Source organism: Malaclemys terrapin, chromosome 17 (assembly GCF_027887155.1).
Source record: "Malaclemys terrapin pileata isolate rMalTer1 chromosome 17, rMalTer1.hap1, whole genome shotgun sequence".
Classification (NCBI taxonomy): domain Eukaryota; kingdom Metazoa; phylum Chordata; order Testudines; family Emydidae; genus Malaclemys; species Malaclemys terrapin.
Window position 1 is genome coordinate 11,923,782 of NC_071521.1, and position 576,716 is coordinate 12,500,497.

Consider the following 576,716-nt stretch of genomic DNA (forward strand, 5'->3'; position numbering starts at 1 on the left):
ATAGGCAGAAGCAGGAAGGTTACAAGCCACTGGGGTCCCAGAACATTGAATTCAGCCCCATGCAGTACTTGTGACACTCTCCTCTGCAAAAGGTGAAGCCAATTTACCAGATACACACTATGTCAGCACTTGAAAGCCAAGTATGGTGATTATGCTACCTAGTGAACTACTGGGCCAGTTTCTCAGCAGCAACAGAAATGGTTACCAGTCATGTGTGTTCACAAGTCACTGCGCTGAACAGAAGATCAAAAAGCCAAAATGCCATTACTGAGAAAAAGTATGGAAGAAAAGGAAGTGGGGGCTCTCTTTAAAAATGGAGGCTCTCTTTAAAAATGGATGCTGTATAAAACTTTGACCACTTTCTTCGGTTCTTTGCCCACGATATTGTAACGGGTTTTATTTTCATCATGGGCTTTATTTTTATACAAATAGCTTAGCTGTGACATGCTAGCACCACTGGTTAGCATTCAACATCTCTGCTGACATCACATGCCAGCTAGTCAGATAACTGTCCACTCATCTTTAGCTCATCCTTTGAATTGAGTCATCCTTTTAGAAACACTTTCAAAGCTTTTTCCCTCAGCTTCACAATCCATGGGAGGATGCTACTCCTGGTTATTCCTGGGCTTTCCCAAAGTGCTATGAGTTCTACATATAAAGTTGTATTGGCTAGATCATTAGCAAAAGTGCAAATAAAAAGAGAAACCTGAGACTAAAGTATAAGCACTGGCTCTCTCAGCAGCTCCACTGAAGCCACAATATGTAGTAGTCAAATGTTCGGATCTCCATAATCAGGGCTGATGTGGCTCTTAAAAGGTCTATGTTTGGGGTGGAAAAAGCCATACCCTTAAAAAAAAGTTAAGATTTAATTTAATCCAAAAATGCATTAACAGACCCCATAACAGCACCTTGTTTAGATTAAGAAGGCATTATTATACATTTATTCCTAACTGGAAAACCTGTCCACTTACTCATCAATGTGTATTTGCAGTAGAATACTCGAGCCCCCAGCGTATTCTTCTGAACGGAGTTTGGGTCGGATGGGCCGTTTCTGAAGGGACAGAGTGGCTCCCCAAATTCAGTTTTTAAACACATTTGTAATGCAATACAACAGAGAGCTGGTTCTCCCACCCATCAGAGAATTACTGTCGAGAACATGATTGCCTAGCACATTTGGCGTGTGCCAGTTCTTCACTTCTCTGCCATTTAACATGTGAAAGTAGAAATTATTTTCGGATGTCCTAAAGCCATAGATCATACAACATGGATTATCCTATTGGCAGTGCATTTCCATTTCCACCGGCTGTAGCTCTAGGCTTGCAAGATGCCTGCCACTAACAGTAGAGTCAGACCATTACTGCTTTGGGTATGTAGCAAGAAGGGTAGGAAAGGAATGCTATAGAGGAGGATTTGGTATTGGTGGAAGAGGGATACTATATTTTCATGTTCTCTTTGAAAGGAAACCAGTCCCAGACATCAAAGCAGGTAGCTCTTTTTACCCCCACTTCCAAGATATTTGCAATTAGCAATGGCAGAGATGGTTGGGGGAGGAAAAACCAAGTGATCTTCAATCAGTTCTTTAAAACTTTTATTAAAAGCTCTGCGATCTCAGCTCCAGTCCAAACGAGAAATGAATCAACATTCTAAAACCAAACTCCACTGCATCCTGTTCCAGTCTATTGAAAGGACAAAGCTCCCAATGGTTCCAATTCTCCAGTCCCTGGAGACTTGAGTTCTGCAACTGTCATTCACCAAATCCGATCCCTAGTGGGTTTGTGATCTGAGAGGTGTTAGCACATTTACATGATGGAACCCCACACTGCCATTCTTCTGTAGAAGCGCCGTCAACACAATGTCCAGATCTCTTCATGAAGATTAAGGCCTGGTAGCTGCAGTCTATATGCCTTCCTGATTGATTCGACTGCTTAGGCAGCAGTCTCATTGATGCTACACATCCTAGCTAGAAGCAAGAGGCCACCCGCAAGAGAGGCAATATGGCTCAATATAAAAAGAGGGGAGACTTGTGCTGCAATAGAGGCTAGTCACAGAATTCTTTCAGGGGTTCTCCCACCTTTTCATTCCACAAGAACAAGCTCCTCTGATGGCCCCTCCCACTTCCCCACCTTTCATGACACTTCATAATTTCCAGCGCAGGTGTCACACAGCATGTGTGTATATGCATTATATAAATATCTACTTTACCCACACACACTATAGGTCTCTTCATATTGATATTACACACTCCAGAGAACACAACTGCAAACAATTTAGAAGTCCTAATAGTTCCAGAAAGAAAAAGAGAGAGAGAAATAAGCCACCCAGCATCCCTAAGAACGCTCCAGATTCCTTGTGTGTAACACTATATCCTGAAAAGCGGAATAATTAGCTTTTTGCAACGTTTTGCTCCCCTCCACACACCCAGTCTGCAGTCCCAGTGTTGGGAAGCTCAGGTTGCTCCCTTTCCACGGAGTAGTATTAGTACAGTAACATTTTCTCGGAAAGTGCTGCCTTGGTCCAGGGGAATCGGCCCCTCGTGCTGTGTTCTTCCACTTGTGCCCGGGTTCTGCTGAACCATTTACCGCTTTCTTGACCTTCTCCCTGCTTTTCATCACCCTTGAAGTAGCCACCCTGGAGGAGGGGAAAAAAAAGTGTTTCAGAAGAAAATAAAGTTTCGGGCACCTGAGAATTACACCAGCAATTCTCACCAGCAGCCCAGGCGTAGCTCTCTCTATATAAACCAATGGGCACCTTTATATTTGTACAGGAATCTCTCAACATTACCTACGTTGCCTTCCCCAATTTTCCATCACTTTTTTTATTGTTACTATTTTGCAAGACAGGTATCTTCTCTGGAGACAATGCTGCTGTGATTGAAGCCAACCAACAAGGGCAGGAATTCACTGAAAATCCATTGCCTTTGATATCCCCTCTAGCATTTGATTCTCTAATCTGTTGAGCCACAGCCCAAGCCTATACACCATTGGCTTTCAGCCAGGCAGGTACTAACAGGTGCTGGGGGGAGTAGGGTATCACAACCACCCTGCCATGCCCATATTGTTAAGTGAGAGAGAGGTCCTGGAAGGAGCAGGGTGACAGGATATGGTTACTGGTTAGGGAAGAAGAAGTTGAGAACCATTGCTACAGTGCACATTCATGGTCTCTGCCATCACTAGTCATCTCACCCCAGTAGAGTGTGTGGCAGAAGTCCTGAGGATTTTGGCTCATAAGAACCAGCGTACCTGCAGGAGTCACAGAAGCATTGACAGAGAGTGGTTCAAACACAAGGCAAGTGATTAAAGTCCAATAATTTATCTAAAGGAAGTACACATATAGGACGGGACGCCTTGGGAAATGATCTAATTCCAAGTTATAATGAAACAAAGAATCAGGGATTGGAGCCATTTTAATCTAGCCTTCAAACTGTTCTAATACTAGTCAGCACTGAGATAGTTCTATTTGTGTTGCAGTACTGCCCAGAGGCGTCAAAAATTAGATCAGGATGAGATCCCATCATGCAAAGATCTGACAGACGATAGCCAGTCCTGGCCCCAAAGAGCTTACAAACAGAAGAAAGGATGAGAGCAAAAGAAGAATTATCCCCATTTTACAGATGGGGAAATGAGGCACAGGAAGATAAAGTAACTTGATCAGTGGCAGATCTAGGAACTGAACCCAGAGTCCCAATGTGCATTAACCACAAGACCATCCTTCCACTATGGCACCAACTGCAGCTGCTTCTCTTTCAAAATGTTCTTTCGCCAGAGTTTCTAAACATAGATGGTTGTCACAGCTTCTTGCCAAATCTCAGTGTAAAGACTATTGCTAATCCATTTGGGTTTCTCAAGCTTCATTTTAAAAACGCGTGCTTAAAAACGGTTTGGACAAACAGATCTGTAAGCAAGAGCCAGCGCAACAATGCCAACTTCCTACCCTAAAATGTTTCTGGTTCCAGCTGTCTCGAGAAGGAACCACCCACAAGCCACCCCAACCGATGTAAGAAAGCAGAAGTGGCAGATTGCAGTGAAGGCTCAAGACTAAAAAGAGAGAAGACAACATCACAATTACAAATGCTTCTAAAAAAATCTCCTTCTATTCCAAACATCCTTAGCTGTACAGCTCTTTGGTTGAAGTCTTTTCCTGGGGTGGAGGAAAGGATATTGAGGTAGCTTGTTAGTACAACTGCTTATTGAAAATTTTCTAATAGGATCTTTTTTCTTGCAAAGAAGAGTACATTGCTAACTAACCAAGGACAAGACCAAAATGTAGACATGCTGCAACTGAATGTATTTTAATCTTTGTTTATACTGAAGAGAACAGCAATACAGTGTGTGTCTCAGCTAGACAATTGACATGCTAGAGGCTACTGGCTTTTATTGAAGTTCCAAGCAAAGTGGTTGATTAAAAAAACAAAACAAAAAAACAGTAAGCTTGTGCGTTTGAATGTTCTTAATGCTTTGATTAACCCTTTTTGTGTTAAATATTTTCCTTTCTGCATTTTCTTAAAAAGGAAAAATCTATACTACAGATCATGCCAATGGCTATAGTCCAGAATCCAACATACTGGATTAAAGCATACTGAGTCCTACTAAAGTTATTCAGGGGAAATCAGGGTAACGATAAAAACCAGAAGTCATCCCCCATATCAACCTGGGACTCTATCAATACAATTTGGCAGTGGGACCATAAAACCTTTTTATACTGTGCAAATATTATGCAGGCATATCTGGTGCATCAGTAACACCACCAGTATCAGAAGATTACCTTGAGTAACAGACAAGTTCTTCAGAATATCGATCCGACAGCCTTCTCCATTGTAAAGAGACAATCTGCCTCCCACATGGTAATTTGATGTATATTCAATGTTAACTTTTATTCTATTGCAGAATAATGTACTCCCTCCCATTTTATTTATTGGTATCTTCTGACTCATTAACATGCATAAAGTTCCTTATTTAGCATAAGGCGAGCCAGGTAAAAATGCTGCTAGCCTCCCTCTCCTGCCCATACACAATGCACACACATACAGACACATGAGACTCCTGAAGGAAGTTCCAACGGTCTTGCTTGGAGTTGCACCCTTGGCTTGCTGATGTGCCCATATCTGCTGTTGCTTCCTATATAGTTTGATTAAACAAAAATGTGTTTATAGTCTCTGTTCTCAGTGCGATCTCTCCTCTCTCCAAAAAAAAGAGGGAACAAGAGGAGTTCTTTTTTCAAAAGGCTCTTAAGATAATGTCTGTTTAACTTTACCACCACAGAGATACGTTTCTTTACACTAGCTACAGCAGGTAATTTCCCTGGGGGAAAAAAAATGCTTTTCTGCCAGTGCAGTTCTATTGGTGGCAGGACTGGGCACAGAGCAAGTCTAGAGGACATGTTGGTAAGAATGCCCAGGCCTGGTCTACATTATTGCTTCCGCCATCACAACTCCAGTATACAGCGAGAGATCTCCCTCTTCCAAAAAAACAGTTCAGCAAAATGCTTATTAGGGCCCACAAAAGCTAGGGATTAATAGCATTGACTAAAGCCAGGCACTCTGCAATTCAGACTAGGCCTCTGAGCTGCCTCAGAACTTCACTTCTGATCTGCAAAGCCTTAGGTCAAAGACTCTCTAACTGCAGTCCATAGAGCACTTATCTGTCTCTAGGCAACAAATTACATTGAATGGCAGCTAAAATATATTAAATCATTTCCTTCTTCATTTTTCCCAAGGGAGCAATTCCTGGAGTTGCCACAGAGCTAATAAGTAATGATCACAAGCAGGAGGAGGAAGTGATGCCTTATACCAGCGGTGTCCAAACTATGGCCCAACGGCCATACACGTCCCACCAGAGCATTTCATAAGGCCTGAGGCCTGCTTCAACACAATATACTAACAACCGATTCATTAGCACTTTGTTGTCATGTTTACATCATTTTAGTTTACACAAGTCTGTAAACAGACAATACTGTACATAGAAACAACCTAATACATATGAAACAAGCTAAACTTAAACTATAAATCAATACGGGGACTTTAAATCTTATTAAAATATGTAGAATTTGTTTGTTCTCCAGCAGGTTGTGCTTAAGTTTATGTGGTCCTCTTGTGTAATAGGGCAGGGCCCCACTGCCCTATACATTTGTAATACATGGTCAAAAATTACGGAATAGTTTGTTTCCCTCTACCCTAGTTAATCCAGATTTATCAAGCAAGAATTGCTAAGTATGCAGAAGTTTTTCCACCTTTCACAGCTCTGTTTCGTGACCCTCTTTTTTGCCTGGTCTTTTGTTTTATCGTCCTACCCGAGGAAAAACGACAAGAGGAAAAACTGGAAGGATAATAGCAGCTGACCTCCATGAGTCAAGTCTTTGATATTGCAAACTGGAATGAAAGTTGATCTGCCATCAAGCAAGGAAGCTGAACTCAGCATGAGAAAAAGCTTTATAGCTGTTTTCTTTCCTTAATGGAGAACATAATGAATTAGTCTGTTGTGAAGCAAGGACTTGGGAGAGCGCGCAGAGGCAGAATGATAGGAACCTATGGATTCTGCAATTTCCTCCTACCCCAGAGAGCTGCTCATCCCATTATGCAAAGAGAACCAACTCAGGATACCACAAAATAAAGTAGAGGTGTCAATGTGTCATCACAAATAGAGGTGATTTTAGTAGGGCCATTGTGGACAGCTGGGAGGAAGGAGGAAATCGAGGATACCACCTTCATAAGACGTTAGTTTCATTTAATAAAACAGACTTAGGTTAACAAGTGCTTTCCTCCCAATCTCATCCTACTTCAGTGGGGTTCCTCCCCACCACCACCCGCACTCTCACACGCACTCCACTTCAACTCGGATATGTAAAACAGCACTCAAGCATCTGACATTTACAAGCAAGGCCTGTTTCGCTAAAGAAATAATTCATTGCAGGGGAGAGAGAGCAGCAAGCTTCCTCCCCCTCCACCCCAGACTACTGTATTGTTTACATTTTAGGATTTAGCCAAGTGTGTCTGCACCATCTCAGGCAGCACTCTTTAATCTAACAAAGTGGCAGCTAAGTGCCCACAAACTGACAGAACTCACTTTAGAAGTAGCATAGAGCAGAGTGACAAAAGTCACTTTTCGCTGCTGGAGACTGGCTGCTGACCCTGTCTGGAAGAAACAGACTGGTCTCTAGATTGGGTTCAGTTATACCCTCTCCTACACCAGTGCAGTTCTTATTAATTTTGGTGAATCTGAGCAGAAAACGAGACCTATAATCTTTAAAGCTACTTTCTTCTATAAACACTTGAACTGAGATGTCCTATGGTTAAGTAATTCCTTGTAAAGCTACTAAAAGTAAATCCCTTGATATTTCCTACAGCCAAGACTTCCTAACTTACACTCTTGATGTAAGAGTTGAATTACGAGAGTTTACATGTGTAGGAAATGTGTGCCCTATGCTGTCTTTTTATGGCATAAAAAGGATCTCCTGGTTTCTTGCTTCTGCCTGATACTGGCCCATTTGAAATACTGCTGAGTTGTTTCACGTATATTAATTTTTGTCGTTATCACCAACAGCATATGTGCATTTATGTTTACAGACAGCGAGAGCTCATAAAGCAGGGGTCCCCAACGTGGTGCTCGCGGGCGCCATGGTGCCCGCCGGGGCGTCTAAGTGCGCCCACGTACTGGCTGGCAGATGAGCATCCGCCAAAATGCCGCCGAATTTTGGCAGCATTTCGGCAGCGACGCCTCTGGATGACGCCATTTGTCGGCGGCATTTCGGCGGATGCTCGTCCGCCGCCGCGGTCCTCCGTGGCTCCTCGTCTGGCGCCCACCAGACGAAAAAGGTTGGGGACCACTGTCATAAAGCTATCACTGAAAACATATGTGGGCCAGAAAGCAGAAGGTAAAAGTATCTGTGCTACAGTATTAGGTCACAACTCTGACATTTTCCTGGAATATTTGAGCAATGCATGGAGAACTGGCAAGGTGACCTCAGAGTACGTTAAACCCAAGCTGCAGCTCTCCCTTGGCTCAGGAGTAGAGGGGATGTTGAATCTACATATCAGGACATTTCTGCAGCAAGTAAGGATAAAAAGCAAGCACGATTTGTTTTAAAAAATAGGAAAGCCAGGCAGTTTTTATACACCATAAAAAAAGGGGGGTACATTTTTGCTTTGCACCTGTAAAATCAAACTGAAAACAACAAAACATGGTGAAGAGATCAGTTTATAGCCTTCTATCTTCTGCCATAGATACTCCTTATTTTTCTGAAGATATCACATGAAAAAGCCATCACACGCTCACAGCTGGTATAGTCAGTCAGGATACCGACAACCACACAACCATTTGTGCTCATGTAAGCCTTGATATTTTTAAGCTGAAACAATATTTGTTTAATGTTTATTAACACAAAACTAGGACAGGCAAGGGCAAATTTACTGTTATGTTTCACCTACCAAAAACCACCTACTATGCTTTTCAAAAATGCATCACCTTTCATTCCTGATGTAGCTAGCGAATGAAGAATGAGAATCTCTTAGAGAGCCTCTGCCAGATGGCCAAGGGAATGGAACAGACCCATGAGTCAGAGGAAGAGAATTCCAGCAGAGCTGAGGGGAAGCTACCCACAATGATGTAATAATGGAAAGTCCCAGAGCAAACATTGGAGTCCCTTAATCTAACAAAAACTCTCCAGAAAAGTTCTCAGATTGTCAGGTTTCCAATGCTCCACCGGCTTTCCTGTTGCTGAGATGCAGATGGCTTAAGACACTTGAGTCACTCTGCTAGGCTTGCTCAAACCTATCCCTAGCAGATCTGCCCTTTTACATCTTGAAATGGATTCTTTAAGATTTGCAAATTTAGTACTTGTGGAAGGTGTCTGATTACCAGCCCTAGAAGCTGTGGATGAGCAAAGACTTCCAAAGAGATACAGCTGGTGCAGTGTCAGTGCAAGATTTCACCACACTGCTCAAGCCAAACCTGAATGTGCCTCCCCACAAAAAGAAATTAGCCAAGTCTTCATGCTTTTTTAATCTTGGGCCACTCTGGCAAGTCTTCCAATTAGGGAGGCGGTTTTCTGATGTTGACATTTGTTCACTGGGACCCAGATTGAGACCTTTTTCTTACATATAGGCCATTAACCACCATTAAATTAGAATGGCTTTGAATCCAGCTACTTGGGTGTGACTAAAATTAGTGATCTAGATTTTTTTGTTCCTCTGGCCCATTACCAGTTCCAGGAACCCCAATCTACTCTAAGCAGCTGACCAGAGCCAAGTTCTCTATTGTAACACCTAGAGCAGCGGTCCTCAAACCTTAGCAACCCAAGGACCCCCATTTTGATTTAAATTTTTTCCTAGACCCCCAAACCAGCTTCTAATTTTCCCCAGGGGAGCTCAACCCCCACTCAGCCCCAGGCCCTGCCCACACTTCACCTCTTCCCCCAAGGCCCCAACCACCACCCCCGCCCCCTTCTTCCTTCCCCCTCCCCCGAACACTCCCTGTCCCCCCCTCCCAGAGCCTCCTGCACACTGCTGAACAGCTGTTCCGCAGCATGCAGGAGGCTCTGACTCCTCCCCCTCCCTCCCAATCAGTGGGGCCAGCAGCCCTGGACATGACTCGCAGACCCCCTGGAGTACCCTTGCGGACCCCAGTTTGAGAACTGCTGTCCTAGAGGGCAAGCACTGGATTAAGATGACTTTATGGACTTTGCATAGCAGAAAGATATAGACAAGGGATGTAAATATCTGTTAAAAAGTTAACCGGTTAAAACTATTAAAATTATATCATTTAACTAAAACAACAAGGAGTCTGGTGGCACCTTAAAGACTAACAGATTTATTTGGGCATAAGCTTTCGTGAGTAAAAACCTCACTTCTTCGGATGACCCCAGCAACTGGAGACCCATCTCCCTCTGCTCCACCATGTACAAACCGTACACCAGCTGCCTGGCAGCCAGGATCACGGAATGGGCGACGACCGGGGGAGCCATCAGCCCCGCCCAGAAGGGCTTCATGCCGTCGGAGGGGTGCTACGAGCACAACTTCCTGCTCCAGACCGTCATCCAGACGACCAGGAGAACGCGGAAGCAGCGCTCGATAGCGTGGCTCGACCTGGCCAACGCCTTCGGGTCCATCCCCCACCATCACATCTTCGACACCCTACAGGAGTTTGGGATGCCAGAGACCTTTCTCCACCTGATCCGGGAGCTTTACTCACGAAAGCTTATGCCCAAATAAATCTGTTAGTCTTTAAGGTGCCACCAGACTCCTTGTTGTTTTTGTAGATACAGACTAACACGGCTACCCCCTGATACTTGATATCATTTAACTGTTAACCGAGGTCGCTCCAGTGGGCCGGTGCAGGGTGGGCGGGGCTGCTTCAGCCTGGGTCCTACCGGCCGGCCGGGCTGCCGGGGATGGGGTCCCGCCTACCTGCCACAGGTGGGGCTGCTCCAGCCCACCCAGTCTGCTGTGGCCAGGGTCCTGCTGGCTGGCCGGGGCCCGGGCTGCTTTGGCCCATCGGCCAGGTGTGCTGCTGGGGTTAATGGTTAAAGTCCGGTTAACGGTAAGCCTAATGCTTACCGGTTAACTGGTTAACCTTTTACATCCCTACTATAGACCCAGTTTCAGAAAGGGGAATGGCACTGCATAATTGACTCCCAAGTAATTCACATCAGTTACAAAGGAGGTACTTACACCTGTTTCAGCTTTACTCTTTAAATATCTGTTGAAGTTTGATTTCTCTGAAGAATGACTAGGACATAACAGCTGAAGAAAGAAGTTACAATGAGAAATAAATTCCCTTCAGTGTTATACCATGATCAAGAAGACAGGTTTGCAAGACATTACATACACTATTGTTCCTCACAGCTATAATTTATTGGGTAGGTACAAGACATTCTACAAGAAGTTTTCCCCTTGATGCTCAAAAAGGAACACTATCAAATGCATTTTAAATCTGGTCAATTTATAGACCTAGAACTGTTGTAATACAATACAGAATGGTCTTGAATTATTTTAAAGTCCATTATTTCTGAGAACTTTAAAAAACTAGGCTGCCTTGTTCAGCAGTTCCCTCAATAAACCTCATTTTCAGAGCTGTGCAGACATCAGTGAGGTTGGTGATAATACAAAAATGTGTTTTGACATGCAAAGGCGTTTTATATTAATTTCAGTTCCATTCAAAACTGGATGAGGAAAGTGCTTGACAAATTGGAGAGAAATTAATTGATAGGAAGATTCCTGAGCTTGTAAGATTACAAAAAACAAAGTGTACAAAATGCCTAACTACTGAAAACATTAATTGGAACTGCTCGTTTATAATTATAAACAGCTCCTTTCTACAATCCAAGAAGGGAAGAAAAGGAGTGGGTAATAATCCAGCTATCAAATATGGAAGACTATTTAGTCTGAATTAGATCTCGAAGAATGAACCAAATATAGAAAAGAATATTTACCTCTAACTAGCTCAAATATTTAGTCTTCTATTTACACTTGTTTTACTTTGGTGTTTACTGTACAGTGAAGTTGCATACAACTAATTTGATACCAGTGTATGTTGGACGGGTAATACATGTCCTGAGATAGTCAGTCACATGTCATGTCAACCCACCTTTGGATATGAAAGTACTGCCGAAAGTCAATTTTGCCAGTGACTATTCAAAAGTAGTTTTATTCATGTTATTCAGTGCCTTGAACTAGTTCACGAGCACTTGAGACCATTCAAAAGTTAGCTTTTAAACCAATGGATCCAGGCGACATCTCTATTAAATAGAGACATTTGAAAAAATATGAAGAACGACACGTAGCTAACATGGCACTCTTGGTTACCACAGCCTTGGCAAGCAAAATGGAGTCTTTTGATACTATGATGTACAGTTTAAGAAACTTACCATGGGCACTAGCCAGGAGAGCTTCTTCTGCAAGTTTCCTGATCTCCTCCAAGTGACAGCTACATACTAGCTGTGTTGCTAAACAAAATAGGAAACCCACATACCTCAGTGTGTGCTGCATAGTTAAAAAAAACTTTCAAAGACCCTGGGAAATCACAGAATTTTAATTAATGGTGGCTAAATTCATACTGTGTTTACTGTAATCCATACCGGCCCACACCTACCCTGTTACTTATAAACACACACTCCGCATTATACTCTTTACAGGGTTACAAAACAACCTTTACTTTAATACAGTGGCTTTTATTTCCTCACCATTTGGTGATACTTGAGGAGTAAGGGCATGTCTGGGCAGCCCAGACTGGATTTAAAATACAAGGTAGGAAAGAAGATAAGCAACAGTGGAGCACTAGAGATAATTAGCACATACACAGAGCTTTCATATACTGTGAATCTGTATGACCAATTCTCCTTTGGCCCTCACCAAGCCCAGGTAACCTCCTCACACCCAGTGCTAGCTTCACAAATCCCAGCACCCAACATCAGCCATGTGGTTTTGGTTTTCATTTTTTTTCCTGGCTACAGTCTCCTAGAATCATAGATGTGTAGGACCAGAAGGGACCTCGAGAGGTCATCTAGTCCTATCCCCTGCACTCAAGGCAGGACTACGCAATAGCTAGACCATCCCTGACAGGTGTTGTCTAACTTATTCTTAAAAACCAGTAATAATGGAGATTCCGCAACCTCCCTAGGCACTTTGTTCCTATGCTTAACTACCCTGACAGGAAGCTTTACCTAATGTCCAACCTAAACCTTTCTTGCTGCAATTTAGGTCCATTGCTTCTTGTCCTATCCTCGGGTTAATGAGAACAATTTCTCTCTCCTCCTTTTAACAACCTTTTATGTACCTGAAAACTGTTATCACGTCCCCTCTCAGTCTTCTCTTCTCCAGACTAAACACTTTTTTCAATCTCCTTCATAGATATTTTTTCTAGACCTTTAATCGTATTTATTGCTCTTCTCTGGACTTTCTCCAATTTGTCCACATCTTTCCTGAAATGTGGTGTCCGGTAATGGACGCAATATTCCAGTTGAGACCTTATCAGCGCAGAGTAGAGTGGAAGAAGTACTTCTTCTATTTTGCTTACAACACTCCTGCTAATACATCCCAGAATGTTGTTTGCTTTTTTGGAGGTGGGTGGGTGGGAGGTAACAGTTACACTGTTGACTCATATTTAGCTTATGATCCACTATGACCCAAGTACTCCTTCTTAGGCAGTCATTTCCCATTTTCTATGTGTGCCACTGATCACTTCTTCCTAAGTAGAGTACTTTGCATTTGTCTTTATTGAATTTCATCCTATTTACTTCAGACCATTTCTCCAGTGTGTCCAGATCATTTTGAATTTTAATCCTATCCTCCAAAGCACTTGCAATCCCCCGCAGCTTGGTATTGTCTGCAAACTTTATAAGTGTACTCTCTGTTATTATCTAAATCATTGACGAAGAGATTGACCAGAACCAGAACTGATCCCTACGGGCCCTTCCAACTAGATTGTGAACACTGCAAGCACCTAAGATGGTACTTCTTGAATGTTGTATTCAACTTGTTTAAGTCACTGAGACAGTTGGGTAATGACTCCAGATTGTCTAGTTATGCTGGAGACCAGCCTAATCAGAACTTATCCATATCCCCACTTTACCTATATCTAGTCACCCAGTTGCTCTTATTCCTGTTAAACCAGGCCTGATTGTACTCTTGACTTTATGTCTCTCCTCCCTGCTCCTTCCAGCTGGGGAACAATTTCATTTATACAATAGCCAAAAGCTATGAAATGGACCAGTTTATAGGATGAAGCTATTGAAAAAGCATAAGCCAGAATTGCAGTTTAACACGGGACAAGCTAGTCACATTTTTCCACTGAAGTTTTGACCACTCTGAACAGCCTACCCTTGAAGGGATGCAATCTAGTCAGTTTCAAAGAGCAATTTAAGTAGTGGTTTCAAGTCTCACACCTGCCCCTAAATCTTCCTGCCAGTTTTGGTGGTGTTGTATTGTTGTTTCTTTTAAATAATTGAAAAAGGTTTTAAACTCATGTGTCCTGAAGGACGGTCAAACAAGAGAAACTGATATACATGGGAAAGTGGGGGTACATGACCCGTCAAATGCAGAGAACAAATCGCAAGGAGAAATTATTTCTCAGATCTCAGTCAGATTAGGGATTACTCTGTTACAAAGAGCAGATACAAATAAAATAAAATACAAACATAGGTGATGGAAGCTGCTGTCCCTTTAGGGAGACCACTCTATTGTACAAGCCTCTAGGAAAGGACCAGATTCTGTCCTTCACTTAGATGGATTGGGACAGATCTAAGGTTAGTGACAACCTTGAGACTTTCATGATGGAATCCAGCATCTATAGAAACTGTTCTTCACTATCCCTGCTCCTGCCCTTTCCCCTCATTACCAATATATCAAAGCATTCCTTGCTAACCTCCCCACCCCAGACCCGCACCCAATTTATGAGAAATAATTCAGAGCAGGATAATATGCAGCACTAAATTAAAGGCCACTGAGTTTGTGCCAATTAAAATTACATTCAGTACTTCTCAACTTGATGAATTTATGGCATATTCCATTACAGAAAAGTAGAAGCATTTCTGAACCTTAGCCCTGAGGCTGTCACGGAGTGTGAGGGAGTCAGGGAGAGCTGCACCCTCACTTCCTGCGATTCACCGTGACTCTCAGCCAGCCAGTAAAACAGAAGGTTTATTAGACGACAGGAACACAGTCCCAAGCAGGGCTTGTAGGTAGGACAGGACCCCGCAGCCAGGTCCCTCAGGGGGACAAGGAGCTTAGACCCCAGACTTGGGGTTCCCTGCGTCTTCCCAGCCAGCCCCAAACTGAAACCCCCTCCAGCCGACTCACTCCCCTTCCCCGGCTCCTTCTCTAGCCTTTGTCCCGTTTCCTGGGCAAAGGTGTCACCTGGCCCACCCCCTTCTGGCTCAGGTATCATCCCTCAAATAAAGTCATCCCCTGCTATCCCATCCCCAATGCAGACAGTCCCAGTAAAACTAAACGACATTCCCAGGTCAATCCGCCCCGCTCCCTACTGCGTCACAGTGTCACACTGGAGGGGGGAGGCAGCTTGGGTTGAGATCCAGTTTTATTTGTGATTATTCCAGACTACAACTCTCACAGGAAGAATTCTGATCTCAATTGCAACTGCCTTTGGGCCTGGCAGGCTAGTGGGAGCACAATACTCTGGCTAGGGGTGAGGAATAAGGGGCGCAGAGAAAAGTCCAGCTCCCCAGCCCAGACACTTGCTCAAGGCTGCACTATATCAAAGCCACATGCTCAACCTCAAGGGAGGGAGGAAGGGTCACACAACACATGCTATAGCAATTCTCCAGTGGATGAAGAGAATGGCACCTAATGGCCACAGGGAAAGTATGCCTGTGTGGAATTCTCAGGGCAAGGGGCAGACAGGAACCCCAGGAAGGACATAGTACTAGTTATATGCTATAAAACTCTAGTACGGGGAGCTGATCTGGATCTTGCAATCTCTGATCTTAGGGATTTCCCAAGGATTGGCTCAAGTTAATTCTACTGCCATCAATGCGATGTGACATGACAGCTGGAGCCAGGGGTTTAATTCCCCCAAACACTGCTCAGCCCAGGCAAAGAATGTTTTCCCTATGTAAGCATTCGTAAGCAGCCAAAAATAGCACAATTAAGTTACACCAGTGGGGCAGTGTCCCACAGTGGCTCTTAATCAAGATCAACACTGTACTCTCATAACAACAACAACAACAAAAGACAAAAACATCTCTCCAAGTCCAAATGCAGCCACTTGAGAATCAGGTACAGCTTTGGATGCACTGAAGCCTTGTCAGCACAGTAAGTAGTCTCAAACAAGCACAAAATATGAGGGGGAGATTTAATAGCCATACCACTGACCTGCCCGTGTTTACCGGGGTATGCAGGGGACACAAAGAAGGCCAGCATTGCCATTGGCTGTGGCTATATCTGCAAGATTTAGAGAGATGTCCATGAAAAATCAGACATCTTGAAGCAGAAGGGATGAAGTTGGGCTATAGTTTATAGAACATGAGAACCATTAGCCTTTTCAGTCACCTTTATACAGCTATGAACCCACAGCAATAAACCAAGTCGATACTTCATCCTGGTACGGCATGCACATCTAAAAGCACTGTTTTAGAACAGAGGAGCATTTGGCCAAAGACATATTGTGTGTGTGGGGAGGGAGGAGGAAGGGAAGACATCACCTTTTTTAATCTAGGGCTGGATTTTCAGATGTGCTGAGCATTCAGCTCCAGGGGAAGTTCATAGATCTTCAGTTGCTCAGCCCCTCAAAATTAGGGCATGTCTACACCTCAGTGTGTACCACAATGCCTACCTGGCAATTTTTACCCACGATAATGCATGGAAAACTAGTGTAAGTATGTCTATCAGAAGAGCAGCACACCTCAGCCTGCAGGGTAGACATGCCCCTTAGGCTGCTAACTTTAGGAGTCCATAAATTTGAACGTTTAGTGCAAGATTTCGGTACGCATGTCATTTTTTGCACCATTAAGTATCCTACTAACTTGTTGCAAACTACTATAATATTCAGTTCTGAGGTGCATAGGTGTACCATAGGTGTAACTTCTTTAGTGGTTTAGATAGCTACTGAATTTGAGTCTAACTGTATTTTTACACACACAGGCTGATCTCAAATATTGCACGGGGGGGGGGGGGGGGAGAGGAGAGCACAAACCTCCTCAGAAGAAAAGTGCAAGCAGCCTGTCTTTCTAACACTAAGTTGTCAAAGCCAATGAGGAAGAGGAAAAAAGGTACTTACACAGCTTCCACCTTCCAGTCATCTTCATCGTCCTAAGAGAGACGTAGGTAGGGTTACCAGATGCCGGACAGAACTTGTACCCTGTAAGAACAAAGAACACAAACGTTGCCATTTCATCCAACAGCTGCAAGTAAAACAGGAAATCGAAGATTGTTCTCGTGACCCCATATTGTCATGACACATTAACCTAATAAGGGCTTCTTGGCCACTAAATATTGCATCCTATGAATGAAAGCAGAGATGCAACAAAGTTTCCCCCCACCTTACTGCTGTTAATCGCTGGACAAAGAATGTTAGCCCTCTGATTTTACTGCATTCCGTGTCATTTTAAATATAGTTAGAATTCCAAATGTCATTTCAGTACTTTTAAACAACTACAGCAAGACTTTGCTTTAAAGGGAAAGAGATGCCCCCTACGTCGTTTGGCACCACCAACAGTTAATGTATTCCAAAGATCCCTGCATGGTGGCTTGGATTATACTTTAAGAAACCATGTATTTTAAAGTCACCAAGCAAATAAAGACTGTAGATGGAGAAGTGAAAGCTCATTTGACTGGCTCCCTGGGGTCTCAATTACCACAGGGCAACCCGTAGCCTAATTTTTTTTTCCTTTGTACACTCTTGATTAATTTCCTTCAGACATTTTAAAATCAAAAAACAAAAATTCAATAATGTAATTACTTTCAGACGTCTCGCGTATAATCCAGCAACCTTGCAGGACAAGCATGAAACTTAAAAACCCCAGCCTCTTTCCTTCCCCCATGCCCTCAGGAGTACCAGTGCTCAAGATTGGCAAAAATCAGATCTCAGCAGCAGGCTTTGAGAAGTTATATTACAATGTGGAAAAGCACCTCTGATTTTTTATTTAGTTACAGTTAAAAATGAATGAGAGAGAGAGAGAGGGAGGGAGGGAGAAAGCGTGGATAAAATTTTCCACTGGAATGGAACAGCAAACTTGACAACAATTGGAATGACCTGTGTGAAGTAAATGTAACATACAATATATGGAAGGAGGAGAGGGGACAAGAGCAAGAGGGAGAACAATGGCATCACCTTTTTATAACCTCTTATTCAATGAAGAAATATTTCAAGTAAAGAGTTACCTGGGAAATATGTCTCATTAGAGTTATGACACTATTTGACACAAGACGAGGGACAATTCTGTGACTTGAAATCTAAATGACTCAACCTATTACTCACATATAAAAGAGTCCCTTATATTTCAGTGGGAACATACAAGAGTTTCCATAGAGTACCAAAATCAAGAGCATAGTCTATTACCCCTATGGGTTATGAAAAATGTTTGAAAGCAGGCAAGTGAAAACTACTAAGAGGTCAGTTCTCTCTTGGGATGTGTGCGCGCAGCTTCCATTGACTTCAACAAGACCTGCATGCATGTATCCCAAGGCACAATTTGGCCCCAAACTTAATTTTTAGTATGTTTACACTACATTGTTCTAAGCCCAACAGTGCAGTCAGCAAAGCTCAGTCTGTCTCTGGGGGAAAGTTAGTAAATATTACAAATAGAAGATCCAATTTAAAGACAGCCAGGGGGATACTGCCACTAGGGAAAGAAGGCAAGTTATTTTCAGCTGGAACAGTGAGAGGAGAGTTTTAACAGTCTACCAAGGTGCCAGAGCATGGCATCACCATGACCTGAAAGTATCTGACTGTTCTCAACCTGCCTTTACTCTAAGGTACTTGCAAACTCCTTTCTCAACCAACCGTGGTGACTATTATCTGAGTACCGCACAATTGGCAACACTTATCACCCCCAACGCCCCTCAGAAGGGACATGTATAATCCCCGTTTTACAAGTGGGGAACTGAGGGACAGAGCAACCACCCTCAACATATTTTTTGCCCCAGCAGGCATTGGGGGCTTGACCCAGAATTCCAATGGGCAGCGGGGACTGCGGGATAGCTGCCCACAGTGAGCCGCTTCCAACGTCGACGCTTGCCCGTTAGTGTGGACTCAAAGTCGAATTACTGTCCTTAGTCTGGATACACATGTTCGACTTTGTAATATCGGTTCCACAAATTCACTTTAAGTAAAATCGAACTACTCTTGTAATGTAGACATACCCTAAGTGACTTACCCAAGGTCATTAAGGATGCGAACCCTATTGCTAAGAACATTACAAATTAGACTGAACAGCACTTGGAGAAAGACTGTAAGAACAGTTCTGCATGGCACTGGGAGGTGGATACAGTGGTCTAAACGGTCTTTTTCCATCTCTGACTTCGATGGCTATTCAGACATCCAGTTAAGCACGTTAGCAGGCTATTGCCATTCAAATAATCAGCTACAAAATTTAGGCCATGTCTACACTACGGGCGCTGCAGCTATGTAGCTGTTTCCTGCAGATATAGAAGGGTTTTTCCTGTCACTGAAGGTAATTCGCCTACCCAAGTGGAGGTAGCTAGATCAACAAGCATTCTTCTGTGGACATAGTTGCATCTATAGGGGCGGTTAGGTACAGTGCTATGCAACGTTCCTATGTCTGTCTACATTTTAAGTTATATATTTGCACTGAGGGCCGGTCTATAAGTTGTCCTCAAGCTTCAACACCAACATTTTGTAGGTGATTCAACCTCTTATAGCTATTGGTTCAGAACTTTGTGCAGTTTTAGGAAGACGGGCGAAAATCTGAATTTTTTGGAAAGCAAAGAATTTCAGTAAACTGATTTCTTCAGGACGGGGACCATTCTTACGGTCTCTCTACAATAACTAGCACAACAGGTCCCCCATTTCATTTGGAGCTTCTAGATTCTCCTGAAATAATCTAAATAATAATCCACCGAAGTAGGTCCAGAATGGGCTTTCTGACCCATTTTTATTCACTTCAAGCCCTGCTCACAGACAGACAGACATATATAAGTTTCTTACTCACCATAATGGAGTAATGTCTGAACAGCTTCAGCTTTGCTAGGATAATAACTGATGTGGAAAAAACACACAAGGCCATTAGGAAACATGTTAATACAAGCCACCTAAATAACAGGCCTCTCAGGGCTTGTCTACACAGGGAAATATATCAGTCTAATTATGCACAGTAACAAGCTAAACCAGAAAAAGCCACTTGTTCTGAAATAAGTGTCTACACAGGGTGTTCTATTAGTGTAACTACATCAGTACATTTCCCCAGGTAGACAAGCCCTCAAGAGAGAGCTGAGCATTTAAAAAAAATGCAGATCCTGGACAGGTTAACAGTGTCAATTATAAACCAGATTTTCTGCCACAGTCTCTGGAGGATCTGATTGTTAGGTTTTTAATGGAGCTGGCCACTACTAAACAAGAGACAGCGTGCAGTGGTTTTAAGAGCAAAGTTTGGATCTCATGGAAGCAGTTCAGTGACAATAAATGCAAACAATGCTTTCACTCCTGAGTGTCCTTAGCAAGCAACAGAGAAAAGGAAAAATCTCTCAGTGGGATGAGGAATGAGAGTGTACTGTAGTGGGGAAATACACATTTATAGCCAGAGGAAATTGCTTGGGATAAGCCATAAGACAGCAAGAACTTTATCAGAGGGGTTACAATCCATGATCTAAACTTGCCTTCATTATTGTGGTTCCCATTATTGTTAGGCCAGTATCCTGTAGGGTGAAATACTAAGGGAAGTGCCATTCAGTACTTGGTTTAGACCACTCCGGTCATAAGCCAACAGCTGTGGGATGAAGTTGTCTCACCAGCTGAACCTGCAGGGTCTATTACATCTTCTGAACATCTTATCGATGCAGCTTTCAAAATCAAGTTGGGGGTGCCCTGAACATAAACAATCTAAGAACTGACCCCACCTTATGCTCACTTCTCAGAGAGATGCATCTGTCCCAGGTCAGCAGAGTCAGGGATGCAACCGGAGTCTCCTTTGTATGAAATATGGGTGGCTGCAGAGGGCAGCCTGCCTCCCTCCCAGCTCACACAAGTCTTACGGAGTAGAATCATTCTCCAGTTCCTGCAGTAGCACACACACATTACTGTGGTTGTTGAAAAAAAGGGGCAGAGTACGGGGCACTCCAGATTCCAGGAATTTTAGCTTGATCAAATAATTTCCCCAGAGGGGACAAGATCCTTTAAGACAAAATACAAGTGATTGATCCGTTCATTGGATAAGTTCTTAATGCAGTCCCGGGTCCTTAATGGGGAACCCCACTGCCTAGACCTAAGGGGAACATGAAGCCACCACAAACATTTTTCCCCCAGAAAGGGCAGTGTACACTTCATGGTCCAAGGGTCATGTTTTACCACATTGCAGCTGGCTATCATCTACACCCCCACCCCACTGCAAAGGCATGTCTCCCTCGGCATTCTGTACAGCAAAAGAGCACATTTTTGCAGTTTAACATCTATTCTCCTTTCTGTTCTTTCAGCTTGTACAGAGCAAGGAATCTCTTCTGCATCTTTTGGCAAATCATATTTGAAGGTTTGTTTTCTCCACTGAGAATGTTGTTAGAAAGAAATCTCCATTTCTAAAGCTGATGCTTTACACATTACCTAGGCCTTATAGCATTTCAAACATTTTAATCCTCCAACACTTGACAGATCAGTAAATAAATATCTCCATTTTTATGGACAAAGAAAACCAAAGCAGAGAGGGGTGCCCAATGCCACCAAAAATGTCTGGATCAGAGCTAGGATTAGAATTCAGAAGCAGCACGGATCTAGAAGCCAGAAATTTTTAATGCAACAGGTTTTAGATAGAAATCACAAATCCTCCTCTCTCTCCCCCCCACCCCTCCAAATTCCTTGTCTACCCGATTGTTAGACTGCTGTCATGAGACAGCTAGCACATCTGCACCAGTTCCTGATGACTTGTGTTTCAGCCTCCCACACCTGTTACAGCTGCACTTTCCCCACTCCTTAAGGGCAGATTGTGTTGTCTCCACTGCATTCCTACAAGCCTCAGGGACAAGATGGTCTGCTCCTGCTGGCGCATGTTAAGATTTCTCATGTGCCATGAACACATGGCAAACAGTCCCTCTCACCTCCCTCTTTTCTCCCCAACTCCAACCAGCATCACCAAATGAATGTCTCATATGTACCAGTGACTGATCACCACTGGGTCCATTCAGACAGAATGGGGTACAGGAAGGAGGATTTTTACTAATTTAGGGACATGCGCTGGTACTCTGCATAGCCAGACACCACAAACCCTGTGAAACGAGATGGATCAAAAGCACATCAGAACCCTTTATCCACAGTGTCAGCTGAAGTCACTGAGCTCAGCTGTGCCAGTTCAAGATGCGTGGAATTTAAAATGGCAAAGTCTTAGAATGGCTAATCTGAGTTTCTCTGAGAAATGCTTCAGGGTGCACCATGTCAGGCAAGAGGGGTAAAAAAATTATAGCAGTGAAGCTTTTTCCTGTACCAGTCAGTCATGCTTCAGCCATAATTTAAGAGTGGTATTTGCAGTAATAAGCAGCCGCAGAGCACTCATGACAGATCCTTGCATTTTAGTCACAAACTATATAAGCTAAGGCCCTGGAGCTAAAGGGCTTGTTGATTGGAAAGGTTATATAGGTTCTTACTGAATGCAGCACATACTGATGTGAATCGGAAATGGAGATCAGCAACAGATGGAGCAGCTGTCAAACTTGGTTTGAGATTCAGGCTCTTACAGGTGGTGCAGGAATAACGCACGTGGCCTCCTGGTGCTTTAGTGACCTCAAGAATGGCAAAGGGTCCCAAGTGCTATAACCTACATTGGCAGTGTACACAGATATAATTTGCTTTCAAAGCAACTGAATAATGTAGGTTGCCAGTCCGGATTCCATGCAGGCTTCAAAGGAGAGAGCAAATCTGTCAAGCCTACAGAAAGTGTGTTTAGTGTCTGTCAAGAAAGCTACACTCAGTCAGTTCAGACCGCATCTTAAAGGTTTACATGGCAAGAAATGCTTTTTGCAATGGCTAAACTTAACTGGATTTTAAGTTTAACCAGACGTGACATCCTTAAATCAATCTGAAGTGACATTTGTGACATCTCCCATAAGCAAGCTTTAATACACTAACTCCTCACTTAACGTTGTAGTTATGTTCCTGAAAAATGTGACTTTAAGCGAAACGATGTTAAGCGAATCCAATTTCCCCGTAAGAATTAATGTAAATGGGGGAGGGGGTTAGGTTCCACGGAAATTTTTTTCACCAGACAAAAAACCATATTATATGTATTTTATATATATACATATATATACACACACACACACACACAGTATAAGTTTTAAACAAACAATTTAATACTGTACATAGCAATGATGATTGTGAAGCTTGGTTGAGGTGGTGTAGTTAGACGGTGGAAGACGGTGGGATATTTCCCAGGGAATGCCTTACTGCTAAATGATGAACTAGCATTAGGCTGAGCCCTCATGGGTTAACACGTTGTTAATGTAGCCTCACACTCTACAAGGTAGCACGAATGGAGGGAGGGGAGACAGCATGGCAGACAAAGACAGATACACAGGGAAGCAATGCAGCATCATTAGGGCAGCCATGTTGTCACAGCTGTGACAAGAAGTGTACCTTTTAATGGGAAAGGCCTCCAAGTCAAATGTGTCACCTTTGGCCATCTTCCTGGACGCAGAGCTGGGTTCTAAGTTCCCACTACACTGAGCACAACTAAGACAATGCCAACTGGATTTAAAGTGAGATACCAGCAGGGCCGCTCCAGGCACCAGCCGAGCAAGCTGGTGCTTGGAGCGGCAGATTGTTCGAGGCGGCATTCCGCCTAATCCTAGGGCAGCACGGCCGCTTTGTGTGTGTGTGTGTGTTCGTTCCGCTCCGGCCGCCCTGTAGGGGGCGGCGGCGTGGAGGACGGGAGCGCCCTGCAGCAAGCCCAGCAGGGCAGCCCGCGTTCTTCCCTCCCAGCTGACCGGAGCGGCGCAGCAGCAGGCAGCGCAGAAGTTGGGGCCGTGTGGCAGCCCCCCGCTGAAGCCCTGGCCACCCCCCTTCTTTCTCTCTCTCTCTCTCCCCGCCCCAGCTAGCCGGGGCATGTCTGCAGTGCAGGGAGTCCCCCTGCACCCTGGCTCTGGCCGCGTCGCAGGTTTTTTTTGTTGTTGTTGCCTGGGCGGCCAAAAAGCCAGAGCTGGCCCTGGATACCAGTATCAAAATCTAGTGACCAAGAACTCCATAGTCTGCCTCCACATGATTAAAGCATTCAAGAAGTCAGCATGCAAGATCCACATTTGAATCCCTGTTAAATAGGTCTGAGATGGGGGGGGGGGGGGGGAGCAGGAGGACTAGCTCAGTGGTTTGAGCATTGGCCTTCTAACCCCAGGGTTGTGAGTTCAATCCTTGAGGGGACCATTTAGGGATCTGGGGCAAAAATCTGTCCGGGGATTGGTCCTGCTTTGAGCAGGGGGTTGGACTAGATGACCTCCTGAGGTCCCATCCAACCCTGATATTCTATGATTGGATGTTTCACAAATACAGCTCACTTGGCTTCTGGAGTACAGACTATCAGGGACACTCTTTGTGCCATCTGTATGGATTCTCAGAGCAGCACTGGCTTCAAGTTCCGTGGAGGATGAACACTACTGTACTTTTTATATAGAACACAATTTAGCACCTAGAAAGTAAAGGACAACTTCTACACTTCAAACCCGAATTAGGGTCTCAACTTCTGATCCACAGAGCATTCTAATGAACCTACCATTGAGCAAATTACTAAGCCTCGCAACTGTGAGAACAAGAGTAGAGATTCTAAAATTTAAACAGCAAGACAATGAAAGCTGACTAAGTTGTGTCTCATGGCTTGCACATCTTGCCTCTATAGGTTTCCCTCTCCATCTCCTTTCCATTTTACAGCTTGCATCTGCTATATATATTCTGAGCTGCAGTGATCAAAACTGACAACACAAAGCTCTGGAAATCTGACTCTGTCTCACTCTCTGAGTGCCTACTATGCTAATTTCAAATGCTGTAACAGGCTACAAGATGGAAAAGGGTCAGATTGATTCATCAAAAAACTATTGTCTGCCAACGTGCTTGGCTGTGATGGACAATCTGACCTTTTCAGAATATTTATGTAATAGCAATAGAACTTAGGGTACAAGCAGATCAACTCCAGACAACTGTACAATATGCAAGGACAAGCCATAAAGCATCTAGAATTAACAGTATAAGGCAAGATGGGTGAGGCAATATCTTTTATTGGACCACTTCTGCTGGTGAGAGAGAGAGAGAGAGAAGCTTTTGAGCTTACACAGGCCTGGGAATAAAGAGATATTATTACTTCACCCACCTGGTCTCTCTAATATCAGCACGGCTACAACAACACTGCATACAGTAGTAAGGCAGCTAAAGAACACCACTAGAAAGCATTGCATGCTGTGCCAGTCCTGATGCATTAGAGAGATTTAATTCCCCCATGCCAATACCAAAGAATACACTGGAAGTTTCCTGAACTAGTTCCCATTTTCAAGGATGAACACACATTTACTCCCTGAAGTCTAATCAAAGAATAACTCAGGAAAGCAGGAGCCAATAATCACTGAAGATACAGTACATTCCTATGCCAGAAAGGAAACGGACTCAACAACTAGATTGGAAATTAGTATTACATTTGTCTCTGGCACCAAGCATAAGCAACAGACAGGTCACAGATTAACCCCTTTAACCTCTGTTAGGGGAAACAACAACAACAAAACAACAACAAAAAGGAGCTTTCATCCCAAACACCTAATCTAAGAGGTGCACACTCATGAGAAAGCAAGCCCAGAGCATAGGATAAACAATTTTATCATCTCGAACATGAGGCAGTCATACAACCTATAGCCTAGACTTGTATTTGACACCTGTATTTGCAGTACTGAGACCACAGTGAAACAATACAGCCCTACTCCCCTTATTAATGTTAACTCAGATCCTCCAGTGCTGATATCAGTTATGGTCTAGATGCTTTATTAGCGCCAGGCTGTATCGTCTCAAGATTTTAGATGTTAGCGTACATCCATGGGTGTGGTTTCTTTTTCACAAAGACCTGCAGAGGTGTCTTAGGGCCAGATCCTGCAAAGCACCACACGCTGTTAGGAGCAGAGGGCATTCAGCAGCTTGCAGGACTGGGCCCTTCAGTTTGCAGTCTTTTTATGTATTGCGGCAGCAGCAGTAGAGTCTCAATGTGGAGGGTGATCAAGGTTTTTTTCCAGGGGGCGGGGGTGGGCAAGTGTGCGGGAACGGATTTGCCCACTGCACAGCACAAAGGGAACAGTGCCCAGCAGCTATTAGCTGCAACATATTTCCTCTAATACTGCTGCCAACCATGGCATGCTGCAGTGCTTCAGCAAAATTGCTAACAGTTCGTGACCAGACTGCACCAAGTTCCACGTCCCTCCACACATACACAGGAGAGGGGCAGAAGAAAGACTGCAGCTGGATTATTTTCTCCCCCTGGAAAGACAGAGAGGGCTTTAAGCCCAGTCATCCTACAGTATAAACAGAGGGCCACGTATAGCTATTGAGAATTTAAATGACAGTCGCAACATCGGAAGGGTAGATAATCTACAAAACTGTATTCCTATCTCTTCCCTCTCCCCTCACAGTTCTAGTTGTGAGGGACGGAGACTAGAATGAGATTGCAGATAAGTGATCCACCAGCCAAATAAATGATTCCACTAGACCTGTCAGGATTGCTCCCCTTAATCCTTTGGGGAGTTTCCTATGCTCGCGTCTTCAGATTTGTAAATGAGACATTTGCAATCATCAATAGCTGCAGAATAAAAGGAAAGCAAGGATTTGGAGGAGGCTGTGCAGCTGGGGGAAACGGACTAGAGGAGATGCAGTGAGGCTTTTGCTTAAGTTTAAAGAAGGGGAGGTAAGAAAGCTCTAAAATGCACTAGAGTTATCTGTCAAGTGATAGGAAGAGAGAAACCAACCTAGCCCAGTTGGATGTTTGTATCCCACTGCTCTGCAGGCCAACCAGTAACCTGGGCAGAAGCCAGCCATTTGCTTTAAGAGAATGGAAGGAGCACCTCAGACGAGGCAGAATAACGCACCCAATTGGAGACGCTTTATATCTGAACCACCTCCAGCAAAATCTAAATTGTCCTGGGACAGCAATGAGCATAAGACAAAAGCCACATGGCCATTGTTATTACTTCTTCCAGAGATTCATGCAGGCTGCAATTAATTCTCATTAATTAGCTCAGCCACCTCAGCATTTAGCGGGCTTTTTAAATAGTTCTGGGTAAGTGAACCCACTGGGCTTGTAAGCACAGCTGTGACCATGGCAAATAGAATTATTTGTCAGACAGCCTTTTACTTCATTTTCTATTCCAGTCAGACTGCAGTCACGACTGTGCCAGGCTCCTGGGGTTACTACCTAATCAACATGTTGAGCTGTGGCTGGAAAAGGGTCAGACTTACAGCTTAGTAGACATGTGGGCAGGCAAAACTGCCAGGATACTAAGTCGTCGAGTGCCTGGGCTACCAGGTTTGGTAGTTCTGAAGGCTTCTCTGTGACCATGATTTTAAAAATATTTCCTTAAAGGGGCGAAGTCTTCTTCATCAGTGGGAAGGTTGCCAAAAGGACCAAATGCCAGGGGAAATGGCTATTGAATTTATGGTGTAAATTCCCAAATGCCCTACAAAGTAGTGGAGAGAGAAATAGGGGAAGCAGCTTTATAGGTAATAACAGACATTAAATCCTGGCAGGCAATAGGCAGTCCAACCAGGACTGTGTCTGCCTGTGCAAGATCCAATCAATTCTAATCACAGAGTACGCAGCACAGCAGCTAGGCTGCGTAATGGAAGGATCTAGTCACTTTCACTACTTTAAAAGGGGAGACCATTTTAATTCATGAAAGCAATGCTAATGAATTTACAGTCAACGTTTGCTATTTAAAAGCCCGTCTCATTTTCCCTGTATCATGACAGATAGGCATATACTTGTATAAAACAAGCGCAAACTCATTTCACTTTGATTATAAGGCAGACCAAATTAGCCTTCATCTTTGAAAGAGTTATCCAGGGTGGGACCCATCAGCAAAATTCTGCTGCTGGCCCCACTTTCCTGTTAATTACTTAACTGAAGATTCTAATTTGGAGCCCAAGTATCCTATCAACAGCAGCATAATTACTCTGCCTTTAATGAAAAACATTTGGATCTGGCAAGTGAGGCCACATCATCCCATCACAGTGGCAGCTGCTCCTGCCACCAACTAAGACTAAGCAATATTTTTTCCTGGCACACTATTTCTTTAGCTGCTCTTTTTTATTAGCAGCAGCTGGTTGGCCATTTGGCTATGGAGAGAGATACACACTATAGTAGGGGAGACAAAGGGGTGGCAGAGGAAGAACAAAAAGCAACACATTTCCTTCGTAGTTTCAAGTATTATCCAGAGATTTTGCAATGATAGGAAATCCCTGAATTTGCAGGATTCTTTTGCTCACTATGACACAGTGGTTGGAGTTATACAAATAAATACTTGGAAAAAAGATGGATAGCAGCGTTCAGATTTAATTTGAATCTTGATCCTGTGCCTCACATTTTACTGTTGGCAACTCTTAAGCGCCTCATGTTGAGCACCCTTGATGTCAGCTGCTTCACCTTTCTGTTTTAGTCAGTGCATCTGGACACTGAGTAAACTCCATAGCACCCTCTGGTGAAAAAATAGTCAACTGCAAGCTGTGGGGGGTCTACCAGCATTACCTCAGGCCGCACAAATCTAGGGTTTGATCATCCCATCAACTGCTTGCAGCCAGGCCCCAGATACTGAATTGTCAGCATCTATGTATTTACATAGCTCATTACAAGCAAACAGTGATTCTACCTTGAGCACGCTCTCGCGCGCACACACACACACACACACACACCCCAGTTATTTGTATTGCAGTAGCACCTAGAGGTCACAATTAAGAATAAGCACTGCGTGCACACACATGCTCAAAGTGACCCCGACCCAAAGATCTTACAATCTAAGCCAGGGGTCGGCAACCTTTCAGAAGCGGTGTGCCGAGTCTTCATTTCTTCACTCTAAGTTAAGGTTTTGCGCGCCAGTAATACATTTTAATGTTTTTAGAAGGTCTCTTTCTACAAGTCTATAATATATAACTAAACTATTGTTGTATGTAAAGTAAATAAGGTTTCTAAAATGTTTAAGAAGCTTCATTTAAAACTAAATTAAAATGCAGAGCCCCCCGGACCGGTGGCCATGACCCAGGCAGTGTGCGTGCCACTGAAAATCAGCCACTGAAAATCAGCTCACGTGCCACCTTCAGCACCTGTGCCATAGGTTGCCTACCCCTCATCTAAGCATACGTTGAGACAAAAGCTGGATGCAAACCAAACCAGATGCAGGGAGGAGGACAAGTACAATGAATTCCTTTTTAAGTGTGTTTTATCTTCTGGGGCAGCATGGTAGATTGTCCCATTAGAAATCATTAATAGTGATATTTGTGTTAGATAATTTATGGTAGCAGCTCTTATATCCATTTCCAGTAGTAATTTTAACACTTCCGTGGTGCTTTTCATCCTTAAATCTCAAAATACTGTACCCATCTTTGTAATCATTACTTTGACTTATAACATTACAAATAAACGCTGTCAGAGTTCAGCAAGCTTTGTAGCATGGACAGTATCTTCTTGGTTAAGTGTCTACAGCAGGGGAAGGCAACCTATGGCATGTGTGCCAAAGGCGGCACACGAGCTGATTTTCAGTGGCACTCAAACTACTCGGGTCCTGGCCACCGGTCCAGGGAGGGAGGGCGGGGGGCTCTGCATTTTAATTTAATTTTAAATGAAGCTTCTTAAACATTTTAAAAACCTTATTTACTTTACATACAACAATAGTTTAGTTATATATTATAGACTTGTAGAAAGAGACCTTCTAAAAACGTTAAAATGTATGACTGGCACACGAAACCTTAAATTAAAGTGAATAAATGAAGACTCGGCACACCACTTCTGAAAGGTTGCTGACCCCTGGTCTACAGCATGTTTTATACTGCATGCACTTCACCACCACCTCCTCAAGACAGATATTTTAGGGTTTCCTGTACCAGAGTGCCCTCTGCTGAACTGGAAAATGACATTAAGTTCTGCATTACCCTATGAAAGCTACATGTAAGGGGTAGGGATGAGACACTGGGATATTATCCATTTAATATAGGTTCCACTGGTAGGAGAAAGCTCTTTTGCTACTACTTAAAGTAATGTCAAGAGGTTAGCATATTATTGCTCTTTTAAACCCTTTTCACTGAAGAGGGTGATCGCCGCTTATGGCTCCAAGCAGGCAGTATGCTGCAGCAACAGAAGCCACTCTGCAGGAATGACATCTCAAGGACCCAGTCCCATTCGTCTGCTCACATGATTAAAAACAAAAAACAAACAACAAAAAAAAAAAACACACACACCCTATCACCTGTGGGTGAACAAGGTACACAAAGTGATCGCTCTTTATCTGACTTATCAATCCTCATCCTCAAAGGAAACCAGCACAAACACTTTCAAAAGATGAACCTGGGAGCTTAAATTCATTAGTTTGCGGACACTAAAAAAAATCATGAATTGAACAGGATTTACGGCTTATTACAACAATCTGTAACCCACTAACTGCCTCTTTTTGTCCTATGACTAAAGAGGTGCTAGTGGGCTACTCTACCTTGTATGGTCCCTGACAATATGTGCTAACTACTTATGCTAAACTACCTGTTCCACCTTGTGTTTTGCTGCGACTGGAGTATCTTTCCCAGACCTGAAGAAGAGCTCTATGTGGCTTTCACCAAAAGAAGTTGGTCAATAAAAGATATTACCTCACCCAACTTGTCTCTTGCTCACATGAGTCATCCTACTGGTTTAAATGAAACTATCCACATAAGGGTGGATCTGGATTTCAAACCAAGATTTCAATGCCAATTTATGTCAACATCTTGGCAACAGAGGGACACTGCATTTGTGATAAAACACCACAGAATATTTCATTAAAAATAAGAACTTTCTGGAAGCAAGCCCTGGTCTACAGTAGAGTTAGGTCGACGTAAGGTAGCTGACGTGGATCTATCTCAGTAAGTGTCTACACTAAAATGCAGTTCCCACCAATGTAACTCGCCCACTACATCAACTTAATAAGGCCGTCTCCACTAGCAAGCTTACAGCGGCACAGCTGTACTGATGCAGCTGTACCGCTGTAAGATCACTCGAGTAGCTGCTCTATGCAGATGGGAGAGAGCTTTCCCATCGACATAATTAAACCATCTCCAATGAGCGGCAGTAGCTATGTCCACAGAAGAGCATCTCCTGCAGACATAGTGCTGTCCACACTGGCGCGCCTGTCCGTGTAACTTATGTCGCTCAGAGGGTTTTTTTTTTCACATCCCCGAGCGACATAAGTTATACCGACAAATGTGCTAGTGTAGACATAGCCTCACTCCAACTCCGTGAGAGACGTAGTGCTTAACTCCATGTAGTTAGGTCGACGTGGTGTCAGTGTAGACACTGCATTGCTTACATTGACTGTGGCTGTCTTGCAGAAGCTGTCCCACAATATTCCACACTGACAGTTAAATTGGTGCAAGCGCTCCTGGTGAGGACGTGCACTGCCAGCACAAAGAGTAGTTAAATTACAGCAGTGGCTGTTAGTCGAGGTAACTGAGGTCGACTTAATTTTGTAGTGTAAACTTGCCCTAAGATTTTGCTTCTAAGAAGTTGCAGGCACAAGGTTAGTCACTGGAGTACATCTCTGTCTCTTTCACCAAGAGAAGTTGGCGAAATGAGAGCAGCCATGAGAACAGTTTCTGACGTTAGGGATTTGGAAAGAATTGTCACAGTAAGTATTTATACATTTTTACTATAGAAAAAGCTTTAGCATGCAAGTTAACACTCCCATTCTATTTACATTATTTTATTTACAACACTGTTAGCGGAAACCCTGAAGTTTGGTTTGGTTGTATTTTTTTTTTTTTTTTGAGCGGGGCGAGGGGAGGTAAGGTATGGGGAAGAGAGGCATTTAGGAGTTCCTGGAGGACATTCTACAGTGTCAGGGGAAATGTCACTGATAATTGAAATAGCCTTCTGTCAAAGGACTAGAACTGCACAAAGGCAACCCAATTTAACCATACAACTAGCCAAGCTGGAGATGAGGCTTAACTCCATATCTGAGCAGTCTGCAGTTTTCTAGAGTATGGCATGGAATATCTGCACAAGAGGTGTGCATTTACAATGATGGGCTTGTGAAGTTTATTATACAAGAGGTTTATGTTCCTTTCTCTGTTACAGGAAAAAAATCAAGAGGACTAAGGATCAAAATATGGGAGCCATTCTTCTTTTACTAATCAAATGAGCCAGAAGCTCCTTTGTCTCCTCATTTAAGCCCAGCTGCTTGTCTGATTAAGACTAAAATGGAATTCAGCAGACAAATATTCTGGCTAAATGCCTCTTTTAAGGACCAAAGATAGAAATAATTCAGTTCATGATTTTGTTTAGCCAACAACATTTCCTTGCCAAGTAGAGTAGAAGGAAGGGCAGGGAAGTGTTCCTTATAGGATCGTTCCTTGTAAAGCGAGGTAAATAAATACAGATACTGGCTGAAAATAGCGTCTTCCACTGGACGTAGCCAGCACCACTGATTTAACATCTGGTTGCCTGACTTTCAAACCTAGATCATTAAAACAAAAAACTGCTTCTGTATCTAATGACTTCAGCACTTCTGAAAGGCCTCAGATTGATTTTCTTGGCTTTAAATTATAATAAAAGCAACACCTCGCGACCCTTGCCCCCCTCCCCAATTACCTTGTGTGACCCCCTGTAGGTTGCAACCCATCATTTGAAAAAAATCACTGCCCTAAACCATCAGGACCACAGAAGCCACGTATTGTACACAATGACTCACCATATTACTGGAAATAGGATGGCTCCACAACACAGTAGGTCTACCAGGAATAGAATTCGTTTCCACAGCCCATGGTCAGTTGTTGCCTCTTCTCTTGACTCTAGGATGATGTATGCCACATTTGCCAGGACCTACAGGACACAAGACATTAACACTGCTTCACAGGACCACTTGACAAAAAGAGACTAAAAGTGGCATCATGGGGCTCCATTTTTGTCTCTCAGCGACTCCAGATCAAGTGCACCCATTTTACATGGAAAAAGTTGTGGTTGGTTGTTTTTTTTGGGCTGTCAGCTCTGCAAACTCAGTCTGCCCTCATAGAAAGAGCCCACACTGACACTCATGAATCAACACCTGTAATTATGCTCAGCAACACTGCACCCTTTTGTCTAAAAATAATATGCTCAGTGACACCTTCAAAGGATTTTCACAGGTGTAATTGACTGAACATAATTTCTGCTGATATATAAGAATAAATAGAATCCTTGTTACTCTTTACTTGTGCTGATCTATAGTGCCAATGGGAATAAGAAATAGCAAACTTATTAATTTAAATATGTAGATAGAACTGAATACACACAAGGAGCAGATGGGCCAGTACTGAGGGCCAGTCTCCTGGTCTGTCTAAACTGAGTGAACGACTCAATGTTCTGTGCTTCACATCCCACCTCTCCTGCTCTATGCGTGTCCCAATGGCATCCAAGATCTGTGCTGTGGTTTTTAAAAGACAGGAAGCTAGCTTACAAGGTAAGAGGACTAAGGTCCACTGTCCGATGCCTCCAGTACTACTACTTCTGGAGTAGGAGGTGCATTCTGGCCACTATGAACACATTGGGCATATTTTACCTGAAAGCCTGGAGACCTCCAATTCTAGACTCCTTCTGCTAATCTCATTTCAGTGGTATAGGGCAGCTAGTCCCTGATCTCTGCTTAGTAATTTAACACTATTCTAGGGGCCAAATTCAACCCTAGTGTAAGTGAATGCAACTTCATGACAGTCAGTGCCCATTTGGTCCCTTGGATCTGCTATTCAACATGGATGAAAGTTAAAAAGTCACTCAAGTGATCAGACGTTGCCTCCTCCACAGACACTCAAGAGATTACAACTCGAGCTCCATTGTACTATCACTGCATTTATAGGCTTGTTCTGGGAATAGCTTTGCTGTGCTACACTTGATGACCAGTACTCTAGTGCAATTTATCAGCATGTGGGAGACCTTAGGCTAGAACCCACCTTTTAGGAGCATTTAATCCTAACCCTAATTGTTGCCAGTTCTGTCCTCACCTGTAGCGGGATGACAATCATAAAGACCTTTTTGTCTTTATCTGAAAGGATGTTTAATGAAAGCCCAGCCAGTGCCGATCAGTATGATGGTGATGAACAGCAGAAGGTCCTTCAGCCTAAAAAAGGAACAAATATAGCAGTGATACACAGATCCTAGTAGAGAGCAAGAGAGAGAGCCTAGAGCACTGGGACTGGTGCAAGACCTGAGGCCTGAACCAAAGTCAGGCCATGTATTAAAGCAAATGCTTACAAGTTCACACTCTGGTACACGAACTTGGCAAAGGTACTGCTAGCACTGCTAAAACACAGGCACTCCTAGGAAGTACTAGTCACTTGGATATGTATGTGAACACATTCCAAAAGATTAGCACTGGTACTTCCTGACCTGACACAAGGTAAGAGCAATGATGAATAGGGATGATTTGCTTGAGACATTTGGAGCAAGGTACGGGGGAGGGGGGAACAAGCCAATGTCATGGAATACGTAAGGTGGTATGTAAGTTGTTTGTCTCAGTCTATAAACATTGGGGCGCCTTGCCTTAAAACTTTGTGTGGCTAAAGGGAAGAGAGAAATTTCCACTGCTGACTACGCTGCTCCTTACTAGTGGGCACTCGTGTTAGTGTACCTGAAGCTCCTATGGGCCGCTAGGACCATGCCTTGAAGGCAATAAACCTAGCTGAGTGTCCTTGTCACCGAACTGTGCCTGTGGTCTTTCTTTATAAATAACATTGAGGTTTGGTGAATTAGCAGGCTGCACTCTTTGTTAGACCTTTGGAAGAGAAGGAGAGCTTTAGAAATGAGCTAGCAGAGCTGGCGGTTATGGTTGAGTGTAACATCTTCGTGGCGGTTGGTGGGGATTCCTTCATCAAGTGCATGTCTCATGAAAGAAGGGCCACCGCCTCTGTTACTGTAAAGCGCTGCAGGGATTTTGGGTGAGCAATACTTTATTAGACAGGAGAGTATCTGGTTAACTAAGTCCAGGCTCAAGAATGCATGTCATGATTTTATTTCATATGTAACCAATTGTTTCCAATACTTTTATTTGAATCTCTAAGCTGTGTTATATAAACTTAGATATTTTATACTGAAATGAAGTATAAGTGCTGTGCGTTAGGCAGAGCAGTGAACGGAGGTGAAACTGGTAAGCTGGGGTGTACTGTTTCTTTGGAAGCAGTAAACCTGCAGGTCCTGAAAGGGTCCAGTGGATCAGGGGCTGGACGCCTCAGGAAGAAATTTGGAGGGCTCAGGGCTATTGCTAACCCATAGAAAGACAGCGGGGCCTATGAGGCCTAGAGGGGAGGGCTTGTGTTGCCCGTGGGCAGTGGAATTGGGGAGCTGACCCACAATAGGCACAGACAAGGCTTCCTCACGCTAAGGGCAGGCTGGTAGCGAGGTGCCTCACAACCCTAGGTACCTTCGGGAAGCGTTACAGAGAAGAACGATCAACAAAGAAAGCATGGAAGGAAGAGGACAGCAAGAAAGGATATGGAAGACAGAGGACACAATGGAAAGACTGTCAAGAGAAGTTTGCAGAGAAAAGAAGCGGAACTCCAAGACCTATGAACGCATGCTATGGACCAGATGGAGGGGCAAAGAATCATGGGCACTTCTGACCCCATGTAAACAGGAAAAGGAGTTGAGAAGTAAAGATGTGCACGACCACTCCACCCCGATATACCTGCCTGCAGCCACATCACTTAGGGCTGTAACTTCATCAGCTCTACTAGAGTAAGTCAAACTTTAGAACTTGAAGGAAACCCAAAACTTCTGCAGCAGTGGTGCTGACTCATTAGACAGCAGCCTTTGCTTGATGTCTATAAGAAAAGGAATACCCACCTTTGCGCCAACACACAACGTTGATATCTTGGCCAACGGTGGTCTTTAGCATTCTCATTGTACTACTTCCAAGAACAGGAAGGCTAGTTCTCTATCCTAATCAAATTTCAATGTGAAGTTGACACTCTGTGGCTGCTGAGTGTCCCCTGTAGTTTTAACGATTAACATTAACTTCTCCTCCTAAGAAATACTGCACAACATTGCTGGCACAATATCCTTGCCATGTTCCACCCCAGAGGCAGCTGTGTTTCAGTAATGTGAGAAATGATCCATATATAGCTAATTTGGAAAGTGTTTTGGAATCTCAGCAGGGAACATGCTGTAAGGGCACAAGCTGCCATTTCCCTGATATACCTTGCCCTGCTTTCCACTTGTTCCACTTCCCCCATAAGGGAGAAACAAATAGAGAATATTTACTGCACGGAACATCAAGGACAGAGACTTTGTGAAAGGGAGGGCTGCCACTAGCCAGTGAATCTTAAACACATCATTCCTGTAAACACAAGGAGGCAGAAGTAGCATAAACCAGGAGTCCCATGGAGGCACATTAAAAAAATGCCCCTTGAGATACCGTATCATATACGGACACATTCTGTCTGAGGCTTATAAACCAAGCTTCCTGTTAAGGCACCATTCTCTTCAATAAATGTTTCCATCTGAAGTAAAGATAAATGTGTGTATTTAAAATGGCAGTGCTGTAAGACTATGTTTTGCGTAAGGATCACTTTAGAAAATTCAAAAGACAAGGTGCGTGAGAATCTTTTATTGGACCAACTGCCATTGGCGAGAGAGAGAGAGAACGAGAACACAGAACTCGGTCCAATAAAAGATATTGCCTCACCCACCTTGTTTATCTAATATCCGACTGACACGGCTACACCACCACTACATACAACCGTAGAAATTCACCTTCGTTTATATTATAATTATAATATAATAATAATTAATGGAGATATCCTAACTCCTAGAACTGGAAGGGACCTTGAAAGGTCATCAAGTCCAGCCCCCTGCCTTCACTAGCAGGACCAACTACTGATTTTGCCCCAGATCCCTCAAGTGGCCCCCTCAAGGATTGAACTCACAACCCTGGGTTTAGCAGGCCAATGCTCAAACCACTGAGCTATCCCTCCCCCCCAAAGTTTCAAAGTTAGCTCATTTCACGCAGCTAACAAATTCATAGTTCTTTGCATTTTGAAGTCATTTTGTTCCTTTTGGGACTTCATATCCTCAGGTGGTACCTCTAGAGCGCCTGTTGAGCTACAGAAGTATCCACTACCTGTCAGTAACAGCAGTCCCTACAGTTACCATTCCCAATTAAGCTTTCTCGGCAAATCAAATAGCCTTCAGGAATAAAAGCCAATTTTGGTAAGGTTTATATTTAGAAGCTTTTTAAGCATGCAAGACTGTTTAAAACTACAACGTTGTTTTACTGTAACTCAAAAAATGGTTGAATCAAGTTCAGTTGGGAGACGGGAGGCCAAGGGAAGGCAAGAGGAGGAAAACAGACAAAACTGTTCCCCTGCAGAGACCAAGACAAGCCAGGTTCACACTTGTCATGATGCTGTAGAAAATTAGTTTACCTGCATTTACGAAGGATGTGGACCCACACAGTCCCAGAAAGAAAGAAGAGGAGAGCCATAGAAATGTAGAGCTTTGGAAGTGGGATCTCACCCGCCGAGAGGTAACTTTCAGGGTTCTTTTCCTTGATCTCTATCTGAATAGAGAAGAGAAGTGTTAGATGTGTAGCTGAGAGAGACCTTTGACTATCGCCATTAGCTTAATTATTGCAATTCACAATCACAGATGTACGAGCTTAGAATTCATATTCCTAAAGTAATAGTGCTTTCCACCCCAAGAAGTCCCAGAATACTGCACACTAAACACACAGGAATCACTTCTTTGAAATTCAGCTGCTGCTTAATCATGAACAGTAACATTATACAATAAGAGAGGACAGGAACTGAAGATGCCTTCTGCTGCTTGAGTTGCATAGGGTAATTCAGGGAAGCAGAATGTAACTTCCTCCAGGAACAACTTATTACAAGCAGTGAATTGTATAGTCTGTCCATACTTGAATCAGACACACTAGCAGAGCCTTGTTTAAATACGGAGCATAGCTCAGATTCTAATGTGTACAAGCCTTCACAAAGATTCATAAAACACTTAAAATCTCTTACATCCATTACAATAGATTTCTTCTCCTGTCAGGGGGAAGGAAGCACTTTCCTACTGCATTTCTACTACAGAGATCACTGCTACAGCAAGTGAAACCAAGTTTTCACATCAACTGAACTCTTCAAGTGCTTTTTTTAAAAAGCTGGAATTTGTTCGGATTGTGTTTAAAAAGCCCTACTGAGGCTGGTGCTAACAGACATAAAGCGAAACACCAGTTAAATCAACTTGGATCTTCACAGAACCCCACCCACCACCACCTTCAACTCGAGTCTCATTTCCCCTCCTACCCACCCATCTCAGTCTTGCAGATTATAAAGGTGCAGCTCAGGGAAGCTTTACGCTGCCAAGTTCTTACATTTCCTAGAACACCTATGATAATACTCTGCTATTCAGATGCTCCCTTCGGTGATGTATCCTCTGTTAAGCTAGAAAGACAGAACTCACAGAAATTCAAGAAGGCTGATAACTAAGATTTAGACAGTGCCCTTAACGGCTGCCGTTATGTAAAGAAAAAGGATTCCATGAGAGAAGAGAAGCACACACCACTACATTGGCTCTCCCCTCATCCCAGCATCTAGGTCACAGTATGCAGGCTGTGCATGGCCTTGGTGGAGTCTTTACATCTTCATCCACTTCTTTCTGGGACTATGTTTTATTCCTTAAATTCTTCCTATTACACCACAGTTGATACTACAACTACTTCCTTAGAGGATGCCACTGCTATGAAATGAGACATTAGAAGGATATGTTGGATACAGCTGGGTCTCCCCACCCCAACTTCCACCCTGCCTCCCCCAGCAATCTGTACAGAGCACATGAGTTGGTGCTCCTATGCTAAAGTCTCATGCATCATCTCACGGTACTGACTAAGCAAATGCAACAGCTCTAAGTTATGTTTTACACATGATACTCACATCAAGGCTCAAGAGGAGCTGATCACTGGTCTGCACAACACTGCCAACACACTTGTGGAAGCAAAGTGTACAGACCTTCATTTTCAGAGCTGATACTAAAATAAAACAAAAAATAAGAACAAGGAAAGTCAGCATATTTATACCTTAGAAAAGCATTGCTCTGCTGTAAAACTATCTCCATGGGAATATGAAAAGCCCTTGACATTTAGGATCATACTGTACCTGTACAGTCACAAAGTTAGCAAGATGCCACTGTTTGTAAGTCTTAAAGCAGGTCAAATATACTCCATCCCTACACTTAATTCCTTGACTATGCCTTCTGGTAAATCCAGTGCCATTAGATACAGCAATCATAGCATTTCAATAGCTTATTTTGTGTGACATGGTACAATGTCCTACGAATGACAGGCAGAACCACAAGATTAGAACTGAGTAAGATGTGAACAATTTTTAAGGCTAACCACAAACTCAGTCACATGGCACAAAATCTGTTTTATCAGCAGTAGCCAGCAGTTAAGTTTTAGACAAAGCAAGTAAGAGCACTGAAGTGAGAAAGTTTGTTAATCTGGTCTCACTCAGAAGATCTACCTCTTAGACTGGTGTCACACTGCCAACCCATAGTTAATTTAAGTTTTTATATATTTTTGTATCCCTAATTACAGAAAGCAACATTTATTACATTCAAACTAGTACACCGTAAGGAGCACCATGTGAATGAGTGGTTTACAAGACACGCTAATGCATCTTATAAAGAACAAGTCTTTTAGATTTTACTCCCCAAAAGAAGAATCCATCTAAAAAAAACGTATGTGCTATCGAGAGGCAGATTTATTAACGGAATGGGAGATTATGAAAGGGGGCAGTGGATTTATATTTTTCAGTGACTGCTACAGTGAAGGGAAAGAGTTTATGGAAGAGCTACTGACAAAAATCTTACCTGGAATGAAACAGTTCCTTTATCTTTATGAAAATGGTGCACTTGCTCCATTACATTCTGGGGAAGAAGAGTAATAATAACAACAAAATGCATCTAGAAGTGCCTTCTAACACGTAAATACTGCAGTTGTGTCATGAAATCAGAAATACATGGTGTACTTTGCATGACTTATACCTATGGCCCTTCGTTTTCAGTATTTATTTTATTTAAATTTTCCCAGGAATTGATCAGAGTTCATTACAACAACAAAAACAAATCAGTGTAAAAAACTATTAATTTTTCTGGGTAAATATCAGGGTTCATTTTGGTGGACGGAAAGACGGGGGGAAAAAGTATCCAGTAGATTAATACTCTGAATTCCATTCATCAATGTGGTTTGCTGCAGAACTCAGACAGAACTCAAAATACAATGCCACCTCTGAGTTTAATAAAACAATACATCTCTAATCCCCAAATAAAACTTTTCATTTGAATAAACAGTTTACTGTTGTAGACTTGTAAATATTTTTAGGCTAATAGTTCTATTTAATAATTGGGCCACGCCATTTGCAGCACATACACTCAACTTCATCTTTTTCTCCTGTTTTTGGGGGTTTTTTTTAATTTTCAAATATTTCCTTGTGTTCTGAAACGTATTCTGACAGATTTTTGTTTTCTTCCCATTTTAGTGTGTCAAATCTTTTAACCATTATCTGCTAAGAGCTTGAAATGTGTACGTGGTGAACGTGAAATTCATCAATACGTTCAGATGCACACACACTTCAGAGCTTGCGTGCCTGTTTATTGTGTGTATTTTCTACACTAATACATAGCCTTACTTCAACAGGCAGCTTTGCATATACACACAGACTAATGTATTATCGTAATACATGTAGCTCATGCAATGTATTATATTTTCCTAATAAAACAAGTTATTTTTATATATTTGAATGATACAAAAGTAGGGTAAAAAATCAGGAAAAAACGGAATACTTTTTGTAAAACCCAGGAATTTTTTGGTAAAAATCGGTTTAAACTGAAAACAAAGGGCTTACTTATGCCCCACACTGATCCATACACCCACTTTCCACTCCAGCTTGTGTCTGAAAGATCCACCCCCACCCCTTCCTATTAGCTTATCCTGAAAACAACTAGTTTCAGTCTTACCTGAGTTGCTGTTATGCTTCTTTTGGACTTGTCACCTAGAGAATAGAGCATTTAAAGCAAATTCAGACACTTTGAATTTAGAAATTTGCAAACATGCTGTATTTTCTTCTGTTTTGTGCCTGGCCATTACACTACCCAGTTTTAATCTTGTCTACCTACCAGCTTCCTACCAGATTTAAAATCCAAAAGGCAAATCTTTGACCACATACGATCAACAACTGAAGATCAATACAGTGTTGGAGTTCCCAGACTCATGTACCTCACAGGAAATACTAGTACTAAAGAAGTCACTGTCCTAGCCCTCCCACAGTAATGTCACAGTAAGTGGTCATGTGTTATCTACCAGATTAAGGTTGAGATACTGTCCTCAAACTAAGTTTTTCTCGAGTTGATGAGTAGGCCGTGATGGAACAGCACATCACGTTCACAGTCCCACTTCAATAGACTCTATGAACATTGGCTGGAGATAGAAGCCTCCAAGAAGCCATCAGGAAGTGAAAGTTCAAGACCCGAGCTTAGGCAATGACCCTTGGATGGCAGCATGTTGTACCAACACACATGCTGCATTTCTTAATACAAGACCAGGCAAGAGCAGGCAAACTCGTGCAGTAGAGCTCTCAAGAGATTTGCAGATTTGATTATTTTTATCTATTTAGTGCCAGTATTGTTTTCATAACTATAAACCTAGTAGCCTAAGTACAAACATGAAGAGCAGACAGCCAATTTTCACCTAAAGCTACACTGGAAATTGTGAGTGTTACTGCAAGACAGCCACTTCGAGCCATTTAAAATAAGCCTCCTACATTGCTTCCTTCCCCTTTCTCAGTGACAGGATAACAAAACTGTTTTCAGGTAATCTCGTCAGAGCAGAGATCATCAGATACTGGCACCCCTGCTGATAAAGAACCCAGACAATAAGCCACGCAGACTCGGGGAAAGGCTGCTGTCGTAGGAGATATTGTCACTGTGTTAAGATGAGCAAGAGTCAGCGACTTGAGCCTAAAGGGTGATGCTGAGCCTAGTTGAATTTAGCCTATCAAGACAACGTGCCAGGTTCTGGCTCAGTAAGCCTACACCATGGATAAGTCAGGACACAATTTGGCTCTATTAGTTTCAAACAGACAAATTCAGATCCAGAACACACACACAGAAAACCCCACAGACTGAGGGTTTCCTTGTGGAGTTTCTTTTGAATTCTTCTGTTTGGGGGGGGGAAAGGCATTGGATAGCCCACATGGCTAGTGTGGTCAAACCTCCCAGATTATGGACCAGGCTATAGACACAACAGCCCTCTGTCTCAACACTGGCTCCTCAACAGAACTCTGACAGGACTGTTAGCAGCCACTTCCCCTGGACCAATCCTGAAAGCCGGGTCCAAAATCTAAAAGAGCTTTACATAGTTGAAAACTAAGATACCAAGGAAGTTTCTCACTTCTACACTGGAGTCTATCTGCAAAGTGTTACCAACTACCCCCAGAGTGGTAAGCAGCTGCTGAAGGGATGCCAAACACTAATCAAAGTAGAATCCAGCTAATCTGAACCACATAAGGAACAATAAATACAGCTTGATAGTTGGGAGTCGCAAACAGTTTGTTCAGCGAGTTGGGACTCCACAACTAGAGCCCTGCAAATCTGCGGATATCTGCTTTATATCCACGGACTATTTCTGTGGATCGCGGACTGGATGTGGATACAAATTTTGTATCCACGCAGGGCTCTATCCACAATAGTATGCAAACTGTCACATGACAAGATATTCCTACACACCAACTGGTAATGTTTCTATGCCGGAAGTTACAGATATCCAAAGAGATATCATGAATGGGTTAAAGTAAGAGTTTTTTCCCCTATGGCTCAAGGAGTCTAGCCATGACAAACTGTTGCACATACTTGGACCAGAAATCCCGGCAGCAGCAGTACAGTCTGACTAGATTTGGCAGGCTTACCTGGGCCACCAGGACTTTGGTTGCTCCCCACATTCGTGCGCTCAGACTCACGGGTTTGTTCTGAAGTGTTGGTAGCCAACGCAATGGCAGTCTCGGCAGTCATGAAGAAAATTTTAGGCAACTGGGCAGCAGCTTCTGAAGAGGGCTCTACTTTCACACTAGACAGATGAAAGGGTTCTTTTACACAATGAAGGCAAGTGGAGCATTCACAAGCAGGCTGTTAGGCATATATTGGGTAGAGCTAGAATAGGAGAACAGTCTTCCTTACACACTAGAAAGGATGGCCCTAGATGAGGGAACTGGCTAGCAGCTAGACTAAAATCAGAGAGAAAAACTGAAATTCATTTAAAGACTATTCAGGCTAGAGAATATTCAACTCAATATAGACAGTCCCGAGGAAAACTATCCACTAAAGTGGATTTGAAGACAAATTGTTCACCAAAAGGTATGAGAGAAAGAGACAGTCATTTTGAATTACTTCAATTTTTTTAGTCAAAGAAAAGAGAAAAAAGTTTCTAATAAGCACCCTTTAAGAATAATAGGCCCTGAATTCCCTTTTTAAAAACCACCATTAGGGGATTTCTGCTCCTCCACTGTTTGGAGTGGACAGGCCCAAGACCACCACCAAACTGCGAGTGCATGAGACAGGAAGTGACCAACACCACAGTGAAAGTGATGCTAAACAGTTGTGTCAAACACACAAAGTGAAACAGAAACAGAGATAATCCTTTCCACTAACTTTTTCAGTTTCAGTAGTCATGTGTGTTACTTGCAACCAGAATAGGGAAAAGTTTTCACTCAGGAATAAGTAATAATATGTTTTAAATTAGTGGCAAAGTTATAAATCCATGGTACACCCACATCTTGAATACTGCGTACAGATGTGGTCTCCTCATCTCAAAGAAGATATACTGGCATTAGAAAAGGTTCAGAGAAGGGAAACTAAAATGATTAGGGGTTTGGAACGGGTCCCATATGAGGAGCGATTAAAGAGGCTAGGACTTTTCAGCTTGGAAAAGAGGAGACTAAGGAGGGGTGGGATATGATAGAGGTCTATAAAATCATGAGTGGTGTGGAGAAAGTGAATAAGGAAAAGTTATTTACTTGTTCCCATAATATAAGAACTAGGGGCCACCAAATGAAATTAATGGGCAGCACGTTTAAAACAAATAAAAGGAAGTTCTTCTTCACACAGCGCACAGTCCACCTGTGGAATTCCTTGCCTGAGGAGGTTGTGAAGGCTAGGACTATAACAGGGTTTAAAAGAGAGCTAGATAAATTCATGGAGGTTAAGTCCATTAATGGCTATTAGCCAGGATGGATAAGGAATGGTGTCCCTAGCCTCTGTTTGTCAGAGGGTGGAGATGAATGGAAGAGAGAGATCACCTATTATGTAGTCCTACCTTGTGCGCAGGGGACTGGATTAGATGACCTCTTGAGGTCCCTTCCAGTCCTACACTTCTATGATTCTAGATCGTGGAGCTCATGATCAATTCCACTTTTATTTATTGACTTTTCTCTATGTGTGACACACACACACATATGCAGTTTCAGAGCATCCATGGGGACTACTTTTGTGCATAAACAACATCAAAATGGTCCCTCCTGGCCTTGGAATCTATGAATCTTCCCTATTCAAAAAAACATGTACAGATTTTGCTAGTGCAGCAAATAATTATGCTTTGTAATGTGGTTTAGAGGAACAGTAACAGTGCAGAGGACCATTACAAAATCCATAGGGGAGAACTGTTTAGGAAGCAATCTGAGATCACCACTTCCCAACATAATCATCGCAGACCAGACAAGTTAGAGATTCTCCATAAGGAGAGAGGATGCTTGTCATAAACAGATAGTTAAGGGGTTAATGCCTCTTTTACCTGTAAAGGGTTAAGAAGTTCACCTAGCCTAGCTGACACCTGACCAGGGAACCAATGGGAGGACAAGATGGTTCAAAGGGAAGGAGGAAAGTTCCCTTTGTCTGTGGAGTTTCACTTTGGACCGGAGTGGGAAAGCTCCAGAATTCAGCCTCTTATTAAGTAGTGAGTATTAGTGAAGGAAATAAATAGGTTTATGTTTATTTCTTTGTAACCTGTCTTGTGCAATTAGAGGAATAGTCAAATTGGGTATTTGGGTTTTTTTTTTTTTTTTGTGTAACTAAGGGTTTGCCCAGGGGAACATCCTCTGTGTTTGGAATCTGTTGTCTGTGAGAGTACCTGGTATGCTAATCTCTCCCAGAGGGTTTTCTTTTACCTTTCTTTTCTTTAATTAAAAGCCTTTTTCTTAATACCTGATTAATTTTTCCTTGTTTTTAGATCCAAGGGGGTTGGATCTGTATTCACCAGGGAATTGGTGAAGAGTCTCCCAAGGCTACCCAGGGAAGGGAATTAGCACATTGGGAGTGGTGGCAGCGGACCAGATCTAAGCGGTAGTTAAGCTTAGAAGTTTTCATGCAGGCCCCCACATCTGTACCCTAAAGTTCAGAGTGGGGAAGCAGCCTTGACAATGCAAGAGTAGCTTTCCCAGATCCATGCAAAATAACACTAATGGCGCCTAAGCTGCAAGAGAACTGTAACTGCCAGCAGTGGAAAAAAGCTAATAGCTGTACAACTTAAGAAGCAACCCCAGCTCAAAGGGTCACAGTATTCAACTCAAAGAACTTTACAGGAAGCCTGAATATAGGCTTTCACCCAGAGCTTGATAAGGCACCAGTAGTCTGACCATTCTCTTTCCTAAAATGTACGTCTTTCTCTGCTCCTGTACTGCTGTATATAGCGAGAGATTATTTTATAATGGGATAAGAAGTGCAGGAGCTTCCTTTCTCTCAATACTTGCTACGTTCCATGAATGTTAATGGAAGATCTCTATGTGTATACAGAGTCACTTACTGCTGAGTTGCTCTTGTCATCAAGGCTCCAAGGTCCCTCCAGTGAAAGGTTGCTGACATTGACCATCATGAACCCACTCTTGAAGAAGCCAAAGGTGCTGAGGTGAACTTTCTGCCTCACATCATCCTGGAAGAGATTTAACAGACAATTGTTATAACAGTTAAACAGGCAGGTGTCTGCCAATTAAAGATTTGTTGTGTGTGGGAGGGAAGACAGTGACATTTCACTTAAGTGAAGTTGTTATCAAAACAGACTCTGGGTAAACTCAAGGAGCCAAATGTAAGTCAGTGTTGGGCATCCTTCAGAATAGAACCAACTACTTCATGAGAGCTGGTCAAATATAACTTCTCAAATCATCTGAATGCCACAATATTTTTCAAATATATTAAAGAATTTTTCCTCAGTATTTCCCTGGTGTATTCATGATAAAGATGCAAATGAAGACTATTGTCTTGGCTCCACTGCCTAGTGTAATATCGCAACACAAAAAATAAAGTTGTTGGGGGATCAAGACAGTCAGTCACGGTTTCAATACTGGTTGCTTTTTCTAGAAAGCAGCTGTTGTGGCAAACTAGAGAGGAATTAGCTGATTCAAATACATTTCCCTGGCCCAAGCCCAGCTCTCATTTAGGTACGTTATAAATACCACATTATATTGTGATCCTGTCAAATCTCACATGTTAAGCAAGGTCAAGCTGGGTCAAAACTTAGATGATCCGACAAAAACCTAAGGTGCTGGAGGAGTGGAGTAGGTAGTTCAATAAGTGGCCATTTTCCCTTCTAGAACTCAATGAAGGCCTCATCTTATAGCTAATGGACACTCATCTGAGAATACCATCTTTTAGGTGAGACAAAATGAGATACTTGATATCTGTGGTCATGAAGGTTTCCATTGCACTTCAAGAACATTTGTATTAATTCCACTAATAGCATAGTTCCACCTCAAGTAATTACATTCTGTGTACACAAAATCCCCTTGGAATTTTAGCTGTGGTATTCTCAACCTCCTGACTTAAATTACTAGAGTAATTGTGTTTCAGCACTGGAGGAAGTGATCCTTTTTTTCCCTTTTTGATCTAATGAGGGTAAGAAGGCTTAATTAGGTAAGGCTTTTAAAGCACATCATGATTTTCAGATGAAAGGCAATTAACATTAAAGTGTTATACACAGGGATGCCAAAGCATGGAGTAGAAAGGTCTTAACTCTACTATTTTGCATTGGCACACCTAGAATTTTGCATAGTCTGGGACATCTCCCTCCTTGAAAATCGACAACCGGAGGGCAGTCAGAGCAGAGAAACAAGAACTAAGACTAATTTAAGAGGAAAATTTGAAGCATGTATTGTTTGTCCAATTTTTAACTAAGAAATTGGACAGCCGTATGAAGGGTATAAGGATTAAAGATGAAGATATTCACCTCCACTCCCAGGAATAATAGGATGAAACTGAGCAAAGAAAAAATGTAGGCTGAATTTGATCAGTTTAATAGCAAAGGTGTATTAGATAGTAGAATACTCCTGAAACCCTCAATGCTCAGGCAAACTAAAGCTAGCCTGGACAAGGCATTGGAGAACTGAGCAGGGGATCCACAAAGCACACTAATAGGTTCTCTTCTCTCACCCCATCTCTGATTTCTATTAAACTTGTTCGAGATCACAATTTAAAATACTCCCTTATGCATAATTATCACATACATATATGCACACTAGTTCTAATAACCCCATTATTAGGTTAACTTTGTGAATAACCAGATGTGAATAACCAGTGCTCTGAAGGAAAAATATTAATGGCACATTTTCACAATTCATTCTTTGTTTAACAGATTATTTTAGTGTTTTCTCTTTGGCTTCTGGGTCATACTTCTGCACTTGAAACAAGAATCTATTTGGTTCATTTGCTACTACTCTCCATATAATGATTATTAATCCAAAATATGAAACCTATACTGTTTAGATAATATACAGCAGATATAGTTTACCCACGCTTTGTATAAGCGTCAGTCCAGATATGGGGGGAATGAGTGTGGAAAAGAGACAGGACACTTCTGTGGTATCTAATCTTCTATCTTGAACGGGGGGGGGGTGTAGTTTAACTTGCAATCAGAAGCATTTGCTTGCAGCCCAAGAAAGAATGATGTTTGGAAAAGAAATTCAACTTAAACTATACTTAATCAGCAATGTTTCATTAACATGCATACTCCCGCACCAAAAGATGGTCAAAAAAGTTTAATACATTACAGCCAAAATATTTTTGCTCTTACTTTTACCCAGCTTTAAATACTTGCACAGTTTATAGATCCATTTGACTGATTTTCATCTTTTGAAGAAATGGCACATTTTGTCATTAGTTTCTAATAAGAAAAATTAGATGGTTGGAGAGCACCCATGAACATACCAAATCAGCAGTTTAAAGATTTATAAATTGTTAATAGTTATCTTGCCTCCCACTAGTAAGATTCTTAAGACTCATACAAATTTTGCTTTCATTTCAAGTGGGGTTGCACAAGTATAAACAAGAGCAGAATTTGGTCCTTATATCTGTAATAAAAATGGGGGCTCAGGACCACTAAGAAGGCAACATGTACGTTGCATACTGTTTAATTCCAGACAAAATAAGAAGTTATGTCGACCTGTGATGAGGAATATGGACAACTGAGGTATCACCAAACACCCATAATTGTAACTCATACATGAAGTACAGGTACTTGCAGAAAAGCTGTATAATGGATTTTGGAAGGTTATCCCACATGAGTGATGGAAATCTGAGATTGTTTAAAGAAAGACTCCAATATAATAATAATAATGTATTAAAATTTTAGCATCTTAAAACTAATTACACAGGAAGCTACTAACCAGACAACATGATGTAAAATAGAACAGAATATTTTCTCCCTTAGGAGTTAGTGAATTGAAGAGTTGCTGTAAGGTAAGATATAGTTGTTCATTTAACAACTATTTAAGAAACTCTCAATACAACAACATAGAATTTCTGTACAATTTTGTTAGTGGGAAAGCTTCCAGTGATTTCAGAGGAGACCAATTATTTTAGCCTTACTTTGCATCCAAGTTGACCACCCGCTGACAAGTATGTAGCTGGGACCTTTACAATGGGTTTTTCCCATGCCATGAAACAATTTGAACAAGAGTTATGTAAGGTCCCAATGTTGTGCCAGACACCTAAAAAACAGTTTTAAGGACTTGTCAAAAGCTAGTGAATTTTTCTGTCATGTTAATAAAAAAAAAAAAGGTGATGCTTTGTCCACATAGGGCAATACCACTATACTAGCTGACGTAGTTTAAAAGCTAATAATGAAAACTGTTTCATAGTACAGGAAGATCTGAAGTACAGATAAGGCCTGAGGGGAGCTCCATGAAGACATCACCATCTTTTTAATTAAAGAAAATGCTGAAAGTTATTTCTGGAACAGCTTTGAAAATACTTTCCATGTGTACGTTGTTGTTTTTTTAAGTGCAGAGCTTTTGTTTTTTTCATGTTTCTGACCTTCTCTGAAACATTCTGCACAAAATATTACTCACAGACCACATGCACTCCCAAGGAGAGAGTTTCCCCAAGTGAATCTTACTTGTATGGACTAGCCTTTCAATAGCAAAGCATTTCTTTGTATCTTCAAAGAGAAAAGATACTTCATAAATAAACTTATAAAAATGACCCTCATACTGAAGGATGAGAAAGAAAATAATCTCTTTCTAAAAGCAAACAACAAATTCTAACAGAAGGGACACTCTTTGCTCCAGTGTGTGAACTATTGTGACATCACAATTATGTGGGTTCTTTAATCAACTCTGTTGTCAGCAGTTTGTTTCAGGAAGTGTAATGTCAAATATTCACTTACAAGCTGTGGCCTTTAATTTGGCAAACAGACCTGGTGTAATTAGTTACAAGTGAAGAGCCAACAGCAGAAACGTTTTACAAGGGATTTCTCATGATACAGTTAATGTATGAGCTAGGTGTTTGCTTAAAAGGTGGTAAGTGGAGATGCTGCACTTCCAGCATGCATTTTGTCAAATCCCTATACAAGTATCATAAGCTTGATTTTTAAGCACCTTTCTTTTCCTTCAATGGGAAGTCATTGTCAGTTCTCACAACACTCCTGTGAGGTTATATCAGTATTCCATTTTACTGTTCAGGAAACAGGCAGAGAGGATAAGTGACTCACCCAGAGACAGCGAGTCAGTGCCTAAGTAAGAACTATAACTCTTAACACCAGCCTCCCACAAAGCCTGCTGCCTTAAAATAATAGTGTAATTGATAGAATGGGGAATGGCTTTGGAGTGAGTCACTTCCCCCAACCCTTTAAATATAAGAACATTCTTACTGCTACAAATACTTTAAGGGTGATTAGTTTGTATTTAACTAAGCATTTCCTATCTTTTGGGTTGTAAACTCTCACCCTTAGTTTTCCCTGTTATAAAGATCACATGATGCCTGTGTAATAACACAAGATTTGATACAAGCTCATTTGTGTTATAGAAACAAATACTTTATTTTCATTGCACTACTGAGGACATAATGCCATATTACCCAGCATTTTGAGATGCTGGGCTTGGGGTGAGGTGAGGGGGCACAGCCAACAGCTACTAGGATAATTACTGGCCAGGGGTCAGTTTGAAAGTCTGGGAAGTGAGGAAGAGAACAGAGTAGTACCAAGGAGAAACTAGTCTAGTGCTTGGTTGCTGCTCACAGCTTTCTGAAGACACCAGTCTTCTGGATTTACTGCTTTCAAGCGGGTAGTGCAACTAACCAGTGTCTTGTCAATTTAACTCTTCTGCTGCTTAAGAAGCCTGTGAGCATGAGCCCAAGCAACAATCTCAGGAAGGCAATAATGCAATAGCTTAAAATGCCAAACATTTGTAAGAAATTTAAAAAAATTCAAGTTCAAGCCCTGCCAAAAATTATGGCTTAGTTTCCTTTTATCTCTAAGGAAAGCTTCCTACTTGCCAAGGGCCAGTGAGTTTTTCAAGCCCTCATGTAAGAGATTTGTTATGGTTACTGATAGATGGCCCTTCAATAGTTCCATTTTGGATAGCACAACATTCAGGTATTTGCATACTACGTCATTTAGGCCTGGTCTCCACTACAAAGTTAGGTCAACCAAGTCAACTTGTTTCGATCTAGTTCTGCATGTGTTTGCACCTAATTTTGTCTTCTGCTGATGTCAGCACCCGGTTACAGCGATGCACGAACACCACCTCCTAGAATGATGCAGAGGCACAACTCACCTACTTGCACTGACACAGTGCAAGTGTTGACTCCGCATTACTGTGTTGACTCTAACAGTCCTCCAAGAAGCTAACCCACAATGCCCCTGACCACACAACAGTGGTTGCTCTGGTCACTATTTCTGACCTCTGGGCAGTGGAGGTCAAGACTTCGAAAGCCTCAATGTGCTTTAGAAATGCTTTTTCCTGCCCATCTTGGCAAGCACATATAATAGCCCACCTCTGTGAGCATCCGACCTTGCCAACTCCATGCATAGCGAGTTACAAGATGCATTCCTGCATGGAGCAAGAAAGAAGTCAGCGCTCCTCGGGCTCTGGGGAGAGGAGATTGTGCAAGCACAGCTATGGAACAACCGAAGAAATATAGACATCTATGTGCAGATTGCACAGAGGATGCTGAAACTGGGCATGACAAAGATGAGCAACAGTACTGTGTAAAAATGAAGGAACTTCAGCAGGCATACGACAAGGTGAGTGAGGCCAATAACAAACCTGGAGCCACCCCCAGGGATCTGTTGTTTCTACAACAAACTGCAAGTAATACTTGATGTGGACAGCACCCTGCAGTCTGCTGTGGACAATTTGCAGGAGCCTCATGCCAAGATCCCTGCAGTGCACAGCAGGGAGGAGGAACCCCTCTCTCAGGGACAGACGCAGACCATGCAGCGAGTCAGGAGCTGTTTGAAACTCCACTGGAGTCAAACCATTCCTGATAGGTGAGCGCAAATGAGCCCACTGATGAAGGGGAAGGGAGCGTGGGTAAGTGTGTACTTGCATTAGTCCTTATAAGCATCTTACCTTTTGGTTGCCCGAAGCCTCCTTGCTCTCCCTTCCCACCGCATTTAAAGAAAATGGCTCCCATCCCACCCACAAGTTAAGAGAACAAAGACATTGATTTTTGATTGCTCACAATACTTGCACAATGTTAGCAAATAAATTCAAAAAAATAGTATGTCAGTCCAAATTACACAATCTCCATCACATCAGCGTCCTGAGCTTGGATAGGGGCAGAGGTAGAGGGAGTGTCTGCTTTTCTATTTTTTGGCATGGTGGACGAAGCAGGCAGAATCATGTTTATCAGAATGGAGATGTCATTTTTATCCTCTTGTGCAATCTTGATCAGACTTGGTATGGTGAAAGTATAGTTCTCAGAAATCCTTGGGCAAATTGCTGGTATCCCACAAATCACAGTCAAACGTCCCACTAGGCACTGCACTAGAAGTGCAATGGGGCACAGACTGCCCACCCATGAGTGCACCACTTTTTCCACCTATGCAGACACTCATGATGAGCATGCACAGTGCCCAAGTGATATTCAAACATCGGCAGCCGTATGCTGATGTAACTTATCTTGACTGAACTTTGCAGCATAGATGTGGCCTGCACATAAATAACTATAGTGTTGAGACCTAGTCCTCTCCTACTAGCATGCACTCTCCTCACCTCAAGTAAAGTAAAGTTCCGCAGCCTTCCTAACCTAACTAGAAGCAGTGAGTAGGGCTAGGTCTGCTGCCAATACCACTTACTTTGGCATGTTCTGGGGCTTCCCACTAACAAAAAAAGAGAAGGTAACTGATAGCATTTTAAAGTGCAAATAGTTCCTTTCATCCTGATGATTCCTAGAGCACTTTACAAAGTATACAGAACCACTGAGGAGCAGTCATCTCTAGGGTGGAGGGCAGCCACAATCTAGACCATAGTGGGAAGGGAGGAAGTTTTGATAGAAAAATGCTAGGGCAAAGCAAGCCTCTTCTCTTTTGAGAAGAATCACTGGATACAATATCTACATTGCTCAGATGGGTTGTTAGTCTTTGCATCTTTCAGGCCAGGCTGTAAAATAGACTCCACAGCACTCCATTTGTCTCCCTATGAAAGGCAAAGGGCTAAGACCACCCTGAGTTTGAATATGTGGTTTTAGACATTCTAAATATATTTCAGACCACTAGAACCACCACTCTGATTTAAAACAAGTCCAGAACCTCACAAAAAGATTAGTTCAAGAGCAATAACACTTTGCCACAGATTTGTTTTGTTCACACTTCCTAGCTATAACACATAAGAAGGAAGATTCAAGAATAGAGTCAACACCTTATATGATAATTACAGAATTAAATTCAATCTTAACTATGCATTAGCTACTTTTCTGGGCTTCAGAGATCATAATACATTTATGTTCTCAATATTATTTAGATAAATTTATGGAATTAAACTATCAGGAACGGTCATCTGTGATGAAAATTTTCAGATTGAAAGCTGATTTTCCCACCCCCCCTTTTTTAACCTTTAATTCTTAACCACCATTTTTAATGGACATGTGCTCTCATAACTCAAGGATCAACAAATTCACATTCCTCCCATCCATCCCATTTGCTAGAGTATAAGCAGCAGCAACCTCTCACTTGAAGCACATTAAGTGAACAGTGGATCATGAGGCTTACTTGCATTTTCTATAGTGTGGTTTCATAGACAAGGAGGCATTGGTGGGCACCAGCAAGGGGAAGACAGTGACAATATCAAGGATCTAACAGCAGAAAAGTAGCAACAGAAGTTGATCAATCATAAAACAAAACGATTCAGCTAAACTTACTAAAAGTTCTATAGGCTTTCCATAGTCTTTGTTTTTAAGAGACTTGTGGTATAATAAAATGTATCAATATAGCATCCAAAAATATGCTAGATGCTTTAGAGCAGGGGCTCTCAAACTTCATTGCACCCGGACCCCCTTCTGACAACAAAAATTACTACACAACCCCAAGTATCAGAGGGGTAGCGTGTTAGTCTGTATCCCCAAAACAACAAGGAGTCCAGTAGCACCTTAAAGACTAACAGATTTATTTGGGCACACGCTTTCGTGGGTAAAAACCCCCACTTCTTCAGATACATGGAGTGAAAATGACTGATGCAGGCATAAATATATTGGCACATGAAGAGAAGGGAGTTACCTTAAACGTGAAGAACCAATGTTGACAACGTCAATTCAGTCAGGGTAGATGTGGTCCACTCCCAATAACTGAGGACCCCGGGGGGGGGGGGGGGGGGTTCAGAAGCCTGAGCCCGCCAAGTCCCGCTGCCCGGCGAGGAGCAAAGGCCAAGCGCTTCAGCCCCAGGCAGGGGGACTGTAACCTGAACCCCGCCACCCTTGGGCTTCAGTGGGGCTCGGGCTTCGGCCCCATACCCCAGCAAGTCTAAGCCAGCCCTGGCAACCCCATTAAAATGGGGTCCAGACACACTTTAGAGCAGTCCAGGGCAGCTTCGGAGGGAAGCTAAAGCGCCAGCGGGGAGGCGGGGGAACAGGGCAGCCAGGCCAGCGGGGGGGCGGGGGAACAGGGCAGCCAGGCCAGCGGGGGGGCGGGGGAACAGGGCAGCCAGGCCAGAGCCCAGAAGAAGGGGCCGGACACGGAGGAATGGGGACAAGGGGCGACAAGGGGCGGGGGGCCCACCCAGAGACTACAGAGCCCGGGGGCGGGGATGGGGAGTCGGGGGGAAGAGGGCCGGGGCTGAGCAGCCTTTGGCTACCACAGGAGCCCGCCGAGCTCGCCCAGGTCTTACCTGCAGGCTGAGCCCATACACCCGGCTCCTGCCCACACCACAGCAGCGCCCCCAGGGCCAGCGCCTTCCCCACCCGAGAGCAGGTACCGCGGGCGGCCATCTTCGCCCCAACGTCACTTCCGGGCCCGGGGTCAACAGGCGAGGTCATGTGATCGGGGGCGACAGTGCTGGGGTCATGGAGGGAGCCTGCGGCTGGGGAGGAGAGAGTGACGGGGGGCGGGGCAGTGCGCTTGGGGGGCCTGGGGGTGAACGAGGGGGCGGGGCGTGCGCTTGGGGGGCCTGGGGGTGAACGAGGGGGCGGGGCGTGCGCTTGGGGGGCCTGGGGGTGAACGAGGGGGCGGGGCGTGCGCTTGGGGGTGAACGAGGGGGCGGGGCGTTTGCTTGGGGGGACCTGGGGGTGAACGAGGGGGCAGGGAGTGGGCTTGGGGGTGAACGATGGGTGCTTTGCATTTTTTTAAATTAGTAATTGGGTATAAGTATCTAGCGCTAAACCTGAAAAGACTGCTATATGCACAAACAAGGGAGCAGGAAAACCACCTTGTGTTGTTTTTAAAGGAATTTAAAAATTGCTCCTTCAGGAATTTTTTTTAATTCCTTTAAAATAATATATAAGGGTTTTTCTGCTCCTTTATTAAATTGTTGGATTTTTTATAATCTGTTTTAAATTGAAACTGACTATAAACAAAATGGAACTGACTTCACTGATGTTCATTGTCCAAATGGAAAATAATACAAAAAACAAAGAGCATCAATAGTAAGAATCAAATTGAATGTTTACTTTTTTCACTTTTAGTGATCTAAAGCATTGCTAGTAATATTGGTAAAAATAGTTTACAACAATTATTTTAAAATTTAGAGTGACCCTTTAAAGAATGAAGTTAGGTGTTGTATTGCAGGCTCTGGAAAGTTGAAGTGTGTTATCCACACACCTGTACCAGGTAGCAGCTATGCAAGTTTCTCCATACTGACCCTGAGAAACAATCTCTAGAGATGTTTCAGAGTAGAAGCCGTGTTAGTCTGTATCCGCAAAAAGAACAGGAGTACTTGTGGCACCTTAGAGACTAACAAATTTATTAGTCCACGAAAGCTTATGCTCTAATAAATTTGTTAGTCTCTAAGGTGCCACAAGTACTCCTGTTCTTCTTTTTTTAAAGAAAAAAATAGAAGAAGCTTCAGATGATCTCAGTCTATGCAATACCATGATTGTGCCAGATGGTCATGTGCACAGTCATTTCTGCTTAATCGGATGTTACTTTATGTTCCTTGTTATGCTTTTACTTCCCCTTTTCCCAAGTTAATTGCTAGATGATAATTTAAACATGGAAATGCTATTGTAAACAGATGGAATCTGGACTGGCGTCAAACTATTTTCAAACAAACAAAAACCCTGAGTCATCTTGTAGGGTTATTTCACTCATTGAATTACTTTAACTGGCCACTAGATGTCCTTTCAGCATCAAACCAAGTATTGAAAATCTGTTGCCCCGAGTAAATGACTATGAAAGTTCAGATTGTCTTTTAAAAGTATTCATGGCCCAAACATCTTTTCTTGCAACTTAGATTTTTATTTTTTCTTTTGTGAGTTTAGTTCTTGTGGAAGGTGCCAGAATGACAGTCTTACATGATGACAGGTTTCAGAGTGGTAGCCGTGTTAGTCTGTATCAGCAAAAACAATGAGGAGTCCTTGTGGCACCTTAGAGACTAACACATTTATTTGGGCATAAGCTTTTGTGGGCTATAACCCACTTCTTCAGATGCCTACTTTTTTTAATCCATGCGTCTGATGAAGTGGGTTATAGCCCATGAAAGCTTATGCCCAAATAAATGTGTTAGTCTCTAAGGTGCCACAAGGACTCCTCGTTGTTTTAGTCTTACATGAAACATTGCTTACAATGGTAGCTGCAATGGAAGTTTCCATACATCACCTCATTGATAAACCACCGTCCTGATGTAGAGACGCTGCATCAATGGATGACTGGGAGCTGTTCATTCTTCATGGTCTTTGCAGTAGGCTCAGTCATTTGTTCCTCCCTGACTCCAAACAAGCCTGCTAATGGTGGTGATTGTGTGTGTGTGTGCGCGCACTAGAAACTAGATGGGGACCGTGCGTTTATTTCATAGTCCACCAAACAGCTATTATTTCATTTTCAGTCCCTGCTGACCAGCGCCAAATGTGGACCTATGACCCAGAAGTGACAGTCTGTGTCTCATTCAGTCTTGAGCAGCCAGACCCTTGAATAACTTTTAAAACCATATCTACAATTAAGGTTTCATCTTACCACTAAGCAGAACTGGCTTGTGTATGTTGAGTGTGCCACATCATAGTCTCATACCGGCATATTTACTGTGATAAATCTTACTGCAACTTCTGGACAGGGTGCATTATCTTGCTCTAAATAGGCTATCCCCAGTGGGTACAGCTCCTCTCATCAGTATTTGTTTTTACCGAGCTATGGTGTTTTTTTCTTTCATGTTCCATTCTCTTTTCATAGATACCTTTATACCCAGTCAGGAGAGTTTCAGCTGCTGAGATGGGGGCGGTAAGATTAAGGCCCTTGTTACTGGGAAGCAATTGGGAGAACTGGCAGGTGGGTATGGTCTCAAGAGCTTCTCATTGCAAGGTAAAGTAGGGACATGTGTCAAGTTAGGAAGGTGCTCCGTAAGCTCCCAGTGTGTAAGAGGTTACAAGGAGAACCCAGGTTCTATGCCTATTACATGGGTGATCTGGGAGGAGCTATAAAAGTACAGAGGAAGAGCTGCAGTAGTGGTGATCTGGGGGCAAGGTATGTCCTCTCCCTACCTAGCTTGCTGAAAGCTGGAAAGGCCACTGGTAGCTGTGAAAGAGAGTTCTGATTTTCTTGGGTTTTTTTTTTGTTAATCAAGCCAGTCCCAATAAAAGGGTCCTGGACAGAAGTTTAGTTCAGGGCTTTATTTTATCTTCCCTGACCCTGACTGGTGTAAATGCCAATCATCTGACCGGGTATTCGATCCAAGAAGTTTCTCACAGAGGTGAGAGTTCATAAGAGACTGTCTCAGGGCCTCCCAAAATAAGTTCTGATCTGCTACGAGGGGCAGGTCTATACTTAAAACATGGTATTGATGCAGCTGTGCTGCTGTGGCGCTTAAGTGAAGACACTCCTATGTCAATGGGAGAGCGTTTCCCATCTGCGTAGTTAATCCACCTCCCAGAAAGGCGGTGGCTATGTTGACGGGAGAAACTCTCCCGTCAACATAGCACTGTCTACACGGGAGTGGTAGGGGTGTTAGGTCAGTATAACTACTTGCTCAAGGATGTGGATTTTTCACACCCAAAGCAATGTAGTTATACTGACCTATTTCTGTAGTGTAGACCTGGCCTACGGGATCAGCACTTGTTACTAAGGGTATGTCTTCACTAGCAATGTTAAAGCGCTGCCCCAGTTCAGGGCTTTATTTTAACTTCCCTGACCCTGACTGGTGTAAATGCCAATCATCTGACCGGGTATTCGATCCAAGTGGTGCCACAGCAGCACTTTAATGTGGCTTGTGTAGTCATGGTACCAGCGCTGGGAGAGCTCTGTCTTGTGTAGTCACGGCACCAGTGCTGGGAGAGCTGTAAAAAAGCAACTCCCACAAGGGGAGTAGCTACCAGTGCTGGAAGCGCGGCTGCCAGCGCTGGTGCACTGTCTACGCTGCCACTTTACAACGCTGAAACTTGTGGCACTGGGGGGTGTTTTTTCACACCTCTGAACGAGAAAGTTGCAGCGCTGTAAAGTGGCAGTGTAGACAAGGTCTAAGGGTGTGGTCCTGTGAATGCTCTGCATGTGGACCTCTGAACCAATGGGAGTCCTGAACATGGAGAATTTACAAGACTGGGCCCATACCTTATTGTGATGCATTCACAGTAGGCCTGGTCCATTTGAAATTAAAATTCAAAACTCCCATTAACTTCTGTGTGAGTTGCGTCTGACCCAATGTGGTTAAAACAACTTAAGTGTTCTCAAAGGAGTGGTTTAGCTGGTATTTGGAAGTTTTAACAACTTGTTAGCACTTTAGGCTTTCACACTTTGCTTTTAGATGTTTCCAGAATTTCTGCTATTGTTGTTGTTAATTATGTTTATTAAGGTCGTGCCTAGACACCAACCAAGAAGGGAGACCTATTGTACAAACACAGAGCTATTGACAATCCCTGCCCCTAAGAGTTTACAATCTAAATAGACAAGACCGACAAAAGGTAGGGGAAAGGTATATTACGTACAAGCAGAATTAACTCTGTGTTAGCCTGCAAATGGCATGTTCCACTATTTTTCTGTGGGCTGGTCTACACTACAAAGTTAGGTCGGCTTAACTCTATCGCTCAGGGCTGTGAAAATGTTCATGTCCTGTGTGATGTAATTAAGATGACCTAAGCCCCCCATGTAGACACCGCTAATTGCTACTACTGCTGGAGCTGAACTAGGGTTGCCAGGCGTCCGGTTTTCGACTGGAACGCCCGGTCGAAAAGGATCCTGGTGGCTCGGCTGCTAAAAGTGCGGTTGGCCACAGCGGCCGGTGCCGCGTGGCTCCTGGAAGCAGCTGGCATTTCCCTCTGGCTCCTAGGCGCAGGTGCGGCCAATGGGAGCTGCAGGGGATGGGGGCAGCGCACAGTCGCCTGGCTGCCCCTGCGCCTAGGAGTCAGAGGAACATGTCACTGCTTCCTGGGAGCTACCTGAGCTTGTACCCTGAATCCCCTCTCGCACCCCAACCCTCTGCCCCAGCCCTGAGCCCCCCTGAACTCCAAACCCCTCATCCCCAGTCCCACCCCAGATCCCACACCCCCAGCTGGAGCCCTTACCCCCCTGCACCCGAACCCCCTGCCTCACCTGGAGCCCCCTCCTGCACTCTGAAGCTGTCATTTCTGGCCCCACCCCATAGCTTGTACCTCCAGCCCAGAGCCCATACCCCCTCCTACACCCCAACTTCCTGCCCGAGCCCGGAGCCCCTTCCCACACTCCAAACCCCTCAGCCCCAGCCCAGAGCCCCCTCCTGCATCCCTAACTCCTCATCTCCGCCCCACCCCAGGGCCCGCACCCCCAGCCAGAGCCCTCACGCCCTACCCCAGCCCAGTGAAAATGAGCAAGTGTGTGAGGTGGGGAAGAGCGACCTATGGAAGGAGGGGTGATGGAATGAGTGGGGGTGGGGCCTTGGAGAAGGAGTGGGGTGTCATGAAAGGGGCGGGGCAAGGGTGTTCGGGTTTTCTGCAGTCAGAAAGTTGGCAACCATAAGCTGAACCCATGCAAATTTTTAGGGGGAAAAGGCTAATGCAGACAGCCCCTAAATTAAAATACTCTATTCTGTTGGAGCTCCTTTCCACAAATATCTGGGATTTTAACTTATAATTTAGTTCACTTTGTAGGACAGAGCAAGCCCCTTTCCACACCACAACTTTTAAATACGTTTTCACAGTTACTGGCATGGTTGGCTCTAAATGTGTGGTATGATCTGCATCCACCATAGTTAAATATTCAAAGTTTGTATCTGTGGCCAGCCAGAGTACTGGAATGTGATTGTCTTTGCTTAATTGGTTCAGAGCATTTTTTTCTCCTTTCAGTATGGACAGGATTCCCTAACCATGCTTGTGTAACAGGTTTGGCTTGTCCCCCTTCCAGCTGTTTGTGCGACAGGACATCCTAGAGTGCCCTCTTTCTCTTACTTTCCAAAATGCACTGATACAAATACAGGCCCTGATCCTGCACCGAGCTCTGGGCAGACCCCTAATGTCAATGGGGCCCTGCCCAGGTGCAAAGATCTGTCCAAGCAGCACTCACTGCAGGACTGGGGCTGTGGTTAGGCAGCAGTGCATGGTAGGTGAAAACACATAAATGTGGCTTTGATATCAAAAAAGCTCTGTGTGAACACAAACTGAACTCTGTTCAGGTGACTGGTGAATCTAACTTGTTACAATTCACTGCTAAAATATAGACCCCTTCCTTTCAGAGATAATGGTGACTGCTGTAGTATCTTACAAGTCCTGTTATGTTTAAATAAATTTATTGAACTAGATAGGATAAATATTCATACAGTGAAATAATTGTGCACATTTTTGCTGTGGGTGTTGGAATCTCTTAGTAATTCTCTGCTTCTGGTCCTTTCACAAATGTGGGGGTTGGTGATTTCAGTTTGACACAGAGCGTATATCCCCTTATTTTGGGGGAATTGTCTTGCTATAAATTGGCTAAAAGTTGTCCATCTGTACAGTGACAGATACCTTTTTAAATGTATGTAATAATGGTAATCCCAATTTTATAACCCCTTATTCAAGTAGCCGTTATTCATGTGAGTTCCATGGATTTTTGTATTTGTAAGCTTTTCTGGAATGGGCCCAGTAACACTTAAAAACATAGTGATCTAAAACTATTGCAAGTTTCCTGTGGTTAGAAAACGGAATTGTAAAATCAGATTAAGTGGCACAGTTGAGTCTGGTTAAGATGTGCACTGTTGCTAAGCGAAATTACTCCAAAACAAATCTTTTGTTTGTAGGGGTTGAGTGAATAGGCATGGTTTTCTGGAAGGTTCACAAATCTGATATGCCCTGGACAATTATTTTGTCAATATTTCACTTTAAGAGGGATAGTTTGATTAAAGCTCACCTGCTCATGTGTCCAGTTTAGAAGAGATAAATGGTTGACAATTGATTGTTAGAAATCACTGAGTTAATTTCTAGCTGAATTTGCAGTAGTTAACTAGATGACATGAAACGGACATGCTTCAAATACCATTTTTTTCCTGCAGCCATTTGATCGCCCCCCCCTCACCCTGACCCCCCCATAGCCGCAACACAATCACAAAAATTTGGAGCCTTATTTAAAAAAAAAATACTGTAAAAATGGTACTCCTGGAGTGATAAGAAATCGGGAAAGAGACCAAGGGAACAGAAACCCGTAGAAATAGGAGACAAGGGGGAGACTAGACCTGGAGAATTAATTGTAAGAAAGATTTGGGAGGAAGAGGGGCAAGGCTAGAGATTAGGGGTCAGAGGAAGGAGAGCCCTAAAGTTTACCATAATGTATGCACAATCTTAGTGAGTGGTGACTGGTTTGGAAAATTGTCCCAGGCAAGTAGATTAAACTACCCACATCCACACCTGAAGCTGTACTTGGTGAGTGAGAAGAAATCCTGCCTTCAATTACACACGAACTAAAGGATGATTGCCCAGGTACAGTATCGAGGGGTGCACACAGCTCTTGAAAACCTGCTCTCCTTGCCCTACAATTTAGTGTCGTTTTGCCCGTGCAGCTGGGGAGAGGCAGAGAGTGTGTTTCAAACTCTGCCTTCAGTGAGGTCCGTGCAAAAATCTGTGCCATGCGCATGGATTGCAAAGTGGACGTGCTTTTAGAGGGAGTGGAGCATGCAAACTATGCTTTCAGTTGGAGCACTACAAATCTCTGTGGGGGCGGGCAATAAATCCTGCCTTTAGGTGCAAATCAATGGGATTGCACTCGTGTAGCACGTGGCCGCTTTGCCCACCTTCCCAGGAGGCAGCGACAGCTGGAACGTGCAAAGCAAGGCTGCTCCAACCGGTGTCGCGAGCCCCTCTCTCTCTCAACAGCCGCCTTGCGGGCCTGCGCTTGCGCGGTCCCACACGCTCGCTCCCCGGCTTCTCCCTCCTCCTCGGAGGAGGGCGCATGCGCAGTGCCTTGGAGCTGTCAATTCCCCCCCCCCCCGTGTGGTGTGGTGTAGTGCTGCTGTTGCTGGCTCCCCTGGCCATTTTGCTGTGGAGGGAGAAATGAGGCAGCGGCAGGAGCTGCAGTGAGCACCACAGAGCAGGGGGGAGAGAGACCTAGGCCCAGGAGTTGGTTGGGGGGGTATTTTGTGCAGCCAAAGGAATTTTTGTGTGTGGGGGGAGGGGTGGTTGATTTTTTTTTGTGGGGAGGGGGGAAAAGAAGGGGCTAGAGTGACCCCTCTGGCTAATTATCCCCCCTTCTCCAGTGCCACTCCCCCCTCACCCTCTCCTCTTCGGATCTGTTGGAACCATGAGCTGGGGGACCGAGCTGTGGGTAAGTGTGGAGGACAGAGACATTATGTTGCAATGTGTTTGTGTTGTGTGTGTGTGTGTGTGTGTGTGTGTGTGTGTGTGTGTGTGTGCGGGGGGGGGGGGGGAGATTCTGCCTTGCTGAGCAGCAGGGGGAGGGTTATTCTTCCTTTCCATATAGAGGAGGGTGGGTGTGACCCCTCTGCAGAGGCTACCCCTGCAGAGAAAATGTTTACAAAGTTCCAACGTATTGCAAGAAAAGTATCCAAAATGCAGCGCCGCGGCCCAGCCCCCAGTTGTAATTTATTGTCATAACGGTTTGCGAGCCGAGGATATACACAGTGGCTCTGCACTGAGCCGTCCAGCCAGTGGAGCAGTCTCCGTGCAGCTGCTGTGAAAGAAGATTGAATAATATTTTGATAAACTTGCACCTTTTATGAAGCAGCCCGTGGCTTCTTAGTAAATGTCTGCAGCCTATTTGCAAACTTGGGATCAGTATAACACTGAAACCCAAGTGTAGTGTAACGATAGGTATCATTTGTACGGTTATTTTAACGCACATACTACAATTTAAAAAAAACCCTGTTTAGTAGATTTTTATCAAAGTCTTCAGTTTCTAAAAATGTTGTGGGAAAGATACGGGGAAATAACTAATAGATTTGCCAGAATTTATTTTTCGTCCTGTTGTTGAAGAAAGTGATTAGGGTTTAAAAAAAATCAATCAAACAAAAACAAAGAAAAAGAAATGGAATTCTAAAGCTGAGAGAAATTGACTTTCAAAACAGAGACTGGGATTTTTTCTTTCTTGTTTTGTTTTTTTTGTAAGGGCTTGGTGGAATGGTTCAGAAAGAAATTATATACAAGGGGTCCAATTTCAGGAGAAGGAGCTGCAGGGAAAAAAGCAGATGATAAAATTTTCTTTTGCTGTTACTGTTTTTGTTCAATACTTGGTGGAGGGACAATATTTTTGATTAGAAAAGATTTCTGGTGTGGGAAAACATGAAAACATTAAAAAAAATAAAATAAAAACAGAGCATTTTGATTGTATAGTTTACCTGATATGTTTTTCCCTCTCACTTTCCAGGATCACTTTAAAAACAATTTTGACTTATGTTGAAAGATTAAGATCAAATGTGGGACTATTAAACACAGTGAATGGTAGATTTTAATAATAGGTTTGGTTTTTTTTTATTGGTGCCCTTATGCAAATGTAGGACAAGGGAAGGAATCCTAAGAGGTGAAAAAGAAAATACATACACATTAAACACAGGAAGGACATGATGCAGCCATGTTTGGCAGCATGATGGTGGAGCACGGAGCAATATGTAATAGCGGGTTTGGGATTGTGCACACATGTAATGAGTTAATGATAGGGTATTAAAACTCTTTGGGCAGAACTGTGTTTTGGGGTGAGAAGGAAAAAGGAAATTGAGATTTGGTTGAGGAAGTCAGAAATTAGTGGTAGAGGATTGTGTGGGTTGCAAGGCTGCAGGGTTTCAGTCTTGCATGCAAATATTTAAGGATGCTAATCAGTGCAAGTAAAGATGTAAACATAACTACTTCAATAAAAAGACAGTTTAGTAGATTAGGTATTTTAAATGTGCTAATTGTTATCCTTCACAGATACATTACTGGCCTGCTACGGCATACGCTTGCCTAAGCATCCAGTCTTGCTGTGATATATTTATGTTCTAGTTAAACCCGTTTATGTCTACACAGTAAATTATGAAGCAAATGCTTATTTAGAGGTTATTTTATGTGAGCAAGGTAAATGTGGTACATAATATTAAAATAATTGCAGATGATGCTATGTTGATTCATTGTTATTTCAACAGCCCTACTGCATGGGAATATATACAGGAAAAGTCTGCAGGTTTTTTGTCTTTGATGATGATGATTTAAGGGGAAGAAAAAGACTAAAATAATGGACATATGCTAAATGACCTAGTATAACACTTTTTAAACGAAAAAATAACAAAATTCTGAAATGTCATATATCAAATACTGTTATTTTACTTTCCGAAAAATTAAAATCTGTGAAGAATAGTATACCAAGACGTTTTCACAAGAACAAGTGATCTGAGTAGTTTTTGTGTTACTTTATTTTCTAATTTAAAAAAAAAAAAGTTACCTTTTCCAGGTGTTCATATAATCTATCATCCCTACTCTAGGCTGCTGTAATGAAAAAGTTTTGGATAGGAGTTCTGATAAATATGAATGAATAAATTGTTGTATTTTCCATATCACTAATTTTTTTTAAATTAATCTTGTGAGTGAAATCTTCGTATGATTGACTTCAGTGGGGCTAAGATTTCACCCTTAGTATCTTACATGTACTTTGAGAATTGTGGCAGGATACTGGCAAAAGGATTGAGTATCTAAACTGCACAGAGCTAAATTCAGAATGTAATGGACAATAGTAATTCAAAAGAACAGGAATTGGTCAGAATTGGCTTATTTTACATTTATTTAAAATAGCTTCAAAAATTCATCAGTTTCAAACCTGTATTTAGTGCATGCCACTGACTTCAGTTGATGACAGTGCTATTATTTTTGAAAAATTAAATTTCTGTGATTTTAAATTGCAGTGTCTATTTTAAGAAGTCAGGTAATAATCACAAAAATAGTAAATATGATGTGTCTATAGAATTCTGTGTGTATTGGTGTCATGAATTGATGAATCACAAGTGGGGGTGGGAGTGAATGTTTTCCTACCAAAGTTTAGAAACTTGAAATCCACTGAAAAATTAGTATTGCTGTATTTACATCTGAGTCTATCATTTGTACTGACCTAGCAGGGTGGGCATATGTTCACTCCTCAAAGTTAACAAAGGAGAGGTGAAATATAGCTTGCCTTTTAGCTGCTACAGAATATTAGTCTATATGTTTATGTACAGTATCTGCTTGTTCCTGCAAAGAAGGCTGATTGTAAAGTACCATACTTCAGAAGAAATTTTCAAATGTCATTGGCGACTTTTAGTCGTGTGCATTATATACAGAGTTCTTGCAATTCTGAGATTCTTATTGAGATTTTACTAATTCGAAACTCCCATTAACTTCAGTGTGAGTTTTGCCTGAGGATATGGTGTTGTTGAATTTAAATGTATGCTTAACTAACGTAACTCATTACAACTGTTAATGTGGCAATTATATTTAATATCAGGTTGGATGGTCAGGATAATGAGATAGTCTGGGACCCCTAGTCTAGCGAGGGACACACAGAGGAAGACCCAGAATATCTCCTGTAGAAGCCTGCTTGCATGGCGTTTCCGGTATGCAAGTATGCTACACAGCATAGCAGTGACTGCTCCACATTCTGCACTGTTCTTTGCAGAAGATGTCTAACCCCTAAACATCCTCTGCTTGCTATTATCTGTGGAGTACTGAAATGAGGCATCTTGCAGCTAGAGAGGGAGTGGTGTGGGTCAAAGTCAAAGCTGAGATACTCCACAACTCATTATGTGGCCATAGAGATTAACAGTTACTTCCCCTGCACCCCCCCGCCCCCCCCACCCCACCCCCGAGTAATTGTAGTTACTTCTGAGCTGTAGGCATTTGAGGATCGGTTATCTCTCTAAATATTCAGGTTTCTGTGATATTTATAGTTCCTAATGTTAATAAGTATGTGTTAGCAATGTCCTATTTGAAATTGACAACATTGACTAAGTGCTGATGTTAGGGTTGGGAAAGATAATTTAACCAACAAACAAGTATTTCAGTACAGTCCTGTTTCACAAAACTGTAGCTAACCATCTTTTGGCATGTTCCTGGGGCTGTAAGAATCCCATGGAATCACCTTCAATATTTTATTCTTCAAAATAAAGAGGACAAACATCTGTATTTGTGTGCCTGCATTTAAGTGTTCTGAATGGTATTTTAGCTTGAGGAATACTAGTAAACTTTAGTAAACCCCCTATATTTTTTCTTACTATTAGGATTGGGCCCTTGTGTAGCAAGCAGTCAGATTTACATAGCAAATTAAATTAAAACTAACCTCTCTACTCTAGTCTCTCTTGAATGGAAGGTGCAATGGCCACAAAATCCGTATATTGAAGGGAATGAAAAAGGACAACTGTTTTTTAATGATAAGTTTTGGTAGAATCTGTAGTTTTGAGGTTGCCACATATAAATTGTGGTTAAGAAATGGTCTGTCTTGATTGCTGGGGAGAACCCCACTCTAGCTATGCACTGTCACATATGTTACATGTGCAGTGATTAGATGTGGAAAGATTCATCTCATTATAGTAATGAACCTTGACCAGATGAGTAGCAGAGTTGGGGATGTTGTGGTAACTTTATGCTGAATGTGAAAAATAAGTTAGCAGTTGGTCAAAGTTTTTCAAAGTTATTCACTTAAAATTTTCCCTTCCACTTGGTTCTTTATAGTGGACTGGATGTTTGTTAGCAGCTGCCCAGTAGCTGAATTACAGTACAAAGGGCTTGATCCTGCAACACTTAATCATGCAAATAGTCCCATTTACTGCAGTGAGACTATTCACGAGTTAAGTTTGTTGGATTGTGCCTAGCATTGTACCTAATATTTCTAACACCTAGGGACCCTTCACTATGAAAGTTGCTATATACCGTATTTTCCGGCGTATAAGACGACTGGGCGTATAAGACGACCCCCAACTTTTCCAGTTAAAATATAGAGTTTGGGATATACTCGCCGTATAAGACTACCCCTCTTCCAATGCACACCAAAAAAAAATTTAAAAAACATCAGATTTGATTTCAATATGGTAATTTTAATTCAAATGCTTATGACATGCAGGTACTTAGCAGGAAAACTGTCACTTATAAACATAAGGCTGTTTGTCATCAAACATGTAAACATAAAACAGTGCAAGTGGATTAAACTTTTCCTAATTCACTCTAAAGCTGAAAGGAAGGATAAGACAATAAACCCATGGGAGCTGCCATGCTGTTTGTTTTCTAAGCTGTCAACCAAACTGGAACTGATGATGATAGGAGGAAGATAACAAACAAGAGAGAGAGAGCAAGTGCCGGGCAAGTCCCTGGCGAGTTAGCAACGCCCATCATAACTGCAAGCTACGGTATTTTTACAGGTTTTGCTGGCGTGACAGTTTCCCTTTAAAAGCCTTCAAAATCCTCCTGTTGGTCATCTGATATCATAAGTACATCAATGACATCTTGTGATACATTTGTAAGGCAGTCATCGTATGGATCGAATTCCGTATCAGATGGTGTGGTCTCAGCTTCGGCTTCCTCTTCATCTTGCCACAAGTAGTCGTCCTCCATACCATCTAATGAATTTGATATGCCACACTTCTTGAAAGACTTGATTACTGTTTCTGCATCAATATCATTCCAGGCTTTCATGACAAACTTGCACAAAACATCCAACTGTGGAGCACGCATGTTTCCTCCTTTTGTGAATGACTTTTCGCCGCTAACCATCCATTCATTCCACTGTTCTCGAATGCGATCTTTAAATGGCTTGTTTAGGCACACATCCAGTGGCTGTACCAACGATGTCAATCCTGCAGGAATAACTGCCGCATCTGTGTTTAGTCTTGCAAGCATTTGCTTGGTGCTGGGAGTTAAATGAGCCCTGAACATATCCCACACCAGTAGACTACATTTTTGAATAAGTCCACCTGGTCGCCTGCTCCATACATTATCAAGCCATAGCTTTACCCCTTCTTCATCCATCCAGCCTTTTTCATTCACATGTACAAAACAACCAACAGGGAACTTGAATTTCGGCATTGTTTTTCTTTTAAAAATAATCATTGGTCTCAGTTTGGCGCCATCAGCTGTGCATCCTAGTACCACTGTAAAACTGGACTTCTCATGTCCTGTTGTTTTAATTAAAATTGTTTTTTCACCTTTTTGATGGACAGTTTTATTTCCAACCATATCAAAATTCATTGGAGTTTCATCCATATTTCCAATACTACTTAACGCATAGCCATGTTTAGTGCGCTGTTGTATTACATATCGATGGAAACTATTTACTTTGCTATCAAGATCTGCAGGTAATTTTGGGGCAATTTTCATCTTTTGCCTCAGTACCATATTATGCCTTCCCATGAATCTAGTACACCAGGATACAGTGGCCTTAAATCTGTTGCTGTGATCTGGGTTAGATTTGGCCCACTGAAGTGCAAACAAATGTATTTTATTTCGTGTCACTACATAACCGTTTTGGCGATGCTCATTCACCATGTCTGCTACATGTTTTTCGAGTTCTGGCCAATGTGGAGTGCCTCTTCTTAATGCACACTTACCCCTTGGCATACTCTTTAATGCTTTTTCATTTGCTTTCCAGTCCCGAACCATCTTTTCTGTTACTCCATATTGTCTTGCAGCAGCGCAGTTATTATGTTCCATGGCAAAGTTTACAACTTTAAGTTTGAAACTGGCTTCATATTTCTTTCTTCTTGCTGGTGGACCCATGATGGGGTTTTGACTGTTGGACATTTGTATACTATACTGTATGTACTGGTGCTATACTGTATGAACAGGTACAGATACTGGTGCTGTACTGTATGTGGTACCCAGTATACAACAACCAGCCAATCACGGCAAGCGATGTACCTTACCGGCGATTGGCTGGTTGTTGTATACAAAGCCTGCTTGGATTGGTCAGCTCTCCCTGCCTGCCCAGCCCTCCCTGTCTCCAAGACTATCAGAGCGGTAGCGCAAACACGCCTCTTTCACCCGTCTGGCCCGCCCTTGTATCCTATTACCTCCTTCTCTGCCTCTCAGATCTCGCACATGTGCGCCTGCGCCGCTTCACTGCAGTCCTCAGGAGCGAGATCTGAGAGGCAGAGAAGGAGGTACGGTAATAGGATACAAGGGCGGGCCAGACGGGTGAAAGAGGCGTGTTTTTCTGGGCACAGCGCCGCTCTCTCTCTTTTTTCCATACCCCGGGCATCCCGGACGCCTGCAGCTTGCTCCGCCCTTCACTTACACCTTCCCGGTGAGGCGCCCCCTCACCTCGTCATCGGGCGGGGATGCAGCCGCGGCCGTTTTTGAGCTCCCCCCACCATATGCGGCGACCGCAGATTCTCCAGTCCGGCTCGGAAGTTTCAGCACCCGCCCTATAAGACGACACCCGGCGTATAAGACGACCCCCGACTTTTGAGAAGATTTTCCTGGGTTAAAAAGTAGTCTTATACGCCAGAAAATACAGTAAATGTAAGAGCATTTTATTATATACAGTTAACACGACTTTAAAGTACAAATAGTTTCAAAGCTGTGGAAAGTGTTCAGAGGGCAGTTACTTTAACACTAATAATGGGTTTTTAGTTCACAATATTCTATGGTTTCCCATATACCATGTTCTAATCAGACATACACACCCTGTTAATTTAGACAAACAAATTACTGATGGAACACCGAGGACTTGAAGGTTACTTCCTAGCTGCAACTAATGCATCATTTCCTCTTCATTACTCATGGCCCTGTTTCGTCGACAGCACCCACATTTTAAAATAAAAGTCTTTAATATTGGTAGGTATTAAAAACTCCTGAACAGTATAGATTTACTTGAATATATCGTCATGAGTTATGTTTAATGGGTTTTACGAATGGGGTACTTTACACTCCGAAATTATCTTAAAATGAAATGCATATGTGTTTCTGACCTTGATGGTATTATGTAGTGTTATCATCTGGGCACTGAGTTCAGATGTGATGTTAAATGAAAGCTGTGCTCTTGTCAGCTTTCTTCCTCTAAGAGGATCTACAAAGTTGGATCTAAGATTGATGTATAGATTCTCTTACAAGCCCAGCACCTAGTTTATTCTATGCACTGCATTTGAAATTGATATTGTAAAGCACAATCTTGGTTTCTGTGTTTTCCCCAGTGTAAATGATTAATTCTCTGAATAGTTAAGTAGTGCACCCCTGTAGTTGGATACACTAATTCATTACTCTCCTTGAACTAAGGGAGAAGGAGACAGTTCTTGAGGCATAAGAATACTGAACTAGCAGGGTATATGCGCTGAATCATGAGTTGGTATATTATTGGGCATGAGCAATTGTAAGAGAACTCCCTTTACATAGAGTGACAAGGGCCTGATCTTGCAAACACTTACTACTTAGCATAATGCTTATTACCATGAGAATTTCCACCAAATAGTAGTAAACACTATGCTAGGTAGTAAGTATTAGCACAAACTAGCTCTAAATTGTTATGAGCCACCTTATTTGAAGCTATTCTAACTTTTATATGGGTCTCAATTTTGCTCCCTTGACTACCTTCTCCTTATTTGTATTGAGTAATAGCTTCCTACACGAGTAGCCTCATTAAAGTCCTGAAGAAAGTGGGTGAAATCCTGGCGTCACTGAAGACAATGACAAAATTCCCATTGACTTAAATGGAGTCAAGATTTCACCCAGTAAGTCTACTCTTAGAGTAAGGCACTACTTAAACCAAGTAAGGAAGGGCGTGGAGAAGAATTGGGCCCATAATTAAATTGATCATATGTAGCAACAATGCCTTTCTTGTTTGCTCTCCATTTCCTTGTGAGATAGATGTATCAGATGGTGGAGATGAGCAACTTTTCTTTTCTCCCTGTGTGTATTTTTTTTAAAGATACTATAATTCAGTGGCAAAATACCGCATACGTGGACAGTTTTGGGTGTGTAATGTCATGATCCTAACATCTTACTGTTTTCTCACTGGATCACATTCTGTTGATGTAGTGTGTGTGTGTGTGTATATTTGTCTATATGCTGGGTGAAACATTGATTATAAAAATTATGAATCATTTTACAATATCTTCATTGCACTGTATATGTCTCTTTCTACTTGCCCAGTTATAATAGTGTTAGAGGCCAAAAGAGGCAAAGGACTAAACATATTTTTAAAAGCAGAGCTCCCATGGTCATCTTCTTTTAGACCATGTTAAAATAAGTTGCTTTTTAAAATAAAAAAAAAAAAATCAGTTTGTGAAAAGTCTTGCATTGCCATCTGGAATTGTATGTCTATAAAAGAACCACGTTATGAGTATTAGTTCTCAGTATACTCTCCCATGGTTATTTTATAACTTGATCGGTAGAAAGACTCTCTCTGTACTGACTGTAAAAGGAATTGTTGGGCTCTTTGTGTGTGTGTGTGTGTGTGTTTAAAAATATCTGAGCAATTTCATCTACTGTTCTGCTTTTTGTCTTTAAGGAGAGAGGATTTATATGATGATGAGGTACTTTCATTGGCCTGTCCTCATATTTTCTACCTATTTGTTAAAGAACAGGGAGTTTACAGTTCTTTGGAATGAGTCAGGAATAGAGCACAATATATTTTTCCTTTTCATAGTCATAGAATCTTTCAACCGCTGAGTTAGATGCTGAAAATCTCCGCACCTTCCTAAGCAGTGAGGGCAATCAAACATGAAATGATGGTCTTTTGGAATTTTTAAAACACATTCATCTTATATTAATATTGTGAAACTTTCTTTTTAAGCTTTGTTGCATAATTCCTGCTCTGCATGAATAACTTTACTAAGAAAAGGAGCAGCTGTACATTTTGCAACTTGCTTTGCCTCATCCTATGCCATTGTCAGTGGCCATCCTCTTGATGAACCTTTGGCAAAATATTCTCCGCTTGTTCAAAATACTACTCCATCAGATGGTTCAAAAAGCTAATTCATGGTTTATGTATTAAATCAATTATTAAATCAATTATCAATTACTTTACAATTCATAAAAATATTTTAAAATAGATTTCCCCTTGTGCATAACAAGTGTTGCACCTCTGATGACATTTTCTCCCCAGAAACTTGTCTTTGTGTCTAACAAATATTTTTTACAACAAACTAGTTAAACCAGCAGAAGCAAAAAATGCTGTGCGCTCTCGACGTGTGCAGTGATTCCTCTTCAGCTGGCAGTCTCAGCACTGAGATGCCCAAATGTGAAAAGTTCTATATATTTTTCTTGAAGCAGCATGTAGCTCTGTGCTTTCCAAGCAGTCACGGTAGTGTCTTCTGGGGCTTAGGTTGCTGCTGGGCTGTTTGGGTAGCCTCATTTTTCTTGTCACTGACTTCTTTTGACTCAGAAAGATTTGTTCTCGTGTATTCTTTTAAAAGGCTAGACAAGATTCTTTTCTAAAGATGTTTCTTGCTTCATGTAAGCCTTGTGCAAAATCTGGGCTCAGGTTCTCGATTCCTTGTGATATGGAACCACATAAATAAACTCTGATGGAACATTCCAAATTGACTGCCGCAAAAGACATTCATTTCCTAGAGAGGCTTGGTAGGGCAGCAGTGCTATTGCAAACTCATCCTTCTCAAGGCCATAGAAAAAAGATGAAGGGAAGCCAAAGGCTGTCCTCTAAACTCATATGCCACACCTATGGACTTCAGTGGGATCAATAAGTATAACTGATGGCACAATTTGGCCTGAAACAAAACCTTTTACCTGTTTGTTTTGGTTTTTTTGCTTTATAGAGGGAAGGCACAGGTTATAAAAACAGTGACCTTGGCATAGGTTCTCTCTCTCTGGAATTAATGAATGACTTGGACCATCAAGTCATCTAGACAGCCAATAATCCCTAGGAAATACCCTGATGGATTATGGATTGTTCTTGCTTCAATAACAAACAGTTCTTCTATTAACTACAGTTATGTTCTTGGGGTATGTTTATTCAGTCAGTGGGTAATTATTTTGTGGCAATGCTTTTTAGGTGCAAAGAAGTGAGGTTATGAAACATAATATATGAAAGAGCTCTCTTCAATATTCCTGTACTCTTTAGATATAGGGCCAAATTTTACTCTCTCACTGTGCAACCACATAGCGGTCAAAGTGATTGCAAAGGTGTATCTGAGAAAATTGCAGCCTATATTATAGGTGTGGTTTGTAGGCCTGTCTGTTAATTTTGCTAGAAACTTCCCATAATACCCTCTTTTTAGTGGCATATGACTTTTACAGCCTGTAACAATTCAGGCTGAAATTTTCCATATTGTATGTCTGCCTGCGGCTTAATTCGTTTGGAAAATTTCAGCCAAAATGGTTCAGCCACTGCTGAGAACAAAGCTAGGGAAAAATGCATTGTTTTGCCCATATTAAATTATGGTGACCTTTGCTGTGAAAAGTTCTAGTGCCCCCTTTGGAGCAGGGACTTGAAATTTGATGGGGGAGGAAGGACAGGTGGCCTTTGTGCTAGGGATGCATTATGATACAGTCTTTAGTTAGATGATCACATACAACTTTTTTTTCCACAGGACCCTTGCCTCATTCAACACACAGGATGGACCTGCTCTGTAGATAATGAGGGTTGTGCAGTAAAAGAGGCTGTTGTCTTTAGGACTCTAACTCATTTGTTGCAGAAGTTGGAAGTTGTGTAGTTAAGAGGGCAGGGGATGACAGAAAGAAAAAGGATGGCCTCAGGTTAAGGCAATTGAATGCTGCCCTGGAGAACTGGCTCCTGCCACAGATTTCCCATGTCATGCTAAGTAAATTACGTCAACCAGACTTTTCACAGGTGGTCGCTGTTTGTGTGTGACAACCCATCATAGTGTGTTCCCATTTTCTGGAAGTCCAACTTGATACTCTGGGGTCTGATTTGAAGAAGTGTTGAGCACCCGCAGTTGCAACTGAAATCAATGGGAGCTGTGCTTTGAACATATAAATTACTTTATAATACTAAGTACTCTTTTTTTTTTTTTTTTTTTTAAGTTCCGAGGTGTCTCAGATTAGGCACCCAAAATTAATGGAAATTTTTAATTTTAATCTCTCTATGCCTCAATTCCCCATCTGTAAAACACCATGGGAAGAGGCAGGGTGTGGGTGGGGCCTTGGGAGAAGGGGTGGAGTTTGGCAGGGCCTGGGGCAGAGCCCCCGGCACTTTGAAAAGTTGGTGCCTGTGGCCTTAATCATAATGTTTAGGCACATGGGGGCAGAATTAATATTGCACAAGCAATCTTAATTCTGGAATTTTCTAACATTCAAGGGCTTGATTTTGCAACCTTTATTTTCTTTTTCCATAGGTTTTTGCATGTAATATTCATATATGGGTGATTTATTAGCTTGAATTAGCTCTGCAGTTATACTTTACTTCCTTATTCACTGTGGATGAATATTTGATCAAATCTGAAAACAAGAGCTGTATCCAGAAGTCTGTGCACTGTTTTTTTTCTCAGTTTGCCATTTATCTATTTCATACCTAGAATTTTGTGAAGCTTATCTAACAAAGTTTTAAAAGAACAGATTAGATTTTTTTACCCGGTGAGTTATATTAGCTCATAAATATTAAAAACATTAACTTCTGCTTTAATACATTTCTGTTGTATTTTAAAGAAACACCAGAAAAACCCACCAAATTGGCATGCAGCGGCAAGCAAATGAATGAGCACACTTTTTTTTTTTTTTTTTTAACAAAAGTTGAATGAGCAAGGAGAAATATTTCTTGCCCACATGAGGGCTGTTGCTCTGTCACAGGCAAGGTTTATAAGAGCTGTGTTCATTAAGGAATGTGTAGCCAAGATTTTTCTTTGCTTCTGTAGCAAAAGTAAAACAGGCTGTATATAAAATGGCAGACATCAAACTACGTAAATGTCTGTTCAACCATACCAACTTTCCTCTTCTGGATGTAATACTTTATGTATAGTCAAGGAAGAAGCATAAAAGGAAAGAAGAAAGAGAGGGAAATCTGTGTGCATGTAGGCCAATATCCCTTATTTTCCTATAGCTTGTGTTAAAATTTGACAACACGTCGTTTGTGAGTTTCTCAGAAGATAATCTCTGGCAAATGTTCTCACCTTGGTATGTAACTGTAGTTAAAATTTTACTAATTCTTGTTTTCAGTTTCCTGGTGAAGATAAAGCTAAACAAAATTTTAATAACCTAGAAAAAATAATAAACGCTAGTTTAGTTGCTTCTTTTCTGCAAGCTTCCATCATCATCAGGTCAGATGATCATGTCAGCTCTTCTCAGAGGAGAGCCCCGCCACACTGATCCAGTCATTCATCACCTGCAAGACAGATCAGTGCAGTGTACTCTACCTGGCAATAAAAGTGAAGGCTGCATGGAAGTGCAGGCAGGTGCAACAGCCTGTCTGTTATGCAATAAGAAAGCATATTACGTGAGCCCTATGTACACAGTACTGGCTCCCTGTTTAAATTTAGATCCAGCTGAAGGGTCCAGATCCTTATTTTCAAATCCCTTGATGGGTTGGGATCTAGCTATTTAAAAGAAAAAAAACCTTTCTCTCCTTTCATGAACCACAATGCCAGCTATACTGTACAGGGATAATTTGGTTGGCAGAAAGGAAGATGAAACTCTCTGGTGTTGGGAGTAGGGCATTTCCAGTAATGGATCTGCAGCTTTGAAACGCATACCCATGGGAGAGCCTGATGAGCCTCCAAACCTTTACAATGCAATGCATGACCTGTCATTTAGCAAAAGCCTTCCCTCACTCTAGTAGACAAGAGAACAGAAGAAAGGGCAAGCAAAGTTTCCAACAGAATAAACAATTAAAGACCTCCTGAGTAACATGGACTGGAACTACAGAATTGTTGGAACATGTTTAGCAATATATTTAATTCTGAACATGGCACACAAATGCCACTGTGATTGCCACTTTAGAAACATGTTCATTGGTTCATACTATGTCTTTCTGACTAATGCAGGGGTCGGCAACGTTCGGCACGCAGCTCACCAGGGTAAGCACCCTAGCGGGCAGGGCCAGTTTATTTACCTGCTGACGCGGCAGGTTCAGCCGATCGCGGCCCCCACTGGCCGCGGTTCACCGTCCCAGGCCAATGGGGGCGGCTGGAAGCCACGGCCAGCACATCCCTCGGCCCGCGCCACTTCCTGCCGCCCCCATTGGCCTGGGATGGCGAACCGCGGCCAGTGGGGGCCGCGATCGGCCGAACCTGCAGCGTCAGCAGGTAAATAAACTGGCCCTGCCCGCTAGAGTGCTTACCCTGGTGAGCCGCGTGCCGAACGTTGCCGTCCCCTGGACTAATGTAACATAGGCCCTCTCTGGACTGTTCTTTATGAGGTGAGATTTTTCAACTCGTTATTATACACTTCATCTGAGCTGTACAATGTCCAGAAACAGCACAGTAGTCACCACCTTAACTACTATTTGAACTCAAATCAAAGGTCAAGACCTTCTCTTTCATGTGATTTTTGTTGGGTTTTCATCCAGATTGGGTACAGAAATTTGTATTGGCTTGATGTAATATTGCTTTTCTGGTGGGTTTAGGGAGTAGTCTTTGGTTAGGCATAAAGCCATCACCTGAGATGTTGACAGAGTAATGGGAAGCCAAAGAAGAGATTTTTTTGCATCCTGGGCTATTTAGCATAAGGTACAGAAGCAGAGAAAATCAAGAAGTCTATTTTAGAATTAGGGTCACAAAATGTAGTCCTCACCATTTTTCTGTGTTCAAAATGTGTAGGGAAGTTGCTGTCCTTGAAGCCTGCTGGTCAGTGGAGCAGTATTAATTTCTTTCTGGGGGCAAATCACTCATCTAACCTCCCAGCTGGGGATGGGATTGATTCTTTAATCATGTTGGCTTCAGAGAAGGGGTTATATGAATCACTCTACCCTGAAGCTTCCTCAGGGTATTAGGGCTAAATTAAACAGTCTGGGCCTAATGTGTAAGCCGTAATAGACTTTGAGAGGCTCCCTCAGATAAGAGGAGTTTTAAAAATAATCAGAAAATCAAACCACAGATAAAAGAAAAAAGGCTGAAGGGCAGAATCACCCTTAACAGACTGGGACTAATACATTTGCGTTCTGTGGGGCAATACTTTACATTCAGATTCTATTAGGGAGGAAAAAAAGAAATGCATGAACAGCATAGTTCCATTCCTGGCACTGCATTAAGAACATATTTTTTCTATCCTTTGTATATACATTCCATATTTAATCCAAAAATAACCGATCACACAGGCTTACCACAGCACCTTTCTGTATATGTATACTGATAGTTACTTGATCTTTTACTAATTTCTTTAAAATCCTACCATTGTTGCAACAGGCTTTGCTACATATGTGTAAAGTCCTGTAAATCCTATATTAAGTCCTGATAGTGCAAAGACTAACACATGTTCTTACCTTTATGCACTGTGAAGTGCATAAAGTTAAACACATAAGTAAGTAGTTTTTTTGGTTGTTTTTTGCAGGATTGAGACCTTATCGTCTGATCCAACTCTCATTGAAGTCAATGGAAAGACTCCCACTGACTTGGATGGGAACTGGGGCTGACCATTAGTGAGCAGTATTTTGTATATTAGGTGCTGAGATACAATGGTGATAGTGTCGTATAAATGCCTAGTTATGTTTGCTAGAGAACTGATGTTTGCGAATGTCATTTATATGCAATAATACAGTGAAAGGAATGGGGCTCCATGGCTTTACCTTGAACTTGCTGTATTACCTGGCGTGAGTCTCTTAAGCTCTTTGTGCCTAAGTTTGCCTGTTAGCTCCCTTTAACTAACAGTACTTCTCCACCTTTATAGAGCAGTTTGAGATCCTCTGCATAACAGAAACATAGCACTTTGCTACAGAAGTTAAAATGTTTATTAATGACTTCTTATTAATTAGGTTATGAAGTTGCATTAAAGGACAAGGGCAAGCATGATTATGAGGTATAGAGACATAGATTTTTCTCCCACGAGTGCAATCTCCAGAAACACTTTGTTAACCCAGTCCAATACAACATTTGCTTGGTCCTACAGGCTCTGGAAGATTATGGATACTGGCTCTGTGGCACTGCCCTGGATACTTAACCTGTGCCAGGTCAATTTATCCAGGTAAAATATCAGCCTGATGTGAAAACTGAAACACAACCCATTCTCTGGGAGTGGGGTTTAGAGCTTCTGAAAATAAACTGTTTACTTTCCCATGTCCTGTCTGAGAGAAGCAACAGTGTCAAGTGAGACTTTGGACCAGACGTAGAGGTTTCTAAAAACTTTAAATCAAAATGCTGTTGTTGGGGATGGGGGGTAAGTTTCACTATGACTGCTAGAGAGCACTAAGGAAATTCCTGCCCGCCGCCTCATTGTTGTGGGAGAGGAGGCTGGCCATTTAGGTCTGGGTAGATGAAATTCACTTTTCTCTCTCCCCCCTTCATGTGTGTACACACCCATGTATTTATTTTCTTCCCTTGTTCAGTTTGGTTCATTGGTCCATTTCTTTCCCTTGCCAGCAAAGAAGAGTATCTGATAAATTCAAACCAATGTACCCTTTCAAATTACTCGTGGATGATTCAGTTATTCATCTGGGGAATAGTCCCCCCCCATATTAAAACACCAAGGGATTTGTGGGGTATCCTGTGAAGCCTTGCTCAAGTTCCCTAACTGCAATATGTGGTGATCAGTAACTCCCACCTAGTAATATGATGATGGAAGAGGATTTACTTCCTCTTCATAATAGGGAAGAGCTTCCTAAGGTAGAGGGCTCTTTAACCTAGCAGACAATGGCATAACAAGATCTAATGGATGGAAGCGGAAATCAGGAAAGTTCAAACTGGAAATAAGGGACACATTTTTAGCAGTGAGGATAATCAACTGTTGGAACAGATTACCAGGGGTCACATGGAATATTTAAATCAAGATTGGATGATCTTCTAAAAGAGATGCTCTAGTTTCACTACAAGTTGTTGGGATCACTGGCCTGTGTAATAGAAGGTGTCAGACTGAATGGCTGTAATGGTCCCTTGGGTGTTAAAATCGGTGCTTAAGGCTGCAAAATCCATGGAGGTCACTGAGTTTCTCTTAGTCAGTAGCCTTTGAGGATTATTTCACCTGAATCTACTCTTCTTCTTTTTTTAAGACTGTTGCTGGTTATCTGCCTACAACAGTGAAACAGTTGTTTTGCATATGACAGGCTTCACGTACTACTTTATATATTACTGAGATCTGGTTCTGCATAAGCATTTCTGAGAAACTTAGTCACTATGGTATTTCACTTCTTCTTTTTTTTTTTAAGAGGCAAAAATCTCACTTCATCTAAGAATTGCCCATTTAGTATAAGACTGGTGTGGCTGTCCTTGAGCAGCATGCAAGAAATAGATGATTTGTCATTTACTTCCAGTTTTGGGCAGTTAATATTGATTGACTCTGTATTCTGGGATTGACATTACCAGTAATAATAATACAACAAAGAATGCTTTTGTTATAATCCTCTTCTGGAAAGACAATCTTAAGCACTCTGTTAGGCAAATGTATGCAAACAAGCTAATTTTTTAAGACTGCCATTTCTTAAAGTATTGCTTGAGATTTTAGAGCATTTGGTCTAAATATTCATAAAACATGATTTTCTGCTGTGTAAATTAAGAGAAGTACAAAGTAAAGGGAATTTAAAATGTTGAAGAAAAGCTATTTTAGCTACTCCATATATTTGCAGTTTATGCTTTTAGGTGCAGTGAAAGAATCTTAGTAGGCATTTATTTTTGCTAAGTTTTAATCTTTTTCAATGTTCTCTTTAATATGGAAAAAGGATAAATTGATGCAAGTTAAGTTTATCTTGCCGTATCTATTGTGCAGTAGAATAACAGTACATATTTATTGTGATAAATACCAAATAGTATTAACTTGTACAAGATTTGTGGTTTTAATTAGGTTGTAAAACCTTACTTTGTTTGGATTCTTTGTGATATTACTGTTTCTGTTAATTTTGGAGATAACTTGTCATTCTGCCCTTGTTTCCTGTGCCACTGTTTTAGCCAAAGCATATTCATAAGTGTCAAAGGTCATGGGCCTTGCTCTTCAGCCGTTTACTCATGTGAGTGGTCTTAATAAGTTCAGCCTGAGTAAGGCTCCAGGGCAGCGTTCCAGCATTCTTTAAGCACACACTACAACTGTTGGATGATTTTTGTTTGTTTATATATATATATATGTGTGTTAATAAGAAATGTAGATGCCATGCTTAACTTAGCAATGCTCACTCTCCTTTCTATGTGTTAGTCTGCTTGCACCACCAGCTGTAGATGAGTGGGTTGTGTTCAGATCCTTAGGCTAAATTCGCAATCAGGAAGACAAAGTGTTCACATGTTCATCTTTCCCAGTACAGAACTGTTGAGCTTTGTTCTTCTCTGCAAGCAGAGCTGATTCCAATACAAAACAAAATAGAGTTATTGCATTTTCAGTGTCACGTGAATGGCTACTAAAAATACTAGAGGAGATTGCAATAATTCAGCGGTTCTCAAACTGTGGGTTGGAACCCCGTTTTAATGAGGTTTCAGGGCTGGTGTTAGACTTGCTGGGACCAAGGGCCAAAGCCCAAGCCTGAGGGCTTCAGCCCTAGGTGTCAGGGCTCAGGCTTCTGCTTCAGCCCTTGGTGGTGGGGCTCAGGTTACAGGCCTCCTGCCTGGGGCTAAAGCCCTTGGGCTTCAGCTTTGCACCCGAGCGCCCCCCTCTTCACCCGGGTGGCGAGACTTGGGCTGGCTCAAGCTTCGGTCGCCCCTCTTGGGGTCGTGTAGTAATTTTTGTTGTCAGAAGGGGGTTGCGGTGTAATGAAGTTTGAGAAACACTGCAGTAATTATTTTCATCATTGTCTCCCCGCAGAACTATCATTAAAGTCATTGGATGACTTGGGAGGGGAGGGGAGACTTGGGATTCTTGCCCACAGTGATGAAAGTGTTCAGTCCTCAACTCCAAAGAGGTGAAATTCTGCTTCTGATGGGTTCCTGGCAGAAGTTCTGCTTCTGCAGTAGGGCCAGTTGTTGGCTTAGTGCGCTCTCATCTTCATTTCATTCCTCCTCCCACCCCAGTTTCTGTTTCTAGGAGACCTATGCAGGAGAGAAGTGTCCTTTCTTGTATATTGGGGAAATGTCCTGTTTCTCTACATAGACTGTTGGTTTATGCTACTGAAAAGGTTAATCATAAAGCCAGTATTTTTCAGAAGTTGCAAGGTAGGTTTCACGAAGTCAGCAAAGTTCTGCATGAGGAGGACTTGCAGGATTGGGCCCCTCTCAGCAAATGTCCTTTTAAAGAGGAAAGCGTCATAAAGATGAACTGAGTCATCCAAGAAACAATTTATTTTCACTTTAAGGTGTCTCTGCGCTTTCAGCGCAGAGTAAAGATCCTTGTTATGTCTACACTAGCACTTTTGTCAGTATAACTTACGTTGCTCAGGAGGTGTGGAAAAAACACCCCTCTGAGTGACATAAGTTAAACCGAGCGAAGCACCGGTGCGGCCAGCGCTATGTCTGCAGGAGATGGTCTCCAGCCGACATAGCTACCGCCGCTCATTGGAGGTGGTTTAATTATGTCAACAGCTCTTCCATCCCTGTGGGCAAGAAGTCTCAAGTCTCCCCTCTCCTCACAAGTCATCCAGTGACCTTGATGATGTTTCTGCAGGAATGTAATGATGAAAATAATTATTTCAAGTGCCACTAAAACTTTTAGAAGACATTCACGTGATACTGACTCGGGACCCCTATTTGATACTTTGTATTTGAATCCACACTTCAACAACACATTGACTTCATTGGTAAAATACTATGTGAAAAGTGGGATAATGTGATGTGATGGAAAATTGGAAGACGCTTTACACACTATGTTTGTACACTGGTGATATAAAATGATGTAACAATAGAAGGTTAAATCATTGTGTCCTCCTAGATTTCATTAGCACTAAACAGAGGAAAAACATCAATATTCAGTTAAACTAAGATGATATTATTGACATTAATAATATTGACGTTCTAATCAAGCTTATTGAATGAATGATTTTCAGTGAAAGTAGTGAACTGTTATGGATATTCTGTATTATTTATGTCGAGCAAAATTGTTTTGCTGCATCCATTACTACTGCTGGAAAATAATGCTGGAAGTACCATATGGCTCTCTTGTCACAGTAAGATGGTTGACTTTGACCTTAATCTACAGTTACTTTTTTTTTAAATACAGATTTCACATATCCTGATTTTGATTTTGTAATTAAAAGAAACTTTACTACACTCCATCACAGGGACTATGTTTAGAAAGCACTTAGCACATTTTGGGCATTACGACAATGTAAATACATTTTTTCACCTTATGTGTAAGATGTACTTTCAAAAGGGGGAAATCAGCTCCTAACCTTTTCTTCCTTAATGAGAAATGAGCCTAAGACCTGATCTTTGCAATCCATATTCAGACTGAATAGACTCTTACTCTAAAGAGTCTAAAGTAGCCCCATTAATTCCAAGATGCTACTTGTTGTGAGGTATTACTTGATGTGAGTAAAGGTGATGGAATCCAGCTAATAATAATAATAGAAAACCTACTGGTACTGTAGTTTCAGAGTGGTAGCCAGGTTAGTCTGTATCAGCAAAAACAACGAGGAATCCTTGTGGCATCTTAGAGATTAACAAATTTATTTGGGCATAAGCTTTCATGGGCTAGAACCCACTTCATCAGACATATGGAGTGAAAAATACAGGAGCAGGTATAAATACATGAAAGGATGGGGGTGCTTTACCAAGTGTGTGGTCAGTCTAATGAGATAAATCAATTAACAGCAGGATACCAAGGGAGGAAAAAGAACTATTGAAGTGGTAAGAGAGAAGCCCATTACAGACAGTTGACAAGAAGTTGTGAGTAACAGTAGGGAGCAATTAGTATTGGGGAAATTAGGTTTAGGTTTTGTAATGACCCAACCACTCCCAATCTTTATTCAGGCCTAATCTGATGGTATCCAGTTTGCAAATTAATTCCAGGACCGCAGCAATGTGATATTTGCCATCATGTGCCAGCAATGCCCCTCTGCCATGTACATTGGCTTAAACCAGACAGTCTCTACGCAAAAGAATAAATGGACACAAATCTGATATCAGGAATCATAACATTCAAAAACCAGTAGGAGAACACTTCAATCTAGGGTGACCAGATGTCCCGATTTAATAGGGACAGTCCTGATTTTTGGGTCTTTTTCTTATATAGGCTCCTATTACCCCCCCATCCCAATTTTTCACATTTGCTGTCTGGTCACCCTACTTCAATCTCTCTGGTCACTCAATAACAGACCTAAGTGGCAATTCTTCAACAAAAAAACTTCAAAACCAGACTCCAACATGAAGCTGCAGAACTGGAATTAATTTGCAAACTGGATACCATCAGATTAGGCCTGAATAAAGATTGGGAGTGGTTGGGTCATTACAAAACCTAAACTTTATTTCCCCAATACTAATTTCTCCCTACTGTTACTCACAACTTCTTGTCAACTGTCTGTAATGGGCCACTCTCTTACCACTTCAATAGTTCTTTTTCCTCCCTTGGTATCCTGCTGTTAATTGATTTATCTCGCTAGACTGACCACACACTTGGTAAAGCACTCCCATTCTTTTATGTATTGATACCTGCTCCTGTATTTTTCACTCCATGCATCTGATGAAGTGGGTTCTAGCCCACAAAAGCTTTTGCCCAAATAAATTTGTTAGTCTCTAAGGTGCCACAAGGACTCCTCGTTGTTTTTGCTGGTACTGTACTGGTGGTATTAAACCATTTTTTATTCTTTTGTTCTTCAAAAGCACTAAGGAACCAAAGAGTGCATTTCAATAGATCCATGAATTGAACACTTAACAATATGTGACCCAGAATAAAATTATAAACACTCACAGGGATGTCGGTTTCTAGCACAGGACAACTCTGCTGTTAGATACACAGTATCAGGGCCAGTTTGATGTAGGAGTATTGTAGCAAAAAGAGCTAAACCAATATGGTGCTACAGGCAGTGTTGCTCTAAAGAGGCATACGGGCTGCATTAGGCAAATGTCAGCAAAAAGCAAATGGGTTTTTTTAATTGCTCAAAAGCTGTATGTTTTATAATTTTTAAGAGAGACATGTAGATATGTGCAACAGCAGTGACTGGTACAAGAGAATGGAAATAAAGTTGGGAATGAAAGGCACCAGGATTTTCTTAGTATGGGAGGAGAATATTACAGATTATGGTCTCTGTTTATTCTCTCCATTACATGAAACCTAAGAGATTGCCTGCATTTTTTCTCTACTGCTGTATTTAATAAGGTTCACTGTAACTTCCAAAGTCAAATTTCTTTAATACAAAAATTAAAAAACATATTCCCTTTTTGATGCATTTGTTTTAAAGCTAAGTGCTCCAACCCATCCTAAATCCAAGCAAAAAAGTTGTAAATCCAGCTACAGTTCAAAGGCTTTTGAGCAATCTCTCTATGTAATTTACAAGATACCAGTCCCTATAATATCTAGGTGCCTGCTGCTTTCTGCTAGTTTTACAAGAGCATTGCTGAAGTAGGAATTTTTATTCTGAGGTTAAAGTGGGGAAAGATCCAATTTTTTGGCCTTTGGCAAATTTGGAGTATTGAAGCTACAGCATTCCATAACCTTTAGGAGATGAACTTCTCAACTTGGGTGAAATTCACCCTTGTTGGAGGGCTCACAAATGGGCTATGCACCACTAAAGTGCCACCTATTATAACTATTACTGTTTTTATTATTTATTATACTGGTAGCGCCTACGGACCCCAGCCCCATTCTGTAAGGCCCAATGCAAACATAACAAAAATGACTGTCCCTATCCCCCAAAAGCTTAAAATAGAAGTTAAAAGACAAGAGATGACGGGTAGATGCAATACATGCCTGGGGGAAACAGAGTTACTGAATGAGATGAAATTGGCACAGTTTTCATACATTTCACCTCCATTCCATAACCGCTCCAGCACTGGAAAAACAGGGTGCTGTTGTGAATACTGTTCTCATGAACGTCCTGACCTGACTATTCGAACAGCCTCAAACCGATGAAGAGTGGCTCTGCTAAGGCAAAGTATTAGTTAGTAAAATTGATCCCACCAAAAGAGCATCAATTTTACTGTAATTTTAAAATTTAAAATCAATATACTGTGATGATAGAGGGGCTATTTTGGGACTGTAACAAGATGTCTTTGCTTAATGCTGTTAAAATCCATATTCTTGACAAGCTTCCTTCAAAGAATTATTTACCCTATATACAAATTAATTCCCCATCAAGTAAATTGCCATGAAATACTAAGCATATAACAGCATCAATATTTAATAGCATCTGCTAAAACTCTCCAGGGCTAGACTTTCAAAGTAGTGTGTGGGTGATGTGCTTGCAACTCTGATAAAGAGATATTAGGATTTGTACATGCACCTTCCATGCAAGGATTTAATTACTTACTCCGTAAAGGCTCAGTCATGAACCGACCTACTTTCTTATGCAGAACTAAGAATAAAGGGGTATAAGGAGTTGCTTTCTGTGATATTTGCATTGTGGGTTGCCATATGGGGGTAGAACAGACACCTCAGGGCTGCTACTCCCATCTCCTGTTCAGACCGAGCCTTGGCTCAAGTCCTCACACACTGGCCCTCATAGCTGGGGAGGGGAGGGGAGGGAAGGGAATCTGGAAAAGGGCTAGTAAAGCTTACTTTTTCCATGGAGCGAGAGATGGAAGTATGGACTGATTGGGCCTATGAATCCCACTTTACACTACTGCCCCTAACCCATGGTATGTTGCAATGTGCTAATCTAGTGCTAAAATGTTTGCATTATTCTCTTTACTAAACAAATGAATTCGCTCTTAATATTTTACCATCACTGTAATTATGCTTATCAATGGTTACACTGAATAGCAGTCTGCTGGAAAGTGGATTGTAAAGAATTTGCATCTAGTTTACAGGCACTGTTTATGCTAAACAGACATTTAGAGTATTCATTTGCCCTTTTGAATTTGTTACTTTCTGGAAGTGAAGCAAACGTCTGTTAGATTTCCTCCCACAACTCTAGTTGGAAAAGAGCAACTACGGTATATGCTTTGCCATTGTTCTTGGTTCTTCACATTTTTTTTTCTATTGCGCCAATAGCAGAACACAAGGCAACACACTGAGAATCAGTTTTTTCTTGTGTATGAAATGCATGTTTTGTGTTGTGAAAGGCTTATGATTAGATCTTATTAAAACATTAGAAAAGTAGATACAAGCAATGCATAGCTGTCTGGTTCTGTTCATGGAGCTGCATTAAGAACAGAATTTCCTGTATCACACGTGTACTGTGCACATCATTAGACACATTGGGGATGCTATGATTTAGACTATTTTCTGCTCAACAGTTCTAGCAAAACAACAAATAAAATTAAAATACGTTGGATAACTACATGGGGAAATAACATGATATGCTATATGATTCAAAACTTCAATCCACACCATCAGTTTTATTATGAAACTCTGTAACAATGAATCCCAGTTATTATCAGTCTTCTAATTAATAACATCTCTGTTATGTGGTTGTCTTCTTTGTTTGTGTTTTTTTTAAAGGAAAATTTTTGTGCCAGCGATCAGTCCAAAGTACAGCAAGCTGTTTTACGCTTGAGAAACTATGGCACCCTCTCAGAATAGTTCTTTGGCGCCTGAGATCTTTGTCAGCCTGTTAACACATTCAGAACACAGTACAAACAGCTTAAGGTCTGAATAAGATTGTTCACCAAATGAATTGGTGTAGCATATTAATTTGTATCATTTCTTAGTGTCTTAAATGTTACCAAAGTCTGTAGTGTTGTTAAAGACCAGCAATGTTTTTCATTTTAAACTCTTTTTAAGAGAGTTTTAAATTCTCAAAAAGAACAGGAGTACTTGTGGCACCTTAGAGACTAACAAATTTATTAGAGCATAAGCTTTCGTGGGCTACAACCCACTTCTTTGGATGCATATGCATCCGAAGAAGTGGGTTGTAGCCCACGGATGCATATGCATCCGAAGAAGTGGGTTGTAGCCCACAAAAGCTTATGCTCTAATAAATTTGTTAGTCTCTAAGGTGCCACAAGTACTCCTGTTCTTTTTGAGGATACAGACTAACACGGCTGCTACCCTTTTAAATTCTTGTAAGTCAAAGCCCATTGGCAGCTTTATAAAACCTTTCCAGATCTATGGATGAAAAGTGCTAGATAGCCACTGCCCAGTGATATCAACGAGAGTTTTTCCTATTGGGAAGTTAAAAGGGCTTTGGACTGGGCCCTCAGTGTGCTCTATGTATTTTTATAATTATTTTATATGTATCTAATGTGGTGTTTCTGATACTCATTTATTCTTGGTATCTAAGCACCAACATATGCAGTTATATAGTCTTTTTGTAAAATGCCTGTACCATATCCAATCCCAGCAGACAGTCTGAGGAAGTCATATAGGTTGAGCATATAGTTCCCTTTTCGGCCAACTAGGTTAACCCAGCATAAGTGTAGTTCAGTCTGAATACCACAGGATTTTAATGGGACCTGATACACTTCAAAATGCTAGGTTGACTGTATCTTCCATTGTTCCAGCAGGGACACCTGATGTCCATAAACTGGTATTTGGATACTTGAGCAGGTCTGGTATTAAACTTGAACAACTTTCCTTTTAATCTCTACATTGAACCATAGCAAAAACTGAAACCAATATTTCTCTTCCATTGGACAATACTAAAAAATACCCAGGCATGAGTAGATTTCAAACGAACACAAGTTTGTTTAAGGTAAGATTCAAGGAGATGTTTGTGAGTATTAATTTTTGTACAAATTGTGTACACATTTGTATTAATTCTTGTACAAATATTCTGAAGGCATAAAATGTCATTATTATTATTACTGTATATATTACAGTGCAAAATGTTCACATGCCTTCTTTGAATCTGAGAGGATTTAAAGACTTATTGCAAAGCAATGGCAGGCAAACTGAATAATCCTTCCTGTGCAGCGAAACTTGCTTATCCAGAGTTCTAGTATAAAGTGGCTGGGGGCAGGATCCATTATCTAACACAGGTTTCAGAGTAGCAGCCGTGTTAGTCTGTATCCGCAAAAACAACAGGAGTACTTGTGGCACCTTAGAGACTAACAAATTTATTTGAGCATAAGCTTTCGTGGGCTACAGCCCACTTCATCGGATGCATGTAGTGGAAAATACACTAGGAAGATATATTATAGTCTCTAAGGTGCCACAAGTACTCCCATTATCTAATACAGTCTTTCTCAATGTATTATCTGCTCAATATGATTAGATGTTGCGTATCTGTAATACTAAGATTCCCAAATCTTGCTGAATTGGTCAAAAGATAGTTTTACAATTGATTTGCTCCTATAAAACTCCTCGATTTATTTATTTGAAGAGGCTAGAAGTATTACAAGTGCAAAGGGTTTGCAGAATCAGCTGAAGCCCAACAGTATCTTGCCTTTGTTTTCTAAATGGAATTATTTTTTGTTTTAACTCATGGTTAACACACTGGACTTGGACTTTGTTGGCCTGGGTTCAATTCCTGGCTCTGCCACATGTCACCTGGATGACCCTGGGCAAGTCACTTATCATCTCTGTGCCTCACTTCCACACCGTTTGTCTGTCTTGTGTATTGAAATTGTGAATACAATTAGCTGGATACACATAATGCTGATGAGCTATGTGCTTTAGTTCAGTTCCTCTCATTGGTCAAATAAGTGAACACTCCACGCCTTAACAGCTACGGACAATCATACTGTAAAAATCTATTTCTTGAATCATTTGCATGGATACCATGTGCGGGGTACAGGAAACAATTGTTTCTTGTCCTCACATTGTGGAGGCTGATAGCAAGTGACCTCTCCTTATTCCTGCTTGCATGACTATTACTAGTCAATTAAGCATTATGGGTTTAGACCTAAATGTTTCTCTTCAGCTGCTCATAATTTCTTATATCTCTAAGAGAATCTCATGTACCATTGAACAAGTAGATAGGATAGCTGCTTAGTGACAGTCCTGTAGAGTATTGCAGCCCTGCTAGACTTGTTGGAAACTGCTTCCTCTGCCAACATGAAATGTGTGTGTGAACCTTTTATTGTACTGTAGTTTGCAGCTGAATCGATGCGTGGTAATTTGCCTCCGATTATATTATTCGTCGTTTCTACTGAACAAATGCTTTGTGTGCTTTTGGTGGGTCAGCATTTTGCACAAATATTTTCCCTTTATTTTCCACCTACTTTGATGCATTCATTTATTTTTGCTGGGATCTTGTTCATGAGCCCTGACCGAGGCTTCTGTGTGGAAAATCTACTGTAGCTTCAGAGAGAGTCTAAACAGATTCATTGGTTACGAAAAATGCTGTTGCTTTCTTCAAATTTCGACTTTCAGTGCAGTAAACAAAAGAGGCTAAGGGTTGAGTTCTGCCTTCATGCACATGGGTGCCCATTGGAATTGATTGGAGTTGCACAATAGTATCTGGGGGCCCAAAGTAAATCATGTACATGTGTTGCCAGCTGCAAATACTGAGCTTGATTCTGCAGTTCATACTCAAGCCAGAGGCAAGCTATCGTTCTTAGGTTTATAGAAACAGTGTCAAACTGAACATTTGCTTATAAAACAGAGAGAATTGTAAAAAATCTGTGGACTCCTAGGTCTGTTTGGGACAGATGCTATTGATGTGTAAAAGTGTTCGGTGCAGTTGCAGAGTCTGTACATCATTCTCCCTTTTAGAAGGCTGGGTTTGGGACTGCAAGGAGATGCAGGCTGCAGTCAACACCAGGATCAGTTTGCTGTTGTGTTAGTGATGCAATGTTTAAATAAAAATGTGTTAAATACAAGTTCTCTGTGCCTCAGAAAGAACAGTTGCACAGGGTCGTCTTAGCTATCGTCACCATACTGCACGTTGTGGCCATTGAGCTCTTCACAGTGATGACAAGGGTAGGACCCAAAGTCTCTTCCTTTACATTCACTGGCCCCTGCCACTTGAGCTATAGGGGACTCTCCGTTAACTGCTAGTATAGAGTCTATGACATGCAGCGGAGCAGTTCTGATTTCATCCAGGAGAGGACAGTGTGTACATACACACTAGCTGGAACATAACTATATTTTAATTTTGCTGATCATTTCAGTTTCACTCTGTAACATTTATATTACAAATGGTTTCGGATACTTTGCAAAAGATTAGAAGTATTTCATGATTTTTTTCACGGTGTAAATATTATATACAAATAAAAATCAGTTAGACTTTATTTATGGTAGTATTATCAAAAAGTCTCAGATGGATTGATGCCTCATTGTACAGCACCTACCACAAACACAGTGGAAGATATAACACCTAGAAGATAATGAGGTGATAAGTAGATAATGAAGATAGTGAGGTGGTAAGTAACAATCAGCATGGATTTGTCAAGAACAAATCGTGTCAAACCAACCTGATAACTTTCTTTGACAGGGTAACAAGTCTTGTGGATAGGGGGGAAGTGGTAGATGCTTCCCGACTCTCCGAGCTCTGGTCAAGTGAAAAAATTCTCTTGACTTTAGTAAGGCTTTTGATACTGTCTCACATACCCTTCTCATAAACTAGGGAAATGCAACCTAGATGGAGCTACTATACGGTGGGTGCATAACTGTTTGAAAAACTGTTCCCAGGGGCATTGGCCAAACTGGACAGTCTCTACACAAAAGAATAAATGGACACAAATCTGACATCAGGAATCATAACATTCAGAAACCAGTAGGAAAACACTTCAACCTCTCTGGCCACTCAGTAACCGACTTAAAAGTGGCAATTTTGCAACAGAAAAGCTTCAAAAACAGACTCCAAAGAGAAACTGCTGAACTTAAATTAATATGCAAATTAGACACCATCAATTTAGGCTTGAATAGAGACTGGGAATGGCTGAGTCATTACACACATTGAATCTATTTCCCCATGTTAAGTGCTTCCACAGTATTCTCGCACCTCTTGTCAAACTGTCTGTAATGGGGTATCTTGATTATCACTACAAAATTTTTTTCTCTTAATTAATTAGCCTCTTATTGGTAGGACAGCTCCCACCTTTTCATGTTCTGTATGTGTGTGTGTGTATATATAATATATATATATATATATATATATATAATATATATATATAATATATATATATATATACTCCTTACTATATGCTCCATTCTATGCATCCGATTAAGTGGGCTGTAGGCCACGAAAGCTTATGCTCAAATAAATTTTAGTCTCTAAAGTGCCACAAGTACTCCTGTTCTTTTTGTTCCCAGAGAGTAGTTATCAGTGGTTAACAGTCACGCTGGAAGGGCATAACGATTAGGGTCCTGCAGGGATCAGTTCTGGGTCTGGTTCTGTTCAATATCTTCATCAATGATTCAGATAATGGCATAGAGCGCACGCTTATAAAGTTTGCGGACGATACCAAGCTGGGAGGGGTTGCAAATACTTTGGAGGATAGGATTAAAATTCAAAATGATCTGGACAAGCTGGAGAAATGGTCTGTAGTAAAGAGGATGAAATTCAATAAGGACAAATGCAAAGTACTCCACTTAGGAAGGAACAATAAGTTGCAACCATACAAAATGGGAAATGACTGCCTAGGAAGGAGTACTGCGGAAAAGGATTCAAGACACGACCACCTAACCTTAAGAGAGTTTTTTGCAGCTCCTTCTGTATAAGGAGACTGGCTCCACTTCATATCAGCTAGTAACAGAATTGAATCCACCTGCTCCTGGTGAAAAAGGATGTAAAAAATCAGCTTCAGAGAAGTTTACTTTGGAGTTGGATGTCAGAAAATGGCCGTGGGCATGCATAAAGATAAACTTATCTCTTTGACTGTTCATATATGGTTAGTGATATGAGACACTTTCCCCTAAATGCATTTCATGGTTCCAGGGGAAACTCTTGACTGCTGTGCTCAGCAAAATCATGCTGGCTTTATTTTATTATATCTTACATTTATTTAGTGTCCTTCATCCCAAACGACTGCATAAGCATCACCCCAGCACACCATACCTGGGATAGAGAGCAGCAGCCAATTCCCAGCGCATTGCACAACAATAAGAGGACAATTTGAGTCCAGGAAACCAGGGTAATCCCCTATTCTTTTTATAAAAATAAAACCGTTTCATGGGTTCTTTTATGTCTACATAGAGTAAACAGGATCTGTTGATTTTTAAGGTTTCATTTGAAAGAGCTTGCATACCCCACTCACTATCCTATAGTGAACTACCTTTTATACATAATTTATTAAAGTTAGAAGGCTGAGTCACCTCTCTCAAGAGCTGAAATACCGGGGCCAAGTGTTCTGCTTATTAGAAACCCGAGTCTTAAAACACCAATCTATCCTTTTTCCTTTTTAAATGGCACTCTTCAACGCGTACTTAAATTTTAACATTTTATTCACCTATTGTAGCCTTAACATTCTTAAAGAAATCTTTCTTTAGAAAGCAGTTTTAACTGATTTTTAGATAAGTTTTCAAATGTATACAACAAAAGCCTCCCTGTTTCTTGAAATCTCCTTGGTTTTGAATCATGCTCTTCATGCCCATCTAAAATTGAACAGCCTATGCCAGCACATTGTTGTCTGACTCAATTTGGGGGGAGTCTGTTTTCTAGCCCTATTGCAGTGTAAATGGGCCACCACCATTATAAAATTGTGGTAGGGAATCATATGGTTTAGGTGACTGGCAAAGTTATGGTTTATCTCTTTCTATATATAAATTTTGTCCCTGTTTAGTTAAATTGGTGCAAACCCCTAAGATAGGCTTATTTCAGTTTAGTTTAAATCTGTTCCTAATCAAAATAAACCTATATAAACAAAAATAAGAGTATCTGCAGCCTTTTGCATCAGTTTTACTAAATTGGTTTAAAATCACACTAAAATAAACTTGTGCATCTCTGTAGACATGCACTTTGTCTTGGTGTAAATGGGGCTTTAATTGTTTGTACTCTTATTTAAATTTGATAATTAGGTTGCATCTTGGTTCTGTTATCCTTTCTTGTATTAAGAATCCTGGAGATTCTCTTCCTATTAAGAATAACATAAACAGTTGTTTTCATTTTCAATATACTTTAAAAACACAAACCAACATACCCTCATGGTATTCCTATGAAGTAACTACTATCTCTATTTTAAAAGATAGGCAAATTGAAGAACAGAGGACAATTGCCTTATTTTTAGAAGTTCCCCCATTGGCATTAACTTTAAATGGGGTTGTGGATTTTCAGAATTTCTGAAAATCAAGCCCCAAGTGACTTAACACAAAGGGAGTCAATGGTAGAGCTGAGATTACAATTCTGGAGTTCCTAAACGCCAAGTTCTATTCTCAGAGCATCGTTTAATATTTGCAAACTCTAACTTTATGCACAAATTACCTACTGAGAATGTATAGAACCATTTAGCTATTCTACAAGATTAACCAAACCTGAAATAGCAGGTTACCAAGGAAAACGTTTGTGTAGTAGCCCAATTTCCCCAAAATGTTACCATCAACAATTACAATTTGAATCACTGCTCTCGTAGAACACTGTGTACCAATTCATGTTGATTTACGGTATTGGTAAAAATTGCAAATTTTGTATTTTCTGTAGATCCTTCAAAAAGTGTGAAACATGTCAACACGCTAATTTTCTGCTCCGGTGATATCCTCCATATGAGCAGAAGTGTTGGTTTGTTTTTAGTAATTAGTACACATTTGCCCAAAGGGAAAGTGTATAGAAAGATGTTTTGTGGATCGTTATGTTTTAACAGCTGGCATATGAAGGGAGAGCTTCATAGAGTGAAGAAAAAAAATATTTGATAGCAATTCCAAAGATCTAGCCGTGCACCATATGATTTATTGGGAATTAGTGCTAACCTAACTTGAGGTCAAAGCATTAAAGGATAAGAGTGCCTGTAAATTAAATGGTGGGGGTGGGGGTGAAGTACTGAGACGTTACAAGAACATGTCAGGTTAAAAATCTTATTAGAACAGCAACATATATTTAACCAATGTTACTAAACACCAGGCTGCAACTCTTGAGAGGTGCAGCTCAGAATCTCCTCCAACATCAGCAGCAGAATGAAATATACCAGAATCTGGTTAGTTTCGCTGCTCTTGTCTATACTGTTTAGAACAGCAGGAGTGAATCCCAATAGGCCCTTGTAATTTTCATTCTTTTGTTTGGATACTGTCAGCAGTGTATTTGGACTTTCAAAAGCTTTTGACAAAGTCCCTGTGACGTTGTGCAGTCTATATGGTTTTATAAAAACATGATAATAAGTGAATATAATATAACTGGTATAGTTTTAGAAAAATATGGTAAAAAGTGAATATAACGTAACTGGGATATGCTTCATGCAAAAGGTCTCTTGTAAGATATCCTTACAAAGCTTATAATCTACTGAGTGTGATCATCTGATTTGTATAAATGTACCACTCTTGTATCTAAAACTAGAAATATAAAATATAACTCTGAGGGCCTATTGTAATTATGTAAAGTGTGGGCCATTAATGATGGTTTGGAATCTTGATGACTCCCATTGTCTGCAGATGGCTGTGTTTACCTGTGAGTCTTCCTGTATATGCGTGTGCTGGCAAGTGAGTAATGAAGTCTTGCAGTGACATGTGATCATGTCACCTGAACTGGAATCCATCTTTAACCTGGTGCTTTTCCAGTGTGTGTGGGGTGGAAACCCAGAGGGACAAAGGTTTCCCGCCTTATGCAAAAGATATATAAAGGGGTGGAAGAGAACAAAGGAGAGAGAGAGGAGCCATCATGAAGAATCCCCTAGCTATCGCCTGAGCTGCAACAAGAGCTGTACCAGGGGAAAGAATTGTGCCCAGGCCTGGAAGGTGTCCAGTCTGAGAAAAAACTTACTGAAGCATCTCTGAGGGTGAGATTATCTGTATTCAGTTTGATTAGGCATAGATTTGCGCATTTTATTTTATTTTGCTTGGTGACTTACTTTGTTCTGTCTGTTACTACTTGGAACCACTTAAATCCTAATGTCTGTATTTAATAAAATCACTTTTTATTTAGTAATTTACTCAGAGTATGTATTAATACCCGGGGGAGCAAACAACTGTGCATACCTCTCTATCAGTGTTATAGAGGGCGAACAATTTATGAGTTTGCCCTGCATAAGCTTTATGCAGGGTAAAACGGATTTATTTGGGTTTAGACCCCATTGGGAGTTGGGCATCTGAGTGCTAAAGACAAGCACACTACTGTGAACTGTTTTTAGGTAAACTTGCAGCTTTGGGACAAGTGATTCAGACCCTGGGTCTGTGTTGGAGCAGACTGGAGTGTCTGGCTCAGCAAGACAGGATGTTGGAGTCTTGAGCTGGCAGGGAAAACAGGAATAAAAGTAGTCTTGGCACATCGGGTGGCAGCTCCCAAGGGGGTTTCTGTGATCTAACCTGTCACAGTCCCTCACCAGAGGGTTTAAAGCAAAGTAGGCAGTCATGGGATAAGAGGGAAGGTCCTCTCATGGATCAGTACCTGGTTAAAAGATAGGAAACAAAGGGGAGGAATAAATGGTCAGTTTTCACTGGAGAGGTAAATATTGGTATCCCCCAATGATCTATACTGGGACCTATGCTGGTCAACATATTCATAAATGATGTGGAAAAATAGGTAAACAGTGAGGTGGCAAAGTTTGCAGATAATACAAAGTTACTCAGGATAGCTAAGTCCAAAGTAGACTGCAAAGTGTTACAAAGGGATTTCACAAAACTGAGTGACTGGGCAAGAAAATGGTAGATGAAATTCAGTGTTGATAAATACAAAGTAATGCATATTGGAAATTATAATCCCAACTATAGATACAAAATGATTAGGTCTAAATTAGCTGTCGCCAGTCAAGAAAGAGATCTTTGAGTCATGGTGGCTAGTTCTCTGAAAAACACGTGCTCAGTGTGCAGCAGCAATCAAAAAAGCTAACAAGATTAGGAACCATTCAGCAAAGAATTGATAATAAAACAGAGGATCATAATGCCACTACATAAATCCATGATATGCCCACACTTTGAATGCTAAGTGATTGGGCAACAAAATAGCAAAAGAAATTTCATGTGGATAATGGTAAATTAATACACATTGGGAAAAAATAACCCCACCTATACATACAATATGATGGGGGGCTAATTTAGCTACAACTAATCAGGAAAGAGATCTTGGAGTCATTGTGGATAGTTCTCTGAAGACGTCCACGCAGTGTGCAGCGGCAGTCAAAAAAGCAAACAGGATGTTAGGAATCATTTTAAAAAAAGGGATAGAGAAGAAGGCGGAGAATATCTTATTGCCCTTATATAAATCCATGGTACACCCACATCTTGAATACTGCATATAGATGTGGTCTCCTCATCTCAAAAAGATATACTGGCATTAGAAAAGTTTCAGAGAAGGGCAACTAAAATGATTAGGGGTTTGGAGCAGGTCCCATATGAGGAGAGATTAAAGAGCCTAGGACTTTTCAGCTTGGAAGAGAGGAGACTAAGGGGAGATATGATTGAGGTCTATAAAATCATGAGTGGTGTGGAGAAAGTGAACAAGGAAAAGTTATTTACTTGTTCCCATAATATAAGAACTAGGGGCCACCAAATAAAATTAATGGGCAGTAGATTTAAAAGAAATAAAAGGATGTTCTTTGTCGCACAGTCAACCTGTGGAACTCCTTGCCTGAGGAGGTTGTGGAGACTAGGACTATAACAGAGTTTAAAAGAGAACTAGATAAATTCATGGAGGTTAAGTCCATTAATGGCTATTAGCCAGGATGGGTAAGGAATGGTGTCCCTAGCCTCTGTTTGTCAGATGATCATTACATTCACTCCCTCTGGGACACCTGGCATTGGCCACTGTCGGCAGACAGGATACTGGGCTGGATGGACCTTTGGTCTGACTCAGTATGGCCATTCTTATGTTCTATGTGCAGTTCTGGTTGCCCTATGTAAAAAAAGATATATTAGAACTGGAAAAAATACAGAGAAGGGCAACAAAAATGTTTTTAGCAATATGGAACAGCTTCCATATGAGGAGAGATTAAAAAGACTGAAACGGTTCAGCTTGGAAAAGAGATGACTGAGGAGGGATATGATAGAGGTCTATAAAATCAAGAATGGTGTGAAGGAAGTGAATAAGGAAGTTATTCACATAACACAAGAACCAGAGGGCACCCAATGAAATTAATAGGTAGCAAGTTTAAAACAAGGAAGTACTTCTTTGCACAATACGCAGTCCACCTGTGGAACTCATTATCAGGGGGATATTGTGAAAGCCCATAGTATAACTGGCTTCAAAAAAGGATTAGGTAAGTTAATAGAATCACAAAAATTTAGGACTGGAAGGGACCTCGGTAGGTCATTTGGTCCAGTCCCCTGCACTGAGGCAGGACCAAGTATTATCTAGACCAGTGGTTCCCAAACTTGTTCCGCCGCTTGTGCAAGGAAAGCCCCTGGTGGGCCGGGCCGCTTTGTGTACCTGCCACGTCCGCAGGTTTGGCTGATCGCGGCTCCCAGTGTCCATGGTTCACTACTCCAGGCCAATGGGAGCTGCTGGAAGCGGCGCGGGCCGAGCGACGTACTTGACCCCCGAGCGCTCTCCCGTTGCTCCTGTACTCCACCAGGCTGAGAGGTGCAGGCAGAGTCGACGGGGGAGTGCCAGCCGTCAACTCACCGCAGTGAAGACCCGACGTACTTAAATCTACTCATCGTGGACTTCAAGTTGCGTAACTTAGATTGATTTCTTCCTCCCTCCCCCGCCCTGGTGTAGATCAGGCCGTAGTCCTCTTCCTATTCCCCGAGGATGGGGGGAAGGAAGAGCATAACACTGTTGTTTTTAAACTAGTTAAACAATTCTTATCAACACTAATGAGAGACATGCAAAAATTATACCTCTGTGCCCCAGTGGGATTCAGCAGTAGCAGCCTTTGTTTAGTTTCTGAAACTGAGTGCAGCTCTCTGGATACTGTAGTCCAGATTCTGCTTTCCCCGGTGTGCATCAGGAGTAAATCCACTGGAGTCGCACTGGTATCAGTGAGAGAATGAGGCGCTGCATATGTAATAGCATTCCTGGCATATGACTCTTAACTCACCATAAATATCTTAATGTATACAGAAAAAGATTGTAAGGCAGGTTGAATTTAATAGGATAGATGGTGTTTTTGTTTGACTTCTGGCATTAATAGAGATTTCTTTTTTGTTAAAGACCCTTAAAGAGGAAAATATCATATACTGCACTTTGAATTTTAATTTATGTATTATAGCACATTTAAAAACAAAAACCAGATCTATTCTGGGATTTCTTGTGTGAATTTTACAAGTAAAATTTTGTGCTTTGAAAGGAATATTTATTTCCGAATAGGCTACTTATGACACCTGGTTCTCGTTGTGGTAAAGTCATGCACTGCCCAAAACCTCAGTGCATATAAACGAATTTGAGGGAAATTAACTGCTTTTTCAGTGCCGTGTTCTATGAAAAATGCCCTTAGGGATTACAAAGGAAGTCTATTTACTTATGTTCTGGGTTATGTTCCCATCTTCATTTGTGGATGTTTTCCTGAGTAACTCCCATTAGTGCTACTTTCTCTTTTAATGGACTGGGAATGGCTGAGCCATTACAAACATTGAATCTATCTTCCCTTGTATCTCCTCAATATATGTTCCATTCTATATGCATCCGAAGAATTGGGCTGTAGTCCACGAAAGCTTATGCTCTAATAAATTTGTTAGTCTCTAAGGTGCCACAAGTACTCCTCTTCCCTTGTAAGTATTCTCACACTTCTTATCAAACTGTCTGTACTGGGCTATCTTGATTATCACGTCAAAAGTTTTTTTTCTCTTACTTAATTGGCCTCTCAGAGTTGGTAAGACAACTCCCACCTGTTCATGCTCTTTGTATGTGTGTATATATATCTCCTCAATATATGTTCCACTCTATATGCATCCGAAGAAGTGGGCTGTAGCCCACAAAAGCTTATGCTCTAATAAATTTGTTAGTCTCTAAGGTGCCACAAGTACTCCTGTTCTTTTAATGGTGGCACTTAATGTAAGGGATCTAGCTCAAGCTCAGACTCCCTTTGAACTCAAGTCAGCCCTTGACTTCAATTCGAGTGAGGTCAAGTCCTTAAGCCTTTAAGACAGGCTTTTTGAGAACCTTTACTAGGTCCAGCAAAAAATGGTTTGCCCTCATATAACAAAACCACCAATGCACAGAACTCCCTCACCCATTCAGCAATAGACGTACTGCAGGCAGATGCACAATCCCATTTGTGCACCCTGGATGTGCTCTCCCATCCACGCTTCACACCAAACTCTTCCCTTCTCTCTCTGAACCACAGGCTTCACACCAGTCACCCTCTCACACACCGCAGACAACCCCACAGCCTTGCTATTTATCATCTACTCAGTACCCCCAGACACAGTCACCATTCCTTTCACTCCCTGTTCACCCTCAGCTTGTCAGTTCTCTCCACTGCCCCAACAGCAGTTTCATACTCTAGCCGCCCAGTTGCAGCTTAAGCATTCCCCTGGCTGCTCCGTTTGCATTGCTATTTCCCTCTGGTCTATCACCTCTTCAGCATAAGTGAAAGGACAAATAAAATGAAGCTGAATAGAAGGAGACTGGGGTTGGCAGCAGGGTGGCACAGCAGGTGTGCTCTGGGCCTGGCCTCATTTGAGCTGGGGTGAGGAAGAGAATATTGACTGGCCCCAGGAGAGATGGAGCTTCATTCTCCATGGGGCTAAGGCAAGGGAAGCCCAAAGAGCAAAAAGAAGAACAGGAGTACTTGTGGCACCTTAGAGACTAACAAATTTATTAGAGCATAAGCTTTCGTGGACTACAGCCCACTTCTTCGAAAGCTTATGCTCTAATAAATTTGTTAGTCTCTAAGGTGCCACAAGTACTCCTGTTCTTCTTTTTGCGGATACAGACTAACACGGCTGCTACTCTGAAACCAAAGAGCAAAGACTCAGCAGGGAGCACTGTAGTTGCTTCTCCATTCACTCACCTGCTGAAATAAGGAGTTGAGTTCATTCAAGAACATAGGATGGGCTTAGAACTTAATCTTTTTCTACCCTTAATTTCTGGGACGTTAGGGAGATTTTGTTCTTTATGTTGAGATTTACCCAGTAATGCAGCAAAGAATCTTATTTTTTCCTGCCCAAGATTAATTCCTTAAGCATATCTGAAAGGACCCAGAAATAGTTAAACATCAGTTAACCCTCGCAGAACACAACCTCAGGGGATGAGGATAAAAGGGGTAGGGGGGTAGTAGTATAGTAGATTTGTTCCTGGGTGGGTTTTTTATTTATGGGCTAACTCTAGGTGCAATATTTTGCATGTTCAAAGTGAAATATCAGGGAGGATATATAGGTACCCGAATGGTAAAATAGACTGACGGGTCTGAATGAATGGAAAAGCTACAAGTAAAATATGTATGATCACAAACAACTCTCTCAGTGAGCAGTAGATATACTCATCTTTCCCCCACTCCTCCTGCCCCCTTGAAATGTCCTTTAAAGCAAGAACAGTGTTTGAAAGGAAAAGATATGCATTTCTTCCATGGTGCTATTACTTGACCCTTACGTGCTTCATGAAGCAAAAGGTACAGAATCTCCTTTAATCCCATTTCATTCTTAACAATATATAAAGATGGATATTTTGCTGGGTGCATTGACTGAGCTGCACTGACTTCATTAACTAACAGATTTTATGTGGAAAGTCTTATTTCATTTAGTGACGACTGAGTCAGACAGAAGCTAACATGCTTCTGTACTTTCTGCTCACCTCTACTTTCTGAATGGTTCTTGCAATATTATTGCATGTTTGGTGTATTACTTTATTTATTTGCTTGAAAACTGTTACATTTGGACATAGCTTTAGTATAGGTCCTTGGGCATTTGTGTTTTGTTGTATTTTGTTTGCACTATGTTGCCATGTGGGACTTAGGCTTTCATTGTCTTGTTAATTCTTTTTTTAATATAGATTCATATATTCTAGGACTGGAAGGGACCTCGAGAGGTCATCGAGTCCAGTCCCCTGCCCTCATGGCAGGACCAAATACTGTCTAGACCATCCCTGATAGACATTTATCTAACCTACTCTTAAATATCTCCAGAGATGGAGATTCCAAAACCTCCCTTGGCAATTTATTCCAGTGTTTAACCACCCTGACAGTTAGGTTGGACATTAGGAAAAAGTTCCTAAACCTCCCTTGCTTGCAGTTTAAGCCCATTGCTTCTTGTTCTGTCCTTAGAGGCTAAGGTGAATAAGTTTTCTCCCTCCTCCTTATGACACCCTTTTAGATACCTGAAAACTGCTATCATGTCCCCTCTCAGTCTTCTCTTTTCCAAACTAAACAAACCCAATTCTTTCAGCCTTCCTTCAAAGGTCATGTTCTCAAGACCTTTAATCATTCTTGTTGCTCTTCTCTGGACCCTCTCCAGTTTCTCCACATCTTTCTTGAAATGCGGTGCCCAGAACTGGACACAATACTCCAGTTGAGGCCTAACCAGCGCAGAGTAGAGCGGAAGAATGACTTCTCGTGTCTTGCTCACAACACACCTGTTAATACATCCCAGAATCACGTTTGCTTTTTTTACAACAGCATCACACTGTTGACTCATATTTAGCTTGTGGTCCACTATAACCCCTAGATCCCTTTCTGCCGTACTCCTTTCTAGACAGTCTCTTCCCATTCTGTATGTGTGAAACAGATTGTTTCTCCTCAGTGGAGCACTTTGCATTTGTCTTTAGTAAACTTAATCCTGTTTACCTCAGACCATTTCTCCGATTTGTCCAGATCATTTTGAATTATGACCCTGTCCTCCAAAGCAGTTGCAATCCCTCCCAATTTGGTATCATCCGCAAACTTAAGAAGCGTACTTTCTATGCCAATATCTAAGTTGTTAATGAAGATATTGAACAGAGCCGGTCCCAAAACAGATCCCTGCGGAACCCCGCTTGTTATGCCTTTCCAGCAGGATTGGGACCCATTCATAACAACTCTCTGAGTATGGTTATCCAGCAAGTTATGCACCCACCGTATAGTAGCTTAATCTAAATTGTATTTGCCTAGTTTATCGATGAGAATATCATGTGAGACCGTATCAAATGCCTTACTAAAGTCTAGGTATACCACATCCACAGCTTCTCCCTTATCCACAAGACTCGTTATCCTATCAAAGAAAGCTATCAGATTGGTTTGACACGATTTGTTCTTTACAAATCCATGCTGGCTATTCCCTATCACCTTACCACCTTCCAAGTGTTTGCAGATGATTTCCTTAATTACTTGCTCCATTATCTTTCCTGTCACAGAAGTTAAACTAACTGGTCTGTAGTTTCCTGGGTTGTTTTTATTTCCCTTTTTATAGATGGGCACTATATTTGCCCTTTTCCAGTCTTCTGGAATCTCTCCCGTCTCCCATGATTTTCCAAAGATAATAGCTAGAGGCTCAGATACCTCCTCTATTAGCTCCTTGAGTATTCTAGGATGCATTTCATCAGGACCTGGTGACTTGCAGGCATCCAACTTTTCTAAGTGATTTTTAACTTGTTCTTTTTTTATTTTATCTGCTAAACCTACCCCCTTCCCATTAGCATTCACTATGTTAGGCATTCCTTCAGACTTCTTGGTGAAGACTGAAACAAAGTAGTCATTAAGCATCTCTGCCATTTCCACGTTTCCTGTTACTGTTTCTCCCTCTTCTCTGAGCAGTGGGCCTACCCTGTCTTTGGTCTTCCTCTTGCTTCTAATGTATTGATAAAAAGTCTTCTTGTTTCCCTTTATTCCGGTAGCTAGTTTGAGCTCATTTTGTGCCTTTGCCTTTCTAATCTTGCCCCTGCATTCCTGTGTTGTTTGCCTATATTCATCCTTTGTAATCTGTCCTAGTTTCCGTTTTTTTATGAGAGTCCTTTTTATTTTTTAGATCATGCAAGATCTCGTGGTTAAGCCAAGGTGGTCTTTTGCCATTTTTTCTATCTTTCCTAACCAGCGGGATAGCTTGCTTTTGGGCCCTTAATAGAGAGTGTCCCTTTGAAAAACTGCCAACTCTCTTCAGTTTTTTTCCCCTCAGTCTTGATTCCCATGGGACCTTACCTATCAGCTCTCTGAGCTTACCAAAATCCACCTTCCTGAAATCCATTGTCTCTATTTTGCTGTACTCCCTTCTACCCTTCCTTAGAATTGCAAACTCTATGATTTCATGATCACTTTCACCTAAGCTGCCTTCTATTTTCAAATTCTCAACGAGTTCTTCCCTTATTTATTATTATTATTAAATTATTAAAACACATAATTTAAATTTTGTGATTTTCTTTCATTTTTTTGCCCTTCCCCCTTCCCCCCCCCTCCCCCCGAGAAATGAGGAAGGATGGCGATGGGATAAAAAGGTGTCAGAGTCAAGGATGAAAATTAATGTTTAATACCCTTACAGTAACAATCCTTTGATTTTTTTGGATAGGGTTGGAAAACAAGACTTTTTGGGGATCTGGAGTGGAACCTCAATGTATCAAAATTAGAGAATTAGAAATTCCCACAAGTGTTTTTAACCTTCACTATTCACAGTTCTCTTATTCTGTGGCTGGGTTACTAAAAGTGAAACAGAAATACTAAATATTGGCTGGTTAATTTCCTCTTATTAATTTGCCACACAATTCTAAGGCTCTCTCCACATTGACTGTGTCTACACTAGCATTTTCTTAAGTGTCCCATGACTGCACTGCCACCAGGGCTTCACCAGAGGAAGTAACAGTGGTACCAATACTGCAGACTAGAGGTTGGCAACCTTTCAGAAGTGGTGTGCTGAGTCTTCATTTATTCACTCTAATTTAAGGTTTCGCGTGCTAGTAATACATTTTTAGGTCTCTTTCTATAAGTTTATAATATATAACTAAACTATTGTTGTATGTAAAGTAAATAAGGTTTTTAAAATGTTTAAGAAGCTTCATTTGAAATGAAATTAAAATGCAGAGCCCCCCGGACCGGTGGCCAGGACCTGGGCATTGTGAGTGCCACTGAAAATCAGTCGCATGCCATAGGTTGCCTACCCCTGCTGTAGACCAACCACCAGTGTTTTAAACGCTGCTATCTAAACCTGCTTCAAGCCGTTCTGGATAGATGACATAATGGTTCAAATTCCAGCAGATACTGGTATTCCTTCCTCCAGAACTTAATATTTAATTAAAAAAATAAAGGACCATATTCTCTCCTGGCATAAATTCAATAACTTCAGTGGAGTTAGAACGGAATTTGACTCCAAGTCTCTAGCCCTTCCATCTGTGAAGAAAACTACCACGCGTGAACTGAGTGTGAATCATGTAGTGCTGTCTACTTGAGTCTTCAGATGCCTGGAAACAATAACTGCCAGAGAAATATGATCTGCTCCGTTCATCTGAGTGGGTAGGGGACTGAAACCTAATGATGACAAATTAAGGCCCCAATCCTGCATGGGCACAAACATTAACTATTTCAATGCTGATCAAAACACTCTTGAAAGAAGGGTGATGATATTATGCTGATCTCCAAAGACTGCTGTGAGCATCATCTCCACTTGGCATCAGGAGTGGATCTTGGAGTATAGCCAGAATTTGGGAGCATACCACCGTTTATTTTTTTCTGAATCAGCCTAATATTAGGTAGATTGACAGTTGCTATCTTTGTAGTGTTGTATTAGCCATGTTGGTCCCAAGATATTGGAGACACAAGGTGGGTGAGGTAATATCTTTTCTTGGTGAAAGAGATAAGCTTTTGAGCTACACAGAGCTCTTCTTCAGGAATCGCGCATATTAAAAGAGACCATTCAAGATGAAGTGGGCCAGTGAACATTTCTGAAGTTATAGCACAAAAAAGGGGCGTTAATGGATTACAGATTATTGTAATAAACCACAAAACAGTGTCTTTATTTATGATTTTTAGTGTCTAGCAAAGTCATGAATTTAAGCTCCCAGGCTCATCTTTTGAAGGTGTCGTGCAGGTTTCCTTTGAGGACTGAGAGGTCAGATATGGAGTGATCATTTTGCAAAAAGTGTTTTTTCTTTTATCAGTTATCTGTGAGAGTTCATTTGAGAGCATGGTGGTATGGATTAAAATACCCATAAACTGTTGCTTTAGTCCCAAAACCTTGACTGATGTTGACAGTCTTCATTTTCCTTTATTGTGCAAGAAACTGTACAGTGTGTTTTTTGTTTTCTTTGCCTCCTTGCTTTGCTCAGCACCATCTTTGATGACTTCTTTCCTTATTCCTACGGTGCTTTGCTGTGCTAATGAATCTGAATGTCTGTACTGCAATCCAAGGTGTGACTGCAACTCAGGTAGACATAGTATTTCTAAAATAGCACTATAGATGTGGCAAGAGGTGTGCTTGAACAGCCTGATCTGAAGCCCATGCCACCACACCTACACTGCTATTTTTAGTAATATTTGCCTATGTCTATCTGGGCTGCAGTCACATCTTGGATTGCAGTACAGGCATTCTCTAGATTGCTATCGTCTGATCTTTTGCAACTGTCAGTTAGAATAAAATGCGGAAAAACAAGCACACGTGACTGTTTCCAGGCTTAGCGTTGCCAGAGTAAAAAGCATGCAGCAGAGCTGTGAAAAGAATGCATGGGTTTGACATGATTTGGGGCTGTGATTAAAAATACTCCAGAAGAATGAATGGAAACAGAAATTGTTAGAAACACACATTGCCAGGGGGCTGAGATTTTCAAAGGTTCCTAAGGGATTTAGATGCCCAGTTCCCATTAAAGTTAATGACTAAAGGTCTTCTCTTTCCTCTATTGAGCTCTTCTCTTATGGTGGTAATGATCTGCATCCTAGGCACTTCACAGAACAAATACAAAGACACAGTCCCTGTACAACCTAAGGCACCAGTTGTGCAAGTTTCCACCCACACGGAGCCCCATAGGTCAGCTTGTAGGTGCAGGCTCTTTCGTCATAAGCTCGTTGTTAAACGGAATCAGTGGAACTGGGGAAGTCCCAAGGGCTTCACATGGATGTAGGAGTCCATTTACAGGAACCAGGGCCTGATATTATGCATGGTGTGACATGTAGGGACAGTGAGAGGATGGATTGGAATGGGATGAGAAAGGACAAAGGTTATAGTAGTATGAATAGGTGGTTACTGGATTTAGGTATGTGCACATCCTGTTCATTCAATGAAAAGTGCTATCTTTTTCTTTAAGCTATTTTTGATGCTCTCTTTTTGTGGACAGCATGGAAGAAGTAGGTCTGAAGGAGAAATTTGAATGAGGTGTACAAAAACACATACAGATGGTGGTTGGAGATGCTGTAATATAGGTATCCTCATCAATGCATTGTCCAGTCAAAAAATGCTTCTCTGATTCAGGGGAGAGAAAGTGGATCATACTATTGGAAAACAAGTTTGTGTTCTTTTCATTGCAAAGAAACAAGTGTAAAAATATAAAAAATATATAAAAACATTGCTCAAGTGTGCAGGGGTGTAATCAGGAAGGCCAAAACACAGTTGGAGTTGCAGCTAGCAAGGGATGTGAAGGGTAACAAGAAGGGTTTCTACAGGAATGTTAGCAACAAGAAAAAGGTCAGGGAAAGTGTGGGATCCTTAATGAATGGGGGAGGCAACCTAGTGACAGATTATGTGGAAAAAGCTGAAGGACTCAATGCTTTTTTTGCCTTGGTCTTCACAGACAAGGTCAGCTTCCACACTGCTGTCCTGGGCAACACAGTGGTGGAAGAACAGGTTAAGGACTATTTAGAAAAGCTGGACATGCACAAGTCCATGGGTCCAGAGCTAATGCATCTGAGGTTGCTGAGGAAATTGGCTGATGTGATTGCAGAGCCATTTGCCATTATCTTTGAAAACTCGTGGCGATCAGGGGGAGGTCCCGGACAATTGGAAAAAGGCAAATATAGTGCCCATCTTTAAAAAAGGGGAGGAGGAGAACCTGCTGAACTACAGACCAGTCAGCCTCACCTCAGTCCCTGGAAAAATCATGGAGCAGGTCCTCAAGGAAACCATTTTGAAGCACTTGAAGGAGAAGAAGGTGATCAGGAACAGTCAACATGGATTCACCAAGGGCAAGTCATGCCTGACCAACCTGATTGCCTTCTATAATGAGATAACTGGCTCTGTGGATATGGGGAAAGCAGTGGACGTGATATATCTTAACTTTAGCAAAGATTTTATACGGTCTCCCATAGTATTCTTGCCAGCAAGTTAAAAAGTATGTATTGGATGAAAACTGTAAGATTAATAGAAAGCTGACTAGATTGTCAGGCTTAACGGGTAGCGATCAACGGCTCCATGTCTAGTTGGCTGCTGGTATCAAGCAGAGTGCCCCAGGGGTTGGTCCTGGGGCCGATATTGTTCAATAACTTTATTAATGATCTGGATGATTGCACCCTCAGCAAGTTTGCAGATGACACTAAGCTGGGGGGAGAGGTAGATACACTGGAGGGTAGGGTCCAGAGTGACCTAGACAAATTGGAGGATGGAGCCAAAAGAAATCTGATGAGGTTCAACAAGGACAAGTGCAGGGTCCTGCACTTAGGACAGAAGAATCCCATGCACCACTACAGGCTGGGGACTGACTGGCTAAGAAGCAGTTCTGCAGAAAAGAACTTGAGGATTACAGTGGATGAGAAGCTGGATATGAGTCAGCAGTGTGCCCTTGTTGCCAAGACGGCTAACAGCATATTGGGCTGCATTAGTAGGAGCATTGCCAGCAGACTGAAGGATGTAATTATTCCCCTCTATTTGGCACTGGTGAGTATTGTGCCCAGTTTTGGGCCACCCACTACAGAAAGGATGTGGACAAATTGGAGAAAGTCCAGCGGAGGGTAACAAAAATGATCAGGGGTCTGGGGCACATGACTTACAAGGAGAGGCTGAGGGAGCTGGGCTTGTTTAGTCTGCAGAAGAGAAGAATGAGGGGGGATTTGATAGCAGCCTTCAACTACCTGAAGGGGGGTTCCAAAGAGGCTGGAGCTGGGCTGTTCTCAGTGGTGGCAGATGACAGAATAAGGAGCAATGGTCTCAAATTGTAGTGGGGGAGGTCTAGGTTGGATATTAGGAAACACTATTTCACTAGGAGGGTGGTGAAGCACTCGAATGGGTTACCTAGGGAGGTGGTGGTCCTGCTTGGAGCAGGGGATTGGACTAGATGACCTCCTGAGGTCTCTCCCAACCCTAATTTTCTATGATTCTAAGTGACCTTTTTTCCTAATTGTGGTCATCTGCTATGGCATTTCCACTGTGCAATATATCCCCTGCACCCTTTCTTTGCTCCTTATTAGTTTTGTGCATTTGTACAGGTAATGTGAAAGACTTCCTTCTTAATACCATTTCTGGCAGGGGGTGGGAAGATTTTCAAAAACGCAAATGGGAATTAGGCATCCAGCTTTCATTGGCTTTCACTGAGACTTGTTCACCTAACTACTCTTTGTGCATTTGAAAATCTTCATCCTTAACATTTCAAAGTGCACAAGGTAGACAGCACTATAGGTGTTTAAAGTTTACTGTGAAAAAAACACACCCCTGAGTGCAGCAAGTTTCAGCGCTGTAAAGCACCAATATAGGCAGTGCACCAGTGCTAGGAGCCGCACTCCCAGAACTGGTAGCTACTCCCCTGCGCTGCGACCACACAAGCCACATTAACACTTTAGCGTTACCGGTGTGGACTAGCCCAAAGACTACAGTAAGCAGCCAGAGTTCATCTTGTCTTCATTCTTGTTCGTGGAGCTCAGTTCTTGCAGCTGTTTGTTCCGATTGGTCACAACTCCAGCCACTGACCAGTATCTCTACTTCCTTTCCATTTATACAGTTGGTATTTTCTTAACAGCTCTAGCACCTTTTACTGTCAGACAGCTACCTGCACTGCAGCATTTCAACCCTTCCTTTGTGCTGTACACCATGGAGTTCTCTTTCCCTAAACTAGACCTGGGCAGACCACTCAAACAGCAGAGCAGACTAACTTACGGGACGACAGACCTGACTCATTCAGCCACAAGGAGTTATCATCAGGTTTTTCATATTCTGATCTCTTTGGTATTCTAAAAATAGGGTGTTAAACAAATTGATCAGGCGACAAAGACGGCAAGGAGATCACCTTCCAAAGGTGAACTCGTTGTATCTTTGTGAGTGTTCAGCATATTTTGCGTTTTTCCAAGGGTAATATCTCCTTGAAATGTGCCTGGGGCGGGGAGGGAAGGGGAGGAGTGATTCCTCCTCTTTAAAAAGGGCACTAGGGGTACGGTTGGATGTTAAGCTTTGCTGTTAATATAGTGTACCCAACGAGAGTGCTGTGACTTGCATAAAAAGGGATTGGAAAGAGGCTTTCCCTCCTTGAAAGTCTCCAAAAAGTTTGAGGGAACTGAATGTAAATATATGGGTGACTGGTTGCCTCTGGGACATACTGTTTAGATTTATTTAGTGACGCTCTATCTCATAGAACAGTATGGAGCGTGGTCGCTCGCAGTGCTCTTTGCCAAAAACCTTAAAAGACAGACAGGCCAAGTTCTGCTCTCTGGTACACCTGTGCAATCCCATTGACTTCAGTAGAGGTTATGTGGTTGCAAGTGTGAGCATAAGATGTCTCTTTGTGTTGAAATTACACCCCTTCTCTTTCTGACCTGAATTGCCTCTGGGGATAGGAGAGGTCTGTTATTCTGTCCATGCTATCTCTTTGTATTGTCTCTAGATTTGAAGCCTCCTGAAATAAGGGGTTGTCTCAGTGTTTTCCCCAGGAATTGAAATTAGGAGGGGGTGTTGAAATATTCGGGGAGGTGAGGGCCGACGAGGGTTGAGACCGTGAGGGCGAAGATGGGCTGTATGGTACCAGAGTAAAAACTGAAAAATCTTTCATGACCATTTTATTAGATTTAACTCGTGTTTTAAAATTGTCACAAAAATTAAAGTTGGCTAGTCAAGCCTACTATGAAGCACTACATCTCCATCCTTCTTGGTTTCTTGCTGTAATTTTGCACTCTTTGGTGTCTTCTTGTGTGTCCATTACTTCCAGTCCTTCATGATATGCTCATGATCAGGCAGAAGGCGACTTCTTTCAGAACACAAAATTCTATTCAATGAGGAAAAAGAACGCTCAACCGCAGCTGTTGTGACTGGGAGTAGCAAGAGATTAATTCCTACTTCTTTCATCCCAGGAAACATAGCACAAAGATCAGGTTGAGCCACTAGTGATGATAAAGAAGTTGACGTTAAATCTTCATTTGTTTGTCGTATGATATTCCGCTCTATGTTCAAAATTTTCTGTTCTGTCCTGATCACGTAGCAGCCCCATTGCTGGTAGTGCCTCACTCCACTCAACTGTAGGTGTTTTATAAGAGAGGTATCTGTAAAAGCTATGTAGAGGTTGAGTAGAATCCAGAAATCACTATTGTAGATTTATAAGAATCAAGTATGTGTACTTTTTCAGCTGGCTTTACAAACACTTCTTGTCCTCTTCACTTAAGGAGTCAATATAAGTACCTTCATTAGTCAACTTCTGGAATGAAGTCTTCCAATACATTTTCAATGGATATCTCTGATTGATCCAAGGGTAGCTTCTACTGCTGGACAAAGATCTACTACTGTTGTAGCAGATGCCTGGATGACATTGTTTAATGACCCAAGTGGTTTCAACAGTGGACTTACAAGAGAGAGATGGCAGTAGTGTTCTCTGAACTTAGTAACAAAAGTAGTCCGCCAGCCTCACTACTTAGATCTGTCCAATCTTGGTGGATACTTTTCAAAGCCAGTAATAATGGTTGCAGAAATGTTAAGACAACAGCCAAGAATCGCTCATGAGAAAGCCAGCAGGTTTTCTCAGGTTGGACTAATTTGAGCTTCAATCCCAGTGTATCTTCTATTTGTTTCCAAGACATTCAGTCCTTTTGGACTCTTCCTGAAAAAAAGAGTATAAAAAAGCCATTAAATGTATGGCTTTTTAATGTCTTTTGAAGATTCCGGAGTAGATGGTCTCTGCAGTATGTATAGGAGAGATTAGGGTTACACTTTTCTCTGGGCAAAGCTTGTACTCCCCTATGTCTTCAAGAGCAGTTTGTAGCTCGATCAAATGCACAAGTACCATCTGTTTGGGGTTCAATTTACAAGCATTTAACTCTTCTAAGATGTCACAGATGCAGCTGATGTGTCTTCTATAACCTGAACATCTAGAATGCATCTACTGGCCTACCACGGACATCAAGATAACATACGCAATGACTTAATACTTGATGCCTTTTTGCATTGGTGCATTCATCAGCCATGTATGCACATATTTTGAATATGGTGAGAGAGTTCTTCACTTTTTCAATTGCTGAGTCTTTCACTGTTGCACCTAGGGTGACCAGAGGGCAAGTGTGAATAATGGGGACGGGGGTGGGGGGTAATAAGTGCCTATATAAGAAAAAGCCCCCAAAATCGGGACTGTCCCTATAAAATCGGGACATCTGGTCACCCTAATTGCACCGCATGCTTCTAGAGAGTCAGCTGAGTTTTTTCAGAAAGATAGCAAGCATTTGCCAGTCTTGTTTGAAATCAGTGTCCAACTTCAGGATTAACAAATGACAGTGCACTTAACATTGGCCTCCAGTTTGTAGTGTGGTATCTCTTGCTTAAATAGAAAGTATGGTGCAACAGCCATGTTGGTTCACATAAACTGAGTTGTGTCTCCAGCATTCTTAACAGTCTCATTAAGTTCTTCTAAAATTGGCTTTGACAGTGACTGGCTTATAAGGCTTTCTGCATGTTGATGCAGTCCAGAGGCATGGTGTTTTGCAGCCTTTTCATATAGGTTGTCAATATTGGCTTAGCTGATCAGTCTGGCAAACCAAACTCCTCCACTTTTACTATATAAATCCATGATATGCCCACATCTTGAATACTGCATGCAGGTCTGGTCACCCCATCTCAAAAAAGAGATATTGGAATTGGAAAAGGTACAGAGAAGGGCAACAAAAATGATTAGGGGTATGGAACAGATTCCATAAGAGGAGAGATTAAAAAGACTGGGACTTTTCAGCTTGGAAGAGAGATGACTAAGAGTGGATATGATAGAGGCTTATAAAATCTTGACTGGTGTGGAGAAAATGAATAAGGAATTGTTATTACCCCTTCACTTAACACAAAAACCAGGGGTCACTGAATGAAATTAATAGGCAGCAAGTTTAAAACAAACAAAAGGAAGTATTTCTTCACACAACGCACAGTCACCCGTGGAACTTTTTGCCAGGGATGTTGTGAAGGCCAAAATTATAACAGGGTTCAAAAAAGAACTAGATAAGTTCATGGAGGTTAGGCCCATCAATGGCTATTAGCCAGGATGGGCAGGGATACAACACCATGCTCTGAGTGTCCCTAGCTTCTGCTAGCCAGAAGCTGGGAGTGGACAACGGGGGATGGATTACTCAATGATTCCTTGTTCTGTTCATTCCCTCTGAAGCATCTGGAATAGTGACTGTAGGAAGACCGGATACTGGGATAGATGGACCATTGGTCTGACCCAATATGGCCGTTCTTACATAAAAAATACTTATAAAAAAAAGTTTAGTACAGAAACTCCCTGAGATAATGGGCTCTTGAGATAGCGATGATGTGAGACAATGATCTTGGCAAATAATGCATTTTAAAAATCTTGGCCTATTAGGAAACACACATTTATATAAGTTTCCCAGTCACAAATCCAGCATTCTGGAGCGGAGTCACTAAAATATGGTTCAATGCTCTGGCTGCTGTTGTCTGTTGTGCCACTGTTCACTCTACCGCTCTGTCCCTAATGGCCCTGTCCTGTCACTTGCTGCTGCCACCTGCCACTGTGAGCTATGCGAGTTGGTCTCTTGAGGTTCCACCCGGCTCTCAGTGATTTCAGCTCTCAGTGGGGGAACCTTGCTGCTAGTGCAGGCTGGGCTGTCTCTTCCACAGAAACACTGTCCCACAGCAGGTCTAAGCACTTAGACCTGATTATCAGTGATTTCAGCTCTAGTGGTTACTTATGAAACCTAATCATCTCTCTCTCTAAACGGGAGAGAGGGACAGGTCAAATAGTGCCTCTGACTTAGGCAGAGCCCACACCACCAAGCAAAACACCTGTGCCCCACCCGCCCTCTCTCTCTCTTCACTAGGATATGGCATCCAAACCTCCTGCTTATGGAGTGCAGTTCAGTTGAGGGTGACCAGTGCTTAAATTGTAATGAAAAGTGCCGGGGCTCAAGCAAGTTTGTTACTTTCATAACTGATGTGACAAGCCCAGAGGTCCCAGGGCTATGAACTGCCAAGCCTAGAGGTGCCGGGGCTCAGCCCTGGCAAGCCCTAGCACTTGATCTTAGCCAAAAGGCCGAGAAGCAGGCTACGTACAGTTCTGCTGCCCTTTACGCGTACAATAAGGATAACACATTTCAGTGATTTGTAACCCAACACTAGCCAAAATTGATCACTTGGGCAACACAGCTCTGTCTGCTGGATACCTAGGCAGAGTAGGTGAGTTCATGCAAATAGTCTGGTCCTGAAGCCTTTCCACCCACCCCTGGCTCATCACTAGGTGTCAGGGGAGAGCTCTTTCAGACCTTGCTTATAAATAATAATTTGAAATTATTAGGTAGGCCAATATAGCTGGAACAAATGTGCCGACATTGTCATAAATAACAGCTGTATGAGGAAGCTAGTCTTTGTTCACACTTTTCAACCCCATTATGCTTTCTCAGGTACAAGTATTTTCTCATATACTATATATGCTTTTAAAGTGTGTATTAATGTTTCAATTCAAATTTCCAACCAACGACTAAATTGGCAACACTGCATGTAACTGGGGTGGGGGGGTGTACACCCGGCCTGTGGGGGGGTCTAGAGAAACCCCTGGGTTGTTTACAGACAAATTTGCACCAGTTCAGGTAACTCCCGCCTCTCCCACCGCAGTGTAACTACTGGTATTTTGGTTTAAGGGCGGCTTATTTTGGTTTGAGTATACCTTATTTCAGCTTAGTTAAAATCTGTTCCTAATGAACTAAACTGAAATAAGCCTCCATGAAAAACCTATTGCTCCAATTTAACTAAATCAGTTTAAAATTGCACCTTAAGTTAAGCCAGTGCAACTTCGCAATTAGACAAGACCAAAGCATGAGAATAGATAGCTCCTGTATTGTATATTAACAAGCTACTTTATAAAATTCTGTATATTGCCCTGATTCAAATCTCTCTCTGTCAAGGGCCCAGCCAAGAATGGAGCAATAAGATTAGCAAGCAGTGTAGCAGCTTCCATTATGCAAGACTGACTTACTATACACTAGAGAGAGCTGTACTTATGTCAAGAGAATTTATATTTTGATTGACATATGTTACACTGCACCAAATGTAGTCTGCTTGAAGCAACATATTAGTGCTCTGCAGTAGACTTTGTGGGAGTGCTGTCTGTTTTCATATTCTACTAATCAAAGGAAGTGGGTTTCCCCTTCTCCCCCCCCCCCCCCCCCGTCTGTTTTACTGATGTTAGCTGATGATTTTACAAACCGAAAGTCGCACAGCGCCAGATCCGTCAGCTGGTGTAAATTAGCATAGCTTCATTGACTTCAGTGGAACTACATCAGTTTATGCCAGCTGAGGATCTGACATCAAACCTATTTAAGCATACAGCTTTCATAAGACATGAAACTAAGATGTAGAGAATTGCAGAGTTTGTAAGCTAGACAAGGTAGATAAATAATGGGTTCATATTGCACTTCTGTCAAGGTAAATATGCGACGAAGTTGTTATGTAGACATGAATTGCTAAAATGTTACCTGTTGCAGATTAGTATGGACTTTACCAGGAAAGTACTAAGGATTTAATTTGTATTTTTTCCCATTTTTGTGCTCTTTCCCTACCTATTCCACTTTTGGCAAGCTGGCTCTATCGCACCCTACCTTTCAGCCAGGAACATAATTGAGATGCTCATCCGATCATCACCTGCATTCTGAAATACTGGAAGAAATGAGGCCTGTGTTAGATTTTGTGTTGTGAATCATAATTTTCAGAAGGCTAGATCTGGGAAGCTTAGGCTTGTGTATTGTGTTCGTATAATGAAATTAAATAGTGACAACATAACATCTGAGAGCTAGAATTTGAAAAGCTAAGATGTTTTTGCATTAGCTCTTTAGACCCTAAAAGAACTCGTATTATGATTTGGTAATTAATCTGAATGTACTGTTGTCTAATCTCTTGGCATCTGGGAAACTTCAAACTGACATATGGGATGCTTTTTGATACAGAAGACTTATTGAAAACATGAGTCATTTTGGGGGCAGCAATATTTAAAGACGAAAGTAGCATCTGTATGTAAATGTGGATTTACAAGAAGGATTACTGTAAACGGAGCTAGTGTCATTTTTTGGCATATCAGTTGTTTGTGTGTTTTCTATTTTGTAAGTAAACATAAGGGTCTATGGGAAGTCAGCTCTGTTCCGTAGAAAGATGTTCCATAAGTGCCAACTATTGAAAGGAAAATCTTGAGGAATGGCTCCACAAAGTTTCAGATGATACCTATGATGTATTATCAACCTGAGAAAAACAGTTGAGGTGTTAAGAGTGGATCTCTGAATTTGTGGCTCTTTTAGCAGTTATCTGTAGTGATAAGATTAATGCAGTCCTAAAGGTACAACTCCGTACACTTCTGTTGAAGCTTTTCTTGGTGCTCAGAAACTGTCACATGACAAGCCCGACTTTCGGAAATGAAGATGTTTCATAAAGCAGCGCTTGAGAGTTACTGTCTTGGCCTCTCTTGAACTGAACTAGCTTAGGCTGATAAAAACCTGTGCTACAAAAAATGCCTGTCTGTAATCATGGAAAATATTAGCAATACTTTCTCTTCAGTGGTGTGTCCTTTTGGGGATTGTTGTTTTTTTAAGTTATCTCCAAACTCAACGAGACTAAACTATCTATTTGTTTCACTGCAGGATCAGTTTGACAACTTAGAAAAACACACGCAATGGGGAATTGATGTTCTGGAAAAATACATCAAGTTTGTAAAAGAAAGAACGGAGATTGAAATCAGCTATGCAAAACAACTTAGGTAAGTTGATGTCTTCATTTCAGAAGGACGTGAGTAATGTGGTGGGAATAGAGGTTGTTCATAACTCTGAAATGTTCGTAACTCTGAACAAAACCTTATGGTGGTTCTTTCAAAAGCTTATAACTGAATATTGACTTAATTCAGCTTTGAAACTTTATTATGTAGAAGAAAAATGCTGCTTTTAACCATCTTAATTTAAATGAAACAAGCATAGAAACAGTTTCCTAATTTTGTCAAATCTTTTTTTAAACTTTATTTTTTTACTAATTTACATTTAACACCGTACTGTACTGTATTTGCCCCCGCTTTTTTTTGGGGGGGGGGGTATATCTCTGCTGCTGCCTGATTGCATATTTCCATTCCAAATGAGGTATGTGGTTGACCTGTCAGTTCGTAACTCTGGTGTTCGTAACTCTGAGGTTCTACTGTATCTAGTTTACTTTCCTCTTTCCTTAGATCTCCATTTGCTTGGCTTACAAAAATCCTGTTTAGCAGGCAGAATGGGTTGCTTAAACAGTAGAAAATAAAAGTTCAAGTTAATTTCACACACTTGGAAAAGGTTAGAGCAAATTCCTCATCAAAGTAAATGTGTTGTGTATGTGGCAAAGTAGTATCCCTAGTTTACTCATGGTTTGTGGTCTGAGTGCAAGGCTGTTCATGGAACTTTGTACATGATAGTAAGTAGAGAGAAGCTGAGGAAAGGGTGTACGGGGTGGTGAGAGTTCAGCCTTGAGGCTGAATCAAGGCATTGATTTGAATTCAATTGCTTGAAAATCTCATTAGCAGTCCAGGTGAACTTTAAACCTAAAAGGGCAGCAAAATTGTGAATGCTGTTTGAATGGTGGAACTCAGAAAAATCTCATGAGAACTTCCAGTTTATTGGTCAAAATCTCATGAAATCAGCCCTCCTAAGTGAATAAGTGGATGTATCTGAACTGGAACCAGAAAATAAGGTCCTACCTGTTTTTACAATCTGCAGTGAACCTAGAGATTTAGATCCAAACTCTTCCCTACTCCCCAAAATTCAAAGGGATTCAAGTATGAGGTTCTGGCCTATCTCTAATACCAAGGCATAATACCCATACAAAGCTTGGGAGGTTTGTGGTGGTTTTGCTAAATAGCTGTGCTTGAGAGAAAATGACCTTTCATATCTATGTGACTTGCCATATCCAAGGGCCTGTAATTGTATAATGAGCTGGTGTCTGGATAAAGCCCGTCATGTACTTACTGACTGCTGAAGAAGAATGTACTGTTTCCCCTAGGATAAACTGATTTAAATCAAAGCAATTTAAATAACCAGTTCTTAATTGTATTGCATTTATATTGTTCAATTATTTTCCTAAAGAAAGACTGATTCTCATTGATTGGTAACCATTAAAACAGGTTGATTTGCAAATAAATGTAGTCTTTACACTAAATTTGGTATTTCTTTTTGCCAACCAGGAGGATACACTATACACATTTATTTAAGCAGTTATATAGCTTAACTTACATTTACATTAATTTACATTCGATTTACATTCTTACATTTTTTATTATGTTAGAAAATGGTGAATGATGCATTGCTTATTTTCTAGATGATTACTGTTATACCTGTGATTTTGTGTCAAGCTGCATCTGAATGGAAATTCAAATGAATTAAAAATGCACAAATGCACCATTTTTAATTTTTTTAAATTATATTAAAACTACTTTAAATGTGCTGGATACATAAGAAAAAAAGTTTATCAAAAATATTTTGCATTGAAAACTGACATTAAACAAAGGAAGTATTATCTGTAGTTAGTGAATTGAACTGATTGTTTCTAGTCACAATGTCCTTCAACATTTTAGAACTGATGGATCTCATCCTCTCACACTTAGCTTTTCTTCATAGATTGAAAGAGGAAAACAAGCTTCCCTGCTTTTTCAACTCTCAGAAGGTTTCATAACTTTGAATGAACTAGTTAAATAAATTGAAATGAAGAAAATATTCACTCTGCACCTGCAGAAGAAGTTACTGCTGTCAAAGGCTGGTTTAACACTTCAGCAAACTCTGGTCCCAGATACTTAGCCAGTGACTTCCACAAGTTCAGTGGTTTGACTTTCTTTAAAACTTCACAGTAAATATGTACTGCTTAATGTTTTTGTTTTTTAAATTTAATTTAAACAATTTTGATATAATAAGTTTAGGCCTTAACATGGGTTGTCATAACTTGAAATTTAGTTTTAAATAAGTTTATTTTTTAAAATAAACCTGTATTTATATTTTTTAAAATAATTTACATTTTAAATGACACTGCTGAGAAAGCCAAATTCAGGAAAGACTGCCGAGAAATAGGGCAGACTCACCCCAAACTGGTGGTTATTCTATCATTAGAGTATACCAAGCCAGTAACAAAAGTGAACTTCTGTATCACCACACTGGTTAACAAGAAGACAAAAATGCCGTATTCTTAGGCATTCCATCCCTTGGCTCACCACAGAGCCGCTGGACTTGATGATGAATGGTTACTGAAAACCAATTTAATCAGATACAGGGTCCTTCCAATCCCAAGGGATCAGCCTCTTAGCCAGGTGAATATATAACTCAACTCTTACCCAATAATTATGCTGATGCCAATCCTTTACTAACTAAAACTAACGGTTTAATAATAATTAAAAAAAGAAAGAAGAGGAGAGTTCTTGAATGGTTAAAGGATCATATATAACATACAAATGATTTTCATTGTTCTTAGATCAGCATCACAGCAGTAATGGAATAAACTGCTAACTTGCAAACTTGTGGAATCACCCAAACAGATTAGGGGTTATCAGTCCTTATTCAAAGCTTCCTTGTTAGAAATTCAGTCCAGAGAAATGAAGCAGGAAATGAAGACAAAGCGGAGATGTCTCAGGTGCCTTTTTATATCCTCTGCCATGTGCATGTAGGGTTGCCAGCTTTCTAATCACACAAAACCGAACACACTAGCCCTGCCCCTTTCCCGAGGCCCAGCCCCCCACTCACTGCATTCCCCCTCCCTTGGTGGCTCACGTTCCCCCACCCTCACTCACTTTCACTGGGCTGGGGCAGGGGCTTGGGGTGCAGGAGGGGGTGAGGTCTCTAACTGGGGATGCAGGCTCCAGGGTGGGGCCAGAAATGAGGGGTTCAGGGTGTTGGAGGGGACTCTGGGTTGGGGAAGGGAGCTGGGGTGCGGGAAGAGGAGAGGGCTCTGGGCTGGGGGTGCGGGCTCTGGGGTGGGGCCGGGGATGAGGGGTTTGGAGTGCAGGAGGGGGCTCCAGGCTGGGGGTGGAGCCGAGGGATTGAGGCAGGGGATTGGGATTCAGGAGGGAGTACGTGCTCGGGGCTGGGGATGAGGGGTTTGGCCTGCAGGAAGGGGCTCTGGGTTTTGGGGGGGTCTCAGGGCTGGGGCAGGGGGTTGGGGCGTGAGCGTACCTCAGGTGGCTGCCAGTCAGCGGCTCAGCGGGACTAAGGCAGGCTCCCTGCCTGTCCTCGCACCACGCTGCACCCTGGAAGCGGCCAGCAGGTCCAGCTCCTAGGTGGAGGGGCCAGGAGGCTCCACGCGCTGCTCTCACCTGCAGGCATCGCCCCCCCCTCCCCCCGCCCCAGGTCCCATTGGCTGCGGTTCCCGGTCAATGGGAGTGCGGCGCCGGTGCTCGGGGCGGGGTAGCGCACGGAGTCCTGTGATTTCCCCCCCCCCCCGCCTCCCCCCCAGGAACCGGACCTGCTGGCCGCTTCCGGGGCGCAGCGTGGTGCCAGGACAGGTAGGGACTAGCCTGCCTTAGTCCCACAGCGCCGCCAACCGGACTTTTAATGGCTCAGTCGGCAGGGTCCATTTTTGACCGGGCGTTCCTGTCAAAAACCATACACCTGGCAACCCTACATGCATGGAAGTTCACTGTCCCAAACAAAGTCCACAGTCGCTGTTTGTGGAAAGTTACTGGCCCAGGATGGAGTCCAGGGTGACATGAGCATATCCTATGTCCTTACATGGTTTGCTGACTCACAGGGGGGGTGGCCATTGGCACCTCATTGTCTGAAGCATCTTCAGGAAGAGCCATCTGGACTGGATGCGTTTCTTCAATGCCCCATTGTGAGAGCTGAGTGTCCTTGATGGGCCATCCACACGTAGCTGTCTAGCCTTGATGCAGATTCTATCTGGGGTTGTCACCCAGGAATACAAATGAACAGCACAAGGTCTATGCGTTGTTTAAGTCCCACTTAAGTGATTCATAAGTGCTCTGTTCAGAGGAGAATTTCACTCTGTGATTTACTTCTAACTGTTCCTGATTTTAGACCTAAATTCACGTCTTGCTCAAACTGATGGTTCTCTTACTCATATGATTACAAGCTATTTATATCCTAAATACTGAATCATTAAACCAAGACTTCAGAAAAAAATGCTAAAATAAATCGATCCAACATCAGTAGTTCTTGAACTGTGTTTTTACCCTTATTTGGGTCTTGACATGTTTAGTGGTTTGATCTGGAAGTTCAAAGGGTATCACACACACCCCCGCCCCCAATCTGATTTTATTTAATAGAGGACAAGCTCAGGGTATCAAAGGGCCAAGGTTCTCAGAAACCATGGATACTAGCTTAGTTTTCTGCAAAGATGTATAGATAGCCCTAAGAAAAATAGGTATGAAAGAGCATTTCAAACACCATGAACATTTGAGAATTATGCCTCTACCCTGATATAACGCTGTCCTTGGGAGCCAAAAAAATCGTACCACGTTATAGGTGAAACTGCGTTATATCAAACTTGCTTTGATCCGCCAGAGTGCGCAGCCCCGCCGCCCCAGAGCACTGCTCTACCGCGTTATATCCGAATATGTGTTATATTGGGTTGCGTTATATCGGGGTAGAGATGTAATTGGTACTACCAAGTCAAGGAAAGCTTCGCACCCTACTGCAAAATGAATTTCTATAGTGCAAATACTATAGGGGTTTGTCATGCAAAGTACTGAACGCTCTTGGCCCTGATCCAGCACTACGTTGAAGCAGTTGCCTAACTTTAAACGTGAATAATCCCATTGATTTCAGCAGGGCTGGTCACATGCTTAACTTTAAGATGTTGTCTACAGCATTAGGCTAGTATGCTTCAGTACCTTGAAGGATCAAGCCTTACACGAGAAAACATTTCCCACTGATTATATTAGAGTTGTGGTTACAGTTCCCAACTTTTAGTTTTTTCTTAGTAAAACAAAACAAACAAAAAACCAGCTGACACAATATGTGATAAATAATGAAACATGTTTGTTTAATCCATCTGCTAATCCTTGTCATACACCACCTAATCCTTTGCATGTGAAAATGTGCTCGGCTTGGTGCTTTTCATACAGCTTTAAGGTGACTCGGCACAGTTAGAGGCTCACACAGGGATGACAACTGGACACGTCAGGATTAATTAGGCAACGTGGTGTTTGAAATGTTAGGAGATGGTGCACTTTTTCATTGGTGAAAATGTCTTCTTAGAGTATTTAGTCTTTTGTGTGCATTTTTCTTATTCCCTCTCATTTGTTGCCCCATCAATGAAGAAATTAAGCCATACTGAGAAACAAGAGAGCAGGCATTCCCCACAGGATGTACCTTGGACATGCATAACTGCCTCCCGAATTCCTGCAGCACTAATATGCTTTGGTTTAAACTCCCATGTTTAATGTGTAGGCTAACAAGGGCGGAGTTTGCTGGTTTACAGCATCCTTTATTTGGAAGAGGCATAGGAGGGAATAGAGATGCTAATAATGAGGTGGATTCTGGTTGGCCTCAGTGTGTTTGTGCCAGTGGTGGGGAACGTAAGAAGATTCTCCATCTGTCATTTTGCATCCTTGTGCAGGGTGTGGCCAGAACCGCATGTGGGTGCACAGTCCATACTCCCTCCTAGTGCTCCATGTATGTTAGGTGGTCAAAAGGGATGGGAAGAGGTGGAATGAGGGCAGGTTCACCACTCCCCTGGCAGGTGGAGCTGGCTGGCAGGGAGCAGGCTGCACTTTTTGAAAGTGTGGGGGAGCTACTGTCTCAGTGCATGCACTCTGGGAGTCCTCAGGAGGAATTCTGGCTGGCACAATGAATGTAGCACCTTTAGCCCAAAGGCAAAGACTTGGCCAATACCATTTGTATGCCATTTTACAGCCATTAACACAGAACAACCATATGAAGCTGGAAATATTATTATGGCCATTTTACAGTTGGGGCAGGCAGAGGGAAGCTAACAGAATTGTTCGTGGCCCCATAGCGATGAGCTCCAGTGGTGGAGCTGGGATTAGAATATGGAAAGTCTGGGTACTCCAGCATAGGAATTGTCTATGCTCACTTACTAGGTCATGATGCCTCTCTTGCTCTCACCCCTTTTCCCATGGGGACACTTGAACATTGCATGTGACATTATTAAATGTCATAATACTAACTAGCACTGTGAAGGATATTCACCCTATGAATCCTCCTCTGCAATTATTCCTGAGTTCAGGACAGGCCTTCTTTACTGATCTGTCTATGGCAGATTTTCTAATCTTTTCACCTATATTTGCTGTGGATGTATTTTATCATTAAGGTATAGAACAGGGGTAGGCAACCTATGGCAAGCATGCCGCCTTCGGCACGCAAGCTGATTTTCAGTGGCACTCACACTGCCCAGGTCCTGGCCACCGGTCCGGGGGGCTCTGCATTTTAATTTCATTTTAAATGAAGCTTCTTAAACATTTTTAAAACCTTATTTACTTTACACACAACAATAGTTTAGTTCTATATTATAGACTTATAGAAAGAGACCTTCTAAAACCGTTAAAATGTATTACTGGCATGCGAAACCTTAAATTAGAGTGAATAAATGAAGACTCGGCACACCACTTCTGAAAGGTTGCCGACCCCTGGTACAGAAGTTGCCAGGGGCGGTTCTGTTTTTTTCTGCCCCAAGCATGGCAGGCCAGGTGGCTTTTGGTGGCGCGCCTTCGATTGGTCCGCTGGTCACGCGGATTCGGTGGCATGCCTGTGGGAGGTCTGCCGGTGCTGCGCCATCGGCGTCCCCGCCACCGAATTGCCGCCGAAGGGACTGGCGGACCTCCTGCAGGCACGCCGCCGAAAGCCTGCTGCCCTCACAACGACCATCAGGCCGCCCCCTGCAGCTTGCCGCCCCAGGCACGCACTTGCTGCAGTGGTGCCTGGAGCCGCCCCTGGAAGTTGCTGTTAGTAAACGGACCTTAATGTTTCCTGAATTTGTGTCCGTTAATGACACAATGCCATCAATATATCTACAGTATCTTGCTGTCAGTGACAAGGTGAAAGCTATGTGTGAGTCAGATGTGGAACCTTGGAGAGGAAAATTTGGTAGGGAAGTTATGTGGGGAAGTATGGTTTAAAGAAGAGCAGGCCACAGTATAGAGCGTGAACACCTCCTGAGGTCCTGATACAGTTTTTACTCTGGCACAACTGTTACCTTCACTGGGATTCAGGCAGTGTCACACATGTGATACATTAAGTCCCCAAGGGAAAAGAGGACCTGGACCATCCATCCATCCATCCATCCATCCAAGGAGCAGCCCTTTGAAATCAGCTGTAGAGAGGCAACTGCTGATATGATCTCTGTCTGAAGGGGGCTGCAAGGAAATAAAGAATGGGGATATGGGCAAAAATTAACATTTAGCCCAGACCTGCTGTTCTTGCAGACACAGAGTACTCTGGGCCAAACTCTTCTCTCGTTTACTCAATAACCCCAGTGTCTTTAGTGGGTTGACAGGATGTACGTGAGAGCAGAATTTGCCCTGCTGACTTTGATAGAAGTTGTGTTCATGTAAGAGTTACAGGACAGATAAGAGAACTTAGATAACGTGGACCAAATTCTGCTTTCAGTTTTACCAGTGCAAACCTACTGAAGTCCAGGGGCCTTATCACACCATCAGGTTTTAAGAACTTACCATTGAAGTCAGTAGGGATTTCTGCCTAAAATGATGATGTGTCATGGCCCAGAGTTTGGCCCATTGTGTAGGAGTTAGTCTATTTTCTGTTTAATAATAATAATAAAAATGTCTCATCCAGTTTCGGTACTGTACTCTGGGCACTCCTAGGCCTTGCCTACACTACAGGGGAAGATCAATCTAAGTCACACAACTTCAGCTGCATGAATAATGTAGCTGAAGTCGACATACTTAGATCTACTTACCGCGGGGTTCACAGTACGCTATGTTGATGGGAGACACTCTCCTGTCGACTCCCCTTGCGCTTCTCGTTCAGGTGGAGTACAGGAGTCGACGGGAGAGCAATCTGCAGTCGATTTAGCGGGAGACCCGCTAAATCAACTGCCAATGCATCAATCGCCACGCGTCAATCCCCCGGTAAGTGTAGACAAGCCCTTAGTATCCTTCATCAAGTGACCTTTTGGGTATGGATGATAAAATCTTGCTCTGCACTTTTCTTCCTGGGGGAGCTTTTTGGTGTTTTTTTTTCCCCCCTCTTATTTTGAAAAGTTTAAATTTACAGATGTTGAATAGGGTTTGACTGGTTTCCTTGGCTGCATCTCCATTGTACCCTTAAGTTAAAGTGTAAAGGAAAAAAAGAAAATGGGGAAGTAAAAACAGTTTGATGGAAGATGTTTGCTTAGGGTAAATAATAAAGTTGTCTTTGCAAAAGAGGAAATGGGAAATGCAGACAGTTAGCAAATAAGGAAATAAGTACCACTGAAAGTGAGGAATAGAGGTGTTTATTATGGGAATCATGATTGCTTAGCGTTATGAAACTGACATGTGACAATATGAAATGGCAGGTTCCTGTATAAACCGAACTTTGTTTGATTTCAATACATTGCCTACCGTTCTGCATTGAAGCCCTGAGAAAATCACCATGGCAGGTTTATTTATCATCCTATCTAGTCTGCATTTTCAAAAGAAACTCTGTGAGCTGTGCCAGACTGAGAGTCGGGGACAAATATCCCTGTGGAAAGGAGAATGTTACAACTCCGAAGCTGTCAGCACTGATGAGCTCCACTGAGTGAATGGCTGGCATACAGTATGTTAAACTCTAGATTTGCCATTGGCTAGGGATTTGTAGTGCCTGGTTTCTAGGAGAGAGCTGCTGAAGCCCGTTATCTTTGGCTTCTCTGTCCCAGACACAAGCAATCAAATAACATAGTAGGATTTTACAAGAGAGTGGATAATTTGATGACCAATAATAACATGTAGAATTATATATGATAAAATGGGGTAATCAGATTTCCTGTTTCTCACTGCATCAGATGATCACCACAACGGTTAAGAAGGAATTCCCCCTTACTCCATCTGTGCAGCATCCAACAGCTGTCCAGTGTTTTTTCACCTTCCGTCTATGCATTAAGCAGAGGCCACAGCCTGAGGGGGATTACTAGACTTAATGGACCTCTGGTGATGTCTGGTATAGCAAATCATACTGTAATGGGCTGGTTGGTGTGTATATGTACTGCTGCTCTCTCCTGGATAGAATCAGAACAGCTCAACTCCGTGTCATAGGTCTAATACCGCGAATAGCTGCAGGAGGTTCTTTTGCTCAAGTAAACAAGGCATGTGCTTATGGAGCAGGACAATCTGAGTTCAGTCACCATTGCCACCAGGATGTGCAGCGTAGTTACAGCCGTGGCGGCCATGGATTTGCTAGTGTGATTGCACATTAGGCTAACAAAAACCATTGAGTAGAGAGAGAGAGATGTATCTACTTGTTGTATATAATCTTACACTTAGATTGCAAAATCTTCAGGGCAGGAACTGTCTCTTTGTTACATGTTTGTGAGGTGCCTAGCACAATGGGGGGCTGGCCTTTGGGCACTACTGCAATACAAATAATAAATACATTAATAATAATAATGTATCAAATCATTACAACTAAATGCTGGGATGATGAGAGTGTGGGAGGATGTGGAGACTATCTGGTAATTTTAAGATACAACTTATTTATTTGTTTTTAATTTCAGGAACCTTTCAAAGAAATATCAACCCAAAAAGAACTCCAAAGAAGAGGAAGAATACAAGTATGTTCATTATCAACCCTATGGGTGGGGATGTGTCTTGGTGGGTGGAGAGAGGGGAGTAAATTATTGAGCAGCAAGTGTGGTAAAAGAATATAGCAGTCCTATAAATAGGCCTTGTCTACACTTGCAGCCAGTGGTAGGATCTGTGTAGCTACATGTCACAGTGAAAAGCAGGCTGCGTCCCCACTGTGATGTGTAGCTACACCTGGCAGTGAAAGGCTCCCGGGCAGTGAGGAGGCTTGGGGAAAGTCACCAGCAGGGTGGAGCTGCCAGAGCCTTTCCCCACTGCCTCCCCTCAGCCAGAGCCTTTCCCCACTGCCTCCCCTCAGCCAGAGCCTTTCTCTGCTGCAGGGGTCTTTCACTGAGGTGGGGAGGCAGCCGGACACTACACTGCTAAAGTAGCATTGTAGATGGGGGAGGCACTGCTTGGACATATAGTGAGCTGAGTAGGGTATATAACTTAAGGTTCTGGCACATCTGTACTCTACTTGCCTAAGCAGTGCCTCACTGTCTACACTGCTGTTTATACTCACGCTAGCTGGGCATGCAGTGTGTGTACTCTACACGCCTCTGTCAATGTAGACATAGCTGTACAAAAGGCCTACCTGCTAATTATGGCTTAATAGTAAAGCTCAAAGGGGTTTAAATTTGGTCCTTAAGCACCCAACTCCCATTGAACATCAGTGGAAATTGGGTGCCTAATTTCTTTTAGGACCCTTGGAAAATCCCAGCCTTATTAACTGAGGCTTAATCTTGGTTCCTTTGAAGTCAATGGCTAAACTCCCATTGATTTCAGTGGAAGAATCAGTCCCGGAATGTTAGTGCAGAGCTTTGAAAATGCAGACTCCAGTTATGTTGTCCAGTCCATTTTATTAAATGGATGAAGAGTAAAGTTATGACATCAATGGAGGAATGGGCAGTTCATGGGGAATAGGGTGAAAGGAGGAGGGTTTCCTCAGCTGGATTCCCCATCTCCTGGGGCAGAGCTGGGTGCCTGACTCGGTGCTGCTGGAGATTGCGGTGTTGCCTCAACTGTCCCCACTTGACTCAGACACCATCTCTAGTGGCAGGGACAGCTAGAATGGTGCTGGCCAGATAGGGAGTGCTGCTTCCAAACGGCTCCTCCAATGGCTGACATTGAGGAAATGTATGCAAATGATGATAGAACACATACATGTTTTAAAGGATCTCTCTGACATTGATTGGATCAAGAGTCATTCTTCAAGCTGAGCATCCTAGAATGGGAATCTCCCAAAGGACAGGCTGTCAGACCTAAATGTCACACTTCTTGACTTATATCAGTGCACCCAGCATTTTCAAAGTTAGTTAACTGCAGATTCTTATAGTTACAAGTTTTTAAAGATTCAAAGTGTACAGGAGTGTATAAATGAGGGACTAGATCTTCTCCACTGGAAGCTGAAAATAGACTGGCCTCTGCATCCATTGAAGCCAAGGGGAATGTTTCAATTGACTTCAGCGAATACAGTTGAGGACTCAATAGTTTATATAATTAGATTTATCTAGATTTTGGGTCAGATCCTCAGCTGCCGTAAAACAGCTGCTAGAGCAATTTACACTAGCTGAGAATGTGTCATTATTTGGTTTGATGGTTGTTTTCTAACTATAAGTCAGGGCTGTGACCCTCCCCTACTGCTTCTGCAATCCGCTTTTCTGGATGCAATGCTGCTTGACTAGGAATGATAAGTGTAGCTGATTTCAATAAGGACACCTTTTTGGTCTCTCTCCCTTGCTGTTTTTTCCCCCCTTGCGTAGCTACCTCTCTTTCAGTCTTTTTTTTTTTTTTTTTTTTTTTGCTCCCCATTACGTTTCTCTCTCTCTCTCACTCACACTCACACACACACTCTCCTCAATATATGTTCCAGTATATATATCTCCTCAATATATGTTCCATTCTATATGCATCCGAAGAAGTGGGCTGTAGTCCACGAAAGCTTATGCTCTAATAAATTTGTTAGTCTCTAAGGTGCCACAAGTACTACTGTTCTTCTTTTTGCGGATACAGACTAACACGGCTGTTACTCTGAAACACACACTCTCTCTCTCACTGTTGCCTCTCTTCACTTACTTCCCACATCCCCCTCTTTTACTCTCACCTTTATTCCTACCCCTTTCCGTTACCTTTGTCCCTTTAAGTACTGCTATCATTTATGGGCTCCTAGCACGGGAAGCTGCAACAAGCATCTAACGCTAATAGGATAATTCTAGTATCTAGAAGTGCAACTCTCCTTAGTTGCTCTCTCTTCCAATTGGTCAGCACTCCAGCCTGTCCTGGGAGCATTAAATACTGCTCTGCCGGCTCAGTTCTGTGCATGCCAATGGTATAATCTGCCTTCCTGAAATGAACCATATGCATGGAAGCTTATTTTTTTCCTTTTTTAATAATACATGGAATGCAGTGTTATAGATTCTGTCACCCATGGAAAATAAACGTTGTGGCAATCACTAGAAGCTGCTAAAGAGATACAGGGATTGGGGAAATACCTCACAAAGTATTGAGGACAAACACCTTGCAAAAAGTGATCATCATCTTGAAGAGGTTTTAGATAAACTCTGATTGATCCACATCTAAATAATGCTTAGAAAGTATTTTTTCCTTTCATTTACTAGTATATATGTAGCGCATTAGGCAAATGTTAATAATTTAGGCCCCAGTCCTGAGTCCCAATTCACTGAGATAGGTGTGCTGCTACGCCCGAGTGCAGCAAACAGCAGGATCAGGGCCCTAATGGTTAGTGAAGCCAGAAGTAAAGCCCAAATGCTTTTGGTATTTATAAGAGACCACTGTAAAACTATTATTATGTCATGGTTCTGTTCTCAGAACTGCCAATGCATGGCATGAGGCTCCCTTTCAGTAAACTCCTGTCAATGAACTTGTGCTAAGATCCCATCTTGTGCAGTAATACTGAATGCTGGGAAGAATGCAAGTTCCATTTAGAGTGTATGCTCCTGAAAACAAATGGACTAAAAGCATTGTGTATTTTTTGTCCTTTGCAGGTACACATCATGCAAATCCTTCCTAGCCACCTTGAATGAAATGAATGACTATGCCGGCCAGCATGAAGTCATTTCAGAGAACATGACTTTTCAGATCACTGCGGAGTTAACACGCTTTGTGCAAGAGCTGAAACAGGAAAGGAAATCGGTAATGGATTTCTTTTTACTTGTTCACAATTAATTATCTATTTAAAGCAGATGATTAATGGTAGTAGAGTTCAGTGGTAAATAAATCTTTTGATGGGAGGTTATCACAAAGTTACTAAACACAATCAAGGTTTGCTAATGAACTGAGCATAGGAAGAAAAAAAAAATGGGTTACATGCACAGGCCAAATCACTGAACTGTTTGAATCAAACATTATAGCATCAGACAGCAATGCCTGCAGGAGAACGTTCTCCAAATAAGGTCATAAAACTCGTATGTGCTTGAGGCATCTTCAGCCAAAAAAACATGGTTTGTACAATAGTATAGTGTTTAGCATGCAATAAACAGAAATGCTTCATCTCAGAGACTAGCTGAAAGCATTTTGATCGGTGGACTGGACCACCATCCCTTACCGCTTGCTAGAGCTGGTTAACAAAACTTTGTCTAAAATTGTGGTTAATAAAAAATAGGTGTTTGGAGTTTTTTATGCAAATTTTTGTGATGGGGGGAATCCGTTTTTTGACTCAGATTTACTCCCATTCTGCTAAAATTAGCAAAGGTGTATGCTTGTATCTGTTTCCAGGTAGTAGCTTATGCATCCATGGTCCTTATACAGTATGTGTCCATAGCTGCTTTTCTTCTGCAATGCCTGGAATTTAGAAAGTCAGATAGCTAGGGCCAGGTTCTCTCCTCTTTTACCCCTTGTGTAGATGTTCACCACTGTGCAAAGTGGGCAAAAAATGCTACAAGATCATAGTTCTCCAGATGGCAGTGTTTGCACCCACTTTGCACAGGTAAATATCTACACAAGGGGCAAAGCAGGGGAGAATCAGGCCCCAAGATTTCATTTTTAAAGAACTCTAGATAGCTAGCAAACTAGGGTCCATCCTGAAAAGTGCTGAGTGAGGGTTGCCAACCTTCCAGGATTGTCCTGGAGTCTCCAAGAATTAAAGATTGATCTTTAATTAAAGATTATCATGTGATGAAACCTCAAGGAATATGTCTAACGAAAACTGACAACCCTATTGAGTAATGGGGCCCCCAATCCACCAAAGCACTTAAGCACCTGCAGATAGTCCCACTGAAAGTGCGTTGCTTGGTTGTGGCCCTGAAAAGCATCATCTGCTTAGTACAGTACTAGAAGGATGAGAAGTCTGCCTATTGTGATCGTATATCTTGGCACGCCTTTAATTTGCAGAATGTCACAGTCTTCTAAGGCCACTATGCCTGACTAGTATTAATAGAGTGGGGTATATCTACACTGCAGTTAAACACCTGTAGCTGGCTCAGGCTTGCGGGGCTTAGGGTGACCAGACAGCAAGTGTGAAAAATCGGGACGGGGGCTGGGGGGTAATAGGAGCCTATATAAGAAAAAGACCCAAACATCGGGACTGTCCCTATAAAATCGGGACATCTGGTCACCCTTGCGGGGCTGTTTAACTGTGGTGTAGATGTTTGAGCTCATGCTGCAGCCTGATCTCTGGGACCCTCCCTCCCATCCTAGAGCCCAGGCTCCAGTCTGAGTCTGAACACCTACACCTCAAATAAAAAGCCCATTAGCCCGAGTCAGCTGGCACTGGCCAGCCGACTGTTTTTAATTGCAGTGTACACATACCCATGGAGGGTACTTTCTATATAGACCACATGTGGTCTAAGATCCCTCAACCACCTCCATCACCGTTCGTCCAGCATATCCATGTGGCATTATTTCACACTTGCTCGCGGTGGACTTCCTGCTGCCAGAATGATAGAGTGTATCATTGATGGTGCAAAAAGCAAACGGAGGGAATGGACAGATTGTCGGGAAGAAAAGAACATATCAGGCCAAAGAAGGAAGCATGCTAATCTAGTATTCTTCTGTCACTTCAAATGTTTCAGCCCATAATTGAGGGGATTTTTTTTTTTTTTTTTAATAGAAAGATCCTGTCAGTTAATTAAGGCAAGACAGCTGGAACATGTGTCAATTAAAACACATTTCTGTGGGTGTTTTATAGCAAAAGGAAGTAGGATTTGGTATCTTTTTCTTGTGAATAAAGTGACTGGTATTAATGTGTAGTAAAAGTGAAATAGATACTTTTCACTCATGCATCACACATTTACAGTGTAAGTCATTCTTGTCATTCTAATGAGATCCAATGCGGAAGCCAAGTTCAGACAGCCTATTGGGTCTATTGACAGTAGCTAATAGCAATGATGGCATAGCAGACAGTATGTGACAATAACATTTACTGGCTGTTGCTGGTAGCAATGGAAGACTGTGATCCACCGTTGCTGGTTTGTGTTTGTCTCATGAATGTCGAATGCCTGAACTGTTGAGTCCTTGTCTGATTTGCGTAGCTTTCATATTGATGAGTAATATTGAAAAGCAAGCTGCTGTTTCCCTTCAGGCTATTTTCAGACCTGTTGTACATCTCTCTGTTTCTTGCTGTAAAACATAAATAATGCATCACTCACACTGGGCTCTGTAGGAGGGGAAAACTGTTGGTGTGATAAATATCACAGAGATTTGATATTCTTGCAAAAACATTTATGATACACACTCATGAATGGTTCAGGATTTCTGGAAATATTCTGGGGAGGGCTCTGACCTCTGTTTGGTATAAATATATAATTAGACCATGTGCTATAAATTATTATAATTATAAGCTATGAGACGCAAAGGATGGTCCAATGGTTCGGGCACTAGCTTAGGGTTCGGGAGACATAGGTTCAAGTCCCTGCTCTGCCCCAGACTCTTAGGTGACCTTGGTCTCTCTGTGCCTCACTTTCCTATTTGCGAACTAAAGAAAATATCACTGTCCTACCTGACAGGTGTGTGTTGAGTATAAATACATTTTAAAAAAATTATGAAGTGTTCAGATAATAGAGCATTGGGGTACAGATAAGTACCTTAGATGGATAGAAATTAATGTTTGTAAAGTACTTTGAAGATAAAAAGGGATTATTAGTATTAAATTTTGGATATATTTATTGTTAATTTTATGACCTATTCAGAAAATATTGATACTCAACATTTTAAACATCCGTGGCTTGATTCACCAGTGTTTCACTCCACTTCATGTTGAGATAACTCCATCAATTGAAATGGGTTGCACCAGTATGAAATGGGAGTAAAGCAATAGTGAATCATACTCACTATGTTCTCCCTTTCTAGCGGTGAATTTCACCCATCTCCAGAAGGCCAGCATGAGGCCTATACCTCCAACTACACAACATAGGGCTTACATAGTGTGTGGGCTCTGTGCTGGGTGAATTTCACCCTGTGTGGTGTTTAAAAGTATTACTGGGTTTGTTTGACTGCTGTGAAGGATGAGGTAGGTGAGGTAATATCTTTTATTGGACCAACTTCTGTTGGTGGAAGGGACTAGCTTTTGAGCTTCACTCATCTCTTCTGGCTGTGAAAGATACAGTTAATGTCTGCATAGATAATACATTGCAGATTGGACAGTTGCTACTAGTGAAAGTATGGGAGACGCTTTTGATCCAGTATGGCAGATATGTCTGGAGGCTGACAGTGGCCATGCAGTTAATTGATGAAAAGGCAGGTATTTTGTGCTGCTTCTGTCTTGGCCTGGTTTGGAGCTCAGTGAGAATCCTGGCTGCCTTATGTTTTTATAGAACAGATCACATGCTTTGGCGCGTGACCTTCTGATCACGAGGGAGCTGTCAGAAAAATCAGGCAAAGATTATTTTTGTGAAATATAAATATGTCTGGCGGCAAAGGTCAAGTAGTGCTTTTAATTTTGTCACATCATGCGTTCCACTTCGAGTCTATTTTTGGTAGTAAACTCACTTGTTTGCATCTGATGGACTCCATGGTACTGGTGCTGGAGAAGAGTAAATCATTCTGAGGGATTCTGTCCCCTTTATTCACACTGGATAGTACCTTACTCTTCAAGCAGTCGTACTAATTTCAATGGGAGTTTTCATGGCATAAGGCAGTACTCAGTAGGAAAAAGGGTGGCAGAATCTGTCACTAATAGAGTGCTTATTGGCTTTCGCACATTCGCATGCGTTATTTATGTTACGGAAGGGCCTAGAAGCCTCAACCATTGTGCTGGGGGCTGTACAGACCCATAGATAGAGACACTCTGTCCCAAAGAGCTTGCAGTCTAAATAGCCAAGACAAAGAGTGGGTGGGGAAACAGAGGCACAGAGGGATGAAGTGACTTGCCCAAGGTCACCAGCAGGTAAATGGCAGAGCTGGGAATACCCAATCTCTAGAGTCCCAGTTCTGTGACCTGCACACTACATTATGCCTCTATAGGATTTATGGACACATGTTTTCAATCCACATTTTTAATTATCAAAATTAAAAAATAAAGTTTATGTTGCCAGGTAAAAGCTGCACAGGAGTCACTCGTTAATGTAATGAAAATATCCAGTTAACTATGGAAGATTCTAACAAGCTTAACGAAGACATTATACAATAATACAATGTTATAGTCATCATGTCTTTCATACAAAATACAGCCCCAAATGCTTTACAAAACTAAATAGTACTATTAGAAAGTTAAGTAACAGCAGAGAAAGAAATTAAGAGAGAGGGGCAGTAAAGAAAAGATATTTTTAAGGATCATGATAATAAATTCTATTTATTTATCTACCTCTTTTCCTCGTGAAGATTCCCAAACCTTATTGCAAACTTAACAAAGTGACATACACAATTATATATAGAGATCATGCGACCAGTTGTGACATGCAGGCAGCTCTGGGGCAAAACATGACAGCAGTTTGATACGCAAGGATACTCAACGTTTTAGGATAGGAAGTGAGGAAGAACACCATATCCTATTGGAAAATACAGGGTTAATTTAGGTAGGCAGAATGTAGTTAACCGGTTTAGAATTTGGTTAGGACATTGGTGTTAATATCCCTTCTCTTACTAAAAGTGTCATGGGAATTTTTAAGGACCACAAGTGCTCAGAGCTATCGTTTTATGTCTCAACTGAAAGCTGAGATTTGGAAAGCGATGAAGTATCAGTGAGGCAGATAGCTGTAGAAAAGTTAGTAAAAATGTAATAATTTGGATAACAAACCTCTCTTTACTCTCTGCCTATAGTTGATAACTAGTATCTTCCACTGTGAAAGTCACACTTCCAGATCCACACTGCAAATATCTATGAATACATTGCAAAACCTCCAACTGACTAGCAACTGCAGCTTGTTTAATGCTGAAGCTAGGGAGGTGATAAATGCTTATTGTGGTTAATGGTTTGAAAGAGGAAGACCTATTTAGACAGAATTGAGAGTTACTTTTTATATACCCCTTGGCTATTTCTGCAAATGAGGAAAACCTAGTGAAGGTCATTTTCTGGCTGTATGCCCAGCAAATCCATTTACTGTGAGTGAGTTTCAATGTAAAAAGTTTTATTCTGAAGTTTGTGCAGGTTGAGCTATGAAATCCTTAAAATGATCTCCATTCGTTTATTGCATTAGGGTTTCTGATCAGGAAATAGTACATCTTATAATAAGTACGAATATGGTTAACCTATTCTGAGAGATAGCATGAATAATGAAGTGTTTCTCAAAGCAGCAACTCACCATGGCAATGAAGCAGGATGTCTTCTCTAGCCAGTGGCACTTCTTTTTAATATTGTGTAGGAAGGCTGAGTCTGAGAGGCCTAAGGGGAGGAGAGGTTGAGCATACACACCATGCATGTCTCATCCAATTGCATTCCCTTTGTGATCTATCCAAAGTAGCACTGAAATGGACCTTTGTGAAATCTATTCTAATGTAAGTGAATGAAGGAACAAAGATGATACAGTAGTAGAACCAGAACTGCAGGTGGATATGTTGGTTAGCTGGGGCCGCAGCCAGACTATATATGAACATGTTTAGGTTTCTGTAACCATGAAGAAGCAGGTGTTTTTAATTAGGGCTAGAGTATTTTTTAAAATGGAAAATGATACGTAGTAATACACACATGCACGTACATACATATACTTTTATATGCATAAGTGCACTAAGATCAGATTAAAAGTATTAATTCTTTTAAAATAATGCAGATTGTTTGAGTTGAGGTTTTAATTTGCAAATCTAGTTGTGTGTTTGTTTTTTTAATGACTGGAGGATTTGTGAAGAATTGCCATATTTGTCACAGATGTCATGTGACAGCTTTATGGGGAGAGTCCTGCCATTATTGCATCTTTCTGTTTAATATTAGTAGAAATGGAACTTGTTCAATGAGAAGATCCAGATGGCAGGGTGTTTTATGGAGAGCCAGAAAAGCTAGGGGTAGCTAACCTATTATTTATTCCAGGGTTGTTGGAATGTTTCTAAAGCCCAAAATATCTTTTTTTTTTTTTTTTTTTTTTTTTTTTTTTTTTTTTGGGGGTAGTGTTAATGCCGTTTTTGAGCAACAGTACAATACAGTGTAATCCTGATCGTGCGCTGGATCATTCAAGGTGCTGAGCACTCTGGCTCTGATCCAGCAGAACACTTCGTGCTTAACTTTTAAGTATATGAGTAGTCCCATATCAAGGACTTGAGCGTGAGGATGCACATTCTCCACATACTCTGCAATACCCATTTCTGAGCGTGCAGATTCCATGCCCAACTCCCCTGATTTGATACCTGGCCTATTTCCCCAAGGCCAGATGGTTCAGCAGAGCCATCGAAGAATGGGCCGCTGGAGTAGCGCATCGCCGGGGTCCCTGAAGCTTTGCTCCTATGGAGTTCTTCTGTTGAAACTGCAAGACTGAAGTGCTGCAGCTTCCCATCTCTTCTACCTCCTGCCCATCCTCCTGTCACTTCTAAGCCCCCATCGACACTAGTGCCCTCTGGCCACATCCACTTGCATGAAGCTTCTCTACAGTTCCCAACCTGTGGGGCTTAGTGAAGCTCCAGGGATCCCTACAGCTACTCACTGTTGCACCTCCTCCTCCTGCAACAGCTCTCATGCTACCAGGACCACAATGCACCTTCTGTTACAGGAATGTCCTAGGGAAAATTGCTCTGCTTTACATTACAGGAAATTTGCAATTAGTAGGATTTTAGTTATAGAAATTTAGCAGGTAGCATAAAATGCCATAGTCCTATAAATATGACTGTCACAAATGCTTTCTTAGGTCTTCTCTCTGTCCATTAGCAATGGCTCTAGTGGTACAGATCAGTAGCCCTGGGCAGCTAGTTCTCTGCCCCTTTTGTACAGTCACCTTTCTTGCTTTTGTCCTTAAGGCCATGGATTCTCAGACTCTGTGGTCTGTAATCATGACTCCCTCAGTCTGTTCTGCTTCAGAGAAAGACAGGATTACTTCTAAATTATGATTATTTTAGTTAACTTTGCCTGTGGTTCGCTGTTCTTAGAGTGTGCCTTTAAAATAGACCTAGTTATTGGTTAGATATCAGAAACAGCAACAGTCAATTTAAAGATTATCTAAAAGACCAAGGTTATATCACACATCTGAAAAACACCAAATAAATAAACACACACATGAAAGATAGTCATGTATTTCATGACACTGTTCACAGTACTAAACTTTGCTTACATGACTGTTGTTACAAACAAGAGAGAGAGAACCTCAAGACCAGTTCTTAGAAGCAAAGATTTCTTTTCAAGAGACAGCATTTCCTGCCTCTGAGGTTAACTGATTGAGAAGGAAGGCAACTTCTGTCACCTCCTAAAACAACGAGGAGTACTTGTGGCACCTTAGAGACTGACAAATTTATTTGGGCATAAGCTTTTGTGGGCTAAAACCCACTTCATCAGATGCATGGAGTGGAAAATACAGTAGGCAGGTATATATGCACAGTACACAAAAAGATGGGAGTTGCCTTACTGTTGAGACTAGCCCACTTCCACTTCCACTTTAATTGAATTGTCTTGTTAGCACTGACCCCCCCACTTGGTAAGGCAACTCCCCCACTTGGTAAGGCAAATCCCATCTTCTCACTCTGAGAATCCTCTTGCTGGCCAGTGTCAAAAACAGAGTACTGGACTAAATAGATCACACATCTGATCCAGTATATTTCCTATATGGGAGAAACTGCAACTGCCTATATACAAAGTGCTGCCATATGCACAAATTAAATAAAGTGGGTAAACAGAGAAAAATTATTACTGTCTCTAATCTCTTCCAGCTATAATAATTTTAAGAGTAACTTGTAACGATATTGGGGAGAATTTTTAGATAGAAAGGTTAATTGTTAAATTGACAGAGCTTCTTTGATATTAGCCACTGTGGTGCCAGTCTTATATTATGCCCTTTGGAGTGATAATGAAAAGCAGAGAAGAAAAAAGCAGCGGGTTTAAATGTATTCTACTAGATCCTAATGTATTTAGACTATGTAAAGGGGTCAGATAGAAAATGGAAAAACCCTTGTGCTCAATCTATTTTGAAATGTCCATGCACACAACACTTTTTGCTGAAACATCTGTATGTAAATTAATTGAAGATAATCGTGCTGCTTTGCAATATTACTTCTCCATGTACTTGCAATGTAAATAGAACAGAGTGAGACACAGCTGAAACTCAACCTCTGGGGACAATCATTGTTTGTTTCTGCAAGACAAATAAGGCTGTTTCGTCACAACCTTTCCTAAGTAAAATGTTTCACATGATCAATTTTTAATACTGCGCAGATAGCTCTGTTCTGTTCTCGCTTATGTCCTGTGTGTGTCTCAGGGAATCCTTTAAATTAAAATCACACACAAACCTCCGTGGCTCCCTCAGTACAGTCACACAATGTCGTTATTCTCCAAAGGAGAATTTGGAATACATTTTGTTTCCACCCTCAAAGGGGCAGAGAGAGGCTAAGTGAGAGACACTGAGATGGCATATGCCAAGCTCTGCTGCCAGCAATCGCAGCCCTGCTGGAAAGAATAATGTCTTGTCTACACTAGGGAAGTTTTTCAAAAATCTCCCACCATCATTGACCCCAATTCAGCTGCATTTATGTTAACAATGCTGAGAGCTGTAGTGCAGATAGGCTGATACTGGTGTTCTGTCTAAGGGGTTCGCGAAAGACTTAGGCTATGTCTACACTAGAGAACATGCAGCGGTGTAAGATCTCTAGTATAGCTGCTGTACGCCAATGGGAGAGAGCACTCCCATTGACATAATTAATCCACTCCCAATGAGTAGTGGTAGCTGTGTCGGTGGGAGAAGCTCTTCCGCTGACGTAGCGCTATGCACAATAGTGCTTATGCCGGCATAATTTATGTCACTCGGGTGGAATAGTCACACCCCTGAGCGACATATGTTTTGCTGACATAAATGGTAGCGTAGACATAGCCTTAAACTGAAAACTGACTGAACAGAATTCAACTGTATACAGTACACCCTCGCTGTAACGAACCCCTTGGGATCCAAGCCATTTGGGGTCGTCATAGCAGAAGAGATCCGCTGCAGCAGGTGCTGACAGCTCCTCCAAGCCGGGGGCTGTGGTGGGTACTGACAGCTCCTCCAGCTCTGGGCCTGGAGGTGGGATGCCGGGACCGGGTTCATTATATCCAAAGGTTCATTATTCTGAAGGGCGTTCTAGCGAGGGTGTACTGGTTACAGACAGTAGATTTCCAAAGGGGCCTGCACCTCCATTTGAATTTCCAAAGGGGTCCACAAATGAAAAATGTTTGAGAACGATTGTTCTACACTTTTTGACCCCACAGAAGTCAATGGAAGTTTTGTCATTGACTTTCATTGGACCAGGATTTCACCCCATGTCAGATACATCACCAGTGAGCATGGTGCTTAAAATAGCTCATTTACCCTAGGATTCAATTTAAATGTAAAAAAAAGAATACAAGTTGATAGCATACCTTTCAAAAATTAAATTGATTTCCTCTTCTAGTTAAAACATAGTTATTTTAAAAAAATGTATTCATATTTATACAAAACCCAAAGGGTATCCATTTAGGATTTGGTGCACTTTTCCCATATATTTAAAAGTCTAAGCAACTGAATTTGTTAGTCAATAGCCCTGGTCCATCAGAAAAAAGCTTGTCATGGTGCTTATTATTTGTATTGTCCTTTAAGTGTGTGCACAGTGCTATACTTTGGGTGAACTCTGCCAAACAAATAACAGCTCTCATCACCGAAGTGCTTAGAGTCCTAAAGGTAGCGGTAAGCACAATACAAAAAATTAATAATAATACAGAACAATCGATCTGAGTGTGGCCATTAATTATGGAAAACTCCTGTGAAAGGTGAAGTTGTTTTAAAGAAAGAGAGGGAGGGAGCTTTGGCAATACGTATTTGGAATCCTCATCCATTCAGGGTGATGTGAAAGTTCCTGTGTACTGATGGAAAGTCTTTGTCCTTTATGGTAGAATCCCATATAAAGTGATGTGCCCCCCCCCCCCCCCCCCCCAAATAGCCATTATATTTTACACAGGAATTAAAATAGAGTACTGTAATCCATAGCCCAGTAGCTCGTGTGCAATAGGAAAGGGCCTGATTCCAAATGGAAATACTCTAACTGGAGCAGGCTCAAGCCCATGATTTGGATGTTCTTTGAGAAGAATTCAGTGCAGCACATGCCCTTCTGAGTATGGGCAGCTGTCAGAGGGCTTATTTCTTCACCCTTCCACTTCCCTGGTCCTTCTCGCATGAACAGAGAGCAACAATACCCGAAGTCCAAAGGGGCAAACAATTTGATGTTTATTGGGGTGATCTTTCAGCAAGCTTAAATCCAAGTTTTTTTTCCCCTTATTTTTCAATCCCCAGTTATGTATGTCTAAGTTTAAGAAAGTTGGAATAGAGTCTTAAGGACTCAGGTTTCAGATTATTACAAACAAATTCCTTAAAGGGGCACTGTCAAGGCCAGTAAGTCTAATACCAGACCAACCAGATCCATCTCTTTTTTTGGATACAGATGTATGAGAATATTACACTCTTCTGTTCCCATCTTCTGCATTATAGGTAAAATTTCCCCTGTGCAGAGAGCCAACCCACGCCCTACTTTGGGGGCTTACGTACTGCGTAGGGTTCTGTAGTCCCTCTGCATATGAATGCATTTTGCCCTCAGAGAACAGGACAATAATTAAAGGATGGTGTTCTGCCTGCTTAGAGAACAAAGCAGGCAGTAGACTACCTGCTGGGTGACCTCGTGCAAGTCACTTTACCGCTCTGCGTCTCAGTTCCCTTATCTGTAAAATGAGGGTAATGCTCCTCACCTTGTACGTGAAGACCTGTAGGTGAGAAATGCGATGCACTATCGTTTACTCACTGATCTGCGGTAAGATCATTTCAGTAGTCCTCATATTTCTCTGTCCTACCTGGGGTCTGATTTACAGAACTGCTGCACACTCACAGCTGTAACTGAAGTCAATGGGGGCTGAGCTTTGAACATAGGAGATGTATATAATGTTAAGTGCTCTGAGAAATCAGGTTCTAGGTGTCTCAGATTGGTCACCCAATATTAGTGGAAACTTTTTATTTTAATTTCTCTGTGCCTCACTTCCCCATCTGCAATATGGGGATAATAATATCCCTCTCAACTCACAAGGGTGTTGTGCAAATAATATTGTTTGTGAAGTACTCAGAAACTATAGTGATGAATGGCATAGAAAAGCCCATGAGACCATTAATAATTCTGTCTTCAGAGCAGTGTTTAAATAGTGTGCAGTAAATAAGGCATGAGGCCAGACATTGAACAATGAAGAGAAAACAAAATAGTAAATAGCTGCTCATTAAGTGAGTGATAAGGCCTATAGACAAAGGGGCAAATTAAGGTTGCGCTGGCAACATTAAATTTGACATTCCCTCACTTTCAAGTTCTTGACTTTGCAACCTTAATGTTCTCTGAATGTAGTTTTGTGTTTATAATACTATATAAAGGCCAATCTTACTTTGCTTTTCAGGAATAGCCATTTCTTTACTTTTCCGCCATGATCAAATACACGATTAGTTTAATATCTAAACATTTTTTCTTAGGGGGAATAAATGTTGCAGCTACAGGGATATGTATTTGTTGATCATGGTAATTTTTTTTTCTTGAAGTCAATACTCCAGTGTATTGCAAGTCACAGGGGAGAAGGGAGTTTAGACAGGCCCAGGGAAGGGATTGTACTTGGAACTGTTATCCCCCACCCCTTGGAAGGGGGCTGAACCGAGACTGACCCAGCTGGAGAGGCAGGCAGGTGAAGAGTCTCCAGGTAGGAAGCCCTAGTGGTGCTACTCCATCCCAGAGCAGGAACCTTTGCATGCAACCTGGCTTAGTAGGGTACTGAGAGACACCCTGTTGGTCAGCCTGAGATTGAGCTATAGAGACTTTGCCAATGGAGGGGTACCGTGATGGGCCCTATTGGACAGTGAAAGTACTGAGCTCAGGGAGGGCTGCAGGACATTACTGAGGACTTCAAGATAGGTCCGATTGGACAGTATACCCCAGAAGGGGTTTGTTTTGTTCCGTTTTGCACATGAACATTGTGTGACGTGGCTGGAGGGCTGAGTCACCAGAGACCTGCTTGATATGTGCAGCGGGCAACAGGTGGCACCATGAGCAGAGGAAATTGAGAAAAACTGCAGGTACGTGCACACTTGACTGGGGGCACTCGTGAGAGGTGAGCGCACACCATTGCACACCTCCCATTGAAGTCAAAGGAAATTTTCCCAGTGGCTTCAAAAGTAGTTGAATCAGGCCCCAACTCCATTCACACAGGCCATCAGGTGGTGATAGGTCTGATTCCCCATTGGCCTGCACCTTGCACACTCATTTATGCTAGTACAAGATGGGAATAAAATGCTCCTGCTCTGATCTGGGAGCCTTTTACACCCACGTCGCTTGGTGTGAATGGTGGTGGTCATGAAGGCTGTGGATGTGTTTTGCCCGGAGTTGTTAAGCCGTTCAACTTATCTGTAGGTCAGATGCCTTGGAAAAAATATTTTTTCAGAAAAATCTCAAGGCTGGCAAAGTTGTTACCAGAATATCTAGACCTTTTAGTGGAGATTAAAAAGTGGTTTGGGGAGACTTACGAAGGAAACATTCACCTTACTGTGATATAAACGCCTAACTGCAACGTTACTGCATGTTGATTTGTCATGTGAGTAAAAGTTGCAAGACAGAACCCAAAGCATCTGAAAATTCTGCAGCATATCCTAGTATAGTCAATATCATCAGAAGGGCAACATTTCTTTTTAAGTTTTCTCTGTATTAAATTTTCTCTTTAGGATTTTTCTCCAAAGTTCATTGCATTGATTTGCTTAGTTCTGCAGTGTCTCTAAATGGTCTCGTTTTGGGTGCTACTCTTTCATGTATGCTTTGTGTTCGTATACATGCAGTGTTGTAGTAGCCCTGTCGGTCCCAGGATATTACAGAGACAAGGTGGGAAAGGTAATATTTTTTTTAGTACCAACTTCTGTTGGTGAGAGAGACAAGCTTTCGAGCTTACTCGGGGCTTTTCTTAGGTCTGGGAAACTCACTCAGGGCAGGCCTATGCTTAAAATGCTGCAGTGGCGTAGCTGCAGCGCTTCAGTGAAGATGCTACTATGACGATGGGAGAGCTTCTCCCATCAACAAGCTACCCCCTTTCCCGGAGGTGGATTAATTAGGTTGACGGGGAGAAGCCCTCACGTTGGCATAGCACTGTCTACACTGGAATGGGGGTGGGGCGTTAGGTGCTTATAACTGTGTAGCTCAGGGATGTGGATTTTTCACACCCTATGGCACCATAGTTATACTGGTGTAAGTTTGTAGTGTAGACCCAGGGCCGGCGCTTCCATTTAGGCGAGGGCACCAGGATTTGGGGGGGGCGGCATTTTGGCGGTGGGGGGGTCCTTCCGCGCTCCCGGTCTTCGGCGGCAATTCTGCGGCGGGTCCTTCACTTGCTCCGGGACCCGCCGCCGAAGTGCCCCTAAGACCGGGAGCGCGGAAGGACTCCCCCGCCGCAGAATTGCCGATGACGACTGGGAGCACGGAAGGACCCCCGCTTAGGGCGCCAAAAACCCTGGCGCCGCTCCTGTGTAGACCTGGCCTCAGAGTGTGTCAGCGGAACACAAGGTGGAGCAGATTGTTTAGCATAAGTAGTTAAAACATATTTCAAGGGACCATTCCAGGTGAAGTGGCCTGTTAATACCCTTCCAATCACAGGTAGGAAAGGAGAGGGAAGTAGCTGGGGCGGGGGCATTGTTAATGGGGTAAGATCATTGTATGAATCCATAAATCCAGTATCTCTATTCAGTCCATGATTTTCAGTGTCTAGCAAAGTTATGAATTTAAGCGGCCAGGCTCGTCTTTTGAAAGTGTTGTGCGGGTTTCCTTTGAAGAGGAGGACTGATAGGTCAGCTGTAGAGTGATCGCTTTGTGAAAAGTGTTCACCTACAGATGATGGGGTGTTTTTGTCTTTTATTGTTTTCCTGTGTGAGTTCATTCAAGAGTGTAGTGATTGTCTGGTTTCAGCCATGTCGTTGTTATTGGGCATTTGGTGCACCGGCATGTGTATCTTGAAAGGTGTGTTGGGAGGGTGGAGGGGAGGTATTGTTCATTGCAGCATTGAAGATATGTCTGCAGGTTTGCATCTGTTGTTCTGGCAGGGTCTGGTGCTGCTTTGAGTTGCTGTGTCCTGATCTGTGGGGAACTTGCATCTGATGATGAGCTTGGAGAGGTTGGGGGGTTGTTTGAAGGCTGGAAGAGGTGGTTCAGGAAAGATTTCTTTCAGGATGGGATCCCCATGGAGCATGGATTGTAGTTTGATGATACCCCAAAGGGGCTCCAGTGTGGAGTGGGAGATGACAAGTAGGTTGTGTGGTCGAGTTGGTATAGAAAGAGAAACTGTGTCAGCTAGGGTTGTGTGGTTATGTTGGTATAGACAGAGAAACAGTCCAGAGGAAATAGAAGCACAGAGACAGCAGCCCACTCCACTGCACATGTCTGAATGCATTGCATGCCAGTAACTGCATCCTGCCTGTAATCTGACTCTCCATTTTTAAAATAAATAGCTTGGTCAAGTCAGGGTTGGAGCATTCCCACTGGGAAAGGAATGCCATAGTCCTTATTTATCAGCTGCTTAAATAAGCACATTGCTGTGACTCAACTGCATAAATTTGTGTGAATAATTAGAAGTGCTGATGTTCCACATGGTTTCCTGAATTATTTGTCATTTTCACATGTGCTGTATGTGCAAAAGATAGAATAGCTAATTAATGGGAACATCAGATTTGGTTAAAAACATTCTCGCTATGTATATATTAGAGCATGTTCCCTGAAACTTCATGAATGGAAAACTGGTCTTAAAATCTATTTTTTTTTCTTAAACTCGAAATCCAGAAATTGAACAAGAAATGTACGTTCTTTTATAGAAAGACTACAAAATAATGTTAAGGAAAAGAATTTGCAGAAGCCAGGGTAATGCAGTGGATGGAAAACATGAATGCGGCTCAGGAGACCTGTGTTCTGTTCTGGGCTCTGCCACAGACTTCCTGTGTGACATTGGGCAAATCACTTAATTGCTCAGTGCCTCAGTTTCCCCATCTGTAAAATGGGAATGATTTTAATACTTCACCACCTCTGTAAAGTGCGTTGAGATTTGTGGATGAAAAGTGCTATGTATTATCATTCACTCTATTAGTATATCTTACACTTATCACTACATGCAGTGTTGTTATAGCTATGTTGCTCCCAGAATATTAGCAAGACAAGGTGGGTGAGGTACTATCTTTTATTGGACCAACTTCTGTTGGTGAGAGACACAAACTTTCAAGCTTACACAGAGCTCTTCTTCAGATCTGGGAAACTAAGGCTATGTCACAACTAGAGACCTTACAGTGTCATAGCTGTACTGATGCAGTTGCGCAGCTATAAGATCTCTCGTGTAGCCGCTCCTCCCGTCGACATAATTAAACCACCCTCAATGAGCAGTGGGAGCTATGTCGGCAGGAGAAGCTCTCCTACTGACACAGTGTTGTTCACACTACCACTTATGCCGGTGAAACTTATGTCGCTCCAGGAGGTGCTTTTTCACACTCCTGGGTGACATACGTTTTGCTAACATAAGTGGTAGTGTAGACATGGCCTAACTCAGTGTCACTGCTAAACACAAGGTTTGAACAGATTGTTTAGATTGTTGTCCCCATAGCAACTATGTAGGTGAAGCCAGACAATCACCATGCTCTCAAATGAACTCACACAGGAAAATGATAGACAGAAATACCATATCACTTGTGGGTGAACACTTCACAAAGCGATCATGCGATATCTGACCCATCAAACCTCACCCTCAAATTGAACCTGCAGAACACTTTCAAAAGACGAGCCTGGGAGCTTAAATTCATAACTTTGCTAGACACTAAAAATCATGGACTGAACAGAGACACTGGATTTATGGTTTATTACAACAACCTGTAACCCACTAGCAACCGCCCCTCCCATCTGCGTCCACTTCCCCTTTCCTCCCTATGACTGGAGGAGTGTTAGCGGGCCACGTCACCTTGAATGTCCCTTGAAATATGAGAAGCCTCCCTGTCCACTTAGCACGGTCACTAACCACCGGAAGTTAGATCAACGTAACTGTGTTGCTCAGGGGAGTGGATTTTCCACACCTCTGAGTGACATAGTTCTAGTGACATAAGTTTGTAATCTAGACCAGGGCTGAGTTCATTTTCTAGATCTGAAGAGCTCTGTGTAAGCTCGAAAGCTTGTCTCTCTCACCAACAGAAATTGGCCCAATAAAAGATAGTACCTCACCCATCTTGTCTTTCAGTTATCACTCCATTCAGGCATACCTCTGATGAGAAAGACATAAATGCTACAAGACAAACTGGTTTTGTTTAGTTTTCAGAGTAGCAGCCGTGTTAGTCGGTATCCGCAAAAAGAACAGGAGTACTTGTGGCACCTTAGAGACTAACAAATTGATTAGAGCATAAGCTTTCGTGGACTACAGCTGTAGTGGGCTGTAGTCCACGAAAGCTTATGCTCTAATCAATTTGTGGGTTTTGTTTACAAACTCATATAGAGAGTAGCTGTAAGAAAAATACCAAGATGCAGAATTTGAAATAGAGATGACACAATTGTACAGTGAAATACAGAAAATATTCAAACTTTAACTTTGTAGGATAAGACCCTTTTCATGGTCTCATTGCTCCATTCCTATAAAATGAGCTTCTTTTAAAATGTAGTAGCATCTGAAGAGACCGCTGTTTGTTCAGATCATGATTAGCTGTTTCCGTCTTGTACAGTTTCAGCAATTTGTAGAGTTCTGTTTTGTAGAGAACATCAACCTGAAAATAACATTTACAGATCGTACAAATTTAAAACATTTTTGTTGATTCCAGTGATGCCAGATGTGGAAAATAGGAGATCTCATGTTCATTCTTATCTTCTTGTTTTGCTTTGACTGCAGAATTATCTCTAGCCACTAAATTATGTTCTGTTAAATCCTAATTCATCTGTCTGTCTGTCTAATCTGTCTATCCATTCCCTATTTGTATTTATGAAACACTAACCAGTAACACTAAGGACTTTGAGCAGGAATCCTCTCCCTTCATACATGGCAGCAAATCTGCAAGTAGAGAAGACAAGGAACCCAGTAAGCATTTACGAAGGATAGTTACAGGCAGGAAATGCAGTGTGAAGAAAGGAAATCAATGTTGTTTGCAGCCTCAGTGTAAGTGAGATAATATTCCCCATGTCTTTTTGTCAGAGATATATTGCTCAGAAAGAAAATTAAAAGGAACTTGAGTTAAATTGCTGTTGTTTCTTAAGTAGAGTTCAGGAGAACAGACCTATGAAATTAAGTTAAAAGTAGGAGCATTTCAAAGTCCATATTAGGGAGAAAACTGTATCTTGCCTCATTAGCAGCCTGAGACGTTAAAGGGAGCATCAGAGGATGAGTTAGAGTGAATCTGATTCTAGGTAAGGAACTTTAAATCAGTTTGGAGGAGTTGTTTTTTTTTCTCGAGCAGGGAATTTACGGTGACATGTTTTTGTAATGTCATACTGCGGTGAGTGTATTTTTCACAGAACTGAAATGTGGTGGGTAAAGGTCAGAATAGTACAAGTATTAGAGCTAATGGAAAAGGATGTGTTCTTCAGAGCTGTAGCATTGCCAGGTTTTCAGCTGCATTGCCTTTTATGGTTTGGCTGCTCCACATTCAAGTGTTCTCTATAGGTGGGACTGTGACAGTCTGACTTGGACATTGTTACATAATTAAAAGTATTACTGACATTGGGTCTCCCTTTTTTCCCTCTCTACTAATAAAATTCGAGGTTAAAGATAAATGATGTCCAGCACTGCTTTGTTTAGCTGCAGATGAGCACCCAGGCCAAAGGAGAGATTTGGGATTATACATTGTGGTATTTAGAATCCTCAGACTGGTCTTTATTCTTTCCCTCACCTGAAAGTTAACATGAGTTTGTGGCAATTAGATACTATTAGGTGTTCGGTGAGAATGATGATAAAGGTCTTTGGGGGTCTTATTTTAAACCCCATATGGGAAATGGCCATATTGTTTGGTGGCATCAGAAAGGCACAAAGGAAGTGCCATATTGAATCAAGCCAGTGATCAGTAGAATCCAGTATCCTGTCTCTGACAGTGGCCAGGACCAACTGCTTCAGAAGAAGGTGCAGGAAACCCTGTAGTGGCCACTTGTGGATTAATCTGTTTAGAGGGGAAGTTTCTTCCTAACCCCATCAATTAGTGGCTGGCTCTGACAGTGAAGCATGAGGTTTCATCCTTTCTAACGTAACTGTGTGTGTTGTCATTTTGCATAAAATAGGTATAAGGCCTGACCCGGCACGGTGCTGAGCGCCCACAACTTTCGCTGAAGCTCATGTTGGGAAATGCGAAGCACCTGCCAGGATCAGGCCTGTTCTCGCTGAGATTTCCTTGTAAAATTGTGTCTGACTTTTAATTAATATAAAATCTTAATTCCCATATGGAAATAATGATGCAACGTAAAGGCATGTCTGTGCCTGTTAGTGGATTATTGTTGGATTATATTTTTGTCAAGGGGCTATTCCAGGAGGCAGTGTGTGATAGTGGTTGAGCAGGGGACTGCAAATCAGGATTCTTCTATTCTATTTACAGCTGTGCCACTGAATCTGTGTGTGTCTCTGAGCAAGCCACTTAACTTCCATGTGCTTCACTTTCCTCATGTGTAAAAAGAGGATATGCCCATTTTTGTCAAGCACATTAGAGCCTCCAATAAAGAGCAGTCTATAAGTGCTAAGAGCTGTTGTTTAAAATTGACTCTAATTAAGGAGAATTTCAAGCAAGCATCTCTTAATAAGACTATAGTATGATATGAAGAATACAACTTTACACTCTACTATTCCTGTAAGGAGATTAATTTTGTTTTTAACAAGGTATGTTGCTTAATAGGTTGTTTAATAGACATTTCACTTGTCAAAATTTCTATAGCAACTTAATGTAGACAAGAAAATATATGAAAAATAAGGTTTCTGCAGGAATCCAAAGTAATTGACACATTTCAAAACAGAATAAAAGAGGACAGCTGGTCCCACACACGTAAGCCTGTAACAGGGGGAAAGAAGAACATGCTCATATTGTGTGTGAATGAAAATCAGTTAATGAAGGACCAGTATCAATGCTAGAATGTGCCAATCAAGGAGGATGATTCTGTATCATGAAGATGGCTGGGCAAGTGTCACATGGAGAAAAATTTTAATTCAGAGACAGTGTTCAATTGGTATTTAAAGAGATCTTGTTCAGATGGGAGTAGCGTGGGGATGGTTGCATGGGAAACCAATAATTAAGGGTTACAGTGAACAATGCGAGGTGGAATTGCTAAAGGGATTAATTATACCTTGTCTACAAAACCTCTTTAATTGTTGCCGATGTAAATCTGTGGCCTGCTGAGAGATTAAAATAGCTATCGTACACCTGTATGGCTTGGTAGAGTCCCAGAATAGATGCAAGATTTTTGTTTTGTTTTTCTATATCTCCTCTAAATTAATTGTTTGTTGATTCTTTTGTTTATAATATTTTGGCTTTTTTTCAACAGCACTTTCATGATGGCAGAAAGGCACAACAATACATTGAAACTTCCTGGAAACAGCTTGAAGCAGTAAGTAGAAACATCTTCAGAAGTGATGTTATAGCTATATTGACAATGTCTTCATAGGAATATTTCTAAACATTGTGTTTAAAAAGAGATTATGATATGGTTTGAGGAGAGCATCTGAAATCCAAAAGAACATGATTTGAAAACTTGTCTCTAAAGGATACTGAAAGTTATAAAATAGTGCCCTTTAAGTGCCATCCATATATCAGAATCTGGACCTCAGTAATAGATGTGACACAATGAGGGAAGGTGAGAAACTGTCAGGAGGGGACTGTGTAAGAAAAGGTGAGCGTTACCCATGGATACTCAGCTTATGCTTATATCTGGAGATATACCTCTCTCAGAGAGCTGAAAGGTCATTGAGTCCAGCCCCCTGCCTTCACTAGCAGGACCAAGTACTGATTTTGCCCCAGATCCCTAAGTGGTCCCTTCTGGGATTGAACTCACAACCCTGGGTTTAGCAGGCCAATGCTCAACCCACTGAGCTAGCCCTCCCCCGATGCGTGTGCACACCTCAGTGGTTCAGTAGTATGTGCACACACACAAAATAACAAAGATAGTATTGGCTCATTTATTGTGGCCTTCACAGAAGCGAGGGATTTAAATGCAGAGAGGATAGTGATTTGGCAGATCAGAGCAGAAAGGTGTTCCATGTGTAGGGGGAATATGGAAAGAGGCTCAGAGACTAATGGGACATCAAGACTGGCTTTACCATCAGAGCCAATCTGTCTGAAGATCAGCGCAAAGATTTTTCTTTCCAATCACTTTGACGCTTTTGCAGTTCAGCGTGGAAATTTATGCAGATGTAAATGAGCTGTTCTCCAAAACTCTTTACCTCGATTTCAGAAAATGAAGTTCGCGAGTGTTGCTTACTAGGTTGAATTTCAAATCTGGTTTCTCTCCAGTATCTGATGGGCTCATTTTTCCCTTTCAGAGTAAAAGGCGGTTTGAACGTGATTGCAAGGAAGCCGATAGAGCACAGCAGTATTTTGAGAAAATGGATGCTGACATCAACGTTACGAAAGCAGATGTTGAAAAGGTAAGCCAGGTGGCAAGGCACTCCATTTGGAAATACATGTGTTAGAATGGTCGCTCCTTCAGTCCCACTGATAACACACGTCCTCCGGAATTGACCATCTTAACTGTATGCAATGTTGTTGTAGCCATGTCGGTCCCAGGATGTTGGAGAAACAAGGTTCGAAAGCTTGTCTTGCTCACCAACAGACGTTGGTTCAATAAAGATATTACTTGTCTTGACACCTTGTCATCTTAACTGTCCATCCATAGCTTGGCCTAAACAAGGGATTCTCCGTAGTGGGACACCTCCATTTGCCCAAAAAAGTGAGGGCTCCATTCCCAGCTAATGTAATGGGCACAGCTCCATTAAAGTCAATGGGGTAACTCAGTTTATATCCGATGAGGATCTTGCCCCAACTCAAAATCAGTCCTCACTGGCTAACAGCCCAGGATCTGGGCTCCACTCAGAAACTCATAACTCCCAGTCAGCAGTGTAGCTCACCTGGGCTTCCACCTCTAGGACAACTAGATAGAGGAAGATTTGGACTTCACTATTATTAAATATTGATATTGCAGCAGCAAAGCCAAGGATGGCTATCCCATTGTGATAGGTCTGCTATGAACACCTGCAAAGGCACAAGTCCTACCCTGAAAATTGACATGGACTAATGGTGGAGGCGATACTTGGTGTGCTAATCTTAGCTGCCCATCAAAAATAATCTAATCCATAGAGGCTGAGTGTTGAGGATTTCCCAATGGCAAGTGCATGTGCAAACTCTGCTAGTGCTTGGGATTGAAAGCACGGTACTGTAAGCATCAAAGGGTCAGGGTCCAGAATATTTTTCAGGTCCCCTAAATGATTTGTTCAAATGCAAACCAGTATAACTGTGGACTTTCCCCCTTTTTAAAATAGAAATAATCAGCAGAATGGCTGTTAAAGCACACTGTTAATTAAGAGGCAAATTCTGTGCCTTACTCTGCACGTGGGCCCATTGAAATCCACAATTAAAGGCCCAATTCTGCTATCCTTTCTACTCACCATGAACAAGGGTGGCAGAATCAGAGTTATAGTGATTTTCCAAGGACAACTGGTGCCGACGACAATCACATGTTGACTGTCGCTGTGTGATCCAGGTAGAACACGACTCTCTGCTTTCCATGCTGCTGATTGTAGCAGAGATGTCCTAACATCCCACTGGTTACAGTGCAGTGTTAGTGCATGCCTGCATCCCAGGAAAGACAGGGTGGTTAGTCATGATACACACAGACTTACTGTGTAGCAGAAAAGGTTTTCATATTGTAAAGTACCCTTATAGGTCTTGCTTGGCACCGATGGCATGTACAGTACCTTTTAGACTTGACACTGGTTAGCACCACTTCATCCAGATAGATGCCTCATAGTATGTATTATTGGGAGGTGGGGGGGGCTTTTTCTGGTTTATTAGTGCCATCCAATGTAGGGAATTCTTCTTCTTTTTTTTTTTGTTTAGATGCATCAATGATCTTAATGCACTAAAGATGTTTAATACATGATGTTCTAATGCAGTTATCCATATTTCCTACCTTGCTTGCTTAATGAGAAGCATTGTGATATCAGCCACATGAATGCTCTAAAATGATATCTTTGGTTGTTGTTGTCAGTGTACTAAGATAGGGCCTGATCCTTCAACACTCACCCATATTAGAGACAATGGGATGTCTTAGGTGAGTAGGGGTAGTAGAATTGGACTAATATTTAGGGCCAACCCTGTCTGTAACATCAGGGTTATTAGCCCATAGAGTACATTATAATGCATTTAGTCTAAAGCCCACGTAAAATTTGGAATCCAGTGTGGTATGCCAATGATTAGCAACATGCTGCTGGATCACAGTTGCCATCAAGTTGTAACATTATTTGTGGCTTTTGCATGTTGGCCCCTGTTCAGCAAAGCACTTAAATAGATGCTTAACTTTAAATGTATATCAGTGTTTTGCAATCAGGGCCTGAATCATGAAGTCGTCCCTTAGCCAAGTTCAGAATTGTACATGCAGGAGGATATAGTATGTTTATACATCATCTAGTTCAGTGATGCTGCTGTAATTTAAGAAAGCTACATGGAGGAAGCTGACTTATCTAAATCACTTCTATTCTTGATGGAGCTGTACATCTGTTTGGAAGATGCAGAAGTATGAGAGTTGGTTTTTTTTAGATTGCTAAAATTAGTAAGGGCAATTTTGTCTTGCATGGCAGAATTTGGTCCATGTGGGCCAAAAATAACCAGCATTTTGAAGCAAGCCAATATGTAGTTGATTTAAAACCTAATGTCCTGGCTTCCAGAGGTGGAGGGCACCCATAGAAGTCAGCACCTCTGGAAAATCAGGCCACAAATGGTGTATTGTCACTGTACTCTTAGCAGAGAAAAGGTTTTTGTCCCCTCCTGCATGAAGTTAAAACTGTAGTGTTAGAGGCATGTTTTCTGCTTAGCCCTCAAGCAATTAAATCTGTGTGTTTACTGGGGATTTCTTAAAGCTGTTAAATTTCAGGTGAGTATTGATTTATACCGAAAGAGTTACATATACTGTGCAGTTTTTGCGCATTGGGAAGTCTGCTGCATGCCACTCCCAGTTAATTTCATTATGGGAAGCTGGGAAGCTGTCATACACTAATATTTCACTGAAATCAATGGGATGTTAAAACATCCCTGGCACATTCAGCATTATGGAAGTTGGGAAATAGGTAGATGCCATCCGGTCTCCAGATGTTAGAAGCAGCACAACAAAATGTACAATAAGCCCAGAACATTTTCCCAAAGCATTCTGGCCTATCAAAGGAGAAAAGACCCCTGTGATTTTATCATTTGCCCAGCTATTAATTGTAAATTCACCATGCAGATTTAATCCCTTATCACTTCTCTGGATTTGTCACGGTATTTTTCAGGTGACTGTATATCCTAGCACAGGGGTCGGCAACCTTTCAGAAGTGCTGTGCCGAGTCTTCATTTATTCACTTTAATTTAAGGTTTCGCGTGCTGGTAATACATTTTAATGTTTTTTAGAAGGTCTCTCTATAAGTCTATATATTATATAACTAAACTAGTGTTGTATTGTAAAATAAACAAGGTTTTCAAAATGTTTAAGAAGCTTCATTTAAAATTAAATTAAAATGTTGATCTTATGCCCCCAGACCCCTTACCATGAGGCTCCTAGCAACATGTTCTGCTCCGTGCAGAGCCAGACACGCTGCCCCACAGGAGCGGGCAACCTTGCCCCCCAGAGTGCTGCGCGTGCGGCGGCGGCATGGCTCCGGATGAGCGGGGACTGTGTCTGCCTCTCCATGGAGCCAAACACTGCCCCGCGGGAGCGCGCAGCCCCGGCCCCCAGAGCACTGCGCGCGTGATGGCATGGCTCCAGGGAAGGCGGGGGAGGGGCCGGTGGCTTGCTGTGCGGCCCGGGAGCGTGGACCCCACGTCTTGCCGCATTGGAGGAGTGGGGTCATTTGGCAGGGTGTGCCTGGGCACACCCCGTGCGCATGCCTATGCTTCTGCCCCTGGGTGGGGAGAAGAGTGGGCCGGGCCAGGCAGGATTTTTAATGGCACGCTGCTCCGGCAGGCAGCAGTGTGCCATTAAAAATCGGCTTGCGTGCCGTCTTTGGCACGCGTGCCATAGGTTGCTGACCCCTGTCCTAGCATGTCAAAAATGTAATGCTTCATGCACATTCTGTGCTAGAAAGAGATTATCTCTGCTTTATCTATTAAAAATAAATCCTAGAATTCATTTTCTTGTTATAAAATTAGGACCTCTTCCCCCACCCCCAAGATTTTATGCAAGGCTGAGATTGAGCCCAGATATGACCTTGTTATCTAAGCATGGGGTTAGGAAACAGTTACTCCTGAGTTCTAATCCCAGTTCTAACACTTATTTCCTCTCTGGGACCATAACTAAGTCACATATCAATGATGCATAAGCTAATGATAGGCAATTTCTGGAAGGCAAACTTTATTTTCCTCCTCTGTAAAATGAAGAGGGAAATGGGGGAGAAAAGAGGGAGAGGTTTGCCCTCTATAATTTGGCCACCATATTATCACGTTTTGTAAATTAAACGTATTGCAAAAGGAGGCAGAGTGCAATCAATAGATGTATTTGAAGGCTATAAATAAATAAATAGAAAGGCAGGATCTATTGCTTGGGGTGACAATGAGTGTCCAATGCTCCCTGCAGAAAGCATCCATGAAGTCCCCAGTTATGCTGTCAGCAGCATGGTAGATGTAGAAGGAAGGGGTTATCCAAACGAATTGAATGTGCAATAATATTGCTAAACAGAGAGGACAGTGTTTTCTAAGAGCATGTGTTAAACTGGATTCATCCATGTCAGGCTGTGAATAATGGCCTTTCTTTGCCTCACCCTGCCCATGTGACTGGGTCTGCCCTTACGTAACTCCTTAGTGCAAAATAGGATATTGTTTAACCAAGAACTGCAGTTGGGGGTAGCTTTAGCTAACTTGTGGCAGAGAGATACAAAAACTGTTCAGTCTCCAGTGATGTAATATGATAATTTTCTGCCCTTCTTTTATTATGGTGTCTCTAATTTCGCTTGCCTCTCATAACTTGGCTGCCACAGTTTCACTCCCCAAAACTTTCTGGCCAGGAAAGCAGACAATCTGGCTTCATTTGGTGCCAGTGCTGTTCAGTCTGCTGGCTGAAAAAGGTGCTCCCAAGCAACGTGATTAGTTGCCCACGTTTCTGGGGCTCGAGATAAACACCTCTGCTGCGTTAGCCTGTACCTGCTAACATGAGGAGACAGTACGGGCTATTTTTGCATCAGCCTTTGCAGAGAAATGGAATTAAAATTCTGCAGTGCATCACAATTACATTTGCAAGTTGTTGTTGTTTTTTAAGCTGTGATTCCCTGTGATTTGAGAACAAGAGGAGGCTATGGAAAGCTCTGCATCTCTGATCAGCCTCTACCTCTTAATCCTTCGATAATAACCAGCTTTGACAAATGCAGCAGGAAATCCTGCAGTAGGGTGACTAGTGATCAACCCCTAAAAGGACTTTGCAAACCTTATTTGGGGGTGGGGTAGGGTGATGGTGGAACTGGAGCATGCCTTTTAAATAGGCTCTTCCTAGAGCGGCAATCAGAGCTTGCAGCTGATGTTAGGCCCTCTAATGAACAGCGTCTCAAGTGGCTGCGTTGCTTCAGTTGTGTTTAAAGTCAGACTTCTCGGGAACTAATGGAAGGACAAGAAGCAGGCTCAATTGACTGCAAAGTGTAAACGTTAGACCAAACTGTGCCCAGTATGCCGTGATCCCCTTGGAGGTAGTGCTGAGAGGCACCATTCCAATGTGTTAGCCTTTTTATTAAGGCGTGGAGAGTTTGTACTTTACAACTAAATTATTTGTATTTAAACACTACATCATACAGCTACGAGAGAATCTGTAAGAGCCACAGTCTGTACTGTCCCCTGCAGTCCAGAACCCACCTTTCTAAAAGAAGGATGATCTTTGGTCTCTGAAACCACATCCTTGTGCAACAATGATAGCTACTCAGTGCACCCAAGGGGAGCTCTGGGAAGCATTATGCCTCCGAGAGGCTCAAGTGGTTGCCAATGCACAAGGGAAGCATCCTCACTGTGCTACTTAAGGGGGGGAAGCATCTGCTGGCCTCTGCATCAGGGCAGCTCTGCCAGCTGGTGCAGGGGTCAGGTGGCAGGGTGAGAGCTTTATTCATTTCCTGCCCCTGTTTTGTTGGCAGTAGCAGGGACCCTGTGGTCAGGCTGCAGTTGTGGCCAGCTTCTGCACATGGAAACAAAGGGTGGGTTAGGCTCCTTGCATTTACCTCCCCTTCTGCATTCACAGTCAGGCTTTAAATTACAAACATTAGTTGTATGCAGACACAGTATTCAGGTGTAAACTCACACTTGCAGTTTGGCATAAAGTGTCTCTCTCCTGTGAAAGGTTTTGCCAGTTCAGCTCTTTGGTTTAGTGAGCTCAGGTTACGAAACTTAAACTCTGCAGTAAGTCCTATTATAGGGACCTGGTTTGAAAATCCTCAAAATGGACTGACATGATGCTGTTAACACTGAGAGACTTGTAGGTGACACTGTGGGTTGCAGCTGAGTTTTGATGCCAACGGGATGTGGGAGTTTGCTGTAGTTCTCTTTCAAAAACCACCATGTAGTCATTTAATTTTTTGACCATTTGGGGAACTGAGTCGTCACATGAGCATTCCAGCCAGCGTACATATAAGGAATCGCTCTGTTGTTTGTTCCTTTACTTTAGTGCTGTAATCACTAACAAGATGACATCTTTATGGGATGGTGTGGTACCCAGCGGTGCCTTTGCCGATTTTGTACAATAAAAAATGTCTGTCTGCTTTTCTTAAGGGTCTATTTTTATATGTAACATTTTATGGCATCATTTTTTAAAGAGGAAGTGCTTAGGGCCCAGTTGCATGAGGTGCTGAGCACCTTTGCCTCTCACTGACTTGCATGGCCATGGAGGGCACTCAGCACTTTGCAGAATCAGGTCCACAGTAGGGAGGCAGGAAAACCACATAGTCACATCCTAGATAACGATCAGTTTGTCATAAGATAATGTTCGCTGTCAGCTTCTAACAGGAGAAACTGGAGCTTGTTTGTGAGCTGTCAGCACTGTGGTCCTCAATCAAGAGATGACAGAAATGCTATTGGAAAGTTGACTTTTTTTTATGAGGATTTGAGGGGAAGGGTCAGAGTCTTATAATGGAAACTCAACTTTAACCTTCAAGAGTGGTTCCTGACTCCCCACAATTAGCTCTGGGTTTTTTTAAATAGTGCATCTTCCGTAAATCTTCAGCCCACACCCGGAAAGGTTTTGTTTGCATTAGGGCTTTATTCACATCCTGTGCTCTGCTGATGTGCCTTTCTTTCTGTGCTGTGGGGATCTCCTTTGCATTTAATTCTAGAGATGCTTCCTGCAGGTGCTCGAGCTTGTTATATGTCTGCTCCTGGGTTGCACTGAATCCCACTGAAAGTGCAAAATGCTTCTACCATCTCCTGCCCTCGAGACGTGACTGCCTCCCGCCAGTCCCAGTGTTAAATAAAAACCTACAACTGATCTAATTTTATAGCCTTAACCCTGTAGTGACTCAGTGCCTCTCAGTCATTGAGGAGTTGATCCTCAAAACCCCATATGAAGTAGAGAAATACTATCTTTATTTCACTGAGGCACAGAAAGAGTAAGGACCTGATCCAAAGCTCACTGAAGTCAATGGGAGCACTTCCATTGACTTCAATGGATTTCAGATCAGGCCCTATGTGACTTCCCAAGTCACTCATAGATTCTAGGACTGGAAGGGACCTCGAGAGGTCATCAAGTCCAGTCCCCTGCCCTCATGGCAGGACCAAATACTGTCTAGAGCATCCCTGATAGACATTTATCTAACCTACTCTTAAATATCTCCAGAGATGGAGATTCCACAACCTCCCTAGGCAGTTATTCCAGTGTTTAACCACCCTGACAGTTAGGAACTTTTTCCTAATGTCCAACCTAAATGTCCCTTGCTGCAGTTTAAGCCCATTGCTTCTTGTTCTATCCTTAGAGGCTAAGGTGAACAAGTTTTCTCCCTCCTGCTTATGACACCCTTTTAGATACTTGAAAACTGCTATCATGTCCCCTCTCAGTCTTCTCTTTTCCAAACTAAACAAACCCAATTCTTTCAGCCTTCCTTCATAGGTCATGTTCTCTGGCCCTTTAATCGTTCTTGTTGCTCTTCTCTGGACCCTCTCCAATTTCTCCACATCTTTCTTGAAATGCGGTGCCCAGAACTGGACACAATACTTCAGTTGAGGCCTGACTAGCGCAGAATAGAGCGGAAGAATGACTTCTCGTGTCTTGCTCACAACACACCTGTTAATACATCCCAGAATCATGTTTGCTTTTTTTGCAACAGCATCACACCGTTGATTCATATTTAGCTTGTGGCCCACTATAACCCCTAGATCCCTTTCTGCCGTACTCCTTCCTAGACAGTCTCTGTATGCGTGAAACAGATTGTTCCTTCCTAAGTGGAGCACTTTGCATTTGTCTTTGTTAAACTTCATCCTGTTTACCTCAGACCATTTCTCCAATTTGTCCAGATCATTTTGAATTATGACCCTGTCCTCCAAAGCAGTTGCAATCCCTCCCAGTTTGGTATCATCCGCAAACTTAATAAGCATACTTTTTATGCCAATATCGAAGTCGTTAATGAAGATATTGAACAGAGCCGGTCCCAAAACAGACCCCTGCGGAACCCCACTCATTATGCCTTTCCAGCAGGATTGGGAACCATTAATAACAACTCTGAGTACGGTTATCCAGCCAGTTATGCACCCACCTTATAGTAGCCCCATCTAAATTGTATTTGCCTAGTTTATCTATAAGAATATCATGCGAGACCGTATCAAATGCCTTACTAACGTCTAGGTATACCACATCCACAGCTTCTCCCTTATCCACAAGGCTCGTTATTCTATCAAAGAAAGCTATCAGATTGGTTTGACATGATTTGTTCTTTACAAATCCATGCTGGCTATTCCCTATCACCTTACCACCTTCCAGTTCTACCACCTTCATGGTAGAACTGGAAATAGAATTCAGATCTCCTGAGTCCCAGTCCAATGCCTTATCCACACAACCATCCTTTGGTGGATAGGGACATAAATCCTACCCACGACCACCACCACCTCCTCAGGCCCAATGCACACAAATATGTAGGTGTCATTATATGCCCGTACCCTGACATTTTTATTCAGTAATAAATGGGGTTGATTGCAAATAACCAAGGGAAATAAGATATTTCAGAGTGATTTAATGTCAGCCTACAAGGATAAAAAACACACACAACGATTTAAATCATTATATTATTTTGTTTTCTGGTCAATAAAAGTAATTGCAATAAAATGCTGTCAGTAGGGTCTGAAATTTGCATCCCCCCTGCTCCCTCCAGATGCTCTTAGGCTCTTGATTGTGTTATAACTGACAACGTTATTTCTCCTTGTAGGAGGAGTGTCCGTTATTGTTGCATCAAATAGTCATGAGCTGGATTGGTGTATCCCTGGCAGAGTCTCATTACACGTAGATCTGGAAAGGCTGCTAGTCAGAGGGGTTCTTGGGAGAAGCAGCTCTTCTTGCCTTTGCAAATAGAGGCGGACCGACAGCGTTAGCTGCTCTCTCAGCCTGGGGGCTGGTGCCCTTTGCATTAAGAATTTATAAATTGTTATTATCCTGTACATGCTGAGCGGCTTTTACAGAAGACCTGAGGGACCTGGAGAGACCTCTGATCTGTGTTTAAAGCTTCCCTTCATTTGTCATTTTACAGTGCACATTGTCTGAACAGTAGTCAAGTCATAACAAAGTGAGATAAGATGTATACCGACTAAAAAAACCCTTGCAAACCAGCCTCAGAGGAGACTTACCCAGAGCCGCAGGTGAATAGCAGTAATGCTCATCTCAGAGGTTTTTTCCCCATCAAGAGCTTCAGTACTAAATTTTCCAAAGTGACTAGGGATTCTGGGTGTTCCAGTTCTTAGGCCCCTCAGGGTATGTCTACATTGCATTTTAAAACCCGTGGCAGTGAGTCTCCAAGCTTGGGTCTACAGACTCCGGCTCGTGCTATGGCACTAAAAACAGCTGTGTAGGAAACAGCTGTGTAGGCATTTGGGCTCAGGTTGGAGCTTGGGCTCTGAAGCTGGGGAGGGGGATGGGTTCCAGAGCCTCAACTCTAGCCCAAGCCAGACTGTCTACACAGCTATTTTGAGTACCATGGCATGAGCCCAAGTCTGTAGACTGAGCCTCTGAGAGTCACTGCGGTGGGTTTTGAGAAGCAGTGTAGACAAACCTTTAAAGAGCCTTATTTTTCAGAAAATGCTGAGCCGTCTGCCCTCTGAAAATCAGGCCCGTTTTAAGGTAAGCAGTTGAGCAGTAAGAAATGGAGCACCAAAATCACTAGTCGCTTTGGGAAATTATTTCACCCTTTGTATTAAATAATCCCAAACCCCTAACTCCCCCCACCACCACCACTTTGTCTGCTGTGAATTTATAACAGTAAATCAATAATGCAAACAAAATATGCAGGTCTGGTTGAAATTCACCCCTGCACAGCTCAGACACACAGCCTATGTACCACTGTAGTGCTTATGCGGGAGGTAAGTGGTGCATAGGACTTGTGCTTGCCCTCTGCACAAGCTGAATTTCACCTTCGGTGAATAAGCAACTGCTTTTGTCTTGCTTTAAACATAAAGCTGAGCTAAACTCTGCAATCCTTACTCACTTGTTACTCAGGCAAAATTCCCATTGACTTCATTGGGATTTTGCCCTGGTAATGTCTGCATGAGGTCTGTGGGATTAAGCCTAATGTGAATTGCTTAGTTTATACCAACCCACCTTCTTTCTAAGTGCTCCCTTCCCAGCGGGTCGAGCTGTACATGAAAGCATTGCTTCTTTCCAGACAGTCATTTGCATGTTCTCGAACGGAGAGTCCTATTTACGGTTTATTTACCTTAGTGACATTCTTGTGATTTCTAACAGCTGCTTTTCCACTTTGACTCATAATTAATTTATGAATTTTGCTTTCTGGTCAACTAAGGGTTAATGGCTACAGTGTCTCCGGGTATGTACAGGAAGTAGGGTGACCAGATAGCAAGTGTGAAAAATCAGGACAGGGGATCGGGGGCAATAGGCACCTATATAAGAAAAAGCCCCAAATATTGGGACTGTCCCTATAAAATCGGGACATCTGGTCACCCTAGCAGGAAGAGGCAGCTGCATTTCATAAATACCCTCATGTACTGTGTACAGATTTTGTGTTGGCTTTTCTAAGAGGAGAGCAAGTAATGGAAACATCAGATGCTTTTGGATGTTAGGTCAGCAAATCCATTTGGCCTCATCTCCTTTCTGTTAGCAGCTGTACCCCACAACAGTTCTTCACTAAATGACCATTTGACTGAGCATCTTATAAAAATGTATCCTTCTTAGAAGTTTCCTCACTTTATATTACAAAGTACAGGACTGGGGGGGAAATATGTAAACTGTAAACTTCTGAATTAGTAAAGATCAAATGTGGGGCAAAAAATTTTCATTAGGGATGTAATAATAAGGCATGGACTGTTATACAATGTGAGACTAATTGACTTTGTGTCAGATGCTTACTCCATTTTTATTGGGCTTCTAGGTGCTATGTTAATACAAATAATAATAATTCTTACTCAGTTGCACTTCAAGTGAATTTACTGGGTATTTTGCCTGAATAAGGACTAAGTAAAAGTGGGGTCAAAAGCTCAGGAATTTGCACATTGTAAGCTAGCCTGTGAATTAACATGTTGCAGTCAATAATTTTTAGCCATAAATATAAAATAATGCAAGGTTAACAATTCAAAATAGCAATTTCCTTACTTACTTCCATTGGTCCTGCCTTGTGGTTGTATGTTGTCTGTAAAATTCTTCTTAGAGTAAGATGACCGGAAGTATGCATAGTACTCCAAATATGATCTAATTCATCCCTCGGTGCTGGAATAATTTCCACTGTTTATATTATATACTTCTATTTATGTAGCCCAGAATTTAGTTTGCTTATTTTACTGCAGCTAAACAGAGCACCACATATCTGAGTTTTATCAGCCACAGTTCCAAACCTTCCTCTTCCTGGTTGTTTGCAAGCATTTGAACACTTGTTTCTATTGCAATAAATTGGTCCTACAAATAGGTGTTATAATTGTGCGGTGGTTCTCCAAATTATTTATGCTGCATGCCATTTCACAAGCGCCTGGATTGACTTCTCTTCCGACATCCCAGCTGTCCCTGTGTTTCACTCTGTAGACCACCGGAAATGTTTCTGCAGACTATTATGCTCCATTAGTAGAGGCTTGAGAACCACTGTTGTAGGGAGATGGACTTCTGGTTTCAAGTTGTGATTGAGTCAATAAGGCTGCCGAGCGGTATGGATGAATCTTGGTACTTTGTGCATATTTACTACCATTGGGTGGTGGTGGTTGCTGTTATTTTTTATTGTTTTACTGTAGCACTGATAGGCTACAAACAATATCAGGGTCCTGTTGGGCTAAGTGCTGTACAGACCCTTAGTGAGAGGCAGTCCCTGCCCTGCAGGGTTTACAGTCTAATTGGACAAGACAGACAAAACATGGGTGAAAGGAAGTATCGTTATCCCCATTTTACAGGTGGGGAATAGAAGCACTGAGAGATTTGCCAAAGGTTGCACAAGGGAATCTGTGACAGAGCTAGGAACTGAAACCAGATCTCCCAAGTCCCAGAACAGTGCCTTAACCACAAGTCCATCCTTTCTCTGGTTGTCAGGCTTACCCGCCCAACTGGTGGGAGGTAGGTAGTCCCAGGACTAACTGGGCTTGTACATGTCTGGCATGTGTATGAACATGAATTTTTGTTTGCAGTGTAGATGGGACCAGAGCTGTTAAAGAACTGGGGTTGGGATTTGTGTTACAGCTTTGTAATGCTGGTGGTTCTTTCTGAACTCTATAAATCAGATCTGTCTTACTCATTAGAGCCTTATTTGGTATTTTATTGTTCTAATATTTCTCTCATTAGTGTGTGTTCAGATAAGCTGGCAGAACTACATGCAGTGCTAACGCACTAGATAACATTTGCTAGGGTTTGATAATGAAACTCCCTATCAGCTGTTTGCTTGTCTGTATTTGGCTACATTCAGCCAAGGATTTTCAGGGATTCACAGCTTGTTAGGTTTCTGCCTTCTAATGATTGAAATTAACAATCTGTTTTCCTTCTACTTTTCCCAAGGAAATCAAATGTTGAAAACCTTGAAAACCTATTTCTTGCTTACTCAATGAAATGGTCAAAATGCTTATGGCATAATAGTTAACCATAGGACCTGATCCTTCCAGCACGAAAGTCAAAGGGTGAAACCCTGGCCCCATTGAAGTCAATGGCAAAATGCCCACTCTCCTTAATGAGGTCAGGATTTCACCAGCTGAGTCTAATCATGTGAGTAAAGTTACTTGTTCTTTGTTTGCTTAAGAACGATGGGGTCTTTGGCCATGACTAGGGCTTCTAGGTGTAACAGTAATACAAATAATTAATAATAATAATAATACTCGTGTGTTTGCAGGATTGGTCCCATAAATTAAAAAAAAGGAATAAATAACAATGGGATAATACTACACTACTTGAAAATCATTTGTAATGTATTGTGACATAGGACCTGATTATGAAACCCATACTCACTCAGTCCCACTTAATAGATAGTTTTAGCAAGGGACTTAAATGCATGCTTAATTTTAGGGTTGTGAGTGGTCCTATTGACTTAGATGTGCTCGAGCACCTTGTTGAGTTGAGACTGAAGTCAATAGGACTATTTGTCCATAAACTGTAACGTTAAAAATGGATTATAGTCTTGTAAACGCTACTGATGATACTGCTACCAGGAGAAGTCCCATTGCACTCTCTGGTAATGAATACTTGCAGTTATAAGCAGTGACTCATGGTTTGTGTTGCAGCATCAGGCACTGTGACTGAAATGTTATAGGAACAATTGAAAACATTCCTGAAATTGGGGAAGTATTTCTTAGCATGCTTTTATCATTAACCTATTTTGAAGTTTCTTGTTCATATTTGCATTTCAGTCTGGTCTTGTATTTACCAAAGACAGATCTATTGTTTGGCAGGCGGCAACTTGGCGGTGCTTCATCTGACACACTTGTCTGTCCAAAATTAACAACAACAAAAAAACTCCATCAAACTTTTAACTGGAAACTCTGCACTTCTGGACAAGACCAACTGCTGAGAAGTTGGACTGCTCCACTCGTGGATTGATTGTACCCTGGAAACAGTTTTTTTTGTGGGGAGATTTTTTTTCCCTTTTCAGTTATTCATCTGTCTTCTACCACAACAGCCTGTGGGGGGAGTTTTGCCTGTGTAAAGCTAAAAGACAATATATCTACTGACCCTTTTGCTGTTTCTGGAATGTGTCTTTTGAAAAGTTCCCTTGAATTGTTCTCAGCAAAACATGCTCCATTCTTCATCCTTACTACAGACTGAAATGGTAAATAGGATAGGAGAAATTTTAACATCCCTCAAAAAAACTAATTGACAGTTTTTCCCTAACACAGAACCATACTGGGGGATGTGACATAGTCTGAATAATGTATTAATTTTTTTAAAACTTCTCTGACACATCATTGTAATGGCATGATAACATAATAATTGCCTCTTGTTCCTCACAGAATTTCTGAATGCTAATCGTAAAAGGGTCATGTCCATAATCCATTGAAGTCAGTTACATTGTCTTCAATGGGAGTTGGACAAGATACAGTATGACAACACCCCTACTGCCTGTTTAAAACTCCAGTTTAGCTGATTTCATAATACGTTGCATCTCAGCATTCAGACCAAGAGGCTCAGTATCTGGAATTTACGTCTTTACACCAGTATTCTTTACTTTTCCAATTCACCTTCGCAACATGAACATTTAAAAAAAAAATCTTTGTATAATAAAAGGAATTCAAAGAGTCTTCCATTATAAAGTACTATGTTTCGGTTAGAGCTCAGTAAGCAGATACTTAAATTACACTGCATGCATGCAAAAATTATTGATAAATCCGAGAAATTTTCCAGCCCTAATATGCAGTGTCCATCCTATACAAAAATGCACCCTGTTGCTAAACTGCAGAATTCTTGGAGTATAACTTTTTAAAGTAGCTGTTCTAAGTAGCCTCATGTGAGACTCAAACATGCCCTATAATCCATGTTACATCAGAAAAAAATGTTTGCCAGGTTTGAAATTCTTTTAATTCCTAAATTTAAGGGGAGGGAGGGGGATTTTTCTGAATGAAGTACTTCATCCATAAAAGACTGTAGACCATAACTGATCTCTGCTCCAATGCCACCCATTTAGCTCACCCTTTTTCCCCATCTCCAAAGGCTTGCTGGGATCATTACAGGCATCTGGAACAACCAGTAGCTGCTATGTGCAAGTCTGGTTAATGCAATTCAGTGGTTAGATAGAAAATTGGTGCAGGAAATGTGGCAAACATAAGTTTGATACCACAGTGTTTGTTTTTTCCTGCTAACTGGTAGAGAGAGGCAAAAGCACTGTTGCCAAACTGTGCAGCTATTCAGTTTGTTTTCCAGCATGGGAGACAAATCTGTGTACATAAGGCCTGGTTTTTAGAAGTGCTGAGTACCCACTGAGTCAACATGGGTTGCTGCTACTGGCACCTCTAAAAATCAGGCCATTAAAACACGTCACATAATCCTTTGTTTTATTTTAACTTTACAAATGTTTAGCATCATCATGGCATAATAAACCCAGCCTCTTACATGGACATTTTATGCTTTATTTTTTACCGAGTACTGGAAATGCCATTCAATTAATAGCTACAGCTTTAAGTTCTTCCCATTTACCCATCAAGATCTAGCGTGGCAAACCCTCTAGCATCATCATTCAGATAGAAATAATGGCAGTTTTGTGCACCTCCTATGCTAGAGAGGGTTCTAATGGGTCAAATCCCTGGCTGATGTAAATTGGAATAGCTCTGTCAAAGTCAGATAAAGCTATGGCAGTTTATACTAGCTGAGGATCTGGACCTACAGATCTGCCTCATCCTTCATTTATAACTCAGGTATTTATAGAAAGCATGACTTTGAAATAACTGAACATTAAAATCTGAGTTGTGGTTTTGATGGAAATCTGGCTCTTACCATGTTCTGGCTGATATGGGCTGAAAAGACTAACAATGCAGCAGATATCAGGCTGCAGTTCAATTTTTAAGAAATTGTCTCTTAATTTGAAGTGCTTCATCTGTGACCTTTAGGTTTTCTTGTTGCATATGAGCTTTAAGAAAGAATTGCTTTAGCAAAAGCAGACTAAGGACAGCTAAGAAGGAGGCAGTATGCTTCATATGCATGTTTATTTGGAGGCCCATAAACTAATGTTGAAAAAAGGGATTCCATGAAGGGGGGCCCTCATTAGTTTTCAGCATGACAGGTGAGATGCAAAGCAAAAAAATCAAAACAAACCTCTGTGTGCTCTTTATTGCTTCTTTATGATCATAGAATCATAGAATATCAGGGTTGGAAGGAACCTCAGGAGGTCATCTAGTCCAACCTCCTGCTCTCAAAGCAGGACCAGTTCCCAACTAAATCATCCCAGCCAGGGCTTTGTCAAGCCTGACCTTAAAAACCTCTAAGGAAGGAGATTCCACCACCTTCCTAGGTAACCCATTCCAGTGCTTCACCACCCTCCTAGTGAAAAAGTTTTTCCTAATATCCAACCTAAACCTCCCCCACTGCAACTTGAGACCATTACTCCTTGTTCTGTCATCTGGTACCACTGAGAACAGTCTAGATCCTCTTTGGAGAACCCCCTTTCAGGTAGTTGAAAGCAGCTATCAAATCCCCCCTCATTCTTCTCTTCTGACGACTAAACAATCCCAGTTCCCTCAGCCTCTCCTTATACGTCATGTGCTCCAGCCCCTTAATCATTTTTGTTGCCCTCCGCTGGACTCTTTCCAGTTTTGGGCCCCACATTACAAGAAGAATGTGGAAAAATTGGACACTGTACTCCAGATGAAGTCTCACCAGTGTCGAATAGAGGGGAATGATCACATCCCTCGATCTGCTGGCAATGCCCCTACTTATACAGCCCAAAATTCTGTTAGCCTTCTTGGCAACAAGAGCACACTGTTGACTCATATCCAGCTTCTCGTCCACTGTAACCCCGAGGTCCTTTTCTGCAGAACTGCTGCCTAGCCACTCGGTCCCTAGTCTGTAGCAGTGCATGGGATTTTTCGGTCCTAAGTGCAGGACTGTGCACGTGTCCTTGTTGAACCTCATCAGGTTTATTTTGGGCCAATCCTCTAATTTGTCTAGGTCCCGCTATATCCAATCCGTACCCTCTAGCGTATCTACCACTCCTCCCAGACCTCATTTGTTGTTCTTCTTTGGTTATATTGTAACTATCTAGTCTTGACGTATATTTTCTCTTCTGGAGAATTCTGTCAGTCTTTGGAAGACTTCACTTGGAATGTGACTTCACATCTGGAGGTTTAAACCTGAGCTCTAGTTCTATGGAGCCAGTCCACTTGAAAGGAGAAGGGACAAAAAGCTGAAAAAGCTGCAGCTCAGGTTTCAAACACTCACTTCTGAGGTCATGGATCTGGTCTTCCAAAGCCTGTCCTCTAGGAAAAGCCAAGCCAAGACCAGAAATTTCTAATGTAAAAAGAAGTAGGAAGAACTCCATCTCTTTGGAGCTTTCTTTATGTATAAATGAGCAGTAACGGGTCCAAAAAAATTAGTTTTGTATTTTATTTCCTGTGCAGTTTGCCTTTAAATTACTCCTATGATTCCCTCTCCAATGTAACTGTGTGACTCAGTGCCTGCAGCTCTAGACTACTGCATCTATTAGGATTCGGAATCTGAAACGTAATGTTCCCAACTTCTATTTTCATTATTCTGTAACTCCCACTGGAGTACAAGAACAGAGCTATAAAATATAACTCTGTTAATATTAAAGTGGTGATGTTAGTAGTAGTAAGTGTTATAAAAAAGCCTGGATTTTTTTTTTAAATTTTATTTTAAGATCAAAATACCTCACTGGAAAAACATTTAAAATGTCTTGAGCTTGCCCAATGCGAAAAAAGGGTGAGGAGGAACAATAACATTACTGTAGCTCTCAGATAGGAATTCTTGTTTTGGAATGTAACCAATTCTAGTTACTCATCTGCTGTGTTTTTATTTTGGGGCAGTTACACTCACATTGAAAACTGTGGGCCCTGTCCTGCAAACATTTAGGTATGAGATACTTTATTCATGTGAAACTAATGGGTCTCCTTGTGGGAGTGATTTGCAGGATCAGGCCCTAAATCTGTATTATCGAATTACTTGTTTTATGTAAACAGAACTGGGCTGTCCATAGAACTTAGCACAAACAGTGGATTGCTCTTAGATGGCTGTACAGAATTGGATTCATAAGTATATATTGCTCTATAGCAGCTGGACCATGAGTAAGAGGTAGGGGAAGGGACAATCTTACAAAAATCTGCCAGGCAATAATAGTAATGTATGGGTGACTTCATTTTTATATTGTGTTTTTCAGTGTAAAAATGTAGCAATAATTGTTCCTTAATCAAATTTAATGCAAATATGTGTGTATAATAAGTGATATAGCGCTCATGTAGAAAAACAACTGAACTGTCCTCTAGGGATTTCATTGTGTATAAATAAAATTCCTGAAGACATACATGCTTGCTTACCATAATTAGCAGAGAGCTGAAGAATCTTGGGAACATTTCATATGGATGTTTTCTTTGATTTAATTCATTTATCTGTTTCTAATTATAGTATTTTGCATTTAATGCTACTGTTTTGGCTCTTGACATGCACATCATGCCCAATGAGTGGTCACTTGGTTTCTTAAATCATTTAATGAAACTAAGATAAAATGAATCCAGGAAAGTTTTACAATCAAATGTGCTTGCAAAAGAAATTGCAGAACTGAGTGAAATAAATAATTAGGTGATATCAATGAGCTGGATGGCTAGATGAGGAACAGGAGATCTGAAACCTTCTGGCACAATTTGTTATTTTCCATTTATCATGCGTAAAATGTTTCATGATTTGATATTTTATGTGGATTTATTGTCAGGAAACTATTGTCTGCCTGGAACAGTTCACAGAATAACCCAATTCTGAACTGTTCTAATAGAATTGTTTTGGGAGGGAATGAGTGATTGAACCTGGCAGTATTTTAGGAATGAATCTTAAAATTCAAAACCTCCAGAAATATTCTCAGCTATGCTCCAAGGGTTAGGTAAAAAGTGTTAGATTAGTAGCATGCCTGGATGCCTGAAGAGCTAGGGTAGGCAGGAGGGTTTAGGTGTACGTGGCCAAATCTTGATCCCATTGAAATCAATGACAAAATTCCAATTAACTTCTCTGAGACCAGCATTTGGTCCAGGGACACGAGACTCTTTCTGGAACAGATGGGAGCATATACAGGTGAGGTGCGCTACGTCAGAACAGAACGGGCAACAATGCACTGGCTGAGAGAATAGAAACCAGGAGAGAGTGAACAAGTGAACAGAGGATAGGAGGCAAAGGCATATGGAGTGGGGGGGTGAGGGAGGGAGGGATGCTGTGCAAAGGCCAACAGCGAGGAAGGAAAAGGCAGCTAAAATAAACAGATGGGGTAGACAGAGAGGAAAATAATATTGGACAGTGTAACGGATGACAGAAGGCCTCAGGGAGGAGAATCTAAAAAGAGAGAGAGATCAGCAAATATGAAGGAAGGGGTCATTCAAGGAAGTGCATCTGTGTAAATGCAGAAGCATTGGGAAGAGCATGGTGGGAGCACAGCATTGTGGTATTGGTTCTAGTGTGGGGAAGCAAAACAATCTTTGCTGGCTAACGGGGAAGTAGATCGTTCAGAGGAGAGCAAAAAACATCTGAGCAGGCCTGGGGTGGAGTGGGAAGACTGGCCATATTTGTCAAGAGAAGTTCAGAAGTAAGGAAGAGAGGAGAGAGCTGGATGAGCTACAGCTATGACAGTCTTGTTATGGGAATAAGGGGATGATCACAGAATTCAAACATGTGCATGGAAAGAACAAATTGGTGAGACTAGGAGAGATCAGCTGCCCAAACATAAACTGGAGCATAGGAATTGGAGGAAATAAATTGTGCAGTAACATTACAGCTATGGTGCAAGATTTCTTCCTCAGATAATAATGAAAATGAGTGGAGATGCCAGAACCGAAGGCATGTTTAGGCCATAATAACCATTATCTTCTTAGTCAAACTAAGAACACAGTTCTAAAGAGTCCGGTCTTGCAAGCTCTCCAAGTGCCTACTTCCCATGATTTCAAAGAGATCTCGAAGCACAGAAGGTTCACGGGATTGGGCCCAACTATTCACAGTATTTAGAAAAGGCCAGGTCCTGCAAAGTGCAGAGTAGATTCCTGGATGTCAAAAGTGAGAACATGAAAAGGAAAAATAAGGACTATGAATTTTGGCAGTGTAAATTTGGAACAAATACTTGGAGCAGGTAAGATTTAATGAAGGAGGAGAATGAACAAAGAGAGACAGTAAAAATGGAAAGTCTGCAAAGATCCATCTGCTAATGTTTCCCCCAAAGTTTAGTGTGTGCTGAATAGTGGTAAATGCAGTAGGAATAAAATTGGAGTGGCTAAAACATACAGTCCTAATCTGGTGCAACTTACCTTTAAATAGTGTAAATTATAATGTTCTTTTGGCTTTTCCTCAGGCAAGACAGCAAGCACAAATACGACATCAAATGGCAGATGACAGCAAAGCAGAATACTCATCCATTCTTCAGAAATTTAACCACGAGCAACGCGAACATTATCACACACAGATACCAAACATCTTCCAGGTGAGATCTCATAGTACTGACTTACAGCAGCCTGTGTTCTCGGTGTGGCTACATCGACTAGATACATTACAATGTATTGGTAAGCCAGCTTAATTCTGTGATAACAGTTCTTCGCTCTGCAGAAACCGCAGCATCACATTAGCAGACACTGGACATGATGCAACAACCCAAGTTCTCTAAAAGAAGAAGTTGCTCTCTTTGGTGGAATTCCTATGAATCCAAAGAGATGTTATGGAGTTCAGTCTACTAAACTCCCTCTGGGCTAGCTACCAGACTGATTGATAATGTGGGAGGTGGGAGTCTGTTAGTTGGTATGGCAGGAAGGGGCATGCCTAATGACATTACTCATAGTCTCATTTTATTACACTCTACAGCCATGCATCTGGGGAATGAGAGCATTGCTTGCATCGTTGGGGCAGGAATCAATTGAGAGAAATGTCATCTATAAAACCTTATGCTCCTTTGTGACCTGTTTTCAAACCTAGATTTCAAAGATGTTTAGATTTATACCACGTTAATGTTGGGCAATAGCTTAATGGAAGTCAAGGGGGCAGATGCTTACAGTTTGATTATGTTTACTAAAAATGTCAGATGATGATCAAAAAAGACATTGCAGAGAGAAAGTTAAAACTGCTGTGCTCTTTATTCATAGTCATTCAAGCCAATGTCTAGGATACATTATTCCAATGTATTTTGTGTTTATAAAAAAAAAAAAAAAAAAAAGCAACATCCCCAGGCCATGTATACACTTCTTACAAGGCCTTTAGAGACCATAAAATTTTGGATCTGGTAAGCACACTGCATTGAACTTACATCCTTGGCTAAGCATAGTTTGGGTGCCTATGCATTACCAGTGCTCCAGAAAATTCCCTTGCTTTGCTTTAAGTGTTAAAATAGCGTTCAGAGAGCTTGTTTTACTTTTAAAAGAATAATATCAGAGTGTTCTTTCCTGTAATTGTTTCATTTTTCTGTTGATCATGGTTGGGTCACAGTTTAACAGGAAAAAAATGCATATGAGGGAGTGGTTCTCAGCAGTCAGTGTCCTATCAGGTCTTATGTTTCAACATGAAACATGCACCTTTGACACCTGGACACACACTGTGCCTCCTATTATGATCCATCATAACAGGAATATGCAACATCTGGTTTTCCTGTGTCCTAAACCAGAGGTCAATGGAACAGATACTGGAGATCCTTGGCACTCTCTGTAGTGATCAATAGGGCGCCTATGTTGAGATGCCCTGATGTAAATGGTATAAAGTAATATGAAGATTACTCTGAGGCCATCCTTTGATCTCCGATATCACTAAACCATACATTACATGAGAATAACCATCTTAATTTGCCTGGGTTTAAAGTCTTATTTAAACAATTATTATAACAGGAGCTGTTTTGTTTCAATTAATTTTAATTTCTGCAACTGTGAAATAACTTTTGATGTTTGATCAAAGTGAAATGTAATGTTTCAGAAAATACAAGAGATGGAGGAAAGGAGGATAGTGAGGTTAGGCGAATGCATGAAAACCTATGCAGAAGTGGACCGCCAGGTGATCCCCATAATAGGGAAGTGTCTGGATGGGATAACAAAAGCAGCAGAATCAATTGATCAGAAAAAAGTAAGTGTTGAATGTTGTATCTTCTTCTTTCTCCTGTGTTCTTTATTATTTATTAGTTGTATAGTAAAACCTAGGAGTGCAAGTCAGGAGCTAGAACCCTATTGTACTAGGCACTGTACAGATACAGAACAAAAAGATGGTCCCTGCCCCCAAATTGCTTACAACCAGCTACAGTCAGGGCCGGCTCCAGGCACCAGCGTAGCCATTCGGCAGCGGGGCCGTCACTCCCTCTCGGAGCGAAGGACCTGCCGCAGAATTGCCGCCGATCACGATCATTTTTTTTTTTTAGTGCTTGGGGCGGCAAAAACGCTAGAACCGGCCCTGGCTACAGTAACTCCCCACCTAAAGTCCTCTTGCTTAAAGTTGTTTTGATCTTACATCCCTGCTCAATTACAGAACATGTTCCATTTAAAGTTGTGCAATGCTTCACTATAATGTCATTTGGCTGCCTGCTTTGTCCACAGCTGGCAGCCCCCTATCAGCTCCCCTACGCGCCCCCCCTCCGCCCAGCGCCTCCCACCTGCCGGCAGACCTTGCGGATGAGCGCCTTCCCCCTCCTCCTCCTGCCCACGGCAATCAGCTGGCTTGCGGCGTTCAGGAGGGAGGGGGGAGGACTCGGTGCGCAGGCTCCCCCTGCCTCCCGAATGCCGCAAACCAGCTGATTGCCACGCAGGAGGCGGGGTAGGGAGGGGGAGTCTGCGCGCCGTGTCCTCGCTCCTCTCTCCCCCTCCCCCCCCCTTCCGAATGCCACAAACCAGCTGATTGCCACGCAGGAGGCAGGGGAAGGAGCGAGGACACGGTGTGTGGAGTAAAGGGGGGGGAAGAGGCGGGTTAAGCGGGGGGGGGGCTTGGGTGAAGAGGCGGCATGGGTGGGCCAAGGGTTGAGCCCCCGGCTCCTGGTGCTTGCAGAGTAGGGGAAACTGCTGCTGCGCAACATGCTTCTCCTAGCCTACAGCACCTTCAGCCTCCTTGCCTGCCTCATTGTCCCCAGTGCTAGTGGGCTGTGCCTGTGTGGGGTAAGACGGGGGCACCTCTCAACTATAGAACTGTACTGTATGGCAAAAAAAACATTCCCTGGAATCTAACTCCCCCCATTTACATTCATTCTTATGGGGAAATTGGATTTGCTTAACATCGTTTCACTTAGTCGCATTTTTCAGGAACATAACTACAACGTTAAGTGAGGGGAGTTACTGTACGCTGTTGAGAAAAAAATTGAAACACAGAACTTGCACCCAAACCCAGTTAGTTCACAGAAAAGGTGTTCCTCTATCACATATTAACTAAGGATAGCTCTAATGCATGTTTTATTTTATGAAAGATAGTTGTTTTGTCTTCTTCTTACAGAAAAATATCTGTTCTTCTCACAGATGTATTTGTTTAGCAAGTTAATCCATAGGGTCGTTTGTCTTTTAAGAAGGAAAAGTTTCTTTACCAAATTTACTCCATTAACATGCATTCTATACATAAATGTTTTGTTCGGATGTATTGAGATAAGATAATGTGTTCGAAAGATGTGACTGTTAGGGCTTGTATACACTACACAGTATTGTCGACAAAAGTCAGCTTTCGTCAGCAAAATAGTGGAGGTGTACACATTGAAATGCTCTTCTCACTGATGTAACTCCCCTATTTCACTGACAAAATAAAACCACCTCGAAAAGAGGCATAGAGCTTTTTGCAACATAATTAGAGTGACGCAGCATCAGTGTAGATAGCACTTGCGTATGTCATCCTAATTGGCCTCCAAGAAGTGTCCCACAGTGCCCATCATGACCGCACTGGTCAGCAGTTTGAACTTCACTGCCCTGAAGGTACACAGGCATGTGCCGCTCTCCCGTTTAAATGCCTGGGAATTTTTGAATTTCCTGTTTGGATGGCATAGACTGTTCACAAAGCATCTTCCCAGGTGACCATGCTGGCTTTCTGCAGCAGACAGGCTCCCACATGGAGTGCGCCGGAGCTGTTGGATCTGCTGGGTCTATGGGGAGAGGAGGCTGTGCAGTTGCAGCTTCGCTCAAGTCGTAGGAACTTTGATATCTATGGGCAGATTCCTCGTGGCATGCAGGACGAGAGACACAAAAGGGACATGCAGCAGTGTTATGCTAAGATCAAGGAGCTGCGGCAGGCATACCAGAAGGCAAGGGAGGCCAACTGTTGCTCTGGTGCAGCACCAAAGACATGCTGCTTCTACAAGGAGCTGCATGCCATCTTCGGTGGCAACCCCACCACCAAGAGCCCTATGGATACATTGGGCTGGAGGCAGCGATCAGTGGAGTCAACCCTGAGGATGAAGTGGTGGATGAGGAAGTGGAGTTGGAGAAGCGTGTGGGACATGCAACAGAGTCGTCCAGTGGTGTGTCAAGCCAGGATCTATTTTTGACTCTGGAGGGGTCTAGCCGGACCCAGCACTCTGGCTCATATGAAGCAGGAGAGGCAAGCTTTCGTAAGCATGCGTTTTGCTTTGATACTGCACAGTGATAGGAGATCGAGGTCTCATTTACTTTGTTATATGGTAGAGAAGGAATAAGAGAGAGAAATTAACAACAAAGCCTATGCAACTATGCGGAAAAGTTTGTTTATGTACACTGGGATGTCTTGGGAATCCTCCATAGGAAACTTTTGTGTAGGTACTCTGCAATCCTCTGCCAAAGGTTCTTTGGCAAAGCTGTCTTGTCTCTCCCCCTGCTCCATGCCAGCCGGCGATTATTTCTGCAGGGACCAAAGTGGCATACAGGTGAGCAGCATATGGACCCAGTCTGAAACTGCACGCATGCAGGAGATGCACCCTTGCATCCTGGGTTACCCTCAGAAGTGAGATATTGGGTTCGATTACTCAAGCCTGTGGAAAAAGGTGCCAATATTCAGAATACTCTCCCTAGGCGCATGTAGAGACCCTCTTCGCAAACCATCCAGTTAATGAAAAACTCAGGCTGGATAGCCTGAAAAGGAGATGATGATAGATAAACAAGAGTGGACGATAAAGCTACTGGAGGGCCAGACAAAGAGGCTCAAGTCCCTCATAGTGCTGCAGTCTGAGCACATCCGTGCATGACTCCCTCTGCAGCTAATATAGAACGCCATTTCATGCCCTTCCCAAACTCCCCCAACATATTCCTTGCATGTTCCTGTTCCATCGCAGTACCCCTTTCACTCCACCCCGAGAGCCTGGTTTCATGAAGAAAGCTGGAGTTACACACAACTGGAGAGTCTTAACCGAGTGACACTTCCTCATTGCCGTGTCTCCAGTTTGCCAAAAACAAACAAACAAAAGTTTTATCCTTTAATTAAAGTGTAGTCTTTGAAACAAAATGAGTCTTTATTTGTGTCATGCACATGGTAGTTGCTGCTAAAATTCAGATACAGTGGCTATAGGCAGGAACATTTGCTCACTAGAATTAAAGGTCAGGAAGCAAGCATTACAGAGGTCATTCAAGGTGGCAAGTAAACATTGTCTGTCTGAATGCATCACATAAAGACACATTACTGGGCCTCATTGTCAAAATGCTCCTTCAAAGCCTCCCTGATTCGAAATAGCCCCCCATTGAGCCCCTCTAATTGCCCTGGTATCTGACTGCTCAAAATAAGCAGCCAGCCAATCCACCCCAGCACTCCACCCCTGGGTAAACTTTTCCCCCTTCGTTTATAACAAAGCAAATGTTATGCAGGGCACAGCAGGCTGCTATGATCATTGGAATATTTTCCTCATTGAGGTCTAACCTGTCCAAAAGGCAGCGTCAGCAACCTTTTAATCTGCCAAAGGCATGTTCGGTGTTCATTTGCCACCTGCTGAGCCTGTTGTTGAAGCACTCCTTGTTACTGTCTAGGTTCCAAGTGTAAGGCTTCATGAGCCATGGGAGCAAGGGGTTGGCAGAGTGGGCATTGCACATCCCCCATTGGAATCTTCCTGTCTGGAAAGAAAGTCCCAGTATGCAGCTTTCTATACAGTCCAGTGTTCCTAAAGATGCGTGCATCATGAACTTTCCCTGACCAACCCACATTGGTGTCAGTTTGATCTGGGACCAAAATTGGGATATGCGTGCCATCTGTCACCCCACTGCCGTTAGGGAATCCCTTTGCTGCAAAGCCATCAATTATTTCCTGCACATTACCCAGAGTCATAGTCCGTTGTGGCAGGGGGCAATTAATGGCTCTGCACACTTGCATCACCGCAACCCCTACGGTGAACTTTCCAACTCCAACCTGATTCGTGACTGATCGGTAGCAGTCTGGATTTGCCAGTGTCCACACAGCAATTGCCACTCGCTTTTCCACTGTGAGGGCAGCTCTTATTCTGGTATCCTTGCACCGCAGGGCAGGGGCAAGCTCCGCACACAGTTCCAGGAAGGTGGCTTTGCGCATCTGAAAGTTCTGTAGCCACTGCTCGTCATCCCATACATACATCATGATGCTATACCATCATTCAGTGCTTGTTTCCCAAGCCCAGTACCAATGGTCCACCTTGTGCAGCTGCTTCGTGAATGCCAACTGTAATCTTGAATTGTTTCTTTCCATTGCACACAGCAGGGCAGGCACCACAGATTCACTTTTCTTCCCTGTTCATGAAATACTGCAGGACCAGCTGCATTGTGTTCATAATGCTTATCACCAGATTAGTCAGCAGTTCAGGATCCATGCTTTCAGGCAGAGATGGCAGGTGCACAGTTTACAGGGGCTATTCAAAAACGGCGCGAAATGAAGTCAGAAGCCCATGGAATGATGGGACGGAAATAACTGCATCATGAGATGGTGAGCATTCCCCAATGATGCACTGCAAACCATTCCCAGATCTCCCAATGGCAAAGGGTGGCTGGTTACACAGTGGGATAGCTACCCATGTTGCAGTGATCTCTCTGTCGATGCCAGAGCACCAACTATGGATGCGCTTCGCTGACACAAGGAGTGTTCTGTGGATGTGGACAACTGATGTAATTAAAGCAGCATATGATCGTCAACTTAACTCTGTAGTGTAGATAAGGCCTTAGTAAATAGGTTTCAGCATCAATTAGAAGATGAAGGGTATTATCACAGATAATGAGTGGTCAGTTCTTATGTGGCAGAAATGTTTGCTCTAGCTTTTCAACAGAACCACAAATCAAACTGAACGTTGCAGAAATTCGTTTATTTTAATTATTCTCATAATTATGGAAATGCTAAATTCTGAGTGTGGAGCTGGATAGCCTACCTGGATCTGGACTGGATTCAGCTTTGAAAATGAGCCAGCTTTCAGGCAAGGCTGAATGCACTGAGAACTGTTGATAGTGTGTGGTTAAAGGAACACAAGCCAAGACTCAAAACCTGCCCTGGCAGGAAAAGAGCAACCCTGCTTTGGGTAAGTGAGCTTTCATATGTAACCAGTGCAGAGATTAGACAGGAGTTCTTAGATGCAAGAAACTTTGGCATTTTGTTCATTGCAAGCACTAATAGAGTATTCCCAACCCCAAGTACAGTACTCAAAAATCATGAGCTTGTTATATATAATAAATGTGGGGTTCTTTTCATTTAGCTTTTGGGGTTTGAGCCTCTTGGGTGCACCTGAGCCATGTTTTCCAGCTTTCTACATAACCCTGATGGCTAGAAATTTGGCAGTTGTTTTTTTAAAATTAAAGCTGGGATTCTCATGTAATAACATGACTCCTGGAGTTGGGGCTTTAAGTAAAATACCAGATATTGTAAGACACATGAAAAAAAATCACAGGAGTGGGCAACACTGCCTTTTGTACTAAAGTACCTCAAATTAACTCTGAAATACATGTGGAGACTTCTCCTTGTGAGACTTCTGGAAAACCATTTTTGTTCCACTTCATTATTCTGTGTTAAGAACTGACAGGATATATTGGATATATTTAATATTCATTACACATTAGCTGGAAAGAAAACTGAAAGACTCTCCTGTCCACCTCCAAAGCTGCCAGTTTTTCAGGCTTAATTTATTTAGTGATTGCACTTGTTGAAAAGTAGTATACTTGCTAAGAATCAAATTCTCCCTTCTCCTCAGCATGCAGAACTCCAACTAAAATCACTGGGGAGTTGCATGGATTTATCTGGGACTAGAATTTGTCTCTGTATTTCTAATATACTTACTAGGAGCATGCTACTTTTTTCCATTCCTTTTCATAGTAACTCTAGTAAGGCAGATGTCATTATTTCAAGGCTAAACCACAGTGACTGTTCAGTGAACCTGTGTGGAATTTGCCTCTGCAGGCTTTGTCAGTAGATAGGATTAATTTGTTATGGACTTCTGAGTTCCTGTTCTGACATTCTTGCTGTCTGATACACAGAATGAGATGGTTATTTTTAGCTCCATTGTAGTGGTAGGCTGTTTTGACAATGTGGAAGGAATATTATATAATTAAAGGAGAAGAATCGAAAGGTTCAGAAGGACGGAATAAAGCACAAGTATATAATGTAATCTGATTTTTTTTTCTCTCTTACCACCCCCCAGCTCTTGCTTTCATGCTTATAATTAAACATCTTTAGAATTAGGCAAGTTTTAATGTCAAGCTAAGGTGAAACTAAAGTGCTTCAGTACCTCCTTTAAGGTTTATGGGGGTGATTTACACAGCACCTAATAGATTTACGAGCACAGATCTCATTAGCTTTCAATGGGATCCTTCCTCCTCAAGCCCTTAGGTGATGTTGAAAATCTTGTATCTTGTCTTTGCTTAATTCAGGTTGGATATGTGCATATCATCCTAGGCTTCTTCCATATGCTCAAACGAATTCAAACAAAAGCCACAAAATGTGGTCAAAGCACCACCCTTCTCTTTGAAGTGTAGTGACATGGCAGTATTCCTACTATCCATTAGCTAATGAGCCCTCTAGGGACTATGGCGCAATATCTCTGATGACCTGAGAGAGAGAAAATATCCATATGGTATGAAATGAAGAGCTTCCTCCCTAGAAAAGCCAATAGACTATATGTATATTAAGGAAGGATGATAGAATTTAAAGAATAATAATTTTCTCCTTTCTGTGCTTACAGATTTGAAACCTATATTCAGTGGGGTGAGGCTCATGATGGGACACTTTTAAAAACTATGGTGAATGGACTCGGCCAAAGTTTGTTTGCATTGCACCAGGGATTAATATTTTGTACATGCTAGATTTTGTTTAAGTGAGGGAGGGGTAGATTTACAGAACATCTCGGCTTCCCTTTAGGCACCAGAATAAGTGGCCAGCAGATGTCCAGCACAGGATGCGGAACACTCTTGCACATCTGGCCAGATTTGTAAGTGTTGAGAGAATTTTGAAAATCTGGCCCCATGTGCTTTATGAAAAGTAGGCTCCTTTAAAAATCACAGCCTGTGTGTTTGAAAAGCCCACTGGATTAAAATGCATTTATGTAATTGCTGTGAATCGCACATTAGCAATTAGAAGATTTGCATCTGAAAATTTGCTATGTTTGTAGATCTAATGCACAAGAATGTTATGTATCATTACTGTTTTGGTTGGTTAGTTATCTGATAATAGGTAAAATAATTGCATGCAATATGTGGCCATTTTGTGAATGAGGTAATTGTCTATATCAGGGGTTCTCAAACCTCATTGCACCGTGACCCCCTTCTGACAACAAAAATTACTAAACAACCCCAGAAGGGGGAACGAAAGCCTGAGCCCGCCCAAGTCCCACCACCCCAGGTGGGGGAGGAGGAGCAAAGCCCGAGCCCCACCGTGGTGGGGGGTGGGGGACAAAGCCAAAGCCCCAGGGCTTCAGCCCAAGGCAGGGGGCCTTTAACCTGAGCCCTAACACCCACTGCTGAAGCCCTTGGGTGTCAGCTTCGGCTCTGGGTGATGGGATTCAGGCTTCAGCTTCAGCCCCAGGCCCTAGCAAGTCTAAGCCAGCCCTGGCAGCCCCATTAAAATGGGGTTGCGACCCACTTTTGGATCCTGACCCACAGTTTGAGAACCTCTGGTCTACAGAAATTCAATATGGACAGAAGGGCACACTGCTTTTCACAACAGCAGAAGACTAATTAGCATTTAAGTTGGTTCTCCTTAAGACAGCAGCATTTATCAGAGCTTCTGATATCTGGTTTGCAATTGCAAGCATAGCAATTCTATAATGGAAGGTCTGTATTGCACAAGATTTTTTGTGGATGCCCATTAGTGAACTTGAGTGCATGCAAAAGGTGTTATGAGTCACCTAATGCAAGCTGCCCATTCAAGCACTGGTATTTTAATTTTTTTCAAGGGAAATAAACAGGAATACTAATGAGCATTTACATAGTACTTTTGATCTGTGGACTTCAAAACACTTTATAAAGGTGATTAAGCATCATTTTACAACTGGGAAACTGAGGCATGGGAAAGTGAAATGACTTGCCCAAGATCATATAGCAGCTCAGTGAGAGATCTGAGAAAAGAACTCAGATCTCTTGACTCCCATTTCAATGTCTTCTTCAGTGAACTATGTTGCCTGTTTGATTTCTGATTGCATTTGGTGTTAGTGCTACATACTTCTTGTTTCTTTAGATCAGGGGTGGGCAAACTTTTTGGCCTGAGGGCCGCATCGGCTTTTGGAAATTGTATGGAAGGCCGGTTAGGGGAGGGGTGTGTGGCCCGGCCCCCACTCCCTATCCACACCCCAACTTCTGGCTGCCTGACGGCCCCCCCAGACTCCTGGCCCATCCAACCCCCCCCGTTCCCTGACGGCCCCCCTGTGACACCTGCTCCCTGACCCCCTCTCCCCCGGAACCCCTGCCCCTGACTGCCCTGCGCCACCCCATCCAACCCCTCCTCTCCTCCCTGACTGCCCCCCAGGACTCCTGCCCCATCCAACCACCCCTTCTCCCTGACTGCCCCCAGAACCTCTGCCTCTGACTGCCCCACGCCACCCCATCCACCACCCCCCCTTCTTGACTGCTCCCTCACCCAGGGCACTTGCCCCCATTCAACCCCTGTTCCCCGCCCTCTGATTGTCCCAACCCCTATCCATACCCCCACCCCTGCCCCACCCAGCTGGAGCCAGTCACGCACTGCGCAGCACAGAGCACCAGGTCAGGCCGGGCTCTGCAGCTGTGCAGCCCCTCTGCCCGGAGCATTGCACCAGCGGCAAAGTGAGCTGAAGCTGCGGGGGAGGGGCCGGGGGCGAGCCTCCCGGGCCAGGAGCTCAGGGGCCGGGCAGGAGGGTCCCGCAGGCCGTAGTTTGCCCACCTCTGCTTTAGATGGTACTTAGTCCTTTGACCATTTAAAAATATTGGCGGTTAAAGAAGCAGTTGCTCTCAATGAGACCTTTGCACACTGGACTCCGATTTCACATAGGAATGATGAACTGGGTGCTAACAAACCCCTTGGCAATTAGGGTGGTTTTGTTAAGCTATCACATGCTTCACTGTGACTAGGAGACTTTTTCCTCCACTACTCTTACACTGTTGTTCTGTTTACAGCCATTCTTTTTATTGGTTTGCAACATATGTACAGATAGATTGTATTTGTGGCATTTCAGGATTCACAACTGGTAATAGAAGCCTTTAAATCGGGGTTCGAACCACCAGGAGATATTGACTTTGAAGACTTCACTCAGCCAATGAAACGCACTGTCTCGGAATCCAGCCTTTCAAATTCCAGATGGGATGGAAAATCTGAGCCCAGGCCTGGCAGCAAATCCAAGGGCAAATTGTGGCCATTCATCAAGAAAAATAAGGTACTGACTTGCAGGCTTCCTTTCAGTGTCAGTATGTTTGTAGCCTTTAACGGCTTTCTTGTTTAGTAAGCCTGGCAATTTAATTTAAGATTAAAAAAAAACCTGAACTTTAGTTTCAGAAAACTAATAGCTGATGTCCTATTATGGCGTTTTGTTATAGTCTTATTTTGTTGTTTACTTTTAAGATATTTTTATTTCTATATAATTTCTTAAATTGTGTTGCTCTTTGTTTATTTATCTTTTTAGTTGTCTTTGCCATGGTCCATTTGTTTCTAATTTAGATCTGGAATTGTATGCGTTTTACACAGTGCTGTGCATGCCAACTAACTAACTCTGTTACTTTTGGGCAGCTTCACTCCAGTATTCTGATACTTCTAAAACTCTCCTCAGCTTTTTATTTGCGTTCTCATTTCAATCTGTACCCTGGATACATAGGGTGACCAGACAGCAAGTGTGAAAAATCGGGACGGGGTAATAGGAGCCTATATAAGAAAAAGACCCAAAAATTGGGACTGTCCCTATAAAATCGGGACATCTGGTCACCCTATGGGTACAGCAGTTGGGGAACCTGGAAGTGGGGAATGGCTGTAACTCATCTTTTCACAGCACATCTAACTGAGCCTTTAACGCACTATTATCATTTATATCCATTAAACTCTTCTCTCCATTGTCATATTTTACACCATGATGCATGGCAACATTTATCTGGGATTATCGGTCTGAATCAGGATGACTAGACAAATTCTGCTCTCTGTCACACCAGTGCAAAACCAGAAAACTCCATTGATTTAGCCTCATTCCCTGTTGTGCTTCTCCTTCCCTAGCCATTGACAGCAATTGTAAAGTGAGAGCAGAACATTAACAAATCAGAATGGTACATTTGCTGATGTAAATGATCGCCCGAAATGCAGGGCAAGAGAGAATCATGCCCTCTGGTGCTTACACTCATGTAACCAACAGCAGAATGTGGCCTAATACCTCTCTCTCGTAAATTGGTAGTGTAATTTTAAAAAGATAAGTGTGGTGTGCATAGAGCAAGGTGACTTGAAAGCAGGAAGAATGAGGCTTGTTGTTTTCCAGATAATAGAAACGCTACTGGGCACTAAGGTACCTTCCTAATTTGATTGGTGTAAATTCAGGTATTTGAAAGATCTATACATGTGCGTCATTCTGACCGGCCCACAGAACTAGCGCAGAGTAACCTATGGGAATAGCGTTTGCATGCAAGAGCCTGCATGAGATTTCTGTCGAATTATTCCATGTTGTTTTTTTGTTGCATTACTTACTAAAGCTCCCACTTTTATCACATTCTTCTTTTAACACAAATCTTGAACACTGTTTTCCCTCCCTCTTTTTTGAACCATGGCTTTAAATATTTAATTATTTGTTTTTAATTGCTTTTCCTGGATTTTGAATATTGTTTTTGATGCTTATTTTCGTTTTGTGTTTTATCTTTTTATTTTGGTTTTTTATTCTATCACTTCTCCATCTCTTATACGTAGCTTATGTCCCTTTTAACATCCCCCCATCAGCCCCCTCCTCCTCCCCCTGCCTCTGCCTCACCCTCTGCTGTTCCCAACGGCCCCCAGTCTCCCAAGCAGCAAAAGGAACCCCTCTCCCATCGCTTCAACGAGTTCATGACCTCCAAACCCAAAATCCACTGCTTCAGGAGCCTAAAGCGCGGGGTAAGTTCTCCTCTGGATACCGCTTGCTGTCTGTCTTTCTTGCACTTTTATTGCACGTTCTGTTATGTAAAATCTTGTTTTGTGAATGAAGCCATTGTGTTTTACCATAACATACAGACAGACCCAAGGAATCCAATGCTATAAAGTCATTTGTAGTCAAAACCCCCACAACGAAACCACAAAAACAGATTCCTGTTTGAAATGACCGGTTCCTTTTGGGCAGAGGGTCACTTTCCTTTTCCAAAAGGTAGGAGACATGTAATATTAAATAACTCTTCACCCAGAGACAAAATAAGTACCTCACCGAGTAACACTAGGGCACAGAGAAGTTAAGTGAGAGTTTGTCCAAGATCACACAGCCTGTGGAAGAGCTGGGAAAGAACAAGCTCCCACTCCGTTGGCCCATGCTGCCTCCCCCAGATACAGGAGCACGAAGAATTGTATCCCAGCATTTCTAGATATGCCTTCCAGATGTTTCCCATTGAGCCTGCAGGATCTGTTGGATTCTGGACTGACTTTCGCTCCCCATGACTGAGAAAGGACGTGCACTATTTAGAATTCCATGCCGTATGTAAGAACTTTACCTCTACACTCAGGGGGCTACAGGACACATATAAGATCTCTTTTAAATAGCTCTGACAGAATGCGTCAGATATTGCATCGTGGTGCGGCTGCTTTGCAGTGCGCTACCAGTGCAAAGGGGCCCAAAAGCAGCTGCCATCGCCATGGGAGTTTCACCCCAGTGGTAGATCAATCCTTCAGTGACACGGCGCTGTTGTTGCAGGTCCTGTGCTCCTGCCCTCCTTGCTTCTAGCAAAGTGGACATGGCCAGGTCTTCCTCCACCCAAGTGATTCCTGCCTGACATATTGGCCTTTTGATGTAATTGGCAGCAGGCATAAATTAGAGGCCCTCTGGCTCTCTCACTTATTCCAGGCAGCCAGCCCAGATTGCATAAAGCCACTGTTGCACTGCTCTCCTCACCCAAAGCCAAGAATCTGGGCTAACATATATATGTGCACAGAGATGCTGATGTTTATAGAGCTATATACACACAAGCACCTAGTTAGATACCTGGAGAGAGAGAAACAGATTAGGGCTGTCAAACGATTAAAAAAAATTTAATTGTGATTAATCGCACTGTTAAACAATAATAGAATACCTTTTAGTTAAATATTTTGGGATGTTTTCTACATTTTCTAATATATTGATTTCAATTACAACACAGAATACAAAGTGCACAGTGCTCATTTTATATTTATTTTTGATTACATGTATTTGCACTGTAAAAAAAAAAAAAAAAACCCAAAAGAAATAGTATTTTTCAATTCACCTCATACAAGTACTGTAGTGCAATCTCTTTATCATGAAAGTTGAACGTACAAATGTAGAATTATGTTAAAAAAAAAAGAAACCTGCATTCAAAAATAAATCAATATAAAATTTTAGAGCCTGCAAGTCCACTCAGTCCTACTTCTTGTTCAGCCAATCGCTCAGACAAACAAGTTTGTTTACATTTATGAGAGAGAATGTTGCCTGCTTCTTGTTTACAATGTCACCTGAAAGTGAGGACAGTTCTCATGGCACTGTTGTAGTTGGCATCGCAAGGTATTTACATGCCAGATGTGTTAAAGATTCATATGTCCCTTCATGCTTCAACCACCATTCCAGGGGACATGCGTCCATGCTGATGATGAGTTCTGCTCAATAACAATCCAAGCAGTGCGGACTGACGCATGTTCATTTTCATCATCTGAGTCAAATGCCACCAGCAGAAGGTTGATTTTCTTTTCTGATGGTTTGGGTTTTGTAGTTTCCGCATCAGAGTGTTGCTCTTTTAAGACTTCTAAAAGCATGCTCCACACCTTGTCCCTCTCAGATTTTGGAAGGCACTTCAGATTCTTAAACCTAGGTCGAGTGGTGTAGCTATTTTTCAAAATCTCACATCGGTACCTTCTTTGTGTTTTGTCAAATCTGTTGTGAAAGTGTTTTTAAAATGAACATGTGCTGGGTCATTATCCGAGACTGCTATAACATGAAATATATGCAGAATGCAGGTAAAACGAAGCAGGAGACATGCAGTTCTCCTCCACCCCGCCAAGGAATACAGTCACAAATTTAATTGATGCATTATTTTTTTAACGAGCATCATCAGCATGTAAGCATGTCCTCTGGAATGGTGGCCGAAACATGAAGGGGCATACGAATATTTAGCATATCTGGCATGTAAATACCTTGCAACGCTGGCTACAAAAGTGCCATGCGAACGCCTGCTCTCACTTTCAGGTGACATTGTAAATAAGAAGCAGGCAGCATTATCTCCCAACAATGTAAACAAACTTGTTTGTCTTATCAATTGGCAGAACAAAAAGGAGGACTGAGTGGACTTGTAGGCTCAAAAGATTTACACTGTTTTGTTTTTGAGTGCAGTTATGTAATTAAAAGTTTACAGTTCAAAGTAGTACTAAAAATTAGTTTCCCCATCAAAAAACCACTGGAAATTTGAAAGTTTGTCATAAAATAAGTGCCAAATTACAGAACTTCCCTCACAAGAATATTTCCTATTGACTTCTGAGGGGGAAGCTCATTCTTTCAGTTCTACATTGGAGGCTTTACTTGTAGGGGTATCTCTGAGACAGCTGGATTCTGATAGGCTTGCTCAAGTTGAGTATCACCTTCCTCCGAGATTAGCTCAAGTGATTTAAATGTAGGGTGACCAGATGTCCTGATTTTATAGGGACAGTCCCGATTTTGGGGTCTTTTTCCTCATATAGGCTCCTATTATCCCTCCATCCCCTGTCCCAATTTTTCACATTTGCTGTCTGGTCACCCTATTTAAATGGGACTACTCAGAGAGTGAGCAAAGGTATAACAGTCTGGCCTTGTGAAAGGCATCAGTGCAGTTCACTGAACAGCGTTGCCAAAACAGTGTTGGGTATTTCTAGCTTGTAAAAATGTCTTTTTTATTTTGCACCACACAAAAGCCCTGTGGGTGCTTCAGAAATGTTTATTTCCAATGACAGGTTTCAGAATAGCAGCCGTGTTAGTCTGTATCCGCAAAAAGAACAGGAGTACTTGTGGCACCTTAGAGACTAACAAATTTATTAGAGCATAAGCTTTCGTGGACTATAGCCCACTTCTTCGGATGTATATAGAGTGAAACATATATTGAGGAGATATATATACCCACACACATACAGAGAGCATGAACAGGTGGGAGTTGTCTTACCAACTCTGAGAGGCCAATTAAGTAAGAGAAAAAAACCTAAAGCAAATACTCACCAGCAACCACACACCACTGAACAAAAACACTGACCCAGGAAACTATCCTTGTAACAAAGCCCGATGCCAACTCTGTCCACATATCTATTCAAGTGACATCATCATAGGACCTAATCACATCAGCCATACCATCAGGGGCTCGTTCACCTGCACATCTACCAATGTGATATATGCCATCATGTGCCAGCAATGCCCCTCTGCCATGTACATTGGCCAAACCGGACAGTCCCTTCGCAAAAGAATTAATGGACACAAATCTGACATCAGGAATCATAATACTCAAAAACCAGTGGGAGAACACTTTAACCTGTCTGGTCATTCAATGACAGACCTGCCGGTGGCTATTTTACAACAGAAAAACTTCAAAAACAGACTCCAACGAGAGACTGATGAGCTGGAATTGATATGCAAACTAGATACAATCAACTCAGGATTGAATAAGGACTGGGAATGGCTGAGCCATTACAAACATTGAATCTATCTTCCCTTGTAAGTATTCTCACACTTCTTATCAAACTGTCTGTACTGGGCTATCTTGATTATCACTTCAAAAGTTTTTTTCTCTTACTTAATTGGCGCCTCAGAGTTGGTAAGACAACTCCCACCTGTTCATGCTCTCTGTATGTGTGTGTGTATATATATCTCTATATGCATCCGAAGAAGTGGGCTGTAGTCCACGAAAGCTTATGCTCTAATAAATGTGTTAGTCTCTAAGGTGCCACAAGTACTCCTGTTCTTTTATTTCCAATGTTCATATACTTAGATAGTAAATATTTGGCTATCTAAGCAATTATGACTAATCGCTTTAAACATTTTGTTCATGAAATGTCATTATACACTAATCATATGATAGTACTAAGAGAGCCTCTATTCAAGCTTTAATGCCCCCTCAGCCAAATTCACACGCGTATGTTGTATACGGTATAGTTTTTAACTGAGTAGAGTGAAAGCTGAAATTATAAAGGTAAAAAGCTCACCTAGCTTTCTTTAGATTCACTCTAATTACCCACTGACACCTTCATTTAAAAAACAAAGCAAAAATATCTTGCTAAAGCCTCGTTAAACCTTTGGATGTGCTTTGCTGTATTTCACTTCCTTTTGTCGTTCGCTACCAAGATGTTTGTGTGTAAGCAGATACTTTTCCCTGTCTGATTCAGCGATACCACAAGCCAACGTTCGGAACATTACACGTTCTTCCGTGAGGCAAATTCAGGCCACTTCCTCCATATACAAGTACAGAGCAAAAGAGGCAACTAAGTTGTGTCAGTCTGCTATGGTTGTCTACAAAACTCATAAAGTTCACGTTCCATTGATCTTTGGTGGCCAGAGTTACTAGGTGAAATTCTATGGCTCATCGTTATGCAGGAGGTCAAGACTATCCAATCATAATGGTCTCTTCTGGCCTGAAAAACTATCATATCTATATAAAAGGAGTATGGCTGGCATGTGTTAGTGCAGATATGGTCTAACCCAACCCCTCGCGTTTAGTGCAGGTTGATTGTAGCCCTGGCAAGAATATCTGCATGGGGCCACAGCTGTGTCAGAGTAGACATCTGGATTAATGCTGCTTTTACAGTATTGATATTATAAGGTATGCCTGTCCTGCCCTCCCCCCACATCCCCCGAATCAACAGGACCTGAATTTGGCACATGAGGATGACCAGTGGTGTTACTGAAGGAATTTGGCAGGAGAAGGTTGGGAGAAGGTGCCTATACTGAAGAAAGCTTTTATTGATGCACAGATGAGAAGCTACAGGTGGAAAAGAAATACAGGAACCCTATAGAACAGTGCGATTTAGGGGATATTTGGCACAGCAAAAGTGTTTAGCTGACCAAAATGTTTCATTAGAGCTTGATGTTGTCTATTTGCTACCTCTGTTAGCTCAAAGAGTATGCGCATCCTAGCCAAATATCTTGCAATAGAGATTGCCAACATATTATGTAGATTCTTCAGTTAATCTAATCAATAAGGGACTGACTCTAAGAACATAAGAACGGCCCTACTGGGTCAGACCAAAGGTCCATCTAGCCCAGTATCCTGTCTTCTGACAATGGCCAATGTCAGGTGTCCAAGAGGGAATGAACAGATAGGTAATCATCAAGCGATCCATTCCCTGTCACCCATTCCCAGTTTCTGGCAAACAGAGGCTAGGGACACCATCCTTGCCCATCTTGGCTAATAGCCATTGATGGACCTATCCTCCATGAACTTATTTAGTTCTTTTTTGAAGCCTGTTATAGTCTTGGTCTTCGCAACATCCTCTGTCAAGGAGTTCCACAGGTTGACTTTGCGTTGTGTGAAGAAATACTTCCTTTTGTTTGTTTTAAACCTGATGCCTATTAATTTCATTTGGTGACCCCTAATTCTTGTGTTATAAGAAGAAGTAAATAACACCTTCCTTATTTACTTTCTGCATACCAGTCATGATTTTATAGACCTCTATCATATCCCCCCTTAGTCATCTCTTTTCCAAGCTGAAAAGTCCCAGTCTTATTAATCTCTCCTCATTGCAGAAGCCATTCCATAGCCCAAATCATTTTTGTTGCCCTTTTCTGAACCTTTTCCAATTCCAATATATCTTTTTTTGAGATGGGGCAACCACATCTGCACACAGTATTTAAGTACTCTGCCAGCTTTACTCATATTGACTCATTGGTCCCTTAGGGCCCAATCCAACTCCCATTAAAATCAGTGGAAAGGTCACCATTGACTTCACTGGGAGTTGGGTCTGACCCATACTATATAAATACTCCCCTTAATTTCAGTGGGAGTAATTGCATAGTAAGAGACTACTCAATTTGAGCAAGTTTGGGAGAAACTGGATCTAAACAACTTAAGTCAACAGATGCGAAATTGCACATGGTGTGAAATTCCCATGGTAATTGGCACTTTGCTATCCAAAAATAGATGAAAACTATACAATTACTACATAAATCCCAGGCATTCAGAATGGATTTGGCTGTTTAGCAAATTCTAGTGAGTTCCACGTGTAATTTTTATTTAGCATAGGGTGTTACACAGCTTGGGGATGTGGAGAAATAATTCCTGAATTTAAAAAAGAAATAGCACAAAACTGTTAACAAATATTCAAAGAAACGATGTGAGATACCGGTCCTACATTCAACCTGTTTTGAGTTAGGCCTCCAAACTGATGATTTCTTGAATCCTTCTCCTTGGGAAGAGGCAAAAGTCCATCCAATAATCAAGAGCAGACATCAGCTTACTTCAAAGGGTTTCAGTCAGCATCAATATGAAGGGTCACTGGCAACTTGAAATCCTAGTCAGTCTTTAAAAATGTAGTTAAAAGTAGTTGCAGGTGCCTGCATCCTGCAAATTTCTGTGGTTTTTCAAATAATATTTCCCATAACATTTTTCTCTCTCCCTTTTTGCTCTGAAAGACCCACACAAATAGAAGAAATTGACAGACAGTACAGGGGAAACAGTGAAACTGATCTATACTAGGTGCTGTAATCAACTAGAAATGGAGAAAGATTGTTTCTCTATTTTCTTTTAATTATAGTCATTTTAGATGTTACGTGTAAAAATAATGTTTTTTTTTTAAATCAGGCAGAAGTATAATCTTTAAGTTGACTGTGTCCCTTCAAGGAAGGTACAGGGGGAAAAAAGCATATGCAGAAAATAAGGAACCACTTACATAACTCTTAGTTTCATTTATGCTTGCTCTGTATTTTCAAATGCCATTTTTAAGGGCATACAAAATCCAGTTCTTTGTTACTTGATATTAATTTTATGTTGTTTTATTTTACAATTGCTGAGTGGCAGTAACACAAGCTTTTTCATTTAAAGAGCAGCTCTTTTAAACAGAAAAATCCAGATTTTACCTATATTACTAGGCTCAACCAGATACTGTTCTCCAGGCCATCCCAGTAAAAATGAGGGATTTTGTGGTTTCTTTTCTAGTGGAAGTTGTTGACTTTATTACAATGTAACTTTTCTTTCCATTGCACCAGTTAATACGTTTTCTTGATCATTTTATCTCACCTCTGTGACATACTGTTCACCCTGTTCATTGATGTGCATACTGTTCACCCTGTTCATTGATGTGCCACCTTAACTATCAGTCCGCCTGTAGTAAGTGTTTCTTCATTATGGGTGATATGTAGCGTCCGCATACAAGAATCATAGAATATCAGCGTTGGAAGGGACCTCAGGAGGTCATCTAGTCCAACCCCTTGCTCAAAGCAGGACCAATCCCCAGACAGATTTTTGCCCCAAATCCTTAACTGGCCACCTCAAGGATTGAACTCACAACCCTGGGTTTAGCAGGCCAGTGCTCAAACCACTGAGCTATCCCCCCTCCCTGGAGTAATTGCATCCCTTGCCCTTGGGAATGTTCATTATTTTAATACATACCCTGTGCCAAGACCAGTTTTTTAAAAAGCCTTAATTTATTCTGGCCTGAACAAAGAATAGTTTCTAACTTGGCATGTTTAATCTAGTGTTTAAAAATATGATGCTTAGTTAATTTACCAAAAGAGAAAAAATCCCTCAGAAGTTATCTGGTATCTTGCAGGTTCCCACCATCACACCTAAAGGTTAATTAATCCCAGAGCTGTCTTTTTGCTGTAGAAACAGTAAATGTTGAGGTGTCCTTGTTAGTCTCCTCTTTAACAAGTGTGTGTTTTCTCTTGCTGACTCACCGGCAGACTCACTCTTTGTATTTTCACAAAGAACTCATGAAGAGGACTTTAGGGAAACCCACGTGTGCCGTTGAGGCTAGGGACTATGTTGTAAGTTTGTGTATGGTGTGATCAGCCCATACAGTTGCTGCACAGTCACTAACCCCACTTACAACACTGCAAAAGGGTGCTTCAGTGGAAATGAGGTTCGCAGAAGGCATAAGGAAACTGCAAATTCATTGTGAGGAGAGCCATGATTTACTGATAGAAACAACTGATCCTGTGAAAGAGGGGCAGCTGTCAGTACTGGAAAAGCTGGAATTGGCACCACTAAAATGGTTAAACATGGGAAATTCAGACCACAGTGGAACCTGCTTAAAGTGAGTTTAGCTGTCGCAAACCTCTATAGGAAAGTATAACCCCGAACTATTTCAACCCACTGCAGTGTGCTAATTGCAAGACTGGTTAGACTTGTAGGCTGACCTCTGCTATACAGTGAGGTTTTTCTGTGTAAAGGTATTCTAAGAGGGTTCCACTCTGTTAAGAATATTTTTGTGGCTTTTCGTAAATATAAGCCTGTCCATGCAGAATGGCCGTGCATTCATATCAGTGCAGTGATACTGTGCTGTCTACAACAGAGCTTTAACTTGCACTGCTACCACCACTAAAGCTTCCCTGAATTTCACGTAACATTTGTGGTTCATGGGATCAAGAGCTGTGACTTCTAAACAAGATGCACGAAGCCAGACTGTAGAGGAGATCGTTACAGGATCAAAGATGAAACATTTTAGCCTTTGATAAACCCGACGTCCAATCCCCTGTCTTTTGTAAGTGAGGTTAGTGTCCGTGATTGTCCAATAACACATGGACTCGTTGGCTTTCGTGCTCTGTCATGTGTTATTGAAGCTTGTGGCTCTTAGGCTCTTCATTGTTCCCTGCAATGCTAAGTTAGACCTGTCTTAAAGGGACAGTTGGGTGGGATTTGCTCATTACATTTTCTAGAAATGTCACTCTCTAATCGTTTGAAGAAAAATCCCCATTCTCCCATGAACTGAGCAAATCTCTAACTGTGGAAACCCAACAGAATTGGCCAAAAAAAAAAAGGGCAGTCATTTAGTAGCTACATTTAATACACGTTTGTTTTCAGTCTTCTCAGAGGTACAGCAATTGAATTGCTGCCATATAATGTCAATGTTTTCCAAAACCAGAAAACTTTGAATCTGCTTTTAAATTCAGCATTTCATTGTTTTCATTTGATTTACAACCTATTAGAATCTCTACTGCTTTGTTATTCATGCTGTGTATAACAATGCCTGTTGTACGTTTTTGGGGGGGTTATTAATCAAATTTCTGATTTTCATAATACTTAACAAACAACAACATACGTATTAGACATGCGATGTCTATTATTCCTTAACATTTGCTGAATTTACAGTAAAAGAATAGTTTTAATGCTGATGACTCTTTGGCCATAGTTTAGTCTTTAGAATGATTAGTGTTTAGAATGTAGCGCATGTAGCAAACATTTGTGCATTATAGAGTGCTTTGTAGGTAAATATTTTTTCTGCACCATAACTGTTGTGTGTATTTATGTACAAGGATCTCAACTTGTGCTGATCATGTCTATGCTAAAGTTCACAGGAATGCTAAAGCAATTATGAAAATAAGGGCTGCCTAGATTTTAATTTCTTCAGCAAGATATTTAGTAGGTTCCTCTTTTCATTTATATAATTATTCCTCATCTTTCAAAAATAGATTACTTCGGTTTGGTTATTTCAAGGGCCTCTTCATTTCTTGAGTTAGACTTCTCTGGGCTTTGGGGTTAGGGCCATATTTTTATTTACTGGCTGAATTAACTTCAGGGGAACCTAGCTGACCAGTTTAATTATCACAAAAATGCAATTCAGGATGGATCAATTCATGGGGAATCTATCATTATTTGTTTTAAGACCACATTTTTGTTTGAATGCTTGGCTTTTTATTTTAATATAAAATTAGACTCTGCCAAGTGACTGTAAAATAACCGTGAAAACTTCATAAAGATTAAAATGCAATGTCAAAAAAAGATGTGCTTAACTTGTGCTTCCACTGCCCTACCATTATTTTAGGTCCAGTCTTAGAGAACTGTGCTTGCCTAAAACTGGCACTTCTGTTCGCTTATTAAAGATCAGAACACAGTAACAGTGGACTTCCCAGTTTTTAATTGCATGAAACTTTTGAATGCAGAAGTTCACCAAAGTTTTAAATTATGGTTTAGCTCATGGTGTGAGCGGAGTGCCTGCCCTCCATGTTCCATCTGGCTTTCTTTGCTTCACCACAGAGTATATTCAAATACATTTATATGTTCTAGGGGTTTGCTACATAGTTTGTGCATCTCAGCCATTACGCCTGAGAGGCTTGCAATAGTCAGAATGCAGATTATCGGAGAATGAGGTGGGATGAGCTCTTAAGAAACAAAGTTGGATTCTTCCCTCCCTTCCATGCAATAACCTTTAAAACCCAGTTTCTTGTATTAAACAGCAGTTAAATCATGCCCCTAAGTCCAGTATGGAATGGTGCTGAAATACTTCTTTGTATTCTGTGCAGCTCCTGGAAAGCACCCTGTGTTGCAGCTGTGACAGTGGCTTTGCAACACTAGTAAGAAGACACTGTAGTTTAGGTAATGAGGTACTGCAACACCATTTAAGATAGCTGTAGTCCTAATTTTTTTAGGACAGGGACAAATCACTCGTACGGCCTTTAATGCACAACGCTCAGGCTCTTAGTATCCAGGCTAATTGAATGATAAGGTATTGGCTGTACATAAAGAAATATAGTAGCCTTTGAGGAAAGGGATTGTATGTATCACATAAGGGACTTGTATATCTGTCGATAGCATGGGCATGGAGATAAAAGTGAAAATCCTAAATGGAAATAATTGGGTAAAAAGAAGGATAGAGATTTTCTTTTCTTTGCTGTGATCTTCTCAGACCTTATAATATAAACAAGCTTGATTAGTAGTTGGATGGGAGACCTACAAGGATGTCCTAGGTGCTGCAAGAAGTGGTGTTGGTTATTACACAGAGGACACTCTTCCCTCTTAATTAATGCTCTAGCATGGTAGTAAAGGAATACTGTCTTTTGGGTGGAGATGTGCAAACTAGGCCCCGACCACTTGGAATCATTATAGATCCCATGGCATGTTTTACAGGAGGGGCCCAAGGGTTAGTCCCCATGTCCTGGCAGAATTTCAATTCATTATTTTCCACTTCCTGTCCTAATGAGTTGTATAGCATGTCTGGCACCTGTGATGTGTGTTGGGCGCCACCCTAGCAGAGGCTGAATTTCAGCACCGCCTCAGTGTTGAGTGTGGTGACTCACCTAATTATGTAAGTATTGCAAAGCACCAGTTTTTCTGAGTGCAAGGTGCTACTTAAAGGGGATACGCTATTGCTATCTTAGCCATTGAAGTAAGTCAGCCTGAGTCACGTTTTCACCTGCACTGCTAAAGCAAATATGCAAAGGTGTAACATGTTTTCCTTTTCCACTTCCACTGATGAAATGGCAGCCGAATGGTAGGGTTTGGCCCATCTTGTGAACTTTTGCACAGATCTATTACTAGTGTTACCCATTTTCACATACCAGCAGTGAGGAGAATATGTGTGTCGTTTTATTATAACAGTAGGACTGAAGAAGTTCCTCTTCTACTGATGCGCTTGTTTTTTCTCTTTTTTCCTCTACCCCTACAATTTTTACATGAAGCTTTCTCTCAAGCTGGTAAGCACAATTACAGCATGTTTGTCCTGTGTTTTTAACCACAGTTTTCTGTGTGTGTTTTTCTGTGTGTGCACTATGACACCTACAACATGACTGACATTAATTTTAAATTTGTTTCTTCTCTGTGTTTGCTTTGTTTGACATTTATCAGATAACTTTGAATACGCAGGTCTGGAATCTAATAGAGGTGATCAGAATTCAGTCTTTCTAATAAGCTGCTAAAAAATTAACTCTAATTTATAGTGTAGTTTATCTTTATTTATTTTTTGTAATCTAGGGCAGGGGTTCTCAAACTTCATTGCACCGTGACCTCCTTCTGACAACAAAAATTACTACATGACCTGATCAGGAGGGGGAAACAAAGCTTCAGCCCGCCTGAGTCCCACCTCCCCGGGTGTGGGGGGGGCCCAAAGCTAGAGCCCCACCACCCTGAGCGGGGGTAAGGGGGGGCAAAGCCAAATCCCAGGGCTTCAGCCCATGACAGGGGTCTGTAACCTGAGCCCCGATGCCCACGGCTGAAGCCCTTGGGCATCGGCGTCAGCCCCGAGCGGTGGGACTCGGGGTTCAGCCCCAGGCCCCAGCAGGTCTAAGCTAGCCCTGGCAACGCCATTAAAATGGGGGCCCGACCCACAGTTTGAGAACCGCTGATCTAGGGCTATAAAAATGTAGCAAAAATTACACCAATCAGTTCTGTTGCTGTACCTGAAATATACATGGGAGAATTAATGTTGTAAGTGTCTCTGCTGTGGCTGTGCTGTGGCCCTTTTATACAGAGAAAAGTAAAAGCCTTTTACCCGACTGCAACACAGTCATAAATTGTATGTTTTCCATGTTCAGGTACTAATAATCACTGGAAGTCTGAATCATTGTTACCTGCATTTTACAGCCCTATATAGTCCTCCAGAAAAACTAACAATGAAATTAATTTAAAGTTAAATAAACCTTAACCAAGAAGGTTAACTCAGTTTGATTTAAATTTGCAAATGATCGTGTATATATGAATCCTAAATCTAGTCTTGGAGACAACCAGGATGATATCTCGAAATACGGTAAGAGAACGCATCGCAAAACTGAAAAGGAGAGCCCGTGTGAACAGAAATGATGTGATGTTGTATTTTACATCCAAGACAGCATACTGTTAAGGCAGAGTTATCCGAACCTTGGTATGTTTTGGATAACTTGTCTTGGCTTTCTTGCCACACCTGATCCTAGCCAGAAGAATTCAATTTAAATAGTTTGCTGAATCATTTCAGGCCAACATGTAGGAGGGTAGAAAGGACTGATGTAAGTTTTAGGAAGCCTCAAAGGATCTGCAGTAGCTCATTAGTGATGTTAGTTTGGGAGGTTTCCTTCTTCTGGTCAGTCAGGGTCTTTAAGTTTCTTTTACCCCGTTATTCTGGGGTCACCATTCTGCACCAAGTCTCCCCAAAGCAGGTGACTTCTGTCACAAGGCGAGAGACTTATTGGTGGCTTCCTCTAAGAATCCCTGTGCGATTAAGGCTACTCACCTCCACTGCCGTGCCTGCAGCAGGGTTTATGCATTTCATGGGCATTTCAAGCCCTTCTGCTCCACTGATGCAGTGCAAAGCATCACTTAAGTAGCCTTAGAAGTACAACCCATGTAGCCATTACCTTTCCAGACACAGTCCAAACCTAAATATTTCAGCCCCAGGACAGTTCCAAGGAAAAATGGCAGAGATCCCTCGGTTACTTACAAACCCAGTTGCCCTTAGCTCTGTGTAGCTCAAAAGCTTGTCTCTCACCAACAGAAGTTGGTCCAAGAAAAGATATTACCTCACCCACCTTGTCTCTCCACCAAGCCACAGAGCTAGCAGTCATTGATGTTTATACAGAGTCCTTCCACTCATTCTATTTGCTAGTCATATTACTAGTAAGCAGCTGATGCATTATGTGTGTAAGCCAGACCTTTCTGTGCAGCAGCGTGTAGTGTAAAGTATAGCCAACGTGTGCAAAAGGTTCTTGACATGACCCTTTTGGGTCAGAAGTTGGAGCCTCCTTTTTGATGAGAAGTTACTCAGTGAATTCAGTGAGGGTTCTTTTTGAGTGTCAGGGATGTAATTCTATGCAGCGTTAATGCATTGGTCTGAAATATTGTCTACTAGCACTCACCGTATTGCTAATCTTGCTGTGCTTGGATGCTGCAAGTGTGGGCTGAAGTTTCTGGATGAGGAGAGTTTCAGAATTAAACCCCCATGTTAAAAGGGCGTTTCCATTTTCAGTTAGGTGCTTTTGTGACTTCCAGTTAAGGTATCATTGGGGAGAGTCTGTTGCATGTGCGTATCCTCTAAGTAGTGTGTGTTTGTAGCCTTTCATATAGCTACACATCCCTCCCATCCTCCAAACAACTCCAGACTCTGTTATTTCCTACATTCACATTCATTTTGCCTTCTAATCCTTTCATAAAATGGGAATATTTTTTGAAGTGGACTTAAATTCCACTAAAGAGACCAAGCGCAGGGATATGGGAGATCACTGTCCTTTTAAGTGAGAGTGCCAGTTTTCCCTTAATGGCCTGTCCAGTGTATGTTACACTCCCACTCCTACTAGGGCTGGGGGAGCGCAAGGTGACCCATTATAATTGCCCTCCGCTCCCTTCCTACACACACAGGCTGTCTAGAACATAGCACCCTCTACAACTCGGAAAAAGCAGGCAGTCCTGGAGAACCCAGCCAGTGCGCAGCTGAAAAGGTCTGTGTGCAGCTTTTGAGGCAAAGTATTTGCTGAGTCACACTCTTCTGAAGAAAGCATTTGGCATTTTAACACAATCCACCTAGCAACTTCGATCACAAGCCATCACCACGCTGCTTGGCCAGCTGAACTTTGTCTGGATTTGCATTTGCAGGGTCGGCTCCTCCCCCCTCTCCCCCCAATATCCCTTTGTATGAAGGAATTGTTGGCAGGTTAGTAATTTAGATTAGGGTAAAGCTAGTTTATTAATATTGAGATGTCTTCAGCCTCACTCACAATAACCCTTCCACTCATCTCCCTGCCAGAGAAAGCAGGGGCTGCCATAAAAAAAAAAAATCATAAAGGCTCGGAAACTCAGTGTGCATATGTTCTATCTACTCTATAAACCCTGTGCTGCCAGGAAGGGGGGGAGCAGTAGTCTGAAGGCAGACGGGGTGTTTTGTTTCAAACAAAATCAGAAACAGATGAGAGATGGGAGGCCTGATTCTCCCCCCTCTTGTTCTGGTTTTTTTTTTTTTTTTGATAGTATAACTCTGTGACTCTAATGGAATTACCTGCAATTTAAATCAGCGTAAGCGAGAGGAGAACCAGACCTGCTGGATGGTTCAGGGATTCAACATATGGTGCATCGGTCGTGACTCACTGGAAAGAATACAGTATGGTTATAAATTGCATGCATAGCCCCAAAGGTAAAATTTCTATAGAGTGAGTGAGTGCAAGAGAGTCTTAACATCAGAGAGCACTTCTAAAGGAGTGGAAAATGATTTACCCATTTTATCAAGGTTACTTCTATGCGCTAGCACCCATCATCTCCATGTTGCCAGAGGAAGCCATATCCTAGCTGTGGGTTTGCAGTTTACAGTTGCACAGGTGAAACAAAATCACAGCATGAGAGTAAAAGCTTGCAAGTGAGGATGATATCTGCAGCACAGCAGGGGAAGGCAGGAAAGATTGGGCCTCCAGAGAGAATGGATCTCTGACAGATAAAATCCACTGTGGTGTTAAATCAGGATGGAAACAGATTCACAACTTCTAGCATTGGGCTTCCATGTTTCTTGGCTGGCAGTCTTCTGCTGTCTGTTTTCTATGGCTGTGCCATCTGTGGCTCAGGAATGACACTCTCATTAGATGTTTTTCAAATAATTTCCCCTAATTCCATGTGGTGAGAAGGACTTTTTGCTCATGGTGAAATTCACCCCTGTGCAAGTATCTGGCACTAGGGCCATGCTGCATATGAGGGATCTAAGTGATGACAAAGCTTTGTACTGTTGGTCTGGGCAGGGTGAATTTCACCCCGTGTGAACTTCCACATAGCTAATAGAATTGGTGCAGTCAACTTTTTTTTTAATAAAAGCAATGAATTATTAGTATGTAAATGACACACAACTAATGGAGGAAGTTCATGCAAATTACATGTGTTTATGTTGCACCTTAATTAGGGAGAATTCCAGGTTAATTTTTATTTGTCCAATTAAAAAGGCCTTGAGTGCCCACTGCACCTGGGCACTAGAGAGCTATAAATTAAACAGGTCTGTAAGAGCTACCCTCTTGGGGCAGCCAAATAAACCACCCTGCACAAGATCAATAGCAATACTCAACTGCCAGGCTAAAAATAGTTCAACGGTGACCGTCTGTAGTCAGGAGCGGGCTGGGCTGAATGAGTGATGTCCTAAAGGGTGTGAAACTCTGACCATGGCAAACAGCAGGAGGAAGGGAGCAAGTTTCATAATGGAAAAACGTCTGCGCTTAGTGCCCTGCTGCTGGCTCTAGAAAGGTTGGCCCTAGTCAAGGGCACAAGAGTTCCCCAGCTGATTTCAACTGTTGTAATGGGATGTTTTTCAAGTATCCAGGTCCCAACCTATTCAAGGCTTTAGGGATTTAAAGATAAAGCATGCAAATGCTTCAGACCATGGTGATTTTTCACAGATTTTCCTGTGGGGTGTTTTCAAAGTAGAATTTTGAAGGATGGACCAGAATATTTTAGTCTCTCATTTGCCTTTTTCTTTCCTCCCACTCTGTGTGTAGGGGGGAGGACCAGAGGACTTCAGCAATCTCCCACCTGAACAAAGAAGAAAGAAACTCCAGCAAAAGGTTGATGAGCTAAACAAAGACATTCAGAAGGAGATGGATCAAAGGTAGGCCTAACCACGATACAATAAAGAATTAGAGAAAGGTTTTCATTAGCAGAACAGTAGTGTCTGAAACACCACTAGCAAGCTGATCCTTTCACAAGCAACAAATAAGAACAAGAGAGTAGATCATGCCCTGTGAATCACTATTTGATATGGTGCTCTTGGAATAGAAGATGCAAAGGGCACTAGATGACTAAAAACAGCCAACGAGATGAGCTAAAATTCCCCCATGGTCTAAGTTCTGAAGTTAATTGTTTAATTTTGACCTACAGGGAAGGTCAAAAGGAGTGGAGGGAAGGGTTGCTAGTTATCTATCTATTCCACCCACCCACTTTTGCAGTGCATTCCGCCACTGCTGAGTTAGGATACTAAGGCAATAGCACAAGAATTTCAGTGACTTGTGTAGGTGGTGCCACCACAGACAGTTTTTCCTTCTTTCTGGCTCAGCCTTTTTAAGTTGAGCAATTGTGTACTTCTGAGCCAGGCAGGAGTCGCAGATACTTTGTATTTGCCTCTGAATATGAATCAGCCCCAATATTTACAGTATTTTAATACAAGATCCATCTCTGTTCAGTTAGCCAAACCACCATGTCTTTCAGGACTACTGGAATCACAGACCCCTCAGCACTGAGCAGGTGGCTTATTGTAAATATATCAAGCCTGTGTACGGCAACCTTGGAAGCTTTCCATTTCTGGCGTCTTGTTATTGCTCATGAGTTTAGGATTTTAACAAAGATGGAAAATACTTCCTAGATTATCAAACACATTCCCCTGTAATGCGAGATACAGTCCTCTAATAGAGAGCAAATCCAATATTAACCTAGTACTGTATAGTGCACTTGGGACTTAGTCAAAAGCTTTTGTACTTTTTAGGCTTAGGAATCACATGCACTAGGGAGATTCCTAATAACAGAATCTGTTATCTGCAGGGCTGTGTTGACAAAAGTGTGAGATTGTTCATCAGTGCCCATTTTAAAAGTCTCTGTGCTCTCCAGTGCCCATTTCCTGGAAGCAGAAGAGCTAATGATTCTTGCGCTTTTGCAGATTTGTTATTAGGAGACTTCATTTGTCATCCTACTTGAGAAGCAAGCACATCAAGTGACTCCATTTATATTGATCGGTTCTGGCCGCTTGTATTTGCAGCTTCCTATGTTCATTCACATCTTGGGCTAGGATTGGCCCTTTAATTGTGCATTTTAACCAGTGTCTTTTTTGTTTTCACAAAAAAAGTGTTTAACTTTGATCTGATAACCCTGTTCAAAGTCAGTTCACAGCTTATTTATACAAGCAATGTGGGAATGTTAATCCCTATTTCATATCAGAAATAAGAAAGGAGGCCTATAGGTAAGCTGTTTACTTTTGTTTCACATGTTCCCTTTATATAATACGGTAGCTATAGTTTTTCTCCTTGAATAGATTTCCCTTTCCCCTTAATTTTCTTTAATTGATTTTAGTGTAACCTAATATTAAAATCCTACATGAAATCAGTGCAGAGTGAGGACTACAATAGACAGAGAGATAAGATTGGTGAGCAAGGTACTAACAGCAACAGTCAGAGACACACAAAATGAATAAAAAAAATGAGTTAAAATTTGAAATAATGCCCCTTAAGGCTCCAACCACAGAACAATCCCACTTCCTTGCTATCCACTCCTTTTCCCAGTTTCTCCAGGCACAAAGCAAAAGCAGACACAGGGCTGCCATTGTCTAAGATTTTGTGGGAACCTCGCAAATCAAAAGAGTTATAACTTGGATTGTGGGACTTTGATTCAAGTGATGCCTGGAGCAGTTCTGAAGAGTCACACCAGTAATGAGAACTCATAAATCAACTAATTTTTGAATCCTAAAATGTTTCTTGTTCTGCAGAGAAAATCTCTTAAAATTCATCCTCAACCTGCCTCAAGTCAGGTGCAACACGTTGCCATGAAAGATGACTCCGCAGGACATGCCTTCTAGTTGAGCACAGGACAGCGTGTAGCATGTTAATGTTGGCTTTGTGATATCAGATTCCTGATATTGTGCTTCAAAAGCACCATCCCTGAGATCCTAGGCATTTGGCACCTGAGTTGATATGAAATGTGTAGCCTTTAACACAGTCTCAAAATGTTGCATAACGTAACTAGACTTAGTGTCACATCATGACCCAAGGTCCATCTGTTGCACACTGTTACCAAGCCAAACCGTCTGGATTTAATTTTAGTCTGAACAGTGGAGCAATGTGAAATAAACTGATCAGCAGGGATCCTAGAAATGTTTGCCACTGAAAAACGCGACAAAGCGCAGAAGTTGCTTTTTTACAAAGAATCTTTAGTTTTTCCATTTTGGGGAAAAAATAAAAACGTATACAGTAGAACCCCCTGCCACTAGCACGCACACAGGAATTTGGGAAATTGACGCTTTAGCTCCGGGCAGTGGGACTCGGGCGGCAGGGCGCAGGCTACAGATTTCATTTTAATCGTGGAAAAATGCAGATTTTTATGGTGGTTTTTTTTATCAGAGAATTTTGGGGTTTTTATCATGGAAAACAAGGATTCCTGCTATCAGGAGCAAATTATGTTGCATATTCTTAAGGTGAACACAATGCAATAGGCAGAGCGAGAATTTCTGGTTAGCACTCCATTCTGTTACTGGAATGCCCACATCCCAGCCTTTAGCCTATTCTCTAGGATGGCATTCAGTACAGGATGTGGAGAGATGATATTGAAGTGCTTATATGTCCATAAGGCTGGGAAGATATTTATCTAGCGCGGGGTGGGCAAACTAATCCGGCCCTCGAGCGCCTGCTGTGGAGTGGGGTCCGGAGCTTTCCCTGCTCCAGCCGAGGAGCAGGGTCAGGGGCTTGCCCCGCTCTGCATGGCTCCTGGAAGCAGCGGCATGTCCCCCCTCTGCAGCCAATGGGAGCTGTGGGGGCAGCGCTTGGGGCAGGGCCACTGTGCGGAGCCCCCTGGCTGCCCCTCCGCGTAGGAGCCAGAGGGGGGACATGCTGCTGCTTCCGGGAGCTGCTTGAGATAAGTGCTGGCCGGAGCCTGCACATCTCACTCCCTCCCGCACCCCAACCCCCAATTTTGTGAGCATTCATGGCCTGCCATACAATTTCCATACCCAGATGTGGCCCTCAGACCAAAAAGTTTGCCCACCCCTGTTCTAGTGAGTTCAGAGGCCATTCTTTGCGGGGGGGAAATGGGGGGGGGGAGAGCTGTGGGTGTGAATGAAAGATAATTCCACACCTTGACTCTCCCCATCTCCTCCCCCAAAAATATCCTAATCCCAGAATAGAGTCACTTTTCCTCGGATTAGTTGGATGTCCAATTCCCATTCATTTTAATCTAAATCTAATCCTGCATGTTTACACTGGCTCAGTTCCTTTCTTATGCCACTCTTGGAAATGATTTGCTTGTAGAGCTAATTCTACCATCTGTAGTTACGCTGAAAAAACCCCATGGGCTATTTGTGGAGCAAGGCTCAACATGACTAAGGGTGCAGTGTCTCAGGTCTTACCAATTGTTGCTAAAGGCTATCCCCAGTTCTTGCAATGCCTGATAGTTTATAAACTCTCTTCCATGCAGACAACTTCGATACGTTAAGGAGAGATCTTTAATTAGTAAATGGGTGGCACTAAACAAAACAAAAGCCCTGGCATGGTTTCTCCCCACACTTTGTTACACCTGTAACCTGTTGTGCTTGAACCATAGACACAGAATGATTGGTTTGGAACTTTTTGGTTTCTCCAGAAGGATTTACACACCCAGCTGCTGCCTGACTTACTGGTGTTGCATTTTCCTTATTTCTCACAGAGATGCCTTAACAAAAATGAAAGATGTCTACGTCAAGAACCCGCAGATGGGAGATGCAGCCAGCGTGGATCACAAATTAGCTGAACTGGGACAAAATATGGAAAAGTTGCGACTAGAGGCTCAGAAATTTGAGGTCTGGAAGGGGTTTAAGTACTAATGCACTTTCATGATGGTAGCTTTAAACAAATAGGCCCTGATTCAGGAAACATTTAAGTGCATGCTTAACAGGGATGGATTTAAGGAAGTGCTGAGAGTCAGGCAGTATTTAAAGATGTTGCTCAAGTGGAGCCTGACAGCCACCTTTTAGCATAAATATGTCCTGGATCCTTCATTTGCATTTGTCAGCAACTTGATTTTTCTGTAATTTGTCACAGAAAATGCCCTATGTAGAGCAGGGGAATGCAGGAGAATGCCCTGAAATGCTCTGGTACTCTTGCATTTGCAACAATATCAGGTTTTAAATGCCTCTTCGAAGACGTAGATACCGGGTGAGAACTCGGAAAAACTCCACTTTAATCTTTTCACACCTGAAGGTGCGTTTTGCCAATCTGATTTCTGCTGATGGTAAAAAACCGATGGGCATCAAAAGCTTCATCTCCACCCAACCCCCACCCAGATCTCATGGGAATCCAAAACAGGATAACAAATAATCAATTGTGAAACACATTATTGTCTAAAGAAGCTGCTATGGTAAATGTGATGAGGATCCATGGACAGAGCTGGACAGAAGCCATGAGACGAAGCACATTTTAAGGAACAATCTCTGCTGTCAACAGAAAGCATTTTAAAGATGCAAAGACTCTGGAGTATGACTAATAGTTGGAATAACTGAACCCATTATAAACAGAAACTATTGTAATTACATAAGAAGAAGTAAGGACAGGGAAGGACTACATTCCATGTGCTATAGATTATGTTGTGGACTAAAACGCACACAGCCAATTAATTCTGGCTGCTTGTCACACTTGCTTGCCTTACTCTCCATTGCTTGTGAGGCCCCTTTGAAAGCCAACAGCTTTTCCTTTCCTCCCAACTATTGTCCTTTTCCATTTGGCCAAGAAGGGATTTTTTTTTGGTGCTTCTGTGTTTCTGAAATTATCACAGCTTCTTTCTGTTTACCTCTTTGTTCCTAGACCAACAGCACTTCAGCCCAGCTCCAGTAAACTCCTGCTGCTAAGCCAGCAGGGGTGCGACTCACGCAGTGTTTCGTATCCGCCTGCACATTTTTGGCAACATTATTATTTTTAAATATAGATTTAGAATGCAGAATCTACTCCCCTTCACCTCAGATGACAGCAGTTTGAAGCTACATTTAAGTGTGTTTATACTAGTGGACTGTTTGCCTGTAGTTTGGTGGTTCAAGTGTCCGGTATATCTCCAAATGGGCAAAGGAAGAGCAAACTCTGTCCCTTGGCTATCTGGTGCATACGAAACCCGTTGCTTTCTGTTTGTAGGGTTGGCTGGCCGAGGTTGAAGGCAGGCTACCTGTGCGGACTGAACAGACCAGACGACAGAGTGGAATGTATGACACCCAGAACACGTCAGCCGTCAATAACTGTGCACAGGACCGGGAGAGGTACAGTATCTGTACAGAGCTGTCCAGACTAGCATGCTAGTTACGGTTACACCTCCCTTCGTTTCGTGAGAGGCAAATTCTTCTGTACAAGATACTGCTGTGCTTCAACAACAGATGTGTAAATCTAGCATGCAACAAGCCTAATCCATGATGAGACTGCAAGCTGCCACTCTGAGAAAATAATTTCTTACTTTGATGCAGAAAATTCTAATTTACCACAGCAAAAATTGGGGAAATGCAAAGAGAGTGAATGTTTTCCAGGAACAACATTAACAGGTCTAAAGCCCGGTCTGGTTCTGTCACTTCCAAACATGCACACTGGGTAAAATTCATTCCTGTGCAGAGAGTTGGCACAAGGTCTGTTGGCCAGTCATGTCTCAGTTAGGACATAAAGTGGGATGTAAGTGTTGCATAGGTGTCATGCTGGCCTGCTGAATAGATGTGAATTTCACCTCTGCAGAGCAGATTGAAGACTGGGGCCACTTTCTGTACTGTTATGCCAGAGCAACTCCACTGACTTCTGTGGGGTTCCTCCGGATTTATATGCAGGAAGACAAAGATGTTGTGTGGGATGCTTATCAGCTGCAGCACTCTGGCTGGAATCCCATCTTTTCCCAGTAAAGACCCCTCCAAACCTCTTGGGAATGGAAAATTGGACAGGAAATCTCACGTGAGCTGGCTGTCTCAGGAAACTTCTAATCCTGCCTGCGCTAGAACTATTACATGTCGTTTGTTCAGTGCAAATAATGTTCTCAGACGTTACACACCACTATAGAGGTATCTCCTAATGGAAATAACCTGAAAACTAGAAAGGGAAATATCCAGGTGCACAAAAACTCTGGGAGTGCCCAAAATCCTAGGCCCATCTTCCAATGTGCAGAGGACACTGAGCCCTTCTGAACGTGCAGCAAACCCTTATGCAGTAGCACAGGAATCGGCAACCTTTCAGAAGTGCTGTGCCGAGTCTTCAGTTATTCACTCTAATTTAAGGTTTCGCGTGCCAGTCATACATTTTAACAGTTTTAGATGGTCTCTTTCTATAAGTCTATAATATAGAACTAAACTATTGTTGTGTGTAAAGTAAATAAGGTTTTTAAAATGTGTAAGAAGCTTCATTTAAAATTAAATTAAAATGCAGAGCCCCCCAGACTGGTGGCCAGGACCCGGGCAGTGTGAGTACCACTGAAAATCAGCTCGCGTGCTGCCTTTGGCACGCGTGCCATAGGTTGCCTACCCCTGCAGTAGCATAAAGAACTACTACGTTGACCATGTGAAAGGTAGGCAAGAGGAGATCATTTGAGAGGCTGTGGCAGGAGGAGTAGACTGAACTGATTTCCCCCATTGTGCTGGAAATGCAGCGACTAACAGTGGCACATTCTGACGGTGTATCTAAATGATCAAGTTGGCCCTAACTGCAACCACTCCCTTGGCCCTCAACTTTCCGCAGCTGAGTGTTTCTGGCAGGTGCATGTTCCTTGTCACACTGCTCCTGAGGCTGGTTGCTATAGTTGCCGTATATTTTCCTTTCTTGAGCAGCCCAGATGGCAGTTACACAGAGGAGCCAAGTCAGGAGAGTGAGATGAAGGTGCCAGTGACAGAGTTTGATGACGAGTTTGATGACGAAGAACCACTCCCTACCATAGGAACCTGTAAAGCCCTCTATACGTTTGAAGGTACCACTAATCCTCAGCCTCCATTTCACTCCTTATTTATTACTTATTTATATTACAAGTAGCCTCCAGAGGCCCCCGTTGTGCTATGCACTGTTCACATATAGAGTAAGAGACCGTTCCTGTTGTGAAGAGCAGAAATGGATGTAACATGGTGGCTTGTCCTGCCAGAGCTGGAGGGCCTGGAGAGGGATCAGGTGATTCCCCTATAAACAGCCTCTGGAAGCTGCAGCAAGGGGGGATGCTCAGTGATATTAAATGAGCTGTTCAGAGTATCAGGAATAGATTTTATGCAAGGATTATTTAATGTACAAGTACCATATTCAGCTGTAGACCAGATGAACAGACACTCCTATCACTGCCAGACACAAGGGCTAGTAAATTTACCCTGCATATGGGTAAATAAACACACTTGCCTTTGGTAGCTGCATCTCAGCACAGTAACAATAAAGGCTAAATATTCAATACTAGTTAAAAGATATTCAGTGGAGGTCCAATTTCATGACGCACTTGTGGCTACTTGTTGATTGTACAGCAATTTTCTATTACAGGTCTGATGTCAAGGTTGCATTCTTCTGGTTCTTTGAATACATGCTGTTTTCTCCCAATTATTGCTGTCTTATTCATGCTGCTCATGCTTAAAGGAGGGTATATTTCAGTACCATTGCTGAGTTTACCACAGTCTGGTCTGTATGTTCTCCCATGGACAGGAAATCCTAAACTACTGTATACTCTGTGTCTCAGGTCAGAATGAAGGCACAATTTCAGTAACGGAAGGCGAAATGCTCTATGTAATAGAGGAAGACAAAGGTGATGGGTGGACGCGAATCCGGAGGAATGAAGAGGAAGAGGGTTATGTCCCAACATCCTATGTCGAAGTCTATTTGGACAAAAATGCCAAAGGTGCTATGACTTACATTTAATATCCTTTTTATGACTTTGCTTGCTTTCACAGGGACATCCCACCCTGAAACTGCTCTATAATGAGCCTTTTTAAGGACTACATAATGCCACAAAGTGCATTATTTCATACTCTTAAATAACGGACTCATATGACTTTATGCACTGTGATTTAGATTGGTCCGATAAGATACTGAGTGGAATAAAACTGTTACAATAGGGGCTACCCAGCCTTCTCTGGCTGAGACAGCCTCCCATGGATAGAGCTCAGTTACTGCCAATATACCACCCAGTTCAAGGTGGGGAATATAAGGCCATTCTTAATAACTATGTGTCTTCTCTAGCTATCTAGATGATACTCGATAGCGACATTTCAGCCATAGTCAGAAGTATGCTATTTGTTGCAAACTGACCCCGTGAAATGTTATACATGAAATCATTAGGGTGCTTGTTTGTCTTTCAATGTGGCAGCTTTTCAGAGCCTAATATACTCTGTGTGGGCCATGTAAATTCATCATTCAGTTTGTTAGTATTTATGGGAAGGAGAAGGGGGTCTATCGAAAATGTAACCACAAAATACTCCACCATCCTTGGTAGATCAAGAGAATGGTGGTATTCGACTAGAATTCCCCTCTCCATAGTTGCAGTTAAGAAAATTCTCTTTGGGGCATGTGTTGTTACTGCTAATGCACAGCACAGTTAGCTGTTTCATTCTCTGCTCACGTACAATCAGTGGAATATTTTAGAGCCTGGATTCATGCCTTTGTTTCCCTTGTCGCTATTTACACCTCATGACTGAGAGTCTGTGTTGTGTAAGTGAAAAGCGTGTGCATGGAATCCGGGTATGTGCATGCTGCTCCCTGCAAGTATCTCTCTGCTGATAGAGTCCAGTGAGCACTCAGAGGTTCCAGCGCTGAGGGACTGACATCCTGTTTCAAATCAGGAAGATTTTGAAGTTCAATGTTAAATAGTGCATGGATTTTTCAATCATTTAATCCTGCAAGTTGTCATCTTCTTTCATAGAGTCTAAGTATTCTCTGTGCACGAAGTCTTTGTGTCCCTTTTAAAAGGAAGATGTAACTTTCATGCTGGACTGTAGGCAATAGAAATAGAGGAGCTTCCGGTACAAAACCACACAACTTTATTCATTCACTCTTCTTTGGCTCAGTATTAAGCAATGCAGTACCATGTCCTTTTGAAATGACAGCTTGGATTATTGTTTGATCTTGCCATAATTCAGAGGTCTTCTGTTTGCACTGGCAAAGATAGGATCAGTTGGATCCCTTCCTTCGCCAAGATAGTCTGTGCGGGAAAACTCAGCATCCTGGATCTTCTCGTTACCCTTGTAAAGTGGTATACAATGGATTGCAAGTACTGCCTACATCCTATACATGGAAAGGCAGAAAGCTCAGCATCAAATATCCCGGCATTACCCTTGTGCTCTTTGGTAGGGAGACTGCCTGCACGCGGTGCCTGCTCCAGGCACAGTGGTAGTTGCAAGTCCAGGCTTAATTTTTGTCCTGCAAAAGTCTCTGTTGGCCAACAGAAAACCCACCTCAAAATAACCATTGTTCACCCCTCCCCTTGAATACACTGGCATGCGTAGACATCAGCAGAGCAACTTGTGAAGTCAGCTGCTCCGGAGCAGAGCGACAAGTTTGGTGGACTATGCCTCTGAAGCATGCCCATGTGTCTAAGGGCAGGGTGAAACACTTCTATTGACTGAAACCAGCAAAAGCAAGAACCTCGTTGATAAAGGCTGCCCCTTTGTCCTTTGCTCAGCCCAATGTATGAGGCTATCGAAGGGATCCCCCAGTCCTAGGACACAGTTGGCACCTAGCAAAGAATCTAGTACACTGGTGGCATTGTGCAAATAGTAATAATAACCCTGTATCATCTTGCATATCATGTGTGCAGTGTGCTACATAAGAGTTAGTGACAGACTTGAAAGCATTTCTGTCCCAGTCCTTGGCCATTTGTTTCACTCTAATTGTTTAAGTTTCCTTGATTTTTTTTTTCCCCCTAATTGTCTGTAAAGAAAATAGACATGCAGTTTCAGTAAATAAACAGCAAACAGTACAAAGTCATGTGCAGATAAACAAGCTGTAATATGCAGTAAAAGTACAATTTAAGGCCCATACCCTTAAAGACGTTTAAGCTCCTAACTTCCAGTGGTTTCAATGGAAGTCAGGAGCCTAAACACCTTTGAGGATCTGGGCCGAATTCATTTCCTTGATTTGATTAAAATCTATAAAAAGAACCTCCCTTAAAAATGGTTAAGATATCAATCTTAAGTGGTTCAGGGAACTTTCAGTAGGTTTAAAAAATGAAGCAGGCCTAGACTTGGGGTAATATCTCATTTGGATCTGATACCGTATCAGTGGAAGCATTTGCATTTGTCCATTGAAGAAGAATTAAAATAAAAAATGCAACTGACCCGTAAACTAAAGTTCTTACAAGTTTTTGCAGCATTTTTCTTCTTTTGCTTAAGGAGAATGGGTAGCAAATACCTTTAAATGTTAGTTAAACAAAGTGAAATTAGGCTGATTTCACACCAAATGAATACATTTTGTTACACCTACAGCTAACAGAATGGGAACTTGAAAAAGGCCCGATTTTGTGACCCTTACACAAATAGCCCCATTGAACTCAATGGGACTTCTCATGTGATGAGTAAGGGCTATTTACTAAGTTTAAAATGGTAGCCAGCAAAAGAAAGTTGAGCAAACCCTATGTCAAAAAGAACAGTAATGTTTATCTTGTTTGCTTTTTTCCAGATGTGTACACATCACTTCAGAAAATCCCTGAGTAGGTTTGCATAGGCCTGTTCTCCTTTTGTTCTGATTTGCTTCTTCAATTATTTTAAGAGGTGTATTTCAGAAGGTTTTCTTTAGAAGAGATGAATGCACGTGCCCTGTCAATGAATGATCATTTGTTAGGTGCAGTTCATTCAGCCCCTGAAACTAAAGGTGCATTGTTTCCAATGAGGGTTTTGGCCCAGTTCTGTGGAATAGTTGTAGACAATATTCCCATCCCTTTGTAATCCATTCTCCTTGTGGTGCACACATGCAGCTTCCATTAATGCTAGATACTTACATGTGCAAACTAGGAACTGAATATATTGGCTATAAACCTTCATGTTTCAGGGATTCTTATTGGGGGGGGGAGGGTCAGGAATAAAATTCCTCTTTTGGAAGGTTATCCTATAACTGCCTACTGCAGGGTTTCTTGCACCTTCTTCTGAAGTATCTGGAGCTGTTGGATACTAGACTAGTAGGACCTCTGGTCTGATCCAGTCTGGCAATTCCTGCATTATTAGAAATTGTACCTCCTAGCCCACTTAGGAGCAAAACTGTCTGTCTCTGAGTGACATAAAGATTGATAATCAAAAGAAATTACTCTAATATTAAGAGGGTAATTTTATGTAACTTCCCGCTGCTCTCAACAAACATGCCCAGTTTACCTCCCCTAGAAATATTGCCTGTTTGAGTGACAAACAATGAACAGAGCCGGTTTCAGACGTTTTATTTCTTGAAGCAAATGTTGGGCCCACAGTCTGATTAGTATTTCAGTCGCCTTGCTCCTGTTGGCTCCATTCTCCCCACTGTGTGTATATAAATCTATCGACAGCTCTAGGATTCTGGCTTTGTTGCAGCTCTGCTGTTTGTTCACCACAACTGTAACCCAGGTTCTTGATTATTATTTTTTTAACCACGCTGAGGCACTTTTTATCTAGGATATACAATATGATTACTTACGCTTGCCAAAATATTTAGGAGACCGTAATTATGAACTGGATTATGACATCTTTTGTAGTTTAATTCCTTTTGTTAAATATATGTCCATAGTGCTCCCCATAAAAAGAATAATTTGTATATAATGTAACTTAATAACTAAAGGTACTTGGATTTTGATTTTTATATATATACATATATATATTAAAAATGGTTTTATTTGCTGTTCTATTGCTTAACCCAGTCTTTGTTTTGATAACCATTGAGTAAGACAAAATCTTGTTAAGTCGATAACTTTTTTTTGTGTTTCCTGCTGCCTGCCTCTGATTGGACTTTTATAGAAACTTCTGTTCTGTGTTAAAGTTTGTTACATCTGATCAATGTGATTGTTCCTTTTCTATTCTTATTCTTTAAAGAAAACTCATCTACTGGGTGGGGGTTTCTCCCCATAGCTAGCTGTACCATCATCTCTTCCTCTAATAAACATATTTTCTCATTCTTGTGGGGTTTTCTGATGATTATTCACATAAGCGGATTACCTGTTCGATGCAAAACAAATAGTCCAAACCCTCTCTTTGTCTGCTACTGACTTATTAACAGTAAGGATGTGATTACATTTTAAGAAAGAGCTCACACTGCAGTGTTGTTAATATGTTACCTTTCTCTTCTTGTTTCTTCTTTTCTTTATGAAAATTAGAGACAGGCCTGAACCATCATTTTGGATTCAAATGTGCTCCCATATATGGGGGAATTCACCCTTTGTCCTAATGGGCCAAACCCAAACCCTGGATCAGAGTACCCTTGAACTTTGGGAACAAGTTGGATCTGGGCCAGAACTATGTGCTTACAAGAATGTACCTTCCCATATGTTTATTGAACTAGGAATGTTTGCATCCCTCCTGTTTCTTTCTTGACTTCCCATCAAGATGAAGGGTCTTCATTGTTTATTGCTTGATGAACAATCAGCATTCTTTGGATGCATGTATTCTAATCACTGCAAAATGCCTTACCCAGGTATAAAAATACTTACCCTGCTAGCCTTCCCCGGTAGTTCATTGTCACTGGGAGCTGTAGTCTGACCAAATCCACCCACTGCTCCCCTGCAGATACAAGAAGCTAATTGTTTCATCTAGTGTAAACAATTCAGATTCCCCATTGGTGGGGAACCATTCTTGAATTTTGCATCCTGCATGGTCACTAGAGGGGAGCTGTGCTCAAGGTAAAGCTCTTGCCTGAGGTTGGGGATCACCGGGGGGCGGGGTGGGGCGCAGAGTTACTTTCATTTTCAAGGAGAAAATACACTTCATGGTGGCTGACCCTCAACAACGAGGGTTGCTTCTGGTGAAAGGGAATCCCTGACTTAGAGCTGCTCTTAACCCTTTCATGATGCAGCCTGATAAATGCTCTTGGTGCTGTCCTTCCCCTTTAACCTCCCCGAAGCAGTGCCACTCTCAGGCGAGCCCTTCCCCCTGCCTCTTTCTAACCCAAGTCTCTTTCTTTTTGTCTCTTATGTTTTAGATTCCTAAAGGTGTTTGTGCTGGTGCAAGAACCTGGGGCGAGCTTGTCACAGAAGGAGAAACAAATGGTCTGTTTACCCCGCAGGCAGTTAAAATTCGCCCATACAGACAGAGTCCTGGTCTGGAGTTAGCACTTGAAAAAACTTAAATCTAAATTCCATCCCAACATTACTCAGCCGCTTGCTCTTTTTTATGGCATGTTACTTGTGGCTCAGACTAACTTATTGACGTTCCCCATTGTTCCGCCAACCTGGCATTGCCCTTCCGTAAAGCATAACCAACAAACCTCACCCACCCCCACCTTCCCCACAACCAGACAGAAACGGCTGGCTGCACTTGGATGCAAAGAGTAACCAGAGAATCCCATGCATGTGCTAGTTGGGATTCTATCCTCCCATGGCCCTCAGTCCATCTGAATGTATGCACTGGTCCATCAGCATTTCACATGGTGCCTTTAGTGCTAATCCTGCAGGTTGGCTCATCAGCCAGCTAGGGAAGGAGGTACATACGAGTGGGAAGTCAGTTACAGGAACAATATGACAGCAGCTGGACTGACCCCTGAATCTGATTATGTTAAATTTTACACACCCATTATTCAATTACACCTTCACCAAAAGGTCCCACATGTCAATCAGCCTTTTTACTTTTTACAAATGGCTGGTGCTCCCTCGAAGCATTCAATCCCCATTGGCTTTTGCTGTGTCCTGCCAGCCTAGCAACTCATGAGTGTCTGCTTGCTTTCCTGCTCACTCTCACACACAAACACACACAAAGACATTTTGGTTTGAAGCCACATTTCCCCCCTCACCAAGACCTCCATTTGAATCTTGTTTCAGCCTGCATGCTCGCCCTGTCGCCTTGCCTGCGCATACCTTCCTAACGGCTCATTGTTCTGAATCTCTTTCCAGTTTTTTAGCATTTCAGACCTGCCTTCTCCTTTTGCATGAGCTCCTGTGCACTCTCATCGGTGTGTTTGAATAGCAGAAACGACGTTAAAAAAAATAAAACAAACGGCATTCCCCTCCCCTCCTCCATCTCGCCACGGACTGGACCTTTGCCCAGGCGTTTCAGACAGGAATCTGGACTTATCCATCACCAAGTATCAACCATCCTGTTGTCATGTGATCTTATTTAAAGGAGAAGCATTTTGATGGCAGTGCTGAGGAAGTTATGCTGCTTCCAAATATCAAGTGATCTGGAGCCAAACTCCCTAGAGAGGGGTTAGGTTGCTTTCTAAGCTCCTAAAACTATGAGTTTCTCGCTCTCCTTCTCCCAAAATCTTCACATTTCTAGGCTATTGCAGTAATCCTATACCTCCTCAAACCTTGTCTAACAGCAGCCAGTGGGTAATAAGAACAGCTTTCCAAGGCCTGTCTTAGGAGCTCGGGAAAATCCCCAGCTCTTAAGAAATATCCTGGATTTTTTGTAAAAGGCCCAGAATAAGAGAGAATTAAAATGGATGCCATCATAGCTAGTGGCCCTAAAATGAGACCTGTCAGCTTTGGTTTGCAGGCAGGCCTGTGCGTGTTGCAATGCTGACCCCTGTTCTTGTGAGCAGGGACAATAGTATCCAAGAATTGTGCATTCTTATGTAGGGTATCACCTAGCTCTTCCCATCTTAGGATGAGGTGGTTGTCTTTAAGGTAGGTTAAATGTTTTGTTCACAATTTTGTCCCTCTTAAAATAGTAATAAATTTATATTTTTAATAGCAGAGAGTCCTTCACTTCTACAGTAGTTAATACTGTAGTTAATGCTTCATCATGCTTAATAACTATAAGACTCCGCAAGCAAGAAGACAATTTTTTTTTGAATCAAGTTAACATAGGTCAGGAGGCTGCGTTGTCTAAGCAGCTGGTACAAACTCAGAAACCTCTGAAGCTCTTCAGCTGCAATGTTATCACAGTCCGAAGGGTCAAAATCAGCTAAACTGCCATCCATACCACTGCTGTTACTGCCTTCGCTTAGCTCTTTAGATCCGCAAGCCTTCTATACCAGAATAAAATCCACCACGTACACAGTTTGCTCTTATAACTTCATATGCAGAACTGTGACGCAAGTATGCGAGGATTCTGTTACATTTCAAGATCAGCATATCTCCATCGGGATCTAAATGGTTAAGCAGCCAACAGGCGTGCAAATAGCTACAAATATTTTTAGCTGCAGTATTTATTCCTTTGTGTCTGATGCACTGTTGAAGCAGCAGCTAGAATCAGTTGACTTTCACCCTTTTTTGTGCCATCTATGTAAAAATGAGAGTTTTCTTTTATATATTTAATCTAGGTGGACAGTATATTATTGTCAGCCTCCGTGGAACATTTGAACTATTCCAATGTCAGTGTTGCTACATAGTGCTTTAGAAGGAGCATTAGCTTTGGCCAAGCCAACAGATTTTCTTTGAAAGGGATGTATTAGAAGACCATCCGTGGAGTTTTTATAAACCTGCTGCCCCATTTCAGAAAGCCTGGACCTTAAAACTGATGAGAAGGAAACAATTACCAGTCAGGTACTACAGTTTAGCTCTTTCTTCTGCTGTGTGTATTCAGCATAAGTAGTAGGTAAGTGTTAGAGTTTAACTTTAAAAACAAACAACTGAGACAGACTAAACATATGACTTATACAGTGGTGGTGTAGCTGTGTCAGTCCCAGGATATTAGACACAGGTGGGTGAGGCCAGCCCTGAACAAAAGCTTCATGTAAGCGTGAAAGCTTGTCTGTCCAAGAAAAGCTATTCCCTCACCCACCTTGTCTCTCTAAACATATGACTGGTTTATAAAAACTTTGCTTGAATTTACTAAGCTCACACTGCAAAAGTGTGATTGTACACTCTATGAAATGGAATCTCACCATTGTCCCCAGCAAAACAGTGTTTCTAATGCCCTTTCTTAACATCTGTAAATATAGAAGAAAAGAAACATATTTACTGATACTGAATGTGTTTAATGCTGAGTATTTTTCAAAAGTTCTTTTTGGTTTGATGCGTATTGACTTTTTTTTTTCCTGCTTGAAGTGTCAAAAGACTTAAAAGAAGCCAAATTATATTTTAACATGATGCTGAGCACTTTTTTAATTTGTATCTGTGTGTGTATGTGTTTGCGCACTGAATTCTAGATTTTGGTGGCATCTCAATGTTGTGATTTCATTGCCAATGTAAAAGGTTTTGGTGTTGCCCATTCATTTCTGGAGACAGAATTCAACCAAATAAAGTGCTTCCATTGGTAAGCGAATATTGACCTTGTAACCATGAATGAAAAGTCATCTACATATTTAAATAAACCTTTAATTCCAGAAATGCTATTTCATTTAACCCTCTTAATCATATAAGGGATGCAAGCAAAACTGTCCTAATGGTTTCACAAGAAAGGGTCCATGCCCACTTGGCCCCTCACTGCTGCTATCATTGGCAGGTCTATTATCTCTGCAGTGACACATCTGTCGTTATCACCTACACCTGCAGATGGGAACGCCACTTTGCGTTACTTCTAGATGTAGCCAAATATAAAGCACAGGCTTGGAACTTTGCCTATTTCTTCCTCCTCTGCATTCTCAGTGAATTGCTGGATGCTTTCGAATTTTTATATTCAACTGCAACATGTCTTGGCAAATGAGTAGAAACAAATCTGTTTGAGTGTGATGTTTGTGTCTAGTTGCTGTAATCCGTGGGATGGTGAAGGAACACTTTAACTCACGGTACTTGAATTTTTACATCACACTGGGGGTTTTAGGCACCTTTTGGCATTAATTGTGCTGATACCAGGAAGAACATTGCCTAGGATGAAGATGGCTTAAATGTTTTCTCTCCAGTGGGTCAGTTTGAGAAGCTGATACTTTGTCAAACTTTTACCTTTTGGGCTGGAATTTGTACAGCTGTCAGTCTTAGAATGGGGTTTTGGGGAAGCTTGCGCAGAAACCGTTCAGTCCGAGGAAAACTGCAGTTATGGTGGTTGAAAAAGTGTGTGTATATATAATTTTTTTTTTTTTAAGTGGCAGGTGCTGAGAACTTGAAATTTGACAGGGACAGATGTTTAAAGGTATGAGGTGTTGCTGCACTGAGCGTTGCAATACCTACCTGATTTGGGAGCCTAAATCTTATTTTCAAAATTTCAACTCCTAAAGCAGTTAGGCGCAGCAATGCCCAAACACCTTTAAAAATCTGGCCCATAGTCACTGAGGCATAGCTGTGCCTTTTAGTGGCCCAGTGAAAAGGCGGGTTGATTTAGCTGCTTTGAAGGTTTGAAAAAGATACTTGGCACATGAACGCTAGTTTATATACAACAGAACTAAATCTGTCACTGCAATCCTGCCATAACCCGGGTGTATGTAATTGTATGGACAGTGCCACTGCGTGGAGGATCTCTCAGCGCTGAATTTGCACACGTGGGAAAGGAGGGTGAGTGGAACAAGTTTTATTATGCAGGTATTCGTGGGATAGAAACTGGGCGGGTGGAAGTGGAAGCAAGCAGGGATCCAAGGAAATCCCATCTCAGGCCCCAGCTGCCCTGTCTCTGTGTACGGTACGCCCTCTGGGCTAATGCTGGCATTCTGCTACAATCTGTCACAAGGGGGGAAATTTTGATCATTTTCCCTTTAAAAACAAACAAGGAAATTCTGTTAAACTATTAAGGGACTCAAAAATCTGGATAGTTCTACACTGCCGGTGCATCTTTAACTCTGCCCACTTGTGCAGATACATTGCTGTGCACACTTCATTTACACAAGCAGAGCATATTTTTTCCCATAACAGCCCTACCTCATTCCACGCACAGGTTGGTTGGTAAATAAAGCTGGCTCCAGCAAGGTGCTGCCTTATTCACTTTAGAATTTGAATGGGGTATAATGGATGAGATGGAGGTGAGGCGTTAAGTGGCACAAGTCCACAAGGCCCCTGCCTCACTGAATTCAGATAAGACAAGGGAGGTGGATACATGAGGATAAAAAATACACCACCACCACCAAGCTGCTGCTCTAACAGCACGTTCATCGGTCATAATGAATATGGAAGGGGGGGACTGTGGTCACATGAAGATGGTATTGTAATGCATACACCTAAGGGGCAGAGTTAATGGTACATAAGCACCAACCAGCTCTAGATTTATAAGCTTCACATTTTCATGTCTTTTGCATGGAATGAGCTAGTGAAAATGGCAATAGTGTGTTCAAGGTAAGACCACACCGCCCTCTAACTTCTTGTTGAAGATGAGCTCAGCTGCTGGTAACTAGAACATGATCTTCTAGCCCCTGGACTGCTGCTTCCCCCTTCTGCAAGTACTTTCTCTCTCACTGCTTCAGAGAAACAGCCTTGACTTTAAGATGTTAACCCCGGTTACTGTACAAAACACAGGGCCGTGCATGCTATGTGGCTGTAGGGGGAATGTAAGAGCAGGGAGGACTAGCCCCTGAATAGTGAGAAGAAATCTCCCCCAACCACGTGCTGGCACATATTTATGCCTGATGTAAAGCAGCAGTATTGCTGGCAATTGTGAATACTGCCATCTGCTGGTGAATTAAAGGTTGGGCTCTACAGGCCACCCCAGCTGACTCTGAAACATGCTAGTGGACTTTCAGCTAAACCCCTAATCAAGTTGTCTACATTAAGATTTTCCTTAGCTTGAGGATGCCAGCCTGAACCATCCTTTGCTCCTGTTTCCTCTCTTCATAACTTGAATCTGCTACTGCTCACTGCATCATTCATCACAAAACCGAGTAGCTCCTTGCAGGCTTTCCTTCACCGCCACCACTCTCCCGTGCACTGAAATCAACCTCCTGCAGGAGCCAAGGAGCTTTGCTATGCCATAGCTCACGTGCAGAGCAAGGCTGAGTTGCAAACAGAGGAGGGATAATAGCATCTGCCCAAAGCAGCCACCTGTTGACTTATTTTTTTTTTTAAGAGTTGGGATCGTTATTTACAGCTGGACTCGTGTTACTTTTAGAAGTTCGACTGTTTCTGTTTGTCAGCAGCAACAAGGAGCCCTGGCCAACCCGAGGTCAGTGATATTTATCATCATCATCATCCAATAGGCAGGGTCAGGTGCTGTCAACCAGAGACCATAAAACTACAGCGACTGTCCTTACAGCCAGGAATGTGGACGGCAGCAGGAAGGAATGGTTAGAGCTCCACCTTTGTGCTCCCTTATCAGTGCTCGCTTCAAAGAGAAATGGAGCAAGTGTCATAATGACCACCTCAAACGGCACAGAGCTGAAGCCAAGCTACAAGCAGCGCAATAAACAATAGTCAGACGTCTTTAAAGCTCCTCTTTTATTTCCATAGGCTGAATAACATTCTGTACAATGCCTCCCTGGTGCTAATTAGACATGACTATTGCCATTTGAAAGGGAGTGGGGGGTGCAGCTACTAATGAGGGGCTAAAAACTGCCTCTGGAAAGCCTTGCCACGTAGCAGCAGAGAGGATGGGTTTGTTACCGTTTTGTCACGCAGGTAGGAAGAATCACATCAACTAACTGGAGAGTTTTTAAAGGAAGGGCTGTTAATCCATACAATAATTGACCACAGCCATCTCCTTAACCTCACCTTGCACAGGCAGCACGGAATCAGATAGCCAGAGGGGGAACTGGCCATGAGGAAAGTCCGAGGTGGTTTGGATCAAATTGACAAACAGTGTCACACTGAAGAACGGCTCCCAAGCCAGCTTTGCTACAGGTAGCAGTGACACCTGTGGCCCAATCATTTTTCAGATACCTGCTAAGAGAATATCAGAACTTTTATCACATATCACTTCTAAAGTCAAGTGTGGATGCACAATGTGGCTTTGAGTTTTATTATGAGTAGAAAGTGTTTAGTACCCTACGGGTTTGCTCGTGCAACACTAGAGATGTTTGTCTAGACACAATCTAATCGCGAGAAAGGGAAAGACGTGCTGATTACATGTTTTAGAATGTAACAAACTGTCTGTTAGCAACTACAGAACAAAGTTCGTTTTCTGGTTATGAGTTTTGGGAGGGTGGCTGAGAGTTGGAGGACTAAAAGCTGTTTTTTTTCCCTTTACCAACTACACGCTAGATCCAGTTATAAGGACACTTCTGGCTCAAGCAAGTTCAGCAGTTTTGCTTGTGCTACTGTAAGTGAAAATAACACCTGTGAGCCATTCAGGTTTACTACTATGAAGAGCAGGGGGCTGGCGGTAGCACAATGCTTATTGTAGACCTGATCCAGGCAGCTGCTCCGCCCCATGCCACCAGCACAGAGCTGCTCAAACGCATGGGAAGGACGATTATCCCAGGGTTGAGCTCTCCAGTCCCACACAGCAGTAATTATGCAACCCCCATATCTACCATCAGCAGGAGGGACGGGGCCCAGCCTTCTCTTCAGGGTGCTAGATCCCCAGCTGCCATTATCAATTCCTTGGAGCCAGTGGCAGCTGGTGAAATTTAGAGCTGTTTTAGGCTCCGCTGATTGATGTCAGGAAACAAGCCCCTGCTTGAAAGAGCACAAAGATGATAAAGCCACCCTTACACGGTGCTAGAGCGGAGACGGACTGCGAGCCCCAGCCAATAATCCAACTCTGAAGATACGACCTTGTTTTCTATAGGATGAGACTATTTGGCATTACGGGGGTGCACTTCACATTCCAATCTGCCAAGATTAACTCCCAGTGCATTTATCTGTGTGTCACGTTTACAGCCCAGTACTCCACAGTTTGTCAAGTAGCTACAGTTTTGTGTCTACTTCAACTGCAGAAGCATTTTCCTCCTCAATATTTCAGGCTGTGACATGCTCCCTTCTCTCACCAGTAAAGCAGTATCTGCCAGCTTCCAGAATGCTGCTGTGGGGCACTTACAGTTTACTCTGCACAGCCTCATGTAATGATCTTTCCAGCACTAGGACTAGCTTAGTTCCATGCCTTCCTCTAAGGAGCTGTGAGGATTTTATTTGGAACTCTCTCTCATACGCTGTGGCCATACCAAGCAGAGCACAGTTGGAAACAAACTTTTCACATTGGCAAGGCAGTTTTTCAGTCTCAGCCTCTATACCACCCGCTCCAAGGGGTCAATCCCCACCTCTTTATCCAGCCAGAAACGAGCCTCCACAGGTCTGTAGGATTACAAGTTAAACATGAATTTTGTAGTGCTCAAGGAGGCACAGCTCCACTCCATATTGGATGTAGCACATGGGCAGGATGAGAGTTAACAGCATTTCTCCAAAACCCTCTGTGCTCAGTCTAAAGGGGGGGAAGGCGCAATACTGTACTTGGCCTGCTGTGCAGTCCTGGGGTCACTCTCCCTAGCGTTAGACCCACCCTGCTGGGAACAGAACTCAGTGCACTTCTATTGTGCTTCTCAGCCATAGCTCTCTAAGCACTTCCCAATGGTAGCTTAGCAGCACAAGCTGTGTCCCTAGCTACAAAATGGGAATCGACTCACCGGGTGCTGCTAGTTTCTGCAAGTGCTCCCTTAGCAATTGTGGCCACGAAGCGTGACCGCGCTGTCCTGCCACTGGGACAGCAGAGATCCAGCTACTGCCACTGGCCAAGAAAGAAGCCAGGAGCTGAGAATGTGTTCCAGACCAATTGTAGTGCACTGGGGCGTGAAAGCGCCATCATTAACACACAGAGCCTTTCGAAGCAGTTCCAAGTTAGGCTGAAAGACACAAGTGCCCTTGCTTGAATAAGTCCCACTAAAGAGCATTATTGTAGGTGACAGAATCCAAGTGCTCTCACGATTCAGTGGATCCCTGCTGAAGCCAGCTGCTGTTTAGAAGGGTTTGCCAAGGCAGGGGCCGTTGGCAGCAGGAAACTTGGACTCTCCTGCGTACAACGTAGGCCTCACGCCTGCACCTTGTTGAATGCACGTGTATTTATTGTAACCCAGTCTCAGCACAAAGTGTAACACTTGAGCACGGGAATGTAGTTACAATCTGTACAGCATCCTCTACACAACACAGACACAAGCTACAACATGCAGCCCTAGACGCTCCACAAGAGATTCAACGCTGGCTGCAGCAGCTAACAAAACACAGCTTAAAACACTGAGAAATCCAACAGTGGCTCATTCTCTGACACCCCCCTTCCCCTCCCCCCGGCTGGGTACAGACAAGGATCCAGGTAACCAAGACAGTAAAAGAAACACGTTGAACCATTTACAAGAATTCTTTTGTTTTAAACAAGAACTTGCTGTTTGCAGCAAACTTTTGGTCTAAAAAACTGTGAAGGCCTCATTTCAGAAACTCCCTCCCCCCAACCTACTTTCACTTCCCTGCGGTGAGACAAACAGCAGCCCCCTTCCACCCTTGTTCAGCTTTTACGCTAGGAGCCTGTGGGCTTCCCGAGGCCACGGTCACACGCTGGAGTCAGGTGGATGCAGTGAATTCATTCCGTTCCCACCCCCAGCGCCACTGTGAGCATGCAGCGTGGCTCTCCTCGGAGACGGCCTGCGAGGCTGGTCTGGGCACGCACTCAAGCTGGCCAGCTAAGCCACGCCAGCCTCGCTCTACCCTGCACTCGCTGCGTCTCACCCGAGGGCTTGCAGAGCCCTTTCCAGAGCCATGCTGGATTTTGCAGCCACCTCACTGATTTACAGTGGGGCCAACAGCTAAATCCAATCGGTCATTTTGAAAAGCAGCTTAGACATGAAAAATGGTGTTGGCCATTCTCCGTTCATCCCGCCCCATTGCTTGGCGGCTGACTCAGCCGCAGGAGGTTGGGGTGCAAGGTATCCCATTCACTCACTGAGCCGCTGTACACACCCAACAAGATCTGCCCTAAAAAGCTAGAGCAAGCGCAGCACTGCACTGCACGTGGGAGCGTGGATGCTCGTTTCCAAGAGGCCACCCCCACAGCCGGGGACTGCTCAGCCAGGCCCTCCCCCAGCAGGACGGGAGAAGATTTAGTGTAAATCAAAAGATGGACATTTCAGCACAGGTGGATTAACACCTGGCTTCTTGCAAGTGAATGGCTCGTCTCAGAGGTTCTCCCCCACTCCTCGTGGGCCCTTCCCCTCTCCTCAGCCCCATGGGGGCAGGGCTGGGCAGTGGTGTTTGGAGAGCAAAATATGGAGATGTTCCATTCTGGGACTATGAAAGGGAGGCGAGGGAACATCATCTAGGCCAAACCAAGACCCATGGCACCTGCTGCAGAACTGCCTCTGTCCAGCCTCAGCAACTTGAATGGAGTCTGTTTAACACCTTTGATTTTAAGCAACTTATAACAGAGCCCTGCATGCCCGGTACTTGTTCACGGCTACCAGGAAGTAGCACAAATGGAAATGGCACAATGGGAAGCAAGTGTGACGCTGCTGCCAGTCTTCCCGCTTTGTTCACCAAGAACATGCAGAGCAGATGAACGCAGATGTAGGCAGCGCTAGGCTACAAACACACGTCTGACAGTGGAAGAGAAACAGTGTCTCTGCTGTAATTGGGGCCGCAAGAACTAGAACAAGAGCAAAACGTGGAGGACGCTTGTCACCTGTGCACCAGCAGAACAAAACAAAGGCTACAAGCCCTTGTGGCTTTAACCAGCTTCAAACAAAGAGGGTTTCTCTAGTCACAACGTTACTCACTGTGAACAAAACAATGTCTCTTCTTTATACGTCTGACTTCCAAAAAAGTGCTCAGAACTGCTCCTGGGGAGCAATGTGTGAAGTGAGGGCCAAGCGCCACCTGCAAAGAGCAGAGATTCAACTCACCGAAGGCAGACTTGGGCTACTCCCGAGAGCAGCCAAAGCAGGGGGAGGTTCAGGCCAAACTTCTTCCACTGAAGTTTTGTTTGGAGACAGTCTCCCCACTACAGCCTTATGCACGGAGGCTGTGCAGGAGCTGGGTTACGGTAAGGTTCTTCTGACCAGCAGCATCCGTATAGCCAAGCCTAGAGTCTGCATGAGGTTTTACATTGTTATACAAGGACGATGGAGCAAGCTTACACCCCCAGGGGCACCTCCGCCCCCAGAAGGAAAATCTCCTCTCTATTTCTCTGAGGTGGATTACGTCCCTTGTTCTTCAGTCCAACGAGCCCCCGCTTTTCCAGCCATGGCATACCTCCACCACTTGGTCCAGGCGGCTCACACAGCCCGCGTCTCGGCCTCTATCTTCTGTTCCCCATGCAGGCTCTCCAGCTCCTGCACCTGCGCGATGTTCTGGCGTACAGCGATCTCCGGTCCTCCTCCATACAGCGTGTTCAAGTAAATCCACGTCTCCTCGGAAATCTGCCCATAATCAGCGCCTGAAAAGCACAGCAGCAACACCACAACGTAGCTGAGTCTCAGTTTACCGCCCAAGCCCGAGCGAGCTGTACTGGGGTGGGGAAGTATGTTGCTGCTGGGAGCTATGCTGGAAAGGGAATCTTTCCCCTTGCTCAGCTAGCGAGGAACAGTGAGGCAGGTGAAAATGTGACTTTAAAAAACTCCCTCAGTGAGAGAGGCGGTGTACTTGCAAATACACCAAGCCAGGGTGAAGGCCAGTGGTCTGAATGGCTGGGCAGTGCACACGCAGCGCCAGGCAAGGAACGCTCACGGTAAGGTTCACTATGGACGGACGGAGACATAACCCCTTGCATCTTGTAGCTGACATTATATCCTGCTCCCAGAGCACTGGTGTGTAGTGCCACCTGCTGGTGAAGGCAAAAGAGAGCCACTGGCAGCTCACCGGACACAACTTAGCCATCAAACCCTTTGTGGCTCCATGAAGTTGCCACATTTCTTGCTTCCCATGAGGCAGTGAAAAGCAATGCAGGGCACACCTCAGCACTTCACCCTAAAGCACTGCCCACATCTGACAGGGCTCACACTGAATCCATGCTATCAGCCCATCTTTCTCATGTGCAACCAGAAAGAGAGATGCCTGACGGGTCACAGCACATGGTAACCAAATACACTCTGACCACAGCAGCTCTTGGCTTTCCTGGACAGTCGGACCATGCACCCAAAGCATTTTTTTCAAGTATTATCAGGCTACACTTTCTTCCTTGGGAGCTTTTTGACTGTCTTTCAGCCCAGTGATCATATTCTGTATCGAGCATTGTCTGTCTGCACCGTGCTAATGGCTAGGTCCCTGCCCCAATGGGCAATCAGTCTGAAATGACACACAGTCAGACCCATCTGATGCACAGGAGGAAGGTCCCACCCTCAGTGCAGACTGATTTTAAGCTGTATTTGAGGAAAAGTGCAGTCAGAGGAAGTGAATGAGGTTTGGCTGGCCAGGAAAGGAAGGGAGTTCCAAGCACACGGGTCAGTGTGGAACGAGACAGGGAGATGAAGCAGGGATCTAACAAGGGCATTGAGTAAAGGTATGGCGGCCCCAGGAGTGAGAGCAGTGATGGAAGATGTGGAGGGCCTCTAAGCTTGGAGGTGATGCAGAAGGCGAGTGGAGTCTGTGCAGGGAATCAGAGGGACAGGCGACATGGTCACAGTAGCGAGAGGGGAAGAGGAGTTTAGCTGCAATGTGTTTCACAGACTAGGGAGCCAGGCAAGACATGCAGACAGCGGCAGTGGTGGAGGCATGAGATGATCAAGGTGTGAACAAAGCTTTTAGCACCTGAGATGGAGAAAAGCAACTGGATTTTGCAAGAACCTGGCCCACAGCAGGGAAGCTGGGAATGGAAAGTGATGAGGAAGAGGAGACAGAAGCTCCAAGCCTAGATACCAGGGAGGCTGGTGGGACAGAGAGAAGGAGAGGAAAGAGGGAGTCTGAGAAGCCCGTGGGAGATACAGAAGGAGATGGCAGAGGCAAGCCCAGGTGGAGAGGGAAAGGCAGAGCTGGGAGTCAGCACAACGGTCTTGCTTTGCACTGAGCAGAGGCAGAGTGACAATCCAATGACAAATGGAAAAAGGACATTTCCAGGCACCTTCCCCCGTCCCTACAGGACCAACCCTCCAAGGGACAGCAACACACACACACACACAAGCCTGGGGTGGGGCAAGCATGAGCCTTACCCTGCTTCACTTGCACATGTCCACCTCCTTTTGCGAGTGCAATCCTGCTGTTGTCAATTGGTCCGGGAGGCTCTGTAAGAAAGGATGGAAGGTAGATCAGGGAGCCAGATTCCTGCTTCTCCCCCTCCACCTGCCTTCAGCTGCTAGTCTGAGCAGTTGGAAGCCCGGCTGGGGAAGGAGTGACAAGAGGATTTTGCCCCAACAATCACACTAAACAGAACAGCCCAGAGCTTTGGTTGTATAGGATGGCTATCAAATGCAAAGATACTCTGCAGTGGCTGATGCCGGCTGACGTCCAGGAGAGCGATTGTCCGAGAGCTCCAGAGATCTAAAAAGCAGGGCACTGACAACCAATCCATAGCACTGAAACAAAGCTTCTCCTCGGCGGTCTGCTGCAGAAGACACAAGCCACAGAACAAGCTAGGAGACGCCAAACCTCAAAGAGCAGAAACATTCTGGCACCAGCCCAGGCAGCATCTCATACAGCAGCAGGAACCTGGACTCCTGAAAAGCAAGGAGAACTCGGGGCTGTTGAAAACGTGAGGCGAGCACCACTCCCTGGGACTAGGGCTGTCCGCGCTGGTACACTCCAGATCCTCCCAAGACACAGACATGTCCTTTCATCACAGGAGAAAACAGCTGAAGGAGGGCTGGTGGAGTGTCGCTACCTCGCCTGGACTGAAATGGCACCACGTGCTGTAAAAAGCTGTTCATGGAGGGAGATCTGATGCACAGCAGTGCCGAACGCAGCATGTGGCCAAGACTTCCAGGTTCCCCTCCTGAGGCCTATCTCACCCCTGCTCTCCCAGGCAGGCAGTCCATCAGAGTCGACACAATCAACTCTTGGATGGGAGGCAGCGCTTTACGCACCTTGCAGTGAGCCTGGGGCGGACACTGATCCATCTAGCTCTCTGATCCATCTGCACCATGAGAATTTGGAGGGAGGCGGGCGGGCAGCATGGTCAAAATCGGGGACTGGGAGTCAGAACTGCTGGATTCTCTCCTACTCTACCACTGACTCATTGTGTTGGCTTGGACAACTCTTATCCTCCCTGTGCTTCTGTTTCCCCATCAAAGGGGGATTGTAACTTGCCCACTTCTGAGCCTCAGGTGAAAAGCATCATAACTGCAGACCCGTATTCTAGAACTGTGGAGTAACACAGGATTCCCCCAGACAGGCTGCGTTCCCTACTAGCCCCCAAAAGAGATTCAATCTGGATTCCTCCAAAATATCACACTAGCCCTCACAGCAAGTGACAGTATGCAGCCCCAACCACGGACTGGGGGAGTCTTAATGAGCGTCAGGAAGCCAGCTCCTCCCTAGGTACGTCTACACTGCCATGTAAGCCCCAAGGTTCAAACTCAGGCTCAAACCTCACCTCCTTCCTTCTACACACAAATTGCACTAACCCAGGGCTCAGACACAGGTTCCCAGGACCCTACAGGGGTGGAGGCTCTGAGCTTGAGTCAAGCCGAGACCTACGGTTCAAGCCCTGTTGCTCTGCAGTGTAGAAACAGCCCCACTGGACTCATGCTGTGGGAGTCTTATCAAAAATATTCCACAATCTCACAGAGACTCTCTTCGTCCTCTGGACAGTGACGTTTTCCCACGCCACACTGCACCACAAACAAAGGGCGAGAGTGGCCACCTTGTGGGAGGGCGCTAGGAAGTCTGGGATAGGAGTGGTTGGACTTGGGCCCGTATCATGCAGTGTAGGCGCTGGAGCCCCAGGTTAGGACCCGGGATACAACAATTCCTAGCCTGGGGTTACAAATGAGTGTCGACGCTCAATCCCAAAGTTAAAAAAGCCAGGATCTGCTAACTCGAGTTGTACTAACCTTGGGTCCGGCTCAGTGTAGACATACCCACTTCTGTTAGTCTTAAAGGTGCTACAGGACCCTCTGTTGCTTTTTACAGATTCAGACTAACACGGCTACCCCTCTGATACTTGATACCCACTCTGTTTTCCGCTTCACTTTGCCACCCTAAGAAACCAGGCACAAGCGCTTGAATAATGTGGCATGTGGTACTTAAATGTGAGTTTGACATGCCCTGTCCTATCCTTACCATCTCAACGGCTGGATTTTCATTGAGATTTGACCCACTCCCCTACCTTGACGTTTCTTTGCCTGTAAATTGCTCTTTTGTTGCACTCTCTGGGAAATAGCTTGAACATGGCTGGGGGGGAAGAGGCCGTTCCCCCTTCTTTGCTAGCCTAGTTTTGGTTGGTGTCATTAATAGGCTAAGTAGATACATTGCCTACAGAAGACACATGCATAAACAAGCAAGCTTAGGTACACGATACACCCCACCTCTAACAAGTTCCAGAGTCTTCAGGCTCCTTACCATTGTCCTTCCCCTTGACGAAAGCCTCCCACTCACGGAACCATTGCATGCTGATACAGTAGATGACACTGGGAGACTCCTCTGCCTGGAATGCCTTGTTCAGCTGGAGGCCAAGGAACAGGAGAAGGGAAATATTCCGTCACTGTTGAGGTTTGCAATAGGGCTTTCCATCTTTCCATTACAGGTTGGAAAAACTTCACCACTCTTCAGGATTACTCAGCTGCAAACCCCCCACCCCAACCACAGCAATCCACCTGCTCGGCATGTGGAAGTCCTTAGATTGCTCTCAAACCTCAGACCCCCATGCAAAGCATCACCCTCGCCTCACTGATGCATGTGCACCAGAGAACCCAGAGCTGAATCTCCATGCCATGGTGCAATCTTGTTCTGGGAGTCAGAGGGGTGAGAGCTCTGCCACCCATCTGTGGTGAAGTCTCCACTTCTGATCCCAGCCCTTCGTTCCCTTCTCTAGCTCCTTTCCACACGCACCTTAATGAAGGTGTCAATTTCAATCCTCCTGCGTTTGGCCAGGGCTTCGATCTCCACCTGGCAGACCGAGCACACATACAGATGGTTCACAGCAGGGCCTCCCCCAAACCTGAGCCCAGGATGAGAAGGAAAAAGGAACTGGGTTGGCATGGAAGAGGTTAACTACCCTGAGCCCTACAAGTAAATAGGGTGGATTCTTACACTACTCTCCGTATCTAGAGGATGCAGAGGGGGCTATGGCTGGTTATTTTAATGAACACCATTGCCTCCGCCCTACATGGTGTAGATCAGAACATTCCCACCTCTGTGATCCCTGGGATAATGGAGAATACAGCTCATCTGCTGTTTAGATTAGGGGCTCTCACATTACCAGGCTCCATTTCTCCAGAGGGCAATCCCCCCTCAGGATTCAGGGCATAAGAATCACCCTGGAGATCAAGAAAGTCTCACCACCTTATAGACAGCATTGCAACAGCATATACAATTGCTTGGGTGTCTTCAGGGAAGCACCATGTCTGGCCAATGCCAGAGGCAGGATCCCACACTTTATGGATGTTGCCTGGCAAGTCTACGTAGTTCTCACCCATGACAAAGCTTTGGTTGTTCCAAGGCACTGTGGGATGAGGAGTAAGCCAGCTTTCCTCACCTGTTATACAGATACTCCCACACAGTCTGGGGCAGAATCACCACCAGGTCATCAATGTAATGGTATTTATTGGGCGGGATCCCTGCAAACCAGAATGAAAGGCAGTTAAATTGGGTACTGAACCAGGAGCAGTGTTTTCCCTGACAACGGAGGGGGACAAGAAATTGATGGGAGGTGTCACTCATCTCGCCAATGGGTGAGGAGTGGGGCAAAGAAAAGAAGGAGCCGAAGGGGAGGGAGCAGGGCGTTCTCAGCAGGGGACCCTCAACTGCTCTAAGGCAGCTGAAGCCTTCAGGCCAAGTCCCGCTCTCACACACTGGCTTTTGGAGAGTTCTTGGTTTGACACAGGGTTATAAATGCTCCCAGGGGGAAGGACAGACTGCGCTTTTACCAGTCTAAGGGTTCCTGGTATCAGCCCACCCCACTCCTCCCAAAACACACACTGAACAGCAGCCTTGCGTCTAACACAGTAGTAAATGGCAGTCGGTGCAGCTAAAGAACCAATGACCTGCATTTACCCCTTCCCTTCCCACACTGCCCAAGCGTTTACCTCCTGCACCCGATTAGCTTTCTAAATACTTGTTTGAAAACAACTGATGAAGTGAAAGCGACTGTCTCCCAGCACAGCATATCCCTCCAGGCCCTTGATCAGCGGGACAATGATCTGTCACGTTCCTGAGTGCGCTGGAGTCTCTGCCTCTGAGGCAGATTCTACTGCAATACACGTTATACTGGGAACGGAGCTGGGGCTTTTATCCGGATGCGTCCATGTGTCAGCCAGCAAAAGGTGCAGCCGGAAACTTCCCGCAGCTGCATGAATGCTACAGTTCCCAATGCAGAACGCCTGGCCACTTCCCCTCACCTCCGTGTGCGCACAGGAACGTGTGGTTGGTAATGGGACCAGGCTCCGCAAAGGTGTTGAATTTGTTGAGCCACTCTCGAGAGATGTAGAACTGGAGCAAGGTGGGTTCCTTCATGGTGGCAAGGGACACGACCTTCTGCCGCTCCCGCACAGCCTCCTCGCTGCTCTTCCTTGAGGAGGGAAGGGGGGAGAAAGTGAAGCAATCCCCAGCATCTGACCCCTCTGTATGCTAACAGCCAGCTCCAGCCAGGGAACCCGCTCACCTGTAGAACAGGACATAGGCCTCTGCGTTCTGAACCACTGTCTCATGGACCTCAGTGACATACTGATCATCAAACTCGTACCACTGGCCATTGATCACATTCTGGCAGTACGCGATGTAGTGCCCGCCTGTAACAGAGGGAATGTAACAGCCCTGAGACTCCCCCTGCAGAAAGAGGAATCCGGCCTGGAATGATGTCAGCGACCGAGTGGAGATGAATCCTGGGCTGCTGGCCCAGCAAAGGGAAAAGCGGTATGTTGCCGCGATTTTAGTATGGCAGGCCTGCCAGGAGGGATGGATTCAGGTGCTGTGTCAGCTTGGAAGGGGGCTGCAGGTGGCAGGCCCATTTCCATGTATTCAGTTCTGCCCTCCCTGACAGGCTTCCCCTTGCTGAATGAGGGGAAACACTGCTAGGAGCCTCACTGGGTAACAGGCCTGAACCAGCGCAGTGGAGGAGCTCTGCGAACGCTGAGCAATCCACCACTCCAGCCTGAAACAGGTAGAGCCTGAGGAAGTCGAGCAGTGCAGGAGTGAGCCTTCTACTGCATATTGCTCCATGCACCTGAGTGAGGCACTAGGCTGCCCTGGAAAGAGCTACTTTGTAGGCAACAGGGAAGGAGGCGGAGACTGCAGACAACGGGACCAGGCTGGGACAAGAAATCTGAGGAGGTTTAAAAGAGGATCCCAAAGTCTCACTAGGAAACCCTGTAGGAACATGCAGCTTGGACAGCATCAAAGCCAACTCCACTATAAAACATGTTGGCATGTTACGTGCAGTGCCTGAGGAGGGGAATCAAAGTGAAAACCTAATGCCCTGCCACTGCCCAAAGACCAGCAGCAGGATACAGTGCTCAGAGCTTCCGGCTATTCTCAGACACATGTATCAGACCAATCTCACTCCCAGGCATTTCAGGGACAGACTTACTGCCTGCTGTGCCGTGATGGCAGATGACAGACAAGAGATCGTAGGTGGTGATCTGGGAGACACATTCCTTGGCCAGGAAGGGACGAAGGTCCAGTCCTTCCAGTGGGAAGGAGACATGGCTGTTGATTTTGAAGGAATACATGACCTCGTGCCGGAACCGTTTCAAGTGGATGCACAGGATCTAGGGCACAAAAGCACAGCATGTTTCCATGGATACCCAAATCAAATACAGTTCTCTCTCTGGACCCCCTGATCTTTACATGAATTTCCTCACACTGTGGTCACTATAACCTGGCAGAGGGGTTGATGGCCCATCAACTGAAGGTCACCAAGCCCTTTCTGATCTGCTAATAAAATAGGACTTTGCTTAGGCAAAATAAATAAATGCTATTTTCAATTCTCAGTTCAGCAACTCTTCCCTCCCCACCTCCCAACTAACACAGGAGAAACAAGCTGCCCCCCACTCACCTCAGGTAACCGAAGAACTTTGCAGTATTTCACGCCATTCCGCAGTCTGAGAGAGAGAGAGAGAGAGAGAGAGAGACAGACAGACAAGTCCCCCATGAGAACTAAGAACGGGGACCCCAGGCTAAGCTGGGCAGGTCACATTTTGGGCCCAAATCCTTTGAACTCCAGGGCAAAGCTGGAATGGACGTCAGTGAGAGCAACCTCCCACCATGTATCAGAGCATAGGCCACTGGCCTCACCTCTCCATTCTCCTCAGTATCCCCTAGGTGCCCCTAATTCACTCCCCTCCTTTTTTCCTTTACCACAGCCCCCCTTTTCCTCCCACTAGCACCAGGGTCTCCAGTGGCCCCGAACCAGGGCTTTCAAGGTCACTTTCAAACCTAGAACTCAACAAGTCCCAGTTTAGCAGGCCCGTAGCAGGGGGGACGTTCGGCCAGGGGCAGGAGAGGACAGTCAGTTTGGGTAAAGAGAGGTTAATGGAAAGAGCACAAAATGGAGGACGCAAACTTACTTTTTACACCGTTCACAGCTGTACATGTTGTCCCCTGGAGAGAGAAAAGAAAGGTAAAGCGCCTGCCTAGCAGAGAGAAAGCAGACCTGGGCGGGAGTTTCTCTGCCACCCCCAGCTCAACACAGACATGGCACAGATGGCAGCCAGCCACCAGGCATGCAACGCAGCAGTGTCTACCGAGGTGGAAGGGAACCTGCTCAGCCCTCCCACCAGTGGTTCATGCGTGGCTGGAGCAGCCTCTTCTCCCCAGTTAAAGCAGGGATGGGAGGAAACATGCTCAAAACCCTCCTTTCCACTCCCCAGATTAACACAGGGGCAAGATGTGTTCAGTCCCTCTGCTCTCCATCCTAGGCTAATGGCACAGGAGACTGTCCTGCAGAGAACCACACAGCCTCCTTCTGCCCCCTCAGCGAGGGCTCCTGGCGAGGAACCTCCTACATGAACACAAATCTTGCTCTCCTAGGCGTAAGGGTCGGACTGAGGTTACCCAGACTCCTCAGCTGGGCACGCAGAGTTGTGGGCGAGTCTCCTTGTAACACTTCTGCCCTGTGGAACTCATCCCCCACTTGCAACGCCCCCAGGGAACACTCGGTCGGGACCAGGACCCTGGGAAACACCTAAGGAGTCCACAGCCCAGGTTTAGTGGCACTGCCTGCAGGAAGGATGAATGCTACACAGACTGGGTCCAAAAGCACCAGCATACAGTGCAGTCCCTGCTGCTGCAGCCAGCACCTGGGTTGGCTCCAGCTCGCTGTCTTACATAGAAGCCAAAGGCCCATTTATCCTCCCCGAATACAACAGAGGAGCCAGGGCAAACGTTACAAATTCAGCCAACCAGACAATTTACTAGAAAACCCCCTGCAAGCAATGCAGGAAACGAGCGGCTCAACCCCACCCCCAAGCAAGCCCAGCTGAGCCTGCCAACCCCAACCTTTTCCTCCTGCCCAGGAAAGTCCTTGCATAGCACCAACACTGGGCTACGGCCCCTCACTGCGCACTAACGGGAACGACAGTCGCGTCTGCTCTTTGCTGGTTCCAAACTCTGCCCGAGTAGATGGTGAAGGCCCATTCCTGCCCCTGAGGGGATGCAGTTCCCAGCCAGACTCCCAGAAGCTTCCATTTGTTCCAGAAACGCATCTGGGAAGGTTCTCGACAGCTTCCTTCGGGGGCGGACAGAGAAGACAATATATGCCAGCCCTCCCCAAACTCACCTTTCAACTCATCGGCAGCAAAAAAGGCAGCAAGACAGTCCTCCAGTGTGACCACAGGACCCCAAAACCAACTGGGGATACAGGACACCACAAACCTGCAGAAGGGACGGGTCATGCAAGAAAGAAATGTGAATGTAACTGGCGATCTATGCACTTTGGCTTCTAAAATTCCCCGGTGGCGTGCTGCTTTATGTGAATCAAGCCTGGAAGGTCAGAACAGCATCCCACAGCATTATGGGAAAGTGCTGTGTCTTTCTCAGAACTGGGGCTGCTACTGGTACCTCCCACGTCAGGAAGGGCCAAGGTGGTGGGTGAGTAGAGGACTTAACCCTTCGCTCTTGTAGAGTGGCAAGAAAAGGCAGGCACTGACAGATCCCAGACAGAGGCTTCCACCAGAAGGAAGGCAGCCACAAAGGAACATTATTAAATGGCTGAAGGAACCAACTCACCTGGAAGGAAATATACCAGTGAGGACTTGCAATGTCCTGCACCTTCAGCTCACAGATGTTTTACAGTCAGGCCATTACTACTGCACACCGGTTTATTTTTTAAACACAGTTGAAAATAGGTTTTGTTGGACTAAATGAGGAAGGAGCTTGGCACAGCTATTCCTTCCTATGGATCTTAATTCTTTACAGCGACTTTTTTACGCAATTATGTCCAATATTTGTCTGCCTTGCCTCCATTTCCCTTCTGTAAAGAACCGATCAGCTTGTTACATTTAAGGGTAACTGCCTTCCAGTAACTGACGAGAGCAAAGCCAAGGAGGGAGAGAAACTGCATAAGGGTCGCAAGGGAAACACACCTCCTGATGTACTCCATGATGAAGGCAATCCAGCCTTGCGAGGTGTAATTGTCCCCGCAGGCCCCCGTCTTAGCAGGCACATTTTGGTAAATGGCGGAGTGCAGCTTGGCCAAGTCCTCCTTCCCAGGGATCGGCAGCGACAGATCCTGGAACGTCTCCACTGTTGTGGATACCTGAGGACACGCAAAAAAGTCTGGGCTTCTAGTGTATGCAAAGGAGCAGATACTCAGCCCGGAACTTTTAGCATCACTTGGGCCCATCTACACTAGGAAACTGAAGTGTTGCTGACTGTAGTAGGCCATTTTCAGCACCATCAACAGGAAGACTCTGGCCCAGCCCCAGCCACGCTCTCCGAAGCAGCGCTGAAATGGTTTTGTCCTGTCTACACTAGGATTATTCCTCCCTCGCAAACAGGGTGACAGAAGTGTGGTCACGCCCCCTCCTAACCGCGTAGTGTTCCCTACAGCTATGGCGCCAAGTTCTCCACAGAGAGGACCCCCAAGCCCTGTCCAGCTCCCTCTATTTCATTGGCTCCGCCACCTTATTCCCCCTTTGCTGTGGCCAGCTCCATGGTAGGACACGCATAATGGCTAAGCTATCTGAGCTACACAGGATCAAGGTTCTGTATGGCACAAACAATGGCACAGAATATTCCTAGGCCTGGTGGATTTCACACACATGCGATCAGTGTAGTGGGGCCCTAGCAGCCCAGAACATTTGGGAACAGCTCGGTTTCCCAACGAGAGGGGTTTTTTGAAGCAAACAGGCCCTGCTGTTTTATTACTTGATTAATGGCAGTAAGGAGACGCACTCTGTCGCAGGTGAGGCATTGCACCAGGCTGAGAATGGAGCCATCAAAGATGTCAGAAATAACGCTGCGATAACGGAGCTCTTTCTTCTTCTTCCCGGAAGCCAGCACCTGGGCTGAAAAGACACACATACCCCCATCACCTACAAGCTCTCCTACGTAGCTTCAGCAGCGTCCTGCAGTCAAGCCAGGGGTACGTCTCACTCCGAGTACAGCACAAGACAAGTGTGCATGACTGTCAGTGGTTCCGAACTTAAACTTACATTAAGAACATCCTTGTTTCGGGTGACAGCAGGAACCGGGTGTAACAATCTGCACCAATGCAATGCACCCGAATGCTGCTGGAGGTGCTGTCTTTGTCTCCATCCTCCTCCAACACTGGTTTAGAAGGACACGATGGGGTCATGTAGCGTTCTTGACGGCTTTAATCTCTGTAGCACTCTCCATCACTTACTGACTGTTTTTCCCCCAGGATATTTTGTCTTTTTCCTTCCAGCCATCGCCCAGTTTTCCCCCATGCATTTCACACTGCGGCTTGCATCTCAGAATGTGGTGGCTGGCAGAACATGGTTGTTTTGTTTAACAACAAAACCCCCACTTACACAGAGTGATTTTTATCGGGCTAGAACGTCTGTGTCTGCGTGCCCACCCCTGCCGGCGGAGGTCAGCACAGCTCGGGAAAGAATGCTATTATTGAACGGCAGCAGGGCCAGGGGTGGAGACACAAGCCGTTGTGTTTATGGGCTGTGGAAGGAGAGTGGGTTTGGGTTTGTGATTTCTTTGAGATGAAGCAGCAGGCAACCAGGGCCCAATTGTGTAACCTTGCAACACTCCCACACTAGACTAATGCTTTTAGCTTCAATCCCGCGGGGAGCCTAATTAATATGGCAACATCCCTTTAATAGTCAGGAGACCGTGAACAGTAATGCTGCCCTACAGTCAGCTATGCCCACATATGCTATGAAGCGCAAGACTGAAGGCCAGTTCTGGACTCTCCCCTCAATGCAGGGTAGCCCAGGAGTTCCTGACAGTGATTAGTAAGTTAGCGTTACGATATCGAGAAGAGAAGGCCAACGACGACCCTTTCTAAGTGATTTCAGGCTGTATTTGGACAGCCAGGCATCTCTCTGCCCTAAACACAGCCATGCTGACACTCACTATTATTCGTTTCCTAACACTATTTAAGTAGACATCAACATATTGAAGGACTGTCAGCCATGGGATCATGATGGCTTCTGTACCTCCCTCTTCTCCTGCTCCCCCCCCGCAAACGTGGCCCTTTGCCTCCACACTCCCCTCAGCCTCCTGGCCGCAGTAGCTTCCCATCTACGCTACCTTTTTTCAGCACATAGGAGGGTCCCAGGCGCACCGGACTGGAGCGAGGGGGGCTGCTAGACAGTTTGGAGTGCATCTCCTGGTGAATCGGGCTGCAGGGGCGTGAGGAGCAGCGCACGTAGGCGTCATTGTCCGGCTCTGTGTGGGGAGAGAGACCACCAGTGAAACACTAAACGCGCCAGCCCAGCCTGTCACCAATCAGTCCCGGTAGAATGCTGCTCTCTGAATCTTAGCACGACAAAGCCTTTCATGTTCAGGGAATCTAGTTCCCAGCCCAGCCCCACCACTCTGAGGACTGGATACCTGAGGAATTCAATTGGATACCACAAGAGAGATGGCAAACGCTGTCAGACAGAACGAAAGGAGGCAAGTCACCTCTAGGTCCATTCCTAATCAAGAAGTTTGTTCTCATACACTGGATATTGACAAATGCTCCCAATGCCCAGGCCTAGGTTTAATTCTCTGGGTTTCTTAGAAAACAAACCACCCCACAAACATCTGCCGGCATTCCTGTCTCTGGAGCCCACAGGGCTGTGGGCTGGGTCAAGAAAAGGAGTCATATCTGGGGCACAGCCTTTAAATGCCAGCTCTTCTGCAGAACCACATGGCATCTCTCCACGGCTTAAAAATATTTTTTAAATGTTCATTGCCCAGCACTAACAAATACCTCTATTTCCCTGTGACGGGGTGTGCCTTCCCCTACACCCCCCGCAGGTAATGAAAGGGTTCATCTGTGCCTGGAGGCCAATCAACCCACCCGGTCACACCTGGAGGTTGGGCCATGCCCAATTAAAGATGAGGCCCAGCTGCCAGAGGAACTGGGCGGCTTTTATAGACAGTCTGCTGCAGAAGGGGGCTGCAGGGAGAAGCTCTGGGACTAGAGAACAGAGAGACTGGGAGGGTCAAGGAGGAATCCTAGGGGGAGAGTTGGCCCGGGCGTCCTCTCCTGAGTAGAGAAGTCTAGCCGGAGGCCAGGAATTACACACAACAGCACTGGGGAAGGAGCAGGCTCTGGAGGTACGATAATAGGGCAGGATCTGGATTTCCATGGAGAGAGCCCTGGGAGATGCTCCGATGAGGAGCAGAGCAGGATGAAAGCTCAAGCCTGAGGAGGGCAGAAATGGATTTACGTTTTGTACCTTTAATCTGGGATTTTGTTGGGGAATTCCCAGGGGAGCCCTGCAAATCCCAGCCCTGAGAGACAGGTGACTGCAGGAGAGGCTACAGGAGAAGGAAATCCAGGGAGACAGCAGCAAGGAGTCTGATGGAGCAAACCTTGGCTGTTGGGAATAGAATCCCTGGGTGGGATTTAGTGTCAGGGGCAGGCCTGGGTTCCCCTACCAGCCACTGGGGAAGGGGACATGAGGCCCCTCAGAAGGGGACAAGAATTATTGAGAGCACTGGGAGGAGACCATGGGCCCCACAGCTGGGTCCAAAGGCCTTTTGTAGGGACACTGGACTATTTGTTGGACTCTCTGTTATCCCAGAAAGCGCAGGATTAAATGTAACCTGGCCAGAGGGCTGAGTCACGGGAAGCGACAGACCACCAAGGGACAGGAGCGACGGTTGGCAGGGCGTGCTAGAAACAGAGCTGCTACTCCACACACATAGCCATGAGGTGGGGCACCTGCTGTGAGTCCACTCTTCCACACACCCCTTCTTACCTCCCTTCCTTTACCCCTCTCGGAACCAACTATTCCCAGGGTAAGTTTATAGGCTAATATGAGCTTTACATACTTATTCCACATTTTTCCTAAAGTAATTTTTAAAAGATGTGCAGGTCCAGGAGTTCCTTCAGACTGCTCTGTTCTCTCTGTTAGGGGTAACTGTGTCTTTTGGTTTCTTTTTGTAGGTCTTGTGTTATTAGTAATATTTGGTTTCTCATTAGCACATACAGCAGTTCACGTCTTTACAGGGCTTATAAAAACACACCTTTCCCGCAACAGAAGATTTTTTTTAAATGATCACATTTGGCAGAGGGAGCTCAAACTACTAGCCTATCCAGCGTGTAAACCATGTTCATCCCCACCGTATCTGGGCACACGGACGTCCTTCTCTGCTGATTTCTACCCTAGCAGTGCATGGGTCAATGAGGCAAGCTGGAGGAAGCAGGTCACCTGTCTTAGGAGCAAAGACCTTCTGAAATCAGGAGTGGGAATGTCTACACAGCGTATCTGTCTGACATGCCCCAACACATGAATATGGCACTGGTTCTCTTATAGGGTGTGATAGGGAAGCTATATTAGTACCTGGTGTCCTACATGGGCTGGCAGGGCAGGGGGGAGGTAGGGTTTCAGGAGAAGCTCTGCCGTCAATTGGACTCATGGTGGTATCAACGTCTGCATCCTCATCAACTTGTTCCGAGTTGCTCCGCCGGTGGCTGTAGGAGAATTTCCTGTCTTTCAGCCTCTCTTTCTCAGAGATCCCTCTCCCGGCCTCATCCTGGATCAGCAACTCTGCCTCTGCTAGGGAGCTGCTCATGCCCCCTGTCCTGCCTTGTCCATCCATATCACCCCTGTCACTGCTCGAATCACAAGAGAGGAACTCATCCTCCGAGGGGCTACGGTCACCTTCCCGCTTGTCATCCGTATCACTGGAGTCAGAGTCTCTTGCCTCAGCAACAACTGGTTCCTTTAGCTCTTCATGAAGCTGGTCCATCAGGCATCGCAGAAACTCTTGGGTGTCCTGAAAGCCAGGAGCAATCCCACATTATCTACTGCCCATCTAGGGACAAAACACAACTACTCCAGTTTCCACTTAGTTCATCTGTTGCCCACAAAAGTTAACCCCTAGGGGAATACAGGGAGTCCCACTCAGAGAACTCATGGAGTTGGTGATATGCAGCAGATGGACAGAGGGATCCTGCCCATTTAACTGACTGTTCTAATGCCTGGGGATTAGAGTCCCAATTTGCAGCTAATTGTTTCAGTTTCTGCTTTTTCTCAGTAGTTTAGGAAGGAATCAGGATGGTCAAACTGGGCTGCTGCTACAGAACTTAGACAGTTATCTTGTTTACTGGGATGTCAGCACTGAAAGAACGTGGGGAATCAGGAGAAAGGCAATCAAGACAGTGGGCTGCAAAGAACAGTACAGTCTATGCTACAAAAACCAATCTACAAGCTCCACTGATGTCTTCACAGGATAACCCTATCCCTTATAGCAAGCATGCTATTAAAGTACTTTATTGCCAGGGATTAGAACTAGAAATCCAAGACAAATCAGCCAGCGTGCAGGCCCCTATGTGGCCCATGAGATGGTGGAGATTGCTCATAAGGGACCTCCCAGAGAACCACTTGGTGTCCTGACAGCTCTGGGTAGTGAAATTTTGAAGACTTAGGTGACATTATGGAAGATTTGGTTTAAAATATAATAAAACATCATCAGATCTTCAGTTTTAACTCCTTATAGCTGGAATTCCAATCCAATGCCCTTTTGATCAAGGGCAAATATAGCAGCCCTGGTCTCTCTGTTTCAGCAACTGATTTTTTTATCACCATCATCTCGGTTTTCATTTGCTATCAGTGCCATGGCTTAAAGACGCTATTGTCTGATGTCCCCTCTCTCTGTACACTTTCTAACCAACTACACATTGAGAGTGAAATTTCATTCTAAAGAATAAGTGATTTTTTTTTTGTACAGTGAAATACCCCCCCCCCCAAAAAAAAAAAGAGATATGATCTTTTAAAGGGACTCATTTAAATTGGGTGCCGAGAAGGATGTGCGTGTAATAAAGGTTGGTATTTGTAACCTTTTAGTACAGGCGTAACCAGACTCTCATCTCTAATATAAGTAACAATAATGCCACCTAGTTCTTCAATGGTATTTTTGATTAGATCTCAAAAGTGCTTGGCAAAGGAGGTCAGCATCATTATCCCCATTTTACAGACAGGGAAACTGAGGTACAGCGACAGGCCGAGCCTTGCCCAAAGTCCCACAGCAGGCCCCTGGCAGACCCAGAAACAGAACCTAGATCTCCTGAGTCCCAGTCAAGAGCTCTAGCCATTCTCGAATACAGATGCAAAATAATGGGACAATCCCAGCACCCAATCAGTTAATATGGGCCATTTATTCTTGCATGAGGTACTTTAAGCGAGCTCCACTGTAGTAGTAAGGATCACATGATGTGGAACAACCTAGTCATACGTCTAGAAAGGCTAGTGGTTTTGTTGGATGGCCCACCTGCTGTGCATAGCCCCGGAACATGGGGTTGACCAGTTTAATTCCATGAGACAAGCTGCTTGGAACCACATAGCTTGGGCTGTTTAAGAACAAAAACCATTAGTTCACACATCAAGTCTAGAGCTGAACTGCGTAGTAAGCACAAAATACAGAGTGGTAGGCAGCTTTAAAGGAAAGGGGAAAAAGAACAGTTATGTTGCTGCAAAGTCTGAACTTATCTGTTAACTAGAAATCATAAGATTTGAGATGGTGCAGGTATCTACCAAGTATTTTAATCTCTTCTCCCTACTGGTGACAGACTGATCCCTACTGTACATGCACCAATGCTTTGTCACTTTTTAAAACGTCAAGTGATGGAGCCATGCGTTATTTCCATTGCCAGAATGTTCTGGTTTCCTTATTTATTTTGATTTCAAAGACAAAGAGCAGTGCCCACCTCAAACAATCAGAACCCACAAGAGTTCTATTACAATTACATTACACTGCTAAAAATTACGGCCATGACTCCACAGCTTATTCCAAATAGTTGTAGTCCATTCCAAACCCACAACGTACTCATACTCTGCCTGCAGTGTCGTCGTAGCTGTGTTGATCCCAGGATGAGAGAGACACAAGGTGCGTGAGCGAATCTCTTTTATTGGGCCAATTGCTGTTGGGAGAACAGCTGACGCTCTGGTTACCTTTTCCAGACCCGAAGAAGAGTTCTGTGAAGCTCGAAAGCTTGTCTCTTCCACCAACAAAGTTGAGCCAATAAAAGGTATCACCTCAACCACCTTGTCTGTCTTGTACTATGATAACAATTAACACTAAACACGGGACACCATTTAGATATCCGATTTGATTCTTGCAGCTACTTACATTTGCAGTTAGGGAACCACATCCTCAGCTGCTATAAACTAAATTATTTCAGTGGTGCTACACCAATTTACACCGGCTAAGGATCAGGCCCAGGGTTACTAGTTCTCATACTGAGTCAACAGCAAAGAACTGACAATCAAAACCATCTTCCAGGCTGCTTGGTAAATATCACTATCAGATGTGAGTTGCTTTTTCTCTGCAAATCAAGAGCAGCACCACTTGCACTGGAGCAGCCAAATATATCCCCGCCCTCTTTTCAGCAAATCAAGGAGAATAAGAGGAGCCCCTTTTTAAGCTCTTTGTTTAGAGCATTTCACATTACCATGCATGCTTTGATATCAATGTAATGAATTTTCAGAGGTTTCTAGACCCTGTTCCTCAAAAGATGGCTGTCTGATCACTAATTGCAGGGTGGAAGAAGGGGAGTATTACACCAGGCGCTCACAGCAACACACCCCACATCTTCTAGGGCTAGCCCTAAAGCTTGAATTCAGGGACTGGGTCACACCTCGTTATTTTTACTGTGTTCATAACTGACGTATGAACCGCTGTACACTTTCCCGTTTGGCCTGGGGAGGGATTACTCACCGCTTCTTGTGCCAAACCTCAGAGACCAGTTTCTGGTAACTTTTGCACAATGCTGGCTTCTTGTCAGTACGTACCAGCCCGCCACACTCCAGAAAAAACTGTGTGAGAGGCGGGCTAAGGAAGGAAAGATAAGAGAGTTAAGTGGAGGGGAATTTCTTCTACGCATACATTTGAAGTCACACAGAAAGAGAGGACATGTCCTAAGGTTGCTTTTTAAATGTAACATTGAGAAAAGGGGGAAAGAGGTGGTGCTACAAATGCCGCCCTCTGATTCTTCACAAATCATTCCCTTTGGACAGAAGGATTGGGATCCCTCCCCAGCATGCCTGAGAGGTGCTGGAGTTTATTGTCAAGACAGGATGGTGAGAATTATTTTGGGTTGAGGTTTTCAAGGCCACCTCATTAGGGAGAACATTAAAAAAAAGTCGGGAGGGAAAACGCATGCACATGCACCTATAAAATATTTTATAGATCACAATGGAAACTAAAGGCTTGTACTTCCACCACCAATCCAATGGTATGTGTCCCATTGATCTGCTCAGTTTCCTGTTCTACAGCTTTTTATGCCTTAAGCAAACCATGATCCTGCTTTTACCCTTCTCCCTCCCTATTCTGCACCTGGGCTGATTTCCACACACGGCATTCATGAAGGAGGTCTCGGATGGGAACAGCCACTTTTTTATTTTTAGTGAGTATTCAAGAGAGCATCACCACAGAATGGTCCTGTCACCTACCAGTTAGAGAGGGCCTGAAGCGCTGCATTCATGTAGCAGGAGTTCCCAAGGTTTTTCATTCCAGTAAGGCCTGGAGAAAGTGCAAGAGACAGGAGACAAAAAAGGAATGTCACTTTTCAGCACCTCTTTCTTTTCAGAAGCAGCACATTTTACATTCCACACACGATGAAAGGGAATCCAGCGTGTCCCTCCCAGATGAGCTCAGCATCCCAGTCCTACTGAAATCACAAAGGCTCTCCAGGAACCTCACAACTTAAGTCTTAGAGTCCAGAGCTGCAGTTATAACGGATCCCATAATTCAATGTGCCATTACCTCTTGGTTTCAGATCATCCTCTTCTGATTCCGATTCCCCTTCATCAGCCACAGCAATTGGAACTGCCTTCAACGGGTGAGCAGGCAATGGAGACTCCTAGATTAAAGGCAGAGAAATAAGCATCATTGGCAGGTCTGATCTGCAGAGAGACACACATGATCTGTACCATTTATTCAGCCAGCCCCTAAGAAGGTCCACCAGCAACAAAGGCACTGGCAATACGCCGCTGTAATAACCCCTTTACCTTCCCTGATGGCATTGCCACAGTAACATGATGAGGCTGTCCAAGGAGCACCCTTAGTGATTTCAAGATGTGCCCCAAGGACAGTCAATACTGTCTGCAGTGGGGACATTTCTAGTTTGGCAGTTAATGCTGCTGCAGTTCACCCCAGACGTGGTCACCCTTCAGAAGTGGCCAAAGACAGACCGATTATATAGACATGTACAGTTTTTAAAGCACATTAGGAATCCCGCTGGATGAAAGTTGCTAAATAAATGCAAATTTATCTTGATGGGAGACATCGTCCTTCAGATTTGAGAGCTCTCATTGTAACAGTGGCATGTCCAATAGTGGGGAGTCCTAAACTAGTCATCTAACAAAAGAAAACAAAAACCCCACTAAGCGTTCCGTCCCATTCAACAGTATCCTCCTGACATATGGGGTGAAAGACCCACCTGTTCACTGAACTTTGATGACGGGGATGGAGAATGTGCTGCCAGTCTCTGGTCCAAGAATACCTCCTTTTCACAGGCATAACACCACACCCGGAATGTCGTCAGGTTCACTGTCAGGTTGTGTTTTTTGGCCTAAAAACCAAAATAGTGAGAATACTGAGAACCACAAACTGTAACTCAATCGCCAGAGCTTTTGGAGCCTACAAACCACAGTCATTATGTAAATGTTGTCTGGGCACGAAAGGTGGCCGGGAATGGCTATAATCAATAAGCGCCCATGCTTTGTGGATCAGAGTTGAATTATTTGGAAATCCAACCCTGTCTGTCCTGCCGAGAGAGGGTTATAGAGAACAGCTCACCTGTGCGTGAAGGGTGCTATGATCCGCAAAGGATTCCCCACACCCAACATAAGGACAAGCAACCTAGAGAGAGAGGAGATAGTGGGAGAACAGTTTGGATGTGGCAAGATAAACCCACAACAAAATGAAAAAAAAGGGGTTTGTGACCCCCATCCCAGCCAGCAGCTGCACTTCATAAGCATGCTTTGTAACCTGAGTCGCAGCATTACAAAAGACTTGGCACTTCTTGAAAAAACTATGCCCACCCTTGCTCACATGACTCTATGAAACCTCCAATCCAAATCACTGAAGTTAGTTTTTCTGATCACACTGTGTCCGTAGATCTACAGATGGATCATTCGAAAATCTGTTGTAAAACTAAGTTGCTTGTCTGATGAAATCCAGATACTAAGATGAGAGGCGATCGGTTGGTCCATGTCCATCCTGTCACCTCTTCTCTTTCCACTGCTTTGTCTTTCCCCATCAGTCCCCTCATTCAAACTCCTTGTTTTCTTTCTTCTATTACAAGTATGTGTTGGAAAGGACTATAAATGTACCTAAAAAGAATAACTTGCCCCTGCAGTTACAGGTATAAGATCTATCAGTCTCATACTTCCGGGCATGTTGCAGCTTCCTGAACAACAGTGTAAAATCTGGCAAAATCTTTTTCAGCTTTGTTCCGCTGCTCCTACTAAGAGCTCTTCGGGGCAGGGACTGTCTTTTACTCTGATTATACAGCGCTTGGCACAACAGGGCCTAGGAACTACCATGATGCAAAGTAACCCTAAGTATCATAACAGAAGTTGATATTCAGAGGCAATACAGGGCAATCCTTGCCTGCTGCTCAGGGTGTTCATGGATGGGAAAGAAGATTATTTTGGCTCCTTGTAGAGCAGCCCCAGAGCACCAGTACTGGTGCCTCTACAGCTCCTACACATAGAACTTCCCAAGAAAAAGCAACAGAATGAAACTGACAAGGATCGTAAGCTCTTCAAGATGTGACTTCCCCTGTGTTTGAAAAAATGCCACGTGCATTTGTTACCCTGGAATAATTTTTGATAGTACAACTGATCGACAGTTGGTATGACAGATACACACAGGTGTGATGTACCACTACACAGTCAGGTGAACTGTGGGAATTTTACAACTTTCTCTGGAGCAGTGCTTCTCAACCTTTTCAGGCAAGTAAGCCCTTATTTCAACTCAAACTTTTTCATGATTGCCTTACTTATTTTACTCTTGCTTTTATAGTAAATGTAGCCATGATAACAATGAAAAGCCTATATAATTTGTGTGCGTCTGTTTTGAGAGGTTTGGCAGAGAATACTTGACCTTGAACAGTAAGAGTGTGGGGAGAGTGGGGAAAGCAAGACTTTCCTTGCTTTAGATGGTAAGAACATATTCAATGCCTTGCACCCACCCCCACGCCCTGGTTGCCTTTTGCTATCTGCCCCCAGGGGAAGCAACCCACTGAGAAACACTACTCTACAGCTTCTAGCATTGATCATTGGTAAGTGACAGAGACCAAGCTCAGAGCTGGTGTAGGTGGGTGAAGCTCCAGCAGTCAATGATGATGTCACTGCATAGAATGTTTTAGTTTGGTTTGTTTTAATGTCAATGGCGGTGCATCTGCTTACATCAGGGCTGAATATGGCCTACATTCCAGATTAGATGACATCAGGAGTCCATTCCAGCTTTGATCTTATTTAAGCCAGCTCTTTTTCATTCCCTTCTGCCTTGTTCCCCTCCTTTCAACAACATCACTAAAGTTCTCTGGCTCCATACACTTTACATCTCCCTAAAAGCTGCAAGCAGAAGGATCCATTCAATCATCAGGTGCTTAAAAACAGATGATACTTAGTAGCATTCTTCAGTGTTCATTCCCAGTGGGGCTCCAGGAGGAAGTCATTTGTGAACAAAATAGGCCTAGATGTGAGGCAAACAGTATTAGGGTTTGATCATTGGCTTCTATTTTTCTGGGATATAATTGAAAGCTGATGGACACGTTTACTGGGCTTCCTTTCTTCTAATGCTTCTTTCTTTGTTTACCAGATACTGTACCAGATACTCAGACCTAATTTCATATCCGAAGGCGATAACTCAGCCTGAAAGTAAGTACAGCATTATACTAAGAAACACTATCAGTAACAAATGAGAAGACCCTCTATACAGCACACACAAATAGCAAGCTCTTTTTACCTGCAGGCAAGCCCAGAGGTTTGGTCCCCCGGCTCTGCACGACTGGCAAGTTCCCTGCAGTCACACACAAAGAAAAAGTCATTATCGTTTAGTAGCCTAGCCCTGGACTCCGAGGGAAGCACCCCAGGCTTACTGCATGAGTTGACTTTTTGGGGCAGAGATTAAAAACTTGTTTGGCTGCACGATTTATTTTTTCCCAGTACTATGAATTCCACCTAAACTAAATTTACACTTTAAAATATCTGGGATAAGAGACATCTTTGAGCAGGATAAACAGTCATCCAGAAATGCACCAGTGAAGAGGGCTTTGAGCACTGCCGAGATGGCAGAAATGTTAGTTTTTTAATCTAATTCCATCAGCCACTTCTACTCACTCCAAAATTCCAGCCACTAAGATGTTTCTTTTCATATCAACCCCTTTCTGAAGTAAGCCCATGAGCCTTGAAAATGTATTAACTGCCAAATGAAACCATTTAAAGGGAAAGAGATTCTGAAGACTTCATTTGTTAATGAGGAGGTAGACAGACCAACAGTACTCAAGAGTAAATGCTAGAGCATGGGTAGGCAACCTATGGCACTTGTGACAAAGGCAGCAAGCGAGCTGATTTTCAGTGGCACACTGCCCAGGTCCTGGCCACCAGTCGGGGGGGGGGGGGGAGCTCTCCATTTTAATTTTAAATGAAGCTTCTTAAACATTTAAAAAACTTTATTTACTTTACATACAATAGTTTAGTTATATATTATAGACTTATAGAAAGAGACCTTCTAAAAACGTTAAAAAGTATTACTGGCACCTGAAACCTTCATTTATTCACTCTGATTTAAGACTCAGCACACCGCTTCTGAAAGGTTTCCGACCCCTGTGCTAGAGTTATGGGCTTTCCCTTAGGCTATCTCATAAACACAGCCTCTTCACATGATCTAATTGTATTTCTGAAGTACAAATGGCTGACAAAGCCTCATTTTTTGTGGCATACTCAAAAAGATATCAGTATTTGAAGTTCAGCTTCTACATCCCACTTGTACAATCTTTGTATCTTAGGGCAGAACCCACCCCAAACACACACACAAGAGGTAACCACACGGCAAGCAGCGCTTCCTTTACCTTGGATTTGAGCAGCAGGTCATCCTTGGTGACCTCACCTATGGAATCCAGGTGAGGACAAACGTCTCTTGTATCTCCCATTCTCACTAAAGCTTACCTACAGAGGTACAGAAATTGCAGGATGACTCCTCAATTTGGTCAAATGTCAGACTTGATGGTAAAGACAGTAGGAAAGTAAACTGATATGGCTTCAATTTTAAGATGTTAGGGAGTATGAAAATCCATCTTTACGACTCAAAAGCATAAGGTAGTAATCTAAAAAATACATCTCCCCTGTAATTAAGTAAAACAGTTCCCAGACTGTACATTTGTCCCAATGCAGGGATGAAGGGACTACATGAGTAAATCTCAAAGATTAAATTAAACCTCCAAGCACCAGATACAACACACAAAGGCACCAATCTTGATGTCAGGTAACACTACAATTCAATCCTGCAGTTGTGCTAATACAGAAGAGCTCATTGTTGAGTAATGGCATTATGATATCAGAGGTATGTGGATGATGCAACGGAAAAAAGCAGGGAGCACACAAAGTTAATAATTATTATTATTTGTACAATGTGCTAGCTGTGTTCCAAAAATGTAGTAAAATACTAAATATACATGCACACTTTAAGGGCCACAATTGCCAATTCAGTTATATCTATACTGTCTAACCCAGAAATTCTCTTTTTCTTTCTGAGCCCCCCACCCCTCCACAACATGCTATAAAAACTCCAGTTACTGTGGCACAGGTGGGCCATGGTTTTCTGCATATAAAAGCCAGTGCCGGCGTTAGGGGATAGCAAGCAGGGCAATTGCCTTGGCCCTCTGCAGCGTGGGGCACAGGTCACTTGCTGGAAGATTCTCTGCACCTTGAAGTCTTTAAATCATGATTTGAGGACTTCAATGGCTCAGACACAGGTTTGATACAGGAGTGGGTGGCCTGCGTTGTGCAGGAGGTCAGACTAGATGATCATAATGGTCCCTTCTGACCTTAAAGTCTATAATTCATTCCACAGGGGACCCCACAAAGCTACACTGCTCAGGCTTCAGCTTCAGGTGGCAGGGCTCAGGGACCTGGGCTTCAGCTCCATGAGGTGGGGCTTCAGCTTTCTGCCCTGGGCCCCAGCAAGTCTAATGCTGGCCCTGCTTGGAGGCCCCCCTAGAACCCGCTCGAGGCCCCCTAGGGACCCCGGACCCCTGGTTAAGAACCACGGGTCTAACTAAAGATTTGGATTTGCTCAAATTGATTCGGTTCATACCTCAAAGGAAGATGATAATGCGATGAACCACTGAGTACTCTCTTCTGAAGGCTCAAAGTCCCAGCTTGTCTGGATCACACAGCATCGTCGGATGCTACAGAATACTAATCCCGTTTAAAAAAAAACAACCACCACATTATTTTATACATGTATTTACATAGATCATTTCACTAAACCTCTTCCTAGTCTGCACAAGGTAACTAGAAAAACATGTAAGCTACATGTCATGAATACATTCTAATTAATTAAGCCAAGGATGGCTTGATGGACTAGTCTTTTACTGCAGGAGACCAAGTTTCCCATCCTGGCTCAGCAGGCCACAAGTAAAAACGAGCTTCAGTTATCTTATCTTACTTCCTGTTGTCAAACATAACCAAAGCTCCACAGGAGAGGATAAAATTCTAGTCAGTCTGTTCACAGGAGGCTTAGACTAAAATCAAAAGGATGCTGCAACTCAGTTTTGAGGTGCTTCAACATAGTTGTGTCTAGAAGCTGGCACAGGACCTACGCTATATGCTTAGCTGAAGCTAGTGCCCATTAGTCCCTAATCACTAAAAATGTACTTACTGTTTTAAATGAAGGAGGAGTGGGGGGGACTAGAGCAGGAAGAGTTGTAATGTCAGTAACCCTCCTTCAAAAGAAAGGAAGCCACCAGCATTCTGTTAAATCTCTGCTCGACAACATTAACATATGTAAATCACTGTGCAGAGTATGACGAGTGGGGTTCCACCCAGGATAATATATCCAAGCACACACAGTATAAAGGAACATTTCCAGGATTTCACATCAATATAATTTATAAGCAAAATAAACCCCTCTGGAGGAGTCTATATTTGAGATCGTGGAGTCTACCTATGGAACACTCCAGACATGCCCTCAGGCATACAACACAACATAGGGTATCAAAGTGAGGCATCTTCTGAGCAATATATTTTAAGGAAATTGCATCTATGGCCTTAAATAAAAACTCTGCAAGCAATACAGACAGTTCAGAACCTGCTCCATAAGATTACTACTGGCTAGAGTCCCATCTACCTAGTGCGAGTTGAACGTGTTAGACCACAGTTAGGCTGTAAAGGAATTTAGCAATCACTGGTAAACTTGATTTTCTTGTAGTATAGGGGACATCTACTCTAGGCTTGGGCTGCAATAGAAAGTTTAGTCGGCTTAACTACAAAATCCACACCCCTGAGTGATGCAGTTACGCCAAACTAACCCCCAGTGTAGACAGCGTTAGATCAACAGAAGAATTCTGTCGACCTCGCCACCACCTCTTAAGGAGGTGGATTACCTGCGTTGACGGGAAAACCCCTCCTGTCAGTTTAAGTAGTGAAGCGCTACAGTGGTGCAGCTGTAACATTTCACGTGTAGACAGGCCCTTAGAAATGCTGCAGTGCGCCTCTGTAGCATAGACACTACAGTGATGGAAGGGGTTCTTCCATCGCTGTAGTAAATCCACCTCTCCAAGAGGCGGTAGCTCAGTCGACAGAAGAATTCTTCCATTGATCTAGCAGTGTCTACACTAGGGCTTAGGTCGACTTAATTATATCATACATATAGGTTCGGTCTCTGCTGTTGCTTGAGAAAAAAGGAATTTAATAATAAAAACATTTCTTAAAGCCGCTCTTTTATTTATCAAAGTTCAGACATTTTGTTTTAAAGTGAAAGGAAATAACCTTAAAGCAAGTCCTCCCCAGTCTGTCTCCTTCCCAACAAGCACTGCAGAACAATAGCAGAACATGTCAGAACAATTCCACAGTAACTCTGAACTACAAAAAGATGACAATTGCTGCCCAAAACGGTGGCTTATCCTACTCAACAACATATTTCTCTCCTTTTGCTAAAAGAAACTACGTGCACCTACACCAAAGCTAGTCAGTTGCAAATATTTTTGCAGAAGTTAAACATTTAGTACACAACATACTATGTAAACATGAGTATTAATAGTAAGAAATACTTGGTGCTTTCCATCTGCAAAGTAATTTACAAACATTTGCTAGTTATTCCTCTCCCTTCCCCTCCATAAGATAAATACATACAATATTATCTGCATTTTATACAGGGGGAAATTGGATCAGACAATTAAGTGACTTGCCCAACGTAACACAGAGAGTCCATGTCAGAGATGGAATCAGAACTCCTGGTCCCAGTCCAGAACACATCTCACATTAGAAACCCTGACAGTACTACTTGCCTTATTGAAGGACAATCAAAGGAAGCAAATTTTTTCATATTCATTTATTATTTGAGGTCATTAAAAATGATGTGCCCGCACATTTAGCTTTAGGATTGCAAAATTATCATCTTTGAGCATTTGCCATTTAGACCCTTCAAAAATCCAACTCTTCAAATACAATAGGCCCAGAAAATCATTTCCCTGCTCCAGTAGTATTGTAGTTGTTAATAATAAGCTACAACTTCCAATCAGAATAGAAGTTCAGTGTGACCCGGTCCACTACTAGAGGAAAGACTGAATCAACAGATGATAAGATTCTGTACAAGAAAACAGACCAATTAATTCTAATATACTAGCCCAATACCAACACAGTCCCTTCTTCAACAATTATTCTGCAATAATTAACAAAGGACAAATACTTAGAATCGGGTGTTCACTGTTGCTTAGGGGAAGACCCAAGTTCCTTAAATTCTGCTAAATAAGCCAAACTGCTGCCTTAGCAACACTTACCAAAATTTTAAGGACCAGGGGATAGTAGTGCCAATACTCTATCAGGCAGTGCAGCTGAAACGAAGCAGTGGGTTGCCCTTCCTAGTAGGAACAGCAGGCATTACTCATCATTTTCCCAACAGCTGATGCTGCATCATCCCCTTTCTGTGTCCCCCCCCCCCCCTTCCACCTACTGATCAGGAAGATATAATAAACAAGGTTCTTAAAATATTCTTTTAAGATAAATGCCTATTACCTTGCCAAGGGACTCAGCTCACAGCAAAGGTCACAGTGACGAGTGTCAAGACCTTAAAGACAAGCAATGCGATCAATGTTTGGGGGTACCTGCATTTTGGGGGAACCCTAAATACACTGGAAATTCTCAAGCCATCTCAGTTCCCTCATCTGCAAACTTGAGAACTTTCAGTAACTGAGGAAACCCTGGGGCCTGCACTATGCACATGCCAAGTTAGTAACCACACAGGTATCCACACTTTTATTTTGGGAAGGGATAGCTGTTTTGTCAGCATCCCCCGGACTCTTCCCTATTTGCTAACACTGTGCAGCACCCCATCCAATGTGAAGATCAAATGTGCAGGAACCACCACATATCCTCATTAAAATCCTGCCTTAACCTCCACATCTAGGTGATAAAACCCTTCTGATCCCACTCCCTCCCTGGCCCCAAGTGATGACAAGCACCAAAATCCCCACACCCCAAATACTAAAACTCTCCTGCATCCCCATCCCCATGGGAAGCATCCTTGATACACCAGGAACCCACCACTGCGCTATGCACCCCAAGGGTCCACACACTCTTCACGCAGGGCCCCCACAAATCTAGAGCGAGCCCGTTGGGGTCCCATAGGCAATGGAAGGCCAATCCTGGCCCCACTGATACATGGGAGCGCATCCCCCACTGCCTAAGGAATCTCCCCTCTTCCCAGTCAAGTCTTTGGCACCCCAGGTTAATGGTAGGGTGCATGGGGGAGCATTACACAGCTGCCTTCCCCAGTAGGGTGACCAGACAGCAAATGTGAAAAATCTGGACAGGGGGTGGGGGGTAATCGGAGACTATATAAGAAAAAGACCTCAAAATCGGGACATCTGGTCACCCTATTCCCCAGTCACCCCGCGGCCCGTCTGGAGCCCCCGCCCTGGGCTGCTCTGGGGAGCCGGACAGGGACCCCTTCCTGCCCCGCCCCCGTGGCCTTTGGAACGCGGGGCGAGGCGCCCCGCTCCCGGCGTGCCTGACTAGGCAAGGCCGGCGCTTCGGCCCCCGAGCTAGGCCCAACCCGCCCTCTCCTCCCGGGAAGGGGGCCCGGGACCCCAGCGCCGGGCGGGGCGGCGAGGCCGGTTACCTGCTGCCGGAGGAAGAGAAGCCAGCGGCCGGGCGCTGCAGCAGGCAACCCCGGCAGGATGGGAGGGGCCGGTGGGCCGGGCCGGGCGAGGACGGATGGGGGCCGGGCTGAGCCTGCAGGGAGAAGGGGGGCAGCAGGCCCGGCCAGACGGGCTGGACTAGAGGGGACCCCTCGGTCCTCCGTCACCCCTCCCCCGTTCGCTAGCTGTGGGAGGGGGCTCCCAAAATGCAGGCGCCCCCCCGGCTTACAGCTGCCACCTCTGGGGCCCAAAACCCCAGGATGAGCCTTAGCCCCAGGCCCTGGGCAGCTGGCAGTGGGTACCTCAAAAGAGGGGCGATCCTAGGAAAGCCTGGACAGGTGCCAACCCTGCTCCGGATGCGGGGCTGATGAACCTCCGGGAAGCTCCTGACTCACCAGGATCCCCTGCTCCCGAGCCGCGTTGAGCCACACAGGGCAGGGGACTGTCCATTGGATGGGAAAGGGGGAGAAGGATTATTAGGGGAGGATACTGGGTTGGAACGGTTCAGAAAGGTGGCAGAGACAATGCCAGGCTAGTCCCGGTTAGGGAGGGGTTCCCATAAAGACGGGTCATATGGATACACTGACACGTGCTCACCATGGGGAATTAGAACCCAGGACACTGTCACCAAAACACCACAGCTCACCTCTCTCCCTCGTAGGGTTAAGGAGCCAGCCAGGAGAGGGGACAGAAACACTGAACAGGTCCAGGTGAGGACAGTGCTACACACATAGCAAAGAGCTAGTAATACAGATGCTACATACTGCATGCTTACATACCATGTACAGTATGCAGTTGTAAAGAACATACACAGAACAAGAACCCTGAATGTCTGTGTTTTGCATGAAATCACACCCCCTGCCTCCCCCCCAAAAAATATTTCTTGAGCTATTCAAGCCAATTCATTATACCAGGCTGATCAGACAAAAGGTAGAGCTATTGAAGCAGTGAAGGGGTTACTAGCAGCTAGTATAAGAAAACAATAAGGAATGGACTGGTCAGTATCCATAGGGACTGGTGAAAGTACATTGTCTAACAAGAATAGTTTATCATCAAACCATCTAACTCTACCCTAGGAGATAAAGGGCAGAACACTTGGGAACCCATGAAGTTATATGGCACATTCAGCAACCAGGTGACAGCTCATAGTATAGATTTTTTTCCCCCTGGTATTGCAAAAGTAAAGATATACAGGTTTCTTCCCTTGTCTGGGTGTGTCTACACAGATCGCAGAAGCAACACTCCTAGGCCAGGTTGACAGACATGGGCTCACGTTACTGCGCTAACAATAGCTGTGTAGCCATTGTGGCTCAGGCTGGAGCTGTGGGTCTAAATATCACCCTCATCCTTAGGATTCGGAGCCCAAGCTCCAGCCTGAGCCCCAACTTCAAAGCACTGTCTACACAGCTATTTTTAGAATGCTAGCTCCGCACCCCAAGTCTGTTGACCTGGGCTAGGAAGCTCACTGCCATGGGCTGTGTCGACGTAGCCCTGCGTCCTTTACACCTGTGATACAGCATCTACAACAAAGTGGCCCAAATGAGGGCTCTAAATGCCACTGTAATCCAAAGAACAATAAGAATCGATACTTGCTCTTTGCTTCTTGCAAAGGAAGAAGAATGCATACTGCATGTTAATGCCCTGGTACAGAATGCAAGTACAGCATTTCTGCAGATTCGCTACAGCTTCTGACAGGGCTGCAGAGTTTTTCCATGACTTGGCAGCCCTTAAGGCAATGACTCTTTGTCCTTGCATAGTCCTTAGTTTACTCTTCCTCCTTCAGGGCTGTTGTTCTCCTGTGGTAAAAACTGCATTCTATCACAGTTATAAAAGGACACAGACAGAGAAAGAACCCTGTATATGCATCCGATGAAGTGGGCTGTAGTCCATGAAAGCTTATGCTCTAATAAATTTGTTAGTCTCTAAGGTGCCACAAGTACTCCTGTTCTTTTTCCTGTATATTTGTTATGCATTAAATCATCCAGGAGAAGGAAATCAGTTTCTTGAGCTGTCACTTCACAATCACTACTAATGTTATCAAAATTAATCAGACCTGGCTCTTACACAACATTGTCATTCATAGAATGAGCCATACACACTCATGGGTTCCTTGTTACCAACTGGATACATCTAAGATTGCAAGTTTATTGCGTAGGTAGGTCCAGAGGAAGTTACCTCAAGACCAGATCTTGTAACAAAAAGTTTGCAAGGGTCCACTCATATATATCTCATTACAGGACCAGGGTGCAATTGCACCAAAGTAGTTTCTATACATCTACACTGGAAACAAAAATGTTTCAGCCAACCAGCAGCCAGACAAGACAACTAGTTAGCTGAGTCTCCCATCCAGTGGCTGAATGTGCAGCCTGCAACATTACTGCCCCCGAAAAAATCAAATCCCAAGGCAGTAGTTCTACTACACAAGCCAAAAGGGCAGACGGAGCTGTCCTAAATTAGATAGTTACCATCTTTCAAGGGCTATTAAATGAGGAATATTTTTAAAATACATGATCCTGGTTTCTCACGACCAATTCACCAAGAAGCAAGCAACTTGATGTACACATTTTTTCTTTATTTAGCTGAAGTTTGAGACTGTAGCCCAAAGTACCTTCTAGGATGGGCACCAAGGACATCCAACTTCATAGCCTCAGAGCACTTAGGGTGAAATGCTGATCCCACTGACAGAGCTTCTTTGGCTTCAGTTAGATCAGAATTTGGCCCTTACTGAACATAGAGCACTCAAGGAAAATATTTTTAAAATAATGGCGTGATTTGGTAATATTTTGCACTGACCAGCCCCCATTTGATGTGATTAACACACAAAGGAAGATGACCTTGCACTTGTCTAGTATCTTTCATCTAAGGATCTCAAATCTTTTAGTGATAGCTCCTGCATGAGTTGCATTCCCATTTTACAAATGATGAAACTGAGCCATAGAGAGACTCACTGCCAGGATCATCCAGTGGAAGAGCGAGGAATAGAACCCAGAAGTCAAGAATCCCAGTTCAATGCTCTTATCACCCCACCACATTTCTTAACAGCCAGGATGCACCCATGGGAAATATTTTGCAATCTGGGAAGAAGCCTTGAAAGTTACAATCATGCCAAACATGGCAGCGATCTCTTCAGGACACCTCTGGTGGGTTTTAACTGCTTAGTAAAAGGAGTGGAGCTTGGATTGTCAGCATTTAAAGCCATGTGACTTGGAAAGGCCCCACTAGCTCATTCATCTAAGAGAAGTTGTTGGTAATTCTCTCTCCTTTTTCTGGGAGGTAAAATTTAAATTTTAAAAGATAAGAAGACTCAAAGAAGTGAGAGACAGAAAAGACCTATTAAGCCAGCTAGTGTCTCTCTCCCTGCCAGTGCAGGATTGTTCCCTACAGTGCATTCTCTACTGTTGTGTCCAGGCCTAGTTTAAATGCTCCAAGTGATGGGACTTTAATCACTTCTCTGGAGAGACTATGACAGGACAATGGGAATTTGAACCTCTTTTTAAACCCATGTAAAAATAAGTCCACTTTTTAGTATAATTTTAGTCTATTCTATTTTTTGATAAACTTCATAAAATTTAATTTTCATAGGATTACATTAAAATGCTAAAAATTGTTTTTCTTCATTAAAAAAAAAAATAAAATAATCCAACTCCCCCACATAAAATCTGACAGGAGAAGATATGTAGAGATAGTCATTTACCAATTCACCAGGATGGTTCAGGATCACTGCCCCAATACTGCAATGTTAACCACACAAGCAGCCCCTTACACCTGTGCAAATCCCATTGCAGAATAAGGGCCCATATCCGGAAAAAAATCCTGATGATGAGAGCTATCAGTTTATGAAATAAACTCCCCATTGAATGAGTGAAACCCCCATTGCTTCGGACACAGAACATTAGGCAGACCAAAAACATTAAATATATACTGGAGGAAATCCTGGACTAGCCGTGAGGAATCAACCAAGTGACATAATGACAGTTTACTCTTCTTCTTCTTCCTAAATTATCAAATGTAACTGATCTCTTCCCAAAATACAAGATGCAACAGATTCCTCCCAAAAGCATCAACTATACCCAATCCCCCCTAAAATCGCTAATGGATATGAATCATTATTAAACTATACCTAATGTAATCAACCCTTTCCTGAAGCACCAAAACCCCTTCCTAAAATATCAGCTACAACAGATTCTCCCTAGAATATAAAAGCAATGGGTACTGTCTCTTCCTAAAACATATACAGCAATAAAGCAACTAATCCCTTACTAAAATATATAATGCAGATGACTCCCCTTTCCTAAAATCTATCATGCAACTGAATCCTTGCCAAAAATCTGTTTGTATCTTACAGCCCTTTCCCACACCCTTCACCTCTCTTGTCCATTTACAAGGTAAGCTCTTTGAGACAGGGACCATATCCTACTACTTTGTGTGTGTCAAGCACAACGGGGTCTTAATCTTAGTTGGTCCCTAGGGCACTATAGCTATAGATATCTATCTATCTATATCTATAGATATAGTTGATTCCTTCCTAGAAATAGAGAATGCAGCTGATCCCATCTTATAATAGCTAACTGAACTCCTCCAGAAGCCTGAGATGCAGCTGATCCCAGCCTGTTTGCCAATCGCGAACTCCTGTTCCTACCTCCATCCCAGGCTGCTGGACGGGAAATTATTCCTCCTCCTCCTCCCTCTGGGCAATGGACGCCCCTGGCTTTGCTCTCTCTTGCTCCCTTGCTGTGCACACCCAGTTGGCCCCGCCCTGTAATGGCCACGCCCCCTCCCCCAGCCACCTCCCTATGGAACGCGCTCTACGCAGCCCCGCCCCCCGCCCAGCAACGTAGGCGAGGCGCGTGACGTCATCGCGACGCTGTGACTCAATCGCTGCGCGCCGGAAGCGGGGCGGGGCTGTTGTTGAGGGACGCTAAGGCCCGCGCGGGTGGCTAAGATGCCGTCGGGGAAGGTTTTCCGCCGGCGGAGAGCGGACTCCGAGGAAGAGGAGGAGGATGAGCAGGTCACCGAGGAGGTCAGGTGGGTGGGCGACCCCTGGTCACGTGGAGCAGCGTGGACCAAAGCAGTGTCCTGTCCAATTGTCCCCGGGCTGCGAGGCGCAGGTTCCTTCTTCTCTCTGCGCCACTGGCTCGCCGCCGTTCCCGAGCACTGGGCCCCTGTCCGGAGTCTGAGTTGTCTTGGGAACCCGCAAGGTTCCCCTCACTTGAAAACGACTTGCTTACAAATACCGGCATAAAATACGAACGTGTCACAGCACACGAGTACTGAACAATTGCTGACTTTCCCATTGTTACCATATAATTATAAAACCAATTGGAATATAAATATTGTCCTGGCGTGTCTGTGTACGGTTTATAGAGCAGTATAAACCAGTCATCATCTGTGTGAAATTTCAGTTTATACTGACTTCACTAGTGCTCTTTATGTAGCCTGTTGTAACACTAGGCAAATATCTAGTTCAGTTGATGTGCCCCCTGGAAGATCTCTGCGTACCGCCACAGGTACACGTACCCCTGGCTGAGAACAACTGTTTTAGGCCAATGATATTCAGACCTCAGTGGTTCAGGAGCCAAATTAGCAATCAACATTACCCAGAAGACCCACAGTAGTGTGAATTCATGGTTTATTTAGCTATTCATTTATATATATGTGTGTGTTGTTCTCACAGCAAAATGACTGACCAAGTATTATTATTTTATAAGTTTTCACGGCAGGAATTCTAAGCAATTTGTATTGTGTAATGAAATTTCTAAATGTTAAAGAAATTCAGAATGTCTAAACTCTAAATATACATGCTTACTATATACACGAATATTAAGATTTTCTTCTCTGTGTCACTCAAGCATCAATACATCTTGATAATAGCTCAGTTATATAATGTTCACCTGACCATATTGCTTGCTACATCTAGCCTAGGTAGGGCATTTCACAAGTTCACTGCTGCTTGTATGGAAATGCCTTACCTAAAATATCTTATTAGATAGCATTAACAATTGGCAGAAGTGGTGACAGATAATGCATCTGATTCAAGGACTCCCTTGTTTTGTTGTGAGACAATTGTGGCTGGACATCTTAACAAATTGAAAATTGAAGTTGGGCTGGTTGCCCAAGGCAGCATTTTTGCCCCATCGGATAGGGAGACTTGGATTTGGGAGCCATCTTTGGATGCTTCCTTCCTTAGCTGAAGGAACTTGTACAGAAGTGGCGTATTCAGACAGATGTTGTAAGGTTCTCCCCGTTGGTTCGTGAAGAAGAATGTGAAAACTGTCTGATATTATCAAAAAGAGTGAGATCTGCTTAGAAAACCCGCTTGAACATGTCAGTGGAAAGTCTGTCCTGAAAGTCGAGTGATAGGTGCAGAAAACGCCTGCCTTTTTTTTTATTATGATTAAGACTATCTTAATAAACTAAATGTTCTTTCTTCAGATTAAAACTTGAGGAAGCAAAAGAAGTTCAGAGTCTCAGAAGACGGCCCAATGGGGTGAGGTAGGTGACACAGTAAAAGAGGCAAGTTTGTGTTTCATCTGAGGGTCCTGCCTTTCCTTGCGCCTTCAGTCAGAAATGGTAATATGTCACAGTGGCAACAAGAATCTGACCTGTGAGAGGAGCAGGTACATTAAAAATGTGAAGACAGATAAGAAGAGATTGGGATAGGTGCAGTAATTTTTAACAGACTTTATTGTGGAGCACTTGTTCCCAGCATACCTACAAAGTTAAATAATTAGAATAAGGTCGTACTTTATAATGAATATGCCTTATATTGCTAATTAACCATATCCCCCTCATGGATGGGGTTTTTATCTCCCAGAGTTGTACTGTTTTGGGGGGTGGGGGTAGAACTCAGTATCTTATACACCACATTATAGTGTATAGTTCTAAATTGAGACCCATAAAACAAGTCTCTCCTGTTGTTAATTTCATTTTCTCCCTTTAAGCTTTTTGATGGAAAGAAATGTTGTGTAGTGACTAGAAAAGGGGACTGAGAGTCAGGGTTCATTCTGTACAGAGAGTTCTGTTCGTAACTCTGATGATGACTCGCTGCATGACCTGGGGTAAATCACTTAAGCTATCTCTGACTCAGTTTCCCCATCTCTAAAATGGAGATAATTGTTCCATAGTGCATAAGGTGATGTGAGAATTAATTATTTAGTATTATCAAAGCACTTTAAGATCCCCAGGTAGAAGGTGTTAGAGAAGAGCAAAGAAGAACTATATTCTTTTTAAGAAATTACCTTGCATGGTAGTCATCACTGGCAGTGTTGTGGACTTGTTCTCTGTGCATTTAATTTATCTTTTTTGTGTGTGTTTTGCTAGTGCTGCAGCCCTGCTTGTTGGGGAGAAATTGCAAGAAGAGACAACGTTGGCAGTAAGTTCTGAATACTTTCATTACTGCACTGCTGGTTCATATCGGTGTGAGAGCATCTGCTCAGTCCAGTAGATCTCTTTGAAAGTCTAGTTCCAGGAAATTATTCGCTTTAATAAAAGGCAGGTTAGGATGCAGCCTCTTACTATAGAAAAATCATAGGCATTTTTGCCCAGGTCATGGAAGTGTAGGATTTTCAAGAAAGTGAACCTAAGGATGGTATAAACCTAGGCAGCAGCTTCCTGCTTTCGAACTATTTTTTTGTTTTATAGGATGATCCCTTTAAGATAAAGACTGGTGGGATGGTGGACATGAAGAAGCTGAAAGAACGCGGCAAGGACAGGTGGGTTTCCTGGAGACTTAGTCCTGAAAAACACTCCCTTGAACATTACTGAGTCTGCAGCAGTTAACAGCACCAAGGCGGCTTTCGTTATTGAAGATCGCAGGCAAAATGCTCCAGGCTTTGTGTTGTTTTGAAGGCTTTATTTAATGCAGTCTGTCTGGTCGCTTACACCTTAGGCTGTCAAATTCTTTAAAAAAATATTTGTTCCGTTTAGGATTAACGAAGAGGAGGACCTCAATCTGGGAACCTCTTTCTCAGCAGAAACCAACAGGCGGGATGAGGATGCTGACATGTAAGTGTTTGTTTTGTTATAGTTCATATGCTCTGATTCACTATGCTGGATTGGGTGTCCTAGGCCTATTTTTTTTTTCTAAAAACCAAGAGTTTTCAGAATAGCTTCCAAATTTACATCGAAACTTCTGCTTGATCTTTCACCTTCTGGAAACCAATGTGGTCTTGTGATTAGAGCCTAGACTTGCTGGCCAGCCAGGTGATCCACTGACACTGTGAGCTATTGGCAACCTACTCTGTGGATTGGTAAAGAGCTTGCTTATTGCAGGGAGGATTTGATTAGTTCCTTGAACAAAATAGCAGATCTCTTGCTTCTCAGTGCCCCCCTACTGGCTAAGTGACATCAGAGAAATCATTCATTCCTCCCTCCTACCTGCTGGGATAGTGACACAGCTGTGGTCTGTGGTATTGGAGGGATGTGTAAGAAATAGAACTTAATGCCAGCTGTCCCCTTATGTGCTGCTGCTAAGGATGAAGTACATTGAGACAGAGCTGAAGAAGAGGAAGGGGATTGTAGAAAACGAGGAGCAGAAGGTGAAGCTGAAGAATGCCGAGGACTGTCTGTACGAGCTGCCTGAGAGCATCCGTGTCTCTTCAGCCAAGAAGACCGAAGAGATGCTGTCCAATCAGATGCTGAGTGGCATTCCTGAAGTGGATCTGGGAATAGAGTATGTGGTTCACTGTTCAATTATTTATAGTTTGATAACTGGTGATCCCTGCAGGTCATGGCTGAGGCAAGCTGGTTGATAGGCAAGTGATAGGGTAATTTATATTGCCTCTTCCTGTGCTCTTAGAGGAGTGACAGTCTCTTTGTTCTGTGTTTGTACTGCACCAAGCACAGTGGGGTCCTGGTCAATGACTAGGGCTCTTAAGCACTCAGAATAATAGAGGAGTTCATTCCCCGGGTCTGTGATGCAGCATCTTCCAGTAGTATTGGCTCACAGCAAGCACTAACATAGGGTGAGCTGTTGAGGGATGTGAGGTTCCTCTTCATCCTTGGGATGGAGCACTCATCTTTACAGCATTGCCAATTCTCTGACAAACAGATCGCAAGTCAAAGACACCAGCAACTGCTGCCACACTGATATGAAATTGCCCATCCACTAACTCATAGATAAAACTGCTCTACTGTGTGTTTTGATACTTGGGGACCCAGGCTTCTTTCTACCTGCTGCATATAAACAAGTCTCTTCCTCATTTGTTTTTTCTCTTCAGCGCAAAAATAAAGAACATAATCTTTACTGAGGATGCCAAGGCAAGGCTGCTGGCAGAGCAGCAAAACAAAAAGAAAGACAGTGAAACTTCCTTTGTTCCCACAAACATGGCTGTGAACTACGTCCAGCACAACAGATGTAAGTATCATGGACACACAGAAATGTAGGACTGGAAGGGACCTTCATAGGTCATCTAATACAGCCCTTGCACTGAGGCAGGACCAAGTATACCTGGACCATCCCAAACGTGTGTTTGTCTAATTGTGTAGCTCTCCAGTCCCAGGTATGGGCGGCTACTCTACTGATTAGAGGCAATAAGGTGTGGAATTAAGTCTGATGCAAGCAGCGTTTATTAATTCACATGGTGAACCTCAAGCACTGTTTGACTTTCTCCTTCTGGGGCTCCCATGTGGAAAACATCTGGGCTAGCCTAATCTTTCCCTTCCCCCAGCAAGACTGAAGGTAGGGCACGTAACTCGTACTTTCCACTCGTGAACTCCCAGTTGACTGGGGCCCATAAATGACATCTTGGATGTATGATGGAAAATCCTGACCATCCTGTGATTATAAAGTCTGTCTTACTGGACTAGAGAGAGCATTCTGGGATGCTAGAACAGACCAGTGTTCAGGTGAAACACAATTGCTAGACAAGAGAAGAGAGTTCATTTCTGAGACTGCCTCCAGGTCCTGTACGAGAGGAAAGGCAACCTCCTAATGTCTCTAACCATGTCCAGATGGCTGACTTCAGATTAATATTCATGGGACCCAAAGGCAATGGAGAGTCTCAGGACCATGATGAAGCAGTAGCTAGGTCAGATGCAAAGGTGGAAAAAAACCAGAAAAAAAAAAAATCCTCTGAACTGTTGAAAGTTTTAGTGTCCCATCACTTTGCCTTCATTCAATATCCGTAGCCACAGGCTGATCATAGTGATTGTTCCTGGCTTCCATTTGTGTTTCTGCTAAAGTTTATCACATATCTTTCATCTGTTGGAATTAAACATAAACAATCCATCAGGGATGGTCTAGGTGTACTTAATCCTGCCTCAGTGTGGGGAGATGAACTAGGTGACCTCTTGAGTTCCCTTCCAGGTGTATATTTCTGTGATTCTGCATCTAAACACTGCTACTCTCTAAAATTCATCATTTGGTGTTTCTTCTTCCAGTCTATCATGAGGAGCTGAGTGCACCAGTGAGGAGGAATAAAGAAGAACCAAAAGCCCGTCCACTGAGAGTGGGGGATACGGAGAAGCCAGAACCCGAGCGTGAGTACTAAACACAAAGCATGGCCAGCTTGTTGGAGGTCTCCAGTCTTCCTTATCCAAGATCCATGAACAGATATGACCTTCCCCTCTAGCCTTCTATGGCATAGTGTCCTGAACTGGTGGGAAGGACTTGAATTGTAGAGTGGTTTGCCTTTGATCTTCAAGGGAAAGGTGATGCCTATGCCATTCTTGATGTGCTCCCTGCTAGATGAGTCCTAAAGCAACCTGGATGGAAGATGTCCCTCCTGCTGTCTCCCATCATAGGTGAAGGGTCAGGATTACATGTAGAAAATGACCCGTTCACACTTTAGCTCTCCATCCCATGCTTGGCTGCACACCATTGCTATCAGTCTCTGCTCAGCTGAGGTCCAAGGCTAGAGTAATGGGGGATGTTGAAGGTGAGGATTTTAAGTGCATTGGGCAGACCTGTTTTGGAAGGGGGCGGGAGGGTGAGGGAAGAATTTGGACTAATAAAGAATCAAGTCTGAAGAACACTGGCATTATTGGAGGCCCAAGTGTAGAATAGGGGGGTGCTGCAGGCCAGGTGGTTTAAAGGTCGCTAGACTAACTCTTTAGGAGGTGAAGGAGAATGATGCTTCCCTGCACTATCCTCTTTATTAATTACAGAATAGGAAATAAGGTGTGTGTCTCTCTCTCCTTCCAAGGGTCCCCACCGAATCGCAAGCGCCCACCCAATGAGAAAGCAACAGATGACTACCACTATGAGAAATTCAAGAAGATGAACAGACGATACTGAATTCTGCTCAGTAGAACAGTATGGACCAAACATTTTGCTGGAGCTTTTAAGTGCAAGATGTTATGTAAAAACTCCTGAAGTGGGCAGGATCACTTCCTACAGATTTTTAGTATTACCCACAAGATTTTTCTCACAGTAAACTTGTAGTGAATTAGTGGGCACAGGTGATTGTGAAATCTCCCTTCCCCGTGGTGACTTGTATATAACTTATTTTGTTATAAAACTTTTTCTTTTGTAAATATGTTGACTTCCTGTTTGGCATTTATTTTAGCGTAAAATCAACCTTGTTCATAGATCTTTTCACCTTAAAAAAAGAATTTTTTAAAGACAAATGCTTTCAGCTTGTAAACGTATAGTAAAGGTTTAAAGCTGGTTTGCCAGATTGAGGTTCCAAAGCAACTTCATAAAAAGGCACTTCTTGTTAGTTCCAAAGGGCGTAAATTGTATACAGTGTGTGAGTCTGAGATAATACAGGAATTTGTTCAGCACACAGCAGTATTCAACTTCTCTTCCAGTTAGAGTGAGTGCCATGTAAGATCTTGAATGTGTGCTACTCTGCAGGGATTGCAGTATGACAGGATTTCTTATCTTCAGTGTAGGGAAATGATATTCTATGAAATACAGCAGTTACTGTAGGTGCCTGAACAATTAATGTTTGAGATTTTTTTTAAATGGTGCCCATTGCGTTTGTATCTTTTCCTCACTATGGATTTATTTCCATGGCAATGAGGGTTTTTTCATTTTATTTCAGTTGCCAAGAATGAGAAAAATCATTATTGTAACTAATTTGAGGGTGGGAGGAATCTCACGTCCAATATTTGAGGCCTTTCTAGATAGGGATGATGTAGGATTTTGTATCAGAAAGCCAAACAAATTGGAAGCAAACACCAGCTGTATATTTCCAGAAACTCTCTGTAAAATAAATTAAAATTAAGTTGAAAATGGAGTTTGAACTTTTAAAAAAGAAATAAAACTTTTAACTCGTTATCAGTGAGATTCTGTTATTTCAGTAATGTGCACACTAGATTCATCCCATGCTGTTTGTAATGAAGCCCTGGATGTACTTAAAACAAATATTAGTCTAAACATTTCTACATTTGTGTGAAATTGACTAAATTATCAAATTAGAACAAGTAGCAGCAGCTGTAGTGAGAGTTGGGATCATGAGCCAGCTCACATCCAGTGCTTTAGTAACGCATTGTAGCCAACATTGTTGGATGCTTTCATGAATTATCTGTATCAAGTCAAACAAATTTTTAGAGTGATGTATACAACAGTGAAAATTTAAACGACTGGTTTGTCTGTCTACAATACTAACGATACTGGTAGGTTCAGGAGTTTGATAATAGCATATAGGCTTTCATCTGCTCAAATCAATCTTCATGGTGTCGTCAGCCAAAGTACTACTTGAACGTTGTTCCTAGCTGATAGCTGTTTGTCTTCGTTCAAATGAGTTTGATGGTATTGGTCCAATTGTTGGGCACATGCTCATATCCAGAAATTACCCCCGCCCACAGTTAGCATGGTTATTGGCAATTTCAATTTAGAAAAAGTCAATGAGTGAATAGGGCATGGAGATTGGACTGCCTTCTCACCTCTGAGAATTTCTGTTGCCACTACTGTTGGACTGACACCTTTCAAATACATTTTTCTTTGTGTTAATTTTAAAATTATCTATGTAAAATGGGAGGAGAAAAATAGACTTTTCCTGTAACTGTTACAAATCAAAAAGCCTAGCTATGAAAATTGTTGAAAGGGGCAATATTGTCTAGCACTTGGAACATCTGACTGAGGGTCCATTTACATAGCCCGTGGCAGCGAATCTCAGATCCCAGATTGACAGGCTCGGGCTTGCGCTATGGCACTAGAAATAGCTGTGTAGACCTTTGGGCTCAGGCTGGATCAGAGGGTACGTCTACACTTACCTCCGGGTCCGGCGGCAGGCAATCGATGTTCTGGGATCGATTTATCACGTCTGGTCTAGACGCGATAAATCGATGCCGGATCGATCCCGGAAGTGCTCGCCATCGATGCTGGTACTCCAGCTCGGCGAGAGGAGTACGCGGCATTGACGGGGGAGCCTCCCTGCCGCGTCTGGACCCGCAGTAAGTTCGGACTAAGGTACTTCGAATTCAGCTACGTTATTAACGTAGCTGAATTTGCGTACCTTAGTCCGAAGTGGGGGGTTAGTGTGGACCAGGCCTTAGAGACCAAGCTCCAGCTTGAGCCTAAACATCTATACGGCTATTTTTAGCGCTGTAGCACAAGTGCTGCAAACCTGAGTCTGTCAATCTGGACTCTGAGATTAGCTGCTGAGGGCTGCCACTCGCTGTGTAGACATACCCTGAGAGTCTAGATACCAGCTCTGTGATTCTGCCACTGACAGACTTTGTCATCTGGAACACGTTTAATGTCTGTGCTTAATGTCATCTGTAAAATGGGGGGAAATGATTCTTTAAGTGATTTTGGTCCTGGGGTGAAAAGTTCTGTGATCTTGTGTTTTGGTATATTGACCTGTCATCTAATAGTTGATTGTTATGTATAAGCAACACAGATGGCAAGCTCCTACACTGTTTAAAAATATGACCAGTCTATATCTTAACAGGTGCTGTTATGTACATAAAATTTATAATAAATAGAGATTACAATAGTACATCACCTAGCATTTAGAGTATGCATAAATAGCATGGAGATTTCAAATATTTAAATCTTTTCCTCAAAAGATGACTTAACAAATATTGTTCCGTTAAATTAGAAACATTACTCCAGACCTCATTAACAGTCACAATTGTGCAGCTACAGAGTCACCACCTTCTTTTCATATTTATAGCTGAAAAAGAGTTGGTTTATCAGTGAGTTACATTCTTGCATTTGCTGTAAATCATGTTTGATTGCCTGGTAAACAAAACGTTTACCTCCAAAGGTTTCCAGATCCTTTTAGTAATGCTCAAGACCACTTTAACCCAGGGATCAACAGTGCATTGATATGTAAAACCACCTGATTGAGCCAGCATGAAAATACCATTTTAAACAAATTGGCAAGCCTGTTCCTAATAGGAAGTGCAATGAATCGGTCTTGCTGAAAGTAGTGCCAATACTGTGTTCATTTTTTAGCATGAGCGGATGTAAATGGACTTTTATCAAGCAGCAGTGACTGAGGAGACAGACCAAAAGCATTATTTATTACTCTTCTTAATGGGGCTGGGTCTTAAAGGGTTTATATAATAGCCTTGCCCTCCTTCCACCCCTGCTTCTACCTGTTGGGCCGCACAGCATGAACTAAGAGCCGCACAGAAAAGCTCTACCAGAACATGTGGGGGTTTTCCTTTTAGGCTAACGGGGGGTGGTGACGAGCTGGTTGGGTGCCCCTCCAGCAGGGGATCTGTGGCCACCTGCTATTGTCCCAAGAGCGGCTGGTGCTTTGCCTGTCAGCAGCGCCAGGTGCTTCAAGCTGGCACCGCTGGGGCACGCGGAACCCATGTCACCACACGCTGCTGCGGTATGAAGACAGATGGCTCTGGATCCTATGTCATGATGACGATCTGAGTTATTGCATGCTTGAGCGCGTGTCGTGACACGTGACCTGCCGCATAGCGTTCCAATGGGAGGGCACATTTCGGTCACGTGACAATTAATGCTTCTGTTTCCAAAATGGCCGCCGCCACCGCCTCCTCACGCCCGCTCCTTCAGCCCCTGGCCCAGGCCTCTGCCCACAACCAAGATGGCGGCGCCGGAAGCGGTTAGGCCGGATGCGGAAGTGCCGGTGCTGGGTGGGGGTGGCGGCTGGCAGGCTCGGGGCCGTGGTGGCCTGGCGGAGGGGGTATGAAGCTGCTGCGGGGGCCGCTGGGGGTTGCCCTGGGCCTTGTGTTGCTGCTGACTCCGGTGCAGACGGTGGAGCCCATCAGCCTCGGGCTGGCGCTGGCTGGCGCCGCCTCAGCGCTCACCGGCCTCATCTCCTATCCCCGCCTCTACTGCTACTTCAGGGAGTGCTGCCTCCAGCGGGAGGGGGCCCGGGCGGGAGCAGGTACGGGCGGGGCGGGGGTGGCAGTTATGGCGTAAGTACAGGGTTGGGGAGGGCTTGAGAGTTGTCCCTATAGGGCGGGGTTGAGCGTGAGGGCTATTTAAGCTGGGGAAGGATGGGGGGCCCCTAGGAAGATGCACCCTGAGAGAGGGGGCAGGGTAGGGCAGGGTCGCTGGGGAGAGGGATATGGGGCAGCAGGCAGAGGAAGGTGGCGAGGAGCAGGGATAGGCGATTAGAGGTAGGATCCCAAGGAGGTGCAGGGAGGCTGTCGCTAGAGGAAAGGGCCTATGGGTCTGTTTTGGGGGGCTCTAGGGAGGACTGGGCTCTGCCTTCTTCTAAAGGGATGTGTGGCTCCTTCCAGATGGAAGGAGGTGGAGTAAAAGGGGGACTTGGTGTTATGTTTCTCTCCATAGGAACATGGGGTAGTGTTTGGCAGCTGGAACCAGAGCATCACATGCTAGGGTCTGTAGTCTCCACTGGTCATATCTATATATTAAAGAGAAAGTTGGTTGCTCTGTTCTAGTCAGGGTAGCTTTTTGATCCCCGGCCGCCCTGGGATGAGCAAAGTTTGGGTACCCCTGGATAATGTTATCAAAGGGTCCTCTATTCTGAAGCAGGTTAGAAACACTAAAACATATCACCTTCTTTTCTACTTATCTGATTGGTGTCTCCTTCACTCAGCACTGCAGGGGGATTTGGACAAGAAACTGTTTGGTCAGCACCTCGTGAAGAAGGTGATTGTGAAAGCTGTGACTGGCTTCTTGAACAATACAAATCCCAAAAAGCCTCTCACCCTCTCCTTGCATGGATGGACTGGTACTGGCAAAAACTTTGTCAGTAAAATAATTGCAGAGAGTATCTACGAAGGAGGCCTGAACAGCAATTATGTCCATCAGTTTGTGTCTACTTTGCATTTTCCCCATGCACATAGTATTGGCCAGTACAAGGTAAGAGTGCATTTTGGAGCTCATCATAAGTGATTGTGGGGGTTATCTCTTTTGTTGGTTTATAAAGGTTATGAGATCGGCAGTACTAGCAAGTGAAAACTTTTGATCTGAAACAGTAAAATACAATGTATGCTGAGTCTGAAGTGCAAATGTGTAAACCCTAACGTTTAGGGATGGATTTCCCCGGATTTCCCTGTGTAAAAAAAAAAAAAAAAAAAAAAAAAAAAAAAATTGTTTACGCATCCTCTCATGTTTCTATCCAGAGGGAAAGGACATGGGTAGGGCATCAACATGGGACTTGGAGCAGAGAACTGAACCCAAGTATCTCTCCACAGGCTCCCTGTGTAACTTTGGGCATGTGACTTTCTTTCCCTGCCTCAGTTTCCCAATTGAAAAACGGGGCTAGTAGTACTTTGTCCCTCACAGGGATGTTGTGAGCATGAATACATTAAAGCTTGTGAAATGCTGAGATACCCCAGTAACAGGGGCTATATAAGTACCTTAGGCAGGTAGATATGTGAGGCAGCACAGTTTTGAGAAATACCATTGCTTGTGTTCCTGAATTTTAATCCCGATTCTGCCACTGGGTTGTGTGAGAGAGTCTCTTCTGCTGCCTGCGAAATGAGGGTGAAACTTTTCTACCTAGTAGGAGTATTATGCTGATTAGTCAATGTTTGTACAGTGTTTTGAACCTGTAAACACACAATGTATGCATATTGAAGACTTAAAGGAATGGAACAATCTATACGTTAGCTTTTAAAATGGAGAATTCTACTTTTTCTCTCGTTTATACATTTCCCCTTGTAAAGCTTTCTATTGTCCTGCCCCAGCTGAGGCTTTCCGAAATGCAGTGGAAGAAATGGATTTTTATGCTCTTCACTGTCAAAGAAAAACGGCTTGTGAAATTTACCACATGGACAGTGCTAGAAACGAAAGCCCTCTTTATCCATCGCACAGGCAGTGGAGTCTTCCCTGCACTGCCTCAGCCATGTGCAGGAACCAAATAATAGTGAGACTGGTAAAATGATGGTCATCACTGAAGGTGATCAGCAGAGTCATTGTTGGTTTTAAATCAACTGTCCCAGTTCCTTTTCTTTCTCATTGATAATCTTAAACATAACATTTAACAGTGGGTAAACCCCTGTGCCATATAATAAAATACTTACATGAGGTTAACCCCCTTCCTGAACAAAGCTACACTTTTGAACGGTTTTTAATCACCGCCAGTTAATTACTTACTAGTAGTTAAAGCCCGGGACTAGGAGTTAAGATTCTAGGTTCTATTCCTAGCTGTTCCTGTGATTTTATTATGTGACCTTGGCTAAGTCACTTAATCTCTCGCTGACTCAATTTGTGCAACATTCATTAGCTGGGTAATGTTTTGAGATCTAAAGATGGAATATGCTATATGACTGCAGAGTATTAGCACCAGAGAAAAAAATTTGCCCCAGTGGGCTTCACTTTGTCCTACAAGCCAGATCACTGCTTTGTATTAATGTTAATTCACTGGCTTGAAGTATAGTCCTTTTCATGGATACCTGGCAGACCGATTCTGGTAACTCACCTGGGTTTTTAAGGTTATTTTAACAACCAGAATGCATTTCTGTTACTGTTCTTTTTATCATTATTTACTGTTGACCTTTTAACCAGTTTTTGATCAAGAAATTCATACAATTACAGGTGTACAATTGAAGTTACTGCTTTTGAATGGAAAGCGGTGATCTAAAATCTACATAAAGAAGAACAGGAGTACTTGTGGCACCTTAGAGACTAACAAATTTATTAGAGCATAAGCTTTCGTGGACTACAGCCCACTTCTTCGGATGCATATAGAATGGAACATATAATGAGGAGATATATATACACACATACAGAGAGCATAAACAGGTGGGAGTTGTCTTACCAACTCTGAGAGGCCAATTAATTAAGAGAAAAAAAAAAAAAAACTTTTGAAGTGATGATCAAGCTAGCCGAGTACAGACAGTGTGATAAGAAGTGTGAGAGTACTTACAAGGGGAGATAGTCAACGTTTGTAATGGCTCAGCCATTCCCAGTTTGATATGCAAACTAGACACAATCAACTCCGGTTTGAATAAGGACTGGGAATGGCTGAGCCATTACAAACGTTGACTATCTCCCCTTGTAAGTACTCTCACACTTCTTATCACACTGTCTGTACTCGGCTAGCTTGATTATCACTTCAAAAGTTTTTTTTTTTTTTTTCTTTTCTCTCAATTAATTGGCCTCTCAGAGTTGGTAAGACAACTCCCACCTGTTTATGCTCTCTGTATGTGTGTATATATATCTCCTCATTATATGTTCCATTCTATATGCATCCGAAGAAGTGGGCTGTAGTCCACGAAAGCTTATGCTCTAATAAATTTGTTAGTCTCTAAGGTGCCACAAGTACTCCTGTTCTTCTTTTTGCGGATACAGACTAACACGGCTGTTACTCTAAAATCTACATATTTCCTTTGTCTTTAACGTGACATTGATGCAAATGGACTTTGCATTCTTCTTTCTTTTTGTGTAACATAGGACCTGTTGCAGTCATGGATTCGGGGAAACGTGAGCGCCTGTGGCAGGTCAATCTTTATATTTGATGAAATGGATAAAATGCACACAGGGCTCATTGATTCCATCAAACCGTTCTTGGACTATTATGAGCAGCTTGATGGAGTATCCTATCGGCGTGCCATCTTCATCTTTCTCAGGTAAGGAGCATCTGTGAAATAATTGCAATGCTGTAAACTGAATGCTCTGTGAAACACATCCAGCTGAAATCCTTTTCCTTCCTTCACGCAGCAATGCGGGGGCTGAAAAGATAACAGAGGTGGCATTAGATTTCTGGAAAAGTGGAAAGAAAAGGGAAGACATGGAACTCAAAGACCTGGAAGCTGGAGTGTCTCTGTCTGTCTTCAACAACAAGAATAGTGAGTAATATTGATTATTCCCGTGGCTAAAAATCCTTCTCTTTGAATGAGTGATTCTGCATCTATTTCTGGTATTTGCCAACTGCCTCTCTTTTGGAGAACACCTAAGAAACAAATGTTTCAGCTATAATAGTCCCAGTGGTAATCATGGGATTGCCATAATATTTCACTCTTTACATAGTTTGACTCTTCAACAGACTATATGCAACTTTTAAGTGGGATTATTTTATGCATCTTTTTGCTGCCCGTGGCACTGAGCTACTATCTCTGATGAGGAAGGTTGCCATTCCCCTTCCCAAGACTGTAGATAGATTTCTTTGGCTCATAATTGGAGGCTGCAAGATAAACGCCACACCCCAATCCTTCCTTGCCCTTCAGAATTGAGGGCAGATGGATTGCCAGCCTGAGTTAGTTTTTCCTAAATTATAATGGCATAGCTGTATAGTTACAAAGTTATTTTTAACAATAGCTTAGAAATAAACCTTCTAACAATGGAGCCAGACTATTACAGCTCTCCAACAGAGCAGTCCACGGGATGACAAACTAAGAAATGCACTCAGTGACTGGTGTGTTAAACGATGGATTCTGCATCTGTTGGTTGATGTTGTTTTGAGCAGCCTTAAGGAGAGAGAGAGAGAGGAACTGCTTTTACCGTGGTGAAAGTGCACACAGGTTTATTTACCGAGAGAGAAACAAAGTGGCAGGGCTAGAGTTGATGTGAACTGGTGTGGCAGCAGCAGTTGCAGCTCGGTGTGAACTCCAGTTTTCAGGCAGGGACATGCCATGGTATAGTCATGAAGTATTCCGACTGATGCTGTTTGGTTGCTGATTTGAGGTGGAGAGGAATGGTGCAGTGTGAAGGACATGGGACTGCTCTGTAATTTATTAATATTGTAGGTGACCTGGCTCTTGAGAAGTTCACTGTGTCTACAACACAGTATGGATAAATAGATGGTTTAAAAAAAAATTAAAATCAGACCTTTTTGTTCAAATTATTTTAAATTTCTTTTAAAATAAACCTATTTAAAATTAAACATCTGGTTAGGACAACCAATGTTAAGGCCTAAACTTATTATAATCTATTAAAATTTAAATTAAATATAAAATATGAAGCATTACATGGTGGCTGCCAAATTTTAAAGAAAGTCAAACCACTGAACTGGTGGAAGTCACTGGCCAAACCAGTGTGTGTTGAAGTGCTAAACCAGCTTTTGACAGCCGTACGCTCTTCAGCAGATGCAGAGAGAGTTGGTTTTGTTTGTTATTCAGTTTGATCAGTTCAATGACTATTTCATTCAAGGATGAGAAATCAACGGGAGTTGACGAAACAAGAAAACTTGTTTTTCTCTTCCAAATCTGTGTCAGAAGATGACGTGTACTAGTTCTACAATCCTGAAGGAGATGGTGACGTGAAACAAGCAGTTAAATTCACTTACCACGGATAGTGTTTTCTTTGTTTAAGGAATCAGTTTTAAATGCAAAACGTTTTGATAAACTTTTAGGCACAAATCAAAAATACATTTTTTTTTTTTAGTAAATAAATGTATCATTCACCATTTCTGGTATAATAAAAAATACAAAAATTAAAAATCTGAATAAATATAAATGAAGCTATATAATTGTTTACCTGTGTATAGGTTATAGCACATCCTCTTAGCTTCCCCCACCCCCAACAAAAGCACCAAATTTAATGTAAAGGCTCTATTCAATTGGAAACCAACCTGTTTGAATGGTTACCATCCAATCAGAATCCTCCTTTCTTTAGGAAAGTAACTAAAGTACAAATGAAAAACTCCATTAAAACTGATGATTTAATCAAGTTTTCCTGCTTGCTGATTTACATCGTGATTAAACTTTGGTAGTTTTAAATCGCTTTGATTTAATTCTACCCACTCTGCTGCGTTGGGTAAATATTGGGATATCTGCTGTGTGCATGTTAGTTTAGTTTAACAGCAGATGGTTGGGAAATAAAAACATGCCCTCGTAAACACTTGAAGGGGGCTAAGAGAAAATACTTGAGATATTAACTGTGAAGAACCTACTTCCTTGGCTCCAGCCAAATTACAGAACTTGTTTTGACTAGCCTGGGAATCAAAATGACAATTTAAAAGACTCCCTGGTGAGAGGTCAGGTAGTTTGTGGGGAATAAACTGAAACACTCATAGAGCCTGGTGGAGGGTCTGAGGCAGTAAAGCCTTCCTAGGTTTCCAAGACAGGGAGATTCATAAATTCATAGACTCTAGGACTGGAAGGGACCTCGAGAGGTCATAGAGTCCACTCCCCTACCCTCATGGCAGGACCAAATACTGTCTAGACCATCCCTGATAGACATTTATCTAACCTACTCTTAAATATCTCCAGAGATGGAGATTCCACAACCTCCCTAGGCAGTCTATTCCAGTGTTTAACCACCCTGACAGTTAGGAACTTTTTCCTAATGTCCAACCTAAACCTCCCTTGCTGCAGTTTAAGCCCATTGCTTCTTGCTCTATCCTTAGAGGCTAAGATGAACAAGTTTTCTCCCACCTTCTTATGACACCCTTTTAGATACCTGAAAACTGCTACCATGTCCCCTCTCAGTCTTCTCGTTTCCAAACTAAACAAACCCAATTCTTTCAGCCTTCCTTCATAGGTTATGTTCTCTAGACCTTTAATCATTCTTGTTGCTCTTCTCTGGACCCTCTCCAGTTTCTCCACATCTTTCTTGAAATGCAGTGCCCAGAACTGGACACAATACTCCAGTTGAGGCCTAACCAGCGCAGAGTAGAGCGGAAGAATGACTTCTCATGTCTTGCTCACAGCACACCTGTTAATGCATCCCAGAATCATGTTTGCTTTTTTTGCAACAGCATCACACTGTTGACTCATATTTAGCTTGTGGTCCACTATAACCCCTAGATCCCTTTCTGCCGTACTCCTTCCTAGACAGTCTCTTCCCATTCTGTATGTGTGAAACTGATTGTTCCTTCCTAAGTGGAGCACTTTGCATTTGTCCTCATTAAACTTCATCCTGATGGTAAGCCATAGGTAAGATAGACATGTGCGCGACCCTTTTGTTGTTTTAAAATCCTAATTATGTTATGCTTTATTCCTACTGCTAAGATTAAACAATACTTTGGTTTGAAAAGGCTGTCTGGTCAGTGTATTTACTGCTGGTCATGGGCTCCTGAAGGGAAGAACCGCAGGTACCCGAACCCAGTTGGACCCGTTAGGGAAAGCATGGTTGATCCACCAGATACTGTAGCCAGGACCCAGTCTAAAAGTGGGAGAATTGTAGGATTCTGCCCCAGGATAGGTAAAGGCTTGGAGCCTAACACCTGAGGGGCTGCACTCAGAGACTGGGGAGAGGGCAGAGGTGCCGCTAGTCTTGAAACCTTGGCATGCAGCAACAGCTCCAATATATGATGTTTGTGTCCATCCTGCTTGGCTTAAAGTGAAGCCACTCTCATACCATGGCAATGTGTGACCTTATACAAGTAGAAGTGATTGTGATAAGAATAAAAACCAAGAGTAAACAACTTTAGGGTGGGTAGCAGGGAGTTGTGATAAATATAGCCCCCTCCCTACTAGCTGTCAACCTCCACAAAAGGTGCACTAACCAACAGTATTTTTTGCAGGCGGCTTTTGGCACAGCAGTCTGATCGACAGAAACCTCATTGATTATTTTGTCCCCTTTCTGCCTCTGGAGTACAAACACGTGAAAATGTGTGTCAGGGTTGAACTTGAATCACGTGGCTACATGGTGGATGAAGAAATCATAACCAAAGTAGCTGACGAGTTGACCTACTTCCCCAAGGAGGAGAAAATCTACTCTGATAAAGGATGCAAAACTGTGTTCACCAAGCTGGATTTTTACTATGACTTATAATGTTTTACGAAGCTGTGATCTGCAAAGGAAAAAAATGAACCTAATCACAAAGTGGAGAAACCGAAACATTTCATTTGTCAAGCACTTTTTAAAAAAAAAAAAAAAAAAAGGAACATTGTCATTTAATTGCCTGATGTAAATAAGTGGCAATACACTTGTCTTTTTATTCTGGGGGAGCCTTGTAATAGTCATATCTTCAAAAGATGTCAGTCCTGTGCCATGAAGTTAGGAAAGAACTGTGCATGGAGCAGTCACCCCTTCCAGAGCATTGTCTAACAGTGTCTATGGTTTATCTCAAATCATGGATTGGTTGATTGCTACAATTGTTCAGTGGAACACGGCTATGTACATTAGACCTGCAGTTTTGATCTGGTTTTAATTAGGTTTTAATTTGTAGAAGTGGTTTCCAGATGGTACAGAATATCTTAATCAAGGCCCTTATATCTGCAAGACCATTCCTAGGAGTTGTGGGTGGGGTATTTCCCAGACTGTCCTTTGAAAAGTGGATATGCAGGTTTGTTTTCTTAAAAATAACCACCCTTGGTGTTTCCAGCTGTATTGGAACCAAAGTGCAGGAGTGAGCCCGTATGTCCTTTCACCTAGCATGATGTAGTGCCATTTTTATAAAAACAAGGGTGTAAACTGTTCCTTCTGGTGCCAAACTGCATTAGGGGAAGGTCAGTATGTGAAACAAGGCTGAGTAAGAAGAGGAACTGCAGCAAAGTCATTGACTATGTCCCTGTAATGGAGTTAGTTCTGCTGTTTGCTGTGAAGTGTAGCGGTGACACTCAGTCACTTTCCTTTTCCTTCTTTGTGGTAACGAAGAAAAGGGCTGTTTACTAAAATCCAGTGTTTGGAGTTTGTTTCATAGAATCAGAGTAATTGGAAGGCAGAATCTGTTAAATCCTATTTAGTCCACGTGGCAGCTGTAAGATTTTCTTTAGTTTCAAACTTTTCTAAATGCAGAAAGCAGCAGTCTGGGTAATTTTTCACCCCAGCCTTACAAGGCAGTGCCATGTGGAAGGGGATGAAGACGGCGTCAACACTACCTGGGGAAAATATTTAATTACAGTAATGCCAAAGTTACTGCAGCCCATCTGCCAGTTTTATTTATAAATGCCAACACTTAAGTTTTTTCACTCGTTTCTAGCTCTCACAATTTCAAAATAAGATTTTTATCATTCCCTCAATAAAAGTTCTCACCAGTAAAATTTGTATACGGTACCTCTTTGCTAATTGCATATATTGAAGGGACTGCCTCGTGGTTATCTTTGTATGTAAATTTACCATCTTACCATGCTTATTCTGCCTTCTGGTTAGAGGCATTCTGCTGTGCTTGATTACAAACTTTCATGTTCACTTTTTGCAGCTAGGATACAAAGGGGCTAGGTAGTGGAGAGAGAAATGGTTCTTTAGCCATTGCTAAAGAAGATTAGCTAAGTCATTATGATTTGCAATGTGAAGCAAGCAATTAGGGCAGACTGCTTGGGATTGTGCATAAACTTTCTAACGCTATGCTAGTGCAAACCCTGCTCCTGGCTCCTAGTAAGAGGAACAGTCTTCCACATGCTGTAGTCCCAACAGTATTCTACAGGTGCTTAAAACATGGACTGGATTTGTCCAGCTGATAGAGTAGATTAAAACCCCACTTCCTCTGTCTGCCCACTTCTTACTGTAGCTAGTCACCCACATTAGTGACATCAGTAAGTGATGATGGCCTTAGCTATGTCTACATTGTGCTGCAGGGCAGACCAGCGGTGTGTGAATTGCAGCAGGCACCAGGGTGCTGCATTGTAACAGCTGTGGATGCTGTACCTAGTTTACATTAATATAGTCCTGTTTGAAGAGGACTATGTTTATGCAAAGTAGATACCTTTCAGTTCATTCCAGCAGTGTCCACATGGAGCAGTTAAAGTGCAGCACTTGGTGTGTACTGCTTTTCACACCTCTGTAGAGAAATGAAGCAGCAGGATTCAAGCCTTTCCTGTTTGTTCTTGTTACATTTGGATAATGTAATTAACTTAAATCTGTTAGCTCATTCTCAGAGGTTCCCTTTAACCTGCTGGTTTCATAAACCCACCAGGAGCCTGAGTTTTTGAAACTCGCAGGGCCGACCAGCTGGAATAAGAGTGTAGTGCTCCAAACAGTCACTATTTGCTGGCTTTTCTGAAATACATAAATTATGAGAATTACATTCTACAAGCTTATAGTGACATGATGCAATTAGCAGAGAGGGGAAGCAAGAAACTTCCATCACTGTCCCTGGTGGTTTCTGTTCCAGAAATCCTGCTCTCGTTTATATCGCAATATCCTAAACCTCTCACTTTCAATAGTGAAGAACATTATGCAACTCTGCCAAGTAATACTTTGCACTTCCATCCGTTAGTGAACTCAAAGCACTTAATGCTGTTAGAGTCCTACCCCTGTGAGAGCACTGTGGGGAAGGGAGGAAAGAGCATTTGCCCTGTCTTGCGTAGAACACTACTTTCCTGATTTCCCACTGATAGGATGTTTATACTGGGCTGCTGGCATTTTAACCACCTGCTGTCTAGAGGATAGGGTGTTTAAATTCCAGCAGGTACTACCACAGTACTTACACTGTAACAGTGGGGAAAACTGCTTGTTGGGACACAAATCAAGTGACCAGGTCAGCATAACAGAGTTAGGACCAAGATCCTGCTTGAATACAGCCTACGCTGCCAGAAGATATGTGGCAAGTTACATTTCTACAGATTGCATCATAGAAAAAACTGGCAGGAATGCTGAAGCCTTGCTGTGAGAAGAGCAAACTTCCAACCACTCTTGCTGGAACCAGGTAAAAATGCAACCCTGTCAGCTAAATCCCCACCTCAGGTCTATCACCTGAAAGGAGCATTACTTCTCTGACCCAGGAAGGCCTTCCACCTCTATACTCCTGAATGGCACTTTTGCAAACTGCAGTGGTGTGGTTGCACTGGGGCACCCTGCTGTATTAACTAGTGAATTCAACCAAAAGCTACAGGGAGGTCTAGTCTATCCTTACAAGGATACCTTATTTACCCTGGGAAGGAGCAGGTAAGTCAGCTGTTACTTAAAGATGGCCTGACTTCATTAGAACAAACCTGACCAGAAGGAACCTGAGATACCACAGCATGAATGCCTAGGCATTGAGCAGTAGAATGATAGTGTCTACCAGCTGGCAGTTATTAAATAAGTCAAAAGGCAGCTGAAGGATGAAAGTCATTTATTGCAGCTATGACATTTAGAGTTTTAAAAACTGCAGGAGTACTTTACATTCAGAACATCAGAGCTGGGAGAGCTACCAGACATTTAGGGATGCAGTGTTTAGAATCTTTTTGAGGAAGAGTTACCAATCAAGGTAAAACATCACACATCAAAGCAACAGTCCAATGTCCCAAGGTTAAGAGCTAGTGTTAACTTCAAGTGATTGCATCAGAGTAAACAGTTTGTCACAGTTATGACAAAGCCACATGCAGGGTTATAAAAAAGTGTAACTGACTCCAATTTCAGAGGTTAATGTGAACATTTAAAGCTTTCTTGCTGGTAGTTTGAACACAAACAGGCTTGATTTGAGACATTAATATAAAGCAGTTTTGCACACTATCTTAAAACAAGTGTCAATATATGAGGAGTTAATTCAGCAACTACATAATAAAATAATCAACTTCCTCCCATGAGTCTTAGCTGCACTGGTATCATGCTGCACATACTATGTAGTTCACTTAATGTGTAAGTTAAGCTTTCTTATCCTCCATTTATGTAAAGGCACTTCCATCTCACAGCTGGGGAAGAGTAGGAGGGGGGGAGAGTTAGAAAGTTGAGTCTTTGGTGAGTAAGCTGCGATACGAAAATTCCACCCTTACTAGATGGGCGAAGGTTGATCCTCTCCCAGCTTCCTAACCCTGCAGGTTCCCATTTCACCTTGCTGCTGGGAACAAGATGTTTCACACTGACCGTGCCAGCTGCAGGTTCTCATTAATTTTACAATGTTGCTAAAAACTATTAAAAATAAGGCTGGGATGGGGGGAGGTTGTTCTTTGACCATATTTCCCATCCACCCCTTTCCCTTCCTGGTTCTATAGGAAAAGATTTTGTACTTCCACTTCAACAATCTAGTATAAAATAGTATCAAAAATAGACTATTCAAAATCATTTCTACTACCAGGTAACATTCAAGCAAGGGGTGTGTCTGGGGAGGGGAAGGGGGATGTTGCTGGATTACGTGGCTGTGCTTCGGAGGGAATGTAACACCTTGTGGATCTCATGCCCACCCTTGTGCACAGATACTGACCTGACAAGTTGTAACAGTCAAACCCTCATGAATGTTTCCCCAGACACTTGCCTGCGGTGCTGTAGCAGTCAAACCCCTAGTGAACGGTTCCCCCCCACTGAAAGGGACAGAAATACCCAGTGGTAGCCAAGCCCACAGTCACTTAGACTCCCTTTGATTCAAATTTTGTATGAGGAGGGGAAAGAAGAGAGAGTCTTTTGGATAGAGACTGTGGAGGGAAGCAACTAATTTCTCCCCAACCCAAGATTTCTTTGAGTTCACCTTAACGTTCCACATCACTAGAGCAGGAGGCATGGAGGCAGCTTAGAGTCAGAAACGAACCAAGGTCCTGCCTTTCCATCCCTGGAGAACTGACCTGAGCACACTACTACCAACCCTTTCCAGAGCACAAGGAGTCCCTCCAGCACAGCGGCATTTGAACTAGCAAAGTATCAAGGCCTCAACCCTGCTGCCGTTATCATGGACCCTGGACGCGCCAGCTGAAGTCAAGGCCAAAGCTCCCATTGATTTCAATGGGAATAGGACTGGACCTTCCATATGCTAGGAAGGGACTGTGGCCAAACGGAAGGATTCCTTCATTTTACGCCAGTTGTCAAGTAGAGAGGGTTGGAGGGAGAGGATGGAATTTTTAACAATCTCAGCTGTTAAAATACAATGCAGTGAAGGCTGGATCCAGTGATGAATGCTATGCTCAAACACTTCTAGAGTCTATCCCGGATTAAAAAGGCAACACTTGGGTACTGCCCGTTTAAGGAAGAGCACTGGGGTTTAAAAAAATAAAAGAAATCAGTCTAGGATCCCTGCCACACGTCCCAAAATATTAAAAGTGCAAAGAGACAGACTTCAAAATGCCATTAAAAGTGCTTCAGCGAGGAAAGGGCATATAAAGTTCCTTGTTCAACCTCAGTTCCATATTGCTCATAACCTCTCCCAATAAAACAACAGCTTCTGCAGCACGAGCTTGCAGCCTTTAACAGAGTAGATTTTCTCATCTTTTGGGAAGAATGTCATCTCCTTGGCCACCTCGTCAACGATCGCCTCGTTGATTTTCTTGCCACCGGACTCGATTTCTGCCCTGATGCACATCTTAAGATGCTTGTACTCCAGGGGCAGGAAGGGGACAAAGTAATCAATGAGGTTTCTATCGATCAGACTGCTGTGCCACAAGCCACCTAGAAAACACCAGACAGGAGGTTGCTTAAATGGTCAGGGAGAACAAATGTAACATCTTAATGACAGTTCTGTCCTCCATTGTCAATAAATGCTTGGTCCTTGTTTTGTAGGTAGGTGATTTTACTAAATGACAGATGAACAGCCCCCAACACTTCCAAACGTGAAAGGCTCATGCATTGCACCTAGGTCTAACACCACTAGGGACATGATGTAAGATTTAGACTTTGATTAATATTTGTTACTTATGGCATTAGCTTGCACCAAGCATAAAGCAGGAATCTTCTATACACCATTCTGTCAGTGCACTTCATTCCTGATCTGCAGCACCCTCTGCTGGTCCAGTTGCAGGTCTTCCCCCTGTGCAGAGGTCTTTGATTTTACTAAGTTATCTGTGGAGCCCTACCAAATTCACAACCATGAAAAACACATCACAGACTGTGAAATCTGGTCTCCCACCATGAAGTCTGGTCTTAGCGTGCCCTATACCGGGGTTCTCAAACTTCATTGCACCGTGATCCCCTTCGGACAACAAAAATTACTACATGACGCCCTGGAGAGGGGACGGGGGACTGAAGCCTGAGCCCATCCGAGCCCCGTCCGCTGGAGGGGGGAGAGGGCAAAGTTAAGCCCAAGGGCTTCAGTCCCAGTCAGGGGGCCTGTAATCTGAGCCCCAATGCCCAGGTGGAGAGGCTCAGGCTTTGGCCCCAGGAAGTCTAAGCCAGGCCTGGCGACCCCATTAAAACAGGGTTGTGACCCACTTTGGGGTCCCAACCCAGAGTTTGAGAACTGTTGCCCTATACTATACAAATTTCACAGGGAAGACCAGTGTTTCTCAAATTAGGGGGGTCGCAAGGTTATTTTAGGGGGGTTGTGGTATTGCCACCTTACTTCTGTGCTGCCTTCGGAGCTGGGCGGCTGGAGAGAGGTGGCTGTTGGCCGGGCACCCAGCTCTGAAGGCAGCGCCCCGCCAGCAGCAGCACAGAAGCAAGGGTGGCAATACCATACCATGCCACCCCCTCTGCGCTGGTGCTGACGGCAGCTCTGCCTTCAGAGCTGGGCTCCCAGCCAACAGCCGTCGCTCTCTAACAGCTCAGCTCTGAAGGCAGCACCATTGCGAGCAGCAGCACAGAAGGGTAGCAGTACCGTAAATCCCCCCGATAACCTTGCAACCTCCCCCCACAACTCCTTTTTGGGTCAGGAGCCCCTAAATTACAACACAGTGAAATTTCAGATTTAAATAGCTGAAATCATGAAATTTATGATTTTTAAAATCCCATGACCATGAAATTGACCAAAATGAACCACGAATTTGGTAGGGCCCTGGTTATCAGGTAGGCAGCTGTCTTCTAAGAACTAGGCTGGGATCATCTAACATCATTTTCGCTGGGACCTAAGTTAGGTTATAAACTCAGGTCAATCTGCAGAGGTGAATGGTTAGTGCATTAGAGTCTTCCAGCCCCAGAAACACTGGGCATAATTTCTCCCTGAAACAAACATTCCATTGCGTGAGGACCTGATCCTGAGAGCTGCAGCATGCCTCCTGAAATGTGCCGAGCACCCAGTGAAATCAATGAATTGTTGTGCTCAGTGCCTAGTGGTATCTGGGCCTAAGTGAGTGGGAATGTGTGTACAACAATATTACATGGGTTAAAGAGGCAAGCTGGAGCAGCACACACCGAGCGAGGATGTTCTGTGTTTATGAAGTAAAAGAACCTCCAACTCATTGGGAAAATAACTCACTATTCTTATTATTGAAGACTGCTACAGATAACACAGGCTCCAGGTCTTTCAGCTGAATCTGCTTCCTGTCTTTTCCACTCCTCCAGAAGTCCAGAGCCACTTTATTAATTAAATCCGCACCTGCATTACTGTTCATAAGAGAAAGAGTTTAGTGCAGACCCAAGATAGGAAGAGTCCAGTATCTCTTCTCTAGCAGGATTACATTTAACACTTGTCTGTTCTAATGTTTGTCTGCACAGCAAGCATGTCATAAGAATAAAAAGCCTTAAACCAATGCTTAAGTCATTTAGGACTAAATTCCACATTGTCCCTACAGCGTTGTTTCTGAGCCACAATATCTCTTGCTCAGAAGAAATGGTCATGTAGCTCCCTCTCAAAAGAAATCATCAGCTCGGCACATGTGGTGGGCCCTCTGAGTGATACAAAGTGGTCTCTCCACCACCCCGTAGTGAAGTATGATACCAGTGCAACGCTCCCAGCACGTGGAATGAGGGATAGATTCAGGATCTGATCTCCATTCTGCTGTATAGCAGCGTGCTATTAGTAGATGAGACTACCAGATCAGCCCACTTTAAGGTGTTATGCGCTACAGTCCTTTGCTGGATGGAGGCAGAACTGCTCAACTGTATCATAGGCCCTGCAATGCAGGCAGCTAATGGACCTTCTTCTGTAGCTCAGATAGCACATGCTTTTTGACAGAAGAATCTGGGCTCTATCCCTGCTGATGCCTGGAAGCTCTGAGTGGCCAAGACACATACCACAGTGACAGCGAAGGCCCGTGTGAGCCTGGATTTGCCACAGTAGACAGACCACAAACCTGAGAAAGATAAAGATGGCTCTCCGGTAGGACACCCCATCAATCTGCTCATAATAGTCTAAGAATGGCTTGATGGCATCAATGAGGCCAGGGTGCAATTTATCCATTTCATCAAATATGAACACGGACCTGGCACAGGCGCTCACGTTACCCCGAATCCACGTTTGCAATTGATCCTGGAACAAATGAGAAACACACATTAAAAAAAACTAGGTCCCACTGGTAGAGAGTGCAAAAACCACCTGGGAGGGGGTGTGAGTAATGATCCTTTAAATGCTCTGATTATATCCAGCTTCCTGAAGGGAGGAATATGACCACTACCTCCACATGCTGCTAGAATGTGAATCCTGTTCCAGTTACTTGATGAGAGACACCATAAAGCACTTTATTTCCAACCTCAGTTGAGCAATCAAAGCATGAAGAGCAGGGTTCAAATGGAAGAGAGAAAAGACCATACAGGGGAAAGGAAGAAATTTCTTCTGCAGTACTACTTCTACCATCTATCAGAGGGGTAGCCGTGTTAGTCTGAATCTGTAAAAAGCAACAGAGGGTCCTGAAAATGAATCGATTTTTGGTGGTGGTTGTTTTTTGTTATTATTAGTCAAGTAGATGGTAGAAGGCAACAGGACCCTCTGTTGCCTTCTACCATCTACTTGACTAATAATAACAAAAAACAACCACCACCAAAAATCGATTCATGAAATGTTCAGTTGTAAACATGTAAAGATGCTTTGAGTACGTAACCTTCAGTCTGTGACTATCCTTTTCATGAAAATTGCAGGGAATAAACAAGGTGATCAGCATCAGTCACTTATAAGCCTCTGAAATGACTGCTCCTAACAGTCACCTCATTTAGCTTGAGCGGAGGACATTTCACAACAGTGAACGCTGTAAAAAGAACGGTGAAGGGTAACCCCAGGGGAAGGTAGGAGAGGAAGTAACTTTTAATCCTTCAAGGAACACTGAAAAGCAAGAGATAAACAGATTTGTCTGTTTCACTTTCCATTTCTTAGCATTTAACTCAGTGCTGTTGTATTCCAGTTTCTAGCACTGCAGGGGGATATTTAGATTCCACCTCCACAAATTTGTCCGTGAATGTTTGAAAATACACAGAAACAGCTGGATACAAGAGTTTATTTGAAATCTTGAGACACCTATGGATTTGCATACCAAGAACAATCTAATTTCACAGTGTAGAGTTTTAATGATTAATATTTACTGATATCACCAAGGGGAAGTTAAAATTTGCTCTCTTACCTTATACAGTGTAATCTGATGATCATGTGGGAAGTGTAGTGTGGCTATAAAGAGATGAACAAATTTGCTTTTCTGTCCTGCTTTGTGAATGCTCTTTGCGATGAATTGGCTAACAAAGTTTTTACCCGTGCCTCCCCAGCCGTGTAGGGAGAGAGCGAGTGGCTTTTTGGGATTTGGGTTGTTTCTGAATCCAGTCACTGCTTTCAGGATCACGTCTTTGGCAAGGTGCTGTCCAAAGAGTTTATTATCCAGATCCTCCTTCAGTGCTGAAGAATCCAAGGAGAAAAAGAAAGAAGGTCATTTTAGAAGAACAAGGATTTCCAAAAATGGCTTGCAAATTGAATGGTATCATGAATCCCATTTCTCTCTCTCTGGGCAGTCTGGTATCTTTATCCCACACTGGGAAACATTAGAGGTGACTCAGTAACTGCACTAGGGAAACAGAGCCTGATATTGATTTGCACTTACACCAACGATCTCAAAGTGTTTTAAGAACGCTAACAAACGTGGCTCCCAGAATATCCAGCAGAGGTACCTGAAGTATCAGCCCCATTTCACAGATGGGAAAACTTCAGACAGAGAAGGCAAGTGCTTTTCTCAAGGTCACATTGCCAAGCAGTAGCAGGGCTGGGAGTAGCACCCCAGGGTGCTGATCCCAGTTCTCCGCTCTTTCCACTAACCCACACTCTTTCCCCTTGAAACCCAGGGTCTATCCCAAGCAGCTCTCCTTTCTCCCATGTCACCTCCACCGGGCCAGCTTGGAGTTGCTGGTCCACCAAGACTCGGTCCCACTTTCCCCGGTTACACTGGGTTGCCCCTTGTGTCCCCTGCCGCCAGTTCCAGCATGGAGCTAGTGCCCTCGGCAGCACCAACCCAGTCCGCTCGGGTTCGATCCCGGTTCCGTTGGGCCAGCCCCTGCCTCGGCTCCCCCCCTGCCTCGGCTCCCCCCCGGTTCTGATCCAGCTCCCCCGCCTGGTTCGGCCCCCGTCCCGCGGCTCGGTCCCGCTGCCCCAGCCGGCCCGGTACCGGTGGTATCGGGCCAGTCCCCCTCCCCCGGCTCTGGGTTCGGTCCCCCTGCCCCTGCCGGGTTGGTACCGGTGGTATTGGGCCGGTCCCCCTCCCCCGGCTCTGGGTTCGGTCCCCCTGCCCCCGCCGGGCCGGTACCGGTGGTATTGGGCCGGTCCCCCTCCCCCGGCTCTGGGTTCAGTCCCCCTGCCCCCGCCGGGCCGGTACCGGTGGTATTGGGCCGGTCCGCCTCCCCCGGCTCTGGGTTCGGTCCCCCTGCCCCCGCCGGGCCGGTACCGGTGGTATTGGGCCGGTCCCCCTCCCCCGGCTCTGGGTTCGGTCCCCCTGCCCCCGCCGGGCCGGTACCGGTGGTATTGGGCCGGTCCGCCTCCCCCGGCTCTGGGTTCGGTCCCCCTGCCCCCGCCGGGCCGGTACCGGTGGTATTGGGCCGGTCCCCCTCCCCCGGCTCTGGGTTCGGTCCCCCTGCCCCCGCCGGGCCGGTACCGGTGGTATTGGGCCGGTCCCCCTCCCCCGGCTCTGGGTTCGGTCCCCCTGCCCCCGCCGGGCCGGTACCGGTGGTATTGGGCCGGTCCGCCTCCCCCGGCTCTGGGTTCGGTCCCCCTGCCCCCGCCGGGCCGGTACCGGTGGTATTGGGCCGGTCCCCCTGCCCCCGCCGGGCCGGTACCGGTGGTATTGGGCCGGTCCCCCTCCCCCGGCTCTGGGTTCGGTCCCCCTGCCCCCGCCGGGCCGGTACCGGTGGTATTGGGCCGGTCCCCCTCCCCCGGCTCTGGGTTCGGTCCCCCTGCCCCCGCCGGGCCGGTACCGGTGGTATTGGGCCGGTCCCCCTCCCCCGGCTCTGGGTTCGGTCCCCCTGCCCCCGCCGGGCCGGTACCGGTGGTATTGGGCCGGTCCGCCTCCCCCGGCTCTGGGTTCGGTCCCCCTGCCCCCGCCGGGCCGGTACCGGTGGTATTGGGCCGGTCCCCCTGCCCCCGCCGGGCCGGTACCGGTGGTATTGGGCCGGTCCCCCTCCCCCGGCTCTGGGTTCGGTCCCCCTGCCCCCGCCGGGCCGGTACCGGTGGTATTGGGCCGGTCCCCCTCCCCCGGCTCTGGGTTCGGTCCCCCTGCCCCCGCCGGGCCGGTACCGGTGATATTGGGCCGGTCCGCCTCCCCCGGCTCTGGGTTCGGTCCCCCTGCCCCCGCCGGGCCGGTACCGGTGGTATTGGGCCGGTCCCCCTGCCCCCGCCGGGCCGGTACCGGTGGTATTGGGCCGGTCCCCCTCCCCCGGCTCTGGGTTCGGTCCCCCTGCCCCCGCCGGGCCGGTACCGGTGGTATTGGGCCGGTCCCCCTCCCCCGGCTCTGGGTTCGGTCCCCCTGCCCCCGCCGGGCCGGTACCGGTGATATTGGGCCGGTCCGCCTCCCCCGGCTCTGGGTTCGGTCCCCCTGCCCCCGCCGGGCCGGTACCGGTGATATTGGGCCGGTCCGCCTCCCCGGGGCAGCACTCCACGAAGCCGCAGTAGAAGCTGGGGTAGGACAGGTAGCCGGTGAGCACCGAGGCCGCCCCGATGGCGATGCTCAGGCTGATGGGCTCCAGCGCGGCCGAGCCCGGCACCAGGAGCCAGAGCAGCCCCAGCAGCAGCTGCATGGCGGCTTCAGCTGGCCGGCCCCGTCCGCGAGGGAGGCAGCGGCTCGCCGCCAGGGCCCGGTAGAAACTACAACTCCCGACGGCCCCGGCGCCGTGCCCAGTACTTCCGCCACGCGCAGCGCTCGGCCGCCATCTTTGTGAGGGCGGGAGTTAGATTCCCATTGCTTGAAAAGTGTGGAAGGGAGCGTTCGGCCGACAGCTACTTCCGCCCCGCACGCACACGCTTCCTCCTGCCATCTTTGTGAGGGGCGGATGCAGGAAATTGCTTGGGAGGGCGGGACAGGGACACATGCTCTGGCCAGCCCAAGCCTAGGTGAGGCGGTGCGCTGGCTTCTGGCTCCCTTCAGGAGCCTGGTTTCCCCTGGTTGTTTCCCATCCTCCCTGGAGGGGGTGGGGGTGCATATTACAGCCTGTTTTCCTCACAGCTCTGGGGGTGCTGGTGTCACCATACCTTGGGGAGCAAAAGACCAGTTGAAAAGCTCGTCGCCGTCTGTGACGGCAGCAAGAATCAGGGGGTAGCCGTGTTAGTCTGTATCTACAAAAACAACAAGGAGTCTGGTGGCACCTTAAAGACTAACAGATTTGTTTCGGCATAAGCTTTCGTGGGTAAAAACCTCACTTCTTCGGACGCATAGAGTGAAAGTTTAGCAAGAATGTTTTCTCCTCACGATGCAACATGATGACGCCAGAGTAAAATGTTATCATCACAAGCTCCATTCTCCCACAAAGGTTCCCATGATGGTAGAGTCGCACCCTTTCTCTGATCCCACAGGCATTCTCCTGCATTATGTGTCTATCACAGCTAGGGTGACCAGATGTCCCGATTTTATAGGGACAGTCCCGATTTTTGGGTCTTTTTCTTATATAGGCTCCTATTACTCCCCACCCACTGTCCCGATTTTTCACATTTGCTGTCTGGTCACCCTATTCACAACCCAGAAGATACCTTCTTTTGCATGTGAAATGTCAGTGCCTATACCTTTCCCCATCATGCACTGGAATAGTTTGAACCTGTCTGAACAGTGCTTCTCTCTTATTTGTTTACCATTATAGTTTGAAAGCAGAGTGCCCTGTGCCAACACCCGCAGATAGGAGAGGTAAATCATTGCAGACTATTACAAAAGAGAGTAAACGGTGAGCCAACTGGGGTAAATACACAAGGGACTGCCAAAACAGCACTAAATCCTACAACCACCAAGAGAAAAGAGCCTGAAGGAACATTTCATTTTAAAATTCCAGCCGTTGCAAGTATAGTTGTTTGAGGATGGGGGTGACATTATTGTGTTTCTTTGTACATTTAAGAAAGCAAGTAGCTACTGGTGAACTGACCGTTTGGAAGACAATAGAAATTAGAGTTATAATAGACAAGGTGAGTGAAGGTGGAAGCATGGATGAGGATTTCAGCAGAAGTGAAGTTGAGTCACTATTGTGTACACATCACTAGCCCCAGTCACCTTTGGTGTATGTTTAAGAACTCTGGGGCTCATTCTGATCTCATTTAGCTAGATCCAAGTCCCACTGAAATCAGCAAAAAGACTCCCCGTGGTTTAATTGGAAATTCACATTGGTGTAAATCAGAAGTTACTCCATTTAAATCAGTGGAGTGTAAAGGGTGTGAGATTAGAATCAGGCTTTCCATTTCCTCCCCTTTACTAAGTAAGTTTCATTTTGTATTTTTTGCTTCCTCTGTTTTATTTCTGCAAGTTTTAATGGGTGTCAAACTGTCCAAATGAAGTGGCTTCTGCATTTTTCAACTGTACATTTCCTCTTGGCAGACAAGTCTTTATGTAACCTCGGGGTTTGCTTTTTTGTCCTGCCTTCTTTTCAGTTCCATCAGAGTCATATTTCTTGTGCTAAAAATACTTTCTTTGTTGTTGGTTTGTCAGGGAGGAGTTACAGGGAAATTATCAAGTGTTAATCCAGGGCAAAAATGAAGGTGGTGTAAAAAGTAATTTTTCAAAACCTGACACTGACAGAAACCTTTCATGATTCGTTTGACTCAATATAAAAAAGCGTTTATTGTTTGGATTCAAACATTTCCCTAGTGTGTTGCAACCAAAACATTGCAACAAGAGGTTAGAAAATTAAACTGACTTGCACCAAAAGCATAACTGACTAATATATCTTCATTATACCATCTGAGTGAATTGTAGGAAGGAAACACTCTGTGTAATTGGTGCATGTACATTTAAGGATCTAAGCTGATGGGTATTTTGGCAGATATCAATAAACTCATCTTCTTCCCCTCCCTTATCCTGCCCCAAGAATTTCCCTGACAGGATCCTTAAAAATATTTTAATAAAATGTTAGGGAAGATTTAAAAAAGCTTAGAAGTGTGTAGGGGCTTATTTGGGCTCCAAGCTTTTTAGAGCATCATTCTAAACCATAGCACCTCTGGCCTATTCTCTAGCAAACCTCTGTCCATAACCAGAGTTTTCTAGATTTGCTGTTAAAATCAAAAGCTCACACAATCATCATTAATAGAGACTGGTGAGGAATTAAGTGGGCAAGCAAACCTGAGTCAGTAGTTCTGTATATTGGGTCCCTTTTCTTCTGTTGCTTTTGTTTTTCCTTTGTTCATATCCCTGGAAAAACAAGGCAGGCACATCTGCCCTGCCTACTCTGTACTGCCTTCTTCTGGTCTCAATAGGGGAGGTTTATCAAGAATCCAGAGAGATAGTTAAGAATAAATACCATATTAATTTTATTTTACTTACAGCAGCATGTTTTGAAGGTAGGGAAAGGATGTACTGTATTATGCTGAGATGAGGAAGTTATCTTCTCTCTCCAGTCCCAGTGTGTCACGGGCTTTAGATATGTTAAAGGGAAGTTCCCTGCCCCAACAAGCTTACAGTCTGAGAAGATACTGGTGGGAGAAGGAGAAAGAGACTTGCTTTCTTTTCCTCCTTGTCCTTGAGCACTTGGCCTTTCTAGGTATCCAGGTTCACCTTTGAGGCCACAGTTTTGCAACCTTTGCTAGAGTAGATTCTATCTTCACTGGGATAGTCGGACATTGCTAAGGCAATCTTTATGATGAGGTCTTCATCTTCTTGGTGGCCTTGGTAGCGCAGCTCCTCTTGGATGCACTCTTTCACATGTTTATATTCCAGGGGCAAGAAAGGGATGAAATAATCTACCAGGTTCTTCTGGATCAGCTTGCTATTCCAAAAACCACCTGGGGGGAGGGAGGGAGGAGAAGGGAAGAGAGAGGTATGTCTGTCCATCCATAGCTGGAATGACCACATGTCACCACAATGTTTTGTTCTTCTACAAAGCCTGCTATCTGGGGATCTGAAAGCACTCTACAAACACTATTTGACCTATGTGGGGAGGTTTACAATTGAGTTCTTTAAAATAATGATGTTTCAGGAATATATTGCTAAGTACCAGTACTTCATGGGTCATTCCGCAGAGAACTGGGGCTGGACAATACACATGGGATCCCATGGACCTCACGAGCTCAGAAGTACTCACTGTTCCTGTTATTGAAAATCTCGGCAGATAGCATAGACTGCAGGTCCGTCAGGGGAATTTCTTCTCTTCCCTTCTGCCTCCTCCAATGATCGAGCGCCACCTCTGTTATTTTATCCCCTCCTGCGTTACTATTAGGAGAGAAATGAACTGGATCATCAGAATGACCCTCAGCAAAGTATTATCTCAGGAACAACGCAAAGGGCCAGATTGTACCCCCTAGATCCATGCATGGAAGGAGCCCTCAGTGGGTGGGTATGATGACTTGGGGAATCTATGCACAACGTATGAATTCTGTTCAATATTATGGACTCTCAATATGTATCTTTCTATATGTATCCATCAGAAGAAGAAATGGAAAGAACAGTGAAGCAGTTACAAATGGGAAAGCTGTAAGAATAGACAATATAAAGCTGAGCTGCTAAAAGCCAGTCGGACAAGTGCTGTCAAAGCATTAGGAAAAATATATAAGAAGGTATTGGAGAAAGAGAAGGTACCAGAGGAGTGGCTAACGGCAACATGTCTACCAGTCCTGAAGGAAGGAGATCCTGTCACTGTGAATAATTTTAGAGGTACAAGTTCTTCTGACTGACACGAGGGTTGGACAGATTCAGTTACCACATATGGACAATCTCTTCTTGGTGACCAAGGAGAGCGTGTACAGCGAGGCCCCCGAACCCGGGCAATCAAACTGTAGCCTGGTGAAAGCCTATTAGCACCTGCTTCTCCCTTTGCCCTTGCTGACTCTGTTGGGTCACAGTTACTCACTAACCATTGGATTTCCTTACTTCAGGAAGAGGAAGATGGCCTTGCCGTAGTAGACGCCATTGATAGCCTCGCGATCACTGAGGTACGGCATGATGGAGTCAATCAGACCATGCGGCATCTGGTCCATTTCAGAGAAAATGAAAAGCGACCTCGGACAGACGCTGACATTCCCTCGAATCCAATTCTGCAGCTGCTCCTGTGGGGACGGGCAAGATGGTCGGTGAGCAGGGGGAGCTGGAAATCAAGATTGGAGCTGGATTATTTTTTCGTGGGGGATTCCACCGGTGCTCTAGCTTGGAGGGACTATTAATGTAATGCTAGTGATACGTAAAGGTAATCAAATCTCACATGTTAGAGTCTCCCATTGACTTCAATGGGAGCAGGATCAGACTCTCAGTATGTCCATGTGTGTCGGTGAGATATTTGTCTGGATATTGACTTCCATGAGACATTAGGTTTAACTGTTGCCGGAAGGTCTAATCCTGAACTCATTAAAGTCAATGGGAGCTTTGGTTCAATAGGGCCGGGGGGGGGGGGCAGAAATACTGAAAAAGATGAACCAATAATGTGATGTGGTAAATTCTGTCTCTGTACATGAGGCCTATAGATTCCTTGAGCTATAGTTCGCTGAAAGAATATAGTCAGATAGAATAGGTTTCAAATTTGACCTACTTCCTAAATGTTATAATCTAGTGACGAATGTTTAAATCCTCTTAAAAAGTCCAGTGTTTATGTAGGACCTACAGTAATAAATTTGGGGCAAACTGTGTGGCTAAAGCAAGAACTGGCTTGGACCTCAGTTCAAACATTGAACCAACCCAAGTGTTTGGAGAGGTTCAACAAGTTTGGCGAACTTTGTATAATTTTTCACTCCCCTCTGCACGGTCTGGTTATGCCCACGGTGGGAGCAGAGATGTTGAAATTCCCTGGGCAGTGTTATTCACACACCGCCCCATATGTGATCTGCATGCAGGATTATTGACCTATCCACCTCATTAGGAGAGTAGAGTCACAAAGGAAGTACCTTATACTGCTTTATATGTTCAGCATGTGGGAAATGCAAGACTGCGTCATACTGATGGACGAATCTCCTCCTTGCTTCGTGACGCTGGTACAGGTTCTGTGCAATGATCTTGCTGACAAAGGACTTGCCAGTGCCAGTCCAGCCATGGAAGGACATCACCAGGGGCTTCCTGGGCTGTTTGTCTCTGGAGTACGCGTTCAGTGCTTTCAGAACCACCTGGGTGGCGAGGTGCTGCCCAAAGACTTTCTGTTCCAAAGCCATCTGCAGGGCTGGAGGCATGATGGGAGGTCAGTGTCAGGAAGCACTTCGTTGACCCTCCCACCCCATGCTACTGCTGAGCCGCAGATGGGGAGAACATTCCCAGTTAGCATTATCATGGGGCCATTTCCCTGTGTAATGGGAGCTGTAGGCACTGAGCTGCTCCCTGTATCTGGCCCTCAGCGGCTGTTAATGGGAGCCAAGCGCTTGCACGGGATACCTGGAGACTCCCAATACGACTATCCCTGGAGCTGGTGCCTCATACACGGCCCTGGGATGTGATCCTGTGGTTCTGGGGGGGGGTGTTTGTTGAAATTCCTGGATCCTCTTTAACCACCTTGGTGGCATGTAAGGTACCTAATAGGTGAGGTAAGACGTCTCCCTTGTCTCCCCCCCACCCCCCACCCCCCGTTCTCAAAGAAGAGCTGACATTTCAGTGGCAAAAAGCACTTCAAGGAACACTGCCTATAGGCGGAGGAAATCTGTGTACCTTGAAGTAAATGGAGCTATGCTAGTTTTCACCAGCAAAGGGTCTGGCTCAGAATCTGCAGCATAGTCCTGCAGGGAAAGGGTTAATTAAAGGCCTGGTGTTACTGGTGCTGAAAACACAAGAAAGGGGATTTCCCAGGCTGCCAGGCTCATGGTTTGTGGAAAGTTTCCAACAGGCCATTTATTGATCCTCTCGGTTTCGGTTTCCACTTCTTGGCACTAATGCCCCGAAGGCAGGGCGAGAACTGCTGCCCAACTTCCTCTTTGGGGAGGCTGCTTGCTTCACAGACATGAGAGGCGGCAGGGCTCAGAGGCAGGGCGGGCTAGTGGAGAAAGCCCGGGACTCTGAACCTAGCAGTCCTGAGTTGTTATCCGACCCCTAACACTGACTCGTGCGTCCAACATTCTCACCAGTGATGTTGGGTTCTGCACAGGGGGGCCAGGGCCCCACCGCTTTTTACAAGTGACGGGGCGAGGGGGTGGAGAGGAGCAAGCAGGGGGCGGGGTCTTGGGGGGAGAGGCAGTGCGAGACTGGGGCCTTGGGGGAAGGGACAGGGCATCAGGGGAAAGGGGCGGCATGGGGGACAGGCACAGTTCAGGCACCGCTGCCCCCCCCCCCCCCCCACACACACTTTTAGGAAGTTTCTGCCACTCCCGGTTGTGCGGTGTTTGAGTGCTCAACTGGAAGCAGGGGCATTGGGAGGATTAATTAGCTCACAGCCTTAAATTCACTCCTGGATTATGCCAGCAGAAAGCAGGGGATTCCTGGCAAGGGAAAAGTCCATCAAGGAAAAGCTGTTGTGACATGAGGCATCTGCAACCTCTTCTCTGCCAGCGAAGACCCGTGGAATGGGAAGAGGGGCATGGCCAGGGTGGCTGGGGCATGCAGTAAGGTCCATTCCCTGGCCAGTCTCTGCCAGGTTGAGCCCTGCCCTGGTGGGAAGGAAAGCTGACCTCTCCCATCAGAACCGCTGCCTGACAAGGCAGCCTGCACTTCCTCAGTTAGAATCCCTTCCCCCAAAATGCAATAGCATTCCCGAGGTCAGCAGGGCCCTTGGATTCCTCCGCCCGAGTCATCGCTTGCTGCTGCGATTACCTGGGATGTCCAGGGTGTCCTTCATATTGCAGCACTCCAGGAAGCGGCACTTGAGCCAGGAGGCAGGGGAGAAGAGCTGCCACATGACCGCGGCCCCGCAGAAAGCAAGTGAGGTGGTGATGGGCTCCAGAGCTGACACCAAAGTGGGCACCAGAGCGAAGAATCCAGCCATGTTCAGAAGCTTCATGGCAGGAGCTGAATGTCAGCCTGGCTCGGTGAAAGCAAAAGGGAAAGCATCAGAACATGACTTCCTGATGCGTTTCTGCAATCTCAGGATGTTCTGAGAGCTGGAGGCTAGTTCCCATTAGCCTGGATAAGCCACTGATGCAATAACAAGAGTTGAGTCATCATCACATTATTATATTTGGTGTTAGCCTAAGGGCAGAGTCCCATCCTGAGCCGGGTTATGTCCCTGTTGGGGGGGCGGGAGGGGGCTCAAGCCTCAAGACCCTGCACGTTTGGGGCTTGATCCCATGAGGTGCTGAGCTCCTTGAATCCCACTGACTTCTGCAGGAGTCACGGGCACGCAGCACCTTGCAGGACTGAACCTTTCGCCAGCAGATACCAGGGTGGAGAGCATCTTGTTCCTTTTTAAAGTAAAGCCCTCTACAGAGCAGGTTCCATGACAACGCTGCCAGATGAGGAACAGGATGTGTGTAGGCTCGAAAACGAATTCATCCTCTGGACAAACATTTGAAATAATTTTCTCTGCAATGACCAGTAAAGGTGTTCTGAAAATGATTTTTCCCCTGTGGAAAAATTTCAGGTTTAGTTAAAAAAAAATCAAATACTGATTTTTTTTCCAACAATCTCCCCCCTCCCGCCCCAATATTATTGACAGAGGTGGTTTCTTTTGGTTTTGACTAAATCTTATTTTTCAATGAAAAAAGCTTTTCATTGGAAAAATTCCAACCAGCTTTATTTATCCGTCAAGACTTGTGTTAAAGATTCGGTGTCTCCCTTTCACCAGCTGATGGCTAGGGATGTTCGCCTGCAATGGGGTGTCCATCCCACACAGGACTCGAAGGGGTTAAGCTGGTCATGCAGGCCTAGGAACTCCACAGGCTGCACCTGGAGGAAGAGCCAGGGAGCAGGGACTTGATTGCAAGCAGGTTCAGCTGTGCAGGAATAGGTGGGGCTTATACAGACAGGGGCTGCTGCTGGGAAAGGGGCAGTCACTCCCTGGGAAGAGGGAGGAGTGTTTGGAGTCGGTATATCACAGTAGGGGGGAACCAGGAAAGGTAGGAAACAGTCCAGAGAAAGACCAGTGAGGGCTGGGAGAGTAGAGCCCAGAACTGCCAGGTGGAGGGTCCCTGGACTGGAACCTGGAGTAGACAGCAGGCCTGGATTTCCCTACCCACCATGGGGGAAGTGGCACTGATGGGGCAGGGAACTGGAAGACTGGCTGGGTCACTATGGGGAGTGACAGAGACTTTGGGGGACTGTACCCTGTAAGGGGGCGGGGAACACTGAGTAACCTGGCCAGAGGGCTGAGTCATGAAGAGGATGCTACGGTACTTGGCGTGAGAGAGGAGCTGCAGACGGTGTGACGGCGTGCGACCATGGAAAGGGGTGTGACCTTGAGAGCTAATCCCCAGAGTGACCAGGAGGAGGTGCCAGAGAAGCAGTGAGTGGTGCACCCCGTGACATAGCCTTTTTACTGCCCTGTAGGGGCTGACGGTCAGGGAGGAGATCAGTAGAAAAGGAGAGGGGAAGAGAGATAAGAGCAGGAGGAAGAGAGAGGCAACAGACCAAGGGGAGAAATAGAAATGTTGAGGGATAAAATGGAGGAGGGGGATAGAAAGGGGGAAGAGATATAAAATGGAGACCTGAGCCAACAAGGGGAAGATGGGTACAGCCATTCCTTTGATTTCCTGTACTGATGTGATGGGTGCTAGGTGCTCCGAGGAGCAAGGCAACAAGAGGCAGACAGAAAAACCTGTGGGGGGCAGGCTGGCCTAGTGGAGACCTGGATCAGGCCCCCAAGATCCAGCTTGTGTTCCTGGCTCTGCCACTGCTCTACTGTGTGATCTTGGGCAAGTAACTTCCCCTGTCTCAGGGGATAATGATACTGACCTCCTAGGTAAAGTGCTTTGAGACTTGGATGAAAATCACTCTATAAGAGCTGGGTATCATCATCGCTGAAAAGGACACTGCCAGGAACTTGGAGAGGAGTGTTCACTGCAACATGGGTGGATAAGTAGGCATGGTGCATGTGTCCTGGAGAAACAATTAACAGGCAGGAGTTTGTGAGGGTAATGGCACCAAAAAATAACCAGAGAACTAAGGATGGATATGGAAAAAAACAAATAGCAAGCCCCAGTTTTAAGCTTTCTTTTTCAATAACCAGATCCATAACCCACTGGAGTCAACAGGAATCTTTCGAGCTTGTGCTTGTGATTTTCTCCAAGAAAGCTCATTGATCATCTGGAAGTTTGTATTGACTAGCCCCAGTGTTCATAGTCCCTGAATGCTTTGTACATTGACTAAGTAGGGTATTCCAGTGCCCTAATTGCTTTGTAACCTAGCCCAAACTACCTGTTATCTGTGCTCCTGCTGACCAGTACAAGCCAGGGTCCATGCGGTGGATCTGTTAATGCTTGAATTGTCAAATATTTATCAGACTCCACTTCTTTCAGTCACACTCAGCTGGAACTCCATTGGCCAATGAGCACCTTTCAGCACCTGGGGTGGTGGGTTTGGATTAATACTGTCCTTCAGCACCCTGGACAGCTCCCCTTCTTTTGCACATCTCCAGGTTTCCAATTAACACATTTGAAAGGGGAGTTCAGAATCTTGGCCCAGGGAGGAGAACCTCCCGCCACAGCAATGTGAGACCCAAAGGCATATGACTCAGACTGCGGCAAGCTTCTCCTCTGTACTTGTGTTCTGTCCCACAGAAGAGTGAGCATTTAACATACATATTTGGTGAGACCTCATCTCCTTCATGCTCGACCTCCTAAGAAATATATCTTTCACAAACCTAATATATCTTTCTCCCAGTCACCGGACTCTAGGCTCTATTGGTGAAACAAGGTAAGAGTTGCTTTATATACAATGGAATATGGCCTAATTCGGTCTAATTCTCCATTACCATGCACACTTGTATAGTCACAAAAGTGGTGCATGTGCTACCATTCTCCTTTAATAGCATGATACACTCACTTGGCGCTGGTGTAAATGAATAAACAAGGTGCAGAGCAATGGAGAATCAGAGCCCTGGCCTCTAAACTGTGCCCCCTGCCTCCTCAAGGGAGTACAATATGATTAAGCTGAAAATCTCTTTATCAATGATATGAGCATATAGTAATCGGTGTTTAACTGATATGTTTCCATATGTGCTCCTCAGTCCCACTGATTTACAAGCAGGGTTAGAGGTGAAAATGGACTGCAGTTAGGGAGGCTAGACTGGGTCAGTGTAGTTATTAAAGTTATATGGTGTGACAGCATCGGGCCAGATGGCTACAGGAGAGTGATAGAAGGCAGATTAATTAGACCCAGGTTAAGCAGGTGCCTTTTCCCTGGGTAAGGTAACGGGCAGTTCCAGAACAATCAGGAACTTGCTGGAACAAATTAAGGCAGACAAGCTAATTAGGGCACCTGGACTCAATTAAGAAACTGCTAGAATAAATTAAGGCAGACTGATCAGGGCACCTGGTTTAAAAAGGACCTCACTTCAGTCAGTGAGGGGCGCGTGTGAAGAGCTGGGAGTAAGAGGCACAAGAAGCTGAGGGTGAGTCGGTGTACTGCTGGAGGACTGTGAAGTACAAGCATTACCAGACCTCAGGAGGGAGGTCCTGTGGTGAGGATAAAGAAGGTGTTTGGAGGAGGCCATGGGGAAGTAGCCCAGGGTGTTGTAGCTGTCATGCAGCTGTTACAGGAGACATCATAGATAGCTGCAATCCACAGGGCCCTGGGCTGGAACCTGGAATAGAGGGTGGGCCCGGATTCCCCCCATCCTCTCACCTCCCTTTTTGATATAAAAGGAGTTGATCTGGACTGTGGATCCCACCAGAGGGGAAGGTCTCTGGCCTGTCCCCCAACCCATTAGGTGGGCCAGCAGAGACTGTGGGGATTGTTCTCCTCCTTTTCCCAATGCTGGCCAGTGATGAGGTTAGCCAAGTGAATGGCAGGTTTGTGCCACTAACAAAAGGAGCCAAACTGAGGACTGCCATGAACCTCTGAGGTGAGCAAATCTGCCAGAAAGCACAGAACCCACCAAGGCAGAGGAGGAACTTTATCACAATGGAGAGAGAGTAATAGAGGTACTTTATTATGTACTTTATTACAGTAATGGCCAGAGGCCCCACTCAAGACTGGGGTTCCATTGGTCTAAGTGCTGTACAAATACACAGTAAGAGATGATCTTTGCCCCAAAGAGCTTACAATCAAAAGTTTGTTACTTTGCCTTTATTAATCCACACATGACTCTGGGAAAGGCAGCCTGGCCTAGTCAGTAGAGCCCTGGATTGGTACCACGAGACCTGGGTTCTGTTCCTGGCTCTGCCACTGGCTTTCTGGATGACCTCAGACAGGTCACTTTGGCTTTGTGTGCCCTCCATTTCCACATCTATAAAATGGAAATAATGATACTGACCTTTGTAAAGTGCTTTGAGATGAAAAGTGCAAATTATTATTATTTATTATATTGCAGATCAGCTACAAGCTTCTACATCAGTTGGGGGGGGGGAATAAGACATAAAAAAGAGATTCAAGATTCCACTTTCAGAGTGTGTCCCATCCATAGAGCTTTAAAAAACACTTATCAGCTTATCCTCACGGTGCACCTCTGAGGTAGACAAGTGTTGTTATTTCTATTTTAAAGATGGGGAAACTGAAGTACAGGAGTACTGTTTCCAAATTCCCAGCTTTAATTTGTGCACCACATGATCCTCAGCTTGGTAACAAAGTTAAGATCCAAAAGGGCATAGTTAATATCATTGTCAGGAGAAGAACTCCAAAAGGAACTTTCCCCACCCATTAGCAGGCAAAGCTCAATGAGAGAAAATCCATCTGATCATTTTTCACACCCTAGGCCTCATTCTCCGCTGCCCTGCCCCTCGAGGTGTCAATTATACCTGTGCAAAGTGAGTGTGAAGTGGCTGTGAAATGCTACCAATTCAGGATGGTTGCATTTCAGACCCACTTTGCACAGGTATATCAATGAGTGCACATGTTGCAAGGCAGGAGAGAGGATCAGGCTGTAGCTCATCTCTGTGTGATGGGTTAGATCACAGAAACCCCCTTGGGTTTGTCAACTGATGTGCCAAGACTACTTCTGCCCCTGCTTTCCCTGGGACTCCAGCACCCTGTCTTGTTGAGCCAGATATGCCAGTCTACTCCAATACAGACCCAGGGTCTGAACCACGTGCCCCAAAGCTGCAGACTTAACTGAAAGCAACTTACAGAAGTGTTCCTATCTTTAACACTCAGATGCCCAACTCCCAATGGGGTCCAAACCCCAAATAAATCCATTTTATCCTGTATAAAGCTTATACAGGGTAAACTCATAAATTGTTCGCCCTCTATAACACTGATAGAGAGAGATGCATAGCAGTTTGCCCCCCCCAATCCCCCCCCAGGTATTAATACATACTCTGGGTTAATTAATATGTAAAAAGTGATTTTATTAAATACAGAAAGTAGGATATAAATGGTTCCAAGTAGTAACAGAACAAAGTGAATTACCAAGTAAAATAAAATAAAACATGCAAGTCTAAGCCTAGTACAGTAATAAAACTGAATACAGATAAAATCTCACCCTCAGAGATGTTTCAGTAAGTTTCTTTCACAGACTGGACGCTGTCCTAGTCTGGGCAAAATCCTTTCCCCTGGTACAGCCCTTGGTCTAGCTCAGGTAGTAGCTAGGGGATTTCTCATGACTGCAGCCCCCTTTGTTCTGTTCCACCCACTTATATATCTTTGGCACAAGGCGGGAATCTTTTGTCTCTCTGGGTCCCCCCCCCCCACTTCTAAATGGAAAAGCACCAAGTTAAAGATGGATTCCAGTTCAGGTGACATGATTACATGTCACTATAAGACTTCATTGCCCACTTGCCAGCACATACGTATACAAGAAGACTTACAAGTAAAACAGAGCCATCTACAGTCAATTGTGCTGGTTAATGGGAGCCATCAAGATTCCAAACCACCATTAATGGCCCACACTTTGCATAATTACAATAGGCCCTCAGAATTATATTTCATATTTCTAGTTTCAGATACAAGAATTATACATTCATACAAGTAGGATGACCACACTCAGTAGATTATAAGTTTTGTAATGATACCTTACAAAGGACCTTTTGCATGAAGCATATTCCAGTTACATTATATTCACACTCATTAGCATAGTTTCATAAAATCATATAGAGTGCAACATCACACTCAGGGCTCGTCTACGCACGGAATTAAAGTGGAGGCAGTGATATCGGCATACAGGTGTTTATACTAGTTGTGACAGGCTGACAATTCCCTGTAGTATCCTGAACAAACCTTATAGAATTAAGAAACTTTATTGAATTAAATTAAACCTTATTGAATTAGGGTTAATATCTTTGGGGTACATTGTATTAAAAATGCAATTGAGTGTGTATTATTGTAGCATTGTATGTACCTTCTCTAGATGCTAATGTACTTCCTCTGTTATCAACCCTTTGTAGCAACCCCCCTGGAGAGAGATGCATATACTGGTTCCAACTGGATTCTCCAGGGGCTAACCAGCAAAGAAAAAGTTTTTGGATAAAGAGCCTGGTTTTAAAGAGGCTGATGGCCTTCTTCCTGCTCCAGCAAACGGACAGGACCCCTGGTCCACAGAGGGCCCTAATCCTTAGGGGAGGGTTCGAAGGACTGGGCCTACTGAGGCCTCATAAGCCTGGGTGCTTGTTCTGAGTTGAAGCTGTGATGAGCTGGTAACCACAAGGAATCCCCCTTGCGTGGGAGTTTAAAGGACTGTTCCTGTCAGAATCCATGTTAGGTTGGGGTGATCTGGGCATGCGTGTAGGTTCTTTCATTGTTTTTATCTGTTTTCTCTGTGGTGCTTTTCACCTTAAGAATAAAGCAGGCTTGCATAGAAAGTGCTGGCTGGTAAGTTATATCTGTAGCAAAGGTTACAGTCAACCTGTTAAACAGCTCTGAAGATGAAGCAAGCAGGTGTCTTTGTGCTGGGAAATACACAGTGAAGGCAGGGAACTGTTCAGCCTGGAAATACCCCAGTCAGAAGGGAGAGACGGGCGTGTACCTCAACCCAACAGCAGCAACAGCTGGGAGCCTAGAGTGGGTGCCCTTGCTGGTCCACTGAGGGGAAATGCAGGTGCAGTTGCCCGGAACTGTGACACCGGTGTAGATATTCCTGTATGGGATTTGGAATAGTGATACTGGTATAAGGCACCTGCTTACCGGTATAACTGTGCCCACACTAGGGGTTGTACCAGTGTCATGATATTGGTTTAAAAAAAAAATCACATCCTTATCCAAAATAGTTCCAGCTGTACAAAAACTGTGTGTAGGCCTAAGAGCGTTCTAAACCACGCTGAGCCCTGTTCCTCCAACTCAAACCTCGGCTTCTTTGCATTTATTTGTATGAACACCAGATGGCGCAACAACCAAGGTCTTAGAGCTAGCAGGGGTCAGCAACCTTTCAGAAGTGCTGTGCCGAGACTTCATTTATTCACTCTGATTTAAGGTTTTGTGTGCCAGTCATACATTTTAACGTTTTTAGAAGGTCTCTTTCTATAAGTGTAAAATATAGAACTAAACCATTGTTGTATGTAAAGTAAATAAGGTTTTTAAAATGTTTAAGAAGCTTCATTTAAAACTAAATTAAAATGCAGAGCCCCCCGGACCAGTGGCCAGGACCCGGTCAGCATGAGTTTCACTGAAAATCAGCTCGCGTGCCGAAGGCGTGCCATAGGTTGCCTACCCCTGAGCTAGACCAGGAGCACCCCCTGCAAAATGAATGCCAAAATGAATGCAAACGATGGAAGGAAAAGAGAGGGGAGTAAACATAAACAGAGCTACCGGTTTGTGTTAGAAACATGATTCAGGGGGATTCCAAGCTGCCCAGCCGTCAGAGCTGCCAAGCCAGACCCACACGGACAGTGTATCTGGAACCCAAGAACTGTTATAAAGCAACAGAATGCAGCCACTGTCATCTTTCACATGGAGATGCAGAGCTTGATTCAAGCTCTAAGATAATTTTATGCCAGGGCCTGTAGACTCTATGGACTGAACCTTTGTATTAAAGAAGAAAGCAGGCCCCATTACAGAGCTCACAGGCTTCAGGTGAGGTTTACCCACTCCTGTGGTAGAGATTGAGCTCGATCCCAGGGGCTCTGGAGTGGACTGTTTGTTTTGCATGGCCCTGGAGTAGAAAGTTGTGTGTACTGCTCTCTCTTGTCAAGTGAGTAGGTCTCAAAGTTTGAGATCCACATTTCTCATCATCCCACCAGACCTGGGTGGTGTGAACCCACTTCTTGTTTTTGACATGCAGGAGGGTGGGAGGAGGACTCATTTCTCTGAGTCTGTGTCTGTCTTTGAGGTCCCTCAGGGCTGAAGAGGGCTGTGACTATTGAAATACAGTCCTATTATAGACAGCACATTGGAGAAGCGTCAGCTGGGCTTTGCAGAGGAGAGGGCAAAGGGAGAAAAGTCTATAGACTCTCCTTTCCCATGGGGGGGGGGGGGAAATAATCTATTTCCTATACTGAGATGGGCTGTGTGCTGCTTAACATGTGCCAGAGGGGTGTACAAGTGATTCACCATTGGAACACTTCATTCTGAAAAATAACTCGCTGTCAAACAGGGAGGTTGCATCTAATGGGTCCTGTGGGGGTCTGTCCTGAGTCTGGTCCTACTTTTCATTAATGACTTGAATAATCGAGTGGAGAGAGCGCTTATCAAATCTGTGGATGATACCAAGCTGGGAGGGCTTGCAAGCAGACAGGATTAGAATTCAAAATGATCTTGATAAACTGGAGAATTGGTCTGCAATCAATAAGATGACATTCAATAAAGACAAATGCAAAGTACTGTACTTAGGAAAGAAAAATCCAATGCACAAATATAAAATGGGGAACAACTGGCTAGGAAGCAGTACTGCAGAAACCGATCTGGGGGTTATAGTGGATCACAAATTGAATCTGAATCAACAGTGTGGCGCTGTTGCAAAAAAGGTGAATGCCATTCTGGGATGTGTTAACAGGAGAAGATACAGGAGATAGTAGTTCTGCTCCACTCAGCACTGGTGAGGAGTACTCTGGAGTACTGTGTCCAGTTTTGGCCATCACACTTGAGTAAAGAAGTGAACAAATTGGACAGAGTCCAGCGGAGAGTAACCACAATGATAAGAGGTTTGGAAAACATGACCTATGAGGAAAGGTTGAAGGAAGTGGGCATGTTTAGTCTAGAGAAGGCTGCAGGGGGACATGACCTTCGTCTTCAAATACGTAAAAGGTTGTTATCAAGAGGAAGGTGATCAGCTGCTATCCACCGGCCAAGAAGTAATCAGCTGAGTTTGCAGCAAGGGAGATTTAGGTTAGATATTAGGGAAAACTTCCTAACTCTAAGGATTGTTGAGTACTGGAAGGGAGGCTGTGAAATCCCTGTTATTGGAAGTTTTTAAGAACAGGTTAAACACCTGTCAGGACTGGACTAGGTGTACTCAGTCCTACCTCAGCATGGGGGGGAAGGAGTGGATGGCCTCTTGAGGTGCCTTCCAGCCCCTCAGTGGATCTATGCTGTTATCCCCTTAGCTCTTACCTGCTGAATAGGATCAAGATGGGTCAGTACTTGTCTGAGACACCGCCTAAGAACCACCAAGGCATTGCAGTACAGATGATGGTGGCACCCTTTTCTTCTAATCTGCATGGAGCCAGTGCCCCAGGACGGTGTTGGAGGGACTGTCTTTTGACTGTTAAACTGTCCAGTGGTTCTCATTAAAGAACTCCTGGGTTTTTTGCAAAAGTAAAGGTGTTCATGGGTGTGGGTGTCTTATGTCTGCTATCCTGGCCAAATTCAGAGCTTGGTAATTACACTCTGCCTTCCTAAGCTCCCCGTGCAGTTTCAGCCGGAAGCAGGATTCTTTTCCCAGCTGAATGCATTGCGGTGTTGTGGGCTATTGAACAGCTGATGTGTTTCATCCCAGAAGTGGCTGCATTTCAGTTGGTGGATAAAGTGATGTCTCTGGACAGTGACAGTGGAAGCTGAACGCTAGTTGAAGGTCTTGATAATCAGGGGCTAGCTTGATTATCACTTCAAAAGTTTTTTTTTTTCCCTCTTACTTAATTGGCCTCTCAGAGTTGGTAAGACAACTCCCACCTGTTTATGCTCTCTGTATGTGTGTATATATATCTCCTCAATATATGTTCCACTCTATATGCATCCGAAGAAGTGGGCTGTAGTCCACGAAAGCTTATGCTCTAATAAATGTGTTAGTCTCTAAGGTGCCACAAGTACTCCTGTTCTTTTTGCTAGTTGAAGAGTATTTTGGGATTCTTTGAGGTGAGAGGCACTAGACAAATCCACACTATTTGTATCACCACTGGTACAATGTATTAGCACATCATGAAACTGGCCACAAGTTAGAACAGAAGCAGCCCCTTCCCTTTTCCTTAAAACGTGCCCCTGACTTCAAGGGAGTTTAGAGCTTCCCCTTTCTACAGTTACCCCTCACACATCCATGCGTGCAGACTCCTCCACACACCCGCCCTCTTTGCCTGCTGGCTCGGGAGTAGGCCGAGGCCTGTTTGTTTTTAGAGTATCTTCCCAGAGGAGATCAGGTTCGAGCCCCCTTTAAACTCACAGAGGAGGCAGCTGCAGGGAGAGACTGCACTTCTGACGCATATCAGGAGGAGCTGGATGGCTGCTTTATCCAAACACTGAGCCAGGCTGCACTTTGCAGATGCATCAGGAACTGTGGGGCGGGCTGTGACTCACTGGGACAGATCTGGCCGTTCTCAGACGCGTGGGTAGTAGTAATACTTATCACTTAACACTGCGCAAACATTGCTTAATCCTCCAAACACCCCAGTGAGGTAAGGGTGGGGATCATTATCCCTATGCTACATCTGGAGAAACCGAGGCACAGAGAGGGGAAGTGATTTGCCTAAGATCCTTATTTCTGTCTCCGAGTTCTAACAGGGAGAAGAGAGACTATGCAACAAGGACCAAATCCTGCAGTCTTTACGCAGGCAAAAATTCCAGCCAAGTTTGGCCTGGGTGAGGACTGTAGGACTGGGTCATAGATGAGAACTGCAAAGTCCCCACACCACTCTGCGGGGTGTAGTGCCGCTTTGTGTGTCAGGCAGGGTGTGGGGGCAGGAGAGAGGGAGTCCATGAGCCTGTGATGCATGGGAAAGATGGGGACATGGTCCTGCTGGGAAAAATGTAGAGGTGTGAGGAAGAACCTGCCAGGAGCAAGTGATCACGTCTTAATCCTCTGTTGGGGGACGAGTGTGACTTTTGAATGGATTTTGGAGTCACTGGTGATTTCTCATACAGCTGGAAAAGTTTTAGATCCTGGATGTTTTTATGGATAGATGCTGTCCCTGGACAATGTAACCAGGCGAGGGGAACGGCCTACCGTACAAGAATATGAAAGGGGATCTGATTTTAGGGCCCGTCCCTGCTGTCCTGAGTCAGGTTGGTAGGATCAGATCTCTTATCTAGTTGTCGTTACATTCTGGACCGGACTCTTATTTACACTACAGCTGCTTGATGTTGCTCTGCGGCTGCAAAGGGACCTTGTAGGAGTAAATGACATTTGCACTTGCTCGAAGAGCCCTGTACTCTGCTAGCACGATGGAAAGACTCCTTAGTGCACCTGAGAATCAGCCCTTCTGTTTAGTGGCTGTGTGAGCCCCTTGAGCTCACGGATAGGCAGAATGGGCAGGTCTATGACACACACACACACACACAATCATTTTTCTCCCCTTCCGTCCCCCGGTCATATTCCAGTATTTAACAAATAGAATAACATGCCTTTCAGAGTCCAGGCAGAAGGGCTATGGGAGCAACTTTCACTCCATCTGGTTGGCTTCAAATTTGAATTAAACCGGCAGTAATTGGATGTTTGAGACAGGAGCAGGGAATGGCTCCATGTCCTGATTGTCCTGCCACACTATCTATCCTCCATTGTGACTGGAGCTGCCCATATCTCCAGCCACCCTGGGAGCAGGTGCTGCCACATTTAACCTCGTAGGCAGGACAGGCTCCTTTAGATTTTGCAGCCTGCCCTGTGTCGGTCCAGTCTGGGGTTTCTAAGAGGAATAAGGAGGAAGGAGCAGTGCTAGTGCAACGTCCGTGTGTGCCGCTCTGTGCCCAGGCCACGGCGGATATGCGTTTGTTACAGCCCCGCCTAGAGTCTGGCTCTTTAGCTCATGCGGTAGCAACTCATGTGTTTTGCTGTGGAGGTCCCCAGTTCAATCCCTGCTGGGAACCAAGAGTGGCTGTTGTACACACACCAACACGTCCTCTCTAGAGACCTGGGTTCAAATTCAAACGGGGAAAAACTCCTCAGTAAAGTGAGTTGGGCAGCTTCCAGTCTAGTCTCAGTGACCATTTATCTGCAGCATAAAACCACTGTATAATCTGGCACCACTGAACATGAGAGGCCAAGGACTGGGTGAGTCAGCACCCAGCTGTGGGAACCTAGAATTAGGACCGTTTCAGCTGCTGTAGGTCAAGGATGAGGAACATTGCAAGGGTTTCAGTGGGGGGCTCAGGGCTATCACAGCATCGGGGGTCTGTAGGTCCAGCTTTAATGTGTGGGCAAGAGTTCATCTGCCTGACTGTTTGGGAACAGAGCTCGGCTGCACTTCCCTCCCACACCATATTCACATTCAGCCATGGTGTTTGCTATTTGTTGTTCTCCTGTTTCAAAAGTTTCACCCATCCAATCAGGGAGCAGAGACAACACCATGTGACTTAGGTGACCGCTCACCACAAGTTGTGAAGAGTCGGAAAGGATGGCTTGCAATTGACCCGCAGGCTGAAAGCTGTTAGCTCAAACTACTCGGTGCCCCAGGAACCAGGCTAACTGCATCTCTGATCCCTCCTGATCTCTCCGGGGGCACCCTCTCCAGGCCTCTGGCCATCAGGCTCGAGCCAGAATCACCCAGCGTTGAAGTCCTCTGTGTAACTACCAGAGCAAGTGTGATAGATCCTGCAAGTCTGTTCCCTCTAAGGCAATGACAGTGCTGATCAGTGGCCAAACAGCTTCCTCCAAGCAAACATTTATTTAGAACAAAAGTATTTGAGAGAAAACAGACCTTAAAACCGACAAAACAGACTGTGTGCACAGCTAGCTCTTCCAAAGGGTTCCCATTCTCTGGCTCTGGGAGAGGCCTACTGCTTAGACTCCCTCCGCAAGTCCCCATACCCCTCTATTCCCTCCCTCCCTCTCTTTGTGTCAGCCTGTCTCTCTAGACAGCTTCTGACAGTGACTCCCTGAGAAGGACTTTTAAACTCTGACGGGTTCTTTTGATCGCCAGGCTCCTCTGAAGGAGGCTTGAGAGATGAGATGGGATCCTGGAAGCTAACCCTTTGCCCCACTCTCTTTCAAGGATGTGCTGGGGTCTATTGTATTGCTTTCCAGTTAGCTCTTCCCACAGCCCCCTGTTGCGTTAGATCAATACAATCATACAGGAAATCCTAGTAATCTGCCATAGTCCTACACTGACCTTACTGTAGGGGCCAGGCTATTCACAAGAGTCAGACTCTTAATACACATCTGTATTAATGGGCTAATACGCAGCAGTCCCACAACTGCCCCACTCAGTGAAAGTGTCTGGATGAGGAATGATAAGGACTGGATCACAGATGAACAGCAAACAAGGGTGGGGAATTTGTGTTAAATAAATAATTGGGCATGCCGACCTGCAGCCCTTCCCTTCGGCAGGAGCTGTGTCCTGAGAGCCTTGTTCCCAGCGAGCTCGGCGGCCTGGCTCTACTATGGCTCCAGGGTAGCCTGAACTGGGCCCATCTTCATGGTCCACTTGCCTGTCAAAGCGCTGACCTGAAAGGGAGCTGGCAGTGGCACCCAATCCATGGCACTGTAGTCCCTACACTTTCGCAGCCTGGAAGCCCCAGGGCCAGAGTGACTCAGCAAGTCAGAAACTAGCGGGGACTGTGAGGCTCAGATCCCCGGATTATCCAGCTATAACAAGAGGATCCCAGAACAGCCACGCTTTTGGAGGCAGGATATCCGGAATCTTTGCAAGCCCAGCTCTCTCGCTCTCTAACAAGGCAAACCTTTTCTGCACGTTGTGATCTTTGGCACAAGCCAACAATCCCCGATTTTTCCAGTGAACCAATGGAGATCTTCTCCTGGCTTTACTTTGAAAGTGAATTTGTATGCTGGTGAGCTGGGAGCCCTGCAAACTGAATCCTCTAATTATAGCCCCAGACAGGCAGCTCCAGTGCAAACATCACATGCACGCTGCTCGGCTAACTAGCTTCCCTCACCAATGAGCCTCAACTCTGACTTCTAAGGGAATGGGGGGAGCTCATTCTCTATGGCTTGTTCCATCTTTGGCCTCCCTGCTGTGGCTGCCGACAAGTCATCCAGCTGCAACAGTGTTTTCTGTGACGTGGGCCACCTCCACAATAGGAAATGGATTGAGCTCTATTTATCCACAGATCACCGGTCACCCTACTCTGTCTAGGCCTGTGATCACCAGCTCATTCCAGGCCACTGGACCACCACCAGCCACCGCCATCTGGGCTTGATTTTAGCCAGTGATCTAGAAGTGATAGGTCCCCACAGCCTGCTAGCAGTCCCCTGAGCAACCCAGTCCCTTCCACTGACTTTTTATTAACTGCTGCCTGGGGTTTGTCTGGGGGAATGTACGCGTCTTCTGTTGGACAAATGGAGCTCTCTTGAATGTGCGAGCCGCAGGGGAGTGAGTGCTCAGCAGAATACGTAACGGGTTATTGTGGCTTAATCTGAATTAATATCATTATTTGGATTGTGGTAGCACCTAGCAGTCACACCCCGAGACCAGCGCTAGGTGCTGTGCGAACGCAGAACAAAGAGACAGGCCCTGCCCTCAGGAGTGAACAAGCTACAAAGGGGGAGGCGAGTGGGGACAGATCCTCACCTGGTGGAAATGACCCGGCTCCAAACCCCTGGGCTGATTTACACCAGTGGAGGCTCTGGCTGCGGGTGATAACCATTGGCAATGCAGCCCTTCCCCTGCTGTCTTGAGAGGGAAACACGTGCCACTGCATCCAAGCAGCCCTGAGTCTGTTGCTCCAGCTGGGGTAGGATTACACAGCCGTGAGCAGACGTGAAAGATGAGAAAGCGAAAAGGCTCAGTGTGTTTGAAGCCATTTCCCTCTGATGGCACTTGCACAGGTGTTGGGATCGACTGTCCGGCGCTTCTCACTTCTTCCCAAAGCAGCCTGGAAAGGTAAGTCTTGTGCAGCCGAGGGCTAGGTGAGGGGTGGGGTGGGTGTGCTTGAGGTCACAGCAATTCTCTTCTCTGTTTCCCCACTCCCTGTGTTGGGTGGAATCCTGTTAGTTGGAGCAGTCCGACCAGTTTTACCTGTTTTGACCTTTACATCTCCATACCCAGCGCCATCAAACAGTGAGCTTCCCACCTGGAAATGAGTGCAGAAGGCAGGATTGCCATTTTGCAAGTGCAGAACGAACACCGCTAGGCATTTAAAGTCATGTGGAGTCTGTCATTTCCACCAGCTGCTATGTTCTTTACCTGCAGCTCCAGGAGGGGTGAATGGCTTTTTTAGCTGAAGGGGGAATCCAAGAAATCTCTTCAAATCCAGGAGCCCTGACTCCGACTGGCTTTAGGAAGAGCAGTGTTGGATCCGGAGCGGGATGCTCACTGATTGCTCAGACCTAATTCCACTATATCAACCATCTCCAGGCTCCCATAGTCTTTGACTTCAGAGTCCCAGAGGTTCAGAGGGAGTTTGTTTTTCCCCAGGTTGGTTTGGAAGGGGAAAGCAGCTGTTAAGCAGTCGACGTTCAGTGTAGGGGTATATACGTTGGTGTGGGAAAAGTGCATGCACGTATCTGTACTCCGCATGTCTATGCCTAAGAGAAAAGAGGCACATCTGTTTGTGTAGCTCTGCGGGTGTTTGTGCAGTTGCGTGTGTGTGTGCATGCTCATAGAGGGTTGCATGTGTCTATGAATGCGTTTGCATGTGGGCTTATATGACTCGGTGTATCTGAGCTTGGGGGATGTGTGGGTGCAGGACAATGACTGGCTGTTGGGGTATACGTGTGACTCCCTGTGTCGGGGGTGACGTATGTTTGGATATTGGTGTGTTTGTGGGGCGACATGTTTATGTGTGTGTACATGTGGCTTTGCGTATGCATGGTTGTATCTACAAGTGAACAAAACTAGGTTGTGTGTGTGTTTGTGTGGCTAGATCTGTATGGGTGCATATATGTATTTGTGGTTGTGTGTGTGTGTGGGTGCTTGTGTAGCTGTGAGGTGGGGGCTTTTGTGTGGCTGGGTGTGGTTATTTCTCTACGCTGGGGTATTGAACAGCTCCATGTACACCAGGTCTATGTGACTTGGGAAATATTGTCTGTTTTTCTTTTGTTCCTGGGGGAAATCATTTCCCCCAAATCTCAGCCACTCTAGCTCTCTGTTACCTCTTAAAAAACATCCCCAGTTCTCATGGGTGCAGCAGCCCCATTTTGCACGACACTGGGAGAAGTGAAGGGAAAAAATGGCCCAGGATGAGTAACGATTTGTGGGCGGGTTTCTGGAGGTACTGAGCACCTGCAGCCCCCCTGGATTTCATTGGGCTTTGGGGGTGCTCACACCCCCACCTCTCAGGCCAATGGTAAGTCAGCCTTCCTCCATCTCTGTAGCCACAAGGGTGTCTACGTCTCTCCATTACTGGGGACACCCCGGGCTCCTCTTGCCCATTCCAGTGCACATCGTGAATATCTGCTGTAGTCAAGGGAGTTCGACTGGCATAAATCCAGTGGGGGATGAGAATTAGGCTCTGTGTTACCTTCACATTGGGCTCTGGGATGTGATCGTGTCTGCTCAGATGCTCCTGGAAATTTACTCTTTCGGCTGTCATCCCCGCCCCCGCCGGCCACATGCGATAAAAGCAAAGCCCTGTGTCAGCAACCATCCGTGGGCCTGGAGCCTTCCCTGATGCCCCTCTTTGCTTTCCTATGGCGGGGTTGACTCAGGAAGGTCTGAGTCCAACCCTGCTTTGTAAAGGCTGCGATAAGGACTCCAGGCACGAGCTGCCTCAACTGTTGGGTTGACATCAACAAATACTGGAGAAAAACGGCTCTGCGCCTCGTTGTTCGGCAGCTTTTGACCCCCCAGTGTCAGCAGGAATGTGGTCACTGGAGACACACAGGGCAGTTCAAGCCACACAACTCAGCTTACACCAGCCTATCTGCATGGACACCTCGCCCACCGAAAGCATCTCTGATCCTGCAGAAATGTGTGGGCGCACAGATGCTTTCCCTTGCTCTCACTGCAGGCACCGGCTGGCTCAGTACGGCCCACGGTGGTGCCGTGCGCAGTGAGCGGACGCTGATCACAAGTTTGTGGAGCTTTTTAAAGCCAGGGTGCAGCTCCTCGATGAATGAAAATCAGTAACACTTTGCCCTTCTAGAGCGCCTCTCTTCTGAGGACCTCAAAGCACTTTACAGACATGAATGAGTTCACCCTCCCAACGCCCTTCGAGGTAGGTAAGTAATTATGGCACGGAGAGGGGACGGGAACTGGCACAAGCCCATGCAGTGAGTCAGTGGCGAGGCAGAGCTAAAGAAACCAGGAGCACTGACTCCAAGTGCCCCTGCTCTAACCACTAGATCCCATTGCCACAATAGCCTGCAGCATGTTGTTCAGCAGATTGTGTTTCCACCAGGCAGAGCAGGACCTTGTCGGCACAGGCATTAGTTGTAGATACCGTCTGAGATTTTCTAAGCCACTTGGGGGAATTGGGCTGTCCAGTTCCCATTCATAATAATGACTGGGTTGGGTTTGTGGGTCAGTGTGAGAGAGATGGTGGGGTAAGGAGGCTGTATGAATCCATCTACACGTGTGAAGCTGTCACATTCCTTTTCCTTTCCTTTGGAATTGATGCCTTCCAGCCTGGCCTGGATACCCATCCCGAAGCCCTCGCGTTTCGGGGGCCTTTGCAGAGCCCGTTAATGAGTTGAGGTGGAAATTGTGCGGTGCTGAGGAGGGTGGTTCATATTGCAGGGAAAGGCGATACAGCGCATCTCAGGTATCACCTACGTCCAGATGCAAATAAATAATAGAGCTACCATGCAATTTGTATTGGCTGACGTTTGAATGAAACATACCCCCTGCTGCAGTAACTGAAACAAAACCCCAAGAGGGTCAGGTGGAAGCCAGTGTGGTGGATTAACAACCTGACCTTTCACCCCTAGTTGCAGCAGAACACGGCTGGGTTTGCTCCTTCCTCATGCATAATCCTCAGCAAAATTGCCAGCTGGGTTCTGATTTCAGGGAGCGACTTTGGGTAAGTCACTTAAGCTGTCCAGGTCTTGGTTTCCCATCTGTTAAATGGAGATAACGACTAGATTTAGATCCTACTAAATGTATATCCTGCTTGGAAATTGTGGCTTCTAAATCTAGTCTAATCGGAAACTTGAGAATCCATTTCAATTTGGCTTTGGTGGACCTCAAGCCTGGCACGTTCTATTCTCTTCGACATCCGAGAAGCAGCAAGAAAAGAATAACTTGCCGTCAAGATTCTTTATTGTTTGCATAGCTCAGGCTCCTGTGAGAGAGAGAGAGAGAGAGAGAAATGGGGTGAAATCCAGAAGTCAATGCGAGTTTTGTCATTGACCTCAATTGGGCCATGATTTCACCCTCAATATTGAATGTATTAGTATTAATTGTATGGATGCTTGTCAAGCACCTTGAAACCCTCAGGTGAAAGGTGCTTGAGAAGTGCTAAGTGTTGTTTGAGCGGGACTGGAACCAGAACCTTTGACCTGAAACGGGGGACCCCAGACCAGAACCGCTCCTGGCTTGGGGTGTGCAAGGCTAAATGCCCTGGGTTTTGGTGTGTATCTTATTGCCGAGGGAGAGTCCATGTGGCTCACTAAGACCTCAGTTTTGCAGAGCTGCCGTTGATGCCTCTGTATGTTCTAATCAGTTGTGCCAGACGGGTTTCCAGAAGAGGCGAACATGCCAAGAAGAAGTGACTGCCTGCTGCCATGCGCTGCTGCCTGAAACTGTTTCCCTGATTTGTTCTCACAGGCCAAGTCTGGTTCCTCGCCTAATGTAACAAAGGCTGCTCAGAGACAGACTGTGTGCTGGGAGCTGAGCGAGGGGCCCTGGGAGGAGCAGGGATCAACGAAGAATGTTACTGCACTGCCCCAGCAGAACGGAGGCTTGAGGACAAGAACCCATCTTCATGGTCTCCTAAAAGCTGCTTTTGTTATAGAGACCCTTGGAAGGGTAGATAACCGGAGAACACAATGGCTCTGAATGGCCAGCAACCCTGGGCATGAGTGATGGAGAGCGTTGGGCCTGGAGAATGCCGGACCAGCCAGGCTGGGAAAGGCACAGGGCTTTGATTTCCGCCCCTTTGGGGGAATCCCAGCACAGAGACGTCTCTGAAGTGGAACGCCACCAGCCTGTCTATTTCTGTGCAGCCCGGAGCGTCAGACTTTGGCCTTGAAACCTCCAAGCTCCTGTGCCCCTGAGTGGCTGACCATGGGGTGTGCCGTGTGCTCCCCCTTGGTGGAGATCTGGGATGTGACAACCGAACAGCCTAGCACCAACTGCCTGGAGCTCTCCGTCTTCCCCAAGGCCCAATCCCAGGATTACCTGCCCATCTCCGCCCTGCACTCGGATTCTTCCTTCTCCGATGACAAGGACGGCTGTGAAGAAGGCCCCGTGGCTAGCCTGACTCTGGACAATGGCTCTGACACAGAGTGAAGCCCTGAGAAATAGCGGTCTCTGAAGAGTCTCATGCGGGGGACCAATAGACGCAAGGGGCTTGCCAGTAAGCGGCAGTGGGACTGGCTTGCATGGACTGGCGCGGCGTGCTCCAATCACAGGTCCCCCCCGCAGAGCCAGTTGGCACAGACTTCTTTCTGAGAGGGCCTGATTCTCCACTGCCTTGCACCGTGGGCTGTCATTTACGTCAGTGCAAGGTGAGGGTAAAACGCTACCAGGGCAATGAAAAGTCAGGCCCAAGTGGGGGCCTGATTCTAATCTCACACTGGTTTTACGCAGGTGTAACTCCATCGACTTCACTGGACGAATCCTGATTTGCACTGGGGTAAGTGAGAGCAGAATCAGGCCCTCGATTTCCACCAGGTCCTTGCTGTGTTTGGCTTAAAAAGAATAGAAGAATCTGGAGGCAAGTTAGAAAAATAGCAGCTGTTGTTATTGAAAGTGAAATTCAACTACAGGAGCGAGGCTGGTGCCTCCTCCCACTTGGAGAGGCTGCGGCCGTTCGCTAGTAGGGCACTGAATGGAAACACACCCGAGCAATACAGTGCAAAAGAAAAAGAATTACATCAAGACAACCTCTCATTGGCCGATTCATGATTCTGATTTACCCTCCAACTTCTGAGAGCAGATTCACTTTTTCAGCAACCTCCCATATTCCAGTCTTCCCCTTCCATTTAAACTGAGCCCCGAGGCAACCCTGTGGCACCTTTCCAAGTTCCTCTGAGTTGGATCAGTCCAGTTTCCAGATGCAGCTGTCCACTTTCTTTTCATTGTGACAGCATCTGTGTAGGAAGAGGGCCGCTGGCACCAGCACTGCTTCCCTGGAAACAAGTGATACGTATTCATTAAATAGGGGATAGAGTGAGAGATGTGGGTTTCTTCGTTCATGATGTTTTGAATACGACCTCCTCCGTTAGTCCAGCTGTTTCACTGTGTATGTAGATGAGCAGAGGGAATTAATCATCATTAATACTTTCTACTTCAACATTGCCTTTCTTTCATACAAGTATCTCAAAGTGCTTTACAAGCATCTGTTAATTACGCCTCACATCACCCTCTGCCAGCGAGGGGAGTATCATTATCCCCATGGTGCAGATGGGTAAGAAGAGATACAGAGAGATGAAAGTGACTCACCAAGATCATGCAATGAAGAAACAGAGTCAAAGAGAACCCAGGCGTTCTGACTTTCAGTCCCTTGATCTCACCATTATGCAACACTGCCTCTCTGGGCAGATGCAATTGTTCTGTCCCTCTCAAAGAGTAGAATGGGGTGGCACCCATCTCTCTTGAGCGCCCCTTCCGGTCAGGTGTGTCTGTAGTCTTTAAATAGTCCCAGCCATGGTATCGGGCCATACCCCCAGGGCTTCCTCCCTGGAGGCAATGATTTTGCCCTCTCTGATCTGTTCTGGCCCCGGCTGGGCCTCTTAGCAGTTTAGTTCCCCTTCCGGGGGTTTATCTCAGTTCAACTGCAGGCCCACTTCCCTAGCAGCGTTTGAGGGCGTGGGGGGATCTGGGCCCAGCCCCTACTCTGGGTCCCAGCCCAGGGACCCTAAGAATAGCAGCCATATGCCTCTGTGTCCCTTTAACGAAACCACCTTCCGTTCCCTGGGCCACTTCCCCGTGGCCCCAGCCTTCATCAAGCCTTCACCATTAGCTCAGGGCTCTTCTACATTCAGGCCCAGCAGCCAGCCAGGGGCTCTTCCTCGCTCCCCCAGTCCTGAGTTGTCCATGGTTCTGCAGTTCCCTTTAGCCAGCTAGGGGCACCATCTGCACTCCACTGGCTCCAGCAAGGAACTGACTTGTCTCTAGCTCTGCAGCTCCTTTTATATGGCCCTCCTGGGCCCTGATTGGCTGCTTCCTGCAGCCTCTCTGATTGGCTGCTTCCCCTGCAGCCACTCTAGGCTGTCTGGAGGACTCCTCTACTACTCCTTTCTTGGGGCGGGTGTTGCAGGACCCTGAAACCTCTAGCAAGGGGCCTCTGGGACTAGTCTACCCCGTCACAAAGAGATTGATGTGTGCAGAGTTCTGATCACCATTTATTTTTAAATGAACATTAGCAAGATGGGAATTTTGCAGCTGACAATTCTGAATGATTTAGAGGTGTAGGTGTTTACAGCCGCTCTACAGAGCGGTTATGGGCTTGTACGTATAGCCACGGAGAAGACCTCATTCATGGGTAAGGAAAAGTTCCAAAGGAATAAAGAGAAGAAATGTTATGAGCCAGTGTGAACTATATTCAAATCTGTGGCTAAATGGCTGTGGAATTACGCTTGGGATGGGCTTCCCTTAATGAAACATAGTTTGAATTTCTTTATCTAGTGAGTAGTCTCCTGTGGAGTATTTAGACAGCTCAATGAAACATCACTGGAGACAGCTCAATGGAGACCTCTGCTCAGTGTGCAGCTGCAGTCAAAAAACAAAGACATTAGGATGCATAAGGAACAGGATGGCGAACGATATGGAAAATATTATAACGCCTTTAAATAACTCAGTGATCTGGAATAGCATGCACAGTACCGATCACCCCATCTCAAAAAGGATAGTGCAGAAATAGAGGGGTTTCAGAGAAGGGTAATGAGAATGATCAATGGCCTGGAAAAACTCTTCTAGGGAGAGAGATTGAAAAGAAAAGAGCTGAATAAGAGGGGACATGATACAAGTGTATCGAAGAATGTGGGGTCTGGAGAGGGTAGATGAGGAGCTTCTCTTCCCCTTGTAATACATGAACAAGGGGACATGCATTGAAATTAGAAGGTGGGAAAATCAAACTGATAAAAGGAAGTACTTTTTCACACCACGTGTAATCAGACTGTAGAACTCACTGTGACAGGAAGTCGTTGAGGCCAAGATCTTAACAAGATTCAAAAATGGTTTGGACACTTACATGGCTATCAAGAATATCCAGTGTTTGAATTCATAACAGGTTTTGTGGAAGGTACATCAAACCTCCTGCTTCTGGCTGTAGGCCAATCTCCGACTATTAGAGATCAAGATGAGATCTCGTATCCCACATCTGCTATTGTGGGGTACTTACATCTTCCTCTGAAGCAGCTGGTCTTGGCCGCTGTCAGAGACAGGATACGTGGCTAGATGGACACTGGGGGCTGAGCCAAATCTTGCAATTACTAGTTGCCTATTTAACTGATTACTCCGTAAAGCACTCTGAGATCCCTTGAGCATGAAAGGTGCTAGATAACAATGTTTGGCATTTCTTTTGTGCTTCCCACCTGAGCAGCTTAAAGTGTTTTACACACACTAAGCCTCACAACAGCCCATGTTACAGATGCACATTATTATCCACATTTCGGAAATGGAAGCACCGAGAAGCCACGTTAATTCCATAAAGTCACCCAGTGGGTCGGTTGAAAAGTGGGTAATGGAACCCAAGAGTCCCAGCTCTGACCACTAGCCAACACTTCCTTTCCATTTATCTCTCTGTTCACGTCTTCTGACCAATGGGGCAGTATTTTCTTTTTAACTTCCGCTAACGTGGCTACACTAATAGATGTGTGTCAGGCTGGACCAGAGGTACTCTGTTGTGTAAATGTTTGTGGTATGAATGCATTCCATCTCAGAGAAGTCGCATACCCCCAGTGCCTGGTACAAGCTCTGAAATTCTGTAATCACTCGGGAGTGAGAGATGTTTGGGCACAAGCCATGGACACAAGAGCATCTCCCGAGGAGCAGAACAGTAACCCTTGCACAGGTACCACATAGATTTCTAAGAGAAATAGCAAGGATTCTTTCTCCAGGCTCATTCTCCTTGAGAAGAGACCTGGGGAGGGCTAGTCCAAGGGTTCACTACTTGCTGTAAGCATTAATGTGGGGTCTCTCCACTCAACATGGAAGCTCCCAAATCATTTTGGGCCAAATCCAGGTCCCATTCAAACCCTGGAGTTACACCAGGGGATACATTTGGCCAAGGGTTTTTGAAAATGTAGTGGTTCAATATTATTTATGCTCAGACAACGTGCATGGTGCTGCACAAGACACTGAGGCCAGGTTTGCACTACAAACGTACATCGGTACAATGACGTCGCTCAGGGGTGTGAAAAATCCACCGGCGCAGACAGCGCTCTGCCAATGGGAGAGCTTCTCCCGGCAACGTAGCTACTGCCTCTCACGGAAGTGGATTAATTATGCTGACGGGAGACGCTCTCCCACTGGCATGCTAGCATCTTCACTAGTGCGCTACAGCCGTGCAGCTGCAGTTTTCCAAGTGTAGACCTGCCCACAGACAGCCCCTGCCCTGAGTAGCTTAGCTTTCCGGAAGGGAAGGGAAAGCCTTGGAGGGGATAGAAGCCTTTTCATGCTCATTCTTTTCACTTAGGCTATGTCTGCACTACAGCAGCTCTACAGCGCTGCAGGAGTGTTACCGAAACCCAACAGTGACCAAGGGGTTTTCCCATCAACGTAGCTCCAAGAGGGTAACTGGGTTGATGGAAGAATCCTTCTGTTGACTTCACCACGTCTACCCCAGGGGCTCGTTCAACCTAACTGTGGCCTTAGTGTAGACCAGGCCTACCTCCTATTCTGCTGCCTTCAGGCCTGATTCTGATCTGGCTCACGCTACCTTGATGGCTGTGTAACCCCACTGGCTGCTGATTTACACCAGTGTAACTGAGCTTAGAATTAGGCCCTTTGTAACTATGTCTGTAGTTCTACCCTGGCACTGCAATTTGTGCAGGAGGCAGGATTTCAGCAGCATCTCCTCTTGGGATTTGAAGAGGTGGCACCGGTAAGCCCCAGCTTTTAAAAGAAGAAGGGTATTCGTTTTCTTCTTTCCAGAATCAATAGCTTGAAGAGCAAGAGTTGTGGTAGCTATAATAACGAGAGCGTCCAGCAGGTGGCGCCACAAACAATGCAGCTAAAACAACCCCCATTTGCAGTGGAAGAAGAGAACAGAATCTGAAAAGGTGACGTGTAACTGTTGGTAGTGGGGATGAGGGGAGGGCACCGATTTTGAACTCCCTCCCCGCAAATAAATAAATAAAACGATATAAACCCTGGCAGAAATCTGGAGGGGCACGTGACACCCCTGGCCTCAGAGTCAGGGCCTGTCTACGCTTCAAAGGCTACAGCAGTGCATCTGACGCGCTCTGTAGCGCGTCAGTGTAGACGCTGCTTAGGCTGACGGGAGGGGTTCTCCCTTTGGCATAGATAGTCACCGCTCCAAAGGACGGTAGGTTTTCCTGTCTACACCGGGGGCTAGATGGTTCACACCCCTCAGAGAGGCAGCTATGCCGCTGCAGACCAGCCCTTAGGGACCAAGTGAGAGGACTGAGGGCACTGAATGGGAGAGGGGAACTACTCTTATCATTAGAGCCAGGGACCAGACTTCTTCTTCCTCCAGCATGGGGCGAGTGACGACGGTCACCACAAAACCTTGCTACCAGCCAATGAAACCCTGAAATACCATCATGGCATGTTCCACTGCCAACCCATCTGAGAAGAAGCCACATGACCTATTTCCCCTTCCCCGGGATGGGCAGAGAGGGCGAGGAAAGGGATAATGGGCTGGATCCAAAGTTGCTGAAGTTAGTGGGAAGACTCTAGGTGATTTCCCTTTGGATCAGGCTCTTGTGTGGCTCTGGTCCCTAGCAGCTGATCTGACAGACAAGGAGTAGTGTTTCTGCCTGCTAGCGCTCCACAGCCAGTTACACACCGGATCTGCCTGGGGAAGGACAGCCCAATGGTTAGGTCAATAGCCTAGGACTTGGGACACTTGAGTCTAATTCCCTGCTCTGCTACAAGTTTTCTGTGTGACCTTGGGCAAGTCACGTAGCCTCTCAGTGCCTCAGGTCCCCCATCTGTAACATGGGGGTAATAAGCGACAAAGAGTCCTGTGGCACCTTATAGACTAACAGAAGTATTGGAGCATTTCGTGGGTGAATACCCACTTCGCACTGCCCTATCTCACAAGGGTGATGTGAGGATAAATACAGTATAGATCTCAGAGTAGCAGCCGTGTTAGTCTGTATCCGCAAAAAGAAGAACAGGAGTACTTGTGGCACCTTAGAGACTAACAAATTTATTAGAGCATAAGCTTTCGTGGACTACAGCCCACTTCTTCACACACTTTGAGATCTACTGCTAAGTGCTATAAAGAGCTAGGTATTATTATCATCAACAACGTTGTCAACTAGGTTCTCACTGCAGAATCTTCGGTATCAGCCATGAAGTGAGATGCAGGAGATTTGTAGATTGTTATAGTGGCGGGGGAGTTGGGGGGATTAGTATAGCATTGTCTCAGAGTCACCAATCTATAAGATACTTTCCCCTTGGGGACAGTTTCAGGTTGCATAAGCAGAGATGAAGAGGTTTGTTCTACCTGGTCAAAGATTAAAGATGCTTGTAAATTTCAGCAGTTTAGAAACATTGCTAGTTATATTTTTGGCTGAAAAGTCCACTTTTCAAGGCAGCAATGTGAAATGCATTCTACATTTGTTGTAGAAATGATTTCCTGAGGTGATGTAGTTCTCTGGAACAGAACCAGATGGCAGTTGCCATATTCATGTCTGAGCGAAAGTAGAGGAGGAGGCTGGCTTCCAGCAGTCCCCTGATTTCCCTCCCCGGCCCAGTGTGTATCTCTCCCAGAATTACAGGTGTTGCTTTACTCTCAGATCCAGGTTTTAAAACCCAGCTATGTCTACAGGAAATGCTAAAACAAGGGGATAGATAAGACTAGACTAAACCCTGTGCTTCAGTCCCATCTTTTGCAGCTGTTCTGTGTCCCAGCACATTCATGAGTTTTAGCCAAGAAATTCTTTCACCCTGAGAGAGAGGTTGTGGAATGAGTTCATGTGAAGCTCATAACAAGAGAGATTGAAGCCCCTTCCATAGTCCCCATTTCCTCAAACTAGCAGTCTATCTGCAAGCCACACTGGAGGAGCAGAGACTTGAAAATGACATGGTTGTTTGTTTTGGCTTGTTAAAGCAGTTTTCTCCAAGTGAGGGGCATGCCACCCAGGGGGCACAAAGGACTAACTGCGGGGACATGGACAGACCTCTCAGTTGTTCTGAGGAGTCTTAGTTTTCATTTAAAAAGCCTCTAGCTTTTATGGTTGCAAAGAAAAGCATCAAAACGTGAGCCATGCATAACTGATGTCTGCCTGAGTTTGCAGAGAGCCTGACTGCTGACATGTGTGAACTGCACCATTCATTTCCGTAGGTGCTAACTCAGGCGCCAGTTATGATAGTTAACAACATTGATCATGAAAGTATCTCACTGCTCACCAAAACATGTAAGAAAAAGACTGTACGGAGATCTATACCACCATTTCCCAGCGGAAGGGCCAGGGTGCAAACACCTAAAAAACATAGATTAAGGTGAGGAGGCTGTTACTGCGTGGCTGGGTTGCAGGAGAGAGAGAGATGGGTTTTGTTTTCCTGGAGTGGGACTCTACTTTTCAAAAGTTGCGGAAATGCTGGTTTAAGGTGACCCTGGCTTATTAAAACTCAGCTGTCTTGCAAGCGCCTCCATGCTGCAGCTCTTAGATGTCTGATTGCAGGGCTGATCTTTGCAGCAGAGAGATTAACACTCCACCACGCCACTCAAATTCATACTTGCATACCTCCGTTCCCAGGTGTATAGTTCCCAGTCACTCCACTCTTGTCAGCCTTGTCTACATGGGGGGAAATTTCTGAGCATAGGTATAGCAAAGTAACTCCCCATGTGCACAGTGTTCTGGGATGAAGGTGACTGTATTCAGAATTCGTCCACTTCCAAAGTGCAGTCATTTATTTCATTTTTATGTGAAACTGCCTTCCCCTCATCCTCTGGGTCATTCCAACCCCATGAATTAATCGTGAACTCCTTCAGCGCATGCCTGGGATCGTTAGCGTTCCTTCTGTAGCATCCATCTGGCTGTGGCGTAAGTGCCTTGCGGGCAGGTAAATCAGACACAGCCCCATGTATTATCATTATCTGTCCTGAGGCAGCCTTAGAACCCCAGTCATGGACCCCATTTTGCTAGGCACTGTACACACCCCGAACAAAGAAACGGTCCCTGACCCCTTACAGTCTGCTCTGAGAAACCAGGCTTTACTCGCTGAAGTAAATGGAGTTATTCCTGTGCGTAAGGGCTACTCGCGTGAGTAAGCATGGCCGGATCAGACCCGTCGTTACACCAGTGGAAATCTAAAGTCATTCCACGTAAGTCACGGAGTTGCTCTGAATTGATACCAGTGTTGCTGAGAGTGTGTTTGGCCCGTAGGCTGCAACATACGTTACCCAGGTGGGAGGCAGGTGGAATAGGGGCACGCTGCAGCAGGAGTGTCCCTTTAATAGCAAGTTGTTTAAGCAAGCGTAGAGAATAAAACGAAAGCTGGGGGGACGCCCCAGTCCCAAAGGCTCAGGTCCTCAAAAGGATTTAGGTTCTTAACCTCCATTGTTTTCAGGGGAGTTAGGAGCCTACACACCCTTTGAGGCTCTGGGCCAAAGAGCTCCCGGTCAATGCTCGATCCTGCAGAGAGTGTGATCCTGCAACGAGAGGCGCGGCTCTTTTTGGTTGTAAGTGCTTCGGGGCAGGGTCTGTCGTTTCTGTATGTTCACAACAGTGCCCAGCGCAACTGGACCCCGACCTGCTTGGCCTCTGGGCTCTATTCCAATATAAGTGTGAAATACCGATAATGAGCCTAAGGCAGCCCTCTGCACCAGCATCAGCACAGAGCCGCATTGAAATCAACAGAGCTTCACGACTGTTGGACTGAAAGCAAATGAAGGCAAGAGACAATGTGAGAGAGCATCAAAAATGGGGTGGGAATAGGGGGTAACAACAGAGAAAAAAACATGTGCTTACTATAGGTTGTTATGTGTACTACCTGATGGCATTAAATATATATATATATATGCATGATATATACACATACACCTGCGTCTGTATCTACCCCATCTACACATGCATAAATAAACTCAGCGTGCTGTTTATTTCACTTGATTGAAATGTACGTGGATGATTTATGGGCATTGTCTGGGTTAATTGGCTCCTGGCGCCAAGGCACCTGTGGCCTCCCGGTGACCCTTTAATAATGCCAAGGAGGAGGAAATTAGCCACGCCCAGGGCGCCAAGGAGACGTGCTAGTTTGTCTGCTGGTGGGAACCTGATTCCAGGTATTGCAGCTGCATTGTGCCACACGCCGGTTACTTTGTAAGGAAGGAAAGGAGCTGTGGGGGCAGCAGCAGAAATGGGAATACAAATTAGGAAGCTACTGTCCCTAAGCATCTCTGATCAGATCCTTAGCTGGCGTGACTCCACAAAGTTTAATGGTGCTGCCTTGATTTACCAGCTGCTGATCTGACCATCTGTGTCTAGGTTTGAAAATCCCAGGGGGAATGTCTCCTGTCGCTTCCTTTCCTCTGCTTTGCTGGTGTGTCCCTCCCATCTGCCAACTGATTAGAAGTCAAGGTCGTTTAGCCCCCACTTCTCTGTAAATAGCAGAGGGGAAGTGGAGCTGATACCTAGGCTGATCTATTGCTCCTGGCCTGGATTGTTTCTCCACCTTGCGCAGGGCTAGCAGCAAAGGGAATTTTCCATCCCCTTGCTGCAGAGTTCCCGGGGAAAGAAAGTCTGGCATTTGCAGTCAGGGTGGGCTGTGACATGCGGGTGGGTGCTGACAAGCAGCTGCTCCCCAACTGTCATAGTGGGGAGTGATGAACCCTTCCAATGTCAGTGGCTCTGGGGGTTTGCTTCAGACATCCCCCGTCCCTGCCCACTCCCAATGGGGGAGCACCCTCTTCACCAGCCGCCCCTTGCTGGCTTGGGTCCCGCCTGCCCCCTTCTCTCCCAAACGAGATGGGTCAGAGCTCGATGGGCTGGGTGTTGAGCTCTGTTGAAAATCTGGTTGTAAGCCGCACAGTGGGAGGTGCTGGAAAATCTGGCTTTGAGCTCTTCTGAAAATCTACTCTGTGTGCAACCGGATCACTTGCCACCCTGGGATCTTCTAACTGGGGCCCATAAGCTAGTTGGGAAAAGCCCTGGTTTTCTTGCCTTCCAAATGCATCAAGTATCAGGTATTGCTTAAAAAAACCAAATCCCCCCATGGCATGGTACCTTTGGCCCCTCTAGAAATGACTAATCAGCCAGCAGGAGGTGATGCTGTTCTGATTGCCAGAGGAGCAGCTGCAGTTCCAATATGTAAGTAACGGACCTGAATTTCCCGCTCTCGGGCTTGATTGGCCTGTTGGTGGGTTTTGTAGATCCGGGCCCTATGCTGTGAACATGGGAGGGGACAGCAGATGGATGCACTGCACAGGACAGACACCCCCCAACAGCAGAGGCCGTGTTGGACGGGGGCAGGGAAGGGTCCATGCTCCACTGCGGCCTACAGAGCATAAAACTTGCGTGCGAGGCTGCAGCGTGGCCTGGAATGACAAATAGCTCAGACAGAAACGGCTTCCTCAGCTCTGTTCCCAGCCGGAAAACACTAAGCAACTAATTGTTTTCAAGGTTACATTTGAGGAGCAGAACAAACATGGCCGCTTCCCCGCCTCAGTGAGATTGCGGGTCTAATAGCTCCTTGGGGATGGGAGGCTGAGAAGCAAGACATCCTGCCCTAATTCACCCTTCCCTTGTTCTCTTTAACAGGCTTGGTGATATCCTGGGGATGGGCTAGGGTCCTTGGGGCACTCTTCAGCTGTGGGAGGGAAGCTTGGATTAGCGACCCAAGCAGAGAAAAGAGTCTACCCAATTTTCTGCATAAATAAATCTCTGGTTTAAGACCAGACCTGGTTTAGCTACTTTAAATCAGTGGCTCTCAGCCTTTCCAGACTGCTGTACCCTTTCAGGGGTCTGATTTGTCTTGTGTGCCCCAAGTTACACCTCACTTAAAAACGACTTCCTTACAAAATCAGACCTAAAAATACAAAAGTGTCACCGCCACACTATTACTGAAATGTTGCTGACTTTCTCGTTGTTACCATAGAATTATAAAATCAATCAATTGGAATATGAATATTGTACTTACGTTTCAGTGTATAGTATATAGAGCAGTATAAACCAGTCATTGTCTGTAGGAAACTGACTTCGCTAGTGTTTTTTATGTAGTCTGTTGTAAAACTAAGCAAATATCTAGATGAGTTGATGTACCCACTGGAAGACCTCTGCGTACTCCCAGGGGTACGCAAACCCCTGGTTGAGAACCACTGCAGATCCATCAAGATGTGGTTTGATTCCTGCATACTGGCATGTTGGGTGCATGTTGCTCTGTCTCATTAAACCAGGGCAGTCATGCGTGTGTATTTGAAAAATGTGATGCTGTTTGGATTGGTATGAGCCCTTTTCTTAGCCCTTTCCCACTCCCCCCTCTCCTGAGCCATCTTGCGGCCAAGTACTACGATAGACCACATCAGTACTTGCTACAGCAGGGGTGGGCAAACTTTTTGGCCCGAGGGCCACATCTGGGTATGGAAATTGTATGGCAGGCCATGAATGCTCACAGAATTGGGGGTTGGGGTACAGGAGGGGGTGCGGGCTCTGGGGTGGGGCCAGAAATGAGGAATTCAGGGTGTGGGAGGGGACTACAGACTGGGGCAGGAGGTTGGGGTGTGGGGGGGAGGGGGAAGGGCTCCAGCTGGGGGTGCGGGCTCTGGGGTGGGATTGGGGATGAGGGGTTGGGGGTGCAGGAGGGTCCCCTGGGCTGGGACTGAGGGGCTCAGAGGGCAGGGGGGATCAGGGCTGGGGCAGGGGGTTGGGGTGCAGGAGGGGGTCACGGGTGCAGGCTCCGGGCGGCGCTTACCTCAAGCAGCTCCTGGAAGCAGCAGCATGTCCCCCTTCCAGCTCCTACACGGAGGCACAGCCAGGCAGCACTGCGCGCTGCCCCGTCCGCATGCGCCGCCCCTGCAGCTCCCATTGGCCGCGGTTCCTGGCCAATAGGAGTTACGGTGGCGGCACTTGGGGTGGGGGCAGCATGTGGAGCCCCCTGCCTGCCCCTACGCATAGGAGCTGGAGGGGGGACATGCCACTGCTTTCGGGAGCCATGTGGAGTGGGGCAAGCCCCGGACCTCGCTCCCCAGCGGGAGTGGGAGGGCTGGATTAAAACGTCTGAAGGGCTGGATGTGGCCCCCGGGCCATAGTTTGCCCACCCTGTGCTACAGTGAGGAGACATAGCACCTGATCCTGCACCATGCACGTTAACAGGAGCTTTTTCATTGCCTCAAACAGGGGGAGGGCCGGACCCAAAATGTCAAGAAAGCATTAAAGCTACAATGGTAGCCCAGGCCAGGTGTACGCTCGGCGTGCTTTGCCAGGACAGCGACGCCAGTCTACCCTACCGGCACACTGCTCTTATTGTGGACACAGCTTACCAACAAAACCCGTATAGCTTATGGGAGACCCCCCCCACTTCCCTCCCCCGCCTGCCACGCCCTCCAAAAGCAAACAAGCTTGTGCCAGAGGTGAGACCTTGGAAATGTGGCAATTTAAAGAGACTATTATAGCAAGATGTGCCAGACATCCAGGAATTGCCATGGAACCTTGTGTCTGTGTGAGTGAGGGACCGTATTCTAGCTGAGTTTCGCGCAGGCATTAATATCAAGGGGGGAGCTAATTACTGCAAATCCCCGGACAGGTAAATCACTCCAGAGAAGTAGCAGCCCCTGGGGGGAATTGTACAGACTGGTCCGAGCAGATTCAAGAGGCCCAGGGAGACGCAGGAGTTTTTGTGGATAAAGGGTCAGCTTGAACTGGCTGAGTGACCCTCGCTTAGACCCGAAGCACTGATCTGAAACTGGAAGCGAGAGGGAAAGGCCTGCTGGCAGGATTGGAAGGACTGGACCTGGAGGGCCCCTGTGGAAGAGGGCGACGCCAGGTAAGCTAGCATGTGGGTAGACTGCTGTCCTGCTTTCTCAGTAGTGCTTTGGTGCTCTGGGAAGGCTGGTTGGTCACTGGTGACCCTGCCATTGACCTTTGAGAGTGAGCGAGCCACGGGTGCTGGGCTAAGGTCTCTCCCGCTGGGTTAATCACAGTGAATCGTGGGAAGACTGGAAGCCTAAAGCCCTGATCTGCAGGGAGAGGGATGCAGGTTGCCTCCCACAGAGAACTGGGCGGGTTGAGACCTGACAGAACTCCTTGAGCAGGTTCGGTTCCCTCCAGAACTGTAACAAAGCTATACCAGCAAAAGCACATTTTGGCTGGGATAACTGGGGCTACACTGGGGGCTTGTGCCAGCACAACTCTTTTGGTCGGGGATCAAACACCCCTGTTTGATGTAGCTATATTGTCAAAAATGCCCCAGTTGGAGCACTGAAGAAGGGCCAGGGCTTGCTATCGAGAGAGTCACCAATATGTTATGAAAATAACGTGAAATGGGTCCATTCTAGGGTTCAAAGTGTGTGTGTTTGGGAGGGAGGTGTCTGTCTTTGCTAACTGTGGATTTTTTGCATCTATAGATCTGAGGAATTAAAATATGGTTGAGCTCTTGCAATCCTGGATGTACCAAGCAAGAGGCGGTCTGTGGGTGTACAAGTTTATGTTTAGACTTGAATAAAACAGTGATCCATCCCCTTTTCTCACAGGGGACTCAGATTGCTAGTGGCTGCAGCCTGCTTAAGGCAACACAAATCCTCTCCCGCCTTTCTGGAAAATGATGGAAAATGAAGTGTTTGCATCGTTTACTTTCTACAGCACGATCTTGATTATAAAAATGTATGTTCTGGCCATCATTACAGGACAAGTGCGGCTCAGAAAGAAGGTACGTTCCAGCTTTTCTGCACTCCAGAACTGCCTGTTCTGCTTTGGGGTTTCTGTTAGCATTTCTGCAACTACAGAGTGTTGAGTTTGATCCTTTAAATAGTGGCTGACTGGTTTTACTGAGGCTTTGAAGCAAGTTGGAAACTATTTTATAGCTGCAGTAGATCAGCTTGGAGTGGTATGTGAGTATTTTCCTCCCATCTGCAACATGTTTAGAGTAGCATTCAAAAAGATCAACAGTAATTTGCAAATCTGAAATGCCATGCAGGTGAGTTCCTTTTGGAAACAGCCTTTTCTCTAACTATCAGTTTGACAGTTGGTCTGTAAGAAACTAATTTTAAAAAAGTTGTTTAAGTGAATAGCAAAAAAACCAACCAACCAAACAAAAAACAAACCTGTGGAGTCTGTTTGTGGCTTTTTAAAGGCTGAATTCCTACCTGTGTTTATTACAGGAGGACCTAACTTCTTAGGAGGTAAACAAGTTTAGAGGGAACTTGTTTTGGGGTTGGGAAGTAGAACAGAAATATTCTCCTAGTGAAGGCAGAAAAGCTAGCCTGACATGTCAACGGAAATCAATCAAACATTAGCTCATGTTTTTTCTCCTCTTGCTAGGACATTCTGTCCTTTTTCCTTAAAAAAAAAAAAAATCCCAACTGAATGCCCTGCAACAAAGAGAAATCTGCTATAAAGCACTTCAAAAACATTCGTAAAATTTCTACCGGAAACTGTGTGTGTGTGTGTGTAAAATAACAGGCCTGTTTTTACGACTCTCTCTCCCTGTGAAACCCTGGCACTTCTGTGCTGTAACTCTGATGTACTGAACGTGGTTTGGGCTTGCACTGTCATTCCCAAATCATTCAACTTCCCTGCACTGTGCTATAGCACTGCTAAAATCCAAGGCTCTAGAATGATTAAGGAACAGAGTCGGGTCCTTTCTGTGCTGCAAGACCAGGCTGCCACTGCTGTAAAAGGGTCCCAGCATAGCAATTCCTCTAAGATATGTGGGGACAGGCTATTTATCCAAATCTGAACTCTGTGATCAGTGAGTCGTGTAATTATCCTTTATGTACATATGACTCACTAAGTTCAAAAAGCACGTTAAAGCTACTTAACCAAATGCCAGTTCAGGAAATGGTTTATAGCTGTACTTCTAAAGGGGGAAAAAAAAAACCCTTCTGATTTCATAGGACAAAAAATTCTTTGCCATTTCTGGTAATTGTTTGTTTTTTTGATCACTGCATTGCACTATTAAACAGCTGCCGTGTACCATCCCAGAGGCGGCTGCATTTCAGTGCTAGCTGAAGGGTCTCCTGTATTATATAACAGATCACATGGTGGTGAAATTGAGTTAAGCTTGCAGTGTGGCTTTGATCATAGGTGGCACACAAAGGGGGACACCAGCTAAAGGGGGGCACGTGACACCCCCCCACATGACTCCTCCATGTGACTCCTCTCTGCCCTGTCCCCAGCCTGGGGGCCCTGAGCTCTCCCTGTCCCCTCCCCATTCCACGTTACCTGGGGGGAGGGGAGACTCTGTCCTCCCACTGCACTGGGTACCGATTTGAGTGGCTACCGATTTCTGAACCGCCGGGCTCTCCTGGGAACCAGAGCAGCGAAAGGAGCAGAACATGGGGTTGCTGGGTAGCCCCACGCCAGCAGCTCCTCCGGTGCAGCTGTACTGCCCCCAGCCCAGCCCCCAGCCCTGTCCTCCCATGAGGCTGTACAGACCCAGACAGGAGACACAGCTGCGTGGAAGGGCTGGGGACGGGGCGACCCCATGTTCTGTGTCGGTTCCCTGCTGAATGTGCCACCCCCAGGCATCTGGGGAGCAGCATCTGATCATTCTTGTCTCTCCCAGGTGTCGCCTTTGGCTTTGATTACAACCCTGGTCGCTCAGACCTGTCTTGCTTTCCCATGCTTGGGCTCTGTTTGAAGGTGGTGTTAATATGATGGCACTAGAAATACGTGGATTCCTTCTCACCCTCGCATACGGTTCAGCCTTTTGAGACAATCACTTCCTCCTCCCTGAACCTCCAAACAAATGCGTGAAAAGGGTGAAATCCTGGTCCCCCTGGAGTCAGTTTTGCACTGTCTCCAACGAGGCCAGAATTTCACCCCAAGTCTGGAAAACCTCAGCCCGCGAAAGCTTCAGACTGTATCGTAAGCAACTGGAAAAGGGAGCGAGAATGGAAACTCCGAGGAATAGCGGTCACTGCTGCTGTGTGCAATAAACACTAGGGCTGAGATTCTCCCAAGTCCCACTGACTTTTGAAGATCTGGGCCCCAGTACCCACTAAGATACTTCAACATTGCTCTGCTCAGCATTGCGGTGCCTAGGCAGCCGGAGGCCCAGTGGAATTCTCAGCCCCAAGCTAGGAGCCTCGGCTCCCCGGTCAATGCACGGGGAGCATTAGGCGCCTAATGCAACTCATCTAAGCTAGACAGGAGTGAAATGCCAAGGGGGGGCTTAGATATCTTAAGAGCTGACCTGGTGCCCTTGGAAGGTCAGAGATAGGTGCCTCCATCTCCTGGAGCTAGGCTCCAAAGCCAAGTCAGCCACTCAGATAGTCCATGCCCTAGAAGCCAACACTGTGTGTGTGTTTCTCTCATGCTTTCCCCGTGCCCCAGTTGTCTCGTTGTGGGGAGCTGTGCTCTCCCCCCTCCACACACACATACCTATTGACGGCTTGTATCCAGCCCTCCTGCAATGGGGTCTGACAGGGATCGGGTCTTTGGGTAGAGCACGCCGATGGGTCCCATTGGCAGGATAGGCATTCTTGTGTTTTGGGCCCTGCGTGGCTTAGGCTTGAGTGAGGGCTCTGAGCAGCTTGCTAGCTGTGGGTCAGCATCAGGGCTTAGGCAGCATTTCAAATGCTGATTGGTTGAAACACAAGCACCACAGGGATCTTGGTACCTACGGGGCTGGGTGGCAGCTGAGGGCTGTTTTGAACATGTCAGTGGTGCCCAAAGAGGCAGATGAGGCCCCTAAATACCTTTGAGGAGCTGGGCCTGGGTCTCCATATCCCTAAGCAGCTCTGACAGTCTCAGCCAAAGAGCCGGATCCTGCAAACGCTTGTCAGAGCAACTTGCATGCTCCAGTGGCCTGAGTACGTGACTGAATTAATCACGTGCAGGGGAGTTGGCAGGACTGGGCCCCAAGACTGTGCGTAAAAGCTGCACACTTAATGAGGAACAGAAAGGGATCACCTCCTACACGCTATGTGCAGTCCAGAGGAGCTGGCCTTGCCATGGGAACATTAACTCCCCGTTTCCTGGCTCCCTATTCGGTGAGCAACCTTCACATTGTGCAGGAAACTCGATTGCACTGAGCGTCCTAGCTCTGGAGCCCTGCAAATCCGTGGCTAGCTGCCGATCGGATGCGGATACAAATGTCGTATCTGCGCAGGGCTATATGCCTGATGCCCCCATGAGTCTTGGTGGGAAGCATCTCCTCACGCCTCTGAGACGGCAATTCTCTCTTCCAGGCTTTCGCCAATCCAGAGGACGCCCTGAGGAACGGAGGGCTGCAGTACTATCGAGAGGACCCAGATGTGGAGCGATGCCGCAGGCAAGTGCTGTACTGTGAATTCCATTGGCCAGCACATGGCTGGAATTCCTCTTGTGCGGCGAAACGCTCCTCAGCAGCTGCTCGGTGTCACGGGAAAGGCAAAGCGAAGGGCTCATTAATTCGGCAATTAGCTACATGGATTGATCAACAGGGGCCTGAAGTGGGATCCCTGGTGCTGGGGCTAGTTAAATATTAAATGGAGGCACTGGCTCATGAAACACGGATGGATTCATGCCTGGGGTCCTAAAGCCATCAACCCCGGGGTCCCATTATAACTGGTTCCTTAGGGTCCAGATTTTCAGAGTGTCCCAGATGATTGTGGCCATGTCTTGAATTAATGCACTAAGGTTCCCACAGCCCTCCCCCACCCCCCCAGCTCTGCCAGACCCAAATCTCCACTAATCCCCGCACAGCTCTGACAATGGAATGCTCTGGACTCCCACACAATTCTGCCAGTGCACCTTGGTCACCGTTTCAGTCCTAGGTCTAAGAAGAGACAGTTGGTGATGTCACATTGCATGTTGGTTTTGCCTCTAATGGGAACAAATAAGGTTGAGACCCCATGCCCCCAATCTGAGATCACGTGTGCTCCTGGCTAGATTTGAAGCCAGCTGTCCAAAAGGTGCCAGGCTAGTGCATTCACCCACAGACGCTGTATCTTCACGAGGAATTATAAACCTGTATTAAGGAACTTGGTTTTACATTGCCATACGGGGGGAGGGATAGCTCAGTGGTTTGAGCATTGGCCTGCTAAATCCAGGGTTGTGAGTTCAATCCTTGAGGGGGCCACTTAGGGATCTGGGACAAAATCAGTACTTGGTCCTGCTAGTGAAGGCAGGGGGCTGGACTTGATGACCTTTCAGGGTCTCTTCCAGTTCTCTGAGATAGGCAGCTTACAGTGACCTAACTTTGTAAGCGTCTACACTAAAATGTCACTCCCACCAATGTAATTTGCCTACTAGGCCGACTTAATAATGCCACCTCCGCGAGCTTAAGTTGATGTAGTTAGGTGAATGCAGTGTCAGTGTAGACTCTGCATTGCTTAGATCAACTGTGGCTGCCTTTCAGAAGCCATCCCACAATGCCCTGCACCTTAAATCGATACAAGCGCTCCCGGTGAGGACGTGCACCATGGACACAAGGAGCATAGTGTGGATGTGCAAATGTGATTTAATTGCTTTAGGTTGACTTAATTTTTTAGTGTAGACTTGCCCTATGCGTGTGCGTGAGTGTGTGTGTGTGTGTGTGTTAGCCAGGTCACTGTAAAATGTTAATGCAGACAAGGTTCTGTAGTTATAATTGTGATGTGTCAAAGCAAGCTCCGCCATGGGGCATAGTGTTTGATTTCACCTCGCTACATTAAAAGGCACAGTACAAACTGCCTGTGCGTTGCCTCCATGGGAATTTTCCATGAGATAACTGATGGGAACGCTAAAATCCCCTTTTTTTTTTGGCAGTGAAGACGTAGCCCTAGTGAAGACAAGGCAGGAGTAATTTTAATCCTTGTTGGCTGGTCAAAGTAAACCCCAAGGAGAGCTTAGAGTCTACCTTGGGTTACAGAGACAACTGCTGTGTCTTAACTAACCCACGTTACAATGCTAGTGAACTCTTTTCCAAGTGAAGACAAAGCCTGACTTTCCCTCGAGCCCCAGCAGCACGGCTCGGCTCGGGAGGAGGAGATGCCTGTGGTTAGGAGTTGTGCGAAGTGAGCCACAAAAGGATTGGAGAGAGCTCAACAGCGAGACCTGAGGGAAGACAAGCTGAGTCTGGAATCCCACAGCCTTATAAGGAGCCCCTGGTATTAAAGTTGGCCTAAAAGCTGCCTTTGTTTCTTCCTATTTCTCCTGCTGAAGTCTCTCTGGGAGGACACGATGTGCTGGCATAGCTAGCGCCTGAGAGTTTATTTTTGTTGAGCTGAGGGCTGGTTAGCGGCTGAGGCAGCTTGGATGCTGTTAACCGTTCTTTCTCCGTGACTTCCAACGTGTCAGAGGAGAAACTGGTTGCATGACGCAGAAACGGTGGCGACATGAGTTGGGTGTGGGGAGATTTATAGTTGTTTACTAATATACAGCTGGAACTGGAAAGGATTTGTAAGCAAAGGATTTGGGGGCCGGCCTTTCAGGCCTGCTGCAGTAAAGTACAGAGCAGGAGGTGTGTGCTCTGGGGATGGGTTGCTTATGGAAGTGGGGAAATGCACTGTAATGGAGTGGCTTTGTGTGTGAGAATGGGTTGTCCCCTAGTGTCTGCCCACAGGGAGGATAAGAAACCTGCTACTCCTACCAGCTCAGGGAAACAGCTCACTGAGGAGTCTGTGATTTCAGTTTTGTGTGTGTGTATGTAAGAGAGAGACTTGACCGAATAATTGTATGCATCCATGTGAAACAATGGGGCGGGACCCACACTTTTGACCTCACACGCACTGAACATTCAAGGCCATGCCACATGGAAGATGCCATTTTATACAGAAATGCACCGGGGGGCGGGTCAAGTCTCTGGGACGGAGCGACGCTGGTGAGGGTGGAGTATAATAACTCCTCACTTAATGTTGTAGTTCTGTTCCCGAAAAATGCGACTTTAAGCGAAACGATGTTAAGTGAATCCAATTTCCCCATAAGAATTAATGTAAATAGCGGGGGGGTTAAGTTCCAGGGAAATATTTTTTATGCCAGACAAAAGACTACACACACACACACACACAGTATAAGTTTTAAACAAACAATTTAATACTGTACACAGCAATGATGATTGTGAAGCTTGGTTGAGGTGGTGGAGTCAGAGGGTGGGATATTTCCCAGGGAATGCCTTGCTGCTGAATGATGAACTAGCACTCGGCTGAGCCCTCAAGGGTTAACACATTGTTGTTAATGTAGCCTCACACTCTACAAGGCAGCACGAATGGAGGGAGGGGAGACAGCATGGCAGACAGAGACACACACCCTGTGTGTGTGAGAGATAGAGAGACAGAGATTGCCTCTTTACGTATGCTGACCCCACTCGAAGTACATTGCCTTGTTAAGTTAATCAGCAAGCTGAGACGTAGCTGCTACCAGGGAGCTCCCTCCGTCCTGAGCCCTGTCGTGTGTCCCCCCTGCTCTATGGAGATGGGGTAAGCAGGGGGCAGGAGCAGGGGGAGGGGGACACCCTGACATTAGCCTCCCTCTACCCCCCCCCAGCAAGCAGGAGGTTCATGGGAGCAGCTCCAAGGCAGAGGGCAGGAGCAGCACATGGCAGTGGGAGGAGGGACACAGCTGAACTGCCCGGCAATTGCTAGCCTGCTGGGTGGCTGCCGCACAGGGAATTTAGGGGAGTGGGGAGCTGATAGGGGGGCTGCCAGTCCACCCTGGTTCCAAGCCCCCACCAGCTAGCTGCAACGGGCTGCTCTTCCTGCAAGCAGTGGACAAAGCAGGCGGCTGCCAAACGATGTTAGAAGGGAGCATTGCACAACTTTAAACAAGTACGTTCCCTAATTGAACAGCAACAAAACAATGTTAACCGGGACGACTTTAAGTGAGGAGTTACTGTACCTGCATTTAAAAAATCAGGACTGCCCCCCGCCCCCTCATTTCTCATGCAGGCCACCCAGCGTGCAACGTGGCCTGACTGGCCAGGCTATGGCGAGTTGCTCTGGATTTACCATGGTGTAACCAAGAGAAGAAGTTAGCCCACAGAGTTTAGCTACCAAGGCAGGCTCCAGGGGAATGAGCAAAAGGCATGTAGGAAGCGAGAGCTTTTGACACACAGGCACCCAGGTGAGGGTAACTGGGGAGTAGGGTTGGGCCTGTTAGTCAGCAGATAAAAATCTTCATTAAAAATAAACAGACTCAGTGGCTGCCTTCCCACTCCTGGACAGCTAGGGGCAGGAAATGGCTTGATTGAGGTGTTGGCCACGGGCTGTGGTTGCCTTGTTTACGTAAAATCTGCATTTACGGGTCTGGAGTGAGGATGGGGAAACAGGAAATGGTGACTGGGTTCCTTGGGACTTTTTGGCACACGCTCCGTCTCCCTCGGAAATGGGGATGTGGTGATTGGAAGCAGCTGCAAGGCACTGAGGCCTGTCATCCAGCTCCCTCTTCCCAGCATCTCTGCGTCCAGGACCTAGGGCGCGAAACTTCCACCTTGCGTCCCCCTCCCCCAATCTTGCGGCAGCTCCCCACCCCCCCTCCGCCCTGAGGTGCCCCCCCCCATGGAAGCTCCCTCTCTCCCGACCTGAGGCACTCCCCCATGACAGCTCCCCCCCTGGGGAGCCGTGCGGCAGCTCCCCACCCCAGCTCACCTCTTCTCCGCCTCCTCTCCGAGCACGCCGCCCCCGCTCTAATTCTCCTTCCCTCCCAGGTTTGTGGTGCCAAACAGCTGATTGGCGCTGCAAGCCTGGGAGGCGGGAGAAGTGGAGCGGCCCAGGAACACTGTAAAAAAAAAAATTGGGGCACCACTTTTTGGCGCCCCCAAATCTTGGCACCCAAGGCAACCGCCTAGTTTGCCTTAATGGTAGCACCGGCCCTGTCTGCGACAGTGCAAATGCTCAAAGTACCGAGCTCTCATTGTCCGTCTCACCCCACCCTTGCCATGGAGACCTAGGCATGCCAAGTTAGCTAATAACATGGCCAGAGGGCAGCATGGTGCGGGTGAGTAGGGTGCACTCCTGCTAAGACTTGCCATGCTACGGAAAGGGCTAGCGTTGACTAGAGACTAGGATGAAACCTCTAAAATCCAGACTTTCAAAGCCTTATTCCTTCAGGCTTATTGCTAGAACTGGTCACAAAATTTCCAACAGAAGAGTTTTCTGTTAGGGAAAATACTAGGGCTGTTGATTAATGGCAGTTAACTCACGCGATGAACTCAAAAAAACGTAATCACGATTAATCGCCGTTTTAATCGCACTGTTAAACAATAGAATACCACTCGAAATTTGTTAAATATTTTGGATGTTTTTCTACATTTTCAAATATATTGATTTCAATTACAACACAGAATACAAAATATACAGTACTCACTTTGTTATTTTGATTACAAATATTTGCACTGTAAAAATGATGAACAAAAGAAACAGTATTTTTCAATTCACCTCATACAAGTACTGTAGTGCAATCTCTTTATCATGAAAGCGCAACTTACAAATGTGGGGGGTTTTGTTACAGAACTGCAAATCAATGTAAAACTTTATAGCCTACAAGTCCACTCAGTCCTACTTCTTTTTCAGCCAATCGCTAAGAGAAACAAGTTTGTTTACATTTACAGGAGATAATGCTGCCCGCTTCTTATTTACGTCACCTGAAAGTGAGAACAGACATTCACACGGCACTTTTGTAGCATATACAATTGCAAGGTATTTACGTGCCAGATATGCTAAACATCCCTATGTCCCTTCATGCTTGAGCCACCATTCCAGAGGACATGCTTCCATGCTGATGACGCTCATTAAAAAAAAATGCGTTAATTAAATTTGTGACTGAATTCCTTGGGGGAGAATGGTATGTCTCCTGCTCTTTGTTTTACCCGCATTCTGCCATATATTTCATGTTATAACAGTCTCTGATGATGACCCAGTACATGTTTGTTTTAAGAACACTTTCACTGCAGATTTGACAAAAGGCAAAGAAGGTACCGATGTGAGATTTCTAATGACAGCTACAGCACTCGACCCAAGATTTAAGAATCTGAAGTGCCTTCCAAAATCTGATTGGGATGGGGTGTGGAGCATGCTTTCAGAAGTCTTATAAAAGCAACATTCCGATGCGGAAACTACACCACCAAACCTGAACCACCAAAAAATAAAATCAGTCCTCTGCTGTCAAGTATCAGAGGGTAGCCATGTTAGTCTGTATCCAAAAAAACAACAAGGAGTCTGGTGGCACCTTAAAGACTAACAGATTTATTTGGGCATGAGCTTTCGTGGGTAAAAAACCCACTTCTTCAGATGCATGGAGACTTTTGAATCATTATGGAGCCCATGCATCTGAAGAAGTGAGGTTTCTTACCCACGAAAGCTTATGCCCAAATAAATCTGTTAGTCTTTAAGGTGCCACCGGACTCTTTGTAGTCTTCTGCTGGTGGCATCTGACTTAGATGATGAAAATGAACATGCGTTGGTCTGCACTGCTTTGGATCGTTATCGAGGAGAACCTGTCATCAGCATGGACTCATGTCCTCTGGAATGGTGGTTGAAACATGAAGGGACATATGAATCTTTAGTGCATCTGGCACTTAAATATCTTGCAATGCCAGCTACAACAGTGCCATGCGAATGCCTGTTCTCACTTTCAGGTGACATTGTAAACAAGAAGCGGGCAGCATTATCTCCTGCAAATGTAAACAAACTTCTTTGTCTGAGCGATTGGTTGAACAAGAAGTAGGACTGAGTGGACTTGTAGGCTCTAAAGTTTGATATTGTTTTATTTTTGAATGCAGTTATTTTTTCTACATAATTCTACATTTGTAAGTTCAACTTTCATGATAAAGAGATTGCACTACTGTACTTGTATTAAGTTAATTGAAAAATATTATTTATTTTATTTTTACAGAACAAATATTTATAATAAAAATAAATATAAAGTGAGCACTGTACACTTTGTATTCTGTGTTGTAATTGAAATCAATATATTTGAAAATGTAGAAAACATCCAAAAATATTTATATAAATAGCATTCTATTATTGTTTAACAGCACGATTAATCATGCGATTAATCGTGATTAATTTTTTTAATCACTTGACAGCCCTAGAAAATACTGATTTGACAGAATCGGAATGTTTGTGGGAATGTGTAGGTTTTTGTGATCATTTATCAATGTTTTATTTGACTTTTGTTGTAGTATTACACATTGTGATGTAATGTCACCTCTTGTCTCAGAACATCATGAGTCTTCATATTCTACCATGACATAATGATGTCAGAGTGTGATATATCAGGCTATGATGCAGTGTCATGTTGTGATGTCATCATGCCATGTGGTGGTGATGTGCCATATGTCTCAAGACATGCTTTAGCCCATTACATTATGACATGATGCCCTATCTCATACAAACTGAAGCAACGCACTTCAACTTTTTGTCCTGATTTGAGATTAAATCATATTTAAAATCTGGGAATTATCCATGGGACGGAAACTCCAAATTCAACCAGCTGTGCTCATTTGTATCATGGTAGCACCTAGGAGTCCCAGTCATGGACCAGGGTCCCAGTGTGCTAGGCACTGTATAAACACAGAACAAAAAGAGTCCCTGCCCCAAAGAGCCCGCAGTCTAAGCAAGGGCTGGTACATTGAGATACCAGTCGTCTCTGGGGGATAAGGGGAAGGAGTTATTTTAAAGCTGACATGCAATGGGACAGGGAAATGGGTTTATACTCTTCTTCTTCGATAGGAAAAAGGACAACTTTTTTCTGACTACTTTTAACACTAGCAGTTTGGGTCTGTGTCTACCCTCCCTTCATGGAAGACTCTATGGGTAAGTAGAGACCCAGTAGGCTTATGACATCACAGGTACTAAGCCAATGAAACCTGACTGAGAGATGAAGCGTTTTGTTTTGGTCAAACTGTTCAAGGCTCGTCCCCATTGACATGCAGGGGTTTGGGGGTGGGGTTTAACGGGGAGATAACTACACGGGTTATCTCCCTAACAAGGCCAGCTGCAGGGCTTGCTGAGCTAGGTAAGGTCAGTCCTATAGCCCCTGTCCATGTTGACCCCCCACAGTACTTTAATCTGCAGTAAAACCACAGTGCCCGCTCTCCGCGGTGTTTTTACACCAAGATGGCTAATGCATGTTAGTTATTCTGTAGTAAGAACGCCCCTCTTTTGTTAAAGAAGACAAACCCTAAAACTCTTTTAAACACTGATGTAACTCCTGTGCCCACCAGAGAGTTGAAAGGAAGGATGATGATCTCCTGATAGGGCTGAAAGAGCTCCCACCCCCATTGCTCTAGGTCCCCTCATGAGACCTCCAGCTAAAACAAGCAGGGGAAGCAGAAAAATAGAAGCAAATCCTCTCAGACCGATCGCAAAGAAACCAATAGCCTTTGCTTTTGCCGGTTGCCTGTCAAGGTATTTTGTAGAGACTGGCCCAAGCCTCCTAACTCAGCGCTGCATCTGAATTTCCAGCATTCCATTCCTAGTGACTGTTCGCGTTAGGGTTTTTTCCCCCTGGCCCAGTCCCTAACGGATATTGAGCCACCAGAGGATGACTAAGTGCATTGCCATCTCTATCACAGACCATTTAAAGGTGCATGGATAAAATGTAAGTGGCTTGTTGTATAAGCCTGGGCTTGAGAAATAAACTGCACCTATTTCCTGTACCGGCTCCACTCCTTTTTGCTGACCCCACTTATACAACCAGTTTCAGCTCAAACAAAAGCAGCACTGGGTTAGAATTGCCTGTCAAATGCAGTGGGATTTGGCAGGCTGGAAAGAGGAACCTACTGAGTGACTAAACAAGGACACAGCAAACAAGACTCCATGGGGAAAGCTGATCCTCCTTGGGGAGGGCCCCAATTCATTCAGCAGAAGCCAGAGTTGAAGTGGAGATTATTCTATGCATGGGTTTTGGGGGGGAGGGAAGGTCTCTGTGAACTAACACTCTAGGCCAGGGGTGGCTCTGGAGCCACATGCGGCTCTTCAGAAGTGAAGATGCGGCTCCTTGTATAGCCACCGACTCCGGGGCTGGAGCTACAGGCGCCAACTTTCCAATGTGCCGGGGGGTGCTCACTGCTCAAGCCCTGGCTCTGCCACAGGCCCTACCCCCACTTCACCCCTTCCCGCCCCCTCCCCTGAGCTTGCAGTGCCTGAGGAGTTGATTGGCGGGGCTGCTGGTGGGCGGGAGGTGCTGGGAGCGGGGTGGGGGAGCTCATGGGGGGCTGCTGACGGATTACTGTGGCTTTTTGGCCATGTACATTGGTAAATTCTGGCTCCTTCTCAGGCTCAGGTTGGCCACCCCTGCTCTAGGCTGAGAGCTGCAGTGTGAAGGAGGGTCGTTTCTAGTGGCTTTTGGGAGGAGGCCTGCACTGATCTTAATTTTTTGAGGCCCAATCCTATCAGGTATAGAGCACCCTCAGCGCCTTTCACTTCAGTAGGCGTTGAGGGCACTCAGCACCTTATAGGATGGGGGGGGCTCAAAGAGAGAACGTGGTGCAAAGATCCTGTCCAGCATTCCCTAAGCCCAATGGAAAGACTCCCATGGACTTCAACTGGGAGTGGGATTGATCCCTAACAGGTCATCATGAACTTGACCGTCATCTTAACGGTAACTACTTTATATATAATTTAGGATTGCTGGTAGCACTACATATACTTAAGGTTGCCCAACACTTCCCGTTAGACTCTCTCCCAGCCAGAGGAGGGGGTAGATGGGCAGAGCCAGGGAAACTTGCGTCAAAAAATTAGTAAAAGCTTGGATGATCTTCAATTTCCTTTCGGCATCTCATGGGAAATTTGGAAAAATTTACACATGTCTGTGTGCTGGCGTAGTGAGTAGGTTTCATCAGGATTTTGGTTTCCCCAGCTTCTAGGAAGCATTGCTTTGTTCTTGTTTCATAAACTCTTCCATTAGGGGCGGGGCGGGTAGAGGGAGTTTAGTGGGGAAAATGGGTTTTACCGTAGGCTCTAATCTCAGTCAGATGTCCTATCACAATGTTTCTGTATTTCCCCCCCTGTTTTTCATCACTAATAACACTTGCCTTAAAAAGCTACTGGGTGAGAAAATGAGGTGCCGAACCCCCCACTGAAATTCAGCTGGAGTTGGGTACCAGCCCCTTTGAAAATCCTGGTGCCTCTTCATTTCTTGGCTCACTTGTTTCTGCTGGCACCTTAGAGACTAACAAATGTATTTGAGCATAAGCTTTTGTGGGCTACAGCCCACTTCATCGGATGCATGGAGTGGAAAATACAGTAGGAAGATATATATATATATACACACAGAGAACATGAAACAATGGGTGTTACCATACACACTATAAGGAGAGTGATCTGTTAAGGCGAGGTATTATCAGCAGGAGAGAAAAAGAACTTTTTATAGTGGTAATGAAAATGGCCCATTTCCAGCAATTGACAAGGAGATGTGAGGAACAGGCGTGGGAGGGAGAATAAGCATGGGGAAATAGTTTTACTTTGTGTAATGGCCCATCCACTCCCAGTCTTTATTCAGCCTAATTTAATGGTGTCCAATTTGCAAATTAATTCCAATTCAGCAGTCTCTCGTTGGAGTCTGTTTTTGAAGTTTTGTTGTTGTAATATTGTGACTTTTAGGTCTGTAATCGAGTGGCCAGGGAGGCTGAAGTGTTCTACAACTGGTTTTTGAATGTTACAATTCTTGACGTCTGATTTGTGTCCATTTATTCTTTTGCGTAGAGACTGTCCAGTTTGGCCAATGTACATGGCAGAGGGGCATTGCTGGCAGATGATGGCATATATCACATTGGTAGATGTGCAGGTGAACGAGCCCCTGATGGTGTGGCTGATGTGATTAGGTCCTATGCTGGTATCCCCTGAATAGATATGTGGACAGAGTTGGCAACGGGCTTTGTTGCAAGGATAGGTTCCTGGGTTGGTGTTTTTGTTGTGTGGTGTGTGGTTGCTGGACCTACATGTGTGTATGGTAACACCCATTGTTTCATGTTCTCTGGGTATATATATATATATCTTCCTACTGTATTTTCCACTACATGCATCCGATGAAGTGGGCTGTAGTCCACGAAAGCTTATGCTCAAATAAATGTGTTAGTCTCTAAGGTGCCACAAGTACTCCTGTTCTCTGTGCGGATACAGACTAACACGGCTGCTACTCTGAAACTTGTTTCTGCTGCTTATTCCTCACCAGTAGTCCGTGGCATTCCACCCAACAGCAACCCATCCATCCCGTTTTCTGTACGGATGGGCTGCAAAGGGAGAGTCCATCCAGTCCAGAAAGGCAGGGGCATCAATATGGGCTGACCAGGGTATGGGGGTGGGGTGGGAAGAAGAATTGGGCAGCTCAGTGATTGGTGGGAGGGAATGGACTCCAAGGCAGCCCCATAAGCCTGAATTGTCCTATTCACATTTCCAGGGCCCATCGCAATGACATGGAGAACATTTTCCCCTTCCTCTTCCTTGGGGCCATCTACTCCCTGCTGGACCCCAATCCCACCGTGGCAAGGATCCACTTCCTGATCTTCTGCGTGGGGCGGATAGTTCACACCGTGGCATACCTCCTGCAGCTGAAAGCTCCCACACGCTCGGTGGCCTACAGCGTGGCACAGCTGCCCTGCTTCTCCATGGCGCTGCAGATTCTCTTCACGGTCATCACACACTGGTAACGTTAAAGATAACCCGCCGCCGCTGGTGCTGCAACGTGGATTAGAAAGACCCGCCTTTGCTGCTTTCCCAAGAGAAGGACTCATTCTGCTGTGGCTTCAGAGTCGGCATCTCCCAGCTGGGTGGAGCTCAGGGCTCTGGGAAATCCCCTCTGGGTGTGTGCAAGGCCCTGTTTCCAGGAGCAGGCTGCAGAGGTGGAAGGATGTGCTCCTTGCAGCTGGGTGCTCGTGCATTAAGCGCTCAGTAATGCCACAGCATTAGTACCACAGCAGTAGCATTGTGGTGTCTTCCAGTCTTCTCGCTGGTGACCTGGGGGGAGGGAATGATGCCACGTTAAGAGCACAACTAAACCAGGAAGTGGTGAAGACTCTCTAAGCAGCCTGGCCCCATCGCTCTGAGGAGAGAAAAGCGGGAGACCCTTGGTCCCCCTAACTCACTTTGATGGGAGTGTGTACGGTGACCAGAGAGGATGTCCCATCTCCTCTCTTCAGCAAGAATACCTGGCGATGTAGCGAAAAAGCTAAAGTAGGAACACACTGAGTCTTTGTATAAAACAAACCACTGCCCCCAAAATCTCATTTTTACTCTTTGATTAGAGAGTCCTGACTCTTCTTTTGTTCGTTTGTTGTTGGTTTTTAACCTCCTACACAGGAAGGAAACAAGTTGGTGGTGCAGCATCTGATACTGCCGGGCACATCTCTGCTGGGAAACAGAACCCAAAGAGTTAAATCTTTCAGAGGGTGGCAGGAAAAACACAGAGGGAAACAGAACTAGTGCAGGTCCCCTTCCAAACCCAAATTACATCATCAGTCCAAAGAGGCAGCTCCCCTCTGGGCCCCGGAGGTCAAGATTTCACTTGACTGTCAACTCCAGAGCAGACAGCTCCATTTGCTTATGGAGTGAGAAGCGGGAGTTGGCTCCAGGCACATCAGGCCATCTCCAGACTCCATCTTGGAAAGAGCATTGAGCTCAAAAGAAGGTCGGGGTGCTCAGCACAGATCTGGGCCTTTTCCATTTCCTACAGGTACCTACAGGGGCGGCCCTATGTTTTTTGCCGCCCCAAGCATGGCAGTCAGGTGGCCTTCGGCAGCGTGCCTATGGGCGGTCCGCAGTCACGCGGCTTCAGCGGCGTTTCTGCAGGTGATCTGCCGGTCCCACGGCTTCGACGTATCTGCTGCCATATTGCCGCCGAAACTGCGGGACCACCGGACCTCCCCCAGGCACGCCACTGAAGGCTGCCTGACTGCCGCCCTCACAGCGACCGGCAGGCCACCCCCCATGGCTTGCCACCCCCCACGGCTTGCCGCCCCAGGCGCGCGCTTGCTGCGCAGGTACCTGGAGCATCCCCTGGGTACCTAGATGTTCTGTCATTTCTACATAGCTTCATATGAGATGTAGTGCTGAATGGAAAAACCACAAACCTATGTATGTTACACTGTTCCCCTCTTTTGCTTCCTTGGAGTTATGAAGTATATATTCATAGTAAAATGAATACTATGTATTCCTCTTCTCTACCATTCCTTATGCCTCTGTGTATACATCTGTGAGCCAGGCAGAATACCACCTCATGCCTCTGTTTGGAGGCAAAGTCCTTTGACGTGCTTGGATAAAAAGGGCTATTAAAGCATATAACACATGGAGGCAGAAGCAGTGCTTGTCTGGGTGATCTCTTGGCCCCTCCTAACTTCTCCCTGGTACAAGGTTGCCTTCTTAAAGGAGCGCTCTTCCCACCATGCCTTGCTGGAGCTGTCCCTTTAAATTTGGCAGAGCCATGGCACTGCAGCCCTAAAGCAGCCATGTTTGGTGAGTGGCTGCATCTCCTGCCTTCCTTCCTGGCTGGTGAGTCTCTCTCCTGTTCAGTTTTCTCTTGCTCGTGAGGATGGGCCATTCTCGCCAAGTGCATGATGATGTTACCCTAGGAAATAATGTTAGTCCTCTTCCCGCTCACCTCCTATGACAACCAAGGAGTTAATTACATGGCCAGGAAGGGCAAATTGGAGCAGGAGCTGGAACCCTGGTAGGCCAGAGAAGTTCAGGTAGGGGATGATTGCTCTCCCTTGCTGCATTGGGAGCTTGGGGTGGGGGTGGCAACAGACCTCCTTGATTCAGTCTGAATTTTGTGGTTAGGAGTTTTCCCTCCTTGTAAGTGAAGATGAGCTAAAGTATTTATTCCACCCCCTTTTTTTTAGAAAGAGGGGGAGCTGGTGCGGTTCTAAATCATTCTGGGTTTTGCCCTATTTCAGGGCCCATTTATCTGACTCCTGTTCTCTTCAACCCTGCCTCTGCCTTCAAAGTGTGTGTGTGTGTGAGGGGAAGAGCTGGGTAAAATGGGACCTTGACCTGACCCATTGTTGCTGTTTGGGGGGGGGGGGGTGTAGTGCTAGGATCTATTTTTGGGGGGAGGGGGAGGTGGAGCACAGAAAACTCCAGTTTGCAGAGCTTCTAGCTCTCGACTTTCACTGAGAGTCTTGTGATGTTTGTCCCTCATAAAGTCCTCTTTCCTGGAATCATGATCACATGACTCCAGGAATCTTGGCTTTCTTTACAAAACAAACAGTTCATTTCCTGGCCTGAGGGTTACAGAGAGAAACTTGGAAAAGTGAACTGTAAAAACTGGGCCCGGGGGGAGGGGGAGGGGGAGGGGGCGGCACAAGGCAAATAAATAAATAAATAAAAACCCAACAGGTTTGTATTTATTATTTTTAAATCCCATGGGTTTGGGGGGGTGCTGACTCCTGCTTCTTTTTTTAAAGGCTTGGGGTTGGCAGTGCTGAGTTTGGGTTTATCTGGACCTGTCCCAAGACAGTACCTGTTTGTCTGAAGCACTCCACCAACAGGCAGAGCTCTTGTTTTCCTCCTGGCTGCCCTCACTTGTGGCCGATCATGACACTGCCCGTGTCCTCTACCCCAGCTAGATGCAAACAGCACCCTAAGGAGCCCCCCAGATTGGCCCAGTGCAAAGGGAATGTGTATATTTGTACTCCCCCTTCCATGGCTTAGGCCTGACTCTTCCACAGCAGGCTTTAATAAGGGGGTTAGGGTGGGGCTGGAGCAGGGACAATGGACTGAGCTGTGGTCCCTTCACAAGGCCATACCTAAGATACACCCCCTTGGCCTAAAGCCAAACTACTTTTAGGAATGAACTGTGGAAGTGGGGCTATAGTTAAAAACATAGGTGTGCACCATGCCCCTGTGAAGGGAACAAGTATAAACTCCTGCCACGTCACACCTTCAAGGTCAAGTACTCTTTGTACTCTCTCTCACACACATACACACACACACACACACACATTCTCTCTCTCTCTCTCTCTCTCTCTCTCTCTCTCCCCGAGGCATAGCATTATTATTACTGATAGACGGGTCTTACTCTGTCAGTAAATGTAAGGAGATCATGGAAATCTGACCTCAAATAAGGAGTGACACACAGAGAAACATTGTCCGTTCACACCTGCCTGTTTGCTGTAGATTCCAGGTCTGAGATTGGTGAGTGTAAAAGGGGAGCTGTGCTATGGGGCGAAAAGGGTTTGTTTCCTCCGAGGCGTTTTTCGTGTAGTGTAGTGCTCGTTCCATTGCCTTGATGAATGTGGAAATGCCAACATGGGGGTGGAGCAGGTTAGAGCCCTGCAGCGGGAAAGGGATCCCGTGGGTATCGCAGAACCTATTGTCATAACAGCAGGAGCGGGTGGGTTTGGGTGGGCAAAAAAACCAGAGTGCGGTAATTTGTAGGAAGACACGATATCTTTTTAAATAAAGGTTATAGTACTTCTATTTAAGCGAGGCACAGAAAGGGATTTGACATCTATTATAACAAGAGTTAAAGTATTTTTCTACATGGTTTAAGCAAGATTTGTTTTATTTCTTTAGTGGTAAAAATTGTGTCTGAATTCCATTAATATATATAATATATTAACTGACCGTTTGGGGTTTTTTTAGTAGCCTGGGGGAATCTTTCTCTCTTGTGGGATTTGCTGGGTCTCAGGTTTTTGCGGTTGGGAATGGGATAAAAATGCAGGAAACAAGGCAGGAGTGGGTATTGCAGAGAGGGATGAGAGTGGGGTTAAAAAAATAGTCCCTCTAGAACAGGTACCAGGTGTGAAAGAAAATCCAACCCGGCAATGTAATCAAAATATGGCCATTGGTACACGAAACTGTAACCTGGTGGTAGGGAGACTGTTCCAGGAGGGATCAATGGGAATTCAGTGTCTTCTCTTCCTTCTCACAAAGACCCTGCAGAATCTATGTCAACTCTCACCCATTAGTGACAGCTTACTCTGTGTGATGTTACAGCACCCCCCTGTGGTGTCAGCCAGACGCGCACACACCCCCATGCAATGTCCAAATCGTAGTAATAATTTATGTCTATAGGAGTTTTTTGCAGACTGAATAATAAAAATAACATACACTTGGTTCTGTTTCTTTATCGGAACTAAACAGAATAGAAACGCAAATAAGGTGCTTTGCATGTTCTCGTCTTTTTGTTGTTGTTGCATTTTCTTTTTAGACTTGCTAGCTAGTAAGTCTGCTTCTGTGGAAAGTGATATTTGTATGTTTGATAAAGTCACTGTTCACAGCAGAAGACTTGTTAGCTAGCTGGGAGACTGTGAAAAGAGATATTAACAAACATACACATATCACTTTTCACAACAGTCTTACTCAGCCCTGGCAAACCTAGGGACAAGTTAAGCCTTGGATGGGGAGGTGGGTAGGGAGACAGTGGGGGCCCAGGGTCATGGGCTGGATGGGTGAGGGGCCAGAGGAGGCAGCGGGAGCAAGAGGTAATAAGGGGGGTGGTGAGCCAGGATTGAAGCTGGAAACCTGAACCCCACTTCCTCCAGGAAGCTGGGAACTCATACTGGCTGGCTCCAGAGGAGGGGGAAGGCCCAACCCCTGCTGGCGGACCCGGGGGAGGGATTGCTGCTTTGCCACCCTCCCCTCCCCGATCAGCACCCAGGAGGTCTGTGGCTGCAAGAAAAGCCCCTGATGGCCGCATGCAGCCATGCTGGCCACATTTGAGAAACACTGCTTGTCAGCAGGTCAAACTGAAAATCCCCCCCTGTGACGTTATCTGATTAAAATATGACCATATAGATCATGGTTGCAACCACTGTTATATATTTGCAGCAAATATTGTACTAAGGTTGTCGAGTAAGATGTCTATGAAAAGGTTATGATTAGCTGGTTATGATTATGCTATCTGTATGCCTGTATCATTTTTGTATTTAAAGTTATAAGTATTGACTCTATACCTGGATTTCAAATGTTGGCTCCTGGGGTAATGCCTAAGTAATCAGCCAGATATGCCATGTAAGGTATCTGCAAAATGTTATAATTTGCCGATATGATCATCTTGTTTATACGTTTGTATCGCCTTTGTATTATGGGTTATAGATATGTATGTATGTCTGTCTTTCAAACTTGTGCTATGCTTCTGGCTGACACCCCAGCCAGTTTGGCATCAACACTGCCTACCCAGCTGTACAACTGACCCATTGAGAGAAGGCAGATACACCTTATGACTCAGCCAGGCAGGCAGGGACATGCCCATGGAGAGAACTCGAAGGCTTCCAAGCCATGTGCTGGGCAGCTTGTGTTTGAAACAAAGGAAGCACAGGCCGCGTGGCAAGAGACTATAAAAGGCAGCTGCAGCTTCTCAATCCTGCTTCTTACCTCTGGAGTAACTTTGCTACAAACTGAAGCTCTGAACAATGGACTGAATGACCCATCCAAGCAGGAGATGTATTTCAGAGACTTGACTTAAGCCGGCAGTTTATTCCATCACTGCTACAAGCCTGAACCAAGAACTTTGCCATTACTGTATGTAGTGGATTCCCTTAACCAATTTTAACTCTCACCTTTCTTTCTTTCTTTCTTTCTTTCTTTCTTTCTTTCTTTCTTTCTTTCTTTCTTTCTTTCTTTCTTTCTTTCTTTCTTTCTATAAATAAACCTTTCAATGTTAGTTAATAAGAATTGGCTGTAGTGTGTATTTGGGTAAGATCTGAAACATTCGCTAACCTGGGAGATGATGTGTCCGATCCTTTGGGATTGGTAGAACCTTTTCTTTTATATAATGAAATAAGATTTACAGAAATTTTCATCATGTTTGACGTGGGTACCTGGATGGAGGCCTGAGGCTGGATCACTTTAAGGGAACTGTGTTGTTTGGACTTCTGAGTTAACCAGTACAGTAATAAAGAAGCTGTTTGATGCTGACCTGGTGAATCTAGGTATTGGAATATCCACCAGCTTCATGGGGATTGTCTGCCCCATTCTTTGCAGTTCACCCTAATTGAGTGACCACAGCTGGCTCCCCACGAGGCCCCCCAAAATTCAGTTTTTGGTCAGAAACAAACAAGGACTGAACAGGGAGGGAGGGATAGCTCAGTGGATTGAGCATTGGCCTGCTAAACCCAGGGTTGTGAGTTCAATCCTTGAGGGGGCCACTTAGGGATCTGGGGCAAAATCAGTACTTGGTCCTGCTAGTGAAGGCAGGGGCCTGGACTCAATGACCTTTCAGGGTCCCTTCCAGTAATTCTCACAAAACTAATTGATAGGGCAAATGAAATTTAATGTGGATAAATGTAAAGTAATGCCCATTGGAAAAAATAATCCCAACTATACATACAATATCATGGGGGCTAATTTAGCTACAACAAGTCAGGAAAAAGATCTTCTCTGAAGATGTCCATGCAGTCTGCAGAGGTGGTCAAAAAAGCAAACAGGATGTTAGGAATCATTAAAAAGGGGATAGAGAATATATTACTGCCCTTATATAAATCGATGGTACGCCCACATCTCGAATACTGCATACAGATGTGGTCTCCTCATCTAAAAAAAGATATACTGGCACTAGAAAAGGTTCAGAAAAGGGCAACTAAAATGATTAAGGGTTTGGAACGGGTCCCATATGAGGAGAGATTAAAGAGGCTAGGACTCTTCAGCTTGGAAAAGAGGAGACTAAGGGGGGATATGATAGAGGTCTATAAAATCATGAGTGATGTGGAGAAAGTGAATAAGGAAAAGTTATTTACTTATTCCCATAATACAAGAACTAGGGGTCACCAAATGAAATTAATGGGCAGCAGGTTTAAAACAAATACAAGGAAGTTCTTCACGCAGCGCACAGTCAACTTGTGGAACTCCTTGCCTGAGGAGGTTGTGAAGGCTAGGGACTATAACAGCGTTTAAAAGAGAACTGGATAAATTCATGGTGGTTAAGTCCATTAATGGGTATTAGCCAGGATGGGTAAGGAATGGTGTCCCTAGCCTCTGTTTGTCAGAGGATGGAGATGGATGGCAGGAGAGAGATCATATGATCATTGCCTGTTAGGTTCACTCCCTCTAGGGCACCTGGCATTGGCCACTGTCGGTAGACAGGATACTGGGCTAGATGGACCTTTGGTCTGACCCGGTACAGCCGTTCTTATGTTCTTATGTAAAAAAAAAGCCTTTAAATTTTCACCTGAAAAAATTCAGTTTTCTAATGAAAGTAAACAATGTCCATGGAAAGCAGACGCTTTCTGGGGAAAGTTTTGTTTAATCAAAACAAAACAAAAAATTCTGTCAGAAAAAAAGTATTTCAATAGAAAATGTTTGGCCAGCCCTGGGGGGTGATGTGTCACCATCGGTTTACTCTCTGACTAAAATTCCACTGCTCGAGAACTAACCATGTAGCATCTAGCAGACAAAGGCATTCTCAGACCCAGTGCCTGAAAGCTGAAACTAGAAACATTTGAACTGGAAATAAAGTGCACATTTTTCACAGTGAAAGTAGCGACCCACTGGAACAGTCTGCCCTGGATTCTCTATCTCTTCACGTCAAGACTGGATGTCTTTCTAAACGATGCTCTTGTCCGGTCACAAGTTATTGGACCCGATGCAGGAGTTACTGGGCAAAATTCTATGCCTTGTGTTAGGCAGGTCAGGTCCTTCTGGCCTTAAATGTCGGGCTTAGTAACTAAGTGGTTCTGTGATACTTATTAAAAAAACTTGACAAGGCAGCTGGTGTTCTGAGACTGCTGCCTATCATGCTGACCGATAATTGTCTAATTGTTTCTTTGAGCCTCCCTCTCACTCCCCCCTTCCCCTCGTCTGTTTCTACCTGTTTGTCTCTTGTCTTATGTTTAGATTGCAAGCTCTTTGGGCAGGAATTGTCTTGTTTGTGCTCTTAGAAAGTTTCCCAGAAATGAATCAACACAGACTCTTAACTTAAATAGCTGGTGAGTTAACTGAAGGTTGGAACTGATTGAGACATGGCCACTCAGGTTGTCCTGCAGCTGCCGTATCTGTACATACGTGGCTAACAGGTAACGGAAATTGGCGCAGATGGTGTCTAGCAGGGTCCGGCAGGCTCTGCGTCCTCCAGGCCCAGAGGGGTGAAGTGGTGTGGCTGATTCTGCAAACGAGCCACCCTCTAACATCCTTGGGGAAGAGCCAAACTGGGCATGGGGCAGGGACTGCTTTGGACAACACACCTCACGTCTGAGCTCATGGAGACATGTCGCCAAGCAATGGTGCAACCCACAAGTCGGGGGACGTCGGACAGAGTTTTATAATTCAGGCTACAGTATAACCTGGGTTATTAGGAATCTGGATGGAATGTGGGCAGTAGGAGTAGCTCGCTTCCCCCATCAGATTCCACCCCACACCGTGTGTGTGTGTGTGTGTGTGTGTGTGTGTGTGTGTTCTCTATTCCCCCTGCCCTGCCAACTACCGTGTGTGTGTGTGTGTGTGTGTGTGTTCTCTATTCCCCCTGCCCTGCCAACTACCGTGTGTGTGTGTGTGTGTGTGTGTGTGTGTGTTCTCTATTCCCCCTGCCCTGCCAACTAGGTTATAACTTACCGTTGGAAGGTGCAAATGCCCTGATCTTTGGCTCTCCTCTTTTAAAGTTTTCCTCAGTGCACAGGCTGCCCCAGAATGGACTTGAGAAGAGGTTGATATGACCCAGACTTAATGCTCCTTTGCAGCCATTACTGAATCTTCATCTCAGCAGAGCAGCAGCAATGCCTTCCTGTAGCTACCTGAGGACGTTGGACGGATACTGTGACCCAAACACGTGTCGCTCGTGAAGCTGTGCGACGCGCTGACTCTGTTCATTCCGAGAGCGAATGTTTATTTCCCGAGCAGTTACAGCCGAACTGCTCGACTCCGCCAACATTCCCCAAGGCTTAGCACGGATGGTCACGGTGAGATGAGACTCCAGGAGCCGCCCATTAAGTATCCACCGTCTATTCAAAACCTCTCTCCCAATCCCTGACTGAGCTAGGATTTGAACTGGTGATTTAGCAGTGAAGAGAAAATACAGCTCTGTAGCCTGTTTCTGACTCCCTGAGACATGCGGTTGCTGTAGGAGCTTTATGGCCAGGTGTGAAATGCATGAGGGGTGAGAGAGATTTTTAAACCCGTTTCCTCCTCATGGATAGAGATGGTCCCAGTCCAGCCCCGCTGCATCCAAACTGCCCCCAGCTCTGGGATATTCAAAATCTGGCCCTGAGTATCGTGGGTTGAGTCCTTCTCTGCTGCTGGGCATAGCTGAAAAAATGGGAAAGGGGGAGTGACGTGAAAGCAAGTGTCAGGGGCCTGCAGACCGGAGCAGCCCTGTGTGTTAGAACCATGTGAACAGGGTGCGGTTGTGACCCCCCGAACAGGAGCTCCTGCGGCAGGGCTGTGGTGAGGGGCTGCTGCCCTCGCAAGGGAGAGGAGTCATAACCGTGTGGGGGATAGTTATGGGTGTTCCCCCCTTCACAGAGTATTAAGGCAGCCATGGCTTTGCCTGCAGTGAACCAATCCTATTACCTCTGACAAGACTCTGGCCCTTCAACCAACAACCAGCACTTCCTGCCCCATGAAACGTAATGAAATCACTAGGCTCTGGCACAGCCCTGCAATGAACTGCCAGGCCGGGCCCTTCAATTCTGTGCTCCTGGCTGTAAGTTTCCATCTCCTCTGGACATCGGCTGTGCCGGGCCTTGAAAACCTCCTGGCTTGAAGAATTCCACTAAACTAATTTGCAGGACGGTTGTGGCTCCTTTCACGCCCACTCAACTGTAGCTGAGACTGTGGTGGGTTAGGAGGCCATGGGCAGCTCCCAGTCTCTGCAATATGCATCTGTTCCTTTGGAACATGGCTGAGCGACGCCTGGTTATTACAGGGTGGCTACCAAACATTCAGAGTATGTCTACACTGCAGCTGGGAGGCGGAGCAAGCCTTCCAGCTGGCGTCTGCAGCCTTGGGGGGGAATGTCACGCAAGGGCACTAAAAATAGCCGTGTAGATGTTGCTTTCCCGCTGTGGCTCGGGCTGCGATGCCTACGCGGCTGTTTTGAGCATGCTGGTACAAGGCCCGCCAGCCAGAGTCTGTGGGTGTCAACGGGGAGGTTTGGTCCTCAATGCAGCGTAAACATCTCCTCAGTGCTGTGGCACAGGGCTCCAAACTGACGCACTCCATAAGGGATTGGAGGCCAGGCTGAGAGGGGATACAAAGGGCCAATCCCCAACCTGAATCACACATCACTGACCTTAACCTCGCACCCCGGGGAAAAGACCCAGGGGCAGCACTAGCATGGAATTAACCAAGCACCTGTGGAAGGGGAACCATTCCTTACTAGGAATCCAACGCATCTAGTGGTTAGAGCAGGGCTTGCGAGATCTGCAGCCTTGCTGCATCAGACTTGCTGTTCTGAGCCTCTGTTTCCCCACTTCTTAGCTGGAGATACTAATACACCCCCACCCCGCTTTTGTAAAACACGGAGAGATTCTCAACCGGCAGGAACTATGGGAGCATTCGACAATAATGGTGCAATAGTCAATACATCTTTGGTGGGGCTTGAACAGAGGAGTGCCGGCTCAATAGGAAGAAGGTGATGCTAAATGCTGCTATATGGCCCTATTTGTGTTCTTCATCTCATCACTCTTCCTGGCCTGAGAAGTCCGAAGTGCCCTGCCCCGCCATCTTCCAGCGCAGTGCAGCCTCCAATCCTGCTGTGGGCCGGGCATTGTCCCAGCATCGGCTGTGACAGAGGAGGGAAAGGCTGAATCCTCATTCATGCATCTAGACGCTGAACTACTCAGTAAAATATTTATTTCTCAGTTATTTCACGAGTTGTTTTTACAAAAATTACTCCCCTCCCCAAAAAGAACCCCCCTAAAAACCAAACCCCAAACCCAAACCCTACACAGACATGCAAAAAAAAAAAAAAAACCCACCCAAACAACCCCCCCCACCACCATAGATCCTGTTACAAGTAATTGAAATGTACAAATAAAAAGGAAGCGAGCAAGCTTAGATTACAACAATCCCTAGTTCCTGATATCACTCCACTGGGGCAATTTGTGTCTTGTCTCAGTAATGCTTTAACGTCAGCTGACAATTTTGGACGAGGCTGCCAAGATAGCTGTAAAATTAAGAGCAAATGTTTTCTAATTGAGGTTGTGCGAAGAAATATTTATCCCCCCCCCCTTTTTTTTTACGTTTAGAGAAACAGCATCTGCAAACTATTAAACTGGTTTATTTTCATTAATGCTCTCAAAAAGGGAGTGACATTTATATCTCTGCGGTTTCGTCTTATACAACAGGAAAGAGCCCCGCGTTTTTCACGGGAATAAACGCTCCAAGATTTTCCCTCTTCCCACCCCAAGCAAAGTTTCTCATGATGGGAGTTCTATCTTCAATCAATCCATGGCTGCACGGCTTGGCTTTGACAGGCTACCTCCATCGCGCGCTGCTTCTGTCATCGGTGCTTGGAGATCTTTATTTTGCACCAAACGAACACTAGGGCTGGAAATGTGGAATTCGCTGTTCTGTGGCTTTTCTCACTGGGGGAAATAGGACGTTTCAGTCCTGCGTGGTTATCCTGGGCAGTTTGGTGCCGTGCTAGTGACACCCGCTGTTAAACTGAAACCGGTGCAACCAGAGCTTTACTCAAGGCCATGATCTCTTTTCCCTGCCTCATGCACGTCTGCCTGTGCCCAAGCTCCTTCCCGGGGAAAGGTTTTCTACACTTGCACTCTTGGTTCATGCTAATGGGCCTCAGCCCTGCTCTGAGGACACTCGCCACCAGTTTTGCATGAAGTGTCACAACTGTTATCTATGTGCTTGAAATGACCTCTCGCCGTGAAACTGTGCACTGGTTAGATGGTCTTCAAGATGCGGCGTTAAACAGGATGCTGGCAGGTGCTTGCTGGTCAAGAGGCTCCCCATAAGATGAGGCCCCCTACAGTCACAGCAATGCGTGTGGGTGGGGTGGGGAGCATGGGGGTAATTGGGGGGGGGGGTACCTAATCTGACAAGTATATTTGGTCTCATGGAGACAGATTTTTCCTAAGAGATCAGGACCAGATTGTCTATGCCCATCACACACAGCAGGGGCCATACTTTCAAAGCATTCAGGTCCCAAAATGCTGGCCAGTTTGGAAAATCTGGCATTACTTTTTAAAAGAGGGTGGTTCAGGGGTTGGGGTGCTACCCTGAAGACTTAGGGGACCAAGATTCACTTCACTGCTGTGCCACAGACTTCCTGTGTGATCAGCTCATCTAGGCACAAAAAAGCTACCGCTTTAACTATCCTGGTACACCTGATGCCACTCCCCCTCCCATATCTCTGCACCTCTGCTCCCATCGTTTCAATGGAGATGCTAGCACAGGGGTGTCGGGAGGGTAAATGCATTAGAGATTGTGAAGTGCTCAGGTACCGCAGCACATGAATTGATTGGTGGAATTTAAGTACAGACTCACCAGCGTGAGGGTGGGGGCTGGAGCGGCCTAGGCAACGCATCAGAGCTGTGATTCACATCCCTAGCGAGCAGGGCTGTGAACATCTTGGGCACGGTCACTGTTCCCCGGGGGTGGGTGCTATTGTCTGCTCACTCTGACAATGATCTCGGCCTGGGTTGTGCTGGTTTCGTTAAGAAGTTTGCGTCCCCATGTCCGGTTAAGGTAAACACACACAAGGTGTCGCCACCTTGATTTTGGAAACATCTTCCATCGGTTGGGAAGCAGCGGGGAAGGTAAGTCTGGCCGGATCCTCCCCACTGGACTGCCCAGGCCCGGTGTGGCCCTGCTGGTGCTGCCCAGAAGGCCTGAGTCTTCCCAGACCTTGATAACAGCAGCTAAGGGTCACTCAGTGGCTGGAGCATCACTTCACTCTAGTGGGTGGAAAGTTAGAACAGCTCAGGAGGCACTGCTCCTATCATGGCTACAGCAGATACAAACCCTGCTGCTGCCCAGTTTGTGGGGACTCTCCCTTAGCTCAGGCACCAGAGACTTGTGTCTTTTGAAGCTGATGGTCCCGTTCATGATTCCTCCTGCCAGCTACCGTCTCAGGCTGCAGCCAAAGACCCATGAAAGAAAAGGCTGCTCCCAAGGGAAGCAGTAAGTGGGGGCGAAATTAGGTTATCGTTATGGACGAGCTAGGCCATCCCATCAGAAACTCCACATGTGCCTTTGTCCTGGAGCCCGTTCAGCATCTGTGACGACGGCGAGGGAAGAGGGTTGTGCCTTTTAATGCCACATTGTGGGATATGAGCTCTTTCCACCTCTGTCGTACTGGCTACAGCAAAACTACTGGGCTTCCCATAGAGTAGGGTGACCAGACAGCAAGTGTAAAAAATCAGGATGGGGGGTGGGGGGTAATAGGTGCCTATATAAGAAAAAGCCCCCCAAATCGGGACTGTCCCTGTAAAATCGGGACATCTGGTCACCCTACCGTAGAGCATTTTCTGTAGGAGAGCGTCTCAGTAGTAGCCGCCCTTGTTCTTAAAAATACCAGCACAGTCATTCATTCCTTACTAAATTCCCAGCAAGACACAGGCCATAAAGAGCGGGGGACTGAATGGGCTGGGGGATTGGTACTGGGCGACGATGCCTTTTACTTTTAAGTCACTAGTTCAAATCCAGGGCAAGTCAGTCAGGACCCAAAGCTGATGCCTGCTTGGTGGCCTATGTGAAATGAATAAGCAGTTTCCAGTGGATCTTTTATCCACATCATAAAACCAGCACCACGCAGCAGAGAGGTCGGGGCTTGAATGGAGCCTGGAAACTGAGCTCCCTTCTCCTCCCTGGCTGGGAGCCCCATGAGAGCAGGGTTGAGGCTGAGTGGTGTAGCAGTATCAGGGGAAACCTGTACTGCCCATGTTATACCTGTACTTGTGCATACATAAGGGAAGCTGTCTCCAGAGCTGCCTGTCCAGCCCCCTACTCTAGCCCCATTAATTAAAGCCCCAGCCTAAAACGCTCAGAGCAGGCCCTGGCTGAGGAAGACCTCTGAGGCCTCCAGCTGAGGTTCTGCTGGTTCCCATCTTACATTGTAACTGAAAGCCCTGCTTTCGATTTTCAGCTGTTCGGCAGGGAAGAGATTGCTAAGAGGTGGGGTGATGGGGAAAGCCGCCACTTGCTGCGGAAGGCGTTTAATTTACGAGCCCAGGCCATCAACCACATCCAGGTCCACAAGAGAGGCAGTGTTTCCGAAGGAGGCAGCCTGCCTGGCCGTTTGCATAGAGATTGGACAACGATGCACTCAGCTAAAGCCCACAGACTTTTTTTTCCCCCAGGACAGTTCAATGACCCGAGCCCCTTCCGACTTGCTTGTGAATTCATTGACTTAACCACAAAGTGCAGAGCAAACATCAACTTTTGGAACGCTGCAAAGTCCCGTCAGCTAGCTGGAGTGAGTTCTCCTGAGCACTCAAACCATCATCTTCGCCTTTGACTAATGGTTTACAAAAAAAAAAGTCGGTAGCATATATCTTACATTGGCATGGGCAGCTGGCTACTCCTAAATGTACAAAGCACAATGCAGGGTTAGGATAATGAATATATACAGCAGGGGTGGGCAGTCCCGCTTGCAAAAGTCTTTCTCTCTCAAGCATTGCAGTCTGGTGACACAAAAATATAGGAGCAAATTGGTCAGCCTTGGAAATGCTGTCGTATAATGTGAATCGGCTACAAATGCAACGGCTGAACAGTCAAGTTTGAGTGACAACCAAAGGAAAAGGGACTATATAATTGACATAATACAATGTAGTGATCCTCCCAACAAAGGCCAGCGACCCCAGCGTAGGGGGATACTCAGTCGCTCTTTGGCTGTCCAGCTGAGATATCCAAATTGGTCAAATCCTGTAGTCCAAGATTCTTCCCTGTTCGGAAGCATATTCATGTTAACTTGGCAAGTCTGTTCATCTTTGAAATGTGTGTGTGTGTGTATACGTATATTTTATTATAGAGTGTGCGGGGAAAGCAACTTTCTTACCAAGTTCACGCCGTCTGTGGCTACAATTACACACCACTTTCCAAAGGGGATTGTGACTTGCTGTGCTTTCAAAAGCGACCAGGAGAAGAAGGGGGTGCTGGTGATGCACTCGGCATTGGCTGAGAGTCACAAGGGTTTGGGTTTAGACTGGACAGGCGCGGCAAGCTGGCCTCTCGTGATCGGGAAGATGCTCTCCCGCCTAGGGCAGGCACATGGGTAGTTTGTCCTGGTTCTGGGGGTGTGCAGTCAGTTCACAGTGGGCACATGGTTCTGATGCAGGCTGAACTCTTTGGCTTTGAGGCGTAAGCTGGCGATACTGTTTGCCATGTTCACCCCCTGGGCGGGCGTCGCGGTGCCGCTTGAGCTGTAGGATGGCACGGTGCTGCAGCGGTGGGAGGGGGGGAGAGGGGCGAGGGAAAGGAAAATAGTTATGAGACTCAGGCACAGCCCAGGGAAAGCCTTAGCCGCCGACGCTGCAATGGTTAAGTGGACTAGCACCTCTCTAGTTGATTCATTTGATTTTAAGTTGTCAGGCAGTTGGCTCCTTTCATCAGCTTCTCGGAAACAATCGGCTGATGCCAATAGTAAACTTCCCCCACAAACCATAGCAGGGTCTGGATGGCTTTATGCTGCTCAGTGAAGGCAGACAGTTTGTGCAAATCAATTTTAAATGAGATTTAAGTCCCTGCCTCTAGCTTTTAAACTGAATACATTTGAGATGGGCCCAGGGCAAAAGCCTGGATCTAGACCTGGGGTGGGCAAACTTTTTGGCCCAAGGGCCACATCGGGGTATGGAAATTGTATGGCAGGCCATGAATGCTCACGAAATTGGGGGTTGGGGTGCGGGAGGGAGTGAAGGCTCCGGCTGGGGGTGCAGGCTCTGGGGTGGGGCCGGAAATGAGGAGTTCAGGGTGCAGGAGGGTGCTTTGGACTAGGACCGAGGGGTTCGGAGGGTGGGACGGGGATCAGGACTGGGGCAGGAGGTTTGGGTGCGGGAGGGGGACAGGGGTGCAAGCTCTGTGGACACTTACCTCAAGCAGCTCCCGGAAGCAGCGGCATGTCCCCCGTCCGGCTCCTACGTGGAGGTGCAAGCAGGTGGCTCTGTGCTGCCCCATCTGCAGGCACCGCCCCTGCGCTCCCATTGGCTGCGGTTGCCGGCCAGTGGGAGCTGCTGGGGTGGTGCTTGGGGCACGGGCACCGTGCGGAGCCCCTCGCTGCCCCTTCACGTAGGACCCAGAGCGGGGACATGCTGCTGCTTCCGGAAGCTACGTGGAGCCAGGGCACGCACAGAGCGGGGCAAGTCCTGGATCCCGCTCCTCGGCTGGAGCGCCGGAGTGGGGCAAGCTCCAGACCCTGCTCCCCGGCAGAAGCTCGAGGGCCGGATTAAAACATCTGAAGGGCCCGATGTGGCCCTCCTGGCCACCCCTGGGCTAGACCCCTTCCCTACCCACTCTGATCATTATAGGGGAAGTTTGCTCCACACTGTGCGCTTGAGCTCTAGGGTTGGCGATGGATTGAGTCAAAAACCCAGAGAGGAATATGTCCTGAAGTCCAGATCTGGATCTGAGCTTTGCAGCGCAGGGAAAACCCACTATCTGAGCACTCAGTGACACGAGGCGAATGATGTCTGCCACTCAAGGGCTGAAGAATGAAACAGGTGTTAGATACAGAAGCAAATCAGATGGGAATTACTCTGGAGCAAACGTCTGTCTCCATACCAATATTCTGCCCTTGTGGCTCTTAGATACTGAAACGCTAGGTCCTTTTTGCAAAGCTCTTCCTTCAAGGCTTTCAAAGCACTTAGGGAAAGGTATTCATTACTGCAAGTATCCCAAGCTGACTTCATGCAGATCATCCGCGGGTCTAGGAGAGAACCCAAGACTGGGATGGCTGATGTTCCCCCCCACCCATTACAATTTCTCGGTTCCACTATAGAAGAGTCAAGTTTTCAGAGATGGACACTCCCCGTGCAGTTTTTATGACTCTCTCTGGTTACAGGGTTCAACAAATGGGTGTGAATTTGCAATCCCTTTCTTCCCCGGAATGGCTTTGCCAAAGGAAATTCTATTTAAAAGTGAAAAGAAGCTTTTTCCTAGTTGAAGCAAAGCCTGTGCGATGTATTAGGGGTAGAAGAGCCCCTTGACCTGAAACCAAGGTGGTGGGTGGAGAGTCTATCTTGCACCAACTCCTTGCTGGTAATTATTTATTCATTAGAATTTCTTCCCTCCTCCTCTCCCGCTCCAGCTCTTTATTTTGACGTCTCTCCCAAGCAGAACGTGAGTTTGCATTTCAAAGTGGGTTCTGGATTAGATAAAACAGGCCAAATTCATCCCTGGTGCAATTGCTGGAGTTACCCCAGAAAGGAATTTGACCCTGTTGAGTTTGCCTGTCCCTAGTTTAGAGGATTCCTAAACCACTGAAAAAACCCTCTCTTGCAAAGCTTTCTGGGCTCTGCTTTTACCCCCTGGTGGGGGGGCATTAGTGCTCAGGCTGCTAAAAAGCTCTGTTGGTTCTCGTGACCCCTGGGGAGCACCATGTGCCTCCGACACTTAGAATATTAACTATCCTCACTCAAGTTTCACTCTTATAAATATTTAAACTCAACATTAGAAGACAAGGTGGGTGAGGTAATCTCTGTTATTGGACCAACTTCTGTGGGTGAGAGAGACGCGCTTGGAGCCACACACAGCTCTTCTTCAGGTCTGGGAAAGGCACTCCGAGTGCCACAGCTAAATCCAAGGTGGAACACATAGTTTAGCATAAGTAGTTAGCACGTGTTCTAAGGGACCATTCAAGGGGAAGTCACCCCTGTAGTCACAGGACAAAAAGGGGGTTAGTGGATTACAGATTGTTGTAATAAACCATAAATCCAGTGTCTTTATTAAGACCATGATTTTTAGCGTCATGCAAAATTATGAATTTCAGCTCCCAGCATAGGCGCTGACTCCGTGGGTGCTCCAGCCCTGGAGCACCCACGGAGGAAAATTAGTGGGTGCTCTGCACCCACCGGCAGTCAAGCTCCCCTCACTCCCCGTCCCACCTCCTCCTCCTCCCCCACGAGCGCGCTGCATCCCCGCTGCCCCGCCTACCTCCCAGTGCTTCCTGCCTGGCCGCTGTCAAACAGCTGTTTGGCAGCGTTAGCACGCTCCGGGATGGGGGGAGGAGTGGGAACGTGGCACGTTCAGGGGAAGAGGCGGGGCCGGGGCAGGGATTTGGGGAAGGAGATGGAATATTGGCAGGGAGGGGGTGGAGTTGAGGTAGGGACTTTGGGGAAGGGGTTGGAATGGGGGTGGGGAAGAGGTGGGGCCTCATGGAAGGGATGGAGTGGGAGCGGGGCTGGGGACAGAGGGGGGCGTCGAGCACCCACGGGAAAGAAGGGAAGTCGGCGCCGATGGCTCCCAGACTTGTCTTTTGAAAGTGTTGTGCAGTTTCCTTTGCGGATGAGTCTGACCCATGGGTTGTACACAGGCCTATCACAACGTGTGGTGTCGTGTACCTCATCCAGGACACTAAATGACCTATGTCAACAACTATGTGAGTGAAACCCATAGGTGCTGACTCCGTGGGTGCTCCAGGACTGGAGCACCCACAGGGAAAAGATGCTGGGTGCTGAACACCCACTGGCAGCCCCCTTACTAGCCCCCCCCAGCGCCTCCTGCCCACTGATGAGCCCCACCGATAGGCTCCTCCCCCTCCCTCCCCAGGCCATCTGCCCGCCGCGATCAGCTGTTTCGCGGCATGCAGGAGGCTCTGGGGGGAAGGGGAAGGAGCGAGGATATGGCGTGCTCGGGGAAGGGGGCAGGAAGAGGCGGGGTGGGGTTGGGGACTTGGGGGAAGGGGAAGGAGTGAGGATGTGGCGTGCTCAGGGGAGGGGTGGAAGGGGGCAGGAAGAGGTGGGGTGGGGTTGGGGATTTGGGGGGAAGGGGAGTGGGGGTGGGGCATGGGGTAGAGCTGGGGGTCAAGCACCCCCTGGCATATTGGAAAGTTGGCACTTGTGGTGAAACCAGACAACCACTAACCCCCCGTTTTCATCCTATGACTACAGTGGTGTTGACAGGCCACTTCACTTTGAATGGGTGCTTAGTTTAGCATAAGGAGTTAGCACATATTCCATTATTCAACCTTGGACTGAGCTGTGGCACTCGGAGTGCCTGTCCCAGACCTGAGGAAGAGCTCCGTGTAAGCTTGAAAGCTTGTCTCTCTCACCAACAGAAGCTGGTCCAGTAACAGATATTACCTCCCCCACCTTGTCTCCTAATAACCTGGGACAGACACAGCTCCCACAACGCTGCATTCAGCTCAGCACAGCCATTGCCTCCATCCCATACGCTGGCTGTGTTTGTCCTAGCGGCAGGCCGACATCTTGGCCCAATGGGGCTGCAGTTTGTTCAATTCTAACTTCTCCTTCCTACTCGGGGCCTTAGGGCCCATCCCAACTCCCGCTAAAGCCAATGGAAAGACTCCCTGTGGCCTTTGTGCCTTCTCCATTTCCCCTGCTTGTTTAATTCTCTCCCTTGGAGGGGGAGCAGTTTTCTAATCAGCCTCGCAACCACCCGGCCTTCGCAGTCTTTTCTGCCCACTAGGGACAGGCCTGGTAGGGTGACCTTGGCTGGCTCTCCAGCACCTCCCGAAAGGCAGCCGCAGTAACTCAGTTTGGGAATAGATGGGAAAGATACTGGTGAGGCTGCTGCACTTACCTGTATGGGGATGTGGTGGTCCAGGAGAGATACTCTGGGCTCAAGGCAGTCGGCCTGGGGGCCATCGGCTGTTCAATGGCTGCGTCTTGGCTGTAGGATTTGAGGAGCGATGCGGACCTGTTGGCCAGCATCGCCCGCTCGTTGCGACGGAACTTGGCCCTTCGGTTCTGGAACCACACCTAGCGGGAGGAGAGGCAGCACCGGTCACCTGAGCCGCACTTAACCCGGGGCACAGACAAGGCCGGCGGGAGGGAGCAGGGGAGCTGCCCCACGCTCCCCTAATGCATAGCGCAGCGGGCTGATTGCACTGGGCAGGGGGCCGAGTTAATGCTGGCAGATCTCAGGCTGGCAGCCTGGCGGTGACACCTCTGCTCTGCCTGCCATGGCACCGTGGGCCAGGATGAGCTGTGGTGCTCCTGGAGGGTGCACTCCCTGGTCCTTCTGAACTCTATGAAGGCCTGAGTTCTAGCTGGCCAAGGGAGGGGGGAAGCCAGCATCCTTGCCTAGAGCCAGGAGGCAGAGGCCTAGTTCCTCCCCACCGCTTTGCTCACCTGGACTCTGGCCTCACTGAGGTTGACCCGCCGCGCTAGCTCCTCTCGCACAAAAGCATCGGGGTAATGCGTCCTCTCGAAGACTCGCTCCAGCGCCTGGAGCTGGCTGCTGTTGAATGTGGTGCGGTTCCTCCTCTGCTTCTTCTTCCGCTTGGCAGCCCCGCGGCTCGGACTCAGACTCTCACCTAAGGGGAGCACAAAGGAGACAATCCCAGGGGGGCTGGGTACAAGTGACACGTCCATGGGGCCAGCCCACCTCTCCCCTGCCGGTTAGACAGACACACCCAGGCACTGGTGAGGGGGATGTGGCAGGCAGGGCGCGGCAGGGCACTGCCCTGTGTCTCTATTCAAAGGGTGAACAAGGCCGGTGATTTCATTGCTGGACCTGGGAGATGACCTTGCTAAGTGCAGATGTCTGTAATCCAGTGGAGGAACACAGCCTGCCCTTCACTGCAAGCCCTAGAGCCAAGCATGGCAGAATTCAACTCCTTTATAATGTTGATGGATAACAGCAATGTTTATTTGAAAGCATTTTTTCCTATTGTTGCCCATTTATATATTTACAGTGATGCAAAATTATGGGGGAGAGGTCGGACGATGGGGAGAGTCAGGCAATAATTGTTTGACAGCAGACGTTGCAAGTCAAAAAGCTAAAGCTTTATAACCATTAAAATACAAATTGTCAACATCCCGTGTCAAAATATACAACGTAAATACCCTGAAATCAAACTGGAATAAGTTCTCAAGCCACATTTTTCTTCCTTTGTCTGTCTGTACATTTCGATGATCATCGATGGAAATATTTTTTCTTCAGTTTGCGTGTGTACGGTGAAATCGCTGTTTACCAACATTTACTGATAAAAATCTAACCTTCTATGCCTACCTCAAGGGGAAGTAGCGTGGTCCACTGGACTGTCCATGGGAAGGGGAAGCAGTTCTTCAGTTCCAGTCCTAGCTCTGCCACTGACTGTGTCTCATGGCACGTGTCTCATCCCTTCTCTGTGCCTTAGTTTCTCTCAGGGATAATACTTACCTCCGGGGGGATGAATGGGGAAAGGGTTTAACTAGTTAATATATGCCAAGTGCTATGTAAGTACGAAGTTGAAAATTCCCAAAAGTGGCCACTGATTTCAGATGCATTCAGATGCTTGAGGCCTGATTTTCAGAGGCGACGAGTGCTAGCAAGTCCTGTTGAAGTCAATGGGAGCTCAGCACCGTAGCAAATCAGGCCCCAGGATGTCTCAAGTTGGGCACCCAAAAATGGAAGCACCCAAAATCCGTGGCCACTTAGTCTCTAACGCCAGCCGTCAGCGGTGCAGGGACTAGTGGTGCTGCGGAGGCAGCCGCACTCCCTGGCTTAAAGGAATAATAGCAATGCCATATTAGACCGTTTTGTCCAATGGCTTTCAGCGCACTCGCTGTAAAAATGGTTCCAGTTCCCCTGCCAGCAGTTCCTGAAGTAGCAGCGGCTACATCTGTCTGCGACGTGGGGAGGAACAGGAGGGTAATTAGAAGGACGGGATTTTTAAGGTGAGCTATCTCATGGCCAGCCAGCGCTAGAATCAAATGTTACCAAGCCTCTGAGATTTCTGCTCACACCCAGCATTTGTTTCCATTTTTGTGGCTCGTGAAATTTTGAACCTTAAGCCTGCCACTGGTCCGTCTGTTTGCCTTTTGGGCCCAGATCCAGGCCTGAGTATGGTGCATCTTGGGCCTTCATCCGGGGTAACTTTCATTCTTTCTTTGTTGCCAGCATCACATGAGATGGGGCAGGCTGATGGAGGCGGGTTCTGGAGGACACAGTCAGAGGCCCAGTGGGGAAAGTATGTTGTTGTTTTTAATTCTTTAGTGGAGTATTGTTCAGTTATTCTTTCCATTAGCAAAGCATCTGGATTCAATTTGTACCTAATGGCGGGAAATTTTTTTTGAATGGTTTGAAATGTTAATCGTTTTATGACATCCCATGGATTTACAGCCGTGGCATTGGATTTCTCTGCTTTATGTCAAAGTTAGAGCCTATGAGGTGAGAAATTGTTGCCTCTCACTAAAAGGCTTCTAATGCAGCTTCGCAAAATTGTCATGAGATGATACCAGCCCAGGCATCAAAATCTCCTGAAAGGGATATAAACCCTCCTGCCACCTTCTAACTACTGAGGGCTAGATGGAAACTTCTGTGCCTTGCTCCATTGCTACCGCAGGGTTTCTTGCACCTTTCTCTGAAACATCCGGTGCTGGCCATTGTCAGTAACAGGATACCGGAGTAGATGCACCATGAATCTGAGCCAATGTGGCACCATGATCCAGTGTGATCTGATTCCTACTTGTACCAGGCTGATGAAAAACTAAAGATAATTTAGATGCCCATCCACCCCTCCCCCCAAAAAACCCTAATCTCATGTGAATGGGGCAGTAGACATGTGCATGGCTGTTGTTCTAACCCTTTGTGGTTCTCCAGCATCTCAAAGCACATTACAAAGGTAGGCATTACCCCTGTGTTACAGAGGGGCGAAGTGAAGCACACAAATGTGAAGTGAGTTGACCAAGGTCACACAGTGACTAGAACCTGAGGGTCTGTCTACACTGGAGAAAAAGAGATGGGGCAGTGAGTCTGAGCCTGGCTCAACGTTTGGGGCTCTGAGACCCTCCCTGCCTTGCCAGGTTTCAGAGTCCAGTCTCCAGTCCAAGCCCAAACATCTACGCTGCTATTTTTAGCCCCACAAGCCCGAGCCAGTTGCCCCGGGCTCTGAGACTTGCTGCCGTGGCTTGGTTTGGGGTTGTTGTTTTTCTGTGTAGACGTGTCCTAAGACTCCTGAGCCCTTGTCCTAATTACTGGTCTGTGTTGTCTGCTTTATCGGTTAAGGAAACCGAGAGTAGGCATCTGTGCTGCTAATTTCTGGGTGGACCCTTTCTTTGCTATACTTTGTATGTGAAAGTCTCTCTCCGTAGCCTGGAGCACTGGGGATCGTTCAATAGGGTCGGATAGAGACTTTGGGGACATTCCCATTTTAATAATGAATAAACTGAGCCTAGTCTACTTCAGCCATGCTCTGCCTGTGGCTATCAAGCAGGGGAGGACGTAGCCTCCCAATTCAATGAGTGCCTGCTCCTCAACCCGCCGAGGGGGCACCGACCACCCACAGTAGCTCCTCCGTCCCAGCATCGCAACCCTAATCCTGGCCGAGCGTGGAGGGGAGGCCCCAGGGGTGGGCATGGAGAGGGAGCTCATCCAACGCTCATTCAGCAGTTGTGACTCCTGTCCCACGGGGCTGGGCCCAGCTGACCACTCCGGGCATTGTGACTTGGTGCACAGGGTCACAGCGCCGCCACTCAGGTTTGGCCAGGCCTCTGGAGGGACGGCCAGGCCCAAACCTGAGACAGGAACCCCTGTGCAAGTGCACCCATTGCACACTGGTTAATCTGGGCCCGATTTCGATGGGTGCAGTTGCAGCCATGGACCTCCACTGAAGCCACCACTGCTATCAGGTCCAGGGTTCCCAATTTTGGTTGGCTGTATTCCTGGAGGTTTCATCGCATGACATAATCTTTAATTAAAGATGAATCTTTAATCCCTGGAGACTATCCTGGAGGGTTGGCAACCCTAATATAGGTCATAATTCCAGAGGCAGTTCTCCCTGGCTTGAGTCAGAAATCCTGACAACCATGCGGCGGTTACCCCGGGGAAGTGGCAATTGAAATCTCCGAGAATGAGGGGTTAGGTTTGTGGCTGGTGCTGACAATGGCCTAGTGTAAGATGAGTGTTTGGTGCTTTCTTTACAATGCACATTGAGGCCTGAGACCCCTGGATGCCGTCCATCATTAGAAACCATTACACATTACGGGCAGTGAGAACGCTCTGCCCCTTGTAGGAATGGCCTCTAACAATCCACAGATCAGGCTCAAAACCCAGCACTCACCCTACTCCCCGACCTGTTAGTGCAGTTCCTCAACAAGCGTGACTAAATAGATCTGGCGTTTGTGTCAGGGTACACTCATCCCTCTGCCTCAGCCAAACAAGTAGGTGTCCAGGGGATAGAGGAAGGGAGCTGTCCATTGAGACCACCCTCCCCATGACTGGATGGTGAGATGGGAACTCCCTTGATGAGCTGTAGAAAGAGAGGTGACCTCAGCTACCATGGGCCCTAGGTGTAGTTATCTGAATAGAGCCGGGGAGCTCCTTATGTACTGCCACTTTCTGATCATTTAGTTACACATTTTTGCATTCCAGGTAAGTTTCAACCTTTCTTTGCCCCTGTAAATCCCTCTAAGGACAGAGGGACCCTGGGGCTGGTAGAAGCTGAGCATGGCTGCGTTTGGGAAGCTCCAGGATTGGGGCGGGGGAGAACGTTATGAAAGGTGACACGTGTTTGGTTCAATCTGAAATAAACGCAAGTTGAGTCCAAAAGCCGAGAGAGAAAGACGCTCTTTGCGCCACCCAGGAGACCAGTCTAGGCTTCACTGAGCTTTGCATCACAAATAAAATTCCGAGAATTCCCTCCAGCCCTTGGTTCTGTCGAGAGCCTCAAATTCGCTGCCAATCTCTATTTTACAGTTGCCCCTTTTAGTTTAACTCCTTTTTTGGTTTTGTTTTCCTTCAGCAAGCTAATGGGCCTCTGGATTAAAAAACTACGGCAGGTCACTGCTGTCCAGCTTCCTCGCAGAACCTGGGATTGACATGGGCCGGCATGCAAGAACCATCCCTGATGGAAAAGCCCTACAGAATGTAATAGAGAGCAATGAGCTCCCTATAGGATTTATGAACTACCTGATAGGGTTTGATGGACAAATTATAGAAAGAGGATCTCATTCTCTATTAAATGGTATAGTTTTTTATAGTGATTTCTATAGAACCCAGCTGGGCTGATCCCTATTTAAATCTGTCTGTAGGACTTTTTTCATGAGCGATAGCTTCCAGGTTGCTCTGCTGAAAGAATGAGGGAGCAGAACCTCATAGATTTAACTCTTAAAATGGCATGCGGAGAATGTGCTCTCAACCGCACCCACTCTGTCTGCCCTCTTTTCCTCCTAGCAAAGCAGGACTCCTGATCTGTCTCCCACTGAAATCAACACAAAACCTCACATGGAATTTAATGGAAATGGGGTCAGGCGCTACCATAGACCCACTGTGTAAAAAGATTTCCCAAGCTGCAAGATTCCAATATGGATTACACCCCTCTTCCATGTTTGGAATGGGGCGGACCATTTTGCGTCTGGGCTTTTAAAGAGCTGTAAAGTCTGGGGGCGCACGGATCCAGTTTTTATGTTCAGGCCCCTCCGCTAGTTTAAATGTGTCCCTTATACCATGTACAAGTGAGATCTTCTCCTGAGCCACAAAACCATGCAGCACATTCCAGGCAAACTCTTAAAAGCTATTGTTAGCTGGTGAAAGCCTTTCCTCACCTAATCAAACCTTCCCTTGAAAGATAGCTGCCTCCCAGTACAGCTCAAAGGGTATCATTGTTCCTGAACTCTGCATAGGTCCTTCTGCTTCCAGATGAATTCTCCATTATGTGATGTATTTTCCCTCCTCTTTAAAAACAATCCCATCCGTTGGTTGTACATGAGGCCGCGCTTGATCCAAATGTACCTGTCTGATTCCTCTAATTAGCCCAGAGACAGGGTTCTCCTGCTCCATAATGAATCAACATCTTTTCTCAATTAGCTCATGCTTTGGAGCCCTGCCCATACTCCAGAAATGTGGGACCAGATAAATGCCACTCTAATTGCTGATGGCATGTGTCTGACAGGTTTATGGTGTGCAAGGTTGGGAGCGATCGCCCATTCTATAAAAAGATAGAGCTGAAATCAACATTAAAAAATGAATGTCATTAAACGTTCCATTTTTGTGCTTTCACGGGGTGGGGTAGGAGGATAAACCTAATAGATCCTATTTCCATTTGCAGTCACAAATCCTACACGAAATCCACAGCTAACTCTGACCATCCAGCCATTACTTTTTCGTGCCAAAGGCCGCTGTGCCATAAGATAACCCTATTCGCTTCTGAGCGTTAGACGCACAGGAGGAAAAGTTACTTAACTGGCTTCTCTGTGATTTTCACCAAGGAATTAAAACATCCTGATGCTCTTCCAAGAATAAGACTCATTAATTATGGAAAGGCAGAAATAGCTCCACACTGGATTTCTTTCCCTCCTGAAGGACTTTGCAGGCCTTGTTTTGGGGCGCAAGGGGGTTTGAAATGATGGAGCGAATTTGCAAGTTTGCGTTTGTCATTTTTTGGTTACTGTCTGGCTCGCTTGGAGATATTGACTGGGTTGATTGTCCAACCTAGAGGTCAGAGGGGACATATGAACATTCCCTCTTCCTGTGGCCGCTTTTTGTATGGTGTATTTATTTTCTGCTGATTACAATTTCCTCTAAGGGGAAAAAATAAAGAGGGGAGGGAGGGATAATATTACCGAATAATGAAAGATGACATTGCAAGGATAAAAAGGGAAAGCGAGACTGCTCAGTAACCCTGAGATGAAAAACACATTCCCCAGGGGACATCGGCGTTAAACAGAATATACGAGACATGGAATTAAGCTGTCGTTTTGTAACAAATGTGTGTGTGTGTGTGTGTCAGCCATTGCACAAGCTAGAACTTTGTTGTCTGTTTCACACTAAATCTAGCCCACTCATTGCTGGGGTATGTTAACGATAAAGGCTGGAATTTCCAAAAGCGCCCAATGGACATTGGCTTTCAGTAGAACTTGTATTCCTGAGTCACTTAGCAGCTTTTGAAAATCTCATCCAAATAGTAAATTATTCCAAAGGACTTGAGCTGGGATTTTCAAGCTTGTTAGAGAAAATGGGATAAAATGTTCAGTCACCTAAGTGATTTAGGGGCCTAAGTCCCATTTTTCAAAAAGGGACTTAGACACTTAGGAGCCAAAGTTTCATTGGAAAGTCAATGGGACCTAGCTTCCCAGGTGCCTCAATCAGGCTTACAAGTCTCTTAGGGTACAGCTATGCTGCAAGTGAAGGTGTGACTGTAGCATGGCAGACATACCACTAATGTTAATCTAGCTAGCACAGGTAACAGTAGCAGCGCAGGCATGGTGAAACAGGCTTCAGTATGAGTTAGCAACCAGTGTGTGTCCCCACGCTCCCTGACAGGCTTGTGGTCCGGGTGCTAGATGGTGCAGAAGCCCGTGCCGCCATGTCTCTTGTTACCCATACTAGCTAGATTAAAGCTAGAATGGCTGCGCCTACCCACGCCACAATATGCTGTGTAGACATCAGGTGTGTCTGAACATTTTCCTTTGGGGCTTAACCCTCTAAAGCTCCTTTGAAAATCACAGCCTTTCTGGTCCTCTTCTTAAATTAATCTTGATCATCCCATTTGATAACCTCACTTTTCTCCTTTGCCTCTTCTTCCTTTGTCCTTTTTCTGGCCGTTCTTTACTTAACACTGCTATTCTACCAGGCAACCCCGTAACGCATGTGAGACAGTCCGATCCTTGTCCCGACGACGTCTATGCACATTTTATCATTTAGCTTCAGTGAGAGCAGGTTCGGACCTGTGGCTTGTAGGAAAACTGCTCTGTCAAAATACAGGCCTGATCCTGCATTCCTTACCCGGGTAACATGCCTGTTCGGAGTCACTGAGACTGCAGGATCAGGCCCAAAGGCGGTATTCCCATGTTCATTTTCTAAGCAGCTCAAGGCAGCTCTGCTGAGTTTGCACTTCTCATCTGTGCTCCTAGCAGTTTTCTTTAATAATTATTTGCTGAGTTGAGACTAGAAAACCAGGTATTATAGCAAATCTGGGTCATGGTTAAATATATATGTAGTGAGGGATTTTAACCCTTGAACTCCTCCTAGGCTATTAGTAGTAGAAAGTTGTACTATGTGCCATTAGAAAGGGAATTTTCCCTACATTTCCACCAAGGTTTCAGAGCTGATTTATGATCGTTGTTCACGAGGGATTCATGAGCTCAATGCAGCCGTGATACAGGCAATCTGAATGTATTATTATTATTTATTTTGATTTGCATTAAAATGACATCCATTTACATGTTGGAACTCAATGAGTGGAATGTCTCAATTTCTAAATGTGCCTTATCTACATGGAATGTCCCTGTGCCATGGGAGAGGAGTGCCCGTATTCAGGGAGAGGTGGCAATTCCCTTTCATTCAGGCAAGTGTACTATTCCTGTAGGTCTCATTAGGGTTGCCAACTTGGTAATATTTAAGAACCGGACCCTCCAGCAGGAGTGCTGGAACCTCCCCTGCCCTGCCCCCATCCACTCCTCTTAGCTCGCTGCTTTTCCTCTCCCCCCAACCCAGATCAGGAGGGACTCACCTGCTTTGCTGGGGCTGGGAGCTGCAGCCGCCCGACGCAGGTAGGAGGTGGCCCCGGCTGAGTAGGGACTGGCACGGGTGATGACCCAGCAGCTCCCCCACCCACAGTAACCAGACTTTGTGTCCAGTCAGTAGAGCTGACCGGACACTGTCAGGTCCCCTTTTCGACCGGACTTTTCGGTTGAAAACCAGGCACCTGGCCACCGTCACATTGTGTGGAAAGGGGAGATTTTTGTAATGGAATTTATGACCCTCGGTGCTTTTCAGCACCTTCCAAGTGCAAACTGCCTCCCTTAGTTCTTGCTTTGAGATGAATCTAAGCGGGAATGGCCTCATTTCTCAGGGGCTGAGCTACCTTAAGTCAACAGGGGCTGGATATCTGAAAACTAGTCATCAGGGTTTATTTAAGGCCTAATCCTGCCACTCAGGCAAGGCCCTGAATGCAGGGGTTCTGATCACCGTATGCTGCTAAGCTCAGCTCCACGGCAGCTCCTGGTGCCCTACTGCTTAGGGAAAGTTTTGGGAACCCCTGCTGGGGTGGGGTGCTGCAATTGTCAGCCGCAGTGCTCCAGTAGCGCCTGTAGAATGGTTCTGCAGCTGTGGGCTAGGGATAGAAATGAGCCTGGGGGATAAAATAAGGCCGAGTGGGGGGAGCCCAGCTCACAGCAGGAGTGCGCCCCTCGTCCCCTGGCTCTGGGGAACAGTGTGAGAGACGCTGGCTGTCCTCCTTAATATAGGAAAAGCTGACATTTAAACCAGGGACTAACACAGAATCATAGAATATTAGGGTTGGAAGAGACTTCAGGAGGTCATCTAGTCCAGCCCTCTGCTCAAAGCAGGACCAACCCCCAACTAAATCATCCCAGCCAAGGCTTTGTCAAGCTGGGCCTTAAAAACCTCTATGGATGGAGATTCCACCACCTCCCTAGGTAACCCATTCCAGTGCTTCACCACCCTCCTAGTGAAATAGTGTTTCCTAATATCCAGGGTCGGCGCAACCCATTAGGCGACCTAGGCGGTCGCCTAGGGCACTAACATTTGGGGGGCGGTGACCACGGCAGCCGGATCTTCGGCCGCCCCGGTCGTCGGCGGTATTTCAGGGGCGGGACCTTCTGCCACCTCTATCGGGGGGCGGTATTTCAGGGGCGGGACCTTCCGCCGCCTAGGGCGGCAAAACATGGCGGCGCTCCTGCTAATATCCAACCTAGACCTCCCCCACTGCAACTTGAGACCATTACTTCTTGTTCTGTCATCTGCCACCACTGAGAACAGCCTAATTCCATCTTCTTTGGAACCCCCTTCAGGTAGTTGAAGGCTGCTATCAAATCCCCCCCTCACTCTTCTCTTCTGCAAACTCCCTCTGTTCCTAGTTCAATCTCAGTCCCGCTCGGTGTGCGGGCGCTAGGTGGTGGGTGCTGGTGGTCTGTGACATACAGGAGGTCAGACTTAGATGGTCGGGTGGTCCCTTCTGGCCACATGCTCTCTGCTTGCTTTAACCACACGCCCCCTTCCTCGCTACGTGCAGCCCATCCCCTGTAAAGCAGCTTCGATCCTAAACCTTTATGATTTGGTGGTGAATACATAACACTCCTCCTTGTGCATCTCTGGCCTGCTTGGGGGGGGGGGGGGGGTTCAGACCCACATCTCTAAAAGCTAAAGTTACATCTCGCCCTATTGCGTTGCAATGTAAAAACCCGGAGCGGAGCAGTTTTCTGCCATTAAATTATTTCACACATTCCATTTATTTGTGGACAGTTTGCCAAAGACCTTTTTAAGCTTTATTTTTTTCACCCAGCCAAATGATCAAATCTTCTTTACAGTCACTTCCCCTCCCCTCTTCCTCCCACTTCGCTCCCCCCCCGCACCCCATCCCCCCCCGAGTCCGTATAATTTAAGGTTTTAAATAGCCTGGAGGGAATTAACTGTAAATTCTTCCTAAAACAAATAAATTCAGCCCTCTACGTTTGTGCCTTTTTCAAACTGTTGAGAGACGTTTTGGGTTTGTTTTGTTTGAAATAATGATCACGGCATATATGACCCCAAGGCTGCGGCCAGCTCTAACCAAATAAATAGCTTTTATTAATTAACGTTTATCCTTAACAAATAAAACCCCAATTTGATCTCAGCCGGCTGAATTAGCAAAAATAAACAACTGGTTCTCCGGGCACTTGATGTGGATTTAACAAATTAACACTGGGCCTTAATCAGGGAAGCCGCAGGGCAGCGGAGGGCTTTTACAGCCAAGAAATCCGTTGGAAAAACAATGTCTTTCATTTCTCCCATGGTCTTTCTCAGTACACATGTGGACTGCCATTATATACTCTAGGGAAACCAAAAGAACTACAGCAATGACGTCCGCCTAGATTTCATGTGCAATTGTTTAACTTGTTCCTTAAATCATGAAATCTATTTTGAATGTTTCCCTTTGGATTAATCTGTGGAGTAAATGATCCAGGGGCTCCAGAGTTATTTTCTGTGTCCTTTTCCCCCCCCCTTGAACAATAATAATTGTCTTTCTTGCCAGCACTTTTCATCCGAGGAACTCAAAGCACTTTACAGATGTTAATTCATCATAATTCCTCCCCAGGAGGGAGGGAAAGGGGGGAACTGACCACAAAGAGGTACGGTCATTTGTGGCAAGTCGCATTTCAAATCAGCTGGGAACAGAATCTGGAGTTCTGATGCCAAGTCACCAGCTCTAACCACTAGGCAACTCCACATTTCCTAAATAGTATCATCCCCATTTTCGATTGTGTCTCAAGAAAGTATTCCTATTCAGGACAGCACTTAAGCACTTGTGTAACTTGAAACCTGCTCTGTTTAAAACCAAACACATGCTATGGTGCTCTCTTGAATGGGGACAGACTTAACTCATGTGCTTTCTTGAATTGGGTCTTATCGGGGGGGGGGGGGGGGGGGGGGGGAAGTGAGGCAGAGAGAGACTTTTTGAAGGTCACAGCATGAGTCATCTGGGAATAGGACCCAGGCATCCAGGTGCTTAGTCCCCTGGTCTAACCACTAGACTGCACTGAATTTCCCATTTGACAGTCATGGAAATGGTAGGAACCAAATACTCTACAAAAACTTTTAATCTCTAACAATTCTGTCATAAAGACTATTATGCTTGAGAGGTAATTGGAAGCCCTGACTTTTGAAAGTGTTTGCTTGCCCCTGCGATGTTGTTTTCAATAATTCCTTTTATTGAATTTGGCCTGCGTTGCACAATACAAATACAAGATTGCAAAAGTATAGGCAGGCTGACACCCGAGTGCAGCGTCTGTGGCCTGTGCCGGTGTCTGTGCTTTGAACTGTCTGCTCGTTTGGAAAGCTGACTGAATTTGTATAACTAAGTTGGCTGTTTGGGCTGGGACCTGCTTTCCATCTTATAGACCGAAAAATACAACTGAAGAACTATCTCCCCCCCCCCCCCCCCCCCCCCCCCCGGCGGCCCATGAATGCGCAACTGTCTGCCACGGAAGGATTTGGTGAGGGGTGGGAAGCAATTAAGATGCATCCGTTTGCTGATACTAGGCCTGATCCTGCAATGTGCTGCAGTGCCTCCCATAAGGTTCTGTGCACCCTCCACTCCTATTGACTTCACTCAGCACCTTGCTGGATGAGGTCCAAACCTGCTCCATTCAGGTCAAAGCAATACTCTGGTTAACTTCAGTCAGAGCAGGAGCAGGCCAAGGAAGTGAGATTTTTTTTGTTTGGCTGTAGCACCCAGAGGCCCCAGCTGAGATCAGGGCCCCATTGTGCCAGGGACTGTACATACAGTGAGAGACAGCCCTTGCCCCCAGAGCTTTCAATCTAGATAGACAAGGCAGGTGCAGATACTCAGCATCACACAGCTGGTCAGAGGGGGACTAGAACACATGTCTCCTGGGGCCTAGTCCAGTGCTTTATCCACTAGGTCACACTGCCTTCCCGAAGAGAGAGAATAGAATGATCTTTTCTATGGAACCCAGCTGCCACTTTTTGGTTTGGCTCAGGGCATGAAGTCACTTCTTGACCCCGGAATTGAAGATGCTTTCTCGGCGTGAAATGAACCGACCCAAGCAGTGTTCCCTGAGGTCCACTGTGTATTCTGCTGGTGCAAGGGGATGCAACAAGTTTTCAGACAAGGCCACGGGGCTTGATCCAATGCCCACTCAAGTCAATGGGAATCATTCCACTGACTTGAATGGCTTTGGGTCAGCACTAGAGCCGGTGCACCACGGAGCTTGCAAGCTGCCCTGGGCAATTAGGACTTGATTTTTGTACCCACTGATGCCAATGCAAAGTTCCTCTTCCCTTCAGTGGTGCAGGATTGCGCCTCTAATTGGCAACTCCAAAGATGGGTAGACACATATTTAATAAGTTATAGTGCATTTCATCAGCAATACTAACCTCCTCTGGGTAATCGTCTACCCGCCCAGAAAAGGAAGGGAATGGTTCAATCTGGACCCATTGGGCCAAATGCTCTGATGGCTGAGAAAGAAGAGCTCAGGTGGGCTATCCCCAAAAGCAAGAACCCGCCACTGACATTGTCTTGGGTCCTCATTAAGGCCCAGAACTAAAGATTACCAGCAACTCAGCTGTTGCAAAGAAGAGAACCACCTCGAATGTAGCCGGGTGCAATATAGGGTGATGCCAACCCCTTGAGCTGAGCCATTTGGCCGGCATCCGTGGGCCACGCTTGGTTTTTGTGGCTGTGCCAGGGATGCGTGTGCAGTTCTATATCGAGCCTGCCTCTCACAGTTAAGTCCCCGGGGACGTTCACGAAAGTAAGATGTGGCTCTCCCAGGCCTATTGCCACGTACTCTCTTTTAACGAATCATCCCACGGTCTCCAGGAGCCATCTGCCACGGAGAGGGATGTTCTCTGCTTCTGCGTCTCAGACCACACGGAAAGCAGGTGTAACTGCAGTTCGGGCACACGTGCCCTTGCTTGCCCCGATCGAGCGAATGCGCTAAGAATAGCAGCGTAGCCACAGCTGCGTGGGTGGCGGGGTGGGCTAGTTGCCCTGAGGGTTTCAGCCTGGGCAGCTAGCCCGTCCCACGGCCCATGCAGCCGTGGCTACACTAAGCGATCGCAGCTAGGATGGGTATGTCTACCCCAGCTCCAGTGTAGACATACCCTGTTAGTAAGCTCTCTTCTGGGCATGTAGAAGAAGTGGAGAGAAAGCTAAAGCCTCAGCCAATGGAGTCGTCATGCCAGCGCAGGATTTGCACCCTCCACCTTCCGTCTGCAGAGATCTGGCTTCCCGAGGCAGGGCAGGAAAAAAATGTTTAGCTATCGAATGAACGCTTATCCAGGCCTCTTCTCCACCCCGCCTGCCAAAAGCCAACCCCCAATCAGCCCTGTCCCTCGTGGGCTACTCTGTCTCCAGAAAAGCGTTTGAGGATTAAGGGGAGAGCTTTCATAGCCGCGATTACTGTGCTGGTTGCATAAATCATACGTGGAATATTCTGGCTGCGTGCATCCTGCCAGGATCAAGTGTGCACAGCACGGTGCGGCACTGCCAAGCCACAAACACTGGCTCTGGAGCTCCACGGCTGGCTGCAATGGGTCACATGGGATGGGGCGGGGGGGAATAATCACCCCAATAGGTGTACAGTTGGTGCTGTCGGTCAACATCTACTAGGGAGAAGCTTTGGCCACCAACAGTGGCGTCGGGTTAAAGGCATGTGGCGCTGTTAAGAAACGGGGCAAAACCACCCGACAGGAGGAAATATGCAAGAAGCCCCGAGACTTGGCTCCCAGATCAATAACCAGCCCGCTTGCCGCTCTGGCTTTTTCCACTCGGTGGTGAGTTGTCGAACAAAGAGCAACGTGCGAGCTCATTGTGGAAGGGCCCAGGCTCAGGATGGAGCCAAGCGAAGTGCGTGTGGAAGGGGGAGAGGCTGAAGAATTGCTGAATCCTACGGAAACTTCCCCAGCGCAAGTGGAGTCCATGAAAAATTTGGGGGAGGGGAAGCAGATCTCCGCTACCGTAGCAACGTTACAGCGTCAGTCGAATCTTTCCGAGGATGTTTCACCTCATTAATTGTGAAAAAACTGAAACACTGACACGTTTTTACAGGCTGCCAGTTTTGCTGGGGGAAAGTGTCTGTTTAAAAAGAGCAGCGAAAGCCGGGACCCAAAAGGAGGCCAAACCTGTCCCGTGAGCCTGAGAGTCTTTCCCTTCCAGTCACTGACAGGCAGCAGCAGAGTGGTTTATGGTTATGAAGCTGCAGCCTGCACTGGTCAGAAACCACCCAGCCCAGCCCTTCGGTGCCACAGACCTTGCGGTGGTGTGTGGGAAGTGTGCCAGTGGGTTAGGAGGCAGGGTCTCTACCCCGAGCTGCTTCTGCAGTGGCGATGTCCAAAAGCCTACGTAGCTATTTGGGTGTTATGTGTATCCCCTCCAAATCAATGGGCTTCAAAGGAACCCCCAGAATTGTGCCCCCAAAAGATGCACATGCAGATCCTTATGTGTGCACATGGTGCACGATTGCCCATTTTGGGTGTGTAAAACATTCACACCGAGGGATTTGGTTCAGGCCCATCGCGCTGGACGGGAAGATCAGATGTTGATATGGGTGCCAGGGGCAGAAGCACTCTGGAAGGGAAGGACCATATCTCCTGCAATTTGTGACACCATCCTGTGAATCCAGGCCACAAAATGTCTGCACTAGATGGCTCTAATAGACCTAAGCGGGAAAGCAGCAGTATTTTACTTTTGTAGGTAGGATTCCACACTAGATGATAGGTAACAGGGTAACGTATTTGAAGGGCATGAACACCAAAGAGGACTGAGGGCTTGAGGTGTCCAGTTTAGGATGAAATTAAGGCAGGATAATGTATGAGGAGAAGCGTCCTGCCAATGAGCTGTGTATGATCCCAGGGCAGCGGCGGACGCTCCGTTGTCTGGAACGGTATCATTTCGAGAACAATCCAGCGTTAGCCAGGAGAAGGGACGGGCTGGACTCTTCCCAGCTCTCATTTTATTCTGCAAACTTGCTTGAAAACCTGCTGGGAGAGGGACTTACCCAATGCAGAGTGCCCCTGATTTCACCTGGCTCACAACTGGATGATGGGCTCTGGAGTCTAGGGACCAAATCTTGCTGTAAGTAACACAGTGTAAATTCAGAGCAATTCCACTGACTTAAATGGACCTCATTTGGATTTATACCAGTGTAACTAAAAGACTCTGAACCTGCCACCCTTACTCACATGAATTGGGAATAAGCCCATTTACTTCAGTAGGGCTGCTTGAGTGAATAAAGGCAGATGGGTTGGGGCCTATGAACAGAAATAATTTAGACTGTAAACCCTTTGGAGAAAGGACCGTAATTTTGTTATGGGCATGTACAGCGCCTAGCACAGCAGAGCCCTGTGCCGTGACTGGGCTCCTAGGCATGATCGCAATCCAAATCATAAAGAACAATAGCTGGTGTTAATCAGCACAGCGCTCCCAAAGTCAATGGCGCTACACTTATCGACACACGCTGAGGATCTAGCCCCTGACTGTTAAGTTACGTTACTACTGATATTCTTTTTAACATTAACTCTAGGCAAGACCTACAAAATCGCAGTGGTTTGAGCTGTCTCCACAGCAGCACTTGGACTACAAAAGACACTTTCCCCAGAGCTGCGCTGATCTAAATGAGGCCAGGGCACAAACAAAGGCGTTTGGGCAGGGCAAGGCGCTTAAGTCAGCGGAAGTAGTTGAGTCTCCCTCCCACGTTTATCCAATGGGGAAGGCGAGTTAACAGGGAATAAAGTGTTCTTGTTCAAGTGTCTAGGAGGGTCTGCTCAACGAGGGAGAGGATAATCAATAAATACAAAGGACTGGGCGTGTAGCCAGGGCCGGCTTTAGGCCAATTCCACCAATTCCCCCAAATCGGGCCCCGCGCCTAAGAGGGCCCCACGCCCAGTGGCAGGGCCGCCGGGGTGGGGGAAAGTGGCCGAGAATCCCTTTCCTGGCTAGAGGCTCCTTTTTAATTTTTATTCATCTGGCGGCGCTCCAGGTCTTCGGCGGCACTTCGGCGGCGGGTCCTTCACTCGCTCCGGGTCTTCGGCGGTAGGTCCTTCAGTGCCGTCGAAGACCCGGAGCAAGTGAAGGACCCACTGCTGAAGACTAGGAGCGCCACCCTGTGAGTACAACCCCCACGTGTTTTTTTTACGTGTTTTTTTTTTTTTTTTAGTTTAGACGGGGCACCGTCAAAACTGTTCGAATCGGGCCCCGCACTTCCTAAAGCCGGCCCTGCGTGTAGCTGCAGAGTTAGCATACTGAAAAGCCAAAGGGACTCGTCTCTCTACTGCCTGGAGCTGCCCTGGGCTTGGAGAGCTAGAGAGGAGAAAATGAGAGGTGGGGAAGATCAAAAGTGTTTTAAGAGACTTAGGAGCCCACATCTGACTTGGGGGGGAGGGATAGCTCAGTGGTTTGAGCATTGGCCTGCTAAACCCAGGGTTGTGAGTTCAATCCTTGAGGAGGTCACCTAGGGATCTGGGGCAAAATCAGTACTTGGTCCTGCTAGTGAAGGCAGGGGGCTGGACTCAATGACCTTTCAGGGTCCCTTCCAGCTCTATGAGAGAGGTATATCTCCATATATTATTTTGACTTTCATGAGGAGTTGGATGCCTAAATATCTTTGAAGCTCTGCGCCTTAGACATTTAAAAAAATGTTACCCAGTATGCTTTGACCTGGGGAGAGAATGCCCTGCCTTGTCCAGGGGCAAACCCCACAGGAGAACAGGATGTAGAGTCAACAGGGTTCCCCAGCTTTCTGGGGCAGGGGCCATCTCAGTGTTTGTATGGTACCTACCACAATGGGCTCCTGGTCTATGATTGGTGCCCCTAGGCATTACTTCAGTGTAAATAACCAATAATGAATAGTAAGGGAGAATGATCCTCAACTTGAGCGGCTGCTTCAGTGGGTGGAGAAAGGTTCAAAGAAGGAGGAATATTGAAATAAGATTTGATCGCTCCTCCTGCCTGGCCTGGGGGCATGTGGGCCTAGGGTTTTGGTTTGGGCCCCTCTTCAATGAGGTGGACGTGGTTTTCAGGAGGGGAAGGAACTGGAAGACAGCTATGGAAGAAAAAGTCCTCCCACAAGACCGGTATCGCACAGGGCAAAATTCTCCCACTCTGTCCTGAGCAGGCCGACTCTCAATGGTGAGATGATAATTCCATCTTCTCAGCCCATCCAGTCCTTGCTGAAACTGCCAATCAGCAAGCTAGTTCGGAGACAGAGAGCGTGTGTGTGTGTGAGTGTGTGTGTGTGTGTGTGTGTGTGCGCACACTGCAGCCACTTGCCCACTGGGATCTCGGCTGAGACAAGCACATTTCACGCAAGCCACTGAAGAGTCATCACCTAGCAATGGCCTGTCACTGCCGCTCAGGACAGGATTTGAACAGAGACCCTAGAAGCAACCTGTTCTTTTGCCTAAATGAAACATTGAATGTGACTCAACCATAATGATAACGAGTTCTGGACTCTGAAAAGACCTTTGGGAAAAGCTGAGGCCTTGTCCACCTGGGAATGTGCCGTCCATCCTAAGACACTGCTGTAGCTGCACCAGCACAGACCCCTAGTGGGCACAAAGCTACGGTTTGTACCAGCAGAGTGGGAGAAAGTGGCAAATTGTAGCTTAAAGCAGGTTTAACTGCGATTAGTGCAACTCCCCATTGTAAAGCAGGCTTTTGTTACGGCATTTATAACAACAGGCAAGAACTTACAAACCGTGATCTGTGACAATGACTGTTGCATAAAAATTTCTAGCTTTTGGACTGTCTGCTCATAGTTAAAGTTTGCTCTCTTAGCCAGCGATCTGCAAACTAAAACTCCCTCCTGCGGCCAACACTATGCGGGTCACTACAACCCCAAGGAGAGCTTTCATAAGCTGCCAAGGGAATCATGTGCATTCGAAAGAGTCTGTAATTACACACTTGCACAATAGACTGTGATGGCTCTAAAGCAGCCTCTTGGGTCTATTGTGTCGAAGCTCCTACAGTTTTAAGGCAGATGGAGCTACAGCGGAAATTAAACCACAAAAGAAATGACGTTAAAGTTGCACCGAGGATCTGGCTTTAACCCACACAAGAAGGGAGAGTCAAAATTCAAGCTGTCCTTAGCTCACCCGGGGGAGGGGGGGGGGAGATTTCTTTCTTCTCGACAGCTTCGTGAATGAATTGCGTGACATGGGAGAGAGGGAAGGAGGGATGTGGGTGGGAGAGAGGCAGACCTTCACTCTAGCTCTTCTGGTTGAATGTGCTTCATTCGGGGAACCTTAATGGCACTGTAATGCTGGGGGGTTATTTGTGTGCTTTTATGATGCTCTTTATAGGGGAGGAGTGATGGTCTTGCGGTTAAGGCACTGGCCTAGGACGTGGGAGAGCTGTGTGCCGTTCTTGGCTTTGCTACGCATTGTGTGTGTGACTTTGGCAAGTCACTTAAGCTTGCAGTGTCTCAGTTCCACATCTGTAAAACAGGAGTGGGGGTAGGGGTGGGGGAAGGCTTGTTTATTTAGACTATAAACTAATCAAGGCAACGACACAAGCCTTGGTTGGGGCTCTAGACACTACTGAAGTAGAAATATATAATAAATAATCCTGTATGCAGTGGCGTTATGCCAGCAGCGCTTAGCAATTTTAATGTGCTCCTCATCTTCAAAGCATTTCCCAACTGTTAACTACTTAAACTGGGAGGTATCGTCCCCATTTCACAAAGGGGAAACCTGGGAGGCTCACCGAGGTTAATGAGCTATAAGGCCTTTCAGCGCTAGGTCACCTGTTCAAATCCGGGTGCAGGCTGATAGCAATCCGTAACTCCTCCATGAATGGCCTGGTGAGTTCTGTCTCGCATCTCACTAACTCACGACTGCAGCGGACGTTATTTGGCAGCCTCCAGAGAGAAGCCAAGAGCTGAATGGCCCATGGAGATCAAATGCCTCTGACACGCAGAGTGAATCCCTCTAAGGCAGGCTGATATATGCAAGCCATTCCTGGCTGCTGTTTGCTCTGCAAATAAACAGAGGGCATCAGACTGCTGGCTAATTCCACCAGAGACTCCTTTGCAGAGCAGAGGGCTTTGTCTAGGGTTCTCTGCTCTGTGGTCACTTCTGAGTCCATCTTTTTGTACCTAGGCCCTTCACTCCTGTCCCTGTATTTTCATTTGTTGTCCTCTGTCTTTAGTTCATTCCTGGGCTTGTGGCCCCCTCCCTCATCTGAGGGAGGCAGACCGTTCATTCTGATGAGCCCCAGGATTCACAAGTATGTAGGGACAAAATTAGAAATGCCAAGGCACAAAAGAAGATTAAGCTAGGTAGAGACATAAAGGGTAGCAAGAAAACTTTCTACAAATACATTAGAAGCAAGAGGAAGACCAAGGACAGGGTAGGCCCATTGCTCAAAGGGCGGGGGGAAACAATAACAGAAAATGTAGAAATGGCAGAAGTGTTAAATGACTTTTGTGTTTCAGTTTTCACCAAAAAGGTTAGTAGCGATTGGACGTCTAACACAGTAAATGCCAGTGAAAATGAGGTAGGATCAGAGGCTAAAAGAGGGAAAGAACAAGTTAAAGATTATTTAGACAAGTTAGATGCCTTCAAGTCACCAGGGCCTGATGAAATACATCAAAGAGCTGACTGAGGAGCCATTAGCAATTGTCTTCGAAAAGTCATGGAAGATGGGAGAGATTCTAGAGGACTGGAAAAGGGCAAATCTAGTGCCTATCTATAAAAAGGGAAATAAGGACAACCAGGGGAATTACAGACCAATCAGCTTAACTTCAGTTCCCAGAAAGATCATGGAGCAAATAATTAAGCAATCAATTTGCAAACACCTAGAAGATAATGAGGTGATAAATAACAGTCAGCATGGATTTGTCAAGAACGAATCCTGTCAAACCAACCTAATAGCTTTCTTTGTCAGGGTAACAAGCCTTGTGGATGAGGGGAAGCGGTAGACGTGGTATATCTTGACTTTAGTAAGGCTTTTGATACTGTCTTGCATGACCTTCTCATAAACAAACTAAAGAAATACAATCTAGATGGAGGGTACTATAAGGTGGGTGCATAACTGGTTGGAAAACCGTTCCCAGAGAGTCATTATCAGTGGTTCACAGTCGAGCTGGAAGGGCATATTGAGTGGGGTCCCGCAGGGATCAGTTCTGGGTCCGGTTCTGTTCAATATCTTCATCAATGCTTTAGACAGTGGCATAGAGAGTGCACTTATAAGGTTTGCGGACAATACCAAGCTGGGAAGGAGTGTAAGTGCTTTGGAGGATAGGATTAAAATTCAAAATGATCTGGAGAAATGGTCTGAAGAAAATAGGATGAAATTCAATAAGGACAAAGGCAAAGCACTCCACTTAGGAAGGAACAATCAGTTGCACAAATGCAAAATGGGAAATGACTGCCTTGGAAGGAGTACTGCAGAAAGGGATCTGGGGGTCATAGTGGATTACAAGCTAAATGTGAGCCAACAGTGTAACACTATTGCAAAAAAAGCAAACATCATTCTGGGCTGTATTAGCAGGAGTGTTGGAAGCAAGACATGAGAAGTAATTCTTCCACTCTGCTCTGTGCTGACTAGGCCTCAACAGGAGTCTTGTGTCCAGTTCTGGGCGCCACATTTCAGGAAAGATGTGGACAAATTGGAGAAAGTCCAGAGAAGAGCAACAAAAATGATTAAAGATCTAGAAACCACAACCTACAAGGGAAGATTGAAAAAACTGGGTTTGTTTAGTCTGGAGAAGAGAAGACTGGGGGGGGACATGATAACAGTTTTCAAATATATCAAAGGTCATTACAAGGGGAAGGAGAAAAATTATTCTCCTTAACCTCTGAGGATAGGGCAAGAAGCAATGGCCTACATTGCAGCAAAGGCGGTTTAGGTTGAACATTTGGAAAAACTTCCTAACTGTCAGGGTGGTTAAGCACTGGAATAAATTGCCCAGGAAGATTGTGGAATCTCCATCATGGAAATTTGTTAGATCAGGTTAGACAATCACCTGTCAGGGATGGTCTAGATAATACTTAGGCCTGCCATCAGTGCAGTGGCCTGGACTAGGTGACCTCTCGAGGTCCCTTCCAGTCCTATGATTCTATGACTTGCCCATGGTCAAGGAGGAAGTCAGTGATAGAGCTTGAAAGAAAATCCAGCTCTCTGGACCCCTCCTATATTCACTAGACCGTTGTGCCCCTTTTAGCTCTTCTTGCTGGAGAAGGAAGATTAATCAAAAAAACCAAAACAGCTACTGCCTGTTGCTGACCAAACTGGAACAAGTCCTCTGAAAGGAGCCTCCTTTTCGGTAGGACGGTGCTGGCCACTGTCACCTTGACCAAGGCACTGAGGGACAGTGTGAAAGGACGGATCAGTCCAAGTACAAAAAGGTGGGTGGATGTGGTCGGAACTTCAGTTTAGTTGTTCAGAGTAACTGCCAGCCCCTGCTGCAAAGCACACTGGACCACCAAAAGGGACTCCACCATCCCTTCTAAAATGAACCCTCACAGGGTGCAGAGCAACTTGCTGACGGGTTTCTCCTTAGTCTCCGGGCCAGGAGACAATCTCATGGAAGGGAACCGACTCTTGGTCTCTCCTGCACCCTGTCAGCTCGGTGCGTTACTTACAGGGATGCCTTGCTGTTACAACTGGGCCCCTGGAAACAGGCCCACGCTGACCCACCTGGGACTAATTTAGTCTCCTTGTCTTGCTAACACGTTTTATGCGGTACGTTATGTCTTGCTTCTTAAGTTTTAAAATTAGTAAGGGGAAAAAATAGCTGAGCGAGAGAATGACAACGCCGGTGATAGTTAACAGATGTGGGAATGGCTTCTGCTGTGAGTAAGTATGATCGATTCCGACTCTTAATAAAGGAGGCCTGGTTGCAGCTCTGTCTCAGAGCCTATGCTATCACCGCCGCCCTGTGCGTGTGTGTACATAATCATGGTACGTTGTACTTCCCCTGCAGCTACTATTCAAGGATCTCAAGACATTTTACAGCTCAACCTCTCTGCATTCTATTAGCCCCGCAGCTCTGGGCGTTGTGTTATTGTCCCCACTTCACAGGTGGAGAGATCAAGGGACAGAGAAGTGACTTGCCTAATAAGACAAGGAGCAAAGTGGGAATAGGACCCAGTCGGCCTGCTTTCACTCTTGACAACATTCCCACCCGTACAGAATCCAGGTGCATGTAGGATCACAGCCAAAGTCTGCCCTTGTCATCCTATTGTTGGCATAGATGCTTCAGAGCTCGGCCACTGTAGCCTGGCCTGTGATCTTACGGGTCTCCCTAAAAACTGCAGAGGCACTAACATCCTTCTCGTGATCCCCTGACATGAGGGGTGACCTGTGGTGTGTGGGGAGTGAACAGAGGCGTTAATTACTGTTAATAAGGGTCTCCCCGCTGAATCACTGAAAATGGAAGCCTTTGCTGTTTTGCGGACATGCTCCACTGAAATCTCTCGGTTATTTTACTGGGAAGCTCTTTTCTGTAAGTGGCTAAGACATGTACTTACTGGAGAAACTGAGACACTGGTCAATGGCAACATTTACAAACTCAGGTGTCTACATTTATGCTCCCCTCTCCCCCAGTCCATATTGAGGCCCTTAACTAAGTAGTCTGACTTTTAAAGGGGCCAACCACCCATAGCCCCGCATCCGAAGAAGTGGGCTGTAGTCCACGAAAGCTTATGCTCTAATAAATTTGTTAGTCTCTAAGGTGCCAAAAGTACTCCTGTTCTTTTTAATTAAATGTAGGTAACTGAAGGCCCAGGTGCTTGATTTTGGTGCCTAACTCGCATTGATTTCAATGCTTGAGGAGCCTAAATCCCTTTGTAGATCTTGGCCAACACCTCCAAACTGCCATGAGCTCCATGAAGGACGAATTCTGCACCCACTGACTGCAATGGAGCACCCCATGGGTGCCAGGATCTGCTCACACTTAGGTCATTGCAGGACTGAGACCTAAATCTAGGTGCCTAATGCCAAGTGCCCTGGTTTGAACCTGTTGACCTATGTGTCATACAATTCAATGGCAGAGCTGGGACTAGAATCCAGCTCTCCTGAGTCCCAGTCTGCTGCTCTATCCAGTAGGCCACACTGCCATCAGCTATAGTATGTTTTAATGTTACTTTTAGTATTTAACTTCTTCTTGTTTCAAATTTGAATAGACAAGCAATACCCCAGAACACATTGCTATTGACAGGCTAGAGATCGGTGGGTCCCTCACCCCAGTAGGATGTCAATAGTTGGCAGAGATTTTGCATACCAAAAATAAATCCAGTATGCGTGGCATAGAAAGACTATTATGCAAAGCCCTGGCTTCCATCCAGGGGCCCCTGGCACAGTGCTCCCACCCCTCCCAAAAGCATGGTCTCTTGAAATTTAATAGGCATTATAGGGAGAAGCTCACAGCAAACCAGTTCAGAAGGGCATCTGGCACTGAAATCCAACACTGCCCCTCCAGGTTAAAGCAGTGTTTGACCTAATTGCATTAGGGAGACTGCCAAGGACAAACTGCCATCCAGGTACTAACATATACTCCCCTCTATTAGGATAGTTCCCTGTAGTCCCTTACTGCCCCTGCAGTATGCATAGCCTGAGCCTCACTGCCTGGCACCGTGACCCTGCTTTTCTGGTTAAAGGCCAAGATCTTCAGGGATTTTTGGTGTGCAACCTGAGACGCCTTAAAGGCCCCTGATGTTCAGAACGTCCTGAGCACCCACCCTCTGTGACTCAGGCCCCTTTTGGGTGTCTCAACTCAAGCCCCCCCCCCCAAAGTGGAGGCGCCTGAACTCGCTTTTGAAAATCTTGGCTGGTGACGTAGAGAAGATCACAGGGGAAGGGCCAGCGCCTGGGAGTCTCCGGCCCGCACAGTCTGTGAGGACAACTCGGCGGGTGCAAACACGCATTCTGGAAACCCTGGCTCTGCGCACGGAGTCGCTGTCCTTCAATCTGGTTTTCATTTGAGGTCGGTGGCCTCTTGCCAAATTTATTGTAAAACATTCATTTTAATAAGTGGCTCGTATCTCTTCAAAACCCAGCCCCTTTAACTGTTTCTAGGTTAAACCAAAGCCTTGTTTAGCTTACGATAAGGAATCCACAAAAGGAAGACAGTGGTTACAGGGGGAAACAGCACTTTAGTGGGCAGGTGTTTGGAAAACAGACCTCCAGCACACCCACTGGTGCTTGCTGCAAACTGGGAGAGCATCGGATTATATCAAATGGGGGCAGGGAAAGGAAACAGGAATCGTATTATTTTTCAGACCCACCCCAAACATCAGGGGTTCACGGGGGTTTATATCACCGTTCCCCCTGAAGCCACATGCCCCTTCAATGCAAGGGAAATCCTGGCCCCATTCAAGTCAATGGGAGTTTTGCCATTGAGGTCAATAGGAGCAGAATTTCTCCCAGGATATTTATAAATCTACAATGGAGAGAGATTGGATTCACAGATTCCAAGGCCAGGAGGGACCCTTATGATAATCTAGTCTGACCTCCTGCGTAATTCAGTCCATAGGACTTCCTCCCAATAATTCCTGTGTGAACTAGAGCAGTTCTTTTAGAAAAAACATCCACTCTTCATTTTAAAACGGCCAGTGATGGAAACTCCACCACCAGAGGTGTTGCCTAGAGGTATGAGCAGAGGACTGGGAGCCAGGAATTGACACAGACTCCCTCTACAACCATTGGCCACTCTCTCAGGCACCGAGCAGGTCCAGCTGACATGCCAGTGAGAATGGCTGGTCTACATCAATTGCACTGGTGCTAGCATAGTGGTGAGATTTCCCAGAGAGTGCCAACGTAGACACAGCCATGGGGCAAGGTCAGGGATGGACATAGATGCTGTGGGGAGGGCAGGGGACAAGAGTGAATGTGCCTCTGCCCTTCTCACCCACTCCTACCTCACCAGGACACGTGATGTGCCCCAGGCTGTGTGGCGTCTGGCAGAAGATGAAACAGAAACTGGGTGGCTGGCTTCAGTCTGGCTGGCTCCTGTGGGCCGAGGCAGCTGGCCCTGTGAGTGACTCTGGCCCGCTCGTCACACTGCCTGAGGCAACAGGTGAGCAAACAGCTGAGCAGTAAGAGATGCTGTGACGTTGCGGTGGTGGTGGACAGGGAAGCCCTTAGGAAGCCCAACCGCCTGCAGTGCAGTCCAAGCAACTCATGGGCACGCAAAATGCGGGCAGAGGACTAGATGATCCCAACATTGCGATGGGCTCTGGTGTTTCTGACCTCCTCGCCCCTGAGTCAGCTTAGCCCACCCCTGGAACTGGAAAGACAGCGAGGGGCTCTCAGAATAGATTCTGAAGTAGCAAGAGTCGGCTGGCTCTCCCTTCCGAAGTTCAGAGCAGAGCATTAGCCTTGCACGGCCCCTGATTTACCTTCGGGAAGGTGAGACAAGGCAAGAATGACCTATGAGAACAGCGGGAAGGGGCCTAGGATTGAGCCAGCTCACGTGTCTTATCCATACGATCGAAGGACAGAGCTAGAGCTCTGCCTTGGGGACTATGCATCATGAGACTGGCTTTCCCTCTAAGGCGTCATCTGTTCTAGCCTACGTTCCTGGGACTCCTAAGAGGAGTGATTGTAAGGCCACTGTGGCTCCCAGAGGGTGCACTTGAGTGTCTGTGCTTAGTTACTGCCTATCCACCACTTGCAGAGATGCTTAGGAGTCACTTGTGGTTTCCCAGGACAACAGAGAGGGAACACGGTGCTCCAGGAAAGAGAAGGGCTGGGAACGCTGGTTAAAGCCACAAGCAGTGTAGGCAAATTTCCACTAGACACGACTCTACCAAAGCCCCTGAGACCTGACCTGCAATGTCCTCTGCGATTCCAGACCCGCTCCTCCTCACACCTCTGCCAATTCACCTTGACTTCAAAAGGCCAGAAGGGACCATGAGATCATCTTATCTGAGAACCAGATTCACCAAAGGTGGGATTCAAACCCAGATGTGCAGAGCACATTGGATTAGCAGGACATTGCTGCTCCGTCACCTCATCCCATTATTCACTACTTTGCTACTTGCAGCACCTTCTGCTCAGCCAGGCCTGGGAGACGGCCATGTGTGCAGAGGAGACCAAAGATCCACTGGAGACTCCCAACTATATTTTATTTATGTTTGGTGACCTCGTTCACCTTTGAACCTGGCTTTCCAGAGAGAAAGGCATTAAGGAATGTGATAATTCTCTCTCCCACTGTACTACCAAGGTCCCAAAGCCTTGAATGTTTTATTCCCAGAATCAGTGTTCAACTTATATTTTGTTAATTTAAATAAATAGCTTTTTGCTGTACATGCTTACCAGAAACATTCCTCCTTTATATACACATGGTATAACAGAAATCCCTGGGTCCCAAGAAAAAGCCATTCAGCCAGGACATGCAGCCAGTATTCCATATCAGTTTATATAACCTACACAAATGGAAGAGGGCTTTTTAATATCAAACTGGGATAATTGTTACAATTTCTCTTTCTTCTTCTTTTTTTTTTTCCTCCAAAGGGAAAAATGTAAGAGGCCAAAGTACCAAACCTTGCAAGGGAAAAACCACTGACAAAGTAAACACAAGGTGACCTCCTTCCTCTGATGTGCCCCATATGAAAACATTTATCGGAGTATCAATTTTCGTTCGTGTCCATTCAGACTGTCAGAGTGCAACTGAGAGGGAGCCAAAGCTCTTTGCATGTAGCCCCACAGGAAAAGGGTTGGGGGCTGGGCCTTACCTGAAATAGGCAAAGCATTTTAAAACATTTTTCACCCTTGGGACAAGTTGTCTAATGAGGGTTGAATTTAATCAACAACCTGGTTTTGATTCCCTAGGCTAGCTTTGATAACTGTGGTAGATAACTGAGGTTACATTTGCGTCCTCTCCCTTGCCATCTCCTCCCTGAGCCAACAATGCAATTGACATAAGCACATTTTGCAGGAGCAGAGGGGGCTTGGAGCCAGATTTTCAATGGTATTTAGGAGCCTAAAGATGCAGATCGGCGCCCATCTGCATCTTACAGGAGGTGCCTTCAGCACTGTGCAGGATTGGGCCCCGAGGGTTGTAACTTCGTAAACCTGTGGAATGCAGGATTATGACCTGAGTGTGCAGCAGCTTTGTTTATGTGTATAGCCCCATTGACTTGAACTGGATTGTGTTTGTCAGGGCTATTTGTGTGAGTCAGGATTGGCGGGAATAGGCCCCAGATCTGTAAATGAGCCGCTTTTTCTAAAAACAAACAAATAAATAAAATGACAAGGGCAAAAAGCTTGTCAAAAAATGTTCACTAAATGGACCACATTTAGTGGTTATTTGCTTCATTAAAAGGACATTGTCCGGTAGGTTAATTTCAACATTTGTTTTATGTTTTATAAGTCCCCTAAACCTCATATAAATGGTTCAGTGTCTTTCCATTTACATGGATACCATTTTTTTTAATTAAAAAATTTTCCTGCAGTATTTACAATCCCAAAATTTGGACATGAGCTAACCCATAAAGAACCAGAAACAAAATCACTAGAAACCAAGGTGAAATTGATTATGTGAAGGAAGTGCAGAAAATGCAAACAAAGAACATAAAGGGCAACAAATATATTGTTAGCTGTGTTGTTCCCAAGATCTGAGAGAGACCATGTTATCTAATTCCTGTATTTTTAATAATCTGAGGTGTTATTAATAAGGCTTGTAAGGAAAGTTGGTGTACTTAACATGGTCTTAATTGCCTATTTAAAATCAATGCTCAAGTCATTTTAAACTAATTTATAACACATGATGCCTACATGTTGCTTATTGACATTTAATGGACTAAGATCTATTAGGGCCCAGCCATAAATACACAACTCTACAGTTATGACCCCAAGGCTATTTTTTATTTTTTTTTATTGTGAGTTGTAGGTGTATTTTGGAGCTGTTCTGGAGGGTACTGTCTATTTTTAAACAGAAGGAACTATAAAAAGAGAATTGGAAGATGCCTTCCTCCACCTTTTGCAGATTTAATACCAATTAAAACACCTGAAAAGCTTGCAGTTGATTTGTTGAACAATCTGGTTGCTAAATAAACGGGAAAATAAAAGTAAAATAGAAGCAACCCAATGCAGCGCCTTCTCTCTACCTAGATGGAGAGGCAATCATCCATTCCAAGACCCTCCCAAGTTTTTTTTTTTTAAAGAACTGGACAAAGATCCTTAGCTTGCAAAGAACTAAGTAGCAAAGCAGTTAAGGATCGGACTACTTCCTAGTGAACCTAGTGTGTTATAAACGATCTACCTTTACTCCCTTGGTCCCTGATTTTTTTAAATTATTGCAAGTAATGAAAACAGCCCCTCTGCCTCTCTCTGGAGCAGTTCCTTACGTATTAAACCAAGTCGTCACTTGCAAGTAAAGCACTGGTGGTTTATTTTGTTCTTTTCTTTCTTTGGGAGGGATAAAAACGGTATTAAGGGGACTGAGAGCCAGGTATTGAACAGAGTCTGCTGGGTTCCGCAAACGGGCTGATCACAACTGCAGTTGTTTGCACCACAAATAAAAGGGTGGGGGTAAGGGAGGGACGCTTCCGGAGCAGGTCTGCGGGACCAGGTGTTCCAGCTCGGGCAAGGAAAACAGGGGTCGTGGCGATTCTGCCCGCCAGGGTGATGAGGGGGGAGTGGGGTGAGGGACTAAATTCGCCCGGCTTATTGACCGCTAGTCGGGCCAAGCCGCTTGCCTCGTGCAGCGTCCCAAGCAGGTGGGTTGGTTTTGTTCTCCGGGGAGCTGCTCTCCGCACAGCGGGGTGCCTCGCCCTTGTTTTGCAGGGTGCGCGCGGCTCTGTGTGCACGGGGCAGCCCCAGTCCCGTGCGCAGCAAACCCCACGCGGCCCGCCTTGGTCCCAGGGCACCTCCCGCCCCCGTCTGCACCAGGTCACGGCGTGGCTCGCCGCAGGGCTGGCAGGAGGAGTCTCGGAGCCTGGGCGGGCGTGCGGATGCTGTGTGGCAGAGGGGGGCAGTGTCCTGAGCAATGCCCGGCGGGGCTCGGGTGAGGGAAGGCGGCGCAGCGCCTACCGCAGGACCCCCTTTTGCCACGCCGTGCACGGCGCGGCAGACCGGAGAGGAGCAGGGCTGCGCGCGCAGTGCTTTGATACCCCACTAGCCAGCCCGGCGGGTGCAGCCTGGCTCGCTAGGGCCATGCAATCGCTCGCATCTCGCATGCGCCCCCCTCCCCGTGCCCCCGGCAGCTCCCCGTTTGCCAGGAGGGTTGCGCGTCCTCTGGCTGCAGCCCCGCGCCATGTGCTCGCCGGAGCAATCCCCTGGCTCCCCTGCCATGTGCGCGCCAGTTTCCTTGCGTGTGAGGGCTGCAGCCTCTCGGATTCAGTGGCTGGAAGGGATGGCGCCTCTCCACATCTGGTTCAATGTGAGCGCCTGGCGCCTGGCTTAGCCACAGACTTCACTCCGAGACACACAGCCTTTAATAGACTCATGCAATTCTTCCCGATCTGTCACTGCAGCCGCAGCTGAAAAGTTGCTTTATGAGCTGCGCTCCGAAGGGGAGGGCGGGCTGGGCTTTCTGCAGGACCGGCACCAGCCTCTGCTCTCTCGGGGGGCTGGCAAAGGGCGTTATCGCCCAGGCCCCGCCGTCTCCAGGGGAATGCGAGCCCCACCCTGCGCACCAGAAGGGACGAGATCGGTCGCCCATGCCCAGGTTTGGGGATTGACTTCAGGGCAGGCTCCCCAGGGATCAGCAGCCCTTGGCAACGTGGGTTTTTTGCTCCAGCGGCTCAGACCCGCGTCCACACGCAAGACCCTTCCCCAGAGCAGGGCGCCTCCAACAACTGGTTAATTTCCTGCTGAATTAACATCTGCAGAGAGAGAGCTGCCTTTGGCTGGCACACCTCGGCCTATGTAGGACTCACTGCCCCAAATTCAGCTGTTGTGTTTAACCCCCCCTCTCTGCTGCACAGCGGTACTGTAGTGTCTTAACTGGGGGGCTGCAAACTGTCAGTCTCTGCTCCCACACCATAGTGATTACTTCTGTGTTAAATGCCTGCCAAGCACTGGAGGCGATGGGAGAGAGGGTGGGGGTGCATAAGGTCCTAGACAGTATAAATACCTAGATAGATTGATTATGGCTTGCCCACCCCTTGCCTTTATTGTAGCTGCAGGTTCCCCATTTAATAACTGGGCTAATCCATTGCCTCTCACAAGGCCCTGGCTTTGAGCTTCCCAGAAACATGGTAGCTCTTGAAAAAGCCGTTCAGAGCCTGCCTTTGCAACTCTCTCTCCTCCGGAGTGAGAGGGGTGTGAATCAAAGAGGTCCCTGCCTCCTCCTCCTTGCCCTGGCCTTTCTCTGAGGAATGGGCAAGACTCTGAAATTCAGCTCATTTAATGTTTGGGAGGGGTCAGTTGGGGCTCAGCCCATTGCAAAGCTAAAAGGGCCAGCTGCAAAATCTGGATTTGAACTCCACAAAGTTTGGAGAGAAAAGAGTCTGTGGGAGCCGAATCCAGGGGTTTGGGCTGGGTGCTTTCCATTTCTATAAAGTTCAGCCACCAGGTGAACCTAGGGCCCAGCATCCCAACTTCCCTAGCGGGCCGCAGGAGTACCTGTAGTAATTTACTAAAGTTTGAAGATCAAAATCTGCAAAACTATTTCTCTAAAGAAGTCCCAGACTATTAACAATAATATAAAGTAAGACTTCAAAGGTGCAAATATGCTTGTAAAAGAGCGATATATTTAATATTTATATATTCACTTCCTTCACAGACTTGCCCAGTACAGCGTTCAGGATTTGGTGTTTGATGATACCTAGATGAGTATCAGGGATGTGTTTTGTGAATGTCTGTGATACTACAAGGGAAACAAGGAATCCCGAGTTAATATCTTAGGTAAGTGAAAGCAGAACTGATTTTTCTCCTCCCCCAAAGTTTAAAATACATTTATTTTCTATAAATGTATTCTTTCGTGAAGGTAATGTGTAGAGCGTTAGTACCAATAAAAACATCATGAACATTATATCTAGGGTCCTAGTAGGTAGGGATGGAAAAGATGTATTGGATTCTCAAGTCCACTACTACAAGGACTGGAGATGAAAAAAGGGACATGCCAGTCATATTACACTTGTAACAAGTAAGGAAGAAGGGGCTTCTGGGAAAGGACATTTCCCCTTGTTGTTCACTTATAAGACGAACATAAAATCTGAAGAGCTGCTGAAGCTGTTGAAGTGCCCCTGAAAGATACCACTTTTCACTTCGCTGCATCGTAGTAAGTGTGTGGTGTACCTTGGATTATGTAAACAATTAGACATGTATGCCATTCCAAAGCGCCACAGAACTTATTTCCATGTGTCCCATCCTTTTCTTACACCCCAGTATCTTCCAATGCTCTAGGAATATATTTCCCCCTATTTTTTTCCTCTTAAAGAAATCAAGCTCATAGAAGTCACAACACTCCTCTTATAGGCTAGGACTTAAGGCCTCACTCTCTGGGTCTGAATGCTGGATATAAACCTCAGGTCTCTACTTAAGATAGCTCATAAGACCTTCCAGGGGCGCTAAGTGACTTGTTATAGTGGTTAAGCGTTGACTGGAGTAAGGAAACTAGCAAAGAACTAGTCATAACACCCATAAGAGGAGAAGGGGGATGAAGAACTAAGAGGTAGAGTTCACCTCCTGGCTCCTCCTTTCTGAGGTCTGCCCCATAATTGTTGATTTGGTGGCAAATGTGTTGCATGACGGCGGGTTAGAGGATTGTACTGTGTAAAGTTTGAAAAGACAATCTGTTGCCTCCGTTAGGGAGTGAAAGAACTGAATTTTTCATATGAAAAGGCACTGTGATCAGTGAACATTAAAAGCCACTGTATAATCAGACTTCTTATCTAGCAGAGCCTTATTTTGCATAATAAATTACAGACAGCCAACACAAGTCCCCTACCACACAACGTCAGATGCACTGAACTGGGGATTCTGTTACTCATATGGTTTCTTCAAAAGTTTAGGACCAAGATTTTTAAAAGTAACTAGTGATTTTTTTACGACATGTTAAAATGTCCTGTTTTTTAAATAGCGGGTGCTTGGCTCCTTTTAATGATCAGGACCCTTTAAGGTGTCCAATTTGTCCCTCCAAACTCACTAATCACTTTTGGAAAACTAGGGCTACACTTCCTCTAAACCAAAACTTTCGATTTCTCGTTCTAGGAATAATGCTATAAATTGTCCTACTGAGACCAACTGATTTTCATACAAAGTAAGTCTCTAGCATAAACCGTCAGTTTCCTCTGGAACCCCTTCCATTCTACTCCTTTAAAAAAATCTCTTGTTATAACTAAGGCTACTGATAAATTATCCCCTTGTCTTGGCTTTGTAATTTATCTCCATTTCTCCCACACCTCCTTTCCATACTGCAGCCAGGAACAATATCAGTCTCCAAAACAGAAACTTGGGTCTAAAGAACAGCAAAACCACAATCACTAAGCTGCAGAATGGACCAGATTAGCCAGAGGGAAACTTGAAAGGAAGCAAACATTAGTTCATTGGTGTTCGGAGCTAAGATGTCTATATAGGGGAGGGAGTAAGAGGAAGTGCGTTCTCTTTCCCCCTGCCCATTCAACATAACTGATCACCTCTCTGTAGAATGCACAGCCTATCCTATTGCCCATCCCAAAGACAAACTGTTCACCATTTGCTCCTCTTCCACTGCAGACTTTAAGTATTTGGGATGCCTTTAGCCTCTATTTCTGTCCTGCCCTAAATGATGCAGTTCCATGCCTTATTTCTCCTTCCTGGTTAACTTGTTCCATCTGTGGGCTGTGTTATTGGAGTTTATGCTGCAGGCTGTTAAACTCCACAGGGGAGGGGGAGTGCTGGCCCTTGTAAGTCCAAACATTGCCTGTGTAAACCAGTCTGGGGGCTTAACCACAGGAAGTTAACTAAACCCAGTTCCACTTCAAACCTAGCCCTTTCAACTCAATTATTTACAGCTTTCAAGGCTGGTGAAGGACTACTACAGTACACCAAGTTTAAGGATGCATTGTAGTGTGTAGATGGTATAAAGGCATAAAATATTGGCTGGAGTTCAGAACTATAATGGGAAAACATTGCCTGGGGAGGGTTTTAATCACTGCCCCTAGGAAACCATTATGTCAATGCAGTTAGCAATAGTATTTTGTGCTTCAATACAATGGGCCAGATTCTGATTAAGCGCGACCCAGGAATAACGCCCCTGAAGTCCGTGTTGTTACTCTGGGTTTGCACTGGTGTAACTGTCCTTGCTCTGCTAATGTATCTCAGTCCTGATACGCAGCTATTCTATTCTTAAGAGATTGTCGACCATGTAAAATTATGGAGATCTGGGGATGTCAAATCTGAACCACTGAGTACTAGATTCAGATCATCCGATTCCATTTACTTGTGACCTCAACTCCCAGTCTAGTCAGTCTCTAGGAGATAAATGTTAGGATTTAATCAGCTGCCAATTCAATCCTCTAATATTTGTTGTTAAAACTTTGAAGGGCCTGGTTTGTTTCATTTGCCAGACATTCGTCTTAGCAGGCAATGCCAGCTCTTCATAGCTAGTAGCAATTTATGTAAAGCTGTTAACTAAAGCTTGATTATATATAATAATTATTATTTATAGAGTGCTTATCTACCAAAGTCTAAATGCTTGACAAAAAATAGAGTAAAGGATTACAAAATAAATACAAATAGAATGGATTTACAGCTATATGATCAATTAATATATAATGTACAATTCATATTTATGTACATGTATTTATCCACAGCTGTGGAATATGCACACTCTAAAGGTATACATGCAGGTGTGGGACACTCCAAGATCAAATTACATGTACATTGTCTACACAGAAATGTGTGTGAATATGCCTAGCTCCAAATACACACACGGAGGTCTGTGATACTCCAGTACAGAAGCTATAAAAGGAGTCTTTCTACTAAGCGCTCTGTGAAAAGGCGAAGGTATTGAATAAAAGTTGTACAGGGTCCAGACTTTCCTTCTGAAGTTTAGGGCTAGGATTAGGTGGTGAAATCCATTTGATCATATTTTTAGGGCACTAAGTGAGGGCTGGAGGACCCTTCCCTTACACACAGCCCCCTCCAGACCGCTTTAGCACTGATGGAATAACACAACTCGTGTCAATATCACTCCGGGCGGGGAAGATTTCGAACCATGATTCAATCATTTCAACAACTGGCGTTCTCGAGGCACACGCCGCGTCTCCCTGAAAACGCTGAGTCGGTGTAATGCGCCCCTCTGGGCTGCCGAGGGTTTAAATTTCACATTTTCCCCGTGAATCAGACCCGCTCCCCACACGAACAGCGCCGGGGAAGATCGACGTGATCCGATCCACCGAGCCGCTCGCATTTCCTTCTGGGTCCCGTTTTAGCGAGACACCGCGAGGTTTAGGGGGAGGGAGCGGTGATTGACCCAACCCTCACCCCCCGAAAAGTGATTTAAAATTAAAATGTAAGTGGCGAGTCGCTCTGTAGGAATCCTGTCCCCTGGGCTCAGCCTGTCACTCCGGTCTCAGTCCCGTTCACACTGCGGTGGGATGGAGAAGGGAAGGGGGGAGAAAACGCCTCTGTGGGGGCGATGGAAACGTGCCGCTAATTATCACTAATGAAGGGCGGGCTGCTTGGCCCTTAAGGGCGGGGCTGGCTGGGGGAGCCTTTGCACCACTAGGGTCCCGGGTCCGCTGGCGGGGGAGCCGGGTACCCCAGAGCCCTGCTCCCGGGGATGCTGCAAAGCCCGAGGGGAAGGACAGAGCCGAGACGCGGCTCGGCCCGCAGATGAGGAGCCCGGACCACTGACCTACGTTCACCTGCCCGGCGAGAACCAGCGGCTGCCCCGGGGATCCGCCGCGCCAGCAGCGACTGCCCCGGGGCGGTAGGAGATCAGCGGGGTCTGCCCAGGAGACGCCTTCCTGGGCGCTTTTCTCCTCCGCTCTTGGGTCCTGGGAGATCGGCGGGGATGGGGGGGAGAGGGTCTTTCCTCCCCGGGGCTGCCTCGACCCCTCCCGCCAACACACGTGCAGCCCCTCTAAGTCGGCCCATCCCTTGCCCCCGATTCCAGCGGGAGGGGTTGGCAAAATCATTCCTGCGCTGGGGGTGCCGTGGGAGCTCAACGCCGGGCTGTGTGCGGGGCCACATACAGAAAGCAAAGGGGGGGTGATGCTTCATGAGGGAAAAAATATTTATCTGCGGGGCAAACACCACGAAATCTGAGCAGTAAAAGGACAAGGCTGAACTCGCTGGGGTCTCTTTAGAGCAGAGGGGCGATTTACTATATGCCCTGAAAGGTTTCATTGCAAGAAATAACCTGGTAACAGAGACCGAGATTTGCTAAGAGAACTTTTTTTTCACTATAGCAAGAATGAATTTGTCTCTAGGAAGAGTTGGGGGGGGGGGTTAGGGGTGAGAGAGAGAAATCAGTCTCCACAAAAATGTCCAATTAAAACAGCTTCCTGCCTGATGGACTGGATGGGGGGGGGGGAAACCAACCCGTTTGGTCCTGTTTTCTTTTTGACACTAACCCCTCCCCTCCCCCCCCCCTTCACGAGCTTGGGTTTTCCAGCAAATTTTCGTTTGGCTCATTTAAACAAACAAAAAACCTCGGATCTGTTTTTAGCGTAAAATAAATAGAACCAATTACTGTAGGAAAATGATTGTTTAACGTCCCCCCACCATCACCCCACCGCTCTTGATTTAAGCCCTTTGGAATAGCCCGCCCTCAAAACATTAATGGGGAGTTTATTTCGAAAGCATCAAGGATGCTGATTCTGGTGCCCAGTCCTATTCGTGGGCCCCTTCGCTGATAAACCAGGCCATACGCTGCAAAACACCTGACCCCATTCCTCTTGCCAACATGATTACATTAAGGGGCACAACAAGAACAGAGCAGCGTGTGTGTCTGTTCCTGCCCAGCGATTAGAGTGGGTGCCACACAGCTCATATGTCTGAGAATCAAACTCTCTAAATACCACTAGGGCAGCAAACTCCCTTTCAGCTCCACATACATATAAGATACACAGGTCCAGCTAGATTTTAGTTACAAGCCACATCTGCACTAATAAGGCTGAACAGTAGGGTGGGTTATATTTATTTATTTATTTGTTATTGGAGCCAGATCTGCTTAGGTTGAAAACATTTTGGTTCTGGAATTCTATAGAGTGGGAATTTATTAAGACTCAAGTGAAAAGAAATGATTCCCTTTATGTTGTGTCTTGTATTATTGTGTGTGTGTGTGTGTTTTGTTAAACATCTCCCTTCCCAATCATTGTCCCTGGTAAAAAACAAACATTTCCATCAGCCTGGGTATTTGTGTGTTTCTAGATACACAAACGCTGTCCCACCTCTGCTGCATACTGGTGAGGGTGAAAGCCGAGACTTTGACACACAAATACACAGCTGAAGTTGTGAGTTTTGTATATAAGTTTATATTTAGCCTGTCTGCAAAATAACAGCAACAACCAATCTGGCTCCCAAATCAGCCGCGTAGATGTGAGACCTTGAATGACGCAAATAAGAGAAAATATGGTGGGAGAGAAGCAGGAATTTCTAGCCGCCATGCAGTAGAGAAAAAAAACGTGGAAACATTTTTTCTCGTTTATTTTTCCCAGAACAAAACTTGCTCTCTTCCCTCCAGAACCTTGGAAACTAGGAAGCCAATGAGCCAGAGGAATTAATATTTCTTGCTTCCTTCTCCTCCTTCCATTTGTCTGTTTATAAAGCACTTTTTCTTTTCTCCATGGCAATGCAATTGACAACTAAAATACGATCAATGCGTGATCATAGCTTTAATCCGCTGGAAATCTGTTTTCTATCAGCCCCCTCTGTGTGTTTTACAGTCACATTACAGCAAGAGAGAAAGAGAGAGATCCGGTCCCATATTGACCCCAGCTTCAGACCTTCCGAATATGGCCTAATGCAAAGAGTATTGACGTCAGTGGAAATCTTTCCATTGACTTCAGTAGGCTTTGGATCGGGCCCCAGTTGAGCAAAGTTTGCAGCACACTCTCCTACCAAGAAACCCCCTGATCGTGCCTTATGGTTTTGTTCTTATAGGCCAGGCTCTGTTTTCCCTGGCTCCTGGGTTCAGTGCCATTTCCCCTCTCCTCCGCTTGCAGGAGGTTTACCGAGAATCAAAGGTCTGGTTTTCAAGCAGCGGAGGGTCTGCATGGTTTCTACAGCCAGAGGAGGGAAGAGGAGTATTCTCCCAGTGGTGCAAAATGAATATGTCCAGGGGAGGGGAAGGCAAGGAACCTCCCCTGGACAACGGGATGCTGTAAATGTCAATGGTTTGACTAGGAGAGAGCCCACCAAATGCATAGGGAGGAAGGTAGAACTGCTCCACTTGGCACTGGGCTTTTTAAAAACAGTTTTCTGACTTTATCCACCTCCTCTAGGAACATCCCATGTCTAGCTTGTGGCCGCGGGCCATTTCATAACGTTTTGTATGATCATTGCACCATCATCCAAGGGGCTCAGTGTGGGATAGTAGAGGCTGAGATTAAGGGCCCAATCCAAAGGCCACTGAAGCCAGTGGGAGTTTTCCCAGGGACTTTGATAACTTTTAGATCAGGCCACAACAGGCCTAGTCTACACACAGAGTTGCACCAGTTTAACTAAAGGCCTGATTTAAAATTCAATTAAACCAGTGCAACTTTGCTGATGGGACACTCTTAAATGGATTTAAACCTGGCTTATATTGGTTTAGCTTGCACCAGGAAATTTCCAGGCACAAAGTAAACCAATGTACCCCGTTTTAAGCTGATCTAAGTGTGTCCACACAGAGGGTTGCACCAGTTTAATTAAATATTTTTAAAACCGATTTATGTTAAAGGGATGCAACTTTGCATAGAGAAATCCTAAGCGAATTGCCCCAGTTAGTGAGAAAAGAACCTTCCCTCTCCAGGCTCCCAGCCCTCTGTTCTAACCAGTAGACCACACTGTCTCATCCAGTGGTTTATGTCACTGCTGGTTTAGAACATCCTGGACTCCTTGGAACTGTGAACTGGGTCCCTGCAGGGCTGGCTCAGCTAAGTATGCAGCGAACTGCGTCACGGTCTTTTGGATGAGACATAGAACATGTAGGACTTGTCTGCTCTGCTTGCCTTAATATTTGCTCAAGGAGAGCTCCATCTCTCTGCGGAGGTGTTATGCGCGATGGGTACCCATGCAAAGCAGCTCCCCCTCCCTTTGAGTTTAAAATGTCTAGCATTTAATGACATTGCTTTTCATTGTTGCATAATGTGGATCGGGCCCATTTGGTATATAAAGAAAGAATGCTATAAATTCAGTGGAGTTGCATTGGTCTGTAAGCAAGGGCAGAAATGGCCTCCTCTGGCTCCGGGAACATATGCTGGAAAGGTTGTTGTACATCTTCACGCTGCTTTTTACAATATTGATTTGGGGCTCTCTGCTCCCCCAGTGAGGCACAGCGTGGATGGGAGGATAGAGAGTACGCAAGGGATGTGGCTGTATCATGCTTGTGGGGGGAAGTTACACTTCCTGGGGTGATGCCCACCCAAGTCTCAGAAACAATTTTATGCAGCTGAACCTTGGGGTGGGAATAATGCAGTGTGGAATGCTCTGGGGGAAGGGAGAGGAGGCTTTCCCTATAATATTTGACTCAGATGGAGTTGGATTTTTACCCGCTGCTGAAAATTAGCTCACAGACACCACGACTTGTCAGTTTCCCTGATCCATTCTCAGATGTCACCAGCCTTCACTAAGTACAAACAAATGGGGAAAGGTTTTGCGAGGGAGGAGGTACCAAGAGGCAAAAGACAAGCTTGATTAATTGGTAGATCTTAGTAAATACTGATCGATTGATGTTTGCCCAATGCCTTGAAAACCTGATAGAAGTGCTGCTGTTGTTAAAGGAAGTTATGCGGCATGCCATCTGTATAAAGCAGCGTTTCTCAAACTGGGGTCGCCGCTTGTGTAGGGAAAGCCCCTGGCAGGCTGGGCCGGTTTGTTTACCTGCCCTGTCCGCAGGTCCGGCCGATCACGGCTTCCACTGGCTGTGGTTCACTGCTGCAGGCCAATGGCAGCTGCTGGAAGCGGCGTCGAGTAAGTCCCTCGGCGTGCGCCGCTTCCAACAGCTCCCATTGGCCCGGAGCAGCGAACCGTGGCCAGTGGGAGCCGCGATCGGCCGGACCTGCGGTCAGGACAGGGGCTTTCCCTACACAAGTGGCGACCCCAGTTTGAGAAACACTGGTATAAAAGAATGTGAATTAATGGGTAAAAAGGGTTGAGAAGTTACCAGTAATAACTTGCAATCATACAGCAATGCATCTCAATGGCTAAAGAGACATCCAGGAGCCACCTCTATCCAGTGAGGATAGCATTGTCTTACAACGCCCTACCTCTGTGCCAGCAAGAGGCAAGTGAGATTGAACACAATCCTAAACCTATTTTCCAACATGGATTTTGGCTCTGCACTTGTTTTTCCCACTACTCCACGAAGTTTGCATCCAACTGCTTTGCACATGGCTTCGGTGCCATGTTCTCAGTGCTTATTATTCATGTATTTTTTGCCAGCGGATTTTGGCTCCTTCAAGGCTTATTCCTACGAAGGGGTATCGTATGGCCCTCAGTATGGTTATGGACCCTTAACGCATGTTTTAACCACCAGCACTGGCTACAGCGACCTTACAAGGACTGAAACAAACTAGACTGATCTAACACATGCTCCTGGTTCACATTTCTCAACCGACGTTGGAGAAGATTCCCTTCTAATGCCTCATACCATTTCTGGCATTTGTTTTGCTTCCCTCTGTGCGAAACAAAAGGGGGTCAGATCTAAAAATATTAGAATGATCCTTGAAAGGTTTGTCTGAAGCTTAACAGTTATAACAGCTCCAGAAGGAATCGGTTCAGACATGAGATCCTGTGCCAAGGGGTCTCCAACGGATGCCATGTTTGGGAGAGAAAAGGGGAGATAGATAACACAAACTCCAACATCTGTGATCTGAAACATCTTGTTATATGACACTGGATCAGATGTTCAACCACAAAAAAACGATTAATGACATTGCAAATGCCCTCAATTGTCTGAAACCTCAATTATCCACCCGTCTAGCTATTCTCCGTCAGGTCATTTGGGGAACTGAGATTGCATTACGTATATAATATATGTGGTTCAAGCCAATGCAATTTCTTGGAGGTTGCTCCATCATTAATTCCCCCTTTAATGTCCCTGAGTATTGGGCAGAACATGTAGGAGCATCATGCCCTGTTTTTAGAGTCCTAAGTGTTGCAACTAGGTGATGTTCGTCTTGCCTATGCTGGGTTAATTTTTTGCACTAGTCTAGTTGCATGGGACTTTTGGAGTTTGACCCTAAGTCCAAGAATTCCCCTGGATTTCACTATGTATCCCACCACGTACAACGAGAAAAATCCCAGAAAGCACACAGCTCAGTAGCGAAGCAAAGGACCATGTTAGTGAGTACCAAGGCCCTGTTGTGTGTCCGCAACTTACAGTCCGAAACAGGACACCATTGTTCATGTAAACGCTATTACTGTAGCTTATATACTGCACGCCGGTTAGTGCGTAGTAAACACCCTGCGTAGACAAGGTGCACGGCGGCACACGCTGGCTGTGCATGCACTACCGTGGCGGATGCTGTCCCGGGCACCAGCATGGCTTTTCTCCGCTTAAGATGTAAGACCCATTGGTGCAGCACATCTACACTAGATCAATATAGTTACAGGGGTGCAACAAAATCAAGGGTAGGCAAAGCTCTAGTATAAGCTTTAACCTGTTCTATTCTGTCTAGGATCTTACACCATACCCATCCTCAGGGCCGATTCTAGGCTCCCAATTGGGCGGAGGGGCAAGTGGGCATTTTGGGGCTCCTGGATGATGCTGTTTAAAAACAACCAACCTTCCAGGAGTCCAGGGGCTGGTTAGACCCCTGGAAAAGCTCAGATTTTAAGATTTTGAAAAAGTAAAATTCAGCAGCTGTCAGCCTTTTGTCTTTGTCACTTCCACTGCTTAGCCCTGGATAACTTTGTACATATGTTGGGTTTTCTGACTGTAATTGCAGCCCTTTGCAGATTATTGGGGGGGGTGGCGGGGGGCAAATGTTCTCTTTACCACCTTGCTTCCGGGTAGCACCAGGCCTGCTCATCATAGCGTCTGAGTGCCTGAACTCGCTTAAAACTCATTTCCCTTGACTGTGTTCCGTGCACTTGAGAGCATATGCAGGTCTGAGGTGACCTTTATATGCACAAAGAAGAAGAGCAGGTAACTTGCGGGAAAGCCCATTCCGGCTTTTGAAGACGAGGATGTTGTTTTTCTCCCGGCACCTAGGAGATCATGTATGGTGTGTGTTTATTCTGGAGTATGACATGAATTGTGCTGCAGAGCTCCTGATGTTAGGAGGGCCCTTGCTAACTTGTACAAATAAATCAGTTTTGTTGAGGTTGGAGCTGAGATCCCCAGCAAGTGCTCCCCATACAGACCGAATGGGAGGGTCCCCTGCTTATTTTTCTAAGCTAATTTCACAAGAGTGTATTTTTACGATGTTTAAAAATAACTTTTAGAACCTTTGAAGCATGCTTCTTCCACAAGGCTCCGAACCTCCAGTTCCCCCACCAAGATACATGCTGCCAAAATATAAAATCACAGAACTAACCAACCCCATAATATACATCACTACTCCCTTGCCGTCCTTCTCTGCATCTCATTCCCCATCCATGCCCATCGGTTTAAACTGGAAGGCCCGGATCCTGAAAAATATTTAGACGCCTAACGTCCAGCAATTTCAATGGAAGTAAGGCGCTGAAGTACCTTTGTAGATCCATCGGGGCCTAAGTTCTTTAACGCAACAACCTTGTCCTGCAAGGAGCAACATGTGTGTACACAGAGCTGTGTTACGCTTGCCCACTGTGCGGTTTCTTACACTTTCCCCTCTTCGCATCTAGTGCTGGCTACTGCTGGAGACTGGATAGTTGACTAGGTGGACCCTATAAGTCTGAAGAAGCCTGGCTCCCTGACAGCACTATATAGGTTACAATACAGCAGTCTGCCCATTTTCACACTGTTATTGTGCTGATCAGTATAATGCATATCGCTGATATAGTCTCTCCTTGGGGGGAAAACTACAGCCTGTAGATTAACTTGGTCTCTTCCATCTCCAGCTTTTGGGGCTAAGTCAAGAGCATGGACCGGCACCAGAACCTCTCAGATATTGGCCTCTCCCCACAATAATCTTCCTCCTACCCTGACACACACACACACACACACACTGTTGGCAGCCTGTGCTGCTGATGCCATTCAAGTTGGAGTCACGTGAGAGGCACCTTTGGCCCAGGGTGTGTCTCTTCCTATCTGGGACCTGTGTCAGCAGCAGTCAGCAGTGTGCATCGCCACTGATTGCTCACGGCTGCACTGCTGCAACGGGCCCTCTGCAACTGAGGATTCCCTTGGATTCTGCCTTGAATCCTTCCCTGCCAGCCACAGCGATCTGGATGCTATAGACACAGTCTCTGTGCCATGAGGCTGGAAGATTTAAGGTGCCTGATGAATCGTATTCTTTTCCCAGTGTCAGCACAAAAAGCTGTAATAACTGGCTAATGAAGTACAAGTGTTGCAACCAGATGGGGATTTTAACTCTCTCCAGGAGGTGCACTGGCTCGATGGGGAATGGACTCCTAACCTTGCTCAAACTGCTTTTTGTGGTTGGAAAAACTCACACTGTGGCAGGGCAGTAGAAGCAGCTTTTGCAGATTTTTCCAGCGGCGCCACTCGCCCCCAGATTCTCACACCGTTGGGTTTGAGCTGTCACAGCTCAGCATGGCTATCAGTTTGCATTTCCTCAGAAATCGCAAGCACTAAATCAAAACTAAACTTTCATTCATGTCTGTTTTTTAGTGGCAGCAGTTAAAAGGGCCTGGACTGACAGCCTTAGACTGCAGATAATGCTTATGAATTATTTATATTATGGACATACTCAAGATCTGGGCCTCCCTGTGCTAGGTGCTGTACAAGCACATGGTAGGAGACGATCCACGCCCTGGAGAGTTTACAGTTGAAATAGACAAGACTGAGGGCAGGAGTATGGGAGCATTATTATCCCCATTGGGCAGCTGCAGTAGAAAGGGCCGTCTAGGAGATAGGGTACATAACTGGCCCTCAAGAGACCTCTGTTCGATCCCTGCCTCTCTGTGACCTTGGGGAAGTCACTTAGGCCCACATCCTCAAAGATATTTAGATTCCTAACATCCACTGATTTCAATAGGAGTTGGGAACCTAAATGCTTTTGGTGATCTGGGCCTCAGTTCCCCATCTGTACAATGGGGGTAGCAGTCCCTTAGCTCAGGGGGGTGTTGTGAGGTGCTCCGAGCGGAGGGCTGCAGGAATACAAACACAATTGGCCGAGGCACTTTCTAGTGACTGGAGTCACTTGCCAAGGGTCACACCTGGCGTCTGTGGCAAAGCCAGGAGCTGAACCCAGGTCTCCTGAGTCCCAGTCCAGACACTTAATCATGCGGCCAGCCTTCCTCTCTACAGCATTCACAGCCTGAGGACAGATTTCCGCACCCCATCTTCCTATCTTAAGCCTGACCTAGAGGAATCCTCCCTAGGACTGAGATAGGAGCTCAGGTTCCCTGCCCTATTCATTCCTGGGCCTCTCTGCAGAGATCACCCGCAAGGGCAACAAAGGTCGATACAGTTTTAATTGCTAATGTGCATGTGTCTAATGCACTCACACTGTACCTCTAGGTGCCACGTTTGTTAGTAAGGCCAGCGCCGCTTCTGTCTGGAATATGCCGCCTCTACCCCCTGAGCTCGTCCTGCTCCGCTTTCCTAACTGTAGAATGTGCCCTTTATTCAACCCCGGGGGCCAAATACTGCCCTGGTCTAGAGAGAGGTTGCCCGAGTGTAAATGAGGGCAAGAGCTGTCCTTGTATTTGCAGGGATCAAATCGAAACGGTGAGTAATGTTTACATGGAAGCATTGGAATGGTTAGTCTTGCCCTTAGATTTGCATCACTTTGGTTTATGGACCAACCAACGACTACCCTCCGGGACCGTCTTGTAACTCCTGGCCAGGCGATCCCCAGGGTAGACCTGTAATTATTTTGTTGCTCTAAACACAAAACCTCGTCTCCCGGGATCTAAATATTGTAAGTGACACAACAATTAATCTCGGAACTGAATTCCTTGTTAACTTCAAATATGGTAAAAACCCCTCCTCCATCCCTGGGCATTTAGACTGCCTTTGCCATGTAATTACGTAGCCGCTGCATGGATGCAGCATGTGCCACGGAAAATAAAGGGACTGCTGAACAGATAGGCTTGGACTTAAGTGTGGTAGCGAAGGATGGTGTCCGGTGGTAGAGAGCCCAGGGCCAGACCTCTGCCAAAGGGACGCCTGGATTGTAACTATGCTTTGTGATTCCTCCTGTGACTGAGACAATTGAACCAGGGGAAGCATTTCTATAGCACTATGCATCTGGGCAGCTCAAAGGGCTGTACAGATGTTGATTAAGCGTCACATCAGCCCTACATAGTAAGTGCCACAGGCATGAGTAGCTTCATTTCACCCCTGGGGAAACAGAGGCACGTCTAGGTTAAGTGAACTGACCCAAGCTGACACAGGTTCCAAGCTACAGCCCATTGGGTGTCTTTCCATTGCCTTATGTGGATTGGGCCCATAGTGAATAGTCAGTTGTTGAGCCGGGAATTCAGCCCAGGAATCCTGCCTCCCGCTTCCCTGCTCTAACTGTAAGGCCAAACTTCCTTCCCCCTGCATCTTAGCAGATTTTTAGCCCGTTGTGGAAGGGAAAGTCAACCACTTCTCCCCTCATTGGAAGGGCTTGCTCGTTAAATCATGAGAAATCAATTAGATTTAATTCTGAGCATTATGAAATCTGTGATCAAAAGGCAATTGGAAAGGGTGCGGGAGAGGGTTTCTCCGCTGCCTGCTGGCCCAGCCAGGCCGCTACAACTAGGAAATTCATTTTATTAGGCCCCATTGCCTGGCTGGAGAGTCATCAAGAGCCCATTGAGACTGGATATTGAGGGCGAGATTTTTTCAATGCTGCCGATGAGATTTAGACACCAAGGGTGTCATCCTGGTCCCACTGGAGTCAATGGTGGTTTTGCCATTCATTTCAATGGAGCCAGGATTTCACCTCCAGTTCCCAATCCCTTATTCCCTCAGTAGCTTTGTGAATCTCGCCCCAAAGATCCATTGTCTGGCTGTGCCCATTGTTCCCCTAGCTGCTACGCAGGATTTCAGGTCAGTATGTGCATATGTACAGACCCAACTCCACTGCTCACCAGGCCCGCTCACAATCCCTATCTCTGCGCTGCTGAGTAGCAGACTGCCCTCGAGAGGAGTGCAAAGGGGACTGACTGGCACATAGACCCAAACTTTGGTTGGTGGGAGAGGGATTAGCAGCAGGCTCCATCCTCTCCTCCACCCTGTAGCCTGCAGGAGTGTCAGCAGAGTGACTCCACGCCAGCTGTTGAGTTTGGAGATGGGGATTCCACCCCTTAGCCATGATACATGCATTGCCAGGTGCACATCTTTTACTCGGGCTGTGTGCTCTGTGCAAGGATTTGGCCCTACATGGGAGCTCACACCATATATTGTTTTGGGAGTGACTGTGATTCCTTTGGCGGGTGGCTGGATCATCCTGGGGTGAGATTAGGGATTTATCACCCGATAGGTTTTGGGTTGGCCTATTCAGAGGAAACCTGGATTGTCTGATCCCACAGTAGGAGAATTCAGTGGCAGGTGGAACTGCTGGGCTTGTGGTTCTTTGCCTTTGGTTGACACCAGCAAGTTTGTACATGATTGGGATAGAGAACTGCACTCTCAAAATCAGGTTGGGGAGAATGAATCATGACACCTTCCCACTTTGCCTTGTCCTGTGCAAGAGGTGAACTGAGAGGAGAAGGGGTCGACAGGAGAGAGAGAAACTGAATTAGCCGAATCAAGATAGAAACTAGAAATGACCCTGGGAATGATAATACAAAACTTCAATCTTGCCCGATCCAACGTCCTTTTCATCAGAACTTCCAAGGCAGGTTCTGAAGGGACAAACCTTGATGGAGGGAGGGAGCTAATCCATCATCCATGTGTCCACCAAAATACCATTCCATCATCTGACAAAGATTATAAAACTAGCCACAGACACAGACTGTCAGGTTATACACGTGTCCTCTCTGCCTCTATAGAAACTTAAAATGTAGCCCTCTGTGGTTAGTCAATAGTCATACTAATAATTCATTTAAAAACTCATGTAGCAGCCCATGGAGAGCCGTGGGAAACTGCAGGCCTAGAAAGATCTGACAAAAAACCATTGAATCCCCAAACTCAGAATGCAACTCACCATCTGGCACTGTAACCCCCTCATTAAAGGGGCACTGTCAAGATAAAAACCAACCCTATGTATATATTTTAGAACTGCTTGAAACGTTCTTCATTTTTCCCCATTGAAAATGGCCTCTTTTTTTTTTTTTCAAAACCAGAAAGCTTAGTGAAAAATATTTTCAGTGAATCCCCCCCCACAATGTTTTAAATTTCCCGCCCACCATTTTTTTTCAGTGGCAAAATGGGAAAAGAAGAGATAAAGGAGGCAAAGAAAAGAAAGGGTGGGGGGCTGACCACCCAAAAACTAGGAAATGATCTGAACCAAAATTTTTGTGACAAATTTCAAATAAATAAAAAATTGTTTCTTTTCAAAACCCACAAAGTGAACATTATTTTGAAATTTTTTCTTTACCATTTTTGACCAGTTCTAACTTATTTCCTCTTATCTGTGCTGTTTGGAGCACCTTCATCTCACTACATCTGAAAGAGTTTTAAAAACCCAATGTGTACGGCTAGTCAAAAACTTTCCACTGTAAACCTTTTATGATGAAAAATTGAATTTTTGACTAAAATAATTTTTTTCAAGAAAAGCGTCTACTTTCTGTGGGGAAAAAATTCAACTTTTTGTCAATAAACCAAAAACCTGAAGAATTTTCAGTTTTTTGATTAAAAATATAATTTTTCCATGGGATCCTCCTCCCCCACCAATTTTCCGACCGTCTCTATCACTGTATTTGGCCTCCTTTTTGCTGTTTACTATTTGCGCTTTGCTTGAGACTGGTTGCTTTCACTTCCTGTTTGTCATCAGTTTCACTTCTTGGTTCTCCTGTTGGGGCAGGGGAAAGGCCTGAAATGCCCTTGACCCAGAAAACTCCAAGGAATAAAGTGTGTCCACATATAGGTACGTGAAATACTATTGCTCTTATTGTCCTGGTTGTTGTTTATATTCACACTAATTTACATTTAAAAAAATCACTCGAGCATCACTGGTCCCAGCTGCCATCTTGTATGTGTCTCTGTTCCTTTCTTCATTTACAGCTGCTTTACATACAACAAGAGCAAACTTTCCCATTCTGATGGCTATCTCCTATCATTTGGGGCAGGAGCCAGAACCTAGCACAATGGGGTCCTGCTCCAGGACTACTGCTCCAAAGCACTACAGTAATATAAATAATAATAATGACAAACTTAGTAAACGAAGAAGGACCTGGCTTGAAATCAATCCATTCTGGTGTCCAAGACTATGAGGGGGATGAAATATTCTTAGTAAACCACTGGGCTCTCCCATGAACTGAGTGTTGCACATGGACTAGTCCTATCTGAGAAGGCTTTCTCTAGCCATGCCGTATGAATCGTCTCTTTTTTCCTGGGAGCTGGGACCTTTGAAAATCCTGCAAAGGGCAAGTGTTTCTCCTGGGTGACCATATTTAACTTTGGTGCAGCAAACCCTTGCAATGGAACAACTCAACTTACAGAAATTTCTCTAGGAACCCTGACGAAACAGATCATTCCTAGAGGTTTGTAGCTTTAGTCAGTGAGAAACAAACCAACCAAACCAACTCCGAGGTTCGCAATTTCCCCCCCATCCCCAAGAAACACCAAAAGTAACTGCACTGTTTGAAAAGGCATCAGTCAAGGCCTGCTGGCTAAAATTATCCTTCTGCTTTATCATCTTGAGAACATTAAAGGCTGTTGTTAACAGATGTTTTGCGTTAGACGTTATTTGTTAGTCTAATGAAAGGAGGTGAACAAGCTTTCAAGACCTCAAAAGTTCTGCGTAAGGTTTTATATGAGAGATTATTGCATTGCTCTGGTAGACAAAAGAGATGCTTGCCAATTCACTTGGTATTTCTTCCTTTGATTTTGTTGTATTCAATCATTTTGCATTGTAATTTTTGATCTAGTTAAATGTCCCATTTAATAAGTACTGCACAATGTGTATTCATGTGCACAGCCGAACATCAACAAATAGATGGATCCTTTTGGTAGTAGTTGGAGACTGAACTGGCTAGCCGTACCTGTGTTCTAGCAAGTAAGAAAGCAAATTACCCATAAAGCAAATGCTACATGTGAAGAGGGGAGTGGTGATGGCCATGGGGATGAGAAGCAAGAGATGGTGATGGCTCTTTGCCAAGAGCCACTTGGAGGAGAAGACATTGTCAATACATGGATGTCCGTTGTGGTGGTGGCTTTGGGATGCCATTGCTGGAGAATGAAGGGGGGTGTGTGGCCAAGGATGAAGATTAATTTGCTGTGCTAGCTGTGGGAGGTGTAGTCCTGATATTCCAAGAACAAGGAAGAGGGGCAATGCTGCATAGGGCTTTCTGCTGGCCAAGGGAATAACCCTTTGTGTCTCTCTGCAAGGATCTCAAAGTGCTGTTAATCCTCACAGCAGCAGATAAGGTAGGGAATATCTCTTTATGGATGGGAGGAAAACAGGGACCCAGAGAGGGGAAGCTACTTGCCCAAAATCACAAAAGCGATGGGTAGTAGAGTGAGGAAGAGAACCCAGGGTACCGGAAGTCACCATAGCCATTCTGTGCGTTGGGCCTCCCTGATTCCTCACAGCTGTGGCCTTTCTGTATGTATAAGGGGGTGGGGGGAAACAGTTGTCATGGAGACATGATGCAGTTCTTCGTCCAATGTGTTCATGTTCAGGACACATGGCGAGAATGGCGTTCCCACCATTGGGACCCACTGAATGATTCAATTCCAGAGACCTCACGTCCTGGAGGGGCCACAAGGGTGTTGGACTCTGGACCTCAGGTCCTTCATGGAAATGCTCAGGGAGATTATTTCATTTTACTTTTAATGTTAATAAACTTGTTGCCACAGTCTGTGACGTCAGCCATCAAAACTGCATCTAGCAGAAGGAGCGATGGCCATAAAAAGAAATGAGACATCATGTTGAGTGCCTGTTTCCGTTTAGGATGACAATAAAAGATAAGGTTATCATGTGAACCCGCTTCTGTCATCACACTGTCTCCTCTCCATAAGGGAAAGCATCCCAGATGTGCAGTGAGGGTGAGATTGGTTGCAAAGGGAGGACATGCTATAGGTTCACCTGGTCTGTATTTGGATTCTGAGTTCAGACATGGCTCAAGAAGCCAATCTTCAGTTTAAAGGGAGCTCTGTGGAGTATTGGCTCAATGGGAAGCGGCCTTGACACTTACATGGTTAGACAATTTCCCCCTCCCCCCTCTTTCTATTCAGCTTCTGATTAGTGAGTTTTAGCTCCCAATTTTTCCATCACCCTATTACCTAGATATTCAGGTATGGCTGGTGGGAATCAGAAACACTTCACTTCCATGGGGCCTTTCCTCAGAGAAGCTCAAACGCCTTCCTGAGATGCCTAAATATCATTTATCCCCATTTTACTGATAGAGACACTGAGGTAGGGAGAGGTGACGTTATTTGCCAAAGGTCACACAGTGAATCAGTGGAAGAACCAGCAATAGAAACCAGGAGGCCTGATCCCAGACCTGTGGTCCAACCATTAGAAGACATTAGGGCCCAATCCTGCAGACACTTACGGGCATGATGCATACTCCTGCATGGAGACTTGTTGAGTCCAAGAGGACTACTTGTGCTAGTAAGGACTATGTCTGGCAGTAAGCGTTTGCAGGATCAGACCCCAGTTAGCAGTTTGGACATGTGGTGCTAAAGTACGTGCAATGAGAATTAGTTAGGAAACACACTTTATGACAATAATATCAGTTCAGGAAACTAAGGGCCAAATTCTGCTCTTCGTAAAACAGGTGTAAACCTGAAGTAACTCCGCTGACATCGATGGCGTTGCTCCAGATTGACACCAGTGTTGCAGAGATCAGAATTAGTCCCTCTGGATCAAATGTTGCCATCTCTCAGATCTACATGGCTGCCGTTCTATACAGCACAGGGGAGGGCTAGGGAGAGAGGAATCCTTGCTCTGCAGATCTCAGCCAGCATGTACTTCTCTCCCAACACAGAGACCCACATTGGTGGATGAGGTTTATGAGCGGATTGAGGAAATTGGCATTCCCCCTACATGTGGTCTGCGGCCCACACATCATTAGCCCCAGATGTGGCGCTAGCTGCTACTCTTCATGGCCCTGAATCAACAAGGCACTTAAGCACGTGCTTAAGTTTAAGCATGTGAGTAGTTTAATTGAAGTCAGTCAGTCTATTCACACGCTTAAAGTTAGGCAGCTGCTTAAGAACCTTGCTGAATCAGGGCCTATGTTAATAGGTTTGGGTTAATGTGGTGGGGTGGGCTATGATGCTTACATGTTTTAATTACCATTTGCATAGCACTGTCAGGGCACGATTGGTATTTATTTGGGCAGTGGTAGCAGGCAGCGCCCCAGCATGGCCCAGGACCCCACTGTGCTAGATGCTGTACGTACAAACAGAACAAAATGCTGGTCTCTTCCCCAAGCCACTTGTGCTTAACTGGGAAGGTTTAATGTCTGGCATTTGATAAAGAATTTTAGGCTAGCAAATGCTACAAATACAATCTACCAAATATTAGAAACCCAAAATGTACAACCCCTCCTACCTCACCTGCCTGTTTTTTTAAGGCAATATTCCTTTTGAAGTTCTGCTTTGGTTTGGAAGAGACGCTGAAATTCTGCTTGTGCTTAGATGTTTCCTGTCATTCCCAATGCTAAGGTGGAAATGCCTTGTAAGTAAATAGGAAGGTCAATATTACAAGTAATTCATGTGTTAACATGGAAATCAATAGCAGCAGACCCCTTAACTACAGGGGAAAGGTCAGGACCCTAAAATAGCAGTTGTATACGTGATAAAATTGTGGGCCCATTGAATCCATTGCACAAACAAGGAATGCGGAACTGGACCCCGTGATCTTGTATCCCTTATTATGTCAACACTGGATGAAATCCTGGCCCTGTTGAAGTCAACAGAAGTTTTGCCACTGACTTCAATAAGGTCAAGATTTCACCCACTGACTTTGGTTAGACAGTGCATGGAAGTCAGGACTACAGCCTGGAGCCATTCAGTGAAAAGACCTGGGTGCCGTTTCCTGCAAATCTCTGCTCCGGGCACAACAGCAATTCACAAAGCAAACAAAACGTTAGCTTGAACAGGGAATGGGATACAAAATAATGCGGAAAATATTCCAATGCCATTGCATAAATCAATGGCGCAGCCTCATCTGGAATACTGTGTTCTGTTCTGGCCACCCCCTCTCAAAAAGGACATCGCAGAAAGAGAAGGGTGATGAAAAGGACCAGAGCCCCGGAGCGGTTTCCAGCTGACAAGAGAGCGAAAAGAGTGAGGCTGTTTAGGGGGGGAATGAAGAAGAGGAGACCTGAGGGAAGCGTGCAGAGTAATGACAGGTACAGAGAAGATAATTCGGTGTTCCTATTCACCCGCTTGTGACTTACATGAGCAAGGGACAGATGAAGAAACTAAACCATGATTTGAGGACTTCAGTGGCTCAGACACAAGTTTGATACAGGAGTGGGTGGGTGAGATTTTGTGGCCTGCGTTGTGCTGGAGGTCAGACTAGATGATCATAATGGTCCCTTCTGACCTTGAAGTCTATGATTCTATGAAAGGCAACACATTCAAAACCGATACCAATTAATGTATTTTTACCTGGTTAGCCTGCAGAACTGACTGCCACAAGATATCATTGGGACTGAGAACGCAGAAGGATTATAAAAAGGATTAGACTTTTACACGGATAATGAGACCAGCCCCAGCTACACTAGGCAGGGCATGAACCAACCAGTAACTGACAGGGATAAGAGTTAGGAAGAAACTTCCCTTATGGGCAGTTTATCCCAGAACTACCCTCATCAGGGTTTATTGCCCCTTCCTCTGAAGTATCTTATACTGGCCACTGTGGGGAACAGGATACTGAGTAGATGGGCCACTGGTCTGATCTGATCTGGTCGTTCCTATGCTCCCTGTGTTTATACAGCTCGCTCTGTTTTTCCTACGCTCCTTGTATTTCCACATCTCCATTGAAAGGACCTATGGGGTGCCAGTTATGCACGAGAGGGGTCTATTGTAGCTTCATTTCCCCCAGTACTTATGGGGGCAACAGTTTTGGTCTCTTCGCTTTCCCCTTTATTCATCCCCTTCTCCGCAACACCCCACTTTGGGTGACCTGTGAATGTTAACAACATGTCGAGGCTGCAGAACAAGATTCTGGCAAGCAGACCACTGCCGCGGCTTGCAGAACCTGAGCCCCATAACCACCATCAGGCCGCTATCAAAGACAGGCGGCTTCGCTCTCATAGCTGCCTCTGGCCCCAAGTACGGAAACAGGGATGTATGATCTAGTGCTAACAGCAGGCTTGGAAGCCAGCGTTATCCTGCGTTTGAATCCGGCCTGGGCCACTGCCTGCCTTCATCTATCAGCCCACCTGTAAAATTGGGGAGGAGAGCAGGACTTTGGTGAATGCCTGATTCCAACACCCCCTCCCCCCAATGAACTGTAAGCTGTGAAAAACAACAGCAACCAGCCCTCTGATTTATAAGTGCTACGTAGCGGCTATTGCAGTGTTCTTAGCCCCAGCCCGTCAGAAAGCCAGATGCGGCTAAACCGGGCCTGCGTTAACCAGCCAGGACTTTCCAAGATTAAGAGAGCGTGCCTGAGATTTTCAAAGGAGCCGGCCGTTCTTCATCTTCCCTTTCCCCCGGTTCAACAGTTTCATTCCCCTCCCTGTGTGGTCGATAAATCCTTCTGCTTTCCTCCTGTGCGGACACTCGCGTGAGGTGGATTGGTGGGAGTACGCTCTTTCTCTTTGCAAAGCGCTTCTACCTTCTACGCTACCCACACGTTCCTTATGCTGCTCTTGGCTCCCCTGGAGATAAGATGGGACAGACTGGAGGGGTAAAATCCATGGTTAACCCTTTACATTCCTGCTCTGGCAAGTGTCTGGGGCGTGTAGAACTGAACTGAATGAACATCCTATCACGCACATTAATGGGGAACGTCTGAGCATATCAGTGGAGAGAGTTTTCCTGTTATAAGCTTTACTTAGATGTTAGTGAGCCCTTAAAGGGCTTAGGGATCCCTTAGGTTGAATAGTGAGGTCCTGGTCAGAAGAAACAAAGGCAGTTGTCTGACAGCTGGAAAAGTTACTTTTGTTTCTGTCCTGCAGTGGCCGGTTGATTAAAAAGGCTTTTCTGACTCTCTGGTCCTCTTTAGTTTTCTGATATGAGCACACAGGAAATGTAACATTACATGGGTTCATTAGCAACAGAGTTTCCAAGCAAGTAACAAAAAAGGGGCAACATTAAACTTGGAAATCCAGCTCACTCCCCCATGGCACTAATTGATTACAGATGCCCCTCAGCTCAGGGGGGAACTAGTCCGTCTTACCAGTATCCCCCTAAGCTGTCTCCCCAAACGAAGCCCCCTGAGATACCCTGATTTATTTCTGTATATCTCTTTGCAATTTCCCATTATCTCCCCCACCACACCCACACCCCCACGTTATACACCAGGCAAACAGGACAGTGCGGTGGAAGTTGGGGTGGGAACTAATCACTGGCGTCTCACAGGATCCGAATAAAACCTTCTGTGGTGCTCTCAATCTGCGAGAGCCTGCGACTGATTTATAGCTGCTGAAATCAAACCCTCCCTGTCTGTTTCTTGTAATCATAACGGGAGAAGAATTACACATTTTACATTCAAGGGGGAAATTTATTTGCTTTTTAAAAAAATTTGTCTTATGCTCGTTAAGAAACAAAAACTTGAGATTTAGATTTTTTTTTTTTGAACATGCAGGGGGAAAAATTTGAAAGGATAAAATAATTCTACATGGCAGGGAAGTTTAATTATTCCCTTTTCGATGTAGGTTTATTTCAGTGGCAGTGGCTATCTGTTAGTAGCTCCTTCTCTATCCAGTGGGGAGAAAATTTCAGCACTGACATTATTTATTTGCTGTAATTTACCGGGGATTAAAATTAAGCATCCAAACCCTTCGCTAGTGTCCATCTGCATAGCTCCACTGAGGCCAAATTACCCCAGCTGAGGATGTAGCCCAAACTTCTAATTTCTGCATGTGCTCGATTTATTTTAATCCTCCTAATTCATACCTCAAAGTTTGACTTAAGGGGACCAAGACACGGCTTTTTCTGTGGCAGCCTCTTTGCAATGTTGTCTTCTGTTTGTAAATCATTTTTTTTTAAGGGTCATCTCCTAAAATCTTTCCTCTGTTCTCACTTCGGCAAGCTCCCGCTCCCGTAAAACTTCACTTTCCCTAAGTCAGATGTGAGCAAAACTGGAGTAAGGACTCTAGGAACTGGTTCCTTGGCAATAAAGGAACAATCTGGGCCAAATAACAAACTGGTGTAACTCAGCATAGCTCAATGGAGCTACTTCGATTTATGCCAGCTGAGGACATCTGAATCTGCAGTTTCATGAAAGGGACAGAAAGATTGCTAAGTGCAGGACTTCAGCTCAGTCCCTGGTAACCACTCCTCTGCTAATTTTTTAGTTGTTGCTATTATTTTATATTTATTTGGAACGATAGAGGCACATTTTTATCTCTTTCTCCTGAAAAGCCCCAGAGCATCACAAAGGGCCGGGTGTGTTTCTAAAGGATCTGCTCTAGGAATTCTTTTGGGGAAGTTCTCCGGCCTGCGTTTTACGGCAGGTCAGGCTAGATAATCACAAGGGTTCCTTCTGGCCTGGGAAGCTGTGGATCTATTAGCTTCACAAAGGTGTCTGGATGCTTTAGGAGCGGGCTCCCTGTTTAAAAGGCTGTGGGCCCCGGGAATATTTTAAAGAAGTCGGCTAGGAATTGGATCACAGGGGCCTGACTGTGGCAGCCATCAAACAAGTCTATTGCTCTCGGTTTTCCCAGGCTTCCCATGTGCAACACGGACCCAGAATGAACTCCATGGCAGGACGAAAACCAGCAAAGGAGGCCGCTGGAAGTCAGGAGGTATTCATTCCTTTAATATATACATAACTTTTCCTCCTATCGAAAGGCTTAATCCTGCAGTCCTTTCGCACACGAGCGAGTAGAGCTGTCCCTGGGACTTCAGCGGAACAACTTGCACGCGTCAGGTCGTCTCGCCCAAGTAAGGGTTGCAGGATCAGGCCCTCGTTTTCGTGCAGGACCATGAGGAACTGATGGGGTCTGAAATAAAATGAGTGGCTTTGCAATCAGTCCCAGTTCAGAGGCATGCCTGGGAGTGGTCTCGTATTGCAGCCTGCCTCTGACCTTTCAGGTATGTTACACTACAGAGAGGACACTGGTTAAACCAGCAGGCCTCTGATGGACAGAAGTGCAGGGTAGAGTTAGGTGGAGGTGCTCGGGGTCTCTCCATCTGCTGCATGGGATGGCTCACTACAGTGACAGTTTTAACTTGCAGCTCCCCTGGTGCTGGTCTGGGACCAACACTTTCCAGTAATTCCCTTCCCTACGTGCAGCGACTTTGAAAAGGGGTTGAAGGGCCCTCTGTTTTCTCTAGCAATCAGTTACATCAGCCTTGAGACTTGATGCTTGCCGGTGCCGTACTTCCTAGAGGAACCCTCCAGAGCAATGTGCTGACAGCAATAGAGTTGCTGTGAACATGTTTATAAATCAAAAAAGCTGATCCAAAAAACAAAAAAAAAAGTAAGAGGAAGTAATAATAGTTTTAAAAAATAAACCCGGTGCGCTCGGCTCGAATCAGATGCACTGCTGCTGAGCTCAGTGTGCTGTGGTGGAAAGGTTTAATTAATGAGCTGTAGAGAACGGCGTTATCTGATAAGCCCGAGTTCTCCCAGTCTTGAGCTGTGGAATGAGGAATCTCAGTTTTTCCAGGTAATTTGTTGTTGTTATTGCAAATTTGCCTAAGTGATTTAGGAGCCTCTTACAAGTCACCGTGGTGCCTAAGTCTCAGTGAAAAATCAATGGGGCTTAAGGCTCCTAAGTTTGTAGGTGCTTGTGAAAATGTTGCCGTCTGTCTCATCGGTAGAAATGGATAGTGTCATTTAAACGAGCCTGCCTGATTGGTGGGCCTAGACAGCTATTAATCCTCACAAAACTGGCATTTTCCAGCCTTCCAGTCAAATACCTATTTAGGGATGTGTGTTACAATACACAACGTATTGAACATGTGCAGGCCAGCAGGATCCTCAGAAATTCACTTTTGTAAGGAGCTAAAAGTGCTCAACTCACAAGAGTCACCTTTGAATCTGTGGCAAAGTTGGTTTGTGTACATATTTTCCCCAGCATCCCTTTTCCTTTTGCTCTGCAATCCATTGAGGGCATTATATGTCATCATCAGATGGGTAGCGTTTAAGATTATGATAATGAAGGGATCACTGCAGCAAGCCCTGACTCACATGAGTAGTTCCACTGTCGTCCACTCCCATAAGGACTGTTTCCAAAAGGGTTTTTCGGGATTTAGCCCTAATTCTCAACCCATGTCTCTTGGGCATTGTTTAGAATGGGGGAATACTGACATAGAGGACTGTAATGTTCTACCCATTTTGGATATAAACACCACATGGATGGGTTCCACTTGTTGTGATTTACCAATTTGCTTCTTTTAAAATTGTGTTTATTTTCCCTCCATCATTTTTTTCTCATGTATCAAATATTGATGAAACCCAGTGTCATTTGGCGGGAGAAACGGGATTATTATTTGATCAATATTTTTTTCCTGCAAAGTAATCTTGCAGGAAGTGATTTGATAGTATTTTTCCCCCCCACCCCCTCGTTCTGCAGAGGTTCGCTATAACCAGAATTGCATTCTGTATACTGCATTGCTTAGAAACTTTGCAATTGTGACTTCGTTTTGCTGGAAAGCAGATGACATTTCTTTGTGTAAGGAGCTTCCCACAGTATTTTAATCTCTACTCATCAGAAAAAATGTGCTTTGAAAAAGTTTTTTGTAATGTGTGTTCCAAAGTCAAGTTACTTGGTTTGCTTTCCCATAATCATTTTTATTTTCTTTCTGTCCATTGTATTTGCTTTCCTTTGGCATCTATCTATCTATCTATCTATAATACTTCTAAGGCACCTATTATGTTGGTATCTTAAACACAATACAAAATCAAGAAGTATCAGAGTCTATATTCAAAAGTTATGTGTCCATTCTCTGTGATTTGTGAATTTAAATGCTGGGTTTTCTGTTCCGGATGGTGTGTGTGTATAGGCTCCTTTTGAAGGAGAGTGTCTTTCCTCCTCTCTGATTCAGTAACAATAACAGATAAGACCAGCTACAAAAATAAGAGAGAGACAGAAAGAAACCTGAGTGGTTTTGGTCTTTCCTTTTTCAGAGAGATCAGTGCAGAACTGTAGCCGGTTTGCTTTGCAGCGTCTCCCTCAATACCTGCTAGAAATCAGTAGGAAGAACTTTAAAAAAAAATTACTAATATTTTTTTCTAGGGGTGCAAAAAAACAATATCCTGCAAACCCCCAAGAATCTTTCCAGTGTTTTTGCATTGACTGGCGAACGTATTAGTCATTTTATAGATGCAATAGCTAGCCCAACTTCCTGGCAAGAATGATGCTGTGAAAAAGAGACCGTACATGGAGACTCTAATGATAAGGAATGGGATTAAGCGGCTTCTGTGTTGCATTCAGATAGATGCTAGTCACTCGACAAGACGCCGCTACCAGACTGAAAACAAGAAAAATGCTCGTTCTGCCTTCGTTTTAGTGCATCGGCTCTTTGGAGTGTGCTTCTTACGGGTGTTTACAAGTGCTCTGCTCCACTTCTTCAAGGGGTCTCTTTTCATTTTCTTTATGAGTTTAGAAGGAGCTGGGATGCCTACGTCTCAGTTTGCCTTCGGCAGAGAGGAAAGAGTGGCTATTGAAGCTCAGATTAAAAACCTAAGCCAAATTATTTTCCTTACTTACTTAAAAAAAAAAAAAGCGGGGCGGGGAGTAATTTTTGATCCATAAATTAGGATGGGTAGAGACCTATTGTGAATTTTCCAAAGAGAGATCAAGTAATGGATCTTTTTTGGTTACCCAAGTTATTGGACAGCTAGGAACCAAACTTGAGTGTTTATGGCATTAAAAAATACTTCTGGCTCTTTGAAGTTTGCTTTGTTTGGTTTGAACCCGGGATATTATTGGAGCAGACCCAGCAAAATATCAATATACTATTCTACCTTCATGACTTTAGACGCTTGCTTGCAAACCTCACCCAGCGCTCCGTTCATGTTAAACCAGAGGCCAGATTCTGCCCCTCTGACTTACATTAAGCAGTACCTTGCTGTGCGAGTGGTCCAATACATCTCATTATTATGACTTGCGGAGCAGGGGACTGCTTAATCTGAGTGAAGAGGGGCAAAATCTAACCCTGTAAAAATCAAAGACGTGCTTGTTTAATTTTATTTTTTAAATAAAGATGGACACTCACTCTAGACAGAATTGTTCGGTATTATCTGTTCTGGAAAATAAAATAATGGTCCAGATTTTCAAGAGTGACTAGTGATTTTTGGATATCCAGCTCAAGACACCTAAAAGCAGCCTGACTGTCAGAAACGCTGAGCCCTCGATCTCTGAAAATTGGGCGACATTCAGATGCCTTGAGTTAGGGACCCCAAAACGGAGGGACCCAAAATTCCTAGTTACTTTTGAACATCTTGGTCAGGGGAGTATTTGGCCTGTAGCATTTTCTGCCTGAGTGGAATGAGTTTATTTCAATCGGATAGTCCTTTTGCTGCTTTAGTGCATTTAAAGTCACAGTATTCAGAACACAAGGTGGGTCCACGGGCCTGTTAATGGAACTCCCAAATAGAGCCAGCAAATCACACTGCCCAAACCCTGTGCATCAAAAAGCTCTCCCTGAACATTGATGATGCTCTTCCGCTGCCCCTCACTCACTCCCAGGCACTTTTCTGTCTCCCATGCTCTTCTCCCAGCCCTCAGACCTGGGGCTCCAACCAGCCACCAGCCCAGTCTCACATGTCTATGCCCACTGGAGCCAGACTCGATCTGGCCTTTATTTGGTGCTGGTGGCCCACCAACAACTCTCTTTCTGTCACAGTTTGTAAAGGGCAACCAGTGTCCCTGTCCCATCTGCAATCAGTATAGAGATGCTAGCCGCCCATTGAGGTGTGTGTGTGTGGGGGGGGGGGGGGGTCCTATTCTTATCCCCACCTGCAGCACAAATGTCTTGGCTGAGTCCAATCACGTAAGTTTCAAAATTAGCAGGAGAAATAAGTTAAAACCGGGGCTGGGGGCCTTTGTCCCGTCCCAGCTGATACTCAGGGTCTGACCCTATGGAATCAGGTGCTCAGAAGCTTGGTTTGGTCACTGTTGAGACCCTGGATTTGTGCCCTCCACCCAGTGCTTAATTTGTAATGAAAGAGGCGCCGGGGTTCAAGCAATATTTTGACATTCCGAACTGATGCGGCAAGCCCAGCGGTGCCAGGGCTCAGAACTGCCAGGCCCAGCAGTGCCGGGGCTCGGAACTGCCAAGCCCGGGGGTGCCGGGGCTCAGAACTGCCAGGCCCAGCAGTGCTGGGGCTCGGAACTGCCAAGCCCGGGGGTGCCGGGGCTCAGAACTGCCAGGCCCAGCAGTGCCGGGGCTCGGAACTGCCAGGCTCAGCGGTGCCGGGGCTAGGAACCGCCAGGCCCAGCGGTGCCGGGGCTAGGAACCGCCAAGCCCGGGGGTGCTGGGGCTAGGAACCGCCAGGCTCAGCGGTGCCGGGGCTAGGAACCACCAAGCCTGGGGGTGCCGGGGCTAGGAACCGCCAGGCTCAGCGGTGCCGGGGCTAGGAACCGCCAGGCCCAGCGGTGCCTGGGCTAGGAACCACCAAGCCCGGAGGTGCCGGGGCTAGGAACCGCCAGGCCCAGCGGTGCCTGGGCTAGGAACCACCAAGCCTGGGGGTGCCGGGGCTAGGAACCGCCAGGCTCAGCGGTGCCGGGGCTAGGAACCGCCAGGCCCGTGGTGCCCCTGGCACTAAGTAGCACTGCCCCCTCCCTTCTCACCCATGCTCAGCTGTGTCCCATCCCAGCGGCTGCTCGCCTTGTGCCTCTCAGGGATGCTCGGATTCTGCCCTCCCCCCATTACATTGGTCTCACCCCCCCCCCCGGCTATTTCTGGGGGCTCCGCTCCCTGCCCCAGCAGTGACCCTGCCCCCCGGGCACCCAGCCCCCCCCCCCGGCCGGAGCTACTCACTGTCCTGGGGGGCCGCCTCGCTGCCGCTGCTGCCGCCGGACGGCTCCTGCAGCCCCTTCGCGCCGTCCCTCGCCTCCGGGCCGGGCTCCTTGCCCCCGTTCATGCCGGCCGCCACTTCCTCCAGGTCCAGGAGGTGGCTGACACTGAAGTTTTTCCTGCCCTGCGGGTTGTCAGGCGGCTCCAGGATCCGCCCGGGGCTGGGGCCGAACTGCTTGTCCATGCCGAAGGCTGCCGCGCTGTCCATGCCTCGCTCCGGCGCCCCCGGTGCCCCCCAGCCCGCCCCACGCCCCCGTGCCCCGAGCGGCCAGGGAGACACCCTGCCCCAGCCAGCCAGTCCCTCGGTCTCCCTCTCCCGTCCCGAGCGCTGTTCCGCCTTGTGCTGACGTCTGGGGGAGAGAGAAAAAAAACCACCCAAAACTTTCCTCTCCCCTTCGCTCTGGAGCGGTGCAGACAAACGCGTCCACACAACGCGCCTTCTTTGACACTGACGCGAACAGCCCCCACTGCCCTCCCCCCACTTTTCTGCCCCCTCTTTTCTGCTGCCGAGATTTTTAAAAAGAGAGAGAAGCCGCTTCGCTTTCCCTCTCACCCCGCACGCATTTTTTTTTCTCTCTCCTGTGCCTGAGAAAGTTAAGTGCTTCTATCAACAAGTGTAAGTGAATGTTTTCAGCAGAGATTCGATAGGGAAGGGCTTTTTCACATGGACAGATTCCACTGGAGAAAGATCTGACCCATGGTTTGGCATAAGGGACCTCATAAAATCAAGCTCACACGCACATCAATGTAACCCCCCTCTTCCATATATACAACATACACACCCCCTCCTCAAAATCTCTGGATAGCCCCCCCCCCCACTGCCTCCCTCAGCCTCAGCTCAAGGTCACTTCTCCTGGGAAAAACCCAGCTCTCCTGCCTTAACGAGATAATTATGCCCTGCACCACAGTTAAAAACTCATAGGCTGCTTCCCTAGGGATTGCCAAGGAGCCTTCCTAATGAAAAGCAGCCACTGAGAGAGGAAAAATGAGTTTTTCCTCTTTAAAAATTAAAAAAAAAAAACGAGCAAGCTTTGAAAAGTGAGGCAGGGGCTTGTTGTTAGTGTCTGGTGAGGGGCTGCAGTCAGGACAATGAGAGAAGAGGTTCATGATTTTTTTCTTCCTTTTGATGTATCTGTGCCTATCGCGATTCTTCCTCAGTGCCGCGGGTGAGCTTGTTTTTGAAGGCACATGTGTGTACAGCTATGTGACCTGTATTGGCGATCCAAACTCCTAGCTCATAAAAATCTATTCCTGAACTCTTAACATGTCCTACAATATCTCAGCTAGGGCTCACTGACTGAATCGAGTTAAAATTTGTAGCATGTAACAGACATGCCTATTTTAAAACAAGAGCAAGGGTGGGTAGGTTCAGAGGCTGTTTTTTAAGCTTCCAAAACAGGACTCCAGCCTTGTTCATTAGAATTAAATGTTGCCAATTCTGATCTTCTTAGCCCTGGTGTGAACTGGGAATAACATTAGTGAAGTCAGCAGAGAGACTCCGGATTTAGATGGGTGTACCTGAAATCAGAGCATGGATCCCTCTGAACTGGAGTGAGGTGATTTGGGCTGATAAAGAAGCCAATCCAAACAAAAAAAGAAAGTTTGTTTTCTTTTTTCAAAATATGCTGTTGAATGATTTTAGAGATGGGCTGTCAACCTGAGAGTCTCTGACCAAAGGACAGGTAAATCATGGGAAGAAGCACAACAGGTTTCCCATCATGCTCTGTCACCAATCAGCTCCTCGACTGAGCTGCGGGATCCATGCCTATGGATGAGAGTTGAGTGTGGTCTCCTGGGCTTGTATAATCTGACTCCCCCAAAGAATTTAGCTCATTTAATATCCTCTGTGACCTAATCCTCATCTCCACGTGCTAGTGTCACAAAGAGTAAATTATGTCTTCAAATGGGTAATGAGCAGGAGTGGATGGAGTCTGAAGGAGTAAAGACCTTGCTGTCTTATAAATGTCTGTGAAGTACTAAAGAATAAATGGAGAGCAAGACAGGATACAGAAACGAGAAACAGGCCCAGGCTAAACCCTTGAATCAGACCTCCTTTGATTCTTAGATGGTTTGGAATCTAATCTCTTGGTCTGAGCCCTTTGGTTCCGGGTTTTATCCAAACCCAGGAAGGGCCTGTTTTGTCGTTCTGATGCTGGTGAAATCTCATGAGAACAGCTGGTGAGATAGCATCACCACCAAATCTGAACTTAAAAGCCTTATGCTGACTTGACCTCGTCCCTGAATCAGAGCCCAAATCAAATCTAAATTTGGACAATGCTGGCCCATCCTTGGTATAAACAGAATGCTTGTACGGCTTACAACATTTTTCAGTTTTCCTAGACGAGTCAGCAGCTGGAGCCAGGTCTTTATGAAGAGTCACTCAGGTCAGATTTGGATTCAAACTTCCTCAAGGTTTGCAGATATTGGAGATGAGCTTTTGGTTTGAACCCATTTCTGTCCTTAGCCTTGTGTGTTGTGTGGGAAAGGATTGTGTTTCTGGTAGTACCAAAGAAACAGGGATGGATGGCTTCCGGATGGAATGGATAGCCTCCCTTCCATGTCAGCTTTGAATTCATCCAAAATCTCAATGTGAAACCATCCCATTTGGCCTGGTTTCCACCAGGAACCATAAAGAAGGCCTGAAACTGGGCCCAGAGTGGCTCGTCAGCAAACTCTCCAGTAATACTTACCATTTATGCAGCAATTTACATTTTTGAAGTACTTTAGTAAGATTCACGAATTAATACTTCCCAACAGAGCAGGTCAAATAAGAAAACAAACGTGGTGGCTTTTTTTTCAAATGTTTCTGCTTTTTTTTTTTAGTTACGCAAGTTTGAAATTCATTCTATTTTGACCAGCTCTGTAGCTGGCTAAAAATGGAGGGGAGGAAATTTCATCAAAATGTTCCACTGCCTATTTTGTATTGATTGAAATTTCAAAATGTTGTTAACATTTCAAGCAGCTCTGCACACAAAACCAACCCTCTTGGGAGGTTGGTGAGGATTATCACCCCCATTTTAAAGAGGGGGGAACTGAGGCTCAGAGTAAAAGACCTGCTGCTCTAGTCATTGTCCTTAGTACACGAAGGATTAAGTCCCAAGGGTTGCCAAAAGTTACCCCGAGAATCATTGGCATAGTCAAGGTAGGAACCTTCGAACACCCAGCTCCAAACGCAGTTCACTAAACCATGCTGCCATTTGGCAAATGTGAACCAAGTTTTGCTTGGTTTCAGGTTTTGCTACCAGAGGTTTGCCCAGCTGTGTTGTTCCCTCTTGTCAATTTCTGACTTGGGTGAACTCTTCCCGGGAACCATCAAGACAGAGATTACTGGGATTAATCCTGAAGCACACCAGACTCGATTTTTCTCACGATAGTCGATCAAGCAACGGCCTGGCAGATATTTTGGCAGCTGTGGCTAGAAATGTATCTTTAAAAGAAGATTGGGTTTGCCCAAGAATCTGCTCTCCGTGTCCATTATTATACACCAGGGAGGTCATAAACGCTGTCAGACCGGTATGATTCAGTTATGTCTTGCAGTTACTGTAACTTACAATGAAGTTCTATAAGTATCAGACCACGTTGTGAACACTGAAGGATTAACAGGGCTGCCCAGCGCTGCCCCTCTCTGTTTGGTGGATGGAGATCTACCTCCCACAGCTGGACAGTGGGCAGCACTGCTGGGCACCTCTCTCAACACACTATTTTAGGGCATCAGAGGCAACACAGTGGGACTGGTGGAAAGTTAGTAGCTTAATACTGGCAACTAGGGTTCAAGTGATGGCTGTCAAGGGCTGGTATCTGCTGGTTAGGGATTGAGCGTTTGTGGCTAGAGGATAGGTCCTGAAGGCTAGGGACTGGCCTCTGACCTTCCCACAGGCCTTCTAATTGCTCAAACCCAGAGGCCTTCTTTTAGCTGGGTAACATCTTGCTGTGATTATGTTGTGGAGCGCTGGAGATCTGCAAGGGCTATTCATTTTCGGGCCATGGGGGAGGGGGAGGCTGAATGGTTTAGCCTTGTCTCACTCCCACCCTATTTAATCGGGGTTATAATTATCATCAGCATCATTGTTATTATTTAGACCCTATTCTTGAACCCAGGCCAGCCTGTTTCTTTCAGAGGAGAGTTTTGCTCAGTTCAGGGTGTTAAATAATGAAATGGAGGGATTAATCGGCAGTGAAACCCCCCTTGGGCTCGCACTTCCTCAGCCCCTGTGATTGCTGATATTTTTTTGGGTGAAATATGACCTTTTTTATGATCAAAGGGGATCAGAGTTCCAAAGGAAAGAAAAAAAGGCAGAGAGTTTTCTTTTTCCCAATCCTAGCGGTCTGGTAAAGTTTCTTTAGACATGCAAAGATTTACACACCTTTCTGCAGGGTGCCTTAAATTACCCTCCAACTCTTTACACATTTCCAGGAGCAGAGCAAGAACAGTAAGTCATTGAGAAATTAACTGGCCTTTCAATAATATCCCCTGTCGGCCTTTCAGAAGGGGAATGTCTAATGACTTTTTTGAAGTAGAGGTCAGGGTTTGCTTTTTTTAAATAAAACAATCTGTATTAATGCAATTTCCTTTTCAGCTGTAGTATTTGATTTTTTTTTAAAGCATCATTTTCCCCCCTCCAGCTATACTATGCATCTAGAGTTAGAGACATTTATTTAAAAACACCTATCTCCTCGCTTTGCTGGCTCCCCCGGATGGGATCCTAATGTTTTTTTAAATTTTCATTTGTTTTAAATTATCAAACCCAGATCTCAGCGGGGCCCCAATTCAGCAATCCATCCCTCATCCTTGTTCAGCGACGCATTTAAGCACTTGCTCAACGGGACTTAGCGCATGCTTAAAGTTAAGCATGTGTGTTTTGGTGAATAGCTTAAAGCATGTGATTCAAAGCTTTGCTGAGTTGTGGGGTAAATGTGGCATATTTCCATTGAAGTCAATGGAGCAATGCCAATTTACCCCTGCTACGGATCTGGCCCATTGTGTGGTCAATGTTTGCGATGTCTGCAGTTTGAAACCCTTTGGATGGACTTTTTGTTGCCATGTCCTGTTTCCTTCAGGGTTTTTTTTTTTTTTAAACCTTTTTTTTGTGTGTGTGTGTGTGTGTGGATTTTTTTTTTTTTTTTTTTGTGGTAATCTCATTGAATGTCCTTAGGTTTTCTTTCAGATTATTTCTTACATTTATGTAGCGCCTTCCAACACAAAAGATCCTAATATGTTTTACAAACACAATCCTCTTCCTCATCCCTGAAATACAGCTGCCTCTGGGGTGGAACGCTGCAGCCGTTCAATAGCAATGCTACACAACACTTTAGGTTTGGGAGGTAGCTTGTACTTACTGGGTTGGTGCGTCTCTAGCACACTCGCATACTGCAGTGATGAGAATGGCATAAGCATCTCGATAGAACTAACACCAGCTGAGATGTTGCCCATATTTCCTGTCTGAAACTGCAAATGAGGTTTACAGTGCATAGGCAGAATGCAATTACCTGGGTTCACAGGGGTAGTCAGTGGAAGTGGCAGTGTTATACTAGTGTAGTGTTTACCTTGCATCAGTACTGGACTACTCTGTCCATAACACCCCATTAGAGTTTCTCCACCTTTTGCATCTGCATCTTCCTTGAAACCTTCCTGCACTCTCTAACAGCTTTCATGCAAATCCTAGCGCCTCTTCTCCCTGAGCAGCAAAACCTGTCTTTGCAGTCAGTCTTTCCGCTGTGATAATTCCTAGTCATGTACACTTTTGACCTTTCTGTTTCATTTGCTGGGCTCTCTCCCCCTTTACGCTCATAGAGGAGATGATCCAAGAGGTCAAACCAATAAATTTTCCTTATTTACCCTACAAGTTAGGAAGCCATTTACAACACGTGTGTCTCCTGCCTCGCAACTGCTTTCAAAACATCAGGCACTGAAACTGTAACTCCGGAGAGGGAATCTCATCTAGAATTTTATCTAGTTTCACCTCTTGCAACAAAAGCAGAATATTACTATTCTCCATGTGTGTGTCATTAAGGACCTGATCCAGAAAAACACTTAGACACGTGCTTAACTTTAAGCACAGGAGTGGTCCAGTTGCAGCCAACGGACCTCATGTGTTAAAATGCTTTGCTGGATTAGAGCCAAAGTCTTACCTTCCCCTTCGTTTTTATTCAGGCATAGCTCCCATTGGCTTCAAACAAGGATTATTTGCCTGAATAAGGATTACAGTCTTCAGGCTCTAGAATATCTGTCTACGCTTTTGGACTCCTACCCGCGATACCTGAGCACCTACCAGAATTGTCATCTCCACAATGTGGAAGAGCTACATATTGTCTAGTTGAGTGTAGAAGGCACTTGAGATCACAGCAGAGGAGCTGCTGGTGGTGTGTATCCCAGCGTGTTGCAGGTTCACTGCAGTGCCGGGTCCAGAACGTCACAGAGCCTTTGGGTGTTGGTGGTATTGTTTGGGTTTTGATGGTGTTTCCGCAGCAGTGTTCTCAGCTCATGGGAGCCGTGAGGAAATCAGAAGGAAATGGAATGGGGGAAGCTGACAGAAACCTGCAGTTGCTAACCACCCTCTCTGCCCCCTCTCTGGCTGTGCAGAGGAGAGTGGTATTCAGGTGAACTGTGTGAAGTAAACAAAGCAGCTGGCCTGGTAGGAAATCCAGGAAACCTGCCAGATTGGCCGTCTACAGATCACAAGCTTTCTCCTGACATCCTCCACACCCAGACTGATCCAGCAGGAAAGGAGTTTTTTCACTGGGCAGCTAGATGGATACGAATGCGATCGCAAGGCTGTATATGTTGGCGTTGGTCCTGCTTTGAGCAGGGGGTTGGACTAGATGACCTCCTGAGGTCTCGTCCAACCCTAATCTTCTATGATTCTATGATGTGTGGTTTGCAGGATTAAATACACAAACTGAGCACCAAATCCATGGAGCTCCCAGACGTGACATAAATGAATGGTCAGATTCAAGCCGGCACAGAAGCTCGAGGGCAAAGCAACTACACAAACCTGCTGACCTTTGCCCCCCCATGGCTTAGACATTGCCTCTGGAACTCCAGTGTGGACTAATGTAGCCATGTCTCTGTACACATATGGTGTGTGTGTGTGTGTGTATGTTCCTAACTCCTGTCAGCAATGAGCCCCTTTCCAAATATACTGCCCTAGGGCTCTGACTTGTCATAGTCGAGTGCATGGGACGACATACGGCACAGGGCATGACGAGGAAACCAATAGGGTTAGGCTCCCCGGTGATGTTAGATACAGTAAACACCAGAGGTGAAATCCTGCCCCATTGACGTCAATGGGAGTTTGCCAGGCCAGGTTTTCAATCAAGTTCTTGACCGCTGGCCAGAATGTCTTGTCTCACTCGCCTGCGTGCCAGCTTCAAAGCCCCCTACTTTGTAGTCCTTGTGCCCACTGCTCCTGGGGATTACTTCCCTTGATGTCAAGTATCAGAGGGGTAGCCGTGTTAGTCTGAATCTGTAAAAAGCAACAGAGGGTCCTGTGGCACCTTTAAGACTAACAGAAGTATTGGGAGCATAAGCTTTCGTGGGTAAGAACCTCGCTTCTTCAGATGCAAGTAATGGAAATTTCCAGAGGCAGATATAAATCAGTATGGAGATAACGAGGTTAGTTCAATCAGGGAGGGTGAGGTGCTCTGCTAGCAGTTGAGGTGTGAACACCAAGGGAGGAGAAACTGCTTCTGTAGTTGGATAGCCATTCACAGTCTTTGTTTAATCCTGATCTGATGGCCCAATTGCAAACCTGGGAAGCCCAGATGGTTGCCTCAAGCTTTGGGTTTGGGTGGAAGGTCCGGAGCAGGAGCCTAAGGAAATGTCTCTAAGCCAGGGGTCCTCAACCCTATAGAACATAAGAATGGACATATTGGGTCAGACCAAAGGTCCATCTAGCCCAGTATCCTGTCTCTGACAGTGGCCAATGCCAGGTACTTCAGAGGAAATGAACAGAACAGGGAATCAACAAGTGATCCATCCCCTGTCGCCCATTCCCAGCTTCTGGCAAATAAAGGCTAGGGACACCATCCCTGCCCATCCTGGCTAATAGCCATTGATGGACCTACCCTCCGTGAACATATCTAGTTCTTTTTGGGTGGAGGGCCTTTATGGACATCTGGGCTGGAGTCCGAGGTTCAACAGTAACAATCTCATCTCCTGCCCGGTCAACAGGTGACCAACAGGGGGATATTCTCGCCTGCCAGTCATATGGCTGACCCCTTTTGCAGTCTGATTCTGCTGACTAAGCATGTTTAGGCATACTGAGCTCTCAATAGCTGGATGTCAAAGGGGAATGCTAGGTTTTTGGGCGGGCGGCTTTTCCTCAACGCTGTTTCTGAAGTGTCTGAACTTATCTTCCTCTTGCATAGATTGGTGTAACTCAGGAGTAACTCCGCTGAAGTCAACAGACCGATGGTGGTCTCGGGCCTTCTGCGGGCTGATTGGGTTGTTTTCCCCATTAGCAGTTGAGCAAGGACTGCAGGTTGATAGGAGAGCGAATGCTGGAGGGTTGCAGAGAGCTGAGAAGAAATCTCAACTGTGTGTGTGTGTGGCGGGGGGGTGGGGATTATACTATATGAGAGAGAGAGAGAGAGAGAGGCTTAGCTGTGGGGCTGAGTGGAGTGCAGTGCAAATCTATTCAGAAAGGAAATCTATTGTGAGGGAGGCAGAACATAGAGGGTTGGCAAAGGAGGTGGTTCTATCTCTCTCTATCTGCCTAATTCTGAATGGTATTTCTTTATTCATGGATCCATTCCTATTTCTCCTGCCATCTCCTTAATTTCCAGAAGGTGCAATTCACTGGGAATTTAGATCCTCTCCCTGTATCTTTTAGGTTACCCAACACACCCACCCACACAGCTTGATTTAGCTACTTGTCCGCATTGTTACAAAGTGCCCTGTTCCATGCTTTTGTTAAAGATTTTCTCCCAGATTTCTTATTCCCTCTATTTCTGTCTCTTTCTCTCTCTCTCTCTTTCTTTCTGTGCCAGGAATTCTGGTCCCAGATGAACCAATGCTCCGTGGCTCTGCTATTTCCCGTTTTCCCCCCACCCTTCAGCAGCGAGATGGGAAAAGACTGAACTAAAAAGAAAAAAAAAGAAAGAAAAAATCAAAGCTGCACATATTGGATCCAGATGTGCTCCCTTGTATACAGCCCTCTCCAGCAATTTAATTAAATTCCCCCAGACAGCCAGGAGGGTTTCTTAATGATCAAATTTCCCTGGCTCTCCTCCTAAAATGCCCCCTCTCTCTCGCTCCCTTGCTCTGTCTCCCTGATGGATAGCCAACTGCATTCTTCCTGCAATCAGCCCAGCCAAAGAGATCTGGAAAGGGGGCAGCTCCCACCTCTGTTATTCTAGCAGGGCACAGAATGCTTGTGGCTGGCGGTGGCCAGCGAAGCTTTTATTCACAAGGCAATCGCTGCTTGTTTCCCATAAAAATGCACTTCTTCCAGCTCTGGAATCTGGAGTCACTTCCCCCGGGGAAGGCTTGGCTTGCAGGGTTTGGAGCTAGATACCTAGAGTGGGAGAGGTTTGAAGAGGGATGTTATACACATGGCTACTTTGGCCCCCTTCTCCTCATTGGGATGAGGGACAATAAAGAGGCATTCACCTACGCATTGGGAGTCATGAATATTCATTAATAAGGCGGGGCTTGACCCATCGGGTCCCTCTGGCCATTACGCCGCTTGAGGCTGGTTTTGATCTGCGGTGGGGGAGGGCCTGCCTGGCCGGCTCCGCAGACTGCACCGTGCCCATGGCATGTCACGTCTCAGCGCTATAAATGGCCATGATGGGGCCAAGGCCTGAGACCTTGAAATATGGTTAGTGAGAAACTCTACTAGGCTGACAGAGCCATTTCTGCAGCCGGCTCTGCTTGTCTTATGGCCAGCAATGGACCTTCGATGGGAGAAAAAAAAAGATTTAGATAAGTTCCTGGAGGATAGGTCCATCAATGGCTATTAGCCAGGGATGTAACCCCATGCCCTAGGGTGACCAGACAGCAAATGTGAAAAATCAGGACAGGGGTGGGGGGTAATAGGAGCCTATATAAGAAAAAGACCCCAAAATCAGGACTGTCCCTATAAAATCGGGACATCTGGTCACCCTACCTGGGTGTCCTTAGCCTCTGATTGCCAGAAGCTGGGATTGGAGGACAGGAGATGGAGCATTTGATAATTGCCCTGTTCTGTTCATTCCCTCTGAAGCATCTGTCGGAAGACGGGACACTGGGCTAGGTGGACCATTGGTCTGACCCAGTCTGGCCATTCTAATGGTCTTATGAGAAAGGGCTGATAACCCTGTTCATTGGGTACCCCCCCTCCCCCAGAAAGGTGGTGGAGCTTGTGAGAGCCAGGCCTGAATGCTGATGCTAATACCTCATGCTTATCTAGCCCTGCCTTTCACCTGAGTACTCTCCACTGACAGATGGGGAAACAGTGCCCTAAGAGGGGTTCTGTGACTTGCACAGCAAGTCAGTGGCAGAGCTGGAAATAGACCCCCCTGGAGTCCTGAAACCCAAAACCCAGCCGCTCTGCTCTAACCAGGAGCCCACACTGCAGAGGCGGGCAGCAAGTGCTTGCTCCTGCTCCCATTAATGGCAATGGCAAAATGGCCATTGGCTTCGATGGGCTGGCACAAACCCCAAGGGGTGGATGCTTCCCCAGGGGGCATGGGGATAGAACCAGTCTCTCTGCTCAGAAATGCAGTAGGAGGAACTCTCCTCAGTGTCACAACATGTCTCATTAACACAGACACTCGCTGAGCTGTTTCTAAGCCCCTTAATAGATGAAGAGGAAACATTTGGTAAACCTGGACAAACAGTTAATGTGTTTGGGAGCGCGAGGGATTTTTTTCTGTTTTCCTTGCAGGGGGCTATAAGACATGTTCATTTCCCCCGTCCAGAGTGGTGCATGTGGGAAACCTCAGTGCCTGGTGATGACACACAACGACCCCGCTCCCCCGCCCCCAATGCACTAATGGCTGCAAAGTGCTGGGAGCTCCCCTTGTGAGGAGCGAACTAGTGTCACTATGCAGCAACACAAGAGCCTCAGGTGCTGCTGTTTGCCAGCCCCAGCAGAGATGGAAGCCCCTGGTAGCCCACTGCCACTACTGAATAGTTACACTCAGGGACTAGCCCCCTGGGGCATGGAGGGGATGGGGAATCCTGGGTGTCTTTAAACCATGATGTGAGGCCTGCTGTAACTCAGCCAGAGATTAAGGCAGAGGTGGGCAAACTATGGCCCGCGGGCCACATCTGGCCTGCGGGATCGTCCTGCCTGGCCCTTGAGCTCCGGGCTGGAGAGGCTAGCCCCCGGCCCATCCCCCACTGTTCCCCTCCCCCATAGCCTCAGCTCGCCGTGCCACCAGCGCTCTAGGCAGCGGGGCTGCAAGCTCCTTCCGGGCACCGCGGTGGCGTGGCTGGCTCCAGCCGGGCCGCGTGGCTGCCAGTCGTGCTGCTCTGAGTGGCATAGTAAAGGGGGGTGGGGGGGTTGGATAAGGGGCAGGGTGTCCCGGGGGCACTCAGGGGACAGGGAGCGGTTGGATGGGGTGGAGGTTCGGTGGGGGCGGTCAGGGGACGGGGAACAGGGAGGGTTGGATAGGCGTGGGAATCCCAGTGGACCTGTCAGGGGGTGGGGGTGTGGATGGGGCCAGGGCAGTCAGGGGACAGTGAGCAGGAGGGGTTGGATAGGGGGTGGGGTCCCAGGGGGGTAGTCAGGGGCGGGGGGGGTCCTGAGAGGGGGCGATCAGGGGACAAGGAGAAGGGGGGGTTGGATGGGTCAGGGTTCTGAGGGGGGCGAGAAGTGGGAGGGGAGCAGATAGGGGGTGGGGACCAGGCTGTTTGGGGAGGCACAGCCTTCTCTACCCAGCCCTCCATACAGTTTCGGAACCCCAATGTGGCCCTCAGGCCAAAAAGTTCGCCCACCCCTTGGGTTAGGGGGTCTATGTCAGGAGTGGGTCAGCGGCTGTGGCCTGCGATGTGCAGAAAGTCAGAGTAGATGATCATGATGGTCCCTTCTGCCCTTAGAGTCTATGAGGCAAAGCCCATTGTAGACAACAGGAGACTTTCCTGAGCCAGAACCCACTGAAGCCAATGCTTTGGGGCAGGCCCTTTGTTGGCCCACTGGTTCCGTGCCAGACTCAGGCCCCAGACGCCAGTGCTCTAGGAAGGAAAGGAACAATTGTGAGCTGGGTGGGGAGTGAACTGGGGCAGATGGTTCTTTATGGACCTCACCACAGCCTTCCTGTATGCCCTTGAGCAAGTCACTTAGCAGCTCAGTTCCCCATCTGTAACATGGGGCTAATAGCCCTGCCCTGCCTCACAGGGCACTGTGAAGCTAAAGCTGTTATAGCTTGTGGGGGGCGGACTTGCTAAGTACCATAGATAACTCACTCTGAAGGGTTTATGCCCCGCAGCACCAGGGTTTGGGGACAGGAGCAATCAATGGGCGGGCGATGTAAGGCTCTGCATAGTGGTAGCTTCCATTTCTTCCTCGCCTTCAGAGGTTTGTGTGCTATGCCCTGATGGGGGACAACGGATCAGTGACATTGTACAAAAGTGCCCCCTGCACACCTATGCACACCTGGCCCTTGTGGGCTCTTGGCTGGCAGCACAGCTCTGAACTGCATTCCTGGGGACCGCTGTGTCCTGCTGAGGAACCTGGTGGAGTTAAAGTGCCTCCCCACAGCTGCACCTTTGCTCCCGTTTAAAACTGCTGGGGAGGGTGGGGGGATTGGATCGCATAGGACTGGCACTGGGCTACGTCCCGTTCATCGCCAGTCAAATCTGCTTCTGTTTGTACAGCGCCTAGCACATTGGCGGCGGGGTGTGTGTGTGTGCTCATCCACAACTGGGGGTCCTAGGTGCTAGGCTACTAAAACTAACTCACTGACTATGCTGGGCTGCAGGAACTGAGTTCAGACCATCCGTCTAGGCCCCGGGGGAGCTGTCTGCCTTCTAGTAACTCTCACCACGGTTGTCATTTACGCCCCTCCCCCGATTTCTTGGGCTGGGGGGGAGGGTCAGCAGGGAGGCCAAGAATTGACTGTGGCGTCTGGTCTCCCTTCTCAACACTGGAGGGGGACAGGCAACTCCAGGGCTGGGCTGAGGCGCACAGCAGGGGGAAGCATGAGGGAACTTGTCATAAATTGGAGGCTGAGCCACAGTAGATAAGAGTCTACTACTGCTGTGAGCTAACAGCATTAACCCATGGGTTAAAAGGGTAGCGGTGCATGGTTTTAGCCGTGGCGATCCCGCTGCTCTGAGTGGCATAGTAACCCCACTGGTAGCTCAAGCGAGGGGCTGTTATACTTCGTCTGTGGGCTGTGCGGGAGGGGCTCTCGGGTAAGTGCTATAACCCCCACCCTTTTGTTCTGCCTCCTACAGGAGATGGAAAGTGGGGGAAGAAGGAGGGAGCATTTCGTGACTACATATCAGAAAAATGCCAGATTATTTGGGCTGCATGCCTTCTCTGCTCCCCCCCCCCCCCCGCAGGACGCAACTGTGTGTTGAAATTTGGATTCATTCCATTAAAAAAAAAACAAAAAACATCACCAGCCCTGTTTCCCTTATTGTTAACCTTCCAAAGAGCCAAATGCCTGGAAATGCCAATAGCTTCGTTAAAAGAAAATCAAAATCCAGGGATAACACCACCCTCCCCCTCCAGCCCACCCAGCAATGTTCAAACCGCGTCAGCCTTGGGAGAGGGGCAGGGGAGATGTTGGCTGTAGGCTCACTGGCTTCATTTGGCTGGAGAGCTTGGGCTCAGGAAGTCATCTCCTGGGGCTGCAACGCAAGACGGGAGCAGGCTAGGGCCTGCTGCAGATGGAGGAGAAAGCTCACATCAGCCTTGCAAGCACACACGCAGCTGAGCTCTTCCCTGCAGAAAATACTGTTAATCTGGGCCAGGCACGTAAGCAAGGTAACAGACCTGGTGCTGGGCCCTGCAGGTGTGAGTGGGCACTGGAGGGGGGAGGGGTTTTGGGGGAGTATTTCAGTGAGGCCACACTGGGATTTCAGTGCCCTGGGACGATGCTATTTTGGGATTTCTGTAGCATCTTGACACTCCCTTGGGATGAAAGTGTTTTGCAGATTGTGCAGCTGATTCTCAGATGCCCTGCCCTTTTTGTAGCCATTTACACCCGTGCAGAATGGATGGATATAAAGATCCTAGGCTATTGGGTTAGGTCAGCTGGACTCTACTCGTCTCTGAGTACCCTGATGGGCTGCATCTCCCAGTGGCTCCAACATGTATTTCTCTGCCTCGATTCTGCTCCTGCAGGAGATGTCTGCTCCCGGGCAGTGAGGAAAAGTCCGGGGGGAGGGTGGGGGAGGACTCTGAACAAATCCTTCTTTCAGCATCTCAGTATATGGGGAAATTAAAGTAGCAAAAGAAAGCAAGTGAGACGAGATGATCACAATGGAGCCGTCAGGCCTTGGTATCTGTGGACCAAAGAAAGGATGGAGGAAAACCAACGTGAAAGCAGACCAGAGACGGGAACGTAGCTGGAAGCTGTGTCTGAAGAACGCCTTTGGAAATAGAGCTGTAACCGATCAGCTCTGCCAACATATTTCCCCCCTGTTTGCATCTCCAACTTCCAGGTGCCAGGCCTCAGGTCTGACAGGTCTAGCTGTCTAAGAGCCTGGAGAGTTTTCCCAGGAAAAGTCTGATGAAAGATTGAGTGAGTTTCACACCCATTCCAGGGCAGGACTACTGGACCCTTCCCCAAATTACAAACTGCTGATTAATTGGTGACAGAGAGGAGGCCAGCCTGTGTCTTACTGGCTTGGCCTCACAGCCTTCTGAACGCAGGATTCTGACCTATCCATCAAAGTTGGGGCAGTTGTCAGGGTTCCTTTTCTCCCTAGGGGGCTAGCAAACACCCAGCCCACAGCACTTTCCAACCAAGGCTTGAGTAAACGTTTCAAAGTGCTGTCATGCTTGTGGGGCGCGAGCGGAAAGGCAGACACTAGGAAAGGCTGGGACGTGCTGGCTGCATGTGAGTGGCACCTTGCCGGCGTTCCCTTTGCCTTTGGTTTTGCACGGCCAACAAGGAGACCATGGCAAACATCTAACAGGTGTAGAAGGAGCTGGGAAAGTCTCAGCTTCTCAGCTGACTTGGGGGTCTTTGCTAAAACTTAAAGGCCTGAGGCTCTTCTCACTTGCACGCGTTTAGCCTTGGGGTAAATCCCTGGATTTTTGTGGCTTTGTGCCTTGTCTGCATGAGAGGACGATCAGGTTCTTAGCGCTCGCAAGCCCAGGCTTCGCGCCTCTAAGCAATGACTGTGTCTTGGAGCCTACAGTGCTTACACAATACTGTGAAGGGCACTGGAGAAGACCCGTGGTAGAGAATTTGTTCCTGCCGTACAGTGCAGGAACTGCTGTGCCCTACCCCAGGATTGTTTTCATGGACTCTCCAGGCACCCCTGCTCCTCTCCACCTCTCGGCCTCCCTCCTGCCGCTCCCCGCAGAGATGGCTTCAGCACTCGGCGCGCTGTCTCCTCAGAGCTGTGCTGCTTGAGGCCACAAACTCGCTCTTCATCCCCTACTGAGACACACTCCTGAGCACCCCCTTCCACAGCCACGTTGCGAGTTAGGAATCAGACATGGCTGTTTCCAGCTGCAGGTCAGATTCCCGGCCCCGAGGAATCGCAGGGCCCTGGGTGCCTCCAACCCATCACGAGTGTGGCCATAGCTTGGAAAACACAAAGGACCCCCATCACTACTACTCCAGCCCCCCACTGTGATCATGGCCCTAAGAAACACAGGCACCCCCCCAGAGTTATACAGCCCTGGGAAAGCCAGCCTGCAAACCAAACTGCACCATGCATCAAGAGCCCAGCAGGATGATACAACGTCCAGGGCAAAAGACCATGGGGTGGATGGGTGAGGGAGGAGAGGAATACTCATAAAGCAGGCCGAAGCTATGAGAAACGGGGTATTAGCTAGAGACTGATGGAGCCGGGTAGCAAACGAGGCATTTTTTATTAACAGAAAGGTTAAAAGGCAGATTAATTCTAAAGACAGGAGCCTGACATTTGAACCTGCGGGGGTATCAAACTTCTTTGAGTGGCAGTTATCAAAGGTAAGTCCCACTGGCTCAGTTTCAAAATTGGGACAGCACCACTGCAGAGAGGAAGAAGGGCCCTGGTCGTGGTGACTAGTCATTGGACTTGCCACTGTTAAAAAATCTTTTGTTTCAGCAGTGGCTGGCATGACGGGCTCAGGCCCTATAATGATGCAGGCCCTGGAAGGACCTAGATTATCCCTCTGACTAAAGCGATGTGACTAATGGACTCTTCGGTTTGCTGGCCATTCGGGGGGGGGGGGGGGGGAGCGAGGGGGTAATGGTTTTGTATTGAATGGAAAACAACTTTTATAATTTTGGGGGGTGAATTAAAAAGTCAAAAAAAATTGTTTCAGTTAAAACAAAATATTTCAGGTTGAGTTTTGAGCATCATAAAACATTTTTTTAAAATGTAAAATTAAAGGAAATTTTGAAACAAAAAGTCATTTTCAATTGGAAAATCTAAAGGTTTTGATCGTTGGAATGTTGGGCGGGGGGGGCTATTAGGGTTGTGTTTTTGTTTGTTTGTTTTTGACCAAAACAGTTCAGTGGAAATGACACAAATTTGCAAAATGCTCCGGTGTCACTGAATCTGCACTATTTGGGAAGGGGGGAAAGTGCCCAGCTCTACCTCTGAATTTTTGCTCTGTTTCTGCCCTAGGGCTGCATGTGACATGCCACATATTTTGTACTTCTTCTGACGCTGCTACAAGGCAGAGGGTGACAGGATTAACATGGGCAAAGGGCTAGACTGGGGAAAAAGCAGATCCGTAACTTTGGTTTCGGTGTCCCCAGAGCAGAGTGCACAATGCTCTATATTGAGATGTGGCAGAAGCCAGTTGGGTATAATTTCAATCAATCATATTGATGTTTATTTTAAGCATTTTTGTCTCTGTTTAACTATTTAAATTTTCACACCGACATGAAATTATGGGGATCAGACAATGACTGTAATTATTGAATGACAGTAAACGCACTGCGATTCAAAAAGTTAAAGCATTATACGCACAAATTGTGAACATCACAGCAAAATGGACAAAGTGACCAAAAAATCCTTAAATCAAATGCTAAGAAGTTGTCAAGCAGCTATTTTCTTACTTTGCCTAGCTGTGAAGTTTGATTATTGATGGACATATTTTTTGGTTGGTTTGTGTGCGGCTGGTGAAATTAAAGGTTACTGATTAAAAGCTAACCCTTCTTAGCGTACCCTTACCTCACAAGAGACTGCATCAGTCGTCAAGGACTGAATGGGAAGCTGCAGCTTCTGTGAGGGCCACTTGGTGAGCGCTACAAGGGACATGATGTAATTGCCAGCGCTTTCCCCTACTTACAAGTGGGGCAAGCAAGGCTGAGAGCCTAAGAGTGAAATTCTGGCCCCATTGAAATCAATGGCAAAATGCTCCTTGACATCAGTGGGGCCAGAATTTCACCCAATAAGATTTGTTCTGTGACAGATGGAGCCAGTGTCAAAGATGGGATTAGAATGCTGGACTGCTGGGCTCAGCCTCTTTTGCTTAGACCAGGTCTCTCTCCATGTAAAATAAAAGGGGGTTTGCAAAACCTTATAGCAGCAGAAAGGGAAAAAAAATCACTGAAAACAATTTTTTAAATGTCACTAATCTTTTGGGTTTTAAGTATCAGGGGGTAGCCGTGTTAGTTTGTATCTACAAAAACAACAAGGAGTCTGGTGGCATCTTAAAGACTAACAGATTTATTTGGGCATAAGCTTTCGTGAGTAAAAACCTCACTTCTTCGGATGCATAGAGACACTCACGAAAGCTTATGCCCAAATAAATCTGTTAGTCTTTAAGGTGCCACCAGACTCCTTGTTGCTTTTGGGTTTTGTAAATCCAAGTGGTGCTATTGTCCTAGCCCTGGAGAACCCAAACGAGCTATTGACCGTAACCAAAAAAGAAAATGACCTGCCTATTTTCACTGTCCAACTGAGTGAGTTGTAAGAACTAAATAAGCAGTAACTTAGTTTGGTTTATGGTTGTTGCAGTTGCAATAACTTAAGTAGTTTTATCATCTTATTAATCTAGGTATCGTGGGTATTGCTAAGGCAGCTATCACCAAGGTTTCTAAGTGCCACATACCTTATGTGAAGTATGTGTTTATTTAAAATGTTTGCGTTCCAGGAGCACCTCACGAAAAATAAATCTTGTTTCATGACTTGCCCAAGGAGACAAGCAGGCAGACAATCAAACCCCTGTGTTTTTCAGAGGCCTCTGAATCCGAAACCTTCCTGCACCATCAGATGGTGCTTAGGGCAGGAAAAGGTGCTACCATCCCTGTCTAGCCCGGGTTGCTGCTGGCATGTCCTCTATGTTGTTAAGTCCCATAAATTACAGCTTATGGGGGGTCACTGGGCCATATAAGCCTTCCCACCGTGTCAAGGTGAAGGCCCCAGGGAAGGTTTCAGAAGCCTAGACGCGCAATATGATATAGGACACTTTGGATGGGCTTTTTTCAAAGGCCTGCACTGAACACAATACCAGTCACCATTTCAGGGTTTTTTCCATTGGCAAGGGCACCCTTAGATACACGTCAAAAATATCAGTCACGCCATGTGGACCTGCATTTCAAGGAACCAAAGGACCAGGACATGAACAATGCAGGACAAAGCGCATTGCTAAGGTAGCGCACCCCACAATGGTCTATTGATGGGACCATGCCATAGCTGCTACACAAATAATCAAACATTTGTATCACAGCATATGAGACTTTGTGTGCCTTTTGTTTCTGAAACATAGCCACGTTGCATCCTCTATGGCCATGATATAGTAATGGGCCAGCAAGCACCAAATAAGGTCCATCACTTACACCAAAAGCTGAGTGATCACTTTAGGCTGGCGCTGTTACTGGGACAGAGCACGTGATCCATTTGGCTGGAGCTGTGATCCCAAAAGGTTAAAAAAAAATGTACTTTTAAACTGCAGTGCCTGGCCCTGAAGCACAGCGCACATACTGACCTAATTTCTTTTTTTACGCATTAGCCCTTTGCAAGCCAAGCTGGCCCTGTTAGGTACTTTAAACGCTGATTAACAGCAGATGGGCACGTTGTGCAGCTGGGTTATCAGTGCACAGACAAGGTGCACGCTTGCCCTATGGGCTACGGTTTGGGAGGGGGCTGAATTTTGGCCCAAAGGGTTGTCGCTACATTTGCAAACCTTGCGTGTGAACCCCGACCAACTTTGACGATGGGCATCTAGCCGGCATGCCAGTGCAGGCTGCAAGCCTCGCCCTTGTCCATCGCTGAGGGCCTTGAGTCTTTGGGGCTGGGGGAGGGGGTGATAGTGGAGAAGGAGCCCCTGCAAAGCACATGCCCTGCGGCCAGCCCAGGTTGCAAAGGGCATCTCTTGGCTGGCTCCCCTTTCCCTGTAGGCTGCTGCCCTCTGCTGAGCCACCTCCCTGCAGCAGCCCCCTTCGGCCGCTAGAGGGACTCTTAGCAGCAGCCTGTGCGGAAGCGGTTTCCGTTTCCTGTGCGCCGCCCGCCGGGAGGGGCCCCGTGCAGGTAGGAGCGCGCGCCCCGGGCCCAGGCTGGAGCAGGGACCGCAGCGCAGGGCGGGCTGGGGGAGGGGCACCCGTGGAGCCGGGGTGGGGGGCTGACTGGCCCCGGGTACTAAGGGGGAAGTGGGGACTGGAACTGAGCCCGGCCTGTCCCCTCCCCCCGGGGGTGGGGGCGGTTCTCAGGCGCCACTTCGGGCTTAGGCAGGAATCTTGTGTCTCTCTGGTGCAGCGGTGTGCAATGGCATACACGTGTGTGCGACAGTGTGCAATGGCAGGGGGGTGGGTGCAAATAACGTGTGGGTGCAGCGGTGTGCAATGGCAGGGGGGTGGGTGCAAATAACGTGTGGGTACAGCGGTGTGCAATGGCAGGGGGGTGGGTGCAAATAACGTGTGGGTGCAGCACTGTGCAATGGTAGGTAGGGGTGTGTGTGTGTGCGCACAGCACTGTGCAATGGCGGGGTGTGTGTGTGCAAGTGGCCTGTGTGGGTACAGCAGTGTGCAGTGACACACACGTGTGTGTGTGTGCAAATAGCATGTGTGGGTGCAGCAGTGTGCAATGGCAGGCGTGTGTGTGTGCTGTTGCTGGCTGCAGGGTCTGGTACTTGGCAGGGGCATGATTAGCTTTATGGCGTGTTGGTCACATCCCCTATTGCAATGCCTGGTAGCTGCACTGTGGCAGGTGCTGCTGGTGGCCCTGAGCACTGAATAAAGGCAAGCTGCTGCGTTTAGTGAGAGATCCCACAGAGAGCCACCCTGCCTCCAAAAGGAAGTTTATGCCCCTACAAATGGCAAGTGGTCATTGAGTCACCTGGCTTGTACCCTGGGACCTGTGTGAGGGCCCCTGGTGTGTATGATCGGGTGGAGCTGGTTGGGAAGCCTACATATGCGTGTGTGCATGCATGTAAACAGGGTATGAAATTAAATTTCCCAGCCAGCTGGGTGCTCCTGTGCTGTGCATGGTCCTGTTTCAAGTGGAGGGAGGTGTTAATTGCTTGATTCCACTCTTACAAGTTCATCATTTGCATCAGGTGAATTAAGCACCAGGTGACTGCTGTGGTAACCTTGTGGTATCTTGATGTTCTTGTTATTCCGCAGGTGGTGGTATTCATTTATTATTTTTATTGTGGTAGTAACCAGCAGCTCCAGTCAGGATCAGGGCCCCAGGGTGCCAGGCCTTGCACAGCCACAGCCACACCCTCAAAAGACAGTCCCTGCCCTAAAGAATTTACAGTATTACACGCCAATCCTCCGAAGCTTTATGCCTGTGCTTAACTTTATGCATTGTGAATAGTCAATGGAATTACTGCACATGCCTAGGTCTTAGTAGGGTCAGGGTCATAGCAGAAGAGTCAGAAATTAAATCTTTGTTGAAAGCAACATACAGTCAGGCTAAAATCATATTTCAAAGAAACAGAGCGAGGAGTTCCTTCCTCTGGTTACTAATGACACTTAAAATGATTGAAACCAAAAAAAATCTAATTTACTTCTGTCTATCGTTTTGGTTATTTTTACGTTTTGTATTTAGACCATGAAAATAGACCAGTTGCTTTAATGTTTTGGTTCTTCTGTATTAACCCATGAAACAATGCAGGGAATTTTTTTTTTTTTTTAATTTTAAAAAAATTGTTTGAATTTAAAGGGGCATGACCTAGATAGGAGCCAAACTTTTAAAATGTGTAAGGAGTGGGGGAAGCCCTCCAGTTTTTCTAAAAACCTAAGACCAACATGGCTTGTACAAATTAAAAGGGAAAAAATCCAGTGAAAACAGTTGCTTCTAAACAAATACACCTCTACCCCGCTATAACGTGACCCGATATAATACGAATTCGGATATAACGCGGTAAAGCAGTGCGCGGGGGGGCAGGGCTGCGCACTCTGGTGGATCAAAGCAAGTTCGATATAACGCGGTTTCACCTATAACGCAGTAAGATTTTTTGGCTCCCAAGGACAGCGTTATATCAGGGTAGAGGTGTAGATACTTCTCTGCAGAGATTCCAACTCTACCCCACAGAGAACCTGACAGTGAAATTGACTAAACAATAGTAGAGGTGACTTTGTTGATTCCCATTGTCTACACTGGGAGAAATGCAAAAAGTAAACAAAGAAACTAAATAGTGATGACTTAAATCAGATCCTTACAATCCTTTCATTTTTAAAAAGCTTACGCTGTTTAGGTTCTTATATCATGCTCAGCAGTACGAAATCCGAGCACCTAATGTGTTACTAGTAACAGCAAAAAGTGTTTTGTTTGCAACATTATGATTTTTTAAGTTCAGTGTAGTTAATGGTTTTTGAAACGCCTATGGAGTGTTTCTGTTTATAGCAGGTGTTGAGAACACTTCTGAAAAAACAGAACCAAGACTCCCTGATCATTGTGTCTAACTATTCTATTGATTAAAATTAGGCCACATCTAAATTAGGAAATATTGTTAGATTTTAAAACATATTAGTCAATGTGTTTTAACTAATACGAATTTTAAATAGGGCTTTGGTCCTAGCGTAGACAGGACAACTCGTGTTTAAAAACATGTTACCTGGTCATGGTTAACCCTCAACTCCCCTTATTTATCCGAGTCTACCCTTCGTGAGACCTTCTCGCTAGGTTTGTGTGAAAAAGATTTTTCAGTTCACTGGCAGTTTTTAAAAAAAATGTTTTGGGTCAAACTGAAGACTTTTTTTCAGCAAATTTAAAAGTAAAATTAATTTGTTTCAGGTCAAACAAATCATTTTGTTTTGACAAAACTGAAACATTGTTTTGATTGACCATTTTTAAACATTGTTGATTGTTTTGAATAAAATTAAAGGACACTTTGAAACAAAAAGTTGTTTCAAACTGAAACACTTTGAAAATATTGAAACAAAAGTATTTTGATTTTTTTCCAGAATTGTTTAATGTTTTTTTTCCAATCCAAAACAATCGGCTGAAACCAACACGAATTCGCTAAATGTTTTGGTGTCACCGAATCGTCATTTTTTGCCCAGCTCTATATCTGATGCTCTCCTTCCAGAAACCTGTAACTGATCCGTGTTTGAACATCTGTCTGATTTCAGGGAGAAAAGAAGAATCCATCTCTGGTGCTTGAGACTAACGGATATTCTGGATAATCTCTGAATAGAAGAGCACAATGCCTTTCTTGCATGGCTTCCGCAGGATCATTTTTGAGTATCAGCCGTTGGTAGATGAGATCTTGGGATGTTTGGGGATACAGGATCCTGAAAAGCAGGAAACTCTAGAGAGGTAACAAATTTCAAGACTCTGGTGGCCTTTACTCAGTGTTTTTTGTTTGTTTGTTTTTAAAGTAAGTCACAAACTGAAGGATTAAATAAGTGGTTGTGGGTTACTCTAAGCTTATCTCCACAGAAGTTCCTCTGAATAGCTGTGTTGTATCTAATTAACCCTCTAAATTGTTATCGTTGTTTGTATTACAGTAGCATGTGGAGGTCAGACCTGAAATCAGGGCCCCACTGTTGTATAGGCATGTTGTAAGAGGCGGTCCCTGCCCCAATGAGTTTACAATTTAAATAGACAAGACATACAAGAAGTGGACGAGGAAGCAGAGAGGTGAAATGACTTGCCCAAGGTCACCTGGCAGGTCCAGTGGCAGAGCTGGGACAAGAACCCAGGTGTCCTAAGGCCCAGTCCAGTGGGCTAGCTGGTGCGCTCTCCCTGAATCACTGACTGTACCATCAGAGGCCTCTGCTGTAGAAAGCTGGATGCTAATGTTGGATGTGGGTGCCAAGAAGATTTGGGGAGCCCTTTCATAGAGAGGAGCCAATTGTTTACACAGGGGTTAAAAGGCCGATTACGGTGTTCCCCAGAACCTGCAGAGAGGGGCGGTTTAACCCTTGAGAGAGACCTTCCCTGATAGTCTGTTGACCTGGAGCGAACTCTTGCCATAGGAACTAAGGGGACTTCTCTCAGGCTGCTGACACTTAATTCTGAGCAAATAAAACCTCCCCCGATGGTCAGACCCTAAATGAGAGCAGGGCGCAATGCACCGAGGGGGCGGCGGGCTCCCGCAACACAAGACTGGAGCGATAGGAGGGCAGGACACCCGCAGAGACCATTATTGGCCCAATTCCCTTTTCCAACGCACATCCCAGGAGAAATGCTGGAGCTCTAACAATGGGCCACTTTTCTGTGTCTCACGCCCCAGCTGCCTAGCTGAAGACAGCAGCAAATTCTCGGTCCTCAACAAGCTGTTGGAGAGAGAGACCCAGTCCCCGTTCTACCAAGAAGGCGTGAGCTACTCCTTGCTGAAGGTAGCTGAACTCGGGCTGGTGCCTGCAGCTGAAATCCTCCTGCAGAACGGGGCCAATCTTATCTTTGAAGGTAAATCTGGGGGAGATGATGCATTCTAAGCACCCCCCCGTTCCTGATGCAAACAGGCTCCGCAGGCGGCGGAGAGGGAGGGAGGGAAGGGCCGTTTGTGGGCTGGCCGATGGATTGGAGCCACGACGCAGCGTCCTGGATCTGAATCGAGGTCCCAAGCCCTGCCCCTTCCTCATTGGGCTGGTCGTTCCCGAATTAACCTGTCTGAGGCGTGGAGCAGTGTTAGATGTGTTATGAGCTTTGGAAGAAGCCAACGCCCAACCGCCTTCCATCAGAGGGAAGATCAGTGAGCTGGGTGGGATCATAGGATAGTCCACATTCCCCTCCAAACCCCCTTCAGGGGGTAATAAAATTGGTCCTTTGCTGTCTGTCTCCGAAGACCTTCCCTGCCCCCCTCCCTCACAATGGATTGATTTTTTTCCCCCCCTGAACACTTAAGCCAGGGAGAGGATGCTGCATTGCCTTTTTTTTAGCAATGTTAATGAAAATGCAATTGCTGGCACTGGGCCTGGTCTCTCCCGTCGTTCCTTGGTGCTTTTCTCTGAGCCAACTTCGAAATGCAGTGTGCTAGTGGTCTGGGCATTGCAGGAAGCCGGTTAGTGCCTTTAGGTTTAAATCCTAGGTAGGAACGTGCTGGCTTCCCAGGGCGCAAGCACCAGCGTGGTTCCAGGGAAACAGGAAAACGTTAGGCCAGAATCTGACGACACCACTTTGGTTTTACCAACTCGTGGGGCAGGCGACGCGCTAGTGCCGTGGTTTGTCTGGCAGTCGCTGTAGCACAGAGGACACTGCAGGGGGACTGCATGGCTCAGGGGCGAGTAATGGGCTCTGTGGCCCCCTCACCTTTAGGTTGCCAGTTCAAATCCACCAACACTGACAACAAGCTGTTACCGACTGGTGGCTGCTTGTGTGAGATGAGCAAGGTGGGGTTCCAGCCAGTTCAGTGGTCACATCAGACACCCGTGTTGCCAGTCCCAACAGTGAGCACAAGGATGCGAGCCCCCAGGATTAAACCATCCCTTCAGCTCAGGATGGAGGCATGCTGGCTGGTCTGTGCCGGCTAGCTTGTCCTAAGCGTGGCAGTGCTGTACCTGGGTAGCGAACGCCAGGCTCCAGGGCTGCACGTCCGGCCTCGCTCAGCAATGCTCCTTGCATTAGCTTTGTGGGGTAGCACATGGCCTGTTTAATAGGGTGAAGGGTTTAAAACACTGCAGAACCCAACACTGACTCGTCTGTTCAGCCCGTGGTCAGAGAAACCCTCCCTCCCGGCAGTGGCTGGGCTTTTGTGACATCACCCCCGGAATGCTGGCTGTGCTCCCGCAGGGTGGCTGGGTTTAAACAGCCGGCCCCGGGATCTGGGGAGCAGCCAGCTGTTGGGAAGGGGGTGGGGATGGGGGGAACTGGGCCATGAATTGCTTCCCTTGCAGGCCCAGCCGCACCAGGGCTGCAGTGACAAGCAGTGAGTCTCTTGTCCATCCATTCACCCCTCCCCCCAGCCTTGCTGCCAGGGAGGCGGTTGGGGCCTGCCTGTGGGTTGCAGAGCTTGTAGGGGATGCCGGCTGCCCCACTGCCACAAAAGCAGGGCTGCGGCCTGCCAGAAAGGGGCTGGGAGGGAGTTGGCTCTTCTGATCCAGCTGCTGGAGGCTTAGGGCCAGCTTGTTCAGCGGCCTAGAGCCGAGGCCCGCACAATGGCAGAGCCTGGGCCGTCAATAGCTTAGCTTCAGCCCAGCCCTCCCTGTCATTCCTCCAAGCCAAGCAGGATCCCAGCCCCTTCCCATGCTCTCAGCGCCGTCTGGGGAGCTGGACTCTCCGAACCCAGCTGCTTTGGGTTATTCTGCCTGCTCGGGGACTGTTTCATCTTTTTTGGAGGGCGTCTTTAGTCCTGGAACTCCCTGACGTGTTGTTCGGTCTGGCCCTAGATCCCGTCACCTATTACACTGCTCTGCACATCGCTGTTCTCCGAAACCAGCCGGACATGGTGGAGCTGCTAGTGCGCCGCGGGGCGGACATTAACCGGAGAGATCGGGTATGGAAAGCACCCGCCTTAGACGCAGGGTTAAAGGATCGGACCTCTCCTAGGTTTATGGTACTGATAACGCCTCCTGAGAGAGCTGGGCCTGTGAATTCCTTTGCAGAGAGCACAGGCAGAGAGGGATCCAGAGTGATGCCTGCTTAGCTCATCTCCCTGTATCTTTAACGTCTTGGGCTGCTCGGGTCCAGGTGGAGCATTGCATGCTGGGACTCTTAGTTTGCACAGGCTGCACGTCAGTAATGAGGCCTGGCTGCAGTCAGTCCTTTGCATGTCCTGCCCCGTTGCGCTAGCGCTGATGGGAGGAACCTCCGCGCCTCCCTTCTGGCCGTACGAGCCCTGCTTTTCACCTGCTAAAGCGGAAGATCATTGGCTTTTTTTCGTTGTTGTTGTTGTCTTCCTCCCCACAGATTCACGAGAGCAGCCCCCTGGACCTCGCCAGTGAGGAGCCCGAGCGGCTGCCATGTTTGCGGCATCTCCTGGAACTTGGTGCCGACGTCAACGCAGCTGACAAAAATGGTCTGTGCCCCTTTCCATCCTACATCAAGAGTTAATTTCCCCCCCCAGCTCCTGGTGCACTTGATTCCCACGCAGAAAGCAACCGTTGGTATGTGTAGCAAATAGAATGGGCAGACAGCGTGGTCTAGTTAGAGCAGGGGACTGGGAGGCAGGACACCTGGGTTCTTTTGCCTAGGCTGTTAAATTTGGTTCTGGATTTCTGAATCGCCCAGTGCTCAGCCCGTTTTAGAAGTAGGAACCACCTGTGGAAATTCAGATCCAGGTTAAGACCTTCAAACCCTACCGGCGTTCAGGGGCATTGGCAGCTCTAGGACAGACAAGACAGGCAGGTATTTAACCACATTCAAACATGGTGGGTCTCAGCCCTGCTTTAGCACTGCAGTGTAGCAGAGCTCAGACTACCTGGCATTGCTAGTCGCTGGCGCCTTCTGGCTAGCACGCTTAATTCCTGCCCACAGCAGTCTGGGCTAGTGCCACTCGTGCTGTAACATGCTTGCAGTTGCCCTACTGTGCTCAGGGGCTAATGGACGAGTCACAATGTCTGGTGCTCCCCCTGGTGACTCTAAAGCAGTAGTGCGCTAACACGCACTAGCCCCAAGTGGGGTTGCCAACGGCGGGTGGGGGAGAGTGAACAATGGAGGGATGGGAGATGCAGTGAGCCGGGCAGGGTCTCGGGGAAGGGGTGGGGCAAGGATGTTGAGGTTTGTGTGATTAGACAGTTGGCAACCCAATCCCTAAGGCTGTGTGTGCTCCCGCTGCTGCATCCTTGTGCAGTTTGAATAGCTCACTAAGGAGATGCATTCTTTTTTCTCCTTCAAGGCAGAGCTATATGCAGAGTGTTCCCCTCCATACTGTCACGGTTCGTGGACAGGGGCAGCCCCAAAAGGGACCCTTCCTCGAAGTCATCCTGATGTAATGCTCCCCCCCCCCCCCCCCCCCCGTTTTACGCTCTTCTCCCCAGGAAAGACAGCTTTGCTGCATGCCCTGGGCAGCAGTGATGGAGTTCAGATCCACAACACCGAAAACATCCGGCTCCTGTTGGAAGGAGGTGAGGACAACCGAGCAGCTGTTGGCTCACTTCCCTGTAAAGACCGAGCGCTCGTTCAGGCAGGGCCTGTCTGTTCTGTGTTGGTACAGCACCGAGCACCATGGTCTATGCCGGGGTTCCTAGGTGCTACCACAATGCAAACAAATAATGTAACATTTGGCACTGGCCTGTCCTCCCTGCAATAGTCCAAGCTGGAGCTTTGTCTCTCCTGATTCACCTGCCCCCAAATGCAATAACTCACAGCTTCACGCTTTCTGGTTCATGTCTGATAGTCCTAAAAGCTCATGCTTCAGCCTGCAGGGGTCAGGCAGAGATCGCCCTTCCCACCGTATTCTGGAGTTTGTTTGGTCTCCTCCCTTTGAAGTATGAGGGATGACCACGGCTGGAGATAGGACATTCAATGAGGAGGGCCAGGGCTTTCAGGTAGCCCCATACCAGCCAGCCAAGCAGGGCTGAGACCCACCATACCTCTCTCTGAGGTGCTTGGCTGGCTGGTTCTTGCTCCCATGCTCTGGGTCTTAACTGATCGCCATGTGGGATCAGTCGGGAGGGGATTTTCCCCCAGGTCTGACTAGCAATGCCCGTGGGGTTTTTTTTGCCTGTCTCTGCAGCGTGGGGTATGGGTTGCTTGCCAAGATCAGCTGGGTATATCTAGCTTAATCAGTTCTTCTACAGGGGCCCGGCATTGGTGCACATCAGTCCCCCCATCCTCTGCCTGCGACATAATATTGGTCTAATGTCTGTGGTTGGGTTTAGCATGCGGGTGCTGGGGCCTGTGATATACAGGTCAGACCAGATGATCTCGTGGTGCCCTCTGACCTTACACTCAATGACAGCTTCACTCTTAAGAGTATTTGTCACTGTCTGGATGAAACCCTTGTATTGGTCGCACTGTGAACCCTCGGTGGAGATTGTTTTAACTGGCAGCACAGGTTGGTGCAGAGAGATGCTGTCCCTCCAGGTGAAACAGTCACAGTCGCTACTGTGCGCTCCATCAAAGCCCCATCAACTCCCGAAATGGCAGGCAGAGGAGGGTTGGAGATGCGTGACAATGGAGCTGCAGTTCAGAGGAGAGGTACCATGTGCTGTGACACATACCTGCACGTGCTCTTCGGTGTCAGCCCCCTGTTCTAGGGAGTCGGTGTCCATTGCAGCATCTGACCATAGCTCCCCCTTTTGTCTCTGGCTTCAGGAGCAGACGTGAAGGCCACCACGAAAGATGGCGACACCGTCTTCACCTGCATCATCTTCCTGCTTGGTGAGACAGTGGGCGGGGACAAAGAGGAGGTGCGAATGATCAACCGCTTCTGCTTCCGGGTCACCCAGCTGCTGATGGCCCATGGCGCTGACCCCAGCGAGTGCCCAGCCCACGAGTCCCTCACGCACATCTGCCTCAAGAGCTTCAAGCTCCACTTCCCCCTCCTGCGCTTCCTGCTGGAGTCTGGGGCCTCCTACAATTGCTCCCTCCACGGCCCCTCGTGCTGGTCAGGCTTTCACATAGTCTTTGAGAGGCTGTGCTCTCACCTCAGCAGCTCAGAAGACGACAGCTTCTCCGCTGACCTCCTGCAGAAAGCAGAAACTGTCCTAGAGCTCATGGTGGCCAGCTCGCAGATCCCCAAACTGCCCAGCAACTTTGACATCAACTCCACCAGCTGCAGGTTCCAGGGGGAGAAGATCAAGGCCCTTTTCTACTCCCTGAAGCAGCTGCAGCACTCACCGCAGGCCCTGAAACATCTCTGCAGGGTGTACATCCGGCAGCGCCTCAAACCGTGGCCAGTGGATGTGAAGATCAAGGCACTTCCTCTTCCCGACAGGCTAAAGTGGTATCTCCTCATAGACCACGGCAACGCCAGTGAGGAGGACATCTGAGCCAGGCAGGGGGAAGACCTGGAATCCTCACTCCAGTCCCTCCCCAAACACTCTGGTGACTTGGTTTCCCCACCTGGAAGAGCAAGAGGTTCCTTATGGTCCAGACCAGCTTCCTCCACTGCCAGCCAGTGCTTTGTTTGATCACGCTGTCCACAAATACCGCTGCAGGGCCGGTGCACTTAGGCGCCGCATGGGCCTGGCTTCTCTGGGAAGGGACACCCCCAACAGCATGTTACCTGAATCCCAATGAAGTGTGATTCGGGGTGGGAGGGTAGAGGGATAAGTGGGTTGGGCTGGTGATCTGGACTTTGTGCCTTTACAAGTGATGAGTGCTGGTAGAAAGGCTGCTTTGCATGGACGTACAGGAAACGCCTGCCTGGAGTTGGGACCATGAGCCCGGTCTGAGGAGCAGAAACCAGAGTAGAGACTCAGGCGATGCTCCCCCTAGGTTGTCCCACTGCATGTGCCATGCTGTTTGAATAAGGCCGAGGAACAACCCTTCCCCCTCTCCCTTATCCGCCCGCCAGTCTCCGGCCGCGCACTGAGTGCGGGAATGGCTGAAGCGGTGTCTTAGACGAATGGCTGCTTCTAACGCTGCTGCCTCTGGGGAGTGCGGCCTGGGCAGGAAGAAGCCTCAGGCAGCTAAGGGAAAACGTTCAGCGAGCGCCTCCTCCTCCCGTCTCCTCGGGAAGCTATGCGGGAGGTTTCCCCTCAGGCCAGGCCCAAGTGCAGGCGGTGCTGGCCGAGGGATTGATGGCCTTTCGCCAGCCCCCTCTGCGCAGAGCCTTGAGCAGGCTTGGCTCTCCCAACACTTGGAAAGCAGGAGATGTGGCTCTTTGCAGCATGGGCCACATGCCAGAGGAGCAACTAAATTCACACAGGATTTCCAAGAGCCATATCAATGTCGACACACTCCTCTCGCAACAGCTTGTCCACCTGTTGTACCACCTGCCAGGACTAAACGAAGAGCAGAGAGGTTAGCATTCTCGTCTCTCTTTCCCCCAGGCATCTGCCAAGCACTTGGGGTAAAGGCTGGTGCCCCTGTGAGCCGGGTGGGCCTTGGGCTCAGAGAAACATTTACAAATGAGAGGGAAGCGGCAGGGCTGGGCGCAGCACCTGAATCTCTAGCTCAGGGCTTTGCAATCTGCTGATACTGCAAGTGGAGGGCGGCACCTTTGTGGCAAGAGGAAACGATTGGCTTGTGAAATGAAGTGCTCAGGGGCTATTGGAGGAGATAGTAGGAACAGTGCTAACATGGGGCCTGGTTGTGGATTCCCAGGCCAGGCCATCCTTTCAGCTTAGACTAGCAGCAAGTTATTCCCGGCTCCTATAGTTGTGGGGTTTCTAGTGCAGCTCTCCACGCTGCTGCCTGCGCCACTCAGTGCCTTGGGTGTGGTGGACAAGTCTACTAGAGCAGAGGAGCCCCTAACCTTGTTTCCAGCCTAGGCTTCACTGACCTTCCCCATGAGGCCGTGTCTTGGGCTGGAGGTGCCGCCTCCTGGAGGCTGTGCACCTTGGCCAGAGGAGCACGCTTCTTGCAGCACTCCCTTGTTTTCTTCGCCCTGCTAAACCCTAGGTGTGATCTCAGCCTGGGGCTGCAGAGACGAAAGGCCAAGTCACAGCACCATCCACTGAGGGCAGGTTTCCCTCCAGCGTGTTAATTACCTTAAGTGCCAAAGCCAAACAGCTGCTAAGCCAGTCTCACCCCTGGGAGAAAAAGCCAAAGCTCCAGTGAGGAAATCCAGTGTGATTCGCCTCCGATTACCAGCTAGGCATGAAATGCCTTCACGGATCTGGGGCTAACATTGCAGCTGGGTACAACATGAGGCTCTTCCTCCCCAGCCATCACCTCCACCCATTTGTTAACACTCACAGCAGGGCAAGAACATGAAATTCACCCTCCTGCCAAAACACATCCACCTGCTGTCTCCCCCCTCTACCCCCACCCCAAACACTTCACAGGAGCAGCTGACAATCATATTGACAAATGGGAGTAAAATGAAACACTGTGCCAGTGTCTTGCTGAGCTCAAGCCATTAAACATGTCCTATTGTCATAGAAAATGGCTGCTTGTTTCCTTTGGGGCAGAGGGGGGGTTCCCCAGGGGCTCAGCAGCTGGGACCTACCTGTCCCTTAGGGGGATGAAGACTTAACGGCAGCACTCTTTAGTGGGTGCGAGGCTAGTCGCCCAGCTGTCAGTAAGTGGGTAACACTGAGGGGCCAGGCCCCGTGGAATCATTCCTTATTTTCAATGAGAGATGGAACAAAGGAGGCAGTGATCACCTGCACACATCTTTGACCCTGGGACTAGGTGTAGGACTTGATTTTGAGCTGGATGAAAAGTATAAAACTGGCATAACCCCAAATGCTGCTGACTCCCAGGATTTACATTGCTAGCGGCAGTAGAGAGATGCCAGATTTACACTAGACTGCGACCAGAATCTGAAAAAGAAATCGGGCTCAGCTGTTTGTTTACAGGGCGGACAGAATGAAAACACCTAAGTTACCCAGAGCTGGGGGGGGGGGGGGGAAAGAGCCTTCGCATTGTCAAAGCCTGGCCCTGCAGGCAGGACGCCAACATTTTATTCCCAGTTCTGTACTGGGCACTTGATCACATCACTTACCTGCATGCTGGTTGCACGAGAGGGATCTTCCCCTCCTCCCAGCCAGCGGGGGACTTGCTGCTGGCAGCCCAGTAAGGGCTGTGCATAAAAAGGTACTAACGCTGTCAAGCAGTGAAGTCAGGCGCCATAGACTGTTACTGTGCTGGTCCATGGCCCTACCCAAAACAGAGCAGCCACTGGGCCTGCTCTCCCCCCCTTGGGTTAATCAAGAGGGCGGCTAATTTCCCAAGAGGGGCACTGAAATAAGGGAGGGTGCCCCTTTGGAGCTGAATTCCTGCCTAAGTACCACGGTTGCTCTCTCCAACACAGGCCGACTCAGCAGCAGGTCCCAGGGGCTAAGGCAGCCGCTTGTTCCAGGTTAAATGGTGGGGGGTTGGTTAAAGTACAGAAGCCCAGAATGGGCTGCCCTGGGCTGGCCGGGTTTGTCCACGCAGTGACGTAGCGCAGGGCAAGCCAGGGTGCAAATCGAAAGCTAGCGAGCGCCAGAGTCGCAGCCTGGCTTGCACTAAGTCACCATGCAGACAAGCCCTGAACTCCCCCCCGAGCTACTCCACCAGTCAGCGTTTCCCTGTGGGCTGCTGCTCAGCGGTCACGCGCCGAGCGGTAACGGAGGGGAAGTTGCTACGGCGGGGGTGGTGTGCGAGGCCTGGCGCAGGCTCCCACCCTGAAATGCTAGAACAGCCCTGTAAGATGGCCTGCCTGCCTGGAGCAAGCGGGATGCAGCAGTCCAGAGCCAGGCTGTAGCCCTTACCCTGACCCGGGCTGTGCTTGCTTGGAACAAGCTCACTCAGGAAGTGGCAAATACTTCCTAGCCTGTAATTCTACAACGGGCACCAGCAGTGGGGGGCCAGCCTACCCGCACAACCCCCGTTCTGGGCGAGGGGCCAGCGCTGGATTTGGAGTCTCTGGTAATGGGTACTTGGCTACAGCAACATTATTTTTAAAATCCTTTAGGGTGAGAGATTTCCTTTCTCCTGGACATGAGAGCACAACCCCAATTCAACTGTCCAACAGGTACAGCAGGCAAGCTGGTCCCAGCTGAGGTTGGGTATTAACCCTGGGAAGGGGGCACTGGCCTCTCAACCCCTACGCCTCCCACCCCCGCACAGATAAATATGGATTTAGTCAAATCTTGAAAAAGTTTTTGCTCTGAAAAACTTCCCGCGATTCCATGAAGAGACTAATGATTTTGCTATTACTACTGATTTTGCGGAAGATACAACAGTGATGGGCAGCCATATAAAACCCCACGATAGCCCCAGAGCTTCTTTTCTTCCTCCCCTTGGGAAGATCTGCTCCATCCTGAGGAAATGGCATAGATCTTGGAGAGAGGCCAAACAAACAAAATCACCCCTTTTCCATCACTGTAAGCGAGCCCCAGCATCTACCCCTCTCTGCCTTTGTGACAGATTTCACGTCCCAGGAACCTACAACCTCCTGCCTCAGACTGGTTTTGGGAAGGCAGCAAGAAACGCCTTGCTGAACTGACCCCAGAGGAGGGTTAGGAACAGCGAAGTAGTGAGCTGGAGCAGGAGCCAGTGAGTTCTACCCCGCATCTCCTCCTGGCTCCCTTGCAGCAGGGAGAGCTGGCGCTGCGGCCTCCTCCGCGCGCCCTGACCTGGGTTCAGGCCTAGCGCACACAGCATCGTCTGGCGGCAGGCAAACAAACCAAGGCAGGGTAGTTGCAGGGTACTCTGCCTCTCGTACCCCCATCTGGTGCAGCATCAAGGCTTTTCCTCTCTAGGGAGCCTCCAGCCTGGGTAGGTGGCGTGGGCGTGTTTAAGCAGAGTCTGTGTACAGAGATGCAACAGCAGGAGAGTGTATTTGGCAGCTGTCTTTTCTCACAAACAGCAGCAACGCAGAAGACCCACCCCGATCTTTCCAGCCAGCCCCAGCAGGGTTATTCAGGACACCCCACCCCACCCTGAATTTTAACCATGAAGTGTCTGGACCACACGATAGGTGTCCTCCTGATCCCCCCAGAAGGGGCCTGCTGGGCTGGTCCTGGCACAGTGGTACCTCTTGGTAAACAGCCTCTCCCAGCCCGGGTTCATCTCATGGCAAACGTATAGACGTGGTAGATTTCGTCGGGGAAGTTCTCTTGCCTTTCTTCAGCCAGGAGATTGAGGCCTGCGCGCCGGACAATCATCCGCACCACGTCCAGGTCCCGGCACACACTGCTGTCCACATCGTCCATGATGACTCCCTCCTGGGCCATGTTGTCCTTGATGACGACAATGCCATTGGGGCGCAGGCCAACCTTGCATCTCTTCAGGAAGTCAGACAGGTGGTCATCAGTCAGGTGTCCTGGCGAGGGGAGAAGCACACGAGCGTTAGCAGGGACCATGGAGAACACAGACCAGTTATGAGCATGGGACCAGTATAGGAAGGGCCGAGTACTGCTGTATCTGTGTGGGGAACAGCTGGTGTTCTGTTGATCCACCCCTAGACGGGTGTGCAGGTCAGTTCTGCAGATCATAGCATCACCTAATGGATTAAGGTAAGCTGTCCTACCTGCCCTCCTCAGGTAACTCTCACACCAGCCAGTGCATAGCCTCAGTACAAGGGAACATAAGAAGGCTGGGGACAGCAGAACTGAATGGGCCTTTTCCATATGGCAGAGGTTCTCTTACCTATTACCCACTGGATCCAGATGACGTCATAGGAGTTGGGCTCAGGGCTGAAGTCCTGCAGGCCACAGCAGAAGTAGTTCCTCACGCGCCTGCCCTCTTCTCCCAGATAGGTCCTCGCCTTGGTCAGGAAGTCCTCGGTCACATCCACCATGTCCACTGCTTTGAAGAGAGGCAACAGCAGCCTCTTGGTGATCCTGCCGATCCCAGCCCCACAGTCCAGGGCGCAGGCGGTTCCCGTCCTGTTAGGACCATCCTGAAATGAAAGTGAAAATGAGGGACAGGAGAGACGTAACCCTGCCAAGAGGAACCTCAAAGCTCACGAGCTACAACAGAGGGACGTGGCAATTGGCGCTGGGAACTGGACCTTGGCAATGCCAGCTGAGGGCCTCTTTCGTCGTAGAGCAGCACGGTCAGCGGCACTACAAGCTGCCCTCATGTTGCCCGGCAGAGAGGAGATCCGCTCCAATAGGGAGTGGGGGGCTCAGTCTCCACGGGTTATTCTACCTGTGGCCTCTCAGCTGAGATGCCAACAAGGGAGTTTCCCGCCCCCCATATTCACAGGCCGCATGGACACCTGGTTGCTACAGGTATTGAACTGAGATCATTTCCCAGCGGGCAGAGGTTTGGGGTTGGCTTCATGTGGCGCGATCAGCCAGACATCAGGACCACTCACAAATCCCCCTTTAACAGTGGGCGTGGATGACCAGCTAGGCCTTGAAGGCACTGGACAGCCAAAGGAAAGAGACAACGGTCCATCTTCCCCTGTGCAGAACGGTCAGGTCGCTAGACAGAGAGCTATGGAAAGCTGGGGGGTGGGAGAGAGCCACTCAGCAGGTGTTTGGAGCATGGTGGACATCCACCCACAGTTAAAGGACAAGCTGTAGGACACCTTCGCCCCTCCCCAGACGGATCCAGACCACCTACCCGAAGGAACTTAAGCAGGAATTTTTTGGAGCTGTTGATGTCAATGCTGGAGATGTGGCCGTACCCACCCAGCATGCCGTCCACCGTGGGCGGCACATCCTTCCAGTATTTCTCAGCCTTGGAATAAAATTCCATCTCATCCTCCACCACCTCGCTTGTCATGCTGCTGAGTGGAATTGCCCCCTGGGTTAGGGATTTACCCCGCTCCTCAAAAGAGAGGAAAAGAAAACAAAGCTACGTCAGCCTGCCAGATGCAAAAAGTCACTTTGCGCCAAGAGCAGCACAATTCATGGAGACCAACAGGGCAACGTATCGTCAGGCCCTGTCTACAAGCCGCCAGTGTTCATACCACCTGGGCCCATTCTGAACAGGGTTAAATGAGAAGAGTTTAACCACCGTGTTGTCCATGGTGTTCTCAATTGCAGGAGCAGCAGGAGGGCCTGGTTAATTTCACTTTACGGCTACTTGAGAAAGTTTGGGGCTGTGGCAAAAGGAGTGGCGCAACCTGCAAGCTCCGTGTACAAGTACTGCACTGGCTTACAAGCTGCCGCCTTCCCCTCTGCAGCTATCAGGCCAGGGTTTCCCTTTCTTTTTTTCCCCCAATTAATATTGATGCCTGGGACACCACCCCCCTCATTAAGGAAGGTTTCCTACCAACCACTCGCAAACAGCTTCTCCCATCCCAGAAGCCCTGACAACTTCTCTCCCTTCCTGGCATCTGCTCTCTTCAAATCTATACGTGGGTTTGCCCTCTGTTCTTGGAGCTTCCATCCGTCAAGTGTTTGCAAATCCATTTCAGCCTCCTTTTAAGAGCTCGCAGCCAGACGATACATACGGAGCTCTGCTAACCTTTCCTCCAAGTCATCCCTTCCTGCCCTTCTCGTTGACAGGGTGAGATTCTGGGCAGCATCTTGGGGCTTTATGCCACTTTTGCATCCTTCCAATCCTGGGCTCTTCACGGAGCCGCCCGACGAGCCACAGCACGGCATAGAATCTCTGCAGCTCCCAACACGCCCCCCCATCCCCAGCACATGCCCAGCTGCAGGGCTTGTGAGGGAGTCCTTGCAAGGCGGCCTTTAAAGCGGATTTCTGCTTGGGCTGCACTGACGGAAGTCTCCCCCCAGCCAGATGCAGGTTTTTAGGACCCTTCAGCGCCCATCTGGCCCTTTTATGCACCGTGAAGAGGCAGGCGCGGGGACGATGACCTCACCCCCAGTATCTATCTGGCAGGGACGGGCCCAGAACTGAATGCAACATCCCAGGTGCAGTCACACCATAACCACACGGTCATAACCCTGCTCCATGATGTGCATTTTCAGAGGCTGATCTCTCATTTTCACTCACAATTCCCTTCCTACCCCTGCCTGAAAGCCTTATGAGAGTTACCATTTTATAGATTACATGTTTATCTAGGTTGACACCCCATCAATCACCCCCAATTATATCCAGGGTAGCTAAAAGTTATTCTAAGCACCTACCTGAAGACCGTAAATTTCAGTCATGACCATAAGTTGGACGCTTGGCAATATAATAAAGTCAAGGTATAATCAGGAATACAAGCTGTAAATTCCTAAAGTCATCTCATAATTCAAACCACTGAGGACTTGATTCAGTGCGCTGAGGATTAAAAACTAGATTTAACGTGGCCAAAGGGTAAATTCAAGGACTCCAAACACCTTTACAGCGAAAGAAACAGATGGTTTCATGGACTAAATTTCCTGAGAAATATAAAAATCTTTTCAAGGGTAGCCTAAAGAGCTTCCAGTACCCTGGCAGGATTTTAAACAGCAACAGAGAGGGAACAAAATAAAAAGTATCCAGAAACTAATAGCTCAGGGAGGTGGTAACAGGTTATGGGAAGTCTCACCTTGATCACCAGCTCGAATCCAGCTTGGGTTGCTAATGATGAAAAGCAGATCCCTGTTCTATGGCCTGTGTGGAAATAAAGGGCTAGGTGTCAGTCCAGTGGCTGTAGCGCACATGCAAATTCAATACCGCCAGTGTAAGCGATTAGCTACCATCTCAGCAAGGAACCAGAGAGACTGAGTGTCTCTCTCTAACCTGCAGGGGGCTCCTGCACATCAATGCGGAGGCACCTTCGGGTTTGTGATCTTGATGCCTGCACTATTCCTGTTGTGGGGATCTCAGCGGGTGTCAGTCATCAGGGCAGCCACACATGACAGATGTTAGCTATGCCCCTCAAGGCACAACTGGAAGGGGCTCAAATACTATGGGGATGAGGGCAATGTAAGAACCTATAGAATAGGGCCGTCAGCCCTGCACCTTTCATCAGCAGTAAATTCCCTTTAAAGACACTTACGATGCAATGCAACAAAATACTCACACTTGTTCCCTGATCGGGGGGGCGAGGAGTATTGGGTTCTATGCCCCAATTTAAACCTTCCTTTGAGGACTTGAGTTGGGCAAATTTCACTGCCCGGAGAGGGACACAATCCCATGCTCTAAAAAAAAAAAATAATGGAGATATCCCATCTCCTAGAACTGGAAGGGACCTTGAAAGGTCATCGAGTCCAGCCCCCTGCTTTCACTAGCAGGACCAAGTACTGATTTTGCCCCAGATTCCCAAGTGGCCCCCTCAAGGATTGAACTCACAACCCTGGGTTTAGCAGGCCAATGCTCAAACCACTGAGCTATCCCTCCCCCTCTAGGTGTCCCTAAGCCTCTGACTGCCAGATGCTGGGACTGGAGGACAGGAGATGGATCACTGGATAATTGCCCTGTTCTGTTCATTCCCTCTGAAGCATCTGGCATTAGCCACTGTCGGAAGACAGGATACTGGGCTAGATGGACCATTGACCTGACCCCTTACGGGCATTCTTGCGTTCTTATGGACCGGAAAAGGGTTGTGGCAACCCTTCACAGAGGAGGCGGCAATATTCCAGTGGGACATCGGCACTTTAAGGGCTTGTCTACACTACAAATGCTGTGCTGGTAACACCAGCGAATCTAGCTTGAGTTGCTAGTGACCAAAAGCTAAAAGCCGTCTAATGGAGACGCAGCTTCTACTGACAAAACTTCTTTCGCTGGCATAGTTACCCCACTTCCCTGGACAACGTAAGTTACACTGGCAGAGGGATTCTTTGCACACACACTAGGGCTTTTGCCAGCACAGCTCCGTCAGGCAGAGAGCGTGATCGTTTTCCCCGCACTCCTGGCGGACATAACTATGTTGGCAAAACTTTGTCCCGTGGACCAGGCCTAAGAGAAAGGACCAGGTCCACAGAAGAAGCACTGGGAGTTCGTTTTGCCCTTGGTAGGTTAGGACCTTACCCTGCTCCATGTGAAATTAACAAGATCAGGTACGTAGGGAAACAAAGACACTTGAGCACAACTCAGAGATACTGGTGTTAAACTGAGGAGAATTTAGGTGGTTTTTTTTTTTTTTTTTTTTAGGATCCACTGCTCAGATCTGCCCCCGAATCACTGCAGGGATTGGGGCCCCTCTCTGCGTGCCTCCTTGCTCAGGCTGATGGGAAGAGGGAGTATCAGTGTTTGGAGGCCTGTGTCTGATTCCCAAAAGAAGTAAAGAAAGATGCCCAAGTCATTGCTGCCTGGTCCCCAGTGAGCTCCCACAACAAGCCCTCCTCCTAAGGACCTTCCCTCCTCTTGGCATCCACGCAGGCATTTCACAAGCATACGGGACACCTGAGAGTGCCAGGAGCGCAGGTGACAACTGTGGCAGCCAGCAGCTTCCTCCTGGGACGCTGCTCTGGTGCTGTCATGTGAAACTGGCGGCCCAAAGCCAAAGGGCGGGTCCTGCAGCCGGGCTCCTATCTCCAGGGCCCCTATCTCCAGCTGTCAGGCCAAAGAATGCACTCTGCACTAGACCCCAGCAGCCAGCACTCCAGTCACATGAGCATGCAGGAGTGTGACAGAATCCGCTAAATATACATCTGCTGCCTCTTTGCATGCCAGGGTAGTTCCAGGTTTCCAACCAGACGAGCACCGAATATACTCTATACCCAGACGGTGCCAGCAATCCCAGGGCAGAGAACATGGAACCACATCTTCCCTGCTATTGGTCAAAATCCTGCCTACAACAGGGTGTAAGTCCGGGCAGGGTCTGGCCAAGTGGACCCACGTCTGCCCTAGGGGCTTTCACTCTTGCAGCTACCCCAGTGGCTAAAATCCCAGCCTAGGCAAGACCCAAGAGTTCAACGTTTCAGTACATGGCTCTCAGAAAGACCAACCAAGTGGTGCTTCACCTGAAGAAGCGCCTGACTTGGCATGCCAGAGGCATTTGCATGATGCTGTTTTGTTACGTGCCCTCACCGGTCAGAGGAGTCACTGCACTCTCAGGAGAGAGCGGATTTGTTCTACCTTCCTACCGCAGTAAGAGTCAGATTGAAACACTGAACCCCCTTGAACCACTCTCTTCTGGAGGGTAACCGGCTTGGCCCCAGGCACTCGTACCCTTATAATGTAGCCAAGGCCTCTGATTGCCAGTACATGGGGAAATGTAATTCTCCCCGAGGGCAGCCGAACCAGCAGAGGGAGCTATAGAGTAAACAGCACACACGGTGTTTTACCGCCATATTAGTTAGTGCAGTGGTAGAGACGCCCGCCCAGGCCCCATCAGAGTTTTCCCCATTACTGGCGCTACATGGGTGCAGAAGTACAGATCCATATTTTGCTAGACTCAGCAGGTGGAAATAAACTCAGGCTCCAACCACATCCTTCTCATGTGAAAGGCAACCCCAGAACGTTACACGGCACTGGCGACACACCAGCCCCAAAGCGGTGTACAAAGCTAAGCCTGGTCAAGGTTTTTGCCCCTTGCACCACCAACCAAAAGGCCTAGGGCACTGCGGCGATGCAGACAACTGTGCTTTTTCAGTGAAGGTTCCCGCGCCCTATCTCCTCAATCCGGCCCCACATTTTCAAACTTGGATCCGTGTTTAGACCCAACTATCAGTGGGGCTGGGCACCCACAGCCCCTACTAAAACGGTGTGAATCCAGCAGCTTTTATTTAGGTGCCTAAATTCACGCACCGAGTGTGAAAACTCCGTCCCCAGTGAATAGTGGCACACTGCATTCCCCAGCCTGCGGTGTGGCTGCTCGTCGGGAGAGCCTGGTACTGCCTAGCTGGGGAAGCCAGAAGTGAACATGCCCCAGAAGCAGAAATCCGGCATGCCCCTTCAGGCACCCTCATGCAGGATGCAGAAGACGACTGAAAAGCCCAACCCTTGTGCCCCTCCTCAGCGCACAGAGCAGAAAGATGTGGCTATGTACATGGTTGGGAGGTTTAACACCCCCTTTCCTTGCCAATTAAAGACCCCTAGGGCGTAAGAGTAACAACCAGAAGATGCACAAATCAGCTAAAGAAGCAAATGCCAGAGACCTATATTGGGGGCATACAGGGAGATGACCGCTCCTCCAGAGATGGGAGGGAAGGCGCCTCTACTTCCAGGCACAGTGGGGATCCAAGCCTCCGGGGAGTAAGTCCCCATTCACAGCAGCTCTCCAACATCCTCCCCCACTTACCCTCCAACCCCATCCCCTGCAAGCGCACAGGGACGGCCCCATGCAAGATAACGCTGAACCCATCAGCAACCTCCTCCATGCAGTGATGCCCCCTTCTCACAAAAGCATTCACAGGAGGCATCAGCAGCGAGCACAGGGGAGCCATGCTGCCAAAGGGGAGAGGAAGAAATGGGGAGCAGTGTGGAGGCCCTGGGTGGGTGGCAATTTCTCTGCAGATCTTGGGGTATCAGTGGACTAAGAAGGCTGAACCCCCTGCCTGCTCTATGAAAGGGCAAACCAGGCCTACCCCCCACCCCACCCTTCTGGCAAGATGGCTCAGGGAAGCAAATCCTCAGTGGACTTCGTCTACTCCACCCGTTTCTCAGCAGAAGGGCACAACACGGACTCTAAGGCCATGTCTACACTGGCACTTGTCAGCAAAACTTCGTCGCTCAGGGGTGTGGGGAAAAAACCACCCCCCTGAGCGATGTAGTTTTTGCCAGCAAAAGCACTCATGTGCACAGCGCTATGCCTGCGGGAGATGCTCTCCAGCATAGCGCTCGTTGAGCTGGTTTTACGTCAACGTTGGCATAACGCAGGTACATGAGTGTTCTTACAGCGGCACAGCTGTGCCACGGTTAGCTTGTACCTGTAGACATGGCCTAAGTGCTCAACTCACCAATGTATTCGTGAGATTGCTAAAGGCCGGGGAACGAGACACAGGTCCCAGAGCCACGGACCCAGATAAACAGTACGTAGCAGTGTGGTTAAGAAAGAATACTTTGCACCTCCAGAGCCCCTTTCATCCGAGGAGCTCAAAGCACTGAGATGTCCCACAATGCAAGCCACACAAAGAGGGGTGTGTGCGTGCACGTGGGCACACACCCTGACCATGGGGTGCACAGGGGCGCACACACACCTGATGGGACGTTATTGACCATTTACAGGAGGAAAGCCGGGTTTGAGCTTTGGGGTGGGGATTTTCCACATTCCCAGCTCCCCTTACAAATAAGGTCAGCCAGGACTCTTGACACACCCCCCCCCCCCTTGAGGTTACCCCCCAAAGCCTGAAGATTCACCAGGGGAGCCGAGCTCGCGCTCCCTAGATTTCCGCCTGCTGTGTGTAGGGCGAAGGAGTCTCCTGTGGCCAGGGCCCTGAGACGATCAGCCTGGCATTAGCAACCAAGGACCGAAGCCTGCCCCCTGTGCCAGGGTCTCTTGCTTGGAGGACCTGGTGCCCACGCAGAGGTCCGGCTGCCCGGGAGGCCCTGGGGCCGCTGGTGCATGGGGAGCCTGGGCCCGGGAGCGTGGTTTGGGGGTTCCTGGTTGATGGGGAGAGGCGGGGAGCACCGGGGGGGGGGTGCTACAGCGGGCGGGGCTTCTCTCTCCAGGCCCCGGAGCGGAGGAGGTGCCCCCGGGTCACTCCGCACGCCTGCCTCTCCGCTCCCGCGCCACGTGGGCCGGGCCGGCCGGGGGAACGCCGCGAGCCCAGGGCCTCGGGGGAACCGACCAGGACAGGCCCGCTTCCCCCCTCCCTCCTCCCCGGGGAACCTGCTGCAGCTTCCTCCCCACCCCCGGTGCGAACTCACCCCGGGTCTGCAGCGCCTGAGCAGCTGGGGGGAAGGGGGGGGGTCGGGGGTCTCCTCCCGTCCCAGCAGCAGCGATGCACCCCCTGGATTTCCCCCCTCCTGCAGCAGCAGCTGCACGCTGGCCGGCCTGCTCCTCCTCCGCTCGAGCGTAATTTCCTTAAATAGTTCAGAGTGAAAATCCCTCCCAGCAGGGCCAGGGGGAGAGATTTATTCCAGGTTACAGCAGGGAGCCACCTACCAGGGGGAGGGGAGAAAGGCAGGGGAGTGAGAGAGCTGTGCTAGCTCCCCTGCTGGGCTCTGCCCCTTCCTCCCTCTCCGGACCAAGGCAGAGCCACCAGGCATGAAGGCTTGTAGGAAATAGCACCATGGGACCCAGGCAGGTTGAGGATGGCCGGAGAGTGAGGGCTGTTGTCAAAGCACACACAGCTCAGACTGAGGCCTGGGCCGGTGTGGGCGCCCAGCGCCTCTGGAAATGTGGCCCTTTGCACCTCTGCGTGGTGGTTTCTGTCTCACTCCCCAGCCTTAAGGGCCCCAGAGGGTGTTTGCAGCCCATGCCCGTGCAATCCGATTTGCGAACGCTCGATTGGCACGGTGAGCTTTATTAGCGCTGCCCAAGCTGGTAAAGCGCATCTGGCCCCTTGGTCTCTCTCTGCGCAGCACTGCTGAAATGCAGCTGCCTGGGGGGGTGGAGAGCGGTGGCCAATTCGTGCACATCGATGAACAAAGAGGGCAAGGAAGGGAAAATTTGGGTGAAGGGCATCAGGGCAAACTTCCTGTTCTTAGGAGGGGAGGTATCCTGGAGCAGAGGGTATGGTCCTGGACTGGAAGTCAGAAAAGCTGGCTTCTGCCCTTAGCTCTGCCACTGACTGAATGACCTCTGGCAAGTCACATCACCTCATGTCACAGCTCTGTGCCAAGTTTCTCCACTTGCACAACTGAGTATTGACAGGTTTCTGAGTAGCAGCCGTGTTAGTCTGTATCCGCAAAAAGAACAGGAGTACTTGTGGCACCTTAGAGACTAACTAATTTATTTGAGCATAAGCTTTTGTGGGCTACAGCCCACTTCATCGGATGCAAGCAGTGGAAAATACAGTAGGAAGATAGATAGATAGATAGATATATACACACACACACACACACACACACACACACAGAGAACATGAAACAATGGGCGTTATCATACACACTATAAGGAGAGTGATCAGTTAAGGTGAGCTATTATCAGCAGGAGATGGAAAAAAAAGTATGTTCACATATTGTGATTCTGTAAAGCTGCTCGGGGTCTTTGTTTTTTCAATATTGACTAGTAGGGGGTTTTAATGCTTATCTACCGGCTAAGTGAGCGATGGCCCAGGGTGAGCCGTCACTAGCACAGGTACTTCCATGGCCCCTGTTACCACAGTATCTGAGCAGCTCGCACCGTCCCTGTGAGGTAGGGGAGAGCCATTTCACGGTTGGGGAACTGAGGCAGAGAGACCAAGACCCGGATTCACAAAGGGATTGAGGTGTTGCCATGCTGAGCATGGCAGCACCTGATTTTAGGAGCCCAGAAAATCCCAGGAACTGTGATTCACAAAGCCCGAGTTCAGCGCCTCGGCCCCTGTACAATGAACGGGAAGGAAGGCCTTAGGGGTGGGCAAACTTTTTTGCCCGAGGGCCACATCTGGGTGGTGAAATTGTAAGCAGGGCCATGAATGTAGGGCTGGAGCAGGGGGTTGGGGTGTGGGAGGGGGTGTGATGTGCAGGAAGGAGCTCAGGTCAGGGGGTCGGGGTGCAGGAGGGGTTGTGGAGTGTGGGAGGGGGCTCAGAGCAGGGGGCTGGGATGCGGGGTACAGGAGGGGTTCGGGGTGCAGCCTGGCGCTGCTTGCCTCGAGCGGCTCTGGGGTGGCAGCGGAGCGCAGCAGGGCTAAGGCAGGCTCCCTGCCCTGCCCTAGCCCCACACCGCTCCCAGAAGTGGCCAGCATGTCCAGCAGTGGCTCCTGGGGGGGGGGGAAATGGGGGCAGGTGGCTCCGCTGCATGCTGCCCTCACCTGTGGGTACCACCCCCGACGCTCCCATTGGCCGCGGTTCCCCATTCCCGGCCAATGGGAGCAGCAGTGGGTGGTGCCTGCAGGCGAGGGCAGTGCACGGTGGAGCCTAAACCTGGGACTTAGGCACCTAAGAGACAACACCCCAGGTCCCACATGGGCAGGGAATTGAACTCGGGTCTTCCAGGTGCCAGACTTGATCCCTGACCATCCTCCCTCCCTGCCAGTCATTGAGTGCCAGTGCCATGGGTCATTCCAGGGAAATAAATCAAATGATAAAAAATAAAAATCAAAGAAATTACCTTCTGCTGGAAAGTTTCAGTCACATGTTACCATGGATACAGGGTTCTGTTAACAGTATTCGTCTCTCCCCAGGAATCACTGACAGGTTCAGTAACCAATAAGAAAGCAGCACTTCAGCCTCAGTGTTCCATAGGGTGTGTCTTTTTAAAATAAATGTACATCATTTTATTTTTTCATCAGGAAGGGTACACTCCAAAAAAATGCTTGTTTTGCACCAAAATCAGAAAGGCCCTCGTGGCCATGTGCAAACCAGAGTGTGGTGTGGGGGGAAACACCAGCAGGTCCAGGCCATTCCCTGCCGCGTCCACTGCTGATAAACGAAGCACAACTTGTGATCCCCAAAATAAGAACAACAACCCACAACATACCAAGGTGGAGTCAGTCACCTCAGACACTTGGGCTCAGTAAACTCGGGAAAAGCTATGTCCACTAAGTTTGGGATTCCAAAGTTCAGGAGTGTTGGGATCCAGAGTTCTGACCTGAACCATAAAATCTGGATTCAGAGCCAGACTTGTGGGGGAAATGTTGGGATCTGAGGTTTTGGCCCATCTCTAAGGAATGAGAAAACATACTTTAAATTGTTCACACGTTCAATACATATTAACATACTCACATGCCCTACCGCAAGCACATGCAGTTGCACTCCCCGGATTGTTGCACAAACCCGTACGCACATCTTCACACCTCTAACTGAGAGAGTTAGGAAGAAACTTCCTTCATGGACAGGTTAATCCTTAACTTCCCACTTCTGGATTCTTGCACTTTTCTCTGAAGCAGGGAACTGAGGAGGTAACCGGGTGTTGGAGAAAAACAATTGTGGTACCACTCTTCAAAATAGGAAAACAGAATGATTCTGGCAATTACCATCTTTTAAGTCTAATTTCAAACTTTCATGGACCAAATATTAAGAGAAAAAAATCTGCAAGCACATCTGGAGGATAACGAAACAGGTTTCTAACGAACAAATCATGCCAGATAACTTCAGTGTTCTGAAGGAACTCAAATATGAAATTGCAGAACTACTAACTGTGGTATGTAACCTATCACTAAAATCAGCCTCTGTACCAAATGACTGGAAGGTAGCTAATGTAATGCTGTTTTTTAAAAAGGGCTCCAGAAGAGATCCTGGCAACTACAGGATGGTAAGCATAACTTCAGTACTATAGAAACTATAGTAAATAAAGGAATTATCAGACACATAGATAAACATGATATGTTGGGGAAGAATCACACAGCTTTAGTAAAGGGAAATCATGCCTCATCAGCGGCGGTGGCTCCAGACACCAGCGCTCCAAGCATGTGCCTGGGGCAGCAAGCCGCGGGGGGCAGCCTGCCGGTCCCTGCGAGGGCAGCAGTCAGGCAGCCTTCGGCGGTATGCCTGCAGGAGGTCCGCCGGTCCCGTGGATTCAGTGACAATTCAGCGGCGGGTACGCCGAAGCCGCAGGACCGGTGGACCTCCTGCAGGCATGCCGCCGAAGGCAGCCTGCCTGCCATCCTTGGGGCGGCAAAAAAGCTAGAGCCGCCCTTGCTCACCAGTCTATAAGAATTCTTTGAGGGAATCAACAAGCATGTGGATAAGGGTGATCCAGTTGATATAGTGTACTTGGACTTTCAAAAAGGCTTTGACAAGGTCCCTCATCAAAGGCTCTTAAGGAAACTAAGTAACCATGGGATAAGAGGGATGATCCTCTCATGGATCAGTAACTGGTTGAAAAAGAAGAAACAAAGGTAGGAATAAATGATCAGAAGAACGGCAGGGTCCCCCTCAAGGATCTGCACTGTTCATTATATTCATGAATGATCTGGAAGAGGTGGTGAACAGTGTAGTGGCAAAGTTTGCAATCGATACAAAATTATTCAAGGTTGTCCAAAGCAGACTGCGAGGAGTTACAGCGGGATCTCTCAAAAGTGATGACCGGGCAACAAAATGGCAGATGAAATTAAACATAGATAAGTGGAAAGTAATGCACATTGGAAAAATCATCCCAACTATACATATCGAATGATGGTCTCTAAATTAGCTATTACCATCCAAGAAAGAGATCTTGGAGTCACCATGGATAGTTCTCTGAAAACTTCCCACTGAATGTGCAGCAGCAGTCAAAAAGGTTAACAGTATGTTATTTTCTATCCTAATAGTTTCTAAGACAGAAAACATCATCGTGCCACTATATAAATCCATGGTGCACCCACATCATGAATACAGTGTCCAGTCCTGGTCATCCCATATCAGAAAGGATATAGTGGAATGGGAAAAGGTTCAGAGAAGGGTAACAAAGGTGACCAAGGATATGGAACGGCTTCCATACAAGGAGAGATTAAATAATTATGGTGGTTCACCTTAGAAAAGAGCCGATTAAGGGCTGATATGATCGAGGGCTATAATATCATAAATGGTGTGGGGTGGGGAAGTGTTATTTACCCTTTCCCACAATACAAAAATCAGGAGTCACCTGATGAAATTAATAGGCTGCAGGTTTAATGCAAACAAGAGAAAGTACTTTTTCACACAGTGCACAACTAACCTGTGGAACTCATTGCCATGGGATGTTGTGAAGGCCAAAAATATAACTAGGTTCAAAAAAGAACTAGATAAGTTCATGGTGGATAGGTCCATCCATGGCTATTAGCCAAGATGGCTAAGGACAGAGCCCCATGCTCGGGGTGACCCTAACCCTCCGACTACCAGAAGCTGGTAGTGAAAGACAGGTGGATCACTCCATAATTGTCCTGTTTTATAAACTCCCCCTGAAGCTCTATATGGGCCACTGTCAGAGACTGGGTGGGCAAGATCGAGCATGGTCCGACCCAATATGACAGCTCTTGTGTTCTTATGAAATTTTTATTGATTGAATCACGAAAGTAGCAGATATCGTAAATATTGGATTTCAGTAAGGCATTTGACATGGTATCTCACTAAACCTTATGTGGAAAAAATTAGTTCAAATTAGCTTTTACACACTGTCTCGGTGACTGAAAACTACCTGAAAGGCTGTAATAACAATAGTACTGTAATACCTAGCTCTGATATAGCACTTTTCATCAGTAGATCTTAAAGCACTTTACAAAAGAGGTTAGTATCATTATCCCCATTTTACAGATGGAGAAACTGAGGTTCAGGGCAGAGAAGTGACTTGCCCATGGTCACCCAGCAGGCCAGTGGCAGATCCAGGAATATAGCCCAGGTCTCCTAAGTCCCAAACCAGTGCTCTACCCACTAGGCCAGGGCTGATGATAAATGGCAATGCAATATGCTGTGGGGAGATGGCCAGTGGGATGCTGTGGGTTCAGTATTGGGCTGGTCTTATGTGAAATCTTCATTAAAGAACTGGAACTGGGGGGTCAATAGCACAGTAACTGAACTGGGAAAGGATCTCAAATTGGGGAGTGATGAGAAAAGAAGCAAGAACAGACATAATGCAAAGGGAGCTAGAGAGGATAGAAATATGGGCAGAGCTAGACTGAACAAATGGAAGCTAAAATCACTGCTATTTAATAGAAAGGAGATCCTTGCAGAGTGGTAACAGTGACAGCAACATTAGAGTCATTCTGGACAATGAACTAGGTATGAACATCATACACTGTCAAGAAGTCGACTCCTGCCGATGGGCCACTGACCAGCCGCTATCGTCCATTTATTACCTTGTCAAACAAGCACCAGCATGATTTCTCCCAAACTGCCCCTCGTGCTTGGGAGGAGCTCCCTATAAACACCCGCAAAGCCACTTCTCTGTCCTGCAAATTCCCCCTTACAACTTCCCTTTGCCAGGATGCCTACAAAAAACTTGACAACAGAAAGGCAGCTGGCATGCTGGAATCGCTGCCCATCATGTCAAACAACAGTGTTTCCCTTTGCTCCCCGTCTGGATGTCTGTCTCCATCTATTACCTCTTGCAAGATTGTAAGATTTTAAGTGGGCTTGGCAGAATTCGATAGTTACTTTTTAAATAATTTTGGCAGATGATATCAACATTTATTTTTAAGCATTTTTAATTGTTTTAAATGTTCACAGTTGCGCAAAATTAAGCATTTTTTCTCATTTTATCACTTTAATTTTCACAGTTGCGGGAAATTATGGGGGTCAGACAAGGGGAGGGTCAGACAATAATTATTTAATGACCGTAGACACAGAGCTATTCAAAGTTGAAGCTCTATAACCGTTAAAACACAAATTGTCAATGGCTCATGTCAAAATAGACAAAGTAAATATCCTTAAATCAAACTTCTATAAGTTCTCAAGCAGCATTTTTCTTACTTTCCCTATCTATACATTTCGATGATCATTGATGGATATATTTTTTCGTGGGTTTGTGTGTATACGGTAAAATTGACGTTTACCGACATTTACCCATCAAAATCTGACCCTGCCAAGCCTAATCATAAGCTCACCGGGGCAGGGATTGTCTTTTCGTTCTGTGTTTGTACAGCACCTTGCACAACGGGTCCATGACTGGGGCACTTAGGCACTACTACAATACAAATAACAACTTGCAGTGTGATGCAGCCACACAATCAAAGCCACCGTCATTCTGGGCTGCCTACACCAAGGTATCTCCTGATGGCGCCTGGAGGAGTTAGTCTCTTTTTACTGAGCTGTAGTAAGGTTGCCCCTGACATGCTGTGCTCAGCTCTGGACACCTAAGATCCAGATGAACTGGAGGAACTTCGGAGAAGAGCAGGGCAAACTGGTGAAGAAAAGATCCAAAGAATTAAACATGCAGAGTTTGGCTAAACCTCGGCTGCCATGGAGGTGGGTGAGTGCGGGGGTGTAAGAACAAGAGGATGAAACTGCGATACTGGGGAGCATGAAAAGCTTCCTGGCCGTGCGTCTGTCAGACCAGATTTGGCAGAGCACTGGGAGCGCAGCAAGGTGTGATACTGATGGAGACCTGGGACAGCAGCTAAAGGAATGGGCCTTTTCCAGCTCTGGCTGGTTCTGATCTCACCCTGGGTTTAAGGGTGGAGTTATTCCTGGTTTACACTGATATGAGTGTGATCAGGAACAGGCAGAGTTGCCGGAACCTCCCCGGCCCTGCCCCACCTCATCCCCCCAAGTCTTCCCTGCCGTGCCCCTGCCATGCCTCTTACCCCCAAGACCCCACCCCACATTTGCTCCACTTCCCCCCTTCCCTGTCGCTCACTGCTTTTCCCCTCCCCTCCCCAACCGGGGTCCACAGGAACTTCCCTGCGGAGCTGGGGCTGGGAGCTGCAGCCGCTGGATGCAGGTAGGATGTGGCCCTGGCTGAGTAGGGGCTGGTGCGGGTGATGACCTGGTGTCTCCCTGCCTCCCCTGCCCGCAGTAACTGGACTTTGGGTGTCCAGTTAGTAGACCTGACCAGACATCGTCAGGTCCCCTTTTCAACCGGACTTTCTGGTTGAAAACTGGACACCAGGCCCTCCATCCCTAGCAACAGCCCTTTCAGCTCTTCTTGTGGGGATGAGGCAGAGGGAGGACACCCTGGGCTAAAATCACTGAACTCAACCGCAAGAACCCACAGACTTTGGTGGGAGCAGGAGCAGGCCCTGCATTGCCGAGGTCCAGTGGGGAAGCACAGCCTTGCAGCTGCGAGAGCCGGAAGTGGCTTGCTGTGACAGGGTGGGGCTGAGCCCCGAGGGGCTTGGGCCCTGGTACCTTTCAACTTCCCTTCTCTGCAGACACAGGAGGGAATCAAACCCCGCAGGGCTCCAGAGCACTGGCTGCGCACAGCCGCTCAAGCGCAACCATGCCTAAGCCTCCAACTCCACTGCTAGCAAGGCTGCCTCCAGTTACCAGGCAACCTGCGCGGCAGGCGGCTGTGCGGGCAAGGGGCAGAGCCTAGGAAAGTTCTTCAGAGCCCTGCCAGGTACAGGACAGGACTCCGCAGCCATCCGCTAACAACCGCCTTCCTAGCAACAGAAACATCACAACACCCATTCCTGGAAACAAAGGGCCAGGCTGGAGACAGCCCACTGGAAGGAACAATCGCTCACACTTCAGAGCAGCCCTTGCCAAAGGGATGACACGGGAAAATACAGCCCAGGGGAGTAACACAGCCCAGAGAGATTCCACTGCTCTGTGTGTGTGTGTGTGTGTGTGTGTGTGTGTGTGTGTGTGTGTGTGTGTGTGTGTGTGTGTGTGTCTGTGTGTGTGTGTGTGTGTGTGTCTGTGTGTCTGTGTGTGTCTGTCTGTCTGTCTGTCTCCATCCTGGTAGACTTTTGGGTGAATATATGAGTGTGCATGAGTGAATATGTACGTGCATCTGGCCAGAGCGTGTGTGCATATGTGTGTGTACATGCATCGGGAAGGAGGGTGTGTGTCCATACATATATGCATCTGGATGAAGTGTGAGTGTGCGTGCATGCATACACAGAGAGAGAGAGAGAGTGGGTGTGTATACATGTGCGTCTGAGTGGATTGTGCGCACCCTCTGCATTTGCAAAGACTGAACCTTACAAATAAACCATACAGTCAGCAGCTGTTTCATTAACATTCACTGTCTCATCTAAACTCTACGGGGATTTGAGGCCATCGTGTTCCCGGACTGACTGCCCATGGCTGGTGCCCTTTCTCCTGGGCTCATCAGGACATCCAAGCGGCATGGGGGTCAACTATACCTTGGCATACCAACGGGACTGGTGGATAGCTGCCACTCAGGAAGGAGGTGCTGCTGTGCAATCACTGTGTCTAGCATTCAGGAGCCTGGCATGTAGCCTGACGTTCTCCACAGGGGGAGTCCAGAACGGCCCCTGCTGGGCACTGGGCAGTCCAAGAGGCTGGGTTTGTGATTCTTCCAACTAGGCCTGCAAATGTGCATGGGAGAGGGGGGCAGTAAAGTACCCAGGTCCAGAGCTCTCCCCAGCAGAGCAATAAGTGGCTACAATGAGCCAAGTTCCCCACTGACATGGAAAGGGGACTCTCCCCTGACGTGGGTGCAGTTGCACCCATTTACCCCTGCAGTGCATGGAGCCAATGGCCCCTTTCTGGCCAGACATGTGAGCTTGAGCTGGGGCTGGGTAAGAGGAATAACTGAAAGCGAAGGACTAATGCAGCAGCAGCTAAACTCACCCCCCTTGCAGCTCTGCCAATTCACCCCCCTCCGGCTCTGCAGCAGCCCCGTGCTGTGCCTGTCCTGGACTCCCAGACACACCGTTCCTCTGCGGGATCTCCGCAGGCCAGTCACAGCGGCAACGTTCCTATCGCCAGTATTATTAGCTTTGCCAAGGCCCCTCAGTCACGACCTGCAGCATTCCCTGCTGCTGCCGGCCCTGGACTCCCTCCAGCATCCAGAGAACTGTCTGGTGCTTTAGTGACACAGGCAAATGGGGCCTGAGACCAGGTCATCCAACTAACATGAGGGCGACCAGAGGCAGAATTTGAATGCAGAGCTCCCAAGAGGTGACAGGCTAATGCCCTACCCAGCACCACTGCACAACCCCATTAGCCGGTCTCCCTCTTCCCCCCGGACAGCAGCTGCACAGCTGGACCCTCAGACGGACCCCCTAATACTGCCACTTCCAGCAGAACCCAACCACCCTCCCCCACGTGGAACCACCAGAGCGCAGGTAGCCTCTGCTGGCTCCTGCAGTACCCCTGCACTGGCACACGGGGGCAGTGTTGGCTTTCCTTTGATGAGCCTTGGGTTTTCCCCCCTACACCGAAGCTGGGCTAAACTTCACTCCCTCTTGCTAATGGGTTGGGAACTGTCCCACCCCCACCCCTTCCCTCCTTCTGCTGCCGGTGATACTACCAGGCTGGCTCCTCTCTTGTCCCCTCTACTTCCATGTCCCCTGCAAGGGGAAGAGAGGGGTTTTAAAAGTTAAATAAATAAGGGAAAGAAAGGGGGGGGGGGAGAGAATCCTGCCAGGGTTGCAACAGAGCTGGAAACTGAGTCACGAATGAACCTCGGGACACAGGGTGGCGGGGGAGAATGGGTCCAGTTCCCAGCCTCTCTCTCTTCTGTCTGCTCCCCCACACCCCACCCCTTTGTTTACAGGAGACTAAGCAAATCCCCGGTGCTGCTTTCCAGGGCCTTTAGTCAGAGGATCTCAAAGCACTCTGCAAACAGGAGCTACTCTAGAGAGCTGGGTCTCCCCCCAACTCCTCCCACCACTGCATCTCAGCACCACCACCCCTCCTTGGTAGCTTTATCCCATGCGTGCTTTGCTCACCCTGCCCGGGGTGCTGAAGGGGCAGGGCCGGGGATTTAATCCCCCCCCCCTTATATCTCCCGGGTCAGTCAGGGTGCAGCCGGTCCCACCGGATCCGGGAGGCAACATCTCCCAGCCTGTCTCCCTCCAGCCAGAGGCTGCTAGCTCTGGCAGGGAGCCATGCCAGGCTTATGCGGCTGAGGGGCTGAGGACCGGCAGGCTCATAGCAATCGGCTCTGCAAGCTGCATTTGCACAGCAGCACTGGAGGTCAAAGGAACCAGCCGGCCCTGCCTGAAATCTGCAGAGGAAAGCAGGAGTCCTGCTCCCAAGCTTAAGGGAGCCCGACTCCTGGACAGCTGTTGAGCTTTGGTCCGGGGGCGGGGGAGGATTCTCCCTTCCCTCCCCAATGTGTTAGCCAGGGACTGTGCTTTGCACCCCTCTCTGGTGCATTCAGCAAGGGGGGGCACTGTGCAAACACTCCAGCCCCCCCTCTGCCAGCAGAGGCCTCCCACAGGAGGTGTCTCACCGGCAAAATCTCCTTGTCGAGCGGCATGTGCAAGGACTGTGCCCAGCACCCAAGCAGGACAGCAGGGTCTGACCCCCAGGAACCTGACCTTGCCTGGCTACCTTCTGCTGAGCTCTGCTGTGGGGGGTACAGAGGAAAGCAGAGTACCCAAGTTGGGATGAGTGCTGCCTACCCCCTCCAAAAGCCACCTGCTCCCTTGAGTTAAGAATGCCCCGGCACCCCTGCAATCCTTATACTACTTTCAGAGAGAGGGGGATTTGTTCTGCCCAATTTCAAAGCCACTCCCACACGTTAGCTCTGTCACAAGCTCCAGCGCCGTTGAGTTCCCCTTCCGCTACAGAGAGAAATGAGGGAGCGGAGAAGGGGACAGAGAGAAGGCGCCAATGTCAAGAATAAGAGGGTGAGAAATGGCAGATCGTGAGCCATGTGGAAAAACAGACACAGAGATTTGGGGAGCAAGGAGAGGAGCAGAGATTAAGTCCGCTGGAAATAGACCTGCCCCCTTCATAGTTCGTACAAGACAGCCCCTTTGCCCCACTCCAACTCGGGGGACTTGTACAGTTGTTCCTGCCTGGGATCACGGCTGCCCTGGACCTACAACAAACGTAGGTTTTTTAAAAACAGAAACCGCCCTTGAAAAGCAACGAGTTTCCAGTAGTCCCGTGGCAAACCCAGAGCACTAGATCCAACCACTGCTGAGACCTGGGGAAGTTGGGATCCTGATCCGAATGCCAGGCAGAGCTCTCGCAAGAGTGGCCTCAGTGGGAATGTAAACTGAGCACTCCTAGCCTCGGGGGAATCGGGATCCCAGTCCAAGTCTCACCCTGCTGCTCGGCTCCATCTGGAGCTTAAATTACAAGGAGAGGGAAGGCTCAAGAGCTGAAAACGGTTTATGATTATTAATTATTTGCATTGTGGTAGCACCTACGAGCCCCAGTCATGGCTCAGGGCTCCGTTGTACTAGGCGCTGCACAAACACAGAACAAATACTCCCTCCCCTGAGAAGTAGACAATCTAACCAGCTTGAGGTTCACCAAGCCTTGAATACCACCATGTTCCCTCATCCCAGGTCACTTCCCACCTTTCTTTGTCACAGTGGGAGGTGAAAGGTGAAGGACAGAAATTCTCAGTGGTATAAAATCACCCAACCACATTTTCCCACCCTACCACCCCAGTCTTCCCACACATGGACTGGTTCTAGCCTTCCTCCTCATTCCCCTGGACAGCGAAACCATCTGCCATGAAGCAAGGCAGAGCTCGGTCACTGGCCAAGCAGCATAAAGCCTGCCCCATTGCTAGCCAGGGTGACTCAGGAGACTGCAGGCTAAGCAGCAGCCTTGGGGTTGTGGCTACCTCCGAGCCAATCAGTCACTGGGGAGACAGATGAGGACTCCAGGTCTCCTGAATGGGATGGATCTGGGAATGGCCACTGGAACAGATGGGCTGGAGGGATGGGGTGGAGGAGCCCACTGCGCTGGGTTTCTGCATCACTGGAAGACCTGCTGTCGAACGCTGGAGCGAGTCCCCTGATGGTGGGGGGAGGGAGAGACATAAAAGCTCTTTCCGGGAGATGGTGCATTTCCATTTCTAATGGCTGGACGGGAGCCAAGCTCCTTTCAGAAGGCTTCATGGGAAAATGCGATGTGAACGCCGGCTGGGCTACAGGCAGCTCGCAGGCAACGCTGCAGAGAGCCAGAGCTCCAGGGCAGCTGGAGACCCACTGGGCACCCCCTGCCTGCCCCAGTCAGTGCCTTGTTGGACAGAGAGGGAAGGACAGGGAGGTCTGGCCAGGCCTCTGAGCACTGCTATCCCTCACCTGTCTGATCTCCTGTCCTACCTCTGGGGGAGGACAGAAAGGGGATGGGGTGGAAACTCTGGTCTCCCATTTACGTTCTAACGCCAGCCTGATCTCAGTGAGAATTTGGGGTGGGGATGCATTCCCAGCCCCCACTCAGCAGAATTCCCAGTCCAAAGGTCTCTTCATTGCATGGCTCAGTTGGTTTGCTCTCTGCTCCTGCCACCCCCAGCAATATTGTGAACTATTGCAAGGAGCCATGGTAACTAGAGGGGGTGGCTTAGTGCACTAAACACCCAGATTCATTCCTAGACACCACAGTACAAATAAGCGATGGCCACATTAACACCACCCTATACCGAAAACCCACCGACTGCTATGCCTACCTTCATGCCTCCAGCTTCCACCCCAGACACACCACATGATCCATCGTCTACAGCCAAGCGCTGAGGTACAACCGCATCTGCTCCAACCCCTCAGACAGAGACCAACACCTACAAGATCTTCACCAAGCATTCTCAAAACTACGATACCCACACAAGGAAATAGAGAAACAAATCAACAAAGCCAGACGTGTACCCAGAAGCCTCCTGCTACAAGACAGGCCCAAAAAAGAAACCAACAGAACTCCACTGGCCATCACCTACAGTCCTCAGCTTAAACCTCTCCAACGCATCATCAGTGATCTACAACCCATCCTGGACAATGATCCCTCACTTTCACAGACCTTGGGAGGCAGGCCAGTCCTCACCCACAGACAACCCACCAACCTTAAGCATATTCTCACCAGCAACCATGCACCGCACCATAACAACTCTAACTCAGGAACCAACCCATGCAACAAACCTCGATGCCAACTCTGCCCACATATCTACACCAGCAACACCATCACAGGACCTAACCAGATCAGCTACAACATCACCGGCTCATTCACCTGCACGTCCACCAATGTTATATATGCTATCATGTGCCAGCAATGCCCCTCTGCTATCTACATTGGCCAAACTGGACAGTCACTACACAAGAGGATAAATGGACACTAGTCAGATATCAGGAATGGCAATATACCAAAACCTGTAGGAGAACACTTCAACTTCCCTGGCCACACAATAGCAGATATAAAGGTAGCCATCTTACAGCAAAAAAACTTCAGGACCAGACTCCAAAGAGAAACTGCTGAGCTCCAGTTCATTTGCAAATTTGACACCATCAGATCAGGATTAAACAAAGACTGTGAATGGCTATCCAACTTACAGAAGCAGTTTCTCCTCCCTTGGTGTTCACACCTCAACTGCTAGCAGAGCACCTCACCCTCCCTGATTGAACTAACCTCGTTATCTCCATACTGATTTATACCTGCCTCCATTACTTGCATCTGAAGAAGAGAGGTTCTTACCCACGAAAGCTTATGCTCCCAAGACTTCTGTTAGTCTTAAAGGTGCCACAGGACCCTCTGTTGCTTTTTACAGATTCAGACTAACACAGCTACCCCTCTGATACCAGATTCATTGTAAACCCAAGTTCCCATCGCAGCAAGGTCCCTTCATCATCCTCAGGCCTGTGATCCATGGACTTCATTTTGTGTGGGGGACGTGTTTGGGGTGACCCTGAGACGCTGAGGTCCCGTGCTTTGTACGCAAGAGAAAGGGTTTGCCATAAGCAACAATAGCTCCTTCCACCACCGTCACCACCACGCCGGCTGGCTGCCGACCTCCTCCACAGAGGTGGCTACATTTTAGTGGCGCTGCATGTGGATAACTTCCTGAGCCTTTAAAATTCCACTTGTGCAGTGTATTTCCTGGCCTGTGGGTTGAATTCCACTGATGCTCCCTTTCTACTGGGAATGTTTAAAGTTCTGATTGGGAAGCACATTGGGATGAGAGGCACTGTAAGGTAGAATCATCATTATGGACTTGATATAACAATTGAGACAGAAAAAGACTCCTACAAGCCAGGGGCACAAGAGAAGGGGACAAGAAAGGCCAAGGATCTCCCGTTCCTTCCACCCCCTGCTCAAGGGCATGGCGCACTGCAGGGTCTTTGGCTCACTGAGCACACCCATAGAAAGGTAGGGCTGGAAGGGACCTCAAGAAGTCATGTAGTCTAGCCCCCTGCATTGAGGCAGGATTAAGTTTGATTAAGGAGAAGTGTGCAGCTCCCATCAAGTTACCAGAGCCCCCCCATTTCCAGAGTGGTTGAGGATGGGGCCTTGTTCATCTCTGGCAGTGCATGCCAGCATTGTTCATAATTACGGGGGGGGATTTGTACAGACACAAAGAGCAGTGGGACCTGGGTGTTGCTCCCAACTGTGCCTTTGAAAACCTCCCACTATGATCCCTGGTTTCAACACCAATTGAAAGAGATCACAAACTAATCACATGGATGCAAAGGGACGCACCCCAGAATACCTTGAAATGAAGCACACGTGCCCTGGCCCCCTCAGCTCCAGATCCCACTCATGGCCCCGGCCCAGCGCTATTAATTATTAACATCACCAACCACATTAGACCTGCATTCCAAGAAAATTATTTATGGGGCTTGATCCCAAAGCCCACAAATAGTCAGGACTCCCACTGTTATAATGAGAACGCTTTGCATTTATACAGCGCCTTTGGTCTAACAGTCACCCAGCATTTGCCAGCCATGAATTAATTGTCCCAACATCCCTATGATGTAGGTCAATATTAATAACTGCATTTCACCTGACGGGGAAGCTGGAGTTCGGGGATGTAATCAGGCAGGTTGTCGGCCCAAGTACATGTTGTGGGTCAGTGACAGAGCAGAGAATAAAACTGTCCAATAATAGTATTTTCCTCCATAGTTCTCAACTCACTTTACAACGGGGGGTCAATATCGGTAGAAAAGAGATAGGGCAGAGGCAGAGCCAAGAACAGAATCCAGGTCTGCCAACTCCTACTCCAATGGTCCATCCAGTGGACCATGCAACCATCTAGCCCCTACACCACACCCCCATTGGGTGGGAGTGTCGCAGTGTCTTCACTGATCCTCCCAGACAATCTCGTTGTGAGGACCCCCCTCCGAGCCCCTTAGACTCAGTTTGCAGCTGCACCCGTAGGCACTACTAGTACCTACTTCCCATCACGCTCCTCCTCACTGGATGTTGCACATTACATGGAAATGGTTCATGCTGCAAACTGGCCACGCATCAGGGCCACGGCGTGTGTCATGGGAGCAGAATCGGCCTGGTGCATCCTGGCAACGCTCAGTTCTCTTAATACCCTGGACACTTCATGCTCTGCTGCTGGGATCCTGTGGAGTAAAGGTGGGGTTCTCCAAAGTGCTCTGCCCTGGCCTACCTGTTGTCTCATTGGCATCAACGGTAAAAAGAGCTGGCTGAAAAAGGCCAGTTAGTTTGCAGGAGATTTCAACCTCCCCAACCCACCCCCCAAATTTCCCCAAGTAAATGTTTGGATCTTTTCAACAAAAAGACAAAGTAAAAAAAGTTATGAAAACCGTGTTCAGGAAATCTCTCCCAGTGCTAGAAAACCAAAACCCACTGAGTTTTGCTTAAAAACATTGTTTTGACAAAAATATTTCGACTGGCCCTAAGGGTAAAATTCCCACTGACTTCAGTAGTAACAGAGTCAGACCAACACTCAGGCAGGGTAGTCAATTATTTTCTGTCAAGGTCCAAATTTCTTGGCCAAGGTATAGTCAAGGTGCAGATTCCAGAGAAAATAATTAAAAAAGGATAATAAGACGTAAATAAAAAGATTTCGCGGTCTGTTCAAAAGCGTCTGGCAGTCCGGATTGGGCCCCCAGTCTGCTTATTGACTACCCCTGAATTAGGGTATGTCTATACTGCAAAGACCCATGGCTGACTCAGGTCAGCTGACTCAAGCTTGTGGGGTCGCGCTGCGGGGCTATAAAATTGCAGTGTAGACGTTTGGGCTCGGTCGGGAGCCTGAGCTCTGGGAGCGGGGAGGGATCTCAGAGCCCAGGCTCCAGTCTGAGCCCAAATGTCGACATTGCTATGGAAATTGTATGCAAAGAGCTTTAAGAGAGCGGCTGCTCCACCTAGGGTGACCAGATGTCCCGATTTTATAGGGACAGTCCGGATATTTGGGGCTTTTTCTTATATAGGTGCCTATTACCCTCCACCCCCTGTCCCAATGTTTCACACTTGCTATCTGGTCACCCTAGCTCCACCCCTACTGTCATGGTTGGGTCAGTAGGAACCCCACTGCCTGGACAGTCCTCGGACCCCCAGGAAGAGTGGGGAGGTTACAGATGGAGTGTCCTCTTTAACTCTCAATTTCCTTGGGCTCTATGGTTTTAAGATAGACTCTTAATGCTGCTTTACTGTGGATTTGGGGGGGTTAATTGAACTGACGGTAAATCTATCTTGCAGATTCCCCCCTTGATCTTCCTTTTGATTATTATTAGCTCAACAGAACATGCTTTAAAATAAAAAAAAAATAAAAAAATTTCCATATTTCTCTTGGTCTTCACTCCTTAACTGGGACCAAGAGCCCTGTTTCTCTTCATCTGTCCCCTTGAATTACACACAGATTCCCATCAGCGCACATGCTATTCCGACATTTGCCATCCAGCTAAATCTTCCGGAATACACACAACCGTGGGGAAGTTGGCAGCCATCGTATCTCTAGGTGAATTGACAGAAACAGGTGCCATAACCGGTGCTATGCAAGCGAAGACGGTGCTAGCTTCCCCTGCCACCCGCACGCCTTACCTTACCTAGAGGGCTGTATACGCTGACTACAAAATTAACTGCAGAATCCACCCCTATGGCTCCAGAATCAAATCTTTCATTTAAAAAAAAAAAAATGCTTCTAGCCTTCCTAGTTGCAAAGAAAACCTTTCCAATGTGAACTGAGCATGAACCACTGCGATGTCTGCCTGAGTTTGAAGACAGCCTGAAGCCATAGTTCTGAGACAGGTATGACCTGCTCTATTATCAAACTGGCCTGTGGCTTCTGAAACCTAATGATGACAGATTAAATGTCAGTCCTATTAACTATCAGAGGGGTAGCCGTGTTAGTCTGAATCTGTAAAAAGCAACAGAGGGTCCTGTGGCACCTTTGAGACTAACAGAAGTGACTAACTTCTGTTAGTCTCAAAGGTGCCACAGGACCCTCTAGTCCTATTAACTGTTTCACTGCTGGTACTTTTAGCAGAAATGTCCAATCACCCTCAATCCCCAACTGCCCAAACCTGAGTTCACCCCCAACCGCTTCTGTGATGCAGTTTTGCTTGGTCAGGACTTTGTAGCACGTGGCAAAGTGACAATGTAGGAGCAGAGTAAAATAAAGGGATTTTAATCTTCATATAAATTACACAAAAAGAATGTGCCCTATTCACTTCTGTATTTAATCCACACACACACAAAACAGCTGGAAGTTGTGGCAATATTCCCGTTCAGCTACAAAAACTGAGAGATCTTAAGTTGAGCGTGCTGCAAAATGCACAGGGCATGTGTTCTCAAGGGTCCTCTTCTAGGCAAGATTTCAGAGTAGCAGCCGTGTTAGTCTGTATCCGCAAAAAGAACAGGAGTACTTGTGGCACCTTAGAGACTAACACATTTATTTGAGCATAAGCTTTCGTGGGCTACAGCCCACTTCTTCGGATGCATAGAATGGAACATATATTGGCCTCAGAGTTGGTAAGACAACTCCCACCTTTTCATGCTCTCTGTATGTGTATATAAATATATCTCCTCAATATATGTTCCAGTCTATGCATCCAAAGAAGTGGGCTGTAGCCCACGAAAGCTCATGCTCAAATAAATTTGTTAGTCTTTAAGGTGCCACAAGTACTCCTGTTCTTTTTTCTAAGCAAGAGTGAGCAGGTGACTCTTTATGGTCCAGCCTACCCAGAGCCTCTGCTGTGACTGCCAGCAATGAGCTAACCAGTCTCAACTACTAGGGTGGCTTTTATTATGTAGAGACCTGTCTGCTAAGAACTGGACTGAGGTTGCCAGCTTGTTCTCATGGGCACCTGAAGAGACATCAAGAGATACAGGGATCTTTTGGCCACAGCAAACCTGGATTAGATTTTAACTGCTGGAAGGCTCTCCAGCTTCCCCAGCTCCCCAGTCAATCCAATCCCCCCAAACTAAGCAGCCACCTCCTGTTGGGCCAGGAAATCCATAAACCTTCATTTTGATAAATTGGGGTAAATTTGATGCATAGAAAATTGAGGGAGCTCCACCCTGGCTAGAGACAGACTTGGTGTAGGGGTTCCTCCCTACTGCCCTGTTACCCCTTCCCAAGCCTGATCTTTCCCAATGGGGCTCCTATGGCAGTACCGACTGGGCGATGGTGAACTCTCTGCTTTCTTCGTGCAATACCAGGGGTGACGACTGTACTTGGTAGTAGGAATCAGCATTCCAGCCTCTGTCTCTGGAGCATCTTTGAGTGTGGGGAATGAGGCTCAGTGCTCTTTCTTTAACAGAACCGCTGTGACATCCCGCATAGATGGCAATGAATGCCATCCCTCTGCAGCAGGTTTCAGTGGGGGACCACTACAGCACTCCTAAGGGGAGGCAATGTGAATTCAGCCTTAGTCACTGGTTATGTAAGGTGCTGCGGATCGGTGGGAGTCCAGATGCGCCTGAGTCATGTAATAAGGAGGTGGAGCTGAACCTCCCCAAAGTCCAGGGCTGCCTGGATACCGGGCTTTGATCCGAGCCATTACAGAGGTAGAGTCCAGGGCCAAGTATGGCTCTGACCACCTGCAGAGTCAAGGAATATTTGGACGCGGGATTCTGAGCAGGCCCATCTCTGTCTCTGGGACGGTGCAAGGGGACAGTCATGATAGCCAGCACTGTGCCTTACAGAAATACCTGCACAACCATAGCACCGCTTCAGTAGCCCCATCTCTGCTTTTCTAGACACCCTTAGAGTCGCTAGCAGGCAATGCCGGAGCACGTACCATAGGGCTATTACTGCTAAGCTTAGTGGCCAATGTGCTTGAACTTGCCAGGGCCTCCAGAGGTATTTGACATGTCAAAGCATCGCAGGATGAAAGGGAATCCGCTGAAACTTGTCTCCCCTCACAGATCACATCACCTCCCTCTTCCAGCAACCGGATCTCACTCAAGGCAACCAGCCCTTTGATGTTAAAGGAGAGAAAGGCTGCTCTTCCCCACTCCAAAGGAGCTGAGGAGACAATGAGGCAAACATCAAAGGATAAGCACCCACGCCCCCCGCTCACCAGCTGAACCCAGAGAACTGGGGCAAGACCAAATGGCTTATTGTGCTGGGCACATCAGCTGGGGATGGGCTTTGCAACCACCTCTCTGGTCTCTGGTTCCCAGCGGTGCTTTCCTCAACCCCAAGCACACCCACCTCCTTCCAGCGTCCGATGCAGAGTGGTGTGGGAGGGGGATAAGGTTGCAGGCAAGAAGCAGAAGGAGAGGGTGTTGACAGGGCGTTGGAAAGAAATGAACCTTAACAGGGAAAAGAACAACGCGAGCGGTGAAAGGGATGGGGGAGAGATGTTTTGGGGATCTAAGTGGAGGAGATCTCCACCCATCTGCTTGAAATCAAAAGGGGGATGAGCGGTCAAAGGAGAAGCTGCTGCTTCACCTAATGTTGTGGCAATATGGAGAGCCACCGACCCATCCCTCTCCTTTCCCTGTAAACCCCCCATGTGGGAGACTGGAGGTCACCCCCAAGGCATCAGCAGCTGTATGTCCAGATGTGCAGCAGGCAATAGACATCATTGTTGTATCAATCACAGCCAAAAGAGGAGACCGCACAAGAATCCTGCTCCTTCGGCTTCCAAGATGGCCTTTATCTAGCATTAGCAGTAGGTTTCCTGTCCCCGCTGCAGCCCAGGCACTAGAGAGCAACATCCCACCCTCAGTCACATGCATGTTACACAGTGGTAGAAGAGGCAGACCCAGCCCTGGAGAACCTGAGGCACTGAAAGAGATGCAGAGAGGAGCAGGGGGTTAAGCGCCCAGTTTCAGAAGAAGGAGAAATTCTGGGAATTTGACAATGGGACATTCCAAGTAACGGGAGCCTCCGAGAGGCCAAGATTCCATTTCATTCAAACGTAACAAGATGTTAGGCCCTAAAGGAATGGTTCAGTGTGGCTGGAACGTTGACAAGGTCCCAGCACCCACATCTGGGGGCCAGACTGTCCGAACAGCGTGGCACGCCTTGTGAGCGTTGGGTGCTGAGCAGTTTTGAAAGTCTGGCCCCATGTGTAGAAATATTGATCTGTGAGGTCCTGGCGCAGGGAGCGTGTTAGCCTTCAGCACGGGATGGTAGGGGGATGGATGGTCTTCAGCAGAGCTTTCAAACCTGGAATTCCATCAATATACTGTAGATTAATATTCACAGAAATTTGATCCAAAATGGTGGTGGTCTGCAGAGGATTATTTAATATCTAAACTGCAGTAACATCCAGTGGCCTCAAAGTGCTGGGGTCTGGACAGACAGATAGAAAGACAGTCCCTGCTCTGAAATAGAAATGGTCTATGTATCACTACGCCAGGAAAAATAGTTCCCAGGAATGAAAAGGCAAAGAATGATTTATCTTGTTTGGCTTCCTCATACGCTCTGCTCTCAGTGGCTCCAGTATGTTTCTGGTTTGTACAATGGCTAGCCCAATGGGGTCCTTGTCCTACAGTAATACAAATACAGAATGATCATCCTAATCGGAGTTACTCCAGATGTTACACTGGGAAATGGGAACGGAATTTGTCTCTCAGCACCAGGGTGACCAGATGTCCCAATTTTATAGGGACAGTCCCGATATCCGGGGCTTTTTCTTATATGGGGATCTATTACCCCCCACACCCTGTCCCGATTTTCCATACTTGCTGTTTGGTCACCCTCCTCAGAACATACTCAGGCCAAACTCTGAAGTCAATGGTAGTTTGACCTGAGGAAACATTGAATGAGGATCTCAGGCTAAGGCCTCTGAGCTATCTGCATGTTTTGATATTTGCCAGTCATCTTACTAGGAACACAGGATTTGTCATAACAGATCAGATTATCAAGTGTCATCATGGCCCATCTCATGATGTTTCAAACGAAGGCGCTCACTCTTCCCTTGGACTACTACTAATTCTTTAATGCTGCACATGCTGGGGGGGTTCCGGGGGGGGGGGGGGGGCAGCATTACCACCTGATCCCTGTAAGCCACCAGCTTGTGCCCTGAACTGGGAGATCTGATTGCCCCTGTTACCTTAACTTGTTTAGCTAGAATATATCCACATGGTCATAACGTCACTCCACCCTTGTTTAAAGCCAGCAACGGTATCTGGCTCTGTCACTTATGGCTTATCCAGCCCTCTAAATAAATGACTTACTTTGAAGGCTGGCGACATCACACTCGCATCCCATCAGTTATTAAAAAAGTTAGAAGAATCGGGGAAAGGCCAGCGCAAGTTAACCTAAATACATGACAAGTGACTGATTTTATAATTTAGTCTCTGTTGTTATTTATATCACAGTAGCACCTAGAGGCTCCATTGTGGTAGGTGCTGTACAAAGCAAGAGAGAGTCCCTGCCCCACAGAGCTTACAATCCAAACAGACAACTCAGAATTATCAGGCATATGGGAAACTGAGGCACAAAGCGAGGAATGCTGGGATTTTCAGAGATTAAGGTAGTAATATGCCCAACTCCCACTGAAACTCTCTCAAGCTTTTTGGAAAATCCCAGCCTAAGTTGCTTGCCCTACTTCACCTAAGAAGCTATTAGGAGAGCCAAGAATTGAACCCAGCTCTTAATCGCAAGACCATCCTTCCCATCAACAAAAGGCAACTGAAAATGTCTGTTTTATTTTAATTCCTGAGCACACAGATCCCTCCTCTTGAAAGATCAACTTGTTCAGACTCATGGAGACATTACTTAACTTTCTCTTACATAATCATAGGCAGCAGGGCAAAAAGTGTTGACATTTTGGCTGAAAAAGGGCCTTCATCAAGTGAAAAAAAACCCACTGGCTTTTTGTTATATTTCTGCTCCCTAGCCATGACCTGACTCATGGTTCTACCACTTGTGATTTAATAAAAGCCTGCAGCAAATTTGCAAAAAAATAAATCTGGTATTTTCTTTCTGAGCCATATCATCTTCATGCAGGAACAAAATCTGCCAAAAAACCCCAAACCCTCACTGACAGAGGAACATACGTATTGCCAGACAGGATCAGGTCCAATGGCCATCTAGTTCAGTAACCTGTCTCTGACAGTGGCCAGCACCAGATAATGTTTCGGAGGATGGTGGGAGAACCTGCAGTAGCAGGTATGGGATAATCTTTCTTCATGTTAGGTCTCATCTGGTCTCTAACAGTCAGAGACTGGCTTCAGCTCTAACACATAAGGTTTAATATCCCTTCCACAAAATTCGCTATCCTTAATTATGTCCAAACACTTAATAAATCTTAAGTCCTTGGTCTCACCAACCTCTTGTGGCAGGGAGTTCCACAGTTTAATTATGTGTTGTGTGAAAAAGTATTTCCTTTTGAATTTGCCATCTTTTAATTTCAAAGCCGACTGTGAAGAGCTACAAAGGGACCTCGCTAAACTGGGTGACTGGGCAACAAAATGGCAGATGAAATTAAATGTTGATAAGTGCAAAGTAATGCACATTGGAAAACATAATCCCAACTATACATACAAAATGATGGGGTTTAAATGATCTGTTATCACTCAAGAACGTGATCTTGGGGTCATTGTGGATAGTTCTCTGAAAACAACTTCTGAATGTGCAGCAACAGCCAAAAAAGCTAACAGAATGTTAGGAACCATTAGGAAAAGGATAGACAATAACACAGAAAATATAATGCCATGCTCTGGGTGTCCCTAAACTTCTGACTGCCAGAAGTTGGGACTGGATGACATGGGATAATGGTTCACTTGATAATTGCCCTGTTCTGTTCTTTCCTTCTGAAGCACCTGGCACTGGCAGAAGACAGGCTACAGGGCTAGACGGACATTGGTCTGACCCAGTGTAACTGTTCTTACGTTCTTACAGAATGTCCCTTTATTCTTGTTTCAGGGTAGCAGCCGTGTTAGTCTGTATCCGCAAAAAGAACAGGAGTACTTGTGGCACCTTAGAAACTAACAAATTTATTTGAGCATAAGCTTTCATGGGCTACAGCCCACTTCATCGGATGCATAGAATGGAACATATATTGAGGAGATATATATACACACACATACAGAGAGCATGAACAGGTGGGAGTTGTCTTACCAACTCTGAGAGGCCAATTAAGTAAGAGGGAAAAAAAACTTTTGAAGTGATAATCAAGCTAGCCCAGTACAGACAGGTTGATAAGAAGTGTGAGAATACTTACAAGGGGAGATAGATTCAATGTTTGTAATGGCTCAGCCATTCCCAGTCTTTATTCAAACCTACATTGATTGTGTCTAATTTGCATATCAATTCGAGTTCAGCAGTTTGTCGTTGGAGTCTGTTTTTGAAGCTTTTCTGTTGTAAAATAGCCACCCGCAGGTCTGTCACTGAATGACCAGACAGGTTAAAGTGTTCTCTCACTGGTTTTTGAGTATTAGGATTCCTGATGTCAGATTTGTGTCCATTAATTCTTTTGCGTAGAGACTGTCCGGTTTGGCCAATGTACATGGCAGAGGGGCATTGCTGGCACATGATGGCATATATCACATTGGTAGATGTGCAGGTGAACGAGCCCCTGATGGCATGGTTGATGTGATTAGGTCCTATGATGATGTCACTTGAATAGATATGTGGACAGAGTTGGCATCGGGCTTTGTTGCAAGGATAGGTTCCTGGGTTAGTGTTTTTGTTCAGAGATGTGTGGTTGTTGGTGAGTATTTGCTTCAGGTTGGGGGGTTGTCTGTAAGCGAGGACAGGTCTGTCTCCCAAGATCCGTGAGAGTGAGGGATCATCTTTCAGGATAGGTTGTAGATCTTTGCTCAAATAAATTTGTTAGTCTCTAAGGTGCCACAAGTACTCCTGTTCTTTATTCTTGTGTTATGAGACAGGCTGAACAGAACCTCCTGACCTACCTTCTTTAGACCATTCATTTTTTGATCATCTCCCCTCTTATTTGTCTCCTTTCTAAAGTAATGATCCCAATCTTTTCAATCTCTCTTCAGAGGAGAGCTTTTCCAGGCCTCTAGTCATTCTCACAGCCCTTCCCTTCATCCTTTCTGTGGTGGGGTGCCCAGTGCTGCACGCAGTCTCCCAGAGGAGATTTATATAGAGGCATTATAATAGCGTATGTGTTATTCACCATTCCATTCCTTATGTTAGCTTTTCTGAACGCAGCTGCTCGTTGAGCAGAGGTCTCCATGGAGCTGTCTACAGCGATACCCAGGTCCCTTTCCTCGGTTGATACAGTTCATTTAGAAAGCTCTAAAGTGTAGGAGTCGTTTAAAATTTTCCCTCCAATGTGCACTACTTGGCATTTATCAACTTTGAATTTCCTCTGCCACTGTGTTGCTCGCTCACTGAGCTTCTTTAGGTCTCTCGGAAGTTCCTCACACTCCTCTCTGGTCCTAAGCAACCTAAATAACTTCCTCTTATCAGCAAATTTTGCCCTCTCTGCTCACCCTACTTTGCAGTTTATTAATAAATATATTAAACAACATGGGACCTAATATGGATCCTCGAGGCATGCCATCAGTACTCCTTTTCCATTAGGAAAATTGACCATTTAATCCTACACTTTGATTGCTATCTCCTAGCAAAGTTTTGCTCTAGGAGAATACTTTGACTCTCACTCCAGACCTACTTAACTTCTTTAGTAGCCTCTTGTGTTTAGGGTGACCAGATGTCCCGATTTTATAGTGAAAGTCCCGATTTTTGGGTCTTTTTCTTATATAGGCTCCTATTACCTCCCTGTCCCGATTTTTCACACTTGCTGTCTGGTCACCCTACTTGTGTTGGACGTTGTTGAAGGCCTTTTGGACGTCTAAATAAATTAGTTCAACTAGTTCTCCTTTATTCACTACTTTATGGACATTTCCAAAGAATTCTAAGAGATGAGAAAGACACAATTTTCCTTTGCAGAAACTGTGCTGGTTAGACACTATCGTACGTAGGTGTTCAGTTTTTTAATTGTTGCTTCATTACCAATCTGCCAGGTACATATGTATGGCTTACTGGTCCAGATCACCCCTGATCACCCTGGAGCCTTTTTTAAATATAGGTTCAGCATTTGCTACCCTCCAATCCTCTGGAACAGTGACTTTTTAAATGAGACTGCATCTTCTGTTAGCAGATCAGCTACTTCATACTTAAGATCCTTCAGAATTCTTGGATGGACCATCTCAGCCTGGCAACGTACTGCAGTTTAAATGATCAATTTGATGCGACAGATACTTATTCTGACACCTCAGTCTCCTATTGTAGCTCATCGTTATTACCAGGAAAGAGCAGGGCCAGGGTAAGTACTTCACCAGCATCCTTAGCAGTAAGGGTTTATATAAAGAAATCATTTAGCATCTCAGCAATGTCCTTATCATCCTTAATTGCTCCCTATCCCCTTGGTGATCCAGTGGACCCACTGATTCTTGCACAGGCTTCCTGCTCCTAATATACTTAAAGATTCAAAGGTTTGTTATATTAACGAACAGGTCAGTAACTCAGCTAGTTTAAACTGGCATAGCACCATTGACTGCAATGGAGGTACATCAGTTTACACCAGCTGAACATCTGGCCCCATGTTTTGTTAGAAATTCTGGAAAAGGCAACCAGCAACCATACAGTCTCCAACCTGGGAACATAGCTGGAGCAGGGACTGAGTAACGGTTAATATCCAGACAGGTGTGTAAGTGTCGCTAGGGACGCACTGATACTGCCATAGTTAGTTGCAACGCCCCATTAAAAGGGGCGTCTGATTTACAAAAGGTTGGCTAATCAGTCATGACCAGGCAGATCAGGGGCTCCTCAAAATCAGACGGTGGGATCATTCTGCGGTCCCTGGTCTCCACGAACATAACTTTTGTGGCAATGGGAGCAACTGATCTTCAGCTAATGCAAGTTGGCACAGCTCCATTGACAGCAATGGATTGACACAGAGTTACACGGTTTGTCTGCTCAGACAACAGTAAAACCCTTTGCATCTTAGTGACATTTAATGGCAAGCCCAGCCAAGGACAATCCCTGCTCAGTGCTGGTTTAGAAGCCGAGCTCTGTATTCAGCACAGATTCCGCTGACATTTGTTGTTAGCCTTGGATAGTTTTGCTAGTAGAGGCTTAAAAATCATGAGATTTAAAAAAAATATATGCTGGGTTCTTTTTATTTGCCTTCTGGTTTTGAGGACTTTACAGTTTGTGTTTTTAGCTTTCTTCCATGATCACAAGAACTAGAAACTACTGTTCATTTTTTTTTAATTGAAAGCTGAGATTCTGCTGTATTCACATGACTCCAGGAGCTGGGGCTTTAACAAACATACCATACACCATGAGACTCGTGATAAAACGATGAGTGACATGGTAAAAAGAAATTTAAATTTTTGCATTTCTCCCCGACTTTTAATAATCTGAGGTGTCACATGTGTGAGTGTGTATGTCTATATCTATATATCTACAGATATTTATAGAGATATAGGATCTCATCCTGCTATCACCAGTCAATTACAAAAAAAAACATTAATTTCTAGTGGCCCAATCCTGTAAGCCGTTGTGCCCTCCCTGTGTGGTGTTGAGTACCCTTGGTGGTTTAAACGGGGTGCACCTCCTCACAGGGTTGGTCCCATAATTCTTAATTTGATCGCGTCTCTTTAAAAGAAACAAATATTTAAAGGGGAAGGCATCATTCTAGCAGTCACGGTGGTGCGGCATTAAAGTATTTCCTATTGTCACAGCGATGTCGGATACAGGCCCACTTGGATCCATTTCAGACTAAAGCTTAGCAAGCTCCCATCCTACCACCTTCGCAAACCTCATACAAACCCATCTTGCGGGTCCATGCAGTTGTCCCCCTGGTTGCCGAGTATCTATAAACACAAATCCAAGCCTGTCCATCATTTATTATGGTTGGCTCATGCCTGCTGGAGGGCGGTACAGTCAACATGGAGCGAGGATTCTGCTTTTGCCCGAGGCACTTTCCCAGGAAGTCTCTGTGGCACCCTACACCGTTCCAATGGCCGGCTCACGGAACGGCAGCAGAAAGGGTAGAGCCAACAGGGGGAAAATGTACAGAGCCTGGCAGCATCGGAAGTGGACGGCCAGCACCGAGCACAAAGGGGCTCGAATCCCAAATTAGGGTCTTCAGGTGTGACCACAGTACCAACAGAAACAAACCCATTTGGCCCCCAATCACTCTTAGAAAATACGCTAGCTCTTTACCTAGCAACCTGCATGTCCTGCATTTGGTCTCTGGAAGGCCAGCAACTATGGACCAGACCCTCAGCTGATGTAAATTAGCATCGCTCCAGTGACTTAAATGGCGCAAAGCCGATATACTGCCAGAATGGTGGAGGAATGTGGAGCGACTGAAAGGGAAAGAGAAGAGGGGGAAGAAATGCAGAGGAGGGTTCAAATGAGAGAGAGGAGAAAGAATACAAAATCCTCTGAATTATAAAAGCTTCCGTATTTGATTAATTGGGCTTTCTGTTTGATAAATGTTACTCAGGAGTATAACTATGCAAAGCACTTAACAAGTTCACATTATTAAAAGAACTCAACTAACTAAATTAAAATTCCATGATATTAACCAAACCACTAAAGATCAACTTCTCCTTAATGTAATGTTTGGGGAACCAACCCAAGCAATTGATTGTGACACAGGCAATTTTACACAGTTAAAACAACCTGGGCATGTTTTTCCTCCAAACGATTATCACTAAAATTTAACTGCAAAGGGAGCAGGTTTGGTCACAGTGGCCACGGAGAGGGTTGGGGGGAGGTGATGTTAGAGTTAGGCCATGTTGTCTAGTGGTTACAGCAGGGACGTTGGAGCAAGAACTTTGGGATGTTATTCAAAGCTCTGTCAATGGTTTGCTGTGTGACCTTGGGCCAGATTGGCAACGGAGCCCAGGACCCAAAGTGCTGAGCTCTTCTGAAAATCTGGCAATTTATTCAGGTGCCTAACTAGGAGGTGAGCTCATCGGAGAATCTGGGCCCAACTGAGAGTACTGGGACCTTCAGAAAATTTACGTCTTAGCTGCTACATGCCTCAGTTTCCCCCACCATCAATATTTCTCTGCCACACAGTGGGGTTGTAAGCCTTCATTAATTAACGTTAGTAGAGCAGTTACAGATCCTTGGGTGGCAGGTGCTACCATAAGTACCATGCCCTGTTACTAGGGACATCTCTATTTCTAAGCACACCGTATCTGTGAGACAAGCCATTGCTCAGAGCTCTCCAGCTCTCAGGGATTACAGTGACACAGGCCTAACTCTGGGACGTACTGAGCACCTCGGCTTTGAGTTCAGAGGAGGTTGAGGGAGGTTCAGCACCTCACAGGTTTGGGCTCTGGGCAATTTCATTCCTTCTTTTCCCTGAAGAACCTTCTCCCCCAGGAGTAGTAACATACCAGAGCAAGGAGTAACCTGGTGATAACTAAGAGCTGGTTATTCCTCCTCCCCTACGGCCTCAGCAGTCTCATTCTCTGGCTAGGCAGAGGCCAGGAGAGGGAGGGTGGAGGAGCAGCTGCACCTGGCATTTCAGCTCCCAGGTTCAGTCAGACTCGCTTAACCTGTTCTCTGCCTCCAGGGCCAAATACCAGGGTGTGGAGAGAGGGAGCAGCAAGCATGACATTGTCTTTCCCTGTGTGTGTGTGTGTGTGTGTGTGTGTGTGTGTGTGTGTGTGTATGCGTGCATGTGTGTGTTTGTGGGCGCACCAGGAGACAAGGGGGATGCCAGTGTATTGCAGCTTATGTGCAGGTCTCCCATTAATGAGATGCGCAACTCATGAGACAATCGCAGAGAACATATAAAAATACAACAATGGCCTAGGTGTGTGTTTCCCCGGTGCATCTCTCTCATAGTTCTCCCAGTGTTACGGGTGTGTGTGTGTGTGTTTTGTCTGGAGTGTCGGTGTGTTCTGACGTTGCTCGGTGCATTATATGAGTCTCATTGTTTGGTGTGTCTGTGTTCTGTCATTGTCTAGTGTGTGTGTTCTCCCATTGTTTTGTCTCTCTCATTGTTTGGTGTGTCTGTGTTCTGTCATTGTCTAGTGTGTGTGTTCTCCCATTGTTTTGTCTCTCTCATTGTTTGGTGTCTGTCTGTGCTAACGGATTGTTTGGTATGCCTCATTGTTTGGGGTGTGTGTGTATATTTTCTCATTGTTTGGTGCATCACCCATTGTGGGGTATGTTTTATTGTTGGCTCCGTGTACGTGCGTGCGTGTATGTGTGTGGTTATCATGTGGTTGTTTAGCGTGTTTGTCTGTCACTCACTGCCTATGCTGAGCTATGATTCAGGAAGTGCAACCCAGGTTAGAAGGCAAGAGGGAGGGGGAAGGTGACTTGAAGCCACTTGCGAGCCCTCTGGATTCCAGGGCCACCTCAGATAGGGAATGCGAGGCCCAGAAAGGGTAGTCCTACATTTTCAAACACTTTTACATTTTGGATGCCCCTGTTTTCAGGTGCCCAACGTGAGGCACATTGGGCCTGATTTTCAAAGCCAGCTCAGCTCCCCTGGACTTTAACTGGTGGTAGGGCAGCTGGGCAGCTTCTAAAAATTAGGCCCCAGGCGTCTCAAGCCGGGCACCCCAAAAACTTGAGTGCTCAAAATGGAGTAGCCACGTTTGAAAATGTAGCCCTGCTGGCTTCACAGCAAGTCCATGGCAAAACTGGGGGTTAGTACTCGGGAGTCCTGGCTCCCTGTCCTGTGCTCACCCAGTGCACCACCCTGTCTCAGGGACCAGGCAAGAGAAAGAAACACACACTCATTTGTTCTTATATTCTGCTGTGTTCTCATCCCTTCCTTTGACATCCTATAAATCACCAACTCCCAAATCCTCCCCACCCTCTCCTAAAAGGGAAATCGGTCTGGTATGGAGAGGAATTGAGACCTGCTTTCCTGTCCGCTGCTTAACGGTTCTGACAGTTCCCCATCTATTCCCTCAGACGTGGCTTACAAGGCTACAGTGTGTTTGCTAAGCAGTTTCCATGGCTCCCAGCAAGGGGCGTACGCACAATCCGCTCCAGATTGGGCACGGAATCCAGCCTGGGATTTCTCTGCCACTCCCCCAGGTGAGCAGGGTTGGCAGGAGGAGTCTGCAGTGCACTCATGTCAGACAGGTAGAGGACTCCTTCAGGATTGCATTTTAGAGGAGAAAGGGGGAGGAAAACCTGGACTGGAATAGAGTCTGGCTGACTCCTGGCTCCCAGGAAGGAACACAGCTGAAAGCCTCATGAGTCCTGAAAGCTTCCCTTGGCCTTAGCACCCGCTCTCTTCCTCGGGGCTCCAAAGCGAGGGCTGTGTGAATTAGTACTGTATGTGCAGGGGAGAAGCGGAAAAGGGGGTGATTAACTTGAAGTCACGCTGGGTCCCTAAGATGACAGAACTCTGCAGCTACCCAGGGTCCAGGCTTGCCGTGCTGTGCAAAGCGGTCCAGAGTTTACTTGAAACCACAGGTTTTTGGAACCGTACTGCAGCCTAGATTAACCGCTCTTCTTTCTCCCACTCTCCCCTCTCTCCGCCTGATGCTCTGTGCTTTAGGAACTGACTCTCCTGCTCACCGATCCAGAGTGCTGGATTTGTCCCTTTCCTGCAAAATCTGACAAAACTCTTTGCAGCTCGGCACTCTCGACTCTCAGCGAATGCAGGAGTAGAGGCCTCTCAGGATCAGGCCCCAGAGAAATGTAAAGGGCAGAGAACTCTTGAAAGACAGAGACCAAATTCGGCACTGATTTGTGCCTCATTTAAGGGGCCAACAGATCTGCAGCAGGTGTAAATCTGGCTATGGTAAATATGTTAAAGCTGTGCTCTGCTGCTACCCAGTCCCCTTTTCATTCTTCTCCCAGATTCTTCTCTCAAGGGTCACCAAACAGTTTGGTGAATTACCGCAAGTTACGCCAAGAAATGACAATCCAAGAAAAACGTGCAGGAAACAATGAATCAAAGAATATCACCAAAAAATACAGATCCTAATACTGGCATGCGCTTGGCAAAGTACACGGCAATCCCTCTTCCAGTCCCCGTCTTCTCATTTGTCTCTCCAGGCACTTCTCCTGCCCTTGCCATTTTCACTGGGTCCCAGCTGAGCTAGCCTGGAAGCTCCCTGGGGCAGAGATCCTTGGCCAAGCTCAGCCCCGAGGTGCGCAGGTGCCAATTCCTTTGATTTCAGCGCCAATTTCATACGTTTGCAAAGGACCAATTAGGGACCGATCCAATGCCCACTGGAGTGAACAAGAGCCCCTCTGGCTCCGCTCGTAATCTCCCACCTCCAATCCCTTCCAGACAAAGAGCTCCAATCGCCTTGCAAACATTCGACTCCCGCAGCCATCAGGGTCTGAGCCAGGGAACTCACCATTGAGGGTTAAATATGCAAGACCTTGGCACAACTGGGGCAAAACCCACTGACCCTGGGCTTTGCAGCGTTCATCCCAAACTGTGAAGTGCTGCAACTGTCCAGGGAAAGGGGCAGTTTACCTTTGATCTTTGTTGCAGGTTTTGTCATGTGGTGTCAATCTCTGTATAATAGTATTTGCATTTGCACATATAAGGCATTTGCAACTGAGGAACAGAACACAACCCCCTCGCCCCCTCCCAGCACTGCCTACACCTCCCTGATAAAAAAGACATGCATACCGTCTAGGAAAGGGTTAACTCATTCCTTCTCTCTCCAGCCTGCTTGTTTACAGCTCAGGCCCTGTCATGTGATGCCGGCTGCACTCTGCATGCAATCCAGTCCCCTATAAATATCTAAGCCTTTTCCTGAGAGATCTCACAGCTGAGCCCCCAACATTACAGCCTGAACCTCTGAACTCTCCAGCACCCAGCGTGGAGACAAATGTCCAGCATCTCTCTAGGTCACCACGCTGAGGAGATGCTGTCAAGAGCTGGAGGGAGTCTCGGTTGCTGCTTGCACCCTTCCCACTGGCGATGGCTTTTAAAAAGCCCGGCAGCCCCATTAGGTCAGCGGTGAGATTAAAAGATCTGTCTCTATCCAAGCTTAAATGGGAGGAAATGAGCTGCCATTCGTCCTCTGCCAGAGCTGAGCGCTTAGCAGCCGTGGGTATCCATGGGCAAGTCACCTACTCTGGCTTTAGCCCTGGCCCAGATGGGGGAGAGGCAGGTAACCCTCACTGTCTCCCTCGACTCGACTCGTTTCAGCCAAACAGGAAGTGAGTGGCTGGCCTCGAATGCTGACCCGGGCACCCCCCTCACGCACAGCGAGGGGCTGGGCCGTTCCCCAGCTGTCTATGCAGCAGCAGGACAGAATGTTACAACAGCACCTGGTGACTCAAGCTGAGCTCCAGAAAGGCTTTGGCTCCGGCCCAAGTCCTGACTGAGTCAGCGCAAGAAGCCTCGTTTTTCTAGGTCACAAGCAAAGCCTCAATCCTTGCTCCAGTCATTTTGTAATCCACAGATGCTGCCCGGCCCCGTACGGGCTTGGCGCTTTCTCCTGCTTTGGGCAAGCGGCCGGCTCCCGTTAAAGGAGGCAGGAGTGCGGGGTGTCTGCATCCCACTTCTCCTCTGTCTTCTGTAGCAGTTGGCCTTTCTTGTCCAGGGAGTGGGCCATCTTCCTTTTCCACCGTGCGTTCAAGAGCTTTGCAGCAACCCAGAGACCCCCGGGGCCAGAGTAAAGCTTGGTGTAACTCAAATGAAGCCAAAGGACTTACACCAGAGAGGAGTCTGGCCCTTTGGTTAGTAACAGGCCTCAGGCTCATTCCCAGCTCTGCCCTCCACCAGTCTCCAGCTCTGAATATGACCGAGAGCATCAGTGCCATTGAAAGCTGGCAGCTAGAGCGCCCCGGCGAGGGAAGTCCTCTGTCCGCAGAGCGAGCGGGGCGCAAGGGGACAACAGTCCCAGCTTCCCTGTACCTCTTGGCCAACGTCCCTCTGCCCTGCCTTGGCGGGACAGGCGCTCGGGCCGAGAGGGAACCACACTCTCCAGGGCCATTTCTGTCTTGAGCACCTGCCAACAAGGAGCCAATTATTGCCAGTCATGGTTATGCTTCTTGGTGTGTGTGTGTGCGTGTGCTGGATGAAGACCCACCAAACTCATTTCACATGCTGCAGAGGGCCCACACAGCCTTCAGAAGATAGTGACTTTCCGAGCTGGGGCAGGAGGCTTCCTGCTCTGTGGGCTGGCCACAAAAACGGGGAGCAGTCGGAAGGCCAGACAGAGGGGAATTGGGTGCATGGAGGGACGTGCACATATGTGACCATGTGAAGTCAGGGAGAAGGAGATGCGTGAATGGGTTAAGGACGTGAGCTGGGGAGGATCTGTGCAGAAGCGGTGTGCAGTGTGAATGGGTACGTGGGCACAATGCTGTGAGGGTGGGGATCCTTTACATCTCGGGACACAAGACTCCAATAGCTCTTGTCCAGCAGGACAGACAGTGGTACCCAGCTGGGCACAGACCTTCCTGCAAACTACCCAGCTGCTAGCTACAGAATTGTCTCCTGTGGCGTATTGGTTACATGTGCCTGGTAGTAACAATAGAATAATAATCTAGCCTGGCTGCTCCATGCGTCTATCTCTCTACACTTCTGTTCTCCCTCTTCTGCCACCTTCTCCCTTTCCCGGTATGTCTCACCTTCTCCACACCCCCACTTCATTTCCTTCCCTCTCTCCTCCACAATTCCCCACTCTTTACTCCTCCTTTTTATCTTCTTGGTTCTCCGCTCTCTTCCTTTCTTCTCCCTCCTCTCCTCCTCTCTTCCTTCTCTTGTTATCCGTTCTTTCCGGAGTGATGATAATTACAGCAGCCATCACAGCAGTGAATGAGCTCAAACACAGAGGCAAGGGATGCTGATGGGGAAGAGAGTAGCTTGCCATGGCCCATGTATATGGGAAGTGGGACAGTCATCCATAGTGGAGATGGGTCTTACGAACAGAAATCTTGACTATGCTTACACCACTAATAACCACACTGGGAAGAAACTTGCATATGGTAATTCAGGACCAAAGTCTCATGGAGAAAAAAAAAATAGATGAACATTTTTTCTTCTTTGAGTCACCTCCCCTCAAACAGTAAACTATTTTCTACCAAACTCAACAAGGCTGTTTACTTTCTAGCCTCTCTTAAAGGATCACTATGGTTATATTTGTCACGTAAAGTGGCAGCGAGTAGGAGATTGACTTTCTAGCCTTTCTTACAGGCTCTCTATGGTCAGAATCATCACCGGGTGGGTGACATTGATGGACTGAAGTGAAGCAAACTTGATTCAGAATGAACTTGCCAAAATGTCTCTGCCCTGAGCTTCCAACTTCAAATAATCCCTGTTAATCCAGGCCCTAACACCTGTAGCTCAAGGTTTTTCATAATCAAATCCAAGCTAACGAAATGAGTTACAGTCCATCCTTTCTCCCTTGGTACTTGGCGCTGTTCCCCCATATCTATTTTAGGAGGGCAACACCTGCCATCCTTTACTGCCGAACAATCTTCTGCACTATGTTAAAGGGGCACTGTCAGCATGAAAACCATGGGTCAAATTCTGCTCTCAGTTACAGCCACACAATCCCCAAGGTTAAACAGGTGTAAATGGCACCACAATTTAGCCCCATAAATGTAAATAAGAATTCCTTATATGCATTGCTCGTTAGAACGGGAGCAGGCATGACTGCTATAGTCCAGTTATTATTACTTTGACATTAGCACCCAGAGGTCCCACCCAAGATCAGGGTGCTGCACATACACACAGTGAAGAGTTAACGTTCTAAGTACTAATACATCTAAAACTCCCCTTTGCCATGATTCCTACAAAAAAACTCGACACTGGCTAGGAAGCTGGGGCACTGAGCTTGGCCCATCTAGGGTGATCAGACGTCCCGATAAAATCGGGACCGTCCCAATATTTAGGTGTTTGTCCCGTGTCCTGACTGATCTTTGGTCGGGACGCAATTTGTCCCGATATTTCACACTGTTTTTTTTTTTTTTTTTGCTCCCCTCATGTGTCCCGATATTTTCGTCCTCTCATCTGGTCACTCTAGGCCCACCCTGCCCATCCAATATTGTTTCATAGTTTCCTTGTGTTCCCTCATCTGTCTCTACCTACTTGTTGGCTCTTGTCTGATCCTTAGACTGGAAGCTCTCTGGGGCAGGGCACCCATCGGTTTGTTCTGTGTTTGTACGGTGGCCTGCACAAGAGAGGCCTGGTCCATGCCTGGAGCTCTAGGTGCCACCCCAATACAAATAAATAGCGAAAATAATTAACAAGCAGACAGAAGCTTGTAAGGGAAAGACAGGCAAAGTGACTTGACCAATGTCACAGAGCAGGTGAATGGCAGAGCCAGGAATAGAAGCCAGGACTTTCCCCTCTCAGCTGACAATACTGCCCTTTCTCCCAAGTTACTTCTGCAATTTCTATTCTAATCCCCTGACTGTTAGCAGCTGCCTTGCTACTGGGTCCATTCGAACTCCCAACTGATGCTTTACCAACCGATTGTTTTTCGGTCGCTTCTGAAATGTTCACTTTGGAGGGCTGAAATTTCCCAGGCTTGGCCTCTGCCTGCAGATGAATGTGTGTGGAAAGTCTGAGCCAAAACCATTCAGCCAGTTTGGAGAACGAGGCGAGGGGAAAACAAAACAAGGGAAAGGAACATCTTGTGAATTTTGTTTGCTTGCCTCTGCAGAAGAAACAGCTGGGGGTAGAGAGTTAAAGTCACACCGTATTATTTGAGAAGACGGTAAGTAGTCAAACAGAGACTGCATCTCAATGCACAGGCACACGGCCAGGATTAGGTTTGTGCGGGCATTTCCAGACTTCAGAGTTCTTAACTGAGCACACTTGATGTTCTATTAGGGTTTGATTCCACTTGTATTTTTAACATGTTTTAACACATGTTAACTAATGCGACTGAAGGCAGGACACAAACATTCGTCTCCTGCAACACACATTTGTGTAGTGTTGACACTAGAATTGACAGTCTTATTAACACACATTAAAACTTTACTAAAAATTCAAAAACCCAGTTTCTCATTTATACTAGGAGGCCATAGTATAGTATCTACACTGAGGCCAACTTGGACGCTGATCTGGCAATGTAAGAGGACTCTGAAGTGGGAGTAAAGAATATTTACACCAAATCTAAAACCTTTTTATGCAGCCAGAGTGGTGTAAAGGAACCATAGTATAGTGAGAATCATCCATAAATTGAAATCTATCCCTGGGCAGAGAGCCGGCAAAGACCTATACACCATATAAGGGACACGTGCGCTGGCTCTGTGCAGAGCAATGGATTTCACTCTGAATGAGATGATATTTTGGATTACCAAAGTTGCAAGAATTTTTAAAATCTCATTTGTTTTTCACCACCTAATTTCTTTGCTTTTCACTTGGGTTGGAGTTATTAGTTTCACCTCCTGTTTATAAGCAATTTCCTTTCATACACTGGAAACCCAGACAAGGCAGCGCTGTACTAGTGCTGGATTTCCACTAGGAATGTGTTTAAATTGTGTGTGTGTGTGTAATGCTTCTATTAATTTTTGTTTAAATTAGCAAAAACACATGAGTGATATTAGTCACTGTGAAAGCCCCTTGCTGCTCCAACCCTAAATTTTGACCAACTTTACCCTGCAGCGTCCCTTTAATTGAAAAGGTGACTGCTACTCCGGGCACCATTTTGGTTAGCATGTGCATAGCTATCCTTGGAGATGTGAGGAAGATAAATGCATAGAAGGGGAGTAAAAGGTATTGGAAATTACCCTACATCAGCTGGGGCCTTTTCCCAGGGGGAATCCTGTTGTTTTCATTTATTCTTTATAGGCCTGGCTCAAAACCCACTGAAATCAACCACTGACTTCAATGGGCTTTAGATGAGGCCCTGTCTGAGGGTAGCAGCAAGCCACAGCATATCAGGACCACGGGGATCTCATCCACTACTGCCATGGGGCAATGACTTGGAGATTAATTCCAAGGGATGCCAAGTCTTTTAGCTCCAATCAAGAGCTGTGTGGAAGTTTGGGCTACACACACACACACACACACACACACACACACACACACACACACACACAGAGGGATAAATAGTTCTAATTTCTGTCCCTTTCCTAAATGTCATTGACCCTGAGCCCCCGATAAGACTCGAATAAGCAAGGAATGACGAGTCTTGGCATATCACTGTAGGAGCTCTATCATCAAGACTATGTGTATTTCTGGAGGACAGACATCTCTCTCTAGCTATGCAGTGCATGTGTGCAAAAAAAAATAATGATACAGGCAGACTCCCAGGAGAGCTTGCCAGCTCCCTGATTGTTTGTCTGAGTAACTGCATCCATGAAACCTGCTTCTTAAAGACTCCAAACCCGGAGCCTGGACTTGCAGAGTTCCTTGGCTCGCCACGGTAGGTTAGATAAAATTGTGCTGACTGTGTTCTCCCAGCCACTGCTGACAAGCCTGCTGCTTATTGTTAGGGGAGGGCAGACGCCTCGCAGGCTGTTCTAAACCTTCCCTACTGCAGGCTGGGCTCTTCTTTCTCTCTCACTGCTATCCATAATCTCGACAGCCTGCTCTTCCCCTGTATTGATTAGCCACCTTGGACAGAAGTCCTGATCTGTAAGCACCGCGCTGCAGAGAGAGAGAGAGAGAGAAAGCTGCCTCTTGGGGGTTATGGATACAGCTGTGAGATATACAGCTGTGTCAATAGAGGCAGCGCAGGCCAGGAGGCGACTCAGGATTTATTGCAACACACTTTCCACTTGGGAAATCTCCTCCAGAGGGGAAGCGAGAGCTCCACTGCTAGCCTAGAAACCCACACCTCAGCAAGGAGAGATTTACTGATATCGACCCTAAAATATCATCGGCCTCTTTAGGCGGAAACAGCACTGGGCACAAGGATGGGTTGGACTTCAAATGTTTCTGCGGATGTGAAAGTTTTTATCAGCATGAGAGACATTGCCGATACCTCTCTTGGGGAACAGGAGGAGACCCAAAAGAATGGGTTGTTTCCTGCTGCAGGGCTGGGAAAGTATCTCGGGGGTGACGTCTCAATAGGTCAGACACCTTAATAAATGGCCTCGCCACCCACACCTACCCGGAAATCACTGACAAGCAGGAGGCTTATTTATGTGCCTAAACATGGTGCCTAATTTTAGGCACCCAAGTTTGAAGATTTTTACCATCGTGCTTCACTCTTATGTCACGCCTTTTGGGTGATCATCTCAAAGCACTTTATAAACATGAATGAATTAGCCTCACTGCCCCCTGGGAGGCGGGTAAATGCCATGAAGCCCATTTCACAGAGGGCTAAACCGAAGCACAGAGAGGTAAGATTAACTTATCCAGGATCACACAGCAAAATAATAGCAGAGCCAAGAACTGAACCAGGAGCTCTAAATCCAAGAGCATCTGCTCTCCTAGACCATATGCCTGAAGCAGCCTCAGAGTTGGATTTCCCTGGGAAAATCTAGGGACAGATTTTCAAGTTTGCAGCTCCCAGGGTGACACAGAGGGTCCAGTTTTTCCGAGGCGCTCAGCACCCAATGGGCACCCAACATGCTGAGCTCTGTTGAAAATCTGGCCCCAAATTTGAGTATAGAACTCTTTTGAAAATTTGGCCAAAGGCCCTGATCCAAACCCTATGAAGTCAACTGCAAGATTCCCCTAGACTTCAGTGGACTTTGGATGAGGACCAGAATGAAGGAATAAACTCCCAGTGCAAGTAAAGATCAAAAGAAAGCGAAAACTGACCCAATAAAAGTCAGATCTGTTAAACTGAATCCTTTCTGGTTTACAAATCTGACATGCATCTTTTTACAAAATGTGTATTTATCCAACTTTTGCTTAACCACGAAATGGCAGAGAGCATCAATATCCCTTTCGCGCACAATGGTTCAAAAAGAGTTGAGATACGAGTAAGGGGATACACCAGTTATTGAACCAGAGTTACTTTTCACCAGGCAAAGTTTATTCATTCACCCTGCTACCTAGTTCCAAGATGTAAAATTAAGGGGCTGGTTCTGCTCTTCCCTCTCTTACTGATCTATCACTCCCTGGGGTGGAGATAGAAAACAAGTGCATCTGCCTCTCAGCAGATTCATCACAGTATATTTCCTTGGTAGCCAAGGCCTTTTCACCAGACGCCTATTAAGGGTCTGACCCAGTAAGTGTGGAAGTCAGTTGCAAAACTCCCATTGACTTCAGTGGGAGCAAGCCATAAAACAATCAGGCCTGTTAATATAACTATTTTGGTGCAACTTGCGGCAGGACAGTAAAGACACCAATGAGGGAGAGGACCATTTAGGTGTTTAAAAATAAAAGGTGGAACTAGGAATAAAGGGATGAGATTAAGGCAGAGAACATTTAGGATGACACATACAGAATGGGAAGAGACTGTCTAGGAAGGAGTATGGCAGAAAGAGATCTAGGGGTTATAGTGGACCACAAGCTAAATATGAGTCAACAGTGTGATGCTGTTGCAAAAAAAGCAAACATGATTCTGGGATGTATTAACAGGTGTGTTGTGAGCAAGACACGAGAAGTCATTCTTCCGCTCTACTCTGCGCTGGTTAGGCCTCAACTGGAGTATTGTGTCCAGTTCTGGGCACCGCATTTCAAGAAAGATGTGGAGAAATTGGAGAGGGTCCAGAGAAGAGCAACAAGAATGATTAAAGGTCTTGAGAACATGACCTATGAAGGAAGGCTGAAAGAATTGGGTTTGTTTAGTTTGGAAAAGAGAAGACTGAGAGGGGACATGATAGCAGTTTTTAGGTATCTAAAAGAGTGTCAAAAGGAGGAGGGAGAAAACTTGTTCACCTTAGCCTCTAAGGATAGAACAAGAAGCAATGGGCTTAAACTGCAGCAAGGGAGGTTTAGGTTAGACATTAGGAAAAAGTTCCTAACTGTCAGGGTGGTTAAACACTGCAATAAACTGCCTAGGGAGGTTGTGGAATCTCCATCTCTGGAGATATTTAAGAGTAGGTTAGATAAATGTCTATCAGGGATGCTCTAGACGGTATTTGGTCCTGCCATGAGGGCAGGGGACTGGACTCGATGACCTCTCGAGGTCCCTTCCAGTCCTAGAATCTAGTAATCTAGGAATATCAGTAAGAACCTCTTGCCGGGAAACATTGCAAAACTGCATGATCCCGACGTGCTGCAGCTAGTACTGTCGCCTTTTCATTTAAAAAAAAAAAAGTGGGAAATGAAATACAAAAAGTTTCATTACGGTAAAGTTAAGGCTGCAGATTTATAGCAAACAAATCTCAGTGCTGCCGACATTCAGCACTTGTGATTTTGTCACAAGCCCCATGATAGTCCGTGTTTTCTTAAAGCACCAGTCCCTGCTATTGCTGGAGAAGCTCAGCTTTCGTTTACAAGTAAAGTAAGCTTCTAGTCCTCTTGGTTATGGAGAAAAGCTTGAAAATGGGAATGGTAAGGACTCAAAAAGCATAAGGCAAATTCATGGGGATGGGGGCCTGGCTGGAAGATCAGCTCTTGCTATCCAGGATCCAGTGGGAGACCATGGGACTAGGCAGCAGAGTGGGGGCAAAGGGCAGATGTCCCAAAATCTAGGAGATACCTAGGTTAAGGGCATGGGACTCCTGGCTTCTTTTGCAGGGGGCTACTTGGAATTTAGCAAACCATGTACCTAATGGAAGAATGATTAGGAAACTCAGCAACTTTTCAACTCACTGGCTTTCCTCTCCTCTGCCTGAGCTATTCCCATGGAGGTGAGAATATAAGCATAAAGTCTAAAGGAAGGGATTTTTTTTATAATATTGTTTCGCTGTATTCAGTGCTGACAATTGCTAGGTGCTGTGCAAGACATTAGAGTAAAGGCAGACTCAAGAAACCTGATTTCTCCCCACCACCACCACACCCCAAATGTCAAAATTAGGATTACAGAAAGAAAAAAATGTGACTTTAAAAAATACTTCCACATGGCCACTGTCGTTCGGCAGTGTATTGATGACTATGGGCCGCTCGCCAATTAGGAGGCGGGTGGCTCAAGTTTTTAATGCTGTCAGCTTGCTTGCAAATCAGTTGCCTCCTGCGGGCCACTGAGCACCCACTGCCATGGCCGTGGGCACCTGCCAGTACAGAAGTCCTGTTTGAAAAGTGACTTGGATCCTGAATGAAGCAACACAATGGAACCTGCAGCGAAGATGCAATTGACAATGCACTTCAACTCACTAGAGTCAGGAGTGAATTTTAATGGTTTTTTTTTTAGCTCCTTGGAGAAATGAGCAAATTCCACATAAAACCAGGGAGGGAAGGGAAAGAGAAAAATAACTCATTTTAGTTCTACCAATTGAAAGTTAGGAGCCAAAATCTCATGACAGTCAATGGGGTTTTGGCTCATAAGTGCCTAAATCCCTAATGAAAATGAGACTTAGGCTCCTGGTGGTCAGACATTGCAATGCTGAGCAAACGCAGCAACGCCTACGTACCTTTAAAAATCCGGGCCCGTGCTTATGGACTTCGGCACATGCTTCAGTGCTTTGCTAAATCCTGGTTTAGAAGCAGAATCTGGCCTGGGGAGAAGGTGGAGATATGCCAGTGAAGGTCTCCTTCTCTGTTTTAAAGGGACAGGGATGTTTTCTGAACTGCTGTTCTGGGGGTCAGGCCCTCCTGCTCATCTGGAAGGGTGCAGGCGCCGAGGGGGAAGCAGACGCAGTCTCAAGGCTCAGAGAGAACGACACTACGAACAGTTTATTGTCTATATTTGTAACACACTGGTACCAAACCTGCTTCCTACGCTGCAGTATCTCCATCCTTTTTCCCCGCTCCCCCACCTCTCTCTTTCTCCCCTTTGTTCCCCCCTCCCTATTATCCTTCCTTAGCTCGCCCTTTCCCTATCCTTCTTTCTTTCTCATCTCAAACTGACTCTCTTTTCTCACCCTCCCTCCCTCCTTTCCCTGCTGCCAAGTCCGCAGGTTTCCTGCGGTGACCTTGAGCTGATTGCTGGAGCTGGTTGTGGGTTTCTTAAAGGAGCCACAAGGGCAGCTGTCCCGCTGCCAGCCACAGCAAGGGGCCAACCTCCATTGGGTGGGGCGGGTTGCTAGCAAGGGGGCTCACAACTCTGGCAGCAAATGGGGGACGACGTGGGCAGCTGGCTCAAAGTTCTGTGAGCCAATGGGAGCACTTGCTCGCTCCAAGCATGGCCATTGGTTGCCAGAGTTATGGACTGGTCATTCCCATCAGTGGCCGCTACGTTTCAGCCGTGGTAGATGAAGGCTGTTTCTTGCCTCTGTATCTGGCACCTCCGCCTCACTCCCTTGATTGGGCTTTAGTCCCCATTTAAGTCCTGCAAATTTAAAAGCCTTTGACCTAGAAGGCCAGGGTGGGGATCTGCTCGCTAACCGGCTAGTGATCAGATTCAAGTAGCACAATTTACTCAGCGTGACCAGCAGCAGCTCCATCAACTGGAGCTCTGCATAGAGATTACGGGGAGAGCAGGGCCCTTCACTACAAAGGAAGATCCCACTTCCAAGCCCTGTCGGCGAATCACAGACTTGCAGGCCCTGGCAACCTCCGAGAGTTTTGAACTTCAGCCACACCTAGAGGAGAGAAGTCTCCCTTCCCCTCACCATGCAAACCCCTCCTCCCCTAGCCCGTCCAGCTCATCACAAACATGCTCATAGGCCAGCTAGTGTGTTCACACAAATATCCACACACTCAAACTAACAGTGCGTTCACACACACATAGATACACACACACACACACACACACACACACGCAAAGGCACAGAGTTCAGGTCACACAGTTACACACACACTAACCTACCTTCACACTACTACAAACACCACCATACCAAAACAGCAAAGAGGTGTGCTGGGGATTCAGGTAGATGGCTCTCTGCCCTCTGTGTCAGTCATGAACCAATGACCCAGCCTGGTGCTAGGGGGCGCTGTGCTGCAGGAGGTGCCATCTTTCAGAGACTCAGAAAACCTGTGGTCTTTAGATCTCAAACCCCTTTTCCACAAGTATAGTATAATTAGTCTTGATGCCCCGGCCAAATGCCAATTTGGGCAATTACGAACTGCCAGCCTCAATCCCCCCTGCAGTTTCAACTGGAGGCAGTACCTTCTGTCTTCAGTTCATGTATAGTTTGGCTGTATACTCTTAAACAGCTGTTGTGTCCCAACCAAGAAGTGGCTGCATTTCAGTAGTGGACAAAGTTTATAAACGGCTTTGTAATGAAGAGAGATTTGGGATGTAATTAATTGTGATTATAACATACAAACACATGCTCTGGACTAAAATATGAAAGCTCATATTTCCATTCCTTCAACAATTAGCTACTGCAGGAGTTAAGCCAGCAATGCATAGGTATTGGCCCAACGTAGCTGGGTGTGTCGAACCTGAAGCCATTAGCCTAGGGCAAGAAATTGTACTAGAGGGTAATTGTGTAAATGCTGGATTGTGAACTTTTTACTCATGCTGGTGAACAGTTACTCACGGAAGTAGTTCTTTTGACTCCAGTAGAACCATTAGTGGGTAGAATTGCTTACCCATGTAAAGGGTTCAAAATCCGCCCTCAGACACTGACGTTTTTTGTTAATAAACTCAGAAAATATTAAATAACTTCATGTTTGTGATTCCTAACCCAGACTCTTTCCGAGTTCTCGCTAGAGCGGGACAGACTATTTGCAGTAAAAAAATTGTGAAATTTGGCCCCCTTTTCTGCTGCCAAATTGTGTGCAAACACATCATGATTCCTATGAATTCACGTGCTACTACTTCTTCAATGGATGTTCGGTGCAAACACGAAATCCCATGAGTGTACCATAGGCCCAGACCTAAAGCTGATTTTGAGTTGTATCAAGTCAAAGAAGTCAAATCAAGTCATACCATAGTGAGGGGCTTTCTTTACATTCACCTTAGAGTTACTGCCATGATGACTCAAGAAAAGAGTCAAGAAGTGGAATGACCTTGGTCTGAATTCTCCTCATTTGACTCAACTGTTCCAGGACAATTCTGCCCAAGTATAAAATTATGCCTGGGAAATTAGCTTAGACTTGGTGAATGTAAAAGCCCAAGTGAAAATTAGGTCTATCATGGAGACTCGAACATTTAAAAGTCATCTCAAGTGACTACAAACACTTTATAGGCCAATCAGGAAAAAAGACCCCTGTACTGATGAGACCTCTTATTGTTCAGAACTGCCTCCTACGAAGAGGACTGTGTGCTACTGTGAGTTCTGCAGTCATGGAGCAGTTATTAACGAACCGTTGTCACAGGTATTTTAAGAGGTAATTTGGATAAACCAAATGGCCTGAGATTCCAACCTTGTTTGATGGTCCAAGACATGTAGAGGACCACAGTCATTAAGTGCCTTAAAGGTGAGCAGTAACACTTAGAAATGATGCAGAAGTCTATAGTTCGAGTGGAGTTGAATTAATATGGAAGCTCATGGGGAACCAGTGAACGGGGATCTTAAATTAGGGACAGTTTACAACATGGGCTGCAGCATTCTTCAGTGACTGTAATCGGGAGCATCAGCAAACAAAGAATACCAGTAGCCAAGCCTGGGGGATATGGTGGCTTTGACCAGTGATTCCAAGCCTTCCTTCTTATTAAGCAACAGTCTCAGCCTGTATGTTCTGGAGATGGAAGATGTTCTAGTGACAGATCCATTGACAATGCCCAAGCTATAGGCCTGATCCAAAGCCCGTTGACTTCAATGAGCTAACTACTCACGCTAAACTATCCGTTCGCCCTTGTATTTAGCTGTGACACTTTTAGTACCTTTCCCACACCTGAAGAAGAGCTCTGTGTAAGCTCAAAAGCTTTTCTCTCTCACCAACTGAAGTTGGTCCAGTAAAAGACAGTACCTCACCCACCTTGTCTCTAACATCCTGGGACCACCACAGCTACAATACTGCATACAGCAGAGCTCTTGTCTTCTTACATGTCTGTAAATGCCACGTGCATCAATGGTGATAGATGAACAATACATGCTACTGTACAGCACACCTGCTCAGGAAAATAGTATCACCAGGAATTATCAAGCTGGTTGAAGAAGCACATGAGCTACTAGCAAGATGTCTGTATGAGTGGGATTTAAGCAAAGACCTTGTTTACCCTGGGATTCCAGCCACCAGCATAGCTGCACCACTTTGAAACTGGAGTAAACTGCACCAGTGCAAGCTGTGTGTAAATTGTGTCAGCACCAAAGACCAGATTTTCAAAAGGGTTCCGGGTCTGATTTTCAACAGTTTGGCACCCACAATCGGAGCCGGACTTTCAAAAGTGCTCAGCCCCCAGTGTGTCTGGAAATCTGGGTTTGGTGATGGGTGCTGAGCATTTGGGGAAATCTGTCTCTAAGGGTTACCACGGCTCAAGACAAAATCTAACTAAATCGTGTGACCTATAAGGACGTGGAGTAAGCAGCTGGAGGAGAAATCACAGCCCAGGGGATGTAGATCTGGGGGATGAATGGTCAGTAGAGCAAGCTAAAGGAGCCCTAATGCAGGGCAATGCGCAAAGCTGAAAGCTTAGTTCAACGGACCCATGAGAGCTGTTGCTGATCGATGTTGTAAACAAAGCCAAAGCCATCGTGACAGCCCAAGAGCACACTGCAAACGGGTCACACGGTCAGCGGTGCTGAGTGCTGCCAAAACGGCTAAAAACCCAAAGCAACAGAGAACCGAATCAAAAGGATCCCATCAACAAGTCTATAAATGTTACCAAATCCACAGCTCCTCAGGAACTTCCTGGGGCTTTTCTCATGGCACCAGCTGGAAGCGAATTCAGACCCTCCTGCCCCTATCGCAGGAGATGAAGGCAAATTGCCGCTAGCTCTTATCAGTCTAGGTTTTATGACATACAGTGGAGCATTCTGGGAAGGAGGGAGATGTTGTTGTTGGAGGTAGGGCAAATCTGCAAAATTTGGCTCCAGATTTCAAGCACACCACAGTTTGCCAGAGTTCGGATCCAAGGTTTTGGTTCAGTCCATTAAGGTGACTGGTACTGAAATTCAAATCCAGGCTTGAGGTGAGAGGCTCAGGTCCAGAGTTTCGGTTCAGACCCATCTCTAATTATTATATCCACATTCTAATGGGGAAACTGAGGCGGAGTGGGGCCAAGGACCCGGAGGTATTCAATGGCACAGCCAGCAGAGAAACCCAGGGGGGCTGACTCCCTATAACAGACCACAGATGCAAAATAAGAAGCGTATCTAAAGGAAGACCCTCCAGCCCCCCCCAAAAGTAGGGTGGACTCCACACTGCTGGACGGCGGCTTGGGAGCTTTTATTCCATCTCCTGACCTGAGGTTTGGGACTCACTGACCCTACGCTCAGGAGAGAAGAACGTTCGGAAAAAAGCAAACAAGGGAGGAGGGGGGGCGGAGGAGGAGAGGAAAGAAAAGGAGAAAAATGAGTTTTCCTGCTGCCCCAGTGGCGCTGTCGATTGATCGGGTGCAGGTTACTGTGGAGCGGTGGTGAGAGCCTCATTCCCAACTGCTAGCTTACAATTATTGGCAAAAAACCTGTGCTGTTGCTGCAGTGAAATTAGTTATTGATCTCTTGTCTGGGTGACGAGGCTCTGCTCTCCTCTCTCTGCCGCTGCACAGCCTCCCAGCTGCTCTGGCGCTGTATGCTAAGGAGCCCAGATCCCACCAGCCTCCCTCTCCCTGATGTGGTGGGGGCCCAGGGTGGGGCGGGATCCATGGGGCACTGTAATTCAGCTGGAGATTTCCAGTGGAATGAGATGCCGCAGCTGGGGAGCCCCTGATAACCACCCCCCACGCACACCAGGACCCACCGCGGCTCTAAATGGAAGGCTGTGTCCTAGGGAAGTCATGACCCCTCTCTGCGTGAGTCCAGGAGAGGGGAGGAAGGGGGCAGGTAAGAGAAACAGGAGCCAGGCAGAGAATCCTGCTGCGTAAGAGCAAGCCCAAGGCCGGAGGTCTGAACTGGAAGAGACCTGTGCCGTATGCCAGGCTGAAACAGCCACCCCCCAGCACCCTATTCCGAACTGCTCACCCCAGCAGATCACCACCAAGGCAATGCTCAAGGGCCTGGTCCTGTGCCCTCAAGTCCTGCTGACATCAGCAGGTGGGGAGGGTGCTCAGCACATCTCAGGATCGGAGCCCATATGGCGCTCGCTCCCAAGATGCTACAGTGCTTTTGTCTCTCCCGCCCCGAGTTGTGTCTAATGCCCCCTTCTCCACTCTTCCCCTCTCTCCTGCCCACAGGCTGGCATGTGGTTGCGGCTACCCCCTAGGCTGGCTGGCACAGCACAGCTGCTTAATGTCTGCCAGCCGGCTACCCACATGGCGTCCCTCACTTGCTCTACCCACTCACCGGGCTACCTCCAGAACTGGCCAGAGCCCTGTGGGCCAACTGGTGAATATGGCCCTGACCATGCTGCAATACTGCGTGCACAAGCAAAGAGAGAGAGAGAGAGAGTGAGTGAGTGTGTGTGTGTGTGTACGCAAATCCCCCATTTGCGCACGTGTGTGTGTATGTGTGTTTGTGTGTGTTCGTGTTCCCTAGGGACCCTCCATCTCCACAGCCCATCACCGTTTGGTGTCCAAACTGCTGTGGGAGTGGGAACACAGTAGGGTCTTTCCTGCGGCTCAGTTCACCTCTGGATAAATGGTCAGGCTCTGCTTGGGGAGCCAGGGTATGTGTACAGATAACAGCAGGAAATCAGGCAATCTAAGGGCCTTTTGTTGTCCTGAAAAGGGCTCTTTACATCACAGGGTGGGCTGCTGCAGGGGGAATCTGTGGGAAGGGAGCTTTGTTCCTCACTGCCTGAAATGTAAACACTCTCCCCTCAAGCCCACCAGGGTCAGGCTGGCTGGGGGGTCCCCTCCCCACTGTCAGTTTTCTCCCAGCAGCAACAGCCTGTGGGAAGGAGCCGGGTTTTAACATTGGATTTTATAGTCCGGGGGCTGGCCCGGCTGAGGCCAAAGGAGACAATTACAGAAGACAGGGGATGACAGGTAGAGCTGGGCAGGGAATGGTTTTCCTATCCTGGGAAAATTTTCAAGATTCCAACAATTTTTCCCAGCCTGAAATAGGATAAAAAGGCAAAAACTTTGAAAATCAAACATGCAAAGAAATATTTTGTTAAGTTTGGGTCCTTTGCAATGCTTTGATTGGATAACTTCAAAAATGTTTGTTTCCATGTCGATCTTTTATTTAATTTTTTTAACCAAAGGTTAACTTCGATTTCAAAGTGAAAAGTTGTTTTGAACCAAAAAACCCAAAGTTTTCATTTAGAAAATGTCAACATGAGACATTTCAACAATTTTGAAACTTTTTTTTTTTTTAAACAATTTGTTGAAACAGGAATTTGTATCCAAAGTGACCATTCCCTCGAAAATTTTTGGTTCTGACAAACTGGCATTTTTGGATGGAAAACCGTTTTGTCAATAAATTCCTGACCAGCTCTAGTCCCATGGGGAAGGGCTCCTTGCCGATAAGAAATATGGAACCTTTTCCCTCACCTCATGAGGACCCTTCCTTTCACGCACTCAGCTGGGGAGATTTCAATCTCCCCTGAGCCTGCTGAGACTAGGGCATCACCATTTCCCCCTCCTGGGGGTAAAATGGAGGAATAGCTTCTTCCTTCACCATAGAGAAGGGAAAACTCTGTGGAGAAGCACAGAGGAATGGATGAAAGAACTGATTGGGGGAACGTTACAAGGAGGGGAATTTGCATATCGCTATCCATCTGTCCCTGGGGTGAAATGGCCAAGAGCCTTGGTAACTGAACCACTTGGACACAGTCGAGGTCTTGTGCTAAACTGCGACGGATTGAAACTCTCTGCCTTGGCATGGAGACAGGAAACGCTTGGGTGAAAACGTACTCCCCTTTGGTGGTCATATCAAACCAACAGGGTACTTACTGGGGCTAAGAGCCTCTTTTATGGTACGGCCCTCGGGAGGTAGAATTCCCAGCTCAAATATTCATGGAGTTCAAGGCCAGAAGGGACCATGGTGAACATCTAGTCTGAGCTCCTGCATCGCACAGGCCACAGAAATAATTCCTAGAGCAGATATTTTAGAAAAACATTTAATCTTGATTTTAAAACTGCCACTGATGGAGAACTCACCAGGACCCTCGGTAAATTGCTCCAATGGTTAATTACTCTCCCCATTAAAAATGTACACCTTATTTCCAGTCTGAATGGGTTTCAGCTTCCAGCCATTGGATCACGTTCGACCTTTCTCTGATAGACGGAAGAGCCCATGTCGATACTTACAGACTGTCATCATGTCACCCATTAACCTTCTCTTTGTTATGCTAAACAGACTGAGCTCTTTGAGTGTGTCACTATAGGGCTTGTTTCCTAACCCTTTAATCATTCTCGTGGCTCTTCTCTGAACCCTCTCCCATTTATCAACATCCTTCTGGATCTCTGCACACCAGAAATGGACAGAGTATCCCAGCAGCGGTTGCACCAGCATCAACCAGAGAGGGAAAAATAACCATTCTACTCCTTCTACAGATTCCCCTATTTATGCATCCCAGGATCACATTAGCTCTTTTGGCCACAGTGTCACATGCTTTGCTGATTGTCTACCATGATCCCCAAACATAGGCACCAACTCTGTGGGTACTCCAGGGCTGGAGCACCCATGGGGAAAAAATGGTGGGTGCTGAGCACCCACCGTCAGCCTCCCCCCCCCATTCCCCAGTGCCTCCCCTCCCACCCGTTTACAGGCCCCGTGGATCAGCGCCTCCCCCTCCTTCCCCTCACCTCCCGCCCACCGCAATCAGCTGTTTCGCGGCATGCTGGAGGCTCTGGGAGAGAGGGAGAGGAGCAAGGACACTGCATGCTCAGGGGAGGGGGCGGAACTGGGAGGGAAAAAGCAGGGTGGGGGTGGAGCAGGGGCAGGAAGAGAAAGGGTGGGGGTGGAGCAGGGGGGAGAAGAGACAGGGCGGGGTGGGATCTTGGGGGAAAGGGTGAAGTTGGGGCAGGGCCTGGGCTCGAGCCCCCCCCGCCCCCCAGCACTTTGGAAAATCGGTGCCTGTGCCCCCAAATCTTTTTCAGAGTCCCTGCTTCCCAGGATAGAATCCCCATTCTGTAAGTGTGGCCTACATTCTTTGTTCCCCGAGGTACACGTTTACATTTAGCATTATTAACACTCACATTGTTTGCTTGCGCCTGGTTTACCAAGTGATCCAGATCACTCTGTCCTCTTCATTATTTACCACTCCCCCAGTTTTCGTGTCATCTGCAAACTTGACCAGGAAGACAGACATGCGTTAGCTCTGCTTGGGCCGGCATGCTCAAAATAGCAGAATGGCCGTGGCAGTACGGGCAGTGGCTCAGACTAGCCGCCCAAGGCCCAATCCTGCTGGACCCCGAGAGGATGTATTCGGGGGGCTAGCCGGCATCGCTGCAGCCCCACTGCTAGTTTTAGCACACTAGCTTGAGCAGAGCTAGCACATACTGGGAATTACACTTCCAGCTCAGTCAGACATACCCTAAGTGTCGGCTAGAAATTGCTCCCCAGCTCAGGTTTCCCCTGCAGTGCTCCAGGAGCTCCCGACTGTTCTCTTCTCCCTTTGATCGAATGTCACAAGTATCTGCCCACAATGAAATTCTGGGAATTTGACCCGAATTCCAGCCCAATGGCCCTGGAAGGAGTCGTGTCAGGGATGGCTGAGAAACAGGGCCTGGGAATGAATGCTGAGAGCCGGAGGCCCCGGCGTGGCCATGATACATAATGGAAGGCCTGTGGGACGCTGCAGAGCGGAGGGGCTGGAACCAGAATCCCAGCTCTGTAAAACCCAACGCCTTCCTAAATTCAGATCCAGGGTGGAACTTCACAGCCAGGGCCTCTCTGTATGTCGGGCCTGACCCTAAGCCTCAAATCCGTCACGCCAGTACTTCTTGGCCTGGGCTTCACTTGCTGGGGAGTTCCCGCCCTCCTCCTCCGTCTACCATCTCCCTCATGCCCCTGGCCATGAGTCCCCATGGCAGAGCAGGGCTTGGAGAGGAAGAATTGGGCGCAGAGTGATCCTAGCCTGGGAGAGAATCCTGGAGAACGCGAGTGGTGAATATGTAGAGAGTCTCCACCCAGGCAAGGGATCGCTTGGGGCTGGGTCCCCAGCAGACGGGCAGTTCACAGGCTGAGCCAGTCTCCCGCAGCCACTCTCACCTCGAGCAGTAAGACCAGAGGCAGAGCCACTCTTGGCCCAGTTCCCCTCTGGCAGATGGGGCAGCCCAACGGGTGAGGCTGGCCATGGAGCGGAGGCATAGAAACCCCCGGCCCTCCCCCAACTTGGCAGCTCTAGCAGGAGGTTGGAGAGGCGCATTCCTCAGGGCTGCAGCAGTGGCTGGAAGCGGATGGACAGGATCGGTAACAGCCACCTGACCAGTCCTGGAGCCAAGCGAAGGCTGTTCACTGACAACCGCCTGGCCTTCCCCTTGTCCTGACGCCAACAAAAGGCCAGTGGAACAATGGGCTGCTGGGTAGGAGGGGGAGCCATCTCAGGGGAACAGGCCCGGGTGAGTATTTGTTTAGCCTGTGGAAGGGGAGAGGAGGAGAGGAAACCAACTTTCAAAGTATTTCACCCTTTGTTAACCCTTCCCAGCCCCCTCCTCCCCCCATGCATTCCACACACACAGACTCACAGGGGGGTCCTGGCCAGGGAGGAATCAAGGCTTCAAGAGCAGCTCGTGTTACAGAGCTGCCTTCCAAGCAGCTCAGAGCAGCCTGATCCTTCCAAGCTAAGTTCACCCTGGTGGGACACTGAATTCCCCACTGCCGCCCCCCACCCTGCTGCTGGCCTCTCCCAGGGCAGAGAGACGGAAAACCAGTCATTGTAGGAGGGAGAGAGAGAAAAGATTAATTCGGTTATCGGGGCTTATCCACAACCCGAGAGGACGGAAAGACTTCACGGCACAACTTTGGGGAGTCTTAGGGAGTCGGCGTACTGCTGTCTCTCTCTCTCTCCTGGGGAACGAGGCTTGAGAATTATGGTTTAATTTTTTTAACCTGTTTGTTGGCTCCATTTCCAAACGTGAGCCTTCCACGGCTAGAGAAACAGGCAGCACAGGTCACAGCGGCTGTGCACTGCCAGGGCTGTGTGCGGGGGGCCCAGGGTTGGGACTGCAGGTGTTCTGGCAGGTGGGGTCCAGGACTTGAATAGTCGGTGGGGGCTGCCTGTCTGGAGGAGCGGACTGACAGATCACATCACAGATCCTGAAATTTGTTGGCCACACAGCAGGTTTCGGGGCCTAATTCTCCATTCCCCAGCACGGTGTGTTGTCACACCCCCCAGTGACTAGTGGAGGCAAAGGAGGTGTAAGTTACCATGACAGTGCTTTGTTCCCACTTTGCAGTAGCATAAATGAGAGGACAAAGTGCCGGGCAATGGAGACTCAGGCCCATTGTATTCACACGACAGAACGACCCAAGTCCAAACCTGGCTTGCTGCACGACCCTAGGCATGTTATTTAAAAACACACAACTCTGTGCCTCAGTTTCCCCATCTGTAGCATGGGGATAATAGTTGCCTGTCTCTCAGGCGTTGATGTAAGTAGAGCCAGATGAATGATGTAAAAAGATTTCTGTGGATATCTGTTTGGCCTTTAAACAAATTCCCAATGGCCGTGTTCACAGTCCGTTTCCACAAATATTCCAGCCTATGCATGAGAATGTTCACAGACTGCCGTGAATTTTAAACAAACATCCGTGACTGTTCACAGGAAGTGAACGTCCAATTCATGATCACGACTATCCTCATTGGAAACCTGAGTCCAAGAGTTACATTCACCACTTAGGGACACAGAAACATTCTGCATGATCTAAAAATACCAACAGACCTCAAATGCTGAGTACCAGATACTCACAATGGTGAACAATGAGAGGATCCAGAATGAGTCACAGCAGGGCTAGAACAGTGCTGCCATACCTGCAGCTGCAAGGGGCTCCCATGTCAGAGGGGACCCAACTCACAAGGGATAGGTGGAAAGGAGAGTGGGACATTTACCACTCAGACTTCCTGTCATGTGGCACAAGCTGCTTTGTGCCGACTGAGCACTCGGTGGAGATAAACCAGGGAGAATTCTCATACCAGCTTTGGGCCCATTTCCTACTGACCCCAATCTATAGTTCTCACACCTTCCCCGTCTAGCTCCACGGAGCTGTTTGAAGTACACCATACACTGAACACCGGGCTGGGCAGCTGGTACGGCCAATTGATGACTTTGTAGGGGGCCTCAAAGTTGTTTGAACCGTCCCTGATTCAGTGAGTCATTTCAAATAATGGAGCACTTGAGAAAATCACCATCTGCTCAAGGACAATTCGCAACCAGAGGAAGAGGTGAAGTTCAACAGATGCATTATTTGCCCAGCTCTGGCACTCAGCACTGGGTCACTGCTTGTACCGTGCTTTGGAGGTGATTTGAATGGGATAGGATGATCTGTGACAGGCGAACCTTACAAAGTCTAATGGCATGTTTTGGGTAAGCACCCAGAAGCTCAGCTGCTCCTCAAAACTCTCTAAACCTCTTGATTCTACTAAATGTGGCAGAAAAATAAAACCTCACTAGATATGGCTTGCTCTCTCATGAGATTTGAGATTTCTGGTGCTTCCTGCTTCCAGCTAGAAACACCATGAAAACAGGGCACGCCTTGCATTTTAGTGCTCAAAGACATGGGAGGAAACCAAGAGATGCTGCTGCAAAAATGAAAAACTAAGGTCAACAATTTCAAATGTGGGCACCTAAATCTATATCTGGGCACCTAACTCCGAGGAGACATTTTCAGAAGCACTAATTCATAGAATTTAAAGCCAGAAGAGATATTAGATGATCTAGTCTGATCTCCTGTCTATCACAAGTCATTACATTTGCCCCAGTTACCCCAGCATTGAACCCAAAAATTTGTGTTTGACTAAAGCTTATCTTCTAGGAAAGGCATCCAGTCTTGATTTGAAGATGTTAAGACCTGGAGAATCCACCTGGGAGTTTGCTCCTCTGGTTAATCACCTTCACTGTTAAAAATCTGTGCCTAATTTCTCTTTTTGATTTGTCTGGCTTCCAACCATTGGTTCTTGGTATTTCTTTCTCCGCTAGATTATAGAGCCCTTCGTACCCGATATTTTCTACCCATCCAGGGACTTCTATTTTGTAATCGAGTCACCTCTCACTTTTCTTTTTGATAAGCTAAACAGATTGAGCTCTGTGGGTGTACCCAAAGAGCCAGTGGCAGCAGACTCCTGCTCACGCTATTGCTAAAAACATCTGTGCAGGCAGCGCTTTTAAGTTGTGGCTCGGGCTGGAGCTCAGGCTCTGAAGCCCGCCCCCTTCCTTAGGCTTCAGAGCCTGAACTGCAACGTCTACACAGCCCAAGCGTGTCAGCCCTGGGTTTGGAGGCTTGCTGACACAGGCTGTGTAGACATACCTTTAAAGTCTCTCACTACAGGCAGCAATGGCTTTTTCGAACCTCAGAAACAGGCCAGCTTACGGTTTGTACTATGGGAGCACGTCCAGTTCTTCCCTCCCTCCCAGTTACATCCTTCTAGACAACTGTATGATCCACGTGCTTCAGCCAACATGGCGATGAATAGCAGCTTCAATCCCAAACCAGCACCTCCCATCCCCAATATACCTCAGAGCTCCTCAGCTGGGAAACCTCATGATGGTGTTCCCTATATGGGAGACTAAAGGTCCCTAGTCTTACCCAGGGATCCATTGCGTTCTCAGGGGACTCTCCACCCTTGAGCCCACTATGGAGTCCACTGGAGTTGCACCAGGGATGAATCTGGCCCATTGTTTCTAAACGAAGGGTTTTCCATGGACACAGCCTGGCTCAGTGAGCAGCCTTCATTACTCTAATGGACGGAAGGAATCAGTCTCCAATAGCTATTATCAGGCTGGAGTCTTCCCTTCCCGAGACGTGATCCCGCTGCTGGTTCCTGTGCGGTGTGTGTAAAAAAAGGCAGTACATGCCCTGGTTAGCAATGTATCTACCAGTGTTTGGATTTTACAGGATCTACAGCAATCAAGATACTGTAGCAAACTTATCAGGCCAAATGGATCCATGGTGTAAGCCCGTGGAAGTCAATGGGGCTCCACTGGGGTGGGATTCTGTCTGACATGTTGATTGCCCTACCAAGTTTACTCCAATGCACCTGTTGTTATAACGCTCTTAGCAAACAGGGTGGAATTAAAAACAGAGAAAAAGAAAGGCGGGTGATGGCAAAATGCTGGGACTCAAGGACCCCCTAATACAGTGACCCTGGGTGGTGTTATTCTGCAGCAGCCCCCGTGTCGTGGTGATGATCTACGGCAGGTAACACCACAGTGCTGCAACTCCAGCAGCTCATGGTGTGATTCGGGGAGGCCAGGATCCTCATGCGTGGAGGCTCCAACCTGCGGTGAGCACCCACGCCATCATAAGCCTATAGGCTGTGGCTTCATAGTATCCCCTTGGCATAGGATCCCTCATGCACTGTGACTCCACACTACAGTGAGCACCATGGCATGGTACCCCCCATGCTGCAGTACCCCATCCCCATCGGCTTTGATGCACGGCCCGTTATCGCCATGGTTCCATGCCATAGTAACCGCCCTCCCCTCCCAGCTGTGCTGCGCCACCTCTCTGGTGGGGAGGCCCTGTGCTGAGTGGATTCAGGCTGCCGTGCCCCTCCAGCCAGGCAAAGCCCTGTTACAGCAGCTTCGTGGCTTGTTGGCCCCGGGGAGCTCGGGAAGCAGGATAATAATCTGCACCCCCAGCGAGGAAGGAACCCAGAGAGGAAGGCTACAAAGAGAAAATGTCCAGGGAAAATGCCCGAGCAGCAACCCCAGGCAGGCAGAGAGCAAAAGGAGGAGGGAGAGAGGCAGAGGAACGGAGTGAGGGATGGAAGAGAGAAGCGAAGGAGAGATGGTGACAGAGGAAGGAATGGAAGCAGAAGAGAGCGAGGGAGCAGGAGCGCAAGCATGAGCAGAAATCTGTTGCCCGGGATGTGTGCTTTGCTGTCAGCCGTCTCTGATTAACAGGCTGCCTTCCAGCTCCAAACCGGCTGCGTTCCTGGCAAAAAAAAAAAAAAAAAAAAAAAAAAAAAAAAAAAAAAAAAGCCCCCCCACCCCCGGCTTCCTGATGTGGGCGGGGCTTGCTGAAAGGTTACATTTGCACAATGTGCCTCTGGAAAGCCGTGCCAGGGGTTGCGGACGGGGGAGGGCGAGCGAGCGCGAGAGAAGGCAGCTCCATTCTGCTGTGCCTGTGTAATGGAAAAAACCCTCAGGGGGACGCGCAGGAAAATATCAAGTTACACTCAACCAGCACCATGCCCGCTTCCAAGCAGCTGGTTCTGCTGAGAGAGCGGGAAGAGAGTGCTGCTGCCCAGCCAGGGGTGCCAGGGGTCTGCAAGCGGGGGGCGCGGGGGGAGGGTGCAGAGGAAAAAGGGGAGGGAGGGAACAGCCAGATAGGGGGAGCGAGTGGGGACAGAGGGAGATGAGTGGGCAAAGGGAAAGAGATGGGCTGTGGGTTGTAATACTTCGGTCTAATTTCGGTGGTTGGGTTTGATGAGCAGGTGCCGGGTGGTGGTGGTGGCCTGTGATATACAGGAGGTCAGACCAGGTCAGCTGGAGGTCCCTTCTGGCCTCAGACTCTATCACTGTATGACTACGAATCTATGAGTGGGGGAGAGAGAGTGAGGCACCCACACAACCTTAACTCTGCCCTGCAGTGACACCAACAGAAAAAAAAAAAAAAAAAAAAACCCGCCTTCCACTTGCATCTTTAAAATTCAGTTCCCTCCCTTCTGGAAGCACAAACACTAAGATGCATTAGTTAGGACCACACAGCTACTGCAAGGGTGTGTGGATGCATTTCCGTATCTTGACATGGCTGGGTTTCGTTTAAGCTTAACCTTCACGCTGAAGTTTCTGGGTTTACGATGCTTGGTTTGGAGATACTTACAAAACCCCACCATGCTTTTTACCCTTAAAATTACTGCTAGATCCTCCTCCACCTTAACCCCACTTGAATGTAATTTTTGGTTTGGGAATATTAAATACAATTCTTGAACAAACAAACCTTTTCTCTTCTTGCACCAATGCCTGCAATGCTGGTAGAAGACACCGTGCCAGGAAAGTCCAGCTACTCCAATATCTACTAGCTCATGATATCGGCGCCCAACCCCGCTGCTTCAGTTAAAGAGGTTCAGTCACTTTTTCCACCATCGGCTTTACACAGAAACAGGGCAGGGTCCTGCAGTCATGGCCCGATTTGCTACCGAAGCAGCAGCTTGTGATGCAGCATGCACTTTACAAGAGAACCCCAGACCTGCCACGTTTTATTCACTGCCAGGGAGACCACCCTGCTTTGGGCCAGCTTTCAAAGTATTTCTTCCCTTGCAGTGAACGATTTTACAGTGCAAAACTACTGCACATCTACCTGGCTGGTTTTTGAAATCTCCTTCATTAAAACGGTTACAACTTGACAGCCCTGCTGGACTGGAGGGTGTATAGACTGATTTTTCACATAAAGAATGAACCCAATTTTTGTGGGGGAAGGGATGTATAAACTTTCCCATTCATTCCAAGTTCTCTCTGGCATAAAGTTTAGTGGAGTTTGCTGGTGGGATTTTCCAAAGGAGACCCTGGGCTTTAGGAGCCCAACTACCATTGACTCATAATATGATTTAGGTGCCCAACTCCCAGAGTCTCCTTTGCAAATCCTCTCCTTAATCATTTATTAGTTACCAAACATAATCCCTGTCCCATGTAAACTCAGAGTAACTCCACCAAAGCGAATGGCCTTACTCTGGATTGATACCAGGGCGACTGACAGCAGAATCTATCCCATAACGAAGTTTCAAAAGCAGCATTTGGCTCACCAAGCTTCAACATCCCAGATGTTTTTTCTGCCAAACAGTAACTCCTGGGAGAACTGCTTCCACCTCCCTCATGCATAGCACATCCTTAGTGGCAGTGCTCTGTGGAACCCATAGAGCAATGCTGCTCTGGAACGGGACGCCAATGCTGCTGCTTTCCACGTACCGCTGAGATGCTGCCGACTGAGCACCAGATATTAGCTCACGGTCTGTTCTTGCACATTTTTGCAGCTGCAGATAAATCCCCCTGCATTTTTCCCTGGCAGTGAATAGCTGGTGCAAAATGTGGATGCCATTATTTGCAGGTGCAAAACTGTGCCCACAAAAGAGGAAGGCCATTTGTTCAAATCAGGCCCTCAGAGTTCACAGACGGGGGAGAGATCCAGAGTGGATTATCTGGAAGAGCTGGAGTTGAAGAGAATGCCAGCTGACCTCCTCTGCATCACAATGGACAGGGCCGGCTTTAGGAAGTGCGGGGCCCGATTCGAACAGTTTCGACGGGGCCCCGACAGGGACGACTAGAAAAAAACCACGTTAAAAAAAAAACACGTGAGGCTTGTACTCACCGGGCTGCGCTCCTAGTCTTTGGCGGCAGGTCCTTCACTCGCTCCAGGTCTTTGGCGGCATTGAAGGACCCGCCGCCAAAGTGCCGCCAAAGACCCGGAGCGAGTGAAGGACCCGCTGCCAAAGACCTGGAGTGCCGCCGGGTGAGTAAAAATTAAAAAGGTGCCTGTAGCCAGGGAAGGGATTCTCTGCCACTTGCCCCCCACTCTGGGCGACCCTGCCTCTTAAGCGCGGGGCCCGATTCAGGGGAATTGGTGGAATTGGCCTAAAGCCGGCCCTGACAATGGACACAGTTTTGATGCAAGATATCACCTGAGGGAGGGTGGGGGTCTGCAGTCAACACCATAAGACATACAGCTGTACTGTGTGGGAGCCATTGGCCAGAGCATGTTCCTAGCACTTGCCCCTCTTTGGAGGGTCTCAGCGCTCTGCAGAATCAGGGCCATCTCCTTTCCATTCCTTCCCCACATCCAGTGATTGCACTACAGGCATTCTACTTGCAAAGGCATTATCCTGAACTCACGGCTCCTGCATGCTCCAGCTCTGCTATCATATTGACTTCACCGCAATTCACAAAGCTCTCCAGTCCTATGGTCGCCATGGAGAGTGCAAGGGACAGACCAGAGATTGTCAAGCCATATGATCAAGTGATATTTTTATGTACAATGGGCCATCTCCTGAGCTCCTTATTCTGTTATTATTTATTCAGTCCTTGACTTCTGTGGGAGTCTGGCTCAGCCATGGCTGATTAAAAAAGAAGGAAGAACCTCAAGATTTGACCCCAAGGTTTTGCTGGAAACGGTTTAACTCGAGGCCCTATGTACAGCATTCTTGCCCCATACCACCCTGCAGCCGTACATTCATTTCATATTATTCCACCTCTCGCTGTGCCATTGTCTATGAATACCACGTACAATAGTCCTTATCCGAGATCCAGTTCTCCAGCCAGCCCTAGCAGACAAATGGAAAACACTCTTAATTTCAGTGGTTGACTAAAGTCCAAAGTTGCACGTGATTTTCTTCTCTACGTTCTTTGGGGGCATGTGGCACAGTGTTTAGAGCAGTAGACTGAAAGTCATGGTTTGTGTTCTACGCCCAGCCATCCTCCTGTCTCGCTGTAAGCCACCTTGCTCACTCTGTGCCAGAGTTTGCCCAGTCCAGGATAATACCACCTAACTTGCAGGTAGGTTGGGAAGATTAATTAATGTTTGTGTTTCGTTTTGCAATCCTCAGATGAGAGACCCGATTAGAAGTACAAAGTACGATAATAGGTTACGTTATAAAATTGACAACAGGCTGTTGTTCTGGAGATCTTTCGTGTATTAATTTTTATTGCAAATGCACCCGGAGGCGACAGTTATGCAACACACAATTGTAAAAAAATGAATACACTGTTAAATAATTATGAAGTTACAGCTCTGTGGCATATTGCTAGCTAGATGGCACCTTCCTTTACTACAGTCGCCTTGTGGACAAAACAGGAAGTCCCTTTCTTATTTACCATCTATTATCCCATCTATCGCATCTCCAGCTCTTCCTTGGTCTCCGGACACCCAGCAGCTGTTGCTACTCTGACTTCAAGTAGGTCATGTGATAGAAGGTTGTGTGATAAAATATCATCATTTTTTCCTCACATAAGGTAAAATCACTTTGGTGTGAATAAAAGATGTCATGTGAATAAAAGTTGGAGAATGAAACTTACACTGGAGAAGAGCTTTGCTTAAAGCTTTTGAGTGTCATGATGCTCTCTGGCTTGGCAGTAATTTCTTTGTCCTTGTTGTCCAGCACCGCAGGGAACTGTTGTATTTCTGTGTCTCCCATCTCACTGTTTCCAAGCATTTTCTTTCATGATGGGTCTGGTTCCCCTTACTGATCACCTCTATTATCCTTGTTCTTAGTGGGTGGTTCCAAAGTACCTAAGGGATTTAGATGCCCAACTCATTGAAAATCAATGGGAGTTGGGTGCCCAATTCCTTTAAACAGCTTTGAAAATTTCATCCATTGCCTCAGGGCCAAATCCTGAAGTCCTTACTCAGGGCTAGACTGTGCAATTCTGCCTCACCGCAGTGGGAACTTCCTCACACTACCATCAATGGGGCTGCTTGTGTGAGTGCTAACCAGCAGGAATGAGGGCGGCCCAGTCACACTGTCACTATGTACTCTCCCCTTAAGCAAATTCCTATTATGTTTCAGAGGAGGTTTCTTGAGTAAGGGTTGAGCAAATGCTGAGTGACCCTGGAACTGGCCTGCTGGCCTTCAATGGGAAATCTGTCCAAACAGGATCCTAGTACAAACGGATCAAGAATTTCAGGATTTGGTTGGCTGTTTACCGAGACCATGCTTTCCTGTACATTTTGTACAGCCCCAAGCACACTGACAGCACCCAACGTATACGTGACAAAAGACATCATACTAAGATGTTTATTTTAAAGTTCAAATCTTGTCACCACTTCGTGTCTTTTCCTCTTTAATGATCACACTAACAGTCAGCGTGGTAGTGATCAGAGACGCCAGCCTCCTGGGTTTGTGGGCACAGACACATGGTGAGAGATGGTCCCTATCCCAGACAGCTCATGATTTAATTGACTTGTTTGTGAGTCTTAAAGCCAGAGGTTCAAGTCATGTCTGGCTTTTTCCTTGGTTGGTAATTTTTTTCTGGAAGTGGCACTGATGTCGGGTTATTTCTAGATCTTTCCTTGTTTCCCTTGCAATGTTCCTGGCTCCGCCAACTTCTGATATCTCTGCTTTTCTACATCCAGGCGATTACCAAACACAGGCGCTTCTTCCCGTACAACATCTCCAAAATCTCCTGTACTCTCTGTCCTTCTGCCTTATAACCCTTGCCCACACTCCAGCCATCTCTCCTTTAGACGTTGCAAACTCTCCCAATTCCCAGATTGCGTCTCTGCAACCTGTCCAGATCCCTGCTACCAAAACCTCCTTCTTGGCTCGCTGCTCCGAGCCCCTCTTTGAAACCTCCAATGGACCCCTCTCTGCTTTCAACTCAAATTTAAGCTCCTCACCCTGGCCTCTCAGGCCCTGCCCAACTCTGTTCCAGCTGAAGCTCTACCCTCATCTCTTCTTTCCTCTGTCCACTGATACTTTCACTCCATCCATATTGTGGCTATCCACTTGCTGTCTTTGGCTTTTTCCCACTGTTGTATCTCTGCTTGCTTCACTGACTGTCAGTGGGAATTAGGATAATGTTTTCAAAAGCACTTAAGTGACTTAGGAGCCTAAGTCTCATCAAAAGTCACTGGGATTTCAGGCCCCAAATCAAATAGGCGCTTTGGAAATGTTACCCTTGATCTATTAAGTGCCTCAGGTTCCCATCTGTACAATGGGGATAACAGCACTGCCCTGCCTCAAGGGGAGTAGTGAGGATAAACCCAGCACTGACTGTGAGGCGCTCAGGTACTACGGGGACAAGGATCATAGAATCAGCAAGGCAGAGTGAGACCCCAGGCCCTGTATGTAGGACCAGCGGGTAGCTGAACTCAGACTTACATCTTGGAAAGTCCAAGGCAAACATCGGGATTTGCCTGTGAGTTTTGGATATTTTGATTTTGATTTCAGGTGATAAAGAAGCTCACATAAAATAATAACAAATAGAGTGGGTAGCAACTCCTGTCACATGGCGGGGTATTAACTCAGTGCCCACAACACGTGGCAGGGAAGTGGAGCCAGCAAAGAAAGTCTAGTCCCTTAGATACTAGTATTCCTTTGCGCTGCACTTTTGTTCAGTAATTTCCCACGTTTATTGGGGAATGTATAGAAAGAACTGGACAAATCAGTGTTTTGTAGAAGTTCACATAAGAATCATTAAGAGCCACAGAACAACTATTTTTAGTAATGGCTGGAAATCACTATGTATCTCGGGCATTGGACTGGGACTCCAGACACTGGGTTCTGTTCCTGGCTCCTCCACCGAGCTGCAGGGTGACTCTGGGCAAGTCACGTTCCCTCTTTGCCCATTTCCCCTCCAACCCTTTGTCTGTCTTGTCTATTTAGAGTAGCTCTTTATTAAGTATTGGTATTTATTTGTCTTGTGGTAAGAGCTAAAGATTAGGGCCCCATTGTGCTAGGCACGGTGTCCCTTGCTGTGTGTCTGTACAGCACCGAGCACAACAGGACCCCCATTTCATTTAGGGCCTCTAGGCGCTACCATAATACAAACAAATAATAGTATTTATAATATGGGCCAAATTTATCCCTGGTATCACTCCACTGGAGTCAACGGGGTGACACCAAGGTTGAATTTGCCCCATTATAGTCTTAAGAACAACCTTTTCCAAATAACAATACTTTTAAAAGTGACTTGTACCAGGTCACAGGGTGACTCAGTGCCAGGGACAGAACCCAGGACTCCTGGCTCCTGGTGTCCTGCTCTAAGCTCAAAACCTTGCTTCGTGAGGCTAGGATAGAGCCGTTCCACACCTGCAATGCACAGGGCGTATGTTAGGGAAATGAGGACTAGCCTAGCAGACTGGCCTTCGCCAAGCCAGCCGCCCCGTGTTGCCAAGTAGTCAAAGCACTGGCCGGCACAAGGCCCCAGCCAGACAGGCCGTCTGGCAGGTACATTTGGAGGGAGGGTCTGCCTTAACTGCCATGCGAACACACAAAGACAAGGGAAAGTAAGCGGTGGACTTGGCAACGAAAGCAGCAACGGCTCTCAGAGCAGCAGTGAGCGCGCTGGGCTCTGCAGCCCCATCATTCTCATTTATATGCAAACACAAACGCGGCAGCGCCTCGGGGGCCTGGCCTGCCTAACCCCAGGGATGGAATGGCTCTGGGCGAACACCTGGTGCACCCTGGAACCCAGTCCCACCAATGCGCGCAGGGCAACGATTCCACCAGCTGACGGGGCTGCAGAGGGAGAGGGAGATCTGCACCCCCGAGACAGAAATAACACCCCGCGCCCCTCAGTTAGCAAACACCAAAATACAGTGGAGGCCGTATTCTGTTGGGAGTTCACACTACAGCAGCCAAAAAGGCGGGTGGGTGGGAGGGAGAAGTAAACAGGAAAGGGAAGGCAATAACAGCAAGGCTGAGCATCCAACCAGTTCAATAGGGTGTCTGCAGAGAAAGCACACCACTGCCAGGTCCCAGGCCGGCTCCTCGCCCGGCAGACACTCCAGGACCACGGCTGCTTCACTCAGCAACTGAGTTACAAGAAGCTGAGCTGTCGGCTGCTGCTGGGAACTAGAGATGCACTGTTCTGTTTGCATAGCGTGTGCACAAAGTGCTGAATATATAAACCTCCTGTGCTCTGCTTCCCGCCCCAACACTTAGCTGTTAAAAAAAAGAGGGGGGGCAGATCAGATACCTTCCCCCAGAGGGCTTTCCCACTGAGATGGGGCTGATTAGACTTTTTTTTCCAATTTTCCCCTAGACCTAGGAGACATGGTGGAACGACAGGAGGGACAGAGCTGAAACCCGACTGCAGCCGATTTTCCCGAGATTACTCCAGATGTTCTAACATGCATGAACCCCCCCCCCGCCCCACCCAATCCCACTTTCCTAGCAAGTTCAGCCTGATCACGGCGAAGAATCCCCATTGGCACTGGGTTATTTTAACGGCATGCTACTGGAAATCAAACGGTCAGATCTCCTGCCCCCACCGACCCGGCAAGACAAAAATAAAATCACTCAATAATAGCAAAAATGTGCACGTCCTCCCCCAAGGATCTCCAAGCATGTTACAAGCTGGAAGTCACCCCACAATCCTTGTGAAGTAGACAGGGGAGATGTAAGGATCATTGGATCCCCTCTCTGAAAGGCAGGCAACTCTGGAGCGAGAAACACAGTGGGTTAGGCACCAAGTCAAGAAGAAACCCTATATCCAACCGAACAGCCCAGCGGAATTTATACACCAGGGTCAACACTCCCTAATCTCCTGGAGAAGTACTATGAGAGCTGTAATGATGGTAAGTTGTCAGCACTTGGGTTTAATGTCTCCTGTGAAACAACCCCATATTGCACTAATGTGCCAGGCAGGACCTATTTTGTTTGGTCAAACAAATGGCCAACTAGTCCTCTGCCACTTGAACTGAAGGAGTAATTCCATGACAACAGCAGTAGGCTGTTACCTTCTTAGTGCACTAGCCACCAGAGGGGAATGCAGCAGAATACATTTTATGACCATCTACATTTACTTACAGTCTTTGATTGGACTGTATGGCTCTCCCAAAATGGAGAATTTTTCAGCGCATGTGGAACTCTGTTTTTATTACATTTTGATCACCCGATTTCTTTCACCCTGAAGCTTCTTATCTTGGATCTCTCCCATTAGCAACAATCCTGGCACAGAATATTCAGTAAATCAGGCTGTTCTTGAGAACTAATCATGCAGAGCAGAACTGGGAGGCAAAGCATACTGGGTAAGGAGATGCAAATTGCCAGCTAAGCAGTTATTGGAGTCAAGTGCCAACAACATGGTGTTTACATGGGTAAACCCAGCTGAACTCCATGCAACTCACAAAGGAAACAATACCCAGTGATTTCAACTGCAATACCCTCCCAGTGAACCACAAATCCAGGGTCTTGCATGAGGGATCATTAACAGTAAGATGAGCACATGCCCCGGAATTCTACTCATTGCAGTATCTTAGCACCTTCCAGAAGTGCATTAAACAAGAATGGTGGGCATGAAATCCAAGGTGACTATTAGCACATTTTAGGCATCCTCTGTCCTGTGCCACCCATTTCAACCATTGGCTCATAGAAGGAGGGATTCAGTTCAGCACTTCGGATCTGGGATGACCACATGATGATGACAATCTCGAACTTCCAGGGCTCCAATAGAAGCAATGATTGGCTCTCTGGAAATGGCTGGGGAGCACAAGAAAAATTCAAGCGAGGGGCTGCTGGTTGCATCTCTCACCGTGGTGAAATATTACTAGCTACATTTTCAAATGCCTAGCTTGGACTGGCAAAATTTGCACCCACATCCATCCCGTCCACCCCCCTGCAGTTGCAGGTGGAAACAGGTTTTCCAATTTTCCAATGCATAGACTGGGAAAATGCACTTGCCAGTGAGAACTTAGGTGCACCGTTACCCAATTTGTGTGCAGTGAGGCACAGCAGGTGCCCACCTTTCAAAATGTAGCCATGAGGGCAGATTTTCATAAGAGGTATTTACAGGTATAAGCAGCGCAATGGCCTCAGGGGGTGATTTTGTCATGTCTGACACTGCTGGGTTCTTTAGCCCTGTTACTGTGATCCAGTCAAGGACTGTTGTTTTACTTCATACAGTGTCTGTTATAAAGCTGTCTCAGATACAAGGCTGTTTGCTGCACTCTCTCAGCTCAAGGTCTCCAATCATGTTGGGATAACAGAGTCAGAGAGTCAAAGAAGAGACCACCAGACATGGGTGGTGGGTATAATAGGCCAGGAGAGGCCCCACCCTTTCCCTGAGGCCTCCCCACCCACCACCTGCTGCTGCCAGTGCCGACCTGCACTCCATCTCCCACTCCAGTCCCTGCTGCTCGCCGGGTTGCTTCTCCCCAGGGGCAGGGGAGTGAGGAGGGACGCTGCGAGCAAGCAGCGGGCACGGACGTCCGGCAGAGGAGTGAGGCAGCTCAGCCGGGCACCGGGGCTGCCGGCTCTGCCCAGCTCTCAAGCCGGGGGGAGTGGCTTGGCTTGACGCTCAGGCGGGAGTGGCTTGGCCCGGCACTTGTGGGGTGGCTTGACTCAGCCCGGTGTTGGGGCTGGCCCGGTCCCGGGGGAGAGAGGGGGTGGGAGGGGAGCGGAGCGGCCCAGCAATAGGGCTGGGGAAGAGCTGACCCGAGGGCGCAAACTGGGGCTTATTTGGTCATGGGGGCTCAGGGCTCCTCCTGTTGGGGGGGGTGGGTTTCTGGGCTCCGGCGTCTGGGGGGGCAGGGCTGGTGGGCAGAAGGGGCAGGGCCAGCGGGCTAGCCTCTCCAAAATGGAAGTTCACCTGCCGCCCATGCCACCAGATCATCTAATCAGACCTCCTATATATCACAGGCCACCAAATACCACCCAGCCACCTCCACACAAAGTCAACCACCAGAATTAGACCAGTGTTACAGTCCCGAGGACACTAAACTACTGCACGTCACAGGCAGAGATCAGGAGGGACAGAGGTGCACCAGTGCTCAAGGCCAATGCAATGGCAGGAAATGGACGGAAATATCAAGTGATCGTAGCAAGTGACCCTGCACCCCATGCTGCAGAGGGAGATGAAACCCCCCCTGGGTCATTGCCAACCTGACCAGGGGTGGGGGGATTCCTTCCTCATCCCGTATATGGCAATCAGTTAGACCCAGAGCAATGAGCAAGGCCCGCCAGCCATGCCCTTGAGAAAGAGAATTCCCAGTACCCAACCGTGTCTGTGGAGCACTAGCAGGAGCTGGCGTTCCTCCTTGTTTCCTTGCCTTACAGACAATTAAAATACATCACATACCTTCCTAATGGGACTAGTCTGTGTCAGCCAGTGGTACGGTTGCCGGAAGGACATTATGTGATGGCATGGTGGGCTGGGGCGTCACGAGGTGCTCTGCACGATCATGAATGGGAAGGGAGGTGTCCAGGAAACACACTCTATCCTAAGGTGTGATCCCCATTTGAGAACTCCACAGGGGTTATTACACCCCCACTCAAATCCTTGTTTACCTAGAAACAAGGGGAGGCAATGTGGCCTAGTGGATAGAGCACTAGGTTGGGACTCAGAAGACCTACGTTCTATTCCTAGTTCTGCTGCGGCCCAGCTGGGTGATCTCGGGCAAGTCATTTCACCTCCCTGGGCCTCTGCATCCCCATCTGTACAACGGGAATAACAATACTGACGCCCTTGATCAAGCGCTTTGCGATCTCCTGGTGAAAAGCGCTTGTTCCAATTGGTCGGGGGCACATGCCACCACCTCCCCGACACATCTCTGCTGGATGTGCACGGCAGCCACAATCCCAGCCTAGAGTAGCACAGCCACAGAGATGCCTGGCACCACGGTGGCGTCCGTCAACATCCTCTTCCCCCACCCCAAGGGCTGTCCCCGCTAGGGGCAGGACTAGCACACCTGCCACCTGTGTGCGCCAACGCACAGAGCAGATCAGTCCCTCCCAGTCCAAAGCAAGCGAGACCTGAGAAAGGGATGGGAGTGGCTGGGGCCGAGCAGGAGAGGGAGGATTTCTCTTACAGGAGATGTTATTAAATTGGGAGTCAGGAGGGTTTTGTTCGTCAACGCGGGTTTCTGTGATGTGCCGGGATTTTGGTCACTCTGAAACGCGCTATAGAAGAGCTATTAATTATCATTAGCGCTTTATGGGGAAAGGGTCTTTTGGCCAGAGATCAGCGGCTATTACAAGTCCATTGTCAAGCTAGGAAAACATCAGCTGATTGCATTAAATGAGAGAGTCAAATTCCACTGAGCTTCATTGAAACTGCCCGAGCAGGCTGCAGAGGGCGAATTCCAGTTCTATCGGGTTCCACAGTAACTCCACCTACCGACTCGCCCTGGCAGGATCTCAAGTTACAAGCATTACTTCATCGGATCACATTCTAACTGGATGATCTTACCCTCCAGGGCACAGGGCAGGCTGCTTGTGCAAGCAGCTGCCGCATACAAATTAACCCTTTCGTGAGCGTCATGTGTGCCATGGAGCCCTGGCACAAAGCCCAGACATGTCACTGGGTGGATGGCCAGGGAATTATAGTCTCTCTGACTGGCTAGAAAGCTGGACTGGACAAACAGAGTCCCTGAGTGAAGCCTTTAGAAGGTGGATTCTATGAACGCTAGGGAGGTGTTTCCCCCACGTTCAATTCCTAACGTGGGATCGAATCATAGAAATTGTAGGGTTGGACGAGACCTTGAGAGGTCACCTATCTAAGCTCCTGCGCTGAGGCAAGACCATGTAACCCTAGATCATCCCTGACTGGTGTTAAAAACCCCTAATGAGGGGGATTCCACATCCATCCTTGGAAACCTATTCCCGAGCTTAACTACCCTTAGAGTTAGAAAGTTTCTCCTAATATCTAACCTAAATCTCCCATGCTGCAAATTAAGCCCATTACTTCTTGTCCTTCCTTTAATGGCTATAGAGAGCAATTGATCACTGTACTTTTTGTAACATCCCCAATATATTTGAAGATTGTCCTCGGGTCCCCCCTCAATCTTGACTAAACATGTCCCGTTTCTTTAACCTCTCCTCCTAGGTCAGGTTTTCTAAACCGTTTAGCATTTTTGTTGCTCTCCTCTGGACTTTCTCCAATTTGTCCACATCTTTCCCAAAGTGCGGCACCCCGAATTGGATGCAGTGCCCCAGTTGAGCCCTCCCCACTGCCACCTAGAGTAGGGCAGTTCTCTCTCGTGTCATACACACAACACTCGGGTAAATCCACCCCAGAAAGAGATTTGCTTGTTATAGTACGTGATCAACGTTACGTCAGCAGGCACATGCCGGGCTTGGGGTTGTGCACTGAGCGCCAAAAGACGCTGCACAATGAACAATGTGGTCCATGCAGGGTGGGCTTGGAGAAGGGAAGTGCTGCCGGGAGGCGAGCGGGCTGGAGCATGAGTGGCCCTGGCCTGAGCCGGCTGCTATCGCATCAGTCTGGGAATGGATGTCGAACTGTTCACAAGTGTTTATTCTCTTTAACCAAAGGCTGTGTCAAGACGATGACCTGCAGCAATCACGTGTGTCTGAAGGGGAGGCAGCAAATAGACCCTCTGAATCTTTGCTACTGTCTTAGCTCGTAATATCCTCACTGCAATCAGAAAGGTAAAACACCAACGGCCCGACACCAGTATCAGGTCCCAGCCAGAAGCAATCTATGGAACTCCAGGCTTATTTGGAAGAGCAGGCAGGGATCGGAGTGGAATCCCAGGTACTGGGAACCACAGAGGAGTATCCACTAGGCCTAGGGTCACCCCCTATGTGTCAAGGAGCTGAAGAATAACGATACGAAAAAGACAGGGCAAAGTTTATTTCTCAGGGACAGCGCCCTACAATGGCACATCATGATATGCCCTGTGTACGATCACCGCTTGGGAATATACTTTGTTTGTCCAATAGGGTCATGGGACATTAGGCACCAAACCAGGAATGTCTCTTGAAATACAGGATGGGTGGCCATCCCAATTAAGCTGGGGGTGCCCAATATTTGTGGCGACGAGGTCCTCATTGGCCACTTGGCAGGGTGTCACAGCCTCGTCGAACATGCAGCTACATGGTCATCAGTGTTTCTAACAAAGATAAATACACCTGGTGCTTAGATTTGCCTGGACCTACAGAACCTGCTAGTCATTTGAATTCACCAGATATAAACCCCTGCAGCTGATCAGCTTTGTGCACAATTTGCCGTTTTTTGGGCACCCTGCCATCGGGCTGAAGGTCCCTAGATGGCTCTATCTCCTCCCACAGTCTTATTCCAATAGCAATACCAGGTGGGAACCTCTGGGCTGAAGGAAGAGAGAATAACCCAGCCCCCGTGGGAGCTGTCAGAGTGGAGAGCTTAATGGCCAGGTCTTGTGCACCGAGTGCTGGCTCTGCCTGCCGCGAATGATGGACGTGGCAGCTTTTGGACAACTGTGCCAAGAAACAAATTGTGCTCAGGCTCAAGTCGGGGAGTCAGGTGGTGGAGGATAAAGAGAGTGAAAATTGAGCCGGCAAAGAAAGAGTTAAATCCCTTCCAAAAGAGAGAGCCGGACACACTCGCTCTTGTCCTCCTTCAGAGTGAATCAGCTTCTCCACCTAGGTTTGGGAGTGAAGAACGTGAAGCAAAGGGTGGAGGAAAGAGAGAGAGGAGGGTATGTGAGAAAGAGAGCGTGCAAGAGGATAAAAAGAAGGGAACACAGGAGAGACAGACAGGGGGAGGGCAAGAGACACTGCTGCATTCTCTCCTCTGCCTATGTGAGAGGCAGATAGAGGGGCGCAAAAAAAAAAAAAAGAGAAAGAGAGCAAGCCCCCAAGGAAACATGCGAGAAAGAAGGAGCCCAACCAAGGGAGCATGTGTGAAAGTCACAGCGAGAGAAGGGGCCTCTTTGATTCCGTGTGCCTCATACCAGACACTGTCTAGACTGCAGCAATTATTGTCAGCTCAGAACACCCAGGCATTGCCATTGCTGCTGAAAGGGAGCTTAACAAAGAGAGAAAAAAAACGGAAGAAAAAATACCCTGCCAGCAGAGAGCTAGTCTCCTTCCAGCGCCAGGGTCTCTCTCAGCCGCCCTCTGCCTCCCCCAACCCTTCAGGCAAATACCAGCACAACTTATCCCGTGGAGCAGGCAAGCAAAATACGCAGTAGAGCATACGTAGAAGAGCTTGCAGCCCGGTCAAGGTGATTGTTGGGCTGGGCTGAAAAGTGGGGGGGGGGGAAGAGGCTGTCCAGGAGTGTGGGATAAAGCCCCACTTGCCAGGGTAGTGTTCAGCCATTTCCCTGTAATTCCCCCTGCCCAGCCCCACAGGCGGGTGAACCAGTTGGAGCAGTGGCGATACTGGGGGATAAGGGCGGAGGTGTGCAGAGGCGGTGGAGAAGGGGACTCTCCAAAGAACGGCTGATGCCAATGTGCTGTGTTGGGCACAGGGCAGGGCGAGAGCAGGGGAGACTCGGAACCATGGTCACCTGAGAACAAGGGCCAGGTCAGCTTCTTCCCAGCAACAATCCTGCTGGTCTGGCCAAACTCAGCCCTGGTGTTCTTATGGCAACCTGAGGCTCCACACAACCCAGCAGGGAGACAAAGACCAGCGACACTGGGCACTGCTGTGGTCTTTCGTCTGAGGGCCTCACAGCACTCTTGGCAGACAGGTAGTAGGTAGCTTTAACCCCTTTTTACAGATGGGAAAACTGAGGCCACATAAGGAATAAGTGACAGAGTCAGGAAGAGACACAATCCAGGGTATATGGTGCCCGGTCCCCTGCCCCTATAACTAGACACTAAGACTCTTTCCCCTGCATACGAGGTACCCTGTCCCTAGTCGCAGCACCACTGTCAGCCCCAGGCAAAATCTAGGATTTCATACTGAGGGACACAGCTAGTCAGCCCCACAACCAATCTCCCCTCCTTGTCCCAGAGGTCAAGTTTCCCCTGTGTGCAGCCTCCTTCCCCGGCAACCTCCTTCTTGAGCTCTGGATGGAAGGGGCCATCCTGTCTGTAAAATACCAGCCACCCAGAGAAGGGAAGGAATAAAACTGCCCAAGGGAAGCCGTGAGGAGAGGGAAAAGGGGCAAGGATAAAGGGAAAAGGGGAGAGAGTTGTTAAGAAAGAAGAGAATGGAGGAAAAGAGAGTAGGAGATGACAGACTCCATCCCCTCACTCCTCCTTACCTCTCCTCTTTGCTCCCATCCAACCTCCATCCAACCTCCCCTTTCTCTTCTCTGTCCTCCTTTCCACCCCTTTGTCTCAGAAGAGTTTTCAGACCTTCCCCTTTCAGGGCTTCTACCCCAAGGGCCTTTCCCCGTCTCTGCTCTCCAGAGGTCTGGAATGTGCAAGGCCCCAGGGAGGGATTTAAAGCAAAGAGCACCCTGAGAGTCACAGGAATGCCACCCCTCTATCAGAAATGGCCATAGAACTCCCAGTCTAGCTGTCCTGGTGGGAACCAAGTGCCAGTACCTCGTAGAGAGGACGGCCATCAAAAAAGATTTTTGCAGTGCAGTCCTTACTGCACTGATGTCACCATGGGGACTTCCAACTGGAGTCTGACTGCCCGTAGACACAAGAGACCCAGATGGATGCAAAACATGATCGCTACCACTGGTTCTGCAAGCAGCTACCAGTAGCTTCAGTAATTCTGTGAAGCGCGGCGGGGCAGAGAATATGACAAAGGGGCAGAAAGGGGCCTCCCTGAACATGATGTAGAAACATTTGGGGGACCATCAGGCAGGTGCCCTACAAGCTGAAGCAATTGGTGCGACGGAGGGAGGGGCCATCCCGGAAGGTGGGCCCTTTTCTATGACCTTGAAACAGGCTTGCACGTCCCTTAAAAATTCAGATCCCAGCGACTCATGAGGAGCAGTTGGGAAACGAAGCAGAGACCGCTGAGATAAGGGGAGGAGACTGAGAACAGGATGAAATGGCTCTGAGCGTCACATGGGGACAGGGTATCATCAGCTCCCTAGTGCAGTCCTAAAAGGGAATTCGTCTTCCCCTCCGAGCAGCTGGGCTGGTTACCAAAAAGTGAACTCACTCTGATAAGAGTGTCTGAGACTTGCTGAGAAGGGGAGACACCGGACAGCTGGGGGACACTCTCTAGTGGAGATGTCGCTGTCCTGGTCTGAATTTCCTAGTGTTCTCTGCTGGAGGTAAAGCAGCTACAGGAGGCTCTGGTACCCAATGGAAATTCTCCCCTGCCTACCTGCTGAATCTGCTTGCAGGAGAGGGATACAGCCACGCTGCCACCCAACCCCTCATAGCTGAAAGCAGGAAGTGGCCAAACTGGAGAGAGGCCTGCCCAGATTCAGCCTCGTTTCACTCTACAGGGCCTACGTGAGCCGGCCCTCAGGGGCTTCTCCCCCCCCCTGCTGTTCAGTAACGGGCCCCCCTCCATTGATGACCCCCCCCCGCCCCGGTGCTCTTCCTCGTGCTCCTTCTTTATCCTCTTCGCACTGATCATTTTGGGGACATTTTAAAGAGCTGGCGGCACTCACTGCGCGCCCGTGAGGTGAAAGTGACACAGACTCCAATATGGGCCCTGATTACAACGGGGAGAAATCGTTTGTTCCGAACGTGTTTTCTTATGAAAATTGGCTTTTGGATCAAAATGGAAATGTCCATTTTTGACCAAAAGAATTCTGGGTTTCTGTCAAAAAAAGTGTTTGTTCTCCCCCCTCCCCTCAGAATGAAAATATTTCAGACACACAATAGATTCCCCTCCCCCATTTCCAGCAAAACTTTTCATGGGAACAAAACCCCATTTCTGGACCAGCTATGGACATGGTCAATGTAACGCTCGCTTGGGCCGAGGGGCACACCTGTGGAGGGCATCTTCCCTGATAACTACGCAAACATGGGAATAGTTCTTTGGAACAAATAAACTGCTGTGATGCGCCAGACTAGTGCCCCCATCAAATCCAGTATTCTGGCTCTGATCGCAACCAATACAGAGGAAGGTGCAAAACAACCCATCATGGATTTTGAAGAATCATCTGCCCGATGAGGAAATATCTCCTTAATCCTAGGGAGTTTGTGGCTGGTTTATGCCCTTAAACTTGAAAGTTTATGGCCTGGGTAAATTTTTGTCTTGGTAAGCTTAACTTCCTTCACCGTTGGAGATCATACTGGTTTCTAGCTCAAGCAGAGACCCAAAGTGTAACTCAATGGGGTGGGGAAGAGCCTTCATCTTGAGACACTCCCAAAAATGTCTCCAGATTAGCCGTACATTGCTCCTTACTGCAGGCTGCTCTCCACCTAAACCTGCATCTTACTCACTGACTCAACAGATCACTTTCATAGAATCATGGGACTGGAAGGGAGCTCGAGAGGTCATCTAGTCCAGTCCCCTGCACTCGAGGCAGGACTAAGTATTATCTAGACCATCCCTGACAGGTGTTTGTCTAACCTGCTCTTAAAAATCTCCAATGATGAAGATTCCACAACCTCCCAAAATCTGACTGTGGTGGGACTTGAACCCCCAACCTTTGAATGGCCTCATCTGTCATCAATCTAGAAGTCCAATGCGCTCTCCATTGTGCCACAGAGCCTGTTCGAGTCTGCTGAGCTCTGCAATGTAAAACCCGGAAGTGCCGGGATTATCATTCCCAGCAGCCCTGGAGCACCTAGACAATGGCAACCTACTGCTGGCTTAACCTCTTGAGGGATTTCCTTCATATACTTGGAGTACCTTAGCCAGATTTCCATCTCATGGGCGCTCGTGTTAGATCACAGCTGAAACAGTGACCTGACTTTCCCCAGAACGACTCCAGACTCCTAGCATAAATGACTCCGGGGTCACCTCTTGGTCATTCAGGCGCAAAGCGATCAAGACAACAAGCAGGGAGGTGGGAAGGAACGCAGAGCCAGCCTGCAACACAAGTGGCTACTTGGGGGCCCCAACACAGACTCAGCAACTTATGGGGCAGCTCAGTGGGACCAGAGAGAATGAGTCAGTTCCCAGCCCGATTTCCCCCCCGCCCTCGGCAGCTGGAAGTCTTGTAAATAGGTCAGGTCCGGAAGAACAGCTCAGGAACCCTTAGTGAATATGGGGTTTTCTGATGAAAGGAAGAGATGTTTGAGGAGAGCCAGGGCTTGTCCGATGTTACAAGTTTGATGGACAATGAACTGGTAGGGGTTTGTGGCTTTCTACATTTAGGGCCTGATTGAAGCCCACTGAAGTCAACAGGAATCTTTACATTCCCTTCACTGGGCTTTGCATCAGGCCCTACATACCCAGATGTGAATCTCTAGGGCGGGCAAATCCATCAGCTGTTTAGTACAGCTGGTAACCCATCTCTCGGGGACTCATGGGTCAGGGCAAATGTGAAGTCGTGGTCCCCTAGCCAAATGCCCTACAAGCCTGCAGCCTCCACAATGGTTCTCCACGCATCATGAGAATTTCAGGCTAGAAGACTTTACATCTAGAACCGAATACAGCTGCCTTTCTACCCTGGCTGGTGGGAATGGAAGGTTCCTTACAAAGATGCAATGGTAGCACTTCTGCCACCCTTCTTCCTTCTAGTCAGTACAAAAACTCCCTACTTCCACCTCTGTGCGATGTCCATTCTGTTGCACCATGTCCTTTCCCTGAGGACATAAGCACTGACTTTCAGGGCACATTTGGGAGTGGGCTGGTGGCATGCAATGCACAGGACTGGAATAGCATGAAATCACATGTAGCGTAAAGGGACCTTCCAAGTCCCAAAAGGGAGAGGGGAAGAGGCTCTGCTTTAGCCCTCTTATCAGCAGGTGTTTTGCATGAAATGGGGCCTGGGCCTCCAAACACAGGATCTTTGGCTTTCAGAAAGTAGCTACTCCCTGGGAAAGGCTTTCCCAAGTGAGAGGGATACAAAAGACATGTGCTTTCAGGGTTCAGAGCCAGCTTCTTGTTGGTGGAGGCGTGCCCTGCCCCGCCCCGCCCCGGCTCCTCTCCAAGGTTGGTCTGGAGGGAAGGTATAACATGCTGGGGATAGAGAACCTACTGAAGTCTCTTTTGGTCCATTAGGGAATCTGTGTCCCAGTTCCATCCAGAGCTGGAGAGCAGCGATTCTCCCACTGCACGAAGGGGACCACGGGATCTGCTGGGGCACTCGCTGTTCTCTGCCCACCAGCAGGGAGTCAAGCGTTTGCCAGGCCAGGGAAGCACCCCTGGTTAGCAGGGCAGGGCAGGCAGCTCTGGCATGTGTTTTCAGCAGAACTGCACCTACCATGCACAGATCTCTCCTTCCAAAGGTGCCTCCTCGCCTTCCCCGAAGCTTCTTCAACCCCAACAACTTGTTTGCCAGGCCTCCAGCTATGCCCCCCCGCTTCTTCCTGGGTTAAAAATAATCAAGTTTCTGGGAAGCAGTAACTCCTGCCGAGCCTCCCTCCCTGCACTTCAGAGCCCCTGAGAATAGCGCTCTGCAGTTCTCAACCCCAGCCCCTCCTCTCTCCTCCCCCCCCCCACTGTGATCTGACTAATATGCCAGGGCTCTGTTTGCCAGCTCAGCTGGAAAGGAATTTAACCACTTCAGGGCCAGGAGAGAGGGAAAGCAAAGACCTTCCCACGAGTGGGAGAGAGAGGAGCGGAGTAACCTCCCCCGCCCACCCCCCTCCCCCCAATTCCCTAACATCAAAAAGTCTCTTGTCTCTCTTCCAGCAGAGACTCTAGCTGCCTGTAGGGCCTAGAGTGACCAGATAGCAAGTGTAAAATATCAGGACGGGGGTGGGGGATAATAGGAGCCTATATAAAAAAAAGCCCCCAAAATCAGGACTGCCCCTATAAAATCGGGACATCTGGTCACCCTAGTAGGGCCGAGAGTGGACACCCAGCCATATGGATTCCATGGGCTCGCCTGCCTATGGCACGGTGCATGAATTCTTCCTCCCCGGAAGTGTCCCCTCTGCCCTAGCGTTGGGCTGTGTCTCCATCTGTACCACCCAGCAAATACAGAAACCCTACAGAGCCACAAAAGCATCCATGCACCTCCATTAGGACACAGGGGAAAGAAACCTAGAGCACCAGGCAGTCACCTCGGTTGATGAGATTTCAAATCACCTTGGCCGAGGCTAGGAGGTCATGGAGAGCAGAGTTCCCTAGCTATGACCCAGTTGTCATCAGGGCCCTGCAGATTCTTGTCTGGTGGCTGCAGCAGGATCTCTCTATATATTTTTAATACCAGGCTGTGGGGGACCAGGCTGTTGGGCCCACGAGGGGCACTCCCTTACAAAGAAGGCCGTACATAGCTTTAAAAAGGCTGGAGAACCACTGGCTCAGAGAACATGGCTAAAACCTACTGCAGTGCGGTGCTGGCAGGAGACAGCACATGAATGCCTTCGGAGTTGCTGGCAAATTAGCAGTCTCCTCAAGTACAGTGGGTAAGAAGCAACAAGCACAAAGAATATCAAGGCTGGGTAAAGCCACCGGGGGACATGGAAGGGGAACGCCTCTTCCCCTCATTCCCAGTCATTGGGCCCAACTGTCTATCCAAGCAGGTAGTTATTGGCGCACCTGAGCGCCTCACTACTGGATTTATCCTCACAACAGCCCTGTGAGATAGTGACATATCTCCCCAGTTTAAAGCCAGGGCCTGAGGTACCGAGTAGATTAAGTGACTTGACTGAGGTCACCCAAGATGATCTGTGGCAGAGCCGGGAACTGAACCCAAATCAGCATTCCAGTTCAGTGCCTTAGCCACTAGCCCATCCTTGCACCAAGCTTTGGCAAAACTCGCACTGAAACTGATGGCAGTTTTGCCCAAGATAGGACTGCGTGGATCAGGCTCATTATGTCCAGCCCACAGCACCCGGTGGACAATTTTATTGTGCTGTGATGCCCTTTGCATTTCACTTCTTTGCATCCCAACCCACATCCCAACCACAGGGTCTGACTGAGTTGACCTTCTTGCCATCATGACAACTTGCCAACATACACTAGGCAGACACGGGAGTATGTGGTGACCATATTTGTACACTGGCCAGGGAACTGGGAGAGCAGTTTTTAGTGCAAACTGCAAATTTCTCTCTCTCAAAGCCAAAGAGGCAGTAGCAGTAAAGTGGGGTATGGAAGATCAAAAGGTACAAAGCAGATGTCCACAGGGGCATAGGAGTGGTCCTTCCAAGAGAGTATTCTTGACCTCCTAGGGTGCTCCAAGTAGCAAGTTGGTGGATATGCCACACTGGGCTAGAAGTTGTGTGAGATCACATGGAACACTGCTTCACACTCAACGTGTGGAACTCACCGTTACAGGAGGCCCTAAAGACAAATGCTGTGTATGGATAATGTCATGACCACAAATAACATCTGTAGCTATGCAACTAAGGTAACAACAATAACGTTCATGCTTTAGGAAGTAAACGGATCAAGAGAGACAGATCAGGAAGGAAGCTGAAGTCTGCGGAGGTCTCTCACCTTCAAATCCCTCCTTAAAGGGCAGTTCTGCTCTGGAAAATGGCATCATGGTGCTCAGGGTTTTTTCTCTTTACAGGACTCAAGAGCAACTCAGCTACAAACTCAACCTGGGATTTTTGACTCAGTCTGGGCTCTTCTCCCCTCTGACAATCTCACCAGGTTCTGCAGTCCAAATTTGGCCCTCAGTGACACCTCTGCAACCTCACCATCTTCAGAGGATGCACCCAGTGACATCTGTGCAACCCCATTGCCTCACATGGGTCTGCACAGGTGTAAGTGGATGGGAATTGAGCAAATGATCCTGTTGATGATTCACCTGAAAGAACAGCCTCCAGCATGCTCCCTCTGAAATCTTATCTGCACAAGGAAACTTACCAGTGGGTGACAACAGGGGTCAGCTGTGGGAGCAGCTGAACATGACCTAGACAAAGGCAAAGCATGCCCAGCACGGTTTCAGCAAGTGTGTCAGCTTCTGAAAGGGGGCAGAATGCAGGTTGACTTGTGCTGGCCGGAGCGTCTGTCCTGGATCAAGTGTGCATCGCTGACAGTGTGAAAGCAAGGGGGGGGGGGGGGGGGGGGGGAAATCAGTGGTTCGATCTGGTGCGGCAAATGTACTGTAGGGGTTGATAGGTGATTTATTATTTGTATTGCTGTAGCATGTAGAAGCTACTTTCATGGCCCAGGACCTCTCTGCCCTAGGTGAAGTGTACAACACAGAACAAAAGACAGTCCCTGCCCAAAAGAGCTCGCAGTCTAAGGATAAAACAAGAGACAACAGATGTCTACAGACCCATGGGGGAGTGCAAGGAAACAATGAGACAATTCCTAATACCAAGCGACTTTCCAAACACCCAGGCTGCTAGGTGGGAGCTCCACCCAACCCAGTTATCACCTATTATTATTTAACATTTATTCTGCACTAATGTCTAGAAGCCAGGCAGGCCAGGGCCCTATTGTGCTTGGTGCTGTACAAGTACACTGTAAAGGACAGACCCTGACAGTGTTGTATCCCACCCCCTGTAGTCTTCCCACTCTCATCTCCAGCCCTTCTTCCTTGCAGGTGCCCAATGTCTGAATCCCCCTTCCCTGACCCAGTCTGCCAAGTCTCCCTCTTCAAATTTCTCCTTCCAAGATGCCTGCATCCCTCCATGCTCCCACAGCAGAGAACACAAACCAGAGCATTGCAAATAAAGCCATCCAACCAAAAATCATTGCCCGAACATGATCCACGTGAAACTTCCCCGCTGAATTCCTTTGCTTCTAATTTCATCTTATTCCCTACCCGGCCTCTAAGAAGAAGGATGGTCTGGTGGTTAATGCACTGGACTAGAACTCAGGAGAGCTGGGTTCAGTTTTTCCCTCTGCTGCTGGCTTCCCGTATGACCTGAGGCCAGTCACTCAGGGCCTGATCTGAAGTGAACAGAATGACTCCAGTAGGCTTTGGAACAAGCTCTTGGTCTGTCTATGCTGCAGTTTCCCATCTGTAAAATGGGGATGAACCGTCCCTACCATACACACGTATTGGGGATAAATGTACTAGTGTGCGTGAGCTGCCCAGGTACTAAGGCGATGGGAGGCCATGTGAGAACCTAGACAATTGGTATCTCACCTATTGGCAATGCAACCTGTTCAGGGCATGGCCCTTGTGTTCACTCCTACTTACAAAGCACCTACCACACTACAAACGCCATCATAAGGCATCCAGTTTAAAGCACCCCAAAAGGGGAGGGGATGAATACAGGGAGATCCACAGGTGCACAAACAAGAATCTCTTTAAAGCAAATGTCTTACTGGAAAGCATTTGCTCTGCGATCCCAAGTTTCCAAGGGACTCATGAATCTCTCCTAAAGCTTAATCATCAGGCCTTTGATTACTAAAGCAAAAACCTCGCACCTGAAGCTGCCTGATAGTCAAGAGAGACATTGGGAAATGCTAGGCAATGGGATGAGACATGACTGCCATGGGAAACGGATGTGACTAAAGGATGATGCCGATGCCATGGCCCGATGCCACAATGAACCCGACTCTTCTTTTGGCAGTGACAGGGGCAGGGGTTGGGAAATCTAGAGACCTGGAATTTCATGGGAACTCAGTGTTCATTCAGTGGAGTTCACCCTGACTGTAAAGGCTCTAGGACTGTATGTGAAACATGGTACAGACAGTGGTGGGTCTGCCAGTGGAAGGCATCTGGCACTTTGCCACACTCAGCCAAACTATAATCATTGTCACATCCACTTCCCTCCGTCCTGATTCTACATGCCGCTCACATCTGCCACCTTCACAGGTGGGGGCAGCTTCACACTGCAAAAGTCACATTCCAGAAGGGGAACCCACCGTCCCAGGAAGACCTCACTGAACAGTCAAGCAGCCACAGCAGAGGAGAGAGAGGCACTTTCAAACATGTCCATAATTAATGAGCACACAGGTAGCTTAGGAGGGTGAAAGAGCCTTGGCTAAAACTGGGACCGAGAATCACCTGTGCTTGAAACTTGCATGGCCCAGAACAGGTGTGCGGGTTCGTGCGTACAAAAGGAGGCACACCAGTTTCTTATACACCAACCTAAGCAACCAACGACATGCAATCAGATGATTTGAGCGCGACCACACTAAACATCGGATGAACATTAGGTATTAACATCACAAGGCAGCTATGGACAGTCACATTTTCATTTCAAAACCTAGAATATTGTAGCATCATTTTGGACTAATTAACTCCCAGTTAAGAGTCTGACATCACTATCCATGTTAGGGTTTCAGTGGTATTGGGGTCATGTTTCATGGACCACAAGTGGCTAATAATGAGGATGATTCCGTGTTTCTAAAACTAAACTGGCTCTTTGCTAAGAGAACTATTTACAGAAATGTTGTAACTGTAGCTAGCATTCCAGCCATGGGCACACAGACTGACTCCCTGGTGCCTCCTCCAAACTCTTCCCTCCTGTAGCTTGTGCTCCTCCTGCCAAGTTCCATGCAAGTTGCTACTGAGCCCATCACTGAAGTATCTGACCATTTACCAGGCTAACAGAGGAGCACTGTGAGATTCCTAACAGGCTTCTCTAGATACCTAGTGTTAAGAGCTGATTGATTTTTTTTATTATTATTCTAAACTCTCCCCCCCCCCCCCCCCTTTTTTTTTTTTTTTTTTTTTTTTTTTTTAAGATAACGTTTTTCCATGCAAAAGCTGGTATTTTTCTGATTTTTCAACAGAAAACAAACAAAACCAAAAATCTTTAAAAAAAAAATAAAATAAAATAAAATTTTCTTCCCCCCAGCCCCCGGGTTTTGGTTATTTCCTCCTTCCTTTCCCTTTGTTCCTGCTCTGTGCCCACTTTTTCAGTGGCAAAACGGAAAAAAAAAAAGTTTAAAAGAGGGGGAGGGGAAAACAGGAAGAAATAAAAACAAAACTAAATACCTACCAAACCTAAATTTCCATCCAAAAATCAGAAAATTTTCAAGTCTTTCCACAAAACACGTAACTTTTCAAAACAGCTGCACTGGTTTTGTCTAGACACCCAGTAGCCTTATGCTGCAGCTTCCTCCCCGTTTCTGAGCTTCATCTCCACCCAGGGTTCAATTCCCATTTTCCACGTGTCCCACGGCTACTGTAGCAGGCACGGACTTGTGTTTCCCTCACCTCTGCAGGACTGGGATGCAGGCCCGCCAGCACAGCACTTTTCTATAGCACAGCAGAGGCCCCACCAAAGCTGCTCCGGAAATAGAACCAACTCAGTGGAAGGAATACATGCTCTGTGGAGAGACCCAAACCTACAAGGAAACTCAGAGCTCTCTATTAAATGGAGTGGTTCAGGGAACACACTGCCAGTGACACTAAAAGGCAAAACGCGTTAGCAACATGGTAGATCCTCAGTTGATGTAAACTGGCGTAGCTTCATTGATTTCAGTGGTACTATACCAATCTACACTAGCTTAGGATCTGGCCTTGATAGACCTATGTAAATGCAGGGTCACAACCAATCACTTAAATGACAAAACAAATGTAGCCCTTTTTACTCTTGTCAGCCCTGCAGTGCTAACTCAGCTCAGGGAGAGGGAGCTGGATTCTTCTCCACCTTGTGCATCACCGACAGATTTGTTTACTAAGTTCCATTCAATTACAGCATCATTACAAGCAATGGAGGTTGCATTAGTGTCACTAAAGGGCACAATTTGGTTTGCACAAGTGGTACTTACTGTCCCAACGGGGGCATGTCTGGACAGGAGGATGGTAATAGCCATCAGCTGACCCTTGCTGGGCACCATCAGGGCAACTTGCAAATGAGCCTAGACTACAGCTGTTATCTCAGCCCAACAAGTGCCACTGCTCAGCGAACTTCCCCATAGCATGCTTGGCAGCATTAGAATATATGCAGCCCGAATGCCTGCAGCCCCGGCACCACTGATCACAAGGTACAGCTCCTCCTCCACCTCCACCTCTGCACCGTGTTTCTGGCCTCTTAACAGAGCCCAGAGAATCCAAAGCTGGATGTTCAACCTAGGGGGACCAGACAGCAAGCGTGAAAAATCAGGACGGGGGTGGGGGTAATAGGTACCTATATAAGACAAAGGTCTGAATATCGTCACTGTTCCTATAAAATCAGGACATTTGGTCATGCTAGCTCCACCTGTCCAGGAGAAGCTACACATCTAGGCACTCATCAGTGTGGTGATGAGCGTGGGATGGAGACTGAGCGCAGAGACCCAGATACAGACAGTGACAGAACATAACTTCCCAAGTGCTTTAGAACATTCACCAAACAGAATTTTCTTTCGATAGCAAATGCACCAGTGTTACACTTAATATATTCCTTGCCCTGTCTCTGCTCCTTCCCCTTTGCTCTTCCCCGGAGGCCTTTACGAGGGCAAAGCAACGTTCTGCCAAACCTAACACAGCTGCCATGCTCTGCAGCCGTGCCATGTGCCAAACTGGAGGTTGACAGCTCCTTCCCAATGACAGTGGACTGGGAGCTGGCACACACCCCCCTGCAATCAGGAGCACAAACAATCATGTCCACCTCGTAGCTGTGAGGGAGATGCTCCGGTTATGGAGCTGGGTGTTGGAAGGAGGGTGTAGGTCTGCGGAATAATTGGCTTTCCATAGAAGGGACTGCGTGACTTAAGGAGAAGGAGCAACAGTGCAGAGGCAGCTTCCCTGTGGGTTCTGCACCAATTGCTTTGATGTTCTATCATGGTCAACCCTTATTAGGCCACATCTTAAGAAGGCTTCACCTCCCCAAGCCTTATTCTTGTTTCTGCCCTCTCTCTCTCTCGCCTGTGACTATCTGCGGCTGTAGAACCTTCCTGATGCCAGAGGAGGCTAGTGGTGGATCTTGGTAAACCACAGTAATAACATTGTGCACAGCTGTAGCACCCTCCAGCCAAAGATTTCACAGAGACAAGGTGGGTGAGGCAATATTTTTTATTGGATCAACTTCCGTTGAGGAGAGAGACGAGCTTTCCGGCCATGCAGAGTTCTTCAGGTCTGGGAAAGGCACTCCCAGCGCTCCAGCAAAAACGCAAAGTGGAACAGATTGTTTAGCATAAGTAGTTAGCACATATTGTAAGGGACCATTCAAGGCAGAGTGGCCTATTCATACCTTTGCAGCCTTAGGACAAAAAGAGAGGGGGGTTAGTGGGTTACAGATTGTTGTAATAAATCCAAAAATCCAGTGTCTCTGTTCAGTCCATGTTTTTTAGTGTCTAGCAGAGTTTAAACTCCCAGGCTCGTCTTTTGAAAGCGTTGGGCAGGTTTCTTTTGAGGATTGATAGGTCAGATATAGAGTGATCGCTTTGTGAAAAGTGTTCACCCACAGGTGATAGGGGTTTTTTGTCTTTTATCATTGCCCTATGGGAGTTCATTCGAAAGCATAGTGATTATCTGGTTTCACCCACATAGTTGTTCCTGGGACATTTAGTGCACTGGATGAGGTACACCACATGTTGTGATAGGCATGTGTAGGATCCAGGGATCTTGAAAGGTGTGTTGTGGAGGGTGTTGATCATTGTAGCAATAGAGAGATATCTGCAGGTTTTGCATCGGTTGTTCTGGCAGGGTCTGGTGCTGCTTTGAGTCGGTGTGCCCTGGTCTGTGGGGAACTTGTGTCTGATGATGAGTTTGGAGAGGATGGGCGGTTGTCTGAAGGCCAGAAGTGGGGGTTCAGGAAAGATTTCTTTCAGGACGGTGTCCCCATCGAGTATGGGTTGTAGTTGTTTGATGATACCCCATAGGGTTACAGTGTGGGGTGGTAGGTGAAAGCTAGGGGTGTGCAGTTGGAGGTTTTATTTCTGTACTGAAGCAAGTTCTCTCAGGGTATTTGGGTGGCCTGTTCCATGATGACTGCTTCTCTGGTGGAATGCCTTGTTTGGTGAAAGAGGTTTTAAGTGTATATCCTGGACTTTTGCCTCAGAGCATATTCTGTGGTATTGGAGTGCCTGGCTGTAGATAACACATTTCTTGGTTTGGGGTGGTCACAGGATCTATGAAGGTAGGTGTGGTGATCTGGGGGGTTTCTTGTATATAGTTGTCTGTAGGATTCCACAGCTGAAGCTGACTGTGGTGTCCAGGAAGTTGAGGTTAGTGTGGTAGTGTTCCAGCCAAAGAGAGTTTAATGGACAGGTGGTGGTTGTTGAAGTTGTGGTAGAAATCTATGAGGGGGGTTAAGCCGTCTGTCCAGAAGATAATAATCTCATTGATGTGTCTCAGGTATATCACTGGTTTCCAAGATGGGGAAAACTGAAGAGATAAGGAGATAAAGCAAATTTCCCTTGGCCACACAGTGAGTCTGGGGGAGAACCAGGTACAGAACCAAGGTCTCCTAGTCTTGGGTTTTAAATACAATGGTGTCCTCCTCCTAAAAATAGAGATGTGGCAGAGAGATGAGGCTGGAGAGCCCAGTTCTCCTTCCTCCCCTCCAACTCCAATCTCCTCTCCCTGCTGCTATGCCACCCCTTTCAAATACACCAAGAGGATTGGTGGCAGGGGCCCCACACCTTCCCACAAACAGGAGCCCAGAGAGGCCCTGCCTTTGGGTCTCCAAGCTCCCTCATTCAAGTATTTGTTCTTCCCATGAGCAAATGACAGAGCTGCCCTAACACACCTTGCACAGAGCCCCACAGACATGGGGACCAAGTGATGAGCAATCAAGTGAGCTCCAGCTGGAGACAGTTATGCCTGTCTGCTTCTTGCTGCCAGTCGGGGAGATGACATTGCTCAGGTCAGGAAGCCACAGGCACAAATTAGGAGGAAAGAAACCCCCAGGGCTGTATGGGAAATAAGGATGCAAGATCTCAGACCTTCCCTGGGCATGAAGGTAAGGCAGGTCCATATCCTAGCAATCAGGGCATCACTCAAGAATGTTGCAGTTCCCTGAGGATGAACAGAACACAAGACTTTTCTTCACTGTAGGTCCAAAGCTTTCCAGGAGCCTGCAATAGGCACTTACACGGGGGCTCCATGGGACCTACATTGACGGTCTCAGGGACTCAGCGGCCCACCAGCACAGCTGCTGACAACCAAGGACAATGGTCACTTTGCACAGGAACCACCTGAAAGATTCTGGACCCAACTCTTTATCTGATGGAAGCTCTCAAAGGCACAGGATGAAGAACCTTTGTTCTCCTTCCCTTGCCCAGAATCGTTGCCCTCTCCTGGGGTGTTCAGTCTTTCTACGGCTCTCCTCACAACTCCACAACGGAACCCCAGCCCTCGCCCTTTGGGGTGAAAGGGGGGAATTTAACTTCCATGTTCCATCCAGTCTTGGCCTCGGTTAGGCTTCTCCATTAACAGACCCGACCTCCATTAACAAACCGACCACCCTCTTGCAAAGGGAGAGAGTAATTAAGCATTCTCTTTGTTCAAAGAATCCTGAGCATCCTTGCCTCAGACTTCTCCAAGCAACCCAACCGTGACCTAGAAAGCCCAGTGGCTAGGGGAGACTTAAACCTCTTTATTCCTCTAGTCCTGGATTATCCCTATAGTGCTACCCCCATCCCTGCCCTGGAGGAACCACCCTCCATGCCATGAAAGAGAATTTCCTCTCCATATTCACTCAATCCTGTCCTGCCCCACACCCACTGTCCTACCAACAAGATCCCCCCATCCCTTGGCCTAAAGAGTCCACTCCGTACTGGGAGAGAGAGATGACTTCCTTTTCTGTGTCTGTTCACTCCCAATCATTGCCTTCTACAGTGCGCACAAGCCATCAAAAAGGACTGATCTGAGAATGCCAAACTCATGACATGAAGGCTGAGGTCCATATTCAGGCCCCTCTGATCTCCATGACTGCAGGGCAAGACAGATGGGGAAGGTGTCATCTCAGCACCCAGAAAAGCCAAGTTTCCTTAACATTGGGATTGGAGGGAGGTGCTGTAAAGAGAGGCTCAAAGGCACCTTCCATCTCCCAGTTCCCCAAAGGCAGGGTCAGTCGACAGCGGGACCCTGCCCTACGACCTCAGTCCGAGAGGCGAACCACCAGGAAACTCACAAACAAGTTAGAGAAAGAAAAACGGCACGAAGCCATGGTGCTGTGTTGTGGTTCGTTATCTCCGGTTAGACTGGAGACGGTACAGCTGGGTTTCGGGAGAGCAGAAATATCAGCAATTAAAGATATGTCGTGTCAAAAAAACTCTAAACTGATTAAAGTTGAAGGCTCCGTTTTCTTCTTTTCATCAGAGAACGGAATCAAAACCTGCCTGGAAAGACGCGCTCCCCCCGTTCCCAGCGCTCCGAAGGCAGTGCCTGCATCCATCCTGCTGTGTCCCTGCATTTTAATTACCACCTTATTAATATTCATGAGGACAGGCACTCAAGGGGGATTGCAGTCTGTCATTCTCTCCTCTCACTCCCCCCCACCCCATCTCTCTGGGCTGAATCGGAGGTTTCCCCCCCCCCCCCTCTTTCCAAACAGTCGGTATACTGCAGATTCTGTGTGAGTCTGTGTGTGCATATTTAGCTGCATGCTCTCGGTGCCCATGTATGTAGCGGTGTATGTTTGCATGGGAGATGTGCGTGATCTGCACACGTCTGATGCATCTGTGTTTGCAGGTCTGATGCCTGTGTGCGCGATGGGCCGGTGTGTGATTGGAGCTATGTCATGTGGGAGCAGATACATGTGGGCGCACGTGGTGCATGGGCATAAAGCATGCCTCTGGTTTGCTGGCCACTTGGACAAATATGCGGGCATGCAAATGTGATTCCCATACGTGTGTTTACGCCATGCATGCCTGTGAGTGTGTCCAGGCGTGAGGGTACCTGCGAGCAAGTGTGCAAGAAAACCAGTGTGCAAGAGTTAGCATCCATGACAGTGAGAAGTGAGGGTGTGAGATGCAGGTATGTTCCATGTGTGTGCGAGATGTGTGTTTGCATCCTGTGGTGCAACTCTATGTAACTACTATATTTTTCTGGACTCAAACAACAACGTGGAATCCTACCGCAAATGAGCGCAAATCAAATGAGCAGTGACCCTAACTGGTCACAGGCACTAACGAGCATCTCGGTGCCTGTAAACCCAGGCGGCTCCCAGCTAACGCACCCTCACCTCTGCTTTATCTTTTCCTTATGTCTGCTAACCCGCTGTACCTGGGGACAAGGGGGTCCTGCACCACTCACCATTCCAAACAGGGACCAGTTTGGCAGCGAAGGTCAAACAATCAGTGCACACACTGGAGCGAGCTCAAAAGCACTGCTGCAGGCGGGTGTAGGCAATGTGCCCTTGGAAAAGCCACTGTGCCATTGGGCTGATGGGGCCAGCTTGCCAGTAGGGTAGATGACAACGTAATGGGGCCTGGATCCACTGAGGTTCCAACCTCCCGCATGGGTGGGAGGTTCTGAAATGCCACGGGCCCTTTATGTCAAGCTTGCTGAGTAGCGCACAGCTCCCGGAGCCTGCTCTCGGGCAGAAGAAGCTGGCACCAACCAGTTTGCTTAAATCCATAGTGTGAGAAGCTGCTTCCTCACCATGGGTGGGGTATCCTTGGAGACCAGCGCTCTGTGGTCCCAAAGGTCGAGACCCCTGCTGAACTCTGGGGCCTAGAGGCCGATGCTCCAAGCAACCAGTCTTACTCTGCCCTAGTTAGGGCCCGATTCTTCATCTCCCAGTGCCTTGTGTAGCCATCTGCACTAGCGGAAGGTGGGTGTAAACGCTAACGAATGGGAGTGGCTGTGTTGCTTTGGGGTATAGGGCAAAGAAGAACTGAGCCCCTACCGAAGCAATGGGCCTTCTAAACCTGTGCAATCAGGGTTAATGGCACCGACTCACTCTGTGCCCTGCAGGACATCACGCCAAGTAGCACCAAGTGCCCTGAAGATACCAACCTTCTATCACCACATCCAGCACGCTGGCAGGAGCCAGCCAGTCCAGGAGCACGCTCACAGTGGGATTGCACTGGACACGTGGCCCACTCTGTGCTGCCCACACGTGACGCGGGGCCAGCTGGGTTAGAGCCGGGAGAACTCTGGCCTGTGTTTCCTCATGGGGCTCCCTTTCTCCTCCCCTCCACCACGCACCTGCGAGAGACCTGTCAGGAGACGCTCCAACTCAAAGGCTCCCCAGCGCCCCACTTGCTAAGCTCCACAAATATTTGAATTAAGGTCCCACGGGGAGTCGCAGTCACAGAGTAACTGATTTCTCCTCCTTCATTATATCTCTGTGTAATTTACTGAGGGACGGGCCGGCAGCGTGTGCCTCCGTTAGAGAGAATTCCCAGCAGGAGCCTCGGAGAGCTCACAAATCAGGCAAAGGGAAGGCATTAGAATATGAAAGGTGACGAGGCTGGCTGCAGGAAGAGGGGCCTCCCCAAGATGCCTCTCTCTCGCCCCATCAGCCCAGAAGGACATTTGCTTTCCGCCCACTGGCTCCAGAGGGTTGTGCTGTTTGACACTCACTTTCTCCTGCTGGTTTGTTTCAGTGCAGCGTTAGCTGGACACCAGACTGGGTTCTGTCACTGACTCGTGTCACCTTGGGCAAGCCTCTGTGGGGACGTCTACGTGACTGGACCATGGCAGCTGACTCAGGGTCGCGGGGCTATAAAATTGCAATGTGGACCTCTGGGCTCGGGCGAGAGCCTGGGCTGTGAGACATCCCCCCGCCTGCCTCTCCCACATTTTATAACCCGTGAGCTTAAGTCAGCCAACATGGGCCAGCTGCGGGTGTTTGATTGCAGTGTAGACAGACCTTATGAGCTACCGCTTCCTCCTCTACAAAACAGGGATGAAAAGCTACTGCTCTGAGATAAGAGTTAGGTATTCTTATTAAAAGTTAAACATGTGCTTAAGCACTTTCCTGGGCCTATTAATATGGTCTAGCAATCTATGTTTTTACAGTTTGTCCATCATTGGAATGCTAGAGCATATTTGTATATACATTTGTTTTGGACAAATACTGAAAAAATTTGAACAGCAACCAGTTTAAAATAGAGTAAGGCAAACAAATGATGATTTTAACAGCATGTGCTATTAAGCTGTGGAACTCAGTGCAGCAGTATTTTTAAAGCAATTAGCTTAGTAACGTCTTTTAATCCACATGAATCAGACTGACACCCAGTTACACTGCTACAAAGGTACAATGACATGATCTAACGCTCATCTTCATGGTTCAAGCAGTAAGCAGATCACTAACTGGGGTCTGTTTCCCACACCCTGTATAATATGGCACAGTTAGGCATAGTACGGTATCTACCTCAGGTCTCTCTAGAGCACGGCCATTAAAATACCTAGGCTTTATGAGCCTGCATTTTCTAAATCAACTGGCATTGGCCACTGCCAGAGACAAGATACTGGACTTGCTGAACCACCAAGCTTGCTGTAGTATACAGCAGGACCTGTATTCCAGAAATGCAGCAAACATGGGAGGGCATCGTTTTGCTGGATGGAAGCAGAGAGGAAAGTAGGTTTGGAAGCATTTCTGCTGAGAGCTGCAGCTTACAGATAACCTACAAACAAGGTTTAAACAATTGGGCTTGTGCCTTTCTGGCTCAAGGACAGATGAAGAAAACCTGAACAGTTTTAGGGTTTTTTAAAATCTATTTCCTTTTGTTTTTTTACCTTAGAAATATCAGGAATGTCAAATCTTGCCTTCCCTGGCTTGCTGGAGGTCTTCTGGGCGGACAGGGGGGAGGGATAGCTCAGCAGGGGGGAGGGATAGCTCAGTGGTTTGAGCATTGGCCTGCTAAACCCAGGGTTGTGAGTTCAATCCTTGAGGGGGCCACTTGGGAATCTGGGGCAAAATCAGTACTTGGTCCTGCTAGTGAAGGCAGGGGGCTGGACTCGATGACCTTTCAAGGTCCCTTCCAGTTCTAGGAGATGGGATGGGAAATACATGGTCAGCTTGCACACCTTTACGTAAGGGGCTGGGGTGCTAAATCTTCAACAAAGATGAGCTTTCTCCAAAGCGTTCATCAGGAGTTGGAGTTAAATAGGCCTCAAGAAAAAAAACAAACAAAAACTAAAGAGCTACAAACAGCTGCACCAAAACGGCCTTCCCATCGCCAGTGCTCAACCTTCACTCTCTTGACATCATTTCACTAGCGTCACACAGGCCACTGCCTTCCCGGGGACGCTGGGACACAGAGGATTGAAGTGAAGGTCTCCCACTGGAGCAATGTGAGAGCATGTGTGTGCATGCGAGAGCACACGCATATGGAAAGAGCACGTGTGTGTGCATGAGCGAGCGCACCTGGGAGGTGGAGGGAGTGCACTGAGGAGACTTGCACACCTTTTGAGCATTGCTCTAGTTCCACTGTCTCATTAATGGGGACGTGTATGGCCCCAGGGACTCTAGCTACCTATCCTCATGGGCCATGGAAAATACTGGGACTAGCCCACATAAGGCAGCCTTCCCGGATGGACTCTGAATAGTGGTTGCATTTTTTCCCCACACATGCAGCCCCGGCCACATGCCTCTAAAAACACCCTCCCAAGCGCCCACCTCACTACTAAGTACTTGCCAGAGCCCCACTTGCTTGGGCCGCTGGTCCCCTTTTGTTTGGAGCCGCATGCATCCCTGAGGGGGACGCCGCCGCCAGGCAAGGCACCCGTCCATCTCGGCTACTGGTATCCGACAGCAGTCGCCTTGACAAAGCCAACCTTTGCCAGAGCGATTTCCTAGCCTAAGACCAGGGGGAAGGCGAGGTATCTCAGACACACTTCAGTGGCACTGGGCAGCTCAAACAGCAGCCACCATAGCCCACACCCAGCAGGGCTGGTCAGTGGGAGCTCTAACTGGTCAGTGCCCATCAGGCCCCCTGCCAGCCACCTAGACACCCAACCTCTCACCAACCTTGGTCTATTTGCTCTCTCTATCAGCAGCCGGTGATCAAAGTGCCCAGTGGAGCTGGGGGGTTGTGGGCAGGAGGGGAGCAATGCATGATGGTTCCCACTGGGGAGGGGGAAAAAGGACTCCAGGGCAGCCTGAAAGAGGAGGAGGAGCGGGACCGGAGTGGCAGCATTCAGCAGAAAGGGACGTCCTGTTGGGGCACAGAGGCTGAACACCGGGCAGGAGCCCCTCCAAGCACTGCTGAAAACCCCGCACCTCTCAAAGCCCTTTAACTGGAGCTTTAAAAAAAAATATTCTTGTTCCCGACGTGGCGAGTGTCGCGCTTGATGCCCAGAATGACTCAATTCCCCCCCCCACACACACACACACACAATACCAAAATGCCCTTTGAAACATTTGCTAGAAGCTGGTTCCATCCCCCAAGCCCCTGAACCCCCCAGCCCCTTGTGTGTATTCTTGTTCTGCTGTAATAATCCACATCCCAGCTGCCTCTCTCCCCCCCTTCACCCTCCGCCTCTCTCCTCCCCCCTCCCCCTTTCCATAACTCAAAAGCTTGTCAGGCTGGTTCCAGACTGCTGGCGCCAGGCTTCACTCCAGGAAAAAAATAAAGCAAGAGAGAAAGGCATGTGAGGCAAAACAGCCCCGCCACATGAACACACATCAAACCGGCCCTTTATCTCCCCGGAATGTTCCCTCTCTGCCTCTGCAGTGCTCTGCCCTCCCTCCCTACCCCAGCTCCCCCCAGACACAGCACTCCCCGCAGCCAGCATCGCTCTAACCCTAATGCAGCACAGCCAGGCTGAAAACATACACACAAACCACTCCACGCAGCCAGCCAGAATTGCTCTAACCCTAATGTAGCACACCCAAGCTGAAACACACACACACACACACACACACACACACACAGGACAGCCGGGCTGGTAAAACACACACACATACACACACCCCACTCCACGCAGCCAGCATCTCTCTAACCCTAATGTAGCACAGCCGGGCTGCAAACACACACACACAGAGCCGGGCTGCAAACACACACACACAGCCAGACAGAATTGCTCTAACCCTAATGTAGCACAGCTGAGCTGGAAAACACACACACAGCACAGCCAGGCTGGAGAGACACACACAGACACACACACCCCACAGCCGGGCTGGTAAACACAAACACAACACAGCCGGGCTGGAAATACACAGACAGACACTCAGCACTCCACGCAGCCAGCCAGAATCGCTCCAACTCTAATGCAGCACAGTCAGGCTGGAACCACACACACACACACACACACACACACACAGCACTCCACACAGCCAGCCAGAATCGCTCTAACCCTAATGCAGCACAGCCGGTCTGGAAACACACAGCACAGCTGGGCTGGAAACACACACACACACACACACACACACACACACACCCCACTCCATACAACCAGCCAGAATCACTCTAACCCTAATGCTGTACAGCCGGGTTGGAAACAAACACACACAGCACAGGAAAAGGCAGAGAAAAGGGAAGGAGCAAATACAAGATCTATTATTTATCAGTGTATCAATTATTTAAGACTCCGTAGCTGGCAAGGGGTGGGGAAAGTGGGCTGGGAGGCCTCTGAGTCGCAGAGGAAGCTTTTATAAAGACAATTCAGGAAGCAGGCTCCTCCCTGGGCCCCACCACCAGCGCCCTGACTCCACAGGAGAAGTAGTAGTGGGGAGAAATGCCTCTTGAGTTTCTTCATCGCCGGAGGGCACAAACACCACTGAACTAAAATCCTCAGTGTGTGTTTTCATAACACATGCCATGTGTTCAGCAAAACAAAGCGCTGGCCCATCCCTCCCAGGAGTGGCTCTCGTCCCCCGGGGTAAGTCCCTGGGGTGAATCCCAGCCCTCTCCATGGGCGTGCATGGTGTGAAAACAGCCAAGCCAGCACGGACCTGCAGGGCAGGACTCAGAGAGCCAGGCGGGGTGTGCCAGGAGCACGCCTCTGCGGGGCTCCAGCCATGCTATCATGCTGGGGTATTGCGAGGCAGTAGCCACCAGTCCTGTGACTGGTATGGGCTTTGTGTGGTACGATGGAGGTGTCTTCAGCCCCCTGGTGATACTTAGCCTCCTAGAGGGAGGATTTGATCCAGCCCATTGAGTCCAGCTTGGGCCAGGGGAGCAGACACGGCCTTCTGAGTGTCACATGGCCACATACAAGCGCCTGGGACACAGGTGAGGCTGGGGCTTTGAAGCCAGGGAGCCACCAAGGACAGGGGAGAAGAGCTGACCAGCGCAGGAGCTGCTGAGGCTTAGGGTGGATGCCTTTGAGCATCTGTCCAATGAGCAGGCCCCCTAAAGTCACGTGGTTTACATCATGAGGTCAGCACATAAAGTTGGCTCATTGCAACATCATGGCGATTAGGCACCGCCCCTTCCCTTTTTATTGTCCCTCAAGCAGAACTCGCCACACTGAAATCCAAGAGCCCGGGAAGAGCGGGAGACGAGGCCGGGCTGACTGATGAGGCAGGGCCCAGTGGGAGGACAGTCCCAGCCAGAGGGCAGGACTGGCAGGAAAGAAACAGACAAAACACAATAGGTGAAATTCAAATGAGTCAGAGCAGAGAGAGCCCCAAGCCACAAAACTCAGATTTCAAACAGCCCAAGTCCAGGGGGCTTGGATCTGGGGTTTGCGCCACAATCCAATCTCCATAATCACAGGCATCTATGCACCCCGCCCCACACACCTTATACAAGCATCCATAACACCATGGGCTACAGTCTTGTTTGTCGCCACAAAGGGTCAAGCTAGGCCAATAGCAGATGGAAAGTAGCATAGGTGGCACTCTTCTCTTGGATTCAGAACTGAACCAATCCCCCAGCACAGAATAGGGGGCACGCTGCTGCACCCTGGGCTCCTGATCACACAGGATATTTTAAAGCCCCTGTCACGGTTTGCAAAATAAAAAGATGCTAACCATGGCTCTCTGGCCAAATTCCAGCTTGGAAATGTCCATTTCAAATGGATTTGGATCTATTCTTTACTCCCAGTCTTAAACTGTTGCTGTGCACTGTCAGACAACTGCTGTGTCCCACCCTAGAGGTAGCTGCAGTTCAGTGGTGGAGGACATGGGAGTATAGACAGCGAGAGTGAGAGAGGAGGTAAATGTGGTACAGAGATTTTTTTTTTTTTTGCGCAATGAGTCTGGGGTGATTTTATTACTCACTAGTGGAGTCACAGCTAAGTAACACATTCACCACACAGCTGAGACAAACTCCCCACTCCTGCACATACTTTGTTCAGGCCATTTTTTGGATTGTTATTGTTGGTTCACTTTTTCTGCTTTGTCCCGATTTGTGCGGGTGAAGCTCGAAAGGCATCCACACGGGCAGCACAAAGTAAACGTATATCAGTGATATTTATAGTAGAGTTTTGGAAGAGGGATCGATAAAGTAGCTTCTATGCGCTATAACTACAGATACATATACAAACCCAGGGCCTGCGAGCCTCCCAGTGCAAGGAGCTCCCACCGCAGTCAATACAAGTGGCTGTATGTGGGAGCATAGCCCCATCAACTCTAACGGGAGCTCATTGAAAAGACTGTAACTTGGCTTTCAGGTTCAGGGCCAAAGTCTGCAAAAGCCCATTGGAGTGCAAAGCCCTGCAAAGCCCAGTGGCTCACCCTAGATCCAGAAATAATTCTGTTTTAACGCCTCCATAGCTGATCAACCGCCTTTGGCACCAAAAACTACTGGTTTGCTGCTACTACTAGCTTTTGGATGAGAAAGCTGGGGCTTAAAATTAGAAAATCCAGTACAGGATGACTCTGATCCTGCAGCACATTAGGGGGAAAAGTGTAAAGGTTGGCCAATATTTTCAGAAGTGGCCCCTGATTTTGGGTGCTCAATTTAGGACACTTGGAGTCTAACTGGACTGGAGCACCCGCAGCTTCCATTGACTTCAGCTGGTGTTGTAGGTGCTCAGCACCTATAAACCAGTGCCTGCTTTCGAAAATTGTGGCCAGAGTGACCGGGATCCTTTTCGTTTACAGAGGAAACAACTGCCCTTTAGATTGATAAAGTGACTTCCAGTGCTGAATCAGATCCTCACAGCTTCACTGAGGCTCTCCAAGCACTCTAAAGCACATTAAGCCTGGAGAGGTAGGTGAGGATCATCCCTTTATCCCAATGGGCTAATGGTGGCACAAAGATCTTAAATGCCTCACCCAAGGACACACACCAAGACTGTGGCAGAGCTGTGAACAGAATCCAGGAGTGGTGAATTCTAGTTCCCTGCTCAAACCACTAGAAAAACTGACTCCTCGATTTCTCATAAAAACCTTACCACCCTGTCCCATACATGGATCAACACCCGTGCTTGTACATGCCTATATTCATCTCTTGTTTGGGCACAGGTTCAGGTGAAGCCTAGGAGACTATTTCTGAATATTCTCCCAGTCCCGGTCCATTGCTGGAGAAGTCACCAGGAGCCCCTGCAGGCACTGGCTTTTGGATGGCAACATTTTCGTGAGACCTCAGAGCTCCTAATGGGAAAGATGATCTTGTAAACCCAATATTGGAACTGAAAAAAATCTTTCCCTTTGGAGAGAAAGACCCCTGCTTTCAAAGCTCTCTTGCATCAAATGCTTAGTGCAAACCAGGGGTGGCTAGAAAACAGGGAAATGATTTTGCAAACTATTTTGAAATTTCCAAGTTGTTTCTATTTTGGTAAATAACAAATGCCCATACAAATTTGGAAAAAAATATTTTGACTTTAAAAGATCATCGGCCGTTTTGAGAAAAAGCAGGAAAACGCCATGCTGCTGAGAATTTGTCATGAAAAGTTTTGTTGGTTTTTGTTTTTTAAAAGGCTGGTTTTCAACTAAAAACACCTCTTCATGGGAATAAAAGTCCATCAACATAGGGGAGTCTCTCTTCCATGGGCGGAGGTAAGAGCACTTCAGGGAACAGCATCTCCAACTGGTTTCGGTTGTGCCTCCTCTCAGTAGGAGGCCTCAGTTTTCAGGACACGGATCCTATTAGTCCTTGCTCTGGGCAATGGAAGGGTTCAAGTACCATGTACCCCGCCAGCTTTCTTTAAACACCCCCCAACCCCGGTGCTGGGAAGATGGTTCTATAGTGCACTGAAATTGTCAGCAGAAATGTGCACCTGAGCTACTGATAACCACGTTAGGCTGACTTCCTCATGGGCTATTGAATTGGCATGGGAAACTGACTGCAAGAGGCAGCCGCCCAGTCTTCTCCTCAGAAGTGATTGTTCCAGATCTCACTTTCAAGGGGGTTAGGATGGCCTGGTCCACACGCATCTCTGCTCCATCCAATGCATTTTCTCCAATGCCTTTGACACCTGACAATCACCTATGGTCCCACTTAGAATTCTGCTCATTACGCATTAAAGTCAGCTCTGGATAGTTCTCATCCAGAAGATGGTCAGGAGGGGACACAGGCTCAGTTAGAACAAAGAATGAGCCCGAGGGAGTCTGGAAGCCGAAAAACTATAGGGTCAGATCCACTCTGGCTGGCTGCGGCACCCAAGAAGGGGTGTTTGCGGCTGCCATGGCCTCCCCAGCTGGCAGCCTCACCACAGATGGGAGCCCTGCACCTGAGGTTATGTTGGCAGGAGCTGGCATCACCCTGGGCTCAATCCAGCCTATTGTTTGCACGACATAAGGACAGCCCTGAGCCTGTATGTAAGTACAACAGCAGGACCCAAACTCCGTTGCAAGCAGAGACAGCTAGAACACGAGGACAGCAGCACTCGTTAGCTGACACCCCCAGCACTGCCTGGCCCATCTGTATCCTTTTCCTATTTCCCTTTCATCTCCGCTGTTGGATTCTCCACCCCCTCCCGACTCCGTGAGGTCACTTCCTGCTGTTCTCTCATCTGTTTCCTTTTCTCCCGCTATGCACTTCCTCTCTCCCTTTGATATTTCACCTTCCTTGCGTCATTCCACTTGTGCCATTTTGATGCTTGATTTCCCCGCCCCCCCTTTGCGATTGTTAGAGATTTGGGGTCAAATTCACCGCTCGCGTAATCAGGTACAGCTCTCGCAGGGGAGTTATACCTACTCACGCCAGCTGTCAGCTTGGGATGCTTCCAGCAATGCCTTACCCCATACTATGGCCTGTGTCCTAGAGACTTGGTCTAATCCCAAATGGCATCTTCAACCTTAAGGATCCAAACATGCTTTACAACAGAAATGATTTTACCCATCACTAAAGTGCAGCCACCTCTTAGCTGGCACATGGCAGCTGTCTGATGGCACAAAAGGAGCAGTACGCAACAGTTTAGGGACGTGAAAACTAGACCACTCCTTTGGTTTCTCATTCTTACGTCTATAAAACAAATAGCTCCTTAACCAATTTATGTGGGCAACATTTGAAATTAACCAAAGCAAGGCTGGCAGCCAAGTTCGTGCCGAGACCCATTAAGAAGTCTTTAAATGGTATGAATGAGAAGCCAGGAAGAGGCAAATGCCATATAAAATAGAAAGGTTTTCTTTAAAGACGACAAACAGAAATGGCCAAATCCTGAAGCCCTTACGCAGCATTTACTTGGTTTTAACTTTGTACTCAAACGAACTCCACCGCAGACAGGATCTAGTTCAGTGTGGACAGGGTCATGTTCCTACTTCTCCAGAAACCGGCCTTCTCAGCATAGCCCTAGTCCCTGAGACAGGGCCAAACTCTGTTGTCAGTTATGTTAGTGCATCCCTAGCAACACAATGGGGTTACACCTCTACAAGTGAGCATTTGGCTCGTAAGCTCAAGCCCTGCGGTAACACCAGCTTCATTTTAGGGCCAACTGGATTGCAAGCCCTCTCTCTGCTGAGACAGCCGGGGTGAAATCTGGCTCTATTGAAGTCAGTGGCAAAAAGCCCACTGACTTAACTGGGGCCAGGATTTCACTCCAGGCATTTCTGGTAAGACTTAGGCACCCATTCACTAATACATTAGGAAGGGCTGTGCCAAAGCACTAATGGGCCTCCATAGGGATTCATCTCCTTGTTTTCCAGTGGTCCCCACCAGCCTTGCAGTGGCATCCCCAGTTTGCAGAGAAGGTGAACTCTTTCCCTTTGGGACCCCCTGTAATCATGGGCTTCTTCCACAAAATCTCTGATGGGGAACTCATCCGGGTAAGCGTGACTAAGGCCTCTGGCCAGTGGCACGTCTGAATGGCCCTCCTTCTCCGCTCTCCAAAGATGTTTTCTAAGGGGGAATCACCCCCATTTACACCACCGTGCTGCAGCAGTAGAATGTTTTTGATAAACTTCACCCTGGTTGTTGGGCGGATGCTCAGAGCCTCACGGCTAAGATGGGAGCTAAGCCAAAACCCTTAGCAACGGTAACAAGAGTCCTTATTCTGAGACTGGCTCCCACATTCATTCTGTGGTGGAGTTCCCTTGACGCACGTCAGCTAAGGGAATTATCTGATCCCAGCCAGAGCAAAGTAGCGGCTGGAAGGCCCCTCAATCCAAGCTTGAGGGAGGTGGCACATGACGGTGAATGCTGCAATTAATCTAACGTGCGAGAGGCTGCAGGAGGTCAGTGCCTGTTCTCCAAAACCACAGCATTTATAAAGGTGTCACACCAGCTCCATGTGAGCCGTTTGCGATGCAGCCAAAACCCACCTCCTGCCAGAAACCCTACTGACATTCAGAGCAGAACCAGGGCAGCAAGATGAAATTTTAAACACTGGGATGGGGCCAGCTAAGGGAGGCTTTAAGGGGTAGAGAAAGGTCCTATGCTATGCTTTTCTCTTTGGGCTGGAAAGCCTTGTAGGATGGAACCAGACCCCCGGGCGAAGACTCTCTCTCTGGTTTCGATGTGAATTACTGTCAAATATTCACAAGTGGGGTTCTTCTGGGGAATCCAGACTAGTTCATGGGGAAATTTTAAAGGAAGGCCTCAGGCTGGTGTGGTTTGTTTACTGTAATTTACACGACGCATCTATCTAATGCACCAGACGCATGCATGATAACACTTCTTTTAAAATCTGACAAGACCATCTCCATGTGCCCAACAAACTCTCACCCTCTGCAGATTCCTGAGAATCTTTCCCGTGTCCCCTGAAGGTTGGCAAAAGGAGGCTTGGCCACACTAAGAGATGTTATTCCAGAGCCAGCACTGAAAAAACTCCATCTCCAGCGCTCAGATGTCGGGACTGGAAGTCTTAATGGCCCCAATTCATGTCAATGGCTGGGGTAAAGCCAGGGAGAGAGGCATGTCTGTAAGGTGCACAGGACCCCAACTGGACAGGGCTTCCTGGATCAGCACGGTCTTCCTGCATTTTGCCCAGAAATGAAATCAAATCAGTGCATGTCTGCTGTGGGGAGCCACACTGGGGAATGAAGAGCTGGTGCCTTTTAAAGCCTTTGGAAAGGCAAAGAGGCTTCGTGTTGTGTCTACACAGCATCCAGTCTGGACCATTACTGGATGGGAAGGAGTCAAGCATGAAGTGCACGCACTCACAGATAGAGGGGCATGCACCCCACTCTTTCAGGTGCCACTGCTCTGGGAAGAAGCAGAAAGATTTAGCCAGGTAAGCAGGCACACCAGTATTGCAAAGGGTCTGCTCAGGGCACACAATACATGCTACTTACAGTCCTGTAGGCTGGGAACATGTTGCTCTATTCAACTCTGCAATAAACAGAGGGAGAGAACCGGGTTCTCTTTCTGGGTGTGCTCTGTATGTCAGAATCATGGACCGTCCCACAGCCTATTCCCCATCCTGCTCTCTGGGCAGACCCCAGACTGTTGGGACCAGATCCAGCCCCTGAATCTCACCTGCCTCTAACAAAGCAATTTCCTAACCACAAACACACTTAGGCTGCTGGAACAATTTTTGTAGTGGAGGTGCTGAGAGCCATTCAACCAAACTGTAAACCCTGTAGACAATGAAAACCACTTCAAGCCAGGGGGTGCAGCAGCACCCCCAGCACCTGTGAACATACTTCCTCTTGAACAGCACCAGTTACAGACCTTAGGAAAACAGCAGGTTCCGGCACACGTTCCCCTCCGTGCCCTCACCACCCTGGGTTTGGTCCAAGTCCCTTAGACCAGGCAGCCTTGCAGCAGAATGGCTTCCCCTTTGCTTAGAGTACATTCCTCTTCGAAAACAACCTCTGACACCTTTCCTGTCCCCGTGTTTCCACTGGGGAATGTCCAGACTCCAACCAGCATCGGGGCAGAGACCTTCCGAGTCAATGGCTCTGCCGGTAGCAAGCCCATTGCCCATTGGGGTACAGCCATTCAACGCTGATGGCCTTTGATCACTCATGGGATGTCTTCCCTGCAGAGTTAGACAGGTAATCAGCTCCTGGATCTGAGCACCCCGGTCAGCCTCATCCGGGTGCGGGAGTCCTACCGCAAAGCCACACCCGCACTATTGTGTCCTCCCCGGTTCTGCACTCACGCATGTGTGTCTGGCGGCATAATTCCATGGTTCTCTGGGCTGAGATGCTCTAGGATTCTTTCCCGATTATTGTGGGAGAACTTCTCTGTTCTGGGGGGGGGAGGGAGGAAATGTGGGAAGACACTGAAGGACAATCAGCACTTCCGTGATTTAGCCTGTGTTCTCATTGCAACATGGGAAGGTTAAAGGACACCTGGACTCCTACCCACCCCCTCAGCCAGGCCTGAGCTTAAGCACCTACAAGCCCAGGTAAAAGGTTTTTCCTCTGTGGATGGTAGGGGGGTGGGTTAAATGCGCAGTGAAGACACACCTTAGCTAGTCTCTCTAGTAAGCGTCAAGTTCCAGCTACAAAATGAAGACTCAAAGCCACGCTATAGGCTCCATTCAAAACTGAGAATGAAATACAACATGGTGGTCACTAAACAATGGAACTCGTGAGCAGATATCGGCATATGCCCCAGACTGTCACGGCTGGCCCGTCTCCCCCTTAGTCTTTACTGACTGTGGTTTGTAATAAAAACCAACCCTCCACTTCTAGCACTGCCTGAACCTCCTCTCTCTCTTCAGAGCACTGGGGCCACTCAGGAAACGTTCATCACCACGTCTGCTTGGGCTGGGAATGGGCTGAGTTTACTGGATTTGGGGGTTGGCCTGATCTGTTTTTCCTGCTCCAACTGTGTCTACTCACTGTGCCCAATAGGTGAAGGGATCACTGTACGTGTGCTTACAGGGTAGGGTTGCCAGCCCTCCAGGATTGTCCTGGAGTCTCCAAGAATTAAAGATTAATCTTCAGTTCAAGATTATGTCATGCGATACAACCTCCAGGAATATGCCCATGCAAAATTGGCAACCCTATTACAGGGGATCTGGCCAGGCAAACTTTCGAGATGGTCCCTCCAAAGGGCCCAGCCCCCGAGGCGTTCAGCAGTGCTGCTTAAGGCTGAGCTAGGGTGACCAGACAGCAAATGTGAAAAATCGGGACGGAGGTGGAGGGTAATAGGAGCCTATATAAGAAAAAGACCCCAAAATAGGACGGTCCCTATAAAATCGGGACATCTGGTCACCCTAGGCGGAGCGGAGTATTAAAGATGGCTGGCTGGCAATATGTTGTCTCTCATTGATGGAGGGGATGGGCTGCATGCGCTAGGCTTGAGGCTTGAAATTATTACATTCCCTGGAGCCCACAGGGTCAAATCCTGACATGGCTGTCTCGTCCCTTTGTGTCCCTGAGTTAGAGGCGTCACCTTCCATGCAGTTTACTGGACAGCAAAGTGCATTTCAGCTCAGACCTTAAAACGAGAACGCCGGTCTGCTCTGCATGGATAGTAAAACTCCCAGGACACTCTTCCTACGAGCCAAGGTTTGCCTCCAGCGCCTTTGGTCAAAATTTCCAATCCTCCCCGTCACTCTCATGCAGCCTGCTATGCACTTTATGATAGCTGCGTTCCACCTCAGAGTTGACTGCATGTCAGAGGAGCCATATGTACTGATCTGTACCTTGCAAAGGGGAACGCTCCTCCGGGGCGGGGGCGCGGCGTAGAGAAAGGTAGAACAGCAGAGTGAAGAATACATGCCTTGTGGTGTATGAAGCAATGCAACCGAAAGGAGAGGTCATTCGGTTTGCTGGGCGCTGCATCTTTAAGTGCAGGGGACAGCTAGGAGGAGCGCACCATTTTGTGTTTCACATTGTTCCAGGGTGAGTCATTGTGGGTTTTCTTCTCTCTTGTGGAGACCTGATATTCACTCGTGCTTTGTCATTTGCTTTAGCCTGAAATATTGTTAGTCAACTCCCTAATTTGAAACTGCTTGTTTTACTGAGCGCGTATGAAGGAAAACACAATTTTAATCAATATAAATAAGTAACAGCATGGCCAGCCCTGAGCATTCAGAAGCCATGAGCCACCCCCCGACCCATCATAACAATTTAAAAAAAAATAATAAATATTGGGTTATTTTGTATTTGCCTTCTACCTTTTAAGCCTTTAGGCTACACTCAGGCCATGCTTTCAAGCCTTTCTCCACAACCAGGAGATCTAGAAACTTCCTTTTTTTTTTTTAAACGAAAGCTGAGATTTTCACCTAATCACATGACTCCCGGAGCTGGGGTTTTAAGAAAAGCATTAAATATTGTGTGACTCGCGATATAAATCATAAGAGTTGGCACCATTGTAATGATCCTTGAGATAATAATTAATTAAATAAAACTACCATAAGAAAGAAGTTAGAACTTTTCAGTCACACTAGACATTCCCTTCTCCCTTAGTGGCTACAATACAAGGATGAAACATGCTTCTGTTATAGCCTAGTGATCTCTCCCTTCTTCTGACATTTCCTGGATACACCATTTGCAGGGCACTTGGGAAATTTTCTGCACCAAAACAGAAAAGTCTGATCTTATGGCTCCCACAGAGCTCCAGTGAAATCATTTCCTGTGGCTGGGAACGTAGGCCGCCAGCTTCCGTCAGTCTAGAGCAGCGAGACCCTGGGAAACCCGACCTGAAGCTACTCATCTATCCCAACTCTACATATGTTCAGTTTACCCCCAGAGCCAGTGCTCTGCAACTGGGCTTGGCCTTCTCCCTAACAGTATTCACATCATCATCCCGATGCAATAGAACACTTCGCTCTTCTCTAGCGCCTTCCTTCCAAGGATCTCAACACTTTGCCAACATCAGTGGACTCATCCTCCCAACCCTCCTCTGGAGGTAGGTAAGTATAATCCCCATGACACACATGGGGAAACTGAGGCTCTGAGGGGGTTAAGTTACCTGTTCACGGGCATGTGTGGCAAAGCTGGGATTAAGACCCATAGGATCACCTTGAATGCTTAGGTCGCCTAGAGGAAACCCTTACAATCCAAAGATTATAGGATTTCTCCATCTAGGTATTACTATTATTTGTATAACAGAAGGGCCTAGAAGCCCCAAATGCCATTAGGGCTGCATCGAGCTAAGTTCTGTACATGCAGTGTAAGAGACAGGCCACGTGGCTGTCCTCACCTTAGCATCTGCACTCTGGACTGTCACAGCAGATGCCAGTCCAACACCCACAATTTCAATCCCCACCACATCTTTCCTCCTTAGAGAACGGTTTCTTAAATCTTCACACTGGGGATTGGATCCTTCAACCCAATGTGGGACTGGCTGACATGGGGTCTGATCCTGTAGGGTGTGGGGCACTCAATCGTCAGGTTGGCCTTCTCCCTTCTCAACCCTTCCTATAGCACTGCTCTGTGTCAGCACTGGGCCCACAGCCCCTCCGGCCCAAATGTTTTGGTGGGCGCTAGTCTAATGCTGCCTGAACACAACAGGGGACCCTTAGACATTTGTGACAGCATGTTTAACCTGCAGGGAGAGATGGGACAGAGAGTTAGTGACTGGCTCTCATAGGGAAAAATCTTCCTATGCAGCGATCCTTGGAGGATTGTAGAGGGATCCTTGGGGGACTGCAGAAGAGAGACAGCGAACGGCAGGGTTTGGAGTGGAGCAAGATCCCTGACACCCTGTCCAGCTGGCATAAGCTTCTTTTAAACACATTAACAAGCCCTGGTGCAGCCTTTCAGGCAGAACCCCTCCAATAGCTGCGATAAATCAGTGCATTCTATGGAACTCCTTCCATCCAAAAGGATCCCGGAGCAACATGGGTCTGACCCACAGCCCATTAAAGCCAGTGGCAAAGCCCTCACTGACTTGAATGGTGTAACATCAGGGACCTGTGAGGGAGGGAATCACTTTACATGGAGTCTGATATTCGGAGATGTGGGGCACCCACAGCTCTGTTTTGAACCCAGTGTTGGTGCGTAGCCATGTAATGTAGTGCCTTCCTTGCCTGCTTAGTTCAGGCTCTGACTTAGGGAGGCCATGCGGGGGGATGCAAGGTAACAGACTGGATTAGATGGCAGTTAAAGAGAACCACAGAGTCGGTTTGCATCTACCAGCCTGGACAAAGAATTCACCTCCATAGCCATTACAACCACCCTCCATCCTCTAACTACAAGACACTGCACCATCCACCAATGTAAAGCAACCACCTCTGGGGTAGTGCGCGGCAGCTCATGCTGCACAGCAATGCCCACAAAAGGGTTTAGGACAGGAAGTAAAGAAGAATCCCAGCCAAGCTGAAAGCACTGGGGGAACATATCAAGTGTCAGGCCGGAGATGGAAATTAACCAGGCCAGGAGGGTTAGCACCGGTTACTCTGCCAAGATCCGGAGGACCTGGAGCTCACATTGCATCAGGAAGATGCTGCGAGAGGACACGGAATCCCCACGCCCCTCCTACGAGAGATGTTCGCAGATCACCAACTCGGAAAGCTGCAGGAAGAAAAAAAACCCAACAACCCAGAGCAGAGGCCCACACTGCATTAGGGAGCGTGGATGGGGAAGGAGTCCCAGCTTCCATCTGCGTCCACTGATCTGCAAGGGGAAGAGATTCCCTCCCGGACAAGCTGCGGGCACAAGGCAGCTTGCGCCAATCCAGGAGGAGGACGGGGAAAGCGAAGGTCGGGGTTGGGAAGACAAAGCCGGCGGAGCCCCCGGAAACAGGAGAACATCAGGGTCGCAACGGCTCCTTTGGAAACACAGGGACTGAAGCGGGGCGGGGGGGGATTATTTTATTAATTATTATTATTATTATTTAAAAATTAATCAGGCTGCCAAGGCTTCTCTGTGACGCTCCAGGCCCGAGGAGCATCGCCGCGCGCAGAGTGGAGCAGGGGGCTCTGCGCTGCCTGGTTTGCCGGCTCTTGAAAGCAAATACAAAGGCTTTCAGCTCCCCAGCACTCGCTAATGGTCGACCTCTCTGTTGTCCTCGATGCATGCCTGTCCCAGTTACAGCAGCTGGTTGCTACAGCAACTGAGCTCTGACTAATCATTTGCGCAATGACCTTTTTTCCCCCCAGAGAGAGGGAGGGAGGGAGCTAGAGAGAGGGAGGGAGGGAGGGAAGCAAGGCGAGTGGAGGTTACAAATAAAAGCAACTGCGAAGAAGAATGCATTTTGGGGGGCTTGCAAGAACTGGGGGCAGGGCAGGACAGGTGCTGGAGGTTTCCAGAGTCGTTAAAACCAGTCGCATGCAATCTTGCCTGCCAGCTAGTGAGAGCCTGCTCCCCCAATCTCAAATCTACCCGAGGTCACCATAGAGGGGGCGAGGGGGTGATGCCGTTGGCCACTGAGCCCTAAGAAGTCTTGCTGGGGCCATTTCCATCCAAGGCAGGGGGCTCTGGAGCTGGGATTCAATCATCCCCCCTCCCGCCCGACTGGCGCCCAATGGGCCAGAGTCAGGATCTGGCCCAGATCTGGTCCTAACTCCATTGACTCAGTTACACCAGGGGGGACTGTGATCCTCATTCCCCTGCCTTCGGTGGGATGACTCTGGCTCTAACTCTATTGACCTCAGCAGAGTTACACCAGGGTGGAGTCAGGCTCCTTCTCGGGAAGAGAACAAATCACGCAAGTGATGCCCTGTGCATAGTCTCTCAAATTTTCTAGTGGGTTCGTTGAGGCTTCCAAGGAACACTCGTGAGATCCAGGTTTTACAGACACAACCATTTGCAGACAGCAAATTTCAAGGTTGTAGACTTGCTTATGCATGGGAACTGAGGTCTAGATTGTGCTCCCCTTACTCGTGTTAGTCAGCTCTTACTCTAAGGAGTAGATCCATTGGTGTCAAAGGGACTACTGCTCCCCAATTGAGTAAGGCTTATGCAATCGAACTGTGAATTTTTCATTATATTGCACATGCCAGAAGTGCTTGGGTACCCACCCAGTCGGAACGCAAACAGTCCCATATGACCTTTCTGAGACCAATCACAACTCATCAACCCAGCTCAGAGAGCCAATGGCAGAGATCGGTGAGTGACCAATCCGGAGAGCTACAAAGATGAATAAAATAACGTACTGAATAATTTTGAACCGCGAGTAAGTTTGAGGAAATTGCGATGGGTTTGTGGCTATTCCACAAATGGAAAAAGGGGCGAACATACGCTGGGGTTACATCGCGCTCTGAGCAGAATGAAGCAGAGAGAAGACATGAAAAACAAGGGAGAGAGGGGAAAAGAAAACACTAAAAAGAGACAGGGGCAAATAGAGGAAGTTGGGCAGGGAACGTGAGGGGAGGGAGAAATGGACTAGGCCGAAAGAAAGTGCAAAAATAAATTGAAGAATGAGCCATAGTCCGAATGGTGCCGCACACCTGCCGCCTGTGTGCAGCTCCCACTGAACTCAATGGGAAATGGTGGCACTCAGCATCTCTCTGGACTCGGCTCAAGAATAACCTGAAAGGTCCCAAAGTGCTTCACAAACTCTGCACGCAGAACACCATCGAAAGAAAGGCAGCCACCTCTGGGGCCAGCAGCCAGGCAGAGCGCACAAACCATCTGGGGCCTGCTATACAAGGGCCTTCAGAACAGGGAACAAGACCGACACACCCATTGACTTCAATGGGCTTTGGACCAGATCCCAAATGACCAGCTGCCATTGAGGAGTGTGGGTACAGTGTCTGTGCTGCTGGCTACATTAGCTCACAGGCTCAAGCGCTCCCACTGGGTTGGCAGCCACATTTCTGTCGGCTAACTAGGCCGCCCAGAACTGGTTACTTTTATAAGCTGTACCCAGGGCAGGCTCACAGCTAGGAGCAAAAAAGAAAAAACAAATCTTTCCAAAGAGAAACCACCATGGCATCCTGCACTCGCAGGTGCAGGGAGCGGAGAACAGCTCTGGTTGAAATAGGCCCCCTTCCTTCCCTTGACCAGGTCCAACGGGAGGGACAATGCCATGCAGGGCCAGCTCTAGGCACCAGCGTTCCAAGCATGTGCTTGGGGCGGCACTTCTCAAGGGGCGGCACTCCATTGTTTTTTGTGGTTTTTTGCTTCGGCGGCGACACTCCATTTTTTTTTTTTTTGGGGCGGCAAAAAACCTGGAGCCGGCCCTGATGCCATGCTAGCAACACACTGTATGATCCCCAAGGGATGGATTGTAACAATTCCACTAACTCTGGGGTCCAGGGCTAAACTCTGGCTCCCGATTCACCCTGTGAAACCTCACAGAGTCCAGACGGATTGCACAGGTGCAACTGGAGGCAGAATTTGGCCTCACGCTTTCAACAACCGTTAATAGTACAGGGGGAAAGAGAGCATGTATGCACGCATGCGCTCAGGTTGGAAAAGGAGGCGTAACAGCAGGTGAATGGGATCAGAGGATGGAGCAGCACTATGATAGCACAGGGGACTGTAAGGACTGGGAGTTTTCAGACTGAAGAATAACAGCTGACCCAGTTTTAACAGTGACATTGCATGAGGGTCTTCCAACTTGGGCGGCAAGCTGGAGAAAAAGGCCACCTCCAGGCGCCAGCAAAGATGATGGCAGTTTTGTCCTGGATTTGGTTGGGAACAGGCTGTGGCTTAAGTGAATTCACTCCAAATTTACGTGGGAGAAAGCAGAGCAGAAACTGGCCCATAATATTGAGTGTTTGTGTTTTAAAGCCCAGAAGCCCTGCATCAGCATTACCGTGTTTGTCCAGCACCTCGTGCAGTGAGGTTCTAGCCACTACTGCCATGCAAATTCATAACAACAACAACGAGAAGCCGTTGGGAAAATTAAGGAATATGCCACGTCCACTAGAGCAGGGGTGGCCAACCTGAGCCTGAGAAGGAGCCAGAATTTACCAACGTACATTGCCAAAGAGCCACAGTAATACGTCAGCAACCCCCCATCCTGCTCCCAGCACCTCCCACTCACCGGCAGCCGCGCTGATCAGCGCCTCCCACTCCGCACCTTCTGATCAGTTGTTTTGTGGCGTGCAGGAGGGAGGGCACTGCAGGCTCAGGGGTGGGGGTGGGAAGGGGTGGAGTGGAGTGGGGGTAGGGCCTGTGGCAGAGCCAGGGGTTGAGCAGTGAGCACCCCCCGGCACGTTGGAAAGTTGGCGCCTGCAGCTCCAGCCCCGGAGTCGGTGCCTATACAGGGACCCGCATATTAATGTCTGAAGAGCCGCATGTGGCTCCGGAGCCAC

The 576,716-nt window shown here is 46.3% G+C and overlaps 11 protein-coding genes and 1 long non-coding RNA gene across 33 annotated transcripts; 6 read left to right on the forward strand and 6 right to left on the reverse strand.

Moving 5' to 3' along the window:
- Positions 1 to 2,293: 2,293 nt before the first annotated feature.
- Positions 2,294 to 54,539, reverse strand: GPR107 (G protein-coupled receptor 107). The gene is given in 14 exon segments (XM_054007951.1): positions 2,294 to 2,628; positions 16,722 to 16,802; positions 19,615 to 19,661; positions 32,540 to 32,670; positions 33,825 to 33,876; positions 33,878 to 33,940; positions 35,993 to 36,154; positions 37,242 to 37,375; positions 38,751 to 38,845; positions 39,688 to 39,744; positions 40,834 to 40,868; positions 42,780 to 42,937; positions 45,665 to 45,790; positions 54,453 to 54,539. Coding segments are annotated over 9 exon segments (771 nt in total). The 5' UTR covers positions 38,832 to 38,845; positions 39,688 to 39,744; positions 40,834 to 40,868; positions 42,780 to 42,937; positions 45,665 to 45,790; positions 54,453 to 54,539; the 3' UTR covers positions 2,294 to 2,608.
- Positions 54,540 to 62,330: 7,791 nt separating this feature from the next.
- Positions 62,331 to 216,519, forward strand: FNBP1 (formin binding protein 1). Of its 9 annotated transcripts, XM_054007525.1 has the most exons (17): positions 62,332 to 62,467; positions 115,971 to 116,086; positions 126,001 to 126,057; positions 129,073 to 129,220; positions 149,123 to 149,185; positions 150,117 to 150,221; positions 170,445 to 170,573; positions 172,043 to 172,189; positions 181,638 to 181,835; positions 183,338 to 183,520; positions 195,183 to 195,197; positions 199,932 to 200,041; positions 203,833 to 203,965; positions 205,287 to 205,408; positions 206,942 to 207,081; positions 207,823 to 207,981; positions 213,231 to 216,519. In XM_054007525.1, exons 1-17 carry the CDS (start codon positions 62,444 to 62,446, stop codon positions 213,236 to 213,238), a joined length of 1,857 nt encoding a protein of 618 aa, XP_053863500.1. In that variant the 5' UTR covers positions 62,332 to 62,443; the 3' UTR covers positions 213,239 to 216,519. The 9 variants fall into 9 exon arrangements, with proteins under 9 accessions (XP_053863503.1, XP_053863500.1, XP_053863497.1 ...); XM_054007528.1 differs by lacking the exon at positions 213,231 to 216,519 and having other exon boundaries at positions 62,331 to 62,467; positions 183,368 to 183,520; positions 207,823 to 212,210; XM_054007522.1 differs by lacking the exon at positions 213,231 to 216,519 and having other exon boundaries at positions 207,823 to 212,210.
- Positions 216,520 to 219,466: 2,947 nt separating this feature from the next.
- On the reverse strand, positions 219,467 to 257,773 carry USP20 (ubiquitin specific peptidase 20). 6 transcript variants are annotated; one of them, XR_008442640.1, is made up of 28 exons: positions 253,036 to 253,107; positions 251,931 to 251,982; positions 251,696 to 251,776; positions 249,010 to 249,113; positions 247,766 to 247,862; positions 246,661 to 246,714; positions 244,483 to 244,545; positions 244,124 to 244,255; positions 243,448 to 243,544; positions 243,135 to 243,204; positions 242,401 to 242,514; positions 240,955 to 241,033; positions 239,025 to 239,460; positions 236,776 to 236,913; positions 235,417 to 235,556; positions 234,633 to 234,805; positions 233,828 to 233,922; positions 232,617 to 232,650; positions 232,106 to 232,151; positions 231,638 to 231,818; positions 230,714 to 230,840; positions 230,451 to 230,620; positions 229,589 to 229,670; positions 228,943 to 229,051; positions 228,454 to 228,556; positions 226,107 to 226,178; positions 223,866 to 224,398; positions 219,467 to 221,822 (listed from the first exon to the last, which is right to left on the reverse strand). XR_008442640.1 is itself a non-coding variant. In XM_054007521.1 (27 exons), exons 5-27 carry the CDS (start codon positions 247,844 to 247,846, stop codon positions 224,238 to 224,240), a joined length of 2,730 nt encoding a protein of 909 aa, XP_053863496.1. In that variant the 5' UTR covers positions 247,847 to 247,862; positions 249,010 to 249,113; positions 251,696 to 251,776; positions 251,931 to 251,982; positions 253,036 to 253,107; the 3' UTR covers positions 219,467 to 224,237. The 6 variants fall into 6 exon arrangements, 5 of the variants coding, with proteins under 5 accessions (XP_053863496.1, XP_053863492.1, XP_053863493.1 ...); XM_054007521.1 differs by having other exon boundaries at positions 219,467 to 224,398; positions 235,444 to 235,556; XM_054007517.1 differs by having other exon boundaries at positions 219,467 to 224,398.
- Positions 257,774 to 257,943: 170 nt separating this feature from the next.
- On the forward strand, positions 257,944 to 265,275 carry C17H9orf78 (chromosome 17 C9orf78 homolog). Its single transcript, XM_054007625.1, has 9 exons — positions 257,944 to 258,079; positions 259,487 to 259,546; positions 260,375 to 260,426; positions 260,696 to 260,766; positions 260,981 to 261,058; positions 261,528 to 261,725; positions 262,273 to 262,409; positions 263,435 to 263,533; positions 264,199 to 265,275. The coding sequence occupies exons 1-9, from the start codon at positions 257,997 to 257,999 to the stop codon at positions 264,288 to 264,290; spliced, it is 870 nt and encodes a 289-aa protein (XP_053863600.1). The 5' UTR covers positions 257,944 to 257,996; the 3' UTR covers positions 264,291 to 265,275.
- A 2,780-nt stretch (positions 265,276 to 268,055) lies between these two features.
- On the forward strand, positions 268,056 to 277,270 carry LOC128825063 (torsin-1A-like). 2 transcript variants are annotated; one of them, XM_054007097.1, is made up of 5 exons: positions 268,056 to 268,314; positions 268,993 to 269,258; positions 271,797 to 271,972; positions 272,064 to 272,191; positions 273,492 to 275,802. In XM_054007097.1, exons 1-5 carry the CDS (start codon positions 268,113 to 268,115, stop codon positions 273,494 to 273,496), a joined length of 777 nt encoding a protein of 258 aa, XP_053863072.1. In that variant the 5' UTR covers positions 268,056 to 268,112; the 3' UTR covers positions 273,497 to 275,802. The 2 variants fall into 2 exon arrangements, with proteins under 2 accessions (XP_053863072.1, XP_053863071.1); XM_054007096.1 differs by lacking the exon at positions 273,492 to 275,802 and adding an exon at positions 275,809 to 277,270 and having other exon boundaries at positions 268,058 to 268,314.
- Positions 277,271 to 279,265: 1,995 nt separating this feature from the next.
- On the reverse strand, positions 279,266 to 288,028 carry LOC128825064 (torsin-1A-like). The gene is made up of 5 exons (XM_054007099.1): positions 287,804 to 288,028; positions 285,338 to 285,603; positions 284,081 to 284,256; positions 283,264 to 283,391; positions 279,266 to 281,522 (listed from the first exon to the last, which is right to left on the reverse strand). Exons 1-5 carry the CDS (start codon positions 287,982 to 287,984, stop codon positions 281,269 to 281,271), a joined length of 1,005 nt encoding a protein of 334 aa, XP_053863074.1. The 5' UTR covers positions 287,985 to 288,028; the 3' UTR covers positions 279,266 to 281,268.
- Positions 288,029 to 290,698: 2,670 nt separating this feature from the next.
- LOC128825309 (torsin-1A-like) lies at positions 290,699 to 295,290 on the reverse strand. Its single transcript, XM_054007689.1, has 5 exons — positions 295,091 to 295,290; positions 293,248 to 293,516; positions 292,244 to 292,419; positions 291,459 to 291,586; positions 290,699 to 291,159 (listed from the first exon to the last, which is right to left on the reverse strand). The coding sequence occupies exons 1-5, from the start codon at positions 295,275 to 295,277 to the stop codon at positions 290,915 to 290,917; spliced, it is 1,005 nt and encodes a 334-aa protein (XP_053863664.1). The 5' UTR covers positions 295,278 to 295,290; the 3' UTR covers positions 290,699 to 290,914.
- A 32,504-nt stretch (positions 295,291 to 327,794) lies between these two features.
- PTGES (prostaglandin E synthase) lies at positions 327,795 to 345,933 on the forward strand. The gene is made up of 4 exons (XM_054007709.1): positions 327,795 to 327,837; positions 328,544 to 328,719; positions 332,204 to 332,286; positions 343,314 to 345,933. The coding sequence occupies exons 2-4, from the start codon at positions 328,612 to 328,614 to the stop codon at positions 343,561 to 343,563; spliced, it is 441 nt and encodes a 146-aa protein (XP_053863684.1). The 5' UTR covers positions 327,795 to 327,837; positions 328,544 to 328,611; the 3' UTR covers positions 343,564 to 345,933.
- A 9,115-nt stretch (positions 345,934 to 355,048) lies between these two features.
- PRRX2 (paired related homeobox 2) lies at positions 355,049 to 425,200 on the reverse strand. The gene is made up of 4 exons (XM_054007827.1): positions 424,720 to 425,200; positions 364,051 to 364,235; positions 363,500 to 363,678; positions 355,049 to 359,184 (listed from the first exon to the last, which is right to left on the reverse strand). The coding sequence occupies exons 1-4, from the start codon at positions 424,961 to 424,963 to the stop codon at positions 359,049 to 359,051; spliced, it is 744 nt and encodes a 247-aa protein (XP_053863802.1). The 5' UTR covers positions 424,964 to 425,200; the 3' UTR covers positions 355,049 to 359,048.
- On the forward strand, positions 395,137 to 456,191 carry ASB6 (ankyrin repeat and SOCS box containing 6). 4 transcript variants are annotated; one of them, XM_054007826.1, is made up of 9 exons: positions 395,137 to 395,162; positions 396,471 to 396,519; positions 419,451 to 419,531; positions 447,382 to 447,568; positions 448,488 to 448,663; positions 450,583 to 450,689; positions 451,103 to 451,211; positions 452,173 to 452,259; positions 453,452 to 456,191. In XM_054007826.1, exons 4-9 carry the CDS (start codon positions 447,456 to 447,458, stop codon positions 454,126 to 454,128), a joined length of 1,269 nt encoding a protein of 422 aa, XP_053863801.1. In that variant the 5' UTR covers positions 395,137 to 395,162; positions 396,471 to 396,519; positions 419,451 to 419,531; positions 447,382 to 447,455; the 3' UTR covers positions 454,129 to 456,191. The 4 variants fall into 4 exon arrangements, with proteins under 4 accessions (XP_053863801.1, XP_053863800.1, XP_053863799.1 ...); XM_054007825.1 differs by lacking the exons at positions 395,137 to 395,162; positions 396,471 to 396,519; positions 419,451 to 419,531 and adding an exon at positions 444,301 to 444,334; XM_054007824.1 differs by lacking the exons at positions 395,137 to 395,162; positions 396,471 to 396,519; positions 419,451 to 419,531 and having other exon boundaries at positions 445,367 to 447,568.
- A 2,364-nt stretch (positions 456,192 to 458,555) lies between these two features.
- Positions 458,556 to 543,983, reverse strand: NTMT1 (N-terminal Xaa-Pro-Lys N-methyltransferase 1). Of its 5 annotated transcripts, none has more exons than XM_054007829.1 (5): positions 543,852 to 543,983; positions 462,177 to 462,241; positions 460,310 to 460,516; positions 459,386 to 459,638; positions 458,556 to 459,059 (listed from the first exon to the last, which is right to left on the reverse strand). In XM_054007829.1, the coding sequence occupies exons 3-5, from the start codon at positions 460,469 to 460,471 to the stop codon at positions 458,803 to 458,805; spliced, it is 672 nt and encodes a 223-aa protein (XP_053863804.1). In that variant the 5' UTR covers positions 460,472 to 460,516; positions 462,177 to 462,241; positions 543,852 to 543,983; the 3' UTR covers positions 458,556 to 458,802. The 5 variants fall into 5 exon arrangements, with proteins under 5 accessions (XP_053863804.1, XP_053863803.1, XP_053863805.1 ...); XM_054007828.1 differs by lacking the exon at positions 543,852 to 543,983 and adding an exon at positions 467,384 to 467,592; XM_054007830.1 differs by lacking the exon at positions 543,852 to 543,983 and adding an exon at positions 467,384 to 467,579 and having other exon boundaries at positions 460,310 to 460,492.
- On the forward strand, positions 527,611 to 533,833 carry LOC128825370 (uncharacterized). Its single transcript, XR_008442659.1, has 2 exons — positions 527,611 to 527,719; positions 531,929 to 533,833. It is a non-coding gene; the product is annotated as an uncharacterized LOC128825370 (long non-coding RNA).
- Positions 543,984 to 576,716: the final 32,733 nt, after the last annotated feature.

Coding starts and splice junctions, on each gene's coding strand:
- FNBP1 (XM_054007522.1), top strand. CDS start 62,444: ATGAGCTGGGGGACCGAGCTGTGG. Junction 149,186..150,116: donor CCTGGAAACAGCTTGAAGCA/GTAAGTAGAAAC, acceptor TTTCCCTTTCAG/AGTAAAAGGCGGTTTGAACG. Junction 203,966..205,286: donor TAGAGGCTCAGAAATTTGAG/GTCTGGAAGGGG, acceptor TTCTGTTTGTAG/GGTTGGCTGGCCGAGGTTGA.
- USP20 (XM_054007520.1), bottom strand. CDS start 247,846: ATGGGAGATACAAGAGACGTTTGTCCTCACCTGGATTCCATAGGTGAG. Junction 242,515..243,134: donor CTTCAGGCCCTCTCTAACTG/GTAGGTGACAGG, acceptor TTCCTTCCTTAG/CCCGCCTCTCACACAGTTTT. Junction 235,557..236,775: donor CTCCTATGTGCTGAAAAAAG/GTAGCGTAGATG, acceptor GTGTCTTTTCAG/CCCAGGTGCTGGCTTCCGGG.
- C17H9orf78 (XM_054007625.1), top strand. CDS start 257,997: ATGCCGTCGGGGAAGGTTTTCCGCCGGCGGAGAGCGGACTCCGAGGAA. Junction 261,059..261,527: donor CGGGATGAGGATGCTGACAT/GTAAGTGTTTGT, acceptor GCTGCTGCTAAG/GATGAAGTACATTGAGACAG. Junction 263,534..264,198: donor GGAGAAGCCAGAACCCGAGC/GTGAGTACTAAA, acceptor TCTCCTTCCAAG/GGTCCCCACCGAATCGCAAG.
- LOC128825063 (XM_054007096.1), top strand. CDS start 268,113: ATGAAGCTGCTGCGGGGGCCGCTGGGGGTTGCCCTGGGCCTTGTGTTG. Junction 269,259..271,796: donor ATAGTATTGGCCAGTACAAG/GTAAGAGTGCAT, acceptor TGTGTAACATAG/GACCTGTTGCAGTCATGGAT. Junction 271,973..272,063: donor GCCATCTTCATCTTTCTCAG/GTAAGGAGCATC, acceptor TCCTTCACGCAG/CAATGCGGGGGCTGAAAAGA.
- LOC128825064 (XM_054007099.1), bottom strand. CDS start 287,984: ATGCAGCTGCTGCTGGGGCTGCTCTGGCTCCTGGTGCCGGGCTCGGCC. Junction 285,604..287,803: donor GGACCGGCCCAATATCACCG/GTACCGGCCCGG, acceptor TGGATTCTTCAG/CACTGAAGGAGGATCTGGAT. Junction 283,392..284,080: donor GCCATCTTTATCTTTCTCAG/GTTTGTGGTCTG, acceptor TCTTATGAACAG/TAATGCAGGTGCGGATTTAA.
- LOC128825309 (XM_054007689.1), bottom strand. CDS start 295,277: ATGAAGCTTCTGAACATGGCTGGATTCTTCGCTCTGGTGCCCACTTTG. Junction 292,420..293,247: donor AACATATAAAGCAGTATAAG/GTACTTCCTTTG, acceptor CCGTCCCCACAG/GAGCAGCTGCAGAATTGGAT. Junction 291,587..292,243: donor GCCATCTTCCTCTTCCTGAA/GTAAGGAAATCC, acceptor CTCTCCTAATAG/TAACGCAGGAGGGGATAAAA.
- PTGES (XM_054007709.1), top strand. CDS start 328,612: ATGATGGAAAATGAAGTGTTTGCATCGTTTACTTTCTACAGCACGATC. Junction 328,720..332,203: donor AAGTGCGGCTCAGAAAGAAG/GTACGTTCCAGC, acceptor TCTCTCTTCCAG/GCTTTCGCCAATCCAGAGGA. Junction 332,287..343,313: donor GATGTGGAGCGATGCCGCAG/GCAAGTGCTGTA, acceptor TCACATTTCCAG/GGCCCATCGCAATGACATGG.
- PRRX2 (XM_054007827.1), bottom strand. CDS start 424,963: ATGGACAGCGCGGCAGCCTTCGGCATGGACAAGCAGTTCGGCCCCAGC. Junction 364,236..424,719: donor CGAGGCGGCCCCCCAGGACA/GTGAGTAGCTCC, acceptor TGCTCCCCTTAG/GTGAGAGTCTGAGTCCGAGC. Junction 363,679..364,050: donor TCAGTGAGGCCAGAGTCCAG/GTGAGCAAAGCG, acceptor TCCTCCCGCTAG/GTGTGGTTCCAGAACCGAAG.
- ASB6 (XM_054007823.1), top strand. CDS start 448,324: ATGCACCGAGGGGGCGGCGGGCTCCCGCAACACAAGACTGGAGCGATA. Junction 450,690..451,102: donor ACATTAACCGGAGAGATCGG/GTATGGAAAGCA, acceptor TCCTCCCCACAG/ATTCACGAGAGCAGCCCCCT. Junction 451,212..452,172: donor CAACGCAGCTGACAAAAATG/GTCTGTGCCCCT, acceptor TCTTCTCCCCAG/GAAAGACAGCTTTGCTGCAT.
- NTMT1 (XM_054007829.1), bottom strand. CDS start 460,471: ATGACAAGCGAGGTGGTGGAGGATGAGATGGAATTTTATTCCAAGGCT. Junction 459,639..460,309: donor TCCTGCTTAAGTTCCTTCGG/GTAGGTGGTCTG, acceptor CTTTCATTTCAG/GATGGTCCTAACAGGACGGG. Junction 459,060..459,385: donor CTGGATCCAGTGGGTAATAG/GTAAGAGAACCT, acceptor TCCCCTCGCCAG/GACACCTGACTGATGACCAC.